At 44.7% G+C, this 462,880-nt stretch overlaps 23 protein-coding genes and 2 long non-coding RNA genes across 37 annotated transcripts; 16 read left to right on the top strand and 9 right to left on the bottom strand.

Moving 5' to 3' along the window:
- Positions 1 to 22,045: 22,045 nt before the first annotated feature.
- On the bottom strand, positions 22,046 to 28,850 carry LOC307210973 (uncharacterized protein; the record flags this gene model as incomplete). The annotated part of the gene is made up of 6 exons (XM_079967172.1): positions 22,046 to 23,668; positions 24,559 to 24,648; positions 25,918 to 26,044; positions 26,141 to 26,244; positions 26,364 to 26,490; positions 27,255 to 28,850. The coding sequence occupies 6 exons, from the start codon at positions 28,848 to 28,850 to the stop codon at positions 23,091 to 23,093; spliced, it is 2,622 nt and encodes an 873-aa protein (XP_079823298.1). The 3' UTR covers positions 22,046 to 23,090.
- A 13,450-nt stretch (positions 28,851 to 42,300) lies between these two features.
- On the bottom strand, positions 42,301 to 50,187 carry LOC307210972 (vomeronasal type-2 receptor 26-like; the record flags this gene model as incomplete). Its single annotated transcript, XM_079967171.1, has 5 exons — positions 42,301 to 43,199; positions 45,625 to 45,751; positions 46,355 to 46,582; positions 49,159 to 49,450; positions 49,853 to 50,187. The coding sequence occupies 5 exons, from the start codon at positions 50,185 to 50,187 to the stop codon at positions 42,301 to 42,303; spliced, it is 1,881 nt and encodes a 626-aa protein (XP_079823297.1).
- Positions 50,188 to 83,284: 33,097 nt separating this feature from the next.
- Positions 83,285 to 89,845, bottom strand: LOC307210970 (vomeronasal type-2 receptor 26-like; the record flags this gene model as incomplete). The annotated part of the gene is made up of 6 exons (XM_079967170.1): positions 83,285 to 84,183; positions 84,768 to 84,894; positions 85,481 to 85,708; positions 87,399 to 87,692; positions 88,936 to 89,227; positions 89,622 to 89,845. 6 exons carry the CDS (start codon positions 89,843 to 89,845, stop codon positions 83,285 to 83,287), a joined length of 2,064 nt encoding a protein of 687 aa, XP_079823296.1.
- A 3,266-nt stretch (positions 89,846 to 93,111) lies between these two features.
- On the bottom strand, positions 93,112 to 95,999 carry LOC307210969 (vomeronasal type-2 receptor 26-like). Its single transcript, XM_079967169.1, has 2 exons — positions 95,721 to 95,999; positions 93,112 to 94,312 (listed from the first exon to the last, which is right to left on the bottom strand). The coding sequence occupies exons 1-2, from the start codon at positions 95,880 to 95,882 to the stop codon at positions 93,161 to 93,163; spliced, it is 1,314 nt and encodes a 437-aa protein (XP_079823295.1). The 5' UTR covers positions 95,883 to 95,999; the 3' UTR covers positions 93,112 to 93,160.
- A 30,110-nt stretch (positions 96,000 to 126,109) lies between these two features.
- On the top strand, positions 126,110 to 131,428 carry LOC307209256. The gene is made up of 3 exons (XR_013835482.1): positions 126,110 to 126,215; positions 130,513 to 130,604; positions 131,219 to 131,428. It is a non-coding gene; the product is annotated as an uncharacterized lncRNA (long non-coding RNA).
- A 10,133-nt stretch (positions 131,429 to 141,561) lies between these two features.
- On the top strand, positions 141,562 to 158,611 carry LOC307208888 (major histocompatibility complex class I-related gene protein-like). The gene is made up of 7 exons (XM_079963915.1): positions 141,562 to 141,677; positions 147,520 to 147,795; positions 149,528 to 149,803; positions 151,016 to 151,300; positions 152,101 to 152,187; positions 153,336 to 153,368; positions 157,663 to 158,611. The coding sequence occupies exons 1-7, from the start codon at positions 141,602 to 141,604 to the stop codon at positions 157,665 to 157,667; spliced, it is 1,038 nt and encodes a 345-aa protein (XP_079820041.1). The 5' UTR covers positions 141,562 to 141,601; the 3' UTR covers positions 157,668 to 158,611.
- Positions 158,612 to 160,776: 2,165 nt separating this feature from the next.
- On the top strand, positions 160,777 to 195,504 carry LOC307208681 (vomeronasal type-2 receptor 26-like). Its single transcript, XM_079963541.1, has 5 exons — positions 160,777 to 160,785; positions 168,697 to 168,915; positions 190,556 to 190,783; positions 192,899 to 193,025; positions 193,825 to 195,504. Exons 1-5 carry the CDS (start codon positions 160,780 to 160,782, stop codon positions 194,736 to 194,738), a joined length of 1,494 nt encoding a protein of 497 aa, XP_079819667.1. The 5' UTR covers positions 160,777 to 160,779; the 3' UTR covers positions 194,739 to 195,504.
- On the top strand, positions 171,453 to 175,817 carry LOC307208874 (vomeronasal type-2 receptor 26-like). Of its 3 annotated transcripts, none has more exons than XM_079963894.1 (3): positions 171,453 to 171,502; positions 173,282 to 173,412; positions 174,206 to 175,817. In XM_079963894.1, exons 2-3 carry the CDS (start codon positions 173,364 to 173,366, stop codon positions 175,114 to 175,116), a joined length of 960 nt encoding a protein of 319 aa, XP_079820020.1. In that variant the 5' UTR covers positions 171,453 to 171,502; positions 173,282 to 173,363; the 3' UTR covers positions 175,117 to 175,817. The 3 variants fall into 3 exon arrangements, with proteins under 3 accessions (XP_079820020.1, XP_079820019.1, XP_079820018.1); XM_079963893.1 differs by having other exon boundaries at positions 171,466 to 171,556; XM_079963892.1 differs by lacking the exon at positions 171,453 to 171,502 and adding an exon at positions 172,055 to 172,086 and having other exon boundaries at positions 173,282 to 173,408.
- A 3,056-nt stretch (positions 195,505 to 198,560) lies between the features above and the next one.
- LOC307207158 (vomeronasal type-2 receptor 26-like) lies at positions 198,561 to 206,201 on the top strand. The gene is made up of 6 exons (XM_079960919.1): positions 198,561 to 198,625; positions 200,208 to 200,478; positions 201,212 to 202,027; positions 202,946 to 203,173; positions 204,265 to 204,391; positions 204,931 to 206,201. The coding sequence occupies exons 1-6, from the start codon at positions 198,621 to 198,623 to the stop codon at positions 205,842 to 205,844; spliced, it is 2,361 nt and encodes a 786-aa protein (XP_079817045.1). The 5' UTR covers positions 198,561 to 198,620; the 3' UTR covers positions 205,845 to 206,201.
- Positions 206,202 to 209,737: 3,536 nt separating this feature from the next.
- Positions 209,738 to 230,874, top strand: LOC307207167 (vomeronasal type-2 receptor 26-like). The gene is made up of 6 exons (XM_079960931.1): positions 209,738 to 209,757; positions 211,339 to 211,609; positions 212,343 to 213,158; positions 214,077 to 214,304; positions 227,301 to 227,427; positions 229,927 to 230,874. The coding sequence occupies exons 1-6, from the start codon at positions 209,753 to 209,755 to the stop codon at positions 230,838 to 230,840; spliced, it is 2,361 nt and encodes a 786-aa protein (XP_079817057.1). The 5' UTR covers positions 209,738 to 209,752; the 3' UTR covers positions 230,841 to 230,874.
- On the top strand, positions 222,003 to 262,296 carry LOC307208770 (vomeronasal type-2 receptor 26-like). The gene is made up of 6 exons (XM_079963720.1): positions 222,003 to 222,108; positions 245,946 to 246,761; positions 247,984 to 248,165; positions 249,168 to 249,294; positions 249,725 to 250,134; positions 262,085 to 262,296. Exons 2-6 carry the CDS (start codon positions 246,524 to 246,526, stop codon positions 262,154 to 262,156), a joined length of 1,029 nt encoding a protein of 342 aa, XP_079819846.1. The 5' UTR covers positions 222,003 to 222,108; positions 245,946 to 246,523; the 3' UTR covers positions 262,157 to 262,296.
- Positions 260,256 to 277,135, bottom strand: LOC307209219. Of its 2 annotated transcripts, none has more exons than XR_013835436.1 (3): positions 276,091 to 277,135; positions 261,290 to 261,420; positions 260,256 to 260,355 (listed from the first exon to the last, which is right to left on the bottom strand). It is a non-coding gene; the product is annotated as an uncharacterized lncRNA (long non-coding RNA). The 2 variants fall into 2 exon arrangements; XR_013835437.1 differs by having other exon boundaries at positions 276,409 to 277,135.
- Positions 273,561 to 274,638, top strand: LOC307208914 (vomeronasal type-2 receptor 26-like). Its single transcript, XM_079963954.1, has one exon. It carries the CDS (start codon positions 273,578 to 273,580, stop codon positions 274,541 to 274,543), a length of 966 nt encoding a protein of 321 aa, XP_079820080.1. The 5' UTR covers positions 273,561 to 273,577; the 3' UTR covers positions 274,544 to 274,638.
- A 1,462-nt stretch (positions 277,136 to 278,597) lies between the features above and the next one.
- Positions 278,598 to 291,547, bottom strand: LOC307207385 (uncharacterized protein). The gene is made up of 6 exons (XM_079961161.1): positions 290,958 to 291,547; positions 287,329 to 287,455; positions 286,552 to 286,634; positions 285,004 to 285,130; positions 279,690 to 282,906; positions 278,598 to 279,557 (listed from the first exon to the last, which is right to left on the bottom strand). Exons 1-5 carry the CDS (start codon positions 291,372 to 291,374, stop codon positions 281,339 to 281,341), a joined length of 2,322 nt encoding a protein of 773 aa, XP_079817287.1. The 5' UTR covers positions 291,375 to 291,547; the 3' UTR covers positions 278,598 to 279,557; positions 279,690 to 281,338.
- Positions 291,548 to 303,884: 12,337 nt separating this feature from the next.
- On the bottom strand, positions 303,885 to 320,857 carry LOC307206921 (uncharacterized protein). Of its 3 annotated transcripts, none has more exons than XM_079960388.1 (8): positions 320,788 to 320,851; positions 317,852 to 318,006; positions 316,471 to 317,072; positions 315,075 to 315,201; positions 314,510 to 314,613; positions 314,114 to 314,255; positions 309,675 to 309,764; positions 303,885 to 305,824 (listed from the first exon to the last, which is right to left on the bottom strand). In XM_079960388.1, exons 3-8 carry the CDS (start codon positions 317,005 to 317,007, stop codon positions 304,383 to 304,385), a joined length of 2,442 nt encoding a protein of 813 aa, XP_079816514.1. In that variant the 5' UTR covers positions 317,008 to 317,072; positions 317,852 to 318,006; positions 320,788 to 320,851; the 3' UTR covers positions 303,885 to 304,382. The 3 variants fall into 3 exon arrangements, with proteins under 3 accessions (XP_079816514.1, XP_079816516.1, XP_079816515.1); XM_079960390.1 differs by having other exon boundaries at positions 315,075 to 315,195; XM_079960389.1 differs by lacking the exon at positions 317,852 to 318,006 and having other exon boundaries at positions 320,788 to 320,857.
- Positions 320,858 to 323,982: 3,125 nt separating this feature from the next.
- On the top strand, positions 323,983 to 333,988 carry LOC307208609 (uncharacterized protein). The gene is made up of 6 exons (XM_079963394.1): positions 323,983 to 324,097; positions 327,421 to 327,906; positions 328,095 to 328,176; positions 328,920 to 329,002; positions 331,184 to 331,310; positions 331,876 to 333,988. The coding sequence occupies exons 2-6, from the start codon at positions 327,511 to 327,513 to the stop codon at positions 332,808 to 332,810; spliced, it is 1,623 nt and encodes a 540-aa protein (XP_079819520.1). The 5' UTR covers positions 323,983 to 324,097; positions 327,421 to 327,510; the 3' UTR covers positions 332,811 to 333,988.
- Positions 333,989 to 336,917: 2,929 nt separating this feature from the next.
- LOC307208537 (uncharacterized protein) lies at positions 336,918 to 437,033 on the bottom strand. 4 transcript variants are annotated; one of them, XR_013835188.1, is made up of 7 exons: positions 436,951 to 437,033; positions 434,097 to 434,584; positions 433,852 to 433,933; positions 433,499 to 433,581; positions 432,602 to 432,728; positions 428,567 to 430,667; positions 336,918 to 337,042 (listed from the first exon to the last, which is right to left on the bottom strand). XR_013835188.1 is itself a non-coding variant. In XM_079963209.1 (6 exons), exons 2-6 carry the CDS (start codon positions 434,493 to 434,495, stop codon positions 429,604 to 429,606), a joined length of 1,755 nt encoding a protein of 584 aa, XP_079819335.1. In that variant the 5' UTR covers positions 434,496 to 434,584; positions 436,951 to 437,033; the 3' UTR covers positions 428,348 to 429,603. The 4 variants fall into 4 exon arrangements, 1 of the variants encoding a protein (XP_079819335.1); XR_013835189.1 differs by lacking the exon at positions 336,918 to 337,042 and adding an exon at positions 424,104 to 424,238 and having other exon boundaries at positions 428,562 to 430,667; XR_013835190.1 differs by lacking the exon at positions 336,918 to 337,042 and adding an exon at positions 424,104 to 424,235.
- LOC307208493 (uncharacterized protein) lies at positions 338,956 to 349,804 on the top strand. Its single transcript, XM_079963121.1, has 6 exons — positions 338,956 to 339,001; positions 344,116 to 344,593; positions 345,012 to 345,087; positions 345,432 to 345,514; positions 345,885 to 346,011; positions 348,265 to 349,804. The coding sequence occupies exons 2-6, from the start codon at positions 344,123 to 344,125 to the stop codon at positions 349,410 to 349,412; spliced, it is 1,905 nt and encodes a 634-aa protein (XP_079819247.1). The 5' UTR covers positions 338,956 to 339,001; positions 344,116 to 344,122; the 3' UTR covers positions 349,413 to 349,804.
- Positions 353,640 to 360,950, top strand: LOC307208533 (uncharacterized protein). Of its 3 annotated transcripts, none has more exons than XM_079963202.1 (6): positions 353,640 to 353,813; positions 356,189 to 356,682; positions 356,878 to 356,959; positions 357,410 to 357,480; positions 358,300 to 358,426; positions 359,756 to 360,950. In XM_079963202.1, the coding sequence occupies exons 2-6, from the start codon at positions 356,281 to 356,283 to the stop codon at positions 360,817 to 360,819; spliced, it is 1,746 nt and encodes a 581-aa protein (XP_079819328.1). In that variant the 5' UTR covers positions 353,640 to 353,813; positions 356,189 to 356,280; the 3' UTR covers positions 360,820 to 360,950. The 3 variants fall into 3 exon arrangements, with proteins under 3 accessions (XP_079819328.1, XP_079819326.1, XP_079819327.1); XM_079963200.1 differs by having other exon boundaries at positions 353,642 to 353,813; positions 357,410 to 357,492; XM_079963201.1 differs by lacking the exon at positions 353,640 to 353,813 and adding an exon at positions 355,327 to 355,443 and having other exon boundaries at positions 357,410 to 357,492.
- On the top strand, positions 372,700 to 380,213 carry LOC307208978 (neurotrophin receptor-interacting factor homolog). The gene is made up of 6 exons (XM_079964043.1): positions 372,700 to 372,856; positions 376,575 to 377,061; positions 377,244 to 377,325; positions 377,802 to 377,884; positions 378,378 to 378,504; positions 379,958 to 380,213. Exons 2-6 carry the CDS (start codon positions 376,606 to 376,608, stop codon positions 380,008 to 380,010), a joined length of 801 nt encoding a protein of 266 aa, XP_079820169.1. The 5' UTR covers positions 372,700 to 372,856; positions 376,575 to 376,605; the 3' UTR covers positions 380,011 to 380,213.
- Positions 383,223 to 459,406, top strand: LOC307208767 (zinc finger protein 202-like). 2 transcript variants are annotated; one of them, XM_079963716.1, is made up of 6 exons: positions 383,223 to 383,279; positions 385,679 to 386,189; positions 386,323 to 386,404; positions 387,140 to 387,222; positions 387,428 to 387,554; positions 458,266 to 459,406. In XM_079963716.1, the coding sequence occupies exons 2-6, from the start codon at positions 385,791 to 385,793 to the stop codon at positions 458,790 to 458,792; spliced, it is 1,218 nt and encodes a 405-aa protein (XP_079819842.1). In that variant the 5' UTR covers positions 383,223 to 383,279; positions 385,679 to 385,790; the 3' UTR covers positions 458,793 to 459,406. The 2 variants fall into 2 exon arrangements, with proteins under 2 accessions (XP_079819842.1, XP_079819841.1); XM_079963715.1 differs by lacking the exon at positions 458,266 to 459,406 and adding an exon at positions 389,543 to 390,568.
- On the top strand, positions 397,322 to 407,311 carry LOC307208462 (uncharacterized protein). 2 transcript variants are annotated; one of them, XM_079963048.1, is made up of 6 exons: positions 397,322 to 397,380; positions 401,541 to 402,049; positions 402,243 to 402,324; positions 402,672 to 402,754; positions 404,118 to 404,244; positions 405,438 to 407,311. In XM_079963048.1, the coding sequence occupies exons 1-6, from the start codon at positions 397,350 to 397,352 to the stop codon at positions 406,571 to 406,573; spliced, it is 1,968 nt and encodes a 655-aa protein (XP_079819174.1). In that variant the 5' UTR covers positions 397,322 to 397,349; the 3' UTR covers positions 406,574 to 407,311. The 2 variants fall into 2 exon arrangements, with proteins under 2 accessions (XP_079819174.1, XP_079819175.1); XM_079963049.1 differs by lacking the exon at positions 397,322 to 397,380 and adding an exon at positions 400,199 to 400,824.
- On the bottom strand, positions 418,639 to 423,478 carry LOC307209843 (uncharacterized protein; the record flags this gene model as incomplete). The annotated part of the gene is made up of 5 exons (XM_079965207.1): positions 423,393 to 423,478; positions 421,550 to 422,054; positions 421,293 to 421,374; positions 420,923 to 421,005; positions 418,639 to 420,746 (listed from the first exon to the last, which is right to left on the bottom strand). Exon 5 carries the CDS (start codon positions 419,410 to 419,412, stop codon positions 418,639 to 418,641), a length of 774 nt encoding a protein of 257 aa, XP_079821333.1. The 5' UTR covers positions 419,413 to 420,746; positions 420,923 to 421,005; positions 421,293 to 421,374; positions 421,550 to 422,054; positions 423,393 to 423,478.
- LOC307208710 (putative zinc finger protein 75C) lies at positions 439,026 to 446,964 on the top strand. Its single transcript, XM_079963594.1, has 6 exons — positions 439,026 to 439,201; positions 440,817 to 441,310; positions 441,499 to 441,580; positions 442,398 to 442,480; positions 444,644 to 444,770; positions 445,943 to 446,964. The coding sequence occupies exons 2-6, from the start codon at positions 440,894 to 440,896 to the stop codon at positions 446,680 to 446,682; spliced, it is 1,449 nt and encodes a 482-aa protein (XP_079819720.1). The 5' UTR covers positions 439,026 to 439,201; positions 440,817 to 440,893; the 3' UTR covers positions 446,683 to 446,964.
- On the top strand, positions 451,989 to 456,442 carry LOC307209842 (zinc finger and SCAN domain-containing protein 9-like; the record flags this gene model as incomplete). The annotated part of the gene is made up of 5 exons (XM_079965206.1): positions 451,989 to 452,124; positions 453,506 to 454,005; positions 454,881 to 454,962; positions 455,856 to 456,041; positions 456,435 to 456,442. Exons 2-5 carry the CDS (start codon positions 453,592 to 453,594, stop codon positions 456,440 to 456,442), a joined length of 690 nt encoding a protein of 229 aa, XP_079821332.1. The 5' UTR covers positions 451,989 to 452,124; positions 453,506 to 453,591.
- Positions 459,407 to 462,880: the final 3,474 nt, after the last annotated feature.

Genomic DNA, 462,880 nt, shown 5'->3' with positions numbered 1-462,880 from the left:
TGTCCTGTGTTTCACCCAGAGGGAAGGGAAGGAGGAAGAAGCTACCCTGGGTGCTGGGAAGAAGGTTTATTTCAGGCCCAGGCATTCCATAACGCTATTGCTGTCCATTTGGCACAAACTGGCTGGCAGAGCATCACACATTTTATTCAGTCGTTGGCCTTTGCTCCAAACATCTGGTCCGCTTCAATGAGATAGATAGATAGTTTATTACGGCCATAGGCCCATATTCAATAGATCATACAGCAAAACAGGTATAACAAAGTAAAATTAATAAGTTAAAATACGTTTAAATCAAGTACATCTCAAACCGTAAATTTCTAAATTCCATTAAAATAAGGACAATATAGCGCTTAAAATATCAAATTATCAATATAAATCAATATTATTTAGGCAGAATCAATAATCATAGAGTAATCCATTTTTCCTCTTATAAGCTAATACTGTTATCAGAAATCTGGCAACAGAAAGAGACCTACTCGGATCAGAATCTTGCAGTAAATGTATTAGCTGTGTTTCCAAAGAGTCGCCCGAGATTTCCAATAATAAAGGGGACAAAAATCTGATCCGAGAAACTGAATGTAGTGAACAACAGAATAGTATATGTTGTAAGGATTCTATAGATCTATTATCACATACACACACCGCTGAGATCTGACCATTGGAAAATCTATTATTCAAGACATTGGAAGGAAAGGCGTTAAATCTTGCCTTAATAAAGGCATATCTGTGGGCTTCAATGAGAAAAATCTGCCCCCCTTCCATCACAGGCCTGCCTTGAAATTCCCTGCAGGCCACTCAGGTACGGAATCCAATTCCCCCTCTTTCCCAGCTTGTCTCAAGGCTATCCTGAGGGACAGGACTTGCCCCCCCCCCACAGCAGACATCTTTAACTTATTGTGCATTCGTGACGATTTGTTCTTGTGATGGTGTCAGAGCACTTATACGTGATCCGGCTTCCGTTGTCATCATCACTAATATTTATAAACTATTATTATTTATTAAATTTATTAGTTCCTTTTTTGCTCAGCTCGTGGTGACGTACAAGCAAGGAACAAACCAACAAACGAAAAAACAAAACCCCTACATAGAGTAAAACAATCAGATCAGATCAAATCACACCCACTCTAAAAGGCCACAGATAGTTAAAAGCCAAAGGCCTGGTTAAAGAGAAAAGTTTTTGCCTGGTGCCTAAAGATACATGATGATGGCACTGTGGGTGTTTTAATGGTAATTTGGTTTAAAATACAGTGGTGCCTCGCAAGATGAAATTAATGCGTTCCGCGAGTCACTTCATCTTGCGATTTTTTCGTCTTGCGGAGCACGGATTGCCAGGGTATTAACAGTTTTACGAAAAAGAAAGCAAATCCGCAAGACGTTTTCGTCTTGCGAAGCAAGCCCATAGGGAAATTCGTCTTGTGAAGCACCTCGAAAAACGGAAAACCCTTTCGTCTAGCGAGTTTTTCGTCTTGCGAGGCATTCGTCTTGCGGGGCACCACTGTAGTAAAATAAGAATTCCCTGGATGCCTATATCCAGCTCTGGGGCTCTCTCACCAAGAGAGAATTGACTTCTAAACAAATGAAACTCATAGACATTAAAGTGGCATTTTTGTATGGGCAGATCTTGGAAGAGATCTATACGAAACAGCTCCAAGGTTTCATCAAACCAAAGGCAGTATGCAAGCTAGGCTGCCCCTATTTTCATCAGAGAAATGTTGGAGGTTATGACTTCAGAAGGGGCTTTCTGGATTAAAACAAGCAGTTAGAGCAAGGAGGGGGAAGCTACACAACCTGCTCACACAGCTGGGGTACACACAATCATGCAGACAAGTCCTTGCACACCAAGTGCAAAACCAAACAAGTTTCTTACGTTTTGGCATTTGCAGATGATTTGATTATTGCACCCCCACTCCTTCTCAGCAAGAAAACTAACTTTCTTGCTTAGTCGAAATAAATAAATAAATAAATAAATAAATAAATAAATAAATAAATAAATATTGTCCAGTAGCACCTTAGAGACCAACTAAGTTTGTTCTGGGTGTAAGCTTTCATGTGCATGTAAACTTCTGCAGATACTTCTTCAGATGCATGCACACAAAAGCTTATACCCAGAACAAACTTAGTTGGTCTCTAAGGTGCTACTGGACAATTTTGTAATTTTTATTTCTTTATTTTGACTGCGTCAGACAAGCACAGCTACCCACCTGAATCTAGAATCATGGAAGACACCACACTGAGCTGCATGAAATGGAAGCCTATGTATCTGAAGAAGCGTGCATGCACACATTCCTGCTTAGGATTCACATGGTGGAGGAGAGGGAATAAAAAGCTTTGGCAGCCCTTCCTCTCAAGGTGAGGGGGCACGACCAAGTTAAACCTGCAAAACTGTGGTCTTAACCCCATCATGCATTAACTAGAGCTAAGCATTCTGGATACAGGAGGTCAATATTTATCCTGTAGGCACCAGGTGAGCCTTCCTGAAGAGAGCATTTCACAACAAGGGAGCCCCTACATTGTTCTCATGCTGCCACCCTCTGGACCTCCCATGCATATTATGTACCTCTAAGTATGTAGAACCCCAAAGCAGTTTGCCTAAATCGCAGCAAGCTACTTCGGAAAACAAAAACAAAATGCAGCACTCAAATCCAAAAAATACAAAGGAATACATAAGTAAAAACAGAGAAGCCATCAATAAAACATTTGATAAATATCAATAAATAGCGAAACAGAGCAATGTGATGAATCTTGTGAGCCTGGGAATGCCTGCCTAAATAGATAGGTCTTTAAGGAGCTGTTTACATCACTTGAGAAGACAGGTGAGCTAATGCCAGTGTACTGGAAGAAGAAAAGGTCACCAGTGTTGAAGTGATGATGGCTGGTGATCGTCTTCCAAAGCAACTACCCTATTCCGAACTTAAAAATGGAAAGCGTAACGCTGGCGGTCAACGAAAGAGGTTTAAAGACTCCCTCAAGGCAAATCTAAAAAAAATGTAGTATAAACACCGACGACTGGGAAACACTGGCCTTCAAGTGCTCCAGTTGGAGAACAGCCTTTACCAAAGGTGTCCTGGACTTTGAAGACGCTCGAATTCAGGACAAAAGGGAGAAACATGCTAAGAGGAAGGCACACTTGGCAAACCCTCACTGTGATCAACTCCCGCCCGGAGACCTACGTCCCCACTGTGGAAGATGTGTGGATCTAGAATTGGCCTCCACAGTCACTTACAAGCCCACTGTTAAAACCGTGTTTATGGAAGACAATCTTACTCAGCTACAAGTGATCACTAAAGAAGAAGAAGACAGCTTGTCGCTGTTTCTGCCTCATGAGCAGCTCACAGAAGGCAGTTGGACCATTGGCCATGTTGCCTGGGGCAGAGGAGAGTCCAATAATAGCTGGAGTGTCATAGCGACCAGTTTTGGGGGGAAGGGGTCTCTCAAATAAGGCATCCTCTGCACACACCCTCAGCCTAGATGAGGTGGGCATGTGATTCTCTCCCACTGTCTGAGTTCTCTATCCTAAGTGATAAGTTTTCCTAAGGTTAGACATTTTTATGGGGGGATCACTGAACCTGCTAACAGTGTCAGGGCTGAGCTAGCAGTTTCATTTCCAATTAGTGAGCATCCCATAACTTTCTGCTGAAATCCTGCAGCTTTTTATACAACAAATGCTCTGGGATGATGATGATTCATAGAATCAAAGAAGAAACAATGAAAGTAGAGGAAGAGGGGGAAAGTGAAGGAGAAAAAAGAACACCAACAGCTCACATGAAGGATACAGTAATAATCAACACACCCATATAACTCAATATAAACCATCCAGGTGTCTCAATACGTGTATCTACAGGTGGGCAGCCCAATTTGGCCAAATGGAGGTTTAAGATGTTTTTGAATAAGTTGTTAAATGAATGAAACATGATATCAAAGAAATCTGCCATCTGTCTTTCCTGGTGCAGCTGAGAGAAGAATGCAAACAGTTGAACATGTCCATCAAAAGAGAACATTTCCTCATTCCCACAAAGGATGGACTGGGGGAAATGGCAAGTGCCAAGTATTTCTCCAGTTTGGATGCCTCTGCGGGGTTTGGCCAGTTGCTGTTTGCCAAACAAAGCATAAGGCTGTGTAGCTTTAACATGCCCTTTGGAGCACGCAGCTTAAGGGACTTGCATTTGCATTGTGCTCCATTTGTGAAGTACATCTCATGAAGGTTCAGCAAACATCTCAGCACCCGAAGGGACATTGGTGTGTGCGCAGTGAGGTGGCCAGGTTTGCGGATGAGGGTCGTTAAAAGAAAACGAGATTGTGAAGGACCTCTCCAAGCTGCAGTAAAATGGCCAATCCAATTGGGTACAAGCAAGTGTAAAGAGATGCATGCCAGTGCAAAAACAATAATTTAATTTCACATATACACTCATGGGGCTTGAACTGGCTGTGACTGACCAGGAACAAGAGCTTGGAGTCATAGCGGATAGATCAATGAAGATGTCGACCCAGTGTGTGGCCACTGTGAAAAAGGCAAATTCCATGCTAGGGATAGGGATGCGGGTAGCGCTGTGGGTTAAACCACAAAGCCTACTTGCTGATCAGAAGGTCGGTGGTTCGAATCTCCGCGACGGGGTGAGCTCCCGTTGCTCGGTCCCTGCTCCTGCCCACCTAGCAGTTTGAAAGCACGTCAAAGTGCAAGTAGATAAATAGGTACCCACTCCGGCGGGAAGGTAAACAGCGTTTCTGTGTGCTGCTCTGGTTCGCTAGCAGCGGCTTAGTCATGCTGGCCACATGCTGGCCAGAAGCTGTACGCTGGCTCCCTCGGCCAATAAAGCGAGATGAGTGCCGCAACCCCAGAGTCGGTCACGACGGGACCTAATAGTCAGGGGTCCTTTATGCTAGGGATCTTTAATGAATTAAAACTACTATCATAATGCCACTATGCAAATCTATGGCACATTCTGACAGTCACCAGCATCCATGTCAAGAAAATGGCCAAAAACTGGGCTGTGCATCTTCCATGATGCGGTCCCAGGCGAGTCAAGTGACCCACGTGAGAGCGCAGAGCCCCAAAACAGGATGTCCTAATTTAATTGGGACAGTAGAGAAGAAGAAGAGTTTGGATTTGATATCCCGCCTTTCACCCCCCCCTTCAGGAGTCTCAAAGCGGCTAACATTCTCCTTTCCCTTTCTCCCCCACAACAAACACTCTGTGAGGTGAGTGGGGCTGAGAGACTTCAAAGAAGTGTGACTGGCCCAAGGTCACCCAGCAGCTGCATGTGGAGGAGCGGAGACGCGAACCCGGTTCCCCAGATTACGTGACTACCGCTCTTAACCACTACCCCACACTGGCTCCTATGGGGATATGTAACAGGATATTTTCGGTTTGGGGTCACTTCTTGCCAAACTGCTGTCCAGAATTTAAACACCTATGGGCAGTCCCACCATATGTGGGGAAAGGAGCAATTTTCATCTGACAAATCCTGGGAGGGGGGGGGATGAATGAGGCAATAAAAAATAGCTGAACGTGCTACAGAGCCGTCCCTTGCAGCAGAGCCAAATCCAAAATGACTGGACTTTGTGACCATCTTGTGCTTCCAAAACTGTGGAAGTTGCGAAATTGTCTTAGCAAACTTGTGTGGGCTGTATTTACTGTACATCCATTGGACTTTCTGTAGCCTTGAGCCCTGGCAGTCCTTGAGAGTGATAAAGGGACTTGGAGCGCTTGTCTGTCCCTCTGAATTTCTTTCTCATTCTCATTCTCATTCTCTCTCTCCCCCCAGTCCACCCTCGCAACCTCTCTCACACACACCTGTGTTCTTTCTGGGCCTGCATCAAACTTTATCATGGCCTCTCAACCCATATCAGCCAGCTGGCTGAAGTTCCCAAGCCAACCCTCCGTTCAAGGTGAAAAGCTTGGTGGCAAGGCATCTGCTTTCCACACAGAAGGTCCCAGGTTCAATCCTGAGAGGGACCTGGGAATAGGGCACAGCCACGTCTTACATGGGGATTTGCTTCCATGGGTTTTGTGTATCATGTACTGTATACATGGAAATTCCATCTACCCAAACTTTTGGAATTGCCCCATGGCTAAGCAGTAAGGGGTTGGGAGCATAACATCCCCAGAGCCTGCACAAGGCAGAGAAGAATAATATAATAATAAATAAATAAATAAATAAATAAATAAATAAATAAATAAAGTTTTATTTGTGCCTCGCCCTTCCCAGTTCAGAAAACTGGGCTCAGGGTGGCTAACAACAAATTTAAAACATTTAATTGATGCAACAAAAAACAGCATAAAACATGAATAACAATAAATTCAGAATTCAAAAATCAGTTTAGGGAGGGCTAAGTTCAAATTGAAAGCCATGCGGAATAGCTCTGTCTTACAGGCTCTGTGGAAGGAGGTTAAATCCTGCAGGGCCCTGGTCTCCTGGGACAGAGCATTCCACCAGGTCGGAGCCATCACTGAGAAGGCTCTGGCCCTGGTGGAGGATAATCTGACTTCCTTAGGGCCCGGGACCTCTAAAGTATGGTTATTCATGGACCTTAAGGTCCTCTGCAGAGCATACCAGGAGAGGCGGTCCCATAAATACGATGGCCCTGAGCCACAAAGGGAGAAGAAGAAGAAGAAGAAGAAGAAGAAGAAGAAGAAGAAGAAGAAGAAGAAGAAGAAGAAGCATTAAACAGTAATAACTTCCCTGTACTGGGCTGCCTTCAGATGTCTTCTAAAAGTCAGATAGCTGTTTGTTTCCTTGACATCTGACAGGAAGATGTTCCACAGGGCAGGTGCCTGGTTCCCTGCAACCTGGCTTCGAGGGAACCAGCAGAAGACACTCAGAGCTGGATCTCTGGAGTAAAGATGCTTCTTCAGGTATACAGGGCCAGGGCCATTTGGGGCTTTAAAGGTCAGTACCAACACTTCAAATTGTGCTTGGAAATGTACAGGGAACCACAGTAGATCTTTTGGGACCTGTGTATATAGTCGTGCCTATTTTCATCCAAGAAATGTTGAAGGGTATGAGATTGTGCCACGATGTCTCATGAGTTAGTGTGCTGAGTGGGCCTTGCCCGCCTAGGAAAGTGGAGAGCTTAAAAGCTCTTGTTTAGCCTGGAGAAGAGGAGCTTAAGGGGTGATATGATAGCCATGTTCAAATATATAAAAGGATGTCACATAGAGGAGGGAGAAAGGTTGTTTTCTGCTGCTCCAGAGAAGCGGACACGGAGCAATGGATCCAAACTACAAGAAAGAAGATTCCACCTAAACATTAGGAAGAACTTCCTGACAGTAAGAGCTGTTCGACAGTGGAATTTGCTGCCAAGGAGTGTGGTGGAGTCTCCTTCTTTGGAGGTCTTTAAGCAGAGGCTTGACAACCATATGTCAGGAGTGCTCTGATGGTGTTTCCTGCTTGGCAGGGGGTTGGACTCGATGGCCCTTGTGGTCTCTTCCAACTCCATGATTCTATGATTCTATGATTCTATGATTCTACGTACCTGGTGGATCTGGTGCAGAAAGCGCTTTTTAACTCTCCGTCTTGCTTGCATTTAACACATGCAATTTCAGCTAGCCCGCCTACAGTTGCATATAGCTGAAATCACGCAAGTTAAATGTGCATGTTCATCTCCACGTTATTTGCCAATGGATCTTTTCTGCCATGGAAACAAAGAACATGGATTTGAGCGCTGAACTTGAGCTATATTCCCCTATATTTCCAGAGGTGGTTTTTTATGTCGTGAGGAAGTTCAAATATAGGATGGAAATTACCGGTAACTGTGAGCAAAAAGTTGAGAAAACAGAATTAGCTGCTGTGTGAATGCAAGCCTGAGTGATGAAACCAACAAGCTTGAGATTGTGAGACTTGTCTTTGCCAGAGAAATGTCCCATCCTTTGACCACAAGGTTTTGCAAATGGACTTCCCCATTAGTATTTCCTGGCAATGGCCACCTCTGGTTGAGGATGCTTGTGTGACCAATAGACTAAATTTGACGAGGCTAAATAATTTCCACAGCATTAATTCAATAGAAGTAGCCATTGTGTATGCCCCTGCTTTGTTCAATTAATTACCTAATCAATTAATTAAATCTATATCCTGCCCTTCCTCCCAAAGGAGCCCAAAGCAGTAAACAAATATATTCATCATCATCATATGTAACACATTTTACATTTTATAAAAACAGTCAAGCAACAAAAATGAAATTTAAGAGCAGGTGTTGTTGGAGAAATTAAAAGGGGGTTCCTAGACTGGGGGTGTCCTTCCCAGAAACCCAAAAGGTGACAGCCTCAGAAATAAGGAGGAGGCTGTAAAGAATCCCATTCAAAGCAATGTTTTTATACACACGTGATTACTATTCACCAATCAAAGGATTCTTAACAGATGCAACCCAGTGTCATCACCTTGAATCAACCAAAATCACCTGGCTCTTTAGATCAGCCCTTATCATAATATCATGCTGTCAGGGGCTCAGGAGCAGAGGCACAGGGGAGAGAGGAAACGGAGAGCGAAGGGGAAGAATCTGAGGGCAGCGTAGGGGAGTATGACAGTGGCCCAAGAGATTCCATGAGCTTCTCCAGCGATTCAGGAGATTCCCAGAAGGGGGCGACGATGGCCAGGACAAGGGGGGTCCCAGGGGGGACGCACCAGAAGCAAGGGGCCAGCGGGGACTCCCAAAGCAGCAGCTGGAAATCAGGACCAGTTTCCCACCAGAGCGTAGCGGGGGGGGGAGAGTCCCATGTATCAGGGCCAGCGTCCCCTCCAGTAGGGAGAGAAGATGAGTCAGGGCTGACCACGCCTCCATCGCAGAGTGAGGGAACGGAGGGGAAGTCAGATCCAACTAGCCCCCCCAAAGGGGGAAGCAGTGACAGGAGCAGTGTAACGGTCAGGAGAAAGGTGGCCGGCTGGGCGCGCGCGCCAAGTTCAAATGTACAGGCGCGCGGGACAGCAGAAAGCCCGAATTGGGAACCAGGTCCTAAAGCCCGCCGGAGGCAGGGGGAAGACTCAGGGGACTCAGCGTCAGAAGAGTCTAGAAAGGGCAAGACCCCAGTGGACAGGCGGACCCAGAGGAGGAAAGAGCAAAGGAAGAGGTGGAGCAAGGCTAGAGTCTTAAACTGGTGTCTGGGGGGAGGAGATTCAGACGGAGCTTCAGCGGTCTAGAGTTTAAGACGTAGAGCTGCGCGCCACGGCTTTGAAATCGAAACTGATCTTCAATAAAGACTTTTGTATATAACAAGAACTGGCGTTGGTCCTTTGTGAGCTGGGACCTCGGGCAGCTCTGACACATGCAATGACATATAACCATTTATTCTTTCTTTCTTTAGGCCTTGACTAATTTTCCTATTCATTAAATGCCTCCCAATATCCTCTTTCATCTGTCTACAAAACAATTCAAGATGAATCGCAATTGCCATGCCCAGCCGATTCCCCTTCCATGCATACAGCGGTCACCATAGATCCCAACAGATTGTTCTTTTCAGTGTTCTGGAACGGACATTCGCTACGTGCAGTACCTAAAAGCAGCTAGTTCTGAAAGCAGGCAGGAATGCGCCAGGCTTTTCAGTTTAGCTAGGCCATAGGCTCAAAAGAAAATGGAATAATCAAAATGGTTGTTGTTGTTTAGTCATTTAGTCGTGTCCGACTCTTCGTGACCCCATGGACCAGAGCACGCCAGGCTGATTGCCGAAGAATTGATGCTTTTGAATTATGGTGCTGGAGGAGACTTTTGAGAGTCCCATGGACTGCAAGAAGATCAAACCTATCCATTCTGAAGGAAATCAGCCCTGAGTGCTCACTGGAAGGACAGATCCTGAAGCTGAGGCTCCAAGACTTTGGCCACCTCATGAGAAGACTCCCTGGAAAAGACCCTGATGTTGGGAAAGATGGAGGGCACAAGGAGAAGGGGACGGCAGAGGATGAGATGGTTGGACAGTGTTCTCAAAGCTACCAGCATGAGTTTGATCAAAATGGTACAGTTTGTGAAATTCTTATTTTCTCCATCAGGGTAACCAAATCATGTGTCTGAACAGACCTGCCAAAGGAGAAACGCTTTCAGGAGGCGTCTAAAACAGTACAATGATTCTAGTCCAACCCCCTTCAATCACAGAATGGAGATAAGGCAGGCATTTATAGAGGTGCAAGTTCTGCAGACTGAAGTGATCAAGTTGGTACGAAAGGGGTAAGGCGATCTCTTAAGTAAATAAACTCCAGCCTGGTTCTAACCTGATGAAGAGATTTGGTGCAACCTAACGCTTGCATACTTTTTAGTAACACTTTGGTTGTTCTGAAAAAGTATATATATATTTCAAAGTATTCATTTAAACAACCTTAAATCAGTGACTTCCCATCTTCCCTTTCCGTGGTTCATTTTGCATACCATGAATCCCTGCATATTTTACATGAACTAAACCATTCCGTAATCCATTGTTACATCCATCAAAACTTATTTACACTGTTGAACTTATCTTAATGCTACCAGCGTTTTTAAAATAAACACAATTTTCACCCATATATTCAGGAAACATTTTCCAGTCTTCTTTTTGTTAGGAGTCTTTTTTGTTAGGGATAATTCAGAGGGAACTTCCCAGGTTTCAAAGAAGACTATTTATGTATGCTACTACTGTGGTCCGTGTTTTGTTAGCCCCAAAATGGAAAACGAGCAAGGTCCCAGCTAAAGAAGAATGGCAACTTCAACTGATGGAATACGTGCATCTCACAGATTTAATTTACAGAATAAGAGAACAAGAAGAATATACGTTTAAAGAAGACTAGTCGTTTTGAAAAAGTTGATGCCCTGATAATAATGGATTTTGGAAACTTACGTTTTCTGTAAATTCTTGAATTCTTCAAGTGCAATCCTATGCAGAATACTTGATTAGGTTGTGTTGAATTTGAAGGGTAAGTAGGTCTTGCAAAACGATTTTAAAATGCATATATTAGACTTATTACAAAAGCTCCTCACCAGCCTCAGGAGGGAGGGAAGGGCAAGAAATGCTTTAAACATAAACAGCTTAATGCCTTAGTGACAGATACAAGGGAGTTAACAGGCTCTGACTTCAGCCTTCCTGGCGTTTGTGGGGGAAGGTCAGTGAGTCAGCCAGGTATACGTGCCTTTTCTTGGGCATCACCTGAGGATGAAGATGCAGCTTTCGCTAAGAGGTGGGTTGTGAAAGAGAGAGGGGCAAGGAAGGAGAAAGGAAAAAGGGTATCATAGAATCATAGAATCATAGAGTTGGGAGAGACCACAAGGGCCATCGAGTCCAACCCCTTGCCAAGCAGGAAACACCATCAGAGCACTCCTGACATATGGTTGTCAAGCCTCTGCTTAAAGACCTCCAAAGAAGGAGACTCCACCACACTCCTGGGCAGCAAATTCCACTGTCAAACAGCTCTTACTGTCAGGAAGTTCTTCCTAATGTTTAGGTGGAATCTTCTTTCTTGTAGTTTGGAACCATTGCTCCGTGTCCGCTTCTCCGGAGCAACAGAAAACAACCTTTCTCCCTCCTCTAGGTGACATCCTTTTATATATTTGAACATGGCTATCATATCACCCCTTAACCTCCTCTTCTCCAGGCTAAACATGCCCAGCTCCCTTAGCCGTTCCTCATAAGGCATCGTTTCCAGGCCTTTGACCATTTTGGTTGCCCTCCTCTGGACACGTTCCAGTTTGTCAGTGTCCTTCTTGAACTGTGGTGCCCAGAACTGGACACAGTACTCCAGGTGAGGTCTGACCAGAGCAGAATACAGTGGCACTATTACTTCCCTTGATCTAGATGCTATACTCCTATTGATGCAGCCCAGAATTGCATTGGCTTTTTTAGCTGCCGCGTCACACTGTTGGCTCATGTCAAGTTTGTGGTCAACCAAGACTCCTAGATCCTTTTCACATGTACTGCTCTCAAGCCAGGTGTCACCCATCTTGTATTTGTGCCTCTCATTTTTTTTGCCCAAGTGCAATACTTCACATTTCTCCCTGTTAAAATTCATCTTGTTTGTTTTGGCCCAGTTCTCTAATCTGTCAAGGTCGTTTTGAAGTGTGATACTGTCCTCTGGGGTGTTAGCGACCCCTCCCAGTTTGGTGTCATCTGCAAATTTGATCAGGATGCCCTTGAGTCCATCATCCAAGTCGTTGATAAAGATGTTGAATAAGACCGGGCCCAAGACAGAACTCTGTGGCACCCCGCTAGTCACTCTTCTCCAGGATGAAGAGGAACCATTGATGAGCACCCTTTGGGTTCGGTCAGTTAGCCAGTTACAAATCCACTGAGTGGTAGCATAGTCAAGACCGCATTTTACCAGCTTCTTTACAAGAATATCATGGGGCACCTTGTCAAATGCCTTGCTGAAATCAAGGTAGGCTACATCCACTGTGTTCCCTTCATCTACCAGGCTTGTAATTCTGTCAAAAAACGAGATCAGGTTAGTCTGACATGACTTATTTTTCAGAAATCCATTCTGACTATTGGTGATCACAGCATTCCTTTCTAGGTGCTCACAGACAGTTTGTTTAATGATCTGCTCCAGAATCTTCCCTGGTATTGATGTCAGACTGACTGGGCGGTAATTATTTGGGTCCTCTCTTTTCCCCTTTTTGAAAATAGGGACAACATTTGCCCTCCTCCAGTCTGCCGGGACTTCGCCGGGTAGCAGAACTGAAAGCAAATGAAAGATCAGGATACAAAAACTAAAAACTAAAACCCTGCCAAATGGGTGATATAAGGATCAAATAATCTACCTAGCAACAGCTGCATGGCTGAAATGGGCCCAGCGCTGGAGATATAATTCATTGCACTCTAAAGGGATGGTGGAATAAGGAATGACAAGTGTAAAGGTAAAGGACCCCTGACTGTTAGGTCCAGTCGCAGACAACTCTGGGGTTATACACTCATTTTGCTCTACAGGCCGAGGGAGCCGGCATTTGTCTACAGACAGCTTCCGGGTCATGTGGCCAGCATGACTAAGCCGCTTCTGGCGAACCAGAGCAGCACACAGAAATGCCGTTTACCTTCCCGCCGGAGTGGTACCTATTTATCTACTTGCACTTTGACAACTTTCGAACTGCTAAGTGGGCAGGAGCTGGGACCAAACAATGGGAGCTCGCCCCGTTGTGGGGATTCAAACCGCTGACCTTCTGATTGGCAAGTCCTAGGCTCTGTGGTTTAGACCAGTAGCAGTAAAAGTCATGGAGTATAACAGACAATTTAGAACTAAAGTGTCATTTTCAGTTATTTGGTTTTCATTTGTTGAATTTGTTTTGTGACAACAGGGAGCTGTCCTATCTTGCCCCTCCCTGAATCTCCATTATGAACTGATATCATGCCTAATCATTTTTGGCATTTAGCTTGAAAATGTATAAATTATCTGCAGACAAATGGTTATAAGAAATTGTAACTAAAGTCACAGGTCTGTAAATCTACCCACATGTGCATTGTAATGGTTAACTAAACACATCTATTAGGTTTGTTATTGCATAAGAATTTTAAAAATCTCTTGGTTTAGCCTTGGTTTTCCTGCATATTGTGATTTACTGGTTCTAAAAGTATACATTGCTGTCCTCTTTATTTCTAGGCTTTGTTCTTAAGATTTAACTCTCAGCATTTAAAGTTATTGCTAAATTAGTTCTGTCTGACAAAGTTTGAAAACTTTTAGCAGACGTAGAATGATTTAGTGGGTATTTTTAGCTATTGAATGTAAAAACTATGGTGAAGGTTGCTGTCAGCAGTAGTGGCGGCACTTCCTCATCGGAGCCAAACACACAGTGCAAGTTCGCACGGACCATAAGAACCTGGAATACTGGCACACGGCGCGGTTCCTGAACCAGAGACACATCCGCTGGGCGGAGTTCTTTGCGGATTTCGACTTCAGGATAGAATATATCCCCAGAGACAACAACATCATGGCTGATGCGCTATCCAGGAAGCCGCAGTATCTGGAGGAAGCAGCACCGGTAGCGGCCAAACACATTTTCGCACCTAAAGCGTGGGCATGCGCTTCGGCCACCGTGGACCTGGAAGCAATACGGCGCGAGCTTCGAACGGATTCCTTCGCACGATCCAAGATGGAGGAGGTGTGCAGTGGCACAGCGAAGGACGACGAGTTCCAGATACGCAACGGACTGCTCCTCCGCAAAGGGGCCATCTACGTGCCGGGAGATGAACTCCGCGCAAGAGTACTGCAACAGCTACACGACGCACCCAGCGCCGGACATTTCGGCAAGGAAAAGACGGTGGAATTAGTAGCCAGAGACTTTTGGTGGCCCAAGATGCGGGGAGAAGTCGCGGATTACGTCACGAGGTGTGACACATGCCAAAGGGCCAAGCCTGTACACAGACCGCCGGCGGGACTGTTGGAACCGCTACAGAAACCGTCCGAGCCATGGGAGAGGGTGGCCTTGGACTTTGTCACTGATCTGCCCAGCTTGAGGGGCAAAACAGCAGTACTCGTGGTAGTCGACATGTTCACCAAGATGGCACACTTCATTCCTTGCGCGAAGGTGGCCACAGCGGAACAGACAGCCAAGCTGTTCATAGACCACGTGTTCAAGGTGCACGGCCTGCCACAGTCTATCCTGTCCGACCGGGGGCGCCAGTTCATCTCGAGTTTCTGGCAGAAGCTGATGGGGATCCTGAACGTCAAGGTCAACCTAGCGTCGGCGAGGCACCCGCAGACCAGCGGACAAGCGGAGAGGGTCAACGCCATCATGCAGCAGTACCTGAGATGCTACGCGAACCAGCAGCCCTCGACCTGGGTGGACTACCTACCGCTGGCCGAGTTTGCCTACAACAACACGAAACACGTGTCCACGGGGGTGACACCGTTTTTTGCCAACAATGGGCGACATCCCAGAACCTTCCTGGGCTTAGAGAAAGAGGGGGAAGGGGAGCCGCAGGGAGCAGAGGCATTGGCAGAGGAGTTACAGGAGGTCCATGAACAGCTCCGAAGGCAGTTAGAGCTAGCAAAACACGTTTACAAGATGCAGGCAGACAGACACAGGAGAGTTGGGGAGGACATAAGGGTAGGGGACTGGGTCTGGTTAGCAGCCCAGGCAGTGCCGGCCAGATCCTTAGCTAAGAAGAAGCTCGGACACAAGCAGTTAGGCCCTTACCAAGTCGAGGCACAGATCAACCCAGTGGCCTTCCGGTTGACACTACCGGAGGGATCCAGAATGCACCCGGTCTTTCATAGATCAGTGCTCACGCCCTACAAGGCACCTCACAGGTTTCAGGCGCCAGGGACAGCTCCTAGCCCGCTTAGAGACGCACCCACGACAGGGGGGTTGCCGAGGGCGGGGCAGCTCAACGAGGTCACGGAGATTTTGGACTCAAGATGGGGGGAAGAGGGGGTTGAATATCTCCTCGCAAGGGAAGGTACCCCGGCCAGCGCCAACAGCTGGGTACCGTACTATGCGGTGGAGGAGCACTACCTCAAAGACGAGTTCCACGCACTCTTCCCACACAGGCCCATGCCGGAGGATTATTTTGACGAATATCTTTTCACACCCACACTTTCAGCCAGCACGTTCCGGGGTTTCTCTTCAGAGGAGGACACAGCGCCGGAGACTAGCTCCCCAGAGGGGTCCCTCTCAGGGTTTGGCACAGGCGGCTCTTATTGGTGGGAAGATCAACCTGTGGTAGGGTGGCGCAGTGAACTGCCGAGCGGGCCCGCGCACGCAGCGTCACCTCAGGCGACAGGGGGAGAGGAGGTCATGGATGTGTTGGGGGAGGATCCGGGGTTCGAACACACCGGCAGAGAGATGGAAGCTGAGGAGATCGACGTCGACGAGCCCGTTGAGGACTGGCCGGACCTACCCGGCTGGAGGCACACCACGGGGGAAGAACTGTATCCAGCACTCACCCCCACAACATTGGAACACCCAGAACTCACGCCAGAAGAGGGGGAGGGGGAAGGGGGGGCTTCGAGGGGGGGATGGATGTCAGGGGTTCAGGAGCAGAGGCACAGGGAGGAGAGGAGATGGAGAGCGAGGGGGAGGAATCCGAGGGGAGCGTAGAAGAGGACAGTGGACCGAGGGATTCCACGAGCCTCTCCAGCGAATCGGAAGATTCACAGAAGGGGGCGCCAGTGGCCAGGGGTAGGGGGTTCCCAAGGGGAACGCCCCAGGAGCAAGGGGGGAGCAGAGACTCCCAGAGCAGTAGTTGGAAATCAGGACCAGCTTCCCCACCAGAGCAGAGTGGGGGGGAAGAGTCCCAAGGATCGGGGCCAGTGCATTCCCCACCAGGGAGAGAAGATAAGGCAGGGCTGACCACACCTCCATCAGGGAGTCAGACAACGGAGGAGAGGTCAGATCCGGCCAGTATCCCGGAAGAGGGAAGCAGTGACAGAAGCAGTGTAACGGTCAGGAGGAAGGTCACTGGGTTGGCGCGAGAGGCAAGTTCAAATGTACAGGAGCGCGGGACAGCAGAGAGTGAGGATTGGGAACCGGGTCCTAAAGCCCGCCGGAGGGAGGGGGAGGAGCTAAGCGACTCAGCGTCGGAAGAGTCCAGAAAGGGCAATGCCCCAGCGGGCAGGAGGACCCAGAGGAGGAGAGAGCAGCGTAAAAGGTGGAGCAGAGCTAGGATCTTAAACTGGTGTCATAGGGGAGGAGACTCAGACGGTACTTCGCCGGTCTAGGCTTTAAGACGTAGAGCTGCGCGCTACGGCTTTGAAATGGAAACTGAACCTAAATAAAGACTTTTGTACATAACAACAGCCTAGCGTTGGTCCTCTGTGAGCTGGGACCTAGAGGCAGCTCTGACAGTTGCACACAGAGTCCTTGCAATTTAATTTTCTGCAAGGTATCTCGGATGCAAAAAGAAGTATTTGTATTATTATTTACATCTTAAACTGGTTTATGCATTCTTAAAAAGAAAAAAATTATATAAATTATATTTATTGACCTTTCCTATTGGTGTTTCTACCTCTTCTCCATTATTATTTGTGCCCCCACCCTTCTTTCTGTGTGTTTACAATTGGCACTGGGATTATGTTCCTGGTCAGGTTTTGTTATCTGTGTCTCGTCTGTTATTATGTATGCTTTTGTTTATCTGAAAATTTCAATTAAATTTAAAAAATAAAATAAAGTGGAAACACTAGACGTTCACTATTCCTCAGTGATGAGGTTTCAGGACTTTGGATAGATAATTCCAATCTGCTGTGGCAGAACTGGACCTAGCAGTCAGTCACATCAGCCCCCCCCCCACCATCTTATGCTGTTTCCCTGCAACTTCCCAGAGTTCAGGTAGGCAGGACTACATGGAGAAAGGAGTAGGAAAACGACAAAAGTCCAATCGTGTGAGCAAAATTAGCCTACAGACAGCAGCTTGGGTGATTTCTGCTCTTCAGCCGCTGTTGGGGTTATCTTTATACCATTCTACCTGGAGACATTCCAAATTTCAGAGAGCTAGCATAACATTGCTGGGAACAACGAAAAGTCCTCTCACCAATGCCAGGGTTGTGATGCTCAAAATGTTCATGCCTCTGTGCACTTTGCTTCAACTCTGCTCTATGAGTCAGAGAAGCAAATTGGCTAATGGCACCGGAAGTGTACAGGATGTGCATGCGTCAGAGAGGATTGGGGTCAGCTAGGGGTCCCTGCTGTGCTCCAAGGTGGAGTGGGGAATGGAGGACACACAAACTCTACTTCTCTCTATGTTCCATGGTGAGAAAATGCAAATTACTGCTGGAGCCTCTCCAGCTTCCTTAAGTCTCCACTGACGGCTTACACTGCATTTACTCCTGGCAACCACCCAAGACAGGAGTGGCTGAAAGGAGAAATAATTCAGCCAATAGGAAAATGTGCTCTGGTCCATACTGCCTGTTGTTGTTGGGTATAATAATAATAATATATTATTTGTACCCCGCCCATCTGGCTGGGTTTCCCCAGCCACTCTGGGCGGCTTCCATAGAAACCAAAAACACACTAAAATATCACACATCAAAAACTTCCCTGAACAGGGCTGCCTTAAGATATCTTCTGAATGTCAGGTAGTTATTTATTGCTTTGACATCTGATGGGAGGGCATTCCACAGGGCGGGGGCCACTGCCGAGAAGGCCCTCTGCCTGGTTCCCTGTAACATCACTTCTCACAATGAGGGAACCGCCAGAAGGACCTCGGCGCTGGACCTCAACGTCCGGGCAGAACGATGGGGGTGGAGATGCTCCTTCAGGTATACTGGGCCGAGGCCGTTTAGGGCTTTAAAAGTCAACACCAGCACTTTGAATTGTGCTCGGAAACGTACTGGGAGCCAATGTAGGTCTTTCAAGACTGGTGTTATGTGGTCTCGGCGGCCGCCCACAGTCACCAGTCTGGCTGCCGCATTCTGGATTACGGTAGTTGTAGTTTCCGAGTCACCTTCAAAGGTAGCCCCACGTAGAGCGCATTGCAGTTGTCCAAGCGGGAGATAACTAGAGCATGCACCACTCTGGTGAGACAGTCTGCGGGCAGGTAGGGTCTCAGCCTGCGTACCAGGTGGAGTTGGTAGGTCCAGGGCTTTTTTTCCAGGGGGAAACCCACCAGAAGTAACTTCCCGCACCTCTCAGGTAGGTTCTGGAACCTCTCAGGTGACTTCCAGCACCTCTTATGTGGGTGCCATTGCCATTCTAAGACAAAAAGGGAGGCGTTCGTGGTGGGTTCCGGCACCAGTGTGGTTAAGAGCAGTAGACTCATAATCTGGTGAACCGGGTTCGCGTCTCCGCTCCTCCACATGCAGCTGCTGGGTGACCTTGGGCTAGTCACACTTCTTTGAAGTCTCTCAGCCCCACTCACCTCACAGAGTATTTGTTGTGGGGGAGGAAGGGAAAGGAGAATGTTAGCCGCTTTGAGACTCCTTTGGGTAGTGATAAAGCGGGATATCAAATCCAAACTCTTCTTCTTCTTCTTCTACCTCTTCTTCTGGAAAAGTAGCACTTGGTAGGTCTCTGATCTTATCTGGGAAAGTCAAATCAGTCTTCTGAGCAGTTTGACTGGGAGTGACCGCCAAGAACATATAACAACGGTCCTGAAACACATTTTCTCCCAGTACGTTTCTGAGCACAATTCAACGTGTTGGTGCTGACCTTTAAAGCCCTAAACGCCCTCGGCCCAGTATACCTGAAGGAGCGTCTTCACCCCCACCGTTCAACCTGGACACAGAGGTCCAGCTCCAAGGGCCTTCTGGTGATTCCCTCACTGCAAGAAGTAAGGTTACAGGGAACCAGACAGAGAGCCTTTTCGGTAGTAGCGCTCATCCCTGTGGAATGCCCTCCCACCAGATGCCAAGGAAGTAAAAAACTATCTGACTTTTAGAAGACATCTGAAAGCTTAGGGAAGTTTTTAATGTTTGATGGTTTATTGTGCTTTTAATTCTGTTGGGAGTGCCCAGAGTGGGTCCAGTCAGTTGGGTGAGGTAATAATAATAATAATACTTTATACCCCACAAGGTAATTTTTTAATTGTGGACCGTCTCGCCAGTGGTGCATGCTCTGGTTATCTCCCACTTGGACTACTGCAATGCACTCTGTGTGGGGCTACATTTCAAGGTGACCCAGAAAATTCAACTAATCCAGAATGCGGCAGCTAGACTGGTGACTGGGAGTGGACTTGGGTGCACAAAGTCATCATTTTCTCTCACTTTAATCCTCTATGTGTTAATGGTCCAAATAAATGGCCTCATGTTACACCACTTCTTTGCAAAATTGAGTAACGTGATATATATATTGTATATTTAATCTGCAATTGCAAGTACATTAGACATCTGAAAGCAGGTGCGTTTAGGGAAGTTTTTAACTAGGGAAGTTTTTTAATATGTGACATTTTAGTGTATTTTTCATCTTTGTTGGAAGCCGCCCAGAGTGGCTGGGGAAACCCAGCCAGATGGGCGGGGTACGAATAATAAATTATTATTATTATTTAACGTTTGATGTTTTATCATGCTTTTAATATTCTGTTGGGAGCCAGCCAGAGTGGCTGGGGAAACCGAGCCAAATGGGTGGGGTATAAATAATAAATTGTGATTGTTATTTTTTAGCAGCAGTTTCAGCTGATGGGTGGTGGGAGCAATTCAACAATCAGGAACTCAATTTAAGCTCCTGGTTGTTTCTTTGAAGCCCTGCCCTGCCCTGCCCACATCAGATGTTTTCTGACTTGCCCAAAATGGACTTGTGGCCCACAGGAGGAAGCCTGGCAAACCCAAGTCTGGCTATGCAGAACTGCGGACCAAGCCAAACACTGAGCCCAGACACTGAACTTTGGCCCTCTGCTTCAATAGGAAAATAGCAAAGTGTCTTATACTATCTATCTGTCCAGCTCAGTATTTTCTGGACTGACTGGCCGTGGCTGTCTAGGGCTGGAACTACACTCACCTTTTAAAAGTTATTAGAACGATATTAGAAATATCATTGTAAAACGTCAAGGCAGCAAAAGTCCCCTTTGGTTTTGCTTTCCCTCCCTGGCTTCTCGTTGCTCTGCAGCGCCCTCTGGTGTCACATTTTAATAATGCATTATGAATGGTTTTTTTAAAAAGTCGTATGGTTATATGATTGTCAGAATAATTCCTTAACTCCTTTTTAGCATTAAAAACCTTAAGTGTAGATCTACACTAGGATTTCAGGCCAGGAACATCCATAGCCCTACAATTTCCTATGACTGTAAGAGGTGTAAAGACTCTCTCAAGGCAAATCTTTAAAAAAATGTAGTATAAACACTGACACAAGAGTTACCCACGCTGGAGGAATGGCAGGCGAAAGTGATCGACTTTATGGGACTGGCAGAAGTGACCGGCAGAATCCGCGACCAAGAGAAAGAGACTGTGGAAGAAGATTGGAAGAAGTTTAAAATATATCTTAAGAGCTACTATAAAATTGAGGAGTGCTAAAATGCTGAGGGAGAGGAAGACGTAGAATTGCAGCGGTAAATTGTGTTTAGTTTAGGGTGAAATTGAAAAGGAGAATGAATTTATATTTAATTGGCTAAGAAGGGTTGCTGAACAATTGTTAAAATAAAGCATGCAATAAGGGGAAGGCATGGGGAAGTCCGGGAAAAGAGGTTTATGGAAATAAGGTAAAGAAATTATGATTTTTTGTGTTTGTTTTTATGTTGTTTTTGTGTTTGTTAAAAATTGGAAATTAATAAAAATTTTATTAAAAAAAAAAAATAAACACTGACAACTGGGAAACACTTGCCTGCGAGCGCCCCAGTTGGAGAACAGCCTTTACCAAAGGTGTCCTGGACTTTGAAGATGCTCAAACTCAGGACGAAAGGGAGAAACGTGCTAAGAGGAAGGCACACTTGGCAAATCCACACCGTGATCAGCTCCCGTCCGGAAATCAGTGTCCCCAGTGTGGAAGGACGTGTGGATCCAGAATTGGCCTCCAGTCACTTACAGACCCACTGTTAGAACCATGTTTATGGAAGACAATCTTATTCGACTATGAGTGCTCACCAAAGCAGCGGCAGCAGCTTTCACTTTTAAAGAAGTACAGTGGTACCTCAGGTTACATACGCTTCAGGTTACAGACTCCGCTAACCCAGAAATAGTACCTCAGGTTAAGAACTTTGCCCCAGGATAAGAAGAGAAATGGCAGCAGCAGGAAGCTCCATTAGCTAAAGTGGTGCTTCAGGTTAAGAACCGTTTCAGGTTAAGAACGGACCTCCGGAACGAATTAAGTACTTTACCTGAGGTACCACTGTAGCGAGGTCCTATGTCCTCTAGGAGAACCATATAAGCCTGCATTAATTCCTGCACATTTGTTTAAAGCAATGTGAAGTGAAGGACTCTGAACCAAAGAGTTGCTGTCATGGATGCTTTAGCTGAGATTCCTTATGGTCCCTTCCAACTTTGTAATAGTGTTTTAAAGGTATGGTGTGAATGGGAGCTATCCCTTTAATGGGAAGCCCAAATGCAGGACCTGAATGCAACAATTCTCCCAACCCATGAATCCCAGAAACTGTGATTCAGAACTACGGCTGCCTCAAGCTGCTGTGCTTTTCAAAGGCTTTAAGTTGTGGAGTTTAAATCACTAGCTAAAAGAAAGCCAGGCCTCTGGTCACACAATTTCCCCCCCCCAAAAAATTTGTTTCATTTAAAAAAACCATTTATTTGCAAATTCAAAAGATAAAAAATAACCTTATATAACGAATACAAATGGTAACAAAATAAGAATACACACAACACATTATATACATAGTGCTCATCACATTAAGGACTGATAAAGAAAGTGCTGTGTATGCAATATAACACTGTGCCACCAGATGGCGCTGTGGAGTCCCATCTTTCCCTCCCGGATTTCCCTGTTTAAATTTACAACATGTTTAACTGAAACTCTTCTTTGATGTGTTCAAATCCAGTCTAGATATCCCAAAGGCATCCACCCAAAACTGGCATCTCCAAGACCTATTTTCAAATGTCGCCAAGGCAACGCAAAAGGTCACTATTTATCAAAATGTGTGTGCTATGTACAAAACTAAGCAGAAATAGCTCAGTGCATTGCATTTGTGGTTTAGTAGGCTCGCCTTTCTGCACTGCAGGAGCTGCAGAAACGATGAAAAACCTCACATCCTACTGCAATGCAATGCCAGTAAGTCATAATGAGGGGAAAACGTGACTCTAGAAATAAACAAGTCAGTCAAAGTGCTATCCAACAGTTCCTTTCAAACACAACGGGACAGTGATAAATGAATATTCAAAAGTATCATAGCTCCAGGCTGGTGCAAATCCTATGTGGTTGTTCTGTATTTTGGTGGGAAGGTGGATTTTTGCTACAAAACACAAAACACCACCCATGTTCTTTGGGGGAACCCAGCGGCTGTGATGCACGCGGCCGATGAGAATTGTAGTCCAAAACATTTGGAGGGCGCCAGATTGTGAAGGTTGCTGTAATTATTCATGTGCTTTCCCCTGAAGGGATACCAGAATATCCACGCTCCACTATCCAGGCATAGGCAAACTTGGCCCCCCAGGTATTTTGGAACTACAACTCCCATCATCCCTAGTTAACAGGACCAGTGGTCAGGGATGATGGGAAGTGTAGTCCCAAAACAGCTGGAGGGCCGAGTTTGCCTATGCCTGCTCTTAGCCGTTGAGTTTCTCCCAAGTGCAAGTTTTGTAATGCGAATTAACGTGTGTATTCCACAAAAACCTCGATGTTTATAAAGTGCGTTCGCCTCCGTGAATTCTCTGGTGAAGTTTAAGGCTTGATCTGTGACGGAAACTCTTCTGACACTGGGAACATTGATACGGCTTCTCCCCTGTGTGGATTCTGTGGTGCCTGTTCAGGTTTCCACTCCAGCCGAAGCTCTTTCCGCACTCGAAGCATTTGTACGGCTTCTCCCCTGTGTGAATTCTTTCATGCACTCTCAGGTACGTGCTCTGAACAAAGCTCTTTCCACACTCTGAGCATTTATACGGCTTTGTGCCAACATGGAATCTCTGGTCTGAGCTGCGAGAGAATGGCTTCTTGTTCTCTGAATATCCATGTGGTTTTTCTCCCATGTGGATTCTCTGATGTTTAGTAAGGTTCATCCAGCCAATGAAACCCTTTCCACACTCTGAGCACATCAACAGTCTCTCTCCATTCTCAATATTCCTTTTGTTTCCTGCATGACGTTCTGCCAGTATTGGAACTTCACGGAAGCCAGTCCCTACAGAAGTCAAGCACTTCTTCTGCTTTTGTTCAGTTTTCTTTCTTTGAGGACTGTTTTCTTCATTACTATCACTCCCATCACCTGAAAGAATCGAGAGAGAAATCAGGAACAGGTCCTCAAATCAGGAAGGAAACTCAATGAAATCAAAGAAAGCAGAAAATATTAAGTGGGGAGGCAGATCCCTTTCAATTCCATCAAACAGCCTCTCATGGTGAAAAGGAAATAATAACTGATACTGTTACACATGCCACATGTGTTCTGCATTTGTAGGAAATTGGTATTTTAGTATGGCAGTCTCTATACTTTTGAACTCCCTGCATATTGATATGAGACAACTGCCTTCGCTCTACTCTTTTTGGCGCCTGCAAAAAACATTTTTGCTCCGATAAGTCTACCCAGATATCTAGAATACCGATGTGTTTGTAGTTTATTACTATTTTAAATTATTTGAATTTACCCTTGATTTCTGCAGGGGAATAGCTGTAGTTGCTTTGTGCCTTGCTTTGAGGTTTTTCTATAATCAAGCGCTAAATAATGTAAAATAAGTAGCATAAAGTAAATCTATGACGCACCCTCTGCCAACGGGTCCTGGGGTGGTTTACAACAATCTAAAATCCGTAATTTTAAAAAGGATAAAAATATTACAGTCCTGGGAAAGGGGCAGGCTCTCAAAATGTGTCTCAAGGCCAGGGTAGAGAGCTACCTCTTCAGCATTCGGTTACAGTTAAGAGAAAACAGGTGAGTTTTTATAAAGATTTTCTTAAACTGAGGGGAGCCCCCGTTGTATATCTTTCAGAATTGAATTCCAGAGTGCAGGATACGCTACTAAAAAGGCCCTGCCTATTTCTAGTGCCGAGTTTAATTAAGGAGGGCATGGGAGTCTGGCCACACAGAAATCAAAAAGTCTGCCAGGTGTCTGCATAGCTTGCTAGGCCAAAAATGCAGGAGTCCCATGTCAATTAATCACCTACCTGCTAATGTCTCCTCTTCTTCAGAGCCCTCAAGGAATGCATTTTCCCATTCTTTCTGCAAAGCGATGTCAGATCTGGAAACTGGTAGTCCTTTTTTCAGAGAAAGAAGATATTATTTATTAAATTTATATACTGCCCTTTATTAGAGCGTCGTACAACGTTAAAACACATTACACAGCATCAATGACAAAAACATAGTAAAGAGGATACTGACAGACAACCTAATTAAAATAATAGTCCCCACACTTTTACAGGTCATAGATTAATTAATACCCATAGGTCTGGGTAATGTTATAACGCTGCCTTAAATGTATAGCTTGGACGGGGCCAGAGCTTATTTAACTGAATATTTATTTATTTGAATTTTTTTGATTTGCACTTTCATAGCATATATCAAGGCAGCTCGTGGCATAAATTCAATTAAATCAGTCAATAAATATCTGTAAAATGGCAAGCCAGTAAGCTTACTGGGAAATGATATATAATGAATTGAAGAGGATGTTCAAAATAACCTTTGTAAAAAAACAACAACGAAAAACCCAGAAGCTTCTCTTTTGGGAATTTAGCGACGGAACTACCTAAATTGTATAGAAATTTATTTATGTATGCGACTACAATAGCAAGGATGCAAAAACTTATGGAATATGCAGAAATGGCGAAATTTACCGGAAGAATAAGAAATCAAGATAAACTTTTTATAGAAGAATGGAAATGGTTTAGTGAATATTTACAGATAAATTGCAAGCAGATAAAAACATTGGCAGGATTACTGCAATAACCTGCAGTTTCTTTCGAGTTTATATTTAAAGTAGATAATTAAATGAGTTTGGATATGCAGAAGGTATTAAAAAATAAATTTAAGGATCGGCAGAAAGAGGGGGAAGGAAGCCAGACTTTGAAATGTTAAAATGATTGTGAAATTAATGAAATGTATGGATTTGAAAAGTATAAATAAACTTTAAAATAATATAAATAAATAAATATCTGTAAAACGTGTTTGCAAACATCAGTAAAACAGCAACAGATACTAGCTGGCTGAAGGGGAGGGGAAATCCATATTGTAAAGATGTGACTAAAAAGTAAAGTTTTTAAGAGACGCATAGCTGTCAACGTTTCCCTTTTTTAAAGGGAAATTCCCTTAATCTGAATAGGATTCCTCGCAAGAAAAGGGAAAAGTTGACAGCTATGTAGATGTCTGAAAGAAGGCAGGGAGTTCCGCAGGGTGGAGACTGCCACACTAAAGGCCCTGTCAGCCACTGTCACATGCTGTGACGTTTCCACAATGCACTGCTGCATACAAAGAGCAGCAACCATTCTTGCTTTCAGGATCTATCGGCCAAAACCAAGGAGCAGCCTTACCTAGAAACACCAGACTCGCATAATTCTCCTCCATGACTTCTTTGTGCAGCGCTCTCTGGTCCGGATCCAGCAGAGCCCATTCGTCCTCTTTGAAATGCACATCCACCTCCTCGAGGGACACGGGCGCCTGAAAGAAGGATGTCCCATCAAATCCCGCACCTCTTGAAGAAGGGTCCTGGGTGGTCCCCTGCCCATCTCCCCAACAATTCCACCCACCCCGTACCTGTTCCAACTGAGCAGAAGCCATTTCCAGTCCACCACAAAGAGGAGGAGGCCTAGAAGGAACCTCTGGAGCCATCCTGCTATCACAAAACGTTGTTGGACGTCCTACGGAGAAGACAAAGAAAACGGGGAGGCATTTTAGGCTCCGTAATTTAACCACAGGATCCAGGCATATTCAAGAGAAGGAGAGACCATGTTGAAGCCTGCTCCGTTATGGTCCTTACCCAGACAGGTGGTGCCCGTGTCAGCCTCCTGCTTGATCTCCCTGAACAGTGGCCTCTCGGTGGCATCCAACAGGTTGTCCTCTGCCTCCATGAAACGTGAGGTTGGTTTGGAGGACATCTCCTGCACCTGAGATAGGAGCCCATGCAAGGAAATGGGGGGAAAGACAGGAAACAGGTCAGGAAAAGGCCAGGGGTGCCATTAAATAACGCAAGATGAATAAATGTTCAAGTATTAAGTTATTATTACCGTATTGGCCTGTATATAAGCCACACTTCCCCCCCCCCAAAAAAAATTCCAACTGTGAAAAGTTAAAGCGCCCTTACAAAAATTATCCAGTATGCAGCCAGGAGCACAGCAAAGCAGTGCCTGTCCCATACGTAGTCCCACGTCCTCTCCCCCAAGGCCAGGAAGGGAGAAAGCGAGGAAGGGAACAGCTTATATTCGGGCCAATACGGTATTATCATCATCATTATTAATAATTATTATTTACCCTCCCTTTCACTCTAGGGTCCCAGGGCAGGTTGCAGCATTAAAACACTATACTAAAAACAATTCAAAACTTGGATTCATAGAAGTAAGGCGAGTCCTAAAAGCCAGGGTAAAAACGAGCGTCATCAGCATTCGCTGGAAGCTGTATAATGTAGGTACCAGATGTACCTCTGTGGGGAAGGAGTGCCACAGCTTAGGGGCCACCACAGAGAAGGCCTTCTGCCACCCACCCAACCTCTGAGGGTGCAGGAACTACCAAGAGGGCCCCATCTGCTGATCTCAGCACCTGAGAGGGTCTAATTTATCAGCTAGAAGATTGATCGGCACTTCCTAAGGCAGTGAATCCAAATACAACGAAAGGATTAGGGCCTTGGAATTACCAAAGCAAAACAGTCTCTCACCTCAGCCTGCTTCTGGTCTTCCGCTTGGCTCATGAGAAAACCTTCAGCCAGGGCCACTGCTTCGGCGCTGGTCTCCGGCCCACAATCTTTGACCCAGCTCTGCATCTCCGGGGGGAGGGCAGCCAGGAACTGCTCCAGGATCACCAGGTCCAGCATCTGAGCCTTGGTGCGTCTCCTCGGCTTCAGCCACTGTTGGCAAAGGCGGTAGAATTGGCTGCAAACCTCTCGGGGCCCCTCGGCCTCCTGGTAGCGGAAATGCCTGAAACGTTGGCGCCGAGCGTCTGAGCTGAGGGCGTCCTCCTCACCCAGGATCTCCTGTGCGGTTCTCTTTGAGGCTGTCACACTGCCCCTCGCCTGGACGGTGTGAGGAGCTCTTTTCCCTGCGTCAGTATCCACAGAGTTTAGCTCTTCCAACTTTCCTCCACAGAGCCGGTCATTTGCCTTTTCTTTCTGCCTAGGAGGGAAGGAGCGTGTTGTATTGCTGCTTCTTTGGGCCTTGTCGGCCACATCTCTGTGCATCGCGGTGGTTCCCACCTGCTGGCAACCACTGGGCTTCCCAAGACTAACAGTCTGATGGCCCAGACTCCAATGGACTGCAAATTTGCTATTGGCATCCTTGGCGAAGAGTTTCCACGCAAAAGACGTTTTCCCACGATGGGCTGATGGTTCCATGTTGGCTGCAACCTTTTGAAGTTGGTTCTTTTGGGGCCTTTTGAAACCAGACGCTCCTCCTTCCTTGAGTTCTGGTAGTGCCCTTTCCCTTGCAGAGTCCTGCTGTACCAGCACAGCGTTGACATCCCTGGACTCAAAATCTTGGCTGCTGTTGCCCTCTAGCAAAGTGAATTCCATTGGCTGGCATGCCACACAGGTCAGTGGAGTGGACTGCAATCTAGAACTGTGTGACATGGACCGAGTGTGAGGCCTGGAGGGTATCATCTGGCCACTTCCTGCTGGTTTGTTAAGAGCGGAGTGAGATCCAAAAGTGCCCGAGACAGACCGCGTTCGAGGCCTGGAAGATGCAGTCTTGCCACTTTCCGACGCCTTGTCAAGGACGTCTCTGTGCTTTCTCATCATGTGACTGTGCATTGCAGTGGTTCCCACCAGTTGGCAACCATCAGGCCTCCCAAGGCGAACGGCCCTATGGCAGACACGGCATTGGACCACAAATTTGCTTGTTGTCGTGAAGTATCTCCACACGAAAGAGATCCTCTGCCTTTTTGCTGGTGGCTCCATAGCGGTGGCGTCCTCTGGCTCAAGGGACGTGGAGGAGGACTGACTTAGGAGGCGCCTGCTTCTACGCAGCTTTGGGACCTCGCCTGGGGCGCTGTTCAGGGGAACTTGGCCACAATGTGCTTGCGCCGGAAGTGGCAAGTTCAGCGTGTCAGAACTGGACAGTTCCTTCTCTTCCTCCATACTGCTTTCCAGTGCCAGAACGAAATTCTCATCCTCCCGCTCCAAAAGATCCTCTTGGGAAGGCTGCAGTGGAGATTCTTCAGTGGGGTTTTGGGAACTGCTCCACACCCCTTGTATGCTGAACTGTGGTCCCAACCAGTTCCTTTCGTTTGTCCTCTCCATCTTATTCTGCAGGTTGCCCATTGCGTAAGAGGCAGTCACTGTGAAGGAATCCAGCCGAGCCTAGTTTTTTTTTTGGTGGGGGGGTGGGGAGAGGGAGGAGAAAGAGAGAGAAAATCAATCAATCACTGCTTTTCAATAGAAGCACCTGTTTAATTATAATTTTAATATTCTGTTGGGAGCTGCCCAGAGTGGCTGGGGAAACTCAGCCAGATGGGCAGGGTATACATAAATTATTATTATTATTATTATTATTATTATTATTATTATTAGTCAGCCAGAGCCTGCTTCATATTTATATGTCTGTGTGAATATATAAATACATTATAGTTTGAAAAGCTGATTTCGCAACTGACATTTATAAACAATCATTTTATGAGTTGTTGTTGTTGCTAACTGGAGTCCTATAACATATTTGAAACTATTCAATTGCAAATTCTAGGGCAGGCATAGGCCCTCCAGATGTTTTTGGCCTACAACTCCCGTGATCCCTAGCTAGCAGGACCAGTGGTCAGGGATGATGGAAACTGTAGTCCCAAAACATCTGGAGGGCCGAGTTTCCTGTTCTAGGGATCCCAGTTTGATGTGTTACTGTGACCCAGGGCCAAGTCAGTTACATGGTTCAGGGGCAGGGCAACAGGACTGCAAAACTTTGGTGCCAGTTTGGAAGGGCCCCCAAATTTCAGGGTTTGTAGTTAATGGAGCTCCAGAGCATGTTTTGCACTTCCCTCACCGATGATCATTGCAAAACTGCCTGAGGCTGCGTATAAGCACCTATTTAGCTACTAAGAGGGCAAATAGCACCAGCACTTTACAGTGGTGAGGCAGAAGTCACTTTGGGGGAGCTGGGGTTCCTAGGATGCTGTCTTAGGGACCCTGCTCCCCAAAACGTAATGGGTCTACCAGCCACTCGCCCCTGCAACCCAGACAAAACTGACCAATGGCCCCTCCCAAGAGTATACATAGAACAATTTAAATGCAGGTGAGCAAAAAGAGGTGCTAAATTGATGCAACGTGTGGTAGCACCTAAACTTTGGAACTGCCTGCCCATTGACATCACGCAGGCATCCTTGCTGTATTATTTTCATCACCCACTTAAAACATTTTTGTTTAGGCAAGCCTATCCAGACATTTATTTTTTTAAGAAAAGAAAGATAAAAATGAATGCTTTTTTTGCAGTACATTTCTAGATCTACTTTAACTTTACCTCAGAGGAAAACCATTTGTTGAACATCTTTTTTTCCACCCTTAACTTTGTGTGTAATGCATTCAGCAGAAAAAACCAACAATTTTTTAGAAATTTTCCACACCATGCAATATTGACATGTAAAAGTGTTTACTTTCTTACTAACTGCCCTGGATTTTAATCTTCTCAATGTTTTCAAATATTTGCTTCTAACTACAGCGGTACCCGGGTTTGCAAACAGTCTGGTTTGCATACGTTTTGGATTATAAACATGTCAAACCCGGAAGAGTGTGTCCTGGTTTGCAACCTTTTTTTGGATTACAACCCTTTTGGCGGGGAGATTACGAACAAAAATGGTTTTGGAGGCCCCAATGGCGAAAGTGCACGTTGGGTCACAACCTGTTTTGGTTTACAAACGAACCTCCGGAACCGATTGTGGTTGTAAACCAAGGTACCACTGTATTTTTTATTCAGCCATTTTAACATTTTATTTTATAAATTTTGTAAGCCACTTATAGGTTTGTTTGTTTTACACACTTGAGCTGTGTATATATGTTGTGTTTATATATACATACACACACACACACACACACACATATATATGTGCATACATATATAACCTCCCATTACACAATAAATAATAATAGTGCCAAAGCAATTTGCAACTAGCATAAAAATATGGTGTTGTGCCCAATGCTAGTCCTACTCAGAGTAGGCCCCACAGAAGTTCATAGGTTTCTTAATTTCAGCAGGTTTACTCAGAGGAGACCTGCTGAAATTAAGAAACCTATGAACTACTTGTTCTTAGTTGGATACAAACTGGAGTAATAAAAATGGACACTAGCACGTTTAGGATAGGAATACAATATCATGAGAAGGGGTCATGGCTTTGATCCACTTTGAGGGGGAGTCGACTATGAAATAGCTCTAAAGGGGGGCGGGAGGGGAACAGAGATCTTCCCTGCGACTAATTGAAAGCTGCCCAAGGGATGCAAAAGGGGTTTTTCAGTGTTCAAGCGCAGAACAGCTTAAGATTTCAAAGAGCGAGAAACAGAGCCTAGATAGGTCGCGTGCATGAGCGAGGGGGGGGGGCCGAAGGGCTGTAGTTACGCAGAAGTTTCCCTGAAGCATTTCCTTTTCAACCTCACAATCTGTTGCATTTGCATGCATGGGCGCAGCCGGCGTGGGGGGCAGCTGCCCGAACCCAAACAATAAAAATGCATAGAAAACAAAAATCCTGACTACGCCCATGACTGCATGCAATCAAACCCCCCCCCCCGGGCTTTCGCATTTGTGTGCGTGCACGCACGCACAAAACCTCCCTACTTTCCAAACACACATTTTTACAGTTACAGATAGGTAGCCGTGTTGGTCTCCCATAGTCAAAACAAAATAAAAAAATTCCTTCCAGTAGCACCTTAAAGACCAACTAAGTTAGTTCTTGGTATGAGCTTTCGTGTGCATGCACACTGTGTATCTGAAGAAGTGTGCATGCACACGAAAGCTCATACCAAGAACTAACTTAGTTGGTCTTTAAGGTGCTACTGGAAGGAATTTTTTTATTTTGTTTTGACACATTTTTACAGCTGCTGTGCCTCTTTGCCAGTTCCTTCCTCTCCCCTTCCCACACGCCTGTCTCCTTCCCGTCCTTTCCCCTGCTTGCTCGCCTGCCTTCTCCACCCGGGAGCGCGCAGTGGCAGCTCTCCCCTTCCCCCGACGGCTGGTGGTAGGCGCAGGAGTCAGGGCGCGCGGTGCGCAATTGCCCAGCGCTCAGGGCTGGAGGAGGCAGGCAAGCGGAAAGGAAGCCGGATCCGTGGGCGTGCGCGGCTATCCCGCGCCTGGGAGGGCACTCTCCGCGCCCCTTAGGAACACGCCTGCCTTGGGCAGCGACGGCATATGCTGCGCCACTGACCCTTCTTGCAATGCAGTCCGCCCCTAATTCCCCAACGTGCAAAAAATCCCTTTTTGGAGACGGCGGTGTCGGGAGAGAGAGAAGAGTTTCTGGTTGCCGGCAAAAGTTTTCAGAAAACTCCCCTCTCTGTCCAAGCCCGCTCTGGACCCCCACCCCCCCCATGCCGCTACTCCCATCTCTATTTGATTTTTAAAGATCGGATCTATCAGTTGGGACAGAGCCACACACACACCCGCTTTTCCCGGGAGCAAATCCCTGCTTCCACGGGAGCGCACACCAAGTTGCTAGACCTCTGCAGGTTTCGCATTACGAAAGGCAGTCGCAATCATCGAAAGGGCAAGCCGATGCAGTTATTTGCAAAACATAATTTCAAATAAGTTGCATCGGCTTGCCCTCTGGATGTTTTGGACCACCTTTCGTAATTTGAAAATATATAATAGTTTACTAGGTTTTATACAAATATATAATAAATACACACAGTATAATAATAATACTAATAATAATAATAAATACACACAGTATAATAATAATAAAAACACACAGTAACAAAAATGAAAAATACAAAAAAATACTAAAGCAATATTAAACCGCCCCCCCCCCGATTCCCTGAATCCCGTGACTTTCCTCCACCCTCTCTCCTGGTTCCTTTACCATATTTTTTTCTACTGCATATCTTACTCCAAACTTATTTTTCCTACGTTTTTTCTATAGTGTCCCTAAAATTACAAGTTGCAGGTATTTAGCCGTGTTGGTCTACAGCAGTCGAAACAAAAAAAAAAAAAATTACTTCCAGTAGTAGCACCTTAGAGACCAACTAAATTTGTTATTACTAAAATTACAAGTGTTCTTAAAATGCTGCCGATGCGTTAACGTGTTTACAATGCGCAATTGTGTTTCTCAAATCGCCGCTGCAGCCGAGTTTAGCTTAAACCCAGCACAACCCAGCGGTTTAAGATAAATTTGGCTGCGTGGGCGATTTGAAGAAAAAAAAAAGACTTCATAGCAATTGTAAAAAGGAACCAACCTCAGTGTTTTGGGCAGACGATCCTACTCTCTGTAGCCAAAGGGGCGCTGCTGGAAGCTGGACGAAAGATGATTTCCAGTACAGTAATCCACACGTCCCGCAGAGAAGCAAAGACAGCGATCTCTCCTCGATCCTGCAAACGCGTGTGAGAAAGCTTTGCAAACTAAGGGTATAAATAGTCACGGCTGCAGAAAAGAAGGGTGGGGTCGTGCAGGGCAGGGCAGGAGGCGAGGCGACCTCCCAAGTCGTCGTCCCCTCTCCTACCCCCACCCAGCCACAGAATGGAGAGCTTTGACCTTGTTCGGATCAAAGCGGGAGAATTGAGAGCGTGTAACGCCCCAGGCTGGTTTTCAGATCCTGAGCACGCTTTTTGAAAAATATGGGTACTGTTTGTTTATTGCATTTATCTAATTCACTTCTCCTTTTTTTCCCATCCAAGGAGCTTCTTGTAGGGGGGGGTGGGTGAATTAGATGAGCCTTTGGTTCCAACGCTGCAATCCGATGATTCTGTGAATATCAGTTGCCAGGAATTGCAGATGGGGAGAGGGGGGTTGGGCTCAGGTAACATTTGCAGACCGCACTGGGGGGGGGGAGTCTTTATTTATTTATTTATTTATTGATTGATTGATTGATTGATTGATTGTATTTATTTCCTCCCTTTTCCTCCAAGAAGCAAAAGAGTTGGCATGCAGGGCTTTTCTCATTTAATCTCCAACAACAACCCTGTGAAGTAGGTAGGGCTGAGAGTGAGGATTTGAACCCATGTCCTGCACTACCCCCTGGCTCTTTCAATCATAGAGTTCTAAGGGGTCACCAAGGGTCATCTAGTCCAAGCCACTGCAATGTAGGAATCTCAGCTGTGGTCTAAAAACCACTGAGGCCAAGGCTTGCCGATCAGAAGGTCGGCGGTTCGAATCCCTGCGACGGGGTGAGCGCCTGTTGCTCGGTCCCTGCTCCTGCCAACCTAGCACTTCGAAAGCACGTCAAAGTGCAAGTAGATAAATAGGTACCGCTCCGGCGGGAAGGTAAACGGCGTTTCCGTGCGCTGCTCTGGTTCGCCAGAAGTGGCTTAGTCATGCTGGCCACATGACCCGGAAGCGAGATGAGCACCGCCACCCCAGAGTCGATCACGACTGGACCTAATGGTCAGGGGTCCTTTATGCTAAGGATCTTTAATGAATTAAAACTGCTATCATAATGCCACTATGCAAATCTATGGCACATTCTGACAGCCACCAGCATCCATGTCAAGAAAATGGCCAAAAACTGGGCTGTGCATCTTCCATGATGTGGTCCCAGGCAAGTCAAGTGACCCACGTGAGAGCGCAGAGCCCCTAAACAGGATGTCCTGATTTAATTGGGACAGTAGAGAAGAAGAAGAGTTTGGATATCCCGCCTTTCACCCCCTTCAGGAGTCTCAAAGCGGGTAACAATCTCCTTTCCCTTCCTCCCCCACAACTCTGTGAGGTGAGTGGGGCTGTGAGACTTCAAAGAAGTGTGACTGGCCCAAGGTCACCCGGCAGCTGCATGTGGAGGAGCGGAGACGCGAACCCGGTTCCCCAGATTACGTGACTACCGCTCTTAACCACTACACCACACTGGCTCCTATGGGGATATGTAACAGGATATTTTCGGTTTGGGGTCACTTCTTGCCAAACTGCTGTCCAGAATTTAAACACCTATGGGCAGTCCCACCATATGTGGGGAAAGGAGCAAATTTCATCCGACAAATCCTGGGAGGGGAATGAATGAGGCAATAAAAAATATCTGAATGTGCTACAGAGCCCTCCCTTGCAACAGAGCCAAATGGTCAGGGGTCCCTTTACCCTTTACCTTTACAGCTGAAGCATCCATGACAGAGGCAGAGGGCCATCCAGCCTCTGCTTGTAAACCTCCATGGAAGGAATCCACAACCTTCCAAGGTATTCCACTGTTGAACTGCTCTTACTAAGAATTGCAGAGTTGGAAGGGGCCATGAGGGTCATCTAGTCCTGTGTTTCCCAACCTTGAATCTCCAGCTGTTTTCGGACTACAGTTTCCATCACCCCTAATCACTGGTCCTGCTAGCTAGGGATTATGGGAGTTGTAGTTCAAAAACAGCTGGAGCCCCAAGGTTGGGAAACCCACTGCAATGCAGGAATCTTTTGCCCAAGATGGAGCTTGAACCCAAAACCCTGAGATTAAGAGTCTAGAGTATGGGTATTTCAGGGGGTTGGACTAGATGACCCTCTGGGGTCTCTTCCAACTCTACAATTCTATGGTTCTTCTTACCTTCTTATGTGTGTTTGTGCTTCTGATGTTTGTTTGTATATTTATTGCCTCTGTTCATACAATTTCTCAGGAAGGTGATTTATTTGCATGAAAAATACATAATTGCAAATTCCACAAAGAAATAATAATAATAATACATGAATAATGGAATGTCACCATCAGTTCACATTATGGCTACAGTAAGCATAAATACAAGCCCTCTAATCTAGTGTTTCCAAACCTTTGGTCTCCAGCTGTTTTTGGACTACAACTCCCATCATCCCTAGCTAGCAAGACCAGTGGTCAGGGATGATGGGAATTGTAGTCCAAAAACAGCTGGAGACCAAAGGTTGGGAAACACTGCGCCCAAATATGCACCTACATGAAATTGACCTCTATATTAAATATTTCCAAATGCAGGCAGGTCAGTGAAAAATGCACATTGTTTATTTAATGTGTGTATTGAATAAATATTCTCTGTTAACATTCCTTTACAAATCTAAAAGGAAATATTTCAGTTCGTTTTTAATTTGTATACCTGATGTATACCCCAGAAATGGCAAACTGATTCATTTCTCAAAACTTATATACCGCTTGTTTGACACAAAAACCTCACAGAGTGGTTTACAAGCAGAATAAAATAATGTTCTTATGACCTGTAGCCCAATAACACCTGGAATGTTGAAACGCCTTTTTTTTTCATATAAAATTTTTATTCATTTTTCTTTTTCATTCATTACATACATCTCAAATTCTTTACATTTACTATGTATTCCTCCCTCCCTTCCAGGGCTTCCCCCAAATTCCATTTCTGGTTTGTTTCTCCTTTCACCCACTTTGCTACCTCCTTACAGAAAAAGTTATTAATAACATAACATCAAACCTAAAAACATAAAAGTAAAAGTAAATACACCATAATATTTCTCTATCTTCTGAACATTTTCTAACAGTAATAGTGTGAATGTTTATTTAAATCCTGCCATCAAGTCTACATCTTTCTTTGTTTCTGAAAGTATAATACAAATGGTTCCCATTCTTTTTCAAAGTCTCTGTTGTCTTTTTCTCTTAATCTATCTGTCATTTTTGCCGGTTCTGCATAGTTCATCAACTTCTCTTGCCATTGTTCTTTAGTTGGTATTTCTCCAGTTTTCCAATTTTGTGCAATCAACATTTTTGCTACTGTAGTAGCATACATAAATAAAGTCCTCTTTTCTTTTGGTAAGTCTTGGCCAAAAATACCTAGTAAGAAAGCTTCTGGGTTTTTCCCCCCCAAAAGTTCTTTTCAATAATTTTCATCAGTTCATTATATATCATTTCCCAATAGGAAATATTTCATTTCATTTTTAATTTGTATACCTCTACACTGATGTATGAAAGGCAGTCTATAAGCCCCAGAAATGGCAAACTGATTCATTTCTCAAAATTTATATACCGCTTGTTTGACACACAAACCTCACAGAGTGGTTTACAAGAAGAATAAAATAATATTCTTATGACCTGTAGCCCAATAACACCTGGAGTGTTGAAACTTCAAACATACCCTCCCTTGCAGAGGGTTAGAAAGAATCTTCAGTTATATCCAGACACACTCCTGACTAAACTTAAAAGGACATCCAAGGTTGGCAAAAGCTATGAGGGTGTAGCTGTGAAACTGAACTAATCCAATTAATCACTAACTTGACCCCTGGGGGTCTGGGTGGCAACAAGTCTTGAGGGCAGAAAAGTAGGTCACCAGCCTCACTTTAATCTGCTTAACAATGGGGAATGCCCTGGGCAATTATCTGGCTCGATGGGCTTCATTTGCAAATGTAAAAGGCGTGAGGTGGGGAAAGGAAAGAAGCCAAGGCTGCCAAAATCTATGCAATCTATATGCATGTATCTACAGTAGCAATTGAAATTATTCAACCACCCACTGAAAATCAAGTTGATTATCAACATTTACAGACTTTCAGCAAATAAACAAATGCAATGGAAATGGCTCAACACAAGGGATGCTTCTGAATCCACAGGAGATCAGAAAGTGTTTCCAGAGATACTTTAAACAACTATATACACAAGGGCCACAGAAAGAGATTGATATAGACCAATTTTTGAAAACTAATGGATTACAAAAAATCTCTCAAGAAAACAAGTTAATGCTGAACTATAAAATAACAGAACAGGAGGTGGAAGGTGCCATTCAGAATAGATTATTTACAGAAACACTGTAAAATTAATGAATGTTAAAATGATGTTGGAGTAAAATGAAGCGGTTTTAGTAATAAGGTTAAAAGGAATATGTAAAAATGGATTGATATTATATGAAAATATAAAGTTATAATATGTGAAGACAAAGAACTAAGATAAAACAAAGAGGGTAAGGATTTTCTGAATTAACTATTTGAACTGGAATACAAAAAAGGGAGGTGTGAGGAAGTCATGAAAATAAGTAAATGAATTCTAAGATATAGAAAGAGGGATTTATTTTTTAACTGCTTTTATCTTTTCTGTAATTTGTATTTCTTTGTTTTTTGTTTTTATCATTTTTGTAACCTTTTTCTTATTGAAATTTTAATAAATATTATTTTTTAAAAAAAACACCACAAGGGATGCTTCAAGTGGTTCCCCCAAATTCAGCTGAAATTGCCATTTATATATGCAATGCCCATATATATATATATATATATATATATATATATATCACACAGAATTATAGAACTGCAGAGTTGAAAGGGCTGCAAAGGGTCGCGTTATTTCACAAATCTTATATACCGCTGGATTGTAAACAGCAGATCAGTCTCTGTCTCATCTTTATCAAATTATATACAAGGGAAAACACCAGATATCCTTTCCTAATGTGGAAGTAATCTTGCAGTAATCTGGTCACTAACTGCTCAAGAGAGAGGACTTTTTCAAGACTCAAAAGAATTAAAAATGAATTAAGGGCCACAATGTCTCAAGAGAGGTTGTCCGCACTGAGCATTCTGCACACTGAAAGTGACAAACTTAGACAAACAAATTTTGATGAAGTTTTTCCTATGAGGAAGGCTTGGAGAGGAAAACATTTTAGCCTTACTGTATTTGATGGTTGCAGTTTACTTCTTAAGATGTATTTTAAAACTGACTTTTTAATGACAACATAAAGTAAATTCTAAAAGTGCCACACTGTCAGGTAATCATGATCATATTATTTACACTTCCCAGGCAATATAATTTGTAAACTCAAGGTGTTTTTTGTTTGTTTTTTAAGAATAACATTACAACTTCATTTTCCTAAAAAATAATGCTTCTTCCACAAAAGGTTTACGAAGATCAGTTACTGCAAAAGTTTTTCAGTGTTAATTTTGTGCATTTTTTTAAAAAATCACCATCGTGTTTAACAATAACTTCTTATGTCCTTTAGAGGAGAAATTGAGAATTGCAGAATTTTAAATACCCTTCAGCATCCTTGTCTTCACTCAGTTCTGTTTATAACACTCTTGCATTTTCTTTTAGCTGTGAGGGTGGGGGGTGAGAAGGGGCCTCACAAGTGGAGCAGCCCAGGGCCTCTCTTCTTCTAAATCCCTGATTAACTGATTGCTTTATCTCTAGTAGCTAACCTTTCATCGTGTGATGAAAGTATTTTAGGCACCAAATGAGTTTTCCCCCCAGAAGCCAGTGCCTTTTATGGTGCCGCTCATCTTTTAATCAGGTGGGGTAGGATATTTTTTTTACTATTTTTATATTTTATATTTTTAAATTAGTTTTATATGCCATCCCTCATCAAAAGATTACAGGGTAATTCTGGGATAAAATAAAAATAAAAGCAAACTATAAATACAAGACAAAAGCATGGATGCTGATATTTTTATATTTTTTTATATTTTATATTTTTAAATTAGTTTTATATGCCATCCCCCATCAAAAGATTACAGGGTAATTCTGGCATAAAATAAAAATAAAAGCAAACTATAAATACAAGACGAAAGCATGGGTGCTGATGGATGAGCATTTTAGGTGTTTTTAATTATCTGGTTTTATCTGTTTTAGTTTATCTTCTTCGGTTGCTTTGACTCTTTTTTTCCACTGAGAAAAAGTAACTGACAAATGCAGTAAATATAATAACAACAACCCCAAAACAGAGTGATTACATTTAAAATGGTTTTGATCCAGCAACTGGAGTTGTAGGAGTGTTGGTAAGAGGGAATTCCTGAAGACCAAGGGCAAGGTTTCCAGGAGATAAGGAAGCTCAAAGGGGAAGGGATAGAGAAGGAAGGAATGTCCTTCTCTTCTGAAGGGCAAGCGAATGTGTTGCAAGAGAATCTAGCCTGTGGACCATCTCGCCAGAGTGGTGCATGCTCTGGTTATCTCCTGCTTGGACTACTGCAATGCACTGTACGTAGGGCTACCTTTGAAGGTGACCCGGAAACTGCAATTAATCCAGAATGCGGCAGCTAGACTGGTGAGTGGGAGTGGCTGCCAAGATCATATAACACCAGTCCTGAAAGACCTACATTGGCTGCCAGTACATTTCCAAGCACAACTCAAAGTGTCGGTGCTGACCTTTAAAGCCCTAAATGGCCTCGGTCCAGTATACCTGAAGAAGCATCTCCACCTCCATTGTTCTGCCCGGACACTGAGGTACAGCTCCGAGGGCCTTCTGGTGGTTCCCTCCCTGCAAGAAGTGAGGTCACAGGAAACCAGGCAGAGGGCCTTCTTGGTAGTGGCACCCACCCTGTGGAATGCCCTCCCACCAGATGCCAAGGAAGTAAAAAACTATCTGACTTTTAGAAGACCTCTGAAAGCAGCCCTGCTTAGGGAAGTTTTTAATGTTTGATGGTTTATTGTGCTTTTAATTCTGTTGGGAGTGCCCAGAGTGGGTCCAGTCAGTTGGGTGAGGTAATAATAATAATAATAATAATAATAATAATAATAATAATACTTCTTTATACCCCACAAGGTAATTTTTTAATTGTGGACCGTCTCGCCAGAGTGGTGCATGCTCTGGTTATCTCCCGCTTGGACTACTGCAATGCACTCTATGTGGGGCTACATTTCAAGGTGACCCAGAAACTTCAACTAATCCAGAATGCGGCAGCTAGACTGGTGACTGGGAGTGGACTTGGTGCACAAAGTCATCATTTTCTCTCACTTTAATGTGTTAATGGTCCAAAGAAATGGCCTCATGTTACACCACTTCTTTGCAAAATTGAATAACGTGATATATATATTGTATATTTAATCTGCAATTGCAAGTACATTAGGGACTCAGCTATACAGCTGCAAATAAAATGTTTTACATGCAATATACAATGTGACACTAGATGGTGATGGTGAGCCTTATGGAAAATTCAATGTATTTTTAAGAACGCTTTTTAAAAAGCATTTTCAGATTGGTTTTTATATGTGTGTAGATTCCACCTAGGTTAAAAAAAATTTAAAATTTTGGTTGTTTATATTTATCTGTATTTGTTTAAAGCAAAATACAAATCATTTATTTTGCTTTAAACAAATACAGATAAATATAAACAACCAAAATTACAAAAAATCCTTAATAATCATCATAATAATAATAATGGAAAAGGCTAAAAAACTACTAAAAATATCAAAGTATGTGGCATAGAATATAAGCCATTATGGGAAAGAAAAAGGGAAGAAGGAGAAAGACGAAAGAAGAAGAAAAAAGGGGGGAGAGGTGGGGAAAAGGGGGGAATGAGGCAAAACACAAGAAGGCTCGTCTATTTTACGCTTCCGTCAAGGTAACAACAGGTCATTATTCTTATCAATTCTCTCTATCTGCATTCCATAGAATCCCTCATCTTTGGTATCAGGGAACATTATGCGGTATCATTTTAAACATAACCAGGTCTTTATTGATGAACCCTTATCTCCTAGATAATTATTTAAACATTCCCATTCTTCTTTCACCATCTTTTTAGGTTTATCTCTTATTGCATCTACCAGCTTTATTGAGCTCCAAGTACTTGCACAATTTGACTACCCATTCATCTTTAGTGGGTGCATTTTTATCTTTCCAGTGTTTTGCCTCTATAACCCTTGCTGCTGATGTTGCATAAATAAATAACCTGGTTTTGTTTTGGGGAATATTATCTTAAACAGTTCCTAGTAAAAAATTCTTCCGGTTTCTTGCTAAATGTAATTTTTATCAATTTCTTTATCTCTTCATAAATCATATTCCAAAATCTGTGTATTTCTAGACAGGACCACCACATATGGTAATATTCCTATCTGTTCCTTACATCTCCAGCACTTGTTATTATATGATTTATTTATTTTTGCTAGTTTTACAGGGGTCAAGTACCATCTACAGTACATTTTCATAAGATTTTCCCTTATAAGGAAGCAAGCCGCGAATTTTACATCTTTAGTCCATAATTCATTTCAAATATTGGGTTTGATCGTATGTCCCAGGTCCCTCTCCCATTTCACTGTAATTTCTTTGATATCCTCCTCCTTTCTTTGCCAATTCAAAAATAGTTTGTAAATTTTTGAAGGTGTCTTTTGATTATTATATAATATATCCTTCTCCAGATTAAAACTTAATGTTCTTTAAACTTTAAACGGAGAGTGTCCTGCGTAGTTCTTATAGTTTTTATAGGAGGGGAAAAAAGAATTAATTTAGGCGTAAAATTTTCCAGAATAATTGAGGACATGACTTGTGCACCTCTTGTCCATCAATTGCTATATCAATGTTTTTCACCTTGTACCATGTAAAGAGTAGCCGTGGCATCAATATGCAAATTGATTCTCTTGATAAACATATCAGGAAATAACCAATATACCAATGGGATTTTTTTTTCTTTTTTTGAAAAAAACAAAGGGTAAGTAATTTGCAATACTAAGAAATTTTTATTTTCTTAATTAAATAGCATTCGTTATTATTGAATTGTGGTAAGGTTTTCCTATTAGTCCTCACAAAAGGATTCATAAATAAGGTTTAGCAGGTGAAAAATGAACAGTGGTAAGGATGGCAGATATTTTAAATTACAATTTGGTGTTCTAATTTCCAAAACAATAGCTTTTAAAGAACTACTTTCCAGAGTCATGTATCCTGGCTTTATTGCTACCATGCTAGCTATCAATTGCAAAAACCAAAAAGATAGTTAAGGAATCAGGTGCCATATTAAGCCTTTGTAGTCAGGTGCTCCTTTGTATTCAGACTAGGCCTGAGTACAATAATGTAGCACTTGGGAAGGAAGATACATCCCAGAAGCCCAGCACTGGAGGCCAGCATAGAGAAGATCTGCACGGCTACCATGTACTTCCCCTTGGTGCTCAGGTAGGTGGGCACAAAGGACACCCAAACACTGCAGAAGACCAGCATGCTGAAGGTGATCAGCTTGGCTTCATTGAAGGCCCCAGGCAGCTTCCTGGCTAGGAAAGCCACAGTGAAGCAGATGGCAGCCAGGAAGCCCATGTAGCCAAGGACAGTGTAAAACATGGGAACAGATCCTTCGTTACATTGCAGGATGATCTCTCCAGCCTGGGAGCGCATGTCAGAGTCTGAGAATGGAGGAGAGGTACCCAGCCAGATGACACAGATGAGAATTTGGATACTGGAACAGGAAATGACAATGGAATTAGCCAGACTCTTTCCCAGCCATCTCCTCACCCTGTTTCCTGGCTTAGTGGCCAGGAAGGCCAGCACAACGGTTATAGTTTTTGCCAACAAAGAAGAGACAGCAACTGAGAAGATGATGCCAAAGGCCGTCTGCCTTAGAAGGCAGGTCACTTTCCTTGGCCGGCCTATAAACAGAAAGGAGGACAAAAAGGAGAGGAGGAGGGAGACAAGGAGGATGTAGGAAAGGTCCCTGTTGTTGGCTTTGACTATGGGAGTGTCAAGATATTTAATGAATATTCCTAAAACAAGGCCTGTGATTAAGGCCAAAAACAGGGCAGTGGAAGCCAAGAGGGTCCCCAGATATTCATCATAGGACAGGAAGGTGATAATCTTGGGGATGCATTGATCTCTGTCCTTGTTGGAGTATTGATCTTCTGGACATTTGGTGCAGTGGTCTGCATCTGGAAAAAGAAGAGTGTCTGCTTGAACATTTTCCTGTAGACTAGCAAAAAAAGCAAGTCAGTTCTGAATCCAGCCAACCCCCTTCAAACAGAAACAGTGATGGGACTTGCTAACACAGAGAGTTAGAAGTCAGAAAAGCTAAAGCACAGAATGAACTCAGGCTTGCTAGAGAGGTTAAAAGCAACAAAAAAGGCTTTTATGGGTATGTTCGTAGCAAAAGGAAGAACAAAGAAACGGTGGGGTCACTCAGAGGAAAAGATGGTGAAATGCAAACAGGGGACACAGAAAGGGCTGAACTCCTCAATGCCTTCTTTGCCTCAGTCTTCTCCGATAAAGAAAACAATGCCCGACCTGAAGAATTTGGAGCAAATGATTCAGCAGAGGAAACACAGCCCAGAATAACTAAGGAGATAGTACAAGAATACTTGGCTACTCTAGATGTATTCAAGTCTCCAGGGCCAGATGAACTGCATCCAAGAGTATTAAAAGAACTGGCAGATGTGATCTCAGAACCACTGGCAGTCATCTTTGAGAATTCCTGGAGAACAGGCGAAGTCCCGGCAGACTGGAGGAGGGCAAATGTTGTCCCTATTTTCAAAAAGGGAAAAGGAGAGGACCCAAATAATTACCGCCCAGTCAGTCTGACATCAATACCAGGGAAGATTCTGGAGCAGATCATTAAGCAAACAGTCTGTGAGCACCTAGAAAGGAATGCTGTGATCACCAATAGTCAGCATGGATTTCTGAAAAATAAGTCATGTCAGACTAACCTGATCTCGTTTTTTGACAGAATTACAAGCCTGGTAGATGAAGGGAATGCAGTGGATGTAGCCTACCTTTATTTCAGCAAGGCATTTGACAAGGTGCCCCATGATATTCTTGTAAAGAAGCTGGTAAAATGCGGTCTTGACTATGCTACCACTCAGTGGATTTGTAACTGGCTGACTGACCGAACCCAAAGGGTGCTCATCAATGGTTCCTCTTCATCTTGGAGAAGAGCGACTAGTGGGGTGCCACAGTGTTCTGTCTTGGGCCCGGTCTTATTCAACATCTTTATCAACGACTTGGATGATGGACTCAAGGGCATCCTGATCAAATTTGCAGATGACACCAAACTGGGAGGGGTGGCTAACACCCCAGAGGACAGGATCACACTTCAAAATGATCTTGACAGATTAGAGAACTGGGCCAAAACAAACAAGATGAATTTTAACAGGGAGAAATGTGAAGTATTGCACTTGGGCAAAAAAAACGAGAGGCACAAATACAAGATGGGTGACACCTGGCTTGAGAGCAGTACATGTGAAAAGGATCTAGGAGTCTTGGTTGACCACAAACTTGACATGATCCAACAGTGTGACGCGGCAGCTAAAAAAGCCAATGCAATTCTGGGCTGCATCAATAGGAGTATAGCATCTAGATCAAGGGAAGTCATAGTGCCACTGTATTCTGCTCTGGTCAGACCTCACCTGGAGTACTGTGTCCAGTTCTGGGCACCACAGTTCAAGAAGGACACTGACAAACTGGAACGTGTCCAGAGGAGGGCAACCAAAATGGTCAAAGGCCTGGAAACGATGCCTTATGAGGAACGGCTAAGGGAGCTGGGCATGTTTAGCCTGGAGAAGAGGAGGTTAAGGGGTGATATGATAGCCATGTTCAAATATATAAAAGGATGTCACATAGAGGAGGGAGAAAGGTTGTTTTCTGCTGCTCCAGAGAAGCGGACACGGAGCAATGGATCCAAACTACAAGAAAGAAGATTCCACCTAAACTTTAGGAAGAACTTCCTGAGAGTAAGAGCTGTTCGACAGTGGAATTTGCTGCCCAGGAGTGTGGTGGAGTCTCCTTCTTTGGAGGTCTTTAAGCAGAGGCTTGACAACCATATGTCAGGAGTGCTTTGATGGCGTTTCCTGCTTGGCAGGGGGTTGGACTCGATGGCCCTTGTGGTCTCTTCCAACTCTATGATTCTATGAGTTGGTCCTTTCCATGTAGGTCCCTAGTGTTGATAACCTCTTATTCCCCTCCAAAGGAAGAGCTTGGAGTGATCTTGAAGCTCCAAGTTGTTAATTGCAGCTACATCTGATCTCACCCCAACACCAGGTGTTGTCAGATGGGTGTAATTTACAAAAAAAAAATGTTCCTTGGAGGAGCATGGACTGGAACTCTGGTCTTCCCAGTACAAACCAAACATCCTAGCTGCTTTGCCACACTGACTGGTTCAGGAGAGCCTACCAGACACAGCAGCACTGCCTAATTCTTACATACTCAAGGCTGTCTCAGTGGTACCTGGAAAGCTTTATTAATATTATGTACGTTGCTATTGAACCTTTATTAAATTCAACCATAAGACTATACTTGAATATTCTTCAAGAAAAGACATGAATTATTGTGCTTTTTGCTGCACATTCCTCTGAAGTCTCCTACCTTCCTGAGTGGAGATCATCCCTTCCGCACATGGAGCACAAGCATGGCAGCAAATGGGTTCCCCTTCCTGAACCTTTTTGGCATATCCAGGGCGACAGCTTTTGGTACACCTGGACTGAGGAAGGGTCTGACCAAAAAGAGAAAAAAAGCATCAATGAAAGACTGTTAGCAAGTAACGTCTGGGCCAGTGTACCATCTCAGTCTCTGTGGAATAAACACGGCTTTGTTGTGGGTGCTTTTTTTGATCCATGGGACAAAACAGAGGGTCATAGTCTTTGGGACACAGTTGGGGCAGAAAGAGATAATCAAGAAGAAACAATTACATGGAGACTGTATTGCCCTTGGATTTAGGAGTCAAAGCTCTCTGCCATTATAACAAAGCTCTAGTAAACACACTACAAATCTGCAATCATGGAAACTGTTTGAAAATATCAAAATCCATAGAAACAAACAACCAGAAACAGAAAGGTATTTGAAGCAGCCATGTTGTGCTCAATTCTGAAGTCTGGCATGCTTCCTGACTACAAAAGCCATGCCCCAGTCATATTCTAACCTGCTTCTCCATTTTCATGTTTCTTATTTTGACTTTCCTCCATTCATCTCCACTGCTGTATAGTTTTAGCCCATTACTTGGATAGGTATAAGGTATATTATTGTTTCTCCCAACAGAGTATCAGAGCTCAACATATCTCTAAAAGGGAATACAATGCAATGAATGGGTTTTCCAAACCTGGTTGAACAGTCTGGACCACACAAGAGCCTCTTCGTCAATGGTGAATTTTGGGCCTGAGGATCCCTGTCTGCTTATGCTCCCAAACTTCACTGCACCGAAGGACTTGTTGGGAAATGGCACCCAGTTCACAACGTCAGATTCGACTGTCAACTGCCCCTTCTCATCCAAATAGACTCCTTCCATGGAAGTATTGTAAAACTGGGAGCTTCCCAGGAAAGGGTGAAGCTAGAACAGGAAAGAAAGCATGCACATTTAGAAAAGAATAGATAAAAGAAAACAATAGAAAAGAAATAATAGAATAAAATAATAATAGAATAGAATAGAATAATAGAATAGAATAATAGAAAAGAATCTAGATAACATAGCCTAATTGCTGAAGATCTTTGTACAGACTGACAATGGGATCTTTAGCCCATTGTTTCTGCCTCAGCCTTTTGGGACAGACTAAAGCCGTAAGATACATAAGCTTTACTCTGCACCCTTGGAAGAATTCTGCAAGGATTAGTTTCATTGGCTAGTAATAGCATGAAGCCTTGCTAAGGAATCAGGTGGTAAAGGGGAGGCAGATTGTCTTCTCAGCAGCAAAATTAAGATATGGGTAACAGTACAGTACAGTGGTACCTCGGGTTACAGACGCTTCAGGTTACAGACTCCGCTAACCCAGAAATAGTACCTCGGGTTAAGAACTTTTCTTCAGGATGAGAACAGAAATCGCCCGGTGGTAGCGCGGCAGCAGCGGGAGGCCCCATTATCTAAAGTGGTACGTCAGGTTAAGAGCAGTTTCAGGTTAAGAACGGACCTCCAGAACGAATTAAGTTATTAACCAGAGATACCACTGTAAATGGAGGCAAAGTAAAGTCAAGTCTGAATGGAATACACAGCATCGATGCCTGTTCAGCCTGTGAGGAAAACAGGAATACCTGCCAAGACTGTATCCTTTGATATTTCAGCCTCTTTTTACCCTTCGCCACCATCTGATTGGATTTGGAGGAAAGCGCAGCACTTATGGCCTGTGCCAGAGCAAGGACAAGATTGTAAATACTGTAACTATCCAGAGACAGGGTTTTCTCAATCACTTCGTCAGGCAGGGACTCCAGAGTGTCATCTTCCCTGCACCTTTTCCTTCCTTTTATAGACAACCTGTGCTTTGAATATGAACATTTAAATGATTTCTCCCCAAAGTGTAATGTAGGATTTATAAATGTTTCAAAATCGTCATAGTTTGGCCTTTTAATATGAGTTAAGAAAGAAAAAAAACCATGAATGTGCAGGGAAGAAAGAATATCATAAGACAAGGTGAAGGTGAGATCCCACAAAGCTGTTGTGATCCAGACTTTCCCCACAATGGGTCTTATATGCTTTTCAACCAACTTTTGCAAAACACGTATTGTACTAAAGAAGTAGCGCATCTCTCCATAGTAGACTAATACATTGACTTTCTTCCACATGAAAGATATTTTAGAATGCCACAGTATTTCCTGATTATGTATTGTGATTGTAACTGAGAAGGCAGCACAAATTGTGTTCCTCGTTAGCAGGGGCTTCAAGGTCCTCATGAACCTCTCTCCATTGTTGGTGTCTGGAGCAACGAGGCCAATCCAAGTCCAGTTGAAGTGCAGGAGAAGTTGGACTATCCCCAGATACTGATGTTCTTCTTTGGGGACCATTCGGTAAACAAAAGGGAACTGAGTTTTGTCATTAAGAGCATCAGAAACAAAACCATAACTCACCTAGTAAAGAACAGATGAGATTAGTGTTGTAACCCCCAACAAAATCCCAAGTCTAGTACTTTGTACTTGCCTGAATTATAACTTTTCTCTGACATGGGAAACAGAGAAAAGACACAGTTTCACGGGGCTAAGAAGCTTTACTCCAGGCAGCTTAACAACACCCCATATTTAGTTGTTTGCTTTCAAAAAACGGTGACAGAGTCTTTGGAATGGGTTGTGTTTGCCCTGATTGCATTTTTTAAAGCGCTTTTATTCTATCATTCTGTGATTCTAAGAGCTGCCATGTCTTCTGTGTTTGATTAAAGAGGGCCATAGAGGGGAAGCATAGAGAAGCCATTAAAGCTAAGTGATCCAGTTATTATCCATGAAACTAATTATCTTTCATGAGTCAAGGTAGCATATGAATAAGTAAATAATAAGCAGGACCACATTAGGAATGTAAGTCTCAAGCTTTTCCTTTACTGTAAATTGCTCTTACTTTTACAGGTTTGTCTAGAGTTTGCTTAGCCTGAGCTCACAGAATTTGTTTCAAAGGATGACATTCCATTGCCTTGTCATGCACTTTCTTTTGTATTTTGCCTCTTGTTTCTTTAATGTTTCCTTTTGCATATTTGTTCATTTGCATCTCATATGGCACTAGCTTTCATTACTTATTCCATTATTCTGTCTTAATTTTGACAATTTCCTCAAATATCCTTCTCCATAAAACACAGCATTTGCATCTGTGGGATCTTGCAGACTTAGCTAAGGGCTTATTGACACATCCCTTATCCCGTTGCTTTTCCAATTTAGAGTGGGTTTTCTGTGGGAAAGGAGTAGGGTGAGGGAGAAATGGCTTGGACCCATGCCTACAAAGCACAGGGTAAATGGAAAGCCACTCAGACCCATGTTTCTAGTCATGGGATGGGAGGAAGTGTGAACAAACCCAGAATCTCCTTAGTCATCTTTGCTAAGAGGTGGTTGAGGCCAAATTCTCCTTCTGCCTTAGAATCATGAACGACATTTTCACATCTTTCCCAAGAAATTGCAATAGCGTTCTGGGATTTTTTCCTTCCCTCCTGATTTTCATACCTGTGGGGTTTTGTAGATGCTTGACATGATTGAAATATCTTTCGATTTGTCAGAATCAGCCCCTTCGATAACAGCCAATGCTTTATTCCATGGTCCACAGTAATAGTTTGGGATGTTTGGCTGCCCAGGGCAGAGCAGGTCCACCATGGCACCACAAGTCATTCTGGCATCATAAAAGTTGTCATAGATGTCATAGCCCAGGGTGAGGTTGGGGAAAAGCCTGTGGTTCCGGTTGACTTCCCGAACAGCAAACAAGAAGGACAGGGTATACCAGGGTGGCAGGAATCCCATCCTGGAAAAAAGTTTGTGTTACCTTGACATTCTTTTCACACAGAGACCAGATGGTGTCATCCTTAGCTGTGATGGGGGTCAAAAATCATGAGATGCGTCTGCAGCATCTGTACACCTGAGATCCATCGACCCCTTCCTGCCCAAATCTTAGAAGAGTGGGCTATTCTAATGCAAATGTCTCACTAGTGTGGGTGAAAGCACACAGTTTGCAGTAGATTAATTTCTGACATTCAGAATAAATCCGACCATTTCCCTCCAAAGGGCCGAAAATAGAAGACATGATTGACCAAGCAAAAGTACCAGAAATGAGGATACGTGCCCAGGAGACAACAACATTTGGTCTCCATGAGGTCAGATTCAGCTTGCATAAAGTTTTTACAACAGTAGGCAAATAAGGACTTACCCAGAAACTCTGGTAAAGGGAGGCTCATTGAAGACGCTTGGATTGAACCCAACAGGTGTAGCAGATATGACCCCACTAATATGGTAGTCTCCTGGCCTGAACCAGTTCAAGGGTTGATTGGGATCCCTTATCAAAGTCAATGGGCATTTTGAGTTCAGCATCTCTGGTGTTGCTTCAGGTAGTAGCAATAGCAACAGCAGAAGGTGAGTTATGATGCCCCTGCCTTTTACTCCAATCTCCTTCTTGAGTGCTATCAGCAACAGAGCTAGCAAATGACCAGCAGCCAAAATCTGCTTGGAAGACCCAGGCTGTATTGACTTAATCACAGGGAACATGCCTGGCGTACATGGCTTGAGAGCCAAAGAGGATTCAATTCAGCCCCATGTGGGCAGCATAACCCCACCCCACCCTCAGTGGCACAGTGGAGAAGTATTTATGTACCAGTCTCTTCTGGCTGAGTTTGATGAAGTTACATCATGTTGTTGTTCAATGTTGGACGCAAATATGATTTTATTCCTCTTGAGCCTTGGCAAGATGATGACAAAGAAATCACCATTATTTTTAATAATTACATTAAAGACTATTTACAGAAACACTGTAAAATTAATATCTGTTAGAAGGATGTTGGAATAATATATGATATTAGCAGGAATGATATGAAGCGTTTGGGAATAACTGACTGTTAATTGGTGAAAGGAGGAAAAGTAAAGCTACATTATACTAAGACAATTTACAGGACAAAAATTTTAAAAGAGGGAAAGGATTTGCTGAAATAGATAATCGACCTAGAATACAAAAAAGGGAGGTGTGAGGAGGTCAAGGAAATAAGTTAATGAAAGAATAGTAATGTGGAGATCTGATGTATTTTCTTTTTTGCATTTTTGTTTTTGTTTAATGGGTTTTATTTCTCTGTTGTTGTTTTTTATATTGTGGAGTGTTGTTTTGTTTTTGTTTAATGTTTAATGTGGTATGTTTATTTTATCTTTTTGTAATGGTTGAAACTTTAATAAATATTATTTTTTTAAAAAAAGAAATCACCATTATTTTTAATAATTACATTTGCCTTCGCACCATGTTGAACTCCCTTTATGGCGCCAGGTGTAGAGCTGAAGAAATACATGTTTAATTGAATCACAGAACAATGGAAATGTAGAATGGGAAGGCATCCTGAAGGTCATTTAGTCCAACCCCCTGCAGGAATCTCAACTAATTCATCCATGGAAGATGGCCATCCAACCTCTAGTTGAAAACTTCCAAGGAAGGAGAGTCCACCACCTTCAGAAGGAGATTTTTATTGTCGAGCAGCTGTTAGAAAGTTCTTCCTAAAGTTTAGTCTGAATCTCTTTTCTTGTCATTTGAATCCACTGTTTCAGGTCCAACCCTCCAGAGCAGAAGAAAACAAGCTTGCTTCATCTTCCAGGTGACGACCCTTTAGATATCTGAAGAACTTCCCACTACATTGTGGTTCTACCTGTGACATGGGCCAGAGAGGGGCACGGGAGGTTGGCGTGACCTTCCCTAGCACTTCTGAAAGACTGGCCCATGGTCCAGCAGTGGGCCTCAGTGCCACAGCCCACCCAGTGCCTCCCAATTCACCCGTCCTGCCCCTGGGCCACACATAGCTCTTTGGTTGGACCAAGGGCATTACTGACAGTTTAAAGGGGCATAAAGGTGTCCAGGAGACAAAGAGGCTGAAGGAGGGTAAGGGTTTAAAGAAACCCTTACTGCTCTGAGGAAAAAGGGCGAAAGAATGTGTTGTGGGAAATTAGAATGTGTGATAAAGGGTTAATATCTAAAATTACAATTTTGGAAAAGAGGGTAAAGGAATAAGAGGGGGAAAGGAAGAAAAAGAATATAAAATGAGCAGGGAAGAAAGATAACAGTTTTTGGAGGAATATGGTACAAGCTGTGAAAAGAAATGGGAAGACAAAACAAGAGTAGACAAGTAACATGTGAGGCATGCCAGGTGATATGAAATAAAAAGCCTTTTCCACTTCGTGCTTTTGAATGCAGAGAGTCTGCTTAACTTGGGGAGGCTGAGTCACAATACTAGTCCCTGAGTCATTAATTGCTGTTTGACTCTGCCTTCATCTGCCACAGTTTTGTCCCTGGCTCTTCCGGCGGACCTGCCATTTTGTGACTTCATTAAGTTTCAGCCCTTTGATTTGGCCCCTACATGAAAGTCAGGAAGGACGACTGTTTCTGGAGCTAAGCTGTGGAATGGTCCCCCTCCCCAAATGTTCTTGCTGCAATCATTCTCCATTTTAGATGGCCGGCTAAGACACTTCCATCTATACTTGATTTTGGTAAATAAGCCGGCCTTGACTGTGGTGCTGAACTTTTAACGGGATGGGGTAGGATTTCTTCTTATTATATCTGTGCTCTTGGGTTGAGCATTTTAGGAATTCTTTTTTGTCACTGGCAACGGGAGCTCAGCCCATCATGTGGATTCGAACTGCCAATGTTGCGATGGATAAGCCCAAGAGGCTCAGTGGTTTAGACCACAGCTCCACCAGCTGTTTCAGAATCCATTGGCCAGACTGATGACCAGGGCAGGGTGACCAGAGCATGTAACACCAATTCTGTCATGACTGCAATGGCTACCGATTAGTCGGTAAAAGAACTACCTCTCCCCACATGAATAGACCCAGGCCCCGGATCATCACCAGAGGGTCTTCTTCAAGTTTTCCCTTTGCTGCTATGGAATGCTCTCCTCAGCGAGTCTCACCTGGTGCCATCTTTATTTATCTTTAGCCACCAGGAAAAGACTATTTTTTTACCTGGGCTTTTGGCCTTTGATTTGAAAGGCAGTACTGCGCCATCTTTTATTGGGCAGGATTTCTCAGTCCCACCTTCTAACCTTCTAATTGGATAGCTGTGTTTTTAGGCTGTAAATTGCTTTGGTTAACTCTGTGGAAAACTCTGAGAAAAGTGAATAATAATAATAATAATAATAATAATAATAATATGCACAGCTCTCTGGTTTTCTTCTTTGGCAATCACTCGTAGCCAAGTAAGATTGTCTTCCATAAACACAGTTTTAACAATGAGTCCGTAAGTGACTGTGGAGGCCAATAACAGCCCTATAGTTAACAGAAAAATGGAGGGCACAAGGAGAAGGGGACGACAGAGGACGAGATGGTTGGATAGTGTTCTCGAAGCTACCAGCATGAGTTTGACCAAACTGCGGGAGGCAGGGGAAGACAGAAGTGCCTGGCGTTCTCTGTTCCAGGGGGTCATGAAGATTCGGACACGACTAAACGACTAAACAACAACAACAAAGTTAACAGAACCATTGCAATACAGTGCCTTCTTCTCCCAACCCACACAACCTTCATATGATTAATTACCAATAGGTCCTAGAGAATGAACAGGGCAGAACCCTCTCCAGAAAATGGTGATCAAAGTGACCAGGTTTTTCCCAATCTGCTATCCAGGTCTAAAGCCAGACTGCAATGGGTCCAGACTGGGAATGGGGAACCTTTGAACTCCCAGTCTAACTGAATGTTGGGAGATTCAGAATAGATAAGAGAAAATATTTATCCAGGCATTGCTTAGCTAAACTATAGAACCCGCTCCCACAGGAGGCAGTGATGGCCATCAGACCAAGATGGCTTCAAAAGCAGCAAGAAGCTGTTGGTGGCTGCTGGTGGGTGTTCTCTGTCTCCACAGTTGAGGCAGCAATGCCTCTGAACACCAGTTGCTGGAAACCACAGGAGGTTGAGAGGCCCCTTGTGCTTGAGCCCTGCTTGTGCGTTTCCCGTAGGCTTCTGGTTGGCCACTGTGAGAACAGGATGCTGTGCTTGATGGGCCGTTGGCCTGATCCAGCAGGCTCTTCTTATGTTCAGGTGTTGCTGAACTACAACTCCCATCATCCCCAGCAAGCATGAGCAATGGCCTGGGGATGATGGGAACTGTAGTGCAGCAACAGGTGGAGGGCCACAGGTTCCCCATGCCTGGTCTAGATAAATTTGCTTCATCCATTTGGCCACTGTGGAAAATGGGATGCTGGACCACACTGGCCTTTGGCCTTGAAGCAGAGCACCTCTGATGAGTTCTTGAGAAGTTACTTTTTCATTTAGGCCTTGGTTCTGACTTTACATTATCGGTTGCAAAGGCAATCTTTGCAGAGAAATACCTGGAGATTTGGCGAGAAGACTATAATTACATAATTAGGTACATACTTAAACATCTCCTCCTGTATTCTCCTGGATTGATCAAGGAGCAGGTGCAGAACTGGGGGGAAACATGTTTGGGAGAAATCACCACTATGTCCCATAGCCTGACATTTGACAAAACTTGCTAAAAAAACAGTTTTTAGAGGATCAATAGATATATCATTTATTAATGAATATTTGAACTATCAAATATCTGCACACCATGGATGACCAGATGGGGGCTGTCCATCCTCCTCTTCTTTTTTTGTAGGTCACCCCACCTTCTCTGCCCTACCAGTAAACCTAAGATCACCAACTTTGATATTAGGGAGGGGCGGACTAGGATTAACAGTCACAAAATATGGATTTGTTACACCTGTACACTTGAACATTTACACATCTAGGAAAGGTCAGTGGTAGAGGGGGTTTTTTAAGGATAAGGTCCCAGGTTCAATCAGACATGATTCTTCTCCTCCCCAGTTTAGCTTCATGGCAACCCTGTTACACTGAGAGGCAGTGACCGCCCAAGGTTACTCAGTGAGCTTCATGGCCAAGCGAGGATTTGAACCCTGGTCTACCAGGTCCTGGGGGATGCGGGTGGCGCTGTGGGTAAAACCTCAGTGCCTAGGACTTGCTGATCGTAAGGTCAGCGGTTCGAATCCCCGTGGCGGGGTGAGCTCCCGTCTTTCGGTCCCAGCTCCTGCCCACCTAGCAGTTCGAAAGCACCCCTAAGTGCAAGTAGATAAATAGGTACTGCTTTATAGCGGGAAGGTTAACGGCATTTCCGTGTGCTGCACTGGTGCTGGCTCACCAGTTGCAGCTTCGTCACGCTGGCCATGTGACCCGGAAGTGTCTTCGGACGGCGCCGGCTCCCGGCCTCTAGAGCGAGATGAGCGCGCAACCCTAGAGTCGGTCACGACTGGCCCGTACGGGCAGGGGTACCTTTATTTTTACTACCAGGTCCTAGTCCAACAGTCTAACCACTACTTGCATCCCTGGGACCACAGCATGCATCCTGGGGACATGGCGCACCAGCCGCAGGGCATGGTGTGCATCCTGGGGGCATGGTGCAGCACTCGCGGGGGCGTGGCACCCGTTGCGGTGGCGGATGCGCGGCACGTGTCCGGGGACAGGTGTGATGGTACCCCCCTCCCCGATAGTGCCGGGGGTGGTGCGCTCCCCCCACCCTCCCGTTTCTCCGCCAGTGTATCTCCTTCTCCTTTCCCTCTGGGCAATTTCAAAACTCTCCATTCTGCTTTCCCTCACTTCCTCTCCCTCTATCTCCCTGATGATATAAGAATTAGAGACCCCATTAAAACCTTATTTTAATCATGTTTCAATGTTTCACTTTAATTGTATTTAACCTTTCAGAATGTATTTTGGAACCTTTTAGAATGTATTAGGCTTGATTTTTGTGTGTTCTGCACTTGTGAGTCTCCCTCCTCTTCTGCTCTCTCCTCTCTCCTGATCTACCTCTGAAAGTGGTACAAATGGCAGGATGTTTTAGCACCAGAGTGTAAATCAGCTATCCCTGAAGCTATCTGAGACCCAGGAAGAGGATTTTATCATGCTCTTCCCTCACTGAAGGCTAGGTTGCCAGGATAATGCCAGACACCCAAGACATAAAATGGTCCAATGGCCTGGGCACATGAGGACCATTCCAAGGAGATGTGGGGTGAAGATACCAGGATGGAGCCATGTGTGCTTTACTTCTCATTACCTGTAACCTTTCCTGATCTATGTGAAGATTTTTTAATGATTATTTTCTATGTTTGAAATACTATATGAGCTTTTCTTCTGAAGTGCCTAGAAGCAGACGTTCTCAATGGGCATGTTGAATTGAGTGAGCTCTGTCCTATTACAATAGCCATAATAAACGCTGGGTTCCCGAATCCGGATGCTGGACTTGGAAATAGTTTCCTTGGTTCTGTGGTTGTTCCTCACCTGGGTAACAAACAAGGGGGTGTGGAGGTGAATTTTTACAACACTGAGATTCCCTTTCAACCAAAAAAATGTGCACACAAGGGTATGTGTGTTAAAAGCAGACTAGAAGGGCCGTGTGTGTGTGTGTGTGTGTGTGTAAACAAGGGTGGGTGTTAGAGAACCTGCACTTAGGTGCTGAAATGTTCTGCACTTAGGCAGCAAGGGCCAGACGCACAAATATAGGACGGGGGACACCTGGCTTACTAGCAGTTCATGTGAAAAGGATTTAGGGATCTTAGTGGGCCACAAGCTTAACATGAGTCAACTGTGTGATGCAACAGCAAGAAAAAGCTAATGCTATTTTAGGCTGCATCAACAGATGTATAGTGCCCAGATTAAGGGAAGTAAAAGTACTACTCTATGCTGCGTTGGTCAGACCACACCTGGAATACTGTGTCCAGTTCTGAGCATCACAATTTAAGAAGCATGTTGACAAGTTGGAACCTGTGGAATGGAGGGCAACCAAGGTATCATGGGTCTGGAAACCAAGCCTCATGAAGAATGGTGGAGAGAGTTGAGTATTTTTAACCAGGAAAAGAGGAGACTGAGAGAAGATATGATAGTCATCTTCAAATATCTTAAGAGCTCTCACATGGAAGAGGGAACAAATTAGTTTTCTCCTGCTCTGGAGCATGGGACTTGAACCAATGACTTCAAGTTACAAGAAAGGAGATTCTGACTAAGCATCGGGGAAAACTCTGGCAGTAAGAGTTGTTCGACAATGGAACCACTTCCCTCAGGAGACTGTGGACTGTCCTTTCTTGGAGGGTTTTAAGCAGAGCTTCGGTGGCCATCTGTCATGGATACTGTATTTGAGATGTCTACATGGCAGGGAGTTTGACTACATGACCCTGGAGGTTTCCAACAACTCTACAATTCGCTGATTCTATATGGCCAAGATGAAGTTGTATGTAGGTGCTCTGAAACCCAGAAGGTGTCTGCTTCAGGTCAGCATCTACAAGGACATTCAGTGACCTTGGATTGTAGCTGGAAAAGTTGGGAGCAATGCTGGTAAGGTCAAGGCAACCTCCCCTTCCTCTCTCTGACCCATGCCACAATGTAGAAGCACATTGCAGTGGCAAGTTCTTCAACTATCTAAAGGGCTGTTGCATAAAAGATGGAGGAAGCTTTGTGGAGGGTACGTCCTGAAACAATGGATTCAAGATACAGACTAAACACTGGGAAGAACTTTCTGATGGTAAGAACTGTTCAACAGTGGAATGAATTCCCTCAGGATGTTGTGGACTCTCATTTCTTGGAGGTATTTAAGCAGAGGTTGGATGGCTTCCTGTCATGGATGCTTAACTGAGATTCCTGAGTTGCTGGGGGTTAGACTAGCTGACGCTTGAGGTGCCTTCCAGTTCTACGATTCTATGGCTCTATTATGCTTTTCTTCAGCTCCACACCTGGAGCCATAAAGGGAGTTCAACATGGTGCGAAGGCAAATGTAATTATTAAAAATAATGGTGATTTCTTTGTCATCATCTTGCCAAAGCTCAAGAGGAATAAAATCATATTTGCGTCCAACATTGAACAACAACATGATGCAACCTTATCAGACTCAGCCAGAAGAGGCTGGTACATAAATACTTCTCCACTGTGCCACTGAGGGTGGGGTGGGGTGGGGTTATGCTGCCTACATGGGGCTGGATTGAATCCTCTTTGGCTCTCAAGCCATGTATGCCAGGCATGTTCCCTGTGATTAAGTCAATACAGCCTGGGTCTTCCAAGCAGATTTTGACTGCTGGTCATTTGCTAGCTCTGTTGCTGATAGCACTCAAGAAGGAGGTGGGGGTTAAAGGCGAGCATATAATAAGTACGCTTCTGCTGTTGCTATTGCTACTACCTGAAGCAACACCAGAGATGCTGAACTCAAAATGTCCATTGACTTTGATAAGGGATCCCAAGGCACCCTGGAATTGGTACAAGCGAGGAGACTACCATATTAGTGGCATCATATCCGCTACACCTGTTGAGTTCAATCCAAGCGTCTTCAATGAGCCTCCTTTTACCAGAGTTTCTGGGTAAGTCCTTATGTGCCTACTGTTGTAAAAGCTTTATGCAAACTGAATGTGACCTCATGGAGACCAAAGTCCTTGTCTACCAGGCATGAGCGTAGCCAGGATTTATTGATGAGGGGGGCAGCTACCCTTCCTGTCTCCCTTTGGCTAGGGCATGCTACCAGACACGTCTCCTCCTTGCTGGTACTTTTGTTTGGTAAATCATGTCTTCTATTTTCTTCTCTTTGGAGGAAAATGTTCAGATTCATTCTGAATGTTAGATACTCATCTACTGCAAACTGTGTGCTTTCAACCACACTATTATGACATTTGCATTAGAATACCCCATTCTTCTAATATTTGGAAAGGAAGGGGTCTATGGATCTCAGGTGTGCAGATTCATTTCATGATTTCTGCCCCCCCCCCCCCCCCCGCCATCACAGGTAAGGACGACACAATATTGTCTCTGTGTGGAAAGAAAAAGGGTGTCAATTTGACATACAGTTTTTCCCCAGGATGTTATTCACGACATACTGGCATTTCCTTTCCTTCTTGTTTGCCGTTCGGGAGGTCAACCGGAACCACAGACTGTTCCCCAACCTCACCCTGGGCTATGACATCTATGACAACTTTTACGATGCCAGAGTGACTTGTGATGCCATGGTGGACCTGCTCTGCCCTGGGCAGGCAAACATCCCAAACTATTACTGTGGACCATGGAATAAAGCATTGGCCGTTATTGAAGGGGCTGACTCTGACACATCCAAAGATATTTCCACCATGTCAAGCATCTACAAAACCCCACAGGTATGAATGTCAGGAAGGAAGGAAAAAATCCCAGAAAATTATTGCAATTTCTTTGGAAAGATGTGAAAATGTCGTTCATGATTCTAAGGCAGAAGGAGAATTTGCCCTCAACCACCTGTTAGCAAAGATGACTCAGGAGACTCTGGACTCATCCACACTTCCATTCATCCCATGGGTAGAAAGCAGGGGTCTGAGCACCGTTCCATTTCCCATGTGCTTTGTAGGCATAGTGCATGACAACGCAATGGAATGTCATCCTTTGAAACAAACTCTGTGAGCTCAGGCTAAGCAAACCTTAGATAAACCTGTAAAGAGAGCCAGTGTGGTGTAGTGGTTAAGAGCGGTAGTCTCCTAATCTGGGGAACCGGGTTCGCGTCTCCGCTCCTCCACATGCAGCTGCTGGGTGACCTTGGGCCAGTCACACTTCTCTGAAGTCTCTCAGCCCCACTCACCTCACAGAGTGTTTGTTGTGGGGGAGGAAGGGAAAGGAGATTGTTAGCCGCTTTGAGACTCCTTAAAGAGAGTGAAAGGCGGGATATCAAATCCAAACTCTTCTTCTTCTTCTAAAGGTAAGCGCAATTTACAGTAAAGGAAAGACTTGAGATTTACATTCCTAATGTGGTCCTGCTTATTATTTACATATTTATATGTGTTACTCATGAAAGATCATTAGGTTCATGAAAAATAACAAGATCACTTAGCTTTAATGGTATCGTAGGGTCTCTCTATGCCCCCCTTATGGCCCCTCTCTATGGTCCCCTGTAATCAAAGTATAGAAGACATGGCAACTCTTAGAATCACAGAACGATAGAATATTAGAGTTGGGGGGGACCAAGGGTCATCTAGTCCAACCCCCCGCAATGCAGGAATTTCAGCTAATGCATCCATGACAGATGGCCAGCCAACCTCTGCCTAAAAAACTCTGAGGAAGGAAAGTCCACAACGTCCCAATGGAGACCGTTCCACTACAGAGCCTACAGTCAAAAGCTTTTCCCGCTGGAATCTCCTTTCCTTCAACTTGAAGCCATTGGTTTGAGTCCTACCCTCCAGAGCAGGAGAAAACAAACATGTTCCCTCTTCTATGTGAGAGCCCTTAAGATACAGCTATCATATCTCCTCTCAGTCTCCTCTTTTCCAGGCTAAACACACCCAGCTCCTTCAACCATTCCTCATAAGGCTTGGCTCCTAGACCCTTGATCATCCTAGTTGAACCTCTTCTGCCCACATTCCAGCTTATCAAAATGCTTCTTAAACTGTGGTGCCCAGAACTGGACACAGTATTCCAGGTGTGGTCTGACCAAGGCAGAATAGAGTGGCACTATTATTTCCCTTGATTTGGACACTATGCAACATATCTTTATGGGCATATATTATGATGTTTGGAAAGCATTCATAAATAATATAGTATGTTATAAACAATTGTATATAAATCAGAATCATCATTTATATGCCATTGGTTTTTTTTTTGGTTTTTTTGAACCTTTCTTTCCTCGTTTTTCTTGGTTTAACTGAAATATTTTCAATAAAAAATAGAATTTAAAAAGTAAGAAAAAAATCTTTTAAAAAGGTGGCTTCTCCCCATATGAACTGACTTTTATAATATCCCCTTCCTTATGTTTTGCTTGTGCTTCTTTCACAGCTAGTATCTGTGTTGTGCTTAGATTTTTTTTATTTTCTTTTTTTAAAAATCATTTCTGAAGATGAGGTTTTGAGCAATACAGGAAGGAGAGCAATTCTTAAACATCTTCACAAATTTTGGCATCCAGGAGTGGGAGCTTTGTTCTAAGTTTTTCTGTCTGGCCACAAACACCCTGAAATGATATATTCTTGTTACATGCTTTCAGTCTTAATCTGAACTCTAGCCACATAAGATTCCTGCATCCCAGGGGGTTGGACTAGATGGCCCTTGGGGTCCCTTCCAGTTTGACAATTCTGTGATTCACTAGTATTGTATCTAGTGTTGATGAAATACAGGGGATGAAATACAGGGGAAATACAGTGTAAAAATGCAGAACCACACTTTTGTGGTTCTGTGGAAAGCATTTAAATGTCTGGGCCCATCACCTCCTGGCAAATAGAAGGGGAAGAAATGGAGGCAGTGAGAGATTTTACTTTCTTGGGCTCCATGATCACTGCAGATGGTGACAGCAGCCACGAAATAAAAAGACGCATGCTTCTTGGGAGAAGGGCAATGACAGGCCTAGACAGCATCTTGAGAAATAGAGACATCACCTTGCCAACAAAGGTTCGTATAGTTAAAGCTATGGTTTTCCCAGTAGTGATGTATGGAAGTGAGAGATGGACCATAAAGAAGGCTGATCGCCGAAGAATAGATGCTTTGAATTATGGTGCTGGAGGAGACTCTTGAGAGTCCATGGACTGCAATAAGATCAAACCTCTCCATTCTGAAGGAAATCAGCCCTGAGTGCTCACTGGAAGGACAGATTGTAAAGCTGAGGCTCCAATACTTTGGCCACCTCATGAGAAGAGAAGACTCCCTGGAGAAGACCCTGATGTTGGGAAAGATGGAGGGCACAAGGAGAAGGGGACAACAGAGGACGAGATGGTTGGACAGTGTTCTCGAAGCTACCAGCATGAGTCTGACCAAACTGCGGGAGGCAGTGGAAGACAGAAGTGTCTGGCGTGCTCTGGTCCATGGGGTCACGAAGAGTCGGACACGACTAAACAACTAAACAACAACATTCAAAGCACAGTAATCAGTTCTTGATAGAGAATGGAGGAAGGAGTTGTCTATCTCCACAGGAGCTCAATGCAGTGTCATCTAGAGGAGAAACAACTGGGATGAGAACCCAAATGAATTCTAATATTTAAAAATGAAACATATAAATAAGGCAGGGAAAAGTTATGATTTTGCATTGTGCCATTGCAAACCCAAAATGAAATGTGTTGTTGTCAAACTATATTTATTCTCCAAAGATTAGTAGTACACTTTGTACATTTATTTGGGATAAATCTTAAGAAAATTGAGCTGATGGTATCAAGAGGAGGATTTCATCTTCCAGATATGAGTTTATGCCACAAAGCATATATTTTTTCATGGACAAGCAACAGAAAATTTTCTTCTACTACAAATACCTCAGCAATCTAGTATATATACCCATTTAGATAGATACCCATGTAGTGTTTATAGCAAATAATTTTAGGATTTAATTTTATATAGAAGAACTGATGGCTACTATTAGCCACCCAGAGTGGCTGGAGAAACCCAGCCAAATGGGCGGGGTATAAATAATAAATTATTATTATTATTATTAGTCTAATCTGAGCTTAAAATGTTAGATAGATAGATAGATAGATAGATAGATAGATGATAGATAGATTCCAAAACCAAAAAAGGAAAAATGACAAACATCAAATTCAACATCCATATTCATTTTAAACATAAACCGATTACATAATTAACTAAATTAAGATATACCTAATTACCATATTTTTTGCTCTATAAGACTCACTTTTTCCCTCCTAAAAAGTAAGGGGAAATGTGTGTGCGTCTTATGGAGTGAATGCAGGCTGCGCAGCTATCCCAGAAGCCAGAACTGCAAGAGGGATCTCTGCTTTCGCTGCGCAGCGATCCCTCTTGCTGTTCTGGCTTCTGAGATTCAGAATACTTTTTTTTCTTGTTTTCCTCCTCCAAAAATTAGGTGCGTCTTGTGGTCTGGTGCGTCTTATAGAGCGAAAAATACGGTACTCTAAACTTCTCTTTGCTATATACAAATACAACAAAGTTGGTAATATTATATTAAAACTTTTATATTATAAATAATATTTCAAATTCCCCTATACCCCCTATACTCCCCGTTCCCCTTCACCCATGTGTGATCTCAATTTATTTATTTATTTTACTTCTTCCATCTTGTTGTATTGTTGTAATTTAATCATTGTTCAGCTTATTCTTTTACTATTTCCTTGCTTACCCCTGCACGTTTTACCCATTATCTATTAATATTCCAGTTCTGGAACCATATTTTTTCATATATGCCTTCACTCCCTCCCACTCTTTAATTATTCTCTGATTTGAATGGCCTCTAATAATTGCTGTCAATTTTGCCATTTCCAAAAACTCACAGGGTTTACTTTGCCATTCTAATAATGATGGTATTTTCTCCCCTTCCAGTTCTTTGCGATCAGTATTCTGGCAGCTGCTGCTGTTGCGTAAAGGAATACATTTTGCTTATCTCTGGGGATGTTGTTTAATATTAGGCCTAACAAAAATGCCTTTGGCTTTTTGGCAAACAAAATCTTGATTGATTTTTTCAGCACCTCATATACCTCGTTCTAAAATTTTCTTACAATTTTACATCCCCACCATGAGTGATAAAAGGTTCCCACCTCCTTCTAATATCTCCAGCATAGGTTTGACTACTTTTTGTAAATCTTTGCCAATTCTTCCGGAGTGAGGTACCAGAGGTACAGCATTTTCATCCTGTTCTCTTTTATTGTATAACAGGTTGTGAAATTGATATCAGCCTTCCACAACCTTTCCCAGTTTTCCAATTGGATTGTATGACAAAAATCCTTTGCCCACGTTATCATTACTTCTTTAGTTGTTTCGTCCTTCAATTTGGCATGTCCACCAAAGGTGAAAGAATGTACCTTTACATTTCCAACATTTATTATCGGGCAGGTGGTAAATTTTTGCAAGCTTGACTGGTGTCATGTACCACCTATAAATCATTTTCATTATATTCTCTCTTAAGGCATTACATGCCGTAAATTTCATACCTGTGGTCCATAACTGTTCCCAGTCAGCCATCATAATGTTATGTCCAACATCTTGTGCCCATTTAATCATAACAGACTTAACCGTTTCATCCTGTGTATTCCATTTCAACAGCAAGTTATACATTCTTGACAAATTCTTAGTTTTAGGATCTAACAATTCTGTTTCCAGTTTTGATTTTTCCACCTGGAAGCCATTTTTTTAATCCAAATTATAAACCTCCCTTATTTGGTAATAATGTAGCCAGTCTCGTACTTTGTTTTTTAATTTGTCAAAACTCTACAGTTTTAATCTGTCTCCTTCTTGTTCCAAAATTTTCCAATATTTTGGCCAATTTACCTCCATATTAAGTTTTTTCTGAGCCTTAGCTTCCATTGGTGACAACCACCTTGGAGTTTTATTTTCAAGCAAGTCCTTATATCTTATCCAAACATTAAAGAGTGCTTTCCTGACAATATGGTTTTTAAATGCTTTATGTGCTTTGACCTTATCATACCACAGATATGCATGCCACCCAAATACATTGTTAAAACCTTCCAAATCCAAAATGTCCGTGTTTTCAAGAAGCAGCCATTCTCTCAGCCAGCAAAAAGCGGCTGATTCATAATAAAGTTTCAGGTCTGGCAGGGCAAATCCCCCTCTTTCTTTAGCGTCAGTTAAAATCTTAAATTTTATTTGAGGCTTCTTGCCCTGCCAGACAAATCTAGAAATGTCTCTCTGCCACTTCTTGAAACAGTCCATCTTGTCAAAAATTTGCAATGTTTGAAACAAATACAACATCCTTGGCAATACATTCATCTCTCATAACTGCTTTACTTGTGTCCCATATTACTCTTTTTTCAACGGTGGTGTTCATGTTTATCTCAAAATAGTCTCTCAAGGTTTTTTGGGCCTTTTTAATCACTCCTTCATTCCTAAACAAGGTGTCATTCATCCTCCATCTAAAGGAACCAATTGGTGTTAGTTTCATTTCCATCTTCACCACATTATGGTCGGAGCAAGTTTTGGGGCAAATTTCCACTTTTTTAATCTTCGGGGCCAACCCCCTAGTTACCCAAATTTGGTGAATTCTTGTCCATGTCATTTTGGCTTCAGAGAAGAAAGTTCCTTCTCTTCCCAAGGGATTCTTAGTTCTCCAAATGTCAGCAAGGTCCATATTGTCAGCCATGTCAAAAAACGTCTTTGGTAATCTGCCATCTATTGTAACCACCTGTCTCTGGGCCTTATCCATATTAGTGGACACCACTCCATTCATATCTCCCATCAAGATCATGTTATAGTCCAAATAGTCCATCATAAATTATTGTTATTATTATTAGTCCAATGTGAGCTAAAAATGTTCATTGTAATTTTGTGTGAGCTTTTTCCTTTTTAACAAAATCTGTCCTTTTTTCTTAAATGTGACACTTTAATGAATAAATAAGGATGAAATCATATACAATTAAATAATACTGCTAGAAAATACATGTTCTAAAAGGGGTAAAAAAAATGCAGTCAGGCCATAACATAAAGCAAAAGCAAACCATTCCAAAGACTGTCACCATTTTTTGAAAGCAAACAACGAAATATGGGGTGTTGTTAAGCTCCCTGGGGTAAAGCTCCTTGGCCCCCATGAAACTGTGTCTTTTCTCTGTTTTCCATGTCAGAGAAAAGTTATAATCTAGGCAAGTACAAAGTACTACATTTGGGATTTTATTGGGAGTGACAACACTAATCTCTTCTCTTCTTTACTAGGTCAGTTATGGTTTTGTTTCTGACACTCTTAATGACAAAACTCAGTTCCCTTTTATCTACCGAATGGTCCCCAAAGAAGAACATCAATATCTGGGGATAGTCCAACTGCTCCTGCACTTCAACTGGACTTGGATTGGCCTCGTTGCTCCAGACACCAACAATGGAGAGAGGTTCATGAGGACCTTGAAGCCCCTGCTAACCAGGAACACAATTTGTGCTGCCTTCTCACTTAGTACCTCAGTACAAAAGAGAGCAAGAGTGCCTCTCGAAACATTTTTCATGTGGAACGAAGTCAATGTATTAGTCTACTATGGGGAGAATCGTTACTTCTTTGGTATAATACGTTTTTTGCAAAATATGGTTGAAATACTTTCAAGTCCCATTGTGGGAAAAGTCTGGATCACAACAGCTTTGTGGGATCTCACATTGAATTTGTCTTATGATCTGCTTTCTCCCCTGCACATCCATGGGTTTTTCTCTTTCTTAAGTCATATTAAAAGAAGGTTAAACGATGACGATTATCGAACATTTTACAATGCTATGTGGAACTTTGGGGATAAATCATTTAAGTGTTCATATTCAAAGCACATGTTATCTGTAAAAGGAAGGGAAAGGTGCAGAGAAGATGACACTCTGGAGTCCCTGCCTGACAAAGTGATTGAGAAAATCCTGTCTCTGGATAGTTACAGTATTTACAATCTTGTCCTTGCTCTGGCAGGGGTCTTGAGGGCTGCCCTTTCCTCCAAATCCATTCAGATGATGGCGAAGGGTAAAAAGAGGCTGAAATATCAAAGGATACAGTCTTGGCAGGTATTGCTGCTTTCCTCACAGGCTAAACAGGCATCGGTGCTGTGAATTCCATTCAGGCTCGACTTTACTTTGCCTCCATTTACAGTGGTATCTCTGGTTAATAACTTAATCCATTCTGGAGGTCCGTTCTTCACCTGAAACTGCTCTTAACCTGACGTACCACTTTAGCTAATGGGGCCTCCAGCTGCTGCCGTGCTACCACCGCACGATTTCTGTTCTCATCCTGAAGAAAAGTTCTTAACCCGAGGTACTATTTCTGGGTTAGCGGAGTCTGTAACCCGAAGTGTCTGTAACCCGAGGTACCACCGTACCCACATTTTAATTTACTGCTGAGAAGACAAATCTGCCTCCCCTTTATCACCTGATTCCTTAGCAAGGCTTCATGCTATTACTAGCCAAGGAAACTAATCCTTGCAGAATTCTTCCAAGGGTGCAGAGTAAAGCTTATGTATCTTACGGCTTTAGTCTGTCCCAAATGGCTGAAGCAGAAACAATGGGCTAAAGATCCATTGCCCAAACACACACACAGTGTCAGTCTGTACAAAGATCTTCAGCAGTTAGGCTATGTTATCTAGATAATTTTATTCTTTTCTAAATGTGCATGATTTCTTTCCTGTTCTAGCTTCACCCTTTCCTGGGAAGCTCCCAGTTTTACAATACTTCCATGGAGGGAGTCTATTTGGATGAGAATGGGCAGTTGACAGTCGAATCTGATGTAGTGAACTGGGTGCCATTTCCCAACAAGTCCTTTGGTGCCGTGAAATTTGGGAGCATAAGCAAACAGGGATCCTCAGGCCCAAAATTCACCATTGACCAAGACGCTCTTGTGTGGTCCAGACTGTTCAACCAGGTTTGGAAAACCCATTCATTGAGTTGTATTCCCTTTTAGAGATATGTTGAGCTCTGAAACTTTTGGGAGAAACAATAATATACCTTATACCTATCCAAGTAATGGGCTAAAACTATACAGCGGTGGAGATGAATGGAGGAAAGTCAAAATAAGAAACATGAAAAAGGAAATGCAGGTTAGAATATGACTGGGGCATGGCTTTTGCAGTAGCCAGAAAGAATGCCAGACTTCAGAATTGAGCACAACACGGCTGCTCCAAATACCTTTCTGTTTCAGCTTGTTTCTTTCTCTGGATTTTGATATTTGTAAACAGTTTCCATGATTGCAGATTTGTACTGTGTTTACTAGACCTTTGTAATGATGGCAGACAGCTCTGACTCCTAAATCCAAGGGCAATACAGTCTCCATGTAATTCTCTCTTCTTGATTTCTCTTTCTGCCCCAACTGTGTCCCAAGGACTATGACCCTCTGTTTTGTCCCATGGATCAAAAATAACACCCACAACAAAGCCGTGTTTATTCCACATAGACTGATTGTACACTGGCCCAGAAGTTACTTGCTAACAGTCTTTCATTGATGCTTTTTTCTCTTTTTGGTCAGACCCTTCCTCAGTCCAGGTGCACCAAAAGCTGTCGCCCTGGATATGCCAAAAAGGTTCAGGAAGGGGAACCCATTTGCTGCCATGCTTGTGCTCCATGTGCAGAAGGAATGATCTCCACACAGGAAGGTAGGAGACTTCAGAGGAATGTGCAGCAAAAAGAACAATAAAATATGTCCTTTGTTGATGAAGGTTACGGTACAATCTTATTTTGAATTTAATAAAGTTTCAACAGTGATTTACTCAGTCTTAATAAAGCTTTCCAGGTACCACTGAGACAGCCTTGAGTATGTAAGAATTAGGCAGTGTTGCTGCATCTGTTGTTTTTTTTAAATAATATTTATTAAGTTTTTACAAAAAGAAGTTTACAAAACAAAAACACACAGACAAAAAAAAACCAACCAAAATTTAAAAAGAAAAATTAAAAATCACTCTTTCAAATATCGTACCATTCATTAACTTATTTTCATGACTTCCTCACATCTCCCTTTTTTGTATTCCATTTACAAATTTGTTCAGCAAATTCATACCCTCTTATTTTGCCCTTAATTATTTATCCTCACATATTATAACTTCTAATCATATTGCTAGAACCACTTTGTTTCATTCCAACATCATTCACATTCAAAAATTTTGCAGTGTTTCTGTAAATAAATTTTAAATTTCTTCCAATCTTCTTCCACCAACTCTTCTCCCTGGTCTCGGATTCTGCCAGTCATTTCCGCCATCTCCATGTACTCCATTAGTTGCATCTGCCAGTCTTCCAGAGTGGTACATCCTGTGTCTTCCAATGCTTTGCAATGAGAATTCTTGCTGCTGCTGTTGCATACATAAAAAAAGTTCTATCCTTCTTTGGCACCAATTGGCCGACTATGCCCAGGAGAAAGGCCTCTGGTTTCTTAGGGAAAGTGTACTTAAGTACCTTTTTTTAGTTCATTATATATCATCTCCCAGAAAGCCTTAATCCTTGGGCACGTCCACCAAAGGGAAAAGAATGTACCTTCAGTTTCTTTACATTTCCAACATTTATTATCGGGCAAATGATAGATTTTTGCAAGCTTGACTGGGGTCATGTACCACCTATACATCATTTTCATAATATTCTCTCTTAAGGCATTACATGCCGTAAATTTAATCCCGGTGGTCCACAACTTCTCCCAGTCTGCAAACATAATGTTATATCCTACATCTTGTGCCCATTTTATCATAGCGGATTTTACCGTTTCTTCCTCAGTGTTCCATTTCAACAGCAAATTATACATTCTTGACAATATCTTACCATTGGGTTCTAACAATTCTGTCTCTAACTTTGATTTTTCCACCTGGAAGCCCACTTTCTTATCTTGGTTATAAACCTCTCTTATTTGAAAATAATGTAGCCAGTCTCGCACCTTATCTTTAAGTTTCTCATAACTCTGCAATTTCAATTTGTCACCTTCCTCTTCCAAAATTTCCCAATACTTTGGCCATTTAGTCTCCATGTTGAGTTTTTTCAACGCTTTCGCTTCCATAGGTGAGAGCCACCTTGGGGTTTTACTTTCCAAAAAATCTTTGTATCTCGACCATACATTAAACAATGCTTTCCTGACAATATGGTTTTTAAAAGCCTTATGTACTTTAACCTTGCCATACCACAAATATGCATGCCATCCAAATGCATTATCATAACCTTCAAGGTCTAAGATGTCTGTGTTTTCAAGAAGTAGCCATTCCTTCAACCAGCAAAAGGCTGCTGATTCATAGTAAAGTTTCAAATCTGGCAGGGCAAATCCCCCTCTATCTTTAGTATCCGTAAGTATCTTAAATTTTATTCTGGGCATTTTGCCCTGCCAGACGAATCTAGAAATGTCTCTTTGCCACCTCTTGAAACAATCAATCTTATCAATGATTTGCAACGATTGAAACAAAAACAACATTCTCGGCAATACATTCATCTTAATAACAGCAATTCGGCCTAGCAAGGAAAGCTTCAAATTTGTCCAAATTTCCAAATCTTTTTTCACTTCTGACCAGCATTTTTCATAATTATCTTTAAATAAATTCACATTCTTAGAAGTCATGTTCACCCCCAGGTATTTTACCTTCTTTACCAATGTTAAATCTGTCTCCTTCTGAAACCTTTCTCTTTCAATCGGGGTCAATTTTTCCCCCAAAACCTTAGTTTTTGTCTTGTTTAACTTAAATCCTGCCACTTGACCAAAATCCTGGATTAGTTCTAATGCCCTCTTAGTACTAGCTATTGGCTCTTGTAATGTCAAAACGAGGTCATCTGTAAAAGCTTTAAGTTTGTAATGTTTCACTCCGACCTGAATACCCTGTATCAAGCGGTCCCTTCTTATCATGTTAAGCAAAACTTCCAGGACTGAAATAAAAAGTAATGGGGAAATTGGGCAGCCTTGTTGTGTCCCTTTCTCAATCCTAAACTCTTCTGTCACCACATTATTAACTATCAGTTTAGCCTTTTGCTCAGAATAAATCGCACCTATACCATTTTCAAAGTTTTGTCCTACCCCCATCCCCTGAAGATTTTTCTTCATAAAACTCCAAGAGATGTTGTCAAAGGCTTTCTCCGCATCTACAAATATCAAAACTGCTTCTGTATTGATATTCACTTGTAACTTTTCTAGAATATTAATTATATTCCTCATGTTATCAGATAAGTGTCTACCAGGGAGAAAGCCAGCCTGATCTTTATGTATCATTTCAGCTAATACTTTTTTCAATCTCTTGGCCAAAATTTTTATAATCCACATTTAAAAGGGATATGGGACGGTAGTTCTTAAGTTGCGTCTTCTCAGTCTCATTTTTTGGTATAAGTGTGATGTATGCTTCTTGCCACGACTCTGGCGCTTTTCCCCCCTCCATAATTTCGTTACAAACCTCCCTTAGTGGTTGAATTAAATAGTCTTTCAAAGTTCTATAATATTTGGAGGTTAGTCCATCAGGCCCTCGAGATTTGCCCAATTGCATATTCTGAATGGCAGCTTCAACCTCTTGTTCTGTTATTTTGTAATTCAAAAGCAATTTATTTTCTTGAGAGATTTTTTGCAGTCCTTTAACTTTCAAAAATTGATCAATTTCAGTCTCATTCTGTGGCCCTTGTGTATAAAGTTGTTTAAAATATCTCTGAAAACAATTTCTTATCTCCTGTGGATTCTGTATACTCTTTCCATCAACTTCAAGATTAGTAACAGTGTTTAATTTTTGTCTCTTCTTCAACTGCCACGCTAGCAACTTTCCACATTTATTCGCTGAATCAAAAGTCTTTTGTCTCATCTGTTTAATTTTCCATTCTATCTCTTGGTTTATCATTTTCATATATTGTACTTGATGTAACTTAATTTCTCTTAGGATCTCTTGTGACTTCGGTTTGGATGTAAGTTTCCTCTCTCCTTCTCTTATTTTCCCCAAAATCTTTTTTTTTTTTCTCCTCTTGAGGTCTCTTTTTTATTGCATTTTGCTGGATCAAGAATCCTCTCATTACGGCTTTGCTAGCGTCCCAAATTACTCTTTTTTTCCACAGAAGTCTTCAAATTTATCTCAAAATAGTCTCTCATAATTTTGGCGCCTTCTTAATAATTTCCTGATCTCTGCATCTGATAGGCTCCCTTGACCAGTCAGTGTGGCAAAGTAGCTGGGTATTTGGTTTGTACGGGGAAGACCAGAGTTCCAGTCCATGCTCCTCCACGGAACATTTATTTTTGTAAATTACACCCATCTGACAACACCTGGTGTTGGGGTGAGATCAGATGTAGCTGCAATTAAGAACTTGGAGCTTCTAGAACACTCCAAGCTCCTCCTTGGGAGATGAATAAGGGGGTATCTGCACTAGGGACCTACATGGAAAGGGCCAACTCTCTGTGTTGATTAGCAGAAACATCAAGCCCTATCACTGTTTCTGTTTGAAGGGGGTTGGCTGGATTCAAAACTGACCTGCTTTTTTTGCTAGTCTACAGGAAAATGTTCAAGCAGACACTCTTCTTTTTCCAGATGCAGACCACTGCACCAAATGTCCAGAAGATCAACACCCTAACAAGGACAGAGATCAATGCATCCCCAAAATTATCACCTTCCTGTCCTATGATGAATATCTGGGGACCCTCTTGGCTTCCACTGCCCTGTTTTTGGCCTTAATCACAGGCCTTGTTTTAGGAATATTCATTAAATATCTTGACACTCCCATAGTCAAAGCCAACAACAGGGACCTTTCCTACATCCTCCTTGTCTCCCTCCTCCTTTCCTTTTTGTCCTCCTTTCTGTTTATAGGCCGGCCAAGGAAAGTGACCTGCCTTGTCAGGCAGACGGCCTTTGGCATCATCTTCTCAGTTGCTGTCTCTTCTTTGTTAGCAAAAACTATAACCGTTGTGCTGGCCTTCCTGGCCACTAAGCCAGGAAACAGGGTGAGGAGATGGCTGGGAAAGAGTCTGGCCAACTCCATTGTCATGTCCTGTTCCAGTATCCAAATTCTCATCTGTGTCATCTGGCTGGGCATCTCTCCCCCATTCCCAGACTCTGACATGCACTCCCAGGCTGGAGAGATCATCCTGCGATGCAACGAAGGATCTGCTGCCATGTTTTACACTGTCCTTGGCTACATGGGCTTCCTGGCTGCCATCTGCTTCACTGTGGCTTTCCTAGCCAGGAAGCTGCCTGGGGCCTTCAATGAAGCCAAGCTGATCACCTTCAGCATGCTGGTCTTCTGCAGTGTTTGGGTGTCCTTTGTGCCCACCTACCTGAGCACCAAGGGGAAGTACATGGTAGCCGTGCAGATCTTCTCTATGTTGGCCTCCAGTGCTGGGCTTCTGGGCTGTATCTTCATCCCCAAGTGCTACATTATTGTACTCAGGCCTAGTCTGAATACAAAGGAGCACCTGACTACAAAGGCTTAATATGGCACCTGATTCCTAAAATATGTTTTTGGTTTTTGCAATTGATAGCCAGCATAAAGGCAGGACACATGAGTTGGGAATGTAGCTCCTTAAAAGCTATTGTTTTTGGAATCAGAACACAAAATTATCATTTGAATCATATTCCATCCTTACCACTGTTCATTTTTCTCCTGCTAAACCTTATTGATGAATTCTTTTCTGAAGACTGTTTTATATTTTTCCTAATAAGAAATCCTTATCACAATTCAATAATAATGAATCTGTTGATTAAGAAAATAAAAAATTCTTAGATAATATTACAAATAATTTACTTATGCATTTTTTTTAACATGAAAGAAACACATTCCATTGGTATCTCTTTGTTTCCTGTTGTGCATATCAAGAGAGTCACATTGATTATTGGTGCCAGGGGTGATCTTCATGTGATGCAAGGTGCAAAATATTTTTAAAGTAGTTGACACACAATAGGCATGAGTCATGCCCAAAATATACTGGATAATTTCAAAATATGCAAGGAGATATTAGCAAGTTATTAAAATAGATTTGACCTTTCAAATCAATTTGTCTAGTCCTTATTTTAATTTTCCAGATTATTTGGAAATAATCCAAATATCTACTACAAACTGTGCTTTCACCCACACTAGTGAGACATTTACTGTATTTTTGGTTTTTATGGAAGCCGCCCAGAGTGGCTGGGGAGGCCCAGCCAGATGGGCGGGGTATAAATAATAAATTATTATTATATTCTCATCCAAATACACTCCTTCCATGGAAGTATTGTAAAACTGGGAATTTCCTAGCATTAGAATAGTCCATTCTTCTAAGATTTGGGCAGGAAGCGGTTGATGGACATCAGGTGTACAGATGCTGCAGACGCATCTCATGATTTTTGTCATGACATCTATGACAACTATTATGATGCCAGAATGACTTCTGGTGCCATGGTGGACCTGCTCTGCCCTGGGCAGGCAAACATCCCAAACTATTACTGTGGACCATGGAATAAAGTATTAGCAGTTATGGAGGGGGCTGACTCTGACACATCCAAAGATATTTCCACCATGTCAAGCATCTACAAAACCCCACAGGTATGAATGTCAGGAGGGAAGGAAAAATCCTGAATATTCTTGCAGTTTCTTTTGGAGAGATGTGAAAATGTCATTCCTGCTTCTAAGACAGAAAGAGCATTTGCCCTCAACCTTCTCTTAACAAAGTTGATTCAGGAGATTCTGGGCTTGTCCCTGAGTCGGAGCTGTTTCTCACTTGATCCACCCTTTTTAGGCACAGATCTGAACCATTTCCCCCATGCCCTGCTCCTTTCCCACAGAAAACCTGTTCACTCCTTCTATATTGGAAAAACAGCAATTTGTGGTGCTTTCCCCAGTGGAAAGCAGTGAGACAAGGAGAAGTGTGGATGAGCTTTAGCTAATTCTACAAGATCCCACAGGTATAAATGGTGTGGATCATGGAGAAGGGTCTTTGAGGAACTTGTCAACATTCATTTAGGAGAATGCAAACAGAAATTACAAATAATGAAGTGATAAAAGCTAGTGTCACATGAGATATAATGTAAATATGAAAGACTAAAGTGGTGAAATTAAAAGGGTACATGATAGAGCAGTGAAGTGACATAAGCTTTGAAACAAACTCTGGGAGCTCAGGATAAAGAAACAAGAGAAAAGAGTACGTGAAATTTACAGTAAAGGCAAGACTTGAGGTTTACATGCCTAATGTATCCTTATTTGCTACATAAATATTCAAAAGATCATTCGTTTCGTGAAAAATAACTGGATAATTTAGCTTGAAGTGGACAGTAGGGTCTCTCAGCCACAGATGTGTCTACACGTGAGGCCCAGTTGCTTGAATATTGCAGATGTCCTTGCAAAGCTCAGTTGTAAGTATATGGTGGTGTTAAGGTCTGTGTTGTGTAGTACCTATGTGATGCTGATACAAAACCTCACATATACACTATCTAGAAGAATGAAAGTTTACTACCCCACTTCTCTCCTCCCTTCTCTCTTTCCCTACCTCTCTTCTCCCCCAACCTTATACAATATACAGCATTAAAACCTTCATCAAATATAACTGATCTATAGAAAGGAATGTATGATATGAAGAAAGACGATGAGTGTACTTTTGTAAATGGAGTAAAACTTTTTTAAAAAATACATAAATAAATAAAATGAAATGAAATGAAATAATGAAATGAAATGAAATGAAATGAAATGAAATGTTCCATGGGGCTGGGGAAATAATAATACAAGTAATGTACCTAGTAGTACAACTACTTCAATGAACACAGTATAACAGAAAAATCAAAATTGCCAACACTACATAGCCCAAAACAAAAAACAACCCACGACAAACAGGTTACTGCAACCAAACAGCTAACTGAAATTCAGCTAAGCTCAGTAGAGTAAGGATGCCTAGCTTCACCAAACGGCCATTTATTCTCTCCCATATAACAGAAAAGTTGTCATTCAAGAAAGTACAAAGTTTTGCATTTGGGATTTTGTTGGGCGAAATGGCACCAATCTCTTCTGTTCTTTAGTAGGTCAGTTATGGTTTTGTTTCTGATGCTTTTAAGGATAAAACTCAGTTCCCTTTTGTCTACCGAATGGTCCCCAAAGAAGAACATCAGTATCTGGGGATAGTCCAACTGCTCCTGCATTTCAGTTGGACGTGGATTGGCCTCATTGCTCCAGATATCAACAATGGAGAGAGGTTCATGAGGACCTTTAGGCTTCTGCTAAACAGAAAGACAATTTGTGCTGCCTTCTCACTTAGCATCCTAATACAGTCATACCTTGAGTTGAATGTGCTTCAGGTTAAGTGCTTTCAGGTTGAGCTCCATGGCAACCCGGAAGTAACGGAGCGTATTACTTCCAGGTTTTGCCGCTCGCGCATGCGCAGACGCTCAAAATGATGTCGCACACATGTGCAGAAGTGGCAAAACGTGACCCACGGACGTGCAGATGCACCGTCGCATCGTACGTTCCATCTCAATTTGGGCTCAGACCTTGTGCATTCCATAACAATGCATGGAATCAAATAAGTATAAATAAAAGATAAAATTGTAAAAGGAAGTAATGATAAATGATGAAAGTGAATGCATAAAGGTGCTGGAATAGCCTTTCAGAGAAGCCCTACACAGCCATATCTCTCTTATAATTTGATGGACTTGTTAATAAAGATCTCCATTTCACTGACATGGACTGGTGTAAATCAACCTTGTCTTTCGACTTCCGGGTTAGCGCCAACATCTAATGGCAGATTTCCTCCAATCTCTGGAGGGAATCGGCTCAGTAGGGATCGGGTTCTGCCGTGCCGGCGACGCGGGGACCCTTAAAAACCACAGGTGTGGATGCCTGTGGACGTGGTGACTCGGCGGGCACCATTAGCACCCCCCGACCCGCAAAGGAGCCTTTTTAAAGGCTACAGAATGGGGGCGGGGAGCAGCGCGGTGCTGAGAGTCCTCTGCTTCCCCTGCTGAGCGAAGCCGCATGCCATGGATGGAGAGCGCTGACTTTTTCCTTTAAATATTCAGACTAAAAGCAACAACCCGTGAGTAATATGGAAATTGGACTTAAAAGGGAAATTCTTTTTTAAATTCGGTACGATCGGGGGAAGTGTAAAAGGAAGTCCGCCCCCCCGCCCCCCCCCCCGCTTTGTAGATAATCTAAAGCAAGGACCAGCTAACTAAAGTTGGGAGAAACATCTTTGTCTTTTTTGGAAGAAAATTATTATCTTCGCGATTGGACTGTACAATTGATTTTGCTGGAGGATAAGATTCGGTTTAAATTAAAGTGCAACCCCCCGGGACCCGGGAGCGATCTGTGAGAGAGCCTGCTGAAAAGATACGGACTTTGACAGCTGTCAAATTAGCTGTCAAAGCTGGGAAATAAAAGGAAACATTGTTTTTGGTGTCTCTGCTGGCTAGATTTTCTTTAAATTGGACACAAATTGTCGGGAGCAAAGGAAAATAAGTTACATTTGGTCTATTAGATTGAAATTGGAAAGACACTAAGTAAACAGAATCCCCCTAGAGGGATTCTTGAGATATTGCAAGAAATGGCTGTAAGTGGAAAAATACTCGCTGAGCTGAATAGAACTTTTTATGTCCTGGGAAAGCTCCAGGATCAGAGTGATATGTTGACAACAAAGGCAACAGTACTGAATGATACAGTAAACAATCTTATGGGAACAGGAAGAGACTCGACACAAGTCTTTGTTTCTGAACCAATAGCCCTTGAATTTAGATTTAGATTTAGATTTAGATTTAGATTTAGATTTAGATTTAGATTTAGATTTAGATTTAGATAAATTTATTGTCATTGTCCGTATATACACAGTATACACAACAACGAAAATCAAACACCCAAGACCGGATTCACATACACATTTGCACGTATCTCCAACACTCTCATCCTATTCAGACATAATCTATTAAAACATACATAATCCAGAATATAACACAACCTATTAGAAGCATAGCATAACCTAAAACCTATCTCATTCCTTACTACTCACTGCTTGCTATTTCTTACAACTGGCCCTGAGATCATTGTTTAGTGCAATCAGATAGTGCAATTGGATAGAAACTATTCAGAAGGCGTGTGGTTCGTGTTTTCATTGTCCTATATCTTCTGCCCGAAGGCAACAGTTCAAAGAGGTTGTGAGCAGGATGGGTGGGATCTCTCAGGATATTGTGTGACTTCTTCAAGCTGCGAGACGTGAAGATCTCATCCAGGGTTGGTAGTTGGAGCCCAATAACATTCTGGGCAATTTTAATTATTCTCTGTAAGGCTTTTTTATCCATTCCAGAGCTGCTCCCATACCACGATAATATACTATAGGTTAAGACACTCTCAATGGTACTATGATAATAGGACAGAAGTAGGTGCTGAGATAGATTCAATCCTCTGAGCATTCTCAGGAAATACAACCTCCCCTGCACCTTCCTCACAACCATATTAATATTTGCAGTCCATGAGAGGTCCTCAGAGATGTAAGTGCCCAGGTATTTAAAACTACCAACCCTCTCCACCTCCTCGCCATTTATGTGCAATGGTAAAAATACACTTTTCTTTCGCCTAAAATCAATTATGAGTTCTTTGGTTTTTTTGGTGTTAAGCATAAGATTATTTTCTTTACACCATTGAATTAACCCCTGTACTTCTTTCCTATAAGCAGCCTCATCATTCTCACTAATGAGCCCCACCACTGTTGTATCATCCGCAAATTTGATGATTGTGTTGGACTTATACAGTGGGGTGCAGTCAAATGTGTATAGAGGAAGGGGCTTAACACACACCCCTGAGGGGCTCCTGTGCTTAATACTAGAGTAGAAGAATGGTAAGGTCCCATTGAAGTTGTAACAGAAGCTGCTGCAGCTGGGGAAATGAAGTTTGATAAACTCCGAGAGACACATGAGGACTTGCTGGAAATTGAAGGTGAAGCCACAATGTTGCAGAAGACAAAGCTGGACCAGAGGCCTGATAGCATAAACTTGATTAAGATGGAAATTGGAGCTTTTGGGACATATAGATTTAAAAGATTTAAGAAACAAAATGTGAGCTCCACTTTTAAATACAGAGGCCTGCTTGGAAGAAAAATGGACATTAATGGGACAGAGCTTCTTCGAGAGTTGGTGTTGAAAATAAAGGACTGTCAAAAAGACCGGCAGAGATAAACTGAGAGAGGGTTAAAAGCCTCAGGGGCTTGGGATCCAGGCTGAGAAATGGACGCACTGATGGACGTTGGTCTGGGGATCAAAACCGGGAAAGGGAGGGTGGGATTTGGGTATCCAAAGGGTGTTAAAATATAATCTGTTTAGATCTTGTTTATATGCTTATTTTTTTTTTATTGCAATTTTTATGGAATGTGGAAAAATCGTGGAAGGGAAATTTGGGTCAACTTTAGAAAAAAGGTTTAAGATTAAGTTAAAATTGGGTTTTTAAAATTAAATAGATATAAGGTTCTAAAAATAAATGGAGGAATGAAAGAAAGAAGAAAAGGAAAATAATAGCTTGATTTAATAAAATTACTAAGTTAAGGTTAAGAAATAGGACAAGAACTTGTTGAGCGGATAATAATGAAATTATAATACAAAACAATGGGAAATAAGGGAATGGAATTGCTGATTAGATAAATGGAATTAGAATACAGAAGGGGGAGGTGTGAGGAGGTCGAGGAAAATTAGGTTTAAGAAATAAGATTAGAAATTATACATGTTTCTAGTATTGTATTTGTGTATGTTTGTATTGTTGTTTGTGTTTATATATCTTAATTTGGAAACTTTAATAAATATCATTTTACAAAAAAAATCAACCTTGTCTTTCAATGCTTAATGTGGTTCAAAGAGCAATAGAACCTCAGCAGCTAAAACCTCATTTGCAAGAAATGAGGGTCCCTTCAGAAGAATTTGCTTCAAGAATTTGCTTCAAAGTCCACAAACAGCTGCAGTTGAACACACTCTTCTTAAATGTTTAATGAATCATGATATACTTGACCCTATGAATAACATATATAATAATTGTCTTCCTCTGCCCAATTCTGTATGATGGAAATTCTTCCAGGGAAGGAGCAATCTTCTGGGTCATCTCCACTCCATAAATGTATACCACTTTAATATTCTTAACTCCCTCCAAAGAGTCCTGGGATATATAGATTGTTGCTTCTTTAGGAGCCTCCTCTGTTCAAAGTCTCTAACACAGAGATAAGCCATAGGATACTCACATGTGCTAATAGAAGTTCAGGTTTATGATACAACCCAACCAGCTGACTTGTCCATTGGATTTATACAGTAGCAATAATACCTAGACTTAGCTTAGTAATCATCATCATCATCATCACATGGTCTTTCAGAAGCAATACATGAACCAAAATGCACCATCTTTCAAAATTCAACCTTATCTGAGATTTGCAATGTGGTTCTGCATAGGTCCCTGCAACATCCTCCTTCTTAGAAAGAAGTGACAAGTTGGGTGTCTAAAGCCTCCCAACTTGCCCACCCCACCCCACCCCACCATCCACAGCAGGAGGAAGAAGGTGTGGTGATGGCCATATTGCTCTGGTCAGGCGGTGACTGAATCACATGCCAGTGCATGGTTATGTTCTATGCTATACATCCTGGTGTCAGAAAGATGTGAAATCCCTTCCTCTCCTTCTGAGGGACCAGGAATATCTCTAGCCATCTAAACTTGAACGTTGCTGCTCAGCATCCTCCTTTTGCCTCTGATCTTAGGTCAAGAAACACTCTCCAAGATTCAGAATGTTTAACTTCAGCTTTGGGTATGATGGAGCATGTAAAACAACACTGTCCTCCCCTGGAGAGCAAGAAGCTTTCTTTCTTTGGTCAAATCTTGCCCCCCCTCCCAAATCCTAACTGTATGCACTCATGTCATGTAGCCAAATGGTCAAGGAAAATTATGTGGAAATACAGGTGTCTATAGCTTCACAACTAACCCAACTCAGGGAAGGAGCTTTCCATACACCCATGTACAGCCCACGTCTTCAGCGCCTGTATGAGCTGGGTGTCCTTCCGATTACAGGAACGCAGGAACAGCAGCACAGCATTCCCGAGGAATAGGTCCTGGTGCAGTGGACTCACATTTGCTATTGTGAGCAGCTCAAAAGCAGCAGAGTTACGGAAGCAAAGCTGTGGAGGTTTTGTTGCATACCTAATTTATTTCTACTGATTAAACAAACAAAAGAACATGACAAACATGTACGAGAGATACAGCTCTCTCATGCTGCCATCTTGTCTCTAGACAGATCAAAGAGAACCCAACACAGTACTAGGGACAGAAGTCTGTAAAAGTAGTTCCTCCCCCTCCTTTCTCACAGACAGAAATCAAAACAAACATGATCTGGTGATCCTTGCAATGGGAGGGATGAAAATACTGACAGGAGCATCCCTACCAGGAGGAGGAAGTTGTGGTGATGGCCATATTTCACTGGTCAGGTGGTGACTCATTCACATGCTATTGCATGATTATGTGCTCTGCCTTATATCCAAGTGTGAGAAAGAGACACAATCACTTCCTCTTCTTCCTAGGGATTCGGACTATCTCCAGCCACATATATTGAACATTGCTGCTATCCATCCTCCTTCTTCCTCTCATCTTTGGTCAGCGAACATTCCTAAAGAGTCTGAGTGTTTTACTTCAGCTATGGGTATTAAGGAACACCCAACACAACTTGCTTTCCTTGCTCACGGATACTTCCCACTGCATGGAAATACCCCCTTATGTCTGTTGAAAACCCTTGAAAGAACCGAAACAACCAATTTCTATAAGCTTTTTTTCAAAGGCCTCCATAAAGACATCGAAGGAGCCCCAGTGGAACAGATCAAAGACTCATCTACTTAAGCTACCTGCTCTCACAAAATCCAGCCAGATTCCCCAATGAGAAGCAACAAGCAAGACCCAAGCGCAACAACAGGCTCTCCCATTGAGTATCACAGAGGGATCCTGCCTGCGACAAGGGAGGCAAGAACATAGCCCTCAAGCTATAAGCCATTGATAACCTTGTTCTCAATAACTGAATCCTGCAGGAATTAATGCCACAGGTTAACTATGCACTGTGCGGAAAAGTGCTTCCTTTTCTCTGTATTGACTCTTCCTACATTCATCTGCATGGGACTTCCATGAGTTCCATAGTTATGAGGCAGTGTGGTGTAGGGATCAGGGTGTTTTTATGAGGGCCAAGGAGGCCAGGGTTTAAGTTCCCACTTGAAGTCCAAACTTCTAGTATTATTACTGGGAGGGAGAAAAACTTTTTCCTATCCATATTATCTCTTCCTATAGATTTATTGCTTTATTGTTTGGCGCCCAGCCACGCTTCCCCTGCGGGCCTCTGCAGCTTCTCTTTACACAGTGTGGCTTTGGAGCGGTCGTAAAGCAATTAGCAGAATTACACAGCGTCTGTGTGTCGAAAGGGCAGTAAATAAGTCCAGACGTTTCTTCTATCCTAATTTCTCTTTATTGGGAACAAAATAGCGTATTTACAAACTCCAACTTCCATCTGATTCAAGCTGCATTTTCTCTGTGTCCTTCTCTCTCAGCTTGCAGCGACGCAACAACCTGCTTTCGCTTTTCACTCAGCTCACAGCATTCCAAGCTGCTTTTGTCACGTCCTGGCGTACTTCCCTTGTACGCGCCTCCTCTCAGGCTCGAGGCACAGAAGGTTAACTCTTCATTACACACAACACCCCCTCTTGTCTCACGCTTGAGGGGAGAAGCAACCCTTGGTCGTCCCAAACTCAGACCTTCGCAAAACTCTCCATGTCTTTGGAAGGAATCATAGAATCATAGAATCATAGAATCATAGAGTTGGAAGAGACCACAAGGGCCATCGAGTCCAACCCCCTGCCAAGCAGGAAACACCATCAGAGCACTCCTGACATATGGTTGTCAAGCCTCTGCTTAAAGACCTCCAAAGAAGGAGACTCCACCACACTCCTTGGCAGCAAATTCCACTGTCAAACAGCTCTTACTGTCAGGAAGTTCTTCCTAATGTTTAGGTGGAATCTTCTTTCTTGTAGTTTGGAACCATTGCTCCGTGTCCGCTTCTCTGGAGCAGCAGAAAACAACCTTTCTCCCTCCTCTATGTGACATCCTTTTATATATTTGAACATGGCTATCATATCACCCCTTAACCTCCTCTTCTCCAGGCTAAACATGCCCAGCTCCCTTAGCCGTTCCCCATAAGGCATCGTTTCCAGGCCTTTGACCATTTTGGTTGCCCTCCTCTGGACACGTTCCAGTTTGTCAGTGTCCTTCTTGAACTGTGGTGCCCAGAACTGGACACAGTACTCCAGGTGAGGTCTGACCAGAGCAGAATACAGTGGCAGTATTATTTCCCTTGATCTAGATGCTATACTCCTATTGATGCAGCCCAGAATTGCATTGGCTTTTTTAGCTGCCGCGTCACAATGTTGGCTCATGTCAAGTTTGTGGTCAACCAAGACTCCTAGATCCTTTTCACATGTACTGCTCTCAAGCCAGGTGTCACCCATCTTGTATTTGTGCCTCTCATTATTATTTTTTGCCCAAGTGCAATACTTTACATTTCTCCCTGTTAAAATTCATCTTGTTTGTTTTGGCCCAGATCTCTAATCTGTCAAGGTCGTTTTGAAGTGTGATCCTGTCCTCTGGAGTGTTAGCCACCCCTCCCAGTTTGGTGTCATCTGCAAATTTGATCAGGATGCCCTTGAGTCCATCATCCAAGTAGTTGACAAAGATGTTGAATAAGACCGAGCCCAAGACAGAACCCTGTGGCACCCCACTAGTCACTCTTCTCCAGGATGGAGGTCAAATCTATTTTAATAACTTGCTAATATCTCCTTGCATATTTTGAAATTATCCAGTATATTTTGGGCATGACTCATGCCTATTGTATGTCAACTACTTTAAAAATATTTTGCACCTTGCATCACATGAAGAACACCCCTGGCACCAATAATCAATGTGACTCTCTTGATATGCACAACAGGAAATAAAGAGATACCAGTGGAATGTGTTTCTTTCATGTTGAAAAAAAATGCATAAGTAATTTACTGGTAATATTATCTAAGAATTTTTTTTTTCTTAATCAACAGATTCATTATTATTGAATTGCGATAAGGATTTCTTATTAGGAAAAATATAAAACAGTCTTCAGAAAAGAATTCATCAATAAGGTTTAGCAGGAGAAAAATGAACAGTGGTAAGGATGGAATATGATTCAATTGATAATTTTGTGTTCTGATTCCAAAAACAATAGCTTTTAAGGAGCTACATTCCCGACTCATGTGTCCTGCCTTTATGCTGGCTATCAATTGCAAAAACCAAAAACATATTTTGGGAATCAGGTGCCATATTAAGCCTTTGTAGTCAGGTGCTCCTTTGTATTCAGACTAGGCCTGAGTACAATAATGTAACACTTGGGAAGGAAGATGCAGCCCAGAAGCCCAGCACTGGAGGCCAACATAGAGAAGATCTGCACGGCTACCATGTACTTCCCCTTGGTGCTCAGGTAGGTGGGCACAAAGGACACCCAAACACTGCAGAAGACCAGCATGCTGAAGGTGATCAGCTTGGCTTCATTGAAGGCCCCAGGCAGCTTCCTGGCTAGGAAAGCCACCGTGAAGCAGATGGCAGCCAGGAAGCCCATGTAGCCAAGGACAGTGTAAAACATGGCAACAGATCCTTCGTTGCATCTCAGGATGATCTCTCCAGCCTGGGAGTGCATGTCAGAGTCTGGGAATGGGGGAGAGATGCCCAGCCAGATGACACAGATGAGAATTTGGATACTGGAACAGGACATTACAATGGAGTTGGCCAGACTCTTTCCCAGCCATCTCCTCACCCTGTTTCCTGGCTTAGTGGCCAGGAAGGCCAGCACAACGGTAATAGTTTTTGCCAACAAAGAAGAGACAGCAACTGAGAAGATGATGCCAAAGGCCGTCTGCCTGACAAGGCAGGTCACTTTCCTTGGCCGGCCTATAAACAGAAAGGAGGACAAAAAGGAAAGGAGGAGGGAGACAAGGAGGATGTAGGAAAGGTCCCTGTTGTTGGCTTTGACTATGGGAGTGTCAAGATATTTAATGAATATTCCTAAAACAAGGCCTGTGATTAAGGCCAAAAACAGGGCAGTGGAAGCCAAGAGGGTCCCCAGATATTCATCATAGGACAGGAAGGTGATAATCTTGGGGATGCATTGATCTCTGTCCTTGTTAGGGTGTTGATCTTCTGGACATTTGGTGCAGTGGTCTGCATCTGGAAAAATAAGAGCATCTGCATGAACATTTTCCTGCAGACTAGCAAAAAAAGCAGGTCAGTTTTGAATCCAGCCAACCCCCTTCAAACAGAAACAGTGATAGGGCTTGCTATTTCTGCTAATCTACACAGAGAGTTGGCCCTTTCCATGTAGGTCCCTAGTGCAGATACCCCCTTATTCATCTCCCAAGGAGGAGCTTGGAGTATTCTAGAAGCTCCAAGTTGTTAATTGCAGCTACATCTGATCTCACCCCAACACCAGGTGTTGTCAGATGGGTGTAATTTACAAAAATAAATGTTCCGTGGAGGAGCATGGACTGGAACTCTGGTCTTCCCCGTACAAACCAAACACCCCAGCTACTTTGCCACACTGACTGGTTCAAGGGTGCCTACCAGATGCAGCAACACTGCCTAATTCTTACATACTCAAGGCTATCTCTGTGGTACCTGGAAAGCTTTTTAAGACTATATAAATCACTGTTGAAATTTTATTAAGTTCAGCCATAAGATTATACTTGAATATTCCTCAACCAAGGACATATATTATTGTTCTTTTTGCTACACATTCCTCTGAAGTCTCCTACCTTCCTGAGTGGAGATCATCCCTTCTGCACATGGAGCACAACCATGGCAGCAAATTGGTTTCCCTTCCTGAACCTTCTTGGCATATCCAGGGTGACAGCTTTTGATACACCTGGACTGAGGAAGGGTCTGACCAAAAAGAGAAAAAAGCATCAATGAAAGACTGTTAGCAAGTAACCTCTGGGCCAGTGTACAGTCTCAGTCTGTGTGGAATAGACACGGATTTGTTGTGGATGCTTTTTTTGATCCATGGGGCAAAACAGAGGGTCATAGTCCTTGGGACACAGATGAAGCAGAAATAGACAATAACAGAGAAATACATGGAGACTGTATTGGCCTTGGGTTTAGGAGTCAGAGCTGTCTGTCATTATTACAAAGTTCTAGGGAACAGTACAAATCTGCTCTCATGGAAACCATTTACAATAACAAAATCCAGAGAAACAAACAAGCTGAAACAGAAAGGTATTTGGAGCAGCTGTGTTGTGCTTAATTCTGAAGTCTGGCATGCTTTCTGACAACTGCAAACGCCATGCCCCAGTCATAAGCCAACCTGCTCCTCCATTTTAATGTTTCTTATTTTGACTTTCCTCCATTTATCTCCTCCCCCGTTTTGTGTTAGCCCATTAATTGGATAGGCATAAGTTATACTGTTGTTTCCCCCAACAGAGAATCAGAGCTCAACATATCTCTAAAAGGGAATAGAATGCAACCAAACCTGGTTGAAAAGCCTGGACCACACAAGAGCCTCTTGGTCAATGGTGAATTTTGGGCCTGAGGATCCCTGTCTGTTTATGCTCCCAAATTTCACGGCACAAAAGGACTTGTTGAGAAATGGCACCCAATTCACAACGTCAGATTCAACTGTCAACTGCCCATTCTCATCCAAATACACTCCTTCCACGGAAGTATTGTAAAACTGAGAGCTGCCCAGGAAATGGTGAAACTAGAGTAGCAAAGAAAACATGCACATTTTTTAAAAAAGAAAACCACCTGGATAACCTGGCCTAATTAATGAAGGTGTTAGTCAAGACTGACACAGGGTGTGTGTTTGGGCACTGGATCTGTGGCCCATTGTTCTTCAGCCTTTTGTGGTTTGAGGACCCAAACCCCGCGCAGTGGAATGAAACACAAGGACACATGATATAAGGTTAATGGGCAAGAAAAGGCCACAACTTTATTGATTACAGCAAGTGAAAAGGTATTGGCTTAGGCATTGGATTACGTCAGCTGACTCCACCCACTCAGAGAAGGGTGAGTCTAAGAAACAAAGGGGGTTTATTCACCAGTAGGTGGAGCCTGTTGATGCTAATTCAACTATAGGCTCTCCCCTGCTGTCACCCAGGGTCGTGCCATGGCCTCCTGCCAAGCAGGCATCAAACAGAATACACGACCGCCGGATTCCTTTAACGGAATACCCAAAAATTGAAGGCATAGGCAATGGCCACACCTAGCCCTTCAACACCACAACACATTATTCCAATGCCTAACCTACCCACCAATACCACGAAAGTTGTGACGATTGCTACGAGGTAGGCGAAAAAACCAAAAAGCCCCCTTGAAGGTACCTGGTTGGGTGCCTGGCCGAGGGCGTGGGCGCCAGCCAGGTGAGTGGAAGGCAGGGGGCAAACGCCCCCTGCTTGAGGCGGAGTCCGGCTCCCGGCCACAACCACTCCCATCTCTTGCACGGAGGAGAGTCTTTGGGACAGATTAAAGCCATGAGATGTGTTAGTTTCATTCCACACTCATGGAAGAACTCTGCATGCATAAGCTTCCTATTTGTCAAAGTAAGGTTGTTGGGAGTGGTGCGTAGAAATTAGCTTCCTTGGCTAGTAATAGCAGGAAGTCTTGCTAAGGGATCATGTGTCAAAGTGGAGGCAGATTGTCTTCTCAACAGCAAAATTAGGATGTGGGTAACAGTACAGTAAATGGAGGAAGCTGAGCCAGTGTTGAGGAGAACCCGATTTAACCCGATAATGGAATTCATGGTACTGATCCCTGTTATCAGCAGATCGGTTGTGACCACTGCAGTAATCAACAACAAAAACAAAAGCAACTGGCTTTGAACAGATGATTGTCCTGGTCAGCAGAGATATTGGTGAGGTAAAAAGGAATACCTGCCCAGACTGTATCCTTTGAGATTTCAGCCTGTTTTTAACCTTCACCACCATTTGATTTGATGTGGAGGACAGCACAGCCCGTAAGGCCCGTGCCAGAGCAAGGACAAGGTAGTATATACTGTAACTATCCAGAGACAGGGTGTTCTCAATCACTTTGTCAGGCAAGGACTCCAGAATGTCATTTTCCCTGCACCTTTTCCTTCCTTTGACAGACAGTATGTGCTTTGAATATGAACACTTAAATGATTTCTCCCCAAACTGCAATATAGGATATAAAAACGTGCCATAATTATCATAGTTTGGTCTTCTTTTAATACGAGTTAAGAAAGAGAAAAACCCATGGATGTGTAGGGGAGAAAGAATATTGTAAGACAAGTTCCCAGTGATGTTCCACAAAGCTGTTGTGATCCAGATTTTCCCCACAATGGGTCTTATATACTTTTCAACTATGAATTGCAAAATAGATATTGAACTATAGAAGTAACGATTCTCCCCATAGTAGACTAATACATTGACTTTGTTCCACATGAAAAATGTTTTGGAAGGTGACGGCATTTCCATATTCTGTACTGGGATGCTTAGTGAGAAGGCAGCACAAATTGTGTTCCTGGTTAGCAGGGGCTTCAAGGTCCTCATGAACCTCTCTCCATTGTTGGTGTCTGGAGCAACGAGGCCAATCCAAGTCCAGTTGAAGTGCAGGAGAAGTTGGACTATTCCCAGATATTGACGTTCTTCTTTGGGGACCATTCGGTAGACAAAAGGGAACTGAGTTTTATCATTAAGAGCATCAGAAACAAAACCGTAACTGACCTAGTAAAGAACAGAAGAGATTATTGCCTACAGAATCCCAAACATAGTACTTTATATTGGCCTGAATGATAACTTTTCTCTGACATTGAAAACAATATCCCAGGGGAGCTTAACAATATACCATATTTCATTGTTTGCTTTCAAAAAAAAGTGACAGAGTCTTTGGAATGGGTTGTGTTTGCCCTGATGGCATTTTTGTTATTGCTTTTACAACATGTTTCTTGTAGCAAATTTATCTAATTGTATTATATGAATTAATCATTATTTATTCATTGAATTATCAAAATTTATGAAAAATAGATACTGTTAAAAAGGAAAAAGCTCACACACAATCACATTAGCTCACATTAGACCTATAATAGCTAAAGTATCGATTCTCCACACGAGTCAGTTTTGTGTTTGGAAATTGGTCAAATTTATTTTTACTAGACATTATATTTCAGATCTTTCTAGGCATTCCTTGAAGTATTGCAAAGCTCAACGTTTTCCCATGTGTTGGAAAGGATGTTCCACTACAGGGACATATCAACACATGTGTTTGGAGTGTCACAAAATGAAAGGTTGTGGGCAAATGTGTTTACAAAATTATCCCTTCTTCTAAGGAGACAGTACTCATGGCCCCAGGACTGGCTCTGTTTAACTTGTATAGACACGATATGTAGCAAATTAGAAACCAAGTATTTTGCCTCATGTTTATTCAATGTTTCCTTTTGCATAATTGTTCATGTATATCACACATGGCACTAGCTTTTATATTTATTTATTGTTATTTCAGTTTTGATGGGTAGGAATCCACATAACTGAAATATTCCATTCTCCTGCATGAATTTTGACAATTTCCTCCAAAACCCTTTTCCATGATTCACACCATTTATACCTGTGGGATCTTGAAGACTCAACTAAGGGCTTATCCACACTTCCCATGTCCCATTGCTTTCCTTGGGCAAAATCACAGATTGCTGTTTTTTCTGGTTTAGAGGGAAAGAACAGATTTTCTGTGGGAAAGGAGTAGGGTAAGGGGGAAATTCTCAGATCCATGCCAAAAAACCACAGGGCAAATGGAAAGCCACTCAGACCTTTGCTTTCTAAGTGTAGATAGGTCCAGAGTCTCCTGAGTCATCTTTGCTAAGAGGTGTTTGAGGGCAAATTCTCCTTCTGCCTTAGAATCATGAACATTTTCACATCTTTCCAAAGAAATTGCAATAGCGCTCTGGGATTTTTCCTTCCCTCCTGACATTCATACCTGTGGGGTTTTGTAGATGCTTGACATGGTGGAAATATATTTGGATGTGTCAGTGTCAGCCCCTTCAATAACAGCCAATACCTTATTCCATGGTCCACAATAATAGTTTGGGATGTTTGCCTGCCCAGGGCAGAGCAGGTCCACCATGGCACCAGAAGTCATTCTGGCATCATAATAGTTGTCATAGATGTCATAGCCCAGGGTGAGGTTGGCGGAAAGCCTGTGGTTCTGATTAACCTCCTGAACGGCAAACAAGAAGGACAGGATATGCCAGTAGGCCCGGACTCCTCTCCTGGAAAAAAGTGTTTGTCATCTTGGCATTCTTTCCACACAAAGACCAGATTGTGTCATCCTTACCTGTGATGGGGGGCAAAAATCATGAGATGCTTCTGCAGCATCTGTACACCTGAGATCCATAAACCACTTCCTGTCCAAATCTTAGAAGAACGGGCTATTCTAAAGCAAAGGTCTCACTAGTGTGGATGAAAGCACACAGTTTGCAGTAGATGACTTTCTGACATTCAGAGCGAATCCTACCATTTCCCTCCAAAGGGACGAAAATGGAAGACACGATTTACCAAGCAAAAGTACCAGAAATGAGGATAGCAGACAACAACATTTGGTCTCGCTGAGGTCACATTCAGTTTGCATATAGCTTTTACAACAGTAGGCACATAAGGACTTACCCATAAACTCTGGTAAAGGGAGCCTCATTGAAGACGCTTGGCTTGAACACAACAGGTACTGCAGATACAACCCCGCTGATGTGGTAGTCTCCTGGCCTGAACCAATTCAAGGGTTCATTTGGATCCCTTATCAAAGTCAATGGGCATTTTACTTTTGGCACCCCAGATTTTACTTCAGGTAGCAGCAACTGCAACCACAGCAGAAGCGGAAGAAGTCGACACATTCTGGGTCTGCTTGCTACCCCTCCCTTCCTATAGGCTGCTATCAGCAACAGATCTATCAAAGTACTAGCAACCAAAAGCCCAGCTGCCATGATGTAATCAAAGAGAGTATACGTGGCTTGAGAGACAGCAAGGGTTCATTTGAGCCTCACAAAGGCAGCAGAGGTTGCCCACCCTTGGGGGCCCAGGAGAGAGATATTTATGTCCACGTTCTTTCAGGCAAAGTTTGTAGAACTTACATTGCGTTGCTGTTCCTTGCGATTGGACTCTAATATGACCTTATTTCTGGGGTGGTGGTGGGGAGTTTCTTGAGCTTTGATAAGAAAAGGAGTAAATCACCATTATTTTAAATAATTGTGAGGGAGAGGATTGCCTCTGAAGCCTCCTGGAGTCTCCTGGTGGCTCCAGGTGCAGAGCGGGAGAAAAACATGTTTCTGTGAACTTGTCATTGTAGTTTTACATTGTGACATGGGTCAGAAATCGAGCAGTGGAGCTTGGCACGACCTATCCCAGCATCTCTGAAAGAGTCAGCCAAGGACCATCAGTGGACATCAGTTCCACAGCCCAACCAGTACCTCCTGACTCCCCCATCTGTGACCATGCATAGTCCCTTTGCCTAGACCAGTGGCAGTACTTCCAGTTTAAAGTATGCTGAATACAGGTTTCTAGGAGATAAGGAAGTTCAAGAGGGAGGGATAGAGAAGGAAGGGATGTTCCACTCTTCTGAATGCCTAGGGCAAGAGAACGTGTTGCGTGAAATTAGGTTGAGTGATGTAAGGTTAATATCTTAAATCATCATCCTAATAACCTGGCAATAGAGAGGAAAGAGATAAGAGAGGAGAACTGTTATAGGAGGAGAAAGTGAATGTAAAAGGAGTGGGGAGGATGTATGGAAGTTTTTGGAGTAATATGATAGAAGCTGTGATGGGAGGAGGGAAGATGAAATGAGAGAAGACAAGTAAAATGAGAAGTTTGGGGGTATATAGAATAAAAAGCGGGATAACAATCTCCGCATTCACGCTATTTGAAAGGAGAAATGAAGAGAAATGAAGTACTGAATGAACATTTGGGGAGGGACCATAGCTCTGGGCTTAGACTCTTAGAGTGCATGATTTGCATGCAGAACACTCCGTGTTTCATCCTCATAATTTCCAGGTACGGTTGGAAAAGGGCTCCTGCCTGGAAGTCTGGAGAGCCACATGCAATCATTGTGGACCAGGGATCTCCAATGCTCCTGATGTTTTTGGACTTGGGTGCAGAGACCCATGGTAGGACAGTGTTCTCGAAGCTACCATAATGAGTTTGACCAAACTGTGGGAGGCAGTGGAAGACAGGAGTGCCTGGCGTGCTCTGGTCCAGGGGGTCACTAAGAGTTGGACATGACTAAACGACTAAACAACAACAAGCAGAGACCCAACATTTCCCACACTTTGATCCTCTGTGTGTTAATGGTCCAAAGAAATGGCCTCATATTTCATCAGTTCATTGTAAAATTGCATATCATTATGTATATATAAGGGACGCAGGTGGCGCTGTGGGTTAAAGCCTCAGCGCCTAGGACTTGCCGATCGAAAGGTCGGCGGTTCGAATCCCTGCGGCAGGGTGCGCTCCCGCTGCTCGGTCCCAGCGCCTGCCAACCTAGCAGTTCGAAAGCACCTCCGGGTGCAAGTAGATAAATAGGGACCGCTTACCAGCGGGAAGGTAAACGGCGTTTCCGTGTGCGGCTCTGGCTCGCCAGAGCAGCGATGTCACACTGGCCACGTGACCCGGAAGTGTCTCCGGACAGCGCTGGCCCCTGGCCTCTTAAGTGAGATGGGCGCACAACCCCAGAGTCTGTCAAGACTGGCCCGTACGGGCAGGGGTACCTTTACGTTACCTTTACCTTATGTATATATAATTGCTCCCTTCTGTTGTTGTGTTGTTGTTGTTTTATTATTATCATATATATATTATTCAAAGGGACATTGGTGGCGCTGTGGGTTAAACAACAGTGTCTAGGACTTGCCAATAGAAGCTCGGGGGTTCGAATCCCTGCAACGGGGTGAGCTCTTGTTGCTCGGTCCCAGCTCCTGCCAACCTTGCAGTTTGAAATCACATCAAAGTGCAAGTAGATAAATAGGTACCACTCCAGCGGGAAGGTAAACGGCGTTTCTGTGCACTGCTCTGGTTCACCAGAAGCGGCTTAGTCATGCTGCTCACATGACCCAGAAGCTGTACGCCAGCTCCCTCAGCCAATAAAGCGAGATGAGCGCCACAACCCCAGAGTCGGTCACAACTGGACCTTTACCTTTATATTATTCAAAAGTTACAATACAGTTCTCTCCACTGCCATAATATCACATAATATCACTCCAATCCTCAATCCCATTTCATTTGTTGACTCACCAGATAACCTCAAGAGGAACCCAAACACAAATCTGATTGGCTCCCTTCTCAGCATGATTGGTTCAGAAAGGGCCAGTGCAAGAGGAAGCTGCAGTGGGCACTGCTGGGCTGGATGTCCCTGTTGTCAGACATTTTAAATGTGTTATAACATGGTGACACTAGATGGTGCTGTGGAGTTCCAGCTTTTGCCAACGTGATTTCCCATTGTGATGTTTACAACATGTTTTCCTGAAACCCCTTTTTGATGTGTCTAGATCCAATCTAGAGAGGATATAATGCTTAGTTATGCTCGAAGAGCAAGGATTATGTTGTGTAACAATGTTCTAACAGGGGTAACCACAGACAGCCGGCAAAGCAGAAAAGGTACTAGACAAACTGATTTGAAAGGTACAAACCTATTTTAATAGCTTCCTAATATGTCTTTGCATATTTTGAAATTATCCAGCATATCTTGGGCATGACTATTCTGTGTCAACTGCTTTAAAAATGTTTTGCACCTTGCACCACATGAAAAACACCCATGGCACCAAAATTCAAGGTGACTCTCCTGATATGCACAGCATGAAATAAAGAGATACCAATGGAATATGGTTCTTTTCATTTTGAAACACAATGCATAAGCAATTTGTTTGCAATACTATCTAAGAAATTTTTATTTTCTTCATGAACAGCATTGATTATTATTGAATTGTGATAAGGATTTCTTATTAGGCAAAATATAGAGACACCTCAGAAAAGAATTCATAAATAAGGTTTAGCAGGATACAACTGAATGGATGGAATATGATTCAAATAATAATTTTGTGTTCTGATTTCCAAAACAATAGCTTTTAAGGAGGTACATTCCCAACTCATGCGTCCTGCCTTTATTGCTGCCATGCTGGCTATCAATTGCAAAAACCAAAAACATATTTTAGGAATCAGGTGCCATATTAAGTCTTTGTAGTCAGGTGCTCCTTTGTATTCAGACTAGGCCTGAGTACAATAATGTAGCACTTGGGAAGGAAGATGCAGCCCAGAAGCCCAGCACTGGAGGCCAGCATAGAGAAGATCTGCACGGCTACCGTGTATTTCCCCTTGGTGCTCAGGTAGGTGGGTACAAAGGACACCCAAACACTGCAGAAGACCAGCATGCTGAAGGTGATCAGCTTGGCTTCATTGAAGGCCCCAGGCAGCTTCCTGGCCAGGAAAGCCACTGTGAAGCAGATGGCAGCCAGGAAGCCCATGTAGCCAAGGACAGTGTAAAACATGGCAGCAGATCCTTCATTGCATCGCAGGATGATCTCTCCAGCCTGGGAGTGCATGTCAGAGTCTGGGAATGGAGGAGAGGTACCCAGCCAGATGACACAGATGAGAATTTGGATACTGGAACAGGAAATGACAATGGAGTTGGCCAGACTCTTTCCCAGCCATCTCCTCACCCTGTTTCCTGGCTTAGTGGCCAGGAAGGCCAGCACAACGGTAATAGTTTTTGCCAACAAAGAAGAGACAGCAACTGAGAAGATGATGCCAAAGGCCGTCTGCCTTAGAAGGCAGGTCACTTTCCTTGGCCGGCCTATAAACAGAAAGGAGGACAAAAAGGAAAGGAGGAGGGAGACAAGGAGGATGTAGGAAAGGTCCCTGTTGTTGGCTTTGACTATGGGAGTGTCAAGATATTTAATGAATATTCCTAAAACAAGGCCTGTGATTAAGGCCAAAAACAGGGCAGTGGAAGCCAAGAGGGTCCCCAGATATTCATCATAGGACAGGAAGGTGATAATCTTGGGGATGCATTGATCTCTGTCCTTGTTGGAGTACTGATCTTCTGGACATTTGGAAAGCGACTGTAATTCCAACTTCTTTATTGGGATGCTAAGAGAGAAGGGAGCACAAATTGTGTTCCTGGTTAGCAGGGGCTTCAAGGTCCTCATGAACCTCTCTCCATTGTTGGTGTCTGGAGCAACGAGGCCAATCCAAGTCCAGTTGAAGTGCAGGAGCAGTTGGACTATCCCCTGATACTGATGCTCTTCTTTGGGGACCATTCGATAGACAAAAGGGAACTGAGTTTTATCATTAAGAGCATCAGAAACAAAACCATAACTGACCTAGTAAAGAACAGAAGAGATTAGTGTTGTCACCCACAACAAAATCCCAAATCTAGTACTTTTTACTTGCCTAAATGATAACTTTTCTCTGACATGGGAAACAGGAAAAGACAAAGTTCATGGGGGAAAACAATATCCCAGGGAAGCTTAACAATATACCATATTTCGTTGTTTGCTTTCAAAAAAAGGTGACCGAGTCTTTGGAATGGGTTGTGTTTGCTTTATGTTATGCCCTGATTGTGTTTTTGTTATTGCTTTTACATGTTTCTTGTAGCAAATTTATCTAATTGTATTATATGATTTAATCATTATTTATTCATTAAATTGGCGCTGTGGGTTAAAGCCTCAGCGCCTAGGGCTTGCCGATCGAAAGGTCAGCAGTTCGAATCCCTGCGGCGGGGTGCGCTCCCGCTGCTCGGTCCCAGCGCCTGCCAACCTAGCAGTTCGAAAGCACCTCCGGGTGCAAGTAGATAAATAGGGACCGCTTACCAGCGGGAAGGTAAACGGCGTTTCCGTGTGCGGCTCTGGCTCGCCAGAGCAGCGATGTCACGCTGGCCACGTGACCCGGAAGTGTCTCCGGACAGCACTGGCCCCTGGCCTCTTAAGTGAGATGGGCGCACAACCCCAGAGTCTGTCAAGACTGGCCCGTACGGGCAGGGGTACCTTTACCTTTACCTTTATCAACACATGTGTTTGGAGTGTCACAAAATGAAAAGTTGTGGGAAAATGTGTTTACAGAATTATCCTTTATTCTAAGGCAGACAGTACTCATGGACCCAGGACTGGCTCCGCTTAACTTGTATAGACACAATAGGTAGCAAATTAGAAACCAAATATTTTGCCTCATGTTTATTCAATGTTTCCTTTTGCATAATTGTTCATGTATATCACACATGGCACTAGCTTTTATATTTATTTATTGTTATTTCAGTTTTGATGGCTAGGAATCCACATAACTGAAATATTCCATTCTCCTGCATGAATTTTGACAATTTTCTCCAAAACCCTTCTCCATGATTCACACCATTTATACCTGTGGGATCTTGAAGACTCAACTAAGGGCTTATCCACACTTCCCCATGTCTCATTGCTTTCCTTGGGCAAAATCACAAATTGGTGTTTTTTCTGGTTTAGAGTGAAAGAACAGATTTTCTGTGGAGTAGGGTAAGGGGGAAATTCTCAGATCCATGCCTAAAAACCACAGGGCAAATGGAAAGCCACTCAGACCTTTGCTTTCTAACTATGGGATAAGTGTAGATGAGTCCATAATCTCCTTAGTCATCTCTGTTAACAGGGGGTTGAGGCTAAACTCTCCTTCTGCCTTAGAAGCAGGAATGACATTTTCACATCTCTCCAAAGAAATTGCAATAACATTCTGAGACTTTTCCTTCCCTCCTGACATACATACCTGTGGGGTTTTGTAGATGCTTGACATGGTGGAAATATATTTGGACGTGTCAGAGTCAGCCCCCTCAATAACTGCCAATACTTTATTCCATGGTCCACAGTAATAGTTTGGGATGTTTGCCTGCCCAGGGCAGAGCAGGTCCACCATGGCACCAGAAGTCATTCTGGCATCATAATAGTTGTCATAGATGTCATAGCCCAGACTGAGGTTGGGGGAAAGCCTGTGGTTCTGATTGACCTCCCGAACAGCAAACAAGAAGGACAAGATATGCCAGTAGAGCAGGACTGCTTCCCTGGAAAAAAGTGTGTGTCATCTTGACATTCTTTCCACACAAAGACCAGATTGTGTCATCCTTACCTGTGACTGGGGGCAAAAATCATGAGATGCGTCTGCAACATCTGTACACCTGATGTCCATCAACCCCTTCCTGCCCAAATCTTAGAAGAATGGACTATTCTAATGCTAGGGTATTCCCAGTTTTACAAGACTTCCATGGAAGGAGTGTATTTGGATGAGAATGTCTCACTAGTGTGGGTGAAAGCACACAGTTTGTAGTAGATCAATTTCTGACATTCAGAATGAATCCTACCAATTTCCCACCAAATGGACGAAAATAGAAGACATAATTGACCAAGCAAAAGTACCAGAAATGAGGAGACATGCCTGGCAGACAACAACATCTGGTCTCCATGTGGTCACATTCAGTTTGCATAAAGCTTTTACAACAGTAGGCACATAAGGACTTACCCATCAGTTCTGGTAAAGGGAGGCTCATTGAAGACGCTTGGATTGAAAATAGGAGATGCTGCGGATATGACCCCACTAATATGGTAGTCTCCTCGCCTGTACCAATTCAAGGGTGCCTTGGGATCCCTTATCAAAGTCAATGGGCATTTTGAGTTCAGCATCTCTGGTGTTGCTTCAGGTAGTAGCAATAGCAACAGCAGAAGGTGAGTTATGATGCACCTGCCTTTTACTGCAATCTCCTTCTTGAGTGCTATCAGCAACAGAGCTAGCAAATTATCAGCAGTCAAAATCTGCTTGGAATACCCAGGCTGTATTGACTTAATCACAGGGAACATGCTTGGCGTACATGGCTTGAGAGCCAAAGAGGATTCAATTCAGGCCCATGTGGGCAGCATAACCCCACCCCACCCTCAGTGGCACAGTGGAGAAGTATTTATGTACCAGTCTCTTCTGGCTGAGTCTGAAGAAGTTACATCATGTTGTTGTTCAATGTTGGACGCAAATATGATTTTATTCCTCTTGAGCTTTGGCAAGACGATGACAAAGAAATCACCATTATTTTTAATAATTACATTTGCCTTCACCCCTTGCTGCCTTCACGGCTCCATGTGTAGAGCTGAAGAAAAACATGTTTCATAGAACCACAGAGCCATAGAATTGTAGAATGGGGAGGGATTTCAAGGGTCATCTAGTCTAGGTAAAGGGACCCCTGACAATTAAGTCCAGTCATGAACAACTCTGGGGTTGCAGCCCTCATCTCGCTTTAAAGGCTGAGGGAGCCGGCATATGTCCACTTCTGCAGACAGTTTTTCTGGGCCACGTGGCCAGCATGACTAAGCTGCTTCTGGCAAAACTAGAACAGCACACAGAAATGCCGTTTACCTTCCTGCCGGAGCGGTATCTATTTATCTACTCGCACCCTGTACTTTCGAACTACTAGGTTGGAAGGAGCTGGGACTGAGCAACAGGAGCTCACCCTGTCGCAGGGATTCAGCTGCTGATCTTTCGGTCGGCAAGCCCAAGCAACACAGTAGTTTAATCCACTGTGCCACCTGCAATTAAGGAAACTCAGTTTAGCATCCATTACACATGGCGATCCAACCTCTGCTTCAATACCTCTAAAAATAAGAGTCTACAACCTCCTGAGGGAATTCATTCCACTTTCAAACAGTTCTTACTGTCAGAAAGTTTTTCCCAATGTTTAGTCTGAATCATCAGTACGGGCCACATCATCTCCTGCAATGATTTTGCAAAGTTTTTTGCAGATAAAGTCGCTCAGATTCGGGAAGAGGTAGGCTCCACCGTGGGAGCAGGGCCAGGGCGGGAGAGTGCTAGAGTACTGTCTAGTCAAGTTGCATGGGATCAATTCCAATCTGTTACCTCCGAGGATGTGGACAGGCTGCTTGGATGAGTGAAACCAACCACGTGTCTCTTTGATCCTTGCCCATCCTGGCTTATAAAAGCTAGCCGGGAAGGGCTGGGCGATGAGGTTCGTGGGGTGGTGAATGCTTCCCTCCATGAGGGAGCCTTCCCAGACCCACTGAAAGAGGTGGTTATTAAACCGCTTCTTAAAAAACCATCTTTAGATGTGGCCACGATGGCCAACTATCTCCTAGTCTCAAATCTTCCATTCTTGGGCAAGGTGATTGAGCGAGTGGTTGCTGAACAACTCCAGGCACGCCTGGAAGAAGCGGACCATTGGATCCCTTCCAGTCGGTATTCAGGCCTCATCATGGGACTGAAACTGCCTTGGTTGCACTGGTCGATGATCTCCGGCGGGCTAGGGACAAAGGTGAGAGAGCTGTTTCCTAGTTCTGCTGGATCTCTCAGCGGCGTTTGATACCATCGGCCATAACATCCTTCTGGACCGTCTGGAGGGGCTGGGAGCTGGGGGCCCTGTCATACAGTGGTTACGCTCCTTCCTCCTGGGCCGTGTTCAGAAAGTGGGGGGGATGAGTGTTCAGACCCCTGGGCTCTCACTTGTGGGGTGCCTCAGGGTTCTGTCCTCTCCCCCATGCTTTTCAACATGTACATGCAGCCGCTGAGAGAGATCATCAGGGGGTTTGGGCTGGGTGTTCATCAGTATGCAGATGATACCCAGCTCTATCTCTCTTTTAAATCAGAACCAGTGAAGGCGGTGAAGGTCCTGTGTGAGTGGAGGCGGTTGGAAGTTGGATGGCGGCTAACAGATTGAGGTTGAATCCTGACAAGACAGAAGTACTGTTTTTGGGGGACAGGAGATGGGCAGGTGTGGAGGATTCCCTGGTCCTGAATGGAGTTACTGTGCCCCTGAAGGACCAGGTGTGCAGCCTGGGAGTCATTTTAGACTCACAGCTGTCCATGGAGGCACAGGTCAAATCTGTGTCCAGGGCAGCTGTTTACCAGCTCCATCTGGTATGAAGGCTGAGACCCTATCTGCCTGTGGACTGCCTCACCAGAGTGGTGCATGCTCTGGTTATCTCCCGCTTGGACTACTGTAATGCACTCTACGTGGGGCTACCTTTGAAGGTGACCCGGAAACTACAACTAATCCAGAATGCGGCAGCTAGACTGGTGACTGGGAGTGGCCGCCGAGACCATATAACACCGGTCTTGAAAGACCTACACTGGCTCCCAGTACGTTTCTGAGCACAATTCAAAGTATTGGTGCTGACCTTTAAAGCCCTAAACGGCCTCGGTCCAGTATACCTGAAGGAGCGTCTCCACCCCCATCGTTCTACCCGGACACTGAGGTCCAGCACCAAGGGCCTTCTGGTGGTTCCCTCACTGCGAGAAGCCAAGTTACAGGGAACCAGGCAGAGGGCCTTCTCGGTAGTGGCGCCCTCCCTGTGGAACGCCCTCCCACCAGATGTCAAAGAGAACAACAACTACCAGACTTTTAGAAGACATCTGAAGGCAGGCCTGTTTAGGGAAGCTTTTAATGTTTGATGTATTACAGTATTTTAATATTTTTTTTGGAAGCCGCCCAGAGTGGCTGGGGTATAAATAATATATTATTATTATTATTATTATTATTATTATTATTATTATTCCTGTATCTTGAATCCATTGTTTCAGGACCTACCTACCCTCCAGAGCAGAAGAAACAAAGCTTCCTTCATCTTTATGCAACAGCCCTTTAGGTATTGGAAGAATTTGCCACTGCAATGTGCTTCTACATTGTGGCATGGGTCAGAGAGGGGAAGGGGAGGTTGCCTTGACCTATACCAGCATTGTTCCCAACTTTTCCAGCTACAAGCTAAGGTCACTGAATGTCCTTGGAGAAGCAGACACCTTCTGGGTTTCAGAGCACCTACACACATCTTGGTCTTATAGAATTATAAAGTTGTTGGAAACTTCCAGGGTCATCTAGTCAAACTACCTGCAGTGCAGGCGTCTCAACTAAAGTATCCCTGACAGATGGCCAGCGAAGCTCTGCTTAAAACCCTCCAAGGAAGGACAGTCCACAGTTTCCTGAGGGAAACAGTTCCATTGTCGAACAACTCTTACTGCCAAAGTTTCCCCCGATGCTTAGTCAGAATCTCCTTTCTAGTAACTTGAAGCAATTGGTTCAGGTCCCATGCTCCAGAGCAGGAGAAAACAAGTTTGTTCCCTCTTCCATCTGACAGCCCTTGAGATATTTGAAGATGGCTATCATATCTCCTCTCAGTCTCCTCTTTTCCTGGCTAAAGATACTCAACTCTATCCACCATTCTTCATAAGGCTTGGTTTCCAGACCCTTGATCACCTTTGCTGCCTTCCATAACACAGGTTCCAGCTTGTCAACATGCTTCTTAAATTGTGATGCACAGAACTGGACACAGGATTCCAGGTGTGTTCTGACGAAGGCAGAATAGAGTGGTACTATTACTTTCCTTGGGACCACTCTGGCGAGCCTAGGACTTGCCGATCAGAAGGTCAGCAGTTCGAATCCCCGCAAGGGGGTGAGCTCCCATTGCTTGGTCCCAGCTCCTGCCAACCTAGCAGTTCAAAAGCACGCCAAAGTGCAAGTAGATAAATAGGTACCGCTCCGGCGGGAAGGTAAATGGCCTTTCCGTGCGCTGCTCTGGTCTGCCAGAAGCGGCTTAGTAATGCTGGCCACATGACCCGGAAGCTGTACGCTGACTCCCTCGGTCAATAAAACAAGATGAGCGCCGCAACCCCACAGTCGGTCATGACTGGACCTAATGGTTGGGGGTCCCTTTACCCTTTACCTTTATTACTTTCCTGGCGTGCCTGGTGTGCTCTGGTCCATGGGGTCATGAAGAGTCAGACACGACTAAACAAGCATTAGCTTTTACCTTTTTTTTCTTTTCTTTTTTTGCTGCTGCCGTGTCACACTGTTGACTCATGTTAAGCTTGTGGTCCACTAAGATCCCTAAATCCTTTTCACATGTACTGCTAGTAAGCCAAGTGTCCCACCTCCTACTGAAATTCATTTTGTTAACTGACAAAGCCATGCTACCTCTCCTAGGCTGGTTGGGGAAGGGACAACATATGGGGACTTACAATATCTTAACAGGTTTCCAGATGTGGAGAGAACAGATGGACAAGAAATCCTCCAAAATATTTAATAGATTTTCCCTAGCTTCTCGAACACCCACCCTTATTTTTTCACAAACACAAATGGTCCTTCTAGTCTGCTTTTAACATACACACCCTTGTGTGCGCGCACTTTTTTTGGGTGGGAGGGGAATCTCAGTGTGGTAAGAATTCACCTCAACACCACCTTGTTTGTTACCGAGGTGAGGAACCTTTTGAATAAACCACAGAACCAAGAGAACTTTTTCGAGTCCAGCATCTGGATTTAGGGACGCAGCATTTATTATAGCTATTGCAATAGGACAGAGCTCATTCAACTCAACATGCCAGTTGAGAAGGTCTGCCTCAAGGCACTTCAGAAGAAAAGCTCATATAGTATTTCAAACATAGCAAATAATCATTAAAAAAATCTTCACATAGATCAGGAAAGGTTACAGGTAATGAGATACCATCCTGGTATCTTCACCCCCCACATCACCTTGAAGTGGTCCTTGTGTGCCCAGGCCATCGGACCATTTTATGTCTTGGGTGTCTGGCATTATCCTGGCAACCTAGCCTTCAGTGAGGGAAGAGCATGATAAAATCCTCTCCCTGGGTCTCAGATAGCTTCAGGGATAGCTGAGTTACACTCTGGTGCTAAAACATCCTGCCATTTGTACCACTTTCAGAGGTAGATCAGGAGAGAGGAGAGAGCAGAAGAGGAGGGAGACTCACAAGTGCAGAAAACACAAAAATCAAGCCTAATACATTCTAAAAGGTTCCAAAATACATTCTGAAAGGTTAAAGGTAAAGGTAAAGGTACCACTGCCCGTACGGGCCAGTCGTGTCCGACTCTAGGGTTGTGCGCCCATCTCACTTAAGAGGCCGGGGGCCAGCGCTGTCCGGAGACACTTCCGGGTCACGTGGCCAGCGTGACGAAGCTGCTCTGGCGAGCCAGCATCAGCACAGCGCACGGAAACGCCATTTACCTTCCCGCTATAAAGCAGTACCTATTTATGTACTTGCACTTAGGCGTGCTTTCGAACTGCTAGGTGGGCAGGAGCTGGGACCGAAAGATGGGGGTTCACCCCGCCGCAGGGATTCGAACTGCTGACCATACGATCAGCAAGTCCTAGGCACTGAGGTTTTACCCACAGCGCCACCCACGTCCCAGTGTGGGGGAGGAAGGGAAAGGAGAATGTAAGCCGCTTTGAGACTCCTGAAGGGGAGTGAAAGGCGGGATATCAAATCCAAAAATTGAAAAAATTGAAAAATTGAAAAATAAAGTGAAACATTGAAACATGGTTAAAATAAGGTTTTAATGGGGTCTCTAATTCTTATATCATCAGGGAGATAGAGGGAGAGGAAGTGAGGGAAAGCAGAATGGAGAGTTTTGAAATTGCCCAGAGGGAAAGGAGAAGGAGATACACTGGCGGAGAAACGGGAGGGTGGGGGGAGCGCACCACCCCCGGCACTATCGGGGAGGGGGGGTACTGTCATGCCTGCCCCTGGACACGCACCGCGCACCCGCCACCGCAACGGGTGCCACGCCCCCACGGGTGCTGCACCATGCCCCCAGGATGCACACCATGCCCTGCGGCTGGCGCGCCATGTCCCCAGGATGCATGCTGTGGTGTAGTGGTTAGACTGTTGGACTAGGAGCTGGTAGACCAGGGTTCAAATCCCCACTTAGCCATGAAGCTAACTGAGTATCCTTGGGTGGTCACTGCCTCTCAGTGTAACAGGGTTGCCATGAAGCTAAACTGGGGAGGAGAAGAATCATGTCTGATTGAACCTGGGACCTTATCCATGCAAAAAAAACCCAAACTCTACCACTGACCTTTCCTAGATGTGTAAATGTTCAAGTGTACAGGTGTAACAAATCCATATTTTGTGACTGTTAATCCTAGTCCGCCCCTCCCTAGCCAGTGTGGTGTAGTGGTTAAGAGCGGTAGTCTTGTAATCTGGTGAACCGGGTTCGCATCTCTGCTCCTCCACATGCAACTGCTGGGTGACCTTGGGCTAGTCACACTTCTTTGAAGTCTCTCAGCCCCACTCACCTCACAGAGTGTTTGTTGTGGGGGAGGAAGGGAAAGGCGAATGTTAGCCGCTTTGAGACTCCAGAAGGGGAGTGAAAGGCGGGATATCAAATCCAAACTCTTCTTCTTCTCTTCTTCCCTAATATCAAAGTTGGTGATCTTAGATTCACTGGTAGGGCAGAGAAGGTGGGGTCACCTACAAACAAAAGAGAGGAGGATGGACTCCCTGGTCCTGAATAGGGTAACTGTGCCCCTGAAGGACCAGGAGCGCAGCCTGGGAGTCATTTTGGATTCACCCCTGTCCATGGAGGCGCAGGTCAATTCTGTATCCAGGGCAGCTGTCTACCAACTCCACCTGGTACGCAGGCTGAGACCCTACCTGCCCGTGGACTGTCTCGCCAGAGTGGTGCATGCTCTGGTTATCTCCCGCTTGGACTACTGCAATGCACTCTACGTGGGGCTACCTTTGAAGGTGACTCGGAAACTACAACTAATCCAGAACGCGGCAGGTAGACTGGTGACTGGGGGCGGCCGCCGAGACAACATAACACCGGTCTTGAAAGACCTACATTGGCTCCCAGTACGTTTCCGAGCACAATTCAAAGTGCTGGTGTTGACCTTTAAAGCCCTAAACGGCCTCGGCCCAGTATACCTGAAGGAGCGTCTCCACCCCCATCGTTCTGCCCAGACGCTGAGGTCCAGCACCGAGGGCCTTTTGGCGGTTCCCTCATTGCGAGAAGCAAAGCTACAGGGAACCAGGCAGAGGGCCTTCTCGGTAGTGGTGCCTGCCCTGTGGAACGCCCTCCCATCAGATGTCAAAGCGATAAATAACTACCTGACATTCAGAAGACATCTGAAGGCAGCCCTGTTCAGGGAAGTTTTTAATGTGTGATATTTTAGTGTATTTTTGGTTCCTATGGAAGCCGCCCAGAGTGGCTGGGGAAACCCAGCCAGATGGGCAGGGTACAAATAATAAATTATTATTACTATTAGTATTATTATTATTATCCTGCCATCCATGGGGTGCAGATATTTGATAGTTCAAATATTCATTAATAAATGATATATCTATTGATCCTCTAAAAACTGTTTCTTTAGCAAGTTTTGTCAAATGTCAGGCTATGGGACACAGCGGTGATTTCTCACAAACATGTTTCCCTCCCAGTTCTGCAGCTGCTCCTTGATCACTCCAGGAGAATACAGGAAGAGATGATTAATTAAGTACCTAATTATGTAATTATAGTCTTCTCACCAAATCTCCAGGGATTTCTCTGCAAAGATTGCCTTTGCAACCGATAATGTAAAGTCAGAACCAAGGCCTAAATGAAAAAGTAACTTCTCAAGAACTCATCAGAGGTGCTCTGCTTCAAGGCCAAAGGCCAATGTGGTCCAGCATCCCATTTTCCACAGTGGTCAAATGGATGAAGCAAATTTATCTAGACCAGGCATGGGGAACCTGTGGTCCTCCACCTGTTGCTGCACTACAGTTCCCATCATCCCCCAGGCCATTGCTCATGCTTGCTGGGGCTGATGGGAGTTGTAGTTCAGCAACACCTGAACATGAGAAGAGCCTGCTGGATCAGGCCAACGGCCCATCAAGCACAGCATCCTGTTCTCACAGTGGCCAACCAGAAGCCTACGGGAAACGCACAAGCAGGGCTCAAGCACAAGGGGCCTCTCAACCTCCTGTGGTTTCCAGCAACTGGTGTTCAGAGGCATTGCTGCCTCAACTGTGGAGACAGAGAAGACCCACCAGCAGCCACCAACAGCTTCTTGCTGCTCCATGAAATTGTCTAATCTTCTTTTAAAGCCATCTTGGTCTGATGGGCATCACTGCCTCCTGTGGGAGCGGGTTCTATAGTTTATCTAAGCAATGCCTGGATAAATATTTTCTCTTATCTATTCTGAATCTCCCAACATTCAGTTAGACTGGGAGTTCAAAGGTTCCCCATTCCCAGTCTGGACCCATTGCAGTCTGGCTTTAGACCTGGATAGCAGATTGGGGAAAACCTGGTCACTTTGATCACCATTTTCTGGAGAGGGTTCTGCCCTGTTCATTCTCCAGGACCTATTGGTAATTAATCATATGAAGGTTGTGTGGGTTGGGAGAAGAAGGCACTGTGTTGCAATGGTTCTGTTAACTTTGATGTTGTTGTTTAGTCGTTTAGTCGTGTCCGACTCTTCGTGACCCCCTGGACCAGAGAACGCCAGGCACTTCTGTCTTCCACTGCCTCCCGCAGTTTGGTCAAACTCATGCTGGTAGCTTCGAGAACACTATCCAACCATCTCGTCCTCTGTCGTCCCCTTCTCCTTATGCCCTCCATTTTTCTGTTAACTATAGGGCTGCTATTGGCCTCCACAGTCACTTATGGACTCATTGTTAAAACCGTGTTTATGGAAGACAATCTTACTTGGCTACGAGTGATGCCAAAGAAGAAGACCAGAGAGCTGTGCATACTATTATTATTATTATTATTATTATTATTATTATTATTATTCACTTTTCTCAGAGTTTTCCACAGAGTTAACCAAAGCAATTTACAGCCTGAAAACACAGCTATCCAATTAGAAGGTGGGACTGAGAAATCCTGCCCAATAAAAGATGGCGCAGTACTGCCTTTCAAATCAAAGGCCAAAAGCCCAGGTAAAAAAATAGTCTTTTCCTGGTGGCTAAAGATAAATAAAGATGGCACCAGGTGAGACTCGCTGAGGAGAGCATTCCACAGTGCCAAAGGGAAAACTTGAAGAAGACCCTCTGGTGATGATCCGGGGCCTGGGTCTATTCATGTGAGGAGAGATAGTTCTTGAGGTGGTGGACTCCTGACCCTCATAAGGCTTTTAAAGTCAAAACTAGGACTTTGAATAGAGCCCGTCAACTAATCGGTAGCCATTGCAGTCATGACAGAATTGGTGTTACATGCTCTGGTCACCCTGCCCTGGTCATCAGTCTGGCCAATGGATTCTGAAACAGCTGGTGGAGCTGTGGTCTAAACCACTGAGCCTCTTGGGCTTATCCATCGCAACATTGGCAGTTCGAATCCACACGATGGGCTGAGCTCCCGTTGCCAGTGACAAAAAAGAATTCCTAAAATGCTCAACCCAAGAGCACAGATATAATAAGAAGAAATCCTACCCCATCCCGTTAAAAGTTCAGCACCACAGTCAAGGCCGGCTTATTTACCAAAATCAAGTATAGATGGAAGTGTCTTAGCCGGCCATCTAAAATGGAGAATGATTGCAGCAAGAACATTTGGGGTGGGGAGCATTCCACAGCTTAGCTCCAGAAACAGTCGTCCTTCCTGACTTTCATGTAGGAGCCAAATCAAAGGGCTGAAACTTAATAAGGTCCACTAATCACAAAATGGCAGGTCCGCCGGATGAGCCAGGGACAAAACTGTGGCAGATGAAGGCAGAGTTTGGCATAATCAAGCAGCAATTAATGACTCAGGGACTAGTATTGTGACTCAGTCTCCCAAGTTAAGCAGAATCTTTGCATTCAAAAGCACCAAGCGGAAAAGTCTTTTTATTTCATATCACCCGGCATTCCTCACATTTTACTTGTCTACTCTTGTTTTGTCTTCCGTCTTCTTTTCACAGCTTGTATCATATTCCTCCAAAAACTGTCATCTTTCTTCCCTGCTCATTTTATATTCACTTTTTCTTCCTTTCCCCCTCTCTTATTCCTTTTCTTTCTTTTCCCAAGTTGTTGTAATTCTAGATATTAACCCTTTATCACTCATCCTAATTTTGCCCTTTTCCCTCAGAGCAGAGAGATCTCCCTTCCTTCTTTAAACCCTTGCCCTCCTTCAGCCTTCTTCAGTTCTTCTTTGGGGACCATGGGCCAGTCTTTCAGAAGTGCTAGGAAAGGTCATGCCAACCTCCTGTGCCCCTCTCTGGCCCATGTCACAAGTAGAACCACAATGCAGTGGGAAGTTCTTCAGATATCTGAAGAATCGTCACATGGAAGATGAAGCAAGGTTGTTTGCTTCTGCTCTGGAGGGTTGGACCTGAAACAGTGGATCAAGTGACAAGAAAAGAGATTCAGACTAAACTCTAGGAAGAACTTTCTGACAGCTGCTCAACAATGTAAATCTCCTTCAGGGTCCTTTATCATACTGCAATTCTATAGCTCTATGATTCGATGGAACAGGTATTCCTTCAGGTCTACACCTGGCGCCATAAAGGGAGTTCAACATGGTGTGAAGGCAAATGTAATTATTAAAAATAATGGTGATTTCTTTGTCATTATCTTGCCAAAGCTCAAGAGGAATAAAATCATATCTGCGTTCAACATTGAACAACAACATGATGTAACTTCATCAATCTCAGCCAGAAGAGACTGGTACATAAATACTTCTCCACTGTGCCACTGAGGGTGGGGTGGGGTTATGCTGCCCACATGGGGCTGAATTGAATCCTCTTTGGCTCTCAAGCCATGGACGCCAGGCATGTTCTCTCTGATTAAGTCACTGCAGCCTGGATCGTCCAAGCAGATTTTGACTGCTGGTAATTTGCTAGCTCTGTTGCTGATAGCACTCAAGAAGGAGATTGGAGTAAATGGCAGGTGCATCATAACTCACCTTCTGCTGTTGCTATTGCTACTACCTGAAGCAACACCAGAGATGCTGAACTCAAAATGCCCATTGACTTTGGTAAGGGATCCCAATCAACCCTTGAATTGGTACAGGCGAGGAGACTACCATATTAGTGGGATCATATCCGCTACACCTGTTGTGTTCAATCCAAGCGTCTTCAATGAGCCTCCCTTTACCAGAGTTTCTGGGTAAGTCCATATGTCCTGACTGTTGTAAAAGCTTTATGCAAACTGAATGTGACCACATGGAGACCAGATGTTGTTGTCTCCCGGGCACGTCTCCTCATTTCTGGTACTTTTGCTTGATAAATTATGTTTTCTATTTTCCACCCTTTGGAGGGAAATGGTCAGATCTGTTCTGAATGTCAGAAAGTCATCTACTGCAATCTGTGCGCTTTCACCCACACTAGTGAGACATTTGCTTTAGAATAGCAGGTTCTTCTAATATTTGAACAGGAAGCGGTTTATGGATCTCAGGTGTACAGATGCTGCAGACGCATCTCATGATTTTTACACACACATCCCCGTCTCAGGTAAGGATGACACAATCTGGTCTTTGTGTGGAAAGAATGTCAAGATGACACACACTTTTTTCCAGGAGAGGAGTCCTGGCCTACTGGTATATCCTGTCCTTCTTGTTTGCTGTTCGGGAGGTCAATCAGAACCACAGGCTTTTCCCCAACCTCACCCTGGGCTATGACGTCTATGACAACTATTATGATGCCAGAATGACTTCTGGTGCCATGGTGGATCTGCTCTGCCCTGGGCAGCCAAACATCCCAAACTATTATTGTGGACCATGGAATAAAGTATTGGCTGTTATTGAAGGGGCTGACACTGACACATCCAAAGATATTTCCACCATGTCAAGCATCTACAAAACCCCACAGGTATGAATGTCAGGAGGGAAGGAGAAATCCCAGAATGTTATTGTAATTTCTTTGGAAGACATGAAAATGTCATTTATGATTCTAAGGCAGAAGGAGCATTTGCCCCCAAGCCCCTCTTGACAAAGATGACTCAAGAGATTCTGGACTCACCCAGAATCTGTCAGTTGGCGTTTCTTGAACCTCTTCCAGCATAAGAGCTGTTTGACGCCAAGTCTCCTCCTACTCTCCCTGCGCGGAGCTCTTCTGCGCAAGTAAGGGGAAGGTAGAGGTGTGCCTGCGCTCTCCCCACTAGTCTCGGGTGAAGAGTCTTGGAGACCTCTCTCCGCTTCCTCCATCTCCCCCCCCTCCTGTACCGGTGTTACGCTGAATTCCTTCCCCCCTGCTGGTCCCCTCTCCGGCATCGCTTTGGAGCCTTGCCTCCACCTCTCGTTCTGATGTCAGTTCCCTGACACGTAAGGTCCTCCGTGGAGCATACCAGGAGAGGCAGTCCCATAGGTACAAGGGTACTAGGCCGTATAGGGCTTTAAAGGTTAAAACCAGCACCTTAAACCTGACCGTGTACTCCACCAGGAGCCAGTGCAGCTGGTATAGCACTGGGTGAGTATGATCCAGTGGCGAGACCCCCATAAGGAGCCTCGCCGCAGTTGTTCTGCACCTGCTGGAGTTTCTGGGGCAGCTTCAGGGGCAGCCCCACGTAGTTAAATCTATAAGACCCCACAGGTGCAAATGCTGTGTTTTATGGAGAAGGATCTTTGAGGAAATGGTCAAATTTAACGCAGAAGAATAGAATAGGTAATGAAAGCTAGTGCGGTGTGAGATGCAAATGAACAAATATGCAAAAGGAAACATTAAAGAAACAAGAGGCAAAATACCAAAAAAAGTGCATGACAAGGCAATGGAATGTCATCCTTTGAAACAAACTCTGTGAGCTCAGGCTAAGCAAACCTTAGACAAACCTGTAAAAGTAAGAGCAATTTACAGTAAAGGAAAAGCTTGAGATTTACATTCCTAATGTGGTCCTGCTTATTATTTACATATTCATATGCTACCTTGACTCATGAAAGATAATTAGTTTCATGAAAAATAACTGGATCACTTAGCTTTAATGGCTTCTCTATGCTTCCCCTCTATGGCCCTCTTTAATCAAACATAGAAGACGTGGCAACTCTTAGAATCACAGAATGATAGAAGATTAGAGTTGGAAGAAACCCAAGGGTCATCAAGGCCAATAACCTGCAGTGCAGGAATCTCAGCTAAAGCATCCATGACGGATGGCCATCCAACCTCTGCCTAAAAACCTCTGAGGAAGGAGAGTCCTCTGAGAGAGACCATTCCACTGTCAAACAGCACTTACAGTCAAAAAGGTTTTCCGTATGTTTTATTGGACTCTCCTTTCCTTCAACTTGAAGCCATTGTTTTGAGTCCCACCCTCCAGAGCAGGAGAAAGCAAACATGTTCCCTCTTCTACATGACAGCCCTTAAGATATTTGAATGTAGCTATCATATCTCCTCTCAGTCTCCTCTTTCCAGGCTAAACATACTCAGGTCCTTCAACCATTCCTCATAAGGCTTCTCTCCTAGACCCTTGATCATTCTTGATCTTCTGCCCATTGTAAGGGGTTGGTGCTGCCAAAGCTAGCAGAGACGAAACTCCAGGCTCACAGCCAGTTTCTGTCTTGAAGTTTTATTTACAAAGTTCAAATGGTTACAAGAGCATCAAAGGCATGTCCGCGCCTGTCTCTTTTTTTTTTACTCCTCCTCCCCCAGCAGGCCAATCGCCGAAAGACCCGCCTCTTACTTCCTCTGTTCAGTGAATAGCTATTTCCGGACTCTGAATCCCCCCTCCCTGTTTCTTCTTCCGAGTCAGATGAGAAGCTGCTAATACAGTGGTGCCTCGCAAGACAAAAATAATCCGTTCCGCGATTCTCTTCGTCTAGCAGTTTTTTCGTCTTGCGAAGCAAGCCCATTGACGGCTTATCGGATTAGCGCTATTAGCGGCTTTTAGCGGCTTTTAGCGGCTTATCGGATAAGCAGATAAGCGGCTTAGCGGCTTATAAAAGGGGGGGGGGAGGAAAAAAAACCCCGCAGGAACTCGCAAGACATTTTCGCCTTGCGAAGCAAGCCCATAGGGAAATTCGTTTTGCGAAGCACCTCCAAAACGGAAAACCCTTTCGTCTAGTGGGTTTTCCGTCTTGCGAGGCATTCGTCTTGCGGGGCACCACTGTAAGCTCTTTCGGCTCTCTATAAGTGCTAGTCTCCCCCCTCGGCTCTCTAGCCATTTGCACTATCCTGACACCCATGTTCCAGCTTGTCAACATGCTTCTTAAACTGTGGTGCCCAGAACAGAACACAGTATTCCAGGTGTGGTCTGACCAAGGCAGAATAGAGTAGTACTACTACTTCCCTTGATCTGGACACTACGCAACATAAGAACACATAGCTTATAGACCTTGACTGTTTATGGACATATATTATGATGTTTGAAAAGCATTCATAAAAAATATAGTAGAAACAATTGTATGTATGTGTGTGTGTATATATATATATATATATATATATGTATATATATATCAGAATCATCATTTATATACCAATGTATTATATAAGTATGTATAGAATTATAGTTTTCCCTTTTTTAGGAACCCTTTTCCCCCATTTTGTTTAACTGAAATATTTTCAAAAAATAAATCAACTAGAAAGTAAGAAAAAGAATTGTTTAAAAAGGCAGCCTCTCCTCATATGAACCAACACTTCTATAATTTCTCCTTCCTTATGTTTTGCCTCTGCTTCCTTCATAGTTGATATTTGTGTTGTGATTAGATTTTTTTTTAAAAAAAACATTTTTGAAGGTGAGATTTTGAAGAGTACAGGGAGGAGAACAACACTTAAATGTCTTCACAAATTTTAGCACCCAGGAGTGGGAGCTTTGTTCTAAGTGGCCATTTTTGTTTCTATCGCACCACACACACCTTGAAATGATATATTATTGTTATATGCTTTCAGTCCTAATCAGAACTCAGGCCACATAAGATTCCTGCATTTCAGGGAATTGGACTAGATGGCCCTTGTGGCCCTTTCAATTTGACGATTCTAAGATTCAATGGTATTGTTTCTAGTGTTGATGAAATACAGGAAATGTAGTATAAAAATGCAGAACCACACTTTTGTGGTTCTGTGGAAAGCATTTAAATGTTCATATTCAAAGCACAGTAATCAGTTCTTGATAGAGAATGCTCAATGCAGTGTCATCTAGAGGAGAAACAACTGGGATGAGAACCCAAATGAATTCTAATATTTAAAAATGAAGCATATAAATAAGGCAGGAAAAAGTTGTTATTTTGCATTGCGCCATTGTAAACCCAAAATGAAATGTGTTGTTGTTGTCAAACTATATTTATTCTCCAAAGATTGTACATTCATTTGGGATAAATCTGCACTCATTTCTCACTTAAGTGAGCTGATGGTCTCAGGAGAAAGATTGCATCTTCAAGATATGAGTTTATGCCACAAAGCATATCTTTTATCATGTACAAGCAACGGGCAATTTTCTTCTACTACAAATACCTTCAGCAATCTAGTATAGATACCCATTTAGACATATGTATGGTTTATAGCAACTACTTTTAGGGTTTAATTTTATATAGAAGAACTGGTGGCTATTAAACGTCTAATGTAAGCTAAAAATGTTCATTGTAATTGTGTGTGAGCTTTTTCCTTTTTAACAAAATTTGTTCTTCTTTCTTAAATGTGACACTTTAATGAATAAATAATGATGAGGTCATATACAATTAAATGAAACTGCTACAAGAAACATGTTGTAAAAGCAGTAACAAAAATGCAATCAGGGCATAACCTAAAGCAAACACAATCCATTCCAAAGACTCTGTCGCCGTTTTTTGAAAGCAAACAACTAAACATGTTGTTAAGCTCCCTGGAGTAAAGCTCTTTAGCCCCCATGAAACTTTGTCTTTTCTCTGTTTTCCATGTCAGAGAAAAGTTATAATTCAGGCAAGTAAAAAGTACTGGATTTGGGATTTTGTTGGGAGTGACAACACTAATCTCTTCTGTTCTTTACTAGGTCAGTTATGGTTTTGTTTCTGATACACTTAGTGACAAAACTCAGTTCCCTTTTGTCTACCGAATGGTCCCCAAAGAAGAACATCAGTATCTGGGGATAGTCCAGCTGCTCCTGCACTTCAATTGGACTTGGATTGGCCTCATTGCTCCAGACACCAACAATGGAGAAAGGTTCATGAGGACCTTTAGGCCTCTGCTAATCAGGAATACAGTTTGTGCTGCCTTCTCACTTAGCATCCCAATACAGAATCAGGAAATACCGTCACTTTTAAAAATAATTTCCACGTGGAACACAGTCAGTGTATTAGTCTACTATGGAGAGATGCGCTTCTTCTTACATTCAATAAATACATTGCAAAATGCTGTTAAAAAGCATATAAGACCCATTGTGGGGAAAGTCTGGATCACAACAGCTTTGTGGGACCTCACCTGGAACTTGTCTTATAATATTCTTTCTCCCCTGCACATTTATGGTTTTTTTTCTTTCTTAACTCATATTAAAAAAAGGGCAGACAACGACCCTGAAGACTTATTGTCCAAGTCTATGTTTCTGTTTGGATTGAAAACATTTCAATGTTCATATTCAAAGCACATATTGTCTGTGAAGGGAAGGAAAAGGTGCAGGGAAGTTGACACTCTGGAGTTCCTGCGTGACGAAGTGATTGAGAAAACCCTGTCTCTGGATAGCTACAGTATTTACAACCTTGTTCTTGCTCTGGCACGGGCCTTACAGGCTGCGCTTTCCTCCAAATCCAATCGGATGGTGGCAAAGGGTAAAAAGAGGCTGAAGTATCAAAGGATACAGTCTTGGCAGGTATTCCTGTTTTTCTGACAGATATCTTTGTTGAACAGCAATCGGTGCTATGCATTCCATTCTCAGGTGAATTCAGGCTTGCCTCAAAACTGTCTTTACTTTGCCTCCATTTACTTTACTGTTAAAGGTAAAGGTACCCCTGACCATTAGGTCCAGTCACAGACAACTCCGGCGTTGTGCGCTCATCTCGCTTTACTGGCTGAGGGAGCTGGCACATGTCCGCAGACAGCTTCCGGGTCATGTGGCAAGCATGAGTAAGCCACTTCTGGCGAACCAGAGCAGTGCACAGAAACAGTGTTTACCTTCCCGCCGGAGCCGTACCTATTTATCTACTTGCACTTTGATGTGCTTTCGAACTGCTAGGTGGGCAGGAGCTGGGGCCGAGCAAAGGGAGCTCACTCCGTCGCGGGGATTTGAACCACCAACCTTCTGATCGGCAAGCCCAAGGCTCAGGGGTTTAGACCACAGCACCACTTTACCCGCATCCTAATTTTGCTTATGAGAAGACAATCTGCCTCCACTTCACCACCTAATCCCTCAATAAGGCTTCCTGCTATTACTAGCCAAGGAAGCTGATTTCTACACACCACTTCCAACAACCTTACTTTGACAAATAGGAGGCCAATGCTTGCACAATTCTTCCAAGGGTGTGGAATGTAGCTTATGGATCTTATGGCTTTAATTTGTGGTTCGAGGACCCGACCCCTGCAATGTGGAATGAATACACAAGGACATGTGATATAAGGTTAATGGGCAAAAAAAGGCCACAACTTTATTGATTACAGCAGTGAAAAGGTATTGGCTTAGGCATTGGATGTCTAAAACAAGGGGGTTTATTCATCAGTAGGTGGAGCCTGTTGATGCTAATCCAACTATAGGCTCTCCCCTGATGTCACCGAGGGTCGTGCCATGGCCTCCCGCCAAGCAGGCATCGGACAGAATACATGACCGCCAGATTCCTTTAATGGAATACCCAAAAATTGAAGGCATAGGCGATGGCCACACCTAGCCCTTTGACACACCACACCACATTATTCCAATGCCTAACCTACCCACCAATACCACGAAAGTTGTGACGATTGCTACAAGGTAGGCGAAAAAACCAAAAAGCCTAATGCCAAATGGAAAAATTCCTACCAGGCCCGCTGGACAACCAGGGCGACCAACCTAAGGTCCATAGCAAGGCCAAGGAACTAAGACCCTGAGCTTGAAGGGAGTGGAGGGTGGGTGACTTGCGACGAGACTACGGAGAGGAGAATGAGGCCGAGGAGAGGCTGGCGCCGCAGCACATAGGCTGCTGAACACGCCCCCTCGGAGGCACCTGGTTGGGTGCCTGCCGATGGGCGTGGGCGCCAGCCAGGTGAGTGGGGAAGGCAGGGGGCTACCACCCCCTGCTAGGGGCGGAGCTCGGGCTCCCACCCACAACCACTCCCCTCTCTTCCAGGGAGGAGAGTCTCTGTCCCAAAAGGCTGAACAGAAAGAATGGGCCACAGATCCATTTCCCAAACACACACACAAAGTGTCAGTCTGTACAAATGCCTTCATAGATTAGGCCAAGTTATCTAGATGGTTTTCCCATTGTCAGTCTGTACAAAGATCTTCGGCAATTAGGCTATGTTATCTAGATAATTTTATTCTTTTCTAAATGTGCATGCTTTCTTTCCTGTTCTAGCTTCACCCTTTTCTGGGAAGTTCCCAGTTTTACAATACTTCCATGGAAGGAGTGTATTTGGATGAGAATGGGCAGTTGACAGTCGAATCTGACGTAGTGAACTGGGTGCCATTTTCCAACAAATCCTTTGGTGCCGTGAAATTTGGGAGCATAAGCAAACAGGGATCCTCAGGCCCAAAATTCACCATTGACCAAGAGGCTCTTGCATGGTCCAGAATGTTCAACCAGGTTTGGAAAACCCATTCATTGCATTGTATTCCCTTTTAGAGGTATGTTGCCTATCCAACATAATAATGATCCAAGGATTAGGGAAATTCTACCTTTTTCTTTTTTCTATGACTATGACTTGTGTTTAAATGTAAACTTTACTTTAAAAAAGAAATAAAAAATCTATAAAAGGAAACATGAAAATGGAGAAGCATGTTGGACTATGACTGGGGCATGGGCTTTTCAGTGGTCAGGAAGCAGGCCAGACTTCAGAATTGAGCACAACACGACTGCTCCAAATACTTTTCCATTTCAGCTTGTTTGTTTCTCTGGTTTTGATATTTTTAACTGACTGCAGATTGGAACTGTATTTACTAGAGCTTTGTTATAATGGCAGAGAGCTCTGACTCCTAAATCCAAGGTCAATATAGTCTCCATGTAATTCTTTCTTCTTGATAATCTCTTTCTACCCCAACTGTGTCCCAAGGACTATGACCCTCTGTTTTGTCCCATGGATCAAAAAAAACATCTACACCGAAGTAGTGTCTATGCCACATAGATTGAAATTGTACAATGCCCCAGGCAACAGTCTTTCATTGATGCTTTCTGTCTTTTTGGTCAGACCCTTCCTCATTCCAGGTGTACCCAAAGTTGTCGCCCTGGAAATGACAAGAAGGTTCAGGAAGGGAAGCCCATTTGCTGCCATGGTTGTGCTCCATGTGCAGAAGGAATGATCTCCACTCAGGAAGGTAGGAGACTTCAGAGGAATGTGCAGCAAAAAGAACAATAAAATATGTCCTTTTTTGATGAATATTCAAATATAATCTTATGGTTGAATTTAATAAAAGTTCAATGGTGATTTACATAGTCTTAAAAAGCTTTCCAGGTACCACTGAGACAGCCTTGAGTATGTAAGAATTAGGCAGTGTTGTTGCATCTGGTAGGCTCCCTTGACCAGTCAGTGTGGCAAAGTTGCTAGGATGTTTGGTTTGTTCTTTTCTCTAAATTACGCCCATCTGACAACACCTGGTGCTAGGGGTGAGAACAGATGTAGCTGCAATTAAGAACTTGGAGCTTCGAGATCACTCCAAGCTCTTCCTTGGGAGGTGAATAAGAAGTTATCAGCACGAGGGACCTACATTGCAAGGACCAACTCTCTGTGTTGATTAGCAGAAATAGCAAGTCCCATCACTGTTTCCATTTGCATGGGGTGGCTGGATTCAAAATTGACCTGCTTTTTTTTGCTAGTCTGCAGGACAATGTTCATGCATACACTCTTTTCCCCCCAGATGCAGACCACTGTACCAAATGTCCAGAAGATCAACACCCTAACAAGGACAGAGATCAATGCATCCCCAAGATTATCACCTTCCTGTCCTATGATGAATATCTGGGGACCCTCTTGGCTTCCACTGCCCTGTTTTTGGCCTTAATCACAGGCCTTGTTTTAGGAATATTCATTAAATATCTTGACACTCCCCTAGTCAAAGCCAACAACAGGGACCTTTCCTACATCCTCCTTGTCTCCCTCCTCCTTTCCTTTTTGTCCTCCTTTCTGTTTATAGGCCAGCCAAGGAAAGTGACCTGCCTTGTCAGGCAGACGGCCTTTGGCATCATCTTCTCAGTTGCTGTCTCTTCTTTGTTGGCAAAAACTATAACCGTTGTGCTGGCCTTCCTGGCCACTAAGCCAGGAAACAGGGTGAGGAGATGGCTGGGAAAGAGTCTGGCTAATTCCATTGTTATTTCCTGTTCCAGTATCCAAATTCTCATCTGTGTCATCTGGCTGGGTACCTCTCCTCCATTCTCAGACTCTGACATGCACTCCCAGGCTGGAGAGATCATCCTGCTATGCAATGAAGGATCTGTTGCCATGTTTTACACTGTCCTTGGCTACATGGGCATCCTGGCTGCCATCTGCTTCACGGTTGCTTTCCTAGCCAGGAAGCTGCCTGGGGCCTTCAATGAAGCCAAGCTGATCACCTTCAGCATGCTGGTCTTCTGCAGTGTTTGGGTGTCCTTTGTGCCCACCTACCTGAGCACCAAGGGGAAATACATGGTAGCCGTGCAGATCTTCTCTATGTTGGTCTCCAGTGCTGGGCTTCTGGGCTGCATCTTCCTTCCCAAATGCTACATTATTGTACTCAGGCCTAGTCTGAATACAAAGGAGCACCTGACTACAAAGACTTAATATGGCACCTGATTCCTAAAATATGTTTTTGGTTTTTGCAATTGACAGCCAGCATGGTAGCAATAAAGCCAGGAAACATGAGTTGGGAATGTAGCTCCTTAAAAGCTATTGTTTTGGAAATCAGAACGCAACATAATCACATTCCATTCTTAGTACTGTTCATTTTTTACCTGATTTAGGAATTCTTTTCTGAATACTGTATTTTGCCTAATAAGAAATCCTTATCACAATTCAATAATAATGAATGCTGTTCATTAAGAGAATCTTTTTTAAAGATAGCATTACAAATAAATTGCTTATGCATTGTTTTTCAAAATGAAAAGAGACATATTCCATTGGTATCTCTTGGTATCCAGAAGTCCTGTTCTGCAGAACTCCTTTTAAACTCTTTTTTAGTGGCAGAACTCTTCAAAAACAGAGCACAATAATCAAAGATACTACCAAAATATCCATACAATGTCTCGTGCTGTCCAGCACAGGCTCAGCATCTTAGGAAAATATGGAATAATCCATGCAGACCTAGAAGCAGAAGTCTGTCTCTCCTCCACAGCCTGCTTTCCAGCCACCATTGGCCTCAGGCTGTTTACTCTCCCTTCATTTACATCCTCACTCCATGGAGCTTGGGAGAGAAATGTTAGGAGATTCAGAACTTACAGGGTTAAACAGTTCTGAGTGACGTCTCACATTCTGAGGCGTGGCATGTTCGCAGAGGGGAGTGTTTTCTCTGTGTTCTTTTTTCCTTTCACTTTTGCGGCGAGGCAGCAAGATGTGCGCTCTGTCGCCGGGTTGATTTATAATGTTTTTCTACACGATTAAAGACTGTTAAGAGATAAGCAAGAACGCTTGCGTGCAGTCTGATTTATTACACACACACACAGTTTTCTGCCGCTGCGACAACTCTGCTACAGGAAGCTGACGGAGAGCTTTCCAAGGGAGTCCAGTGAGGCGCAAGGAAGCATGTGGACTCCATCCAACAGCCACAAGAAAGACTAAAGGCAACTCCTTTTGGAAATGGAGGTTTGCAACTCAATTCCTTCATCACATGATCAAAGGTTCACTCTCAGCACAGAGTAGAAAACAACCAACAGTAATTTGTTAACAAATTAAGGAGCTCAGTGCTTTAGGAAATAGCTTTGGAAAAGCCCCAATATTAGCAACACTTCATTAATACACATTCAGCCATTTCCCATTTTAAAGCTACCTTTTCATTTCATTGTGAATTAAATCAATTATATTTAGCAAGGAGGAGGGTGGCAAGAACAGGAGACAGTGAGCACCAACCTTTTTTTTAAATTTATGTATTTATTTATACACTGCTTGATTTAAAAAACAACAAACTTTGAGGTGGTTGCAACATGATGCAACAACAACAACAATAACAAAATTGATCCCCACCCAACTGGTTCATGAAGAAGAAGAAGAAGAGAAGAAGAGTTTGGATTTGATATCCCGCCTTTCACTCCCTTTAAGGAGTCTCAAAGCGGCTAGCATTCTCCTTTCCCTTCCTCCCCCACAACAAACACTCTGTGAGGTGAGTGGGGCTGAGAGACTTCAAAGAAATGTGACTGGCCCAAGGTCACCCAGCAGCTGCATGTGGAGGAGCGGAGATGCGAACCCGGTTCCCCAGATTACGAGACTACCACTCTTAACCACTACACCACACTGGCTCTCCAGTGTGCTATCAGGTGGGCAAAAGGAAATGTTGGCATGATGGGATGCAGGTAAATGGTGGAGCAGGCTGCATGATGGTGGTCGGAAGGTCGGAAGCCGCCTTACGCTGAGCCAGATTCTTGCTTCACCTAGTTCATGCAGCTTCTCACTGACAGGCAATGGCTCTCCCAGATACCATACTGGGTTCCCCTCCCAGACCGGAAGCGAAGCACCAGAAGCATTGTGAAAGAAGCTGCTCTGCCATAGAAAAAAATAGGTGGACCTTCCCCGCTCCCCACACTCACGTAGTTGCTAGGAAGGAGAACAATAGACAGAGCCAAATACATAGTTACCTGCTTGCTCTGTACTGGATTCATACCTGTGACCAGTACAGTGGATGCTCGGGTTGCGAACGTGATCGTGCCTTGCGCATGCGCATAAGCGCCAAATCACAATCCGCACGTGTGCAGAGACGCCGCTCCAGGTTGCGAACACTGCAGGTTGCGAACGTGCATCCCACACGGATCAAGTTTGCAACCCAAGCGTCCACTGTACAATATTTGAAATAAAAAACAAAACCACACAATAAGTATCAACTCTCCTTCCATGGTGCATTTTATTACATTCTTTTCAACTCCATATTCTGATTTCTACCTATATCTTATTTTCCACCATCTTTATATCTCAATATTTTTTTAAACTGCCAAATTTATTCTATTACTGTTAACTTTTTAATATGTTTACAGTATGTCTCCAGATAATCTTTAAGCATTTTCAATCTTTCTCAAATAGTTTTTTTATCCAGATCTCTTATTCTATTTATCAGTCTTGCCATTTCTATTTATTCTATTAACATCATCTGCCATTCTTCCCTTGGTGTTGTATCTTTTCTCCACTTCTGAGGATTAGGTCTAATTTGATCCAAGTGGTTTGGAATCAGGATCTCTTATGGACCATCTCGTGGTCTAGTAGTGGAAAACTTTCCCAACTAATCCTGTCTCCTCCCACTCTACCCTACATAGAATCATAGATTTGTATAATCGGAAGGGACCCTGACCACCTTGTTGGTTACCCAGGTGAGGAACCTTTTGAATAAATCACAGAACCAAGGGAACTTCTTGGATTTAGGGACCAAATATTTGTTATAGCTATTGTAATAGTTACAGATAGGTAGCCGTGTTGGTCTGCCATAGTCAAAACAAAATAAAAAAATAAAAAAAATTCCTTCCAGTAGCACCTTAAAGACCAACTAAGTTAGTTATAGGTATGAGCTTTCGTGTGCATGCACACTTCTTCAGATACACTGAAACAGAAGTCACCAGACCCTTCTATATAGTGAGAAGGTGGGGAGGGGTATTACTCAGAAGGGTGGTGGGATTCGGTGATAGGCAGATAGCTGGGATGAGCCTGTTGACGACTGCAATAGGTCTTACAGGAAAAAGCAAGGGGTGAGAAGGTGAAAAATGGCTTTGTCATGTATAATGAGATAAGAATCCAATGTAATAGGACAGAGCTCACTCAACTCAACATGCCAGTTGAGAAGGTCTGCCTCTAGGCACTTCAGAATAAAAGCTCATATAGTATTTCAAACATAACAAATAATCATTAAAAAATCTTCACATATGACAGGAAAGGTTACAAGTCATGAGAAGTAAAGCACACATGGCTCCATCCTGGTATCTTCACCCCACATCATCTTGGGTGTCTGGCATTATCCTGGCAACCTAGCCTTCAGTGAGGGAAGAGCATGATAAAATCCTCTTCCTGGGTCTCAGATAGCTTCAGGGATAGCTGAGTTACACTCTGGTGCTAAAACATCCTGCCATTTGTACCACTTTCAGAGGTAGATCAGGAGAGAGGAGAGAGCAGAAGAGGAGGGAGACTCACAAGTGCAGAACACACAAAAATCAAGCCTAATACATTCTAAAAGGTTCCAAAATACATTCTAAAAGGTTAAATATCTAAAAGGTTAAAACATCTTGAAGATCCCAGGCCACAGAGAGGTTAGGCTGGCCTCAGCAAGAGCCAGGGCCTTCTCGGCCGCGGCTCCAATCACAAGAGACTAGGGCCCTGCGGGACTTGACATCTTTCCGCAGGGCCTGCAAGACAGAGCTGTTCCACCAGGCCTTTGGCCAGGGCGCAGCCTGACCCCCCTCCTCTGGCAATCTGCACAGAATTTTGCTTAATGGTTGCCATCAATTTGATTTTAATTAATTTTTATAATGAAATGTTTTTAGAATCGTTGGATTATTTTGATTGTTGTTAGCCGCCCTGAGCCCAGCTTCGGCTGGGGAGGGCGGGATATAAATAAAATTTATAATTATTTATTATTATTATAAATACAATCAAAGTGAAACATGATTAAAATAAGGTTTTAATAGGATCTCTAATTCTTATATCATCAGGGATATAGAGAGAGAGGAAGTGAAGGAAAGCAGGGTGGGGAGTTTTGGAAGTGCCCAGAGGGGAGGGAGAGAAGCCCAGCTAAGGGAGAAAAGGAGGCAGCTGCTGGTTGCCCTGAATGAGATGGGCTGTGCTGCTGAGCCTTCCATCACAAGAGAAGACTGTTGGATCAGTCCAGTGTCCCACCTAGTCCAGCATCCTGTTCTCACAGTGGCCAGTTACATAGCCTCCAACATTCCTCAGATGAAGCCCACTGGGTAACCTTGAGCGCTCATTGCCTCTCAGTGTAACAGGGTTGCCATGAAAAAACACAGGGGAGGAGAAGAACCATGTATGATTGAACCTGGGACTTTATCCATGCAAAAATAAAAAATAAAAAATGCTCTACCACTGATTCTCTAAAAAGGGGTTTCTTTAGCAAGTTTTGTCAAGTGCCAGGCTATGGGACACAGTGGCGATTTCTCACAAACATGTTTTCCCTCAAGTTCTGCACCTGCTCCTTGATCAACCCAGGAGGTTGCAGGAGGAGATGTTTAATTATGTAATTATAGTCTTCTCGCAACATCTCCAGGGATTTCGCCATAAAGATTGCCTTTGCAACTGGTAATGTAAAGTCAGAACCAAGGCCAAAACACAAAAAGTAACTTCTCAAGAACTCATCAGAGGTGCTCTGCTTCAAGGCCAAAGGCCAATGTGATCCAGCATTTCCATGCACTCTGGCACTTGTCATGGTGTCCTGTTGCATCAGAAGCATGACCAAGAAAACTGTCTGTGAATAAACACCGGCTCCCTCAGTCTGAAAGCAGAGATGAGCACAGCACCCCAGGTCAAATTTGACTGGACTTAACCATCCAGGGGTCCTTTACCTTGACCTTGACCTGCAGTTTCCGAACCATCCTCAAAGGCACTCCAACATATAACTCATTGCAGTAGTCCAACCAAGAACGGAAGTTGGGCTATTGCAGTTGTGCTTTGGGGTCCTGCAAGGTTCTGCATCATTTGGTTGGAGGAGTTATCTGTTCTTGCACAAGGTGGTGGGGTGGTTGTGTCTCCTTTTTTGTCTGGTTTTTAATTTTGTTGTGCTTATTTTGCCTTTGTGGGCGAACATTGCCAGTTTTTCCTCCATGAAATTGCTATTCTGTGGTGCCCACAACAGTGTCTTACTTTTCCAAATGTGCACACAACCAAGCCCAAAAATGTTGGTGGACCCCAAGTGCCAGGCAAGGCTACTTGTTTTCTCTTCACTTTGCTATGAAACATTCACACCCCACTTCTCTCTCAGTGGAAAACTGTTCAAAAGGTGTTTAAGGCTAGCTAGGTAAATCTTGATTTTGACTCACATGAAGGTATAGCAGAGCTAAGGTAGAGAACTCTAGAAAGGGCGGGAAATTACTGAGGCTCACCAGTCACAAAATGGCACTGCAGGGGTAAAGCCAGTGACAAGAAAGAATTCCTAAAATGCTCAACAAATAGTACAGTAATAATAATAAGAAATACTACTCCATCCCACTAAAAGTTCAGCACTATGGTCAAGGCCACCTTATCTGAAGGAGCGTCTCCACGCCTATCGTTCTACCCGGACACTGAGGTCCAGCGCCGAGGGCCTTCTGGCAGTTCCCTCACTGCGAGAAGCCAAGTTACAGGGAACCAGGCAGAGGGCCTTCTCGGTAGTGGCGCCCTCCCTGTGGAACGCCCTCCCACCAGATGTCAAAGAGAACAACCACTACCAGACTTTTAGAAGACATCTGAAGGCAGCCCTGTTTAGGGAAGCTTTCAATGTTTGATGTATTACAGTATTTTAATATTTTTTTGGAAGCCGCCCAGAGTGGCTGGGGAAGCCCAGCCAGATGGGCGGAGTATAAAGAATAAATTATTATTATTAGTAGTAGTAGTATTACACCAAAGGCATGTATAGATGGAAGTGTCTTAGCCGGCCATCTAAAATGAAGAATGATGGCACCAAGCATATTTCTGGGGGGTAGTATTCCACAGTTTAGCTCCAGAAACAGTCATCCTTCCTGACTTTCATGTAGGGGCCAAATCGCAGGGCTAAAACTTAGTGAGGTCACAAAATGGCAGGTCCGCCGGAGGAGCCAGTGACAAAACTGTGGCAGATGAAGGCAGAGTTTGGCAAAATCAAGCAGCAATTAATGACTCAGGGACTAGTATTGTGACTCAGCCTCCCCCAGTTAAGCAGAATCTCTGCATTCAAAAGCACTAAGTGGAAAAGGCTTTTTGTTTCATATCACCCGGCATGCCTCACATTTTACTTGTCATCTCTTGTTTCTTCTTCCCTATTCTTTTCACAGCTTGTATAATATACCTCCAAAAATGAAGGGAGAATGTGTGTGCGTCCTATGGGGCGAATCCAGGCTTTCACTGAAGCCTGGAGAGCGAGAGGGGTCAGTGCATACCAACCCCTCTCGCTCTCCAGGCTTCAGGAAGCTATCCGCAAGCCGTGGGAGCCCACGGCTTGCGCAGAGCTGCCTCTTAACCCGAAGCCCCTGCACACTGAGGAGTCACGCTGGGGCTTCGGGTAGCTCTGCGCAAGCTGCGGGAGGGTTCCCACGGCTTGCGGAGAGCAGCCTGTTCTGGGGGCTGGAGTCGGGGAAAGCTCGGGCTTCCCCTGCCCCAGCCTCGCGCCTTGGGGGGGAAATAATTTTTTTTCTTTATTTCCCCCCCCAAAAAACTAGGTGCGCCCTATGGGGCGAAAAATACAGTACCTCCAAAAACTGTCATCTTTCTTCCCTGCTCATTTTATATTCACTTTTTCTTCCTTTCCCCCTCTCTTATTCCTTTACTCTTTCCCCCTAGGTTGTTGTAATTCTAGATATTAACCCTTTATCACTCATCCTAATTTCCCACAACACATTATTTCGCCCTTTTTCCTCAGAGCAGAGAGATCTCCCTTCCTTCTTTAAACCCTTGCCCTCCTTCAGCCTCTCTGTCTCCTGGACACCTTTATGCCCCTTTAAACTGTCAGTAATGCCCTTGGTCCAACCAAAGAGCTATGTGTGGCCCAGGGGCAGGACGGGTGAATTAGGAGGCACTGGGTGGGCTGTGGCACTGATGCCCACTGCTGGACCATGGGCCAGTCTTTCAGAAGTGCTAGGAAAGTTCATGCCAACCTCCCATGCCCCTCTCTGACCCATGTCACAGGTAGAACCACAATGCAGTGGGAAGTTCTTCAGATATCTGAAGGGTCATCACATGGAAGATGAAGCAAGCTTGTTTTCTTCTGCTCTGGAGGGTAGGACCTGAAATAGTGGATCAAGTGACAAGAAAAGAGATTCAGACTAAACTTTAGGAAGAACTTTGTGACAGCTGCTCAACAATGTAAATCTCCTTCAGGTTCCTTTATCATACTGCAATTCTATAGCTCTATGATTCGATGGAACAGGTATTCCTTCAGGTCTACACCTGGCGCCATAAAGGGAGTTCAACATGGTGTGAAGGCAAATGTAATTATTAAAAATAATGGTGATTTCTTTGTCATCATCTTGCCAAAGCTCAAGAGGAATAAAATCATATTTGCATCCAGCATTGAACAACAACATGATGTAACTTCATCAAACTCAGCCAGAAGAGGCTGGTACATAAATACTTCTGTTTTGTGCCACTGAGGGTGGGGTGGGGTTATGCTGCCCACATGGGGCTGAAGGGAATCCTCTTTGGCTCTCAAGCCATGTATGCTAGGCATGTTCTCTCTGATTAAGTTGCTGCAGCCTGGGTCTTCCAAGCAGATTTTGACTGCTGGTAATTTGCTAGCTCTGTTGCTGATAGCACTCAAGAAGGAGATTGCAGTAAAAGGCAGGTGCATCATAATTCACCTTCTGCTGTTGCTATTGCTACTACCTGAAGCAACACCAGAGATGCTGAACTCAAAATGCCCATTGACTTTGATAAGGGATCCCAATCAACCCTTGAACTGGTTCAGGCCAGGAGACTACCATATTAGTGGGATCATATCCTCTACACCTGTTGTGTTCAATCCAAGCGTCTTCAATGAGCCTCCCTTAACCAGAGTTAATGGGTAAGTCCTTATTTGCCTACTGTTGTAAAAACTTTATGCAAGCTGAATCTGACTTCATGGACACCAAATGTTGTTGTCTCCTGGGCACGTATCCTCATTTCTGGTACCTTTGCTTGGTCAATTATGTCTTCTATTTTCGTTCCTTTGGAGGGAAATGGTAGGATTCGTTCTGAATGTCAGAAAGTTATCTACTGCAAATTGTGTGCTTTCACCCACACTAGTGAGACCTTTGCTTTAGAATAGCCCGTTCTTCTAAGATTTGGACAGGAAGGGGTCTATGGATCTCAGGTGTACAGATGCTGCAGAAGAATCACCCCGCTACAGGTAAGGATGACACAATCTGGTCTTTGTGTGGAAAGAATGTCAAGATGACACACACTTTTTTCCAGGAGAGGAGTCCGGGCCTACTGGCATATCCTGTCCTTCTTGTTTGCCGTTCAGGAGGTCAATGAGAACCACATGCTTTTCCCCAACCTCACCCTGGGCTATGACATCTATGACAACTTTTATGATGCCAGAATGACTTGTGGTGCCATGGTGGACCTGCTCTGCCCTGGGCAGGCAAACATCCCAAACTATTACTGTGGACCATGGAACAAAGCATTGGCCATTATTGAGGGGGCTGACTCTGACACATCCAAAGATATTTCCACCATGTCAAGCATCTACAAAACCCCACAGGTATGAATGTCAGGAGGGAAGGAAAAAATCCCAGAGAGTTGTTGCAATTTCTTTGGAAAGATGTGAAAATGTCGTTCATGATTTTAAGGCAGAAGGAGCATTTGGCCTCAACCCTCTCTTAGCAAAGATGACTAAGGGGATTCTGGGTTTGTCCACACTTCCTCCCATCCCATGGCTAGAAAGCATGGGTCTGAGTGGCTTTCCATTTCCCTTGTGCTTTGTAGGCATGGACCCAGGCCATTTCTCCCTCACCCTACTCCTTTCCCACAGAAAACCCACTCTAAATTGGAAAAGCAACGGGATAAGGGATGTGTCAATAAGCCCTTAGCTAAATCTACAAGATCCCACAGGTGCAAATGCTGTGTTTTATGGAGAAGGATATTTGAGGAAATTGTCAAAATTAAGGCAGAAGAATGGAATAAGTAATGAAAGCTAGTGCCATATGAGATGCAAATGAACAAATATGCAAAAGGAAACATTAAAGAAACAAGAGGCAAAATACAAAAAAGTGCATGACAAGGCAATGGAATGCATTCCTTTGAAACAAATTCTGTGAGCTCAGGCTAAGCAAACCTTAGACAAACCTGTAAAAGTAAGAGCAATTTACAGTAAAGGAAAAGCTTGAGAAAATTGTCCTTTAAGGTTTTTTGGGCCTTATTTACAATTTGCTCACTCCTCAGCAAGTCATCATTCATTCTCCATCTGAAAGATCCCTGTATAGAGAATTTCACTTCCATAAATACTACATTATGATCTGAGCAAGTTTTAGGGCAAATTTCCGTTTTTGTTATTCTGGGAACCAAGTCTCTGGATAGCCATAAATAATCATTTTCTCAAAAATGATTGATTTGCATCTGAATAGAATGTGAAGTCTTTTTCAGTTGGATTTCTGACTCTCCATATATCTGACAGGTCAAATTTATCAGTTAGATAAAAAAAAAGTCTTAGGTCGTCTGCCAGCATTCAATATTTTTTGTCTCTGAGTTCTATCCATTAAAGTGGATGCCACTCCATTCAGATCTCCCATTAAGATTAATTTATAACCCAAGTGTTCCAAGAGGCTTGTTTCCAGTTTTTTAAAAAAATCTGCCTTGCCATCATTGGGTGCATAGATTCCCAATAGCAAGTATTTTTCGCCTTGTGCTGTAATTTCCACTGCTATGTATCTTCCCGCCTCATCTTTAAAAATCAATTTTGGATTCCATTTTTCTTTAACGTAGAAAACCACTCTTTTTTTTTCTTTGTCTGAAGAAATAAATTCTTGACCAAGTTTCTTATTCAATAAGATTTTTCTATGTAGTCTTGTAATGAGTATTTCCTGTAAACAAATTACATCCAATTCTGTTTTGCCAAAACATGATGAACCTTCCTCCTTTTCTGAAGGGAATTTAAACCATTCACGTTCCAAGAATAAATTCTTAAAGCCATCGTGATAAGTTACGGGGTCGCTGCTCCCACCCCTGGAAGCTGTGGGCTTTCCAATCCAAGCTTGACTCTTTCTCTCCAACAATCTTAATTCTTTGTTTTCTTCCTTCAAATTTGAAGGAAAGGCCCTCTGGGAATTCCCACCTGAAGAAAATATTTTTCCTCCTCAGAATGGTGGTCAGGTCTGTATAGTTGGATCTCAAGCTCAAAAAGTGTTAAAGGATCTCTTTGAAAAGGATGATGGTTTTATCCTGTATTTTTAAACCTTTTTTATAATGCAGGCCCAAAATGGTATCTCTTTGTTCTTTAGTCTTAAAAACCACTATGCAGTCATAGGTGATTTTTGAATCTTTTTTGGGACCAAATCTGTAGGCCTTTTCTATCCAAGAGTCAACTTCATCTTTTTTTCAAATCCCACCACACCACCTGTTGATCTATCATCCACTCCCTGAGCCGATCCTCTTCCTGTTGAGGCACACCTCTCAATCTTAAATGAGATTCCCGTTCCCTCATCTGAAGAAATGCAATCGAATTTGAATTTTCATACTGTAATCTTTCTAGATCAATCACTCTAACTGTCTCAAGCTGTGTCAAAATTGTCTCATGGCTTGTGACTTCAGTCTTCCCCTCTTTCAGTTCCACTTTCAAGTCTTCAAAAATTTTATTCAATTTTTCAATACCCTGTGAATTGTGTTTTATATCATCTTTAATTTCTGACAACAGTTGCATCACATTATCCTCAAAAGCTGTACTTCTAGAGCCTCGTCTTACTGCTCCCTTATCTGCTTTGTCCACACTCATAGTTGCTCAGGAATTTCCAGTTCAAATATATGCTTTCAGTCTTAGTATGAACTCTAGCCACATAAGATTCTGCATTTCACGGGGTTGGACCAGATGGCCCTTGTGGCCCCTTCCCATTTGATGATTCTGTGATTCAGTAGTATTGTATCTAGGAAGGTAAAGGTAAAGGACCCCTGGATTGTTAAGTCCAGTCAAAGGTGACTATGGGGTGCAGCACTCATTTCACTTTCAGGCTGAGGGGGCCGGCGTATGTCCACAGCCAGCTTTCTGGCACAACGGAACACCATTTCCATGCACCTTCCCACTGCAGCAGTACCTATTTTTCTACTTGCACTGGTATGCTTTTGAACTGTTAGGTTGGCAAAAGCTGGGAGAGAGTAACGGAGCTCACTCCATCATGGGGTTTCAAACTGTTGACCTTCAGATCAGAAATCCCAAGAGGGTTAGTGGTTTAGATCATGATGAAATACAGGGAATGCAGTATAAAAATGCAGAACCAACTAGAGGAGAAAAAACTGGGAGGAGAACCCAAATGAATAATAATAATAATAATAATAATAATAATAATAATAATAATATAATAATAATAATAATAATAATAATAATAATAATAATAATAATATTTAAAATTGGAACATAGAAATAAGTCAGTAAATAGTTATGATTTTGCATTGTGCCATCATAAACACAAAATGAAATGTGTTGTTGTTGTCAAGCTATATTTATTCTCCAAAGATTGTACATTTATTTGGGATAAATCTGCACACATTTCTCACTTAAGAAAAGTGAGCTGTTGATATAAGGAGGGGGATTACAGTGTATGCCACAAGGCAGGTTTCTTCAACTACAAATACCTCAGCAATCTATTTAGACATCTGTAGGGTTTATAGCAACTAATTTTAGAGCTTAATTTTATATAGAAGAACTGATGGCTATTATAGGTCTAATGTGAGCTAAAAATGTTCATTGTAATTTTGTGTGAGCTCTTTTTAACAAAATCTGTTCTTTTTTCTTAAATGTGACACTTTAATGAAGAAATAAGGATGAGATCATATACAATTAAATAATACTGCTACAAAATACATGTTCTAAAAGGGGTAAAAAAATGCAATCAGGGCATAACCTAAAGCAAACACAATCCATTCCAAAGACTCTGTCACCGTTTTTTGAAAGCAAACAGCTAAATATGGGGTGTTGTTAAGCTCCCTGGAGTAAAGCTTCTTAGCTCCCATGAAACTTTGTCTTTTCTCTGTTTTCCATGTCAGAGAAAAGTTATCATTCAGGCAAGTACAAAGTACTGGATTTGGGATTTTGTTGGGAGTGACAACACTAATCTCTTCTGTTCTTTACTAGGTCAGTTATGGTTTTGTTTCTGACGCTCTTAATGACAAAACTCAGTTCCCTTTTATCTACCGAATGGTCCCCAAAGAAGAACATCAGTATCTGGGGATAGTCCAACTGCTCCTGCACTTCAACTGGACTTGGATTGGCCTCATTGCTCCAGACACCAACAATGGAGAGAGGTTCATGAGGACCTTGAAGCCCCTGCTAACCAGGAACACAATTTGTGCTGCCTTCTCACTTAGCACCTCAGTACAGGAGAGAGTAACAGTGCCTCTCAAAACATTTTTCAGGTGGAACGAAGTCAATGTATTAGTCTACTATGGGGAGAATCGTTACTTCTTCAGTATAATACGTTTTTTGCAAAATATGGTTGAAATACTTTTAAGTCCCATTGTGGGGAAAGTCTGGATCACAACAGCTTTGTGGGATCTCACCTTGAATTTGTCTTATGATCTGCTTTCTCCCCTGCACATCCACGGGTTTTTCTCTTTCTTAACTCGTATTAAAAGAAGGCCAAACTATGATAATTATGAAACATTTTACAATCCTATGTGGAAGTTTGGACAGAAATCATTTAAGTGTTCATATTCAAAGCACATGTTGTCTGTAAAAGGAAGGAAAAGGTGCAGGGAAGATGACACTCTGGAGTCCCTGCGTGACGAAGTGGTTGAGAAAATCCTGTCTCTGGATAGTTACAGTATTTACAATCTTGTCCTTGCTCTGGCAGGGGCCTTAAGGGCTGCGCTTTCCTCCAAATCCAATCAGATGGTGGCGAAGGGTAAAAAGAGGCTGAAATATCGAAGGATACAGTCTTGGCAGGTATTGCTCTTTTCCTCACATTCTGAACAGGCATGGGTGCTGTGAATTCCATTCAGACTTGACTTTACTTTGCCTCCATTTACAGTGGTATCTCTGGTTAATAACTTAATTCGTTCTGGAGGTCCATTCTTAACCTGAAACTGCTCTTAACCTGACGTACCACTTTAGCTAATGGGGCCTTCCACTGCTGCTGTGCTACCACCGGGCAATTTCTGTTCTCATCCTGAAGAAAAGTTCTTAACCCGAGGTACTATTTCTGGGTTAGCGGAGTCTGTAACCTGAAGTGTCTGTAACCCGAGGTACCGCTGTACTGTACTATTACCCACATTTTATTTTGCTGCTGAGAAGACAATCTGTCTCCACTTTACCACCTGCTTCCTTAGCAAAGCTTCATACTATTACTAGCCAAGGAAACTCATCCGTGCAGAATTTTTCCAAGGGTGCAGAATAAAGCTTATGTATCTCACGGCTTTAGTCTGTCCCAAAAGGCTGAAGCAAAAACAATGGGCTAAAGATCCCATTGTCGGTCTGTACAAAGATCTTCAGCAATTAGGCTATGTTATCTAGATAATGTTCTTCTTTTCTAAATGTGCATGCTTTCTTTCCTGTTTTAGCTTCACCCTTTCCTGGGAAGCTCCCAGTTTTACAATACTTCCATGGAAGGAGTCTGTTTGGATGAGAAGGGGCAGTTGACAGTCGAATCTGACGTAGTGAACTGGGTGCCATTTCCCAACATGTCCTTTGGTGCCATGAAATTTGGGAGCATAAGCAGTCAGGGATCCTCAGGCCCAAAATTCACCATTGACCAAGAGGCTCTTGTGTGGTCCAGACTGTTCAACCAGGTTTGGTTGCATTCCATTCCCTTTTAGAGATATGTTGAGCTCTGATTCTCTGTTGGGGGAAACAACAGTATAACTTATGCCTATCCAATTAATGGGCTAACACAAAACGGGGGAGGAGATGAATGGAGGAAAGTCAAAATAAGAAACATGAAAATGGAAAAGCAGGTTAGAATATGACTGGGGCATGGCTTTTGCAGTAGTCAGAAAGCATGCCAGACTTCAGAATTGAGCACAACACGGCTGCTCCAAATGCCTTTCTGTTTCAGCTTGTTTGTTTCTCTGGATTTTGTTATTGTAAATGGTTTCCATGAGAGCAGATTTGTACTGTTCCCTAGAACTTTGTAATAATGACAGACAGCTCTGACTCGTAAACCCAAGGCCAATACAGTCTCCATGTAATTCTCTGTTATTGTCTATTTCTGCTTCAACTGTGTCCCAAGGACTATGACCCTCTGTTTTGCCCCATGGATCAAAAAAAGCACCCACAACAAAGCCGTGCCTATTCCACACAGACTGAGACTGCACTGACCCAGAAGTTACTTGCTAACAGTCTTTCATTGATGCTTTTTACTCTTTTTGGTCAGACCCTTCCTCATGCCAGGTGTACCGAAAGCTGTCGCCCTGGATATGCCAAGAAAGTTCAGGAAGGGGAACCCATTTGCTGCCATGCTTGTGCTCCATGCGCGGAAGGGATGATCTCCACTCAGGAAGGTAGGAGACTTCAGAGGAATGTGCAGCAAAAAGAACAATAAAATATGTCCTTGGTTGAGGAATATTCAAGTATAATCTTATGGTTGAATTTAATAAAGGTTCAATGGTGATTTACACAGTCTTAATAAAGCTTTCCAGGTACGACTGAAACAGCTTTGAGTATATAAGAATTAGACAGTGTTGTTGCTTTTGACCAGTCAGTGTGGCAAAGTAGCTAGGATGTTTGGTTTGTACGGTGAAGACCAGAGTTCCAGTCCATGCTCCTTCAAGGAACTTTTTCCCCCTGTAAATTACACCCATCTGACAACACCTGGTGCTATGGGAGAGATCAGATGTAGCTGCAATTAACTTGGAGCTTCAAGATCACTCCAAGCTCTTCCTTGGGAGGTGAATAAGAGGTTATCAGCACGAGGGACCTACATTGCAAGGACCAACTCCCTGTGTTGATTAGCATAAATAGCAAGTCCCATCACTGTTTCCATTTGTAGGGGCTGGCTGGATTCAAAATTGACTTGCTTTTTTTGCTAGTCTGCAGGAAAATTCATGCAGATGCTCTTCTTTTTCCAGATGCAGACCACTGCACCAAATGTCCAGAAGATCAATACTCCAACAAGGACAGAGATCAATGCATCCCCAAGATTATCACCTTCCTGTCCTATGATGAATATCTGGGGACCCTCTTGGCTTCCACTGCCCTGTTTTTGGCCTTAATCACAGGCCTTGTTTTAGGAATATTCATTAAATATCTTGACACTCCCATAGTCAAAGCCAACAACAGGGACCTTTCCTACATCCTCCTTGTCTCCCTCCTCCTTTCCTTTTTGTCCTCCTTTCTGTTTATAGGCCGGCCAAGGAAAGTGACCTGCCTTGTCAGGCAGACGGCCTTTGGCATCATCTTCTCAGTTGCTGTCTCTTCTTTGTTGGCAAAAACTATAACCGTTGTGCTAGCCTTCCTGGCCACTAAGCCAGGAAACAGGGTGAGGAGATGGCTGGGAAAGAGTCTGGCCAACTCCATTGTAATGTCCTGTTCCAGTATCCAAATTCTCATCTGTGTCATCTGGCTGGGTACCTCTCCTCCATTCTCAGACTCTGACATGCACTCACAGGCTGGAGAGATCATCCTGCGATGCAATGAAGGATCTGTTGCCATGTTTTACACTGTCCTTGGCTACATGGGCTTCCTGTCTGCCATCTGCTTCACGGTGGCTTTCCTGGCCAGGAAACTCCCAGGGTCCTTCAATGAAGCCAAGCTGATCACCTTCAGCATGCTGGTCTTCTGCAGTGTTTGGATCTCCTTTGTGCCCACCTACCTGAGCACCAAGGGGAAGTACATGGTAGCCGTGCAGATCTTCTCTATGTTGGCCTCCAGTGCTGGGCTTCTGGGCTGCATCTTCCTTCCCAAGTGTTACATTATTGTACTCAGGCCTAGTCTGAATACAAAGGAGCACCTGACTACAAAGACTTAATATGGCACCTGATTCCTAAAATATGTTTTTGGTTTTTGCAATTAATAGCCAGCATGGTAGCAATAAAGGCAGGACGCATGAGTTGGGAATGTAGCTCCTTAAAAGCTATTGTTTTGGAAATCAGAACGCAACATAATCACATTCCATTCTTAGTACTGTTCATTTTTTACCTGATTTAGGAATTCTTTTCTGAATACTGTTTATATATTTTGCCTAATAAGAAATCCTTATCACAATTCAATAATAATGAATGCTGTTCATTAAGAGAATCTTTTTTTAAGATAGCATTACAAATAAATTGATTATGCATTGTTTTTCAAAATGAAAAGAGACATATTCCATTGGTATCTCTTGGTATCCAGAAGTCCTGGTGTTCTGAAGGTGGCGGGCGAGAAAAAAGAAGACTGGAAATGAGCGGGTCATGAAGGGAGGGGTGCAATGGGAGCTGCAGGGGACGTGGCAGCTCAGGAGTGTTGCAGATATTAATATTGCACAGTCTGAAGCGACTGGAAGCACAAGAACTGACTCCTTCTGGAAGAAATCATTGTGCAGGCCCAAAAAAATTTTATTCAAAGTTTTAGTGGCAGAACTCCTCAAAAACAGAGCACAATAATCCATAAAATGTCTCGTGCTATCCAGCACAGGCTCAGCATCTTAGGAAAATATGGAATAATCAATGCAGACCTAGAAGCAGAAGTCTGTCTCTCCTCCACAGCCCGTTTTCCAGCCACCATTGGCCTCAGGCTGTTTACTCTCCCTTCATTTACATCCTCAGTCCATGGAACTTGGGAGAGAAAGACTAAAGGCAACTCCCTTTGGAAATGGAGGATTGCAGCTCAATTCCTTCGTCACATGATCAAAGGTTCACTTTCAGCACAGCACAGAGTAGAAAACAACCAACAGTAATTCGTTAACAAATTAAGAAACTAAGAGTGCTTTAGGAAATAGCTTTGGAAAAGCCCCAATATTAGCAACACTTCATTAATACACATTCAGCCATCTCCCATTTTAAAGCTACCTTTTCATTTCAGTGTGAATTAAATCAATGATACTTAGCAAGGAGGAGGGTGGCAAGAACAGGAGGCAGTGAGCACCATGCTCCTTGCACCCAGATCTTCTGCCCCTCCCAGCTGTCCCCAAGAGAAATGTCTCACTGTGCCTCATGGGGGGCTCCCCTGCACCCACAGGAACCTCAGGAAAGAGCAGAGCTCACAGCAGGAAGAGACCTCAGATGGATTTTATGTTCCCTTCCTAAATATTAGAGAGTATAAGTATTAACATTGCATTGTCCCTTCCTAATGACAAGATAAAAATTGCCTGAAAATAATACCCATCTCTCTCACTGTCAATGAAAACTAATAAATGAATACAAAGAAAATCTACCCATGTGATGCTGAAACAAAACCTCACACATACACTATGTAGAAAAATGAAAGTTTACTATCCCCTTCTCTCCTTCCTTCCTTCCTTCCTTCCTTCCTTCCTTCCTTCCTTCCTTCTTTTTCTCTCTCCCTACCTGTCTTCTCCCCCAACCTTATACGATATACAACATTAAAACCTTACATCAAATATAACTGATCTATAGAAAGGACTTTATGATATAAAAATAGAGACAATGTATGGTCTTTTGTAACCCAAGAAAATCTTTAATAAAAACAATAAATAAATAAATAAATAAATAAATGAAATATTCCATGAAGGGAGGGTCAATAATAATATAATGAATGTATCTAGTAGTACCACTATCACAATGAATACAGCTTAAAAGAAAAAGAAAAAACAAAATTGCCATCAATAAATAGCACACAAAAAAACAACCGACGACAAACAAGTTGCTTCGGCCAACCTTTTTTAAATTTATGTATTTATTTATACACTGCTTGATTTAAAAAACAAACTTTGAGGTGGTTGCAACATGATGCAACAACAACAACAATAACAAAACTGATTCCTATCCAACTGGTACATGGGCTCTCAGATGGGCAAAAGGAAATCTTGGCATGATGGGATGCAGGTAAATGGTGGAGCAGGCTGCATGATGGTGGTCGGAAGGTCGGAAGCCGCCTTACGCTGAGCCAGATTCTTGCTTCACTGTCAGGGAACTGCCATCGGAGCCAGAGGAGGAGAGAGGGCTCCAGAGGGATGGCGGAGAGGGTCCCAACAGGAAGAGGGACAGCCCATCTGCTGGGGAAGGAAATCAGCGCAACACCAGTGGAGAAGGGGGCAGAGGGGGGAATCGGTGAGGGGGCTCCAGGACTCCTCGCCGGAGACCAGCGGGGAGAGCACGGGTCCTCCGCTGCCCAAACCCTCTCTGAGCAGAAGACTTCCGCGCAGGGAGAGTAGGCGGAGACTTGGCGTCAAAGAACTTCTTTGCTGGAAGAAGTTCAAGAAACGCCCACTGACGGATTCTGCCAGCAATTGAGACAGCCACGGATGGGTGGCTGTCCAGACAGAAAGGGTTCACCCAGGTAACTCAGCCAGGTGTGGCGACGACTTACGCACGAGCAACCCCTAGAACCATTACATTCACCTAGTTCATCCAGCTTCTCACTGACAGCCCATGGCTCTCCCAGATACCATGCTGGGCTCCCCTCCCAGACCGGAAGCGAAGCACCAGAAGCATTGTGAAAGAAGCTGCTCTGCCATAGAAAAAAATAGGTGGATCTTCCCCGCTCCCCACACTCATGTAGTTGCTAGGAAGGAGAACAATAGACAGAGCGGTATGTGTGAGTTGTGCCAGAAGCCAAATACATAGTTACATGCTTGCTCTGTACTGGATTCATACCTGTGACCAGTACAGTGGACGCTCGGGTTGCGAACGTGATCGTGCCTTGCGCATGCGCATAAGCGACAAATCACAATCCGCACATGTGCAGAGACGCCGCTCCAGGTTGCGAACGCTGCAGGTTGCGAACGTGCATCCCACACGCATCACGTTTGCAACCCAAGCGTTCACTGTACAATATTTGAAATAAAAAACAAAACTGTTGTGACGTGGGGTTTGTGATTTCAGCTCTCTTGACATAATATGCTGGAGACAGTTCTCTAGTAACACTTCTTTATTAAAGCAACAAGACTGAGACCTGAGGAGGGGAGAGCTACATTTATAGGGACAGGGAACTAGCTAGAAAGGATACATTTTGGAGGGAACAATATCAGGCAATCACAGTCCTGCCTTTTGGAGGAAACCAATAAGACAGAGGATCCAAATACAGCAGCTTAAATGAACCAATAGTAGCTGTACCCTCTGGAACCAAAAGGCAGTTACTTTACCCTAATGCAAATACAGACAATAATAATACAGATATAAAATCCTTTGACTCAATACACAACAAAAACCACACAATAAATATTGACCAGCATGACTAAGCCACTTCTGGCGAACCAGAGCAGTGCACGGAAATGCCATTTACCTTCCCGCTGGAACAGTACCTATTTATCTACTTGTACTTTGATGTGCTTTCAAACTGCTAGCTTGGCAGGAGTTGGGACAGAGCAATGGGAGCTCACCCTGTCGCAGGGATTTGAACCACTGACCTTCTGATCGGCAGGCCCTAGGCCCTAGAGCAAGTGTGGTGTAGTGGTTAAGAGCGGTAGACTAGTAATCTGGTGAACCAGGTTGGCGTCTCCGCTCCCCCACATGCAGCTGCTGGGTGATCTTGGGCTAGTCAGACTTCTTTGAAGTCTCCCAGCCTCACTCACCTCACAGTGTGTTTGTTGTGGGGGAGGAAGGGAAAGGAGAATGTTAGCCGCTTTGAGACTCCTTCAGGTAGTGATAAAGTGGGATATCAAATCCAAATTCCTCCTCCTCCTCCTCCTCCTCCTCCTCCTCCTCCTCCTTCTTCTTCTTCTTCTTCTTCTTCTTCGGTTTAACCCACAGCGCCACCCGCGTCCCTCATAGGATAGGTAAAGCACATTTAAAGCACTTGACATTCTGCCAAGAATTGGGAGCCACCCAGAGCGGCTGTGACAACCCAGTCGGGGGGCAGATAAATAAATTAGTAGTAGCAATAGCAGCAGCCATAGAGTTGGAAATAAACTGAGTGGATCCTTAGGCTTGTCTTTGCTGCCCAGTGCCCTCAAGCCTCTCAAGAAAGGGCGTAAGACACCAGCCCAGCTCTCAAGAGGGCTGAAACTCAGAGCTTCTTGAAGCTAGAGTTTCTTCCTGAAGAGTCTGGGTTGTTTCTTTCAAGAGCTATTCCCAGCAACTTCTTATTGGGAACTCCTTGATTTGGGCAAACAATCTTCCAGCCTTAGGCAAACACTGGCCTAGCGCCCTACCACAGACTGTGCGTACTTGGCAAACCATGAGTTAGCCAAATAAGGCCTGGGACTCAGCTACATTCATAAAGATAAAATGCTTTATATGCGTTATAGCATTGTGATACCAGATGGCACTGTGGAGTCCCATTTTTCACCAGCGGGATTTTCCTGTATGAATGAAGTTAACAATGCGTTCAACTGAATCGCTTCTTTGATGTGCCTAGATCCAGCCCTGATATCAGTTCTGGAAGACTGACTTTCTGCCTTTGCATGTTCAAAAGAGCAGGATATTCTGCTTACTGCTTACTCAGTCCATTCATCTGAGAGGCCTTGAGTTGTACTTGGATATTGTGAAATTATCAAAATCAAGAGATAGTGTTCATCTCTTGCTGTCTGTTGACAAACGCCGGCTCCCTCGGCCAATAAAGCGAGATGAACACCGCAACCCCAGAGTCGTCCACGACTGGACCTAACGGTCAGGGGTACTTTTACCTTTTTACTATAACATTATATATCAATATAGCCAATGAGCATGAGTGTTTAGAGAGCCAATCAGGTGTCATCTTGTTTTGGCAATGATTCAGGCAGGTCACAGTAGGATTCAGATATTGGACTGAGTTGAGAGGAGGACATTTGTCAGTGTGTTTTTTGACTGCTATCAAGTTGGTTGGGTGTGGGTTTTTTGGCGTTCCTTCATTTAGTGAGCTTGTAAAACATAAATTTAGTGAGCTTGTAAAACCCACAGCAGGTGGCGCTGTGGGTTAAACCACAGAGCCTAGGGCTTGCCGATCAGAAGGTCAGCGGTTCGAATCCCTGTGATGGGGTGAGCTCCCGTTTTTCGGTCCCTGCTCCTGCCAACCTAGCAGTTCGAAAGCATGTCAAAGTGCAAGTAGATAAATAGGTACCGCTCCAGCGGGAAGGTAAATGGCGTTTCTGTGTGCTGCTCTGGTTCGCCAGAAGCGACTTAGTCATGGTAGCAAAATTAAAAAGAAATGGTGCAAAGAGTTGAAAGCGATGTAAAATAGTAGGAACAAGGCTGGTTACGGAGAAATTAGAAGGAAAGTTCAGTGGAAACTTAACCAAAGGTAGTACTGTGTCCAGTTCTGGGCACCACAGTTCAAGAAGGACACTGACAAACTGGAACGTGTCCAGAGGAGGGCAACCAAAATGGTCAAAGGCCTGGAAACGATGCCTTATGAGGAACGGCTAAGGGAGCTGGGCATGTTTAGCCTGGAGAAGAGGAGGTTAAGGGGTGATATGATAGCCATGTTCAAATATATAAAAGGATGTCACATAGAGGAGGGAGAAAGGTTGTTTTCTGCTGCTCCAGAGAAGCGGACACGGAGCAATGGCTCCAAACTACAAGAAAGAAGATTCCACCTAAACATTAGGAAGAACTTCCTGACAGTAAGAGCTGTTCGACAGTGGAATTTGCTGCCAAGGAGTGTGGTGGAGTCTCCTTCTTTGGAGGTCTTTAAGCAGAGGCTTGACAACCATATGTCAGGAGTGCTCTGATGGTGTTTCCTGCTTGGCAGGGGGTTGGACTCGATGGCCCTTGTGGTCTCTTCTAACTCTATGATTCTATGATTCTATGATTCTATGATTTCTAAATCATCTCTTGGCAAGTCCTTGCTTAGAGGTTTATGCAGTGGTGCCTAGCAGTCCTATGCAGAACTGGGGATTCTAGATTGTGGGCGGATACCTCAGTTGGTTAGAGCTTGGTGCTGATCACGCCAAGGTTTCAGGTTCAGTCCCTGTGAGGGACAGCTGCATATTCTTGCACTTCAGGGGGTTGGACTAAATGATCATGAGGGTCCCTTTCAACTCTACCATTCTATGATTCTATTACAGTGGTACCTGATGGCCAGTGGCAAAATATTTACAGCAGGAGGAGGGAGAGAGAGAGAGAGAGAGAAGCTTTGGCTATCTAGACACTGTGTGGCATTTTGTTTGTTGACAGCTCTTTCTGGTTTACAGAAAGAAAACTGCATGAGCACAGAAATCTGATTCTCTGGGGCAGTTTTATTGGGATTCAGTTGCAAACCCACCCACCCCCATCTCAGGCACTTTTTGAAAGAAAACTATACAGTGGTACCTCGGGTTAAGTATTTAATTCGTTCCGGAGGTCTGTCCTTAACCTGAAACTATTCTTAACCTGAGGTACCACTTTAGCTAATGGGGCCTCCCGCTGCCACCACCCCGCTGCTGTGTGATTTCTGTTCTCAACCTGAAGCAAAGTTCTTAACCCGAGGTACTATTTCTCGGTTAGCGGAGTCTGTAACCTGAAGCATCTGTAACCCGAGGTACCACTATATTCTAATCCAATTCTATTATTCTATTATTCTAATACAAGGTTCAAAACAGAAGCAGGGTGGTTTCTCCATCAGGTTTATCCAAAACTGTTTCAACTCTGTCTTCACCCACCATCAACTCCCAACAGCTCCCTGTACCCAAAATGGTCATTGACCTCTCCTCAGAAATAAGCCATGTGACAGGTGCATTTTGAAACTGGTGTGGGCCCAAATGAGACCATGTAGAGTTCTCTGGATGCTGGGTTGCTGACTGACATCTCCACCTGGCTGGCCCCTCCAGCTTTCTGACACAGGTAAGCAGAAGAGCTTATTGCATTTATATCCCACCCTTTTCTACAAAAAATTACATGGTGTAAAACCCCCTTCAGTTAAAGAACCCCGAGAGGTTGGTTAGGAGGCTGTGACTGACTATGACGTCACTCAGTGAGCTTCATGACCCAGGGAGGATTTGAACCCGGATCCAAGACCTTTGGCTTGGAATCAACTTGATCCCCTCCCCCTCTTTCCTTCTTTTCCCTGGCTTTTTTTTTTTGGGTGATGGAACCCCTATTTGGGGACTTCCCTGGCTTTTTTCTGGCCCACGCAGGACCAGTCTGAATAGTTGGCCTTAGTGAAGATTGGACGTTTTCATCCCCAAAAAAGTTTTTGATTTGAGTTCCTACTGAAATGAGGCTGCATTTTAATGTTGTATTTTAATCTTGTTTTTAAGTTGTATTTTAATTAATTGTTTTTATAGCTGGTGTTAGCCGCCCTGAGCCCGGTCTTGGCTGGGGAGGGCGGGGTATAAATAAATAAATTATTATTATTATTATTATTATTATTATTATTATCTCCCAGGTCCTAGGCCGACACTCTAACCACTACACCCCACTGCCTTCCTAGGGTCCTGCTGCTATAGGACAGCTCTATAAATTCAGTAGGTAAATAAATATAGTCAAAGCAAGGATCATCTCTACTCCAACCCCTTGCAATGCATCCATGACAGATGGCCATCCAATTTCTCTTTAAAAGCTTCCTGGAAAGGAGAATCCATTTGGTGCAGGTGAACATATTATTATTATTATTATTATTACATGGGGGCACCAAAATCTTTTAAGTTCATAGGGCCTCTTAGGCTCTTAATGCTGTCCTGAGAAGGGCTTCGGGTCTGATTCAGGAGCGAAGCTCCTGTTCCCACGCTCTTGCGCCTGGAAATCCAGACAGGAGCTCAGCGCAAAAAAACCTTTCCTTTCGTTTTCCGTGCTCTTCGGCTGCACTGCAACCCCTGCACGCGCTTTTCTGATTGGTAGAAATGTTCACACACACACACACACACACACACACACCCCTCCGCCAATCGTTGCTTTTGACACGGATTCGCAACTCAGCGGGTTTCAGAGGCGGAGAGCAGAGGGCGAGGAAGGATGGAGTTGCGGCTGCATCGGCGGTGCGTTTTCATCCTAGTGGCGACTGCTGACTTTTTGCTGCGCGGCTGCGCCGGTGAGTGACTTTGCGGGCTAAGCTGCCTGGCGCGCAACAGGAATTTGCCAGCGGGCAATTTTACTCCGCGCGACGCATTTACTGGAGGCAGAGTAAGGGCAGGCGGGTTTGATCACCTTGCACTGCATCCCCAACGCAAGTCTCCCTTCCCGGTCAGTTCCTGCTGTTGCCATCACGAGAAAAAACTCCTGGAGCTCCATACTCCCCCCCCCTAAAAAAAAAGCTAGCCTTGCATGGGGGGGGGGGAGCCTGGAGGTGTCTCCTTCTTTCGCTGAAGGTATTTGGGGAATTTGCCCGCTTCCAAATCTCCAGCTGATCAACTTTGTGTCATAGAATAATAGAATTGCGAAGTTGGAAAGGGACCTCAGGGGTCATCTAGTCCAGCCCCCTTGCAAGGCAGGAATCTCAGCTGAAGCATCCATGACAGATGGCCTTCCAACCTCTGCTTAAATTTGAAGCCTTAAAAACCTCCAAGGAAGGAGAGCGAGTCCATTCCACTGTCTTTTAGGTGCAAAAAAATAAAAAATAAAATCCCTTGCGCTGTAAAGTCATGCAAGCTGTCAGGAAAAGTATAGAAGAAGCACCAGCCTTAGGCTTTGCCATAGGAAAAGGAGAGTACAGAACTTCTGACAAACAGGAGTTTCCCACCCCACAATACTTTTATCTCTGTAAACACAAACACACATTGCTCCACTCAATTGGTGTTGATTGTATTCTGTTCCTGGACTGAACATCCCTCTCTCTCTCTCTCTCTCTCTCTCTCTCTCTCACACACACACACACACACACACACACACACACAGAGAGAGAGAGAGAAAGACAGACAGACAGACAGACACACACACACACACACACACACACACACACACAAACACTCACACACAAAACACCTTTCTCACATCTGGCTGAGCTCTTGCCAAGGTATTTAAATATTTCATAGTAGTAGGAAATGAGCCCTGCCAGGCTTTTCAGTGTATGCAAAAATGTAATTGCCCAGGAGGATTTAAGTTTTGTGCTCCTCTTGAAACTGCCTCTGGGGAGTTTCGCTTCTGCAGGTCCCTCTAGTAGTTGTGGGGCAATCTCTGTCTTTTTGGCTGGGCTCAGAATGTGCCTTCAGACTGCAGTGTTTCCCAAACTTGGGTCTCCAGCTGTTTTTGGACTACAACTCCCATCATCCCTAACTAGCAGGACCAGTTGTGTGTGTGTGTGTGTGTGTGTGTATGTGTGTGTGTGTGTGTGTGAGAGAGAGAGAGAGAGAGAGAGAGAGGAGGAGGTCCATCATAAAAGACTCTGTGGTCATTGTTAACCGCTCCTTAGAAACTTGTGGTTCAGCAAAAGTATATAAAACAGGATTTCTTCCCCTTGAAACTTCGCCTCTGCTTTGTACAGTGGTAGGGACGCGGGTGGCGCTGTGGGTTAAACCACAGAGCCTAGGACTTGCCAATCGGAAGGTAGGTGGTTTGAATACCCACGACGGGGTGAGCTCCCGTTGCTCGGTCCCTGCTCCTGCCAACCTAGCAGTTCAAAAGCACGTCAAAGTGCAAGTAGATAAATAGGTACCGCACCGGCAGGAATGTAAACGGCGTTTCCGTGCATTGCTCTGATTCTCCAGAAGCGGCTTAGTCACGCTGGCCACATGACCCGGAAGCTGTACGCTGGCTCCCTCGGCCAGTAAAGTGAGATGAGCGCCGCAACCCCAGAGTCGGTCACAACTAGACCTAATGGTCAGGGATCCCAGTGTGGTGTAGTGGTTAAGAGCGGTAGACTCGTAATCTGGTGAACCGGGTTCGAGTCTCCACGCCTCCACATGCAGCTGCTGGGTGACCTTGGGCCAGTCACACTTCTTTGAAATCTCTCAGCCCCGCTCACCTCACAGAGTGTTTGTTGTGGGGGAGGAAGGGAAAGGAGAATGTTAGCCGCTTTGAGACTCCTTAAGTGGAGTGAAAGGCGGGATATCAAGTCCAAACTCTTCTTCTTGTGGTGCATGCTCTGGTTATCTCCTGCTTGGACTACTGCAATTCACACTACGTTGGGCTACTTTTGAAAGTGACCTGGAAACTACAACTAATCCAGAATGCAGCAGCTAGACTGGTGACTGGGAGCAGCCACTGAGACCCCATAACACTGGTCTTGAAAGACCTACATTGGCTCCCAGTACGTTTCCGAGCAGAATTCAAAGTGTTGGTGCTGACCTTTAAAGCCCTAAACGGCCTCAGTCCAGTATACCTGAAGGAGCGTCTCCACCCCCATCGTTCTGCCTGGACGCTGAGGTCCAGCGCCGAGGGCCTTCTGGTGGTTCCCTCGCTGCGAGAAGCCAAGTTACAGGGAACCAGGCAGAGGGCCTTCTCGGTAGTGGCACCCACCCTGTGGAACGCCCTCCCACCAGATGTCAAAGAGATAAACAACTACCAGACTTTTAGAACACATCTGAAGGCAGCCCTGTTTAGGGAAGTTTTTAATGTTTGATGCATTACAGTATTTTAATATTTTGTTGGAAGCCACCCAGAGTGGCTGGGGAAGCCCAGCCAGATGGGCGAGGTATAAATAATAAATTATTATTATTATTATTATTTTCTTCTACCTCAAGTTACAAACACTTCAGGTTACAAACTCCGCTAACCTGAAAGAGTTACCTTGAGTTGAGAACTTTGCCCCAGGAAGAGAACAGAAAACGTGTGCTGGCGGCGCAGCAGCAGCAAGAGGCCCCATTAGCGAAAGCACGCCTCTAGTTAAGAACAGTTTCAGGTTAAGAACGGACCTCCAGAACGAATTAACTTCGTATAGCGTCTTTCCTGATGAAGAACATATTTTTATTTGTTAAAGGGGTTGCCCAGCTTTGGAATTGAATTATTAAGATTTAATTTAATATTTATGGAGCAAACTACCTTGGAAGTTGGTGGTCTCTCCTCTGTTGGAAGTTTTTTAAGCAGAGATTGGATGGCTGTCTGTTAAGGATTCTTTAGCTGTGATTCCTACATTCTCTCTCCCCCCCCCCCAGTGGCGTAGCGTGGAGGGTGCAGGGGGGGCCGGCCGCACCGGGCGCAACATCTGGGGGTTAGGGTTAGGGGGCGCAAATCCACGGGTTAGGGGGCGCAAATCCACGGGTTAGGGGGCGCAAATCCACGGGCTAGGGGGCGCAAATTACTTGCCTTGCCCCGGGTGCTGACAACCCATGCTACGCCACTGCCCCCCCCCCAGTTCCTTGGGTGTCCTTTCCTACAATGGTACGATTCTGTTATCTGATGGCCGTGGGTTTTAGCTTCCATTTGGGCTCTTTTCAGTTTTTACATAACTGTGCCAGTGCTGACCTTTGATTTTCCTTTTTTTTTTTTTTTAATAATTTTTATTCGTTTTTCAGACAGATAATAAAAACAATATAGAACAATATAACTTCAAACTCATCATTTCATACCCTTCTTTCTTTTGACTTCCCCATACCTCCCCATCCCTGCATCCTTGTTTGATGGTTCTTTAGCAACCCTTAGGTCCATTGTCTTAATTCCCTTTCATAAAGATTCCTTTAGTTTTTTTGATTACTGCTGCAATTCTTTACCTCTTACCCCCTGACATCTTAACATTCCTCAATTTTACAATTATTTTTAAGATATATTTTAAATTTCTTCCAGTCCTCTTCCACTGTCTCTTTCCCCTGGTCACGGATTCTGCCCGTCATCTCGGCCAGTCCCATAAAGTCCATCACCTTGACCTTTGATTTTCCTTGCAACTGGGGGGTGGTGTTGATGCATAAATAACCACACATTTAAGACAGGAGAAAGAGGAAGTAGGAGCAGCTCTTCCTGCATGTTCCTCGCCCCGCCACACACCACAAACAGCAACAGAGGCAGAGGTACTGCTGGTGAGGAGGGTTGGGGGGAGTTTCAGGGGCTTCTCAGCCTGGGGTGGTGGTGGAAAATCCCCCCCCCCTTTGCTCTTTTTCAGCTTCTGCTTCAGGTAGAGGGGAGGGGATGGGAAGTTGCTGCGTACCGCGTCCACCACCTTGCAACACCTGCAGCTTCTGAGAGGCTGCTTTCCTTTCAAAATAAAAATGGCAGATGTTCCGCAGGCTGGCTGAGCCTAACTGCAGTTTGACCCTGAAAGGAAGCTGAATGGGAGGAGGACATGACATAACAAGCCGCAGAAGCTCCCCAGGTGCGTGCAGTTCACAGCCAAATCTCCTGCGGTTTCCTCCCAGCCCCTTGGGGTAAAATCCACCCCACATAGTGAACTTTTCATTACAGTTGTAGACCTACAACCTAGATGTCCCTCTATCACCTGCACAATAGTAGATGGTGCCCCCAGATTTCTGTCACTTGTCATTTACAATTGTTTTATTCAGTACAGTGGTACCTCGGGTTACAGATGCTTCAGGTTACAGACTCCGCTAACCCAGAAATAGTACCTCGGGTTAAGAACTTTGCTTCAGGATGAAAACAGAAATTGTGCTCCGGCGGCACGGCGGCAGCAGGAGGCCTCATTAGCTAAAGTTGTGCTTCAGGTTAAGAACAGTTTCAGGTTAAGAACAGACCTCCAGAACGAATTAAGTTCTTAACCCGAGGTACCACTGTATAGTTTTCTTACAAAAAGTGCCTGAGGTGGGGGTGGGTGGGTTTGCAACTGAATCCCAATAAAACTGCCCCAGAGAAGCAGATTTCTGTGCTCATACAGTTTTTTTTTTTCTGTAAACCAGAAAGAGCTGTCAACAAACAAAATGTCACACGGTGTCTAGATAGCCAAAGCTTCTCTCTCTCTCTCTCCTACTGCTGTAAATATTTTGCCACTGGCCAGCAGTGAAGCAGGTCGATCAGGTGCCTGGGGTGGCATGTGTGCCCTGTGCCCAGGGGTGGAGCTATTAGGGCATAGTTCCATTCCACCTTTAGAATAGATGTGTGGATTGTTGTATGTCACATGTCTGATTACATTCCAGCACAGTCTGCTGGGAACATCTGTTGTATATTGCTTTTGCTATACTGCTGTTTGCTTGGACACGAAGGGAAGCAGACATGTTTTTTCCTTTGTTCCTGAACTATGCTGAATAAACGCCTGTTAAAATGCTTACACATGTCTCTGTCTGCCACTTCCATTATGAGAAGTTATTCACTCTGCTGATAAGAGTGTGCTCAGCTTCTGAAGGCTACTGAGGCTCGAGTCGCTGATTGATGCTGTTCTGAGAACTGGAGTTTGCCCGGCTGCCGGCTGGTGGCTGGAGCCAGTTGGGGACCCACCAAATGCCCCCGTCTCCCCGGATGCATCCCAACAGGGGCAGCCTCCCATTGGGGGAGGGGGGAGCCAGGGCAGGGTGCTCCATGGGGCCTCCAAGGAGTCTGCCTGCCTCCTCCCACTCAGCCACCCTATAGCTGAGGGGGAGGTGGTGGGCGGACCATTTGGGGTAGTGCAGAGCCTGCAGGTGCCCAAGCCACCACGTCACTCCCAGGAGAGATGTGTGGCTTGGGTGCACTGCAGGTCCCACAGTGAGTGACCCCCGGCATTTTGTCACCCTCCCTCAGTGGTGACACCCGGGGCAGCCTGCTCCCAAAGCACTCCCCTTCCTCCACCCCTGACACTAGCAGAAGGAAATCCATCCTGCTTTGCTACTACAGACAGAATGGGAAAGTGTCACCCCCACCGAGGCCTTACTTACTGGGGTTGTGTGGCTGGGCTCTGGCTTCTGGGCTCTGGCAAGATCTCACGAGAGCCCTCAAGATTTTGTGGGGCTTTCTTGAGATCTTGTTGGAACCTGGAAACCACTGCCACCACTTCTCCTCACTTCTCCGGGGTGGTGGTGGAGCTCATGGTCGTGTCCCTTGCAAATCACTTGAACTCTGCCCCTCTCTCTCCTCTCCAGGCTCCTCCTTCCACAAGTTCCAGCTTATCTACATATCTGTGTCAGAGCCTGATCAGAGAATGCCCAAGTTCACTGCTTTGGGGTATGCAGATGACCAGCTCGTCACTCGCTTTGATAGCAACACAGAAGAGGGGGTGCCTCAAGTCTCCTGGGCTAAAAAGCTGAAGGAGGATATTCATGAGTACTGGGACAGGTACACCAAAGTCTTGGAGGACAGTGAGCGGTGGTTTGAAAATTATCACAGTATCATAAGGCAGTACTACAACCACAGCAAGGGTGAGTGCATGTAAGAAAGGGCCGAATCTGTCGATTTCAAGCTCCCTCCATTTCTTATTTTTCCAATCTTAAATTCAGTTCTCATTTCTACATCAGTTTGCACTTAAAAAGGAAGTCCTCATTAACATTTTAGTGTGAATTTCTCCTAAAATATCAACACCCCCCCCAACAATGAACCTTTTTTTCAGTTTCCTCAAATGCATTGCATTTTTCTATGACCATTTCATGAATTTATGCATTTTTATGCACACTTTGTCCAGGTGTTGCAGTTTTGTTCACATTACTTGGCTGGAGAACTCCATAGCAAAATTGGGAGAACTGCAAAATTGAAGGATGAGTCTGTTGCGACCATCATATTGTTTGAGATAGTGCAGTTTAAGTAGGTTCACCTATAGAAGTGGACTAAACTGAACTGACCCCCCCCCCCATCCCTGGTGGTGAGAGAGATTTGAATTCGCCACACACTATGCACATTGAATGCTGGTTGGGAGGGAAGGGGGGCAGAGAGAGAGAGATGAGCTTAAGAAAGATTTTTTTCTGGGGAGGTAGGCAAGGTAAACAATCCAGCTATATTGGATAATATGCATAACTACCACCAGAGAACACATCTACCCTTCCTGGTAGATCTTGTGACTGAAGGTCACTTGGCCTATATAGGATGCAGGCAAAGCCTGTATAAGGGGCATAATTATTTTTTAAAAGTGATTTTACAAAAAGAATATTTCAACAAGGGACTCTTCTGAGAAATAAGATTAGCACTTTGGAATGACTACATAAGCAAAATAGAGATTCACAAATATATGACCAATGAAAGGGTACTAGACAACAGCTTGAGCTAATGCAATGGAGATATCTTTATTCTTTCTTAGATAAAAATATTCTGAATTTGGTAACAAACCATCTAAAATCTTAGCAAAATTTCTAAGCAAAGAGCAAAAAGAAAACAATTTCATCAATTGTCTATGGAAATGTAGCAGCTAGCATGACAAAGGCAACAGTAAAGCAATTTAAGATATCTTATGATTAATTATATAAATCAGATAACCCTGCAATACAGAATAATGAAAAGTTTTTTTCAAAAAAGAATCCCAAAGGTGACAAAATCTGACTTAGGAAAATTGCAAGCACAAATTAAATTAGAAGATACTGGGAAAGTGATAAAAAAACCTTTTTAAAAAATTGTGAATCAATGGATACAGGTGGTCTTCATGACATAGAAAAACCCTTATTGCAAATAATAACAGTAGTCACGTGTATTAACAGATTGATTTCTTCCATGATTTAAGCAAAGATAGTTTTGATTCAATAAGGCTGAATGATATCATTGTAAAATATATAAATTTAGATCAAGCAGGTTGAAAGGTAGGAAACTTGCAACAAGTATTAGAAGACTGAGAAATGCAATACGGATCACACATAGGAGCAAACAACCACACGCTTTTCTGTTTCTACAGAAAAAGCATTTGATAGAGTAGAATTGATTTAATTGCTTAAAGTATTAGAATATTTCAATTTGGGTGTGGAATTTATCAATTGGATCTGACTTTTGTATCAATACCCAGAAGCACAAATAGTGATGAATGGAGCACTGTCAGAGAGATTCAATCTATCTAGAAGAACCAAATAGGGCTTGAGATCTGATGGTGAAAAGTGGTGGTTGTTGTTTTTGAGAGGGTGGTCTGCACCTGTTCTAATGCCCCCATTGTGATCTCATCATGGGTGTCTTCTTCAGGTTTTCACACATGGCAGATGATGGTTGGCTCTGAGGTGAGTCCACATGGGAGCAATGAAGCATACTGGACGTTTGGCTATGATGGGAGGGACTTTCTCAGCCTTGACAAGGAGACTGATGCCTGGATTGCAGCAGATGCGGTGGCCCAAGTGATTGAGAGGATGTGGGAGGCTGACAGTTCCATGATCCCACGTTTCAAGTTCTTAGTGGAGGTGGTTTTCATTGAATGGCTGCAGAAATATGAAGCCTACGCAAAGGAGGCTCTGCTGCGAAAAGGTGAGGAGGACAACAGAGGTGGGGGAAGATGGCATATTTCATTTAGTTAATTGGTTAGATAGTTATAAAAATATTTCTACACTGCTTTGTCACAACAAATATCTCCAAGCAGTTTACAGTAATAAAACTATAAAACCATGCAATAAAACATTTAAACAGTTAAAAACAGGCATCAGTTAACTAGTGTGGTGTAGTGATTAAGAGTGGTGGTCTCGTAATCTGGTGAACCTGGTTCGCGTCTCTGCTCCTCCACATGCAGCTGCTGGGTGACCTTGGGCTAGTCACACTTCTTTGAAGTCTCTCAACCCCACTCACTCACAGAGTGTTTGTTGTGGGGGAGGAAGGGGAAGGAGAATGTTAGCCGCTTTGAGACTCCTTCAGGTAGTGATAAAGCGGGATATCAAATCCAAACTCTTCTTCTTCTTCTCTATTGTAGATGTTTATAGTCTTAATTGCCTGCATAAGCCGTGTGACATAGAAATGTTTTCAGTAAGCTTTTAAAAATTGGGACTTGAAGGTGCTTGCCAAATTTCTATTGGCAGAGTGTTCCAAAGGACTGGACTGATGACACTAAAGTCTTGGTTTCTTGGGTCAGCAATCTTTTTCACTGGTCCTGAAAGACCTTCATGGGCTCCCAGTACATTTTCGAGCACAATTCAAAGTGTTGGTGCTGACCTTTAAAGCCCTTTAAACTACCTCGGCCCACTATACCTGAAGGAGCGTCTCCACCCCCATTGTTCAGCCCGGACACTGAGGTCCAGCTCCGAGGGCCTTCTGGCGGTTCCCTCATTGCGAGAAGTGAGGTTACAGGGAACCAGGCAGAGGGCCTTCTCGGTAGTGGCGCCCTCCCTGTGGTACACCCTCCCGACAGATGTCAGGGAAATAAACAACTATCTGTTTAGATAGTTCTGTATTGGGAAATTTTTTATGCCTGATAAATTTAGATTCAACCAAATTCCTTGGGGAAGTTGCTTTTGGACAATGCTGTATTCCTGTCATCCTAGGAATAATCAGAGGTTGTGAGTGCCAACGAGGCACTTAAGTGTTTATCGCAAGGAAGCTACTTTGTACAATAGCTCCTATGGAAATGTGTCTCTTGGGGGTGCTGTAGACCAGAGATTGTAAATCTCTGGGGTGGGGCATAGTTCAGTGTTCCTCCTGCCAGGCACTGGAGAGCCTCATGTGTTAACTAAAGTGCTGCCATTTTTGCAGAACCCCCAGTAGTCAAGGTAACTAGGAAGCCAAACAATGATGGCGTGGAAACTCTCATCTGCCGGGTCCACGGCTTCTATCCCAAGGAGATCAACTCTACCTGGAGAAAGGATGGGGAAGCTTCTGGGCAGGATACAGTTCATGGGGGCGTTCTCCCCAACTCAGATGGAACCTACTACAACTGGCTCAGCATTAAGATCAACCCCAAAGAGAGGAACCACTATTGGTGCCATGTGGAGCACATTGGCCTACAGAAGCCTATGGACGTGCCCTCAGAAGAACCTGGTGAGAGATTGTGGGGAGAGGAATGGGATGGAAGTATGCCCAATCTGCTCTGAACTCAAATTTAGATATTCTAAATAATAATACTTCTATTATTTATACCCTGCCCATCTGGCCAAGTTTCTCCAGCCACTCTGGGTAGCTTCCAGCACATATTAAACATAATAATACGTCAAACATCAAAAATGTCTCAATACAGGGCTGCCTTCAGATGTCTTTAAAAGTTGTGTAGTTCTTTATCTCCTTGACATCTGATAGGAGGGCATTCCATGTAGAGAGTGCCATTACCAAGAAGACCCTTTGTCTGGCTCCCTGTAACTTCACTTCTCGTAGTGAGAGAACCCCCAGAAGGCACTCGGAGCTGGACCTCAGTGTCTAGGCTGAGCGATGGGGGTGGAGCCACTCCTTCAAGTATACAGTACTGGCAAACGTTGGCTGCCATCTTTCCCCTGGTAAGCCTGAGTGGTTGCGATGTCCTGGAAAGTTCACAAATATTTTGCGTATATTAAAGGTGAACATGTCAGCCAGATGTTGATGAGTAAAACCTTTTTAAGGCATCCCTCTGTAGGGAGAGAATGACCTTTCACTCCAGCCCCGGAAGGACTCTTGCAAAGCTGGGTGGGTGAAGAGGGGTGGGATGGGCCATTCTTCACTATTCCCACTTTGTACCATTGAACCTCTCTGAATTTCATGAGCTCCTAAGTCCTGTGGCCATCTTTGGTTTCCCCCATGAAAGGCAAAGACTCTTTTTGGTTTCCCTTCAATTATTCTCCTCTTCCTCCCCTCCCACCATTCAACTTTAGGCTCCCACGTGGGGATCATTATTGGCTGCATCCTGGGCGGAATCTTCTTCCTGGTGGCTGTGAGTGTTGGGATCTATGTGCACATCAGTAAGTATGTTTGTGGCCGCATTTGCTACCAGGTTGCAGTCAGTCATTCTGTGGGCTGAAGTGATTCCCTTTCCTACTGAGACTCTCCATTCTGGGAAGGATGCATCAGTTTGGATTACAGTTTTGCTGCTCTCCTCTGCTGGCCCTCCCCTTCTTATCTCCCCCACCACTGATGCATTAGTTTAAAGGTTTGTAACTCTTAGCATATATGTGTATTTTGTTGGTTTCTATTTCCCTCACTGAGCAGCAGCTGCAGTCACAAGGCTTTGTTTTGCATTCCACAGTCAGAGTTACTGTTGGGTTCCCACGGGAATGGGAGACTGGATGTGACGTTCACTGGTTTCCTGTTTTTCACTGTTCTCTCGGTGTTCTTTGTTTCTGAGAGGAGTTGCTTCTCTGCTCTCGCAGAGGCAAGATGCATGTTTGTATTCTCTCAGCATAGAAGTGTAAATAAAGTTAAGAATGTGGCACATACTGCTTATCCTTCCGCTGTGTGTGACGACGCTCTGCTTGGGCTCCAGATAAGACGAGCCGGTACCAGCTTCAGCTTCAGATGGGCCGAAGCTGGTCAAAATCTCACATATTTGTCACGGGTTTTGTCTCTCGCTAGAACAGTAAGACAGCTGATCAGAGAAGGGCATGCATATGTGTGTGAGAGAGGGGGGATAAGTGCCGTGGATCTGGGCCCATAATCCTGTTGTTGGCATGCGACCAAGGAAATGGGGGCAATTGGCAGGCCCCCAGCTGACTCCAGCCCAGTGGCCGGTGTGCGGGGCGATCGCCAGTCCTTGCTGAAGCATCAGCGACCCGAGCTTCAGAAGCTAGGGCATGCTACTCAGCAGAGTAAACACTATGCAACAGAGGTGGCAGGAGAAGTTGGGTGAGCATATTTACAAGCAGTTTATTCAGCGTACATCAGGACAAAAGGAAACCATGTCCAATTTCCTTTGTGTCCAAAGCAAGACAGCATAAGCAAAAGCTATACACAAACGGAAGTTCCCAGCAAGCTGTGCTGGAAAGTAAACAGACACGTGACATACAACAATTCCACACATCTCTTCTTAAGGTGGAACGGAATATCCCAACAACCCCATCCTTGCTCACCCAGCCAAAGACACTAACCTCCTTCTCCTTTCCTTCTTTTGCAGCTAAGAAACAATGGTCTGGCAGCTCCAGTGGGGGTAAGTGTGTGGGGATAAGTGGGGGCAAGTGTGTGAGGAAGAGCAATTCTGTCTTTCACTAAGGCTGTTCCAGTGAAATTATCTTTGCAAATAAACTGTACCTGCAAAGCCCTTTTAAGGGTTCTGTTTAAGGGACGCGGGTGGTGCTGTGGGTTAAACCACAGAACCTAAGACTTGCCAATCAGAAGGTCGGTGGTTCGAATCCCCACGACGGGGTGAGCTCCCATTGCTCAGTCCCTGCTCCTGCCAACCTAGCAGTTCAAAAGCACGTCAAAGTGCAAGTAGATAAAAAGGTACCGCTCCAGCAGGAAGGTAAACGGCGGTTCTGTGCGCTGCTCTGGTTCGCCAGAAGCGGCTTAGTCATGCTGGGCACATGACCCAGAAGCTGTACACCGGCTCCCTCGGCCAATAAAGCGAGATGAGTGCCGCAACCCCAGAGTCGGCTACGACTAGACCTAATGGTCATGTGTCCCTTTACCTTTACCTTTACTCACATATTAATAATCTGCACTTTAAAACATTTCAAGAGAACAAAACAAGCCAACGTATCCATAAAAAACATCACTAGATGGCAATTGGTTAGAAAGAGAAAATTCATGTTAACAAAGGCCTGTCATAAAAGGTATAGCTTTTAAGAGACTTCTGAAAGAAGATGGGGATGGTTCCTTTATGGGCATTCTTACTTTTATTTTATTTTATTAAGGTTATTTGTCACTTCTTTTGCAAAAGTAACTCAGAGTAACTTTAAACAATTAGGAAAAGGGCAGTGTCCTAGTTACAGTTAACTGGAGCTCTTGGAACTACCAGTAGTGCCTTATCAGAGGATCTCAGTGATTGAGGTGGGACCTAAAGAATCAGACTGCCTTTGACCATGTTCTTTTCCTACCTGGTTTATATTTCTAAAGGGAAGCTTCTTCCCTCTTGGTTGGATTCCAAACCCCCTGCTTAAACGGTGCAAGAAGTCAGCTTCTCTCCGTTTGAGGTGGAGTCCATGTTTTCTCCATTTTAGGTCGGCCAAAGCAGTTGATTCCAAAACAGAAATATGGTTTTTGGAGTAAGAAATCGAATAACACAGAGTGGGGTGTGTGGAATGAAACAGGGATATGTGTTTTCTTTTAACCATGGCTGTGGAGCTTGCCAGAAATAGGCTGCCAGAACAGAGCCAGCATGAAGGGGGTGTAGAAGAAGAGTTTGGATTTGATATCCCACTTTATCACTACCCGAAGGAGTCTCAAAGCGGCTAACATTCTCCTTTCCCTTCTTCCCCCACAACAAACACTCTGTGAGGTGAATAGGGCTGAGAGACTTCAGAGAAGTATGACTAGCCCAAGGTCACCCAGCAGCTGCATGTGGAGGAGAAGGGAAGCGAACCCAGTTCACCAGATTACGAGTCCACTGCTCTTAACCACTCCACCACACCGAGGTGGCATTGAAAGGGGAGCAATGAAAATGAATGCATGATTCACCCCCTCCCCTAGAAATTAACTGAGTCAATATTAACAAATGGCCAACACTGAATCCAATTAATTATCTAAAGATACCTGGAGAAACAGAAACTTTACCAGCAGGTGACAAAATGTGAGGACAGTGTTCCAAGTTAATGGTGATGCTCTGCTGAAAACTCCAGTTTGAGTAGAAATGAAATGAATATGAGATAATATTGTGGGACAGCAAGGAGGGATTCTGCAGCTGATCCTAGGAATATGGCTGGTACATCAGGTGGTCCTTCGGGGAAACTGGTCTGCTTAGGGCTTTGTCCACTTGCAGTAGAACCTTGAGCTTAAGTGGGTAATATCCTGACAACCAGTACAGAAGTTTCAGTTTGGGGAAGGGAAAGTTTTGGAACTAAGGTTGACCCAAAGCGGTTTAAAAACAGGAACTCAGAACCCAGTGGGATAGAAGAATGTCAGCACATCCGATCCTCGGCCCTCACTACTTCCTCCTGCTGGGTTGTGGTTTTGGTGGTGGTGCCGCAACTTTCAGACAGTGAATGATTGGAGCACTTCCCAGAGTTTGATGAGGTGCTAAGCCACAACTACATGTTTCCTCAATCAAATTCAGACAAACACACTGTCAGCATCGCCCTTGAGCCAGTGTCACCAACTGGACTCATGCACTTCAACCCCGACTGGGCTAGGCGAGCTGTGTAGCACTTCCAGAGACCACCTTCTTCAACTGGAACAGGTCAAAGTGCTGTGGACTCACAGCTTAGAGCCGTGAGCACCGGATTCACTTCCACAATACAGTCGCCCACAGCAGAGTCTAGCAGAGTCTAGCAGTGTATAAACCACTCGGAGAGCAGCTCTGTAGAATATCTTCTTTATTCTATAACTACAACTATAATACAAAACTATATACAGAGCTAAATAGGTCTAAGCATAAATGAATGCAGCACTGAGTGTCTGCAGCTGCTCTTAGCAGCAACCTTATCTCTACACACGATCTCTAACACTCAGTCTCTCTCTCTCTCCGACACACTGACTGACTGACTGACTTGGTGCTGGAGCTGAATAAGTAGAAGGCAAAACACTGCTCCTCCTCTCTGGAGAATCAGCAGACTCGTCAGGAGATTCTTGGATATGGGAGGGGTGAAATCTCCTCATCCCGCACCCTGCACGTGATGGACCTTGGGGTCTCAAATTTCAGTGGCTCCCTGTGCAAAATCAAAATTTGGCACCCCCCACCTTGCGCCTTCCATTCTACATCATAGTTGTGGTGCCCCCGAGACTCTGCAACTATAATGTACCACCTCTGCCCCCCACCATTTTGAAACCAAATGACCTAGGCACATAGAACCACAGAATCATAGAAGATGAGTAGGAAGTCTCTCCTTGAGTCTGGTCCATGCAAGGACTTAATGAGCCAATCCTACATCTTTACATCAGAAAAATAAGGCACTTGTTACAAGAAGCAGCCACATCTATCCCCCCATCCTGTCCCCACAGTGGCCAGCCAGGTGTCTCAATGGGGAGCCCTCAAAGCAGAACAACATTACAGATTCTGTAGGATTCTCTGTCATTTGAGTATAAGGTTGAGGGTCCCCTCCCTCCCCACCTCTCTCTGCCAAGAGAAATCTTTTGGTTTCATCTGTTTGGCTCCATGCACAGCAGACGCTCCCTGGTGTGTTTTTTTTTGGGGGGGGGGTTAATTAAATTTTAATTATAAAGTTTATTGAGTACAAGAAAAAGAATATCGAATAAGTAAAGAAATTAAGAAACAACTATCATACATATAAGGGACGCAGGTGGCGCTGTGGGTTAAAGCCTCAGCGCCTAGGACTTGCCGATCGAAAGGTTGGCGGTTCGAATCCCTGCGGCGGGGTGCGCTCCCGCTGCTCGGTCCCAGCGCCTGCCAACCTAGCAGTTCGAAAGCACCTCCAGGTGCAAGTAGATAAATAGGGACCGCTTACCAGTGGGAAGGTAAACGGCGTTTCCGTGTGCGGCTCTGGCTCGCCAGAGCAGCGATGTCACGCTGGCCACGTGACCCAGAAGTGTCTCCGGACAGCGCTGGCCCCTGGCCTCTTGAGTGAGATGGGCGCACAACCCCAGAGTCTGTCAAGACTGGCCCGTACGGGCAGGGGTACCTTTACCTTTACCTATCATACATATACACATAAACATAATTATTTATACATCTAAAAAGCAATATTCAGAAAGAAAAGGAGGGAAGAAAAAAAGTAGAAGAAAAAAGAAAAGTTAAAAATGGAATTTTAGAAAATAGAAAAGTGTTCACCATAAGCAACAATTTCAGATCTATACTTACATACAATAATATATTTCCATTTTGCAGAATGTTCCCTGTTTTATCTCTCTCTCTCTCTCTCTCTCTCTCTCTCTCTCTTTTCCTTTTTTTTTTTTTGAAAAATTCTTTATTGAAATTCATTAATGTCATTACAGATGTAACTTCACACATACACATACATACAATATATAGATATATATTCTTAAATTAGTTTAACTTAGAATGTTAATTTGACCTTCTAAATTCCACTTTGATATCAGCTAAGCTAAAATCATATAATGGTACATAAAATAAAATAAAACAACAACACCAAACTGAAGTAAAATAAATATAGACTTCCCTTCATTTCCCAATATAGCTGCCATTTGTGATTTTGAATGTACTTATAATTATTACCTTACATTTAATATACTTTCTAATACTTTCTTACAACCTAGCGTACCAATTTTCCTTTATTTCTTAATATTTTATGTACACAAGGGACATTCAAACAATACGATATGTCACTGTTAATTTTTTTTTGTAAGTATCTGTTTTATCTCTCTCTTTGCAGTATGACCAACCATGGGGACGCGATTCAGGGACAATGAGAGAGAGGGAGAATGAGCGCATCCATGCTCTGAACCCAATTTTGTCCTCTGGAGAGTCCTTCAGCTTGGCTGGAACCAAGATATACTTTGGATCTTTGTCTTTCACTCTTTTTTTAATGTCACAGGCCTTGGCTTGAGATAGCTTGAAGTGCTTCTAGATAGCCCTGAGACATACTTGCACCTGGAGGAAAATTCTAAGACTCGCACCCAGGGGGGGAAAGTCGATGTGGGTTTTTTTGGTATTAACAGTGTAATCAGAAGAATGTCAGAAGAGGCTGCAGGATCAGGCCAAACTAGAAGCCGAAAAACAGGGCCTGAGCACAACAGCTGTCTCCCCTTCTCTGATGCCCAGTAGCTGGTCTTCAGAGGCAGATGTTTTTGATAATGGAGTGATGACATAGACATTATGGCTATTGGCTACTGATAGCCTTATCCTATATGAAATTTTCTGAACTCCTTTTAAAGTTATCCTGCATCTCTTTACCTTGGCCTCTAACAGTTGAGCTGTTCTGAGACCCACCACCTTTGTTTTGTGCTGTTCGGCTTCATTTTGAATAGTTTGGCCTGTTTAATAATTGTAATAGAGTCACCTGTTTTTATAATGGTATATTGCATTGTGTTGTTTTTTAAAAAGTATTTATAGTTTTCAGGTTTATACATTTCATTAATTTTACAATCATTTTAACATTTAAAAACTTGACTTCTGTCTCCCTCTTTCTGCGGTTCCTTAAATTTATTTTTTAGTATCTTCTGCATATCCAAATTCATTTAATTTGCTCATTTATTAATCTACTTTAAATATATACTCGTATGAAACTGCAGGTTACTGCAATAATCTTCCCAATGTTTTTACGTGTTTGCAATTTATCTGTAAATATTCAATAAACCATTTCCATTTTAAAAAAATTAAAAGCTTGTTATCTTGATTTCTTATTCTTCCGGCAAGTTTTGCCATTTCTGCATATTCCATAAGTTTTTGTATCCATTCTTCCTTTGCTGAGACTTCTGCTTCTTTCCATTTTGGGGCAAGTAGCATTCTTGCTGCTGTAGTAGCATACATAAATAAATTTCTGTACAATTTAGGTACTTCTGTCCCTATAAATCTCAAAAGAAAAGCTTCTGGTGTTTGTTTTTTTACAAATGTTTTTTTAAACATCCTTTTCAATACATTAAATATCATTTCCTGGTATATTGCATTGTTTTTAGCTTCCAGAACGCTGGATAATAAGCAAACAAACATGGAAAGTGAACTGAAGCGGGAACTGAATCTGGTCATGTTCTTTCCCCACTTCAGATTGCCAGCAGCTGGCATTGCCTTACCACTTAACACTCAGATCATAAAGTTATTGTAATGGAATGGAAGAGTAAAGACCCAACAGCATGGAGGTGGAGAATAAATGACAGTTTGTTAGATAATACAGAAATATTAGAAAGAACTAAAAAATATCTAAATACATACTTTGAATTAAATCTAAATAAAGGTACAGATATTAATGTACTCTGGGATGCAAGTAAAATAGCCAAACGAACAGCAAAAATTCGACATCAGGGTGATGAAACATATCAAAAAGAATGGGGGAAATTTATGCTATATATAGAGAAGATGATGTGAAATAGGGAAAATAGTAGAACTGAAATAAACCTCATAATGGGAAAATACAAATAAATTTATTGGACAGTAATATCAAAATGAATTAAAAATGTATATTATGACCAAGGTTGAACAGTATTTGTAAATGAATATAGACAGACAACAAGAATTGTATATATAGAAAGATTTATTTGTTTACGGACATTTCATGGACAAAAATTGAACAACTATATACAAAATGGATAAAGACAATGCAAAAAGTTAAAGACGACACTAAAAAGCCAGAAGAAGGAAGGAAGAAAGTCAGCTCTTGAGAGCAAGAATAAATGTAAAATGTAATATAATATGTGTATGTATAGTATGTAATTATAAAAAACCAATAAAGATCATCTTTATTTATAAAAAAAAAATAGCATGGGGGTGGGGGTCACAGGGGTGGCTGCCCCAGGAACACAATTGCTAGGGGTGCAAAATGTCAGCACCTGGTTCTGCCTCAATACAGTTGGGTGCTTCCATCACTGGGCTCTGTTTAAAATGGCTTCTCCGTGCGAACCAGGAAGTGACCTCTTCAGACAAAGAAACAACTCTTCTTATCTCTGCAGCCATGATCTCCTGGATGCTGTGGTTGCTGTTAGGCAGTAAATGTGCATGCGCACTCAGCCAGTTTCCCTCCCTCCCACCCCAGGCCCTTCATGTGGCTCCAGGTACGGGCAACTCATGCTATGCCACTGGTATACGTAAATACTTCAGTGTGGTCAACACTTTCTGGAGCTCTTTCTGGAAGGGAGGGAGAATTGCTTAGTAGGTGGAATGTTGAGGTAAAAGCAGTGGCGTAGCGTGGGGGGTGCAGGGGGGCCGGCCGCACCAGGCGCAACATGGGGGGCGCGCTCACACTCGCAGCTCTCTGCCCCTACCTGGCTCACTCAGGGTTAAAGGTAAAGGTAAAGGTACCCCTGCCCATACGGGCCAGTCTTGACAGACTCTAGGGTTGTGAGCTCATCTCACTTAAGAGGCCGGGGGCCAGCACTGTCCGCAGACACTTCCGGGTCACGTGGCCAGCGTGACAAGCTGCATCTGGTGAGCCAGCGCAGCACACGGAACGCTGTTTACCTTCCCGCTAGTAAGCGGTCCCTATTTATCTACTTGCACCCGGGGGTGCTTTCGAACTGCTAGGTTGGCAGGCACTGGGACCGAGCGACAGGAGCGCACCCCACCGCGGGGATTTGAACCGCCGACCTTTCGATCGGCAAGTCCTAGGCGCTGAGGCTTTAACCCACAGCGCCACCCGCGTCCCTCACTCAGGGTTAGGGGGCGCAAATTACTTGCCTTGCCCCGGGTGCTGACAACCCACGCTACGCCACTGGGTAAAAGGGGAGGGGGAGTCTGCTGGAGGAAGGAACATTGGAAATGAAGAGTCAGGATTGGTCAGTTAAAGCAGTTAGTGCAGCCTTGTATTTAAGCATGGTTGCCATAGGTGACTAGGAATTCCATGCAGGTTGGTAAGAGAAGGGAAGGCTCTCTCCTCGTTAAGCAAAGCCTATTGAAATCATGCATTTGCCATCTTTGGGCAGATGCCATGGGGAGGGGATGCTCAGCAGGGCCCTCTTATCCAGTGGTGTCGCAATGGGGGCAGGGGGGCAGTGCGCCCCAGGTGCCATGTCTGGGGGGCGTGACAAGAAGGCACCCTGCGGGAGCTCGCGGCAGCGGGAGCAGCCATCGCGCTGCCACAGCCGCATGTGGAGGATCTGCAGCCACGAGCAGAGGATCCCAGCACCGGTGGAAAACCGCTATGTACAGCGCATGTGCGGCATCGCACGCATGCACTGTACATAATGATGCCGACACTGCTCGAGCACCGTGCGGACAGAGGTGGGATCCCTCCGTCACAGCTACAGCCACGAACAGAGGCTCCTCCGCGGCGGCAGCCATGAGCAGAGGATCCCGGCACCATGGAGCAGCGGCGCAAGCAAACCACTATGTACAGCGCATGCGCTGCCAGTGTGGTGTATTGGTTAAGAGCGGTAGACTCGTAATCTGGTGACCCGGGTTCGCTTCCCCGCTCCTCCACATGCGGCTGCTGGGTGACCTTGGGCCAGTCACATTTCTCTGAAGTCTCTCAGCCCCACTCACCTCACAGAGTGTTTGTTGTGGGGGAGGAAGGGAAAGGTGAATGTTAGCCGCTTTGAGACTCCTTTGGGTAGCGATAAAGCGGGATATCAAATCCAAACTCCTCTTCTTCTTCTTCTCTTATCAAATGCTTGTCGTCAACAGGAAACAAAATGCAAGGAAAGGCTCTGGTGAGCAAAGTCAAACATTCTTCCTCCGACAGTTTAGAGCAATTTGAACCAAGAGTTGCAGCTGATGCTGCAAATAAAAGGGATTTTTCAGGGTTTGATATTGTTTTGAAACAGGGATGGGGTTTACAGCCCAGGTGTAGTGGTAGACCCTGCAGTCTCAATTTCCAGATGCACCCTGTGCGATGCCAGATTTTTGTGTCCTCCCTCGCCTCTCACTTTCCATTCTATGTCATAGATGCAGCGCCTCCTCTGGCTCCCCCAAGACTCCACACCCAGTGTGGCCAAACAGGTCGCCATTCCCTGAATCCGCCTCTGCCAGGGGCCTCATTCCTTTTCTAAGCAACTTTCTTGGGTTCACGTGGCAGTGGTGAGCAAGGAAGGGCAGAGGCAGAAGTGGCTGTAGCTGTGTGTGGAATTTGCAAGAGACAGTTCTGAAAAGGGAGAAAACCTTTTGAGCAAGACATGAAGCAAAATGCCGCATCTTTTATAATTCACCGTTCTCTGATTTTGCAACACAATTCTCTAGCCAAGTAAGGCATTGTATTAGAGGAAATCTGCAAAAAAAAAAAAAAAGGAAATGTTTCTTATTGAAATGTACATTATAAGCATAATAAGTCACACAAGAATGCTGACAAATGGAACATTCTGTGCTGTTGTTGTTTAGTCGTTTAGTCGTGTCTGACTCTTCGTGACCCCATGGACCAGAGCACGCCAGGCACTCCTGTCTTCCACTGCTTCCCGCAGTTTGGTCAGACTCATGCTGGTAGCTTCGAGAACACTGTCCAACCATCTCGTCCTCTGTTGTCCCCTTCTCCTTGTGCCCTCCATCTTTCCCAACATCAGGGTCTTTTCCAGGGAGTCTTCTCTTCTCATGAGGTGGCTAAAGTATTGGAGCCTCAGCTTCAGGATCTGTCCTTCCAGTGAGCACTCAGGGCTGATTTCCTTAAGAATGGATATGTTTGATCTTCTTGTAGTCCATGGGACTCTCAAGAGTCTCCTCCAGCACCATAAATTCTGTGCTAGAAATGAATAAATCACAAATTAGGAGAACCAAATTTAAGATTGGGGAAATGAGAAACCAACATTGGCAGATTCACCCATCCCTACACCCCAGTTTGAGGAAGGGGCCGAAATAGATTAAAAGGCTCAGAACACTGTGGGGCTGGAAGGATGTCAGCAAAATCAGCACTCCGTCTCCATAAGATCCTCCTTCCAAGAAAGGAAGCAGTGGGTGTCAGAAGTATCACAACCTCCGCCCACCTCACGGAAGGGGCATCTGCAGCAAAAGCAGGAAGTTGTGGTGACATGCTGAGCTAGTCAGGCAGTGTTTGAATAGCTGCCATGCTACACCCGGCAAACAGAAGCAATAACCTCCTCACACTGCTAGGGACTAGCAGTAGCTCCAAGTGTCCAAAACTGAACAATGCTGCCTTTGCTTCTCCTTCTGCCTCTAAACTTTGGTTAAGGAAGGTTCTGAAAGCTCAGTGAGTGCTTAGTATCAGTTATCACAAGAAACCCCTCAACCCCGAACATACCCCTATTGTGTGACGTCAGATGGTCTAGACACGTGAGAGAGAAATATCTGTTTATGCCTGGGGGAAACACATGAAAGAACCTTGAGGAGATCCACTTGAGGGAGCCAGTGTGGTGTAGTGGTTAAGAGTGGTGGACTCATAATCTGGTGAACCATGTTCACTTCCCCACTCCTCCACATGCAGCTGCTGGGTGACCTTGGGCCAGTCACACTTCTCTGAAGTCTCTCAGCCTCACTCACCTCACAGTGTTTGTTGTGGGGGAGGAAGGGAAAGGAGAATGTTAGCCGCTTTGAGACTCCTTAGGGTAGTAATAAAGCAGGATATCAAATCCAAACTCCTCCTCCTCCTCCTCTTCTTCTTCTTCTTCACTGGATCAGTGGATTAGCGGCAGCTAAAAAAGCCAATGCAATTCTGGGCTGCATCAATAGGAGTATAGCATCTAGATCAAGGGAAGTCATAGTGCCACTGTATTCTGCTCTGGTCAGACCTCACCTGGAGTACTGTGTCCAGTTCTGGGCACCACAGTTCAAGAAGGACACTGACAAACTGGAACGTGTCCAGAGGAGGGCAACCAAAATGGTCAAAGGCCTGGAAATGATGCCTTATGAGGAACGGCTAAGGGAGCTGGGCATGTTTAGCCTGGAGAAGAGGAGGTTAAGGGGGGATATGATAGCCATGTTCAAATATATAAAAGGATGTCACATAGAGGAGGGAGAAAGGTTGTTTTCTGCTGCTCCAGAGAAGCGGACACGGAGCAATGGCTCTAAACTACAAGAAAGAAGATTCCACCTAAACATTAGGAAGAACTTCCTGACAGTAAGAGCTGTTTGACAGTGGAATTTGCTGCCAAGGAGTGTGGTGGAGTCTCCTTCTTTGGAGGTCTTTAAGCAGAGGCTTGACAACCATATGTCAGGAGTGCTCTGATGGTGTTTCCTGCTTGGCAGGGGGTTGGACTCGATGGCCCTTGGGGTCTCTTCCAACTCTATGATTCTATGAAAGGCCCATTCAGTTCAGCTTCCTGCTGTTGCAGTGGCCAACCAGATGCCTGTGGGAAGGCCACAAGCAGGATCTGGGTGCAAGATCAGAGTTGGGGTTCCCACAAACTGGTATTGAGAGAGCTACTGCCTCTGGTAGTGGAGATTCAAAATACTTAGTAGCCATTGATAGCCTTGTGCTCCATGAATTTGGCAATCCTTTTTTTAGAAAAGCTCTCCAAGTTGGTGGCCACCTCTGCCTCATGTGGGAGCAAATCCCATAGTCTAGCTATTTTCATCAGAGAAATGTTAGAGGGTATGGAGTTATGTGACCCCTGAGCCAAGTGGGTACAACCTTTAGAAGACACTTGAAGGCAGCCCTGTATAGGGAAGTTTTTAAAAATGTTTCATGTTTTATTATGGTTTTATATAAGTTGGAAGCCACCCAGAGTGGCTGGGGCAACCCAGTCAGATGGGTGTGGAGAGGTTATATAAATAATAAAATTGTGATGGAATAGGGTGTCCCTATTTTCACCAGAGAAATCTTGGAAGGTATGGTACTTCCTTGTGACTGTCCTAAAATATGCAACATCCAGCTTCATTTTATGCCTTGTACCTGGGAGACGAAGGTTCAAATCCCTGCTCACTTGAAAAATGGTCAAAATTGTGGAAGGAGGGAATAAAATTCACGGCGAGTGTTGCAATCAGAGAAAATCTAGAGAAGATGATATATAGATGGTATATTACGCCAGAGAAGCTAAGTAGGATGTACAAAACTGGAAATAAGGCCTGCTGGAAATGCAAAACAAAAGAAGGCAATTTCATACACATGTGGTGGACATGTGAAGAAATAAAAAAATTCTGGGATATGATATATAATGAATTAAAAAAAAATATTAAGATACACATTCCCGAAAAAGCCAGAGGCCTTCTTATTAGGTATCATCGGAGAAGAAATTAAGAAAGAAGATAGAGTCCTATTTCAATACTCAACAGCAGCGGCCAGAATGTTAATTGCTCAAAATTGGAAAAATAGAAATATACCAATGATGAGGGAATGGCAAACGAAACTATATAACTTCGTCGAACTTGCTAAAATGACACAGAGAATTAGAAACCAAAAGTATAGAAAGTTAAATAACGATTGGATTAAATTTATGATATATATTGAAGGTAACTATAGTAACCTACCAAATATAGCAGGCTTGTTATGAAACTTTCGATGTATAGATAGATCAATTAACCAACATCAGCTGTAAAAATGAAACTCTTAAAATTAAGAACCCGAAATCAGGAGGGAAGGAAGTCAGCAAGTATGTGTTTATGTATCAGTTTATTTTTATTTTTATTGCTTTGGTGTTTTTTTTTTGTCACTTTTTTCTGTTATTTAATTTAATAAGTATTGGATTTAATGTAAATCTTTCCTTTTCTGTATTAGTTGTTGTTTTAAATGGTTTTGTTTTTTCTTTGTGTGTGTGTGATAAATGAAAGTTAATAAAAAAGAATATTAAAAAAAAAAAAAACAAATCCCTGCTCACTTATTAGGCTCATTGAGTGACCTTGGGCAAGTCTCTCGGCCTAACCTACTTCAGAGGTTTGCTGTAAGGATAATATAATTCAGTTTCTAAAACACTATCATCTCCTGCCTTACTAGCCTTTATCCGTCATGGCTTCTCTACTGATGGTTGAACTTTGCTGGTTTCATCAGACCAAGCAGGACCCAGATTGGCAGCCCCATCTGTGAGTTCTCTCAAAGCTGTTTTTCTCTAGCTACAACTCTGCCTCTGCCCCTTGAGAAGGTTGCAGAGGAGGTGGACCTTCTCAACCTTCTCATTATCAAAACCTCTAGTCCAGGGATTTCCCCAAAGGTGGCCTTTGAGTCATAGACATCAGACTCAAAGACAGGATGAGTTAAAAGTCTTGTAATAAGCCTGAAAGAAGAACTGGGACATAAATATCTCCAGTACTACTGAGAACCTGGTCTCAGACATTGGGGGCAGAGGACTCGTTTTTGTAGGAGTCTTTATTTTGTTACTTTTTTTCTGAAGCTACTGTAGGAGTCCAGCTGTGCTACTAATGTCACTGCTATCACAATATGGTAAGACTCTGGCAGGCGTAGCCAGGGTGATATTGCTGCTACTAGGTCTGCTGCTAAGGTTCCACTAAATTGTTACCGACCAGGAGACCACCTCATTAGTGGGGCCATCAGTCCACAAGCTGCAGCAGATGTTCCATACGACTTTTTTTTTTAAAAAAAAATAATATTTATTAAGAGTTTAAAGATTACAAAAAGAAAGAAAAAGAATTAAACAAATCAATATAATACAATACAAAAACAAAAACAAAAACAGTACATAGAACATTAAATTAACAAAACAAAACAAGAACTATTAAAAACACTTCAAACTTAGCTTTCATTCACTTGTTTCATTGACTTCCTCACGCCTCCCTTTTTGTATTCCACTTCAATTAACTGTTTCCGCAATTCCTTTCCATCTTCCTCTGTTTTCTGTCCTGTAATTAATCTTAACATATTCTAACCTTGTTTTTTTCCCCTTTCCATACAACTTTTCCCAACCCCCCAGAAACAAGGTGGTGTAGGGATCAGGGTCTTGGATGAGGGCCTAGGACACAACGATTTAAGTTCTCCATCAGAACTTCTAGTATTATTGTTGGGAGGGAGAAAAACTTGTTGCTATCTATATAATCCACACCATACTGGCGTTTATAAACTTTCATCATGTCCTGCCTTACTAGACTTTAACAATCATAGCTGTTCTTTAGTTTCTGGGATTTTACTAAACTTCATGACCCCTCAAATTAAGCAGGGCCCAGACTGATAGCCCCATCTGTGAGTTCTCACAAACACGCTTTGCCCACATTCTTCCTTTGCCCATTGAGTCACACACAGATGCCAGGGAGATGGACCTTCTGAACCTTATAATTATCTAGTCCAGGGATTTCCCCAATAAGGGCCTTTGGGTCCAAAAATAAAATAAACACCATAATCACAGGCAGGATGGGGTAACTTATTGCCACAAGCCTGCAAGAACAACTGGGTCATAAATATCTGAAGCTTGGCCTGAGAGATTTGGGGCTGGCAGAGATCCTTTCTGTGGCAGGTTTGCTTTTTGTACCTTTGCTTAAAGCTACTGTACGAGTCCGGCTGCACTCCTAATGTCACTGCTATCACAAGAGTTTATGACTCTTGCAGGCATGGCCAGAATGATATTACTGCTGCTGCTATTTCTGCTGCTAATGCCCCATGGAGTCAGTGGGATACTGAAAGCAAAATGTCCATTAAATATGAAAAAGGATCATGATCCACTGAATTATTACAGGCCAGGAGACCACCTCATTAGTGGGGTCATATATCAAGGTGGTGTTGTAATTTACAAACCTGACTTTTCCCAGCGCCCCGTAAACCATGTTATGAGGTAAGTGACTGTATGTTACCCAACCTACATTCACAAAGGCTGCTATTAGCACTTAATTTCTGGCCATCCCTAATAAACCCTTCTCCCTCCTTTGCCCATCTCTTGATTTTGAAAGAATCTCAGTGCCCACTGGCCTCTTGGTACCCTGCAAACAGGGAGGTTAATTCTGAACCCTTTGGGGGCTTCAGTTTAATTTGCAAAGGCAGCATCTAGAGAACAGCTGGTCATCTCTTCTCCTGCTTCTGTTGGCAAACTTCTGCAGTTTGTTCAAGTCCCGTTGAATCAAATTGTTGGCTTGGGTTTGGAATGAATCAGGCAACATTGGGTTTTTGGGTGACCCTGTGACCCCCATATTAAGTGACATTTGCTCCCTTTGTGGGGTGCTGCAAAATGCTGTGTTTTCTGTACAAAACATTTGGCAAACTTTAGTGCAGGTTGGAGTGAATCAGACTAAATTTGATTTTGGGGTGTTAACTACAAACCTCAGTTCCAAACTCGCAAGGAACTAAGCTTTCTCTGCGTCTCTCTAATAGCTAGGTAAGTGGGCAGGGGAAATTGTTGGAACAAATGCTTTTCATCATGAACTCCTGAATCTTGACCTTGTTCTCAGCTGTGATTTAATGTTGCTACTGTTGGAAAAGAGCAAACACATTTCCTTCTTCTGAGCTTCTAGTTCATGCATTGGAAACGTGAAACCACACAAGGGCACTGCTTGTCTATCAACCTAGCCAGCACTTGTTTAAAGCCACTATGTCAGTGATAACTCTGCCTATCAAACCTGAAAGATTTTGTTTTATGTCCTCTCCAGACAATATGTCTGCTCTTTCTCTCTTTTGTTCCTTCTCATCCTGTACATAGTTCCTGTCAAGTCTCTGAGCTCCAGAAACTGTAAGTTATCATTCCAATCAATTTCACCCAAGCTGCAAGCTCTATTTATTTCCTTGTTGGAGCGCATGGACAAGATTGTACTCCTTCAAAGCTTGGCCCATTAGATATAAGACTAGTAGATTCTTCTTAGGTTCTTATAAAACAAAGAGTATGACATGTTGTCTTCATTAAATGGAAAGTGAACCCCTCTGAAACAATTGTTTGTTTATTCATTTATTTGCAGTTCAACATCACCGAACCCCTCTCCCACTCTGTCCCCCTTATTTGCCATTCAGGAGATCAACCAGAATCCTAAGCTTTTACCCAATGTCACTCTGGGCTACAGCATCTATGAGGCCGCTTTTGATGTCACAACAGCGGCTGGTGCCATGCTAGACAGCATTCCAAGCTACAGCTGTGGAGGACAAAATAATGTGTTAGCTGTTTTTGAAGAAACAGCTACTGAAATCTCTAGCCATATTTCAAGAATGTTGAGCATCTACAAAATGCCCCAGGTAGGACTTTGTTTCCTTCCTCATATCTATATCTCCACCAGTGTTGAGAAACACCTTCACCCCTCCAGAGGTTTCTGAACTACCAAGCCATCCATTGCTGGCCATTCGCCATGCTTGTGGGGACTGATGGGAGTTGTAGTTCAACAACAACCTAAGGGCCAAATTTTCCACATCCCTACTCTCCAGGGAACATAAAACAGAAGTACCCAAAAAAGAGAGACCATAGAAAGAAAGTGGGAACTGATTTGGAAAGCCCTGGGTCTCTTTCTCTCACCCTCGCCAGACTGGCGTAGGAAGAATTAGTATCATATTTCAACATAGTCCCTCGCTCCCCAGGAGTTCTTCTTTCTCAGGCAGACCTGTGGCTGTCTAGAAGCTAATTTAAGGTTAAGGGGCCTGCACTCCTGCAGACTGTGCCACTACCTAGCTTCTACTTCTGCCCCTCATTCTTTGAAGTGGCCCATTGTGATTCTTAGAAGAGGTTGGAATTCCATGACCCCTGCATGCCCCAGATGCCCTATTCTGCCTAAATATTCATTAGAGCCACTTCCTTCTCTGTGAGCTCCAGGTTTTCCACCGGAGGCATGAAATGCTTCCAAGAAGCAACTGGTTAGTCACTGTGAAAACAGGATGCTGGATTAGATGTCACATGATCATTGGCCTGATCATGTGACAGGGCCTTTCTTTTTTATTCCTGAAAACAAGACACAAATCCTTTTCTTTCTAGATCAGTCTGGGCTCTACTGCTTATGATCTTAAGGGGGAAAAACAGTTTCCATTTATCTTCTGGATGGTCCCAAAACAAGAAACCCAGTACATGGGGATTGTCAAGTTGCTGCTCCACTTCGGGTGGACATGGGTCGGTCTCTTTGTTCCAGACAATGACAATGGAGAAAGGTTCCTGAGTGCTTTCATGCCTCTGCTGATCCGCAGTGGAATCTGTGTTGCTTTCTTGGAAAAAATGCCTTTTTTCATTATGGAGATGTCATCCTTAGATTGTAGACCATCTGTCCTGAGACAAGTCAAGGTGTTCATTTACTATGGAGACTCTGAAAATAGGATTTATACAATCACATTCTTACAACGCATTCATGAAGTGAGGAAATCTCAGGGGTTAGTTTGGATCACAACAGATGTTATTGACATTGATGTGATGTTGTTTGGTGATGTGGCTTCCTTCCAGCCTTCCCAAGGTTCTTTGTCCTTGGTAATGAATACCAAAAAAAGGACAGAACAGGGTTACTATACTCGACTTTCATCTGAAGCTGCAACTGCAGCTGCACAGTTTTGGTCAAGAGCGTTCAATTGTTCATGTTCAAAAGTGCAGTCCGTGGAGGGTTGGACAAGGTGCACAGAAAAGGAACAACTGGAAACTTTGCCCCAGGAAGCGGTTGAGGGAATCTGGTCTCAAGATCGTTACAGCATTTACTACGGTATCCAACTTGTGGCTCAGGCTTTAAATGCTGCCTATTCATCAAGATCAAAGTGGAGGTTAATGGCGGGTGGAGGAGACAGATTGGAACATCAAAGGTTGAAGCCATGGCAGGTCTGTCCTCACCCCTTTTTGCCATCTGTTTCCCATCATTGGAATTTGTTGCGGAGTCTATATCTTTTGTAGTTTATCACATTGTGATTGTATGCCCTGTCTTTAACTGAACACCCCGAGAATTTTTTGTTTTTGTTCATCTTTTTTGCGGCTCTACAATAGTTTGAAACTAATTAATAAACAAAAGCATTGGGAAATATTCATTCACAAAATAGGGCATGATAAATTGCTAAGGAGTGTTCTGTCACATTGATTATTTAATATATTTATTTCGTAAGATGTATATATCGCTTGACTGCTCAAAAAACCTCAAAACAGTTTACAAAAATGTTAAAACAATAAAATTCTAATAAAGAAATTTAAAACCCTAATTTGAACCCTATTTCTGAAACATATACAAAGTTGAAATCACAATAGAATAGATTATAGCTAATTAAAAAGCATGTAACCTTTCTAGAGTTCCAAAGTGCTTTCCTGGCCATGTCCTTAATATATGTTTATTTGACTCTTATCCCAAGAAGATTTAAAACCTGATAAAGGACCTGTTATAATGACCTCGAAAGTCACCAAATAAAACAGATACGAGGTCTCTGCCTCTATCTCCCTGATTTAGGATCGATCGCTCAAAAGTGGTAAGCAGTGTGGAACCTTTCTCAATTATCAAAGGAAAACAAGATTACATCCCACAAAATATCCAACTTCATGAATGGATTTGATAAATCAAATGCCCAGGAAACATCTTGCAATTGTTATGCAATTATATAGTGTACTGTCATCTGCAATGGAGTTTGCACCCAAGCCTGTAGTTCCCACACGCAACCCTCGTATCATGTTTTCTAAATGCAGCTGTTTTCTCTGCCGTTCTAGCTTCATGCTTTCTTAAAAGAAATCCAGCTTTCCAATTCATCCGTAGGAGGGATGTATTTTGATAAGAATGGGGAGCTGACTGCCAACTTTGATATCATGAACTGGGTCGTATTTCCCAATAGATCTCACAGCAGAATGAAAGTTGGGAGCATCGAGGATCAGGCATCCTTCGATGTAAAGTTCACCATTAATTCAGAAGCCATTGTGTGGCCTGGGAACTTCAGCAAGGTCATTGCATTTATTGATTGATTGATTGCATTAATATTGTGTCAGGACTCTGGGGGAATGACTTCACAGTTGTAAGTGAGTAGCAGCTTCAAGAAGACACAGGGAGGACTCAGGCGCAGTGGATTAATTAGTAAAAGTTTACTGAGGCAGAAATAAGCTTGACAGTTCAGTATCAGATCACTGGAAGGGTACTCTCTTAATAATCCAGTTGCAGTAAAATACAACAGTAAAAAACTTAAAACGAACAACATACTCTGAGAAAATCAACTCAGAATGAGTGAAGAAACATCAGCGAGAGGGAAAGTAAGAATAACATTCAACCCCATCTCATTTATAGGCAGGCTGGGGGAATTTGGCCTGGAAACCCAACGAGCTCATTCCAGCTGCATGTGTTTCCATGGAAACCTGATACACTAGAAGATTCTGGAACACTTCTGTTAGATTCTATAAGCTTCTACGGCTTCTGTACTTCAGAAATGCCATTATACCTGACACATCCCACCTTTATGGAGCTCAAAACGCTATGTATGGTTTGCTGCCTCTTATTTTTATCCCCACAACAACCCTGTGAACGCTCCAAGGTCACTCAGGAAGCTTCATGGCTGAGTGGGAAATTGAACCTTGGTCACCCAGGTTCTTGTCCATCCCTTTAATCACTCCACCACACTGGCTGCAGTTCCCTTGTGGTGACATCTGCTAAGTTCGGATATTTTGCCAGTAGCTGCCCATATCAGATTAACCCTAAGATGGCCCTTCCCAGGGCCCTTCACTGCTGTTTTCCTTGCCCTCTGTTTTGCATAGCAATTCAGTTGCAGAGGGGCAAAGAGAGGAGAGGCTGTCTTTTCCTTGTTCATCCACTCAGAGGGAGAGATAAAAATGCATCAATGGACCCAAAGTTGACAGGGGTGCCGTAGCTGCCATGTGGGCTTTAACAGCTGCCCAATAACGCCAACTACTTATAAAAACACAAAAATACATATCATAGTAACAAACAGGAGCAATAAACCCCAAACACATTTTAAAAGGCAATAGAGAGTTTAATTAGTTAACCTTTTACCTTAAACAATGTACAGTGGTACCTCGGGTTAAGTACTCATTTCGTTCCGGAGGTCCGTTCTTAACCTGAAACTGTTCTTAACCTGAAGCACCACTTTAGCTAATGGGTGGTTCTTAACCTGAAGCACCACTTTAGCTGCTGCCGTGCCTCCGGAGCCCAATTTCTGTTCTTATCCTGAAGCAAAGTTCTTAACCTGAAGCACTATTTCTGGGTTAGCGGAGTGTGTAACCTGAAGCGTATGTAACCTGAAGCGTATGTAACCCGAGGTACCACTGTATAATAAATCCCATTTTGCTTTTTAAATATGAAACTTTGCATCAAAAACAAAATGTCTCCACAGTCCAAACAAAATTTGGAAGGGTCTCATTCCCATTTTAAGCTTCCTCAAATCTCATATGCAGTTAGAAAGGCCATAGTTTGTTGAATCCTTTCTGTTTAACAATATTTGTATTCAGCAATTACAAATGAAACTTTATGTCAGAAAGAAGAGGGATTTTCCACAGTTCTACAAAATTTAAGAGGGTCTGGTTCCCATTTTACAGCTTTCTAATCTGGCCTCAGTATTTTAAAAATGATTTTTATTTGAGCTTTGTTTTTAGTCAGGGCCTTCAGATGATGTCTGTAATTTATGCTGGTCTCCTTTTGGTGCTCTTTTTCCATGTTTTTAGGTTGTGCCTTGTTCAAGATGCACCGAAAGCTGTTGCCCTGGATACTCCAGAGTAGCTAAAGAAGGGGAGGCCGTTTGCTGCTATGATTGTGTTCCTTGTGCAGAAGGGACCATCTCCGTTCAGGAAGGTGGGTGACACTAGAGGAAAGGGAGAGGCTTGCTTAATCAGGCCAAAGGCCCATCTAGTCTAACACCCTTTCACAATGTTGAACCACGAAAAGTCCACGAGCAAGACCTTAGCACAACAGCCGTCAGTAGAAGGGGACAAACATTGAAGCCTACAGAAGTTGGGCACCACCCCACTCTCTGCCAAACGGTAGCAAGTTTCTAGGGGGTTCCTGGGGCTCGCCCAGGGTTTGTGCTCCTTTTGGGAAATGAATACTCAGGGGAGACTGACATAGCATTAAGAAATATGATTTATTCACATAGTTACACCTTCAGTCTGCATGGAGGAAGTCCAGATCTTAGCACATGTTCAAGAGGTACTTGTTTCCCATAGCAGTGCAGCACTTGAGCGCAAGAAATCTCTCCCAACCCTTCTTCAGCCAGTCTAGCCAAAATGGGTCCCTTCTTCTTCTCTGCCTTATTCTTCCCAGCACACCTTGGTAAAGACTCTCTTTTCCTGACACCTCAAATGCACACCCCATCACCATGGCAACCTCTGTCTTCCCAGGTCCAAGAATTCCTCGCAGATGGGCCTTCAAAAGCTTTTATCATGTTAGTACCTCTATCCCAGATAAGGTCCTGGCTTGGAAGGAAGCTTAGGCTGTATTTTTCCACTGGCTTACATACTTCAGTACACCAAATAATCAAAATCCTATCATTTATTAATCTCTTATTATTGTTTCCCAATGTATTAGAAAACAGACAGTTATGGATGTAAGAATTTTGTTAGTGATACTGAAGTCCTTCTTCTTCCGTGCAGATGCAAAGCATTGCAGCAAATGCCCAGAAGAACAGCATGCAAATCAAGCAAGAGACAAATGTGTCCCCAAGATTATAACATTTCTCACTTATGAAGAACCCTTGGGGATTGTCCTGGTGTCCTTTGCTCTCTTCTTGTCCTTAACCACTGGTGTTCTCCTAGGAATCTTCATTAAATACATGGAAACTCCCATAGTCAAAGCTAACAATCGAGACTTATCCTATATCCTCCTTATCTCCCTCCTGCTTTGCTTTTTGTCCTCTTTCCTGTTCATCAGCCGGCCAAGCAAAGTGACCTGCCTTCTCCGACAAACAACCTTTAGCATCATCTTCTCAGTTGCCGTCTCTTCTGTTTTGGCAAAAACCATCACTGTGGTGCTGGCCTTCTTGGCCACAAAGCCAGGGAACAGGGTGAGGAAATGGCTGGGGAAGAGTCTGGCCAACTCCATTGTCCTTTCCTGTTCCAGTATGCAGGTTGTCATCTGCACCATCTGGCTAGGAATCTTTCCACCATTCCCAGACTCTGACATGCAGTCCCAAGCTAGAAAGATCATCCTTCTATGCAATGAAGGATCTGTTGCCATGTTCTACACTGTCCTTGGCTACATGGGCTTCCTGGCGGCTATCTGCTTAACGGTGGCTTTCCTAGCCAGGAAGCTGCCTGGAGCCTTCAATGAAGCCAAGCTGATCACCTTCAGCATGCTGGTCTTCTGCAGTGTTTGGGTGTCCTTTGTGCCCACCTACCTGAGCACAAAAGGGAAGTACATGGTAGCTGTGCAGGTCTTCTCTACGTTGGCCTCCAGTGCTGGGCTCCTGGGCTGCATCTTCCTTCCCAAGTGCTACATTATCATACTCAGGCCTGATCTGAACACAAAGGCACATCTATCTACAAAAAGTGACAGTGGTGTCTGATTTTTAGCTTCTTTGAAGATTCTTAACTTCACATAAAATATGTTGTTAAGGTGTAGTCTACCCTGGTTTGTGTCAGGACAATTGGAAACACAATTATATTATGAGTTGTCCTGCTTCTGCTTGCTACGGTATTGGATAATGTTGGAAAATTACAGACTTATTGGATCTGGAAGGACATGATAATAGATTTGGGTGGCATGCTTAATTATGGTATTACAAAGTTAAAGTAAATAAAGGATTCCAGAACCACATTATAAGAAAGTTGATCTACGAGGTATGGGATAGATACAAAAAATTAGTTGAAAGGAAAACCCCTTGTTGGCTCTCACCCTTAGAAGCTGTTTCTGTTAAAAAATTAAATATGAAAGAGATATGGGCCACCTATAGGGATTTGTTAATGGAGACAGAAAACCAGTTAAAATAGAAAAAAAATGAGGAGGTGAAAGAATTGGTGGCAGATTGGTTAGAATACTACCAGATAAGTGATATGTTTAAGATAGATAAAAGAAAAGGTTTTGACACAAGATCAAAGTCTGAGGTAGAGGTGCTAGATAATAATGCGAAAATATTATTAAAAATGTTCAAGCTATTGTTGCAATGGCATACAATGGATGAAGAAGTAAAATCTGTAATGATCCAATGAACAAAAGATTTTGGGTATAATATCCAAATGAAAGCCTGGGAAAAATTGTGAAAAGAGGACATAAAATTTACTGCATGCTGCTCATTGATTTTTTTTTTTTTTTAATGATGTATCGTTGGTATCTAACACCAGTTAAAATTGCAAAGATGTATAAAACCTGCTCAAAAGTGCACTGGAAGTGTAAAGAAAGCAAAGGTACATTTTATCATATATGGTGGGTGTGTAGTAAGGTAAAGACTTTCTGGGAAATGTCATATAATGAATTAAAGAAAATATGTAAAAATACATTTGTTAAAAAGCCAGAAGCCTTTCTGTTAGGTATAATTAGTGAGGAGATACCTAGAGAAGATAAACATTTATGTATACAACAACAGCAGCAAGAACTTTATTAGCCCAGAACTGGAAACAATAAACAATACCATCGAAGAAAGATTGGCAGATGAAACTGATGCACTATGCAGAGATGGCAAAGTTAACGGAAAGATCTGAAACCAAGAAGATCAAATAGTCGAAAAAGACTGGAAAATTTTTGTGGGATTTAAAGGACCACTGTAAGCACTTAAAAGCACTGATAGGAATGAAAAAAAGCTAGTTATGTTGGAAAATCAGTTTATGTGCATTAAGAAGGAAGGAAAAATAGTTGGCCAATTTAGAAAGATGGAATTGGTGTTCGTTTTAAATTAAGAACCCATGGAGGGAGGGAGGGAAATTGACAAGTTCTAAGGAACTGGGTTGGATTATGTATGAAATGTAAAAATATGTTAAATCTGAAAAAACAATAAAAATAATATATATATAAAAAGAAGGAAACACTATTAAGTCATAGAATCATAGATGACCTAAGAGTGTTTGTAATTGTCTTGCCGCAAACATCTCCATCATCTGCACTTCCCAAACAACCGGTTTTAGCAACGAGGTCGTAGAAATAATAAACCTATGAGTTCAGGTTGGAAATTTTCAGAAGTGGTCAAATCACATCTTTCTTTTTTATATTATTTTTTTAAATTAGTTTCCTGAATTTTAACAAATCAGTCCAAATTATTTAAATTTAAAACACTTTGCCTGCTAATGTTATTAATTCTTTGCAATTGTCCTTCAAATAAGAAGACTTGCAATGTTTATGATTGATACCTTTTTATATTTATTTAAAATGTAAAAAATTGAAATGGATGAAATGTAAGGAGGAAGAGATACAAATGTGGTGAAATAGATAGGAATTATGGTAACCACAAGGTGGGAGTGAGGGAAGTCAACCAGCTCATATGAGCAAAAACTTAATGTAATATAGATGTGTTTATATATAATGAAATGGAAACTTAATAAAATATTATTTTTAAAAAATTAATACACTTTTTTAAAAATAAAAAAGGTTTCCCGCTCCTTTCACAAACATATGTTGATTGCTTTCTGATGCTGTCACATTCATTCTTCTTCTTTAATCACCTCCTTATTCTTCTGTTAGTCTTAATCCATTTTTGTAGCTAGCCTTCTTGTTTTCTTACAAACAGCAGCATTTTTATTTTCCAAACACATTGAATAGCCATTTTGCATGTTGAGCCTTTCCAGCAGTCTGTTCGCAGACCTAGAGTGGAGAGAGATTAATTGCCATCTTTCTCAGTCCATGCCATTCCTATGGAAACATCCCTTCTGTTGTCCAAGGACGTGCTGAGTTATAAATAACTTCCGAGGAGATGCCTGCTCTGCCATTAAAATTCTGGGGGTTATTTTCCGCAGCTCGCAATTAAAGATCAGAATCACATTTATAAACTCCTGGCAAGTGTAATTAAGAGTCCTTGGCAAATTGATTCTCTTCTCCACTTCTTTCTTCATACAGCTCAAAGAAAATTAATATAAGATCCATTCAACTTCAGTCAAGAGGCGAGGGTATAAAAAACATTGTAAACCCCTTTATTGAGTATAAATCATTGGCTTCTCTCTCTTCCTCTATAACAGATAACATCTAAACATCTAAACATGATTCTTTCATTTTGCGGTGAAGGTCAAAAGAGAAAAAGACCTTTTAGGAGCTTTAGGGGACCTTTCAGAACAAATATTGCCTTGCCTCCCCTTCCATTCTGGCTATTATAAGTCTCTTCGCGCTAGTTGAAAATCATTAAAATACCTTCATGGCTCAAGCCAAGTCCATTCAGCAGCTGATTAGTTGCAGCCCTTTATCATATGCCATTTCAAGAGCGCCCCATAATTTATGCCAATATTCCAAATTGTACCTAAAAGAATGCATCTCTAGACCCAATTTTGTTTCACAAACTTCTTTTTGGAAGTAAAGCTTTTCTTGTTTGATCAAGAAACATATTATGAGAAAGGTCTTGAAATAGATAAAGAAAGAATTATAATTTCTGAAGAAGAGAGAAGTCTATAATGTTTTGACAGAGGCCCTTAAAACGAAAAAACTATCCGTTTTAGATAGGGATGGGGGAGTCTACTTCACCTATAAAGGCAAAAAGCAGAGATTTGTGGAACCAATGAGGGCACATGGCTTTGTAAGAAGATACAAAAAAGACTTTAGTGAAGTTTTGGGATCTAGGCAGGAAGAAGTGGAAGAGGGAGTGGTGAAGGAAGAAGAGGGCAGACAGTAAAGGGGGGAGTAGAAGGGTAAATAAGATATAATTGAAAATGGATCTTAGAATTCTTTCATGGAATGTAAATGTACTAAACAATAAAACGAAAAGGAATAAAGTAGCACATATTTTGATAGGACAGAAATTAGACATTTGCTTGCAGGAGACACATATAAAAGGCAACATAGAAAATCATTAATAAAAATCTGGGGCAAGAATTCATCTCTTCGGATTAAAAAAAGAGGGGTAGTGATGTATGTCAGTCCCAAATTAGTCCCCAAATTTTTATTTAAAGATGAAGAAGGTAGAATAGTGGTGACCAAAATGAGTCTAGAGGAGGAACAAATAATTTTACTAGGAATTTATGCCCCTAATGAAAGAAAAGCAGACTTCTTTAAAACATTGGAAGAGAAACTGTTTGGCATATGTGATAATAGTGATAGGGAATCTCAATGGACTGGTTTCCCTGGATGTAGATAGAACTATAAGGAAATTAGAGAATGGGAAACTTACAGGGAATTGCTATATTTTACAGAGGGAGAACCGAAACTGAAACCAATAGAAATGTAAGGAGCCACGTTACAGATTGATAACAATATCATCAATTACACAAAAAGTTTAAAATTGACAGGGGAAATGATTTTTTTCTGACCAAAGCTCACGATTTGAAAAAGAACTTTTATAAAAATAAAATGTACAATTTGTTATTAAAGTGGGAAACAAAAGACGAGCTTGTTAAAGCTTCTATGGTAAAGGTAAAGGACTCCTGGACAGTTAAGTCCAGTCAAAGGCAACTCTGGCGTTGTGGCGCTCATCTCGCTTTCAGGCCAAGGGAGCCGGCATTTGTCCACATATATCTTTCCGGGTCATGTGGCCAACATAACTAAACCTCTTCTGGTGCAATGGAACACTGTGACAGAAACCAGAGTGCACAGAAAGATGGTTTACCTTCCTGCCACAGCAGTACCTATTTATACTTGCACTGGCGCACTTTTGAACTGCTAGGTTGGCAGGAGCTGGGACAGAGCAACGGGAGCTCACTCCATCACCAGGATTCGAACCACTGACCTTCTGATCTGCAAGCCCAAGAGGCTCAGTGGTTAGACCACAGCACCACCCGCTTCTATGACACAAGGGGCAATAGATATAGGACATAATATAGATCTGAATCTCTGTGAAAAACTTTGGAAGAGTGATTTGAAGTTCACAGCATTTAATTCTTTGAAGGAGAACTATATTAAAATGATCTACAGATGGTATTTAACTCTGAGTAGACTTGCCAAAATGTCTGAATCAAATAAGTGCTGGAGATGCAGTGAGGCTGAGAGTACGTTTTATCATATGTGGTGGACTTGTAAAAGGATAAAAGAATATTGAGAAATAATTTATAAGCGGTGGAAGGCTGTGCCGAGCAAGAAAGGGACGTCACTTCCAGCCGCGGCAGCATCACCCTGAAGTCGAGAAGGGGGTCCTTGATGCTGCAGCGACAGCATACAAACTTAACTAGCAAATAAACAAAGAACTTAAAGGCTCCTGGCTTTTGTTTCAGGGCCCCTACTTGTGATCGTCCAGAGGCTTCGATGGAGCCAGAAACAGAACAGAGCCACATAACCTGCCCAGCCCAGAGACTGGAAAGAAAAGAGCAAACCACTCGGGTCTCGCCAAGCTCCCGTCCCCTCGTCCTAAGGCAGAAATATCTGGCGGCGGCGGAGAGAGGGAGGAAAAGAAGGCATAGCAGTTAAAAGGTCAAAGCTGGCAGCAGAGCAAAACAAGGGAGATCGCAAGAAGGCTGTGCCGAGCAGACAAGGGATGCCACTGCTGCTCCCCTGCGCTGGGTCCCTCTGCCGCTGCTGTAGCCGCCGCCGCCGCCGCCGCTGCTGTGCTGAACGAGGGAAGGCCATACCGACAAAGCGGAAGTGCACCCCCGAACGGAGTACGTTCACAGTCCAAAAAATATATGCAAACCGGAACACGCATTTCCAGGTTTGAAGTGTTCATAATCCAAAAACTGTGTTAACTAGGTTGCTCATAATCCGCGGCACCACTGTATATCTCACATATATATTTTAAACAACAGGTTTTTACAATAATCCTGCCAATGTCTTGATCTGTGTACAGTTTGTATCAGATCTAGGACTCCTCTAGTGCAGCTACCTTCTTTCACAGCAGCCAGGCAGATGTCCCAGGGTCTTGGATGATGGCCTAGGACACCAAGATTGAAGTTCCACTTGGTACAAACTTCTAGCTTTATTGTTGGGAGGGGGAAAAACTTTTTGCTATCCATATAATCCATACAGGAGTTTATAAACATCAATCATGTCCTGCCTTGCTCGTCTTTATCAATAATAACTGTTCTATAATTTCCTGAAGTTGACGTCCCCTCAGGTTTAACAGGGCCCAGAATGACAGCCCCACCTGTGAGTTCTAACTAACATGTTTTGCTCTCGCTCTGCAGCTGCCCGTTGAGTCATACACAGATGCCAGGGAGGTGGACCTTCTTAACCTTATAATTATCAAAATCATGGTGATTTATTTATCTAGTCCAGAGATTTGCCCAGCGATGGTCTTTGAGTCCAAAAATAACATAAACATCATAATCATAGTCAGGATGAGCTAACATATTGTCATAAACCAGCTGTACAAAAAGAAGTGTGTTATAAATATCTGAAGCATGGACTGAGAGATTTGGGGCAGGCAGGGATCCTTTCTGTGGGAGTTTTCCTTTTTGTACCTTTGCTTGAAGCTACTGTATGAGTCCAGCTGCGCTCCTAATGTCACTGCTGTCAGAAGAGTGTGTGGCTCTTGCAGGCGAAGCCAGGATGGTATTAGTGCTGCTGCTATTTCTGCTGCTTATTCCCCATGGAGTCAGTGCGATGCTGAAAGCAAAATGTCCATTAAATATGGAAGAGGATCACGATCCATTGAATTATTTCAGGCCAGGTGACCACCTTATTGGTGGAGTCATAAATCAAGGACGTGTTCATATTTACCGACCTGACTTTTCCCAGGGCCCCATAAACCATGTTATGAGGTAAGTGATTTATGTTACCCACCTTGCATTCGCAATCACTGCTATTTGCCAGACAGCAACTGATTTCTGGCAATCCCTGATAAACCCTCCTTTGCCCATCTATTGACTTAAAAAGAAGGTTTGGGGATTTAAATTCACACTGACCCCTTTGTATTTTGCAAACAGGGAGGTTAATTCTGAACCTCCTTTGGGGGCTTCAGTTTTTGGATTTACAAACCTCAGTTTGATGTATCAATTACTCAGTTTGTGGGTTGATTCCAAATGCAGGATTTTCACTGCAAACTTTTGCAAACTGACTGCAAAATTTAGCACCGGTTTCGAGGGAATCCCAGATTTTAGGGTTCATAGTTACTTAAGCTAAATACTCATAACTTCTGCAGAGTTATTCCCAGCTTGAGGAAGCATCCCTGAGGTGTAAAACTCTCACAATCTGCTGTGACAGAGTGCAAGAATTTGAGAGCCATGCCCAATGATGCATTCTGGGGAAAAGCAGTGCATCAAGATAAGAGAGGGGACTGACTCCAACCCCGAAGAGGTTTGAAATCTTCAGTCAGGGAATTCCTGCAGGGAGAGAAAGAGAATAACTTGCAAGCAACTGAGATTTCTCTGCCTCTCCTTAAATGCTAGGTAAGGTAATTGTTGGAACAACTTAACAAGTCCTGTTGAGTTTTGGAACAAGTGCTACTCATCATGAACTCCTGAATCTTGACCTTGTTCTCAGCCGTGATTTAATGTTGCTACTGTTGGAACATGGGTGGTGCTGTGGTCTAAACCACTGAGCCTTGGGCTTACAGATCAAAAGGTTGGCAGTTCGAATCCCCGCGATGGGATGAGCTCCCGTTGCTCTGTCCCAGCTCCTGTCAACCTAGCAGTTCGAAAGCACCCCAAAAAAGTGCAAGTAGATAAATAGGTACTGCTCCAGCGGGAAGGTAAACGGCATTTCTGTGCACTGCTCTGGTTCGCCAGAAGCAGCTTAGTCATGCTGGCCACATGAACCAGAAAAACTGTCTGCGGACAAACGCTGGCTCCCTTGGCCTGTAAAGTGAGATGAGCACCGCAACCCCAGAGTCGTTCGCGACTGGACTTAACTGTCAGGGGTCCCTTTACCTTTACCTTTACTGTTGGAAAAGAGCAAACACATTTCCTTCTTCTGCGCTTCTAGTTAATGCATGGGCTACTTGAAACCAAACAAGGAAACGGCTTGTCTAGCAACCTAGCCAGGGATTGTTTGTAGCCACTATTCTAGATTCAGGTAGATAGCTGTGTTGGTCTGACACAGTCAAAATTTAAAAATTAAAAAATTGTCCAGTAGCACCTTATAGACCAACTAAATTTTTTCTGGATATAAGCTTTTGTGTGTATGCACACTTCTTCAGATACCACTATGTGTATCTTATCTCAGCCCACCAATCTCAGAGATTTGGATTCCTGTCCTCTGAGGACAAGATGTCTGCTATTTCTCTCTTTTGTTCCTTCTCATCCTGTAAATAGTTCCTGTCAAGCTCCAGAAACTGTAAGTTATCATTCCAATCAAATTCACCCAAAGCTGCAAGCTCGCCTCAAAAAATATTCATTTCCTTGTTGGAGCACCTGTACAAGATTGTACTCCTTTAAAGCTTGGCCCGTTAGATATGAAACTAATAGATTCTTCTTAGGTTCTTATAGAACAATGAGTATGACATGTTGTCTTCATTAAATGGTAAGGAGACAGCTGAAACAAATGTTTATTTATTCATTTATTCATTTATTCATTCTTTATTCATTTTTATTCATTTATTCATTGTTTATTCATTTGCAGTTTAACATCAGAGAACCCCTCTCCCACTCTGTCCCCCTTATTTGCGATCCAAGAGATCAACCAGAATCCTAAGCTTTTACCCAATGCCACCCTGGGCTACAGCATCTATGAGGCCGCTTTTGATGTCGGAACAACAGCTGATGCTCTGCTAGACAGCATTTCAAGCCACAGCTGTGGAAGACAGAGTAATGTTATAGCAGTTTTTGAAGTAACTACTTCTGAAATTGCCAGCCAGATTTCAAGCATGTTGGGCATCTACAAAATGCCCCAGGTAGGACTTTGTTTTTTTTTTTTTAATGATATTTATTAAGATTTTCCAATTACAACAAAATAAATAAATAAATAAATAAATAAAACATCCAATTTTAAAATCTTTTTCCCAATAACATCTTTCCGGGACTTCCCCTCCCCTCCCCCTCCTGTATTCCAATTCTTACAAATAAACAAGAAAATTCAACAAGTTCTTATCCCAAATTTAAACTTATTATCATTGACCCAATTTTAAAAATATTTTCCCATCCCCTAAAATCGACCTGTTCCCTTCCGCGAGTTCCCCCCTTTAATATGCAATACAGATTAAAATAGAAAAAAGTAAAAAAATAATTTTACACCCTTTGGATTCCAAATTTCCCTCCCCCCTTTCCCGGTTGCGTTCCCAATGTTCCTCAACGTCTGATGTCTTCCTGGAGTTCCCACATCTCTCTAAGCCATAGTCCTTTCCCAGTCATCTTTAATTTCGAATGTCCAATCTTGGAAGGAATCTGTCTCAAAAAAGGCCCATTTCTTCCATCCAGATTTTTATATCTAGGAGTAAAAACTCCAATTTTATTTCTTTAAGCCTGTCAAATCTGGATGTCCCAAATGTTCCCACTTCCAGCTTTGTCCAGTTCTTATTATTTTTGTTGTTCTTGTTGATCTCACTCCTCCTTTTTTTTTTTTTTCCTGCTCTCCTGCACAAATGTTCTAATTCCAAAAGCTTCTAATTCCTCTGCAGAGGCTTGTTATTCAGGAACAAAACATTACGTCAAGTCCCTTTCATTCTTCAATAGATAAATCTATTGTCTCCTTTAGTGTGTAGACCTCTGTAGACAAAATAGTGTTCCATTTCTGCAGTTTCCCAGGAGATAGAAAGTTCTGGTCAAATTCCACGCCAACAATACTTGTAATATCCCTCAGCTCCTCTAGGTGGTTTGCAATAACTGAATTCCCTTCCAGATCACGTCCACCAGTCAAAATAACTTGTTATTCCTTGTTTAAAACAATTTGTATCCAATTTGTAACAAATGTAACCGGCAAAGTCCTCGTAACAAAGTTCTCTATTTTATTCTTCCGCTTTGACAGCTCTTTGACAGCTGTCAAAACCTCTATTTCTCTTCTCCCGGCGCTCTCACAAATCACTCCCAGGGTTCCGGGGGGGGGGGTTGCTTTTTAATTCAATTCAATTCCACTTTTCTCCTCCAGCTCAGTCTTATAATTTTCCCTCGCGAAGTTAATAACTTTGTCAAAGTAGGGTTGCACTCGATCTTAGTTGTCAAATCCTTTGCTTTAACTCTTCTACAACAGGGGGGGGGCTGACTTCCTTTTTGCGCCTCCCCCGCTCGCTCCAAATTTTTTTAAAAAAATTATCCCCCTTTTTAGTCCAGGTTCCGATTACTCACGGGTTATTCTTTTAAGTCCAGATTTTCAATAGAAGAAGTCAGCGCTCTCCGTCGAATGGCATGCGGCTTCGCTCGGCAGGGGAAGCGAAGGACTCAAAGCACCCCCCCGTCACCCGCTCCGCAGCCTTTAAAAAGGCTCCTTCGCGGGTCGGGGGGCGCAAAAGGTGCCAGCCGAGTCACCATGTCCATGGGTTTCAGCGCCCATGGTTTTTGAGGGTCCCCGCGTCGCCGGCGCGGTAGGACCCAGCCCCTGCCGAGCAGGCTCCCTCCGGAGCTCGGAGGGAGTCCGCCATTCGGCGATGGCGCCAACCCGGAAGTCCTCCGCCCCAGGTAGGACTTTGGAGGGGATTGGAGACCAGCTATGTTTTCTTCCTCTTTTCTATATCTCCACCAGTGTTGAGAAACCCCTCCACCCCTCCAGAGGTTTCTGAACTACAAAGCCAACCATTCCTGGCCATTCGCCATGCTTGTGGGGACTGATGGGAGTTGTAGTTCAGCAACATCCTGAGGACCAAATTTTCCCCATCCCTGATCTCCAGGGAACAGAAATCACAAGCACCCAAAAAGACAGATCATAGAAAGAATGTCACATTTTAAGAAAGTGGGAACTGATTTGAAAAGCCCTGAGTCTCTTTCTCTCACCTCATCAGACTGGGTAGGAAAAACTAGTATCATAGTTCAACATACAGTGGTACCTCAGGTTAAGAACTAAATTCGTTCTGGAGGTCTGTTCTTAACCTGAAACTGTTCTTAACCTGAAGCACCACTTTAGCTAATGGGGCCTCCTGCTGCCGCTGCACCGCTGCTGTACGATTTTTGTTCTCACCCTGAAGCAAAGTTCTTAACCCAAGGTACTATTTCTGGGTTAGCGGAGTCTGTAACCTGAAGCGTATGTAACCCGAGGTACCACTGTAGTCCTTTGCTCCCCAGGAGAGACCAGTGGCTGTCCAGAAGCTAACTGAGCATGGAGGTTAAGGCCTCCAGCCCTGCAGACTGTGTGGCTGCTTAGCCTCTGCCTCTCATTCTTTGAAGTGGCCCATAGTGATTCTAAGAAGAGGTTGGAATGCCATGACCCCTGAAAGCCCCAGATGCCCTAGTCTGCCTCAATAGTCATTGGAGTCACTTCCTTCTCTGTGAGCTCCAGATTCTCCACTGGAGGCATGAAATGCTTCCCAGAAGCAACTGGTTAGTCACTGTGAGAACAGGATGCTGGATTAGATGTCACATGAGCATTGGCCTGATCATGTGACAGGGCCCTTATTTTGTATTCCTTATTTTGTATTGCCCTGCTCTGCCGCAGTGTCCATTAGAGCCACTTCCTTCTCTGTAAGCTCCAGGTCTTCTTCTGAACAGGATTCCTCCATCAAATGCATTGCATACATCCAAAAGCATCTGGTTAGCTACTGTGAGAAGATGGGCCTTTGGCCTGGTCATGCGGGCAGGCCCTGCTTGTGTATTCCTGAAAACTTGACACCAATCCTTTTCTTACTAGATCAGTTTTGGCTCGGCTGCTCAGGATCTGAATGAGAAAAGCCATTTCCCTTTTATCTACCGGATGGTCCCCAAAGAAGATACCCAGTACATGGGGATTGTCAAGTTGCTGCTCCATTTTAGGTGGACATGGGTTGGTCTCTTTGTTCCAGACAATGACAATGGAGAAAAGTTCCTGAGTGTTTTCACCCCTCTGCTGATTCGCAGTGGGATTTGTGTGGCTTTCTTGGAAAAAATCCCTTATTTCATTATGGAGATGTCATCCTTATATTGTAAACCTTCTGTCCTGAAACAAGTCAAGGTGTTCATTTACTATGGAGACTCTGAATATGGAGTTTATGTGATCATCTACTTACAAAACATTTGTGAATTGAGGAAATCTCAGGGGATAGTCTGGATCACAACAGACATTCTGAGTATTGATGAGACGTCGTTTGGTGATGTGGCTTCCTTCCAGCCTGCCCATGGTTCTCTATCCCTTATAATGAATACCAAGAAAAGGACAGAACATGGCTACAATACTCGACTGTCTTCTGAACCTAAAGTTGCAGTTGCACAGGTTTGGCAGAGAGCATTCCATTGTTCATGTTCAAAGGATGTGCTGCCCTTGGTGGGTTGGACAAAATGCACAGAAAAGGAAGAGCTGGAAACTTTGTCCCAGAAAGCGGTTGAGAGAATCTGGTCTCAAGATCGTTACAGCATTTACTACGGTGTCCAACTTGTGGCTCAGGCTTTAAATGCTGCATATTCATCCAGATCCAAATGGATGCTAATGGCGGGTGGAGGAGACAGATTGGAACTTCAAAGGCTGCAGCCATGGCAGGTCTGTCCTCACCCCTTTTTGCCATCTGTTTTCCGTCATTGGAATTCTTTTTGGAGTCTATATCTTTTGTAGTTTATCTCATTGTGGTTGTATGTCCTGTCCTTCACAAAATAGGGTATAATAAATTGTTAAGGAGCATTCTATCACATTGATATTTAATATAATTATTTCATAAAATGTATATATCGCCTGACTGCTGAAAAAAACCTCAAAATAGTTTACAAAAAAAAGTTAAAGCAATAAAATTCTCACAAAGAAATGCAATACCCTAATTTGAAAGATATAGAAAGTTGAAATCACAATTGTTGTTGTTGTTTAGTTGTTTAGTCATGTCCGACTCTTTGTGACCCCATGGACCAGAGCACGCCAGGCACTCCTGTACAAAATGTTCCTTTCATATCTCCAATTTCCTTGAACAGATCTCTGCTTTTTCCCATTCTATTGTTTTCCTCTATTTCTTTGCATTGCTTGTTTAAGAAGGCCCTCTTGTCTCTCCTTGCTATTTTTCGGCAATCTGCATTCAATTTCCTGTATCTTTCACTACCTCCCTCGCATTTTTCTTGCCTTCTCTCCCCCACTATTTGTAAGGCCTCACTATTTGTAAGAAATCACAATTTTGTTGTTTAGTCGTTTAGTCGTGTCCGACTCTTCGTGACCCCATGGACCAGAGAACGCCAGGCACTCCTGTCCTCCACTGCCCCCCGCAGCTTGGTCAGACTCATGCTGGTAACCTCGAAAACACTATCCAACCATCTCGTCCTCTGTCGCCCCCTTCTCCTTGTGCCCTCCATCTTTCCCAACATCAGGGTCTTCTCCAGGGAGTCTTCTCTTCTCATGAGGTGGCCAAAGTACTGGAGCCTCAGCTTCACAATCTGTCCTTCCAGTGAGCACTCAGGGCTGATTTCCTTCAGAATGGAGAGGTTTGATCTTCTTGCAGTCCATGGGACTCTCAAGAGTCTCCTCCAGCACCATAATTCAAAAGCATCAATTCTTCGGCGATCAGCCTTCTTTATGGTCCAGCTCTCACTTCCATACATCACTACTGGGAAAACCATAGCTTTAACTATACGGACCTTTGTTGGCAAGGTGATGTCTCTACTTCTCAAGATGCTGTCTAGGCCTGTCATTGCCCTTCTCCCAAGAAGCAGGCGTCTTTTAATTTCGTGGCTGCTGTCACCATCTGCAGTGATCATGGAGCCCAAGAAAGTAAAATCTCTCACTGCCTCCATTTCTTCCCCTTCTATTTGCCAGGAGGTGATGGGACCAGTAGCCATGATCTTCGTTTTTTTGATGTTGAGCTTCAGACCATATTTTGCACTCTCCTCTTTCACCCTCAATAAAAGGTTCTTTAATTCCTCCTCACTTTCTGCCATCAAGGTTGTGTCATCTGCATATCTGAGGTTGTTGATATTTCTTCCGGCAATCTTAATTCCGGCTAGGGATTCATCCAGCCCAGCCTTTCGCATGATGAATTCTGCATATAAGTTAAATAAGCAGGGAGACAAAATGCAGCCTTTCCCAATTTTGAACCAGTCAGTTGTTCCATATCCAGTTCTAACTGTAGCTTCTTGTCCCACATAGAGATTTCTCAGGAGACAGATGAGGTGATCAGGCACTCCCATTTCTTTAAGAACTTGCCATAGTTTGCCATGGTCGACACAGTCAAAGGCTTTTGCATAGTCAATGAAGCAGAAGTAAATGTCTTTCTGGAACTCTCTAGCTTTCTCCATAATCCAGCGCATGTTTGCAATTTGGTCTCTGGTTCCTCTGCCTCTTCTAAATCCAGCTTGCACTTCTGGGAGTTCTCGGTCCACATACTGCTTGAGCCTTCCTTGTAGAATTTTAAGCATAACCTTGCTAGCGTGAGAAATTAGTGCAATTGTGCGATAGTTGGAGCATTCTTTGGCACTGCCCTTCTTTGGGATTGGGATGTAGACTGATCTTCTCCAATCTTCTGGCCACTGCTGAGTTTTCCAAACTTGCTGGCATATTGAGTGTAGCACCTTAACAGCATCATCTTTTAAAATTTTAAATAGTTCAGCTGGAATACCATCACTTCCACTGGCCTTGTTATTTGCAGTGCTTTCTAAGGCCCATTTGACTTCACTCTCCAGGATGTCTGGCTCAAGGTCAGCAACCACACTGCCTGGGGTATATGAGACATCCGTTTCTTTCTGGTATAATTCCTCTGTGTATTCTTGCCACCTCTTCTTGATGTCTTCTGCTTCTGTTAGGTCCTTTCCACTTTTGTCCTTTATTATGGAAATCTTTGTACGAAATGTTCCTTTCATATCTCCAATTTTCTTGAACAGATCTCTGGTTCTTCCCATTCTATTGCTTTCCTCTATTTCTTTGCATTGCTTGTTTAAGAAGGTCTTCTTGTCTCTCCTTGCTATTCTTTGGAAATCTGCATTCAATTTCCTGTATGTTTCACGATCTCCCTTGCATTTTGCTTGCCTTCTCTCCCCCGCTATTTGTACGGCCTCATTGGATAGCCACTTTGCTTTCTTGCATTTCCTTTTCATTGGGATGGTTTTCGTTGCTGCCTCCTGTATAAAATCACAATAGGATTGATTAAAGCAGATCAAAATGCATGCAAGCTTTCTAGTGTTCCAATGTGTTTTCCCGGCCATGTCCTCAACATACAGTATGTTTATTTCAGTCTTATCCCCAAGAGAATTTAAAACCTCATAAAGGACCTGTTATAATGACCCAAATGTCATCAAATATGGCTGATAGGAGTTCAGTTCAAATTGGTATGATGTCTGGAACATTTCTCAATTATCAAAGAAAAACAAGACCATGTCCTACAAAATATTTTACTTCGGAAAAGGATTTAATAAATCAAATGCCCAGGAAACATCCTGCAATTGTTTTGCAATTATATGTTTTACTATCATCTACAATGGAGTTTAGATGATAGTAAAATATATAATTGCAAAACAATTGCAGGATGTTTCCTGGGCATTTGGTAGGATGCGGGTGGCGCTGTGGGTAAAACCTCAGCGCCTAGGACTTGCCAATCATATGGTCGGCAGTTCGAATCCCCGCAGCGGGGTGCGCTCCCGTCGTTCAGTCCCAGCGCCTGCCAACCTAGCAGTTCGAAAGCACCCCCGGGTGCAAGTAGATAAATAGGGACCGCTTACCAGCGGGAAGGTAAACGGCGTTCCGTGTGCTGCGCTGGTGCTGGCTCGCCAGATGCAGCTTGTCACGCTGGCCACGTGACCCGGAAGTGTCTGCGGACAGCGCTGGCTCCCGGCCTATAGAGAGAGATGAGCGCACAACACTAGAGTCTGGCAAGACTGGCCCGTGCAGGCAGGGGTACCTTTACCTTTACAATGGAGTTTGCACACAAGCCTGCAGTTCTCAAATTATATCATGTTTTCTAAATGCTGGTGTTTTCTCTGCCATTCCAGCTTCACACTTTCTTAAAGGAAATCCAGCTTTCTAATGCATCCATAGGAGGGATGTATTTTGATAAGAAAGGGGAGCTGACTGCCAACTTTGATATTATGAACTCGGTCATGTTTCGCAATGGATCTAACAGCAGAATGAAAGTTGGGAGCATCAAGGAACACCCCTCCTCTGACATAAAATTAACCATTAATGCAGAAGCCATTTTGTGGCCTGGGAAATTCAGCAAGGTTATTGCATTTATTTATTTATTACATTTATATCCTGTCAGGATTCATGCCCATGTCTGTTTCTATGGAAACCTTGGAACCTTGGAAATCTTCCAGACACACTGGAAGATTCCGGAACACTTCTGTTAGCATCTATAAGCTTCTATGGCTTCTGTAAGCTTCAGTGGCTTCTGCACTTCTGAAACGCCATGCTATATATGGTTTCCTGCCTCTTCATTTTATCCCCTCAACAACCCTGTGAAGTAGGACAGATTGAGAGGAAGTGAAACAGCCCAAGTTCACTCAGGAAGCTTCATGGCTGCATGGGAATTTGAACCTTGGTCACCCGGGTTCTTGTGAGGCATCTAATCATAGCCTGCATTTTTATTAAGGCTTGATCAGGGCCTGTATTTTAAAATGAGCTTAAAGATTTTCAAATGTTCATGCCAGGCAGAAGACCAGCTGCCTAAGAACCTTGGCAAGATGTTTATTCTCCTGGACAAGGGGCCCCCCTGATTTATAGCAGAAAACAATTCTCAAAGTCGTAAAAAGGGAATTACAGGCTGACAGCCAAGGTTACACTGACCCTACATATTACAGAAGATAAAAAAAGAGATAAACATAATTAAGAGTGGGTAAATAGTAAAATAAAACCATGTGCCTCCCATTAAACTTGAGCCATATTTTCCTAAGGTTGAAAGGTCAAGAGCAGTGAAAAAGGCAACTGGCTTGGCTGGAGAAGATAGGTTTCTTCCTACCTTATTTTGAGGCTGGAAACTGTTCCTTCCTTTTTTACTTTGAAAAGGTTTATTCTTCTAAAAAGCTATCTATGTTATGTATTAAATATATTGGCTTAAATGTAATTATGCAAAGGATTTAGAAAGAAAGAAATGTTAAATCCTTATGCTAGATTCTTATTTCATATAGTTGGAAGAGATCACAGGGGCCATCAGCCATCAGCCCAGCCCCCCTGCCAAGCAGGAAACATCATTAGAGCACACATATGGTTGTCAGGCCTTTGTTTAAAGACCTCCAAGAGAAGGAGATCTTTCAATGATGATGTGAACTCAAGATCCTTGACATCTGTTTAAGATAAAAATTTAAGATTAAACCATCTGTTTTGGAGGGCAATAGGGCGAGGTGAGCTGGTAATTAAGGTTCATTGTTGAGACACATGTAAGATATATTACTACTTATTTGTCATTTATAGATAGAAGAATATATAGCTTTTTGTTTCCCATAAAAGGGCAAAAGGAAATGGGTGTATCTTTTGTGATTGGTTCTAGCAAACAGCCAATAGGAATTTCAACCAGGCTGATTGGACAGAGGCAGCCACAGGAGGAGCAAGGGGGCTGGATTAAGGAAATATAAGTGCTGGCCAGAATGGCAGGAGGGCAGGCCAGAGCTTGGTAACCATATACCACTGTGCCTCATATTTATTTGTCTGACAAATAAATTATTATTTTAATTTCTCTATTGCTGCGTTGAATATTTCATTCCAGCTAAGCGTTAACCACAAGCAGGGTGCTACACTTGTCCATCCCTTTAATCACTCCACCACACTGGCTGCAGTTCCCTTGTGGTGACATCTGCTAAGTTCGGATAATTTGCCAGTAGCTGCCCATTTCAGATTAACCCTAAGATGGCCCTTCCCAGGGTGACCGCCACTTCCCAGATGTCTGTGTCACTGCTCTTTTCCTTGCCCTCTCTGTTTTGCATAGCAATTCAGTTGCAGAGGGGCAAAGAGAGGAGAGGCTGTCTTTTCCTTGTTCATCCACTCAGAGGGAGAGATGAAAATGCATCAATGGACCCAAAGTTGACAGGGGTGCCATAGCTGCCATGTAGGCTTTAACAGCTACCCAATAATGCCAACTGCTTATAAAAACACAGAAACACATATCATAATATCAAACAGAAGCAATAAAAGGAAATAGAGAGTTTAATTAGTTAACCTTTTCTAAATCTCATTATGCTTTTTAAAGATGAAAATTTATGTCAGAAACAAGACAATTTTTGCACAGATCAAGAAAATTTAGAACGGTCTCACTCCTATTTTTAAGCTTTCTAAAAAAGATTATTCTTTGATGTCTGCAATTTATGCTGATCTCCGTTGATTCTCCCTCTCCGTGTTTTTAGATCGTGCCTCATTCAAGATGCACCGAAAGCTGTCGCCCCGGATATGCCAGAGTAGCTAAAGAAGGAGAGCCCGTTTGCTGCTATGATTGTGTTCCTTGTGCAGAAGGGACCATCTCCGTTCAGGAAGGTGGGTGACACTAGAGGAAAGGGAGAGGCTTGCTTAATCAGGCCAAAGGCCCATCTAGTCTAACACCCTTTCACAATGTTGAACCAGATGCCTATGGAAAGTCCACGAGCACAACAGCCGTCAGTGGAAGGGGACAAACATTTAAGCCTATAGAAGTTGGGCACCACCCCACTCTCTGCCAAGCGGTAGCAAGTTTCTAGGGGGTTCCCGGGGCTCACCCAGGGTTTGTGCTCCTTTTGGGAAATGAATACTCAGGGGAGAGTGTCATAGCTTTAAGAAATATGATTTATATTTACTTATTCACATATTATATTTATTTATTCACATAGTTACACCTTCAGTCTGCATGGAGGAAGTCCAGATCTTAGCGCATGTTCAAGAGGGACTTGTTTCCCATAGCAGTGCAGCACTTGAGCGCAAGAAATCTCTCCCAACCCTTCTTCAGCCAGTCTAGCCAAAATGGGTCCCTTCTTCTTCTCTGCCTTATTCTTCCCAGCACACCTTGGTAAAGACTCTCTTTTCCTGACACCATGAAAACCTCTGTCTACCCAGGGGCGAGAATTCCTCTCAGATGGGCACAGCTTTTAGCATGGTAGTGCCTCTATCCCAGATAACGTCCTGGCTTAGAAAGAAGCTTAGCCTGTATTTTAACACTCGCTTACATTCTTCAATACTCCAAATGATCAAAATCCTATTATTTATTAATCTTTCAATAATGTTTCCCAATGTATTAGAAAACAGACAGTTATGGATGTAAGAATTTTGTTAGTGATATTGAAGTCCTTCTTCTTCTCTGCAGATGCAAAGCATTGCACCAAATGTCCAGAAGAACAGCATGCAAATCAAGCAAGAGACAAATGCATCCCCAAGATTATAACATTTGTCACTTATGAAGAACCCTTGGGGATCCTCCTGGTGTCCTTTGCTCTCTTCTTGTGCTTAACCGCTTGTGTTGTGCTAGGAATCTTCATTAAATACATGGAAACCCCCATAGTCAAAGCTAACAATCGAGACTTATCCTATATCCTCCTTATCTCCCTCCTGCTTTCCTTTTTGTCCTCCTTCCTGTTCATCGGCCAGCCAAGCAAAGTGACCTGCCTTCTCCGACAAACAGCCTTCAGCATCATCTTCTCAGTTGCCGTCTCTTCTGTGTTGGCAAAAACCATCACTGTGGTGCTGGCTTTCCTGGCCACAAAGCCAGGGAACAGGGTGAGGAAATGGCTGGGGAAGAGTCTAGCCAACTCCATTGTCCTTTCCTGTTCCAGTATGCAGGTTGTCATCTGCACCATCTGGCTTGGACTCTCCCCACCCTTCCCAGACTCCGACATGCAGTCCCAAGCTAGAGAGATCATCCTTCTATGCAATGAAGGATCTGTTGCCATGTTCTACACTGTCCTTGGCTACATGGGCTTCCTGGCAGCCATTTGCTTCACGGTTGCTTTCCTAGCCAGAAAGCTTCCCGGGTCCTTCAATGAAGCCAAGCTGATCACCTTCAGCATGCTGGTCTTCTGCAGTGTTTGGGTGTCCTTTGTGCCCACCTACCTGAGCACAAAAGGGAAGTTCATGGTAGCTGTTCAGGTCTTCTCTATGTTGGCCTCCAGTGCTGGGCTTCTGGGCTGCATCTTCCTACCGAAGTGCTACATTATCATCCTCAGGCCTGATCTGAACACAAAGGCACATCTAACTACAAAAAGTGAAGGCGGTAGTGTCTGATTCTTAGCTTCTTTGATGATTCTTAGCTTCACATCATATACCACGTTGTTCAAGTGGAACTGAGTCTGGTGTCAGAATGCTGTTAGTGGCTTTCGGCTCGTTGCCTAGGAAAGTATAAAGGCAATTAAAGGTTTCTTGCAGTCTTGCTCCTGCCCCAAAGATTTCAGGATGATTTGCAGATGTCAGGAATTGAACCCAGGGCCTTCAACATGTATATTGTCCATGTTCTGCTGTGCCCCTATATTATTGTTTCATCCATCTAATTCATTTTTGCTCTCTAGACAACTGTAACCTTTGGTAAAAGATACCATAGCCCCCATGTTTTACCTTTTCATCATCTGCCACGAATACCCAAAGCATTAACCTGGGTCTGACTGTTAACTGTCTCTCACTTTGCTGGGGTTTGAAGCTCATTCTGTCTGTGACATCATACACTGATGTCACAATGATACTACATCTGCATTCATCCATGGTAACTTCACTGGCCAATAAACTCCTGTAACTAGGTCACCAGCAGCCTGGCTCTCCAGCAAGCTTAATGTTTTCTTTCATAGCCATAGCATGAAGAAGAATATGGAGATCATCAGGGGGGTCAGGCTGAGTGTTCAGGAGTGTGCGGATGATACACAGCTCTACCTCTCTTTTAAATCGGAACCAGTGAAGGAGGTGAATGTCATGTGTGAGTATCCAGAGATGGTTGGAGAATGGATGGTGGCTAACGGACTGAAGTTGAATCTTGACAAGACAGAGGTACTGTTTTTCGGAGATAGGGGCGGGCATGGGTGACCCCTGGGTCTCGAATGGGGCAACTGTGCCCCTGAAAGACCTGGTGCCCCTGAAGGACCAGGTGCTCAGGTGAGTCATTTTGGACTCACAGGCGTCCATGGAGGCACAGGTTACCTCTGTCTACCAGCTCCATATGGTATGCCAGCTGCGACCCTACCTGCCCACAAACTGTCTCACCAGAGTGGTCCATGCTCTAGTTATCTCTGCCCGGTCCATATAACAGTGATTCAAAAGGAACTTCACTGGCTCCCAGTACGTTTCCGAGCACAATTCAAAGTGTTGGTGCTGACCTTTAAAGCCCTAATTAAGATCATCGCACCCAGAAGTCCAGACACGGGAAGTCACCTAAATAAGTTTCATTTGGCACTTGAATAATTGGCTCCTTTTAAATGGTGTAATTTGGTTTGTGATAATGTGATTGTCATTGGATTACAGTGGTACCTCGGGTTAAGTACTTAATTCATTCTGGAGGTCTGTTCTTAACCTGAAACTGTTCTTAACCTGAAGCATCATTTTAGCTAATGGGGCCTCCTGCTGCTGCCGTGCTGCCGGAGCATGATTTCTGTTCTCATCCTGAAGCAAAGTTCTTAACCTGAGGTACTATTTCTGGGTTAGCGGAGTCTGTAACCTGAAGCATGTGTAACCTGAAGCGTATGTAATCTGAGGTACCACTGTATTGTAATTGAAAATTAATAAAAAATATTATATACAATTAGCTATGCCTCCCAGAATATACACTTATCTCTATCTCTCACACACACAGCTATTTATGCTCCTGCATATATGGAAAAGGACCACTGTCTCCTGTCTGCACTTAGGGGGTGAGAGAATTTATCTCAAGAAGGTATTTCCCCCAGGAGAAATGGGCAATGCAACCTAAAAACACTTAACATGTTAGATACAGTAAGGCAACAGAAAGGTTTTCACAACATTTTTAAAAAAAGTTTAAAAGAGAGGTTTATATATATATATATATATATGCATGCTTAATCATTATTGGCATTTTAATCCTGCTACACAAGTAAGCTCCCAAGATTGACTCACAACTATCAAGGAGGAGACAGATCCTGCCCTCATCTCACAATCTAAGAGACATAACAGAAAAGTGTTCTGGGAGGGAAAAGGGGAACATCAAGTTCAGGCACCCATTCCAAGTCTCTCAGGAGAGCCATGTAGTCTCATCTCTCCTTCACCCTGATGAAACAGCTGCTGAATAAGTCCACTTATTAGGAATAACAAGTGCTCATAAACAAAGGTTATTTATGTTTCGAAGACCTGCTGGACTTCGGCGCCTAACAAGTTCATCAGCTGCGTTGCAGAAGTTTATACTACATCATCCTCAGGTACCCTTCCAGCTCTACGATTCATCAGTTCTATTGCAAGCAGTGACAGTCCCATCAGAAGATCCTTCAGAAATAGAACACCAGGTTCATCCAGCAGGATCATCTGAACGTCTGATGAGCCTTCAGTCTTTTTCAATTTCACATGAGTTGTTTTGTAAGCAGCAAGGACACCTGAAGGAATGTCCTCCCAACCCTTTTTGGCTGCAATCAAATAGCTGCTTACTTGGGAGGAGGCCCCACTAAACTGAATGGGAATACTGAGTAGAGATGCTAGGATTGCACTGTTGACTTCACAGGAAACTTCAACCCATACACAGATTGACAGGCCCATCAGTGAGTTCTTACAAAAAAACAATTTCCCCAGTGGTTCAAAGAGCAATAGAACCTCAACAGCTGAAGGCCTCATTCGCAAGCAGTGAGAGTCACTTCAGAAGGTTCCACATCTTCAGGAATCTGCCCCAAACTCCACTAACACCTGCAGTAAAACACACTGTTCTTGAATGTATAATGGATCATAACCTACTGGACTCTATAGATAACATTTATGTTAATAGCCTTCCTCAGCCCAACTATGGATGATTGAAATTCTTCCAGGGAAAGGGCAATCTTCAAGGTCTCTTACAGATTTCTCTGTCCTGACTCTTCCAACACTCAGCGTCATTGGAAGCTGAATTGAATTAGAATTGAATCTCTAGTTGGCTGTTACTACATACCTGTATATTACTAAGCTAAGGCCAGATATTATTGCTACTGTATAAAGCCAATGGACCAGTCAGCTGGTTGGGTTGTCTCATGAACCTGAACTTCTATTAGCTCATGTGAGTATCTCATGACTTATCTCTGTGTTAGAGACCTCCACTGGATGCCAATGAATCTATAGTTCTGAGGCAGTGTGGTGTAGTGATCAGAGAGTTGGACAGGGGCCTAGGACACAAGGGTTTAAATTCCCGTCTAAAGTCCAAACTTCTAGGGAGGAAAATTTTTGCTATCCATATTATTCACACCATGCAGGACTTTATAAATGTCTAATAAGTCCTGCCTTGCTGGTCTTGGTCCATCATAGCTATTCTATAGTTTCTTGGACTTTCCTGAAGTTAACGTTTCCTCAAGTTTAGAGGGCCCAGATTGACAGCCCCATCTTTGAGTTCTCACAAACATGTTTTGCTTTGGTTCTGCAGATGCCCATTGAGTCACACACCAATTCCAGGGATTTGCAGAGCAGGTGGACATTCTTAACTTGATAATTATAAAAATCATGATAATTTACTTACTCCAGGGATTTCCCCAATGGTGGCCTTGGAGTCCACAAATAACATAAACATCAGAATCACAGGCAGAATGATATGCCTTTTTGTCACAAGCCTGAAAGAAGAACTGGGTCATAAATATCAGAAGCCTGGCCTGAGAGATTTGGGGCTGGCAGGGCTTGTTTCTGTGGGAGGTTGCCTTTTTCTACCTTGGCTTCTGAAGCTACTGTAGGAGTCCAGCTGTGCTTCTAATGTAACTGCTGTCACAAGAGTGTATGACTCTTGCAGGCATAGCCAGGATGATATTAGTGCTGCTGTTATTTGTGCTGCTTATGCCCCATGGAGCCTGTGGGATGCTGAAAGCAAAATGCCCATTGAACCTAAATGAGGAAAGTGATCCGCTGAATTATTTCAGGCCAGGAGACCACCTCATTAGTGGAGTCATATTTCCAATAGCTTATAGAACTTACCCATTCAAGTTCTCCACCCCTCCCAAAAACACTGTTATGACGTAAGTGACTCCTTTTGTATTTTTATGGGGAAAGGGTGTTTCTTCCTAGTCAAGTATAAAATGCCTTTGACAGCTTCCCCTATTCCTGTATTCCAAACAGAGCCATCTAAATTAAAAGTCCCAGGTGGTCTTGGGTGTGTTTGGATTACATCGTATCTTAAGTAAGTATTAAATCCACTGTGCAATCTTGCATTTGCAGATCAAAGAAAGTGTAAAAATCGGAATGTAAGGTGACCACCCCCTTCCCTTCAAACTCTCTGGAACATTCAAATCAGTATAGGAATCTTACTAGGTAGTTCCACCAGACTCAGAAGTTAAGGTGGGTAGCCCAAAAGAGGGCACTTCTCTCTTTCATATCTTCTCATCCTGTAAATAGTTCCTGCCAAGTTTCTAAACTTAAGAGACTTTAAGTGATCATTTCAATCTAATTCACCCCAGTTCAAGCTCTCCTAAATGCTACTCCTTTCTTTCTTGGTGGATCTGGGTAAGATTCTGCTCCTTCCTAGCTGCAGAGTTTGGGCTGTTAGATATAAAACCAGCAGGCATTTCTTATGTTTTTGTAGAGCAGGGAGTGTTGCAAGTTGCTTTCATTTAATGGAGAATGGAAGGCTAAAATGATTTTTCGTTTATTCATTTATTTGCTTTTTTTATTTTTATTTTTTAAATAATTTTTATTAACAGGCCAATCACATCACATTATTCAAATCACATTAGTTCCAGATTATACAGCCAAATTTTAAATTTTGTTAAGGGTACCCATACATCAAGCTCGGCACGAGTCCAAAATTCCGGATAGCTCCAGGCATCACATATTTTACTGCTTTAAATTAGACAGTTCTATCCAGTTCGATCCGGATAGTACTTTATTACTTTCTTTCTCATCTTGTTGTTATCATATATTCCTTTCTTTGCGATCTCTGATGGTTCTCACAAGCAGACTGGAAACTGGCGTCTCTGTGTGGGTTTTGTACTCTTCAAAAACTATCTCTCTCAGGGACAGCCTCTGTTCGTCTCTTCCATAAACAAAGTTAACCTTTGGTCTGTCCTTTATTTTTCCTCAGGCTAGCCAGATATATCAAACAAATCAGGGGGCTCTGTCAGGTCAAACTTGCATTCCAACACTCCTCTTTTGAACGATCCTGATTCTCCTCCACCCTGTCCTTCTTTCTCCGGCAAGCCTGTCTTGGCGAGACGGCATTTTTTAACTGCGTCATAAAAATTTTCCTCTTCCTCACCGTTCACCAGTCTTCTCTTCTGTTGTAATCCATCCCCACACAGTTCTTAAAATCCTGCTTATGATTGATAAAAACGCGACGATCTTATTTCTTTCTGGGGTGAAGGGTTATTAATATCACATCGTGTAAAGAAAAAAAGGTTTTTTCCTCCACCCACCCCCCTTCGTTCCAAACATACAGTCTCCTAGTGGTGATTCATCAGAAGATTTACTTATCCGTCCGTCACTCCCGGTCACAGAGATCCATTAATCAGCAGCCTTATCTCGAGCTTTACTTGATGTATGTGCTTCAGCTTCCTTTCCAATCGTATATTTCCAATTATAATTCCTTTATTCATTTATTTGCAGTTTTTCAGCAAAGGACACCTCAGCAGTCCTCTCCATCTTGTTTGCAATCCAGGAGATCACCCGACATTTTAAGCATTTAGCCAATGTCACCCTGGGCTATAGCATCTATGAAGCCGCTTATGATGTCAGGATAACTGCCGATGCCATGCTAGACAGTATTCCAAACTACAGCTGTGGAAGACAGAATAACGTGTTGGCTGTTTTTGAAGCAACTTCTTCTGAAATCCCCAGCCAGATTTCAAGCATGTTGGGCATCTACAAAATGCCCCAGGTAGGAATTGGAAGGGAAGAGATCAATTGTGTTTAATTCCTCTCTGCTGTCTCTCCAGCAGTGGTGAGGAACCCCTTCATGCACCCAGAAGTTTCTAAACTACAAAGACAACCATTCTTTGTCGCCATGTTTGTGCAGACTGATGGGAGATGTACTTCAGCAATATCCTAAGGGCCAAATTTTCCAGGGAACACAAAAGAAAAGCACCCAAAAAGAGAGACCAAAGGGGGGTGGGAATCACATTTTAAGCATGTGGAAAGCGATTTAGAAAACCCTCAGCTTCTTCCTGTCTCCCTCCCCAGTTTGTCAATAGGAAGATGTAGTTGACAGTAGCCCCTGGCTCCTAAAGGGTTATTGTTTCTCAGGCAGACCTGTGGCTATTTGGCAGCTAAATGAACACAGAGGTTTAGGTGCTTGCACTCCTTCAGACTGTGCAGCTGCTTAGCTTCTGCCTCTTATTCTGTGTGGTGGCACATTGTGGCTCTAGAAAGAGGTTGATGTGCCATGACCCCTGAGGGCCCCAGATGCCCTGCTCTGCCGCAGTGTCCATTGGAGCCACTTCCTTCTCTGTAAGCTCCAGGTACTCTTCTGAACTGGATTACTCCATCAAAGGCATGGCATGCATCAAGACGCTTCTGGTTAGCATCTGGTTAGATGAGCCTTTGGCCTGATCATGTGATGGGACCCTTTGTGTGTATTTCTGAAAACATGACACCAATCCTATTCTTACTAGATCAGTTTTGGCTCTGCTGCTCAGGATCTGAATGACAAAACTCAGTTCCCTTTTATCTACCGGATGATCCCCAAAGAAGAAACCCAGCACATGGGGATTGTCAAGTTGTTGCTGCATTTCGGGTGGACGTGGATCGGTCTCTTTGTTCCAGACAATGACAATGGAGAAAGGTTCCTAAGAGACTTCACCCTTCTGTTGATCCGGAGTGAGATTTGTGTTGCTTTCTTGGAAAAAATTCAGATGTTGACCCTGTCCTCCTTACATGTTAAACTATCTGTTTTGAGACAAGTCAAGGTGTTTGTTTATTATGGGGACTCTGAACACAGAATTTATCCAATCGTACTGTTACAAAGAATTCAGGAAGTGAGGAAATCTCAGGGGATTCTCTGGATCACAACAGATCTTCTGGACATTGATGAGATGTTGTTTGGTGGCAAAGATTACTTCCAGCCTGCCCAAGGTTCTTTGTCCTTTGTAATGAATACCAAAAAACGGACAGAACATGGCTACTATACTCCACTTTCCTTTGAAGCTAGAGCTTCAGCTGCACAATTTTGGAAGAAAGCATTCCATTGTTCATGTTCAAACAATGTGCTGTCCATGGAGGGTTGGACAAGATGCACAGAAAAGGAACAACGGGAGACTTTGTCCCAGGAGGAGATGGAGGCAATCTGGTCTCAAGACCTCTACAGCACTTACTATGGTGTCCAACTTGTGGCTCAGGCCCTAAATGCTGCATATTCATCCAGATCCAAATGGATGTTAATGGTGGGTGGAGGAGACAGATCGGAACTTCAAAGGCTGCAGCCATGGCAGGTCTGTCCTCTCCGCTTTTTGCAAACACGTTGTCCATCTCTGGAATGCTTTTCAGATTCTATATTCTTTGAAGTTTATCCAATTGTAATTGTTAAATATGTTTAGGTTTCCTAGGCAATGTCTTTACTTTAGTAGGACATATTAAGAAGTTTTTTTAATTGTTCATCTATTTTTGTGGTTCTACAATATTAATTTGAAAATCATTTGAAAATTAATTAAAATCTTTATTAAAATAGATAATTTAGAAAAATTAGGGGGGAAATCCTTCAAAACATAAAATAAGGTATGGAAAAAAATTGTTAAGGAGCATTCTCTCACATAAAGCTTAATAAATTAATTACTATATTTACTTTATAACATTTATATACTGCTTGACTGCTAAAAAAAACCTCAAAGCACTTTACACAAAAAGTTAAAATAAAAAATTATCACTAAAGAACTTAAAACCCTTATAAGAAACATATAGAAAGTTGAAATCACAGTAGGATAGATTAAAGCCAATTAAAATGCATGCAAGCTTTCTACAGTTCTACATATAACGGACATGTCCTCAATATATGTTTATTTGAGTCATATCCCCCAAGGATTTATGACTGATAAAGGATCTGTTGTAATGACCAAAAGCTCATCACCTATAACTGACACGAGGCATCTGTCTCAGTGTCCTCAATTCTCTACAAATTAGTAAGCTGTCTGGAACTTTCCTCAAATATTAAAGGAAAACAATACATCCCACAAAATATCCAACTTGAAAAGCTTTGCTCAATCATATGCCCAAGAAACATCCAGCAATTATTTTGTTTAAACTTAGTTTACTCTCATCTGTTATGTAGTTTTCACACCAGCCTGCAGTTCTCACACACAACCCTGATATCATGTTTTCTAAATACTGCCGTTTTCTAAATACTGCCATTCTAGCTTCACACTTTCTTGAAAGAAATTTGGCTTTCCAATTCATCCATAGGAGGGATGTATTCTGATCAGAATGGGGAGCTGACTGCCAACTTTGATATCGTGAACTGGGTCGTATTTCCCAATAAATCTCACAGCAGAAGGAAAGTTGGGAGCATCGAGGGACAGACATCCTCTGACATAAAATTCTCCATTAAACCAGAAGCCATTGTATGGCCTGGGAACTTCAGCAAGGTCATCACATTTATTCATTTATCTGCTTCTTTATTGCACTTATATCACACTTTTTCTCTATGGAGATCAAAATATTATATATGGTTTTCTGAAGTAGGATAGACTGAGAGGAAGTGATTGGCCTACGGTCACCCAGGAAGCTTCATGGCTACCTGGGAATTTGAATCTTAGTCTCCTGTGCTCTCTTACACCCCTCTAACCACTATGGCACAACTGGCTCTGGTTCCCTTGCTGTGACATCTGTTAAATTCTGATAATTTGCTGATAGGTGCCATTTTCAATTTAACCCTAAGTGGATCCAGCGTGAGTGAGACCTGCTCCTGGTTGTGTTTGCCACTACTGTTTTCATTCTCTGTTTTGCCCTCTCTGTTTTGAATAGCAGTTCAGACGGAGAAGGGTAAAGAGAGGAGAGGTTGCTCTTACGCTTGCATTTCCATCTATCCCTCTGAGTGGATGAACAAGGACATCAATGGGCCAAATTTGGCAGTGTGGCCCTAGCTGCCATGTGGGCTTCATCAGCTACCCAGTCATGCCAACTGCTTATAAAAGCTCAACAATAGACACCATACCTCCTGCCATACCTGCATGTTATCTCAGACACATCCGGGAATATGACTGCAGAAATTCAGGCAGATTTTTGCTGTATCGTCAAAATGTCGGGGGAAACCCGAAAGTAGGGCGGGTAGGGCATTTTTTTTTAAAAAAAAAAAAGGTTAAAAATTCAAAGAAAAACCCAAAAACATTTAGAGGGGGGAAAATAAAGCTCAACAACTTTGTCTGGAATATGGCAACCCTGTCATAGTAACAAAAAAGAACAATAGACCTCAGTTTAAAAGGCCAAAATTGGTTTAATATTTTGTGTTCAACAATATTTGTGTTCAACAATTAAAAATGAAACTTCATGCCAAAAAGAAGAGGAGTTCTCCACAGTTCTAACAAATCTGGAAGTGCCACAGTCTAATTTTAAAGCTTGCTAACCTGGCCTCAGTATTTTAAAAATGATTTTTATTTCAGCATTTTTTTTAGTCAAGGCCTTCTGATGATGTAATTCATGCCGATCTCCTTTTGTTGCTCCTTCTCCTGGTTTTTAGGTCGTGCCTCGTTCAAGATGCACCGAAAGCTGTCGCCCTGGATATGCCAGAGTGGCTAAAGAAGGGGAGGCCGTTTGCTGCTATGATTGTGCTCCTTGTGCGGAAGGGACCATCTCCATTCAGGAAGGTGGGTGACTGAGTGCTCTATGGGATACAGCTGGGGGGGCAGCCTGACAATGCTGCTTCATCCACCATGGGGCCTGCTCATAAAAGAGTAAACCTAGAGTGAAAAAACTGGTTATTGCTTAAGTTGTCAGCTGTTGCTTTCTGTTGTTTTCTGTGCACCACTTTTCATGTTAAGTAGCCTAGAATTGGAAGGATAAATGAATGAATGAATGAAATAAAATCAAAACATGTGTAAACTTTCCTTATAGAAGGAGAACACTCTGTAATCTGTTCTGTTTCTCCAACATGGAAGCAAATCTGATGATGCCTCCGTGATGCCTACATCAGACTAAAATGTTCAAAAATGGCATAAGAATGCCATTTTAATTCTGTGCAGGATATAGTACTATTCAAGCAAATCCTGACATAAGACAGGGAAATGTTGTCCCTCTCTGATTTCCTGACCTCTCCCACTTTGTTGTATTATCCCATTGTATTGGAACACAGTTAAGGATGTGTGAGATTTCTTAGTGATACTGAAGTCCTTCTTCTTCGCTGCAGATGCAAAGCATTGCACCAAATGTCCAGAAGAACAGCATGCAAATCAAGCAAGAGACAAATGTGTCCCCAAGATTATAACATTTCTCACTTATGAAGAACCCTTGGGGATTCTCCTGGTGTCCTTTGCTCTCTTCTTGTGCTTAACCGCTTGTGTTGTGCTAGGAATCTTCATTAAATACATGGAAACTCCCATAGTCAAAGCTAACAATCGAGACTTATCCTATATCCTCCTCATCTCCCTCCTGCTTTCCTTTTTGTCCTCCTTCCTGTTCATCGGCCAGCCAAGCAAAGTGACCTGCCTTCTCCGACAAACAGCCTTCAGCATCATCTTCTCAGTTGCCGTCTCTTCTGTGTTGGCAAAAACCATCACTGTGGTGCTGGCCTTCCTGGCCACAAAGCCAGGGAACAGAGTGAGGAAATGGCTAGGGAAGAGTCTGGCCAACTCCACTGTCCTTTCCTGTTCCAGTATGCAGGTTGTCATCTGCACCATCTGGCTAGGAATCTTTCCACCATTCCCAGACTCCGACATGCAGTCCCAAGCTAGAAAGATCATCCTTCTATGCAATGAAGGATCTGTTGCCATGTTCTACACTGTCCTTGGCTACATGGGCTTCCTGGCAGCCATATGCTTCACGGTTGCTTTCCTAGCCAGAAAGCTTCCCGGGTCCTTCAATGAAGCCAAGCTGATCACCTTCAGCATGCTGGTCTTCTGCAGTGTTTGGGTGTCCTTTGTGCCCACCTACCTGAGCACAAAAGGGAAGTTCATGGTAGCTGTGCAGGTCTTCTCTATGTTGGCCTCCAGTGCTGGGCTTCTGGGCTGCATCTTCCTACCGAAGTGCTACATTATCATACTCAGGCCTGATCTGAACACAAAGGCACATCTAACTACAAAAAGTGAAGGCGGTAGTGTCTGATTCTTAGCTTCTTTGATGATTCTTAGCTTCACATCATATACCACGTTGTTCAAGTGGAACCGAGTCTGGTGTCAGAATGCTGTTAGTGGCTTTCGGCTCGTTGCCTAGGAAAGTATAAAGGCAATTAAAGGTTTCTTGCAGTCTTGCTCCTGCCCCAAAGATTTCAGAATGATTTGCAGATGTCAGGGACTGAACCCAGGGCCTTCAACATGTATATAGTCCATGTTCTGCTGTGCCCCTATATTATTGTTTCATCCATCTAATTCATTTTTGCTCTCTAGACAACTGTAATCTTTGGTAAAAGATACCATAGCCCCCATGTTTTACCTTTTCATCATCTGCCACGAATACCCAAAGCATTAACCTGGGTCTGACTATTAACTGTCTCTCACTTTACTGCTGTTTGAAGCTCATTCTGTCTGTGACATCATACACTGATGTCACAATGATACTACATCTGCATTCATCATAACTTCACTGGCCAATAAACTCCTGTAACTAGGTCACCAGCAGCCTGGCTCTCCAGCAATCTTAATGTTTTCTTTCATAGCCATAGCATGAAGAAGAATATGGAGATCATCAGGGGGGTCAGGCTGAGTGTTCAGGAGTGTGCGGATGATACACAGCTCTACCTCTCTTTTAAATCGGAACCAGTGAATGAGGTGAATGTCATGTGTGAGTATCCAGAGATGGTTGGAGAATGGATGGTGGCTAACAGACTGAAGTTGAATCCTGACAAGACAGAGGTACTGTTTTTCGGAGATAGGGGCGGGCATGGGTGACCCCTAGGTCTCGAATGGGGCAACTGTGCCCCTGAAAGACCTGGTGCCCCTGAAGGACCAGGTGCTCAGGTGAGTCATTTTGGACTCACAGGCGTCCATGGAGGCACAGGTTACCTCTGTCTACCAGCTCCATATGGTATGCCAGCTGCGACTCTACCTGCCCACAAACTGTCTCACCAGAGTGGTCCATGCTCTAGTTATCTCTGCCCGGTCCGTATAACAGTGATTCTAAAGGAACTTCACTGGCTCCCAGTATGTTTCCGAGCACAATTCAAAGTGTTGGTGCTGACCTTTAAAGCCCTAATTAAGATCATCGCACCCAGAAGTCCAGACACGGGAAGTCACCTAAATAAGTTTCATTTGGCACTTGAATAATTGGCTCCTTTTAAATGGTGTAATTTGGTTTGTGATAATGTGATTGTCATTGGATTACAGTGGTACCTCGGGTTAAGTACTTAATTCATTCTGGAGGTCTGTTCTTAACCTGAAACTGTTCTTAACCTGAAGCATCATTTTAGCTAATGGGGCCTCCTGCTGCTGCCGTGCTGCCGGAGCATGATTTCTGTTCTCATCCTGAAGCAAAGTTCTTAACCTGAGGTACTATTTCTGGGTTAGCGGAGTCTGTAACCTGAAGCATGTGTAACCTGAAGCGTATGTAATCTGAGGTACCACTGTATTGTAATTGAAAATTAATAAAAAATATTATATACAATTAGCTATGCCTCCCAGAATATACACTTATCTCTATCTCACACACACACAGCTATTTATGCTCCTGCATATATGGAAAAGGACCACTGTCTCCTGTCTGCACTTAGGGGGTGAGAGAATTTATCTCAAGAAGGTATTTCCCCAGGAGAAATGGGCAATGCAACCTAAAAACACTTAACATGTTAGATACAGTAAGGCAACAGAAAGGTTTTCACAACATTTTTAAAAAAAGTTTAAAAGAGAGGTTTATATATATATATATATATATATATATATATATATATGCATGCTTAATCATTATTGGCATTTTAATCCTGCTACACAAGTAAGCTCCCAAGATTGACTCACAAATATCAAGGAGGAGACAGATCCTGCCCTCATCTCACAATCTAAGAGACATAACAGAAAAGTGTTCTGGGAGGGAAAAGGGGAACATCAAGTTCAGGCACCCATTCCAAGTCTCTCAGGAGAGCCATGTAGTCTCATCTCTCCTTCACCCTGATGAAACAGCTGCTGAATAAGTCCACTTATTAGGAATAACAAGTGCTCATAAACGAAGGTTATTTATGTTTCGAAGACCTGCTGGACTTCGGCGCCTAACAAGTTCATCAGCTGCGTTGCAGAAGTTTATACTACATCATCCTCAGGTACCCTTCCAGCTCTACGATTCATCAGTTCTATTGCAAGCAGTGACAGTCCCATCAGAAGATCCTTCAGAAATAGAACACCAGGTTCATCCAGCAGGATCATCTGAACGTCTGATGAGCCTTCAGTCTTTTTCAATTTCACATGAGTTGTTTTGTAAGCAGCAAGGACACCTGAAGGAATGTCCTCCCAACCCTTTTTGGCTGCAATCAAATAGCTGCTTACTTGGGAGGAGGCCCCACTAAACTGAATGGGAATACTGAGTAGAGATGCTAGGATTGCACTGTTGACTTCACAGGAAACTTCAACCCATACACAGATTGACAGGCCCATCAGTGAGTTCTTACAAAAAACAATTTCCCCAGTGGTTCAAAGAGCAATAGAACCTCAACAGCTGAAGGCCTCATTCGCAAGCAGTGAGAGTCACTTCAGAAGGTTCCACATCTTCAGGAATCTGCCCCAAACTCCACTAACACCTGCAGTAAAACACACTGTTCTTGAATGTATAATGGATCATAACCTACTGGACTCTATAGATAACATTTATGTTAATAGCCTTCCTCAGCCCAACTATGGATGATTGAAATTCTTCCAGGGAAAGGGCAATCTTCAAGGTCTCTTACAGATTTCTCTGTCCTGACTCTTCCAACACTCAGCGTCATTGGAAGCTGAATTGAATTAGAATTGAATCTCTAGTTGGCTGTTACTACATACCTGTATATTACTAAGCTAAGGCCAGATATTATGGCTACTATATAAAGCCAATTGACCACTCAGATGGTTGGGTTGTCTCATGAACCCGAACTTCTATTAGCTCATGTGAGTATCTCATGACTTATCTCTGTGTTAGAGACCTCCACTGGATGCCAATGAATCTATAGTTCTGAGGCAGTGTGGTGTAGTGATCAGGGAGTTGGACAGGAGCCTAGGACACAAGGGTTTAAATTCCCGCTTAATGTCCAAACTACTAGTATTATTACTGGGAAGGAGGAAATTTTTTGCTATCCATATTATTCACACCATGCAGGACTTTATAAATGTCTAAGAAGTCCTGCCTTGCTGGTCTTGGTCCATCATAGCTATTCTATAGTTTCTTGGACTTTCCTGAAGTTAACGTTTCCTCAAGTTTAGCAGGGCCCAGATTGACAGCCCCATCTTTGAGTTCTCACAAACATGTTTTGCTTTGGCTCTGCAGATGCCCATTGAGTCACACACCAATTCCAGGGATTTGCAGAGCAGGTGGACATTCTTAACTTGATAATTATAAAAATCATGATAATTTACTTACTCCAGGGATTTCCCCAATGGTGGCCTTGGAGTCCACAAATGACATAAACATCAGAATCACAGGCAGCATCAGATAACTTATTGTCACAAGCCTGAAAGAAGAACTGGGTCATAAATATCAGAAGCCTGGCCTGAGAGATTTGGGGCTGGCAGGGCTTGTTTCTGTGGGAGGTTGCCTTTTTCTACCTTGGCTTCTGAAGCTACTGTAGGAGTCCAGCTGTGCTTCTAATGTAACTGCTGTCACAAGAGTGTATGACTCTTGCAGGCATAGCCAGGATGATATTAGTGCTGCTGTTATTTGTGCTGCTTATGCCCCATGGAGCCTGTGGGATGCTGAAAGCAAAATGCCCATTGAACCTAAATGAGGAAAGTGATCCGCTGAATTATTTCAGGCCAGGAGACCACCTCATTAGTGGAGTCATATTTCCAATAGCTTATAGAACTTACCCATTCAAGTTCTCCACCCCTCCCAAAAACACTGTTATGACGTAAGTGACTCCTTTTGTATTTTTATGGGGAAAGGGTGTTTCTTCCTAGTCAAGTATAAAATGCCTTTGACAGCTTCCCCTATTCCTGTATTCCAAACAGAGCCATCTAAATTAAAAGTCCCAGGTGGTCTTGGGTGTGTTTGGATTACATCGTATCTTAAGTAAGTATTAAATCCACTGTGCAATCTTGCATTTGCAGATCAAAGAAAGTGTAAAAATCAGAATGTAAGGTGACCACCCCCTTCCCTTCAAACTCTCTGGAACATTCAAATCAGTATAGGAATCTTACTAGGTAGTTCCACCAGACTCAGAAGTTAAGGTGGGTAGCCCAAAAGAGGGCACTTCTCTCTTTCATATCTTCTCATCCTGTAAATAGTTCCTGCCAAGTTTCTAAACTTAAGAGACTTTAAGTGATCATTTCAATCTAATTCACCCCAGTTCAAGCTCTCCTAAATGCTACTCCTTTCTTTCTTGGTGGATCTGGGTAAGATTCTGCTCCTTCCTAGCTGCAGAGTTTGGGCTGTTAGATATAAAACCAGCAGGCACTTCTTATGTTTTTGTAGAGCAGGGAGTGTTGCAAGTTGCTTTCATTTAATGGAGAATGGAAGGCTAAAATGATTTTTCGTTTATTCATTTATTTGCTTTTTTATTTTTATTTTTTAAATAATTTTTATTAACAGGCCAATCACATCACATTATTCAAATCACATTAGTTCCAGATTATACAGCCAAATTTTAAATTTTGTTAAGGGTACCCATACATCAAGCTCGGCACGAGTCCAAAATTCCGGATAGCTCCAGGCATCACATATTTTACTGCTTTAAATTAGACAGTTCTATCCAGTTCGATCCGGATAGTACTTTATTACTTTCTTTCTCATCTTGTTGTTATCATATATTCCTTTCTTTGCGATCTCTGATGGTTCTCACAAGCAGACTGGAAACTGGCGTCTCTGTGTGGGTTTTGTACTCTTCAAAAACTATCTCTCTCAGGGACAGCCTCTGTTCGTCTCTTCCATAAACAAAGTTAACCTTTGGTCTGTCCTTTATTTTTCCTCAGGCTAGCCAGATATATCAAACAAATCAGGGGGCTCTGTCAGGTCAAACTTGCATTCCAACACTCCTCTTTTGAACGATCCTGATTCTCCTCCACCCTGTCCTTCTTTCTCCGGCAAGCCTGTCTTGGCGAGACGGCATTTTTTAACTGCGTCATAAAAATTTTCCTCTTCCTCACCGTTCACCAGTCTTCTCTTCTGTTGTAATCCATCCCCACACAGTTCTTAAAATCCTGCTTATGATTGATAAAAACGCGACGATCTTATTTCTTTCTGGGGTGAAGGGTTATTAATATCACATCGTGTAAAGAAAAAAAGGTTTTTTCCTCCACCCACCCCCCTTCGTTCCAAACATACAGTCTCCTAGTGGTGATTCATCAGAAGATTTACTTATCCGTCCGTCACTCCCGGTCACAGAGATCCATTAATCAGCAGCCTTATCTCGAGCTTTACTTGATGTATGTGCTTCAGCTTCCTTTCCAATCGTATATTTCCAATTATAATTCCTTTATTCATTTATTTGCAGTTTTTCAGCAAAGGACACCTCAGCAGTCCTCTCCATCTTGTTTGCAATCCAGGAGATCACCCGACATTTTAAGCATTTAGCCAATGTCACCCTGGGCTATAGCATCTATGAAGCCGCTTATGATGTCAGGATAACTGCCGATGCCATGCTAGACAGTATTCCAAACTACAGCTGTGGAAGACAGAATAACGTGTTGGCTGTTTTTGAAGCAACTTCTTCTGAAATCCCCAGCCAGATTTCAAGCATGTTGGGCATCTACAAAATGCCCCAGGTAGGAATTGGAAGGGAAGAGATCAATTGTGTTTAATTCCTCTCTGCTGTCTCTCCAGCAGTGGTGAGGAACCCCTTCATGCACCCAGAAGTTTCTAAACTACAAAGACAACCATTCTTTGTCGCCATGTTTGTGCAGACTGATGGGAGATGTACTTCAGCAATATCCTAAGGGCCAAATTTTCCAGGGAACACAAAAGAAAAGCACCCAAAAAGAGAGACCAAAGGGGGGTGGGAATCACATTTTAAGCATGTGGAAAGCGATTTAGAAAACCCTCAGCTTCTTCCTGTCTCCCTCCCCAGTTTGTCAATAGGAAGATGTAGTTGACAGTAGCCCCTGGCTCCTAAAGGGTTATTGTTTCTCAGGCAGACCTGTGGCTATTTGGCAGCTAAATGAACACAGAGGTTTAGGTGCTTGCACTCCTTCAGACTGTGCAGCTGCTTAGCTTCTGCCTCTTATTCTGTGTGGTGGCACATTGTGGCTCTAGAAAGAGGTTGATGTGCCATGACCCCTGAGGGCCCCAGATGCCCTGCTCTGCCGCAGTGTCCATTGGAGCCACTTCCTTCTCTGTAAGCTCCAGGTACTCTTCTGAACTGGATTACTCCATCAAAGGCATGGCATGCATCAAGACGCTTCTGGTTAGCATCTGGTTAGATGAGCCTTTGGCCTGATCATGTGATGGGACCCTTTGTGTGTATTTCTGAAAACATGACACCAATCCTATTCTTACTAGATCAGTTTTGGCTCTGCTGCTCAGGATCTGAATGACAAAACTCAGTTCCCTTTTATCTACCGGATGATCCCCAAAGAAGAAACCCCGCACATGGGGATTGTCAAGTTGTTGCTGCATTTCGGGTGGACGTGGATCGGTCTCTTTGTTCCAGACAATGACAATGGAGAAAGGTTCCTAAGAGACTTCACCCTTCTGTTGATCCGGAGTGAGATTTGTGTTGCTTTCTTGGAAAAAATTCAGATCTTGACCCTGTCCTCCTTACATGTTAAACTATCTGTTTTGAGACAAGTCAAGGTGTTTGTTTATTATGGGGACTCTGAACACAGAATTTATCCAATCGTACTGTTACAAAGAATTCAGGAAGTGAGGAAATCTCAGGGGATTCTCTGGATCACAACAGATCTTCTGGACATTGATGAGATGTTGTTTGGTGGCAAAGATTACTTCCAGCCTGCCCAAGGTTCTTTGTCCTTTGTAATGAATACCAAAAAACGGACAGAACATGGCTACTATACTCCACTTTCCTTTGAAGCTAGAGCTTCAGCTGCACAATTTTGGAAGAAAGCATTCCATTGTTCATGTTCAAACAATGTGCTGTCCATGGAGGGTTGGACAAGATGCACAGAAAAGGAACAACGGGAGACTTTGTCCCAGGAGGAGATGGAGGCAATCTGGTCTCAAGACCTCTACAGCACTTACTATGGTGTCCAACTTGTGGCTCAGGCCCTAAATGCTGCATATTCATCCAGATCCAAATGGATGTTAATGGTGGGTGGAGGAGACAGATCGGAACTTCAAAGGCTGCAGCCATGGCAGGTCTGTCCTCTCCGCTTTTTGCAAACACGTTGTCCATCTCTGGAATGCTTTTCAGATTCTATATTCTTTGAAGTTTATCCAATTGTAATTGTTAAATATGTTTAGGTTTCCTAGGCAATGTCTTTACTTTAGTAGGACATATTAAGAAGTTTTTTTAATTGTTCATCTATTTTTGTGGTTCTACAATATTAATTTGAAAATCATTTGAAAATTAATTAAAATCTTTATTAAAATAGATAATTTAGAAAAATTAGGGGGGAAATCCTTCAAAACATAAAATAAGGTATGGAAAAAAATTGTTAAGGAGCATTCTCTCACATAAAGCTTAATAAATTAATTACTATATTTACTTTATAACATTTATATACTGCTTGACTGCTAAAAAAAACCTCAAAGCACTTTACACAAAAAGTTAAAATAAAAAATTATCACTAAAGAACTTAAAACCCTTATAAGAAACATATAGAAAGTTGAAATCACAGTAGGATAGATTAAAGCCAATTAAAATGCATGCAAGCTTTCTACAGTTCTACATATAAAGGACATGTCCTCAATATATGTTTATTTGAGTCATATCCCCCAAGGATTTATGACTGATAAAGGATCTGTTGTAATGACCAAAAGCTCATCACCTATAACTGACACGAGGCATCTGTCTCAGTGTCCTCAATTCTCTACAAATTAGTAAGCTGTCTGGAACTTTCCTCAAATATTAAAGGAAAACAATACATCCCACAAAATATCCAACTTGAAAAGCTTTGCTCAATCATATGCCCAAGAAACATCCAGCAATTATTTTGTTTAAACTTAGTTTACTCTCATCTGTTATGTAGTTTTCACACCAGCCTGCAGTTCTCACACACAACCCTGATATCATGTTTTCTAAATACTGCCGTTTTCTAAATACTGCCATTCTAGCTTCACACTTTCTTGAAAGAAATTTGGCTTTCCAATTCATCCATAGGAGAGATGTATTCTGATCAGAATGGGGAGCTGACTGCCAACTTTGATATCGTGAACTGGGTCGTATTTCCCAATAAATCTCACAGCAGAAGGAAAGTTGGGAGCATCGAGGGACAGACATCCTCTGACATAAAATTCTCCATTAAACCAGAAGCCATTGTGTGGCCTGGGAACTTCAGCAAGGTCATCACATTTATTCATTTATCTGCTTCTTTATTGCACTTATATCACACTTTTTCTCTATGGAGATCAAAATATTATATATGGTTTTCTGAAGTAGGATAGACTGAGAGGAAGTGATTGGCCTACGGTCACCCAGGAAGCTTCATGGCTACCTGGGAATTTGAATCTTAGTCTCCTGTGCTCTCTTACACCCCTCTAACCACTATGGCACAACTGGCTCTGGTTCCCTTGCTGTGACATCTGTTAAATTCTGATAATTTGCTGATAGGTGCCATTTTCAATTTAACCCTAAGTGGATCCAGCGTGAGTGAGACCTGCTCCTGGTTGTGTTTGCCACTACTGTTTTCATTCTCTGTTTTGCCCTCTCTGTTTTGAATAGCAGTTCAGACGGAGAAGGGTAAAGAGAGGAGAGGTTGCTCTTACGCTTGCATTTCCATCTATCCCTCTGAGTGGATGAACAAGGACATCAATGGGCCAAATTTGGCAGTGTGGCCCTAGCTGCCATGTGGGCTTCATCAGCTACCCAGTCATGCCAACTGCTTATAAAAGCTCAACAATAGACACCATACCTCCTGCCATACCTGCATGTTATCTCAGACACATCCGGGAATATGACTGCAGAAATTCAGGCAGATTTTTGCTGTATCGTCAAAATGTCGGGGGAAACCCGAAAGTAGGGCGGGTAGGGCATTTTTTTTTTAAAAAAAAAAAGGTTAAAAATTCAAAGAAAAACCCAAAAACATTTAGAGGGGGGAAAATAAAGCTCAACAACTTTGTCTGGAATATGGCAACCCTGTCATAGTAACAAAAAAGAACAATAGACCTCAGTTTAAAAGGCCAAAATTGGTTTAATATTTTGTGTTCAACAATATTTGTGTTCAACAATTAAAAATGAAACTTCATGCCAAAAAGAAGAGGAGTTCTCCACAGTTCTAACAAATCTGGAAGTGCCACAGTCTAATTTTAAAGCTTGCTAACCTGGCCTCAGTATTTTAAAAATGATTTTTATTTCAGCATTTTTTTTAGTCAAGGCCTTCTGATGATGTAATTCATGCCGATCTCCTTTTGTTGCTCCTTCTCCTGGTTTTTAGGTCGTGCCTCGTTCAAGATGCACCGAAAGCTGTCGCCCTGGATATGCCAGAGTGGCTAAAGAAGGGGAGGCCATTTGCTGCTATGATTGTGCACCTTGTGCAGAAGGGACCATCTCCATTCAGGAAGGTGGGTGACTGAGTGCTCTATGGGATACAGCTGGGGGGGCAGCCTGAGGATGCTGCTTCATCCACCATGGGGCCTGCTCATAAAAGAGTAAACCTAGAGTGAAAAAACTGGTTATTGCTTAAGTTGTCAGCTGTTGCTTTCTGTTGTTTTCTGTGCACCACTTTTCATGTTAAGTAGCCTAGAATTGGAAGGATAAATGAATGAATGAATGAAATAAAATCAAAACATGTGTAAACTTTCCTTATAGAAGGAGAACACTCTGTAATCTGTTCTGTTTCTCCAACATGGAAGCAAATCTGATGATGCCTCCGTGATGCCTACATCAGACTAAAATGTTCAAAAATGGCATAAGAATGCCATTTTAATTCTGTGCAGGATATAGTACTATTCAAGCAAATCCTGACATAAGACAGGGAAATGTTGTCCCTCTCTGATTTCCTGACCTCTCCCACTTTGTTGTATTATCCCATTGTATTGGAACACAGACAGTTAAGGATGTGTGAGATTTCTTAGTGATACTGAAGTCCTCCTTCTTCTCTTCAGATGCAAAGCATTGCACCAAATGCCCAGAAGAACAGCATGCAAATCAAGCAAGAGACAAATGTGTCCCCAAGATTATAACATTTCTCACTTATGAAGAACCCTTGGGGATTGTCCTGGAGTCCTTTGCTCTCTTCTTGTGCTTAACCGCTTGTGTTGTGCTAGGAATCTTCATTAAATACATGAAAACCCCCATAGTCAAAGCTAACAATCGAGACTTATCCTATATCCTCCTTATCTCCCTCCTGCTTTCCTTTTTGTCCTCCTTCCTGTTCATCGGCCAGCCAAGCAAAGTGACCTGCCTTCTCCGACAAACAGCCTTCAGCATCATCTTCTCAGTTGCCGTCTCTTCTGTGTTGGCAAAAACCATCACTGTGGTGCTGGCTTTCCTGGCCACAAAGCCAGGGAACAGGGTGAGGAAATGGCTGGGGAAGAGTCTGGCCAACTCCATTGTCCTTTCCTGTTCCAGTATGCAGGTTGTCATCTGCACCATCTGGCTAGGAATCTCCCCACCATTCCCAGACTCCGACATGCACTCCCAAGCTAGAGAGATCATCCTTCTATGCAATGAAGGATCTGTTGCCATGTTTTACACTGTCCTTGGCTACATGGGCTTCCTGGCAGCCATTTGCTTCACGGTTGCTTTCCTAGCCAGAAAGCTTCCAGGGTCCTTCAACGAAGCCAAGCTGATCACCTTCAGCATGCTGGTCTTCTGCAGTGTTTGGGTGTCCTTTGTGCCCACCTACCTGAGCACAAAAGGGAAGTTCATGGTAGCTGTTCAGGTCTTCTCTATGTTGGCCTCCAGTGCTGGGCTTCTGGGCTGCATCTTCCTACCGAAGTGCTACATTATCATACTCAGGCCTGATCTGAACACAAAGGCACATCTAACTACAAAAAGTGAAGGCGGTAGTGTCTGATTCTTAGCTTCTTTGATGATTCTTAGCTTCACGTCATATACCACGTTGTTCAAGTGGAACTGAGTCTGGTGTCAGAATGCTGTTAGCAGCTTTCGGCTGGTTGCCTAGGAAAGTATAAAGGCAATTAAAGGTTTCTTGCAGTCTTGCTCCTGCCCCAAAGATTTCAGAATGATTTGCAGATGTCAGGAATTGAACCCAGGGCCTTCAACATGTATATAGTCCATGTTCTGCTGTGCCCCTATATTATTGTTTCATCCATCTAATTCATTTTTGCTCTCTAGACAACTGTAACCTTTGGTAAAAGATACCATAGCCCCCATGTTTTACCTTTTCATCATCTGCCACGAATACCCAAAGCATTAACCTGGGTCTGACTGTTAACTGTCTCTCACTTTGCTGGGGTTTGAAGCTCATTCTGTCTGTGACATCATACACTGATGTCACAATGATACTACATCTGCATTCATCCATGGTAACTTCACTGGCCAATAAACTCCTGTAACTAGGTCACCAGCAGCCTGGCTCTCCAGCAAGCTTAATGTTTTCTTTCATAGCCATAGCATGAAGAAGAATATGGAGATCATCAGGGGGGTCAGGCTGAGTGTTCAGGAGTGTGCGGATGATACACAGCTCTACCTCTCTTTTAAATCGGAACCAGTGAAGGAGGTGAATGTCATGTGTGAGTATCCAGAGATGGTTGGAGAATGGATGGTGGCTAACAGACTGAAGTTGAATCCTGACAAGACAGAGGTACTGTTTTTCGGAGATAGGGGCGGGCATGGGTGACCCCTGGGTCTCGAATGGGGCAACTGTGCCCCTGAAAGACCTGGTGCCCCTGAAGGACCAGGTGCTCAGGTGAGTCATTTTGGACTCACAGGCGTCCATGGAGGCACAGGTTAACTCTGTCTACCAGCTCCATATGGTATGCCAGCTGCGACCCTACCTGCCCACAAACTGTCTCACCAGAGTGGTCCATGCTCTAGTTATCTCTGCCCGGTCCATATAACAGTGATTCGAAAGGAACTTCACTGGCTCCCAGTACGTTTCTGAGCACAATTCAAAGTGTTGGTGCTGACCTTTAAAGCCCTAATTAAGATCATCGCACCCAGAAGTCCAGACACGGGAAGTCACCTAAATAAGTTTCATTTGGCACTTGAATAATTGGCTCCTTTTAAATGGTGTAATTTGGTTTGTGATAATGTGATTGTCATTGGATTGCAGTGGTACCTCGGGTTAAGTACTTAATTCATTCTGGAGGTCTGTTCTTAACCTGAAACTGTTCTTAACCTGAAGCATCACTTTAGCTAATGGGGCCTCCTGCTGCCGCTGTGCCGCCGGAGCATGATTTCTGTTCTCATCCTGAAGCAAAGTTCTTAACCTGAGGTACTATTTCTGGGTTAGCAGAGTCTGTAACCTGAAGCATGTGTAACCTGAAGCATATGTAATCTGAGGTACCACTGTATTGTAATTGAAAATTAATAAAAAATATTATATACAAGTAGTTATGCCTCCTAGAATATACACTTATCTCTCTCTCTCTCTCACACACACACACACACACACACACACACACACACAGCTATTCATGCTCCTGCATGTATGGAAAAGGACCACTGTCTCCTGTCTGCACTTAGGGGGTGAGAGAATTTATCTCAAGAAGGTCTTTCCCCAGGAGAAATCGGCAATGCAACCTAAAAACACTTAACATGTTAGATACAGTAAGGCAACAGAAAGGTTTTCACAACATTTTTAAAAAGTTTAAAAGAGGTTGATATATATATATATATATATATATATATATATATATATATGCATGCTTAATCATTACTGGCATTTTAATCCTGCTACACAAGTAAGCTCCCAAGATTGACTCACAAATATCAAGGAGGAGACAGATCCTGCCCTCATCTCACAATCTAAGAGACATAACAGAAAAGTGTTCTGGGAGGGAAAAGGGGAACAGCAAGTCCAGGCACCCATTCCAAGTCTCTCAGGAGAGCCATGTAGTCTCATCTCTCCTTCACCATGATGAAACAGCTGCTGAATAAGTCCACTTATTAGGAATAACAAGTGCTCATAAACGTAGGTTATTTATGTTTCAAAGACCTGCTGGACTTCGGCGCCTAACAAGTTCATCAGCTGCATATTCCTGCGTTGCAGAAGTTTATACTACATGATCCTCAGGTACCCTTCCAGCTCTACGATTCATCAGTTCTATTGCAAGCAGTTACAGTCCCATCAAAAGATCCTTCAGAAATGGAACACCAGGTTCATCCAGCAGGATCATCCGAACGTCTGATGAGCCTTCAGTCTTTTTCAATTTCACATGAGTTGTTTTGTAAGCAGCAAGGACACCTGAAGGAATGTCCTCCCAACCCTTTTTGGCTGCAATCAAATAGCTGCTTACTTGGGAGGAGGCCCCACTAAACTGAATGGGAATACTGAGTAGAGATGCTAGGATTGCACTGTTGACTTCACAGGAAACTTCAACCCATACACAGATTGACAGGCCCATCAGTGAGTTCTTACAAAAAACAATTTCCCCAGTGGTTCAAAGAGCAATAGAACCTCAACAGCTGAAGGCCTCATTCGCAAGCAGTGAGAGTCACTTCAGAAGGTTCCACATCTTCAGGAATCTGCCCCAAACTCCACTAACACCTGCAGTAAAACACACTGTTCTTGAATGTATAATGGATCATAACCTACTGGACTCTATAGATAACATTTATGTTAATAGCCTTCCTCAGCCCAACTATGGATGATTGAAATTCTTCCAGGGAAAGGGCAATCTTCAAGGTCTCTAACAGATTTCTCTGTCCTGACTCTTCCAACACTCAGCGTCATTGGAAGCTGAATTGAATTAGAATTGAATCTCTAGTTGGCTGTTACTACATACCTGTATATTACTAAGCTAAGGCCAGATATTATGGCTACTATATAAAGCCAACTGACCACTCAGATGGTTGGGTTGTCTCATGAACCCGAACTTCTATTAGCTCATGTGAGTATCTCATGACTTATCTCTGTGTTAGAGACCTCCACTGGATGCCAATGAATCTATAGTTCTGAGGCAGTGTGGTGTAGTGATCAGGGAGTTGGACAGGAGCCTAGGACACAAGGGTTTAAATTCCCGCTTAATGTCCAAACTACTAGTATTATTACTGGGAAGGAGGAAATTTTTTGCTATCCATATTATTCACACCATGCAGGACTTTATAAATGTCTAAGAAGTCCTGCCTTGCTGGTCTTGGTCCATCATAGCTATTCTATAGTTTCTTGGACTTTCCTGAAGTTAACGTTTCCTCAAGTTTAGAGGGCCCAGATTGACAGCCCCATCTTTGAGTTCTCACAAACATGTTTTGCTTTGGCTCTGCAGATGCCCATTGAGTCACACACCAATTCCAGGGATTTGCAGAGCAGGTGGACATTCTTAACTTGATAATTATAAAAATCATGATAATTTACTTACTCCAGGGATTTCCCCAATGGTGGCCTTGGAGTCCACAAATAACATAAACATCAGAATCACAGGCAGCATCAGATAACTTATTGTCACAAGCCTGAAAGAAGAACTGGGTCATAAATATCAGAAGCCTGGCCTGAGAGATTTGGGGCTGGCAGGGCTTGTTTCTGTGGGAGGTTGCCTTTTTCTACCTCTGCTTCTGAAGCTACTGTAGGAGTCCAGCTGTGCTTCTAATGTAACTGCTGTCACAAGAGTGTATGACTCTTGCAGGCATAGCCAGGATGATATTAGTGCTGCTGTTATTTGTGCTGCTTATGCCCCATGGAGCCTGTGGGATGCTGAAAGCAAAATGCCCATTGAACCTAAATAAGGAAAGTGATCCGCTGAATTATTTCAGGCCAGGAGACCACCTCATTAGTGGGGTCATATTTCCAAGAGCTTATAGAACTTACCCATTCAAGTTCTCTATCCCTCCCAAAAACACTGTTATGACGTAAGTGACTTTATGTTACCCAGCCTTCATTCACATTTATGGCTGTTTGTCAGAGACACCATTTAATATCTGGCCATCCCTGATAAAAACCTTCTCTCTCCTTTGGCCCTCTATTGCCTTTGGAAGAAGATTTGGGGATTGAGAGTCAGCAACAAAGTACCTAGTGACCCCTTGGCATCCTGCTAACAGAGAGGCTAATTCTGAACCGTTTCACTATTTTAGAGTTTCATTAATACAAAGGCAGCAGCTAAAGCACAGTTGATCATCTCATTTTGTATTTTTATGCAAAAACTGTGTTTCTTCCTAGTCAAGTATAAAATGCCTTTGACAGCTTCCCCTATTCCTGTATTCCAAAGAGAACTGTCTAACTTAAAAGTCCCAGGTGGTCTTGGGTTTGTTTGGATTACATCGTATCTTAAGTAAGTATTAAATGCACCATGCAATCTTGCATTTGTGGATCAAAGAAAGTGTAAAAATCAGAATGTAAGGATACCACTTCCTTCCCTTTAAACTCTATGAAACGTTCAAATCAGTATAGGAATCTTACTAGGTAGTTCCACCAGACTCAGAAGTTAAGGTGGGTAGCCCAAGAGAGCGCATTTCTCTCTTTCATATCTTCTCATCCTCTAAAGAGTTCCTAACAAGTCACTGCACTTAAGAAACTTTAAGTGATCATTTCAGTCTAATTCACCCCAGTTCAAGCTCCACTAAATGCTACTCCTTTCTTTCTTGGTGGATCTGGGTAAGATTCTGCTCCTTTCTAGCTGCAGAGTTTGGCCCGTTAGATATAAAAGCAGCAGGCTCTTCTGATATTCTTATAAAGCAAGGAGTGTTGCAAGTTGTTTTCATTTAATGGGGAATAGGAGGCTAAAATGATTTTTCGTGTATTCATTTATTTGCAGTTGGTCAGCATGGGACACCACACCAGTCCTGTCCATCTTGTTGGCAACCCAGGAGATCACCCAGTATCTTAATCATTTAGCCAATGTCACCCTGGGCTATAGCATCTATGAGGCCGCTTTTGATGTCAGGACAACTGCCGATGCCATGCTAGACAGTATTCCAAACTACAGCTGTGGAAGACAGAATAACGTGTTGGCTGTTTTTGAAGCAACTTCTTCTGAAATCCCCAGCCAGATTTCAAGCATGTTAGGCATCTACAAAATGCCGCAGGTAGGAATTGGAAGAGAAGAGATCAATTGTGTTTCATTCCTCTTTGCTGTCTCTCCAGCAGTGGTGAGGAACCCCTTCATGCCCCAGAAGTTTCTAAACTACAAAGACAACCATTATTTGTAACCATGTTTGTGCAGACTGATGGGAGATGTGCTTCAGCAATATCCTAAGTACCTATTTTTCCAGGGAACACAAAAGAAAAGCACCCAAAAAGAGAAACCAAAGGGGGCGGGGAATCACATTTTAAGAATGTGGAAAGCGATTTAGAAAACCCTCCGCCTCTTGTTCTTGTTTCTCAGGCAGACCTGTGGCTATTTGGCAGCTAACTGCACATAGAGGTTTAAGTGCTTGCACTCCTTCAGACTGTGCAGCTGCTTAGCTTCTGCCTCTCATTCTGTGTAGTGGCACATTGCAACTGTAGGAAGAGATTGGAGTGCCAAGACCCCTGAGGGCTCCAGATACTCTGTCTCAATGCCCATTGGAGCCACTTCCTTCTCCGTAAGCTCCAGGTCCTCTTCTGAACAGGATTAATCCATCAGAGGCATGGCAGACATCCTGTAAGCATCTGGTTAGCATCTGGTTATTTGAGCCTTTGGCCTGATCATGTGATGGGACCCTTCTTGTGTATTTCTGAAAACATGACACCAATCCTATTTTTACTAGATCAGTTTTGGCTCTGCTGCTCAGGATCTGAATGACAAAACTCAGTTCCCTTTTATCTACCGGATGATCCCCAAAGAAGAAACCCAGCATATGGGGATTGTCAAGTTGTTGCTGCATTTCGGGTGGACGTGGATCGGTCTCTTTGTTCCAGACAATGACAATGGAGAAAGGTTCCTAAGAGACTTCACCCTTCTGTTGATCCGGAGTGAGATTTGTGTTGCTTTCTTGGAAAAATTTCGGATTTTGACCCTGCGACAAATGTCATCCTTACATTGTAAAGCTTCGGACTTGAGAAAAGTCAAGGTGTTTGTTTATTATGGGGACTCTCAACATGGAATTTATCCCATCATGATTTTACAAAGCATTCATCAAGTGAGGGAATCTCAGGGGATAATCTGGATCACAACAGATCTTATGGACATTGATGATATGTTGTTTCGTAACATGCATTCTTTCCCACCTGCCCAAGGTTCTTTGTCCTTTGTAATGAATACCAAAAAAAGGAGAGAACGTAGCTACTATACTCGACTTTCAGATGCAACTGAATCTGCATCTGTACAGTTTTGGGAGAAAGCATTCAATTGTCCATGTTCAAAGGATGTGCTGCCCATGGAGGGTTGGACAAGATGCACAGAAAAGGAACTACAGGAAACTTTGTCCCAGGAGGAGATGGAGGCAATCTGGTCTCAAGACCGCTATAGCATTTACTACAGTGTCCAACTTGTGGCTCAGGCCCTAAATGCTGCCTATTCATCCAGATCCAAATGGAGGTTAATGGCGGATGGAGGAGAACGATTTGAACTTCAAAGGCTGCAGCCGTGGCAGGTCTGTCCTCTCTGCTTTTTTGCAAACACGTTGTCCTTCTCTGGAATCCGTTTCAGATTGTATATTCTTTGAAGTTTATCTCATTGTAATTATTAAATATGTATAGGTTTCCTATGCCTTATCTTTAGTAGGACATGTTAATAAGGTTTTTTAAAATTGCTCATCTATTTTTGAGGTTCTAAGATATTTTGAAAATTGATTAAAATCATTTTAAAAAAATAATTAATTTGGGAAAGTTAGGGGGGAACTTTCAAAGCACAAACTAAGCTATGAAAAATTGTTAAGGAGCGTTCTCTTACATAAAGATTAATTAATTACAATATTTATTGCCTAATATTTGTATATTGCTTGACTCCTGAAAAGAAACCTCAAAGCACTTTACAAAAAAGTTAAAATAAAAAAATTATCACTAAAGAAAACCCTTATTTAAAACATAGAAAGCTGAAATGACAATAGGATAGCTTAAAGCCAATTAAAAGGCATGCTAGCTTTCTGCAATTGCCAAATGCTTGCTAGGATGTGTCCTCTATTTGTGTTTATTTGAGTCATACGTCCTGTGAATTTATAACCTGATAAAGGGCCTCTTGTAATGACCAAAAGATCATCATTTAGCTGACCCAAGGCCTCTGCCTCAATGTCCTTGATTTAGGATAATTCTCATGAAATTGGTAAGATGTCTGGAACCTTCCACAAAGAAGAAAAACAAGACTACATCCCACAAAATATCCAACTTCAGGAAAGGATTTTCTCAATCATATACCCAGGAAACATCCTGCAACAACCCTGATATCATGTTTTCTAAATGCTGGCATTTTCTCTGCCATTCTAGCTTCACACTTTCTTGAAAGAAATTTGGATTTCCAATTCATCCATAGGAGGGATGTATTCTGATCAGAATGGGGAGCTGACTGCCAACTTTGATATCATGAACTGGGTTGTATTTCCCAATAGATCTCACAGCAGAAAGAAAGTTGGGAGCATCGAGGGGCAGACATCTTCCTACATAAAATTCTCCATTAAACCAGAAGCCATTGTTTGGCCTGGGAGCTTCAGCAAGGTCATTGCATTCATTCATTCAGTCATTCTTTCTTTCTTTCTTTCATTGCATATATATCACTGGGGAACAATTTTTTTTTCATTTTCTGTTCCATGAGATTTTTTGACTGTTCGTATATGTTCTTTCAATGCTGATTTCAAATCTGAAATCGATTTTCATGTACATACTATAGTTATCTTTCAATTTCCAACTTTTGCTGATATGCCATATTTACACTGGGGATAAGTGGACCGTGACACTTTGATCTACCCTAACCACATGGTAACTATTGTTACGCAAACTTAATTTTTCTTTATTTTTCTAGTTTTGTAATCTAAATATTTGTATTTTTCAGATCGGACCATGGCTTCTTCAAGTAGACAAAAATGTGTAAACAAACCTGGTGCCTTTTGTTATGTATGTGGCTGCTACACACTTCGTCATCAAAGACACAAAAACACAAGCAGTGTTTGTGAGGCGTGCCCATAAAAGCTATTTTGAAATTCCCCTGGGCAGCCAACACAAGAAATGGGCTCCGCATATTGTTTGTCACAATTGTGAGGAAATGCTTAGAGACTGGACAAAGGCAAAACAGAAGAGTATGCCTTTTTGGGTTCCCTTGGTTTGGCGAGAACCCAAGGATCACACAAGTGACTGCTATTTTTGTTCCCCAGTGGTATCTATAAGCTGTTGTTATTCAGGTACTTGGTACAGTGGTGCCCCGCAAGACGAATGCCTTGCAAGATGGAAAACCCGGTAGACGAAAGGGTTTTCTGTTTTGGAGGTGCTTCGCAAAACGAATTTCCTATGGGCTTGCTTCGCAAGACGAAAATGTCTTGCGAGTTCCTGCGGGGGTTTTTTTCCTCCCCCCCCCCCTTTTTCTAAGCCGCTAAGCCGCTTATCTGCTTATCCGATAAGCCGATAAGCCGCTAAAAGCCGCTAAAAGCCGCTAATAGCGCTAATAGCGCTAATCCGCTAAGACGTCAATGGGCTTGCTTCGCAAGACGAAAAAACCACTAGATGAAGAGACTCGCGGAACGGATTCTTTTCGTCTTGCGAGGCACCACTTTAAAGCCTTTCTGTTGTCCAAGCAAGAAGTTGACCATTTTGAGATCCACACAGATGATCCAGTTATGCTCCTCACCATGTTCATTTCCTTCATCTTCAGAAGAGACAAACCCCTTAAAAACTGGAATTGGGAGTTCCTCGGAGTGCAGGATGGGTCTAATTGCTGAAGGAATACTGGGATAGGCGACAGAATGTCGGTTTTTCTTGCCGATACCCTTCGTATTGACCAGACAAAATTAGCATGCAAAAGGCATCAGGCTTGTTTACACATTTTTGTCTACTTGAACTACTTGAACTATATATGGTTTTCTGCCTCTTCATTTAATCCTCACAACAACCCTGTGAAGTAGGATAGACCGAGAGGAAGTGGTTGGCCCACGGTCACCTAGGAAGCTTCATGGCTTCATGGGGATTTAAACCTTAGTCCCCCAGATTCTCGTCCAACCCTCTAACCCTATGGCACAACTGGTTCTGGTTCCCTTGCTGTGACATCTGTTACGTTCTGATAACATGCTGATAGGAGCCATTTTCAGGTTAACCCTAAGTGGGCCTTGTGCAGAGTGAGACCCACTCCTGATTGTGTAGAGCACTGCTGTTTTCCCTCTGTTTTGCCCTCTCTGATTTGCATAGCAAATCAGATGGAGAGGGGCAAAGAGAGGAGAGGTTGCTCTTAAGCTTGCATTTTCATCTCTGAGTGGATGAAACAAGGACATCAATGGGCCAAAAGTTGGCAGTGTGGGCCTAACTGCCATGTGGGCTTTATCAGCTGCCCAATAACGGCAACTGCTTATAAAAGCACAACAATACACACCATAGTATAGGGCTGCCATTCCTCCATGTTATCTCAGACACATCCAAGAATTGGGCTGCAGAAATGGCACCCAGGCAGCTTTTTGCTGAAACAGAAAACTGTACTGGAAAAATCAAATGTATGACAAGTAGGGCAATTAAAATAATGATCATAATAATAATAATAATAATAATAATAATAATAATAATTCAAAGAAAAGCACAAAAAAATTGAGGGTGGGGGAAAAATAAAGCTCAATACAGTGGAACCTCTACTCACGACAACAATCTCTTCCTTATAGCGGAATGGTTTGCTGGTAGAAGCGCCGTTGTGTGTTGGTGCATTTGGCGGCAGCCCACTTCTGTGCATGTGCAGACGGCAGCAGCCGCTTCTGCGTGTGTGCAAGTCGCTGCAAACCCAGTGTTTAATTCTGGGTTTTCCGCGGTAGCAACTTGGAATGGGCCTACCTAAGTAGAGCAGGACGTAAGTAGAGGTTCTACTGTAACTTTGTCCTGAATATGGCAACCCTATCATAGTAACAAACAAAAAAACCAATAAACATCAAATACAGTTTGAAATGGCAAAGTTTGTTTGATCTTTTGTGTTCAACAATTTAAAATGAAACTTTATACAAGTTCTCCACAGTCCAACAAAATTTGGAAGGGTCTCATTCCAATTTTAAGCTTTCTAATCTGGCCTCAGTATTCTAAAAATGATATTTATTTGAGCATTTTTTTTTCAGTCAGGGCCTTCAGGTGATGTCTGTAATTTATGTTGATCTCCTTTGATGACCCTTCTCCTTGTTTTTAGGTCGTGCCTCGTTCAAGATGCACTGAAAGCTGTCGCCCTGGATATGCCAGAGTTGCTAAAGAAGGGGAGGCCGTTTGCTGCTATGATTGTGCTCCTTGTGCGGAAGGGACCATCTCCATTCTGGAAGGTGGGTAACTCCAGAGAAAAGGGAGAGGCTTGCTGGATCAGGCCAAAGGCCCAGGTGGTCCAAAGCCCTGTTCTCCCTATGTTGAACCAGATGCTTATAAAAAGCCCACAAGCAGGGCCTGAGCACAACAGCCGTCAAGGGAAGGGAACAAATATTGAAGCCTACAGAAGTTGAGCACTGCCCCACTCTCTGCTGAGTGGAAGCAAAATTCCAGGGGGCTCCAGGGATCACCCAGATTTCATGCTCCTTTGGAGAACTGAAGACTCGGGGAAACTGTTGTAGCTTTAAGAAATGTGATTTATTCACATATTTACACCTTCAATCTGCATGGAGGGAGTCCAGATCTTACCACATGATCAAGAGGGACCAATACCAATGCAGAACTCGAGTGCAAGAAATCTCTCCCAACCATTTTTCAGCCACCCTAGCCAAGACGGGTCCCTCCTTGTTCTCTGCCTTATTCTTCCGAGCCTACCTTGCTAAAGACTGCATTTTCGTGATACCTCAAATGCACACCCCATCACCAGGGCAACCTCCATCTGCCCAGGCTCAGATGGGCCATCAACAGCTTTTTGTTGTGTTAGAGCCTCTGCCCCATGTAATGTCCTGGCTTGGAAAGAAACCTAGCCTGTATTTTCCCACTGACTTACAACCTTCAATACTCCAGACCAGGTGTCCTAAAACTAAGGCCCGTGGGCTGTATCCGGTCCACCAGGGTCCTGGACCCGGCTCACCCGGGTCGGAAGGGGTCCATGTGCCCCGTCTCCCACTCACGGCCTCCTCACCTGCCTGCGAGCGAGCACACTGCCTGGACAAGCCGGGCCCCTCCCTGCCCACCTCCCCGCCACAGAGGCCGGCAGTGCATAGGATGGGCCCAGCGCGAGAGCCTTGCTGGCCCTGCAGGACGCCGCATCCTTGCTACCGCTTCACAGGGCTCCTGCCTCACCTCCCCAGAGCCCAGTACAGTGGTGCCCCGCAAGACGAATGCCTCGCAAGACGGAAAACTCGCTAGACGAAAGAGTTTTCCGTTTTGGAGGTGCTTTGCAAAATGAATTTCCTATGGGCTTGCTTCGCAAGACGAAAATGTCTTGCGAGTTCCTGCAGGTTTTTTTTTATTTCCCCCCCCTTTTTCTAAGCCGCTAAGCCGCTAATCAGCTGATCCGCTAAGCCGCTAATCAGCTGATCCGCTAAGCCGCTTATCAGCTGATCCTCTAAGCCGCTTATCAGCTGATCCTCTAAGCCGCTTATCAGCTGATCCGCTAAGCCGCTTATCAGCTGATCTGCTAAGCCGCTTATCAGCTGATCTGCTAAGCCGCTAATAGCGCTAATCCGCTAAGCTGCTAATGGGCTTGCTTGGCAAGACGAAAAAACTGCAAGACGAAGAGACTCGTGGAACGGATTCTTTTCGTCTTGCGAGGCACCACTGTACCGGCTCTGATCCCCCAATCTGGCACTTCTGTAATGCCGCGACGTGGAGTTCATGATGTGCCAGAGGAGCTGCCCCACAGTAAGTCAGGAGTCATGGGGACGGGCGACATGCATGCAGGCCACACCACGGAGATTGTGTTAGGGGGCATTCGGCACAGAAACATGTGTGTATACCTTTGAGAAGTTTTTGGGATTAATTGGCTGCAGGTGGCCGTTGCTATAGAGGAAAAAAGCTGAGTTTTGTAGCCTGCCTGCAGGAATAACACCCACCAGAGTTTGTGTTTATTGCTTAGTAATAAAGTCTTCGTTTTAGTTTGGGTTTTTACACCTATGTCTCCTGGAGTCACTCTGTTCTCTGCCACCAGCTGGAAATCCCCCTCCAACAGATTGGTAGGGAGACGCATGGGCAGGCTGAAGTGTGGGGATTTGGGGCTGGAGGACAGGCATACAAGCTGGGGTGGGTGGACGAGGGTTAGGGAGACACTCGGGCAAGTTGGGTCATGAGGATGGGGCTTAAGGAGACATGGGTGATGGCTGGGTCGCGGGAATCTGGGTTAGGGAGATGTGTATAAGCTGGGTTGTGGGGATGGGTGTGTGCAGGCAGACAAGGGTATAGGCTGGGTTGTGGGGATGGGGGCATGGAAGGCCTGCATGTAGACTGGGCCATGGGGGTGAGGGAGATCCATGTGTAGACTGGGTTGTAGGGATGAGCATTAGCAGGTCCATGCTTCCCATTGAAATACTTATATGTTTATATGTTTATGTTGATTAAAATCGTTCATTTTAAATATTGTATTGTTTTTCCTCTTCTTGTGCACTACAAATAAAATATGTGCAGTGTGCATAAGAATTCATTCATATTTTTTTTCAAATTATAGTCAGGCCCCCGACAGTGTCTGAGGGACAGTGAACAGGACCCCTGTTTAAAAGGTTTGGGGACCCCTGCTCCAGACAATCAAAATCCTATCATCTTTTAATTTATTATTGATGTTTCCCAATGTATCGGAAAACAGACAGTTATGGATATAAGAATTTTGCGAGTTATGCTGAAGTCATTCTCCTTCTCCTTAGATGCAAAGCATTGCACCAAATGCCCAGAAGATCAGCATGCAAATGAGGCCCGAGACAAATGTATCCCCAAGACTATAACATTTCTCACTTATGAAGAATCGTTGGGAATTGTCCTGTTTTCCTTTGCCATCTTCTTGTCCTTAAGCGCTGGTGTTGTCCTAGGAATTTTCGTTAAATACAAGGAAACTCCCATAGTCAAAGCTAACAATCGGGACTTATCCTATATCCTCCTCATCTCCCTCCTGCTTTCCTTTTGGTCCTCCTTTCTGTTCATCGGTCGGCCAAGGAAAGTGACCTGCCTTCTCCGACAAACAGCATTCAGCATCATATTTTCATTTGCTGTTTCCTCTGTGTTGGCCAAAACCATCACTGTGGTGCTGGCCTTCCTGGCCACCAAGCCAGGGAACAAGGTGAGGAGATGGCTGGGGAAGAGTCTGGCCAACTCCATTGTCCTTTCCTGTTGTGGTATGCAAGCTGTCATCTGCACCATCTGGCTGGGAATCTCCCCACCCTTCCCAGACTCCGACATGCACTCCCAAGCTAGAGAGATCATCCTTCTATGCAATGAAGGATCTGTTGCCATGTTATACACTGTCCTTGGCTACATGGGCTTCCTGGCTGCCATCTGCTTCACGGTGGCTTTCCTAGCCAGGAACCTTCCAGGGTCCTTCAATGAAGCCAAGCTGATCACCTTCAGCATGCTGGTCTTCTGCAGTGTTTGGGTGTCCTTTGTGCCCACCTACCTGAGCACAAAAGGGAAGTTCATGGTAGCTGTGCAGATCTTCTCTATGTTGGCCTCCAGTGCTGGGCTCCTGGGCTGCATCTTCATTCCCAAGTGCTACATTATCATCCTCAGGCCTGATCTGAACACCAAAGCACATCTAACTACAAAATGCAAAGATGGTAGTATCTGATTCTTAGGTTCTTTGAAGATTCTTAGCGTCACATAAAATACAGTATTGCTAAAGTGGACCTGACCCTGGTGTCAGGATGCTGTCATTGGCTCTTTGCTCTCCTACTTTTAAGGCCCGCTGGGTTCTGGGAGACGGGGGGGGGGTCTGTGATGTTTTCTGTTGAGACCGTGTCAGCAAGCTGCTGCTCCATTTCTGTCTCCTCCTCCTCTCCCATTATTTCCCAACTTTCCCCCTCATCTTCCTCTGAGCTGTGTCTTCCTCCATCTGCGATGAAGTCCATGGCTATGGTTTCCCATGGTCCTTGTGGGGTGGGTAGCAGTTGTAGTAAGCCTTGGTCTCTTTGCCCACTGACACATCTCACAGGCTCTCAGGTATTCCTTGTCCTCCTCCCTCATCCTTGGCCACCTGTGATAGCCTGGGAATCCGATTCAGAGGCTGAACTGGAGGAATCCCAGCCTGCACAGGAGTCCCCGCCTCCAGGGCCGGCTGAACTGGGGCAGGGCCTTGATTCTGAAGCGTCTGCACCTGTGCCGGATCCTCAGGAGCAGGAACCAGGTGAATCCACTCTGGCTCCAGAGGTGGTTGAGGACTCAGTGCCTACAGGTGAGTCTCCCCCTGGGCCCAGTAACCCTCCAGCCTCTCCTGAGCTGCAGAGGCTCAGGGCAGAGAGGCGAAGGGAACTGGTTTCTCCCAGGAGGAGTGCTCGCCTTAAGGCCAGGAGAGGCGGGTCTCCTGGGGGCCGGGACCGCCCCTGGCCTCAGAGAAGATAAAGGCCAGTCAGCCCGGTCCCAGGTTGCGGGAGCAACGTCGTTGATGAGCTGTTTCAGCCAGCATCCAGTCCTGTTTCCCCCAGAGTTCCTGTCCTTGCCCGGCTTCCCTCTGTGGACCCCGCTTCGCCCGAGGAGGACTGTCTGCCGACCCTCAACTCAGGTCCTGGACCTCACTCCACGGTAACCTCCCCCCCTGGACCAGCACACCACCAGAACTGCTGCGTCACATGCTTTAACGTCTTGTGCCTCCCAAAGTAGCCCAGTTTAAGGTTGTCATGGTATTGACCCAGCACCTTGGCTCAGAGGTCTCCTGCTGGGATGTAGAGAAATTCTCTCTACAATAGGTCACCCTTCTCTACGAAGCCGTTTGCTTCATTGCTGCTTTCCTGCAGTGCTGTTAGCTTGCCTCTGGCGAAGGCATCCTCTCTTGTTTGCTGCTGGACGTTTCTGACTTCCATGACTGATCCAGCAGCTAGCTGTAGCTGTGTTGGTTTCAAGATATGTCTATACACTGGGGCTGTCTCGTCGTTCTGATATTCAGGCTTCCTGGAGAGAGCATCCACTGCTTGATTCTGACTATTACACATACTGGACCCTGAAGTCAAACCGAGCAAAGAACTGTGTGCAGTAGACCTGCTGCTGATTTAGACGACACTCCAGATCGTGATGGTCGGTGCACGCCTCCACCTTGTGCTATGCCCCTTCCAGGAAGTGTCTCCACACTTCAAAGGCTTCATTGACTGCTAAAAGCTCCTTTTCCCAAATAGTGTCCCAGGGAGAGAGAGAAAAATAGTGGAAGTGAACAGCTGGCTTCGCAAATGGTGTAAACAGGAACGGTTTGGATTCTTAGATCACGGACTGCAGTTTCTTGAAGATGGACTTCTGGCAAGCGATGGGCTGCACCTCACAACGGTTGGGAGGAATGTTTTTGCCAAAAATCTCAGAAACCTCATCAGGAGGTCTTTAAACTGACTAATGTGGGGGAGGAAGACAGTGCTCCTGAAGGTAGGAGTCTATCAATTGATGAACATGATCATCCAAATGTCATAGACCAAATGGAGCAAACAGCACGCAGACCTAGTGGTGGGAGGAAAAAATCCTTAAATAAGAGACACGGGGGAATGATTAATGGACTTCAATGTCTGTACACTAATGCGCAAAGCATGGGTAATAAACAAGATGAGCTTGAGCTCTTGGTACAGCAAACTAAATATGACATAATAGGCATCACTGAAACCTGGTGGGACAAGTCCCATGACTGGAATGTAATAATGGAGGGTTACAATCTATTTCAGAGAAACAGACCAGACAAGAAAGGAGGAGGAGTGGCGTTATATGTCAGGGATGTGTATACCTGTGAAGAGATCCAAGATTTAGAACCTCAAAGCCAAAGTGAGAGCGTTTGGGTCAAAATTAAGGGAGAGATGAATAACAGGGACCTCATTGTGGGAGTTTACTATAGATCCCCAAGCCAAACGGAGGACATAGATGATGCCTTCCTGGAACAGATGGCCAAGCATGCAAAAGGAAGGAAGATAGTAGTAATGGGGGACTTCAATTACCCTGATATTTGCTGGATGTCAAACTCAGCCAAGAGCATAAGGTCAAACAGATTCCTCACTGGCCTTGCAGACAACTTCATTGTCCAGAAAGTGGGAGAAGCAACAAGAGGAACAGCCATTTTAGATCTGGTCCTAACCAATGTTGATGACCTGGTTAGTGGGGTAGAAGTGGAAGGATCATTAGGCGCGAGTGATCATGCTCTTCTGAAGTTTACTATACAGCGGAAAGGAGCAGCCAAGCATACTAGGACTCAATTTCTTGACTTTAAGAAAGCCGACTTCATAAAACTTAGGGAAGTGCTGGGTGAGATCCCATGGACAGTAATACTAAAAGTAAAGGGAGTTCATGATGGCTGGGAGTTTGTTAAGAGGGAGCTAGTAAAAGCACAACTTCAGGCAATACCAATGAGACGGAAACATGGAAGGTGCCTAAAGAAGCCAGGGTGGCTATCTAAAGAACTTTTAACTGAGTTAAGATTAAAAAAGGATGTGTACAAAAAATGGAAAAGGGGGGAAAGCACCAAAGAGGAATTCAAAGAAATAGCCAGCACGTGTAGACACAAAGTCAGAAAAGCTAAAGCACAGAATGAACTCAGGCTTGCTAGAGAGGTTAAAAGCAACAAAAAAGGCTTTTATGGGTATGTTCGTAGCAAAAGGAAGAACAAAGAAACAGTGGGGTCACTCAGAGGAGAAGATGGTGAAATGCAAACAGGGGACACAGAAAGGGCTGAACTCCTCAATGCCTTCTTTGCCTCAGTCTTCTCCAATAAAGAAAACAATGCCCAACCTGAAGAATTTGGAGCAAATGATTCAGCAGAGGAAACACAGCCCAGAATAACTAAGGAGATAGTACAAGAATACTTGGCTAGTCTAGATGTATTCAAGTCTCCAGGGCCAGATGAACTGCATCCAAGAGTATTAAAAGAACTGGCAGATGGGATCTCAGAACCACTGGCAGTCATCTTTGAGAATTCCTGGAGAACAGGCGAAGTCCCGGCAGACTGGAGGAGGGCAAATGTTGCCCCTATTTTCAAAAAGGGGGAAAGAGAGGACCCAAATAATTACCGCCCAGTCAGTCTGACATCAATACCAGGGAAGATTCTGGAGCAGATCATTAAGCAAACAGTTTGTGAGCACCTAGAAAGGAATACTGTGATCACCAATAGTCAGCATGGATTTCTGAAAAATAAGTCGTGTCAGACTAACCTGATCTCGTTTTTCGACAGAATTACAAGCCTGGTAGATGAAGGGAACGCAGTGGATGTAGCCTACCTTGATTTCAGCAAGGCATTTGACAAGGTGCCCCATGATATTCTTGTAAAGAAGCTGGTAAAATGCGGTCTTGACTATGCTACCACTCAGTGGATTTGAAACTGGCTGACTGACCGAACCCAAAGGGTGCTCATCAATGGTTCCTCTTCATCCTCGAGAAGAGTGACTAGTGGGGTGCCACAGGGTTCTGTCTTGGGCCCGGTCTTATTCAACATCTTTATCAACGACTTGGATGATGGACTCAAGGGCATCCTGATCAAATTTGCAGATGACACCAAACTGGGAGGGGTGGCTAACACCCCAGAGGACAGGATCACACTTCAAAACGACCTTGACAGATTAGAGAGCTGGGCCAAAACAAACAAGATGAATTTTAACAGGGAGAAATGTAAAGTATTGCACTTGGGCAAAAAAGAATGAGAGGCACAAATACAAGATGGGTGACACCTGGCTTGAGAGCAGTACATGTGAAAAGGATCTAGGAGTCTTGGTTGACCACAAACTTGACATGAGCCAACAGTGTGACGCGGCAGCTAAAAAAGCCAATGCAATTCTGGGCTGCATCAATAGGAGTATTGCATCTAGATCAAGGGAAGTAATAGTGCCACTGTATTCTGCTCTGGTCAGACCTCACCTGGAGTACTGTGTCCAGTTCTGGGCACCACAGTTCAAGAAGGACACTGACAAACTGGAACGTGTCCAGAGGAGGGCAACCAAAATGGTCAAAGGCCTGGAAACGATGCCTTATGAGGAACGGCTAAGGGAGCTGGGCATGTTTAGCCTGGAGAAGAGGAGGTTAAGGGGTGATATGATAGCCATGTTCAAATATATAAAAGGATGTCACATAGAGGAGGGAGAAAGGTTGTTTTCTGCTGCTCCAGAGAAGAGGACACGGAGCAATGGTTCCAAACTACAAGAAAAAAGATTCCACCTAAACATTAGGAAGAACTTCCTGACAGTAAGAGCTGTTCGACAGTGGAATTTGCTGCCAAGGTGTGTGGTGGAGTCTCCTTCTTTGGAGGTCTTTAAGCAGAGGCTTGACAACCATATGTCAGGAGTGCTCTGATGGTGTTTCCTGCTTGGCAGGGGGTTGGACTCGATGGCCCTTGTGGTCTCTTCCAACTCTATGATTCTATGATTCTATGATTCTATGATTCTATGTTCGGAAGGAGCCAATTTTTGAGAGTGGAAGGCACACAGGCGTAATGTCCCCTCTTGGTCTTCCTGCGGCAGCACAGCACCAACCGATCTGTCATAGGCATCCGTTTCTACAACCAACAGGCTGTGGGGGTCTGCATGAGCTAGGTACACCTCTGAGGAGAACAAGGTTTTGAGATGCTCAAATGCCTGTTGCGCCTCAGCAATCCAATGGAATGGCTTTTTGCCCCTGTAGCAATCCATGAGGGGGATTATGAGTCTCAAATAGGCTGGCATGAACTTGCGGTAATAGTTGACGACACCTAAAACCTCTGCAGGTCTTTCATTATCCTGAGCTCCTGCTATGAAAGTACGCTCTGCACCTTAGTGGGATCCATATTCACCCCCTCAGTTGTGAGGATAATTTATTGGCCTGGTTAATTGTTCTACGTGTCATCTTCACAATAAATTTTGTTGTAAAAGCCATTGAAGTTGTTCTTCTCAGTTATCAGTATTAGCTGGCTGCCCCATGGCTCCTGTTACTCCATCTGTCATGACTTATGACCTAACAGCGAATGAAAGTTAACTCGGGACAATCTGTCAGGATGCTGTCAGCAGCTTCTGGCTGGTTGCCCAGGAAAGTATAAAGACAAGGAAAGGTTTCTTACCGTCCTTTCTTATTTCAATTATTACAGAGAGAGGCAATAGAACTCAGCCTCTTGGATAATGGTGTTGTCCCGAGTGAATCTCCACCCTCGTCTCTCCCATATCCTCATTTGTCACTTCTATGGGTGCTGCTACGTGCCCTCTGTCTTTGAGCTCTTTGCTCTCCTACTTTCAAGGCTTGCCAGGTTCTAGGAGATGGAGGGTCCTGGATGCTTTCTAATGACTTCAACCAGCTGCCATTCCACCTTTTCATCATCTGCCACGAATGCCCACAGCATTCAGCCTGGCTCTGACTGTTAACTGTCTCTCACTTTGCTGGGGTTTGAAGCTCATTCTGTCTGTGACATCATACACTGATGTCACAATGATGCATCTGCATTCATCCATGGTAACATCACTGGCCAATAAACTCCTGCAACTAGGTCACCAGCAGTCTGGCTCTCCAGCAAGCTTAATGTTTTAGTTCATGAAGAAGAATATGGAGATCATCAGGGGGGTTGGGCTGAGTGTTTACCAGTGTGCGGATGATACACAGCTCTACCTCTCTTTTAAGTCGGAACCAGTGAAGGGGGTGAAGGTCCTGTGTAGTATCTGGAGATGGTTGGAGGATGTATGGTGGCCAACAGATTGAGCTCCATCTGGTAGGCCATCGGAGACCCTACATACCCACAGACTGTCTTGCCAGAGTAGTGCATGCTCTAGTTATCTCCCACTTGGACTACTGCATTCAGGTAGGTAGCCATGTTGGTCTGAAGCAGTTGAAATAAATAAAAATATATTTTTTTTAAATGTCCAGTAGTACCTTAGAGACCAACTAAGTTTGTTCTGGGTATAAGCTTTCGCGTGTTAAGTTGTGGGTGAACATATCAGACAACACAGCGATTCTTCAAACAGCTCTTGTTGTGGGTGGGGTATAAATATTAAAATAGTTGTTGCTGTTTTGATTATAAAATATGCTTTTAGTTTTTAAAAAATCAGTGAAAACACAATGGTGCTGTTTCATTTATTTTACGCCTCTAATGGGTCTATAATCTGATTAGTTCTTAATGTGCTCCAGAAGCAGAATTACCATTAGGAAAGCTTTTCCTAGCATGCAAAGACAGTGGGAGGATGGCCCACTAAACTGAATGGGAATTCTGAGTAGAGATGCTAGGATTGTACTGTTGGCATTATGGGGAACTTTTACACATACACAGATTGACAGGCCCATCAGTGAGTTCTTACAAAAAGCAATTTCCCCAATGGTTCAAAGAGCAATAGAACCTCAACAGCTGAAGGCCTCATTTGCAAGCAGTGAGAGTCACTTCAGAAGGTTCCACATCTTCAAGAATCTACCCCAAACTCCACTAACACCTGCTGTAAAACACACTGTTTTTGAATGTATAATGGATGGTTACATACTGGACCCCATAGATAACACTGATGTTAATAGCCTTCCTCAGCCCAACTAAGGATTTTTAAGGAAAAAATCCTTAAATAAGAGACACGGGGGAATGATTAATGGACTTCAGTGTCTGTACACTAATGCGCAAAGCATGAGAAATAAACAAGATGAGCTTGAGCTCTTGGCACAGCAAACTAAATATGACATAATAGGCATCACTGAAACCTGGTGGGATAAGTCCCATGATTGGAATGTAATAATGGAGGGATACGATCTATTTCAGAGAAACAGACCAGACAAGAAAGGAGGAGGAGTGGCGTTATATGTCAGGGATGTGTATACCTGTGAAGAGATCCAAGATTTAGAACCTCAAAGCAAAAGTGAGAGCATTTGGGTCAAAATTAAGGGAGAGAAGAATAAAAGTGACCTCATTGTGGGAGTTTACTATAGATCCCCAAGCCAAACGGAGGACATAGATGATGCCTTCCTGGAACAGATGGCCAAGCATGCAAAAGGAAGGAAGATAGTAGTAATGGGGGACTTCAATTACCCTGATATTTGCTGGATGTCAAACTCAGCCAAGAGCATAAGGTCAAACAGATTCCTCACTGGCCTTGCAGACAACTTCATTGTCCAGAAAGTGAGAGAAGCAACAAGAGGAACAGCCATTTTAGATCTGGTCCTAACCAATGTTGATGACCTGGTTAGTGGGGTAGAAGTGGAAGGATCATTAGGCACGAGTGATCATGCTCTTCTGAAGTTTACTATACAGCGGAAAGGAGCAGCCAAGCATACTAGGACTCAATTTCTTGACTTTAAGAAAGCCGACTTCATAAAACTTAGGGAAGTGCTGGGTGAGATCCCATGGACAGTAATACTAAAAGGAAAGGGAGTTCATGATGGCTGGGAGTTTGTTAAGAGGGAGATAGTAAAAGCACAACTTCAGGCAATACCAATGAGACGGAAACATGGAAGGTGCCTAAAGAAGCCAGGGTGGCTATCTAAAGAACTTTTAACTGAGTTAAGATTAAAAAAGGATGTGTACAAAAAATGGAAAAGGGGGGAAAGCACCAAAGAGGAATTCAAACAAATAGCCAGCACGTGTAGACACAAAGTCAGAAAAGCTAAAGCACAGAATGAACTCAGGCTTGCTAGAGAGGTTAAAAGCAACAAAAAAGGCTTTTATGGGTATGTTCGTAGCAAAAGGAAGAACAAAGAAACAGTGGGGTCACTCAGAGGAGAAGATGGTGAAATGCAAACAGGGGACACAGAAAGGGCTGAACTCCTCAATGCCTTCTTTGCCTCAGTCTTCTCCGATAAAGAAAACAATGCCCGACCTGAAGAATTTGGAGCAAATGATTCAGCAGAGGAAACACAGTCCAGAATAACTAAGGAGATAGTACAAGAATACTTGGCTAGTCTAGATGTATTCAAGGCTCGAGACTTCCGGGTTAGCGCCACTCTTTCAGAGACAAAGAGAGAACAGAGAGTAAAGCTCCTCCCTCCTTCCAAACCTTGGAAACCTGACGTCAGAATGTGAGGCATTGCTCAGAACATCTTAACCCTGTACGTTCTGAATCCCAACACCCCCTCTTGCCTTGCATTCTGACGAGACCTGTGGATGTACCTTTACAGACCTCTGTGAGATCAATCCCTTCCCCAATGCCTTGCGCCCTCTCCTGGCGTTCCTGTCAGGCATCTGTGGAACATCCTCACAACTCTCAGATTCGCACTGTGCGAAACTTACCCACGCACCTGTGGCCTGATACCTCTCAGGTGGAATACCCTTCGTTGTGCGACTGGACCGCCTGGGCACAAACTCAGGCACTTCCTCTGACTTACTGTGGTCAGCAGGTGTGTCCTCTGCATCCCGGGATTCCCCCTCTGACTTAACGCGTCTTCGAATCCTTTGCATTACCCTCACAGGAGAACTAGGCTCACTCTTGGGCTCTCTTTTTACAACTTGTGGAGATGCCCCATCCTGCTCCTGACTTTGGTCAGTGAGCTGATCGTCATCAGCAGACTCAGCCTCTCCTTCCTCCTCATCAGAACCTTCCTGCTCTGAATCAGAAAGACATTCTGAAAGAACATCACGCCTGGCAGGAGTCTTTGACCTTTCATCCTGCTCATAGAACTCAGCGTGTTTACTGATCAGCAGCTTACTCTGATCACCTGACGGGTACGCAAACCTCCATGCACGAGCCGCTGGCTCATACCCACAGAAGATCATTTTCTGGAACTTGGGTCCACCTGGCCCTCGCAAAGCTTCAGGCACCGGCACCGAGGCCATTGACCCAAACGCACGGAGGAAGTGAACCTGAGGTTTCCTCCCGTGAAGCATGAAAAACGGGGTGTCACCTACCACTGAATTGTAGGACCGATTCCAGGTGAAGCTCACATATTTAACTGATTCCATCCAAAACCTTGGAGATAACCCAGAATCTGACAGCATCACCTGTGCAGCCTTAACCAGAGCCTCACTTCTTAGCTCTGCCACCCCCCTCTGTTGAGGAGAAGTCACTGTGTGACTTATCCCTTTCTTGTGAAAGAACTTCTGCAAAGCAGACCCAGTAAACCGTGTACCTCTGTCACAAGCGATTGCCTGCACTTTCGTGGAGAACCTTAGTTCCACCTCCTCAATCCAACTTCTAATCAGCTGTGCTGCATCTTCCTTGGATTTGAGACCATGTGTCCAGGTGTTCTGCGAAAAATCATCCTGCAGCGTCAGCAGAAACCTGGCCCCTCCCAGACTTGGTTCCTTCATGGGACCCAACAGATCTATGTGCACAAGATCAAAAGGTTTTGTGGTTACCCTCTCCACCCTGGGGTAACTGCACCCTCTTACCTTTGCCTGTCTGCAAGCCTGACAATTTAGGACTCTTGCACATTCCTCAATTCTACAGCCTTTGCTAACCTCAGGTAGCACCTGTAGTTCTTCAAGAGAACAATGAGCTGTCTTCTTATGCCACGCACAAGCACATGAAACATGAGTGGGAACTGTAGCACGCAGAGCTTGTGCTTTCTCAACCTTCCCCTCACCCTCCAGAGACGTTTTAAGAATGAAGAGATCATTCTGTCCCTTTGCAACTCTAACCAGTTGCTTCCCTCCTTTGGAGATTGTACAAAAATCGTGTTCAAAGCAAACCTTAAACCCCTTTTTCAACAAATAAGGCACAGATAAAATACAGTGTTGCATTCCTGGCACAATGCAAACTTCCATCTGCTCCTGCAAAACAGAAAGAAAGACATTTGCAACGTTAGTTACATTTTTCTTTTCTCCACTAGCAAACTGAACAGTTTTTCCAGCCGGAATTGCTGTGCAATTCCACATCTCGACTGCAGGGGTCTCTGGAATCAGGTTTCGGTTAGCTCCTGAGTCGATGACAAAGCGTAAGTCATTGTCTCTCTCAGAGCTGTTCTCAAACAACGCCATAGCAACAAACGTCTCGCTGCCCCCTCTCTTTGGGCTTCTGCAGCTGTTCTCTCTGGTTGTCTCGGCAACCAACTCCCCCTTGCTCAGGACCTTGGCAGCTTCCGTAGAAGTAGTCTCCTCCGTTGCCTTGGAGACCGGACTGGCCTCTGCGTTCCCACGCAACTCTTTAGGCCTTATCTTCACTTTGTCCAGGTGGCCGACCTTGAAGCGTCTAGCTCTCCGCAGCTTTCCAGACTTTAGCTGACGACGATCACCAGTGGAAAAACACTGCCCAGGGCTCCTTTCAGCTGGCCTGGCCCCCCTTCTTCCGGAAGAGCACTCTGTGCCAGCCCTGCCCTCGCTGAAACTGTGTTTCACTTCAGCACTCACAGTGGAAAACTTTTGAAACTTGCCTTTGGAACTCTCAGCCCCCCCGACTTGCACCTCAGGGACAAGGGCTTCAGCCATTTCCAGGCTCTTCATGACTTCTCCAGGGCCCTGGCCTCCTGCTGAAGTTTCACACAAACTTCTCAGCACCTCCCAGGCAGCCCTTGCTGACTTTACGCCCTCCAAACTAGGCAAGAGCGATGCGTGTACGCATGCTTTCAGCATAGCAAGCTCTCTTTGCATTCTCTGCTGGCCATCTTCAGGCAATGCAGCCTCAAAGCCTGCAACATCTGTCCCATCAGGACCTGGATTTAGGGGTAGTGGCTCTTTCTGGCTTACATCCCAAAGCCCAGTAACCAGAAACCAACCCCTTACTCTTCTGGACCAGGTTGCCCAACTTCTTAAAGTGAGCTTTTCAAGCGGAACGTCCTCAAGGACCTGGCTGTCTGCCATTCTCTCCTCTTCCCCGGGGCCCCAGCTGCTACTCACGTAAAACCAGTCAGCTCTCCGGCACCCGATTTTTCAGCTGCTTTCCCAGCTCTCTGCCTCTCAGCATCAGGCAAAACACAGCGTCGCAGCCAGCTGCTTTGCTTCAGAACGCAGACCTCCGCTTTCGGTAGCGTCTTCCCAGCTGACCAAGCTGACTTCAAAGCACACCGGCAGACTTTCAGCAACAGTTTTATAAGCGGTAATTAGTCACCATAACCTGTTATAAAATCTTAATTGGCTAATTGCTTTATGGCCCCAATTAGCCCCAGTTTATTGCGGTCCGGCACACTTCTTAGCCAAGCTGCGCCGACCTTCTTCTCTCCGGTTTCGCCTTGCAGAGTAAAAAACACAGCGGAAAAAACTGTTGCTGCTTGCTTAGATCCAAACAAACACACCAAGCACTTGTGTGTCCAAATTTATCAGTTCTTTATTGCAGCAAAATATTTACAGCTCAGCATTTCTCAGATTCTCCTGGACTGCTAGCATTCATGGCTCCTCCCTCCTTCCAAACCTTGGAAACCTGACGTCAGAATGTGAGGCATTGCTCAGAACATCTTAACCCAGATTGCTCCTTCTGCGGAGCGAAGCCGCATGCCATTGTCGGAGAAGTGCTGACTTTTTCCTTGGAACATTTGGACTCAAAAACAAGAACCCGTGAGTAGATATGAAATTCGGAATTTAAACAAATTTCTGCTGAATTGGAAACGAGCGGGAAGGGTCAAAAAGGAAGTCGCCCCCCCCCCTCTTTGTAGATACTTTAAAGCAAAGAGTTTGCAACTAAAGGTCGAGAGAATTTTTTCTTTTTTTAAAAAAAAAAAAGCCTTCACGGTTTGACGCTATAGAATTTTACCGGAGGATAAACGTAACGTTAGGAGTTAAAGTTTCACCCCCCCCCCGAACCTGGGGGGCGCACACCATTTGAACTTTGGCATGGGAAAGCTCCCAATCTGTCACACATACGTGTGTTTGGAAGTCCGTGTTACTTCCACGTGCCCAAGGAACACAGACACAAGCTTGACTCCAGGGCAAAAGCAGGTATCCTTGTGGGATATGCCTCTGGAGGCAAAGGATACAGAATTATGGACTTACAAACTGGTAAGACAAATGCATACCATGCGGTTTATGTTGATGAATATGGAAAAGTAGACACTAAGAACACTGTTGTGGATTCTTCCGGTGAGTCAGAAAGGACTCAAGAGTTCGTATATTTCCCTTTTGAGACCCCACAAAGTAATAATCTGCCTTCAAGTGTTACAGCGCCCCCTACAGGCGACGCACCAGAAGACGCAGAGGACCAGAACCCTGGCGGCACCAGAGACGAAGATGAGGACTCAGATGGGGACATGCCTGCATTGGAGGAGGATGAGGAAGCTGATGAGGTCCCAGTACCAGAGGTCAGACGCTCGTCCAGAACCAACAGAGGTGTCCCACCATTACGGTTGTCCTACTTTGCAGGGTCGGCGTTTCCACAGGAACCTTCCACTTGGGAAGAGATACAGGAGATGCCAGCTGCAGAAGCCAGTCTCTGGAGGAAGGCCGCACAGGAGGAGATGGATGCACTGCATCAGAACAAGACCTGGACACTCACTGAGCTGCCTCCCGGTAAGAAGGCCATTGGCAGTAAATGGGTTTTCAAGGTTAAGAAGGGGTCAGAAGGAGAAGTGCAGCGCTACAAAGCTAGACTTGTAGCACAGGGATTTTCACAGCGTTTTGGTGAAGACTATGATGAAGTTTTTGCACCAACCGTGAGGTACAGCAGCGTAAGAATGCTTTTAAGCATTGCAGCCTCCAAGAAAATGAGAGTGAAACACATAGACATTGCAACCGCTTTTCTACTTGGGCAGATTTCTGAGGAAATTTATATGAAACAGCCTAAAGGTTTTGTGAAACCACATGAGGTACATCTAGTGTGCAAACTCGAGAAAGGACTTTATGGACTTAAACAGGCTGCTAGAGCCTGGAACCAGAAGTTGCATAAAATGCTGACGCAACTTGGGTACAAGCAAGGCGACGCTGACAAGTGCTTGTACAGTAAGTCAAGTAATGGACAATTCTCATATATCTTAGCATTTGTTGATGACCTGATTATTGCCACAGCAAGTGAGAAAGACTATACACAGATAGTAAAACACCTTAGCAAAGAGGTGGAGGTCAAGGAGCTAGGAGATGTCCAGTACTACCTCGGGATCCAGGTGGAAAGAGAAGAGGACGGCTCATTTCTTCTCAGCCAAAGACAGAAGATCCACGAGCTGATTGAGCACATGCAGATGCAAGACGCACATCCAGTTGCTACACCGATGGCTACTGACTTCCTGAAGAATCAGCAGGATTCGAAGCAGTTGCCAGACAACAATGACTACAGGTCGGCGATTGGTAAACTTTTGTATTTAGTTACCACATGTAGACCTGACTTAGCTAATGCTGTGGGGATTCTTAGCAGAAAAGTGAATTCTCCCACTGAGCATGATTGGGCAGGTGTAAAGAGGGTGGTGCGATATTTGAAGGGTACCATGAATTGTAAATTAAGGTTACCAGCCGTCAGAGACCCTAAGTTGGTTGGGTATACTGATGCGGATTGGGCTGGGGATAATGCTGATTATAAATCAACAAGTGGTCATGTTTTCATGTTTGGTGATGGACCTGTTTCATGGGGCAGTTATAAACAGAGCTGTGTAGCATTATCTTCCACAGAATCAGAATACGTTGCAGCAACAGAAGCCTGCAGAGAGATCGCCTGGCTTGATCAACTCATAAAGGACTTTGGGTTGGTGAGAAAAGGGCCTGTCAGCTTGCTAGAGGACAATCAAAGTTGCCTGAAGCTGACGCAGAGTGAGAAGTTCCTGGCCAGAACAAAACACATTGGGGTTAAATACCACTACATACGCCAGATGTTCCAGGATGGACTTGTGGAACTATCCTACTGCAGCACCCAAGAGATGACTGCTGACATCCTGACGAAACCCCTACCAAGAGAGAGTTTCCAGAATCTACGTGTCAAGCTGGGACTCTGGGTGGTTGAATAAAAGTTGTTTATGTTTTGTGTATGTTGTATTGCCTGAGAAGGGGTATGTGGGATGTAAACACAGGAGCAGTCAATGACAACATTCCTAGAGTGTACATGTTAGAACATGGGGAGGGATGTCTGTCCAGCAAGCAGGTAAACTTCCTGGGGACGGACTTCCTCCGCATGTGACCAAAGGTGGGTGTGGCCTCACCTGTGCAGGTAATGATAAAAGCACAGGGCAGGCAGCCACTCTCTCTCTTCTCTCTGCCATCTTCCTTCGATGAGGAACATCTAAGGATGCCCTCTTGGCTCTCAGCCAAGAGAGGACAGTACTATCTTCCTATAAGATAGTTTCTAAGTGCATGTAACCTTTTTTAAGCCTGCAGGTGGCGTGTGGGTTAAAGCCTCAGCGCCTAGGACTTGCCGATCGAAAGGTCGGCAGTTCGAATCCCTGCGGCGGGGTGCGCTCCCGCTTCTCGGTCCCAGCGCCTGCCAACCTAGCAGTTCGAAAGCACCTCCGGGTGCAAGTAAATAAATAGGGACCGCTTACCAGCGGGAAGGTAAACGGCGTTTCCGTGTGCGGCTCTGGCTCGCCAGAGCAGCGATGTCACGCTGGCCACGTGACCCGGAAGTGTCTCCGGACAGCGCTGGCCCCTGGCCTCTTGAGTGAGATGGGCGCACAACCCCAGAGTCTGTCAAGACTGGCCCGTACGGGCAGGGGTACCTTTACCTTTACCTTTACCTTCTGGGATCATATTGTGAACAGAACGTGAGTAAACTCTTTTATACTTTTATAAAGACTGTGTCGTGTCTTGCATTTTAAGAGGGAACAAAGGGGAAATTACCAGAGTAATTATTATAGAGGTTCTAGCGAACCTGTGCACACGTTACCGTTGCGAACTTAAAGGGGAATGTCTATAAACTCTGCTGATATTTTGGGAACTTGTTAGCACAAGTTGGATAAGGATATAATTAGTCAATATATCCTCTCCTGCACCCCAGAAGATTCCCACGCATACTAGATCAGTTTTGGCTCTGCTGCTCAGGATCTGAATGACAAAACCCAGTTCCCTTTTGTCTACCGGATGGTCCCCAAAGAAGAAAACCAGCACATGGGGATTGTCAAGTTGTTGTTGCATTTCGGGTGGACGTGGATCGGTCTCTTTGTTCCAGACAATGACAATGGAGAAAGGTTCCTGAGTGCTTTCACGCCTCCGCTGATCCACAGTGGGATTTGTGTCGCTTTCTTGGAAAAAATTAATCTTCTGAAACTCTCATACTTGCATTTTAATGTATCTGCCTTGAGACAAGTCAAGGTGTTTGTTTATTATGGGGACTCTGAGCACAGAATTTATCCAATCGTGGTGTTACAAAGAATTCATGAAGTGAGGAAATCTCAAGGGATAGTCTGGATCACAATAGATCTTCTGGACATTGATGAGATGTTGTTTGGTGGCAAAGATTACTTCGAGCCTGCCCAAGGTTCTTTGTCCTTTGTAATGAATACCAAAAAACGGACAGAACAGGGTTACTATACTCGACTTTCATTTGAAGCTAGAGCTGCAGCTGCACAGTTTTGGTCAAGAGCATTCAGTGGTACATGTTCAAACAATGTGCTGTCCGTGGAGGGTTGGACAAAATGCACAGAAAAGGAACCACTGGAAGCATTGTCCCAGAAAGAGATGGGGAAAATCTGGTCTCAAGACCGCTACAGCACTTACTACGGTGTCCAGTTTGTGGCCCAGGCCTTAAATGTCGCATATTCATCGAGATCCAAATGGATGTTAATTGCGGGGGGAGGAGACAGATTGGAACTTCAAAGGTTGCAGCCATGGCAGGTCTGTCCTCTCCCCTGTTTTGTAAATACCTTCTGGAATCCGTTTCAGATTTTATATTCTTTGTAGTTTACCTCATTGTTATTGTTAAATATGTTTAGGTTGTTGGGATACTGCCAGGGAGACAAAGGCCATCACTGCCTCCAGCCGGACTCCGGACGTCCATCGATCTCCCGTAGATACAGTATCAGCAATTAGCGACACGAAGCCTTAGAAAAATACCTTCCACATTCTTAGGCTGGTGCACACTCTATCAGCAGAATTCACACAGCGAAAGTTGCACAGCAGGAGAGCATATTTACAAGTTTATTCAGCGTTGGTCAGAACAAAGAAAAACATGACCGCCTGCTAGCGTGTTCAGGCACCGAGAGAGAAACGAAAGCAATAGCAAACATAAACATCCTGTGAACAGGAAATACACAGACTCTGTGACGCACAAAAGCCTGCTCCTTTTTAAGGTGGAACGGAAATATCCTAACATAGGTTTCCTATGCCCTGTCTTTAGTAGGACACGTTAATAAGGATTTTTTAATTGTTCATCTATTTTTGTGGTTCTTATATACTTTGAAAATTGATTAAAACCATTGTTTAATACATAATTTGGGTAGGTTGGGAGGAATCTTTCAAAGCACAAAATAAGCTATGAAAAGGAGCATGTTAAGGAGCATTCTCCTACATAAAGCTTAATTAATTAATTACTATATTTAGTTAATAACATTTATATATTGCTTGACTCCTGAAGAAACCCTCAAAGCACTTTACAAAAACATTAAAATAAAAAAATCACTAAAGAAAACCCTTATTTAAAACATAGAAAGTTGAAATCACAATAGGATAGGTTAAAGCCAATTGAAAGGCATGCTAGCTTTCTACAGTTACCAAGTGTGCTAGGATGTGTCCTCTATATGTGTTTATTTGAGTCATATGTCCTGTGAATTTATAATCTGATAAAGGACCTGTTGTAATGACCAAAAGGTTGTTATCTTTAGCTGACACAAGGCCTCAATGTCCTTGATTTAGGACCATTCTCTCAAAACTGGAAAGATGTCTGGAATCTTACTCAATTATCCAAGAAAAACAAAACTACGCCCCACAAAATATCCAAAGTCATGAAAAGCTTTGCTCAATCATATACCCACATCGTGTTTTATAAAGCTGGTGTTTTCTCTGCCAATCTAGCTTCACACTTTCTTGAAAGAAATTTGGATTTCCAATTCATCCATAGGAGGGATGTATTCTGATCAGAATGGGGAGCTGACTGCCAGCTTTGATGTCGTGAACTGGGTCGTATTTCCCAATAGATCTCACAGCAGAAAGAAAGTTGGGAGCATCGAAGGACAGGCATCCTCCGGCATAAAATTCTCCATTAAACCAGAAGCCATTCTGTGGCCTGGGAACTTCAGCAAGGTCATTGCATTCATTCATTTATCTGTTTATTTGTTGCACTTATATCCCACCTTTTCTCTATGGAGCTTTATGGCTCCCTGGGAATTTGAACCTTAGTCTCCTGTGTTCTCTTACACCCCTCTGACCACTATGGCACAACTGGCTCTGGTTCCCTTGCTGTGACATCTGTTAAGTTCTGACAATTTGCTGATAGGGGCCATTTTCAGTTTAACCCTAAGTGGGCCCTGTGCAGAATGAGACCCACTCCTGATTGTGTACAGAGCTGCTGTTTTCCCTCTCTATTTTTCCCTCTCTTTTTTGCATAGCAAATCAGATGGAGAGGGGCAAAGAGAGGAGAGGTTGCTCTTAAGCTTGCATTTTCTTCTATCCCTCTGAGTGGATGAACAAGGACATCAATGGGCCAAAAGTTGGCAGTGTGGCCCTAGCTGCCATGTGGGCTTTTTCAGCTGCCCAGTAACAGCGACTGCTTATAAAAGCACAACAATACGCTTCATAGTGTATGGCTGCCATTCCTCCGGGTTGTCATGGACACATCTAGGAATGGGCTGCAGAAAGCGCACCCAGACAGCTTTTTGCTGAAACAGCAACATGTCCTGGAAAACCCAAACGTATGGCAAGCAGAGTGATTTAAAAAAAAAAGATTAAAAATTCAAAGAAAAGCCCAAAAACATTTAGAAAGGGAAAAAATAAAGCTCAACAACTTTGTCCGAAATATGGCAACCTTTTCACAGTGACAAAAAAAAACAATAAATCTCAAAAGGCCATAGTTTGTTTAATCCTTTGTGTTTAACAATTAATAATGAAACTTTATGTCAGAAAGAAAATGAATTCTCCACAGTTCTACCAAATGTTTAAGGGTCTCACTCCCATTTTAAAGCTTTCTAACCTGGTCTCGGTATTCTAAAAATGATTTTTAATTGAGCGTATTTTTAGTCAGAGCCTTCAGATGATGTCTGTGCTTTATGTTGATCTCCTTGGATGCTCCTTTTCTTAGTTTTTTAGGTTGTGCCTCATTCAAGATGCGCCGAAAGCTGTCGCCCTGGATATGCCAGAGTTGCTAAAGAAGGGGAGGCCGTTTGCTGCTATGATTGTGCGCCTTGTGCGGAAGGGACAATCTCCATTCAGGAAGGTGGGTGACTCCAGAGGAAAGGGGGAGGCAATATTTCAGGGGGTTCCAGGGATCACCCAGGGTTCGTGCTCCTTTGGAGAATTGAAGACTCAGAGGAGACTGCTGTAGCTTTAAGAAATATGATTTATTTGCATATTTACACCTTCAGTCTGCATGGAGGAAGTCCAGATCTTAACTCATGATCAAGAGGGACTTGTTTACCATAGCTGTGCAGCACTTCAGTGGAAGAAATCTCTCCCAATCAATCTTCAGACAGCCTAGCCAACAAGGCAGCCTTGTTTCCACCTTATTCTTCCCAGCACACCTTGCTAAAGACTGTGTGACACCTCAAACGCACACACCATCACCATGGCAACCTCTGTCAGAAAATAGACAGGTATGGATGTAAGAATTTTGTTAGTAATTCTGAAGTCCTCCTTCTTCTCTTCAGATGCAAAGATTTGCACCAGATGCCCAGAAGATCAGCATGCAAATCAAGCGCGAGACAAATGTGTCCCCAAGACTATAACATTTCTCACTTATGAAGAACCCTTGGGGATTATGCTGGTTTCCTTTGCTCTCTTCTTGTCCTTGACCACTGGCATTGTGAAAGGAATCTTCATTAAATACAAGGAAACTCCCATAGTCAAAGCTAACAATCGGGACTTATCCTATATCCTCCTCATCTCTCTCTTGCTCTCCTTTTTGTCCTCCTTCCTGTTCATCGGCCAGCCAATCAAAGTGACCTGCCTTCTCCGACAAACAGCCTTCAGCATCATCTTCTCAGTTGCTGTTTCCTCTGTGTTGGCAAAAACCATCACTGTGGTGCTGGCCTTCCTGGCCACCAAGCCAGGGAACAAGGTGAGGAGATGGCTAGGGAAGAGTCTGGCCAACTCCATTGTCCTTCCCTGTTCCAGTATGCAGGTTGTCATCTGCAGCATCTGGCTGGGAATCTCCCCACCCTTCCCAGACTCCGACATGCACTCCCAAGCTAGAGAGATCATCCTTCTATGCAATGAGGGATCTGTTGCCATGTTCTACACTGTCCTTGGCTACATGGGCTTCCTGGCAGCCATTTGCTTCACGGTTGCTTTCCTAGCCAGAAAGCTTCCCCGGTCCTTCAGTGAAGCCAAGCTGATCACCTTCAGCATGCTGGTCTTCTGCAGTGTTTGGGTGTCCTTTGTTCCCACCTACCTGAGCACCAAAGGGAAGTTCATGGTAGCTGTGCAGGTCTTCTCTATGTTGGCCTCCAGTGCTGGGCTCCTGGGCTGCATCTTCATTCCCAAGTGCTACATTATCATCCTCAGGCCTGATCTGAACACAAAGGCACATCTAACTACAAAAAGTGAAGATGGTAGTTTCTAATTCTTAGCTTCTTTGAAGATTCTTGGCTTCACATAAAATACAATGTTGTTAACATGGACCAAACGCTGGTGTCAGGATGCTGTCAGCAGCTTCCAGCTGGTTGCCCAGGAAAGTATAAAGACTTTGGTCATCTTGGTCTTCCTTTAACAGCACAGCACCAACCACTCTGTCAAAGGCGTCTGTTTATTTGACCAACACCCTGTGGGGGTCTGCATGAGCTAGGTACACCTCTGAGGAGAACCAGGTTTTGAGATGCTCAAATGCCTGTTGCGCCTCAGCTGTCAACTGGAACGGCTCCTTGTCCTACAAGCAATCCGTGAGGGGTGTAGTGAATCTCGAATAGGCTGACATGAACTTGCGGTAATATTTGGCCAATGCTAAAAACCTCTGCAGGTCTTTCTTTGTCTTGGGCTCCTGCCACGAAACTACGCTCTGCACCTTAGCGGGATCCATATGCACCCCTTCAGTTGTGAGGTGGTACCCCAGGAAATCTTTGCGAATTCTGCATTTTGTAGATTTATTGTGCTGGTTAATTGTTCTAGGTGTGATCTTAACAATAAATTTTGTTGTAAAAGCCATTGAAATGGTTCTTCTCGGTTATCAGTATTGGCTGGCTGCCCCGTGGCTCCTGCTACGCCATCTGTCGTGATTTATGACCTAACCGCCAATTAAAGTTGACTCGGGACAATTTGTCAGGATGCTGTCAGCAGCTTCTGGCTGGTTGCCCAGGAAAATATAAAGAAAAGGAAAGGTTTCTTACCATCCTTTTTTTATTTCATTTTTTAAAGAGAGAGTGAATCTCCACCCTTGTCTCTCCCACATCCTCATTCGTCACTTCTACGGGTGCTGCTACGTGCCCTCTGTCTTTGAGCTCTTTGCTCTCCTACTTTTAAGGCTTGCCAGGTTCTAGGAGATGAAGGGTCTTAGTTGCTTTCTAATGACATCGTATCAACCAGCTGCCGCTCCACTTCTGCCACCTCCTCCTCCTCTCCCATTATTAACCAACTATTCCCTTCATTTGCCTCTGAGATGTGACCTCCCACAAACCACTGTTATAAATCTATACTGTCTTCCTCTTCTCTGGAAGAGTCAAGATGGGGAGGCGTTCTCCACCATTCCTCCTCTGCCCAGCCCCTGACACCTGGTTTATGGCAGGAAAATGGCAGAAGCTCTAAATTCATAAAATCATTCTTCACAAATGTCTTGCCAGAAAGAAAAAAATAGGTGGTTTGTTTTCAAATATAAAGTGGTAATATTCAAAAATAAATGTTATTTTCCACCTTAGTGTAGGTTCTGCTTCATTTTGAAAAATCAGTCTTTATTTTACAGTTTATTAGTGTTTATTTTCTGAATTAGATACACATGGGGGCACCAAGATCTTTTAAGAGCTTGATCCGGCTGTAACCTTTGGTAAAAGATACCATAGCCCTGATGTTTTACCTTTTCATCGTCTGCCACGAATACCCAAAGCATTAAGCCTGGGTCTGACTATTAACTGTCTCTCACTTTGCTGGGGTTTCAAGCTCATTCTGTCTGTGACATCATACACTGATGTGACATCATACACTGATGTCACAATGATACATCTGCGTTCATCCATGGTAACGTCACTGGCCAATAAACTCCTGCAACTAGGTCACCAGCAGCCTGGCTCTCCAGTAAGCTTAATGTTTTAGTTCATAGCCTGAGCATGAAGGAGAATATGGAGATCATCAGGGGGGTTAGGCTGAATGTTCACCAATGTGCGGATGATACACAGCTCCACCTCTCTTTTAAATCGGAACCAGTGAAGGGGTTGAATGTCCTGTGTGAGTATCTGGAGATGGTTGAAGGATGTATGGTAGCCAACCAGTTGAGCTCCATCTGGTAGGCCGTCTGAGACCCTACCTGCCCACAGACTGTGTCGCCAGAGTAGTGCATGCTCTAGTTATCTCCCACTTGGACTACTGCATTTAGGTAGGTAGCCATGTTGGTCTAATGCAGTCAAAATAAAATAAAAAATGTCCAGTAGCACCTTAGAGACCAACCAAGTTTGCTCTGGGTAGAAGCTTTCGTATGCATGCACCCTTCTTGAGATACCTACTGAAGTGGAATACTGCAATGCACTCTATGTGACCTTTGAAGGTGACCCAGAAACTACAACTAATCCAGAATGTGGCAGCTAGACTGGTGACCGGGGGTGACCTCTGGGACCATATAACCTAAAGAATCTTCACTGGCTCGCAGTACATTTCCAAGCACAATTCAAAGTGTTGGTACTGACCTTTAAAGCCCTCAACAGCCTCAGCCCAGTATACCTGAAGGAGCATCTCCACCCCCATTCCTCAACCCAGATATTGAGGTGCTCCTATGAGGGCCTTCTGGCAGTCCCCTCACTGCGAGAAGTGAAGTTACAGGGAACCAGGCAGAGGGCCTTCTTGGTAGTGGCACCCTCCCTGTGGAACGCCCTCATTTCAGATGTCAAGGAGATAAAGAACTCTATAACTTTTAGAAGACATCTGAAGGCAGCCCTGTATCGGGAAGTTTTTTATGTTGGATATTTTACTATGTTTTTATATATGATGTGAGCCACCCACAGAGGCTGGGGCAACCCAGCTAGATGGGTGGGGTATATATATTACAATTGTTGTTGCTGTTGTGATTATAAAATATGCTTTTAGTATTTTTAAAAAATCAATGAAGACACAATAGTGCTGTTTCATTTATTTTACAGCTCCAGTGGGTCTATAATCTGATTAGTTCTTAATTTGAATCTATAGTTCTGAGGCAGTGTGGTGTAGTGATCAGAGAGTTGGACAGGGGCCTAGGACACAAGGGTTTAAATTCCCACTTAAAGTCCAAACTTCTAGTATTATTACTGGGAAGGAGGAAAACTTTTCCTATCCATATTATCCACACCATGCAGGACTTTATACACCTCTATCATGTCCTGTCTTGCTGGTTTTGGTCCATCATAGCTATTCTATAGTTTCCTGGCCTTGAGAGTCACATCATTGAGTTCTCACAAACACGTTTTGCTTTGGCTATTCTATGCTTTCTTTCTTTCTTTCTTTTAAATAATTTTTATTAGATTTTCCACTTAAATCATTGTAATGGTTATAAGGGGTTACTTGTGCGTAAGTTGCCGTTACTTTCGGCTAGATTGCCTGGCTAACCATGCCTCGGCTGACAGCCCTCACTCCGTGGCCGTTCAGTCGCTTGCAGAATCCGTCAGTGGGCGTTTCTTGAACCTCTTCCAGCATAGAAGCTGTTTGACGCCAAGTCTCCGCCTACTCTCCCTGCGCGGGACTCTTCTGCGCAAGGAAGGAGTGGGCAGAGGCGTGCCCGTGCTCTCTCCACTAGTCTCGGGCGAAGAGTCTTGGAGACCCCTCTCCGAATCCTCCATCTCCCTCCCTTCTCTACTGGTGTTGCGCTGAATTCCTTCCCCCCTGCTGGTCCCCTCTCCTGCATCGCTCGGGAGCCTTGCCTCCACCTCTCGCTCCGATGTCAGTTCCCTGGCAATCATATTCACATTTTTCTACATACTTCTATAACTTAATATATTACTCTGTAAGAGCATCAACATCCTTCCCTCCCTCTTTCTGACTTCCACATATCTTTCCATATTTTTCACATTTCTATTATCACTTATTTACCCTTTGTCAAATTATAATATTTCACCTTATTGTCGGTAAATCAGTCCCTTATATTTACATTACAAAACATTTCAATTCAGGCCTACAAACGTTTTCAAATGTTTACAATTTTAGTTCATATAAAATATAAATCTGTTCCAGTCCTTTTGAAACAGTTCGTCAAGCTGATTCCAGATCTTCCCCATCAACTTGGCCATCTCTACATACTCCACCACCTTGACCTGCCAGTCTTCAACTGTTGGGAGTTCCTGCTGCTTCCTTTTTTTTTTTTAATAAAATTTTTTATTAGTTTCCAAATTTTTAACAAACACAAAAACAACATAAAAACAAACATAAAAAGTCATACTTTCTTTACCTCATTTCCATAAGCCTCTTTTCCCGGACTTCCCCATACCTACCCTTTTTGCATCCTTTATTTTAAACAATTGTTCAGCAACCCTTCTTAGTCAATTAAATATAAATTCATTCTCCTTTTCAATTTCACCCTAAACTTAACACCATTTACCGCTGCAATTCTACGTCTTCCTCTCCCTCAGCATTTTAGCACTCCTCAATTTTATAATAACTCTTAAGATATATTTTAAACTTCTTCCAATCTTCTTCCACAGTCTCTTTCTCTTGGTCGCGGATTCTGCCGGTCATTTCTGCCAGTCCCATAAAATCGATCACTTTCGCCTGCCATTCCTCCAGCGTGGGTAGCTCTTGTGTCTTCCAATACTTTGCTAGGAGAATCCTTGCTGCCGTAGTAGCGTACAAGAAGAAATTCTTATCCTTCTTCGGCACCAGCTGGCCGACCATACCCAAGAGAAATGCCTCTGGTTTCTTATTAAAGGTGCACTTAAGCACTTTCTTAATTTCATTATAAATCATTTCCCAGAAGGCCTTAATCTTTGGGCAGGTCCACCAAAGGTGGAAAAAGGTACCTTCAGTCTCTTTACATTTCCAACATTTGTTATTGGGCAAATGATAAATCTTTGCAAGCTTGACTGGGGTCATGTACCACCTGTAAATCATTTTCATAATGTTTTCTCTTAAGGCATTACATGCCGTGAATTTAATACCTGTGGTCCATAACTGCTCCTAGTCAGCAAACATAATGTCATGACCTATGTCCTGTGCCCATTTAACCATAGCTGACTTCACTGTCTCATCTATTGTATTCCACTTCAACAGCAAGTTATACATTCTTGATAAATTCTTAGTATTGGGTTCTAACAGTTCTGTTTCTAGTTTCGATTTCTCCACCTGGAAACCAATTTTCCTGTCTTGTTTGTAAGCCTCCATTATTTGAAAATAATGGAGCCAATCTCGTACCTTGGACTTTATTTTCTCATAACTTTGTAATTTAAGTTCACCACCTTCTTGTTCTAAAATTTCAGAATATTTCGGCCAATTAGTTCTCATATTAAGTTTCTTTACCTCCTTGGCCTCCATAGGTGAAAGCCACCTGGGAGTTTTATTTTCCAATAAATCTTTGTACCGTATCCAAACATTATATAGCGCTTTCCTGACAATGTGATTTTTAAAACCCTTATATACTTTAACCTTGTCATTGTTGGGGTTCAGAACTTACTGGGTTAATTGTGTTCTGAGTTGTGCCTCCCATTCTGACGTTTGAAAGGAGGGAGGAGCTCTACTTGTTGTTCTCTCTGTGTCTCTGAGAGAGAAGGACGCCATGAATGCTAGCAGTCCAGGAGAATTTGGGAAATGCTGAGCTGTAAATATTTGCTGCAATAAAGAACTGATGAATTTGGACATACACAGTGCTTGGTGTGTTTGGATCTGAAGCAGACTGCAACGGTTTTGATCCGCTGTGTTTTTACTCTGCAAGGCGAAACCGGAGAAGAAGAAGGTCTGAGAGCAGCGTGGCTGGGAAGCGTGCCGGACCACTGGGGCTAATTGGGGCCATAAAGCAATTAGCTGGCCAGTGCAATTAAGATCTTATCAGATTTCGTCACAGGTTATGGAGGACCTAATTACCGCTAATAAAACTGTTGCTAAGAGTCTGCCGGTGAGCTTTGAAGTCTTGAAGTCAGCTTGGCAATAGCTGGAAGACGCTACTGAAGCGGCAGAGGTCTGCGTTCTGTGTTTTGCCTGCTGCAGAGAGGCAAGAGTTGCTGAGGCAGAGAGCTGGGAAAGCAGCTGTGAAGAATCGGGTGCCGGAGAGCTGACTGGTGAAACGTGAGTACAGCAGCTGGGGCCCCGGGAAAGAGGAGAAAATGGCAGACAGCCAGGTCCTGGAGGACGTTCCGCTTGAGAAGCTCACTTTAAGAAGTTGGGCAACCTGGTCCAGAAGAGTAAGGGGTTGGTTTCTGGTTACTGGGCTTTGGGATGTAAGCCAGAAAGAGCCACTTCCCCTGAATCCTGAAGGGACAGACATTACAGGCTTTGAGGCTGCGTTGCCTGAAGATAGCCAGCAGAGAATGCAAAGAGAGCTTGCTATGCTAAAAGCATGCGTACACGCATCACTTTTGCCCAGTTTGGAGGGCGTAAAGTCAGCAAGGGCTGCCTGGGAGGTGCTGAGAAGTTTGTGTGAAACTTCAGCAGGAGGCCAGGCCCCTGGAGGAGTCATGCAGAGCCTGGAGATGGCTGTAGCCCTAGTCCCTGAGGTGCAAGTCGGGGGGGCTGAGAATTCCAAAGGCAAGTTTCAAAAGTTTTCCACTGTGAGTGCTGAAGTGAAACGCAGTTTCAGCGAGGGCAGGGCTGGCACAGAGTGCTCTTCCGGAAGAAGGGGGGCCAGGCCAGCTGAAAGGAGCCCTGGGCAGTATTTTTCCACTGGGGATTGTCGTCGGGCAAAGTCTGGAAGGCGGCGGAGAGCTAGACGCTGCAAGGTCAGCCACCTGGACAAAGTGAAGATAAGGCCTAAAGAGTCGCGTGGGAACGCAGAGGCCAGGCCGGTCTCCAAGGCAACGGAGGAGGCTACTTCTACGGAAGCTGCCAAGGTCCTGAGCAAGGGGGAGTTGGTTGCCAAGACAACCAGACAGAACTGCTGCAGAAGCCCAGAGAGAGGGGGCAGCGATACGTTTGTTGCCAGTATGGCTTTGTTTGAGGACAGCTCTGAGAGACACACTGATTTTCGCTTTCTAATCGACTCAGCAGCTAACTGCAACCTGATCCCAGAGACCCCTGCAGTCGAGATGTGGAATTGCAAGGCAATTCCGGCTGGGAAAACTGTTCAGTTTGCAAGTGGGGAAAAGAAAAATGTGAATAACATTGCAAATGTATTGTTTTCTGTTTTGCAGGAGCAGATGGAAGTTTGCATTGTGCCAGGAGTGCAACACTGTATTTTATCTGTGCCTTATTTGTTGAAAAAGGGGTTTAAGGTTTGCTTTGAACACGATGTTTGTACAATCTCCAAAGGAGGGAAGCAACTGGTCAGAGTTGCAAAGGGGCAGAATGATCTTTTCATTCTTAAAACGTCTCTGGAGGGTGAGGGGAAGGTTGAGAAAGCACAAGCCCTGCGTGCTACAGTTCCCACTCATGTTTCATGTTCTTGTGTGTGGCATAAGAAGACAGCCCATGCTTGTCTTGAAGAACTACAGGTGCTACCTGAGGTTTCCAAAGGCTGTAGAATTGAAGAATGTGCAAGAGTCCTAGATTGTCAGGCTTGCAGACAGGCAAAGGTAAGAGGGTGCAGTTACCCCAGGGTGGAGAGGGTAACCACAAAACCTTTTGATCTTGTGCACACAGATCTGTTGGGTCCCATGAAGGAACCAAGTTTGGGAGGGGCCAGGTTTCTGCTGACGATGCAGGATGATTTTTCGCAGAACACCTGGACACATGGTCTCAAATCCAAGGAAGATGCAGCACAGCTGATTAGACGTTGGATTGAGGAGGTGGAACTAAGGTTCTCCACCAGAGTCAGGGAAATTGCTAGTGACAGAGGTTCACAGTTTACTGGGTCTGCTTTGCAGAAGTTCTTTCACAAGAAAGGGATAAGTCACACAGTGACTTCTCCTCAACAGAGGGGGGTGGCAGAGCTAAGAAGTGAGGCTCTGGTTAAGGCTGCACAGGTGATGCTGTCAGATTCTGGGTTACCTCCGAAGTTTTGGATGGAGGCAGTTAAATATGTGAGCTTCACCTGGAATCGGTCCTACAATTCAGTGGTAGGAGACACACCGTTTTTCATGCTTCACGGGAGGAAACCGCAGGTTCATTTCCTCCGTGAGTTCGGATCAACGGCCTCGCTGCCGGTACCTGAAGCTTTGCGAGGGCCAGGTAAACCCAAGTTCCAGAAAATGATCTTCTGTGGGTATGAGCCAACGGCTCGTGCATGGAGGTTTGCGTACCCGTCAGGTGATCAGAGTAAACTGCTGATCAGTAAACACGCTGAGTTCTGTAAGCAGGAGGAAAGGTCAAAGACCCCTGCCAGACGCGATATTCTTTCAGAATGTCTTTCTGATTCAGAGCAGGAAGGTTCTGATGAGGAGGAAGGAGAGCCAGGGGCTGAGTCTGCTGATGACGATCAGCTCACTGACCAAAGTCAGGAGCAGGATGGGGCATCTCCGCAAGTTGTAAAAAGAGAGCCCAAGAGTGAGCCTAGTTCTCCTGTGAGGGTAATTCCAAAGGTTCGAAGACGCGTTAAGTCAGAGGGGGAATCCCGGGATGCAAGGGACACACCTGCTGACCACAGTGAGTCAGAGGAAGTGCCTGAGTCTGTGCCTAGGAGGTCCAGTCGCACAACGAAGGGAATCCCACCTGAGAGGTATCAGGCCACAGGTGCGTGGGTAAGTTTCGCACAGTGCGAATCTGAGAGTTGTGAGGATGTTCCACAGATGCCTGACAGGAACGCCAGGAGAGGGCGCAAGGCATTGGGGAAGGGATTGATCTCACAGAGGTCTGCAAAGGTACATCCACAGGTCTTGTCAGAATGCTCGACAAGAGGGGGTGTTGGGGTTCAGAACTTACTGGGTTAATTGTGTTCTGAGTTGTGCCTCCCATTCTGACGTTTGAAAGGAGGGAGGAGCTCTACTTGTTGTTCTCTCTGTGTCTCTGAGAGAGAAGGACGCCATGAATGCTAGCAGTCCAGGAGAATTTGGGAAATGCTGAGCTGTAAATATTTGCTGCAATAAAGAACTGATGAATTTGGACATACACAGTGCTTGGTGTGTTTGGATCTGAAGCAGACTGCAACGGTTTTGATCCGCTGTGTTTTTACTCTGCAAGGCGAAACCGGAGAAGAAGAAGGTCTGAGAGCAGCGTGGCTGGGAAGCGTGCCGGACCACTGGGGCTAATTGGGGCCATAAAGCAATTAGCTGGCCAGTGCAATTAAGATCTTATCAGATTTCGTCACAGTCATACCAGATATATGCATGCCAACCAAAATTATTATCAAATCCTTCCAAATCTAGAACATCTGCGTTCTCAAGAAGTAGCCAATCTTTTAACCAGCAGAAAGCTGCTGATTCATAGTACAGTCTCAAGTCCGGCAGGGCAAACCCCCCTCTTTCTTTAGAATCGGTAAGTATCTTAAACTTAATTCTGGGCTTTTTGCCCTGCCAGACAAATTTAGATATGTCTTTCTGCCACTTCTTGAAACAGTCCAGTTTATCCACAATTTGTAGTGTCTGAAACAAAAATAACATTCTAGGCAATACATTCATTTTGATTACTGCAATTCGGCCTAACAAGGAAAGCTTCAGGTTTGACCATATTTCTAAATCTTTCTTTATCTCAGTCCAGCACTTATCATAGTTATCCTTAAATAAGTTAATATTCTTAGATGTCATATTAATCCCCAGGTATTTTACACTCTTTGCCACCACTAACCCAGTTTCCTCTTGGAATCTCTCTCTTTCAACATTTGTTAAGTTTTTTTCCAGTACCTTAGTTTTTTGTTTATTCAACTTAAATCCTGCGACCTGGCCGAAAACTTGAATTAATTCTAAAGCTCTTTTGGTACTAGTGTCTGGCTCTTGCAAGGTCAATACCAAGTCATCTGCAAAAGCCTTCAATTTGTAATGTCTGGCTCCGACCGGGAGTTCCTGCTGCTTCCGCTTCTGAGCCAGAACTGTTCTTGCAGCCGTTGTGGCATACATAAACATGTTTACCTCTCTTTTATGTATTTCTTCACCAATTAAACCTAATAAAAATGCCTCTGTTTTTTTATTGAACTTATATTTCAAAACCTTTTTTAACTCATTATATATTATATCCCAGAAGGCTTTCACTTTGCAGCAAGTCCACCACATGTGGAGGAAATTCTTTTCCTTACACTTCCAACATTTTTTGTCTTGATTTCTATACATTTTAGCAAGTTTGGCAGGTGTGATATACCATCGGTACATCATCTTAAATACATTTTCTTTGAGTGACACACATGCTGTAAATTTGATTTAGTCCACAGTTTTTCCCACCTTTCAGAATCAATCAGATCCTGGGCCCACCTAATCATAATGCTAGATATGCTATAGTTTCTTGGACTTTACTGAAGTTAATGTTTCCTCAAGTTGAGCAGGGCCCAGATTGAGAGTCCCATCTTTGAGTTCTCACAAACATGTTTTGCACTGGCTCTGCAGCTGCCCATTGAGTCACACACCGATTCCAGGGAGTTGCAGAGGAGGTGGACTTTCTTAACCCTATAATTATCAAAATCATGGTGATTTGTTTATCTGGTCCAGGGATTTCCCCAACGATGGCCTTGGAGTCCACAAATAACAAAACATCAGAATGACAGGCAGCATCAGATAACTTATTGTCACAAGCCTGAAAGAAGAACTGAGTCATAAATAGCAGAAGCCTCTTGTTTCTATCGGAGGTTTCCTTTTTCTACCTTTGCTTCTGAAGCTACTGTAGGAGTTCAGCTGTCACATGAGTGTATGACTCTTGCAGGCATAGCCAGGATGATATTTCTGCTGCTGCTGCTGTTTCTGCTGCTAATGCCCCATGGAGCCTGTGGGATGCTGAAAGCAAAATGCCCATTGAACCTAAATGAGGAAAGTGATCCGTTGAATTATTACAGGCCAGGAGACCACCTCATTAGTGGGGTCATATTTCCAAGAGCTTATAGAACTTACCCATTCAAGTTCTCTATCCCTCCCAAAAACACTGTTATGACGTAAGTGACTTTATGTTACCCAGTCTGCATTCACATTTCTTGCTGTTTTCCAGAGGCAGCATCTAGTTTCTGGCCATGCCCCTTGGTATCCTGCAAACAAAGAGGTTGTTTCTGAACCCTTTCCCTATTTTGGGCTTCAGTTTCATTAATGCAGCTAAAGCATAGTTGATCATCTCATGTCTCGTGAGAAAGGGTGTTTCTTTCAAGTCAAGTGTTAACAGCTTTGACAGCTTCCCTTATTCCTTTATTCCCAACTGTCTAAATTAAATGTCCCTGGTGGTGTTGGGGGTATTTGGATTACAACATATCTTAAATAAGTTCTAAATCCACTGTGCAATCTTGCATTTGCGGATCAAAGAATGTGTAAAAATTGGAATATAAGGATACCACCACCTTCCCTTCAAACTCACTGGAATGTTCAAATCAGTATAGGAACCTTACTAAGTAATTCCACCAGACTCAGAAGTTAAGGTGAGTAACCCAAGATACGGCATTTCTCTCTTTCATATCTTCTCATCTTGTAAATAGTTCTTGCCAACTTAAGGAAATCTAAATGAGCATTTCAATCTAATTCATCCCAGCTCAAGCTCTCCTAAATGCTACTCCTTTCTTTGTTGGTGGATCTGGGCAAGATTCTGCTCCTTCCTAGCTGCAGAGATTCCCGTTAGATATAACTTGTATAGAGCAAGGAGTTGTTTTCATTTAATGGAGAATGGAAGCTAAAACCATTTTTCGTGTATTCATTTATTTGCAGTTGGTCAGCAAAGGACCCCTCACCAGTCCTGTCCATCTTGTTTGCAACCCAGGAGATCACCCGGCATCTTAAGCATTTAGCCAATGTCACCCTGGGCTATAGCATCTATGAGGCCGCTTTTGATGTCAGGACAACTGTTGATGCCATGCTAGACAGTATTCCAAACTACAGCTGCGGAAGAAAGAATAACGTGTTAGCTGTTTTTGAAGCAACTTCTTCTGAAATCACCCACCCAATTTCAAGCATGTTGGGCATCTACAAAATGCCCCAGGTAGGAATTGGAAGGGAAGAGATCAATTGTGTTTCATTCCTCTCTGCTGTCTCTCCAGCAGTGGTGAGGAACCCCTTCATGCCCCCAGAAGTTTCTAAACTGCAAAGCCAAACATCTGGCCATTAGTTTCCAGGGAACACAGAAGAGTAGCACCCAAAAAGGGAGACCAAAGGGGGAAAATCACATTGCAAGAAAGTGGAAAGCGAATTAGAAAACCCTCAGCCTCTTCCTGTCTCCCTGCCAAGACTGTCAATAGGAAGATGTGGTTGAAAGTAGCCCCTGGCTCCTAATGAGTTTCTTGTTTCTCTGATGTCTGACAGCTAAATGAACAGAGAAGTTTAAGTACTTGCACTCCTCCAAACTGTGCAGCTGCTTAGCTTCTGCCTCTCATTCTGTGTAGTGCCCCATTGTTACTCTAGGAAGAGGTTGGGGTGCCATGACCCTACAAGGCCCAGATGCCCTGCTCTGCCCCACTGTCCATTGGAGCCACTTCCTTCTCTGTAAACTCCAGGTCCTCTTCTGAACATGATTCCTCCATCAAAGGCATGGCATACATCCAGAAGCATCTGGTTAGCTACTGTGAGAAGATGGGCCTTTGGCCTGATCATGCAGTGAGGCCTTTCTTGTGTATTCCTAAAAAACGACACCACTCCTTTTCTTACTAGATCAGTTATGGCTCGGCTGCTCATGATCTGAATGACAAAACCCAGTTCCCTTTTATCTACTGGATGGTCCCCAAAGAAGAAACCCAGCACATGGGGATTGTCAAGTTGTTGCTACATTTCGGGTGGACGTGGATCGGCCTCTTTGTTCCAGACAATGACAATGGAGAAAGGTTCCTGAGTGTCTTCACCCTTCTGCTGATCCGCAGTGGGATTTGTGTTGCTTTCTTGGAAAGAATTCATATTTCGACCCTGAGACAAATGTCATCCTTACATTGTAAACCATCTGATTTGAGACAAGTCAAAGTGTTTGTTTATTATGGGGACTCTGCGCACAGAATTTATCCAATCGTGGTGTTACAAAGAATTCAGGAAGTGAGGGAATCTCAGGGGATAGTCTGGATCACAACAGATCTTCTGGACATTGATGAGATGTTGTTTGGTGGCACAGATTACTTCCAACCTGCCCAAGGTTCTTTGTCCTTTGTAATGAATACCAAAAAACGGACAGAACATGGCTACTATACTCGACTTTCAGATGCAACTGAATCTGTATTTTCACAGTTTTGGAAGAAAGCATTCCATTGTTCATGTTCAAACAAAGTACTGTCCGTGGAGGGTTGGACAAGATGCACAGAAAAGGAACCACTGGAAACTTTGTCCCAGAAAGAGATGGGGGAAATCTGGTCTCAAGACCGCTACAGAACTTACTATGGCGTCCAGTTTGTGGCCCAAGCCTTGAATGTCGCATATTCATCCAGATCCAAATGGAGGTTAATGGCGGGTGGAAGAGACAGATTGGAACTTCAAAGGTTGGAGCCATGGCAGGTCTGTCCTCTCTGCTTTTTTGCAAATACCCTCTGATATGTGTTTCAGATTGTATATTCTTTGTAGTTTACCTCATTGTTATTGTTAAATATGTTTCGTTTTCCTATGCCTTATCTTTAGTAGGACATGTTAATAAGTTTTTCTTTTTAATTGTTCATCTATTTTTGTGGTTCTAATATACTTTGAAATAGATAATTTTTTAAAAATAGATAATTTGGGAAAGTTAGGGGAAAATCTTTCAAAGCACAAAATAAGCTATGAAAAATTGTTAAGCTTAATTAATTAATTACTATATTTAGTTCATAACATTTATATATTGCTTGACTCTTGAAGAAACCCTCAAAGCACTTTACAAAAACGTTAAAATAAAAAAAATCACTAAAGAAAACCCTTATTTAAAACACAGAATGTTGAAAACACAATAGGATCGGTTAAAGGCAATTAAAAGGCTTGTTGCCAAATGCTTGCTAGGATGTGTCCTCTATTTGTGTTTATTTGAGTCATATTTCCTGTGAATTTATAACATGATAATGGACCAGTCGTAATGACCAAAAGGTTGTTATCTTTAGCTGACACGAGGCCTCAATGTCCTTGATTCAGGACCATTCTCTCAAAACTGGTAAGATGTCTGGAACCAATCCAGATATCATGTTTTCTAAATGCTGGTGTTTTCTCTGCCAATCTAGCTTCATACTTTCTTGAAAGAAATTTGGATTTCCAATTCATCCATAGGAGGGATGTATTCTGATCAGAGTGGGGAGCTGACTGCCAACTTTGATATCGTGAACTGGGTCGTATTTCCCAATAGATCTCAGAGCAGAAGGAAAGTTGGGAGCATCGAGGGGCAGACATCCTCTGACATAAAATTCTCCATTAAACCAGAAGCCATTCTGTGGCCTGGGAACTTCAGCAAGGTCATCGCATTTATTCATTTATCTGTTTATTTGTTGCACCTATATCCCACCTTTTCTCTATGGAGCTTCATGGCTCCCTGGGAATTTGAACCTTAGTCTCCTGTGTTCTCTTGTTGTTGTTGTTGTTGTTTAGTCGTTTAGTCGTGTCCGACTCTTCGTGACCCCATGGACCAGAGCACGCCAGGCACTTCTGTCTTCCACTGCCTCCCGCAGTTTGGTCAGACTCATGTTTGTAGCTTCGAAGACACTATCCAACCATCTCGTCCTCTGTCGTCCCCTTCTCCTTGTGCCCTCCATCTTTCCCAACATCAGGGTCTTTTCCAGGGAGTCTTCTCTTCTCATGAGGTGGCCAAAGTATTGGAGCCTCAGCTTCACGATCTGTCCTTCCAGTGAGCACTCAGGGCTGATTTCCTTAAGAATGGATCGGTTTGTTCTTCTTGCAGTCCATGGGACTCTCAAGAGTCTCCTCCAGCACCATAATTCAAAAGAATCAATTCTTCGGCGATCTGCCTTCTTTATGGTCCAGCTCTCACTTCCATACATCACTACTGGGAAGACCATAGCTTTTACTATACGGACCTTTGTTGGCAAGGTGATGTCTCTACTTTTTAAGATGCTGTCTAGGTTTGTTATTGCTTTCCTCCCAAGAAGCAGGCGTCTCTTAATTTCGTGGCTGCTGTCACCATCTGCAGTGATCATGGAGCCCAAGAAAGTAAAATCTCTCACTGCCTCCATTTCTTCTCCTTCTATTTGCCAGGAGGTGATGGGACCAGTGGCCATGATCTTCATTTTTTTGATGTTGAGCTTCAGACCATATTTTGCACTCTCCTCTTTCACCCTCAATAAAAGCTTCTTTAATTCCTCCTCACTTTCTGCCATCAAGGTTGTGTCATCTGCATATCTGAGGTTGTTGATATTTCTTCCGGCAATCTTAATTCCGGCTTCGGATTCATCCAGCCCAGCCTTTCACATGATGAATTCTGCATATAAGTTAAATAAGCAGGGAGACAATATACAGCCTTGTCGTACTCCTTTCCCAATTTTGAACCAATCAGTTGTTCCATATCCAGTTCTAACTGTAGCTTCTTGTCCCACATAGAGATTTCTCAGGAGACAGATGAGGTGATCAGGCACTCCCATTTCTTTAAGAGCTTGCCATAGTTTGCTGTGGTCGACACAGTCAAAGGCTTTTGCATAGTCAATGAAGCAGAAGTAGATGTCTTTCTGGAACTCTCTAGCTTTCTCCATAATCCAGCGCATGTTTGCAATTTGGTCTCTGGTTCCTCTGCCTCTTCTAAATCCAGCTTGCACTTCTGGGAGTTCTCGGTCCACATACTGCTTGAGCCTTCCTTGTAGAATTTTAAGCATAACCTTGCTAGCGTGTGAAATGAGTGAAATTGTGCGATAGTTGGAGCATTCTTTGGCACTGCCCTTCTTTGGGATTGGGATGTAGACTGATCTTCTCCAATCTTCTGGCCACTGCTGAGTTTTCCAAACTTGCTGGCATATTGAGTGTAGCACCTTAACAGCATCATCTTTTAAAATTTTAAATAGTTCAGCTGGAATACCATCACTTCCACTGGCCTTGTTATTTGCAGTGCTTTCTAAGGCCCATTTGACTTCACTCTCCAGGATGTCTGGCTCAAGGTCAGCAACCCCACTACCTGGGGTGTACGAGACATCCATATCTTTCTGGTATAATTCCTCTGTGTATTCTTGCCACCTCTTCTTGATGTCTTCTGCTTCTGTTAGGTCCTTACCACTTTTGTCCTTTATTATGGTAATCTTTGAACGAAATGTTCCTTTCATATCTCCAATTTTCTTGAACAGATCTCTGGTTCTTCCCATTCTGTTGTTTTCCTCTATTTCTTTGCATTGCTCATTTAAGAAGGCCTTCTTATCTCTCCTTGCTATTTTTTGGAAATCTGCATTCAATTTCCTGTATCTTTCTCTATCTCCCTCGCATTTTGCTTGCTTTCTCTCCCCCGCTATTTGTAAGGCCTCGTTGGACCGCCACTTTGCTTTCTTGCATTTACTTTTCATTGGGATGGTTTTCGTTGCTGCCTCCTGTATAATGTTGCGAGCCTCCATCCATAGTTCTTCGGGCACTCTGTCCAGCAGATCTAAATCCTTAAACCTGTTCCTCACTTCCACTGTGTATTCATAAGGGATTTGATTTAGATTGTATCTTACCGGCCCAGTGGTTTTTCCTACTTTCTTCAGTTTAAGCTTGAATTTTGCTATAAGAAGCTGATGATCTGAGCCACAGTCAGCTCCAGGTCTTGTTTTTGCTGACTGTATCAAGCTTCTCCATCTTTGGCTGCAGAGAATATAATCAATCTGATTTCGATGCTGCCCATCTGGTGATGTCCACGTGTAGAGTCGTCTCTTGTGTTGTTGGAAAAGTGTGTTTGTGATGACCAGCTTGTTCTCTTGACAGAACTCTATTAGCCTTTGCCCTGCTTCATTTTGCTCTCCAAGGCCAAACTTGCCAGTTGTTCCTTTTATCTCTTGGTTCCCTACTTTAGCATTCCAACTGTGTTCTCTTACACCCCTCTAACCACTATGGCACAACTGGCTCTGGTTCCCTTGCTGTGACATCTGTTAAGTTCTGACAATTTGCTGATAGGGGCCATTTTCAGTTTAACCCTAAGTGGGCCCTGTTCAGAGTGAGACCCACTCCTGGTTGTGTACACCGCTGCTGTTTTCCTTCTCTGTTTTGCCCTCTCTGTTTTGAATAGCAGTTCAGATGGAGAGCGGCAAAGAGAGGAGAGGCTGCTCTTACACTTGCATTTTCATCTATCCCTCTGAGTGGATGAACAAGGACATCAATGGGCCACAGGTGGCGCTGTGAGTTAAAGCCTCAGCGCCTAGGACTTGCCGATCGAAAGGTCAGCGGTTCAAATCCCTGTGGCGGGGTGCGCTCCCGCTGCTCGGTCCCAGCGCCTGCCAACCTAGCAGTTCGAAAGCACCTCCGGGTGCAAGTAGATAAATAGGGACCGCTTACCAGCGGGAAGGTAAACGGCGTTTCCGTGTGCGGCTCTGGCTCGCCAGAGCAGCGATGTCACGCTGGCCACGTGACCCGGAAGTGTCTCCGGACATAGCTGGCCCCTGGCCTCTTAAGTGAGATGGGCGCACAACCCCAGAGTCTGTCAAGACTGGCCCGTACGGGCAGGGGTACCTTTACCTTTACCTTTTACCCTAGCTGCCTTGTGGGCTTTTTCAGCTGCCCAGTAACAGTGACTGCTTATAAAAGCACAACAATACAATTCATGGTGTATGGCTGCCATTCCTCCGGGTTGTCTTGGACACATCTAGGAATGGGCTGCAGAAATGGCACCCAGACACAGCTTTTTGCTGAAACAGCAAAATGTCCAGGAAAACCCAAACCTATGGCAAGCGGAGTGATTTAAAAAAAAATGATTGAAAATTCAAAGAAAAGCCCAAAACATTTAGAAAGGGGGAAAATAAAGCTCAACAACTTTGTCCGGAATAGGGCAACCTTTTCACAGTGACAAGAACAATAAATCTCAAAAGGCCATAGTTTGTTTAATCCTTTGTGTTCAACAATATTTGCGTTCAACAATTAAAAATGAAACTTTATGTCAGAAAGAAAATGAGTTTGGCATGAGGAATGGGCGGAAGATGAAGAATTTGAGATAACAACAGCCTTTCGGCTGGGCAGGAGGCAGGACAAGAAACCAAGGGATTGTCTAATTACACTGAGATCAAAAGAAGAAAGAGATAGAATATTGAACTTGCATTATCAAAAGGCACTGGTGATCCAAAACTGTCAGATACAGATTTTTAAGGACATCCCCAAATATATTTTAGAGGTGAGGACCTACTATAAGAACCTAGCAGATCTGCTGAAGAAAAATACCATACCATTCAGATGGGAGTTCCCACAAGGACTATCCTTTAACTTTAAAGGAAGAAAGATCAAAATAAAAACAATTCAGGACAAAGAACAATTTCTGGAGAGATACCTGGAGGATTTGCAGAAAGGAACTGCAGAGGAGAAAGAACCACCTGATATAGCAAATCTATCATTTGGACTTTTACCACCACCATCGGAGGAAGAACAGAAGCTTGGAGCAGTTGGAGGAACAGCTACCTAAACACAAAATGTCTCTGCAACTTCTTAGTTGGAACTGTAATGGCTTGAACCTTCCTCGAAAAAGACGACAAGTTTTTCACATCTTGAAGAGAGAACAATTAGATATAATATGTTTGCAAGAAACCCATATTGCCAGGATAAACAGGAAATTATTGACAAATAAGAGACTTGGTCAAGAATTTATTTCATCAGACAAAGTGAAGAAAAGAGGTGTGGTGATCTATGCAAAGGAAAAATTGGCCCCAAGATTGATATTTAAAGATGAACAAGGAAGATACCTGGCAATTGAAATACAAATTCAAGGAGAAAAAATCCTGATTGTTGGAGTATATGCCCCAAATGAGGGGAAGGCCGAATTCTTTAAGAAGTTGCATGAGACACTAGTTGATTTCATAGACTATAAAATCGTAATGATGGGGGATATGAATGGAGTTGTCTCAACAAACATGGATAAGGCACAGAGACAAGTGATCTCAAAAGAAGGGAGACTACCAAAGATCTTTTTTGAAATGACTGAAACTTTGGACTTGATTGATATTTGGAGAACAAGGAATCCTCTAGAGAGAGAGGGAACTTTCTTCTCTGAGGCAAAAATGACATGGACAAGAATAGACCAAATTTGGATTTCTAGTAGTCTGGCGTCAAGAACAAAAAAAGTAGAAATATGCCCAAAAACTTGCTCCGACCATAATGCGGTGAAGATGGAGATGAAACTAACAACAACTGGATCCTTTAGATGGAGAATGAATGACACCCTATTTAAGGATGAAGAGATCCATAAGAAGGCCCTTAAAACATTAAAAGATTATTTCGAGATTAACAGGAAAACAGATGTGGAGAAAAGAATAATTTGGGACGCAAGCAAAGCCGTGATGCGAGGTTTCCTAATTCAACAGAACTCTATAAAGAGGAAGCAACAAAATGAGAGGAAGGAAAAAATCCTAGAAAAAATAAAAGGAGGAGAGAAGAATTTGAGGTCCAAACCAAAGTCTCATGAGATTCTGAGAGAAATAAAGTTTTATCAGATGCAGTACATGGAGCTCATGAACCAACAAATAGAATGGAAGATAAAGCAAATGAGACAAAGAACCTTCGAATCAGCGGACAAGTGTGGGAAACTTCTGTCATGGCAATTGAAGAAAAGGCAGAAAATGAACACGGTAACCAGTTTAGAAATGGATGGGAAAATTATCCACAAACCTAATGAGATAAACAATTGCTTTCAAAGCTTTTTTAAGAAATTGTATGCACAAGGGCCAATTAATGAACAAGAAATAGAAGAATTCATCAGAAAATACGGCTTACCAAAAATTCCAGAACAAAGTAAAAGGACTCTAAATGAGGAAATAACAGAACAAGAAATAGAGGGTGCCATTCAAAATATGAAATTGGGAAAATCACCAGGACCAGATGGCCTGACGGCTAAATACTACAAGATGCTGAAAGAATGTTTAATACAACCATTGAAGGAAGTTTGCAATGAAATCCTGAAGGGGAAAAAGGCACCTGAATCGTGGAAAGAGGCTTTTATCTCACTTATACCGAAGACAGAAGCTGAGAAGAACCAGGTTAGAAACTACCGCCCTATATCTTTGCTTAATGTGGATTACAAAATTTTTGCAGACATTTTGGCAAAAAGATTGAAAAGAGTGTTGATAGAGGAGATTCATAAGGACCAAACAGGCTTTCTCCCAGGGAGATATATGTCAGACAATGTGAGGAACATTATAGACATTTTAGAATTGCTAGATGTTGACATTAACAGGAAAGCAGTCCTGATTTTTGTAGACGCGGAGAAAGCCTTTGACAATATCTGCTGGACTTTTATGAAAAAAAATCTCCAAGGGATGGGGGTAGGCCAAGGTTTTGAAAACGGTATAGGTGCAATATATTCTCAACAAAAGGCCAAGCTAATTGTAAACAATGTGGTTACAGAAGAAATACCCATAGAAAAAGGTACACGGCAGGGATGCCCAATATCCCCTTTGCTTTTTATATCAGTCCTGGAGGTTTTGTTAAACATGATTAGAAAGGACCAGTTGGTTAAAGGAGTTCAGGTCGGAGTTAGACATTACAAGTTAAGAGCATTTGCAGATGACCTAGTATTGACTTTGCAACAGCCAGACACTAGTACTAAAAGAGTATTAGAATTAATTGAAATATTTGGTCGAGTAGCAGGTTTTAAATTGAACAAACAAAAAACGAAAGTGTTGGAAAAAAACTTAACAATGGAAGAAAGAGAGAGTTTTCAGAATGAAACAGGCCTGGAAATAACAAAAAGGGTAAAATACCTGGGGTTAAACTTAACATCCAAGAATGTGAATTTATTTAAGGATAATTATGAAAAAACTTGGGCAGAGGTTAAGAAAGATCTGGAAATATGGTCAAGGTTGAAACTTTCCTTGTTAGGCCGAATTGCTACTATTAAGATGAATGTATTGCCTAGAATGCTGTTTTTATTTCAGACGTTACAGATTTTGGACAGGATGGATTGTTTCAAGAAGTGGCAGAAAGACATATCAAAATTTGTCTGGCAGGGCAAAAAGCCCAGAATTAAATTTAAGATTTTAACTGATGCAAAGGATAGAGGGGGGTTTGCCCTGCCGGACTTAAGACTTTACTATGAATCGGCAGCTTTCTGCTGGTTGAAACACTGGCTACTTCTTGAGAACACTGACATTTTGGACCTGGAAGGGTACGACAATAGTTTTGGTTGGCATGCATATTTATGGTATGACAAGGTAAAGGTGTACAAAAGTTTTAAAAACCATATTGTGAGGAAAGCATTGTATAACGTTTGGATTAGATATAAAGATCTGCTGGAAAGTAAAACCCCTAGGTGGGTGTCACCAATGGAAGCTAGGGAAGTAAAAAAGCTTAATATGGACTCTAAATGGCCAAAATATCATGAAATTTTAGAATATGATGGTGAAAGGGTGAAACTTCAGAGTTATGAGAAACTAAAGCCTAAGGTTCGAGATTGGTTGCATTATCATCAGATAAATGAGACATTTAAACAGGACAGAAAAATAGGATTTCAGAAAGAGAAGTCAAAATTAGAAACAGAACTGTTGGAACCCAATACTAAGAATTTATCAAAAATGTATAACTTGCTGTTGAAATGGAATACACAGGATGAAACGGTGAAATCAGCTATGATTAAATGGGCACAAGATATCGGTCATGATATTATGTTTGCTGACTGGGAACAGTTATGGACCACCGGTATCAAATTTACTGCATGTAATGCTTTAAAAGAAAATATTATGAAAATGATCTATCGGTGGTACATGACCCCAGTCAAACTTGCAAAAATTTACCATTTGCCTAATAATAAGTGTTGGAAATGTAATGAGACTGAAGGCACCTTCTACCATCTTTGGTGGACCTGCCCAAAGGTTAAAGCTTTCTGGGAAATGATCTATAATGAAATTAAGAAGATCCTTAAGTGGACTTTTCCTAAGAAACCAGAGGCTTTCCTTTTGGGCATGGTTGGCCAAGTGGTGTTAAGGAAGGATAGGATTTTTTTTATGTACGCCACTACAGCAGCAAGAATTCTACTGGCAAAGTATTGGAAGACGCAAGAACTACCTACTCTGGAAGAATGGCAAACAAAGGTGATTGACTTTATGGGACTGGCCGAGATGACGGGCAGAATCCGTGACCAGGGGAAAGAGACAGTGGAAGAGGACTGGAAGAAATTTAAAATATATCTCAAGAACAATTGTAAAATTGACGAATGTTAAGATGTCAGGGGGTAAGAGGTAAAGAAATTGCAGCAGTAATCAAAAAAAAACTAAAGGAACTTTTATGAAAGGGAATTAAGATAATGGACCTAAGGGTTGCTAAAGAATCACTAAACAAGAATGCAGGGATGGGGAGGTATGGGGAAGTCAAAAGAAAGAAGGGTATGAAACGATCAGTTGGAAATTATGTTGTTTTGTGGTACTTTTGTTATCTGTTTGAAAAACGAATAAAAATTATTATAAAAAAAGAAAAAAAAGAAAATGAGTTCTCCACAGTTCTACCAAATTTGGAAGAGTCTCACTCCCATTTTAAAGCTTTCTAACCTGGTCTCAGTATTCTAAAAATAATTTTTATTTCAGAGTATTTTTACTCAGAGCCTTCAGATGATGTCTGTAATTTATGCTGGTCTCCTTTTGGTGCTCTTTCTCCTTCTTTTTAGGTCGTGCCTCATTCAAGATGCACCAAAAGCTGTCCCCCTGGATACGCCAGAGTGGCTAAAGAAGGGGAGGCCGTTTGCTGCTATGATTGTGCTCCATGTATGGAAGGGACCATCTCCATTCAGGAAGGTGGGTGACTCCAGAAGAAAGGGAGAGGCAAGATTTCAGGGGGCTCCAGCGGGTCACCCAGGGTTCGTGCTCCTTTGGAGAATTGCAGATGCGGGGGATACTGTCGTAGCTTTAAGAAATAGGATTTGTTCACATATTTACACCTTCAGTCCGCATGGAGGGAGTCCAGATCTTAGTGCATGATCAAGAGGGACTTGTTTGCCATAGCAGTACAGCTTTCTTGAGTCGAAGAAATCTCTCCTAACCAATCTTCAGCCAGCCTAGCCATAATGGGCACCTCCTTGTTCTCTGCCTTATTCTTCCCAGCACACCTTGCTAAAGACTGTGTGACACCTCAAACGCACACACCATCACCATGGCAACCTCTGTCAGAAAATAGACAGGTATGGATGTAAGAATTTTGTTAGTAATTCTGAAGTCCTTCTTCTTCTCTTCAGATGCAAAGCATTGCACCAGATGCCCAGAAGATCAGCATGCAAATCAGGCGCGAGACAAATGTGTCCCCAAGACTATAACATTTCTCACTTATGAAGAACCCTTGGGGATTGTGCTGGTTTCCTTTGCTCTCTTCTTGTCCTTGACCACCGGCATTGTGAAAGGAATCTTCATTAAATACAAGGAAACTCCCATAGTCAAAGCTAACAATCGAGACTTATCCTATATACTCCTCAGCTCCCTCCTGCTTTCCTTTTTGTCCTCCTTCCTGTTCGTCGGCCGGCCAAGGAAAGTCACCTGCCTTCTCCGACAAACAGCCTTCAGCATCATCTTCTCAGTTGCCGTCTCTTCTGTTTTGGCAAAAACCATCACTGTGGTGCTGGCCTTCCTGGCCACAAAGCCAGGGAACAAGGTGAGGAGATGGCTGGGGAAGAGTCTGGCCAACTCCATTGTCCTTTCCTGTTCCAGTATGCAGGTTGTCATCTGCAGCATCTGGCTGGGAATCTCCCCACCCTTCCCAGACTCCGACATGCACTCCCAAGCTAGAGAGATCATCCTTCTATGCAATGAGGGATCTGTTGCCATGTTCTACACTGTCCTTGGCTACATGGGCTTCCTGGCTGCCATCTGCTTCACAGTGGCTTTCCTAGCCAGAAAGCTTCCTGGGTCCTTCAATGAAGCCAAGCTGATCACCTTCAGCATGCTGGTCTTCTGCAGTGTTTGGGTGTCCTTTGTGCCCACCTACCTGAGCACCAAGGGGAAGTACATGGTCGCTGTGCAGGTCTTCTCTATGTTGGCCTCCAGTGCTGGGCTTCTGGGCTGCATCTTCCTTCCCAAGTGCTACATTATCATCCTCAGGCCTGATCTGAACACAAAGGCACATCTAACTACAAAAAGTGAAGGTGGTAGTGTCTGATTCTTAGGTTCTTTGAAGATTCTTGGCTTCACATAAAATATGATGTTGTAAAGATGGACTCCACCTGGTTGGTGACAGAATTGCAAATGCTCCTAGGTCATAGAATCTATGCTCGCAAATTTTCTGCCATAATCATCTTATTCTTCCCAGCACACCTTGCGAAAGACTGTGTGACACCTCAAACGCACACACCATCACCATGGCAACCTCTGTCAGAAAATAGACAGGTATGAATGTAAGTATATATGAATGTAAGTATATGTAAGTATCAGGGACGCAGGTGGCGCTGTGGGTTAAAGCCTCAGCGCCTAGGGCTTGCCGATCGAAAGGTCGGCGGTTCGAATCCCTGCGGCGGGGTGCGCTCCCGCTGCTCGGTCCCAGCGCCTGCCAACCTAGCAGTTCGAAAGCACCTCCGGGTGCAAGTAGATAAATAGGGACCGCTTACCAGCGGGAAGGTAAACTGTGTTTCCGTGTGCGGCTCTGGCTCACCAGAGCAGGGATGTCACGCTGGCCACGTGACCCGGAAGTGTCTCCGGACAGCGCTGGCCCCTGGCCTCTTAAGTGAGATGGGCGCACAACCCCAGAGTCTGTCAAGACTGGCCCGTACGGGCAGGGGTACCTTTACCTTTACCTTATATGTAAGTATAGCATCTAGATCAAGGGAAGTAATAGTGCCACTGTATTCTGCTCTGGTCAGACCTCACCTGCTCCAGAGAAGCGGACACGGAGCAATGGATCCAAACTACAAGAAAGAAGATTCCACCTAAACATTAGGAAGAACTTCCTGACAGTAAGAGCTGTTCGACAGTGGAATTTGCTGCCAAGGAGTGTGGTGGAGTCTCCTTCTTTGGAGGTCTTTAAGCAGAGGCTTGACAACCATATGTCAGGAGTGCTCTGATGGTGTTTCCTGCTTGGCAGGGGGTTGGACTCGATGGCCCTTGTGGTCTCTTCCAACTCTATGATTCTATGATCTCCTTCATTTACACTTCAAAAAAAAACCAGTACTAGCTATCACTTAGTAGTAGTAATCATAAACCAATAAGCTCATGTTGGAAAATTTCAGGAGTGATAAAGCCACCACATATTTCAAGACAGCCAGGACTGCCCTCTTCCATGAGGATGTATTGAAAACTCCTGAATCCACCCACTCATACCCTTTTGACAAGCTTTAATAAGTCAAGCAGGGCAACAGTTGGGAGATCACATGGATGGGACCACCTGAGCTCAAACTATTATCTTGACCCATTTGAGTCTTGGTTCAGACCTTGTTATGCATGGAATCAAAGAAGCATAGATAAAAAATAAAATTGTGAAAGGAACTAGTAATGAATGATGAAAGTGAAGAGGCACTGCAGTCATGCTTCTCTCTGATAGACTTCTTACTGAAGATGTCCATTTCACTGACCTGCACTGGGTAAGCTTATGGTATTTACTTTATCCTTAATCCTCTAACATTCAGCAGCACTGGATGATCCAATCTTCAAGTATTATTAAGCGAGAGGAAGGGGGGGGAATTGCCTATTTCCTCCACACCATGACATTCTCACCTTATTTGCCTTCATCCCTCATGACTTCTCTGCTGTTCCTTGAAGTTTTCTGAAATTGTTTCTTCCTCAGGCCTTGCAAGTCACAGACTGACAAGCCTATCAGCAAGTTCTTACAAACATGTTTTTCCCCAGTCCTGCCTCTGCCCCAAAGGCTTCAGGATGATTTGCAGATGTCACAAATTGAAGCCAAGACCTTCAGCGGGTATATAGTTCATATTCTGCTGTGCCCCTATATTATTGTTTCATCCATCTAATGCATTTTCAATCTCTAGACGACTGTAACCTTTGGTAAAAGATACCATAGCCCCCATGTTTTACCTTTTCATCATCTGCCACGAATACCCAAAGCATTAACCTGGGTCTGACTGTTAACTGTCTCTCACTTTGCTGGGGTTTGAAGCTCATTCTGTCTGTGACATCATACAGTGATGCCACAATGATACATCTGCATTCATCCATGGTAACGTCACTGGCCAATTCACTCCTGCAACATCTGATGGACTTGTTACTGAGAATGTCCATTTCACTGACCAGAACTGGTGTAAATATATATTATCTTAAAATGCTGACTGTGGTTCAAAGAGCAATAGAACCTCAACAGCTGAAAACTTCATTTGCAAGCAGTGAATCACTTCAGAAGGTTCTACATTTTCAAGAATCTGACCCTAACTCCACTAACACCTGCAGGGGAGAAAAACTTTTTCCTATCCATATTATCTACACCGTACGGGAGTTTATCAACCTCTATCATGTCCTGCCTTGCTCGTCTTGATCCATTATAGCTATTTTATAATTTCCTGGACTTTACTGAAGTTAATGTTTCCTCAAGTTCAGCAGGGCCCAGATTGACAGCCCCATCTTTGAGTTCTCACAAACATGCTTTACTCTGGCTCTGCAGCTGCCCATTGAGTCACACACCGATTCCAGGGAGTTGCAGAGGAGGTGGACCTTCTTAACCCTATAATTTTCAAAATCATAATTTTGATAATTTATGTAGTCCAAGGATTTCCCCAACGGTGGCCTTTGAGTTCACAAATAACATAAACATCAGAATCACAGGCAGAATGAGATAACTTATTGTCACGAGCCTGCAAAAACTGGGTCATAAATATCAGAAGCTGGACCTGAGAGATTTGGGGCTGGCAGGGTTCATTTCTGTGGGAGGTTTCCTTTTTCTACCTTTGCTTCTGAAGCTACTGCAAAGGTCCACCTGTGCTTCTAATGTTACTGCTGTCACAAGAGTGTATCACTCATGCAGGCATAGCCAGGATATTGCTGCTGCTGCTATTTGTGTTTCTTAATGGCCCATGGAGCTAGTAGGATGCTGAAAGCTAAATGCCCATCAAACCTAAATATGGAATCGGAACTGTTGAATTATTACAGGCCAGGAGACCACCTCATGAGTGGTGCCCCCCACCCCTAGTTCAGAAAGTCGCTCCAGAAGGATACCATGGTCGATGGTATCAAAAGCCGCTGAGAGGTCAAGAAGAATCAACAGGGACATATTTCCCTTGTCTTTGCCTTGACAGAGGCCATCATACAGGGCGACCAAAGCAGTTTCTGTGTCAAAACTGGGCCTAAACCCCAATTGAAATGGATCCAGAAAATCAGTTTCTTCCAAAAGTGCCTGGATCTTCTCCGCGACCATTCAATCAATCAAATCCGTTTATTGTGAGGACCATGCCTGTGCACAAAAATCAACACTAAAATCAATAGTTAAAAATATTAAAATTCATTACATACTATGCCAACAAAGCACAGCGCAGGTGGCGCTGTGGGTTAAAGCCTCAGCGCCTAGGGCTTGCCGATCAAAAGGTCGGCGGTTCGAATCCCTGCGGCGGGGTGCGCTCCCGCTGCTCGGTCCCAGCGCCTGCCAACCTAGAAGTTCGAAAGCACCTCCAGGTGCAAGTAGATAAATAGGGACCGCTTACCAGCGGGAAGGTAAACGGCGTTTCCGTGTGCGGCTCTGGCTCGCCAGAGCAGCGATGTCACGCTGGCCACGTGACCCGGAAGTGTCTCCGGACAGCGCTGGCCCCTGGCCTCTTAAGTGAGATGGGCGCACAACCCCAGAGTCTGTCAAGACTGGCCCGTACGGGCAGGGGTACCTTTACCTTTACCTTTATGCCAACAAAACCTTCTTCCCACAAAGTAGAAAAGGAGGGAAAACGAACAGCGAGTTAAACAGACGATGAAGGGGTCTTTACATTGTCATTCATAAATCTTTCCCTGGCTTTCATGGCCTTCGTCACAAAGACCGCTACCACATGGGTAATGCGTGGGTTTGCATCAACTAACTTGGCGACCATTCACTCCAGAACCTTGCCCAGAAAAGGGAGATTAGCACTTATCCACCATCCCCCTTGCTATTTATACTTCTGCATGTGTGGGGAAAGGACCACTGTCTCCCGTCTGCACTTATGGGTGAGAGGATTTATCTCACAAAATGTCTTTCCCCAGCAGTAATGGGCAATGCAACCTAAAAAGAACGCTCAACATGTTAGACACAGTAGGGCAACAGAAAGATTTTCAAAACTTTATTGTGTCCCCTCCAAAATTTTTTTGAAAAAGTTAAAAAGATAGGTTTATCAATATATATACATATATGCATGCTTAATCATTATTGGCATTTTAATCCTGCTCCACAAAGCATTTTAATCCTGCCCTCAGCTCACAATCAAAGAGACACAACACAAAAGTGGACTGGGAGGGAAAAGGGGAACAGCATGTTCAGGCAACCATCATTAGACTCTCAGGAGAGCCATGTAGTCTCATCTCTCCTTCACCCTGATGAAACAGCTGCTGAATATGTCCACTTATTAGGAATATCAAGTGCCGATAAACATGGGTTATTTGTGTTTCAAAGACCTGCTGGACTTCAGCACCTAACAAGCTCATCAGCTGCATATTCCTGCGTTGCAGAAATTTGGACATGATCCTCAAGGTCCCTTCCAACTCGATGATTTGACAATTCTATTGCAAGCAGTGGCAGGCCCATCAGAAGATCCTTGAGAAATGGAACACCAGGTTCATGCAGCAGGGTCATCCGCAAGACACCAGAACACCTGATGATCCTTCGATCCTTCAGTCTCTTCACTTCCATGTTTGATAATTGCAGTGAGTAGCTTTGCCTAAAGCAACGCCCTCCCAACCCTTTTGGGCTGCAATCCAATAGCCACTTACTTGGGAGGAGGCCCCACTAAACTGAATGGGAATTCTGAGCAGAGATGCTAGGATTGCACTGTAGACTTCACAGGAAACTTTTGCCCATACAGAGAACCTCCTCTCCCTATGCAAAATTCTCACCCCTGCAAAGCATGAAGTTTCATTCCCTTGCTATGCGCAGCATGAGGACTCTACACAGAACAATTAATGCAGAAAAGCTGAAATAGGAGGATAGACTGCTTTTTCTCTGCCTACAAAATATGGACTCCTCTGTTGGTGGCCCGCCTACCCAGAGCGTAAAGCCGCTAATAGCGTTAATCCGCTAAGCTGCTAATGGGCTTGCTTCACAAGACGAAAAAACCGCTAGACGAAGAGACTCGCGGAACGGATTCTTTTCGTCTTGCGAGGCACCACTGTATCTTATTTTCTGGCATAACTGTGTCCCCTCCCCTCCTTGTGGAAATGGGAAATGGGTCACATGGTAGTGCGGAACTTCACCTCTCACTGTGAGGATGTGGTGGCCATGAGGGTGGTAAGGTGAAGGTAACCACTAGGTCCAGTCGCAGACGACTCTGGGCTTGCGGCGCTCATCTCTCTCTATAGGCCAAGGGAGCCAACGTTTGTTCGCAGTTTTTCCGGGTCATGTGGCCAGCATGACTAACCCGCTTCTGGCAAACCAGAGCAGCGCACAGAAATGCCGTTTACCTTCCCGCTGGAGCAGTACCTATTTATCTACTTGCACTTTGACGTGCTTTCGAACTGCTAGGTTGGCAGGAGCAGGGACCGAAAAACGGGAGCTCACCCCGTCGCGGGGATTCAAACCACCTACCTTCTAATCGGCAAGCCCTAGGCTCTGTGGTTTTACCCACAGCGCCACTCACGTCCCAATGTGAGTGTGGTAGGAAAGTGCAATATAGTCGGGGAGGGAATAGCGAGGTAGAAATTCTGCAAAGCCAATTATCCGCCAGGCCATCGTAGCCACGTAATGGCATGGCCTGACCACAAAGCTGTTAAGAGCCAGTCCAATTGACTGCTGGAGTGGAAAGCTGATTCTGATACGGTGTGAGGAGGGGTCCACATGTACAGCAAAAAAAAAAAGTTTGGGTTGAGGAACTGTGTTTTCAAGGACTATGGTTGGATGAGAGATAGTTGGGGTGGCAGAAGGTTGTTGCGGAGAATGTGGAACAGTGTTTTTTTCCTGTATTGGGGTTGCACTGCTAATGGATTTGTTCTCACAGATTCTTTGGGCTCTGCCCAGTAATGCTGAATAAAAGTCTGACTAAATGGGAATCTGGTTTGAGCCTCCCTGATGAACCTCCAAAGGGAATTTTCTTCCACAGCCCACAACTGGAAGGCACTTTCTTTCCCTTGTCCTCCTTACCTGCATCCTTCTGCTACTGGGCCATGGGTGTGAGGGATAAGCACCCTGCATGCTATGAGAGGTTACAACTGCAAAGTCACAAAATAAGGACCCTGCTCTCAGACTTTACTGTGTTCAATGTGCATTCTGTAATTGACCTCCTTTGTAATGCTCTATTTTGAATTTTTTAAAGATTCCTGTTAATTATGTTGCTTTGAATGCACAGTGGTACCTCGGGTTACAGATGCTTCAGGTTACAGACGCTTCAGGTTACAGACTCCACTAACCCAGTATTAGTACCTCGGGTTAAGAACTTTGCTTCAGGATGAAAACAGAAATCACGTGGCGGCGGCAGGAGGCCCCATTAGCTAAAGTGGTACCTCAGGTTAAGAACAGTTTCAGGTTAAGAACGGACCTCCGGAACGAATTAAGTTCTTAACCCGAGGTACCACTGTATAAATATCTTCAGCAATGTTTTATTCTGGGTTTTTTGTCATTTGAAATTTTAATGTGTCGTAAACCACTTTTTTCCCTTAAAACTATACAGTGGCTTAGAAATGAATAATAATAATAATAATAAGAGCTGCATTAAAGTTTAACAATAATTGTGCATCGATATAGCTAACAGTGACAGAATACCCCAAGTATTTATCAGGGAAGGGAGGGGAAAGCCTCTGCCCAATATGAATTCTCTAGTGCTCCTAAGGTACGATTAGTTATTCAGTCTCAAATCACATACTGCTTTTCTGGTGTGAATCCACTAAGGGGAAGTAAAATCGGTTCTCCATCGGAAGCCATTTCGACACTCCAAGACATGATGGGTTCACTGCCCCCTCTGTGAGTTCTTTGGTGTCTCTTAAGCATGCACTTATCATAAAAGCTCTTTCCGCATTCCAGGCATTGGTATGTTTTTTCTCCCGAGTGGATTTTCTGATGTCTGATCAGGTTTCTTCTTTGAGTGTAGTTCTTTCCACACTCCGTGCACTGATAGGGTTTCTCTTCTGTGTGGACTCTCAGGTGGGAAGTAAGGCTCGAGCTCTGGCTGAAGCTCTTTCCACACACTGAGCACTGATAAGGTTTCTCTCCCGTGTGGATTCTTTGGTGTGTAAGAAGGTGAGAGTGATCATAAAAGCTCTTGCTACACTCCACACAGTTATAGGGCTTTTCTCCTCCGTGTGTCCTTTGATGAGAAGCAAGGTTTGCATGCCACTTGAAGTTCTTTCCACACTCCGGGCATTTATACGGTTTTTCGCCCGTGTGAGTCCTTTGGTGAATAAGGAGGCGCGATCTGTCGTAAAAGCTCTTGCTACATTCTGAGCAGTTATACGGTTTCTCTCCTGCGTGGATTCTCTGATGGGAAGTAAGGTTGGAGCTCCGGTGAAAGCTCTTTCCACACACCAAGCATTTATACGGCTTCTCCCCCGTATGGATTCCTTCGTGGGAAGTAAGCTGCGAACGCCGAATAAAGCTTCGCCCACACACCAAACATTTATGTGGTTTATCCTTTGAATGAATCAACTGGTGTATATTGAAGCCTGATTTATCACAAAAGCTCCTACTGCATACAGCACACTTATAGGGTTTCTCTCCCGTGTGTTTTCTCAGATGGGCAGTAAGGTTTGTGTTCCTGTTGAAGCTCTTTCCGCACACCGAACACTGATACGGTTTTTCTCCGGTGTGGATTCTCTGGTGAGAAGTAAGGTACGCAAGCTGCCTAAAGCTCTTTCCGCACTCCGGGCATTTATAGGGTTTCTCCCCCGTGTGTTTTCTCAGGTGGGAAGCGAGGTTTGTGCTCCTACTGAACTTCTTTCCGCACTCTGAACACTGGTAGGGTTTTTCCCCTGTGTGGATTCTCTGATGTACGGTGAAGTGCGCACGCTCCCTGAAGCTCTTCCCGCACTGCAAGCATTTATAAGGCCTCTCTCCCGTGTGGATTCTTTGATGGGAGGTGAGGTGTGCTCTCTGCCGGAAGCTCTTTCCGCAGTCCAAACACTTATGCTGCTTCTGCCCTGTGTGGATCCTCATGTGGACGTTGAAGTGTGATTTGCGGCTGAAGACTTTCCCACACAGCGAGCAGACATTCTTTTTCTTTCCTTTTCGTCTCTGCTGTTGGACTGGAATTTCATCAAAGTTCTGCCCAGGCAAAGATTTATTCCCCCACTTCCTAGTTTGGTTTCCTTCCTGCTTATTTGGTCCTTCTTGATGTCCGAAGTTCTCATCCATGTCTTGAAGTTTGTTTCTCTCCTGTGGTGCTGCACAGAGTTTGTCGTCATCCTTATTGTCCCACCCTTCAACTGGAATAGAGAAATCCATTAACAGCACCAGAAAGAAAATAAGCTTTCGATTATGGATGGCATCGAGTGCATTGTTGTGAAGTAATACATGTGTGGCTCTGCTTCACACAGACACACACACACACACACACACACACACACCCTGCTGAATTAAAGCTAATCTAATACTCTAAACCAGAGATGGGGAACCTGTAGTCCTCCAGAGGTTGCTGAACTACAATTCCCATTACTCCTGGCCATTGGTCATGCTTGCTAAGCCTGATGGGAATTGTAGTTCAGCTGGTCAGACCTCACCTGGAGTACTGTCAGACCTCACCTGGAGTACTGTGTCCAGTTCTGGGCACCACAGTTCAAGAAGGACACTGACAAACTGGAATGTGTCCAGAGGAGGGCAACCAAAATGGTCAAAGGCCTGGAAACGATGCCTTATGAGGAACGGCTAAGGGAGCTGGGCATGTTTAGCCTGGAGAAGAGGAGGTTAAGGGGTGATATGATAGCCATGTTCAAATATATAAAAGGATGTCGCATAGAGGAGGGAGAAATGTTGTTTTCTGCTGCTCCAGAGAAGCGGACACGGAGCAATGGTTCCAAACTACAAGAAAGAAGATTCCACCTAAACATTAGGAAGGACTTCCTGACAGTAAGAGCTGTTCGACAGTGGAATTTGCTGCCAAGGAGTGTGGTGGAGTCTCCTTCTTTAGAGGTCTTTAAGCAGAGGCTTGACAACCATATGTCAGGAGTGCTCTGATGGTGTTTCCTGCTTGGCAGGGGGTTGGACTCGATGGCCCTTGTGGTCTCTTCCAACTCTATGATTCTATGATTCTATGAGGACAGATAAATGACTTCTTCACAGAGCACATAGTCAAACTATGGATCTCACTTCCCCAGGAGCCACCAGCGTCCACATAAGTGGATGGCTTCAAAAGGGGATTGTACAAATTCATGGGCTATCAACAGCAACCAGCCATGATGATTACCAACAACAATGGCTAAGTTCTACCTCCGGAGGAAGGAAATATTTTTGAATACCGGTTGTTGGGAATCACAAGTAGGGAGAGAGTTGTTGTGAGCTTCCTATTTGGGGCATGTGTTTGGCACCTGTGAGAACAGGATTCTGAAGTAGACAACTAATAATAATAATAATAATAATAATAATAATAATAATAATAATTTCTATGCTGCCCATCAGACTGGGTTTCCCCAGACACTCTGGGCAGATTACAGCATATATAAAAACACAGCAAAACATCAAGCATTAAAAACTTCCTGGTTGTGATGGCCTGGGACTCGGACTCAGACTCAGAACCAGAGGAGTCTCAGTCTGCACCAGATCCGTTGCCTCAGGCATCATCTGAACCAAGTCTGGGACCTGACCCTGAAGAGTTCCAGTCTGCACAGGTTCCCCTGCAACAAACACCAACTGGGGCGAGTCAGGGGCCTGAGCCTGCCCTGGCTTCAGATGTGGGGATTATCTCGTTGCCTTCAGCTGGGCTTACAGCTTCTCCACTACCGGTTGGGTCAGGGGAGGCTGAGGCGGCCCCTGGGTCTAGTAACCCACCGACGTCTCCCGAGCTGCAGAGACTAAGGTCTGAGAGAAGGAGAGACTTATGTACTTGCAGGAGGAGTGCTCGCCTTCGGGCAAAACAGGGAGGCAAGTCATCGGGGGATCAGGACCAGCCGTTACAACAACAAAGATAAAAGGCTGTTGGACCCCACCCCAGCTTGAGGGAGCAACATTGCTGTATGCCAGATCCTGCATCTGTCCTTCCTGGTTTCCTGCCTTGGCCCTGTCAGACTGACTCCTAGCAGAACCTTCGGATTCTGGACCGGACCATGTTTCACAGGTTACCCCCGGGCCCAGCACACTGATACAGGGCTGCCTTCAGATGTCTTCTAAAACTTATGTAGTTCTTCATCTCTTTGACAAATGATGGGAGGGCGTTCCACAGGGCGGGTGCCACTACCAAGAAGGCCCTCTGCCTAGTATCCTGTAGCTTCACATCTCACAGTGAGGGAACCACCAGAAGGCCCTCGGAGTTGGCTCGATCCACGAGCCAGGCTTTATTCAGGTTCGTAAAATGAAAGAAGGGTCCTTACCGAGTGAGGCCACGCTCCGGGAATTCTCCAGCATGACTTCCCTATGCAGGGCCTTCTGGCTCGAATCCAGCAAAGCCCACTCCTCATTGGTGAAATACACAGCCACCTCCTCAAAGGACACTAGAACCTGGAGGAAGAAGAAGAAGAAAACATCTCACATTAAGAGAGAACTAAAGGATGTGTAAATCCTCCTCCATAGCTCACTGGTAGAGTTTCTGTGTGGTGTGCGGAAGCTTCCAGCTTCAATCCCCAGAATCTCCAGGCGGGGTTGGGGGAGACTGTAAACCCTGGAAGGCCACGGCCAGTCAGGCCTCATCCGCACCACAGCTTCCCCCAAAGCATTCCTGGAATTGTAGTCTGCTAAGACTGCTTATTCCCAGTAGTGAAGTATGGAAGTGAGAGCTGGACCATAAAAAAGGCTGATCGCCGAAGAATTGATGCTTTTGAATTATGGTGCTGGAGGAGACTCTTGAGAGTCCCACGGACTGCAAGAAGATCAAACCTCTCCATTCTGAAGGAAATCAGCCCTGAGTGCTCACTGGAAGGACAGATCCTGAAGCTGAGGCTCCAATACTTTGGCCACCTCATGAGAAGAGAAGACTCCCTGGAAAAGACCCTGATGTTGGGAAAGATGGAGGGCACAAGGAGAAGGGGATGACAGAGGACGAGATGGTTGGACAGTGTTTTCGAAGCTACAAACATGAGTGTGACCCAACTGCGGGAGGCAGTGGAAGACAGGAGTGCCTGGTGTGCTCTGGTCCATGGGGTCACGAAGAGTCGGACACGACTAAATGACTAAACAACAACAACAGAACAAGACCTAAAACAATTACTTATGATGGATAATGTGAAACTTAAAAGGACATATCCATCACATTCCATAGAGGCAGTGGAAGACAGGAGTGCCTGGCATGCTCTGGTCCATGGGGTCACGAAGAGTCGGACACGACTAAACGACTAAACAACAACAATTTTCACCAGAGAAATCTTGGAAGGTATGGTACTTCCTTGTGACTGTCCTAAATTATGCAACATCCAGCTTCATTTTATGCCTTGTACCTGGGAGACGAAGGTTCAATTCCCTGCTCACTTATTAGGCTCATTGAGTGACCTTGGGCAAGTCTCTCAGCCTAACCTACTTCAGAGGTTTGCTGTAAGGATAATATAATTCAGTTTATAAAACACTATCATCTCCTGCCTTACTAGCCTTTATCCATCATGGCTTCTCTACTGATGGTTGAAGGGAGAAGGGGACGACAGAGGACGAGATGGTTGGACAGTGTTCTCAAAGCTACCAGCATGAGTTTGACCAAACTGCGGGAGGCAGTGGAAAACAGGAATGCCTGGCGTGCTCTGGTCCAGGGGGTCACGAAGAGTCGGACACAACTAAACAACTAAACAACAACAACAAGAAGAAGACTGCTTAGCATTGTTAAGAGACTCCCACTTTTCTTCACAGGCCTACAATTTCCAGAGTTCCCTGGGAAGAGGAACAGATTGCTTGTTCTAAGCCCTACCACGTAGTTGCCAATGATCTCCTTTTCCTACCTCAGCTGGTTGCTCAGGGTCTATTTCTGCTCCGCTGTGAAAAGCTGAGGTCGTAGGGCACCTCAACAATGTTATTCCATTCCCTGTTGGGGAAAACAAGGGGGGTGAGAGGTTGGAATGAAAACTCAGCATTTAAAGTCAGTGTGGAAAACCTCTTTTTCAGTTGAGGGCAACGTTATTATTATTATTATTATTATTATTATTATTATTGAATGTATATACTGCCCTATACCCAGGGGTCTCAATGCAGTTCACAGAACAAAATCAAGATATAAAACCACAAAATACCTAATGAAAATAAAACAACAACAACAACAAAACATATTAAAAGGGCATAGGATGTAAATCAGATCAACCAAAGGCCCAGATGAAAAGAAACGTTTCTGCCTGGCGCCTAAAGGTGTATAATGAAACATTTCCTGGTGGTGGTTCAGAAAAGGGCAACCAAAATGATAAAGGGTGTGTTTAACAGAAGGCCCTTCCCCTGCAGAATTGGGAAGCGTAACCTAAAAGTAAAGAATGCTTAACATACAACTGCAAAATTGGAAGGGACCACGAGGGTCATCTAGACCAACCCCCTGCAATTCAGGGATTTTTTTTGCCCAATGTGCAGCTCAAACCGACGACTCTTGAGATCTTACTCATGCTCTACCACCCAGAGATCTAGAACGATACTCAAATTTAAATAATAATAATAATGATAATGATACAATTGAGCTGTCCCTCTCTGTGAGGGATGTACAACACATAATGAGATAAGGCAAAATCCTTCCTTACCCAGTGACGTGTCCCGAGTTTGATTATCAGGCAAAATTTCCCCAGACAGCACCGTCTGGAAGGTTACCAGCAGATTTTCCCTTGATTCAGGGGATTCCTTGCCCACCTCTGCGATGGTCCCTTGAACCTGAGATAGGAGCCCAGGTCCCAGACAAAGAAGAGGGAGATGGGTTAAGAGCAGCTGCAGGACGTTGCTGAATGAACCTCATCTTCCCTGGCCATTGGCCACCCTCGCTGGGGCGGATGGGAGGCATGATTCAGCAACATCTAGAGGGCCAAAGGTTTCTCACCCCTGCAATAGAACCATAAACCCAGCAAACGAGGATCTTTTTCACAGAGAGAAGGAGGTGCCTTTCATAGGATTTCAAGCTGTAAGAGCAACAATATATGGTTTGCTACCAGACACACAGCAGATGTTTTGCTAACTCCAGTATTGTTGGCACATAGAATAATACAGTGGTGCCTCGCAAGACGAAAAGAATCCGTTCCGCGAGTCTCTTCGTCTAGCGGTTTTTTCGTCTTGCGAAGCAAGCCCATTGACGGCTTAGCGGATTAGCGCTATTAGCGGTTTAGTGGCTTTTAGCGGCTTATTGGCTTAGCGGATAAGCGGCTTAGCGGCTTAGAAAAAGGGGGGGAAGAAAAAAAAACCGCAGGAACTCGCAAGACATTTTTGTCTTGCAAAGCAAGCCCATAGGAAATTCGTTTTGCGAAGCACCTCCAAAATGGAAAACTCTTTCGTCTAGCGAGTTTTCCGTCTTGCGAGGCATTCGTCTTGCAGGGCACCACTGTAGAAGGATGTGTGGCCATGTATCTGACTGCATTGCTAGAAATTATGGCAGTATTTTAGAGCAGTACAGTGGACGCTCGGGTTGTGAACGTGATCCGTGCGGGATGCACATTCACAAACCGCAGTGTTCACAACCCGCAGCGGCGTATCTGCGCCCGTGCGAATTGTGATTTAGCGCTTCTGTGCATGTGCAAAGCGCGATTTGGTGCTTCTGCACATGCGTGACCCCCAAAACCTGAAAGTAACCCGTTCCGGTACTTCCGGGTTTTGGTAGGTCCGTAACTCAAAAAAAGCAACCTGAAACGCCTGTAAGCCAAGGTATGACTGTACCATATTATTCTTGTAAATATTTTTGTTGCTGTTATTGTGGTTCCTACGTATTTATTGCATCTCTTTCTCCAAGGAGCTCAAGATGGCGTGCGTGGCTCCCCAACCCCCATTTAATTCCCACAACAACCCTTTGAGATACCATATTTTTCGCCCTATAGGACGCACTTTTTCCCCTCCAAAAATGAAGGGGAAATGTGTGTGCGTCCTATGGTGCAAATGCAGGCTTTCGCTGAAGCCTGGAGAGCGAGAGGGGTCGGTGCGCAACGACCCCTCTCGCTCTGCAGGCTTCGCGGACCTCTCCGCAAGCAGCAGGAGTGCTCCCGCTGCTTGCGGAGAGTTGCCTGCATACAGAAGCCTGCGCGCGCTGAGCTCAGCGCGTCCAGGCTTCGCGGACCTCTCTGCAAGCAGCGGGAGCCAACGCTGGGCTCCCACGGCTTGCAGAGAGCTGCCTGTTTGGGGGCCCGAGCTTCCCCCGCCCCAGCCCCGCACCTGGGGGAGGGGAAATAATTTTTTCCCCTTTATTTCCCCCCAAAAAAACTAGGTGCGCCTTATGGGACGGTGCTTCCTATAGGGCGAAAAATACGGTAGGTTAGGCTGAGAGGCAGTGACAGGCCCCAGGTCACCAAGTGAGCTTCATGGCCAAGAGGGGATTTGAACCCTGGTCCCAACGCTCTATCCACTAGGGCTGGGTGACATCTGGTTTTTAACATTGCGGGGACGCAGGTGGCGCTGTGGGTTAAAGCCTCAGCGCCTAGGGCTTGCCGATCGAAAGGTCGGCGGTTCGAATCCCTGCGGCGGGGTGCGCTCCCACTGCTCGGTCCCAGCGCCTGCCAACCTAGCAGTTCGAAAGCACCTCCGGGTGCAAGTAGATAAATAGGGACCGCTTACCAGCGGGAAGGTAAACGGCGTTTCCGTGTGCGGCTCTGGCTCGCCAGAGCAGCGATGTCACGCTGGCCACGTGACCCGGAAGTGTCTCCGGACAGCGCTGGCCCCTGGCCCCTTAAGTGAGATGGGCGCACAACCCCAGAGTCTGTCAAGACTGGCCCGTACGGGCAGGGGTGCCTTTACCTTTACCTATATCACCAGCAAAACATCACAATATACTGATATAGCATGTCTGAAATAAGGATGGAGCTAGGTAGAGGCATTGTCTGGCTTCACGGTTTCCCCTGAATTGTGATTTTTGCACACACCCACACCCCATGATTCGCGATAAGATTGCCAGGTGTCATAAGAAAGCTGCAGAGATAGCACAGGATAGTGCGCACCCTGGAAATGATCTCTTTCAGCTTCTGCCTTCTGGAAGAAGGTACAGGGTTATAAAGACCAGGACTAGCTGCCTGAGAAACAGTTTCTATCCAAATGCGATTTTGGTTTTAAACATGGTGTAAGGTAGTTTCTGGGGACGCGGGTGGCACTGTGGCTTAAACCACAGTGCCTAGGACTTGCCGATCAGAAGGTCAGCGGTTCAAATCCCCGCGACGGGGTGAGCTCCCGTTGCTCAGTCCCTGCTCCTGCCAACCTAGCAGTTCGAAAGCACATCAAAGTGCAAGTAGATAAATAGGTACTGCCCTGGCGGGAAGGTAAACGGCGTTTCCATGCGCTGCTCTGGTTCGCCAGAAGCGGCTTAGTCATGCTGACCACATGACCCGGAAGCTGTACGCTGGCTCCCTCGGCCAATAAAGCGAGATAAGCACTGCAACCCCAGAGTCGGCCACAACTGGACCGAATGGTCAGGGGTCCCTTTACCTTTTTTAAGGTAGTCTCTGTGGGAGTATATTGTATTGAATTATGGGGTATCAGGGTTTTTAGGGGGTTAACCAGGCTGGGATAGCTGGGATAGTAAGCGTGTTGGTTTCTGAATATCTGATTAAGATTTTTTCAATTTCGTTGTTCTGTATGGGACAATGACAATAACGATAATCATATCGTATTGTAAGGTCAAAAATTATGAAACCGATATCATGACCTTCAAAGCAGTTTTGGACGATATAAAGGTAAAGGTAAAGGTACCCCTGCCCGTACGGGCCAGTCTTGACAGACTCTGGGGTTGTGCGCCCATCTCACTTAAGAGGCCAGGGGCCAGCGCTGTCCGGAGACACTTCCGGGTCACGTGGCCAGCGTGACATCGCTGCTCTGGCGAGCCAGAGCCGCACACGGAAACGCCGTTTACCTTCCTGCTGGTAAGCGGTCCCTATTTATCTACTTGCACCCGGAGGTGCTTTCGAACTGCTAGGTTGGCAGGCGCTGGGACCGAGCAGCGGGAGCGCACCCCGCCGCAGGGATTCGAACCGCCGACCTTTCGATCGGCAAGCCCTAGGCGCTGAGGCTTTAACCCACAGCGCCACCTGCGTCCCTTGGACGATATATTGATATATAAAAAGAGTCTTGAGCACAATTTTACCCTAATCACAATGTGAAGATTTGGCTTTCCCTTCCACAAAATGCCATGTCTTTTGACCACTTTCTGTGCCTCTTGAAAAACGACCTGAATGAAAACTGTCTCTCTCACCTGCAGCCCTTCCTGCTTCCTGTCCTCTGCCTGGCTCAAGAGGAAACCTTCGGCCAGGGCCACCGCCTGGGAACTGGTCTCCGCTCCGCATTCCCTCACCCAGCTCTCCATCTCCGAGGGAAGGACAGCCAGGAACTGCTCCAGGATCACCAGGTCCAGGATTTGAGTCTTGGTGCGTTGTTCTGGCTTCAGCCACTGATGGCAAAGGTAGTGGAGTCGGCTGCAAACCTCTCGGGGTCCTTTGGCCTCCTGGTAACGGAAGCTCCTGAACCGCTGGCGCTGAGAGTCAGAGATGAGAGTTTCCTTGCTACCTGGGATCTTCTGCACTGTTCTCTCCCAGAATTCCCTGGGACTCCCAGCCTGGACGGCATCACAACTTTTGCCTGATCTCTGCCCCACTGGGCCAAGCATGTCCATTGCAGGACTGGGCACAGAAGCCCTCAAACTTCACAAAGAGTCGTTCTTGGGACACATCACATGTTCCTTGCAATCCTACAAGGCTTTTTTTCCTGCAGATAAAAGAAAACAATACATTGGGAATCAGGAGCAGGCTTCGATCAAAACATCTTGCTAAGAAATATTCATCACCTCACCAATGGATTTAACAAAATAAATCTAGGTGAAAAATCCTGTATGACTCAGCAGCTAAACACTGGCTGAGTCCTGGAAAGGGTTCTTTTTATTAACTGAACTGTATTTTTATTGATATGCAGCTTTCTTCACTTGCTTTTTGAAAAAGGGATTTATTAACAAATAAACATGCCAACATAGGAAGGCAAAAGAAAAAAACAAAGATTCAAAAATTCTGGAAGCCCTTTAATATTAACAATTTGGATGGCTGGTATTCAAGCTTTTGCCAAATTGCCCTTCTTCAAATCAAAATATATCATAAAATAAAAAGTATCTAAAAGTCACAGCTCAAATGACTGGGGTTTTTTCCCATATATGGTATGATTTTATATCCTATACAAATATAAAGACACATTGTCACTCAGTGCCAACAGTATATGCAAAATGCCTGGCTCGTTTAAGACAGTACCCAATCTTTCAAACTCACAGGTGGAGAATACTTTTATTTTTTTATGAAACTTTATTATTTGTAAATAGAACCTTTGTATGCATAAAACTTTGTTATCCTTTTGGAGCTGTGCTGTACTTTTGTCCTTCCTGGCTGTGACACTTTACAGTTTAAATTTTTGATTTTCGGGGGGGGGCGTGTATTTCTCATTAGGTTTTTTGTTAAACTTGCTGCATTCTCCCCAAGTTCACAAACAAGAACAGTGAGATCCTGGAGATCCTTGCGCTCTTTGTGAAAGCTACCTACGACTTTGCTTTGCGGATCCGGAGTGTCCTTGCCCCTCCAAAGTCTGTCGCCCAAGTTCTTTCGGGTTTAAATGAGACAAGGACTGAATCCTGATCCCTTTGCATGGAGGCCGTTTTTTTTTTTGCTCTGCCACTGAGATTTTGCTCAAAAGCTGGAACTGGGGAGGGTGACTTTTGCATGCAGGCAAAGCAGCAAACCCAGTAGGGATGTGTAGAAGTGAGAGCTGAACCATAAAGAAGGCTGATCGCCGAAGAATGGATGCTTTTGAATTATGGTGCTGGAAGAGACTCTTGAGAGTCCCATGGACTGCAAGAAGATCAAACCTCTCCATTCTGAAGGAAATCAGCCCTGAGTGCTCTCTGGAAGGACAGATCCTGAAGCTGAGGCTCCAATACTTTGGCCACCTCATGAGAAGAGAAGACTCCCTGGAAAAGACCCTGATGTTGGGAAAGATGGAGGGCACAAGGAGAAGGGGGCGACAGAGGACGAGATGGTTGGATAGTGTCTTCGAAGCTACAAACATGAGTCTGACCAAGCTGCGGGAGGCAGTGGAGGACAGGAGGGCCTGGCCTGCTCTGGTCCATGGGGTCACGAAGAGTCGGACACGACTAAAGGACTAAACAACAACAACAAAGCAGCAAACTAGAAGCGGAGACGCGTCGGTCCTGGGAAGAGCTTTCCCAGCCCCAGTCTCCTGCCCCCGTGGGGAAGGGCGCTTTTTCCAAGCCAGATCCAATCTGGGGGGCCTTGTGTGCGCGCAAAGCAGGCAGCCTGCCCCCTGATCCATTGCACCCACAAAACACTTCCAGGAGGGCCCGTTTGGCCCCGCGATCGTGGGTGCCCGGGGCCGTGGGTGCCCTGCAGCGTGCGGGATTTTGTTGTGGGTGCTCGGGCACCCAGGGTCCCAAGGAGTTGGCACCCACCCCAGTGGCGTAGCGTGGGGGGGGTGCAGGGGGAGGCCGGCTGCACCGGGCACAACATCTGGGGGTTAGGGTAAGGGGGCGCAAATCCACGGGTTAGGGGGCGCAAATCCACGGGTTAGGGGGTGCAAATCCACGGGTTAGGGGGTGCAAATCCACGGGTTAGGGGGCGCAAATCCATGGGTTAGGGGGTGCAAATCCACGGGTTAGGGGGTGCAAATCCACGGGTTAGGGGGTGCAAATCCATGGGTTAGGGGGTGCAAATCCACGGGTTAGGGGGCGCAAATCCACGGGTAAGGGGGCGCAAATCCACGGGTTAGGGGGCGCAAATCCACGGGTTAGGGGGCGCAAATCCACGGGTTAGGGGGTGCAAATCCATGGGTTAGGGGGTGCAAATCCACGGGTTAGGGGGCGCAAATCCACGGGTTAGGGGGTGCAAATCCACGGGTTAGGGGGTGCAAATTACTTGCCTTGCCCCGGGTGCTGACAACCCACGCTACGCCACTGACCCACCCACCCACCTTGCCAGTCTGGAGGGATTCCTCGCCCAGCCGCCCACCCCATTCTTACCAGTGGGGACCACTCTCCTCCTCCTCCTCCTCCAGGCGCCAGACTCCTCCCAGGTTTTCTCCAAATGTTGGAGGAAGTGACACCTCCTCCCCCCCCACCCAGTAAGTGCCCTTTCTAGGAATAAAAGCAAAGTGCTTTAACCCTTTATCACCTGGAGGGGCAGCTGCGTTGCTGCAGATGTTGCTGGACACGCAAACGCACGCGCCCTCCAGCAGCCTGCGCGGATTTAGTGTTGCCAGGAGCCCTGCAAAGTCCACAGAAGGGTTTGATCCCCTTCCGTGATGGTTTGGGGGTGAAGTTTGGACTACAACTCCCATCAACTCCCAGCCAGCACGTGGTGCCTAGGGGCTGATGGGAGTTGCAGTCCAAAAAATATATAAATATTCGAAGGGGAGCGCACTCTTGCATTGTCTCCCAAGGCAGAAGAAACTTAGTGCGAGCGCGCGATCCAAAACCCTTTAATTAAACGGGGCTTACTTTCGAGTAAGCGTGGCTGCAAACTTGATTCACTGAAATGGGTCTACTCTGAGTAGGTCTAGCTTTGACAAACAGCAAGGGGAGCGCAGAAGCCTCTGTTTTGCAGAAAGACTCATGCAATAGGTCTACTCTGAGTAGATCTAGCCTTGACAAACAAGCAAGGGGAGCGCAGAAGCCTCTGTTTTGCATTCATTCATTGCAATAGGTCTACTCTGAGTAGATCTAGCCTTGACAAACAAGCAAGGGGAGCGCAGAAGCCTCTGTTTTGCATTCATTCATTGCAATAGGTCTACTCTGAGTAGATCTAGCCTTGACAAACAAGCAAGGGAAGCGCAGAAGCCTCTTTTGCATTCATTGCAATAGGTCTACTCTGAGTAGATCTAGCCTTGACAAACAAGCAAGGGGAGCGCAGAAGCCTCTGTTTTGCATTCATTCATTGCAATAGATCTACTCTGAGCAGATCTAGCCTTGACAAACAAGCAAGGGAAGCGCAGAAGCCTCTTTTGCATTCATTGCAATAGGTCTACTCTGAGTAGATCTAGCCTTGACAAACAAGCAAGGGGAGCGCAGAAGCCTCTGTTTTGCAGACACCTGCTGCTGAAGAACTGCCCCTGAAATTCTCTTGCATGGCAAGAAGAGAAGAGGGGAACCGCCTTCACTTGAGCTTTGGATGATGGAGGAGAAGAGGATGGGGTGGGGATGAAGGGTTAAGGCAAGAGAGTGCCCCGCTTCCTAGAGAGGCTCCTAAAGAGGGTGGGCACTCACTTCCTGCCTGCCAAACCCACCGCCCCACACCTCCCCTGGAGGACCAGCATTTGGTGGGTGCAGGATGGGGGAGGGGCGAGGGTCATGGGTGGAAGGGAGAAAAGGACAGTGCAAGTCTGGGCAGTGGGCTTTTGCAGGGGGAAACCTCCCCAGCTAATAAAGGGAGTGTATAAAAGGCAGGCAGGTGGGGAGCAGCTGGGGGGGGGGTCCCTCTCCCCCCACTGAAGGAAAATATTTGTCTCTACACATGCTTCCGCACACACTGCTTCAAGAAAACATGCCCAGGATGTTCAGTTCATATTGAGTTCACTGAGCTCATGAAAAACATGTGTATCTGTTTTTTTTTTTTTTAATTAATTTTTATTCGTTTTTCAGAGAAATAGTAAAAACACAACAAACCAAACAAAAAAAACAAAAAAAAACAAGGCACACAAAACAATTAAACCCATGTAACTTCAAATTCATCATTTCATACCCTTCTTTCTTTTGACTTCCCCATACCTCCCCATCCCTGCATCCTTGTTTAATGATTCTTTAGCATCCCTTAAGTCCATTGTCTTAATTCCCTTTCATAAAGTTTCCTTTAGTTTTTTAGTTACTGCTGCAATTCTTTACCTCTTACCCCCTGACATCTTAACATTCCTCAATTTTACAATTATTTTTAAGATATATTTTAAATTCCTTCCAGTCCTCTTCCACTGTCTCTTTCCCCTGGTCACGGATTCTGCCCGTCATCTCGGCCAGTCCCATAAAGTCCATCACCTTTGTTTGCCATTCTTCCAGAGTAGGTAGTTCTTGCATCTTCCAATACTTTGCCAGTAGAATTCTTGCTGCTGTAGTGGCATACATAAAGAAAATCCTATCCTTCTTTAACACCAATTGGCCAACCATGCCCAAGAGAAAAGCCTCTGGTTTCTTAGGAAAAGTCCACTTAAGGACCTTCTTAATTTCATTATAGATCATTTCCGAAAAACATGTGTATCTGAAGAAGTGTGCATGCACATGAAAGCTCATACCAAGAACTAACTTAGTTGGTCTTTAAGGTGCTACTGGAAGGAATTTTTTTATTTTGTTTTGACTATGGCAGACCAACACGGCTACCTATCTGTAACATGAAAAACATGGTATTCTGACCTGTTCTTAATGCATAGTTGATCACATCTATGGAACGTGATTGATATGTCCTTTTAAGTTTCACATTATCCATCATAAGTAATTGTTTTAGGTCTTGTTCTGTTGTTGTTGTTTAGTCGTTTAGTCGTGTCCGACTCTTCGTGACCCCATGGACCAGAGAACGCCAGGCACTCCTGTCTTCCACTGCCCCCCGCAGTTGGGTCACACTCATGTTTGTAGCTTCGAAAACACTGTCCAACCATCTCGTCCTCTGTCATCCCCTTCTCCTTGTGCCCTCCATCTTTCCCAACATCAGGGTCTTGTCCAGGGAGTCTTCTCTTCTCATGAGGTGGCCAAAGTCTTGGAGCCTCAGCTTCAGGATCTGTCCTTCCAGGGAGCACTCAGGGCTGATTTCCTTCAGAATGGAGAGGTTTGATCTTCTTGCAGTCCATGGGACTCTCAAGAGTCTCCTCCAGCACCATAATTCAAAAGCATCAATTATTCAGCGATCAGCCTTCTTGATGGTCCAGCTCTCACTTCCCTACATCACTACTGAGAAAACCATGGCTTTAACCTTTGTTGGCAAGGTGATGTCTCTGCTTTTTAAGATGCTGTCTAGGTTTGCCATCGCCTTTCTCCCAAGGAGCAGGCGTCTTTTAATTTCGTGACTGCTGGCACCATCTGCAGTGATCATGGAGCCCAAGAAAGTAAAATCTCTCACTGCCTCCATTTCTTCTTCTATTAATCTATTATTCTATTATTAAGGTAAAGGTAAAGGTACCCCTGCCCGTACGGGCCAGTCTTGACAGACTCTGGGGTTGTGCGCCCATCTCACTTAAGAGGCCAGGGGCCAGCGCTGTCCGGAGACACTTCCGGGTCACGTGGCCAGCGTGACATCGCTGCTCTGGCGAGCCAGAGCCGCACACGGAAACGCCGTTTACCTTCCCGCTGGTAAGCGGTCCCTATTTATCTACTTGCACCCGGAGGTGCTTTCGAACTGCTAGGTTGGCAGGCGCTGGGACCGAGCAGCGGGAGCGCACCCCGCCGCAGGGATTCGAACCGCCGACCTTTCGATCGGCAAGTCCTAGGCGCTGAGGCTTTAACCCACAGCGCCACCTGCGTCCCCCACAGCGCCACCTGCGTCCCTATTATTAGTCTTGTTCTATTAATCACTAATTATAATTTAACTAGGAGGTTTTCATGCTTGTCTAGTTCTGTGTTCCCTTTCCCAGCCTTTAATCTATTGGTGATTAATACTTATATGTAACCTTTGCTTTGTACTTGTGTTAACCAATCAGCACATATGTGGCATGTATCCTTTTCTTTGTATTTGTATTAACCAATCAGGAATAAGACACATGTGGCAATGCTGTAATATTCAATAAAAGGGACTCCCCGAGACATGCTCGAGAGGATGCCTCCCAGATGACACCACCCCTCGTCTGTCGTTTATTCCAACCCAATGCCCCACCATCCCACCCACCCTGGTCAAATGGTCCTACGCAGATTGTCAGGGTTCCTCCACACGTCCCCCTTTGGGCTGTTAACCTGGGAATTCCTGAGGTCATAGAGTTGGAAGGGACACCCAGGGGTCATTTAGTCCAACCCCCTGCAATGCAGAAATCTCAGCTAAAGCATCCATGATGGATGGCCATCCAACCTCTGCTTAAAAACCTCCAAGGAAGGAGAGTCCGCCACCTCTCGTGGGAATCCGTTTTGGCTGCTCATAAAGTTTTTTCCCCCCTGATATTGAGTCAGAACCTCTTTTCTTGTAGCTTGAAGCCATGGGTTCGAGTCCTACCCTCTGGAGCAGGAGCAAACAAGCACGCTCCTTCCATGTGACAGCCCTTGAGATATTTGGAGGTGGCTATCTGATCTCCTCTCAGTCTCCTCTTTTCCAGGCTAAACATACCCAGCTCCCCCAGAAGCTCGGCTCTGCCCTCGCAGGTCCTGGGAGGATCCTTTAAAAAAGTCCCATATGCTCAGAGACTTTGCGCCTGTTCTTTGGGGGGAGATAGGAAGCCCAGAGCACTTGTTCTTTTATGAAGAGGCACGTAGTGAGACCATTGATCCCCTGCTGGCGAGGCTCGCTCCCGGAAAAGCAAAAATTTGACTTTTTTCCAAAGATCATATTGTCGCCAGATTCTGTGTACAGATCTGTGGCGCAGACCATCTCCCAACCCAAACTAGTTCGTTAAGAAAATCCCCAAACTCGGTTCCATGGGTGACTCTGGGTCATCTCTCTGCGGTAGCTTATCTTAAAAGTTTTAAGTGTCTATACGCTTATCACATTTATAAATTTTAAATTTATTGTTGTACATTGTTTTAAATGTTTGTTTTCCTTCTGGGATTGTACCCCCAAGTGTGTTTTATAAGCTGGTCTCCAACCGTAATAAATTATCTATCTATCTATCTCTACCCAGCTCCTCCAAGGAGGGTGTAAATCAGAATAGCAGGCCAGGAGTGCCTCTGCCACGCTGCCATAGACAGCTTTGCAGGGACACCCAACTGCTTTTTGGGGGGTGGGGTTGGCGGTTCCTGCTGAGCCAGTGGTTTGGTGATGTGTGTGAGAGATTTTGACCAGCTTCGGCCCATCTGAAGCTGAAGCTGATACAGGCTCGTCTTATCTTGAGCCCAAGCAGAGCGTCGTCACACAGCAGAAGGATAAGCAGTACGTGCTACATTCTTAATTTTATTTACACTCTATGCTGAGAGGATACAAACATGCATCTTGCCTCTGTGAGAGCAGAGAAGCAACCCCTCTCGGAAACAAAGAACACCGAGAGAAACAGTGAAAAACAGGAAACCAGTGAACGTCACATCCAGTCTCCCATTCCCGTGGGAATACAACAGTAACTCTGACTGTGGAATGCAAAAGAATGTCCCGTGACTGCAGCTGCTGCTCAGTGAGGGAAATAGAAACCAACAGTGTGGTGGTCAGGTTTAGAATCCCTACTGGATCTTGAGGAAGTTTGCTGGGCGACCTTGGGGACCAGCCGCTGCTTCTCAGCCTGGCCTACCTGGTAGGGGTGGTTGTTGGGGTTGAATGAGGAGGGGGAGGACCATGTGTGACACCTTGAGCTCATGGGGGGGGGAGCAGGGATAGAAATATGATAGGTAAAATACAAGGGCCCATGCATACATGTGCAGATGCGAGCATTATTGCATGCATGGGCTACATGTGATGTTTACCGCCTGCAGACCTTCAGAGCCCTAAACGGCCTCGGCCCAGTATACCTGAAGGAGCGTCTCCACCCCCATCATTCAGCCCGGACACTGAGGTCCAGCGCCGAGGGCCTTCTGGTGGTTCCCTCATTGTGAGAACCAGGGAACCAGGCAGAGGGTCTTCTCGGTAGTGGCGCCCACCCTGTGGAACGCCTTCCCATCAGATGTCAAGGAAATGAACAACTATTCGACTTTTAGAAAAGATCTGAAGGCAGCCCTGTTTAGAGAAGTTTTTAATGTTTGATGTTTTATCCTGTTTTTAGTATTCTGTTGGGAGCCGCCCGGAGCGGCTGAGGAAACCCAGCCAGACGGGCAGGGTATAAATAATAATAATAATAATAATTATTATTATTATTATTATTATTATTAAGACCAGCAACATAAAACCCACTGTGTGGGAATCCTTTGCAGCCGGCCACAGTTCCTGGAGACAGTCAACCACGGGAGGAATGACAGCTGGGAAAAGCACAGAGAAGAAATAATAATAATAATAATAATTTATTATTTGTACCCCGCCCATCTGGCTGGGCCTCCCCAGCCACTCTGGGCGGCTTCCATAGAAACCAAAAATATTTCCGGGTTGGCACCATCGCCGAATGGCGGACTCCCTCCGAGCTCCGGAGGGAGTCTGCTCGGCAGGGGCTGGGTTCTACCGCGCCGGCGACGCAGGGACCCTCAAAAACCATGGGCGCTGAAACCCATGGGCATGGTGACTCGGCTGGCACCGTTTGCGCCCCCCCCCCGACCACGCGAAGGAGCCTTTTTAAAGGCTGCGGAGCGGGTGACAGGGGGGGTGCTTTGAGTCCTTCGCTTCCCCTGCCGAGCGAAGCCGCATGCCATTTGGCGGAGAGCGCTGACTTTTTCCATTGAAAATCTGGACTTAAAAGAACAACCCGTGAGTAATTGGAACTTGGATTAAAAAGGGGAATAATTTTTTTCTTAAATTCGGAGCGAGCGGGGGAGGTATAAAAAGGAAGTCAACCTCCCCCCTGTTGTAGAGGAGCTAAAGCAAAGGACCTGACAACTAAGATCGAGCGCAACCTTTTCTTTTGATAAAGATATTAATTTCGCGATGGAAAATTATAAGCTGGGCTGGAGGAGAAGAGTGGAATGTGAATTAAAATACAACCCCCCCCCCCCGGAAGCCCCGGGAGCGATCCGTGAGAGCGCCTGGAGAGGAGAAATAGAGGTTTTGACAGCTGTCAAAGGAGCTGCCAAAACTGAAGAACAAAAAGAGAACTTTGTTACGAGGACTTTGCTGGTTACATTTGTTATAAATTGGATATAAACTGCTTAAAATAAGGAATAATAAGCTACTTTGACTGGTGGGTGAGATCGGGAATGAAACTGAGTTACTATAATCCCTCTAGAGGAGCTGTGGGTTATTACAAGTATCGCTGGCATGGAATTTGAATCGGACATTTTATCTCCTGGGAAACTGCAGAAATGGAACACTATTTTGTCTACAGAGGTCTACACACTAAAGGAGACAATAGATTTATCTATTGAAGAATGGAAGGGACTTGACGTAATGTTTTGTTCCTGAATAACAAAGCCTCTGTAGAGGAATTACAAGCTTTTTGGAATTAGAACATTTGTGCAGGAGAGCAGGGGGGGAAAAAGAAGGAAAAAAAAGAGGAGAAGAGAGAACATCAAGAACAAGAAAAACAAGAACTGGACAAAGTTGGAAGATAGACCCTTTCTAAGATTGGACATTTGAAATTAAAGATGATTAAAAGACGGTAAAGATTACTAAAAAGAAGGCAAAGCGGACTGGTGAAGGATTATGGCTTAGATTATGGTTCAGATGTGGGAGCTCCAGGAGACAGTGGATTTGATGGACATTGGGAACGCAACTGGGAAAGGGGGGAGGGAAATTTGGAATCCAAAGGGTGTTAAATTATATTTTATTCTTTTTTTAATTCTTTTATGTTAATCTGTATCTTATATTAAAGAGGGGAACTCGTGGAAGGGAACAGGTCGATTTTAGGGGATGGGAAAATATTTTTTAAATTGGGTTAATGATAATAATTTTAAAATTTGGGGTAAGAATTTGTTGAATCTATTTGAAAGAATTGGAATACAAGAGGGGGTGGGGAGGGGGAAGTCCGGGAAAGATGATATTGAAAATAAGGCCTTAAATTTGGATGTTTTTCTTTTTTTTTTTTTTTTGTTATATTTGAAAATCTTTAATAAATATTATTAAAAAAAAAAAGAAACCAAAAATACAGTAAAATATCACACGTTAAAAACTTCCCTGAACAGGGCTGCCTTAAGATGTCTTCTGAATGTCAGGTAGTTATTTATCGCTTTGACATCTGGTGGGAGGGCGTTCCAAAGGGCGGGTGCCACTACCGAGAAGGCCCTCTGCCTGGTTCCCTGTAGCTTTGCTTCTCGCAATGAGGGAACCGCCAGAAGGCCCTCGGCGCTGGACCTCAGCGTCCGGGCAGAACGATGGGGGTGGAGACGCTCCTTCAGGTATACTGGACCGAGGCCATTTAGGGCTTTCAAGATCAGCACCAACACTTTGAATTGTGCTCGGAAACGTACTGGGAGCCAATGTAGGTCTTTCAAGACCGGTGTTATATGGTCTCGGCGGCCGCCCCCAGTCACCAGTCTAGCTGCCACATTCTGGATTAGTTGTAGTTTCCGAGTCACCTTCAAAGGTAGCCCCACGTAGAGCGCATTGCAGTAGTCCAAGCGGGAGATAACCAGAGCATGCACCACTCTGGCGAGACAGTCCGCAGGCAGGTAGGGTCTCAGCCTGCGTACGAAATGTCTTGGTGCATCTGCAGTAGCACAACCAAATGCCCCCACCTGCAACAAAACATGTCCCTCCCATATCGTTCTCTACAGCCACAGCAGGCACTGCAACCTTCCAGCAGTTTGACTTCACCCTCAAAGGCGCACCCCTCCATGGTCTCCCGAGACAGATGGATGCCAACAATCACCCATTTATTTGCTTGTCTATTCATTTCGTCAGCTTAAACTGTAATGAGAGCACACTAAAGGCACTGTGTGCTAGGAGCTAATCCTGTAAATATTTTTTTAAGAAAAATGGTCAGAGCTCAAGAGCTAAAGACAATATGACTGTAGAAACCTAGTTTTCAGCTCTACCATGGCAGGAATATCTTGAGCCACAGTGTAACCAGACAGTGAGATTAAATCCCAATTTTAGAGAGCGGGGGGAAGGAAAGGAAAAGAAACCCATTGATACATGTTTTCACGTAGCACAGACCAAGCTAAGAGGAGAGGCAGCTTAGAAGTAACAAGGTAAGTGCATCTCAATTCAGGTTTGGGGAGCAGGTGGAGGAAGAGTGGCGTATAAACTATGGATTCGGCTGAAAGTTTTGGTTTTCAGTTTAGAACCAGTTTAAACGAGTTCAGTTTTACAAAAACAGTGTGCAAGTTAAATCGTCACTTAGCCACCGTGCATATTCCACTCGGCTGTCTGCTCAAAAAATTAGTCCTTGGCACATGCTATCGTCCTGACCAAAAATAAATAAATGCCCAGTGTTCCTGAGCTTAAGAATGAAATCCAAAGAGGAAGTGTTGCAGTAATGAGGGACTTCTGATTACCGTATTTTTCGCTCTATAGGACGCACTTTTTCCCCTTCAAAAATGAAGGGGAAATGTGTGTGCGTCCTATGGAGCGAAGAAGCCATAGCCCTGCGACCCTCTCCCAGCTGGAGAGGTGACACGTGGCTATGGCAGCAGCCTCTCCGCTGCGGCCTTTCCACTGCGACCCAAAGAGCAGGTCGAAAGGAACCTGAAGCCTGGAGAGCGAGAGGGGTCGGTGCGCACCGACCCCTCTCGCTCTCCAGGCTTCCAACGTAGCCACCTGAAGGCGACTAAACGGCACCTAGTTTTAGAGGGGGAAAACAAGAGGGGGGAAATTCTCCCCCTCTCTGCGCAGCGCCTCCTGCCGCTTCGCTGAAGGGGCGCTGGGCAGAGAGGGGGAGAATTATTTTTTTCTTGTTCTCCCCCCTCTAAAACAAGGTGCGTCCTATTGTCCGGTGCGTCCTATAGAGCGAAAAATACAGTACCTGCATATACATTAGCTACATGTTTGTTTCCACTCATGAGAAAGGAGAAACATTCCTAGGAACCTGTGTGTGTGCCCCAGAACTATCAGTTATCAGAGGGGACATAAGAAAGAACGAATAGAAATTCCAAACAATAAAATGTGGTAACAGAATGATGGACTAGGCAGGTGTTGGGCCTGATCTGGCAGCCAGGTCCTCTTACGTTCTTTAAACAAGCAAAGACGGATACTTTTAGGCAGAGGGGTCAAGCTTCAATCATGGCCGCTGACCGGCCTGCTAGGAGCCTCTTCCTGGTTGATTTTATAGAGGCTTCTAAAGACAGCTTGCCAGTGCTCCAGTGGCCTCAGAGGACCTTGCACCTGAAGGCCAGGAGGGTCTGAGGAGAACATCTTCATAGAATCATAAAACTGTCGAGTTGGGAGGGACCTCAAGGATCATCTAGCCCAACCCCCTGCAGTGCAGGAATAAAATGTAGACTGAACAGGCAGCCAATATCACATTGTTTAATTAAACATGATTGTCCAAGGTTACAGCAAGGGGAGAATTTTTTTAAATGCTGTCAACGCAGAATTTCCGGACAGAAGCTAAGCGTAACATTAGGCCTACAAAAATACAATACCAAAACATCCTGTCTCCGTCACTTCCCACACTCTGGAATGAAAACATACACCGCCATGTGATAGACAACAATCTCATGACTGCAAGCACAGAGCAGGAATCCTAACAAGCCTAGACATGCATCTATCCTGGACTCATGTAGTCACTGGGAACTGCCCATTCTGAGCCCTGCTACAGCTGCTTATTAAGATTTGATTGGTCAAGTGATTCTCTACTCTAATTATTCCTATGCTTTCCCTTGGGTTGGCATCTTGGAAGTCGGAAGCTTATGTTCCATCTCGAGAACTTCCCACATTCCAATCATCACTAGGATTTGCAGGATTCCACCCTGCTTGACGCAGTGGAAAGCGTCTTTTCTGGCAGAAGGTCATTCCGCACCCTGAGTGTTTCTCAAGTGGATTCTTCTGTGTGTGTTGAGGTGCGTGCTCTGGTTGAAGCTCTTCCCGCACTCCGAGCACTTGTAGGGCTTCTCCTCTGTGTGGGTTCTCTGATGTCTCTTAAGGTGTGTGCTCTGGTTGAAGCTCTTCCCGCACTCTGAGCAGCTGTAGGGTTTCTCCCCCGTGTGGATCCTCTGATGCACTTTGAGGATTCTGCTGTCACTGAAGCTTTTCCCGCACTCGAGGCATTTATAGGGTTTCTCCTGCGTGTGGGTTCTTTGGTGTACTTTGAGGCTTCTGCCGACACTGAAAGTCTTGCCGCACTCGGAGCATTTATAGGGCTTCTCCTGGGTGTGGACTCTTTGATGGACTTTGAGGCTCCTGCTATCGCCAAAACTCTTTCCACACCCAGAGCATATAAAGGGCTTCTCCCCCGTGTGAGTTCTTTGATGCGATTTAAGGATTATGCTTTGACTGAAACACTTCCCGCACTCGGAGCATTTATAGGGCTTCTCCCCCGTGTGGATTTTCTGGTGTATTTTAAGGTTCCCACTATTGCTGAAACACTTCCCACACTCGGAGCATTTATCTGGCTTCTCCCCTGTGTGAATTCTCTGGTGCGATTTAAGAATTATGTTTTGACTGAAGCTCTTTCCACACTCGGAACATTTATAGGGCTTCTCCCCCGTGTGGATTCTTTCATGTCTTTTAAGATGCGTGCTATGGCTGAAGCTCTTTCCACATGCTGAACACGTGTAGGGCTTCTCCCCTGTGTGGATTCTTTGATGTTTACTAAGGTTTGAACTCAGGTTGAACCTCTTCCCGCACTCGGAGCACTTATAGGGCTTCTCCCCAGTGTGGATTCTTTGATGCGATTTAAGCTCAGGGCTGCGACTGAAGCCCTTTCCACACACTGAGCACTTATAAGGTTTCTCCCCTGTGTGGATTCTTTGATGTCTTTTAAGGTTTCTACCGTCATTAAAACCCTTTCCACACTCTGAGCATTTATAGGGCTTTTCTCTCGTGTGAATACTTTCATGCCATTTCAGACTTACGCTATGACTGAACCGCTTTCCACACTCCGAGCATTTATAAGGCTTTTTGCCTGCATGGAATCTTTGATGGAAATGAAGGTCTGAGCTGCGAAGGAACTGCTTCCCGCACTCCAAGCATTTGTACATTTTATCTGTAGCATGCGCTCTCTGGTGTTTAATAAGGTATATATGCTGGCTGAAAAGCTTCCCACACTCGGCGCATTTCAACAGTTTCTCCTTGTGAATTTTTCTTTGGTTTCCTTCACAATGTTCTTCTACTATTGGGAATTCATGGAAGTCAGTCCCTTCAAAAACAATGGATTTGTTCCCCCACTTCTGTTTTAATTCCGTTTTCGTTCTATGCCGTTCACACTCTTTATTGCCCTCTCCGTCGTCATCTAAAGGAATCAAAGGTGAAATCTGATCAGGGAGGAAGAGATCTACGAATCATGGAACAAACATTGATCTGATGAACCTTGGAACAGACAAATGGGGTGGTGTGTGGAGCATTGGCTATTCTGCTCATGCAAGACCACAGGTTCACTATCCAAATGAATGTACTCAATAACAGTGTCAGGAAAACAGAGACTTTAAAGGACCACTTCCAATCAAAGTAGCTAATTCTTGGCAATGTGGTGACATAGTCTTTAAAGCAGGAGTGGGGAACTGAATCTGGGTGTTAGGCAGGTCTGCTTACTGTATTTTTCACTCTACTGCAATGCGCTCTACGTGGGGCTACCTTTGAAGGTGACTCGGAAACTACAACTAATCCAGAATGCGGCAGCCAGACTGGTGACTGTGGGCGGCCGCCGAGACCACATAACACCGGTCTTGAAAGACCTTCCTTGGCTCCCAGTACATTTCCGAGCACAATTCAAAGTGCTGGTGTTGACCTTTAAAGCCCTAAATGGCCTCGGCCCAGTATACCTGAAGGAGCGTCTCCACCCCCATCGTTCTGCCCGGGCGCTGAGGTCCAGCGCCGAGGGCCTTCTGGCGGTTCCCTCATTGCGAGAAGCAAAGCTACAGGGAACCAGGCAGAGGGCCTTCTCGGTAGTGGCACCTGCCCTGTGGAACGCCCTCCCATCAGATGTCGAAGCGATAAATAACTACCTGACATTCAGAAGACATCTTAAGGCAGCCCTGTTCAGGGAAGTTTTTAATCTGTGATATTTTAGTCTATTTTTGGTTTCTATGGAAGCCGCCCAGAGTGGCTGGGGAAACCCAGCCAGATGGGTGGGGTACAAATAATAAATTATTATTATTATTATTATTATTATTATTATTATTATTATATCTATAAGACACACTTTTCCCCTGCTAAAAAGTAAGGGGAAATGTGTGTGCATCTTATGGAGCGAATGCAGGCTGTGCAGCTTTCGCTGAAGCCAGGAGAGCGAGAGGGGTTGGTGCACACCGATCCCTCTTGCTCTCCTGGCTTCAGCGACAGCCTCCCGAAACCTCCTGAGCAGAGTGCTCCCGCTGTCCTCAGGAGGCTTCGCATTGCTTTTGCTGAAGCCAGGAGAGCTAGAGGGATCGATCCCTCTTGCTCTCCTGGCTTCGCTTCGCTGGAGAGCCACTGCGCAGCTTTCCCTCTCTGCGCAGCGCCCCTTCAGCAAAGCGGGAGGAAAAATGGAAGGGGCTCCGCTTCTCCTGCCACTTTGCTGAAGGGGCGCTAAGCAGAGAGGGAGAGAACTTTTTTTTCCTTATTCTCCTCCTCTACAACTAGGTGCGTCTTATGGTCGGGTGTGTCTTATAGAGCAAACAATACGGTAATTCCATGCACTTGTCAATCACCCAATGGTATAATGATGTCCGGTGACTGACAGCTTAAAAAGTTCAGAAGGGGTCCCTGTAAGCACCAATCAGCTGAGTGGAGGTTGGAGCAGCTTCCTTTGAAGGTGTGCTCTGAGCACCTATCAGCTGATTATTCCAGGAGCTGCGACTTCAAAGAGGTTTGCCAAAAATGTTCAACTAATTGGCTGTTACAGGGAGCCGCTTTGAAGTCCATTTGCAGCAGCACTTTGGATCCAAACACATTACCTGTCAGGGGTCACCAACCCAACCCAATTAAAAGGCAAAATGGGCAGGTGCCTTCTAATTGATTTCTGTGAAATGAATGGCATGGCTAGCTTGTATATGTTTCCTGGTAATAGTAATAGTAATTTATTATTTGTACCCCGCCCACCTGGCTGGGTTTCACCAGCCACTCTGGGCGGCTTCCAACAAAGATTAAAAATACATTAAAATGTCACACATTAAAAACTTCCCTGAACAGGGCTGCCTTCAGATGTCTTCTAAATGTCAGGTAGTTGTTTATCTCTTTGACATCTGATGGGAGGGAGTTCCACAGGGCGGGCGCCACTACCGAGAAGGCCCTCTGCCTGGTTCCCTGTAGCTTCGTGTCTCACAATGAAGGAACCACCAGAAGGCCCTCGGCGCTGGATCTCAGCGTCCGGGCAGAACGATGGGGGTGGAGATGCTCCTTCAGGTATACTGGGCTGAGGCCATTTAGGGCTTTAAAGGTCAACACCAACACTTTGAATTGTTCTCGGAAACGTACTGGGAGCCAATGTAGATCTTTCAGGACTGGTGTTATATGGTCTCAGTGGCCGCCCCCAGTCACCAGTCTAGCTGCCGCATTCTGGATTAGTTGTAGTTTCCGGGTCACCTTCAAAGGTAGCCCCACGTAGAGTGCATTGCAGTAGTCCAAGTGGGAGATAACTAGAGCATTGAAGAATGCTCTGTGTTGTTATTACAGAGCAACATCATCAGACAGTGTGTGTGTATGCACACAATCTCCATAACCAGCAGGAGATAACTGCCTTCTCATGGTATGCATAAACATTGTCAGGGGTGGTTGTCTCTCTGATTTTGTGTTATTCCTGGCTCCCCATAGCGGCCATTCCATACCCTCCAACATTTCTCCGGTCAAAATAGGGACGTCCCATTCCATAAATAAAATTTTACTATTTATACCCTGTCCATCTGACTGGGTTGAGCAGCTTCCAACATATATAAAAACATAATAAAACATTAAACATTTAAAAAAACCTTCCCTATACAGGATTGCCTTCAGATGGCCCGGGGGTCGGATAACTCCATACCCTCCAACATGAAAATAGGAATGCCCTAAGGAAAAATGGGACATTCTGGGATCAAATCAGAAACCGGGACAGCTTCTCTAAATCAGGGACGTCCCTGGAAAATAGGGACATTTTGTGTTAGGCCATGCCCACTCCATGGCAGCCATTTTGTGACTGGCTGTCCCAGAACCCCCTTCAAAATTTTAAATGCAACCACTAGTCCAAAACCATTGGCAACCCCTGGGGCGGGAGGATGTGGTTTGTGGGGAACGGACTTGTCGGCCAAATTGGGGCCGAGCCTAAAAGGGCTCATGGAGTACAGGTGGGTGCTATGAAATAAGATCTGCCATTTCTCACTTTAGATACAAACTACTCCTTTCCCAGTTGAGAGAATCCCTTGCACTATTCCGTTTCTCAGATATACAGGACACCTGCAACTTATGCGGGGGGTCACGTTCCTGGGATCGTGCCTAAAAGCCAAAACCACAAGTTAAATGTGCACAAGTTAAATGTGGATAAGTTGTGGGCTTACTGTACCCCTCAACTGGGTGGTTTTTGTTTTCCCTTTTTCTTAAGAAGAAAAAATAGAAGGATAAAAGAATGAAAAAGAAAGAAATAGGGAAAAAGGTGCAAAAGGTACAATATCATACAATAAGTAATATCAGTTACATTTCCATACATTATTATACAGATATAAGTCATACAGTGGTACCTCGGGTTACATACGCTTCAGGTTACAGACTCCGCTAACCCAGAAATAGTACCTCTGGTTAAGAACTTTGCTTCAGAATGAGAACAGAAATCGTGCTCCGGCGGTGCAGCAGCAGCAGGATGTCCCACTAGCTAAAGTGGTGCTTCAGGTTAAGAACAGTTTCAGGTTAAGAATGGACCTCCGGAACAAATTAAGTACTTAACCAGAGGTATCACTGTATTATTATCCTTATTAATAGCCTATTATATTCTGTATAAACTTGTTCCAAACATCAATATATTTGTCCAGACAAAGTCTGGCAATCCGTTCACATGTTGCAAGTACTGCCGTATTGTCAATCCATCGATTAAAGGAGGATCATAACTGGCTGATATTCAGCAAGAAAAAAAATGGTTGCTAGGTGAAGACATAGCCGGGTATGCCCGACATGGGGGCCCACCCCTAAGTGCCTACCTGCTGATCTCTCCTCTTCAGAGCTTTCGGCAAACGGGTTTCCCCTTTCTCCCTGCCAGGAGATATGGTCCAACCTGGGAAGCGGAAGCCCTGTTTAAAACGAGAGAAACAAATGACTTGTAGGAACAGAAGAGCCTTCCAGGTGTCGGATCACACCAACGGCCCATCTACTCCAGCTGTTACACTGATTCCCAGCAACTGCTAATCGGAGGTCATTGTGACCTCATGCTGATGTGATTGGATGGGAGGAGACGAGCCATTGTGACCTCATGCTGATGTGATTGGATGGGAGGAGACGAGCCATTGTGACCTCATGCTGATGTGATTGGATGGGAGGAGACGGGCCATTGTGACCTCATGCTGATGTGATTGGATGGGAGGAGACCGGCCGTTGTGACCTCATGCTGATGTGATTGGATGGGAGGAGACCGGCCATTGTGACCTCATGCTGATGTGATTGGATGGGAGGAGACCAGCCATTGTGACCTCATGCTGATGTGATTGGATGGGAGGAGACGAGCCATTGTGACCTCATGCTGATGTGATTGGATGGGAGGAGACCGGCCATTGTGACCTCATGCTGATGTGATTGGATGGGAGGCCAGCCATTGTGACCTCATGCTGATGTGATTGGATGGGAGGAGACCAGCCATTGTGACCTCATGCTGATGTGATTGGATGGGAGGAGACCGGCCATTGTGACCTCATGCTGATGTGATTGGATGGGAGGCCAGCCATTGTGACCTCATGCTGATGTGATTGGATGGGAGGAGGCCTGCCATTGTTACCTCATGCTGATGTGATTGGATGGGAGGCCAGCCATTGTGACCTCATGCTGATGTGATTGGATGGGAGGAGGCCTGCCATTGTTACCTCATGCTGATGTGATTGGATGGGAGGCCAGCCATTGTGACCTCATGCTGATGTGATTGGATGGGAGGAGACCGGCCATTGTGACCTCATGCTGATGTGATTGGATGGGAGGAGGCCGGCCATTGTGACCTCATGCTGATGTGATTGGATGGGAGGAGGCCGGCCATTGTGACCTCATGCTGATGTGACTGGATGGGAGGAGACCGGCCATTGTGACCTCATGCTGATGTGATTGGATGGGAGGAGACCGGCCATTGTGACCTCATGCTGATGTGATTGGATGGGAGGAGACCGGCCATTGTGACCTCATGCTGATGTGATTGGATGGGAGGAGACCTGCCATTGTGACCTCATGCTGATGTGATTGGATGGGAGGAGACCGGCCATTGTGACCTCATGCTGATGTGACTGGATGGGAGGAGACCGGCCATTGTGACCTCATGCTGATGTGATTGGATGGGAGGAGACCTGCCATTGTGACCTCATGCTGATGTGATTGGATGGGAGGAGACCGGCCATTGTGACCTCATGCTGATGTGATTGGATGGGAGGAGACGTGCCATTGTGACCTCATGCTGATGTGATTGGATGGGAGGAGACCTGCCATTATGACCTCATGCTGATGTGATTGGATGGGAGGAGACGGGCCATTGTGACCTCATGCTGATGTGATTGGATGGGAGGAGACCTGCCATTGTGACCTCATGCTGATGTGATTGGATGGGAGGAGACCTGCCATTGTGACCTCATGCTGATGTGATTGGATGGGAGGAGACCTGCCATTATGACCTCATGCTGATGTGATTGGATGGGAGGAGACCGGCCATTGTGACCTCATGCTGATGTGATTGGATGGGAGGAGGCCGGCCATTGTGACCTCATGTAGATGCTGCCTGCTTGAAGGAAAAGGACTGGCCACTGTGAACTGGCTCTAATTTTTGCTTGGCCAAAGAGGAGAGAAATCCCACTGGTGTTGCCTGCTTGTAATTCCTATGCAATATGATGTATTTATTTATTTTAAAAACACTTAAAATACCGCAACTTCATTTTAAAAATCAAAGTAGGTACCTCGGATTAAGTACTTAATTCGTTCCGGAGGTCCGTACTTAACCTGAAACTGTTCTTAACCTGAAGCACCACTTTAGCTAATGGGGCCTCCTGCTGCTGCCACTGTGCCGCCAGAGCACGGTTTATGTTCTCATTCTGAAGCAAAGTTCTTAACCCGAAGTACTACTTCTGGGTTAGTGGAGCCTGTAACCTGAAGCGTATGTAACCCAAGGTACCACTGTATATGTTACAATAATTACATATGTATAGCTATAGACAGACAATAAAAAAATGAGATAAAAATTAAAATCACAGTCCACCCGTTGTCACACAAGAAATTGCTATTGTTATTAAGTCTTGAACATACATACCACCAGCCAAAGAATGTGAAGCCTCACTGATCACCCCCCCTCCTTCCTTTAAAACTCGCGAGCGATTTTGTCCTTTTCACAGTTATTGTTGGTGAATTACTTTTAGGAATTTGCGCTGCAGTTTTTCTAATGGTCACATTGCCTTGTATTTTACCGCCCTTCTCTGCTTTCCTTTCACTGCCAGAGAAAATTTCTTTGTCCTGAGAAGCCTTTCGGCCACTAACTGACAAGATCTCCCCATCGTCCTTCTTGATCTGGTCCGAAGGAAAGCAGAGCAAGACGTTTGGCACAAAGCTGGCTGCAGGAGTTGCTGGAAGGAGGCAAACAAGCTGCCATCCAACCCTCTTAGGGACTCCATTGCGGATTTTTGTATGGTTTACTCCGAAGTCTTTTTTCCTCCCAAAGATATCTCACAAGTGAGCAGAGGCTTAGGATCAGAATGGCAGATAAAGATGGTGGAATACGTAGAGTTGGCAAAGCTGACAGGGTAGATCCAGAATCGGCGCGACGAACTATTTCAAACGGACTGGAGCAAATTTATATTTTATAAGAAAGAAAATTGCAAAAACGTTTGTAGGTTTGAGTTGAAATGTTTTGTAATGTGACTATAAGGAGCTGGTTTACATATAATGAAGTGAAATGTTAAAGGAAGATAGTAAAAAGGGGGTTATAGAGAATTTAGTAAAGATATTCGGAAGTCAGATAGAGGGAGGGAAGGAGGTCGGTGCTCAGTCAAGCAATGTTTAAGGTTATTGATGTATGTAACAAAATGTGATTATGACAAATATGGAAAAATCAATTAAAATTATTATTTAAAAAAAAGATAAGAGTTTTCCTTCTTTATTATCTGTACATTGGTAGCTTGGTTGTCAAACGGCTTGGCTCCCAAACAAATCAGCTCCTAAACACCACAAACACGGAAACAAGTGTTCCAGTTTGCGAACTTTTTCAGAAGCCAAATGTCTGACTTGGCTTCCGATTGAGTACCAGGAAGCTCCTGCAGCCAGTCGGAAGCAGCGCCTTGGTTTCTGAACGGTTCCGGGAGTCAAACGGATTACGTTTGACAACCAAGGAACCACTATATTTTAATAAATTGGGGGGGTTATACTGTTTATATTATAATTTAATTTTTAAGTATTAACTTTTCACATCTTTTTAGCTTTTGGCATTTTATCTGCCTTGTTGTAATTTATGTAAGCTGCCTTAAGTCCTTGGTGCAGCAAAAAGGTGGGATGTAAATAAAGGTCCGTATAGTTAAAGCTATGGTTTTCCCAGTAGTGATGTATGGAAGTGAGAGCTGGACCATAAAGAAGGCTGATCGCCAAAGAATTAATGCTTTTGAATTATGGTGCTGGAGGAGACTCTTGAGAGTCCCATGGACTGCAAGGAGATCAAACCTCTCCATTCTGAAGGAAATCAGCCCTGAGTGCTCACTGGAAGGACAGATCCTGAAGCTGAGGCTCCAGTACTTTGGCCACCTCATGAGAAGAGAAGACTCCCTGGAAAAGACCCTGATGTTGGAAAAGATGGAGGGCACAAGGAGAAGGGGACGACAGAGGAAGAGATGGTTGGACAGTGTTCTCGAAGCCACAAATATGAGTCTGACCAAACTGCGGGAGGCAGTGGAAGACAGGAGTGCCTGGCGTGCTCTGGTCCATGGGGTCACGAAGAGTTGTGTTATGTACTGAATTGAATAGGATCCAAATTGCATCAGTCTGATTGGTCCTAGAACAATAGGATCCAAAAGGCAGCAGTCTGATTGGTCCTAGAACAATAGGATTCAGAATGCAGCAGTCTGATTGGTCCTAGAACAATGCAGCAATATGATTGGTTGGCAGGAACCACCCAATCATGCTCCAGATAGAAGTGAATCCACAACCTGATTGGCTTACAGTAGAATTCCAGAATTAGCCAATCATGTGCAGCCCATTGTGTAAATAATGTATATAAAGCAGATACTTTGAGGGGACTTTCATTCATTCCTCCTCACCACTATGAGCTGAATAAAGAGCATGAAATCACTTTGCGACTCTGAGTATATTTCAAGTTGGATGCTACTATACGACTAAACAACAACAACAAAATAAATAAATAAACGCTAACCTCATAGTAGCTCTAGTAGCAATTCTGCCTGACACGCTTACTTACCGAGAGAGGCCAGAGTCCCACAATTCCACAGTTCTCCATGGCTTCCCTGCGCAGACCCCTCCAGCCTTGGTCCAGCTGAGCCCACTCGGCCTCCGTGGAAGGCTGTGAAATGTACAGCCATCTCCTCAAAGGTCACAAGGTCCTGGAAGGAAGGAAGGAAGGAAGGAAGGAAGGAAGGAAGGAAGGAAGGAGGAAATGTTTACTTCTCACAGGTAAAGCAACAAAAAGGAAGACAGGAAAAGCTGAGGTGCCTTTGCGGATCTCCTGCAAGACCCAAAGCATCATCAGCGTCACTCAAAGCCTTCTTAGTGAGCAGCTCTGACAGAAGAAAATGGCTGCCATCTTCCGGTCCAGAGTGGGCAGAGGAGGAAAGGCACCCACAGTTCTATTCTGTACCTGTTCTGGCTGCAGGGACGCTGCTTCCAGTCCATCACAAAGAGAAGGAGGCATGGGGGAACGCCTCAGGGCCATTTTGCTGTCTCTGAGGGCTGTCCTACTTCCTACAAGAAGACAAAGAAGGTGGATGATATAGCAGCGTTAGCTAGCCCTCCTTTGGCCCAAGGGCCACCACTGATGGGTCAGGGGACCCCCCTGAGGCCCACATGCCAGTGGTGGGCGTGTGTTTATGCATGTGCATAAACACACATGTGCAGACCAAGCAGGCCCATAGGAACAAAGGACGCTGCCTCATACAGAGTCAGACCGCTGGTCGATCAAGCTCAGGCCTGCAACGACTTCCAGAGCCCCTTGCCGATCACGTTAAGAAAAAGAAAAGAGAGAAGTCCTTGCACCCAGGCTTACAATCTCAAAAGACACGGCACAAAAGGAAGGTGGACTGGGAGGGAGGAAGAAATAGGCAAACACAGGTTCAAGTTCTCTGAATGATGGCTTAAAGTGGTACAGGACTGTTTTAAATGTTTAGTGCAGATAAGCCCCATGTTGTAATAGGGCCTTTTCTTACCCAAAGAGGAGGTGCCCCCTTTGGCCTCCTGCACGATCCCCCAGAAAAGTGGCTGCTTTGTGATGTTCAACGGAGCATCTTCTGCCTCTGGGGAATCTGTGGCTGCTTTGGAAAACGTCATCTGTGCCTGAAACAGAAGGAAGGGATATGAGAGGAAAGAGCTCACAGGAAAAGGGAAGAAATGGAACAGCCAATGGACAAGGGTGCCATTAAATCAAATCAACAAATATTACATCAAAACCATTTCCAAATTGCCTAGGAATGCCGATTTCCATGTAACCTTATTCTACCTTCCAAACCTTGCAACACACTCCCAGGTGTGTCTTTGGCAAATGCACTTAAATGCGTTTAAAAAGGTAAAGGACCCCTGACAGTTAAGTCCAGTCGCAAATGACTCTGGGGTTGCGACGCTCATCTCGCTTTGCTGGCCAAGGGAGCTGACGTTTGTCCGCAGAGTTTTTCCAGGTCATGTGGCCAGCATGACTAAGCTGCTTCCAGCGAACCAGAGCAGCGCATGGAAACGCCGTTTACCTTTCCGCCAGAGCAGTACCTATTTATCTACTTGCACTTTGACGTGCTTTCAAACTGCTAGGTTGGCAGGTGTTGGCAGCTCACCCCATCGCGGGGATTCAAACCATCAACCTTCCGATCAGCAAGCCCTAGGCTCAGTGGTTTAGATCACAGTACCACCCGCGTCCTTAAATGCGCTTTGTCTATTATTATTTGAACTTACATAAAGTTCACAATTTTCTACACATCTGCATAGGTAAAGGTAAAGGGACCCCTTACCGTTAGGTCCAGTCGTGGACGATTCTGGGGTTGTGGTGCTCATCTCACTTTACTGGCCGAGGGAGCCGGCGTACAGCTTCTGGGTCATGTGGCCAGCATGACTAAGCCGCTTCTGGCGAACCAGAGCAGCGCACGGAAATGCCATTTACCTTCCCGCTGGAGTGGTACCTATTTATCTACTTGCACTTTGACGTGTTTTCGAACTGCTAGGTTGGCAGGAGCAGGGACCGAGCATCGGGAGCTCACCCCATCGCTGGGATTCGAACCGCCAACCTTCTGATCGGCAAGCCCTAGGCTCTGTGGTTTAGACCACAGTGCCACCCGTGTCCCTACACATCTGCATAGGCATGTCTAAATAAGACTGTTTTTAGCAGACACCGAAAAGTTTACAGTGCCTGATATCAATAGTTTGAATTCTTTTCATTTTTAAGTTGATCTATTGCCACCTGGAGATTTTTCTATCGGTCTAAAAATGTTTTTAAAGAGACAAGCAATAAATCCCTTATTTGGGCAACATCCGAGAAAAGGTGGGTGGCCGGTGAGACTTTTTAGGGGACTGTCCACACATATTTTCAACCCGTTAGAAGTAAATGAAACAATTTCTGACCTGCTCCTCCTCCTGCTTCTTGTCCTCTGCCCGGCTCAGGAGGAAACCTTCGGCCAGGGCCACCGCCTGGGAACTGGACTTCGGGCCACACTCTCTGACCCAGCTCTCCATCTCCGGGGGGAGGACAGCCAGGAACTGCTCCAAGATCACCAGGTCCAGGATCTGCTTCTTGGTGTGCCGCTCTGGCTTCAGCCACTGGTAGCAGAGGTTGTGGAGTCGGCCGCATACCTCTCGGGGCCCCTCGGCCTCCTGGTAGCAGAACGCCCTGAAACGCTGGCGTTGTACATCCGAGCTGGCGTTGCCCTCGTCCAGGATCTTCTGCTCTCTTCTTTCCCAGCATTCCTGGCTGCTGCCTCCCGCCTGGACGATTTGGGGGCTTCTTCTCTCTTTGGAGCTGTCCGAGTCTTGCTCTTCCACCTTTGACCTCTGCTCCAGCTCAGCCTCTAACAGGACCCTGATGATCTCCTTGCTCTGGTGCCAGTTTCTGTCCGGAGGCAAGGACGGCCTGAATTTGGGGTGAGGAGACAGCGACGACATCTCCTTGCAAAAGTGTGGAGTCCTTCAGTGCGCAAGTATCACACGCCCCTCTCAGGAAGAGGAGTCTGCAAGAAGCACAGGAGGATTCTGGGTATAGACTGGGGGTGGTTCATGCAAGGAAGGCAGATGAGAACCCAAAAAGGACTAGAAACTTGGGTAAGGAGGAGGTGACAACAACAAAGTCTTGCAATGGACTCAAGACCTCAAGGAGCGTCTCCACCCTCATTGTTCAGCCCGGAAACTGAGGTCCAGCTCCAAGGGCCTTCTGGCGGTTCCCTCACTGTGAGGGAACCAGGCAGAGGGCCTTCTAGGTAGCAGTGCCCACCCTGTGGAACACCCTCCCATCAGATGTCAAGGAAATAAACAACTACCTGACTTTTAGAAGACATCTGAAGGCAGCCCTGTTTAGGGAAGTTTTTAATGTTTGATGTTTTATCATGTTTTTAATATTCTGTTGGGAGCCACCCAGAGTGGCAGGGGAAACCCAGTCAGATGGGCTGGGTATAAATAATATATTACAGTGGTACCTCGGATTAATAACTTAATTCGTTCTGGAGGTCCGTTCTTAACCTGAAACTGTTCTTAACCTGAAGCACCACTTTAGCTAGTGGGGCCTCCTACTGTTGCCGCGCCACCGGAGCACAATTTCTGTTCTCATCCTGAAGCAAAGTTCTTAACCCGAGGTAATATTTCTGGGTTAGCGGAGTCAGTAACCTGAAGCGTCTGTAACCTGAAGTGTGTATAACCCGAGGTACCACTGTATTATTATTATTATTATTATTATTATCATTATTATTATTACACACAGTGCTATTTTTCTAGAAAAAGAAGCGCCAGAACTCACCATGAACGCCTCCCTTGTTCTCTTAGAATAGCAATGTCACCCACTTGAGTTCCAGTGAGTTCTGGTGGGAGAAAAAGCCCTTGTCACATGACTGGAACTGGAGAAAGCGATGTAAGAAGCACTGGAGGATTCTGAATAGAGATCAGGACCGGTGCCTGCAAAGAAGAAAGAGAAAGGACTAGATACTTGAGTAAAGAGGAAGTGATGACGACATCTTGCAAAGGTCTCAAGTCCTTCAGGGTGAGACCACCGCATGGACCAAATGGTAGGAGATTTTGCAAGAAGCACTGGAGCATTCTGGATAGACAGGGACCTGTCCCCGCAAGGAAGGCAAATGAGAACCGCAAGACTCAGAGAGGACTGGAGATGAGAGGCAGTGGGTTTCACAGACCCAAAACCCTGATCTGGTCACGTTCAGGCAAGGCGGCAGAGCATCTCTGGCACTGTAGCAACCCAAATAATCCCTCCCTCCTCACTGAGCCTGCCTGTGTGTGTGTGTCTCTGCTCCCCCACCTCACAAGGTGCCGGCTTAGCAGAGGGGAAGGAGGAATAAAATACAGTGGTGCCTCGCAAGACGAAATTAATCCGTTCCGTGAGGCTCTTCGTATAGCGGTTTTTTCGTCTTGCGAAGCAAGCCCATTGACAGCTTAGCGGATTAGCGCTATTAGCGGTTTAGCGGCTTTTAGCGGATCAGCTGATAAGCGGCTTAGGGCTTAGTAAAAGGGGGGAAAAGGGGGGGGAAACCCGCAGGAACTCGCAAGACATTTCGTCTTGCGAAGCAAGCCCATAGGGAAATTCGTTTTGCGAAGCGCCTCCAAAACGGAAAACCCTTTCGTCTAGCGGGTTTTCCGTCTTGCGAGGCGTTCGTCTTGCGGGGCACCGCTGTAAGTACCAAGATGTGGGAATTCCAAAGGAGCCTCAGGTATCGTTTTACGATTTATAGATAAGTTCATGTGACTTTCCTTGAGATTTAAGATTCTGCTGCTGTTGTTTTCTTTTCTGTATGCTCGATTAGAATCATAGAGCTGTGGAATTGGAAGGGGTCCCGTGGGTCATTTAGTCTGACCCCCTGCGATGTCCACAGCCGTCCCCTGGAGAGTTTAAACCACCTGCCTTCTGGTTAACAGGCAGATACGATGACCCATTGTGCCATTACTTGAATAGGTCAAGTTTTTATTTTTACGCATATTTCGTGTCCAAATGTTTCTGTCCAGCTCCACCCACTATTCATAAATCTGCCTTATTAGTACATTTATAAGTAACCAAACAAACCCCTGTCGCAAAGAGAACGTCAGCAATATCTAGGCAACACGACGACCATGTACATACGCAACAGACAATCTTTATAGAATTCCTTTAAACCATAAGGACAAAATGAAATCTTTAGTCTCGAAGTCTCTGAAAATCTTTAAATGAAGCGAGGTACCTGACTTTGTACGATGAAAAACAAGCTGTGAAGCTTTGTGTGTTCAGCAAATATGATGTCCAACACTGAACAGTGATTCGGGATATTGACAACTGTTTCGCTGACGAAGAATTCTTAGAGGAATTCTATAAAGATTGTCTATCGCGTATGAGAGCAGTACATGTGAAAAGGATCTAGGAGTCTTGGTTGACCACAAACTTGACATGAGCCAACAGTGTGACACGGCAGCTAAAAAAGCCAATGCAATTCTGGGCTGCATCAATAGGAGTATAGCATCTAGATCAAGGGAAGTAATAGTGCCACTGTATTCTGCTCTGGTCAGACCTCACCTGGAGTACTGTGTCCAGTTCTGGGCACCACAGTTCAAGAAGGACACGGACAAACTGGAACGTGTCCAGAGGAGGGCAACCAAAATGGTCAAAGGCCTGGAAACAATGCCTTATGAGGAACGGCTAAGGGAGCTGGGCATGTTTAGCCTGGAGAAGAGGAGGTTAAGGGGTGATATGATAGCCATGTTCAAATATATAAAAGGATGTCACATAGAGGAGGGAGAAAGGTTGTTTTCTGCTGCTCCAGAGAAGCGGACACGGAGCAACGGCTCCAAACTACAAGAAAGAAAATTCCACCTAAACATTAGGAGGAACTTCCTGACAGTGAGAGCTGTTGGACAGTGGTATTTGCTGCTAAGGAGTGTGGTGGAGTCTCCTTCTTTGGAGGTCTTTAAGCAGAGGCTTGACAACCATATGTCAGGAGTGCTCTGATGGTGTTTCCTGCTTGGCAGGGGGTTGGACTCCATGGCCCTTGTGGTCTCTTCCAACTCTAGGATTCTAGGATTCTATGAATCTATGATTCTATGTACATGGTCATCGTGTTGCCTAGCTATTGCTGACATTATTAATACATTTGGCTTTGATTTATTTGCATATCATTTCCCCACCAACTTAAAGACACACAGACACAAATTCAACACCCCCAAAATAGTGAGTAGCATATTTATACTGATGCAGAACGCAGTAAGAATGCAATGAATGCAGATGGGTCAGTTGCAGAGCCCATCTCCCTTTGGAGGTGTGGGGTGGAGGAGATCTCCCCAGTCTTTTCCTCCTCCTCCCCGCCCCCCATTTCAGTCCCAGATAATCCTTTACGTGCTTTTCACTCAGCTGGTTTCCTTGGAGATGGAGAAGAGAGAAGAGATGAACTGTTTGCTCTGGGTGGCGCCTCAAAAATGTGGGCTCTCGCTTAAGGCCAGACCCAGAAAAGGCCCACCATCCTATGCTATGGGGCGGGGAATCTCAGGCGCTCTTTCTTCCCAGTGCAACCCCAGGAATCGCTCACCCCTTTGCATCGTCTCTCCTCCAGCCCTCGGGGTTCCCTTGCACCCCAATGCCCGTTGCATTTGCTTTTAACGCACAGGGGGGGGGGCCACCATCCCGCCCCCATTTCCCCCTCCTTCCATCGCCTCCCCCCCACTTCCACTGCACCTCCCCACCCAAATGCACTTTGCACTCACCCCGATCCCTTGGAGAGGTGGGCGGGGAAGGGGCGCGAAGGCGGCAGATGGGGGGGGGAGGAGGGAGATGGGGGGGCAGGAAGTGGGTGCCTAGCTGCGTTTCTAGGCATCCGCACTCTCTCCCATTAACCCTGAGGTTGATTGATTTATTTATTTTTGTCTTGCCACTCAAAGTTGACTCTGGCCATCGCCGTTTCCAAATCATTCGATCTGGCTAAGGCTTTTGGGGTTCCTTCGCTTGCACCCCCATAATATAACCTGAGCAAAGCAGGCAGCTGCAAAAAGCAGGAGCAAAACAGCACGAGCCTCCTTTGCAAGGTCTGCCTCTCCTGAAGATCCCGCTGCAAATATTTATTTCATGTGCTGAGCAAGGGGTTAAATCGGAGAGAAGAAGGTGGAGGAAAAGGGTGATTTGTGCAATCCGTTTCCTGGCCACTACCAAATTCTGGGGGTGACCCCAGCCAGGCTTGTTGCTTCATCAGTGCCTGGGAGGAGGAGAAGGAATCATCTGGCGGTGAGTTCCAGAGGCTATATATATATATATATGTATATATATATATATAGTGTGTGTATGTGTATACACACACACACACACACACACATATATATATATATACACAATTTCAACATAACAATATATCAAAACATATATTCATCATTTCCCCCCCTTTTCCCCCACTCCCCATCAAACCCTCCCTCCCCCCCCCCCCACTTCCCTCAACTCCTCTCTCTGATTTCTCAGCACATGTTATTCTATATAATCTATCTACCATGTTAAAGGTAAAGGTAAAGGTACCCCTGCCCGTACGGGCCAGTCTTGACAGACTCTGGGGTTGTGCGCCCATCTCACTTAAGAGGCCAGGGGCCAGCACTGTCCGGAGACACTTCCGGGTCACGTGGCCAGCGTGACATCGCTGCTCTGGCCAGAGCCAGAGCCAGAGCCGCACACGGAAACGCCGTTTACCTTCCCGCTGGTAAGCGGTCCCTATTTATCTACTTGCACCCGGAGGTGCTTTCGAACTGCTAGGTTGGCAGGCGCTGGGACCGAGCAGCGGGAGCGCACCCTGCCGCAGGGATTCGAACCGCCGACCTTTCGATCGGCAAGCCCTAGGCGCTGAGGCTTTAACCCACAGCGCCACCTGCGTCCCCCACATCTACCATGTTATCAAACAATAAATTTGTGTATGTTTATCCAAAACCTGCCAAGGAGTCCAATTCATTTTGTTGTGTTTTTAAATACTTTGTGGAAAGTTCCCATTCTTCTTTAAACTCACAGTTGTCCTTGTCTCGCAGTTTGTATGTCAATTTAGCCAGAGTTCCAGAGGCTTTAGAAGTCTAATCCTAGGGACCCCCTGCGATGCAGGACTCTCAACTAAAGCATTCATGTCGGGTCTTTTAATTGTATTTCTGTTGTTTCTTTTATATCTTACAAATTGCATCTTAACCACATTCCTACAGAAGTTGAACTGTAATGCAATAGAATGCGAGGAGCAAAAGAAGGAACTACCGTATTTTTTGCTCTCTAAGACTCACTTTTCCCCTCCTAAAAAGTAAGGGGAAATGTGTGTGTGCGTCTTATGGAGCGAACACAGGCTGCGCAGCTATCCCAGAAGCCAGAACAGCAAGAAGGATCGCTGCTTTCACTGCGCAGCGATCCCTCTTGCTGTTTGGGCTTCTGAGATTCAGAATATTTTTTTTCTTGTTTTCCTCCTCCAAAAACTAGGTGCTTCTTGTGGTCTGGTGCGTCTTATAGAGCGAAAAATACGGTAAAACGCAATTAAAACTATTTAATGGGAAGGGTGTACCACCTCCCATCTTCAGTCGCAGAAAAAGCAGGAGCCTTGCTCACCATTCGGCTGAGATCTGACTGAATGGGAAATATAAGAGCCATCTTCTAATAGCTAACGGGCTGTCGCGTGGCTTGTATTCTGCTGGTCCAGAGGCCTGGGCTAAAAATAATAGATCCAAATGACCAAAAAAAGCAGATTCCGACTAAACATCAGGACTGTGTAAGAGCTGTTTGACAGTGGAATGGGCTTCATCGGGAAATGGCAGACTCTTCTTCCTTGGAGGTTTTTAAGCAGAGGTTGGTTGGTCTTCTGTCATGGATGCTTTGAGTTGAGAGTCCTGCGAAATAAAAAATTTAAGGTCTCATATATATAATAAGGGACGCAGGTGGCGCTGTGGGTCAAAGCCTCAGCGCCTAGGGCTTGCCGATCGAAAGGTCGGCGGTTCGAATCCCCGCAGCGGGGTGCGCTCCCGCTGCTCGGTCCCAGCGCCTGCCAACCTAGCAGTTCGAAAGCACCTCCGGGTGCAAGTAGATAAATAGGGACCGCTTACCAGCGGGAAGGTAAACGGCGTTTCCGTGTGCGGCTCTGGCTCGCCAGAGCAGCGATGTCACGCTGGCCACGTGACCCGGAAGTGTCTCCGGACAGCGCTGGCCCCTGGCCTCTTAAGTGAGATGGGCGCACAACCCCAGAGTCTGTCAAGACTGGCCCGTACGGGCAGGGGTACCTTTACCTTTACCTTTATATATAATAAGTGTTCAGATAACCTGGCAAACAGGAAAAACAACAACATTCAAATTTCTGTTGTAGACCACCTTTTCTGTGATGGAGGTATGATGTTTGTGGGGGGTGGTCTTGGGTTACACCCCTTCTGTGATGTATGTATGATGTATGGAGGGGTGGTCTGGAGCTCCAGGGCAGGGAATTTAAAATGTCTATAAGGGCTTGCACACCTTTGTTCGAGGTCCTCCTCCTTTCCTGCGTGTGAGGGGAGCACCCTGTTGCAACAGCTTTAATAAAGATCAGGCTTACTAGCTGCTTTGCTTCTCAATCTTCTCTGGTTGGCCTCTGTTATTTTCTCCTACCTACAAAGGACTGTATAAGGGCTCTTGTGTCCCCCATACGGGAATAAGGGCAGATTTTTGTTTATTACACCTGCTTTCACCTTTACAAGTCTATGATACTACGATGGGGCTTCCTAAGTCCTTGCAAAGCCTACTTCACTGCAATCTGTTTCTGGCCAAGGGAGGTGACAGCTCAGAAACCCAGTCAAGGGGATCCCCCCCAAAATTAAGGCATCTGCAGTGCGCCTCCTTGGCTCCTGGCGCAGAGAGGGAGAGAGGCGCGAGCTTGGTGCGCTCGGCTTGCCAAAGGTTAAAAAGAAGTGAGCTGGATTCCTAGAGGAGACGGGGAAATAAAGTGGGGGGGCCAAGTCCTCCAGAGCAAAAGCACCTCCCTCTGAATTCTCTTCCTGCAAAGGGAGCTGGTGGTGGCTTTTGTGTCTGAAGTGCTGTAGAGATCTGGTGAGTCTTTTTTCCTTCCTTCCATAGCATGCATTGGGGAGAAAGGGGGTGTCCCAGGGCTCCAGGGGGAGCATGCATGGGGGGGTGTTCAGCTAATGCTTGGGGGGGCAGCCACCACCCCCCAAATCAGGGAGCAGAAGTTCCCCCCCCCCCCCCCCGCTCCCTCTCTGCAATGCCAGGGAGGGGGCGAGTTTGCAATAGGTCTTGCACCTCTAGTCTCCCTTTGCCACTTTGGGGAGGGTGGGGGTCTTTAAGGCGGGGGAGGGGGGATGGAATGCAAAGAAACCACATTTGGGAGTAAATCGCATGGGTAACAAGAGGTCCTAAGGTTTGGAAACGTTTGGGCATGGAATACACTTTTTTAAAAATAAAAATAAAAATGAATACCTGACCTACAGAGATGAGAAGAAATAAAGGCCCGTGGGAAATTGAGGGCAGAGGAAAGAAAGCGCTTTTCTCCTGCTGCGATGCATCGTCAGAACTGTGGAACTCACCGCTGCAGGATGGGCAGCAACCGTGCTTGTGACCGGCAGTTGCTGGGTGGAGAAAATAATAATAGCCTCCAACATTTCTCCTGTGAAAATAGGGGTGCCCTATTTAGTGGGACGCGGGTGGCGCTGTGGGTTAAACCACAGAGCCTAGGACTTGCCGATCAGAAGGTCGGCAGTTCGAATCCCCGTGATGGGGTGAGCTCCCGTTGCTCGGTCCCTGCTCCTGCCAACCTAGCAGTTCGAAAGCACGTCAAAGTGCAAGTAGATAAATAGGTACCGCTCCGGCGGGAAGGTAAACGGCGTTTCCGTGCGCTGCTCTGGCTCACCAGAAGCGGCTTAGTCCTGCTGGCCACATGACCCAGAAGCTGTACGCGGCCAATAAAGCGACAACCCCAGAGTCGGCCACGACTGGACCTAATGGTCAGGGCTCCCTTTACCTTTATTCCTATTTTATTTTATTTTATTTTATTTTAACCCCACCAATTCCCAGGGTTCCCTGGCAAGAACGATTGATTGTTAAACCACTCTAGGGATGGCAACCGTGTAACTGGGATGTATGTGTGGGTCAGGGTGGGTGTCTCCTAGCAACCCTCTGCATCCTTAAACCATGGTTCCCAGTATCCTTTGGAGGGTGTCATGACTCTATAAAATATATAGTGCAGACGAGGCCTGTATATTTGTTTTCTTGAGGGTTTTTTTTCTCCCTCTCGTGCTGTAAAGTGTGTGTGCTTAGTTATGCAAAAGCCTCAAAAGGTTGGGGGGAAGCGGAAGAATGGCAGATGCAAGTAATGGACTACATGGAATTGGCGGAAATGACCGGCAGAATCCGAGACCAGGGAGAAGAGTTGGTGGAAGAAGATTGGAAGAAATTTAAAGACTATCTACAGAAACACTGTAAAATTATTGAATGTTAATGACGTTGGAATGAAATGAAGTGGTTCTAGCAATAAGGCAAAATAAGAATATGCAAGAATGGATTGATATCAGATGAAAATTTGAAGTTAGAATATGTGAGGATAAACAATTAAGGGTAAATTAAGAGGGTATGAATTTGCTGAACAAATTTTTAAATGGAATACAAAAAAGGGAGGTGTGAGGAAGTCATGAAAATAAGTAAATGAGTGGTAAGATATTAGAAAGAGGGATTTTTATTTTTTATTTTTACATTAAATTTTGGTTTTTGTATTTTCTTTGTGTGTTCTTTGTTTACTGTTTTGTAATCCTTTTTTTGTTAAAAACTTAGTAAATATTTTTTTTTTAAAAAAAAAAAAAAGGTTGGGGGGAAGCCTGCAAATTCCAACAGGCTCTCCCACCCCACTTTCTTGAAGCTCTATGTGTGTATTATTGAGGCATTTTCCCCTACGTTTGTGGCTTTATGTTACTGTTGTTGAGGTTATTATTATTGCCATGGGCGTAGGCCGGGGGCGGGGGCAACTGCCTCTCCCGATCAATTAAATAAATAAAAACACTTAACTAAAAGGAGAAAGCTTTTGACCAATTTTTCTGAGCACTTGGGGTCAACAGAAAGTAATTCAAAACAACTGTTGTCAAGACATTTCGTTCCGATTCTGCTAGGCAGAGCCAGACAGAGAATGATGGCAGGTGGGTGTCTTGCCCACTCCAACATTTAAATCCTGACTACGCCCATGACTATTGCTGTTGCTATTATTACAACATTTATTACCCAGGGCGGGTTTAGAATTCAATATTTAAAAGAGTTGGAACAAATTAGAATCACAGGAATAGGGTGGGTCCAGAAAACACATGGATCCAGGTGGCAGAGAAGAAGGTACCAGGCGTGCTCCTCTGGGGAAGGAATTCCCTAACTTAGGATCCGCCGCAAGGATGCCTTCTCTTGTACCACAACCACCTCAAACTCTTGAGGGTGGTGAAACTACAAAGAGGGACCCCTCTGCCAACCTGAACATCCAAGATGGTCTGTGGGAAGGAGGTGGTTCTTCAGATATTTGGAGCCTAAGTGAGCACCTTAAATAGGGCACCTGAGCTTCAGGTGGCCATGTTGACTCCAGGAGTACCCTCAAGCATATATGACTGGGGGGGGGGGTTAAATGATGTAACATCATCATCATTATTATTATTATTAAACCACCCATCACCCTAAGTTCCATGGGCAAGTTACAACATGAAAACACTACTACTACTACTACTAATTATTATTATTACTGCTACTACTATTTATTGAGTTTATATACCGCCCTATACTCGGGGGTCTCAGGGCGGTTCACAAAATAAACTCAAGATATAAAACCACAAAATATCAAATAAAAATAAAAACAACAACCCAACAGCCACCCCCAAAACAAAACATTTTAAAAGGGCATAGGGTGTAAATAGCGTCAACCAAAGGCCTGGTTGAAAAGGAACGCTTTTGCCTGGTGCCTAAAGGTGTATAATGAAGGCGCCAGGCGAACTTCCCTGGGGAGAGCATTCCACAGACTGGGAGCCACTGCAGAGAAGGCCCTGTTCTCACGTTGCCACCCTCCAAACCTCTCGAGGAGGGGGTACACGAAGGAGGGCCTCAGAAGATAGGTTCATATGGAAAGAGGTGGTCCTTGAGGTACTGCGGACCTGAGCCATTATTTGTTGTTGTTGTTGTCATCGTCATCATTATTATTATGGCATCCATCTGACTGGGTTGTCCCAGCCACACTGGGCAGCTTCCAGTTTAAAACAACTTACAATCACAGAGTCTGAGCTGGTACAGTCTAGCCCTGGTTCCTAGCAAGGTGCATCTATGCTTGCTCGGGGAACATTTTGCTTCTCCTGACAGTGTTTTAAGTTTTACAACAGAATTATGTATTTGCTCTGTAGGTTTGGTAGCACCTCAAATTAGGACAGACAGAACTTGGCATAAGACAAAGGGATTCCTTCAGATCCTTTGGCGGCTTCCTGAGAGCCCATATGGATGAACAAGACTCAGCTGGCCCTGCAGCAGGAAGGGACAATGCCATCCAAACTGGGAACAGTGGGGGATTCTGGGAAAACTCTGTGCAGAAGATCCTAGGTGAGGAGGACACCCCCAGCTCAAATGTCCAGAGCCAGCAGTTCAGGCAGTTCTGCTACAAGGATGCCGAGGGACCCCGAGACATTTGCAGCCGACTCTACCACCTTTACCGCCAGTGGCTGAAGCCAGAAAGGCATACGAAAGCTCAGATGCTGGACCTGGTGATCTTGGAGCAGTTCTTGGCTATCCTTCCACCAGAGATGGAGAGCTGGGTGAGGGAATGCGGAGCGGAGACCAGTTCCCAGGCAGTGGCTCTGGCCGAAGGTTTCCTCCTGAGTCAGGCTGAGCAGCAGGTGAGAGAGACTTTCCTCTGGGTAATCCCAAGGGGCTCAGAACATGAGGGAGACTCTCCCAAAATTCTCTACTAATTGCCCATCCTTTTTTTGAAAAGCACCCCGTTACCTTTAAAGTTTTTGCCTCTGCCATTGTTTTTCTAATTCTTCTCCCCATTCTCTGTTTTGAATCCCTGTTGCTCTTACAGAAAAAGGATCTGTTTGCAGAAATGGGCACTGGCTACTCTGAGATGAAGAAGACTCAGTTGCAAACCAGAGAAAGGCCACTGGGTAAGGATTAATTCTTTTTTCTCTCTCTGTTCGGTCACATCCTGTTGATTTTGAAACGAATCTGTGAGTCCTTTTCATAGCTGTAAACTTTTCCCTTTTCTTGCAAGGAATCCTATCAGTATAAGGGAATTTCCCTTAAAAAAAAGGTAAACGTTGACAGCTATGGTCTTTTACACTTGGGTCCAAAAGCCCAAGGGAGGAGAGATGTATTTTGACACAACTAAAGTATGAAATGGGTGTAAACATGCACTCAGCAGGTGAGATTGTTTCGAAGGCCCACCTGTAATTAGTAATAATAATAATGATAATAATAATAATTTATTTATACCCCGCCCATCTGGCTGGGTTTCCAGCCACTCTGGGCAGCTTCCAACAAAACACTAAAATACAATAATCTATTAAACATTAAAAGCTTCCCTAAACAGGGCTGCCTTCAGATGTCTTCTAAAAGTTTGGTAGTTATTTTTTTCTTTGACATCTGGTGGGAGGGCATTCCACAGGGCAGGTGCCACTACCGAGAAGGCCCTCTGCCTGGTTCCCTGTAACTTGGCTTCTCGCAGCGAGGGAACCGCCAGAAGGCCCTCGGCGCTGGACCTCAGTGTCGGGGCAGAACGATGGGGGTGGAGACGCTCCTTCAGGTATACAGGACCGAGGCCGTTTAGGGCTTTAAAGGTCAGCACCAACACTTTGAACTGCTTAACCTCTGAGAGAACGGCTTCCCAAATTACCTTTGTCTCTCGCAGGTGACAAAATGATGCCAGCAGGACCTCCTCATCCATCATTTCATGGTGGCCGAGGGGAAGCAGCAGCTGAGGAACCAGATCAGGTAAGAGGAAGGAGCATTGTGGGGAAAGAGGTTGAAGAGAGGGGCAGTTGGGTGCCTCTGGGCTGGAACGAATTTCTCCCCTCCTCTTTCCTTTGTCAAAGCTGCCCTTAACAAAAGCTGGAAAAGCTATTCAATAAGGTTTATGTGCTGAGAATAAAAGCCGCCTCACCTTAACTAGCCTTCGGAATATCATTAGTATCATTTATCGGGACTTGGAGTTTTATTTATATATTCATCGTTTAATGCTAAAATAGGCTTCTAAGTAGTTTGCAAACCACAGCAAACAGTGGCCAGGATTCACCTAACCACCCCATCAGTTGCACCATAGGACTTTCGCCATTTCCTTCCGCCCCCCCCCCCTTATGCCCCTTGAAGTTGGCTTTCGGGCATCCCCCCCCCCAAAAAAAAAAAAACAACGGCACTTGGAGAGAGTGGAGAGGGGATCCTTCCATCTTGCAAACTTGAATGCCCACGCAGACAGAGTGATTTGGAGAGCAGACTGTTGAGTTCCACCCGTTTATACAATGATTAATGCCCACCATTAAAATGCACAACAAAAAAAAATCTCATTAAAACATTAAAATAAGCACGCATAATTAAAATGTGCAGCAAAACAATTCCATTAAAACAACAAACTATATATATATATATATATATATATATATATATATAGTTTGTTGTTTTAATAAAAATTTCTGTTTTGCAATTTTAAATACTCATTTTTACATCCTTAAGCACGTCAAAGAGCAAGTAGATAAATAGGTACCACTCCGGCAGGAAGGTAAACGGCATTTCCGTGCACTGCTCTGGTTTCACCAGAAGCAGCTTAGTCATGGTGGCCACATGACCTGGAAAAATTTTCTGTGGACAAACGTCAGCTCCCTCGGCCAGTAAAGCAAGATGAGCCACATTCATGACTGGACTTACCGTATTTTTTGCCCTATAGGACGCACTTTTTCCCCTCCAAAAATGAAGGGGAAATGCGTGTGCGTCCTATGGGGCAAATGCAGGCTTTTGCTGAAGCCTGGAGAACGAGAGGGGTCGGTGCGCACCGACCCCTCTTGCTCTCCAGGCTTCAGGAGAGCCACAGCGCCAGTCCCACAAGGTCGGGGGACAGCGGGGAGGCGGAATGCCGCCATCCCGCTGTCTCCCGATGTGGTTTGGAGGCTGACGGCAGGGAGACGCGTGCTTCTCCCCGCCGCCAGCCCCGCAAGCTCCGGGGACAGCTGGGAGGCGCAGCGCGTTCTCCTGCTGTCCCCGGACCTGGTCTGCATGCGGGCGGCGGGGAGAAGAGCGCTTCTCCCCGCTGCCGGCCCCACAAGCGCCTGGGGGGGAAATAAAAAATTTTTTATTTCCCCCCAAAAAAACTTGGTGCGTCCTATGGGGCGAAAAATACGGTAACTGTCTGTGGCCCTTTACTTTTAAGATATCAATGACTTCCCTTGTAGTCTTTCCATGGTTCATATCACGTATCATAAATCCCTGCATATTTTACAAAAACTATACCATGCGGTACAGGGACGCAGGTGGCGCTGTGGGTTAAAGCCTCAGCGCCTAGGACTTGCCGATCGAAAGGTCGGCGGTTCGAATCCCTGCGGCGGGGTGCGCTCCCGCTGCTCGGTCCCAGCGCCTGCCAACCTAGCACTTCGAAAGCACCTCCGGGTGCAAGTAGATAAATAGGGACCGCTTACCAGCGGGAAGGTAAACGGCGTTTCCGTGTGCGGCTCTAGCTCTGGCTCTGGCTCTGGCCAGAGCAGCGATGTCACGTTGGCCACGTGACCCGGAAGTGTCTCCGGACAGCGCTGGCCCCTGGCCTCTTAAGTGAGATGGGCGCACAACCCCAGAGTCTGTCAAGACTGGCCCGTATGGGCAGGGGTACCTTTACCTTTACTATACCATTCGGTATTCCATTATTGCATCCATCAAAGCTTAATTACACTGTTGAATTTATCTTAATGCTGCCGGAGTTTACAGCTGTAAACAATTATTTCCCATATATTCAATAAATGTTTTCCAGTCTTCTCCAAACTTATGTGCTTCTTGTTCTCTTATGCTATATGTTAAGTCTGCAAGCTGTGCATATTCTGTCAACAACAAACAGTTAACAGGCAGAAAATAACACAGTGATGTGTAAATAATATTTATGCTGTCTAAGAGGAGGACATTTTTCTTTTTCTTTAGGGTCCAGTTTGCTTTGAAGAGGTAGCAGTTTATTTCACAGATGAGGAGTGGGCCTTGCTGGATGCTGACCAGAGAGCTCTGCATAATGAAGTCATGGAGGAGAACTGTGGGATTATGGCTTTTCTGAGTAAGGCTCCCTGTTGGATCATAATTTCTTTTTTGAAATTCAGTACCTGTCTGTGATGATCCTCCAATATTTTGATGTAGCTCAACTGAACATCTCGGGTTCTTACACCCCAACAGATAACCTTGAATGGACAATATCTGTTGTTTTGACTGTGAATAATCTTTCTCCAGTTTAGCCATTTTGAACAATGATCAGGCTGGTCTGAACTGCTCAGGACTTTTTAAATGTAAGCTTCAGAGTTGTTAGGGGAGCTGGAAGTAGATTCTGTCAGGTTTGTTGTTTTTTATTTTTGCTTCTGTCAGTTTCTGGTTGGCCAAAGAGACTACTGACATTGGAGATGGAGTGGATACCATGACTGGGCCAAACAAAATCCATCCCAGGTTTCTTGAATCTCAGGTTCCCATAAATATGTTGTGATTCAACAAAGGCAGTGAACCCTGTAGTAAGACCTCACATCAAACTCCCTTCTGTTCTTCTTCTATCACAAATGTTAATTAGCATTGTTCAATAATTTGGGGGCCTATTTCTTCCTGATGCTCTGATCCTTTTCTCTCTTTATTTACAGGTGGTGATAAATCGGAAATTAAGAACAAGGGAGACAACAACAAAATCCCTTATGAACATTTGGAGTGTAGAGATGGCTTCAGTCAGAGGTTCCATTCCACTTCCCATCAAATAAATCCCACTGGGAAGAAATTATATCAGTGCTCAGAATGTGGAAAGAGCTTCAGTCAGAGCTCAAATCTCACTTCCCATCAAAGAATTCATACAGGGGAGAAACCCTATCAGTGCTTGGAATGCGGAAAGAGCTTCAGTCGGAACTCGCACCTCACGTCCCATCAAAGAATCCACACCAAGGAGAAGCCATATTACTGCTTGGAATGTGGAAAGAGCTTCACTCGAAACTCAAATCTTACTTTACATGAAAGGATTCACAGAGGGGAGGAACCATTTAAATGCCTGGAATGTGGAAATAGCTTTAATTCCAAGAGAAGTCTCACTTCCCATCAAAGAGTTCATAGTGGGAAGAAACCGTATCAGTGCTTAGAATGTGGAAAGTGCTTCACCTGGAAGGAAAGTCTCACTTCCCACCAAAGAATTCATACAGGGGAGAAACCATATCAGTGCTTGGAATGTGGGAAGAGCTTTAATACAAGCACAAACTTCCGTCGACATCAGAGAATTCATAGTGGGGAGAAGCCATATCAATGCTTGGAATGTGGGAAATGCTTTAATACAAGCACAAACTTCCATAGTCATCAAAGTATTCACCGTGGGGAGAAACCATTTCAGTGTCAAGAGTGTGGAAAAAGTTTCAGTCGGAAGGAAAGTCTCACTTCCCACCAAAGAATCCATACTGGCGAGAAGCCATATCAGTGCATGGAATGCGGAAAAAGCTTCAGCCAGAGCTCCAATCTCACTTCCCATCAAAGAACTCACAGTGGGGAGAAACCATATCAATGGCTGTATACAAATTTATTTTTAGGAGATTTTATTTAGTACACGGGTGAGGATTGCAGTAGGATCTCATCATTTGCCAATGGAGCGAAAAAGTTGCTGCTGTTTCTCAAAACCATGAACTGCATTTCAGTGCCCAGTATTACTTCATTTCAAATAATAATAATCATAATAATAATAATTTATTTATAGCCCGCCCTCCCCAGCCAAAGCCGGACTCAGAGTGGCTAACAACAGCTCTGTGAGGTACACGTCATTGGCCAAGGGGTTGAATACCTTCTTCATGTCTGGAGAGAGGATAAAGAGAGATTCGGCAACACTGATGAGGTAGCCATCAATGCAGGGGTTTTCTTTGGCCCAGGATTCATGTACTTCAAGAGCCTCCAAGCTGCGAATTTATGGTGCTCCTGATCGCCATCATCATCTCGGCATGTCTAGGATGATGGTGGCATCAGATTGTGGCTCCTCCTCATGTCTGCTGAACACACAGGACATTTGCCAGAAAAACCACAAGTTTGAGGACTTCCTCTGTGAGAAGGTAAAGGAAAGGACTCCCGTTAGGAAGAAAGAGTTCTCTGTTCATCATACCTCAGAGGTGGTTGGGTGCAACAGCAAGCAATGTTTATTTCCTTCAGCAACTCCAGTTATCATCTGCACCTGTATGATACATGGAAGAAGGCTTAGATTGAACCAAGATTCTGAATAACATGGCTCAACCCAGTGCCAGCGTCTTCCACCTTATTCCATGCTACATGCACAAAGCACCAGATCTTCGCCAGTGGGGCACTTTTGTCAGTGTCTCGCATATTTTCCTTGAGCAGCTGACACTTTTACTTCCTTCCTGGTGTTAACTGAGATTTAGTCAGTTATAGCAGTCGGCATATTTTTGAAACCATGCTGGGTGGCCGTGTCTCCAGTCAGGGCCTTGCGACCCTCTTCACCTGAGGCCTTCACCCCACAGATTGTCGAGTTTCACATGACCAAGAAGACTTGTTCTTCTTCCTCAAGATGTATAACCTGCCTACCAATCTGTCACCTTTCGGACCTTTCCCCTTAGCTATTACAGTGGTGCCCCGCAAGACGAATGCCTCGCAAGACGAAAAACTCGCTAGACGAAAGGGTTTTCCGTCTTTTGAGGTGCTTCGCAAGACGAATTTCCCTATGGGCTTGCTTCGCAAGACGAAAACGTCTTGCGAGTTCTTGCGATTTTTCCCCTTTCCCCCCCCCTTTTTCTAAGCCGCTAATAGCCGCCGAGCCGCTAATAGCGCTAATCCGCTAAGCCGCTAATAGGGGTGCTTCGCAAGACGAAAAAACCGCAAGACAAAGAGACTCGCGGAACGAGTTAATTTCGTCTTGCGAGGCACCACTGTATTGAATGCAAATGTATCTATTGTAACATAAAATGTACTGTAAAGTACGTTGACGTTGTAAATACGTTTTGTTTACAAATAGTGTTATGGTATACTAGGGTGTGATGCCCTCATGTGCCCCCCCCCCCCCGCTCCCAAGGATCCTCAGGAGAGAATGAAGTCTCCAGAGATTCCTGATGATCCCTGTTCTCAGAGCGAATTGGAGTTCCTGTGATAGGATCACTTCTTAGCTGAAATTCCTCTCTGCCTATTGATGTCAGGCAGGCAGTTTTGCTGTACTCTCTTCGGCGCCGGCTTAACGTATGTTTGTTCAGGCAAACCTTTCCAGATGCACGGATGTTGATGTGTTTCAATCTGATATTGTTAATGTTAACATTTTTACGGTTTTAACTTTGCTGTTTAATTTAAAAGTTTTTTATTGTTTTCAATGTTTTTTAATTGATAACTTTGACACTTCTGGTCAAACCGCCTAAGAGGTTTTGTTACCGTCCGGTGGCATATAAAGTTTTGTTAAATATAAATAAATAAAACCCACCCACTCCAATGTGTATATAGGGGGAAAGGCTTAGAAACCTGTTTTGTTTTGTTTTTCTGAACACTTGCAATAGGGACTTCTTTTGCAGCCAAAGTGGTGTGGGGGGGGGGGAATACTGCTTTCTTTGGCTCTGTGTGCCTGTTGCCTGCTGTAAGCATAGCAGCTCAGTGCAACCTATTACAGTGGTGCCTCGCAAGACGAAATTAATCCGTTCCGTGAGGCTCTTCGTATAGCGGTTTTTTCGTGTTGCGAAACAAGCCCATTGACAGCTTAGTGGATTAGCGCTATTAGCGGTTTAGCGGCTTTTAGCGATCAGCTGTTAAGCGGCTTATCAGCGGATCAGCTGATAAGCGGCTTAGCGGCTTAGGAAAAGGGGGGGAAAAGGGGGGGAACCCGCAGGAGCTCGCAAGACATTTTCGTCTTGCGAAGCAAGCCCATAGGGAAATTCGTTTTACGAAGCGCCTCCAAAACGGAAAACCCTTTCGTCTAGCGGGTTTTCCGTCTTGCGAGGCGTTCGTCTTGCGGTGCACCACTGGATTTGGGAGTTAGCATAAGCATTGAAGCATGCTGGGATCGCCCTCTCGCTTTGGCCCTTACTATGGTTTTTGAGATTAATTTAAAGACCAGACTTCCTGTCTCCCAAGATGAAATAAAGCAAGAACTGACAGCAATTAGCAGTACAGTGGTACCTTGGTCCTCAAACTTAATCCATTCTGGAAGTCCGTTCCAAAACCAAAACGTTCCAAAACCAAGGGGCGGTTTCCCATAGAAAGTAATGCAAAATGGATTAATCCATTCCAGACTTTTAAAAACAACCCCTAAAACAGCAATTTAACATGAATTTTACTATCGTAACAAAACCATTGATCCATAAAATGAAAGCAATAAACAATGTACTGCAGTCACACAATCACTTAATCAGTAGCTGAACTGGGTTCCACACAGTCACACACAAAAAAGAGCCGCAAAAACAAAAATGCAAAATAGATAGCAAGAACAGACAGACCTCAGCGTAACACTCAAATCGGGAGTATGGCACTCAAATCGGAAGCATAACACTCCAAATGGAAGTGTGGCACTCAAAACAGAGCACATTCGAGTTCCGAAAAAAAGGTTTGCAAACCGGAACACTTACGGGTTTGCAATGTTTGGGTTCCAAGTTGTTTGAGCAGCAAGGTGTTTGAGAACCAAGGTACCACTGTACAGAGTTTGACCAGGCCCCTTGTCCAAAAACTTAACTTGCCCTCTTTTTCTGCATTTATTTCTCTTTTGCTTAATATCTAGTGTTCATTGGGAGTTTTGGGCTGATGGGAACCTAGCTGCAGAGGTTTACTGCCCACTGTTACCATGGGTTTGAATGATATTGTTTATACATGCTTTAGCCCCACTGAAATCCATGAGACTAAAAGCAGTCCTGTGGCAACTTAAAACAGTAAGAAATTGATTCAGACAGAAACTCTCGTGGGCTACAAACCCCTTCATCAGATGCATGAAATGCTATCCTCAGTTATGTGTATCCCCATGCTTCTGTTCCTGACAGTGTCTATTCGTTCATTCACAATGTAGTTGTCGATAACAGATATCCTAGCACTGGAATGTCAGGTTTAACTTTTCCCATTGCTGATGGTGAGCATATTCCTCAAAACCATTGCATGAAATAAAAATAAAATATCCTAGATCTTCATGAAGCAATAATTCAAAGAGTGTGGTAAGGTGGCTGCTGCTGTCTTCTTCTAATTAGGAGCCTTCTAATTAGGTCACAGTTCCTGTGCTGAAATAGTCTGTTTCGCCAAGAAATCAAAAATTTAAAGACCTGCCTCCCTCAAATACCGAGAGCTCACCTGGAGTACCGAGAGCTCACCTGGAGTACTGTGTCCAGTTCTGGGCACCACAGTTCAAGAAGGACACTGACAAACTGGAACGTGTCCAGAGGAGGGCAACCAAAATGGTCAAAGGCCTGGAAACGATGCCTTATGAAGAACGGCTAAGGGAGCTGGGCATGTTTAGCCTGGAGAAGAGGAGGTTAAGGGGGGATATGATAGCCATGTTCAAATATATAAAAGGATGTCACATAGAGGAGGGAGAAAGGTTGTTTTCTTCTGCTCCAGAGAAGCGGACACGGAGCAATGGTTCCAAACTACAAGAAAGAAGATTCCACCTAAACATTAGGAAGAACTTCCTGACAGTAAGAGCTGTTCGACAGTGGAATTTGCTGCCCAGGAGTGTGGTGGAGTCTCCTTCTTTGGAGGTCTTTAAGCAGAGGCTTGACAACCATATGTCAGGAGTGCTCTGATGGTGTTTCCTGCTTGGCAGGGGGTTGGACTCGATGGCCCTTGTGGTCTCTTCCAACTCTATGATTCTATGACCACCTACAGTTTCCAGCACCCTTTGCAAACTGCAGTTCCTGGGATTCTCATGCAGGGAGTGTGTGTAAAAACGTGATTTAGATGTACTTGGCTGTGCAAAACACCCATCCCAACTCCTAATTTGGAAAAGGGAAATCACACGGCACCCTTTCACCTGCTTTGATGGGGGCAGCCCTGTGTGCTCCACTACAGTTCCCAAAACAACAAACCTCTGGTTACGTGAAACATTCAATAAACACACAAGACGTAACCAGCTGCACATTTGAAAAAATAATATATACTATTCATTGTACTGAATTGTAGATTTCAACAGAAGTAGCTCATAAAGTTCAACAAAACAAGTAGAAGACCCAGTGGATCAGTTCATTCTCTAATCAGTTTATTCCTTTCACAGAGGAATATTAGCCTTTTTTCGCCGTCCTAGGCTTCATCAGTAGTACAAACTACTATGCTATAAGATCCACTGTCCTGTAATATCATATATGAGTTTGTATTACTGTACTGGTGAAGCCTAGGACGGCGAAACAAGGCTAATATTCCAGAAATCCTTGTCTTATTGATTCTATGAAAGTATTCTGTGGAACTGCAACAACCTTTTGTGTGAATTGTTGGACTCTATGAACCGACAGGTGGAATAGACACTTTCACATATATGGACCTTATGCATAAACTGATTAGAGAATGAACTGATCCACTGGGTCTTCTACTTGTTTCGTTGAACATGAGCTACTTCTGTTGAAATCTACAATTCCATACAAAGAATAAAGGTAAAGGTACCCCTGCCCATACGGGCCAGTCTTGACAGACTCTAGGGTTGTGCGCTCATCTCACTCTAGAGGCCGGGAGCCAGCGCTGTCCGCAGACACTTCCGGGTCACGTGGCCCACATGACGAAGCTGCTCTGGCGAACCGGCACCAGAGCAGCACACAGAAACGCTGTTTACCTTCCCGCTATAAAGCGGTCCCTATTTATCTACAGTGGTGCCTTGCGAGACGAAATTAATTCGTTCCGTGAGTTGCTTCGTCTTGTGATTTTTTCGTCTTGCGGAGTGCGGATTCCCCAGGTATTAACGGTTTTACGAAAAAGGAAGCAAACCCGCAAGACGTTTTCGTCTTGCAAAGCAAGCCCATAGGGAAATTCGTCTTGCGAAGCACCTCGAAAAACGGAAAACCCTTTCGTCTAGCGAGCTTTTCGTCTTGCGAGGCATTCGTCTTGCGGGGCACCACTGTACTTGCACTTTGACGTGCTTTCGAACTGCTAGGTGGGCAGGAGCTGGGACCGAACAACGGGAGCTCACCCCGCCGCGGGGATTCGAACCGGCGACCATGCGATCGGCAAGTCCTAGGCGCTGAGGTTTTACCCACAGCGCCACCCGCGTCCCCTATAGAAAGAATAGTAGATATTATTTTTTCAACTGTACAGCCGGTTACATCTTGCGAACTACAGTTCCCAGCACCCTTCGCAAACTATATTTCCCAGGGGCTGAAATGCGCTGGGCAGTGCAAGAAGGGGGAGGTGGTTGGATCTGCTGCTTGGATCTGATTAAGCGGAGGCGCCCAGGAATGGAACCTGGGGTTCTTTTTGTAATTCTTGAAACTTTAATAAATATCATTTTTTTTTAAAAAAAGGAATGGAACCCGGGGTTCTTTTTGTAATTCTTGAAACTTTAATAAATATCATTTTTTTAAAAAAAGGAATGGAACCCGGGTTCTTTTTGTAATTCTTAAAACTTTAATAAATATCATTTTTTTAAAAAAAGGAATGGAACCCAGGGACCATCTGCACGCCCAGCAGGGGCCTTGTGACCAGCGACGTGGCTCCCTAGAGGGGACAGGAAGTGGCCGGGCGGAAGCGCGCTGGCAAAACATCCGGCCTCCGAAGCCTCTTCCTCCCCGGCTTCACTCTCCAGCTGGCCTTTGTCTCTCCTGGACGCCCCGTCCTCGCTCTCCCTTCCGGCGCCCGGTGAGCCCCATCTCTGCGACGCGCGTTTTTGGGAGGTGGGGTCCCCGGGAGGGGGGGGTGTTTTGGGGGGTCGGGGGGGGGGACACACCCCGAGTCCCCGGATCAGGTGGTGGAAATTCTCTCCCTCCCTCCCTCCCTGTCTCCGCAAAGCCAGGCCTGTTTATAGATAAATGTAGGTAGGTAGGTAGGTAGGTAGATGGATGGATGTTGGCATTAAGTTACTAGGTTGCCAGATGCACAAATTGACGCAGTGCTTCTGCCCATCAAAGGAGGTCATAGGGGGTGGAAGTTCTGACCCTCCCTCCCTGTCTCTGCAAAGCCAGGCCTGTTTATAGATAAAGGTAGGTAGGTAGATAGGTAGATGGATGGATGTTGGCATTAAGTTACTAGGTTGCCAGATGCACAAATTGACGCTGTGCTTCTGCCCATCAAAGGAGGTCATAGGGGTGGAAGTTCTGTCCCTCCCTCCCTGTCTCTGCAAAGCCAGGCCTGTTTATAGATAAATGTAGGTAGGTAGGTAGGTAGATGGATGGATGTTGGCATTAAGTTACTAGGTTGCCAGATGCACAAATTGACGCAGTGCTTCTGCCCATCAAAGGAGGTCATAGGGGGTGGAAGTTCTGTCCCTCCCTCTCTGTCTCTGCAAAGCCAGGCCTGTTTATAGATAAATGTAGGTAGGTAGGTAGGTAGATGGATGGATGTTGGCATTAAGTTACTAGGTTGCCAGATGCACAAATTGACGCAGTGCTTCTGCCCATCAAAGGAGGTCAAAGGGGGTGGAAGTTCTGTCCCTCCCTCCCTGTCTCTGCAAAGCCAGGCCTGTTTATAGATAAATGTAGATAGATAGATAGATAGATAGATAGATGATAGAGATGATAGATAGATAGATGTAGATAGATAGATAGACAGACGGACGGACGGATGGATGGATGGATGTTGGCATTAAGTTACTAGGTTGCCAGATGCACAAATTGACGCAGTACTTCTGCCCATCAAAGGAGGTCATAGGGGGTGGAAGTTCTGTCCCTCCTTCCCTGTCTCTGCAAAGCCAGGCCTGTTTATAGATAAATGTAGGTAGGTAGGTAGGTAGGTAGGTAGGTAGATGGATGGATGTTGGCATTAAGTTACTAGGTTGCCAGATGCACAAATTGACGCAGTGCTTCTGCCCATCAAAGGAGGTCATAGGGGTGGAAGTTCTGTCCCTCCCTCCCTGTCTCTGCAAAGCCAGGCCTGTTTATAGATAAATGTAGGTAGGTAGGTAGGTAGGTAGGTAGATGGATGGATGTTGGCATTAAGTTACTAGGTTGCCAGATGCACAAATTGACGCAGTACTTCTGCCCATCAAAGGAGGTCATAGGGGGTGGAAGTTCTGTCCCTCCTTCCCTGTCTCTGCAAAGCCAGGCCTGTTTATAGATAAATGTAGGTAGGTAGGTAGGTAGGTAGGTAGGTAGATGGATGGATGTTGGCATTAAGTTACTAGGTTGCCAGATGCACAAATTGACGCAGTGCTTCTGCCCATCAAAGGAGGTCATAGGGGTGGAAGTTCTGTCCCTCCCTCCCTGTCTCTGCAAAGCCAGGCCTGTTTATAGATAAATGTAGGTAGGTAGGTAGGTAGGTAGGTAGATGGATGGATGTTGGCATTAAGTTACTAGGTTGCCAGATGCACAAATTGACGCAGTGCTTCTGCCCATCAAAGGAGGTCATAGGGGGTGGAAGTTCTGACCCTCCCTCCCTGTCTCTGCAAAGCCAGGCCTGTTTATAGATAAATGTAGGTAGGTAGGTAGGTAGGTAGGTAGATGGATGGATGTTGGCATTAAGTTACTAGGTTGCCAGATGCACAAATTGACGCAGTGCTTCTGCCCATCAAAGGAGGTCATAGGGGGTGGAAGTTCTGTCCCTCCCTCCCTGTCTCTGCAAAGCCAGGCCTGTTTATAGATAAATGTAGGTAGGTAGGTAGGTAGGTAGATGGATGGATGTTGGCATTAAGTTACTAGGTTGCCAGATGCACAAATTGACGCAGTGCTTCTGCCCATCAAAGGAGGTCATAGGGGGTGGAAGTTCTGTCCCTCCCTCCCTGTCTCTGCAAAGCCAGGCCTGTTTATAGATAAATGTAGGTAGGTAGGTAGGTAGGTAGGTAGGTAGATGAATGGATGTTGGCATTAAGTTACTAGGTTGCCAGATGCACAAATTGACGCAGTGCTTCTGCCCATCAAAGGAGGTCAAAGGGGGTGGAAGTTCTGTCCCTCCCTCCCTGTCTCTGCAAAGCCAGGCCTGTTTATAGATAAATGTAGGTAGGTAGGTAGGTAGGTAGGTAGATGGATGGATGTTGGCATTAAGTTACTAGGTTGCCAGATGCACAAATTGACGCAGTGCTTCTGCCCATCAAAGGAGGTCATAGGGGGTGGAAGTTCTGTCCCTCCCTCCCTGTCTCTGCAAAGCCAGGCCTGTTTATAGATAAATGTAGGTAGGTAGGTAGGTAGGTAGGTAGATGGATGGATGTTGGCATTAAGTTACTAGGTTGCCAGATGCACAAATTGACGCAGTGCTTCTGCCCATCAAAGGAGGTCATAGGGGGTGGAAGTTCTGTCCCTCCCTCCCTGTCTCCGCAAAGCCAGGCCTGTTTATAGATAAATGTAGATAGATGATAGATAGATAGATAGATAGATAGATGATAGAGATGATAGATAGATAGATGTAGATAGATAGATAGATAGATAGATAGATAGATAGATAGATGATAGAGATGATAGATAGATAGATGTAGATAGATAGATAGATAGATAGATAGATGATAGAGATGATAGATAGATAGATAGATAGATAGATAGATAGATAGATAGACGGATGGATGGATGGATGTTGGCATTAAGTTACTAGGTTGCCAGATGCACAAATTGACGCAGTGCTTCTGCCCATCAAAGGAGGTCATAGGGGGTGGAAGTTCTGTCCCTCCCTCCCTGTCTCTGCAAAGCCAAGCCAGGTTTATAGATAAATGTAGATAGACAGACAGACAGACAGACAGACAGATAGATAGATAGATAGACAGATTCAGCATTAAGTTACTAGGTTGCCAGATTCGCAAGTTGGCAGCAGTGCTTCTGCCCATCAAAGGAGGTCATAAGAATCACGGACTTGTAGAGTTGGAAGGGACCCAAAGGACAATCTTTCAGGGTTAAGCCTTATCTCAGGCTACAGATACAGTGCCCTCCTCACATTGCCCACAGCTGTTTCAATCCTGCTCCCCCAAACCATTGCTCCAGATTGAAAGGCAGAAGGGGTGGGGGGGGGAACCACCCACACAAAGCAAGTTTCTCCCTGCCCTCCTCTATGTTTGGATGGCTTCGTTCTGCTCTTCTTGTTCTCCTTTTGCAGCAGAAGGAAAGGCACAACCCGTTTTGCCAGCCTTGGGAAGCGGCATAAAAAAATCCCCAAAAGTCTGGGCAGTTTCCCATTTTGAACTCGCCTTATTCTGTTTGCTCACGGACTGCCCTGCTCCAGTCACTGATGCGACAAGATAAACCTACCTCGTGGGTGTGAAACTGGAGAAAGGCAGTAAAATGGCCGCAGAAGGGCTTTTGCTTCCTTTAAGGAGAGTGATGCATCTTCGAACGGCATAGAGCCGTGTTTTTCTGACTGCCACTCACAAATTTGTACAGCTCCGACCAATCTTAATGTGATCTGATTACTGCAGTCCTGTGTCCACTTTAACTCTCATGTAAGACGCATTCTGAGTAGACATGCATGCCATTCTGTTGCAATGTACAAAAGCCCCACATGAAGCACTCAAGAGTCAAGCTGTATTTTCAGTAAGGCTTTATTCCAGTTGCAGTTTTGTACAGTGGTGCCCCGCAAGACGAACGCCTCGCAAGACGAAAAACTCGCTAGACGAAAGAGTTTTCCGTTTTTTGAGGTGCTTCGCAAGACGAATTTCCCTATGGGCTTGCTTCGCAAGACGAAACGTCTTGCAAGTTCTTGCGAGTTTTTTTCCTTTTTCTAAGCCGCTAATAGCCGCTAAGCCGCTAATAGCACTAACCGCAAGACGAAGAGACTCGCAGAACGAATTAATTTCATCTTGCGAGGCACCACTGTATCATTATAAAGCAGTCTTCTTACATCCAAAAATCAGCATACACAGGTGTCACTACATATAGGGAAGATGCCAGAGGGCAAGTCAGCCATACTTTTTTATACTAAGTGGCTATAGAGCAATTAGGCAATGCCCATGTCACATGATGCTGAGTCAGCATTTCCACTTAGCACAGAGTGTTAACTCCTTGATGCCCACAACACTACAGCACATTCTGCTGTAAGTTACCTATACACTGAATTCTTAATGAACTTCTGGACAGCCTCTTTGTAGCTTGTTTTTCGCATTTGCCATTTTTTTTTGAGGGGAAGAGATTCTTTAGCACCCACCCACAAAACTCCGTAGAGGTATTTGAAGAAAATAACCTGTTCCTAATCTAAGATGTACAGGAAAGCTGCATTCTGGTTGCTAGGATGAAATGTGCATTAAATCAGAGGAGGAAATGGCAGCTTTTTAGGTCCCCATAGATGCCTAACTATTGCCTGACATCCAAACAACTCACCTGTCAATCACAGGCGCTGTGGGTTAAAGCCTCAGCGCCTAGGACTTGCCGATCGAAAGGTCGGCAGTTCGAATCCCTGCGGCGGGGTGCGCTCCCGCTGCTCGGTCCCAGCGCCTGCCAACCTACCCCTGCCCGTACGGGCCAGTCTTGACAGACTCTGGGGTTGTGCGCCCATCTCACTTAAGAGGCCAGGGGCCAGCGCTGTCCGGAGACACTTCCGGGTCACGTGGCCAGCGTGACATCGCTGCTCTGGCGAGCCAGAGCCGCACACGGAAACGCCGTTTACCTTCCCGCTGGTAAGCGGTCCCTATTTATCTACTTGCACCCGGAGGTGCTTTCGAACTGCTAGGTTGGCAGGCACTGGGACTGAGCAGCGGGAGCGCACCCCGCCACAGGGATTCGAACCGCCGACCTTTCGATCGGCAAGCCCTAGGCGCTGAGGCTTTAACCCACAGCGCCACCTGCGTCCTTTCCTCTCCTTACAGCATAGTAATCCCATAACAAAACAATGTCTTGGTTAATTAGACAGAAAATGGCAGAAGAGCAAAGGAGTTCCTTTCGACTTCCTGGAGGCTTCCTTGGAGCACAGAAGACAAAGGAAGACACGGCTGGCCCTGAAGCAGGAAGAGGCTACGATGCCATCAAGACTGAGCGCCGTGGGAGATTCTGGGGAAAGTCAGTGCAAAAAATCCCGAGTGAGAAAATCACTCTCGGCTCAAATGTGCAGAGCCAGCAGTTTAGGCAGTTCTGCTACCAGGAGGCCAAAGGACCCCGAGAGGTTTGCAGCCAACTCCACCATCTTTGCCGTCAGTGGCTGAAGCCAGATCAACACACAAAGAAGGAGATCCTAGACCTGGTGATTCTGGAGCAGTTCCTGGCTGTCCTTCCACCGGAGATGGAGAACTGGGTGAGAGGCTGTGGAGCAGACACTTGTTCCCAGGCTGTGGCCCTGGCTGAAGGTTTCCTCCTGAGCCAGGCAGACAACAAGCAGGAGGAGGCACAGGTGAGTGTTCTATCTAGATAGTCCCCAGGGGGTTCAGAACATGAGGGAGGGTATCTTAAAACTCTGCTATTTGCCCAACGTTTTCAGTAAAGCATCCCAGCAAAGATGTCCAGATCCCATTAGGACAGGGGTAGGCAAACAAAGGCCCAGGGACTGGATCCGGCCCAATCACCTTCTAAATCCAGCCTGCGGACGGTCCGAGAATCAATATGTTTTTACATGAGTAGAATGTGTTCTTTTATTTAAAATGCATCCCTGGGTTATTTGTGAGGCATAGGAATTTGTTCATTCCCCTCCCCCCCCACAAGATCTGAGGACCGGCCCCCTGCTGAAAAGGTTTGCTGACCCCTGCATTAGGATTTTGCTCCTGTCATTCCTTCTCCCCAGTCCTTGTTTTGATTCTTCATTACTGTTTCAGAGACGGAATCAGTTTGCAGAAAGGAGCACGGTTTTTCCTAAGATGGTTTCATCTGGTACCAAACAGAGTCCACTTGGTAAGGATGAATGGGATGTTTATCAGTTTGGTCTCCCTCTGTTGAGTGCAAAATAAATCTAGGAGCTCTTTTAATATTTGGAACAAAGGACACTGTTTTCCACCGCTTAAACATGCATTTATTTCCAATACATGGGAACCAGCACTTTTGAGTGGAGAACAAAAGCCCAAAGTAGTAGAAATGCGTTTTCACACAACGGAAATACAGACACATATAAACACATTTCTTTATTAAACACTAAAAAATAAAACTTTTTCCAAGGCCTGTGTGTACTTAGGCATGCATTTGTTAATCTCTGAGACCATCAAGTGCTACTGGCTTGCCCCTAACTTTGTCTCTCACAGTTGACAGGATGATGCCGGCAAGACCTCCTCAGCCATCTCTTCTTCACAATGGAAGGGAAGCAGCTTCTGTGGCACGGAATCAGGTATGGGGAGCAAATCAGTATGGGGGGAGAACTGGGGAAAGCCATGGTGCCTCTGTCCCCTCCTCACCTCCCTAGACCTGAATTAATTGTTTTTTCTTAGTAGTAGTAGTAGTATTGCTTATGAATTTAAACAACGCTTAATGCTAACGTAGGCTTCTAAACACTTGACAACATACGAAAAGTGGTTACAGAAAGAATAAGCTCGAGACAGCCATCGTTAAAACATGCAATGATGCGTTTCCCTTAAAACACCCATAATTAAAATGCGCAGCACGAAAATGGCATTAAAAAACACAGCAATTAATAGATAATGAAGAGCAGGTAATCCATATGCTTTCTCTGAGGTGGAAACATTTCCTTTTTCTTTTAGAGTCCAGCAACCTTTGAGGATGTGGCTATACATTTCACGGATGAGGAGTGGGTGTTGCTGGATCCTGACCAGAGAGCTCTGCATACAGAAGTCATGGAAGAGACCTGTGGCATCATGGTGTCTCTCGGTAAGTCTCTCTGTTGGGTCACAAGAACTGTTTTGAAAATCGGATGTGTGATGAACCAATGGTATTGTGATGGAATTCAACCGCACCCACTACAGCGCAGGTGGCCCTGTGGTCTAAACCACTGAGCCTCTTGGGCCTGCCGATCGGAAGGTTGGTGGTTTGAATCCCCGCGACGGAGTGAGCTCCCATTTGCTCTGTCCCAGCTCCTGCCAACCTAGCAGTTCGAAAGCACGCCAGTGCAAGTAGATAAATAGGTACCACAGCAGCAGGAAGGTAAACGGCGTTTCCGTGCGCTCTGGTTTCCATCACTGTGGACAAACGCTGGCTTCCTCGGCCTGAAAGTGGAGATGAGCGCCACAACCCCATAGTCGCCTTTGACTGGACTTAACTGTACAGGGGCCATTGCCTTTATTCTAATGCCCCTGCAGTTAACCTGGAATGGAAAATGATCAACCGTTTTGTTTCTGAATATGATGATGATGATGATGATAATGATAGTTTATTACTTGTACCCTACCCATCTGACTGGGTTTCCCCAGCCACTCTGGGCAGCTTCCAACATAATATAAAACAGGCATGTACCACGGGTCAATTGCGATTGACCGGTCGATCGCGGGGGCGTTCCAGGTCGATCTTGGTATTTAGTAAAGTGATCACCTGGATGGTCCTTATCGATCTCCTTAAAAAAGCTCAACAATTCCTGGCAATGACAGTGGGTAGATCACAACCAGTTTTTTCATACTTGGAGTAGATAGCAGTCTCTCGGTAGTTGGACATATATATAAAAACAACATGATACATCAGATATTGAAAATAGCCTGATTCAGGGCTGCTTTCAGATGTCTACGGAAGGTCATATAATTGATTGCATGTTTATTTATTTTTGTTTAAATAATACAGAAAAAAACAAAACAACAACAAAAAAGATTGAAAACAATCCAAAAACATTGTAAACAAATATTACATACTTATCATATAACACAGACAGACAGACAGACAGACAGACAGACAGACAGACAGACACAGCTTCCCTATGGAAGGTCATATAATTGTTTCTCTCCCCTGGGCACGTGCCTCTACCAAGAAGGCCCTCTGCCTGGTTCCCTGTAACCCATGGCCAAATTTCAGCTGTCTCTAGCAGTGGTTCTCAAAGGGTTTGGCACGCCAGCCTGTGTTGCAGGAGAGGATGGCAAGTGTAGTGGGAAGATTAAAAGACAATCGAAGAAAAATTTAAACACTTCAGTGTAGCGTATAGTAGAGTATGGTATCTGGATAGATATCAAAATATCTTTTCTGACAGATATGAAAGATCAGAAAAGAGAAAGCCTTCTTTGTGTTGATGAGGATACAAGTCTTTGCTTGTCTCAAAGTAGACCTAATATAAAAGCAAGCTCACACCTCTCATTGAGTTTGCATACATACTTAAGGCACCTAGGCAAGAGGCTAACTTATAATTAAATTTTGTAAATGATGCCTGTTCTTATGTAACTACATTCTTTTATACTTTCGGGGTGTCCCATGATCATATTATAAAGTAGTTGTGTTCTATTTTATAAATCAAGCAGTGATAGGGGTGATTTCTTTTGTTTTTCCAATGTATTTCTTATCAATAAAAAAAATGGTTTGGCGTGAGCAAATTTTTATTCTGAAAGTGTGGCCCAGAGAAGAAGTTTGAGAACCAGTGGTCTGTAGCATGGCACCTGTTCCTTAATGCCAGTTAAGGGGCAGTTAATTCTGTAGAATTCTGTAGAATTATTCTGTAAGAATTCTTAACTTAGGGACGCAGGTGGCGCTGTGGGTTAAAGCCTCAGCGCCTAGGGCTTGCCGATCGAAAGGTCGGCGGTTCGAATCCCTGCGGCGGGGTGCGCTCCCGCTGCTCGGTCCCAGCGCCTGCCAACCTAGCAGTTCGAAAGCACCCCCGGGTGCAAGTAGATAAATAGGGACCGCTTACCAGCGGGAAGGTAAACGGCGTTTCCGTGTGCGGCTCTGGCTCGCCAGAGCAGCGATGTCACGCTGGCCACGTGACCCGGAAGTGTCTCCGGACAGCGCTGGCCCCTGGCCTCTTAAGTGAGATGGGCGCACAACCCCAGAGTCTGTCAAGACTGGCCCGTACGGGCAGGGGTACCTTTACCTTTACCTAATTCTGTAGAAAGCTCTGCATCGCATCAAGTCCCTTCAGTTTGTCCTTTATCACAACTGTTTTTTGACATGGCTCAGTAATCACTTCTTCATCCAGTTCTGTTCTCCTTGCAGAAGGTGAAAAATTGGAAACCAAGATTAAGAGAACCCACAACAGTAATCACGGCATGGGGGAGCTGAATATATATTTGGAGAAAGAAGAGGTCTTCAGTCAGAGCTCTCAACAAGAAACTGACAGCGAGGAGAAACCATATCAGTGCTTGGAATGTGGTAGGAAGTTTAGCAGGAAGTCAAGTCTCACTAAGCACGAAAGAATTCACACTGGCGAGAAACCATATATATGCTTGGAATGTGGAAAGAGCTTTCGCCAAATCGCCCATCTCACTTCCCACCAAAGAGTTCATACAGAAAATAAACCGTATCAGTGCTTGGACTGTGGAAAGAGCTTCAGCCAGAAGTCAAGTCTCACTGCCCATCGAAGAATTCATACAGGGGAGAAACCGTATCAGTGCCCGGAATGTGGGAAGCACTTTAGTCAGATCGCTCATCTCACTTCCCACCAAAGAATTCATACGGGGAAGAAACCATATCAGTGCATGGAATGTGGGAAGTGTTTCAGTCAAAGCTCCCATCTCACTTCACATCAAAGAGTTCACACCTTGGAGAACCCATATCATTGCTTGGACTGTGGGAAGAGCTTCAGCCAAAAGGCGAGTCTCATGGCCCATCAAAGAATTCATACAGGGGAGAAACCGTATCAGTGCATGGAATGTGGAAAGCGCTTCATTCAGAGGGTCCACCTGAGTTCACATCAAATAATTCATACAGGTGAGAAACCATATCAATGTTTAGATTGTGGAAAGAGCTTTAATTTAAGGGCAAACTTATATAATCATCAAAGAATTCATACAGGGGAAAAACCATATCAGTGCTTGGAATGTGGAAAGCGCTTCAGTCGGAAGGATAATCTCACTTCCCATCAGATAATTCATACGGGGGAGAAACCATATCAGTGCTTGGAGTGTGGGAAGAGCTTCAGCTTAAAACAGAATCTCAATTCCCATCAAAGACTTCATAACGGAGAGAAACCGTATCAGTGCTTGGAGTGTGGGAAGAGCTTCAGTCGGAACCACCGTCTCACTTCCCATCAAAGAATTCATTCAGGGGAGAAGCCGTATCAGTGCTTGGAATGTGGGCAGAGCTTCCGCTGGAAAGAAACTTTCATTTCCCATCAAAGAATTCATGATGGAATGATATTATAAAAACAGTGACAGCTGGCAGTCACTGGACCTGGCTGTGCCACAAAGTGTGCATCTGAACCCACAAGTTTGTCCAGCATTCATGTAAGATATTCAGGATATTTAAGACCTGGGATAGCTCAGTCGGTAGAGCACGAGACTCTTAATCTCAGAGTTGTGTGTTAGTGCTCCATGTTGGACAAAAGATTCCTGCATTGCATGGCATTGGACTAGATGATGCTCGTGGTCCCTTCCATATTTATAGATCTATGAGCGTCTTTACTGGAGTTAAACATGCATCCATTATGAATATCTGTTTCTGTCCTTAACCTTATGCCCCATAAAGATGTTGCACACATCAGAGAAATAAAAAAAAAAGATTGTTTTATTAAATGAAATAAAAACGACACAGAATACTGGAGGGGTGCTGTTTTCGTTTGCTATTACGGTATTATGTCTCATGCTGTTGTTGTTTTAGTATTGTAAACTGCCCTGTGATCTTCAGATGAAAGGCTGTATAAAAATGAAATAATATGGGGGTGGCTTTCAAAGAGCGGTTGCAATATAAGTGGGTAGCAAGTCGCGCAGCACACACACCACGATCTTGAGAGTAAAAATGATACCTTGCTATTCCAAAAGCCTAGAAAGCAAGCGTGTTAATTTGCCACTTGAAATAAAGTGAGAAAGGAAGGAGATGCACATATCTAGCCCAAAGTATGCAGAACCTAAGTCAGGGAGCAGAGTTCTGTGGTTTTGGCTTGGGAGTTCTGCTCTCCCTGTCAGTAACCTCCACCAGCAAGGCCACAGCATCTCTCACAGTCCTCCTTTTGGTCTGTTTCCAGCAAGGAATAAAGAAGGAACTTTGAGCTACCCAACCATTGGCAATCTGGGATTTAAGTACTATTCTGAGCCAATGATTTAAGTACAATTTTGAGCCAAGGAATCCTTAAAGCAAAGAGGAGGGGGGTTGCCCTGGATGAGTGAAAGTTATAACACCTTTATTTCTGTGTACTATTCTTTGTTTCCTACAAGTTCCTGTCTGTTTGCTATTCTGTTCACTTTGCTAAGTTTGAAGTTGAAAGTACATGACCCTGTTGAGAAATGATTGCTTATTATATAATATAGAATATATAGTAGACATATAATATTTTATAATGAACCACCAACAACGAGAAGGTATCTCCACCTTAAATCTTCCCAATCCCTTACGGCCTCCTAAATAGTATGAGTAAAACATTTGTTTTGCAAATGAAAACTATAGTGTGGTAATTACTCACAGTGATCAAGTCTTGTCCTGGTTCTTCTCTGACACTCCCAGCTGAGCTTTTGAAAGCTTTCTTGACTAAATCACTAGCACTCCGAACGGGTTTACAGGTTACAAACAGCAGGTTCATGACAACACATAGCAGTTCACAGCTGGATGTAAGGAAGATGTTGATCCAACACTTGACATGCTTCTTGTTCTTTCTTTTTGAAGAGTGAGGCTGGCAGTTCTAACCACATAATTTACATCTTCCTGGGAGTTATGGCAGGTCAGGGAAGGCAAGGGAAGCTGCTGAGGGAGCAAACATGATTCTGGGCTCTGTGGAAGTGTAGCCTTCAAGGAAAGAGCTGAGCCACACTTGTTCACATGAGGGGCTTCTCATTTAATGGGCTGCACTAGCAACTGGGGGAAGCTAGCAAACAATATAAAATAGGGTGGTCATATTTCAAAAAGTGAAAATCCGGACACAAAAATTGTTGAGCTCTTTTTTTTCTTTTTGGTCAGAGTTTTTGAGCTATTTTTAAGGAAAATAACACTGCTGACATGGGTTGCCGTACATTTGGATTTTCCTGGACTTTTTTTTTTCTTCTCTCCGCAATTTTTGCCCAGAGACTGCTTCCAACTGCAGTATTCCGGCTATGTCCAGGATACAGAGTGCAAAAGAGAAGAAGGAAGGTTGAAGAAGGGTAATGGGGAAGTCAGAGGTACAGAAATGAGAGAGGTTTGGAGGAAAATGCTGTTGATTTGGTTTGTCTCCTGCTGAAATGGGAGACTCCAAGCTGGGAGGGAGAAGACAGGTACATCTTACTGACTTTTGATGGTTAATAATAATTTTATTATTTGTACCTTACCCATCTGATTGGACTGTCCCAGCCACCCTGGGTGGCTTCCAACATATATAAAGGTAAAGGTAAAGGTACCCCTGCCTGTACGGGCCAGTCTTGACAGACTCTGGGGTTGTGCGCCCATCTCACTCAAGAGGCCAGGGGCCAGCGCTGTCCGGAGACACTTCCGGGTCACGTGGCCAGCGTGACATCGCTGCTCTGGCGAGCCAGAGCCGCACACGGAAACGCCGTTTACCTTCCCGCTGGTAAGCGGTCCCTATTTATCTACTTGCACCCGGAGGTGCTTTCGAACTGCTAGGTTGGCAGGCGCTGGGACCGAGCAGCGGGAGCGCACCCCGCCGCAGGGATTCAAACCGCCGACCTTTCGATCGGCAAGTCCTAGGCGCTGAGGCTTTAACCCACAGCGCCACCTGCGTCCTTCCAACATATATAAAAAGCATCAAAAAACATTGCAAGTTAATAATAATAATGTTATTTATTAGGAGGACCCTACCTTCTCCATATTCCCACACCTCTTTCCCTTTTGCTCTTAAAATCCACTCTTATGAATGCCTGCGAGGCCCGTCCCCAGGATCCATGTCCCCCTCTCCCAGTCTGGGGAGTCCGTCCTCTGTGCCAGATTCCCATTCAGTCCCAGATTCACCCCAGCCCAGCCCCCTAAGACCCTTTCCATGGTCTTCCAGTTCCAGCTCCCTAGCCTCCCCCCACACTTTCAGAGGACTCATTGTAGATCAGAGAAAGGAGAAGAAGGCTGCTGAAGGAGCATACATGCTTTCTGAAAGTGTGGCCTTCAAGGAAACGGTTGAGCCACAACCCCACATGTCGTTCCAATCATTTAATTCCCATTTAATCGGCCATGCCAGCACTTGGGGGAAGCTAGTCAGGAATGTGAAAAGATAACCCGGGGTGCAGAGGGCAAAAGAGGAGGATGAAGAGGAGACGAGACATCTTGTTGACTTTTGAGCGTTTGGAGGACCCTGCCGTATTCTCTGTCCCCACACCAATATCCCTTCCACTCTTAGAATCCAGTTCAGTTCATTTTAACCCTTAGAATCAAGCAGAAAAATAAAGTATTTTTGTCATGATGTAAAGGTAAAGGTAAAGGTACCCCTGCCCGTACGGGCCAGTCTTGCCAGACTCTGGGGTTGTGCGCCCATCTCACTTAAGAGGCCAGGGGCCAGCGCTGTCCGGAGACACTTCCGGGTCACGTGGCCAGCGTGACATCGCTGCTCTGGCCAGAGCCAGAGCCAGAGCCGCACACGGAAACGCCGTTTACCTTCCCGCTGGTAAGCGGTCCCTATTTATCTACTTGCACCCGGAGGTGCTTTCGAACTGCTAGGTTGGCAGGCGCTGGGACCGAGCAGCGGGAGCGCACCCCGCCGCAGGGATTCAAACCGCCGACCTTTCGATCGGCAAGTCCTAGGCGCTGAGGCTTTTACCCACAGCGCCACCTGCGTCCCATCTGTAGCTCCATTTAAATCCATGGGACTTAAAAACAATCCTGTGGTGCCTTAAAAGACCAACCAATTTATTCTGGCCGAAGCTTTTGTGGCCTATATTCAACAGAGGTGTGAAATGCTACCCTCAGTTATATGTATACTCAAGTTTTGGGGCAGAAGGGTTGTCAGTTGAATAAAGGAATGAAATACAGAAAAGTATATATGGTGATAATTATGTTGTTCACAGTGTTTATTCATACAGAGATTAACTTATCCCACTGATGCCAAAGAGACCAAAATTTGACTACCTCTAGATCTAATAATCTTTCAAACGGTATTTTTCACTGGAAAGTGAACAGTTGGAAGAATATATTTTTTGAGCGCAAGGAGACATTTGCCATCTGAAAGCAAGACTGGTGTAGATCTGTGCTCCAGCACAATTCTCAAAACAATCACATGAAATTTTTAAAAAAGTGAAATGTATTGGAAGTTCATATAAGGATGTAGCGTTGCATCAAAGGGCGCAGTAACTTTGCTGCATCTAAAGAAGAGTCTGGCAGGGGTCACCGTCCCTGTGCTGAAAGAAAGGTCACCCAGCCCCTAAATCGCCAAACTACTTGGGGAAGGGGAAAAAAACCTTCCCTGAAACTGTCAAGATAACAAACTATCCTGTGGGGGTTGGAACCTATTGGGTCTAGTAAACAACGTCAGCTGTGTGGTTTTCTAAGGGTTAAGGAGAACTGAACTGGCTTCCTAGAGAGGAAGGAACTTGGAGAGAAGGGAAGGGAGCGGAGTCCTCCAGGGCAATACATGCCCCCACTCCATGGTCCTGCCTGCCTGGCTTTGAACTTGGGGGTGGGAGATCATCTGGGATTTGGTAAGTCGACCCCCACTCTATTTTGTGCATTTGGGGGGAGGGTGCAACTGATCCATCCAGGGGATCCCCAAGCCCTCCAATCAGGGAGCGCAGATTCCCGCCCTGCAAAGCCAAATTTTGAAACGTTGGGAGAGGCTGCAAAGCAGGTCCGAAATATTTAGCTGACCTAAGCAGAATGCATTTTCAATTGCTCCCTGTTGGTGAGGACCAGATCCAAGACAGACGGTTCCCTTGTTTCTTCTTCCAGGATCTGGGAAATGGGATTGTCTGCATGGCAACGAACCTTAAATAATAGTAATTAGTATTAGTATTAGTATTAGTATTAGTATTATTTATTTGTACCCCGCCCATCTGACTGGGTTTCCCCAGCCACTCTGGGCGGTTTCCAACAAAAATTAAAAACACATTAAAATGTCACACATTAAAAACTTTCCTGAACAGGGCTGCCTTCAGATGTCATCTTCTAAATGTCAGGTAGTTGTTTATCTCTTTGACATCTGATGGGAGGGCGTTCCACAGGGCGGGTGCCACTACCGAGAAGGCCCTCTGCCTGGTTCCCTGTAACCTCACTTCTCGCAATGAGGGAACTGCCAGAAGGCCCTCGGCGCTGGACCTCAGTATCCAGGCAGAACGATGGGCGTGGAGACGCTCCTTCAGGTATACTGGGCCGACGCCGTTTAGGGCTTTAAAGGTCAACACCAGCACTTTGAATTGTGCTCGGAAACGTACTGGGAGCCAATGTAAGTCTTTCAAGACTGGTGTTATGTGGTCTCGGTGGCCGCCCCCAGTCACCAGTCTAGCTGCCGCATTCTGGATTAGTTGTAGTTTCCAGGTCAGCTTCAAAGGTAGCCCCACGTAGGGCGCATTGCAGTAGTCCAAGCAGGAGATAACCAGAGCATGCACCACTCTGGTGAGACAGTCTGCGGGCAGGTAGGGTCTCAGCCTGCATACCAGGTGGAGCTGGTAGACAGCTGCCCTGGATGCAGAACTGACCTGCGCCTCCATGGACAGCTGTGAGTCCAAAATGACTCCCAGGCTGCACACCTGGTCCTTCATTCTTAGCATAGGCTGAGTTCCAAGAGGTATCAGGGGTAAGGAGTTATTTAGCACCCACCCACAAATTACTCCATAAAGGTGCTTGCAGAAAGCAGCTTCTTCCTGATCTCAGGCCAGCAGGAAATTGGCATTCTTGTTTCTAGGATGAAATGTGCACTAAATGAGAGGAGGAGGAGGAGACTGCAGCTCTTTAGGACCTCAAAGGAATCCTAAGTATTAGCTAGTTTCCAAATGCAGCTGCGGCTTCCTTCATAAATTCAATACACAGAGAGGCAGGGAGGAACCAAAGTAACACCTCTGACGTTTCAGTTCTGTTTCAGTTCTCAAGTGAGATCGTCTCACAGGCTGAGGAAGAGGCTGCAAGTCTCAAATGGAAGAATGCTGGGGCTCAGTAGTGGTCCATGGCCCATAGTTTGAGAACTGCTGGCTTAGAAGGCAGCTTGTATAATTTGCTTCATAACTTTCTTTCCAGGAGGGCTACTGCATCAGTATAATCAGGCCCTGGTTAGGGATGCGGGTGGCACTGTGGTCTAAACCGCTGAGCCTCTTGGGCAGCTCAAATCCTCGTGACGGGGTGAGTTCCCATTGCTCCGTCCCAGCTCCTGCCAACATAGCAGTTCAAAAGCACAGCAATGCAAGTAGATAAATAGGTACCGCTCTGGCGGGAAGGTTAAGCGGCGTTTCCGTGTGCTCTGGTTTCTGTCACGGTGTCCCGTTGTGCCAGAAGCGGTTTAGTCACGCTGGCCACATGACCCAGAAAGCTGTCTATGTTTAAACGCCAGCTCCCTCAGCCTGAAAGTGGAGATGAGCACCACAACCCCATAGTCGAATTTGACTGGAAATAATAATAATAATAATTTATACCCCGCCCATCTGGCTGGGCTTCCCCAGCCACTCTGGGCGGCTTCCAACAAAATATTAAAATACAGTAATGCATCAAACATTAAAAGCTTCCCTAAACAGGGCTGCCTTCAGATGTCTTCTAAAAGTCTGGTAGTTGTTGTTCTCTTTGACATCTGCTGAGAGGGCGTTTCACAGGGCGGGTGCCACTACTGAGAAGGCCCTCTGCCTGGTTCCCTGTAACCTCACTTCTCACAGTGAGGGAACCGCCAGAAGGCGCTCGGCGCTGGACCTCAGTGTCCAGGTAGAACGATGGGGGTGGGGACGCTCCTTCAGGTATACTGGACCGAGGCCTTAACCCTCCAGGGGTTCTTTACCTATTTTTAACTATTGAGACCCATCCACCTTTGCTCAGGGAACATTCTTCCTATTCTGAAAATGAAGCAATTTTACAGAAGAACAATGTCTTGGCCTTCTAGGACTTGCTAGCACCTCTCATTAGGACAGACAGAAATTGGCAGAAGAGCAAAGGAGTTCCTGTGAACCTCTTGGAGACTTCCTGGGAGTACCGATGGAGGAGGAAGATTCCAGAGGACTTGAAGCAGGAAGTGGCCGGGATGCCATCGAGACTGGAAGCAGTAGAGGATTCTGGGAGAACACAGGGACTAAGGACACCCTCATCTCGTACGTTCAGCCCCAGTGTTTCAGGCATTCCCTTTACCAGGAGGCCAAAGGGCCTCGGGAGGTTTGCAGCCAACTCCACCATCTTTGCCATCAGTGGCTAAAGCCAAACCAACACACAAAGAAGGAGATCCTGGACCTGGTGATCCTGGAGCAGTTTCTGACTGTTCTTCCACAAGAGATGGAGAGCTGGGTGAGGGAATGTGGAGCGGAGACCAGCTCCCAGGCAGTGGCCCTGGTGGAAGGTTTCCTCCTGAGCCAGGCAGAGGAGAAAAAGCAGGAAAACTGTCAGGTGAGTGCTCCAATCTAGAAAGCAGCAAGAACTTCAAATGTGATTGAGGGTACCTCAAAATTCGCTACTAATTGCAACATTTTTTGAAAGCTTCCAAGGAAGGATATACAATAACCCTTAAGGTTTCTGCTTCTTGTAATGCCTTTTCTAATTTTTCTCCCCATTCCATGTTTTGAATTTTTATTGCCGTTTCAGGGGAAGGTTCTGTTTGCAAAGATGAGCAATGATTTCTCTGATAATGAGAGGACTCCATCAGACACCAGAAAGCACCCACTGGGTAAGCATAGAATTATAGAATCATAGAGTTGGAAGAGACCACAAGGGCCATCGAGTCCAACCCCCTGCCAAGCAGGAAACACCATCAGAGCACTCCTGACATATATCAGAGCACTCCTGACATATTGCATTGCAGAAACAGATCCCAGTTTGTCTTCTGTGTTTAATTGCAAAATACTTCCATGGGCTCCTTTAGTGTTTGGAGCAGAAAGTACATCTTTCCAGCCTTTTCCATAAGTCAGAACAACATTTCCCTGTTTTTAAATGTGGGGACACGCATGTTGAGTTGCGGACAAAAGCCCAAAGTGGGAGAGATGCATTTCCACACTCCTGAAATATAAAATTGGAATAAAAAACTCAACAGATGAGACTATTTCTAAAGCCTGATTGTAGTTAGACATGCAATGCTTAACCTCTGAGACAAACATTCCATCAACTTTGTATTTCACAGGTGATGGGATGATGCTGGGAAGATCTCTTCAGCCATATTCTCTTCACAAAGGAGGGGAATCGGCTTCTGTGGTACCAGATCAGGTAGTGGGGCAAATCAGTGGGGGGAGAGAGGCTGGGGGCAGCCAGATTGCCTCTGTCCTCTCCTCTCTGAGCCAGAATCAATTTTCTTTCACTTTCCTTCTTTGAAATGTGACCTGAACAAAAGCTTTGAAGGCCACTCAAGGAAACTTTAAATCCTGAGAATAAGGAACAGCTACCATGTGGGTGGCGCTGTGGTCTAAACCACAGAACCTAGGGCTTGCCGATCAGAAGATCGGCGGTTCGAATCCCCACGATGGGGTGAGCTCCTGTTGCTCGGTCCCTGCTCCTGCCAACCTAGCAGTTCGAAAGCACAGCAAAGTGCAAGTAGATAAATAGGTACTGCTCCAGCGGGAAGGTAAACGGCGTTTCCGTGCGCTGCTCTGGTTCACCAGAAGCGGCTTAGTCATGCTGGCCACATGACCCGGAATCTGTACGTCGGCTCCCTCGGCCTGTAAAGCGAGATGAGCGGCGCAACCCCAGAGTCATCCGCGACTGGAGCTAACGGTCAGAGGTCCCTTCACCTTTACCTCACCTTAACTATCCTTTTGGGTGCAGCTAGAATTGTTTCTTAATAGTAGCAGTGCTACGTATGAATTTAAATAACACTTAATGCTAAGGTAAGCTTCTAAACAGTTGACAAAGCAGTTGACAGAAATGAAGCAATTCCGTTGAAACATTAAAATAAACAATCATAATTAAATTGTGCAAAAAAAAATTATGCCATTAAAGCAACACAACAATTTATAGACAATGGACAACCTAGTAATGAGCTGTTTCTGAGGTGGAAATATTTCCTTTTTCTTTTAGGGTACAGCATCCTTTGAGGATGTGGCTGTGCATTTCACAGATGAGGAGTGGGTGCTGCTGGATCCTGACCAGAGAGCTCTGCATAAGGAAGTCATGGAGGAGACCTGTAGGATCATGGCCTCTCTTAGTAAGGCTGTCTGTTTTATCTCTCTTATGAAAGTGAGGTGCTTATATGTGCGATGGACATACAACCTTGTGCTGGAATTCAGCAGCAGCACCTACGGCATCTAGTATTCTAACGCCTCTGCAGTTAACCTCAAATGGAAGATGGTATATTGTTTTGTGTCTGAATATGATTCCTCCAGTTTCCCCCTTCTAAACAATTAGCAAAGTGGTTTTGACTGCTCTAACCATTGGTCAGTCTTGCCCAGTGTTGTCTCCTCTGGCTGACAGCATCCCTCCACAGGTCCATGCCAGCACATTGAAGAGTTCCATCTAAGATCCATCAGATGAGCAAGGGAAACTGGATCTGGCTGGTGAGGCGGATAGTTCCCTGCTCTATGCATAAGCCAACTTTGACAGGTGGTCACTCATATCTGTCCATCAATCTTCTGATGACATTATGACATCAGGTGGCAATTAGAAAGGGGCTGGTGCAAAGCCCCCTTGAAGGCCAGCTTTCAGCGCCAGTCAGCCGATCAGTGCGGAAAATCCTTTCACATTTACCGGGGGGGTTCTAAAACACCCTAATGCAGCTGATCTTAGTTTGGGCAGATCAGCTCATCAATGCAGAGAAGGGAGCTGTTGGGATTCTGTCCGCGGCCCAGGAAAGTATAAAGACAAGGGAAAGTTTCTTACCGTCCTTTTTTATTTCAATCTTTACAGAGAGGCTATAGAACCCAGCCTCTTAGATAATGGCGTTGTCCTGAGTGAATCTCCACTCCCGTCTCTCCCACTTCCTCATTCGTCACTTTTACGGGTGCTGTTACATGCCCTCTGTCTTTGAGCTCTTTGCTCTCCTACTTTTAAGGCTCACCGGGTTCTGGGAGATGGTGGGTCTGCAATGCTTTCTAATGACAAAATGTCAGCTGGGTGTTGTTCCAGCTATCCCATGATTTCCCAGCTTTTCCCCTCATCTGCCTCTGAGCTGCTACCTCCCTCAAACCCCTGTTGCAAATCTATACTATCTCCCTCTTCCTCCCCCCCCCCCCGGAAGGATCAGGATGGGGAGGTGGTTTCCACCATTTCCCCTCTGTCCGGTCCCTGACAGGAGCCTTACTTGCATTTTAAGCAGCCAGCTGGTTGTGGGCAGTCACATATTTTCTTCTCCACACTAGAAGTCATAGCTCTGGAGCTAACAGCCTCTGGGTCCACTTTAGGAGCCCTGCTAGAGAGATCTACCTCACATCAAAGTCCCTTCAGTTCTTCCATTTTTACAACTGTTCCTTGGCATTGCTCAATAATTTGGAGCCCAGTTTCATCCTAAGGCTCTAATCAGTTTCTGTCTTCATTGCAGAAGGTGATGAATTGGAAACCAAGAATAAAGGAGACCACGATAATGTCTACGCAGTGAGGGAGCAGAATCTAAATTTGGAGAGTGGAGAGAGATTCAGCCAGAGGTCCCAACAAAAAACTGACGGTGGGAAGAAACAGTATCAGTGCTTGGAATGTGGAAAAAACTTTAGCAGGAAGTCAAATCTCACTAGGCATGAAATAATTCATTCAGAAGAGAAACCGTATCAATGCTTTGACTGTGGTAAGAGCTTTAAAAGAAGCACAGACTTCCTAAAACATCAAACATTTCACACAGGGGTAAAACCTTATCAGTGCTTGGAATGCGGAAAGTGCTTAAGTCGAAACAACCGTCTTGCTTCCCATCAAAGAATTCATACAGGGGAGAGACCATATCCATGCTTGGAATGTGGGAAGAGCTTCAGTATGAGTGACAGCCTGACTACACATCAAAGGATTCATACAGGGGAGAAACCATATCAGTGCTTGGAATGTGGAAAGAGCTTCAATTTAAAGCATAATCTCACTTCCCATCAGACACTTCACACAGGGGAAAAGCCATTTCAGTGCTTGGATTGCGGAAAGAGCTTCTCTCGGAACGACCGTCTCACTTTCCATCGAAGAATTCATACAGGGGAGAAACCCTATCAGTGCTTGGAATGTGGGAAGAGCTTCAGTTTAAAGGTAAACCTCACTTCCCATCAAACGCTTCACACAGGGGAAAAACCATATCCATGCTTGGAATGTGGAAAGTGCTTCAGGTTGAAGCAAACTCTCGCTTCCCACCAGACGCTTCACACGGGGGAAAAGCCGTATCAGTGCTTGGAATGTGGGAAGAGCTTCAGGTTAAAGCAAATTCTCACTTCCCACCAAACGCTTCACACAGGGGAGAGACCATTTCAGTGCTTGGAATGCGGAAAGCGCTTCAGCCGGAGCTACCATCTCACGGCTCATCAAAGAATTCATAACGGAGAGAAGCCGTATCAGTGCTTGGAATGTGGACGGAGCTTCAGTCAGAGGGCCTATCTCACTTCCCATCAAGCAAAGCATGATGGAATCAAACTATGAAAGGAATAAATGCTGGCAAGTCATAGGTCCGGACCGGGCTGTGTTGCATGGTGTCCATCTGAATGCACAGGTGTGTCCAGCTCTCATATATATCTCTGTACTTTTGGTGATGAGTTCTGCTCTCCCCACAAATTGTTACCATAAAGAAGCAATGCAGCAGCAAGCAGCAGCTAAGCCAGCTGCAGGTGGCTGGAAAGCCAGACAGGATGTTTGTGACTGTTACCATGGCAAGAAAGGGGCAGTCCATTCTCCGTACTGAGCACCGGATGTTAGCTCAGTGTGTGTCATATGATCTGTACAGGATGTACATGGGTGGAGTTTACTTCTCTCTGCTGTTGTTGTAAAGTGCAGACATCTTTATCTGTATGGCTGCTAAGGACAGAAATAAAAGCATGTAGATACATTTCTGTCTGAGTCTGTTTCCCCTCCCTGGGGGTAGCAGGGAGGAGAGAGAAGCAGTGGTGTGTTTTTCTCACGTCTGGGAAAAATCGCCGATACAGACCTCGCCTGTTTACCTGCCGGGAGTCGCAGGGGGAGGTCAGAAGGAATTCAGCCGGTGCCTGGAGAGGTAGGCACATTCCTCTGACCGAGGCAGAATTCCAACACAAATAACCTCTACCAGCAAGGCTACAGCATCTCTCTCAGTACTTCTTTTCATCCATTTCCAGCAAGGCATGAAGAAGGGTATTCCATTGGAGCTTTGAGCTACCCAACCAATGAAAATCTGGGATTTAAGTACAGTGGTACCTCGGGTTACAGACACTTCAGGTTACAGACGCTTCAGGTTGCAGACGCTTCAGGTTACAGACTCTGCTAACCCAGAAATAGTACCTCGGGTTAAGAACTTTGCTTCAGGATGAGAACAGAAATCGTGTGGTGGCGGCGCAGCGGCAGCGGGAGGCCCCATTAGCTAAAGTGGTGCTTCAGGTTAAGAACAGTTTCAGGTTAAGAACGGACCTCCAGAACTAATTAAGTTCTTAACCTGAGGTACCACTGTACTATTTTGGGCCAGTGTATCCTTACGAGAAAGGGAGAGGGACTCCCTGCATGAGAGAGGGTCATAATGCCTTTATTTCATTGTACCATTGTTTCCTACAAGTCCCTCTAGGTTTACTATTCTGTCCATATTTCTAAGTTTGAAGTTGAAAGGAGATGCCCCTGGTTAGAAATGACAGAATGGTTATCTTTCCTGTTTCCTGTTTTCTGTATTTTTCCTGTTTCTTGAATTTTCCTTTGGAGAACGATAATATTGACCCTGGAGATCTCCATTCTTTCTTTTGATAGGAAAGATACAGTGCTGTATAGGGAAGCTTTTAAATGTGTAATGTTTTATTATGCTTTAAAATATGTTGGAAGCCACCCAGAGTGGCTGGGGCAACCCAATCAGATGGACGGGCTATAAATAATAATAAAAACTATTATTATTATTATTATTATTATTATTATTATTATTTGCTAGTAATTAAACATTGCTGGCAACACACATTTAGTGTGCATTTACCCTAAACTTCCAGGACCCATCACAGGTCACGATTTGTAGAGATGATTTGTATCATGATAGCTGTACATTTCTCAGAACGAATCCTCACTGAATTCAATGTAATCTACAGATAATTATGTCCAGAATTGCAGGCTGAATAGGTTAGTTGCAGGACTTTTAACAAAGTACCCATCCAGTTCTAGGACTATGGAAAAAGAATTCCCCCAGGACCCACCTTATTTACTCCTATGTCTTATTTCCAGAAAGTGAAATAAAATAGAGAGATATTTAATGGACTGGGACCTGGGAGATCAGGGTTAAATTCTAGTGAAGGCACAAGCTGTTTTGGAGTTGTAGTCCACTTGGTCAGATGAATCATTCTTGATAATCCATGAAATACCATGCAGTACTGCATTATCCTTCTATTTATTGAAACCCTGCCTTTCCCCCTTATGGGACTCAAGGCAGTTTGTGGATAAGAACAAGAACGGCTAAAAAAGAAAAGAACTATCTTTTCTTTAAAACAATTGTTAAACCATAAAAAATAATGACAGCAAGAACAGCACAGCACCAGCCCTTTCATTCAAAGCAGTCACTTCCCCAAAGTGTCGGAAGAAGAAAGTTCTCACCTGCTGGACGAAGGGAGTTGACTTTTTGAGTGTTTGGAGGGTTCTACTCGCTTCTCTCTCCCCAATCCCAACCCCACAAATGTCCCTACAGCTGTTAGAATCCAGCTCAGTTCACTTTAAACCTTAGAATCCAGAGGAATAAATACAATTACCTTGATTTGTTGAACGCAATCCGTTCCAGAAGACCGTTAGACTTCTGAACCGTTTGACAACCAAGGCGCAATTGCCGGTCGGCAAATTCCTTTTTTAAAATGGAGAAACGCGCCTTGGAAGCTGTTCAACTTCTGAGGCGCTTTCAGAAACGGAAGCATTCACATCCGGGTTGTTGGCGTTCGGGTTCCGAATTGTTCGGCTTCCGAAGTGTTTGACAGCTGAGGTTCCACTATATTTTGACATGCTGCAGCGCCACTGAAATCCAAAGCATTCCAAAATGAGGTGTTCGGGAACCAAGGTTTGACACGTGTGTGTGTGTGTGTGTGTGTGTGTGATGTTTTGGAGCTATTTATAAGGATATTCACCAAAATCTAGACGTCTGACATGGATTGCTAGATTTTCCTGGACATTTGAGCAATTTCCGCCCGTGCACTGTTCCGACAGTCGTATTCCAACTATGTCCGGAAAATTCCAGACATATGGCAACCCTATTATGTATACACATGGTTTGGGGCAGAAGGGTTGTAAAATACAGAAAAGCACATATGGGGACATGATGGTATGGTGATAAGGTAAAGGTAAAAGATAAAGGACCCTTGGACAGATAAAGTGACAGGTCAGGGTCTAATCCATACTCACACACAACCCAGCTGCTGATGCCACTGATACACTGGTATTGGTAAATCAAGATTAATTTGCCCCATTTATGTCAATGGCACTAAAATGTGATTGACTTCCTCTCAATTCAACCTGATCAGTTATTAGAAGCAGCCCAGCCCTTTGGGACAAGAAATCTGAAGCCTGAGAACCTGGGGTGTCACTCGGACTATGAGCACACCCTGCATTTAAAGCACATATCCCCCCCACACACATCCAAAATATGGGAACTGTAGTTTACCCCTCACAGGCACAACTCCCGACACCCTCCAGAAACTATACTTCCTGGGTAAAAATGCACTCTGAATGTATTTGGCATGTGCCCAAAGCTCCCCTGCGTGGGTCAGAGCATGACCCACCCCCTTTGAGAGGCACAGAGGGAGCTGATCCTGCTCCTTGGCCTTCCCTCTCCACCTGGTTTTCTCAACAGGCAACGCCAAGGTTTGAACCCTGGAGCTTCTGAATGGGAAGGATTTTCCCTTCCAGCTGCTGCTGAGCTACAGACAGTCTTCCTGCATAGCTTTCTAAGGCTTAAGAGGAACTGAACTGGTCTCCTAGAGAGGAAGGGAAGGGGGTGGAGTCCTCCAGGGCAATGCATTCCCCCCCCCCAAAAAAAATCCTTCCTGCCTGGCTTTGGACTTGGGAGGTGGGAAGGTGGCCTCTGTCTCTCCAAAGATCACATCAAGGGGCCCTTCTGAGATTTGGTAAGTCAACCCCCCCCCTATATTGTGCATTTTGGGGGAGAGTCCAAGGTCTTCTTTGGGGTAGGGTGCAGATGATCCATCCAGGGGACACCCCCCAAGTAAGGAGCTCAGATTCTGTCCCTCTGCAAAGTCAAGAAGCTCCCTACTGTTATAGGACTTCTAAGGTCTCACATATAATAAATCATATATTCATAAATTTTTATATGCCTGTTGTGTATGGAAGCGAGAGCTGGACCATAAAGAAGGCTGATCGCCAAAGAATTGATGCTTTTGAATTATGGTGCTGGAGGAGACTCTTGAGAGTCCCATGGACTGCAAGAAGATCAAACCTCTCCATTCTGAAGGAAATCAGCCCTGAGTGCTCACTGGAAGGACAGATTGTGAAGCTGAGGCTCCAGTACTTTGGCCACCTCATGAGAAGAGAAGACTCCCTGGAGAAGACCCTGATGTTGGGAAAGATGGAGGGCACAAGGAGAAGGGGGCGACAGAGGACGAGATGGTTGGATAGTGTTTTCGAGGTTACCAGCATGAGTCTGACCAAGCTGCGGGGGGGCAGTGGAGGACAGGAGTGCCTGGCGTGCTCTGGTCCAGGGGGTCACGAAGAGTCGGACACGACTAAACGACTAAACAACAACAAATATTCATAAATTTACAAGGCAAACCTACATAAGTATATAAACTACCTATATAGTACAGGAGAGCAATCCTGAAACCATTCTCTCCCAAATTGACCTCAAATGTTTCCCTGCAAGGAGGGAGGAAATGGGAAAGCCTCCCCATTGTCTCTTTGCTCACAAATCCTGTCTTAAGGGCATATCTGTGTATGAATAGGGCGAGCCTGTGACCTGGATTCAGAAACAATTTACCATCACAAAAGAATGGCCAGGATGCCCAGGTAAAAGCAATCAGTGACCATTATCAGGTATCCTGGCAGACAGGTTTTCTGCTGTAGACCGCCCCTCCAGTGATGTATGTATGATTTTTGGGGGGGTGGTCTTGAGCTACAGGGGAGGCAGTTAACACCATTGTTCTAGGTTCCTCCCCTCCCTCCCTGCATGGGGTGAGCGGGGGACCCTGTTGCAACAGTTTAATAAAGATCATGCTTACTATCTGCTTTGCTTCTCAATATTCTCTGGTTAGAATCATAGAATCACAGAGTTGGAAGAGACCACAAGGGCCATCGAGTCCAACCCCCTGCCAAGCAGGAAACACCATCAGAGCACTCCTGACATATGGTTGTCAAGCCTCTGCTTAAAGACCTCCAAAGAAGGAGACTCCACCACACTCCTTGGCAGCAAATTCCACTGTCGAACAGCTCTTACTGTCAGGAAGTTCTTCCTAATGTTTAGGTGGAATCTTCTTTCTTGTAGTTTGGAGCCATTGCTCCGTGTCCGCTTCTCTGGAGCAGCAGAAAACAACCTTTCTCCCTCCTCTATGTGACATCCTTTTATATATTTGAACATGGCTATCATATCACCCCTTAACCTCCTCTTCTCTTCTTAGTCGAGTCCGAGTCTTTGTGACCCCATGGACCAGAGCGCGCCAGGCATCCCTGTCTTCTAGAGGGCCCTTAAAGGTAAAGGTACCCCTGCCCGTACGGGCCAGTCTTGACAGACTCTGGGGTTGTGCGCCCATCTCACTCAAGAGGCCAGGGGCCAGCGCTGTCCGGAGACACTTCCGGGTCACGTGGCCAGCGTGACATCGCTGCTCTGGCGAGCCAGAGCCGCACACGGAAACGCCGTTTACCTTCCCGCTGGTAAGCGGTCCCTATTTATCTACTTGCACCCGGAGGTGCTTTCGAACTGCTAGGTTGGCAGGCGCTGGGACCGAGCAGCGGGAGCGCACCCCGCCGCAGGGATTCGAACCGCCGACCTTTCGATCGGCAAGTCCTAGGCGCTGAGGCTTTAACCCACAGCGCCACCTGCATCCCTCTTAACAACGGAAGGGGGAGCAACGAGTCCAATGTTGCCCAGAGAGCCCTTAGCAACCCTCTTAACAACGGAAGGGGGAGCAACGAGTCCACGTTGCCCAGAGAGCCCTTAGCAACCCCTCTTAACAACGGAAGGGGGAGCAACGAGTCCACGTTGCCCAGAGAGCCCTTAGCAAACCTCTCTTAACAACGGAAGGGGGAGCAAAGAGTCCACGCTGCCCAGAGAGCCCTTAGCAACCCCTCTTAACAACGGAAGGGGGAGCAACGAGTCCACGTTGCCCAGAGAGCCCTTAGCAAACCTCTCTTAACAACGGAAGGGGGAGCAACGAATCCACGTTGCCCAGAGAGCCCTTAGCAAACCTCTCTTAACAACGGAAGGGGGAGCAACGAGTCCACGCTGCCCAGAGAGCCCTTAGCAACCCCTCTTAACAACGGAAGGGGGAACAACGAGTCCACGTTGCCCAGAGAGCCCTTAGCAAACCTCTCTTAACAACGGAAGGGGGAGCAACGAGTCCAACGTTGCCCAGAGAGCCCTTAGCAACCCCTCTTAACAACGGAAGGGGGAGCAACGAGTCCACGCTGCCCAGAGAGCCCTTAGCAACCCCTCTTAACAACGGAAGGGGGAGCAACGAGTCCACGCTGCCCAGAGAGCCCTTAGCAACCCCTCTTAACAACGGAAGGGGGAGCAACGAGTCCACGTTGCCCAGAGAGCCCTTAGCAAACCTCTCTTAACAACGGAAGGGGGAGCAACGAGTCCACGTTGCCCAGAGAGCAATTTGAAAATAAAGCAGGAAATAAAGACTTTACAAACACAATTCGCGATGATATTAAGCAAAGAAGTTGAGTGGAACATCGAAAGGCTAAGACAGAAAAGTTTTGAATCAGCAAATAAATCAGGAAAATGGCTTGCGTGGCAACTGAAAAAAAGAAAGGAGCAGAATACAATCAATAAAATTATGATAAAGGGAGAAGAGACAACCGACCCGAAAGAGATAAGAGAAGGATTCTTGGACTTTTACAAGCAATTATATAAAAATAAAGAAAGGAATAATAAGAAGAAAATAGAAAGATATCTAAGAGAGAAAATGGTGCAAAAGATCCCGACAGACCAAAAAGACCAGCTGAATGCCCCAATAGAAAAAGAAGAAGTACAAGAAGCGATAAAGGACTTGAAAAGAGGGAAAGCCCCAGGACCAGACGGGTTTACATCAAGTTATTACAAAGAAATGAAAGAGGTGTTGACGACCCCACTGACCGTCGTTATGAACAATATCTTAAAAGAAAGAGACATTCCAGAAACGTGGAAAGAAGCATATATAACATTAATCCCAAAACAAGACTCTGACTTAACACAAGTCAAAAATTACAGGCCTATTTCGCTTCTGAATATAGATTATAAGATCTTTGCAGGAATTCTAGCAAAGAGACTGAAAAAGATATTAATAAAGATTATTCACAAGGATCAAGCAGGTTTCCTACCAGGCAGACAACTGAGAGATAACATAAGAACTATAATTAATGTCATAGAATATCTGTCTGATAGGTGTGATAAACCAGCGACTCTAATGTTTGTGGATGCAGAAAAGGCCTTTGACAACATAATTTGGGAATTTATGTTGAAGAATTTAGAACATATGGAGGTTGGTCAAGAGTTTTTCAATGGCATAAAGGCAATCTATACAGAACAGAGAGCAAAATTAATAGTGAACAATGTTATTACTGAAGATATAAAAATATCTAAAGGAACAAGACAAGGTTGCCCGTTATCGCCATTATTATTTATAACGGTTCTGGAAGTCTTTCTAAATGCAATTAGACAAAACAAACAAATAAAGGGGGTAGCAGTAGGTCAAAATGAGTATAAAGTTAAAGCCTTTGCCGACGATTTGGTACTGACTATGGAAGAACCAGTAGAAAGTATAGAGGAGGTACTGGACGAGATGGACAAATTTGGTACGGTGGCAGGATTCAGATTGAATAAAAGACAAAAATGATTGTAAAAAATATGGATCAAAAGATGATCGATTTAATGCAACAACGAACAGAGATAGAGGTGGTGAAAAAGGTTAAATATTTGGGAATTTGGGTGACAGCCAAGAATATTGATCTATACCAAAATAATTACATCCCGGTATGGAAGGGAATAAAGAAGGATCTGGAGGTGTGGGCCAGAATGAAATTATCATTTTGGGGAAGAATTTCCACAATAAAAATGACGGTGCTACCAAAGATGTTATTCCTATTTCAGACCTTACCCATATTAAAGGGTATAGGAATTTTTAAAGAATGGCAAAAAGTGATTTCAAGGTATATCTGGCAGGGGAAGAAGCCTAGAATAAAATTTAAATTACTGACGGATGTAAAAGAAAGAGGAGGCTTCGCCCTGCCAGATATGAGACTATACTATGAAGCAGCCTGTCTGTGCTGGTTAAAAGAATGGATAAAGTTAGAAAATAATGAATTATTAGATCTTGAAGGATTTGATAACAGATTTGGGTGGCACGCGTATCTTTGGTGTGATAAAAAAAGGGTTCACAAAGGATTTGGAAACCACATCTTCAGGGGTTCACTAATAGAGGTTTGGGAGAGATACAAGAATATACTGGAACCAAAAGTTCCACACTGGCTGTCCCCGTTAGAGGTAATAACTGTGAAGAAGATCAATATGAGAAATAAATGGGCCACTTATGGGGAACTGATAGTTAAAGAGGGAGGAAAATGGAAACTGAAGCCATATGAACAAGTTAAAGATCTAGTTTACGATTGGTTGCACCATTACCAAGTTAATGAAATATTTAAAAAAGATCTGAAGGAAAAGGGTTATGTGGAAAGGGAATCAAATTTCCAAAAGGACATTATAAACAATGAGTACAAAATTCTGTCAAAAATGTATAAGATATTGCTGGAATGGAATACGAAAGATGAAGAGGTCAAATCGGTAATGATACAGTGGGCAAAGGATTTTGGGTACAATATTCAATTTGAAGATTGGGAAAAATTGTGGAAAGAGCATTTAAAATTTACAGCATGTATCACACTGAAGGAGAATGTGATGAAAATGTTTTACAGATGGTATATGACACCTGTAAAATTAGCAAAGATGTATAAGGTTGATAACAAATGTTGGAAGTGCAAAGATAAGGAAGGGACATTCTTTCATCAGTGGTGGGAATGTAAGAAAGTGAAAAGTTTTTGGGAAATGATCTATAATGAGTTGAAAAAAATGTTAAGATATACTTTTGCGAAAAAACCCGAAGCTTTTCTTTTAGGTATGGTAGGAAAGGACATCAGAAGAAAGGACTGTAAGCTTTTCCAGTATGCGGTAACGGCAGCCAGAATCCTGTTGGCTCAGAAGTGGAAACAAGAGGAAATACCGACGATAGAAGAATGGAGACTAAAAATGACAGACTATGCAGAACTGGACAAATTAACTGGGAAAATTAGATATATTAAAGATCAAAAGTTCATCGAAGACTGGGGGAAATTTGTGGATTATCTGAAAAATATATGTGGTGTGAACACAACGCTAGCGGGATTTAAAGAGGCACTGTAAAAAAAGAAAATAAGTATTGTTTATGAGAAATAATAGGAGTAAGGAGGAAAAATGGCAATACGAAAGAAGGGAATGTGTACTAAAGGTGTAACTACGGATGATTGTCAGAGACGTTGAAGGAAGTCAAAAAATAATTATGATTTGTTGTATGCGGGATTGAACGAAGAATTGAAGGGAACTTTATAAAATGTATAATAATAAAAATTATTATAAAAAAAAAAAAAGGAAGGGGGAGCAACGAGTCCACGTTGCCCAGAGAGCCCTTAGCAACCCCTCTTAACAACCGAGGAGGAAGCAGGGAGCAACGAGTTCTGGCCAGAGAGCCCTTAGCAATCCTTCTTAATGAGACAGTCTGAGCCTCAAGGAGAAGGGAGGGCGGAAAAATTGAACTAAGCACAACCCCCCCCCGGGAAAAAAAACGGGGCGGGGGTGTGTGGAGAGGGTTGCAGGGCAAAAATAAGGCAGTGCCGCAGAGATGCCCAACTGAGCAAGGGAGCAAGTGTGGGTTGGCGGTTAGAGAAGAAGCCAGCAGGGCTGGTGTTTGCAAGGCCTAAAAAGGAGCCTGGTGCATCAGTGCATTTAAAGGGCATCCCCACCCCCCAACCAATTTTTCCAAAATCATGCGAACTGTAGCTTGCCTCTGTTACCGGAAAAATCCAAGGGCTCCCTTGGACAAAAAGTAAAGGCACCAACCAGAGTAAATTGGAGCAAAACAGCAGCCTGTAGGCTTGGCCTTTATTGAACTGTTGCAACAGGGTGCTCCCCTCACTTGCAGGTGAGAGGAAAGACACAGAAAAATGGTGTGCAAGACCTTATAAAAACTTTTGAAATTCCCCTCCTCTAGGTCAAGCTCACCCCCAGAAACATCATGCATACATTACAGAAAGGAGGGGTTGAGGGAGGAGTTGCAGTGGTAACCTGAGTGTCCTGTCACCTGGCTGGTTCCCTTCTCTCCCCCTCCCCATGAGTACTTTCCAGGTGACAGAGGGGAGTTTGCAGTTTCCTGCCCCCTGAGGGAAGATCTGATCAGTGTCCTTTGTTTCAGTCCATGCTGAATCCACTCCCATATGGAAGTTCTTTGTGATCTTGATTGTCTTCTGTCTAGGACCATCAGGGTTGGCATAGCAACTGGGCAGGGCTCCTGTGTATGTGCTGGGATGCTGAAGGGATTATGGCTGCCCTGTATCAAACCTTCCCCATTTTGTAGTCCTTCCTTCATGGAGTAAAATAAAAGCGGAACAGTGCAAATCCGATGTATGGTTGATTTTCTATGAATTTATAACAGAAGCATAGCGTATGTAGTGTGAGTGTGAGTGTGTGTGAAGTTTGTACAAACTGAATGATTGGGGTGGGGGGTTCCTGCTACATCTCTCACAGAGGCACAATTCCCAGTAACTCTTCTAACAACCTACCGCTCCCAGGATCCTTTTGCAAGGATAACATGCGATGTGAATGTGTTTCGCGCGTGCCCAGAACCCTGTTCAAAACCCCCCCTCTGTGTTCAGGGGGTGGCTCCTCCTTGCGTCTTCCCCAGGACTTGCTCCCTGGCTTTTCATAATAGGGAAAATGCCATGGATTGATAATAATAATAATAATAATAATAATAATAATTTATTATTTATACCCCGCCCATCTAGCTGGGCCTCCCCAGCCACTCTGGGCGGCTTCCATAAAAACCAAAAATACAGTAAAATATCACACGTTAAAAACTTCCCTAAACAGGGCTGCCTTAAGATGTCTTCTGAATGTCAGGTAGTTGTTTATCGCTGTGACATCTGCTGGGAGGGTGTTCCACAGGGCGGGCGCCACTACCGAGAAGGCCCTCTGCCTGGTTCCCTGTAGCTTTGCTTCTCGCAATGAGGGAACCGCCAGAAGGCCCTCGGCGCTGGACCTCAGCGTCCGGGCAGAATGATGGGGGAGGAGACGCTCCTTCAGATATACTGGACCGAGGCCGTTTAGGGCTTTAAAGGTCAGCACCAACACTTTGAATTGTGCTCGGAAACATGCAGTAGTCCAAGCGGGAGATAACCAGAGCATGCACCACTCTGGCGAGGCCGTCCTCAGGCAGATAGGGTCTCAGACTGCGTCCCAGATGGAGCTGGTAAACAGCTGCCCTGGACACAGATTTGACCTGTGCCTCCATGGACAGCTGTGAGTCCGAAACATCTCCCAGGCTGTGCACCTAGTCCTTCAGGGGCACAGTTACCCCATTCAGGACCAGGGAATCCTCCACACCTGCCCGCCTCCTGTCCCCCAAAAACAGTACTTCTGTCTTGTCAGGATTCAACCTCAATCTGTTAGCCGCCATCCATCCCCCAACCGCCTCCAGACACTCACACAGGACCTTCACCGCCTTCACTGGTTCTGATTTAAAAGAGAGGTAGAGCTGGGTATCATCCGCATCCCCAGTCACAAGAAATCCCTTGGGTCCTAATGAGTTGCCATTTCAGTGATGATTCAGTGTACATTTAATCCCAGCAAACACAAGGTAGCTTTCCTGTACTTCTCAAAATATCTGTACACAGTCATTATATGTAGATTCATCACTGCCAGCAAAAAAAAAAAAAGGCAAATAAAAAATAAAAAGGGTCTCAGCCTGCGTACCAGATGGAGCTGGTAAACAGCTGCCCTGGATACAGATTTGACCTGTGCCTCCATGGACAGCTGTGAGTCCAAAATGACTCAATGGAGCTTCTGCCTGCAAAGAGCAGCCGCCCCGCCTCCTGCCCTTTTTGGCCTTTTAAGGGTTAAAGAGAAACGAACTGGATTCCTAGAGCGGAAGGGAATAGGGCGGGAGATAAAGGGGGGGGGTTGCAGAGTCCTCCAGGAGAGAAAGCCCCTCCCTCCCCCCCAAGCCCCTTCCTGCTTGGCTTTTCCCCAGGGGGAGGAACGTGGTCTTTGTCTCCATTGGGGGGACCCTTCTGGGATCCGGTGAGTTGCTGTTCCCCCTTTATTTTGTGCATTTGGGCGAAGGGGAGTCCCAGGGCTGCAGGAAGAAGAGGGTGCAAAGGGGACCTGATCCATCCAGGATGCTCCCCTCAAACAGGGAGGGCAGCCTTTTTCTCTCCCTCTGTGCAAAGGCAGGAAATGCTATTTGAAATATTGCGGGGAGGGGAGCATTTAAAGTTGATCTCGGTGCAAGTGTATCTCCAGTTGAGCTTTGATTAGATTTAGTAGCCCCTTCCCATTAATCAGGCGGTGGCTTTACCAAGGGTTCTGGAGGACACGCATGTGCCCATTCAGACGTGCAATGGCTGTGAGACGGAAGAGGATCATTTGAGACTGAATACAAAGCCCTAATGAGAACTATTGGAGGTCTAGTAATCAGAAGAATCAAATGGCTGTAGTGGGGGAGGAGAAGCAATGGAGGGAGCCCCGCCCCCCAACCTGCAAAGAACCATAATTCACAGATTCCCCTGTTATGGGGGGAAGCTGGATGGTTACGAGCTTAGCAAGGGAAGGCAGGTTGGTGGTGACCATTTATTTTACTGCACCTTTTATGTCTCCTTTCTGAAGCCTTAGCCTGAGAGATGCTATTACATGTGGACACTACTGAGCAAGATGGACCAGTGGTTTGATTGGCCATTTCTGCCCTTTAGGATTAACCTCATCTTGAGCTACAGTGGCCATATTCTGTGCCCTCAAGCTGTCCCTTTTCTTTATTTAACACAGTGCACAAATCCCTCCCTTTAGGCAAAAATCTGGAAGCCAGGGATAGAAGAATTAAAAATTGAACTGAATATTTGAAAATTAAAAGCAAACTCCTGGAGCTGTGGAAGATAAACAAAGCCCCAGAAATTAAGCACCACCCTCAAGCTTAGATTGCTACATCCCACTCCCCCTTGAGAAATAGCACCAAAAATACTCATTGAGTCCCTGCTGTTTCACTTTTTAAGCTTACGTTATTGTTTTTTTCTCATTGATTGCCTTGGTCTAATCACTGAGGTTCAGCTTCACTTACATCACACGGCTTCTCTGAAAAGGAATAAGATGGCTGCTAAAGGCTTTAGGTTTTGCTTCCTTTAACCAGACCAATGCATTTTTGTACTATAAAGAGCCACGTTTTTCTGGCCCACTTGCAAATCTGTACAGTTTCAACCAATCTTAATGTGACCTGATTACTGCAATCCTGTCTGCATATTAATTTATGTGGGAGTAAGGCCCGAAAACAAAAGATGTACAGTCATACCTGTTGAATGGTTTCTTTAAATGTAAAGGTTCATCATTGTTCCACCCGATGTGTATGTCTTTAAGGGGCCAGAGAAAGGGCCAGAGCAAAATAATGAGACCCAGCTTTACAGCTGTGAAACATAGCAGGTGCTGCTGAGTTGTATTGATTAAGGTGTGTCAGCATTTGGGTGTAGTATATAAGGAGCAGCACCTAGCTCTCCCATTACCCTAGGGGATGGGTTGGTGGTTGGGTCTGGTTTGTTGTTGATGTATTTTGTGTAAATGGAGTTTTTGTTTTTGTAATTAAAACCTTGTTTAAGTTACTTTTGAGTCCCTTTTTAATGCATAGTCTCCCCAGCAAGCTCTCTGCAGCGCTACCATACTGCAAATAGCCAACAATACCTTGGTTTTAGAACAGCTTAGTTCTTGAACATTTTGGCTCTTGAATGCCACAAACCCAAAAGTGAATGTTCCAGTTTGTGAACTATTTTTGGAAGCCAAACGTCTGACGGGGCTTCTGCAGCTTCTGATTGGCTGCAGAAGCTTCCTGCAGCCAATCAGAAGCCGCGCTTTGGTTTCTGAACGTTTTGGAAGTCAAACAGAACGGATTCTGTTTGACTTCCAAGGTATAACTGTACTTCTGAGTGACATGTACAAAATTGGTCTATAATTTCATTGTAGTGTGAATTATCATTGAATGAATGGATAACAGGAGACTTTTCTAAGCCTCCTTCCAACTTTTTTTTTTTGCCTTTTTTTTTTGCTGGCAGTGATGAATCTACATATAATGACTGTGTACAGATATTTTGAGAAATACAGGAAAGCCACCTTGTGTTTGCTGGGATTGAATGTACACTGAATCATCACTGAAATGGCAACTCATTAGGACCCAAGGGATTTCTTGTGACCAAGCAACTCACTTCTCAGTCACAACCGTTGACTACGCTCACATTGTTTTAAAACACAGGGAGTAACATGTCAGTTTGCATTTCTTAGTGCAGAAAGAGGGTTCTGGAAGCTTCTCTGTGTGAAAAAAAACAAGCAGAAGGTTCCTGGTGTTTGGGTTATTCCTTCAGAGAAACTGAGTACAGTGGACGCTCGGGTTGCGAATGTGATCCATGCGGGAAGCACGTTTGCAACCCACAGCAGTGCGTCTGCATACGCACAGGTTGCGATTCGGCGCATGCGCGACCCCCGAAACCCGGCAGTAACCCGTTCCGGTACGTCCGGGTTTTTGGTGGGTCCGTAACCCAAAAAAACACAACCTGTAGCGTCTGTAACCCGAGGTATGACTACAGCTTGCTTAAACTGGTTCTGTTATCTCTTCTTCAAGGTCTTGCTGACTATAAAAAGAGGCCAGAAGGAGCCTGGGTTTCACTTTCTACCTCTCTTCCTTCTGGTGTGGTCTGTAGATAGTATGCTTGGTATTAAGGTTTAAGTTATTGTAAGTTTAAGTCTGCTGCAACTGGATTTCTTCTGGACAGTGCCAATCCGGATTGTATTGGATTTGTGACCATTATGCTCATTTGCCTTCAGTAGCAGTAAAGCTCTGCTGGATGAAATATCAGTTGCCTCTGGTCTATTTTTTCGGAATCCTGCAACGTGTTTTAAGTTTTTGCTCTGCAGCTATACATTGGAATCTGCTCTGGATCAATACTGAGTAGAATTTCATGACAGAGCCAGGCTGACCCCTCTGGTGTTACAGTGCTGAGGTCTGCTTGTCTCACAAGGTGAGGAGGGAGAATGAAGTGACCCTGAGGTCAACCTGGAAGAAGCCTGACGCTTCTCTGAGCCCGGCTTTGGCTGGGGAGGGCGGGATATAAATTTATTATTATTATAGAAGTGGTTCTTGTCCAATGATTTGAGAAAAGCTGACATAGAAGTTGGCTGCATATTTTGCATCATAACTTTTCTTCCAGGAGCACTATTGAATTATATAATAATAATAATAATAATAATAATAATAATAATAACAACAACAACAACAACAACAACAACAACAACAACAACAACAATATAATGATGATGATGTACAGTGGTGCCCCGCAAGAGGAATGCGCCGCAAGACGGAAAACCCGCTAGACGAAAGGGTTTTCCGTTTTGGAGGTGCTTCGCAAAACGAATTTCCTATGGGCTTGCTTCGCAAGACGAAAATGTCTTGCGAGATCCAGCGGGGTTTTTTCCTCTCCCCCCCCCCCTTTTTCTAAGCCGCTAAGCCGCTTATCAGCTAAGCCGCTTAACAGCTGATCCGCTAAGCCGCTAATAGCGCTAAGCCGCTAATAGGGTTGCTTCGCAAGACGAAAAAACCGCAAGACGAAGAGGCTCGCGGAACGGATTCTTTTCGTCTTGCGAGGCACCACTGTACCACTATAATCCAGCCCTGGTTGCTAGTGAGACTCATCCACACTTGCTCAGCGAGCATTTTTCCTCTTCTGACAGTGTAGCAATCTTATAACAGAGCAATGTCTTGGCTTTGTAGGATTTGGTAGCACCTCTCGTTAGGACACACAATGGCAGAAGAACGAAGGAGTTCCCTTAGACCTCGTGGAGGTTTCCTTGGAGCGCAGATGGACAAGGAAGCAGGAAGAGGCCGCAATGCCGCCAAGATTGGGAGCGGTTGGGCATCCTGGAGAACCTCGCTGCAGAAAGTCCTGAGTGAGCAGCGTGCCCACAGCTCAGATGTACATCGCCAGCAGTTCAGGAATTTCCACTACCAAGATGCACAGGGGCCCCGAGAGATTTGCAACCGACTCTACCACATTTGCCATCGGTGGCTGAAGCCAGAGCAACACACAAAGAAGGAGATGCTGGACCTGCTGATCCTGAAGCAGTTCATGAGTGTCCTTCCACCAGAGATGGAGACCTGGGTGAAAGAATGTGGAGCGGAGACCAGTTCCCAGGCGATGGCCCTGGTTGAAGGTTACGTCCTGAGCCAGGCAGAGGAGAAGCAGCAGGCAGGACAGCAGGTGAGAGTGTTTCATTTAGATAGTTCCAGAAGTTTTGGAATCGGAGGGAGGGTATCCCAAAAGTCTCTACTAATTGCCCATTCTCTTTTGGAAAGCATTTAAGGAAGTTTCCCCACCCCACAGTCATCCCTTTTCTTATCCTTCTTCCCATTCTGTGTTTTGAATCATCGTTACTGTTTCAGGGAGAGGATATGGTTGCAGAAATGGAGACTGATTACTCAGAGGCAGAGACGGCTGCATCGGACACCAGAGAGAGGCCACTTGGTAATATTTAATGGGATTTATCCCAATTTCATCTTGGAAACAGGCTTTGAGCTTGTTTAATCTTTTCTGGAAGGACACTTCTCTCTAGTATTTTCCACCCCCTGGGTAAATATTAATGGGATGTATCTCAAATTAGCTTCTTTCTGTTGAGTGTGAAATAAATCTGGCGGATCCGTTGTTTCTTTGGGGGGGGGCGGGGAGACACTTGTCGCCAGTTTTTTCCACAGATGAAAAATATCCTTGCTTAAAACAGCTCACTACTTTATGCATGGGGACCTGCACATTTTGCCCAAAGGAGGAGAGTCGCATTTTCACACAACTGATATATAAAATGGTATAAACACATCTCTTTATAAGCACTTGAATAAAATAAGTTGGTTTTTTCCCCCTAAGGCCTGTGTATACTTAAGAATGCATCACTTAACCTCCGAGAGGAGCAAGTTCAACTGTCTTCCCACTAACTTTGATTCTCACAGGTGACAAAATGATGATGGCAAGACCTCCTCAACCATCTGCTCTTCACAGTGGAGGGGATGCAGGTTCTGTGGCACTGGAACAGGTAGGGGGCAGATCAGTGGGGAGAGAGGGGCTGAGGGTAGCCAGGGTGCCTCTGTCCCCTCACCTGCCTGGGCCTGGATGAATCTCTCTTCCGCTTTGCCTCTTTAAAATCTCCTCAGCAAAGGCTTTGAAGGCCACTCAAAGGAGGTTTAAATGCTGACAATAATGACCAGCCACCTCTTATTAACAAGCCCTTCAGATAAAGCTAGAATTATTTCTTGGTGGTTGCAGCAGTATTATTTATGGATTTTTAAAAGACTTAATGCTAAAATAGGATTCCAAAGAGCTGACAAACAAAAAGGTAGTTATGGAAAGATTAAAAATCAAAACACACATCATGAAAACACACCGTGATACTGTACCATTATAATGCTAAAATAAACACCCATAATCAGAATGCACAGCAAGGCAGTCCCATTAAAACAACCCAATGATGAGTAATGGATATTCCATATGCGATCTCGTGAAGTGAAATTGTTTCCTTTTTCTTTTAGAATCCAGCATCCTTTGAAGATGTGGCTGTGAATTTCACGGAGGAAGAGTGGGCTCTGCTGGATGCTGACCAGAGAGCTCTGCATAAGGAAGTAATGGAAGAGACCTGTGGCATCATGGATTCTCTTGGTGAGGCTCCATGCTGTATATATTTTTTTGAAAACCATAATTTTATATGTGATGAACCAACAATATCCTCATGTAGCTGAGTAGCACCACCTAGATAACCTGGGATTCTGTTTTTATATATATAATTTTTATTTATGATTTTCAGTTTTGTACATTTCAATAATTTTACAATGATTTTAACATTTCGAAACTACTTCCTTCCCCTTCTTTCTGCTGTTCCTTTCTCCGGTTTTTTATCTTTTCTGCATATTCCGAATTAACTTAACTTAATCATTTATTCATCTACTTTAAATGTACCGTATTTTTCACCCCATAGGACGCACTTTTTCCCCTCCAAAAATGAAGGGGAAATCTGGGTGCGTCCTATGGGGCGAATGCAGGCTTTCACTGAAGTTTGGAGAGCGAGAGGGGTCGGTGCGCACCGACCCCTCTCGCTCTCCAGGCTTCAGGAAGACATCCACAGCCTGGGCAGCCCTGCAGGAGGTCCGGCAGGGCTGTCTAGGCTGCGGATAGCAGCCTGCTTCCCGGAGCGTCGGGCGCCCTGAAAGCAGAGCGCCCGGCGCTTCGGGAGCACATCCGCAGCCTGGGCAGCCCTGCAGGAGGTCCGGCAGGGTCGTCTAGGCTGCGGATAGCAGCCTGCTTCCCGGAGCGTCAGGCGCCCTGAAAGCAGAGCGCCCGGCGCTTCGGGAACACATCCGCAGCGTGGGGAGCCCTGCAGGAGGTCCGGCAGGGTCGTCTAGGCTGCGGATAGCAGCCTGCTTCCCGGAGCGTCAGGCGCCCTGAAAGCAGAGCGCCCGGCGCTTCGGGAACACATCCGCAGCGTGGGGAGCCCTGCAGGAGGTCCGGCAGGGTCGTCTAGGCTGCGGATAGCAGCCTGCTTCCCGGAGCGTCAGGCGCCCTGAAAGCAGAGCGCCCGGCGCTTCGGGAACACATCCGCAGCGTGGGGAGCCCTGCAGGAGTTTCCCGCAGGGCTCCCCACGCTGCGGATAGCAGCCTGCCGCCTGAGGCAGACATCGGCCAGCCCCTCAAGCTTGGGGGACAGCAGGGAGGCGCAGCGCCGTTCCTAAACCTGGTTCGGTTTCCCCGACCTGCTTTGGGGGGGGGGAAATAAAGGGGAAAAAATTTCCTTTATTCCCCCCCCCCCAAAAAAAACTAGGTGCGTCCTATGGGACGGAGCGTCCTATGGGATGAAAAATACAGTATACTCTTATAAAACTGCAGGTTATTTCAGTAATCTTGCCAATGTTATTATCTATTTACAGTTTGTTTGGAAATATTCAGTAAACCATTTCCTTTCTTTTGTAAAAAGTTTGTTATCTTGATTTCTTATTTTTCTGATAAGTCTCACCGTTTCTGCGTATTCCATAAGTTTTTGAATCCATTCTTCTTTTGTCAGAATTTTTCTTTCCATTTTTGGGCAAGCTGTGTATCAGCTTTTATGTCTGTTTTCCAGAATGTGGAATAAAGCGGAAGAATATTAACTGGACATGGGAGACCAGGGATTAAATCACCGCTCGGCTACGACGCTCCCTGGGTGATCTCTGCCCAGTCGCTGTATCTCAGCCTATGCTACCTCTCAGGATTGTTGTATGAATAGCATTGGGCTAAGGAGACCCATGAACGCTGCCTCAAGCTCCTTGAAGGAAAAGTTGGACAGATGTAAATGAAATGCTAATGAACAATGATGATAATTAAAAGTCTTGTTTTCACTTGGTCTGTCACTTACTTTTAAATTGGGGGGAGTGGGGTCTGTGTGGCCAGGTTTGAAATCATGAAAAACGCATCCTAAAGAAAAATCACTCTGGGGGTCGATCAGGATAGTGAGACCTACAAACATTGAACTTTACTTGTAGGTCATCAGCATATCCAGAGTGTGGTTGTCTGAGAGGCTTGCAGTTCACGCATCCGTACTACATATAAGCTCTGTAGACCGGTTCTCATCTGAACCATCCTCTGCACTACCCTACTTTTTGTAATTGTGATTTAAATTTGCCAAAGGGCTTTTCTTCTATCTTCAACACCCTCAAGCTTCACAGATTCGTTGTGGCATAAGCTCTCTTTTTGGAGCTGCGGTACATGTAGTAAACGTCATCAGATGCATTGTTCTTGATAACCTATGAAAGTTTATCCAATAATATATTTGCTAGCCTTTAAAATGTCACTGGATTCTATAGAGCACCAGAGAATTTTATAGACCCAGTACCATAGAATGAGCCTCTGGCATAGAAAAGGGACTTTTTACTTAGGTCTCTACAGCTTCATAATTTAAGTCCTCCAATCGCTCATGGACACCCCCCCCAAAAAATAATAATAATAATAATAATGGTATGAGTAAAATTGTTTTGTGAACAAGAGAATCACTGCTCCTTACTTTGCTGATGATTCTAATTTTTTGGAGTGGTTTAAACAAAAAGAGATTTCTAAGACCTCGTTGGAGCAAAAAGTAAAACAAAATCTTAATTTCATATATACGCTCATAGAGTCGGACCAGAAGGAGACCCTGGGGTCACAGTAGATGAAGATGTTGATCCAGTGTGCGATGACTGATTCCAGAGCTGTCAAGCACAGTCCTCAAAACAACCACATTGAATTAAAAATAAAGTGTTTTGTAAGTTCATACAAGGACAGGGCATTGCTTCAAAGGGAGCATCGACATGGCTGCAATTTGCTACTTCTAAAGAGGTTTCTCGCAGGTCACGGTTCTTGTGCAGAAATGGAGAGCCTGGTCTCTAAACAGATTTCAGTAACCCAGCGTAGAAATTGTAAGGCCAAAACCCATTAACCTGATCGGTTATAGGCGGTCAGTCCTCTCAGTCAATTAATCAGAAGCTGGGAACCAAAGGTGTCCCTCAGTCTGCATACACACCCTACATATAATAGAATCACAAAGCTAGAAGGGACCTTAAGGATCATCTAGTCCAACCCCCTCCAATGCAGGAATCTGCAAATCTCCCATACGGGGACTGAACCTGCAACCTTGGTGTTACCAGCACCATGCTCTAACTGAGCTGTCATTTCTGCCAATACAAAAATCCTGGGAACTGTAGTTTGCCAAGCTACAATTCCCAGCACCTTTAACAAATGACAGTTTCCAAAATTCTTTCATGGAGGTAAAAATGTGTTTTCAATGTATCTGAAGTGCACAGAGCCCCAGATCAAACCTGTGCTCAGCTCATGACTCCTCCTTGGCTTCTCCTTTGAGAGGCCCACGAGAGATGATCCAGCTGCGTGCCCTTGCCCTTGGAATCTCCCCTGTCCTTAGCCACCTGATCTTTTAAAGTTTAAAGGCCACGGATTGAACTCTTGTATGCCAAGGCAGGATATGCAGATGACACAACCTTGATGGCAGAAAGTGAGGAGGAATTAAAGAACCTTTTAATGAGGGTGAAAGAGGAGAGTGCAAAATATGGTCTGAAGCTCAACATCAAAAAAACGAAGATCATGGCCACTGGTCCCATCACTTCCTGGCAAATAGAAGGGGAAGAAATGGAGGCAGTGAGAGATTTTACTTTCTTGGGCTCCATGATCACTGCAGATGGTGACAGCAGTCACGAAATTAAAAGATGCCTGCTTCTTGGGAGAAAAGCGATGACAAACCTAGACAGCATCTTAAAAAGCAGAGACATCACCTTGCCAACAAAGGTCCGTATAGTTAAAGCTATGGTTTTCCCAGTAGTGATGTATGGAAGTGAGAGCTGGACCATCAAGAAGGCTGATCGCCGAAGAATTGATGCTTTTGAATTATGGTGCTGGAGGAGACTCTTGAGAGTCCCATGGACTGCAAGAAGATCAGACCTCTCCATTCTGAAGGAAATCAGCCCTGAGTGCTCACTGGAAGGACAGATCGTGAAGCTGAGGCTCCAATACTGTGGCCACCTCATGAGAAGAGAAGACTCCCTGGAAAAGACCCTGATGTTGGGAAAGATGGAGGGCACAAGGAGGAGGGGGCGACAGAGGACGAGATGGTTGGACGGTGTTCTCGAAGCTACAAACATGAGTCTGACCAAACTGCGGGAGGCAGTGGAAGACAGGAGTGCCTGGCGTGCTCTGGTCCAGGGGGTCACGAAGAGTCGGACACGACTAAACAACTAAACAACAACAACAACAAATGCCAAGGCAGTGCTTTACCACTAAGCAGCTCAGGCAGCTTGGGACTTCTAAGGGTTGTTGTTGTTGTTGTTGTTTAGTCGTTTAGTCGTGTCCGACTCTTCGTGACCCCATGGACCAGAGAACGCCAGGCACTCCTGTCCTCCACTGCCCCCCCGCAGCTTGGTCAGACTCATGCTGGTAACCTCGAAAACACTATCCAACCATCTCGTCCTCTGTCGTCCCCTTCTCCTTGTGCCCTCCATCTTTCCCAACATCAGGGTCTTCTCCAGGGAGTCTTCTCTTCTCATGAGGTGGCCAAAGTACTGGAGCCTCAGCTTCACAATCTGTCCTTCCAGTGAGCACTCAGGGCTGATTTCCTTAAGAATGGATGCGTTTGATCTTCTTGCAGTCCATGGGACTCTCAAGAGTCTCCTCCAGCACCATAATTCAAAAGCATTCTAAGGGTTAAAGTGAGCTTATCTGGATTCCTAGAGAGGAAGGGAATTAGGAGGGCGGGGAGGAGGAGGAGGGTCTGGAGTCTTGCAGAGGAAGAGCGTCTCCCCCCAAAGCCTGGATTTATCACTTTGAGCAGGGAGGGAGGGAGCAACAGAGATCCAGCTGTTCGGAAGAGAAATTAAAATATTTCTCCCAAGCAGCCTTCAAATGGGCCCTGCTGAAACCTGGCGGTGAGTCGACCCCTCTCTAGTCCAGTGTTTCCCAACCTTGTGCCTCCAGCTGTTTTTGGACTACAATTCCCATCATCCCTTGCCACTGGTCTTGCTAGTCAGGGATGATGGGAGTTGTAGTTCAAAAACAGCTGGAGGCACAAGGTTGGGAAACACTGCAGTGTGCATTGGGGTTCAGGGGAGTCCTTGGGCTGCAGGGGGAGGTTGCAGAGGGGGGTCTGTGCAGCCGACCCATCCATGGGTAAAGGTAAAGGTAAAGGTACCCCTGCCCGTACGGGCCAGTCTTGACAGACTCTGGGGTTGTGCGCCCATCTCACTTAAGAGGCCAGGGGCCAGCGCTGTCCGGAGACACTTCCGGGTCACGTGGCCAGCGTGACATCGCTGCTCTGGCCAGAGCCAGAGCCGCACACGGAAACGCCGTTTACCTTCCCGCTGGTAAGCGGTCCCTATTTATCTACTTGCACCCGGAGGTGCTTTCGAACTGCTAGGTTGGCAGGCGCTGGGACCGAGCAGCGGGAGCGCACCCCGCCGCAGGGATTCGAACCGCCGACCTTTCGATCGGCAAGCCCTAGGCGCTGAGGCTTTAACCCACAGCGCCACCTGCGTCCCTCCATCCATGGGACGCCCCCAAATTTGGGAGTGGAGGTTCGTCCTCTCTCTCCAAAGCCAAACGGCCCCTTTTGAAACAGAGTGTGGGGGGGGGGAGTGTTAAAACTGATCTGCATGGAAGTATTTCTTCAATTGCACTTTGAATTACACACACAACAGCAATTAATCAAGCGTCCTAAGATGACACGCATTTACCCATTCAGGCACCCAACCCTTCAGAAGAGGTGGAGGGGGAAATCTTTTTGGAGATCGGCAAAGAAAGCATTGCTGATTGAAAGCAGCAGAGATCCAGCTGTTCGGAAGAGAAATTAAAATAGACAAGCAGAGCAGTCCCAAACCCATCAGAGTGAAGGGCTGTGGGGTGAGTCGGTGGGCAAGTATCAGCTTCCTTCCTTCAGAAGGGTTTGGAGTGCAAAGTCGGGCTTTTGAAACAGGTGAGAATGGGGTTTTAAAACCACATAGGATAGGCACCTGCTGCCCCCAAACTGTGCAAGCTGATCACTGGGACACTGACAAACTGGAACGTGTCCAGAGGAGGGCAACCAAAATGGGCAAAGGCCTGGAAACGATGCCTTATGAGGAACGGCTAAGGGAGCTGGGCATGTTTAGCCTGGAGAAGAGGAGGTTAAGGGGTGATATGATAGCCATGTTGAAATATATAAAAGGATGTCACATAGAGGAGGGAGAAAGGTTGTTTTCTGCTGCTCCAGAGAAGCGGACACGGAGCAATGGATCCAAACTACAAGAAAGAAGATTCCACCTAAAGATTAGGAAGAACTTCCTGACAGTAAGAGCTGTTCAACAGTGGAATTTGCTGCCCAGGAGTGTGGTGGAGTCTCCTTCTTTGGAGGTCTTTAAGCAGAGGCTTGACAACCATATGTCGGGAGTGCTCTGATGGTGTTTCCTGCTTGGCAGGGGGTTGGACTTGATGGCCCTTGTGGTCTCTTCCAACTCTAGGATTCTATGATTCTATGATCAGTATAAGAATTGGCACCTGAGTTTGATTTCCCCTCCCTGTCACTTTTCCATTGTGTGTCATGGGTTGTTTTTTTCCAGATTGTAAACTTGCAGGCAGGGACTGTATTGTTTTAATACAGTCACTGCTTGTAAGCCACTCTGGGAACCTTTTTAGCTGAAGAAAGTGGTACAAATGCCTAAATAAATAAATAGGTACAGTGGTACCTCAGGTTAAGAACTTAATTCGTTCCGGAGGTCTGTTCTTAACCTGAAACTGTTCTTAACCTGAAGCATCACTTTAGCTAATGGGGCCTCCTGCTGCCACCGCGCTGCCGCTGCACGATTTCTGTTCTCATCCTGAAGCAAAGTTCTTAACCCAAGGTAATATTTCTGGGTTAGTGGAGTCTGTAACTTGGAGCGTATGTAACCTGAAGCGTATGTAACCCAAGGTACCACTGTACTTGGAGGTGCCAGGACTTGAACCCGGGACCCTGTGCATGCAAGGCCATGGTCCTTAGGGATGAGGAGAGCTGTGGCTGGGAACTTTCAGAAACAAAGGATGACAGTGTTTAAGAGAGGGAGGGTGCCGCAAGGGGAAGGAGTGTCAGGGAACAGACCAGTAGAACAGATACCTCACCTTCTTACATTCAACCAGACTGCTGCTATTATTATTATTATTTAGCTCTATTGCCTGCCCTCACTAAAATGCCCCACGGTGGATTACAGCAATACAGAATATATTTGGTTGCTAGCCAGACTCATCCACATTTTCCCTGTCCTGGCAGTGTAATAATTCTATAGCTTAACAATAATTCAACGGCTTGCCTTTTCAGGACTTGGTAGCACTTCTACTTAGGATTGTCTTATTCTTGGAGACAGAAACTGGAAGGAGACAAAGGGGTTCTTTTGGTTCTGTTCAGTTCTTCCATAAAAGAAGCATCAAAGATGGATGAGGATTTAGGAAGTTGTCCCAGTATCATCCAGGCAGGGAGCAGCGGAGGACCCTGGGACAGAACCCGACTGAAGATCCCGGGTGAGGAGGACACCCTTAGCTCACATGTTGAGCACCAGCAATTCAGGCATTTCCACTACCAAGAGGCCGAAGGACCCCGAGAGGTTTGCAGCAGACTCCACCGTCTTTGCCACAAGTGGCTGATGCCAGAGCGACACACTAAGACTCAGATCCTGGACCTGGTGATCTTGGAGCAGTTCCTGGCTGTCCTTCCACTAGAGATGGAGAGCTGGGTGAGGGAGTGTGGAGCAGAGACCAGCTGTCAGGCTGTGGCCCTGGCCGAAGGTTACCTCCTGAGCCAAGCAGAGAACGAGAAGCAGAGAAGGCAGCAGGTGAGAGTGTTTATCCTGGTACTTCCATAAAGCATCCGAGGATATCCGGTAACCCTGAAGGTTTCTTCCTCTCTCATTCCTTCTTTTTATTCTTCTTCCCATTCTGTTTTTTGAATCTTTGTTGCTCTTTCAGGGAAAAGATCTGTTTGCAAAAATGGACGTTGATTTCTCCGAGTGGGAGAGGATTCCATCAGACACCAGACAGAGGCCACTGGGTAAGGGCTGATGGGATCTATCTCAATATGGTCCCCCTATTTCGAGTGTGGAAAAAATATGTGGGCTCTTTGGGGTGAATGACCCTCTTCTCCAGCCTTTTCCCAGAGATGAAAAATGTCTTTATTTTCAATGTTTTGCTATGTTATCTATGGAGACCTGTACTTTGACTTGTGGTCAAAAGCTGATACAGTGGACGCTCAGGTTGCGAACGTGATCCGCAACGATTTGGCGCTTCTGCACATACGCAAAGTGTGGTTTTAGCACTGAAACCTGGAAGTAACCCGTTCCAGTACTTCTGGGTTCAGTTCGGCGTGGTGCACAACCTGAAAACACACAACCGGAAGCGCCTGTAACCCAAGATATGACTGTACATTGAAAGAAGTGTTTTCACATAATTGAAATATTAAATAGGTTTAAACACATATACAGTGGTACCTCGGGTTAAGTACCTAATTCGTTCTGGAGGTCCGTACTTAACCTGCAACTGTTCTTAACCTGAAGCACCATTTTAGCTAATGGGGCCTGCCGCTGCGCTGCCGGAGCACGATTTCTGTTCTCATCCTGAAGCAAAGTTCTTAACCTGAAGCACTGTTTCTGTGTTAGCGGAGTATGTAACCTGAAGCGTATGTAACCCGAGGTACCACTGTATTCATAAACTCTTGACACATAAGCCTTTTTCTAAGGCCTGTTTGTAGTTCTTGATACTGACTTCCCACCAACTTTGTCTCTTGCAGGTGATGGTGTGATGCTGGCAAGAGCTCCTAAGCTATCTCCTCTTCACAGCAGAGGGGAAGCAGCTTCTGTGGCACAAGATCAGGTATTGGGGCAGATCAGTGTGTGGGGAGAGAGGCTGAAGGCAACCAGGGCACCTCTGTCCCCTCCTCACCTTCCGAGGCCTGAATGAATCTCTTACCGCTTTGCTGCTTTGAAATCTGTCCTTGGCAAAGTCTCCAAAGGATGCTGAGTAGAAGAATTTAATGTTTATGCTGTCTGTGAGGGGTAAATATTTCCTTTTATTTTAGGATTCAGTGTCCTTTGAAGATGTTGCTGTGTATTTCACAGACGAGGAGTGGGCGCTGCTGGATCCTGATCAGAGAGCTTTGCATAACGAAGTCATGGAGGAGAATTGTGGGATCATGGCCTCTCTCAGTAAGCCTCCCAATCGAATCATAATATCAACTTTGAAAATAGTTACATGTGTGATGTATCAACAAAATTATCATATAACTGAAAAGTGCCACCTATAGCATCTGGGTTCTATATGCCCCCGCATTTAACACTGAATGAACAGCAACCTATTGTTTCATCTCAGAATATACTTTGTCCAATTATGTCCTTTTAAACAGAGATCAAACTGTTCTGAACTTCCCAGGCCTTTTGAAATGTAAATTTTGGAATTGTTACGGAAGTGGAAGTAGCCTCTCAGTCATTTTCTGGTTGGCGAAAGAGACCGCTGACATCAAAAATTGAGCAGACTTCATGATTAGGCCAAACAAGTATCCATTTCAGAAAAGAGGTGGGCTTTTACTAGTATCAAATTCCCATAACATTTTAAGCTTTTCCCCTCCTGAAAACATCAGGACAGGAGTCCAAAGATGCTCTCTTTAACAACCAGCCATCTTCAAGGAACTGCACACTTGCTCTAAAATCCAAGACAGGTAACATGTACCGTATTTTTCGCCCTATAGGCCGCACTTTTCCCCCTCCAAAAATGAAGGGGAAATGTGTGTGCGTCCTATGGGGCGAATGCAGGCTTTCGCTCTCCAGGATTCGCGGACCTCTCCGCAAGCAGCGGGAGCGCTCCCGCTGCTTGCGGAGAGTTGCTTGCATGCTGAAGACTGCACGCGCTGAGCTCAGCGCGTCCTGGCTTCGCGGACCTCTCAGCAAGCAGCGGGAGCCAGTGCTGGGCTCCCACAGCTTGCAGAGAGCTGCCTGTTTGGGGGCTGGGGTCGGGGGAAGCTCGGGCGGGCCTCCCCCACCCCAGCCCCGTGCCTGGGGGGGAAATAATTTTTTTCCCTTTATTTCCCCCCCCCCCAAAAAAAAAACTAGGTGCGCCTTATGGGACGGTGCGTCCTATAGGGCGAAAAATACGGTAACTAGCAAAGTTAGACTGGTTTTAGTAAGAAAATTGTGTTTTGTTTGACTGTGCTTTTTGTGATGGATGGACCTTGGAGACCCAGAAACCAATCTAGGCTGGGTGGTGTGACAACCAATCAGGAGGGAATGGAGAGTTAAAAGATAGAAGCTGACAATTTAATTGTCAGATATGGCTTGGATTGGGTTTAGAAAGGTCTTGGCTAGAGATTGTTTTGGGTTTTGCTAGGCATGGCAACCCAGATCATTTCCTTGAGTAGAAGGGAAAGATCCTAGAAGATGGTTGAAAGTGTTTTACTGGCTTAGTAGAACAAAAAGCTATTCTAGGCCCAAGTAGAAGAAATAGCTATTTTAGGAGGAATCAGTTTAATTAGAAACAGATTTAAAGTGGAAGTTTTGAGTGAAATCATTATTTCTGTAAAGTGGATTTGACTGAAACAAAAGTGTTGTGGCTAATTAGAGTAACCATTAAGCTTTAACCCTCATGGACTGTATATGAAATTTTAGTTTTGTTTCCAATGTCCCTCAACCTTACTTGGATCCTCTGGTTGAGGGATAAGTGGCCACAGGATTTTCTTCCACATTACTAGGAGTCCTTGCTGGGTATTTGTAAATGCTACCAAATACCAAGGAACTAGACGTCTCAAATGTTACTGACAGGGAGTGTCAACATTTTAAAACACCTAAAACCTGGTCATGTTACCTCACTCCAATATTTTCTGAGGGAGTTTGCCAAAATTATTTATATTTTGAAATTTGGCTTAGCTTTGTTTTATAGGCTAATGTTAACGGGCATCTTTTTTTCTCACAACAACCAAATCCAACAGTGTAGCACACCAGCTCTCAGAAAATGCTAGCAGCTCTGTGCAATAAGATCTGCCTCCCATCTAAATCCTTTCAGTTCTTTCTTTCTCACAGGCATTCTGGGGGTTGGACTAGATGACCCTTGGGTCCCTTCCAACTTATGATTCTTTGGTATGTTCCACTAATTTAGGTCTCCATTTTCTCCTAAAGCTCTAAAAAAAATTCTATCTCCATTGCAGAAGGTAACAAATTGGAAACAACGAACCACGAGAAAATCCCCACAGCAGAGGAGCCATCTAAATATTTAGAGTGTGAAGAGATCCTGAGTCAGAATTCCCACGAAAGAACTGCCAGCAGGGAGAAACCATATCACTGTTTAGAATGTGGAAAGGGCTTCAAGTGGAAGAAAAGTCTCACTTCGCATCAAATAATTCATACAGGGGAGAAGCCATTTGAATGCTTGGAATGTGGTAAGAGCTTCAGCTGGAAGGAAAGTCTCACTTCCCATCAAAGAATCCATACAGGAGAGAAACCGCATCAGTGCTTGGAATGTGGGAAGAGCTTTAATGCAAGCAGAAACTTGCGCCGCCATCAAAGAATTCACAGTGGGGAGAAACCATATCAGTGCTTGGAATGTGGGAAGAGCTTTACTAGAAGCACAAGCTTCCGTTGTCATCAAAGTATCCACAGTGGAGAAAAACCATATCAGTGCTTGGAATGTGGGAAGAGCTTTACGAGAAGCATATACTTCCATCATCATCAAACAATGCACAGTGGGGAGAAACCGTATCAATGCTTAGAATGTGGAAAGAGCTTCCGCTGCAAGAGAAGTCTCATTTCCCATCAACAAATTCACACAGGGGTGAAATCATAAAAGCTGTGCCTTCTGGTGTAACCAAGTTCTGGTTTTCTCTCCATCTTCCTCTCTTGCAAACTTACTGTGGGCACTTAACCATTACACGTACAAATACTAAACTGATAAGACAATCACTTTAAGCTTTCCAGTTCTAGTGGTAAGGGGCAAATGATGAGGAACAGAGAGAAGGCCACCAGTTGCTTCCTGGTGGCCCTGGGAGTTGTTTTGTTGGGGCAGAAATGCAGAGGAAGTGAGTGGAACCATTCATTGTTGACAGTTGCCCTCCAGAGCCAGAAAACTTCAAGACCGGCATTGCTGAAGCAAACTGTGAGAGAGCCAGTGTGGTGTAGTGTGTGGTGTAGTGGTTAAGAGCGGTAGTCTCGTAATCTGGGGAACTGGGTTCGCTTCCCCGCTCCTCCACATGCAACTGCTGGGTGCCCTTGGGCTAGTCACACTTCTCTGAAGTCTCTCAGCCCCACTCACCTCACAGTGTTTGTTGTGGGGGAGGAAGGGAAAGGAGAATAATAATAATAATAATAATAATAATAATAATAATAATAATTTATTATTTGTACCCCGCCCATCTGGCTGGGTTTCCCCAGCCACTCTGGGCGGCTTCCATAGAAACCAAAAATAGACTAGACTATCACAGATTAAAAACTTCCCTGAACAGGGCTGCTTTAAGATGTCTTCTGAATGTCAGGTAGTTATTTATCGCTTTGACATCTGATGGGAGGGCGTTCCACAGGGCGGGCGCCACTACTGAGAAGGCCCTCTGCCCTGTAGCTTTGCTTCTCGCAATGAGGGAACCGCCAGAAGGCCCTCGGCACTGGACCTCAGTGTCCGGGAAGAACGATGGGGGTGGAGACGCTCCTTCAGGTATACTGGGCCGAGGCCATTTAGGGCTTTAAAGGTCAACACCAGCACTTTGAATTGTGCTCAGAAACATACTGGGAACCAATGTAGGTCTTTCAAGACCGGTGTTATGTGGTCTCGGCGGCCGCCCCCAGTCGCCAGTCTAGCTGCCGCATTCTGGATTAGTTTCCGAGTCACCTTCAAAGGCAGCCCCACGTAGAGCGCATTGCAGTAGTCTAAGCAGGAGATAACTAGAGCATGCACCACTCTGGCGAGACAGTCCGCGAGCAGGTAGGGTCTCAGCCTGCGTACCAGGTGGAGTTGGTAGACAGCTGCCCTGGATACAGAATTGACCTGCGCCTCCATGGACAGCTGTGAGTCCAAAATGACTCCCAGGCTGCGCACCTGGTTCTTCAGGGGCACAGTCACCCCATTCAGGACCAGGGAGTCCTCCACACCAGCCCGCCCCCTGTCCCCCCAAAACAGTACTTCTGTCTTGTCAGGATTGAACCTCAATCCATTAGCCGCCATCCATCCTCCAACCGCCTCCAGGCACTTTGAGACTCGTTCGGGTAGTGAGAAAGCGGGATATCAAATCCAAACTCCTCTTCATCTTCTCCTTCAAGATTGTGTATGGAGTACTTTCTTTTGTGGGTTAAATTGTCTGAGGGCACCTGGTGAGAGGAAGTAGTCAAGGGGGAGGTGTTTACCATTGCACCCGCATGGGATGCGGGTGGCGCTGTGGTCTAAACCACTGAGTGTCTTGCGCTTGCCAATCAATCGTAAGGTCAGCCATTTGAATTGGCGCAACGGGGTGAGCTCCTGTTGCCCTGTCCCAGCTCCTGCCAACCTAGCAGTTCAAAAGCATACCAGCATGAGTAAATAAATAGGTACCGCTGCGCCAGGAAGGTAAACAGCATTTCTGTGCACCCTGGCTTCCATCAAGGTGTTTCGTTGCTTCAGAAGTGCTTTAGTCATGCTGGCCACATGACCCAGAAAGCTGTCTGTGGACAACCTGTCAACCTGAAAACAGAGATGAGAGCCGCAGCCCATAGTCAAAGTCGACTGGACTTAACCGTCCTTTACCTTTACCTTACCTTTTACCATTCCACCAGTTTTTTGGTGAGAGATAGCAACCTGCTATTTAAACACAGTGCATTCTTAGGAAATTGTTTGTTAGGTGAGCATTCTTAGAACAAGTCAACAATTTCATTTATTCCTATGGGGAAATTTCTAATGTGTTCTCAGCCACATAATTTTGACCCCCAAATGACGGAAAAACCCAGGAAAACTCTGAAACCTTGCTGAAGGCAAACAAGGAAGGGGAAAAGACCCTTTTATTTATCTGCTCTCTCCCCCTTCCTCCCCTACACCCACCATGGTTTCTGGTGAAACAACTGCTGGGGACCATCAACACATAAAAAGGCTTGTTTAAGACTTATACTACACACAGGTCTGGCTGTTTCGATATCTGAATCTGTGGTGTGTATAGTGAGGTTTAGGTACTAATCCGTCATGTTTGGATAAGTGAATTTTCATATAACAAGCATTTGGATAGCAGAACCTACATGTATTGTCAATGAAAGTTTTCATTACCTCCTTGGTGTTTTTCCACTATCCTTTTGTTCAAAGGAAGGAGTGGCTGATGACATTACAGATCGAGAGTGAGATATTGGAGTGTTTGGATGGTACATCTGTGGGTATGTGTGGATGTGTGAGCGGTGTGTGAACAGAGTGATATTGAATGAGCATTAAGTGTTATATGATCTTTGTAGATGTAAGGTAGAATTTAGGTGTGATCTGTAGTACTTTGTGAATCAGGGGGCTGATTTGGAAGGCTGAAGACTCTAAAATATTCCCTGACTCTAAATACCGTATTTTTTGCACCATAACACTCACTTTTTTCCTCCTAGAAAGTAAGGGGAAATGTCTGTGCGTGTTATGGAGGGAATGCCTACGGGTGGCAGGGGGGATCTGCTGCAGTCGTGAGCAGAGGATCCATGGTTCCCCTTCCTTCCCTCCTCCATGGCTCGCTTTGAAACAGCAAAGCAGGAGAAAAGCTGCTGAGTGGGGAGGAGAGAGGGACAGAGAGCCTGCTTCTTTAAAGGAGCAAAGCGGGAGAGGAGAGGAGCTGCTTACACGAGTGTAAGCGGCTCCTGTCCGGTTGGTTACTTTAAAGCAAGCAGGCTCTGTGTCCCTCTCTCCTCCCCACTCAGCTTGCTACATAGCAGCAAAGTTTTTCAGCTCGCTAAGCCAGGGATGAGCGGGGAGGAAGGAGAAAAGCAGAGCCTGCTTGCTTTAAAGGAGCAAAGTAGGAGAGGAGAGGAGCATTCTCCCCTTATACTCCTCTTCTTCGTTATTAGCAGCATCCTTCTCCACACACCCCACACGTGCTCCTTGTCCCTTGAGTGCTTTTCCTTCCCTCCCCACTTAAAACGTGGTTACAAAGAACGGATCCACATGGATCCTCAGGATTTTTGCACTGGGTCACCCCAAATTCACCATCAGATCACATAGCATGTCCATGGCTACATCTTGCACCAAAAAAATCACGCACCCACTGTTGCCTGGGGCCACAACGGTGCAAAAACATGGTTACAAAGCATGGATCCACATGGATCCTCAGGATTTTTGCATTGGGCTACTCCAAACTCACCATCAGATCACATGTCTGTGGCCACAGCATGAACCACAAAAATCATACATCCACTGTTTCGTTTAGAATATGTTTTTCTTGTTTTCCTCCTCTAAAAACTACGTGCGTGTTATGGTCGGGTGTGTGTTATAGAGCAAAAAATACGGTATGTTTCCAAGTGTTTGTTCTTAAAGTTTGCAATGGTTTTGTTTTTAAAGATCATATTATTTTATCCAGTGCTCTCTTTTTTTAGGAGAAAAGGTGCCGGTACTCACCATGAGGTTGTTACAGTAAGTGCCACACTTTTTAGCATTTGAAAAAAAGAAAGGTGCGAGTACCATGTACCCTTGAATACCCCAGAAAAAAGCACTGGTTTTACCACATTGTAGTTTTCTTTAACATTGCATTGGGTAGTATTATATTGTAGCTTCTCAGTTTCATTGCTACATGGTTTGTAATATAAATTTAATTAATAATAATAATAATAATAATTAATAATGGTTAGCCAGGGACTGTCTTATGTTTAAAGCATTACATAAATATGGTATATAAAATGAAATAATACATACAATAAATAAAGGTGTCTTGGTTCAGAAGAGGCCCCTGCTGTCACTGTTGCTTCTCCGCTAGGACAAAAATATGGTTTCCACTTGTTCCCATTCCCTTCCTCCTCCTCATTTGCAACAAAACAGTGGACATTTAAACATGACAGTTGTATAAATCCTTAGGGTGGCATTCAATTATATTTGTGCTGCTCCTCCTGCATGCACCCATGCCATCCCCACATATGCTCTGAAGGGATGAGGGAACCCCATAACAGAGTGGTGGAATCCTTGGAGAGTATGACTATGACCTAGGGGACCAGGATTCACTCAGTCACAAAGCTCACTGGATGATCTTGGGCCAGTCATGATCTCTCAGCCTAACCTACCTCCCAGGGTTGTTGTGAGTATAGCATGTGGAGGCACTGGCACCATCTCCAGGGGCCCGGGCACCCCCAAAAAAATTGCTGTGGGTGCCCAGCCTCCACCTGTGACATCTGTGGCAGCTGTCGCCCACTGCCCACTGCCAAGAAGAACCTCGTACACCACCATTGTTGTTGTTTAGTTGTTTAGTTGTGTCCGACGCTTCGTGACCCCATGGACCAGAGCACACCAGGCACTCCTGTCTTCCACTGCCTCCCACAACTTGGTCAAACTCATGTTCGTAGCTTTGAGAACACTGTCCAACCATCTCGTCGTCTATCGTCCCCTTCTCCTTGTGCCCTTCATCTTTCCCAACACCAGGGTCTTTTCCAGACAGTCTTCTCTTCTCATGAGGTGGCCAAAGTACAGTGGTGCCCCGCAAGACGAATGCCTCGCAAGACGGAAAACCCGCTAGACGAAAGGGTTTTCCGTTTTGGAGGTGCTTCGCAAAACGAATTTCCTATGGGCTTGCTTCGCAAGACGAAAATGTCTTGCGAGTTCCTGTGGGGTTTCCCCCCCCCCCATTTCTAAGCCGCTAAGCCGCTTATCAGCTGATCCGCTAAGCCGCTTATCAGCTGATCCGCTAAGCCCCTAAGCCGCTAATAGCGCTAATCCGCTCAGCCGCTAATGGGCTTGCTTCGCAAGACGAAAAAACCGCAAGACGAAGAAACTCGCGGAACGGATTCTTTTTGTCTTGCGAGGCACCACTGTAGTTGTGTTAGCCTCTTTGTGACCCCCTGGACCAGAGCACGCCAGGCACTCCTGTCTTCCACTGCCTCCCACAACTTGGTCAAACACACGTTGGTAGCTTCGAGAACACTGTCCAACCATCTCGTCCTCTGTCGTCCCCTTCTCCTTGTGCCCTCCATCTTTCCCAACACCAGGGTCTTTTCCAGACAGTCTTCTCTTCTCATGAGGTGGCCAAAGTCTTGGAGCAAATATAAGGGGTGTGTGGGAGCAATCCCTTCCGTTGTGCAAGGAGAAATCCTAGCACAAAAGAAACATTCTCTATAGTGCTACCTTGAAAGCAACCTTATCGGCTCAGGGAAATGTCTTAGCTTGGTTCAGAGTAGCTATCTGGCCTGGGCCTATCGGAGAACAGCCACTTGTCATACCCTCCCCTTACCCAAGCCCAACACTTGGAGCAAGAGTGTCCTTTAACTCAAACCACTAAACACTTTTGCTTTGTAAAAGTTCTCTCAGCCTCCCTCCTGCCATGTTTCCTGTTTGCCTTATGTCTGTCACCTTATAGGGTTCCTGGCTCTGAGCTTCCAAAACCTCAAGCAATCTCCTAACAACTGGTAAAAGGTAAGGTAAAGGATTCTGCTGCCGTCATACAGAAAATGATATCTGTGACTGACTTGGTAGCTTGGCCAGACATGAGGACATAGGAACAAATTATTATTATAGTAAAAGCTGGTTGTAACACGTTCTTGTGTGGTTTGTTATCAATAACACTGTTTGCATTTCATAACGTGTGCTTATAAGTCTTATTCCGAATCCTATGCCTATCCAATCTTGCCTACTCAACACTCAAACCGGCCACCTTTTCCCTTTTCCTTCCAAAACCCAACTGTCTTTTTCCTGCCCACCCACACACCTGTTCTAACTGTCACACTTCAACCTCAGCCAATCAGCAAAGAACACACCCCAACATTCCATCCCTCTCTCCCTCCCCTCCCCCTCCCTTATGTGTTTTAATATCTTTTAATAGAGAAACCCGTACAAGTCAGTTAGATAGATAGATTCTTTATTGTCATTACACAAGTGCAACATTGCACAGTGCAACGAAATTGGATGTCATCCCTTAAAAAAACAACAAAAGCAAAACAGCAACAACAACCAAACAAACCACATTCCAGCCACACCCACACCCACACCCATCAAACTCCCAGGTCACACTATCGAGTTACAGCATTCAAAAAGGCCACAGCTCTTGGATAGAAACTATTTTTCAGTCTATTTGTCCTTGACTTGATGTTTCTATATCTCCTGCCAGAAGGCAGTAGTGCAAACAGACTGTATCCCGGGTGAGATGCATCCTGCAGGATGTTGTTTGCTTTCCTAAGACAACGGGAACCGTACAGTTCTTCCAAAGATGGGAGAGGATGACCAATAATCCTTTGGGCTGTGGTTATGACCTTCTGGAGCACCTTCTTCTCCCTAGCTGTACAACTGGAGAACCAAGCACAAATACAGTATGTGAGAATGCTCTCTATGGAGCCTCGGTAGAAGGACACCAGCAGTTTCTCACTCAGATTGTTCTTCTTTAAAAGTCTGAGGAAATAAATTCTCTGCTGAGCCTTCTTCACCAGAGCAGTGGTATTTGCGCTCCAAGTCATGCCCTGATCGATAGTCACTCCCAAAAACCTGAATTCCGCCACCCTCTCCACCCGTTCCCCGTTGATATACAAGGGCTGAATGACCGCCTTTTTTGTCCTGTAATCCATCACCAATTCCTTGGTCTTAGCTGTATTAAGAGCCAGATTGTTCTCTCCACACCAAACACAGAGCCGCTCCACCTCGTCCCGATAGGCGGACTCATCCCCTCCTGAAATGAGCCCCACCACCGTAGTGTCATCAGCAAACTTGATGATTTTGTTGCTGGAATAGATGGCTGTACAGTCATACGTATAGAGAGTAAAGAGCAGGGGACTCAACACACAACCCTGTGGTGAGCCGGTGTTAAGGCTAAGGGCTCGTTACAATGGCTAACGGCACATCTGCTGAAGTCCATGAGGGTACCACCTATTAAATACATGCAAGGTTGTCGCTTGAGTTGGTTAAGTCTTCTTAAGGGTGCCACAATTGAAATTGAAATACTTTAACAGGGAGAAATGTAAAGTATTGCACTTGGGCAAAAAAAATGAGAGGCACAAATACAAGATGAGTGACACCTGGCTTGAGAACAGTACATGTGAGAAGGATCTAGGAGTCTTGGTTGACCACAAACTTGACATGAGCCAACAGTGTGACGCGGCAGCTAAAAAAGCCAATGCAATTCTGGGCTGCATCAATAGGAGTATTGCATCTAGATCAAGGGAAGTAATAGTGCCACTGTATTCTGCTCTGGTCAGACCTCACCTGGAGTACTGTGTCCAGTTCTGGGCACCACAGTTCAAGAAGGAACTGACAAACTGGAACGTGTCCAGAGGAGGGCAACCAAAATGGTCAAAGGCCTGGAAATGATGCCTTATGAGGAACGGCTAAGGGAGCTGGGCATGTTTAGCCTGGAGAAGAGGAGGTTAAGGGGTGATATGATAGCCATGTTCAAATATATAAAAGGATGTCACATAGAGGAGGGAGAAAGGTTGTTTTCTGCTGCTCCAGAGAAGCGGACACGGAGCAATGGTTCCAAACTACAAGAAAGAAGATTCCACCTAAACATTAGGAAGAACTTCCTGGCAGTAAGAGCTGTTCGACAGTGGAAGAGCCTCGGGCGCAGGCTGTAGCAGAGCCCCATATCTCGCGGAACCGACGAGCTGTGCGCGCGTCCGGGCTGAAGGCGTCCGGCAGGCAGCGGCTCTCAGCGCTCGCCGCGGTCCCCGCGCGTCAGGGCCGTGGAGGGTGCACCAGGCAGCCCCTCCTCACAGCCCCGCCACTGCCGCCGCCGCTGCTGCAGCTGCTGGGCCATGTTGCATTTTCCTTGCCTCTCTGCCCTCCTCCTCCTCCGGGCAAGCGGCGTCGTTTGGGCGGCAGCGCCAGCGGCAACTCGCCTCAGATCACCTGACACGGACCCACCGCCGCCGTCGTGGCTACCTTACCGTAAATACCCCAGCCCAGGCAGCAGCAAGAAGAAGCTGGCAGCGGCGGCAGGTTAGGGGTTAGGGGCGCAAATTACTTGCCTTGCCCCGGGTTAGGGGGCGCAAATTACTTGCCTTGCCCCGGGTGCTGACAACCCACGCTACGCCGCTGGTCTGCAGGCAGGGGCAGCATTTACAGTGGTGCCTCGCAAGACGAAAACAATCCATTCCACGATTCTCTTCGTCTAGCGGTTTTTTCGTCTTGCGAAGCAAGCCCATTGACGGCTTAGCGGATTAGTGCTATTAGCGCTATTAGCGGCTTTTAGCGGATTAGCGGCTTAGAAAAAGGGGGTAAAAGGGGAAAAAACCCCGCAGGAACTCGCAAGACATTTTCGTCTTGCGAAGCAAGCCCATAGGAAATTCGTTTTGCGAAGCACCTCCAAAACGGAAAACTCTTTCGTCTAGCGAGTTTTCCGTCTTGCGAGGCATTCGTCTTGCGGGGCACCACTGTATTTCAATTTTGTGATCGCATTGGGGAAACGTCCCCCCATTCACCGAACCACTTCTTATGGCCGTTTCGTTTTTGAACCTGAAGTGTCGCTGAGTTGTTAAAAATACCCATCTGTGCTGTGTGTCCACAGTGCTCTTTTCCTCTTTGGCTCCTGCTTTGAGAGAGATGCAGGCAAGGAGAGGTGGTCCAGCTGTTTATCCTCCTTAGGGTTAAAATGAACTGAACTAGATTCCCAGAGAGGAAGGGAATTTTGGGGGGCGTGGGGGGGGGGAGAAGAAGTGGGCGAGGTCCTCCAGAGCAAAAAGCATCTCCTTCCAAAGTCACTTCCTGCCTGGATTCTCATTTGAAGGGGGGTGAGTCTGTGAAAGTGGCCTTTGTTTCCCCCATTGATGCAACCCTGGCTCTTCCTGAAATCTGGGGAGTTTCGTCGCCCCCTGCTCCATTTTGTGAATTTGATTGAAAGGGGGGGGGGGATCCCAGGGATCAGTTGTTCCAGTGGGGATCAACCACAACACCCAAGCCAGAGGCGGAATCCTATTTCAGCCCCCTCTCTACAAAGCCAGGAGCCCCCTTTTGATATGTTTTGGGTGGGAGAGCATTCTAAGTGGGTCTGCAACGCTGAGTTGATCTCCATGGTGGGGTGTCTTCAACTGCAATCGAAATACAATTAATGCCCTCCCCCACCCGCCCCATGCTCCCCCTTTTCATATATATATTTTTTAATAATAGATTTTATTAAAGTTTTGAAGGTTACAAAAAGGAAAGTAGAAAAACGTAAACAAACACAGCACAAAACAAAAAAAATCCAACATTTACATAACTTTCTTTCCTTTGCTTATTTCCTTGACCCCCTCACACCTCCCTTTTTTGTATTCCAGTTCAATTAGATATTTCAGCAAATCCTTTCCATCTTTGTTTTTATCCTAAAAATTTATCTTGATATACTATAATTTTACATTCTCCTCTTTCACTAATTGCCAATCCTTTTTTACTTAATCCTTTATAACATTTCTGCTAAAACCACATAGCTTCATTCCAACATCCTTCTAACATTCCTTAATTTTACAATATTTCTGTAGATAAACTTTAATTTTTTTCCAATCTTCTTTCACTGACTCTTCTCCCTGGTCTCGGATTCTGCCAGTCATTTCCGCCAACCCTTTTCATATTTTTAGGTACCGGTTTTCCATTTTAATTTGGTGAGAATTACCGTAACACCTCCTCCCACACACCCACACGCTTACCAGGCTCATGACTGACATGCATGTGCCCATTCAGAAATGCAACCCCCACGAATGTAGAGGGGGACCTTTTCAGACTGAATACATAGCAACCCTCCCTGAAAACTACTGGCAGTATTTTAACTGAAGAAATCTAAGCCAATTTGTTGCATGGTAGAAAGGGTGTGTAAGGGAGGCTGTATTTCACACAGGTGCCCCCGCACCGTGAATAATAATCCACAGATTCCCAGTTTCCATTGTAATTTTATTTTAAAGGAGAGTTAATTCTTAGCACATGTAGAAATATGAGGCAAAATGCATAATTTTAACTTCTTTCCCCTCCCCCGCCCTCAGAAACTAGCCTTCTCCCACCTTTTGGTTTTCTGCTTTGCCCCTCCCTGGAAAAATTATTCTAGACCCCCATCACCTGGAAACCCATCACAATGGAAACTAAAACAAAACAGATAAATGGCACAGTCGAAATCTGTTTGCACATTGATGGGGTGGCATCACTTTATCTGCCGCCCCATGAATCACACCTCCTGGGGGAGAAGCGGGGGCAGGATAAAATTTGCACGTTGAGGGTGAAAAATGATTTTAAACGCCGTAGATGAAAACTAGGCCTAGTTAAAGATCCATGAATGTAATGATGGAAGACAGCTTGATAAAGATGTGGTGTGTTTTTTCTGGCTGATGAGTTTGTGAAGGAGGACATGCATAGCTCCAGACATGTTCAGTAGGTAAAAGATAAAAAGTAAAGGACCCCTGGATGGTTAAGCCCAGTCAAATGCGACTATGGGGTTGAGGTGCTCATCTTGCTTTCAGGCCGAGGGAGCCAGCATTAGTCCACAGACAGCTTGGGCGGGGTATAAATAATAAATATCATAAGTTATTATAAATTATTATTTCTGGGTCATGTGGCCAGCATGACTAAACCGCTTCTGGTGCAATGGAACACTGTGATGGAAGCTAGAGCACACACAAACGCCATTTACCTTCCTGCCACAACGGTACCTATTTATCTACTTTCACTGCCGTGCTTTCGAACTGCTAGGTTGGCAGAGCAACGGGAGCTCACCCCATTGCTGGGATTCAAACTGCCAACCTTCGGATTGGCAAGCCCAAGAGGCTCAGTGGTTTAGACCACAGGGCCACCCGCATCCATATGTACAGTACAGGATATTGCAATCCATGGCTGCCTCCACAGTTGAAGTCAGTAATCTTTCTGAATACTAGATACTGGAAACCACAGAAGGGAAAAGGGCTCGTACTCAGATCCTGGATGCAGGTTTCCCACCGGCCTCTGGTGAGCTACTTTCAGAACAGGATGTTAGACTGCATGGGTCATTGGCCTGATCCAGCAGGCTCTTCTTATGCCCTTACTTTATTATGTTCTCAGGGAAATGTGACAGTGTAGTAATTCTGTAACAGAACAATGTCTTGGCTTTGTAGGACTTGGTAACGCGCCCATTTACGACAGAGAGAAATTGGCAGAAGCCGAAAGCAGTCTCTCTGGACCTGTTAGAAGCTTCTGTGAAAGAAATATGGATAAGGAAGACTCAGTTGCCGCTGAAGCAGGAAGAGGACATGAGCCCATCAAGACTGGGAGCAGTGGGGGATTCTGGGAAGAAACAGTGCAGAAGATGCTGGGTCAAGAGGACAAGCTCAACTCAGATGTACAATGCCAGCGTTTCAGGCATTTCTCCTACCAGGAGGCTGCGGGGCCTCGAGAGGTTTGCAGCCGACTCCACCGTTTCTGCCATCAGTGGCTCAAGCCAGAGCGGCACACGAAAAATCAGATGCTTGACCTGGTCATCCTGGAGCAGTTCCTGGCTGTTCTTCCACCAGAGATGGAGAGGTGGGTGAGGGAATGTGGAGCAGAGACCAGTTCCCAGGCGGTGGCCCTGGCTGAAGGTTTCCTCCTGAGCCAGGCAGAGGACAAGAAGCAGGCAGAGCAGCAGGTGAGAGCATTTAAGCTAGATAGAATCATTATGAGGGAGAATATCCCGAGCATCTCTTAAAATTGTCCAACTTTTCCAGGAAGGCATCCAAGGAAGGATAGCCAATGCCAATATTTTATTTTATTTTGCCTCTGCCACTCTTTTTCTAATCCTTCTGTCCATTTGATGTCTTCAATACTTGTTGCTGTTTCAGGTAAAGGGTCTGTTTACAGAAGTAAGCACTGGTCGTCCTGAGGCAGAGAGGTCTCCACTGAATACCAGACAGAGGCCACCAGGTAAGGATCACTGTTGTATCTCCATTTGATGTCCCTCTCTCCATTGTGAAATAATTATCTGGGCTCCTTGATCCTTTGAGAGAAGGCACTTGTCTCCAGCCTTTCCCACAGCTCAAAAATGTGATTACTTGCAACATTCCTCTAGTTTATACACGGGGACCTGCACTTTTGTTTTGCAGCCAAGAGCCCAAAGGGCAAGAGATGCTTTTTCACACAACTGAAATATAAAATGGGTAGAAACACTTAGCAGGTAGGATTTTTCCCAAGGCCCAAGTATAGTTAAGACATACATCGCTGAATCTCTGTGTTGTGCTACCAGCTTCCCACTTACCTATTGTTTCTCCCAGGTGACCAAACAATGCCAGTAAAACCTCAACAACCACTTCATATTCACGGTGGAAGGGAAGCAGCTTCTTTGACGCTGGATCAGGTAAGGGGACAGGTCAGTGGGGAAATAGGTGTTAGGATATTTCCGTTCCACCTTAAAAGGGAGCAGGCTTTTCTGTGTCACAGCCTGCGTATTTCCTGTTCACAGGATGTTTCTGTTGTGTTTTTGTTTCGTTTCTCTCTCTGCGCCAGAACATGCTAGCAGGCAGACATGTTTTTCTTTGTCCTGACCGACGCTGAATAAACATTGTAAATAATGCTCTCCTGAGTGCAACTTTCGCTGTGCATTATCTGCTGAAAGAGGGTGCATCAGTTCTGTAATGTGAAAGCTATTTTCTGGAGCTGATGTCGCTAATTGCTGATACTGTATCTACGGGAGGTCGATGGACGTCCGGAGTCCGGAGTCGGCGTGGAGACAGTGATGGCCTATGTCTCCCTGGCAGTATCCCAACAACAGGCTCCTCTGCTCAGTTCCCCAAATCTCTCCATCTCTTCATTTAAAAAAAAAAATGCCCTCAAGAAAGCTTGAAAGGCCACTCAAGGAAGGTTAATGCAGAGAATAATGATTATGCAGAATAATGACATCACAAACCAATGGATGAGAGGAATAATAAATTAGTAATCGTAAAATTGTAGAGTTGGGAGGGACCCAAAGGGACATCTAGTCCAACCTCCTGCTGTGCAGGAATCCTGCCCTCAGCCATCCCTGGGTAGGCTCGAACCACCAAGCTTCTACAGTGGTACCTTGGTTCACAAACTGAATCTGTTCCGGAAGTCCTTTCGACTCCCAAAACCGTTCGAAAACCAAGGCACAGCTTCCGCTTGGCTGCAGGAGCTTCCTGCCCTCAAGAGGAAGCCACGTCGGACATTTGGCTTCCAAAAAACTTTGCAGCTTTAGAAGCTCTAAGCCCTTAAAAGATTTTGGTGTCCCCCCCCCCCCATATATAGCTAAATCAAAATATAAACAATAGTAAACCATAAAATAACTTCTTATTTTTTGAAATGAATCAAAACCTACAGTAAGATGGAAACTAATGTTTATTTTTGTATGCTTCCACTTTATTGATATTTGGGGGGTGTATTCCATACTTTTTCTAATTGCAAAAATCATGGTAAATGCGGCAATGGAAAATTTTTCCCCTTTCTTTGATGCCGTAAGGACGTGCTTATTTTGCTTAATGGTTAATCTAGCCCTGATTTGAGGTGCCATGGCAGTCACGGGTTATATCTTCTCCTAAAACATAGACATACGTAAAATTTTATCCACAGTAGTAGTAGCCTGGCGTGCTCTGGTCCATGGGGTCACGAAGAGTCGGACACAACTAAACGACTAAACAACAGCAACAAGTAGTAGGTAATCTTTATGCTATCTTTGAGGAGGGGAAAATGTTTCTTTTTCCTTGCAGGGTCCCGTGACCTTTGAAGATGTAGCTGTGTATTTCACGGATGAAGAGTGGGCGCTGCTAGATTCCAACCAGAGAGCTCTGCATAACAAGGTCATGGAGGAGAATTGTGGCATCATGACCTCTCTCAGTAAGGCTCCTATTGGGGCGTAATATCTATTTTGAAAACCAGAAGCTTGAACTGGGGTACATTATTGAGACCTGAGTGAGGGAGTTGGGTGGGCCACTTTTGATTCAGCTTTGCCCACCCAAATACTTGGTGTGGTATCAGCCCAGACTGGAGGGGCAGGGAGGAAATGTTTCTGTAGCTCACAGGAGTTCATTTACTACCAAATCCCTCTCCCTTGGAGTGTGGAACTGGACTGGAGGCCCTTCGTCTGGTGCTGGGTCAAAGAGATAGGCTAGAGATGTTGTTGCTCATCAGCCTCCCTGGCGAAGCTGGCTGCAGTTGTTTCGGGTGTGATGCTGGAGGATTCCAGAACTGTGGATTTGGGTCACTTCAATATCCATGCTGAGAATGCTTCAGGATCCGCTTGGGAGTTCATGGCCTCCATGGGCAACCATAGACCAGAGGTTCTCCATGCAAATGACATCCTCTGCAAGTGAATTATGGGGGCTATCCTTTTTATTTTTTATTCTATGACGTTTGTACCATTACGCATGTGCTTTTGTTCCATATACCTGCACAACAACCTTGTGACGCAGGCTAAGCTGAGACAGAGAAAGAGAGAGAATCTAATTCAGCCCTCAAATGAGCTCCATCCCTGAGATGGAAACAAAGAGGTAAAGGTAAAGGGACCCCTGTCAATTAAGTCCAGTCACTGACAACTCTGGGGTTGTGGCGCTCATCTCGCTTTAAAGGCCGAGGGAGCTGGTATTTGTCCGCAGACAGTTTTTCCGGGTCATGTGGCCAGCATGACTAAGCCGCTTCTGGCAAAACCAGAGCAGTGCACAGAAACGCCGTTTACCTTCCCGCCGGAGTGGTACCTATTTATCTACTTGCATTGCGTGCTTTCAGACTGTTAGGTTGGCAGGAGCTGGGACTGAACAACAGGAGCTAACCCCGTTGTGGTGATTCGAACCGCCAACCATTTGATCGGCAAGCCTAAGCGTCACAGTGCCACTCGCGTCCCTGATGGAAACAAAACCCGGGTCCAAATCCAACATTCTGTAGCACAGCAGATGTCAGCAACAGAGGCAGTAAGATCTGCCTCTCATCTAAGTCCCTTCAGTTCTTTATCACAAATGTTTATTAGCATTGTTCAGAAATTTGGGTCTCCATTTCCTCCTAAGGCTCTAATGAGTGTCCTGTCTTCTTTGCAGAAGGTGATGAACTAGAAATGAAGAATAAGGAAGACCACAACAAACTCCTCACAGTGGAGAAGCCATATCTAGAGAGTGGAGGGTTCTTTGGCCAGAGTCTCCATCCTCACAGAGGGGAGAAACCATATAAGTGTTTGGAATGTGGGAGGAGTTTCACTTGGAAGAAAAGCCTCACCTCTCATCAAAGAATTCATGCGGGGGAGAAACCACATCAATGCTTGGAATGTGGAAAGAAGTTTTATACAAGCACAAACTTCCATCGTCACAGAAGAATTCACAGTGGGGAGAAACCATTTCAGTGTTTGGAGTGTGGAAAGAGCTTTAACAGAAGCACAAACTTCTATCGTCACCGTGTTATTCACAGTGGGGAGAAACCATTTCAGTGTTTGGAGTGTGGAAAGTGCTTTGTTCGGAAGAGCGATATCACTTCCCATCAAAGAATTCACACCGGGGAGAAACCATATAAATGTTCGGAATGTGGAAAGAACTTTATTCAGAACTCCCAGCTCACTTCCCATTTAAGAATCCATACAGGGGAGAAACCATATCAATGTCTAGAATGTGGAAAGAGCTTCAACAAAAGCACAAACTTCCATTCTCATCAAAAAATCCACAGCGGGGAGAAGCCCTATCAGTGCTTGGAATGTGGAAACACATTCCGCCAGAAGAAAAATCTCACTTCCCATCAAAGAATTCACAGTGGGGACAAACCATATCACTGCCTGGAATGTGGAAAGAGTTTCCGTCACAGCATTGGCCTTACTATACATCAGAGAAGCCACACAGGAGAGAAACCATATAAATGCCTGGAATGTGGAAAGAGCTTCTGCAATAGCTTAAGCTTTATTATACATCAGAGAAGCCACACAGGAGAGAAACCATATAAATGCTTGGAATGTGGAAAGAGCTTCAGTCAAAGCTCCAAACTCACTTCCCATCAAAGAATTCACACAGGGGAGAAACCATATAAGTGCTTGGAATGTGGGAAGAGCTTCCATCAGAAGTCAAATCTTACTTCCCATCAAAGGATTCATACTGGGGAGAAACCATATAAATGCTTAGAATGTGGAAAAGGCTTAAGCTGCAAGAAAAGCCTCACTTCCCATCAAAGAATCCATGTACAAGAGGAATCATAAAAGTACTTGCCATCAAGTTTTTAATATGCAGTTGGATGCAGACTGTGTTGTTGGAAAAAGTTTTGTACAATTGGAAAGCTGACAATATGCTGTTTAAAAAATAGGGGAGGGGGATTAGACACAATAGACATTTGTGTTTATTAAGCACTTAAATGAAAGGCAACATCAGGGACAACATGTTCACAAATTATGTAAGTGTTGAAACAAATCACCCAAAGTGTTCCCAAGTCATGTTGCTATTTTCTCCAGATTGGCCAAGTTTTTAATTTTATCTCATGTGTGCCCTCCCTCTGTTATTACTGAATGTGGATGTATCTATTGTAACACATGTTGTAAAACATATTCTGTTTATATTTACTGTTATGTACACTATGAGTTAATAGAGGCTTGAATCTTCATAACATGGCTACTCAAAAACTGCAGTCGTTGAACCTAATAAGGAACTATAAAGCAGCGTTTTTAGGTCACAAGGATCAAATTGCAGTGGAACTGCAAGAAAACGTCCTAGAAGATTTCCCAACATGTTTAATATTATCAGTTATTGTTTTTCTGCAGTTCAACTTTTTGAAGCTGGGGTGTGTGTCATACTGAGAAGTGCTTTATATTCTGGCAAATGTGATTAGTGCATTGATTATATTCTGTGTTACTGTATTGTATTGTATTGGTATTTTAATTTTGTACCAGTATTGTAGTAGTACAGAAACATGGCCTCAACAAAGTTCTTCATCAGTGGAAACAGTTTTTCCCTTTAATTTTGCTTTCTTGAAGGAGTGTCACATTCACCTTTTCCCCAGATCTTTTTTCCACACACACATGAGAAACAGAAAAGCAATTTCAGCTGGGTATGAGAGGCAATCCCGTTAGCGAGCCAGACCAGTGAACTGCTGCTAATCTATTAATCCCTTTTGGCCTTGCCTTACTAAACTCCGCCATCTCCTAGTCAGCTGAGGCTGAAGCCACATTCACCCAACAGCTTATTCCATTTTCCCGTTTCCCTGTTAATTTCTGCCTTATATCCAAGCTTTCACATGATGTAAAATCAGCTTCTGAAAATATAGTGCAATATAATGTTCATTTCTGAGTGATTGGCAAACAGATTTTTTTCCCCTGGAGCCTATAACATGGAAATGATCACCACACTTACCCTTGTTGTTTCGTCATTTAGTCCTGTCCGACTCTTCGTGACCCCATGGACCAAAGCGCGCCAGGCGCTCCTGTCCTCCACTGCCTCCCGCAATCTACCGTATTTTTCACACCATAGGACGCAGTTTTTCCGTCTTAAAAACTAAGGGGGGAAGTCTTTGCGTCCTATGGAGCGAATGCAGGGGGGGGGGGGAGGCAAGCAGGAAAAGCCCCCAAGGGCCACACACAAGCTTCGTGCGCTCTTGCAGGCTTTTCCCAGGAGGGAGAAGGGACTGACGCGGCCAGTCAGTCCCTTCTCCCTCCTCTAGAAAAGCCTTGCGCAATCTCTCCAGTCGTGGGAGGCTGTGCAAGGCTAAAGAGGAAGCCCGGGCAGCGAGCGTGATCCATCCTCTTTTGCCTAGCACGCCTCTCCAGCCGAGGGAGGCTGCACAAGGCTAAAGAAGCCAACTTTTTAAAAATCTCTCTTATCTCTACCTCTTTTTCTTTTTTCATCCTTTCTCCACCCCCTTCTTTTCCTCTGGATCAGTGTTTTTATCTAGTTTGGAAGGGGAGGGAATATTATAAAAAAGGAAACTTGGCAGCTTTTATTTTAGTATACAATAAAAACAGATTAAACAAAACACAAGAGAAGGAACTAGCATAGAAGAAGAAGAGAAAAGGGAAAGAGGGAGGATACAAAGCCATTTACCAGAGGTAGATCTTAACCCTTGCCTCACCTGGGAGCTTCTCTGGGCCGGAATTCCCTTGGCTTGAGGGAAGAGGGGCAGGTAGGGGGGTACCTACCTAGACAGTGAAGCCACATGTCTCTCCAATGAAAATTGGGAGTGGGCATTGTGTGAAGTGGCTGTGGATCTCCTGCCGCAGAAGTGTAGGACTGTATAGAGTTGGGAGGGCCACCCGAGGGTCATCTAGCCCAGCCCCCTCACAATGTAGGAATCACAGCTAAAGAATGCCAGACAGATGGTCCCCCAACCGCTGCTTAAAAGCCTCCAGTGGTGGAGACCCCCAACAACTTCCGAGGTCACAGAATTGCAGGGTTGGAAGGGAACCCCAGGAGTCATCTAGTCCAGCCCCGGTGGACAGCGGGCACGATCCATCCCGTTGTGCAAGGCTAAAGATGCTGCTCAAGGCTAAAGAGGAAGCACGCAGCCTGTCCGTTGCTCTTTGGGGCTGGGGGGGGGAATAATATTTTTTTCCTTGATTTCCCCCTCTAAAAACTAGGTGCGTCCTGTGGTCCGGTGCGTCCAATAGAGCAAAAAATACGGTATATTCTGCTATATTTCTGAAAGTAGATTTTGTGTTGTGTGAAAGCTCAAATACAATGCGGAAATTAACGGGAAAACATCGGGAAAACGGAATAAACTGTTGTGTGCATGCAGCCCGAGATTATCCAGACTTCCTCTGCAAAAGCTTCATTTTTTTGTAATCGGCAAAGAATACAAAATACCATCTTGCAGATTGTCAGGGACTGGCCGGGCTCTGAGGCGTGTGACAGGGGGCCCAGGGGGTGACCCAGGAGAGGCGACCAGCAATTTATGGGGTTTGGTGGGGCCCACAAGGCGGGAGTCAAAGCAGGGGAAGGAGGAAGAGTCGAAACAGTGGTGGAAGAAGAGGCTGCTCAATGACAAGACAGGTCAGGAGACTCCCCAGCTTCCATGCAGGAGAAGTCTCAGGTTGCAGACACATAATCCCTTGGGAGGGTATATATTTCTTCGGGTTCTAAGTTTTTAAAGCCCCAAAGTAAAAGCCCAAACTAAACTTTCTTCAGTTGCCCCCGAACTACAGAAATTCTCTCCAAATATTCTATTACTATTTTCACAAATGTATACAAGAAGCAACTATCAATACTGGGTGGGATGGTTGAATGTTAAAATGCAACTTAATTTTCGTACATGTAGGCAGTTTATTAACCCACTCAACTATCTTAAGCAAATAAACCCCCAAAACCCTACATTTGCATAACCTTCCCCCCCCCCTTAATTCAGGCACAATTTAATTGTTCACTGGAAAAGCACAATAACTTCTCTGTGTGGCATTTGCTATCCGATATACTTCCTCTACACATGGAGGTTCCTATTGTACCCAAGAGCAGTAAATCAGATCCATAGGGGTTATTTTGCTTTGATTCCTGCACAGAAGGGAGTTGGCACTTAAGTGACTTGGGGTCACTTCCAGCATTGTAATTCTATATGGGGTGGCAACATCCTCTTCCCAAGTGACCAGCTTTTTCTTTGTGACTATTAATGGAGAAATCTGAGGGCTCTCTTGGACAAAAAAAAACAAGGACCCCAGCCAGGAATACCAGAGCAAAACAGCAGCCAGCAGGCTTGGTCTTTATTGAAGACTGTCGCGACAGGACTCCCACCTGCCACCAGGTAAAACAAAATGGAAGCCCTGAACAAAAGAAGACCCCAGCTTTTATTAGTTACTAATCCCCCAAACTACACCCCTAGAACTACATCATTGACACATCACAGAAAGGAGGGGTTGAGGGAGGAGTTGTGAAGATAACCTGAGTATCTTGTCACCTGGCTGGTTCCTCCTTTCCCCCTCCCCATGAGTCATTTCCAGAGGACCAGGGGAGTTGGCAGTTTCCTGCCCCCAGAGGGAAGATCTGATCATTGTCCTTTGTTCCTGTCCGTGTTGAATCCACTCCCATATGCAAGTCCTTTGTGACCTTGATGGTCTTCTGTCTAGGTCCATCAGGGTTGGCATAGCAACTGGGCAGGGCTCCTGTGTATGTGCTGGGATGCTCAAGGGATTATGGCTAGCCTGTATCAAACCTTCCCCATTTTGTAGTCCTTCCTTCATGGAGTAAAATAAAAGTGGAACGGTGCAGATCCGATGTATGGTTGATTTTCTATTAATTTATAACAGAAGCGTAGCGTATGTCATGTTTGTGTGGAGTTTGTACAAACTGAATGATTGGGGGGTGGGGTTTTTCCTGCAACACGACCAACTGGAACTTGAATCCACTAGCTCTGCTCTGCAAATGTATTTTGGGGGAGGGACCCCCTAAACCTTAGAAATTAATATATCATTTTGATAACTTGGAACACTGAAGGAGAGATTACAGGCCAGTGGAACAATACAGGCTAAGCTTCCTTTCCAAGCCAGTGCCTCACCTTGGATAGAGGCAAAAAGGTGTTGATGAACCAACTGAAAAGGAATTATTGGGCCTGGGCAGGAGGTTGCCAAGGTGATGGGCTTCAATAATAATAATAATAACAATAATAACAATAATAACAATAACAACAACAACAACAACAACAACAACAATAATAATAATAATAATAATAATTTATTATTTATACCCCGCCCATGTGACTGGTTTTCCCCAGCCACTCTGGGCGGCTTCCAACAAAATATTAAAATACAATAGTGTGTTAAACATTAAAAGCTTCCCTAAACAGGGCTGCCTTCAGATGTCTTCTAGAAGTCTGGTAGTTGTTTTTCCTCTTTGACATCTGGTGGGAGGACGTTCCACAGGGTGGGTGCCACTACCGAGAAAGCCCTCTGCCTGGTTCCCTGTAACTTGGCTATGTTATACCAGAGCTGCCTCACCCAAAGCCTGCCTTCATCATTATCATCATCGTTTATCAGAACCAGAGGGGAAAGGAAAATACGGTTTTGAGCAAGGTGTGCTGGGAAGAAGAAGGGGAGAGGAAAAGGCAGAGATCCATCTTTTGGCAGGCTGGCTGAAGGCAGGCTGGGAGAGATGCCCTGGACTTCATTGCTGCACTGCTGTGGGGCACAAGCCCCTCTTAAGATGACCATGCTGTAAGATCTGGACTCGCTCCATCCAAACTCAGGTGTAAATATGTGAATAAATCATATTTCTTAATTTTGCAACAGTATTTTATTATCCCCAGCTCCCCACCCTTAAAAAAATCAAACCCTTGACACCTGTTGGGCCCATTTTCCTTCTTAAATAAGCTTCCTCTCTGCTCAGGGTTTGGCCACGTCAAAACTGCACAGGCTGGCATTGTGGGGATGATGGGTGGGTGTCCTTTCAATGGGAAACTTCCCCGACTTTCCAATTAGAAGCACCACCCCTTTTCTGCCTTTCCCAGGTTCTGCTTTGGTAGCCTTCTGACTCCCCTTCACCCCACAGCGCAACGGGGAGCTCACCCCATCTCAGAAGGGGGTGTCCCAAAAGCTGCCTCCCCAGCAAAAGAAGTCCAGCCACTTTCTCCCCAGCAAGGCAGGACCATAGCTGTCGACCTTCCCTTTTTTTGCAGGAAATTCCCTTATTCCAGCTCCGTTTCCCGCTGCTATCCCGGATTGTTAGATATCCCGTAGACTGTCCCCGGGACAGGTGAGGCTGCTGATCCCTTATTTTCAAATCTGAAAGTTGACAGCTATGGGCAGGACCCGTGGCCAAGCATCTACCTCTTGCATCTCAAGGAAGATCTCCTCTTGCATCTTGCATCTCATCGCCTCCTCTGTGTGGACCTGAGGAAGCTGGCCGGGAAAGCTCAACAGTTGTATTGCTTTCTCCACCCTGATCATCATAATCATCAACTTCATTTTAACAACAGCAACAACAATTTTATTGTTCGTATCTCGCCCATCTGACTGGGTTGCCCCAGCCACTCTGGGCGGCTTCCAGCATATGCAAAATATATATACATAATAAAACATTAAACATGAAAAGATGTATATAATGGCAAATGTAATAAAAGAAGTTGTCATGGTTAAATGTTGTTGTTGTTGTTTAGTCGTTTAGTCGTGTCCGACTCTTCGTGACCCCATGGATCAGAGCACGCCAGGCCCTCCTGTCTTCCACTGCCTCCCGCAGTTTGGTCAGACTCATGTTTGTAGCTATCCAACCATCTCGTCCTCTGTCGTCCCCTTCTCCTTGTGCCCTCCATCTTTCCCAACATCAGGGTCTTTTCCAGGGAGTCTTCTCTTCTCATGAGGTGGCCAAAGTACTGGAGCCTCAGCTTCACGATCTGTCCTTCCAGTGAGCACTCAGGGCTGATTTCCTTAAGAATGGATCGGTTTGTTCTTCTTGCAGTCCATGGGACTCTCAAGAGTCTCCTCCAGCACCATAATTCAAAGGAATCAATTCTTCGGCGATCTGCCTTCTTTATGGTCCAGCTCTCGCTTCCATACATCACTACTGGGAAAACCATAGCTTTTACTATACGGACCTTTGTTGGCAAGGTGATGTCTCTACTTTTTAAGATGCTGTCTAGGTTTGTCATTGCTTTCCTCCCAAGAAGCAGGCGCCTCTTAATTTCGTGGCTGCTGTCACCATCTGCAGTGATCATGGTTAAATAAAGGACATCAAAAGGCACACAACAAAACTGAACAATTTCCACGTAAGATCTAAAAAGATACAAACAATTATTATAAATAACAGCAACAAAACAAAAAAAAAACACCCCAGCTCACACCTCACTTTTTCCACCAGGCCAAAACCTTTATTCTTTATGTACTTGTTGTGTTGTGGAGGGTTGGACAAGGACCTGGGGACAAGGGTTCAAATCCCTATTCAGCCACAAAGCTCACTGGGTGACCTTGGGCCAGTCACTGCCCAAACTTCACATTTTATATGAATACATTTGAATATAATCTGAAGGTGTTTCTGAGGCATCTAATCATAAGCCTGCATTTTTATCAAGCTTATATTTTGATCAGGGCCTGTATCTTAAAATGAGCTTAAAGATTTTCAAATGTTCATGCCAGGCAGAAGAGCAGCTGCCCAAGAACCTTGGCAATGTTTTTCCTCCTAGACAAGGGGCCCCCCTGATTTATAGCAGAAAACAATTCTCAAAGTCGTAAAAAGGGAATTACAGGCTGACAGCCAAGGTTACACTGACCCTACATATTACAGAATATAAAAAAAGAGATAAACATAATTAAGAGTGGGTAAATAGTAAAATAAAACCATGTGCCTCCCATTAAACTTGAGCCATATTTTCCTAAGGTTCAAAGGTCAAGAGCAGTGAAAAAGGCAACTGGCTTGGCTGGAGAAGATAGGTTTTCTTTCTTTCTATTTTTGAGGCTGGAAACTGTTCCTTACTTTGAAAAGGTTTATTCTTCTAAAAAGCTATCTATGTTATGTATTAAAAATATATTGGCTTAAATGTAATTATGCAAAGGAATTAGAAACTAAGAAATGTTAAATCCTTATGCTAGATTCTTATTTCATATAGTTGGAAGAGATCACAGGGGCCATCAGCCACCAGCCCCCCCCCCCTGCCAAGCAGGAAACATCATTAGAGCACTGGTTGTCAGGCCTTTGTTTAAAAGACCTTCAAGGAAGGAGATCTTTCAATGATGATCCTTGACATCTGTTTAAGATAAAAATTTAAGATTAACCATCTGTTTTGGATGGGACGCAGGTGGCGCTGTGGGTTAAAGCCTCAGCGCCTAGGACTTGCCGATCGAAAGGTCGGCGGTTCGAATCCCTGCGGCGGGGTGCGCTCCCGCTGCTCGGTCCCAGCGCCTGCCAACTTAGCAGTTCGAAAGCACCTCCGGGTGCAAGTAGATAAATAGGGACCGCTTACCGGCGGGAAGGTAAACGGCGTTTCCGTGTGCGGCTCTGGCTCGCCAGAGCAGCGATGTCACGCTGGCCACGTGACCCGGAAGTGTCTCCGGACAGCGCTGGCCCCCGGCCTCTTAAGTGAGATGGGCGCACAACCCCAGATTCTGTCAAGACTGGCCCGTACGGGCAGGGGTACCTTTACCTTTATCTGTTTTGGAGGGCAATAGGGCGAGGTGAGCTGGTAATTAAGGTTCCTTGTTGAGACACATGTAAGATATATTACTACTTATTTGTCATTTATAGATAGAAGAATATATATCTTTTTGTTTCCCATAAAAGGACAAGAGGAAATGGGTGTATCTTTTGTGATTGGTTCTAGCAAACAGCCAATAGGAATTTTAACCAGGCTGATTGGACAGAGGCAGCCACAGGAGGAGCAAGGGGGCTGGATTAAGGAAATATAAGTGCTGGCCAGAATGGCAGGAGGGCAGGCCAGAGCTTGGTAACCATATACCACTGTGCCTCATATTTATTTGTCTGACAAATAAATTATTATTTTAATTTCTCTATTGCTGCGTTGAATATTTCATTCCAGCTAAGCGTTAACCACAAGCAGGGTGCTACATTTCCAGTCTAGTACCTGAGGGTGCCCACACTCTGAGCATTTTTTTTGGTCTAGTCTTGGGAATGGACTGGCCAGGTGAGAGCTAAAAAAGCAAACCTTAATCCAAATAAGACTGAGGCACTGTTTATGGATAGTTCATGAGAAGAATATACACCACCTTGAGCTCCTTGGAGGAAAGGTGGAGAATATATTAAATATTTTTAAAGGCATTGAGCAAGGGTATATTACATAATTACACAAAATAAAAAAATTACACAATTAATTACACAATTCTTTCTTTACTTAGCTACCTAAATAATTTTACAGTGGTACCTCATGTTACATATGCTTCAGGTTACAGACTCCACTAACCCTGAAATACCTCGGGTTAAGAACTTTGCTTCAGGATGAGAACAGAAATCGTGCTCCGGCAGCGCAGTAGCAGCAGGAGACCCCATTAGCTAAAATGGTGCTTCAGGTTAAGAACAGTTTCAGGTTAAGAACTGGCCTCTGGAACAAATTAAGTACTTAACCCGAGGTACTACTATACTATGTTTTTCGGCAACTGCGGTTTATATATTAGTTCACGTTTCTGTTTTGAAGGGGGGAAATATTCTGTGACTAAAGGTTTGAGGCCTTGTGTTGTTATGAGGTTGCAAAGCCTGCATAGCAGTAGTTTTCCATGGCAGGTTCTGAGAGAGGATTGCTTTTGAGAATTCAGTCTGATTGGTTGGTTTGGGCATCAGCACAATCTGATTGGTTGGAGGTTCCTGTCAGTTGGAAGCCGACTATCAGCGTTTAGTTCAGTTGCGAGATAGGGAGTTTATAAGGAAAGTGTGAGGAATAGACCAGAGAGAAAAGCTGAGGAGAATGGCCAAGGCCTAAATATTAATACACAATATGTTAATACAGTGGAGAATGGCCAAGGCCTAAATATTAATACACAATATGTTAATACAGTGGAGAATGGCCAAGGCCTAAATATTAATACACAATATGTTAATACAGTGGTGCCCCGCGAGACGAACGCCTCGCAAGATGGAAAACCCGCTAGACGAAAGGGTTTTCCGTTTTGGAGGCGCTTTGCAAAACAAATTTCCCTATGGGCTTGCTTCGCAAGACGAAAATGTCTTGCAAGTTCCTGCGGGGTTTTTTTCCTTTCCCCCCCCTTTTTCTAAGCCCTAAACCGCTTATCGGGACGCAGGTGGCGCTGTGGGTTAAAGCCTCAGCGCCTAGGGCTTGCCGATCGAAAGGTCGGCGGTTCGAATCCCTGCGGCGGGGTGCACTCCCGCTGCTCGGTCCCAGCGCCTGCCAACCTAGCAGTTCGAAAGCACCTCCGGGTGCAAGTAGATAAATAGGGACCGCTTACCGGCGGGAAGGTAAACGGCGTTTCCGTGTGCGGCTCTGGCTCTGGCTCTGGCCAGAGCAGCGATGTCACGCTGGCCACGTGACCCGGAAGTGTCTCCGGACAGTGCTGGCCCCTGGCCTCTTAAGTGAGATGGGCGCACAACCCCAGAGTCTGTCAAGACTGGCCCGTACGGGCAGGGGTACCTTTACCTTTACCTTTAAACCGCTTATCAGTTGATCCGCTGATAAGCCGTTTATCAGCTGATCAGCTAAAAGCCGCTAAACCGCTAATAGCGCTAATCCGCTAAGCTGTCAATGGGCTTGCTTCGCAAGACAAAAAAACCGCTATACGAAGAGCCTCACTGAACGGATTAATTTCGTCTTGCGAGGCACCACTGTATGTGGAAAATCAGGAGAAGGGAGCTGGGGACTAAGCTAGTCTGAGAAGCTGCCCTGTGTAAGAGGGCCAGATTTGATGAAATAAACATTCATGAGGGCCAACCAAAGTTGCTGAGCTTTTTTTTAGGATTGAAGTTGCTGAGCTTTTTTTACCCCAGGGCATATACTGCCACGGGGACCGGATTAAATCGACCAGCAGGCAGGATTAGGCCCCTGAAACAGACTTTGGACATGCCTGTACCAGAGGAAGGTGACCCAAGGGTGTTTGTGAAAGTTGGCCAAACTGTCCCAGCATCGAGGATTACAACTAGAGGAGATTTGGGATACCAAGGCAGATTGTCCCTAAGAGGTAGACTGGGTTGTGGGTGAATTTGGCTGGAATGGAGGTTTAGGGTCACTGCTGTGGATACACAATCTGACTATCTCTTTTATATATATATATAATATTTATTCAAAATTTAAGAATAACAAAAAAAAAGAAAAGAAAAATACAAAATACAACAAGAAATAACAACACCAAAAAAGAAAAAATACATCCACTTAAAAAATAAAAAGAACTGATTAAACCTTTACATAACTTTATTCCTTTACTTATTTCCTTGACTTCCTCTCACCTCCCAATTTTGTATTCTAATTCAAATCGTTATTTCAGCAAATCCTTCCAACCTTATTTTCATTTAAGTAGTTTAATATAATATATTACAATTTAACATCCTCTCTTTTCGTCAATTTCATCAACTCGTCTTTACTTAATCCTTTATGTCATTTCAACCAAAGCCATCTAATTTTCTTTTTCCAACATCTTTCTAACAGTCCTTAATTTTACAATATTTTTGAAGATATACTTTAAATTTCTTCTTCCACTGACTCTTCTCCCTGGTCCCGGATTCTGCCAGTCATCTCAGCCAGTTCCATATAGTCCATCACTTTCATCTGCCATTCTTCTCGGGTGGGTAATTCTTGTGTCTTCTAATACTTTGCGATGAGTATTCTTGCTGCTGTTGTAGCGTACATAAAAAAAGTTCTATCCTCCCTTCGCACCAATTGGCCGACCATACCCACAATCTGACTATCTCTAGGCTATCCCACATGCAGGGTTACTGTTGTCAGCCTTGATGTCACGTTTGCAGACGTCTCTGTAACACAGAGTTGGTCTGCCAACAGGCCCAATGCCTGAAGCCAGCTCCCCATAGAGCAGTGTTTCCCAGCCTTGTGCCTCCAGCTGTTTTTGGACTGCAATTCCCATCATCCCTTGCCACTGGTCTTGCTAGTCAGGGATGATGGGAGTTGTAGTTCAAAAACAGCTGGAGGCACAAGGTTGGGAAACACTGCCATAGAGCATGTCCTTGGGGATCCTGACATCTTCCATGATGCATACATGACCAAGCCAGAGTAGTCGTCGCTGAGACAGGATTGCACACATGCTGGGAATGTGGTCTTGGGAGAGCACATCTTTGTTTGAGCCTCTGTCCTCCCATCTTTATGCCACGTATCTTCCTGGTGCAAGCCAGGGAACCAAAACAGCAGACAGGTAATGTTAGACCACTGAATTAATGTTCTTACATTGCCCTTTTTAGACAGACAAAAGAATTACATCAGTTGTGTTGCATTTTTCTTCCCCCTCTAACCCCCCACCCCACATGTCCATACTCAACAGCAACAAGAAGGCCACAGGTCCCTTATCCCTGGTTTAGTCTATATTTACTGTTGGGGATTCCTAATCATATGTCTGGTGGTGGCAGGATCTCGGGAGGTAACCATGGCACCCCAGGCCTAAAACTACCATGCTGCCGCCACCATTCACCAGCTTCCCTCCTTTCCTTCAAGGACACACAGATGTTCAAAACAGCAGGAAAGCCGATTTAAGCACACATTTAAGGACACATTTAAACTGTGGAATTCACCCCTTGCTACTTGCAGCACACCTCTGACTTCTTAGCAGTCCTGCCAGGTCCACTGACCCCCAGCTTCGACAGCTTCTATGCTTTCTCTCCTACATGAATTCTTTGTATCTGAAGAAGTGTGCATGCACACGAAAGCTCATACCAAGAACTAACTTAGTTGGTCTTTAAGGTGCTACTGGAAGGAATTTTTTTTGTTATGAATTCTTTGGTGTGAAGTGAGACTTTCCTTCCAGCGGAAGCTCTTCCCACATTCCAAGCACTGATATGGTTTCTCTCCTGTATGAATCATCTGATGGGACATGAGATGGCTGCTCCGACTGAAGCTCTTTCCACATTCCAAGCAGTGAAATGGTTTCTCCTTGCTGTGAATTCTTTGGTGGGTCATGAGATGTGAACTCTGGCTGAAGTTCTTTCCACATTCCAAGCAGTGATAGGGCTTCTCCCCACTGTGAATCATTTGGTGGGAGGTGAGATGATCTCTCCGACTGAAACACTTTCCACATTCTAAGCACTGATATGGTTTCTCCCCTGTATGAATTTTTAGGTGAGAAGTGAGAGTTTCCTTCTGGGTGAAGCTCTTTCCACATTCTAAGCATTCATATGGCTTCTCTCCTGTATGAATTCCTTGATGGGAAGTGAGACTTTTCTTCCAGCGGAAGCTCTCCCCACACTCCAAGCACTGATATGGTTTCCTCCCGGTATGAATTCTTTGGTGGGAAGTGAGATTATGTTTCAAGCTAAAGCTTTTTCCACATTCCAAACACTGATATGGTCTGTTGCCTGTATGAATGATTTGATGGGAAGTGAGATGGTCACTCCGACTGAAGGTCTTTCCACATTCCAAGCACTGATATTGTTTCTCCCCTTTATGAATTCCTTGAAGTGAGCTCTGGTGGAAACTCTGTCCACACTCCCAATGTTTACATGGTGCTCCTACTGTATACATTTTGTAGTAGTCTCCCTTAGTCTTGCTTTCCAATTCACCACCTGCAATGAAGACAGAAACTGATTAGAGCCTTAGAAGGAAATGGAGCCTCAAATTATGTAAAAATGCAATTTTTCAAGCCTTATGAGGAACAGTTGAGAGGAGATATGAGAGCCTTCAAATATCTCAAGGGCTGTCACATAGAAGATGGAGCAAGCTTGTTTTCTCCTACTCCAGAGGGTAGGACACAGACCAGTGGATTCAAGTTACAAAAAAGGAGATTCTAACTAAACATGAGGAATAATTTTCGATTTACTACCCCCCCCTTCTCTCTCCCCTGCTCTCTCCCTACCTTTCTTCTTCCCCAGCCTTCTAGAATTTTTTTTATAAAAACAATAAAAAAATCAGGAATAACTGTCCGAAGGTAAGAGCTGTTGGAAAGTTGAACAGGCTCCCTATTAATTGTTGGAAGAATTTAAGCAGATGTTGAATGGCCATCTGTTATGGATGTTTTAGTGGAGATTTCTGCATTGCAGGGGCTTGGACTAGATGACCCTCAGGGAACCTTCCAACCCTACAATTCTATGATTTGTCCTTTGCATAGAAAAGATCTTCGTGTCGTGTGTCTCAAGTGCATGCATAACCTTCTGAACTTATAAGAACAAAGGAAAGATACAAACATGATTAAATAAAAACTTAGGCCCCACCATTCACTTTCAGTGGCTTCCCTAGCCATCAGCTGATCAGCTCCACTGGGATCTGCTGCATTCTCCATCCTGATAATTCATTCTCCATCCAGATCTGCAGACTGATGTTGACAGTTGGCCATCAAGGGGGGGTTGTTTGCTCCTTTCAAATTGTCACATCATGTCATAACAATGGTAAGTGATTGACAGACGGTCATCCCTGCCCACCTATCCAAGTTGGCCCATGTGCAGGGGTGCTGGTTGACTCACAGGGTCTGCAGGCCAGATCCAGCTTACTCCCAGGGCAGTAAAAACCAGTCAGGCAATTGCTTAAATGGGCATAACTGGAGGATACATCTTGAAAGGAAATACAGTACACAGGTGCCCATTCAAGGTTAACTACAGGGAGATTGAATCCTGGCTACTGTAGGCGACTGCTGAACCACATCAGAATATAGGGGTTCATCAAATTTATCTGCAATTGATCGTGCATAATAATTCATAATTCACGACAGATATTATCAAGCCACTGAGAGCCTTACCAAGTAAGGCCAGGATCCCACAGGTCTCCTCCATGACTTCCGTATGTAGAGCTCTCTGGTCAGGATCCAGCAGTGCCCATTCCTCGTCCATGAAATGCACAGCCACATCCTCGAAGGATGCTGGATCCTAAAAGAAAAAAAGAAGCCTTTCCTGATTAGATCATTGTGTTGCACTTTTTAAAAACAGCTGTTTATTTTAAGGTTTTAATAGAACTGTGTATTCGGACTCAGGGAGGCAAGAAGGGGACAGAGATATGCTGGATGCCCCCAGCCTCTTTTCCCCCACTGATCTGCCACCCCTACCTTATCCAGTGCCACAGAAGCTGCTTCCCCTCCACTGTGAAGAGAAGATGGCTGAGGAGGTCCTGCCAGCATTATCCAGTCACCTGCGATAAAAAAAAATGTGGTAGGTAGCCAGGAGCACTTCCTTGTTTCAGGGGTGAAGTGATAAACATTTAGCTACCAATGGGCCTTTAAAAAATATTTTGAGCATTTACAAATATATACATTCTATATACACTATCAGCTGTGTAAAAACATATAAGGGAAATTGGGAGCAGTGAAAAAGGCTGCAGGGAAGTCTCATCTGCCGCCAAATATTCGAAGAGCCCCTAGATTTATTTCACACGCAACAGAGGGAGACCAAACTGAGATACATCCCAACCGTCCTTACCTAGTGGCCTCTGTTTGCTGTCCAATGGAATAATCTCCATCTCAGGGAAATCAGTGTCCATTTTTGCAAGCAGATCCTGTCCCTGAAACAGTAATAAGGAGTCAAAACAGAGATCGAGGAGAAGGAAGGACAGAGGTTTTTGGACAACCTTCATCTGGATGCTTTCCAAAAAATGTTGGGATAGTAGCAGAGAATTTTGAGATACCCTCCCTGACATTCTGAATGCCTTTGGAGCCATCACAGTGAAACACTCTCACCTGTTGCTGTTCCTGCTTCCTGTCCTCTGCCTGGCTCAGGAGGAAACCTTCAGCCAGGGCCACCGCCTGGGAACTGGTCTCCGCTCCACATTCCCTCACCCATTTCTCCACCTCCAGGGGGAGGACAGCCAGGAACTGCTCCAGGATCACCTGGTCCAGGATCTGATTCTTTGTGTGTTGCTCTGGCTTCAGCCACTGGCGGCAAAGATGATGGAGTTGGTTGCAAACCTCTCGGGGTCCTTTGGCTTCGTGGTAGTAGAAATTTCTGAACTGCTGCCGCTGCACATCTGAAATGAGAGTATCCTCACCTAGGACCTCCTGCACTGAGTTTTTCCAGCATACTCCAGAGTTCCCTGGTTTGATGGCACTGCAGCCTCTTCCTGCTTCAGGGCCAGCTGAGTTTTGCTCATCCATCTGTGCCCCAAGAAAGCCTCCAAGATGTCTAAAGGAGTTCCTTGGTCTTCTGTCAATTTCAGTCTGTCCTAATTAGAAGTGATGCCAACCCCTACAAAACAAAGATACTGCTGTGTTACGGGATTGCTACACTGTCAGGAAAGGGAAAACATTATCCGAGCAGGCCTGGATGAGTTTCGCTAGAACCCAGGGCCAGATTATAGTGGTGCAGTAGGAGTCTCCAGCTCTCCTAGAAGGAAACTTAAAAAGCAAAAATATGCAGACTACCTTCTATGCCAGCATTTCTCAAAACGTAGGCCAAGAATTACTACTTGATCTCAGCATCCTTATAGATGGATCTCACAACCTCTTCACCCTGAGATATGAAACAGGCTCCGTATTATTACGATGTCAGAGCCGTCAGCCTGACTCCTCCCCTTTTCCCACACATTTGAAAACAATGAGGGACTGTCAGAGCTGTGACTGACAACTGGCAATAGCAATGTGAGGTAGGTTGAGCAGAGCATTAGTGATTGGACCAAGACAGTTAATGAGCAAAATGAAGCAGGAGTAAAGTAGGTTTAAAATGTGAAACGGAACAGAAACAATATGTGCTGCTCTTTTTCAAGGTTGGCAAACTGGTGGGTGTTCTCACTTTTGGTGCAAAATATCTGAGTGGTACATAGCACTAAGCATGGGGAGATGCTTTGTGTTACAGATTTTGAATTTAATTTTTTTTTAAAAGACATTTAAATACTCTCTCCTTCAACTGATTCCTCTGATGATTAAGCCTCCAATGATTCTCAGCAGTGCTTTGTAAAGGTAAAGGTAAAGGTACCCCTGCCCGTACGGGCCAGTCTTGACAGACTCTGGGGTTGTGCGCCCATCTCACTTAAGAGGCCAGGGGCCAGCGCTGTCCGGAGACACTTCCGGGTCACGTGGCCAGCGTGACATCGCTGCTCTGGCCAGAGCCAGAGCCAGAGCCGCACACGGAAACGCCGTTTACCTTCCCGCTGGTAAGCGGTCCCTATTTATCTATTTGCACCCGGAGGTGCTTTCAAACTGCTAGGTTGGCAGGCGCTGGGACCGAGCAGCGGGAGCGCACCCCGCCGCAGGGATTCGAACCGCCGACCTTTCGATCGGCAAGTCCTAGGCGCTGAAGCTTTAACCCACAGCGCCACCTGCGTCCCTTAACGGGGAGGGGCCACTAAATCTAATCAAAGCTCAATTGGAGATACACTTGCACCGGGAGCAACCTTTAATCCTCCCCTCCCTGCAATATTTCAAATAGCATCTCCTGCCTTTGCACAGAGGGAGAGAAAAAGGCTGCCCTCCCTGTTTGAGGGGAGCATCCTGGATGGATCAGGTCGCCTTTGCACCCTCTTCTTCCTGCAGCCCTGGGACTCCCCTTCGCCCAAATGCACAAAATAAAGGGGGAACAGCAACTCACCGGATCCCAGAAGGGTCCCCCCAATGCAGCGCTGGGAGAGACAAAGACCATGTTCCTCCCCCTGGGGAAAAGCCAGCTTGGGAGGGAGGTGCTTTCTCTCCTGGAGGACTCTGCACTTCTCCCCTCCTGGTCCCCTTCCTCTCTAGGAATGCAAATCGGTTCGCTTTAACCCTTACAAAGCCAAAAGGCGAGAGGGGCTGTCTGGGCATCTGCTCTTCTCCTGTCATTGCAGAGCCAGCTATCAGACTTGCTAAGGGGGAAGATGGCGAGATGTCTGTTGGGGAATCTTAACAATTCCCCCAATTGTTTCTCTTTGGGCACTTCTCCTCAGTCCTAGAGCAGCTGTTAGAATTGTGTACTGTGTCCAGTTCTGGGCACCACAGTTCAAGAAGGACACTGACAAACTGGAACGTGTCCAGAGGAGGGCAACCAAAATGGCCAAAGGCCTGGAAACGATGCTAAGGGAGCTGGGCATGTTTAGCCTGGAGAAGAGGAGGTTAAGGGGTGATATGATAGCCATGTTCAAATATATAAAAGGATGTCACATAGAGGAGGGAGAAAGGTTGTTTTCTGCTGCTCCAGAGAAGCGGACATGGAGCAATGGATCCAAACTACAAGAAAAAAGATTCCACCTAAACATTAGGAAGAACTTCCTGACAGTAAGAGCTGTTCGACAGTGGAATTTGCTGCCAAGGAGTGTGGTGGAGTCTCCTTCTTTGGAGGTCTTTAAGCAGAGGCTTGACAACCATATGTCAGGAGTGCTCTGATGGTGTTTCCTGCTTGGCAGGGGGTTGGACTCGATGGCCCTTGTGGTCTCTTCCAACTCTATGATCCTATGAATTCCTGCTCCATGATTGCAGTCATGGGAATGTTGTCTGTCACATGACGATGTATGTTTTGACTCCACAGAGTGGGAAGTGACAGAGACAGGATGTTTGTGTTACTGTGTTCTGTGAAGTGGGACTAAAGTGGTACCTCGGGTTACATACGCTTCAGGTTACAGACTCCGCTAACCCAGAAATAGTGCTTCAGGTTAAGAACTTTGCTTCAGGATGAGAACAGAAATCGCGGCGGCAGCAGGAGGCCCCATTAGCTAAAGTGGTGCTTCAGGTTAAAAACAGTTTCAGGTTATGAACGGACCTCCGGAACGAATTAAGTACTTAACCCGAGGTACCACTGTATTGTCCTTTGTTCTCTCTTTGCTGTCTGACTCTAGAGAGGGAGTCATGTTGCAGTGCTCCGTGTGTGTTAATACGTAAGTAAAGTAAGGTAAAGGTAAAGGTACCCCTGCCCGTACGGGCCAGTCTTGACAGACTCTGGGGTTGTGCGCCCATCTCACTTAAGAGGCCAGGGGCCAGCGCTGTCCGGAGACACTTCCGGGTCACGTGGCCAGCGTGACATCGCTGCTCTGGCCAGAGCCAGAGCCAGAGCCAGAGCCGCACACGGAAACGCTGTTTACCTTCCCGCTGGTAAGCAGTCCCTATTTATCTACTTGCACCCGGAGGTGCTTTCGAGCTGCTAGGTTGGCAGGCGCTGGGACCGAGCAGCGGGAGCACACCCCGCCGCAGGGATTCGAACCGCCGACCTTCCGATCGGCAAGCCCTAGGCGCTGAGGCTTTAACCCACAGCGCCACCTGCGTCCCATTGTAAGTAAAGTAGATTAGTAGATTAGCCAAAATGCTGAGTAGCTGAGTTCTGTTACACGGACTGCACAAATTCTGCAGAAGCCTAAGTGTGCCGATGTGATGTTCGGGCAGAAGAAAGCTTTTGAAGCTCCCGAACAACCAGGAGGGAGAGAACATGCCAGTTGGGCATGTGTCTCTGCCAGGGTCCTACTCGAGTGTAGGACAAGCTCATGACAGCAGCTCCCCCCCCCCCCCACATGGGTCTCCATCTGTTTTTGGACTACAGCTCGCATCATCCCTAGCTAACAGGACCAGTGGTCAGGGTTGATGGGGACTGTAGTCCGAAAGAAAACAGATGGAGACTGTTCCAAGTTTTTTGAAACCCTGATCTAGTGGATTTTCTCCACCTTTTCCCTTCCCCTCTCTTCCAGAAAAGCACTAGAATTGAAGGATCCAAACAATTCTCTCTTGCCCCCCCCCTCTCTGGAGGCCTTGGAGGGTCAGGGGATTTTCTCCAGTGTACCTGAAGGATCGTCTCCAGCCCCATTGTTCTGCTGGACACTGAGGTCCAGCGCCGAGGGCCTTCTGGCGGTTCCCACATTGCGAGAAGCCAAGTTACAGGGAACCAGGGAGAGGGCCTTCTCAGTGGTGGCTCCCTCCCTGTGGAAAGCTCTCCCATCAGATGTCAAGGAAATAAAGAACTATCTGACTTTTAGAGGACATCTGAAGGCAGCCCTGTTCAGGGAAGCTTTTAAAGTTTGATGAATCATTGTATTTTAATGTTTTTATGGAAGCCACCCAGAGTGGCTGGGGAAACCCAGACAAATGGGCAGGGTATAAATAATAAATATTATTATTATTCCAAAGCAACAGCCCCTGCAGGACCACAGTCAAATAAATGTATAAACACTAATTCCCTCTGGTGTTTTTTTTCATGAGGATTCAAAATGTTCCCCACTTCCCCTGCTAGCAATAAGGCCTAGATGTACAGGCCCCTGTGTGTGGAAGAATTTACAGGGGCAGCTGTTCCTTCTAAATATCTGGTTTTGAAATAACTAAATAATTTAAATTGCTTCATTAATTTCATAGGTCCTAGAGGAATGAATTGGAAACTGCAAGATGTGCTTGTCCTTTTTCTAGTTTCTTGGGGTTTCTCTTTTAGCTATGGAAAAGGAGTTGCTGCCTCTCTTTTTTTTAGTTTTCAATATATTGGCTTAAGGAGCTCCTGAAATACACTCAGTTGAATAATTTTTTCCGTAAAATATTTGTAGCTTAGTTATAGTTTGCCCGTGAATATAGATAGTACCTCAGATGCTAGTCTGGTTTTTTTGCCAACAACTTAACAGTTCAGTATTAAATAAAGTGTATGCTCCAAATATAAATTTATTCATTCTTCTCTGTGATAGTCCCTTGGGAAAGGTTTGAAGATTTATTTTATTCATTCATTCATTCATTTAGTATACTGCCCTTTATCCAAAGACCATAGTACAGTGTTGTTGTTGTTGTTGTTGTTGTTGTTGTTGTTGTTATCACTATTGTTTATTAAATTTGTATACAACCCTTCATCAGAAGGTCACAGACTGGTTCACAACATAAAAATACAAAATGAGAACACAAAACACTTAATGAAAACAAAATTATCCCCCTCACACAAACACATTTAAAAGACCATAGACTGTTAGCCTGGTTGAAGAGAAACATTTTCGCCAGGAGCTTAAAGATATGTAATGAAGGCTCTAGGGTTGCCATATTTTGAAGATCAAGAAAGTGGACACATTTGCCGACTTCTACTTTTAACTGTAGATCTCTATGACGACTCTCATTTTACATACCCATGAAAAAGAGGACGTATCCTGGAAAAAGAGGACATAGAATCATAGAATCATAGAGTTGGAAGAGACCACAAGGGCCATCGAGTCCAACCCCCTGCCAAGCAGGAAACACCATCAGAGCACTCCTGACATATGGTTGTCAAGCCTCTGCTTAAAGACCTCCAAAGAAGGAGACTCCACCACGCTCCTTGGCAGCAAATTCCACTGTCGAACAGCTCCTACTGTCAGGAAGTTTTTCCTAATGTTTAGGTGGAATCTTCTTTCTTGTAGTTTGGAACCATTGCTCCGTGTCCGCTTCTCTGGAGCAGCAGAAAACAACCTTTCTCCCTCCTCTATGTGACATCCTTTTATATATTTGAACATGGCTATCATATCACCCCTTAACCTCCTCTTCTCCAGGCTAAACATGCCCAGCTCCCTTAGCCGTTCCTCATAAGGCATCGTTTCCAGGCCTTGGACCATTTTGGTTGCCCTCCTCTGGACACGTTCCAGTTTGTCAGTGTCCTCCTTGAACTGTGGTGCCCAGAACTGGACACAGTACTCCAGGTGAGGTCTGACCAGAGCAGAATACAGTGGCACTATGACTTCCCTTGATCTAGATGCAATACTCCTATTGATGCAGCCAAGAATTGCATTGGCTTTTTTAGCTGCCGCGTCACACTGTTGGCTCATGTCAAGTTTGTGGTCAACCAAGACTCCTAGATCCTTTTCACATGTACTGCTCTCAAGCCAGGTGTCACCCATATGGCAACCCTAAAAGGCGCCAAGCAATCCTCCTTGGGAAGAGCATTCCACAAACAGGGAGCCACCACATAAATTGTCCATTCTTATGTTTTCACCATCTGGACCTCTCATGGAGTAGGCGCGCGAAGAAGGGCTTCTGATGTTTCTAATAGAATCAATAAGATGCTTTCTTTCTCTGGTTCCTGCGAAGCAAGCCCATAGGGAAATTCGTCTTGCGAAGCGCCTCGAAAAACGGAAAACCCTTTCGTCTAGCGGGTTTTTCGTCTTGCGAGGCATTCGTCCTGCGAGGTACCACTGTAGTTCAAGTAATGGGATGGCTGCCAATGTGCAGAGATATGCCAATCTGAAGTGGATTTTTCTCCAATTAACCACTCCAGTGTTTTAAGACATCTTTTATTCCGTCAGAATAACAGTAGCAGCTGGGGAACCCACAGACTGGAGGCTGTTGCGAATCTGATGTGGAAGTGTGGATCTTGCTTGAGACACCACACAGAAGCAGAGTAAGGTCCAAATCTTTTAATGATGTAAAAGTAATAGGTTCAGCAAATAGCTCCGGGACAATTTAAGCATGGAAATGTAAGTTCCAGTTTGTAGGCTTTTCAGATGCAAGTACAGTGGTGCCCCGCAAGACGAATGCCTCGCAAGATGAAAAACCCGCTACACGAAAGGGTTTTCCGTTTTTCGAGGCGCTTCGCAAGACGAATTTCCCTATGGGCTTGCTTCGCAAGACAAAAACGTCGCTTTTCGCTTTCCCCCCCTTTTTCTAAGCTGCTAAGCCGCTAATAGCCTCTTAGCCGCTAAGCCGCTAATAGCACTAATCCGCTAATAGGGTTGTTTCGCAAGACGAAAAAACCGCTAGACGCAGAGACTTGCGGAACGGATTATTTTCGTCTTGCGAGGCACCACTGTATATACAGAGACAAGGTATCACTGTTGCTCTAACAAACACCAGCTAACCAAGATACAACACCACTGTACAACTGAACGAGTTGACATACATTATTCACAGATATAGTGAGGCCTCCAAGCTGTTACCACCGTAACTGGTTCATTTGACCTTGCACTTGTGATCACCTTGTGTTTGATATTTGAGGAGGAATCCCTTCCTATGCCCAGCTACCCCAACAGAGTCCACTGGACTAAAAGCATGCCTGCATTATCAGAACTGGAGGCATCATGTCTGCTTTATATTACTGGTCTCCTAACAATATCCTTTCACACACACTTTTGAAATCTCTTCACATGTATTAAAGATAAAGGAACCCCTGGCCATCAGGTCCAGTCGTGGCCAACGCTGGGGTTGCGGCGCTCACCTCGCTTTATAGGCCGAGGGAGCTGGGGTACAGCTTCTGGGTCATGTGGCCAGCATGACTAAGTCACTTCTGGCAAACCAGAGAAGCACATGGAAACGCCGTTTACCTTCCTGCCGGAGCGGTCCCTATTTATCTATTTGCACTTTGACATGCTTTCAAACTGCTAGGTTGGCAGGAGCAGGGACGGAGCAACAGGAGCTCACCCTGTCGCGGGGATTCGAATCGCCAACCTTCTGATCGGCAAGTCCTGGGCTCTGTGGTTTAACCCACAGCGCCACCCGCGTCCCCTTCACATGTAGACTACCTATCAATGTACATACATCAATACTATCGTGGCATGAACCAACTCCAGGAATTCTGACAGCGATTCTGAAGCAAGGTAAAATACTTTAGTTAGCTGCTGAGCATTTATACAACTGAAATCTTTACATGTCCACTCTTTCTTTGCAGAGGAAGGCAACAGGCAGAGAAACAGTACAGGTGGAGGCAATACAACTTTTGTTCTAGCAGTGAATCAGCAGTGATGGCAGAGACCAGTCTTTCTGAACTAGTTTCCAGTTTGTTAGATGCACAGTATTTGTTCAACTGCAATGCATAAGTAACTTTGCAAGGAAGAATGGGGAGAAACAGGTTAGCAGTGCCACTGTGACCTCTCAAGTAGCCAAGCCGCACCAGTGACCCTCAGCTGTCACTGATTTTATGGTTTCTCCCCTGTATGACTTTTTTGATGGGAACTGAGACTCTCACTGTCTTTGAAGCACTTTCCACATTCCAAGCATTTATATTGTTTCTGCCCTGTGTGAGTTCTTTGATGGGAAGTGAGGTTTTTCTTAAAGTTGAAGGTTTTACCACATTCCAAGCACTGAAATTGTTTCTCCTCTGTGTGAATCCTTTGATGGGAATACAGATGGGAGGTCTGACTGAAATTCTTCCCACACTCCAAACACTGATATGGCTTCTCCCCTGTGTGAATTCTTTGATGGTAACAGAGACTGCTGCTCCGACTGAAGCACTTTCCACATTCCAAGCAGTGATATGGCTTCTCCCCGGTGTGAATTCTTTGATGGGAAGTGAGGCTTTCCTTCCATCGGAAGCTCTTTCCACATTCCAAGCACTGATATGGTTTTTCTCCTGTATGAATCATTTGATGGAGGATGAGATGGCTGCTCCGGCTGAAGTTCTTTCCACATTCCAAGCAGTGAAATGGTTTCTCCTTGCTGTGAATTATTTGATGGGTCGTGAGATGTGAACTCTGGCTGAAGCATTTCCCACATTCCAAGCACTGATAGGGCTTTTCCCCACTGTGAATCATTTGGTGGGAAGTGAGATGGTGTCTCCGACTGAAGCTTTTTCCACATTCTAAACATTCGTATGGTTTCTCCCCTGTATGAATTCCTTGATGGGAAGTGAGACTTCTCTTCCAGCGGAAGCTCTCTCCACATTCTAAGCACTGATACGGTTTCCTCCCGGTATGAATTCTTTGGTGGGAAGTGAGATTATGTTTCAACCTGAAGCTTTTTCCACATTCCAAGCATTGATATGGTCTCTCACCTGTGTGAATTCTTTGATGGGAAGTGAGATGATCGCTCCGAATGAAGTTCTTTCCACATTCCAAGCATTGAAATTGTTTCTCCCCTGTATGAATTATTTGAAGGGAGCTCTGACTGAAGCTCTCTCCACACTCCCAATATTTATATGGCTCCCCCACTGTATAGATTTCATAGCAGTTTCTCTTATTTCTGATTTCCAATTCTCCACGATCTAAAATGAAGACAGAAACTGATTAGAGCCTTAGTAATAAATGGAGACTCGCATTATGAAAAAATGCAATTAACGTTTGACAGCTAAGGAAAAACTGAAGGGACTTAGATGGGGGGGCACACCTTACACTCCCAAATGATATGCATTTTGGAAGGTTTTAGTAAGTTCTCAACTCTAATTAGGAGAAGCACTAGACCAACTTGTGTATACAGCAACCTAGTTAATTAATCTTTGTTGGAGACATTTACACTTATATTAACATGCAATGCTTTTAAAAACAGGAGTCACACTTCTTAATCCTAAATCTTGTCTGCATGACATCAAAAACAGGAAAGATCCTAGAAAGGGTTAGAATCCCTGATGTTCTCACTTCCGGTGCTCATTTGCCTTAATGGCTGCCGCTCCCACATTAGTGGAGATCGTTTGCGAAGGATAAACAAAGATGATTTGAGGATAATTGTCCTTGTAAGCTCCCCCCAAGGCACAGGGGAAGTGAGCTTCACTTGGAGATTGTCTTGATATCTGACTTTCGCTCCTATATGGAATGCGGGAGCAGGGAGATGCTGGGTGCAAAAAGCACTTCGCCTATCAGTAATCCTCTGATGCGGCCATCAAGATGCAGAGGCTCTTCTGTTTATCAGAGTAAAATTCAGAGTAATTTACAGACGTGTGCTTGGATGGATAGGACAAGATTACCATCTGCTAAAATGAAATGGCTACAAGGATGTAAATATTTGAACTGGAAAGAAAAATTTCCTTCGTTGTAAAAGATGGTATGTGCAGGGGGGGGGGAGCCTTTAACCCTTCTATATATATTTTGTTTGTTACATAAATGATTTGGCAAACCCACACCGACTGCTAAAAAAATAATAGAAGGCAGGAAAAGATCAAAGAAAATGGGAGTTTATTTATGGATGACAGTGCAAAATTGAACTGTGTGTGAAACTGGATATGGATTCAAATCATTAAAAAGGATTTATTTCTCACTGCATCACTAGCTCAGAGGGGTCTTTGAAGACTTGCCAAGGCTTGGCGGAATGCCAGATCATTAAAGGTAAAGGTAAAGGTACCCCTGCCCGTACGGGCCAGTCTTGACAGACTCTGGGGTTGTGCGCCCATCTCACTTAAGAGGCCAGGGGCCAGCGCTGTCCAGAGACACTTCCGGGTCACGTGGCCAGCGTGACATCACTGCTCTGGCCAGAGCCAGAGCCAGAGATCATTACTGCGTATGATTAAAGGGAAAAGAGAAAATGGGGGCTTGCCAGTGCTTTGGCAGGGCACCAGACTATCTCTGTTCCTGGAATGAAATAAAGATGGTGTATGGCAATTACAGCCTCATGTTTTTGAGACAAAGGGAGAAAGAAAGACCGGAAGTGGCTGAGCTGTGCAGGACGAAGACTAAATAGAATGAAGAAACAATATGGGCAAAACAAAATAAATTAATATAAATATAAAACAAACCTCACGCACAGGAAATAGAAAGATTACAGAATGTTTCTTGCAGAAATATAAATTATTAATGTTTCAATACGAATGGAAGTTAAAAACATTGTAGCTGTGGATAAGGGACTATAATTAAGAATAAATGCAAATGGATTAAATAACCCTTTGTAAGCAGAATGAAAACAAAAATACTGCACCCTGAAATCTAATATGCGGGAAGATATACAAAATATGTTTATGTAATTGGCTGTTTAATTATAATTGAATTGCAATTGTAATTTGGCATTGATGCAATGTGGCATATATTTGGTTTTTTTGTAGCTGAAAACTAATAAACATTATTTATATATATAAAAAAAGAATCCCTGATGTTGCAGGTGACACCGCTGAACCACATCAGAATATAGGGATTCATCACTTTTATCAGCAATTGATTGTGGATAACAACTGATAATTCATAACCGATACTATCAAGCCATTGGGAGCCTTACCAAGAGAGGCAAAGATCCCACAGGTCTCCTCCATGACTTCTGTATGCAGAGCTCTCTGGTCAGGATCCAACAGTGCCCATTCCTCATCTGTGAAATGCACAGCCACATCCTCGAAGGATGCTGGACTCTACAAGAAAAAAGAAGCCTTTCCTGATTGGACCATTTTTGGCACTTTTTAATCATGGGTGTTTACTGTAAGGTTTTAATGGGAATTATGTATTTCAACAATGGGTGTTTTATCTTTGTGTAACTGCCTCTTCTTCTTTGTTAGCTTCTTAAAAATCTACTTTAGTATTAAGCATTTTTTGAATTTATAAATACAGTGGTATTTTGGTTCTCGAACTTAATCCATTCGGGAAGTCCGTTTGACTCCCAAAACCGTTCAAAAACCAAGGCACAGCTTCTCAAGTGGAAGCCACGTTGGACGTTGGGCTACTGAAAAACGTTCGCAAACCGGAACACTTACTTCCGGGTTTGCAGCGTTCAGGAGCCAATTTGTTCAGCAACTAAGCCATTCGGGAACCAAGGTATGAATTACAACCAGATGATTCTAGCTCAGGCATGTCCAAAGTCCGTTTTGGGGACTTAATCCTAAAAAAACCTCAACAACTTTGGTCGGCCCTCACGGTCCTTCACTTCATCAGATCTGGCCCTCTTTGAAAAAAGTTTGGACACCGCTGTTCTAGCTCCATCCAAAGGCCTAGTTAAGTTGAGGGGGCTGATCATTCTTCTTTTGATTGAAACCTTCCCTGAGCGGCCTTCAAAGACTTTATTGAGGACAGGCTTTCAAGAAGCAAAGTGAAAGAGAGACTCATTCAGGCCCAGGGAGGTGAGGTGGGGACAGAGATATGCTGGATGCCCCCAGCCTCTTTTGACCCACTGACCTGCCACCCCTACCTGTTCCAGTGCCACAGAAGCTGCTTCCCCTCCACTGTGAAGAGGAGATGGCTGAGTAGGTCCTGCCAGCATTATCCAGTCACCTGTGAGGAAAAAAATGTGGTGGGGAGCCAGGAGCACTTCCTTGTTTCAGAGGTTATGTGATAAACATTTAGCTACCAATGGGCCTTTATAAATACATATGTTTATACCCATTCTGTGTATCAGTTGTGTAAAAGCACCTAAGGGAAATTGGGAGCAGTGAAAAAGGCTGCAGGGGAGTCTCGTCTGCCACCAAAGATTAAAAGAGTCACTAGATTTATTTCACACTCAACAAAGAGAGACCAAACTGAGATACTTCCCCACGTCCTTACCTAGTGGCCTCTGTCTGCTGTCCAATGGAATCATCTCCATCTCAGGGAAATCAGTGCCCATTTTTGCAAGCAGATCCTGTCCCTGAAATAGTAATAAGGAGTCAAAACAGGGATCGAGGAGAAGGAAGGACAGAGGTTTTTGGACAACCTTCATCTGGATGCTTTCCAAAAAATGTTGGGAATTTTGAGATACCCTCCCTCACATTCTGAATGCCTTGGGAACCATCATGGTGAAACATTCTCACCTGTTGCTGTTCCCACCTCCTGTCCTCTGCCTGGCTCAGGAGGTAACCTTCCGCCAGGGCCACCGCTTGGGAACTGGTCTCCGCTCCACATTCCCTCACCCATTTCTCCACCTCCACGGGGAGGACAGCCAGGAACTGCTCCAGGATCACCTGGTCCAGGATCTGATTCTTTGTGTGTTGCTCTGGCTTCAGCCACTGGCGGCAAAGATGATGGAGTTGGTTGCAAACCTCTCGGGGTCCTTTGGCTTCGTGGTAGCAGAAATTTCTGAACTGCTGCCGCTGCACATCTGAACTGAGGGTATCCTCACCCAGGACCTTCCAGAATACTCCAGAGCTCCCAGGCTTGGTGGTACTGTGGCCTCTTCCTGTTTCAGGGCCAGCTGAGTTTTGCTCTTCCATCTCTGCTCCAAGGTAGCTTCTAAGAGGTCCAAAAGAATTCCTGCCTTAGGTCAATTTCAGTCTGTCCTAATTAGAGCTGATACCAACCCCTACAAAACAAAGACATTGTTGTGTTACGGGATTGCTACACTGCCAGGAAAGGGAAAATATTCTCCAAGCAAGCGTGGATGAGTTTCGCTAGAACCAGGGCCAGATTATAGCAGCGCAGCAGGAGTCTCTAGCTCTCCTAAAAGGAAAGCTACAAAACAAAATACGCAGGCCACTGTCTAAACCAGCATTACTCAAAACATACAGAAAGAAAGACAGTTTTGCTGCTATTTGTCAAGGCTGGCAAATTGGTTGTTCTGTATTTTGCTGCAAAAGTGGGATGTAGCAATTGCAGCACGGGGGATGAGGAGATGATTTCTTCCCAGGCTTTTGTTACAGCACTCCTTAAAACAACAAAAAATATAGCTGGGAATCTGTGGGAATCCATTACTTCTCCTCTCCCATTAAAAATAACAATGATTTTATTATTTGTACCCCACCCATCTGACTGGGTCTCCAATAAACATTGCAAAGGCATGTTTACTTTCAGTCGGACTCTCTCCTGCATTTGAGTCCTCTGATTATTAGCCCTCCAATAGTTCTGAGCAGTGCTTTGTATTCAGTCTCACATCAGACTCTCTGCCTCACAGGAGTTGCACATCTGAATGGTGTCGCCAGGAGCCCTGATGAAGCCACTGCCTGATTAATGGGGAGGGGCCACTAAATCTAATCAAAGCTCAATTGGAGATATACTTGCACCTTTTGCAACTTTTAATCCGCCCCTCCCCGCGATATTTCAAATAGCAATGTGAGGTAGGTTGAGCAGAGCATTAGTGACTGGACCAAGACAGTTAATGAGCAAAATGAAGCAGGAGTAAAGTAGGTTAAAAATGTGAAACGGAACAGAAACAAGATGTGCTGCTCTTTTTCAAGGTTGGCAAACTGGCGGGTGTTCTCACTTTTGGTGCAAAATATCTGAGTGGTGGGGACGCAGGTGGCGCTGTGGGTTAAAGCCTCAGCGCCTAGGACTTGCCGATCGAAAGGTCGGCGGTTCGAATCCCTGCGGCGGGGTGCGCTCCCGCTGCTCGGTCCCAGCGCCTGCCAACCTAGCAGTTCGAAAGCACCTCCGGGTGCAAGTAGATAAATAGGGACCGCTTACCAGCGGGAAGGTAAACGGCGTTTCCGTGTGCGGCTCTGGCTCGCCAGAGCAGCGATGTCACGCTGGCCACGTGACCCGGAAGTGTCTCCGGACAGCGCTGGCCCCTGGCCTCTTAAGTGAGATGGGCGCACAACCCCAGAGTCTGTCAAGACTGGCCCGTACGGGCAGGGGTACCTTTACCTTTACCTTTTATCTGAGTGGTACATAGCACTAAGCATGGGGAGATGCTTTCTGTTACAGCCATTCGATTTTGAATTTAAATTTTTTTTAAAAGACATTTAAGTACTCTCTCCTTCAACTGATTCCTCTGATGATTAAACCTCCAATGATTCTCAGCAGTGCTTTGTATTCACTCCCAAATGATCCTCTCCATCACTCGGGAGTTGCACACCTCCGAATGGGCACATGTTTGGATTTGATATCCCGCCTTTCACTCCCCTTCAGGAGTCTCAAAGCGGCTAACATTCTCCTTTCCCTTCCTCCCCCACAACAAACACTCTGTGAGGTGAGTGGGGCTGAGAGACTTCAAAGAAGTGTGACTGGCCCAGGGTCACCCAGCAGCTGCATGTGGAGGAGCGGAGACTCGAACCCGGTTCCCAAGATTACAAGACTACCGCTCTTAACCACTACACCACACTGGCTCTGCCAACCAGAAGCCTTGGTAAAGCCTGGTTGTCTGCCAGAAGCCTGGTTGTCTGCCAACCAGAAGCCTTGGTAAAGCCACTGCCTGATTAACGGGGTTGTTGTTGTTGTTTAGTCGTGTCCGACTCTTCGTGACCCCATGGACCAGAGCACGCCAGGCACTCCTGTCCTCCACTGCCCCCCGCAGCTTGGTCAGACTCATGTTTGTAGCTTCGAGAACACTGTCCCACCATCTCGTCCTCTGTCGCCCCCTTCTCCTTGTGCCCTCCATCTTTCCCAACATCAGGGTCTTCTCCAGGGAGTCTTCTCTTCTCATGAGGTGGCCAAAGTACTGGAGCCTCAGCTTCACAATCTGTCCTTCCAGTGATTAACGGGGAGGGGCCACTAAATCTAATCAAAGCTCAGTTGGAGATACACTTGCACCGAGATCAACTTTAAATGCTCCCCTCCCTGCAATATTTCAAATAGCATCTCCTGCCTTTGCACAGAGGGAGAGAAAAAGGCTGCCCTCCCTGTTTGAGGGGAGCATCCTGGATGGATCAGGTCCCCTTTGCACCCTCTGCTTCCTGCAGCCCTGGGACTCCCCTTCGCCCAAATGCACAAAATAAAGGGGGAACAGCAACTCACCGGCTCCCAGAAGGGTCCCCCCAATGGAGACAAAGACCACGTTCCTCCCCCCGGGGAAAAGCCAAGCAGGAAGGGGCTTGGGAGGGAGGGAGGGGCTTTCTCTCCTGGAGGACTCCGCGCTCCCCTCCTCCCTCCTGGTCCCCTTCCTCCTCTCTAGGAATCCAGTTCGGTTCGCTTTAACCCTTACGAAGCCAAAAAGGCGAGAGGGGCTGCCTGTAACGCAAGAGGCAGGGCAGAGGCTCTTTGCAGGCAGAAGCCCCCGAGTTCAATGCTGGACATTGCTTTTTTTTTTTTTTTAAGGTGACAAGCTATGGGGAAAACCTCTAGGGGGAGAGAGACAGCCAAGCAGCAGGATCAGCTCCCTCTGCCCTCCAAAAACATCCAAAGCAGATTTAACCCCTGCAGAAGAATCACGAGGAACTGTGGTTTGTGTTTGTGTGCCTATTGTCTTATCTCAGCACATTAAACCTTGGTTTGCCCTCTGTATATATGTGTGTTTCTTCTTCGCCCCCTTCTGGCCTGAAAGGGAATGGATATCTTTTTTTACACATTGCATGAGAGTGGCAGCGATTACTGATGTTAAGATAAAAGGACCCCTGACCATTAGGTCCAGTCGTGGACGACCCGGGGGTTGCGGCGCTCATCTCGCTTTATTGGCCGAGGGAGCCGGCGTACAGCTTCCGGGTCATGTGGCCAGCAGGACTAAGCCGCTTCTGGCGAACCAGAGCAGCGCACGGAAACGCCGTTTACCTTCCCGCCGGAGCGGTACCTATTGATCTACTTGCACTTTGACATGCTTTCGAACTGCTAGGTTGGCAGGAAGTGTTAGCTGCTTCTAAAAGAGGAGACTGGCAGACCAGGGTTCCTGCGCTGGAATGGGGAGCCCGTAAATTGGAAGTAAACAGCCAAATGTAAAGATCATTCCTGCATTGCCGGGGGCTGGACTAGATGACCCCCGGGGTCCCTTCCAACTCCACAATTCTACGATCATAGGGCACCGCTGAAGCTGATCAGTTACAGGCAGCCCAGTCCTTTGGATCAAGAAATCTGAAGCTCTGGAGCAACGCACACGCCAAAGCATGCGTGCAAATCCTGTGAACTGTAGTGTTCCCCTCGGAGCTACAGTTCCCAGCACCATTCACAAACCACAGTTCCCCAGGATCCTTTTGCAGTGTCTTGGGCATGTATGCAGCCCCAGACCGAAACACCCTCGAGTTCAGGGCCTGATTCCTCCTTTGAAAGTCGCACAACAACAACAACTTTTAATTTATATCCCGCCCAACTGGCTGGGTTTCCCCAGCCACTCTGGGCGGCTTACAACATATAAAACACAACAAAACACCAAGCATTTTTTTTAAAAAATCCTATAGAAGCAACACACCAATAAATCAATAATAGCAATAACAGTAACAACAACAACAACAACAACAATCAGTTTACAGTTACAGATAGGTAGCCGTGTTGGTCTGCCATAGTCAAATTAGTTATAAAGAATATAAATCTAAATTCAATTTGAAGATGAAAAGATAAATCTGGGATAAGTAATATTTTATGATTAAGCTTTAATAAGTCTATGTTAAATCCCAAAATTTGAGATATTAAATATTGGAAAATTATATTATATGAATTAAATCAAGTTAATAATTTGCTGGTAAAACTTATGTTTAGAAAGCAGGAACAAGAGATGTGAGGAAGTCCAAAGTTGAGAATGAAATGTGGATAATGGAAAATATTATGTTATTATGTATGTTTTTTATTGGTTATACAAAATTTAATAAATATTATTATTAAAAAAAATATAAAAATTCCTTCCAGTAGCACCTTAAAGACCAACTAACTTAGTTGGTCTTTAAGGTGCTACTGGAAGGAATTTAATCAGTTTACAGTTATACCCAAATTAAAATAACTGACGTTGCAGCCTGACCATCTCTCTCTCTTCCTGGATCTCTTCCCCATCACTTGCCACGTGGAAATGCCGCGGGTTGAATTTGGGAGCTTCCGCACGCCTTTTGCAGGAGTTGCACCACCGGGCTAAGCGCAGCCCCTCTCTCTGCTTGGCTTTCTAAGGGTTAAAATGGGCCGGAACTGGTTTCCAGGAGAGGAAGGGAAATGGGATTTGGGGGCGAGGGAGGGGGAACACCAGAACAAACATTCCTCCCCACGGTGCCCCTTCCTGGCTTCCCACCTTCGGGGTCCGAAAGTGGCCTTTGTGCCTCGCAAGTGCTACATCGGTGGACACCTCTGCGGTTTGGTGAGTCTCTATTTCCGAGCCCCCCCCACGCCCCAATTTGATGCATTTGGGTAAAGGGGATTCCCAGGGCTGCAGCACAGCTGATCCATTCGAGATCCCCCCCCCCCAGAGCACCCAAGTCAGGGATCAGGTGTATTCCCTCTCTGCAGGGTCAAGTGGCCGCTTTGGAATTATTATTATTATTATTATTATTATTATTATTATATTGAATTCAGATACTGCCCTATATAGGTCTCAGAATAAAATCAAAATATAAAACCGCAAAATGCAGAATCAAAATAAAAACAACAGAAATCCAATAACCCGTCCTCCCAAAAAAGCCCAGATTTTAAAAGGTCATAGGATGTCAATCATACCGGTGGGAAGTGTTTAAAGTACCACGCTGAGCTGACCTCAGTGGAAGTGCGCATTCGACTGCAGTTTGGATTAGAATGATAATGCACCCCTCCCCCCCCCCTAAAAAAGCAAGTGGAGATATCAAGCCTCCTGACTGACATGCATGTGCCCATTCAGACATGCAGACCCCCAAACATGAGATTGAACGGAAAGCATTCCTTAAAACTACAAGCGGTCTTTTAATCAAAGGAATCAAATGCAGCAGAGACCACCGACTGAAAGCAAACCAACATGGTCGAATGGATTTGTTTAGTGGGTGTGTAAGGGGAAAATTCCTCCCTTCTCCACGAACCATAATCCGGATTCCTATTTTAAAAGAGAGACAAAGTTTCTAGTATTTGTAGAACCTGAGGCATTGTGTGTGTGTGTGTGTGTGTGTACATTTTGGGGGACAAACTAGCCTCCCCCCACCTTTCAGTGTTTTACCCCTTCGTAAGGAGGAGTGGGATATAGATTGAATACTTAATAATCATAGCAATGCTTTGCTCCTCCCTGGGAAAAATTCTCATGACTGCCCCACATCCTGTTGTATGAAAGGGAAATAATCCCATTTAATACACTCTCTGGCCAATTGGTGGTGGGGCACTGCAGAGCCCCATTGCTCACACCTGCCAGGGGACTTTCAGTCACATGACTGTGTAGAAGGATTTGCAGAAAACAACCTTTTTGTGATCTCAGATGTTACAAAAAAGCTGCCTTTAACTTGCTAGGATGAAAAGGATGCACTAAATCAGGGTGGGTTGGGGGACAGTCTCTCTTCGGGACCCTGGGTGATTCCTAACTTTTGCCTGATGCTCAAAAACAACTCACTTGTTATGACAGTTCTGAATTCACTAATTCACTCTTTGCTTTAAGGCAATGAAAGAAAGGGTGTTGAGGAACCAGGCTGACTCCCCTGCCTTTGCAACACCACTGAGAAACAGAGAGAAGCAGCCAGCCTTGCTTATATCTAAGAGTGAGGATGGGGAGTGTTGAGGCTGCAAGGCCCACCTGGAAGGGTGCTGAGGCCCAGGAGTGTCCCGTGGCCTGTAGGTTGAGGAAAGCTGGCGTAAAAGGTGGCCGGCACATTTTGCTTCGTAACTTTCAGTCGAGGAGGGCTATTGCATCACGATAATCTGGCCTGGTTGCTAGAGAGAACCCTCCAGGCTGGCTCAGGGAACAATTTTTCCTCTCCTGACAGTGTAGCATCTAATAACAGAACAACGTATTGGCTTTATAGGTCTTTGTAGCGCTTCTAACTAGGGCAGACTGAAATTGGCAGAAGACCGAGGACTTCCTTCAGACCTTGGAGCATAGATGGAAGAGGAAAACTCGGCAGGCCCCGAAAAAGGAAGAGGCTGTGATGCCATCAAGACCGGGAGCAGTAGGGGATTTTGGGAGAGAACAGTGCAGAAGATCCTGGGTGAGGAGGACGACCTCAGCTCAGATGTTCAGCGCCAGCAGTTCAGGGCTTTCTGCTACCAAGAGGCCAAGGGGCCCCGAGAGGTTTGGAGTCAACTCCACCGACTTTGTCGTCAGTGGCTGAAGCCGGAGCAGCACACCAAGACTCAGATCCTAGACCTGGTGATCCTGGAGCAATTCTTGACTGTCCTTCCACTGGAGATGGAGAGCTGGGTGAGGGAATGTGGAGCGGAGACCAGTTCCCAGGCAGTGGCCCTGGTCGAAGGTTTCCTCCTGAGTCAAGCAGAGGTCAAGAAGCAGAAAGAGCAGCAGGTGAGAGTTTCATCTAGATAATCTCAAGGGGCGCAGAATGTGAGGGAGGGCGTCCCAAAAATTCTCTTAATTTTTTTGGGGGAAACATCCAAAGAAGAATATTCAGCAACTCTTCGGTTCCTACCTCTGTCATGGCTTTTCTAACCCTTCTCCCCATTTGATGTCTTCCATCCTCGTTACTGTTTCAGATACAGGATCGGTTTGCAAAAAAGGGCACTAATGTCCTAGAGGTGGAGAGGAATCCATTGGACACCAGACAGGGGCCACTGGGTGAGGATTGATCTTAATTTGTATCTCAATCTGGTCTATTGATTTTGAAATAAATCCAAGGCCCCTTTAATCATTTGGAGTAGTAGATTGTTGTCTTTCAGCCTTTTCCACCTGTGAGAAATGTGTTGATTTACAACATTTCATCATTTATACATGGAGACCAGCATTTCAACCTTTTTTTCCAAGCATCCAAAGCAGGAGAGATGTGTTCCACACTATAACATAAAATGAGTAGAAATACTCAATAGGTATCTTTGAAGATCTATGTGGCGGGTGGCGCTTTGGTCTAAACCAGTGTTTCCCAACCTTGGGCCTCCAGCTTTTTTTGAACTACAATTCCCATCATCCCTGACCACTGGTCTTGCTAGCTAGGGATGATGGGAGTTGTAGTCCAAAAACAGCTGGAGGCCCAAGGATGGGAAACACTGGTCTAAACCACTGAGCCTGGGGCTTGCCGACCCGTTGCTTGGTCCCAGCTCCTGCCCACCTAGCAGTTCGGAAGCACGTCAAAGTGCAAGTAGATAAATAGGTACCGCTCCGGCGGGAAGGTAAGCGGCATTTCTGTGCGCTGCTTTGGATTGCCAGCAGCGGCTTAGTCATGCTGGCCACATGACCCAGAAGCTGTCTGCGGACAGACAAACACCGGCTCCCTCGGCCTATAGAGCAAGATGAGTGTGCAGCCCCAGAGTTGTCGGCGACTGGACCTAACGGTCAGGGGTACCTTTACCTTTAAGATCCATGTGTACTTAGGCATGCATTGCTGAATCTTGGAGTCAAGCGTGTGCTCCTGTCTTCTATCCCCCTTTATATCTTGCAGGTGAAGGAATGATTTCAGCAAGATCACCTCAGGCATCTCCTCATTGCAATGGAAGGGTAGCAGTTTCAGTGGAACAAGATCAGGTAAGGGAAGGGTCATCCAGGAGACTGGGGACAGTCTGGGTTCTCCTGCCTCCTCCTTCAGACTTTAGCAATCTCTCTCTCTTCCACCTTGCTTTCAAAGCTACTCAATGAATGTTTAAATCCTGAGAATAAGGAGCCACGTCGCCTAGCAGTTAGCTATCAATTTTAGGTTCTTCCTTATTTTGCATTCTTTTGCGCCGGGGTCAATTGTCTAATGTCTGCCAGTTGCATCCTCTGAAGCTAGGAAGCCTGGTTTCAGCTCCCCAGATGGTCCCACGCTTATTTTAAAGGCCACAGAGGGAATATTTTCCACAATTCAGGTAGGTAGCCGTGTTGGTCTGACGCAGTTGAAATATATTTTAAAAATTTAAAAATTGTCCAGTAGCACCTTAGAGGCCAACTAAGTTTGTTCTTGGTATAAGCTTTCATGTGCTTATACCAAGAACAAACTTAGTTGGTCTTTAAGGTGCTACTGGACAATTTTTAATTTTTAAAAATATATTTTCCACAATGAAGCAGAATAAAAGTCAGGTCAAGCACTGACTCATCAGAATATAAGTGTATAAAATTCTACACAGCGTGGGCAAATGTTTCTCCTTCTCTCATTACGCTAGGAAGACTTGTGGGCATCAAATGAAACTGAATAAATTTAATACATTTTTAAATTATTTTTTTTAAAAAAGGTTTCCCGCTCCTGTTACAAACATATGTCCATTGCTTCCTGATGTTGCTACTTCGTTCTTCTTCTTTAATCACCTTCTCATTCTTCTATTAATTTTAATCCATTTTCATGTCTAGCCTTTGTTGTTTCCTTGCAGTCAGCGCCTTTGTTGTTTTCCTGAACATGTGAATATCCAGCACTCTGATTCCGGACCTGGAGTGTAGAGATAATTTATTGCCACCGCCCTTTGTCCATTCACATTCCACTCCTTGGATGACTTTAAAAGAGGATTAGATAAGGTCATGGAGGATAAAGCTATCAGTGGCCACAAGCCACAATGACTGTGTTCTACCTCCACTGTCATAGACATTATGCCTCCAAATACCAGTTGCAGGAAATCACAGGTGGGCAGAGTGCTGTTGTGTCCTAGACCTTGCTTGCGGGCTTCCCATTGGCCAACTGTGAGAACAGGGGATTGGAGTCTCTAAGATGGTTGGGCGGCAGTTCCACGCCTCCTTCCAGCAACTTCTGCAGCCAAGCTGGTGCCAAACGTCTTGCTCTGCTTTCCTTTGGACCACATCAGTGAGGCCGAGAGCGGAGTCTTGTCATGTGCGCAGCCCAAGACCTCCAGACACACTGCTCATGCTTGCGCCCCAGGGAGGTCACTTTGGTGCTGCTAATGCGGCGGTTTGACTTCACCCCGGGAGGAACACTCCATTGTGTCTCGAGACAGACAGGTGCCAGCAAGAGTTATCAGCAGCGTAAAAACCAGTTACACAGATTTTGTTGTTTAGTCGTGTCCGACTCTTCGTGACCCCCTGGACCAGAGCACACCAGGCACTCCTGTCTTCCACTGCCTCCCGCAGTTTGGTCAAACTCATGTTCGTAGCTTCGAGAACACTGTCCAGCCATCTCGTCCTCTGTCCTCCCCTTCTCCTTGTGCCCTCCATCTTTCCCAATATCAGCGTCTTTTCCAGGGAGTCTTCTCTTCTCATGAGGTGGCCAAAGTATTGGAGCCTCAGCTTCAGGATCTGTCGTTCCAGTGAGCACTCAGGGCTGATTTCCTTCAGAATGGAGAAGTCTGATCTTCTTGCAGTCCATGGGACTCTCAAAAGTCTCCTCCAGCACCATAATTCAAAAGCATCAATTCTTCGGCGATCAGCCTTCTTGATGGTCCAGCTCTCACTTCTATACATCACTACTGGGAAAACCATAGCTTTAACTATATGGACCTTTATAGGCAAGGTGATGTCTCTGCTTTTTAAGATGCTGTCTAGATCTGTCATCGCTTTTCTCCCAAGAAACAGGTGTCTTTTGATTTCGTGACTATTGTCACCAGATACACAGATACTAAAATATAAATGCCCACTTTTAAAATGGGAAATAAAAGAACCCAATTAAGGCAGCACAGCACTTCATAGGTAGAATATATTGGACAGCAAATAGTAGTAGAAAGTTTTTATTCTTTCTATCAGGAGGACATAATTTCTTTTAATTTTTAGGGTACGGTGTTCTTTGAGGATGTGGCTGTATACTTCACGGATGAGGAGTGGGCCCTGCTGAATCCTGACCAGAGAACGCTGCATAACAGTGTCATGGAGGAGAACTGTGTGATCGTGGCGTCTCTTGGTATGGCTCCCCGTTGGATGATAATATCTGCTGTGAAATTCAGTATGTCTGTTTTATGGTGAATGATCTGATGCAGCTCAGTGGTACCACATACAGCATTTGGACAAGTATCTACTGTGTTGTCTCAGGACTCGTACACCAGTTATGCCCTTCTAAAGAGTTGTCAGACTGCTCTGTACTTCCCAGGCCTTTGAAATGTGAGTTTCAGGGTTGCTCAGGGTAGAAGTAGCCCCTCATTAATTTTCTGGTTGGCCAAAGGAAACCACTGACTTCAGAAATGGATTTCATGATTGGCCCAAACAGCAATCCATCTCAGAAAAGAGGTGGGCTTTTACTCATCTCAGATTCCCATAGCTATATGATGCTTTTGCCTTCATGGAAATATCTCTTCAAGAGTCCTCCCTACCCAGAATTCTACTCACCCCTTTTTTATAATTGCTATTTGGCTTAACTGCCTTTCATAGGCAATTGCAGATGAACTTCAAAGTGATGAATCTCAGGGCTCATCAGCTGATCAGCTCCAAGAGCCTCATCAGGTGACCTAGGCAGTTCCTGATGAAGAATTCCCTAATGCTGCTGATCCCAGTGGGGCATCCTGGCAAGGAGCAATCAGGCGTGTATTTTAAGCTCCTCGTTCTTCATTTACAGCAACGTTTTACCTTCCCACGCCAGAAGTTGCAGGTCTAGCAGAAAGCAACCTCATAGGCCCTCATCAGACCCATGTGCCAGAGGTTCACCACCATTGCTTTAGCTAGAGAAGTCAGGGATTGCCCATGGAACTTCTAAGCCTAACCTTTACATTCTATCGTATTTTCATCTTTTCTATTGCTCCTCACAGTTCTGAAGAGAATGGTCATGGCTGTATAATTTACCTGCACATCAACCTTGTGAAGTAGGCTAGACTGAAAGGGAGAGTGACTGGTCAAAGATGACCCAGTGATCTTCGACACTAAGCCGAACCCAGTTTTACACAGGCCAGATTCAACAGTCTGTAGCAAGCCAGCTCTCAGTTAATGCTGGCGACCAAAGGGAGTTAATTCTGTAGTAAGATCTGCCTCTCATCAAAGTCCCTTCATTTCTTCCTTTGTCACAAGCATTATTGGGCATTGTTCCGTATTTTGGGGTTCTGTTTCCTCCGAAGGCTCTCTCATTAGTTTTTGTTGTCATTGCAGAAGGTGACAAATTGGAAACCAAGAATCAGGGAGACCATGACAAACTCCACACAGTAGAGAAGCCATATGAATATCTGGAGTGTGGAGAGAGCGTCTATCAGAGTTCCAATCAAGGAACTGACAACAAGGAGAAACTTTATCAGTGCTTGGAATGTGGGAAGAACTTCAGCTGGAAGAAAAATCTCACTTCCCATCAAAGAATTCATACCGAAGAGAAGCGATATCAGTGCCTGGATTGTGGGAAGAGCTTTAACAGAAGCACAGATTTCTGTCGTCATCAAAGAATTCATACAGGGGAGAGACCGTACGAATGCTTAGAATGTGGAAAGAGCTTCAGTCAGAGCTCCAACCTCCATGCCCATCAAAGAATTCACAGTGGGAACAAACCCTACCAGTGTCTGGAATGTGGGATTGGCTTCACCACCAAGAGAAGTCTCACTTCCCATCAAAGGATTCATACCGGGGAGAGACCATATCAGTGTCTGGAATGTGGGAAGAGTTACAGCTGGAAAGACAGCCTCACTTCCCATCAAAGGATTCATACAGGGGAAAAGCCCTATCAGTGCTTGGAGTGTGGAAAGAGCTTCCACAGAAGCACACATTTCCGCCGCCATCAAAGAATTCACAGCGGGGAGAAACCCTACCAGTGCTTGGAATGTGGGAAGAGCTTCAGCTGGAAGGAAAGTCTCACTTCCCATCAGAGAATCCATACAGGGGAGAAACAATATCAATGCTTGTAAATGGGGAAAGAATTTTATTAAATGTACCGTATTTATTGCTCTATAAGACTCACTTTTTCCCTCCTAAAAAGTAAAGGGAAATGTGTGTGCGTCTTATGGAGCGAATGCAGGCTGCGCAGCTATCCCAGAAGCCAGAACAGCAAGAGGGATCGCTGCTTTCACTGTGCAGCGATCCCTCTTGTTGTTCTGGCTTCTGAGATTCAGAATATTTTTTTTCTTGTTTCCCTCCTCCAAAAACTAGGTGCATCTTATGGTCTGGTGCGTCTTATAGAGTGAAAAATACGGTACCATTTCCCATCTTCATTGAGGTTTTCACAGCAGGAAGAATCCATTTCAGTGCCAGGAGCGTGGCCCATCCTACTCTTTTTTTGTAATAGGGCAACAAAAAGAACATAATAGCACCTTCAAGACTTTGCACATGTATTCTGACAGAAGATTGTGAGGTTTTGAGAAGGGGTGGGAAGGGATGTTAAATGATGATGATGATGATGATAATTTATTTGTACCGTGCCCATCTGGTTGGGTTTCCCCAGCCACTCTGGGTGGCTTCCAACAAAGATTAAAAATACATTAAAATGTCACACATCAAAAACTTCCCTAAACAGGGCTTTTGCTTGAAATTTCACTTGGTGGGACATTGCCCCAATAGACTCTTATGCCGCCTACAGAGCTTGGAGTTTGGAAAGAGCTTCAAAGAAACACAAATATCCATTGCCATCAGTGAATTTAAAAGGGGGAAACTGTATTAACACTTGGGAGGGTGATGCTCACTTATCAGAGAAATCACATGGGGTGAATCCATAAAAATGCTTCTATCCCAATTTTTCCCTTCTTTCCATCAGGGAATTCATATAGAGAGACATCATTCAAACTGGTCATATGCAGTGTTAATCTTGCTTAGAGTAGACCAAGGTGGTCCAGCTTTTTTTCGTGGCCCCAGCAACATTCGGGGGGGGGAATCTTAAAGCCTTAAAAAAAAAAATAGTGTGTGCCATGCATTGTTAACGAAAGCACCTACATCTGTTTGTGTATTAAATTTGTTTTAATAATTAAATATATTAAATATACTATATGTGTATTTAATTATATACTGTAAAGGTAAAGGTAAAGGTACCCCTGCCCGTACGGGCCAGTCTTGACAGACTCTGGGGTTGTGCGCCCATCTCACTTAAGAGGCCAGGGGCCAGCGCTGTCCGGAGACACTTCCGGGTCACGTGGCCAGCGTGACATCGCTGCTCTGGCGAGCCAGAGCCGCACACGGAAACGCCGTTTACCTTCCCGCTGGTAAGCGGTCCCTATTTATCTACTTGCACCCGGAGGTGCTTTCGAACTGCTAGGTTGGCAGGCGCTGGGACCGAGCAGCGGGAGCGCACCCCGCCGCAGGGATTCGAACCGCCGACCTTTCGATCGGCAAGCCCTAGGCGCTGAGGCTTTAACCCACAGCGCCACCTGCGTCCCTAATTATATACTGTATATTTCATTAATTGTGTATATTAAATAATATTAACTGTATTGTGAACACTTCAATTTACAATATAGAAATTTAATTCATTCTGTGGCTCATGTGTTCTGCGATAAAGTATTCTTGCAGCCCCTTGGTATGAAAAGTTGGACCACCCTGAAATTAACGGACCCAAGTTGTCATGTTCATTAAGTTCAATGGGTGTACTTTGGGCAGGATTAACATTAGATACAAGCCACTGCTATGAATGGGGAAAGGAAATGCTTCAGGTAGGAAGTGAGCAACTAGAAACTGTCCATATCTTTATGTAATTATTTATCTAAAAAATTGCAATAGGGACACTCTTGTTTTCCCTGATTAGTTTTTATCCATTGATGAGACTGTGCAGCAGGTGAATAAAGCCCTATAAGATATATATATATATATTTACCGAATTTTTTGCTCTATAAGACTCACTTTTTCCCTCCTAAAAAGTAAGGGGAAATGTGTGTGCGTCTTATGGAGTGAATGCAGGCTGCACAGCTATCCCAGAAACCAGAACAGTAAGAGGGATTGCTGCTTTCACTGCGCAGCGATCCCTCTTGCTGTTCTGGCTTCTGAGATTCAGAATTTTTTTTTCTTGTTTTCCTCCTCCAAAAACTAGGTGCGCCTTATGGTCTGGTGCGTCTTATAGAGCGAAAAATACGGTATATATATGCTCTGTGTCAATCGGTACTTCCTTATACCTGCCCTGAATCTCTCACCAGTCAGTTTCATGGGATAGCCTGAGCTTCTAGGACTATGAATGGGAGGAGAAAACTGCTTTCCACAAGTTCTCACCACCCCATTCAGGACTTTTTGCACATGTATGGTCACCCTCTTTTTTTGACTTCTATGCTAAAAGGCTGTCTACGTTGTCTTGGCTGGCAAGGCTAATTCATATCAAAGCTGCCACTCAGCTCTAGAAATGCTCATTGAATAAATTTTCAGACCAGAAGATCTTTTTCTTTTTTTACAATATGGTTTTATTTGTTTTTTTCATCATTACAGTTTTCAACATTATTACAATCAAAAATTGAGACATTTCCACCTTTCCATGGCTTGATTTTTTACGGTCTTTTACCACAGCATATTCTAATCAATCCATATCTTCTCTTTTCACATTTTATTTCCACATACTTTATACTGCTGAATTTATTCTAAACCTGCTGACGTTTTTTACCTGTTTACAATAATTCTTAGGTCATTTATTAGCCTATTGAGCTCACCTACATTTCTGACTAAATCATAACTGTTTTTTCCCCTTTATGTAGGACACAGCAGTGACCATCTGGAACTGGGGTTCACCAGTTGTGTTCTGGTGGGGGATGCATGGGGGGCATAGGAGCCAACTCCCATAGGCCAGGTTCCTTCAGGCCCCCAATAAAATATTGGAGGGGGCTGCCCCATGTTGACATGCCGTGGTATGTCCATGCCACATCATGTGATCGATTATGCAGGGTGGGGCATACGAGCCCCCCCAATATTTTGTTCAAGTTGGCACCCCCTCTTCCACCTCCCCAAAAGCTCTGCCCCCATTTTTCTCCCAATTTAACTGGCTGATCTCCCCGCATCTCCACCTCCACCTTTCCCAGGCTCCTTCCCCCTCCAGACCCTCTGACTCCCCCCTTCACCCACAGCGCAAAGGGGAGCCCACCCCAGACTTCCCACGACCCATGCAGCCTTTGCAGCAAAGATGGAGGTGGAGGTGAAGGCAGAGGCGGAGGCAGGAAGCAGCTGGTAGGCTGCTCTGGGGCATGGGTGAGCAAACTAAAGCCCAGGGGCCAGATCTGGCCCAATCGCCTTCTCAATCTGGCCCAGCGTGTTTTTACATGAGTAGAATGTGTGCATTTATTTAAAATGCATCTCTGGGTTATTTGTGGGGCATAGGAATTCCTCCTCCTCCTCCTCCTTCTTTTTCTTCTTCTTTTCCAAAATATAGTCCGGCCCCCCACAAGGTCTGAGGGACAGTGGACCGGCCCCCTGCTGAAACCGCCCCTCAACTTCAGGTTCACATTCGACTGTTGTCGTGAATTGGGCAGAAACATGCGCAATTTGGCGTGCGTTCCGCCTCTGATTTCTTTCCAAAGTCTTTGCATTGCTGTCCGCTCCCCCCACCACTGCAAACCACCCCCCCCCCCAATGTTCGCTTGGGAACCTGAAATGCCGCTGAGTCTTCATCCGGCCAGGTGAGCCCCATCTGTGAGCGTTTCCTCTTTGTTTTTGTTTGTTTTTATAATATTTGTTAAATTTTAGTTTAACAACAAAATGCATAGATAATAACACAATCTTTTCCAATATCCACATTTCATATTCATCTTTGGACTTCCTCACAACCCTTGTTCCTGCTTTCTAAACTCATAAATTTTACCAGCAAATTATTAACTTGGTTTAATTCATATAATATAATTTTCCAATATTAATATCTCAAATTTTGGGATTTAACATACTCTTATTGTAACTTAATCATAAAATATTACTTATCCAAAATTTATCTTTTCGTCTTCCAATTAAATTTAAATTTATATTCTTTATAACTAGTTTGTTGAAGCCATGTTTTTGCTAATCTTACATCTTTCTTAACATTCATACAATTTACAATATTTTTGTAGATAGTCCTTAAATTTCTTCCAGTCTTCCTCCACCAGTTCTTCTCCCAGGTCTCGGATTCTGCCAGTCATCTCCGCCAGTTCCATATAGTCTATCAGTTGCATCTGCCATTCTTCCAGTGTGGGTAATTCTTGAGTTTTCCAGCTTTTAGCGATGAGTATCCTTGCTGCTGTTGTAGCATACATAAAAAAGGTTCGATCCTTCTTTTGCACGCTCTGACCAACAATGCCCAAGAGAAAGGCCTCTGGTTTCTTAAGGAAGGTATACTTAAATACCTTTTTCAGTTCATTATAAATCATTTCCCAGAAAACCTTCACTCTAGGGCAAGTCCACCAGAGGTGAAAGAATGTTCCTTCAGCTTCTTTACACTTCCAACATTTATTATCAGACACATGGTATATCTTTGCAAGCTTGACTGGAGTCATGTACCACCTGTATATCATTTTCATAATGTTTTCTTTCAAGGCATTACATGCCGTAAATCTCAAACCTGTGGTCCATAACTTTTCCCAGTCAGCAAACATGATGTTGTACCCTATGTCCTGTGCCCATTTTATCATGGCTGATTTGACCGTTTCATCCTGTGTATTCCATTTTAACAGCAAGTTATACATTCTTGAAAGTATCTTAGAGCTGGGTTCTAACAGTTCTGTTTCTAACTTTGATTTTTCCACCTGGAATCCTATCTTTTTGTCCAACTTAAAAACTTCTTTAATCTGAGCATAATGTAGCCAATCTCGCACTTTATCTTTTATTTTCTCCATACTCTGCAACCTCCAGTTATCTCCATCTTTTTCTATTATTTCCCAATATTTCGGCCATTTGGCCTCCATATTGAGTTTTTTCAGGGCCTTAGCCTCCATTGGTGATAACCACCTTGGGGTCTTGTTTTCCAATAAGTCTTTATATTTCAGCCAGACATTAAATACTGCTTTTCTGACAACATGGTTCTTGAAATTCTTATGTATTTTAGCCTTGTCATACCACAGATATGCGTGCCACCCAAACGCATTGTTGAATCCTTCCAAATCTAAAACATCAGTGTTTTCAAGAAGTAGCCAGTCTTTCAACCAGCAGAAAGCTGCTGATTCATAATACAACTTTAGGTCTGGCAGGGCAAAGTGGCTCCTGCTTTGAGAAGGAGAGATTGTGCTGCATGGGCTCTTCAGGGTTGAAAGCAACTGAGCTAGGTTCCTAGACAGGAAAGGGTGGGAATTAGGGAGGAGGGGGGCAGTCGGGATCCTCCAGTGCCAATGCAGCTCCGCCTTGCGTGGCTTCCTGCTTGCAGAGTGGGGGCGAACGTGGGCTTTGACTTTCCCAGGAGCTGCATCGATGGTCCCTTCTGTAGCCTGGTGAGTGTCTCCCCATTTTGTGCAGCACTGAGCTGAGCTCTAGGGAAATTCATCCTCAGTTGCACATTGAGTATGATGTAAGAATTTTATTGGACACCCAGCTGTCAATTCGCCTACTCGAGGGCATGTAAATAAATGCTTGATGACACCCCCAGGACACCCCAACTCCTTCCCCGCACTCCCTAGGATAGAAACCCTTCCCCGAGCTCTCAAGTTCCTGAGCTGCAATAGAACGTGGAGAAAATGCCTTTATTTCAATGTTTCAAGACTGAATAAATGGCATCCATTTTTTTCTGTAACAAATGCATTTAGCATGCCACCTGGAAATTATAACAACTTTTCTCTGTATGTAAACTGTGTCCCCTAGGTGCGGACGTAATTTACTGTGTATCTTGATTTGTATCTACATGCTTATCCCCTGATCTGTAAATTACAGTGGTACCTCGGGTTAAGTACTTAATTCGTTCCAGAGGTCCGTTCTTAACCTGAAACTGTTCTTAACCTGAAGCTCCGCTTTAGCTAATGGGGCCTCCTGCTGCTGCTGCGCCGCCGGAGCACAATTTCTGTTCTCATCCTGAAGCAAAGTTCTTAACCCAAGGTAATATTTCTGGGTTAGCGGAGTCTGTAACCTGAAGCGTATGTAACATGAAGCGTATGTAACCCGAGGTACCACTGTTATGGCATTGTCAATGCCAGTGCCGCTGATAAATCCTTTTTCTATGTACCTGGGAAGAGAGCAAATACTGGGAAATTAACTCAATCACAAACGCTGAATACATATTAACTTGTCAATGAAATACCAATTTTCTGCAACCCACCCTAAACCAACTTCCCCAACAGAGCTCCCCCAACTCACCTTTCTGATGTGTACTGTGCTGTTTTTCTATGTGCAACTGAGAGAGGGAGTTTGTACAACTGAGAGAGGGAGGAGCTGTGAGCAACTGAGCTGTTGGACGTGCACCTTATTTATGGATTTATTTGTTACATTTACATACCACCTTATCCTCCAAGGAACTCAAGTTAGCAGATATGCTTCTTCCTCTCATCTTATCCTCACAGCCACCCTTTGGCTGAGAGGCAATGACTGGCCAAAGGTCACCCAGTGGGCTTCTTGGCTGGGTAGTGACTAGAACCCTAGTCTCTTCCAGGTCTTAGCCCTACACCAAACCAGCTCCCTTCTGACCTTCAACCAGGTTGAAGGCTTTAATCCACGGCCCACACATGAAGGAACCTCCCCAGAAGCTCATCTTAGAGTCCTCTTGTCATTCACCTGCCCTTCCTTCTGATGGGTGGCTGGACTCATCCATATTTCCCCAGGGAAAATCTTCCATGCCCTGACAGCGTAATAATTCACTCACCCATCAATGTCGTGAATTTTTAGGACTTGGCAGCGACTCCACTAACAGCAGTCTTCGGCAGAAGCAAGAGAAGCTTCTTGGACCCTGTTGGAGGGAACACAGATCAAAGATGGAAGAGAAAGACTCAGCAGGGCCTGAAGCAGTAAGAGATCTGTTTATCATCCAGACCAGGAGCCCTGGGGAACCGTGGGAAAGAACAGGATGGAAGATTCCAGGTGAGGACACCCTCAGCACAAATGTGCAATGCCAGAAGTGCAGGCATTTCCACTACCAAGAGGCTAAGGGGCCCCGAGAGGTTTGCAGCCGACTTCACCATCTTTGTCGTCAGTGGCTGAAGCCGGAGAGACGCACCAAGACTCAGATGCTGGACCTGGTGATCCTGGAGCAGTTCCTGGCTGTCCTTCCCCCGGAGATGGAGAACTGGGTCAGGGAATGTGGAGCAGAGACCAGCTGTCAGGCGGTGGCCCTGGCCGAAGGTTTCCTCCTGAGTCAGGCAGAGGAGAGGAAGCAGGCAGAGCAGCAGGTGAGGTTGTCATCTGGATCAGCGGTCTCTCAAACTGTGGTCTGTGCTAGTGGTCCATGAGTTTTATTCAGTTGATCAACGTTAAATATTTATATTTACTTTTAATTGCGTCATGGTTGCTTATTTTATTTCTTGTATTTTGTTGTTGTTTAGTCGTTTAGTCGTGTCCGACTCTTCGTGACCCCCTGGACCAGAGCACGCCAGGCACTCCTGTCTTCCACTGCCTCCCGCAGTTTGGTCAGACTCATGTTTGTAGCTTCGAGAACACTGTCCAACCATCTCGTCCTCTGTCGTCCCCTTCTCCTTGTGCCCTCCATCTTTCCCAACATCAGGGTCTTTTCCAGGGAGTCTTCTCTTCTCATGAGGTGGCCAAAGTATTGGAGCCTCAGCTTCACGATCTGACCTTCCAGTGAGCACTCAGGGCTGATTTCCTTCAGAATGGATAGGTTGGATCTTCTTGCAGTCCATGGGACTCTCAAGAGTCTCCTCCAGCACCATAATTCAAAAGCATCAATTCTTCGGCGATCAGCCTTCTTGATGGTCCAGCTCTCACTTCCATACATCACTACTGGGAAAACCATAGCTTTAACTATACGGACCTTTGTTGGCAAGGTGATGTCTCTGCTTTTTAAGATGATGTCTAGGTTTGCCATCGCCTTTCTCCCAAGGAGCAGGCGTCTTTTAATTTCGTGACTGCTGTCACCATCTGCAGTGATCTCTTGTATTTTAATGCATAACAAATTGAATTCTGTGGAACACAGAAAATGAAAGCATCCAAGGAAAGACTTCTAATAACCCTTCAGTTTTCTGCCTCTGCTGTTCCTTTTCCAATCCTTCTCCACAGTTGATGTCTCCAATTCTTATTGTTGTTTCAGGTTACAGGTCTATTTGCCAAAGCCAGCCTGGATTTCCCAGAGGCAGAAAGAGCTCCATCAGACACTGGACAGGGGCCACTGGGTAAGAACTCCCTTGTTAGAACAGCTACATTGGCTAGCAGTCTGATTCCAGGTGCAATTCAAAGTGCTGGTTATGAGCTATAAATCCCTATACCGCTTAGGTCCAAGCTATCTGAAAGACCATATTTCCTTTGGGAATTGACTGTTTTTTAAGGAAAGGGCTTTTACCAGTGGAAAAGGGCTTTTACTAGTGCTGTGCTGTTTTTAATATATGTATCTTAATAGGTTTGTTTTTATATTGCTTTAATTCTCCTAGAGTTTAACCAACATTTTAATTATTCTCTTTTTATGTTTTAGCTTTTTGTATTTCATCTGTGTGGTTATAATTAATGTAAGCTGCCTAAAGTCCTGGTCTGGGGATAAGACAGGATATAAATAAATATAATAATAATAATGACTGATGGGATGTATCTCAATTGGGTTTATCTTGGTCAAGTGTTAAATAAATCCACAGGCTCCTTTAATCTTTTGGGGGAAGAAACTGGCAGCCCAGAGCCCCAAAGGGAAGAGAGGTCCTTTCACACACATATAAAACAGAATATAAAGCTCTGAAATACAGTGGTACTTCGGGTTACATACACTTCAGGTTACAGACTCCGCTAACCCAGAAATAGTACCTCGGGTTAAGAACTTTGCTTCAGGATGAGAACAAAAATTGCATGGCGGCGGTGCAGTGGCAGCGGGAGGCCCCATTAGCTAAAGTGGTGCTTCAGGTTAAGAACAGTTTCAGTTAAGAACTGACCTCCAGAATGAATTAAGTTCTAAACCCGAGGTACGACTGTATGCTTAACAGATAAAAAATTTTTTAACACCCATGTGTATTTAGGGATGCATCGATTAACCTATGAGAGGAGCAAGTGCTCCTGACTTATCGCCAGCTTTTTTTTCTCCCAGGTGATGAAATGATGCTGGCAAGACCTCACCAGCCATCTCTGCTTTGTGGTGAAGGGGAAGCAGTTGCTGTTGAACTGGATCAGGTAGGGAGGACAGATCACAGGAGGCAGGCTGGAGGCAGGCTACTCGGCCCCCACCTCCCTAGGCCTGAACCGAAATCCCTGCTTAGAATCATAGAATCAGAGAGTTGGAAGAGACCACAAGGGCCATCAAGTCCAACCCCCTGCCAAGCAGGAAACACCATCAGAGCACTCCTGACATATGGTTGTCAAGCCTCTGCTTAAAGACCTCCAAAGAAGGAGACTCCACCACACTCCTTGGCAGCAGATTCCACTGTCAAACAGCTCTTACTGTCAGGAAGTTCCTCCTAATGTTTAGGTGGAATCTTCTTTCTTGTAGTTTGGAACCATTGCTCCGTGTCCACTTCTCTGGAGCAGCAGAAAACAACCTTTCTCCCTCCTCTGTGTGACATCCTTTTATATATTTGAACATGGCTATCATATCACCCCTTAACCTCCTCTTCTCCAGGCTAAACATGCCCAGCTCCCTTAGCCGTTCCTCATAAGGCATCGTTTACAGGCCTTTGACCATTTTGGTTGCCCTCCTTCTTGGTTCTTCTGTCAGAACTGCCTGCAAGGAAGTCAAATATTTAAATCATTCCATGGAATTCAAATTGTCACATGATAAAATGCAATATAGGAAATAAAAGTACAATTAAAAATCATACAACATCCACAGGGCAAAGTGTTTGGGAACCAATGTAATAGATAACACAAACTATTATCTATAAAGGAGGTTTCATTTCTGCAGAATAGCCCCTCTTCCTTGAAGAGTCTCATGGATTTTGGGAATCAATATATCTTAATGTAATCTTTCAACTATTTCCCTTTTTCTCAGAGTCCCGTGTCCTTTGAAGAGGTGGCTGTGTACTTCACCAAGGAGGAGTGGGCATTTCTGGATCCTGATTAGAGAGATCTGCATAAAGAAGTCATAGAGGAGAATTGTGGGATGGCAACCTTTCTTGGTACGGGTCAAAGTTTCACTTGTCCAGGAGTGGAGAATCTTCAGCATTACAGACATAACAGGACTGCAACACCCATAATTTCTGTACTAGTTTAAAACTGTTTAGAAAGTGTCAGGGAACTGCCATCGGAGCCAAGGATGGCGCTGAGGCTCCCTAATGATGATGCTGGAGAGGGAAGGAGATAGAGGTGACACCAGGGAGAAAGGGGAGTCCGAGGGAGCTGCGGAGAGAAGGCTCCAGGACTCTTCCAGTGGAACCAGCGGGGAGAGCACAGGACCTCTTCTGGGGACGCCCACTCTGCGCAGACAGCTTTCATCTGTCAGCTTACATCTCTGAGGACCTCTCATGGACTGCAAATATTAATATGGTTGTGAGGAAGGTGCAGGGGAGGTTGTATTTCCTGAGAATGCTCAGAGGATTGAATCTATCCCAGCACCTACTTCTGTCCTATTATCATAGCACCATTGAGAGTGTCTTAACCTATAGTATATTATCGTGGAATGGGAGCAGCTCTGGAATGGATAAAAAAGCCTTACAGAGAATAATTAAAATTGCCCAGAATGTTATTGGGCTCCAACTACCAACCCTGGATGAGATCTTCACGTCTCGCAGCTTGAAGAAGTCACACAATATCCTGAGAGATCCCACCCATCCTGCTCACAACCTCTTTGAACTGTTGCCTTCGGGCAGAAGATATAGGACAATGAAAACACGAACTACACGCCTTCTGAATAGTTTCTATCCAAGAGCTCTGATTGCACTAAACAATGATCTCAGGGCCAGTTGTAAGAAATAGCAAGCAGTGAGTAGTAAGGAATGAGATAGGTTTTTAGGTTATGCTATGCTTCTAATAGGTTGTGTTATATTCTGGATTATGTATGTTTTAATAGATTATGTCTGAATAGGATGAGAGTGTTGGAGATACGTGCAAATGTGTATGTGAATCCGGTCTTGGGTGTTTGATTTTCGTTGTTGTGTATACTGTGTATATACGGACAATGACAATAAATTTATCTATCTATCTATCTATCTATCCTTCGCGCAGAGAAGGGAGACGACGATTGGGTGTGAAAGAACTCTTATGTTGGAAGAAATTCAGGAAACGCCCACTGACGGATTCTTCCAGTGATTGAGACAGTCATGGTGTACTGACTGTCCGGCCTGGGGGGGAAAGTTTGTCCAAACTACTCAGCCTGGAGCAGTTCGCGCTTTACGCACAAGCAACCCCATACCCCATTGCAGAAAGTGTAGCAATCTATCAACTTTTAGCATTATTCTTCTTTGCACGTTTCTTATACTGGATAATCTTTATTGATTAAAACATTAGCAACTAAAACATTAGCATTTTTACCTCAAGTTCTTACCTGTTTCTTATCTTTGTTGCAGCATGTGAAAAAAGCTTTTGTCAAAGTTTTAGCCTCACTACCCCTCAAAGGATCCTTATGGTGGAGAAGCCATATAAATGTTTTGGAGGTGCAAAGCACTTAAATGAGAAGATAGGCCTCATGACACATCCAAGAATTCACACAGGGGAGGAACCACTCCAGTGCTTGGAGTGTGGAAAGAGCTTCAGTGATATGAAAACTTTCACTGCTCATCAAAGAACCCACACTGTGGAAAAGCCATATAAGTGCTTGGAGTGTGGAAAGAGCTTCAGTGATATGAAAACTTTCACTGCTCATCAAAGAACCCACACTGTGGAAAAGCCATATAAGTGCTTGGAGTGTGGAAAGAGCTTCCGACAGAACATAACTCTCAGTTATCATCAAAAAACTCACACAGGGGAAAAACCCTATGAATGTTTGGACTGTGGAAAGAGCTTCATTCGAAAGATAAATCTCACTTATCATAAAAGACTTCACACAGGGGAGAAAGCATATCAGTGCTTGGAATGTGGAAGGAGCTTCATTTGAAAGATAAACCTCACTTCCCATCAGACAATCCACACAGGAGAGAAACCATTTCAGTGCTTGGAGTGCGGGAAGAGCTTTAGACAGAATATAACTCTCAGTAATCATCAAAGACTACACACAGGAGAGAAACCCTATCAGTGCTTGGAGTGTGGAAAGAGCTTCATACGGAAGACTGATCTAATTTATCATCAAAGAATCCACACAGGGGATAAACCTTATCAGTGCCTGGTGTGTGGAGTGAGCTTTACACAGAAAAGGCACCTCACGTCTCACCAAACAATTCACACAGGGGAGAAGCCATATAAATGCTTGGAGTGTGGAAAGTGCTTTCGCCTGAACAGAGACCTCATTCCTCATCGAAGAATTCACACTGGGGAGAAACCGTATCACTGTTTGAAGTGTGGAAAGAGTTTCAATACAAACGCAAACCTCCGTTGTCATGAGAGAGTTTACACAGGAGTAAAACCATATAAATGTATGGAGTGTGGGAAGGGCTTCAGTGCGAAGAAAACACTAATTTCCCATCAAAAAATGCATACAGGGGAAAGTGATATGAATGTTTGCAGTGTGGAAAGAGTTTCCACGTAAATAAAGTTCTCATTTCTTTGAATTAACATGGGATAAACTATTCCAGTGCTTGGAGTGGAAATACATGAAATGATGCACATAACCATTTAAATATTTCTTGGGGACGTAGAGTACCCTCCTTTTCTTCCTTAAGCTACACCCCTCCCTCTTGGCCCCATTCATTTAAACTGAAGCAGCCCTGGGAGACCAGAGTTCAAATCCCCATGAAGCCATGAAGTTCACTGGGTAACCTTGGGCCAATGGCTCTCAGCCTAGTTCTACCTCACAGGGTTATATTGAAATACTTTATTGTCACTTGTACAACTTGTATACAGTGAGATTACACGAGCACACCCCCCCCCCACTCAGCTCTCTTAGTCTTAATTCCCCTCGTTTACTGACGCACACCCACCAAACCCAAAAGTCAGTTGCCCTGTTGTTATCTTTTCATTCAGCAGCCTAACAGCCCATGAATAGAAGCATTTCTTTACCCTGTTGGTGCGACTAATCATGCTTCTGTATCTTCTGCCTGAGGGCAGGAGATCAAGAAAATGCCAGCCAGGGTGTGAATCATCCCTGAGAATTTTCCTCACTCTCCTGAGGCAACGTTCTTCCGCTATTTCATCCAGCAGATTCACGGGATAGCCCATAATATCTTGTGCTGTATTCACCACCCTCTGTAGGCACTTCCTATCAGTTGATCTCAAACCAGCGTACCACACCGTGATGCAGTATGAAAGGATACTTTCTATTGTTGACTGGTAGGAGATCATCAGATGTTGACTGACATCGTTCTTCCGCAATACTCTGCAGAGATGGAGTCTGTTGGGCTTTCTTAACCACCTGGATTGTATTTATTTTCTAAGTAAGATCTTCACTGAGATAAACTAGGAATTTAAAGGAAGAGACTCTCTCCACACAGCCCTCCCCGATGTACAGCGGGGCTAGTTCTCTCTTCCTCTGAAAGTCCAACACCATCTCCTTTGTCTTGCTGATATTAAGGTGCAAGTTGTTCCCTAGGCACCATGTATATATATATTTTTACCTCCCCTCTATACGCTGATTTGTCTCCACCTGTTATTAAACCCATTATGGTGGTGTCATCTGCAAACTTAATAATTGCAGTAGACAGATCAGATGATACACAATTGTATGTATACAATGAATACAGGTAGGGACTTAGCACACATCCCTGTAGTGCGCCAGTGCTGATTTTTAAGGAATTAGATGTTACATAGGGACGCAGGTGGCGCTGTGGGTTAAAGCCTCAGCGCCTAGGGCTTGCCGATCGAAAGGTCGGCGGTTCGAATCCCTGCGGCGGGGTGCGCTCCCGCTGCTCGGTCCCAGCGCCTGCCAACCTAGCAGTTCGAAAGCACCTCCGGGTGCAAGTAGATAAATAGGGACCGCTTACCAGCGGGAAGGTAAACAGCGTTTCCGTGTGCGGCTCTGGCTCGCCAGAGCAGCGATGTCACGCTGGCCACGTGACCTGGAAGTGTCTCCGGACAGCGCTGGCCCCTGGCCTCTTAAGTGAGATGGGCGCACAACCCCAGAGTCTGTCAAGACTGGCCCGTACGGGCAGGGGTACCTTTACCTTTAGATGTTACATGTCCAATCCTCACTGTTTGTGTCTGATCTATCAGAAAGTCTTTAATCCAGTCACAGATGGTATGAGAAAGGTTCATGTTAGTCAGCTTTTTTCAGGATTGTTGTGAATATATAAAATTGGGAATAGGAGAACTGTGAAGCCACTTCAAGTTCATTTGAGGAAAGGTGGGCTATAAATGTAATAATAAATGAATAACAAAAAGTCCATTTCCAGCTTACCTGTCCTTCATTTTGAATTGGTGGTGGTGGTATGTTTTTTTTGTGTGTGTTTATATAGGAGGCTGTGTTTGGAATCAGGAAATTAAATGTGCAAAGAGGAAATGGAAAAGGCAGAGGAATGTTCTCTGGTTTCCAAGTGCAGAAAATGTGCAAAGGCAAGGAGAGGGTGCGGAGAGGAGAATATGATGTTTTGCGCGCGCGCACACACACACACACACACACACATAAGATTTAATTTACCCAAGCTGGTATTGTAATCTGGGCATTTCCCTGCCCCAGGAGTCTCCTAACCACTTCAAGTTACAAGACAGGAGATTCCGACTAAACATCAGGAATAACTTTCCTTCCTTGGAGGTTTTTAAGCAGAGGTTGAATGGCCATCTGTCCTGGATGCTTTAGCTAAGATTCCTGCATTGTAGGGGGTTAGACTAGATGACCCTTGGGGGTCCCTTCCAACTCTTAAGATTCTATGAAGCTCCCTAAACAGGGATGAGGAAGAGGAAAATTGGAGTTCAGGCGCACAGACTCCAATCCAGGGTGGGGGAATGTTCACAGGATCAAATATGGGATAAATCAATTTAAAAAAAATAAAAATTAAATCAACGATTAAATAATTTGTTCTTGGCTGTTAAGACCCTAGTAAATTATTTAAGTAAGATACTGCTATAAGTTATTTATTCTTACCTTTTTGCTAAGCAACTTTTATTTTCTGTTCAAATGAAATTATTTTGCAAAACAATCTTACGTGGTCGATTATGCAGGGTGGGGCTTACCTGCCCCCCCCCAAAAAAAAAATTATTCACTTTGGCACCCCTGGACCTGGGAGCAGGGTTCGTTTTTTTTAAAAAAATAATATTTATTAAAATTTTAAAGGTTACAAAAAGAAAAAGTAAAAACACCATATTGAACAAAAACAAAACAACACATCACAATAAGGAAAAAAGAAAAGAAAAAAAACCACAGCTAATCTTCCCATAACTTATCTTTCATTTGCTTGTTTCCTTGACTTCCTCACACCTCCCTTTTTTGTATTCTAGTTCGGTTAACTATTTCAGCAAATCCTTTCCATCTTTTCCAATTTTTGTTCGGTGGAGGAATATTGGAAGAAATTTAAAGACTATCTACAGAAACATTGTAAAATTAATGAATGTTAGAAGGATGTCGGAATGAAGTTATGTGGTTTTAGCAGAAATGTTACAAGGGTTTAGAAAAAAAATAGACTGTTAATTGGTGAAAGGAGGGAAAGTAAAGTTACATTATATTAAGAAAAATTTCAGAACTGGGAGCAGGGTTCGTATCCCCATGAAGCTACCTTGGGCAGGCCAACGTCTCTCAGCCCAGCCTACCTCACAGGGCTGTTGTGAGGGCGAACTGGGGACGTGGAGAACCATGCGCACCACCTTGAGCTCTTCGGAAGAAAAGGCGGTATATAAACGTAATGGCGGGGCGGGGGAAAGGGAGACACCCGCAAGGGGCCTCGAAGCAGCCGGAGAGCGGTAGAGGGGAATGCAAGGCAGCGCCGCGCCGTGAGGACGAAGGAGGCAAAGGCAGCGGCTGAGGCAGAAGCGCCGGCATGGAGAAAACAAAATAAAAAAATTCCTTCCAGTAGCACCTTAAAGACCAACTAAGTTAGTTCTTGGTATGAGCTTTCATGTGCATGCACACTTCTTCAGATAGACTGAAACAGAAGTCACCAG

Source organism: Podarcis cretensis (assembly GCF_951804945.1).
Source record: "Podarcis cretensis genome assembly, chromosome: 2".
NCBI lineage: Eukaryota > Metazoa > Chordata > Lepidosauria > Squamata > Lacertidae > Podarcis > Podarcis cretensis.
This window is presented reverse-complemented; position numbering and strand designations above follow the sequence as displayed.

Excerpts from the sequence above, each read along its gene's own strand:
- LOC307208462 (XM_079963048.1), top strand. The coding sequence starts at position 397,350 with ATGAGGGTACCACCTATTAAATACATGCAAG. Across the intron at positions 402,050-402,242 it reads AGAAGCAGGCAGAGCAGCAG|GTAAAGGGTCTGTTTACAGA; the intron begins GTGAGAGCATTT and ends TTGCTGTTTCAG. Across the intron at positions 404,245-405,437 it reads TGGCATCATGACCTCTCTCA|AAGGTGATGAACTAGAAATG; the intron begins GTAAGGCTCCTA and ends TCTTCTTTGCAG.
- LOC307208537 (XM_079963209.1), bottom strand. The coding sequence starts at position 434,495 with ATGGAAGAGCAAAACTCAGCTGGCCCTGAAACAGGAAGAGGCCACAGT. Across the intron at positions 433,582-433,851 it reads CAGCAGACAGAGGCCACTAG|GTGACTGGATAATGCTGGCA; the intron begins GTAAGGACGTGG and ends TTTTCCTCACAG. Across the intron at positions 430,668-432,601 it reads TGGGATCTTTGCCTCTCTTG|ATCGTGGAGAATTGGAAATC; the intron begins GTAAGGCTCCCA and ends TCTTCATTTTAG.
- LOC307207167 (XM_079960931.1), top strand. Across the intron at positions 213,159-214,076 it reads AAAGGCTGCAGCCATGGCAG|CTTCACACTTTCTTGAAAGA; the intron begins GTCTGTCCTCTC and ends CTGCCATTCTAG. Across the intron at positions 227,428-229,926 it reads GACCATCTCCATTCTGGAAG|ATGCAAAGCATTGCACCAAA; the intron begins GTGGGTAACTCC and ends CCTTCTCCTTAG.
- LOC307208609 (XM_079963394.1), top strand. The coding sequence starts at position 327,511 with ATGGATGAACAAGACTCAGCTGGCCCTGCAGCAGGAAGGGACAATGCC. Across the intron at positions 327,907-328,094 it reads TGAGTCAGGCTGAGCAGCAG|AAAAAGGATCTGTTTGCAGA; the intron begins GTGAGAGAGACT and ends TTGCTCTTACAG. Across the intron at positions 329,003-331,183 it reads CAGCTGAGGAACCAGATCAG|GGTCCAGTTTGCTTTGAAGA; the intron begins GTAAGAGGAAGG and ends CTTTTTCTTTAG.
- LOC307208533 (XM_079963200.1), top strand. The coding sequence starts at position 356,281 with ATGGAGGAGGAAGATTCCAGAGGACTTGAAGCAGGAAGTGGCCGGGAT. Across the intron at positions 356,960-357,409 it reads CACCAGAAAGCACCCACTGG|GTGATGGGATGATGCTGGGA; the intron begins GTAAGCATAGAA and ends TGTATTTCACAG. Across the intron at positions 357,493-358,299 it reads CTTCTGTGGTACCAGATCAG|GGTACAGCATCCTTTGAGGA; the intron begins GTAGTGGGGCAA and ends TTTTTCTTTTAG.
- LOC307210969 (XM_079967169.1), bottom strand. The coding sequence starts at position 95,882 with ATGACTTCTGGTGCCATGGTGGACCTGCTCTGCCCTGGGCAGGCAAAC. Across the intron at positions 94,313-95,720 it reads GCATCTACAAAACCCCACAG|GTCAGTTATGGTTTTGTTTC; the intron begins GTATGTATGTCA and ends GTTCTTTACTAG.
- LOC307206921 (XM_079960389.1), bottom strand. The coding sequence starts at position 317,007 with ATGTCGTCGCTGTCTCCTCACCCCAAATTCAGGCCGTCCTTGCCTCCG. Across the intron at positions 314,614-315,074 it reads AGGGGGCACCTCCTCTTTGG|GAAGTAGGACAGCCCTCAGA; the intron begins GTAAGAAAAGGC and ends GTCTTCTTGTAG. Across the intron at positions 309,765-314,113 it reads TGGGACTCTGGCCTCTCTCG|GGCTTCCGCTTCCCAGGTTG; the intron begins GTAAGTAAGCGT and ends CGTTTTAAACAG.
- LOC307208681 (XM_079963541.1), top strand. Across the intron at positions 190,784-192,898 it reads GGCCTGGGAAATTCAGCAAG|ATCGTGCCTCATTCAAGATG; the intron begins GTTATTGCATTT and ends CCGTGTTTTTAG. Across the intron at positions 193,026-193,824 it reads GACCATCTCCGTTCAGGAAG|ATGCAAAGCATTGCACCAAA; the intron begins GTGGGTGACACT and ends TCTTCTCTGCAG.
- LOC307208770 (XM_079963720.1), top strand. The coding sequence starts at position 246,524 with ATGTTCAAACAATGTGCTGTCCGTGGAGGGTTGGACAAAATGCACAGA. Across the intron at positions 246,762-247,983 it reads AAAGGTTGCAGCCATGGCAG|GAGGGATGTATTCTGATCAG; the intron begins GTCTGTCCTCTC and ends ATTCATCCATAG. Across the intron at positions 248,166-249,167 it reads GGCCTGGGAACTTCAGCAAG|GTTGTGCCTCATTCAAGATG; the intron begins GTCATTGCATTC and ends TTAGTTTTTTAG.
- LOC307208493 (XM_079963121.1), top strand. The coding sequence starts at position 344,123 with ATGGCAGAAGAGCAAAGGAGTTCCTTTCGACTTCCTGGAGGCTTCCTT. Across the intron at positions 345,088-345,431 it reads TACCAAACAGAGTCCACTTG|TTGACAGGATGATGCCGGCA; the intron begins GTAAGGATGAAT and ends TGTCTCTCACAG. Across the intron at positions 346,012-348,264 it reads TGGCATCATGGTGTCTCTCG|AAGGTGAAAAATTGGAAACC; the intron begins GTAAGTCTCTCT and ends TTCTCCTTGCAG.
- LOC307208874 (XM_079963892.1), top strand. The coding sequence starts at position 172,063 with ATGGAGCTCAAAACGCTATGTATG. Across the intron at positions 172,087-173,281 it reads AGCTCAAAACGCTATGTATG|GTTGTGCCTTGTTCAAGATG; the intron begins GTTTGCTGCCTC and ends CCATGTTTTTAG. Across the intron at positions 173,409-174,205 it reads GACCATCTCCGTTCAGGAAG|ATGCAAAGCATTGCAGCAAA; the intron begins GTGGGTGACACT and ends TCTTCCGTGCAG.
- LOC307208978 (XM_079964043.1), top strand. The coding sequence starts at position 376,606 with ATGGCAGAAGAACGAAGGAGTTCCCTTAGACCTCGTGGAGGTTTCCTT. Across the intron at positions 377,062-377,243 it reads AGCAGCAGGCAGGACAGCAG|GGAGAGGATATGGTTGCAGA; the intron begins GTGAGAGTGTTT and ends TTACTGTTTCAG. Across the intron at positions 378,505-379,957 it reads TGGCATCATGGATTCTCTTG|AATGTGGAATAAAGCGGAAG; the intron begins GTGAGGCTCCAT and ends TCTGTTTTCCAG.
- LOC307207158 (XM_079960919.1), top strand. Across the intron at positions 202,028-202,945 it reads AAAGGCTGCAGCCATGGCAG|CTTCACACTTTCTTGAAAGA; the intron begins GTCTGTCCTCTC and ends CTGCCATTCTAG. Across the intron at positions 203,174-204,264 it reads GGCCTGGGAACTTCAGCAAG|GTCGTGCCTCGTTCAAGATG; the intron begins GTCATCACATTT and ends CCTGGTTTTTAG.
- LOC307208710 (XM_079963594.1), top strand. The coding sequence starts at position 440,894 with ATGGAAGAGGAAAACTCGGCAGGCCCCGAAAAAGGAAGAGGCTGTGAT. Across the intron at positions 441,311-441,498 it reads AGAAGCAGAAAGAGCAGCAG|ATACAGGATCGGTTTGCAAA; the intron begins GTGAGAGTTTCA and ends TTACTGTTTCAG. Across the intron at positions 441,581-442,397 it reads CACCAGACAGGGGCCACTGG|GTGAAGGAATGATTTCAGCA; the intron begins GTGAGGATTGAT and ends TATATCTTGCAG.
- LOC307208767 (XM_079963715.1), top strand. The coding sequence starts at position 385,791 with ATGGATGAGGATTTAGGAAGTTGTCCCAGTATCATCCAGGCAGGGAGC. Across the intron at positions 386,190-386,322 it reads AGAAGCAGAGAAGGCAGCAG|GGAAAAGATCTGTTTGCAAA; the intron begins GTGAGAGTGTTT and ends TTGCTCTTTCAG. Across the intron at positions 386,405-387,139 it reads CACCAGACAGAGGCCACTGG|GTGATGGTGTGATGCTGGCA; the intron begins GTAAGGGCTGAT and ends TGTCTCTTGCAG.
- LOC307208888 (XM_079963915.1), top strand. The coding sequence starts at position 141,602 with ATGGAGTTGCGGCTGCATCGGCGGTGCGTTTTCATCCTAGTGGCGACT. Across the intron at positions 141,678-147,519 it reads TTTGCTGCGCGGCTGCGCCG|GCTCCTCCTTCCACAAGTTC; the intron begins GTGAGTGACTTT and ends TCTCCTCTCCAG. Across the intron at positions 151,301-152,100 it reads CGTGCCCTCAGAAGAACCTG|GCTCCCACGTGGGGATCATT; the intron begins GTGAGAGATTGT and ends ATTCAACTTTAG.
- LOC307207385 (XM_079961161.1), bottom strand. The coding sequence starts at position 291,374 with ATGGACATGCTTGGCCCAGTGGGGCAGAGATCAGGCAAAAGTTGTGAT. Across the intron at positions 285,131-286,551 it reads ACCCTGAGCAACCAGCTGAG|GTTCTAGTGTCCTTTGAGGA; the intron begins GTAGGAAAAGGA and ends TTCTTCCTCCAG. Across the intron at positions 282,907-285,003 it reads CCGGAGCGTGGCCTCACTCG|TTGAAGGGTGGGACAATAAG; the intron begins GTAAGGACCCTT and ends TCTCTATTCCAG.
- LOC307208914 (XM_079963954.1), top strand. The coding sequence starts at position 273,578 with ATGGATGTAAGAATTTTGTTAGTAATTCTGAAGTCCTTCTTCTTCTCT.